The following is a 483,056-nucleotide window of genomic DNA, read 5'->3' on the forward strand; positions in this document are numbered from 1 at the left end:
ATGTAAAACTACTCTCTGTCACCGGGTTCAGACAAATTTTTAAAAATGCATGTGATGGAGTATTTTTACAATCGTTGATTGACTATTTATTATACCAAAAAGTGAAACGATAATATGGATAAAACATTTTCAAGTTTTGTTTTTTGGTTGAACTAGAAACATATATCTGTACCTACCTGTTACGATGATGAAACTTCGGATTTGAATATTTCATGTGTTTCCTATTTCAATGGCTACTTCAAGTTTCCTTTGAAATGTACAGTTTGTTGTACAGGGTCAGTCAAAAAATCCTGAATTTGGGAATTTGTTATCTAATAACTAGCGCACTGAATGAGATATTGGGCTGAAACTTGTTTTATAGGGGTTGGAAATATGCCCAAATCGAGTGGGCTATTCCCTTTCCAAAAAAAAAAATACCTACCAATTTGGAACTAGTCGAAAAAGTGTTTTTCCGGATTCCAAAATTTGTCACTCCTCATTTGGGTTGGGGTGGGTTTTGGGGTAGACGAGGGTGGGGTGACTTGAGTTGGGCCAATTTGTGGTGGACTTGGAGGTTGGGCTGATTTGTTGGGTTAGCTCATTTGGGATGGATGGACTTGGAGGTTGGGTTGGACAAGGTTAGTTGGGGTTAGGGTATTGGGTTGTTGTTGGGTTAGGTTCGATGACGAGAAATTTAAGAAAAAAATTGTCGTTTTTATTGGAAAAATATTGTTGGTTAGTCTTTAAAAATGAGATTATTTAGGATTTCGAAGAGAAATAATAAAAAAAATTCATCATCATACAGAAAGTGCGTTTCGGGTTGTTTTCAATAGCAAACATTCTAATAAAAATTAAATTTCCATTCAACAAAAGCACAAATGACAACAAAAAACGTCGTTTTTCATTATCAAAAAGTGGTTGATGTGTCCTTGACCTCAATACTTAACCTCTGACATAGAAGCCTTTCAATAATATATTGAAGAAATGAAAAAAATGAGGTCTTTAATTTGAAAAATCACACAATTTTTATTGAAATTTTCAAATCATAAAAATCCCCTACTCACCTCACCTATTTGATTTAATCCCAGCCAAGAGGAATCTTATATCGTTGAAAATGTATTTTTTGGAAAAAGGAATGATTCGAGCAGCGCGCATGAGACAGTCACTACTCGTTTTAATTCCTATTTTATACCGATTGAACATTGATAACTATTTGAAATCTCCGACAACTATCAGGAGGAGTTATAATGATGGATCGATTCAAACTTTTCTGAGTAATCTTTCCAAGGAAAACTGAGAAGATGTTTTTTCTGAAAATAATGTAGATGATACCTAGATTCTCAAATTTTCACATTGTTTTTTCTCACTACTTCAATGTTTTTTCCCTTACCCAGTTATTGCTCAAATAACTCAACAAAAAAACACTCCATTTTAGGCCCTACACTATTTTTTTATACATTAGTGAAATCGGTACAATATTTCCTAGGATACAATTTACATTATATGCTGATGATATATCATTGATTATTTCTAACAAATCTAACAACATTTTACAAAATGAATGCGAATCTATATTAGAGTCTTTGATTAAGTGGTTTTGGTCAAATAAATTATCATTTAATCCAGACAAAACAACTATCGTGAAATTTCAGACAGCGCAACAACACAGTGAAAACTTCCAAATTGAACTATCTAGTCAAGAAATTGTATGCAGTGATACTGTGAAATTCCTAGGTATTGAACTAGACAAAAATCTTAGGTTAAAAACACATTGCGAATCATTAATATCTAACCTTAATCCATTCTATTACTTGATCTATAATTTGAATACTATTCTAACTCATGAACAGTTAATGAACTTCTACCATGCACAGGTGGAATCTCGTTTGAGATTCCACCTGTGCATTTGAGATTTCTGGGGCAACTCTATACATTCTAGGAACACATTCATTGCACAAAAAAGAATCCTAAGATTCTTAGCAGGAAAATCAAGACAACACTATTGCAGAGATCTTTTAAAAAAATTGAACATTTCAACTCTGACTGGATTATTTATTTTTGAGATATGTTTATTTGTCTATAGAAATAGGAAAGGAATCTCGAAGAATTATAACACACATAAAATTAATACGAGACAAAAGAACCACTGGCGTATACCTTTTGTCAGATTGAATATTACCAGTTCTTCGCCAAACTGTATTTGGCCAAGGTTATTCAACAAATTACAGTAAGAAATTGTACTAGGGAAATAGAATTTTAAAAACTCAAAATATTTTTATTGGGCAAAGTTTTTTTTACTGTGACCAAATTTTTGTGTACGAATTTTACTTATTTGTAATATACACTCATTAGTTTGTAATTTTTATAGTTGTGTAGTATCTGTGACTATCCCTATACAATGTATGTTGTCAATTATGGAAAATAAATGATTGATTGATTCATCTATAAATATTGGTGGTAAGGTCCTGGAAGTTGGTAATTTGTTCTAGAAATTTTCTGTATGAGTATCTTTTTTATATTTCGGATATTTTCAGAACTTCACTTATTTTTTTATTTGCCATGCCTTTCTGAAAGTTTAGAAGTGATTATCACCGTCGCTTGGAGGTGGAAGTTGCGAAGTTTATTAATTGAAAAATGTCCTTGCGTTTTTCTGAAATGTTGATATAATTCCTCATAACGGCTCTGTTTCGTTTGGCCTCCCTTACGGAATTCTTCTTAAAAACTTGATTATGTTAATACCTTGTACTTTAATGTAATTATATTTTAGAATCAAATATAATTTATTCTCAATTTTCTGTTATAGGTACTTAATAATTAATTGAATATACAAAATTGAAGAGCATCGAAGTCAACTCAATCTACCTTAACCCACTAGATTTTAATAGAATTACGTCGGATTCAGTATCGTTATAATTTTAATGCCTAAGAAGTTTCCCAGGATTTTTTTGTAGATATTGGTTTTGATAAATATTTAATAATACATTATGGATCCATACTTGAATACCACTTGTTGATGAACAAAAAATATTTCACAAAACACTAAATCTTGGCAGATATCTCGTAATATTCCCAATACCTCTATAATTATAATTTGTGACATAATTCGAAATATAAAGCGTTCCCGAAATAACTGAGTCAAGTCACGATTAAAAATACATCGTTTGAATCTACCTCTTTCAAAGAGTGCGCGCGACGAGGACAGAATTATAAACGTACGTTTATGTAGGAGAGAACGTCTGGGATAACCGGAGGGGGAGCGGGACGTGGGCTTTGCTTAACTTTGCCGAGGAACCGAGTAGATTGAGCCAGTTTGCCAGTTTTCGTTTACGTACCAACAGCGACGGTTAGTGATTTGGATTTTTATAAAGAAAACTTCGACAAAAATGTTATACTGACTTGATCATATCTTGGTCACATTTTTACTTTTTAATAACATAACCTAGCCCTTTTTATTTCTCAGGTGAACCAGGGGCTTCAACACCAGACCGTCTCCGATTCGCAGTACGCGCTGCCCATCAAAGCAATTCAATCGCAAAGCGCTCCCCCAGCAAAGCAGAACTTGGATTCTATGCTAGGGAACCTACAGGCAGACATGAGCCGCCAAGGAGTCAACACAAGTCAGAAGGGGTGCTGCAACGCCTGCGACAAACCAATCGTCGGTCAGGTAATTACGGCACTTGGAAAAACCTGGCATCCCGAGCACTTCACCTGCGCCCACTGCACTCAGGAGCTCGGCACGAGGAACTTCTTCGAACGGGAAGGGAAGCCCTTCTGCGAACCGGACTACCACAACCTGTTCAGTCCCAGATGCGCTTACTGCAACGGTCCCATTTTGGATGTAGGTCCCATCATGCGCAACCACCTGTTGAATCATGGAAAACTTCCTGCTCTTGTAGTGATTTCGCCTGATGCCTTCGCCTCGGGCGGAGTTTGAACTTAGCAGAAGTTTTCCATAAATTTCACAGTTGGTCTAATGGTATGTAATTTTTTACAGAAATGTGTCACCGCTCTGGAGAAGACATGGCATACGGACCACTTTTTCTGTGCCCAATGTGGCAAACAATTTGGAGAGGATGGTTTCCATGAACGCGAAGGAAAGCCATACTGTCGCGATGACTACTTCGATATGTTTGCCCCTAAATGCGGTGCTTGCAATCGCGCTATCATGGAAAATTATATTTCCGCTCTGAATTCGCAGTGGCACCCTGATTGTTTCGTATGCAGAGTAAGTATGATATATGTATGATGAGACAAATCTAATAAAACAGACATCAAGAATTTATCTGTTAACTTGATTGGAATTTCATTTCCGAATTCTGAATGAATCTAGTTGATTTTGGAGTTTGAATGATTGATGGATAATCATTTTTCAAATTTCAAAATTGATAAACATCCAGCATTTCACCTTCTCTATATTTCATTAGGATTGCAAGTTGCCTGTCCAAGGAAAATCATTTTATGCCGTGGAAGGTAAACCGGTATGTCCAGGATGCATTGGAGCTGAAGAAGAGGAAGACGAATAAAATGCCAACTCTTATGCCCCTTCTCAAAATATGCCCTTCACCCTATAAAAAAATGCCCCCTTTCTGAAATGCCCTCTTTCTGAATTGCCCTTGAATTTTATTGTAGAAACTATATTTATATTTTAATAAAGGTTGATAAAAAAAGAAAATATAAAACAAAACAAAATATCAAAAAAAAGAGATCACAAGTAATCAAAAAAGGCGGGAAATTCCGAATACTCTGTGGTGTGGAGTGTATTTCTCTTCACTGTGAAGCTCGAGGCTCGGATATTTTCAAAGTAGAATTTATTTTTAGATGGCGTCTGTATGTAAATATTACATTACACCAGATTTATAGTTCTGCAGCTTGTGGTCTCTCTCACCCTGAAACATAAGAGAATAAAGAGGTATATGTACCCATTTGAAATGATTTCTCACTGCGGGACTTGGCAAGGAAGATAATTTATGGTGTGAGGAAGAAATCTCCTCTTACATAAAAAAGTTTCATAAGTCAGATTCGTAACTTGATGCCAATAGTTCATTATTTTTATTTTGCATGATGAGTCCTTAAAGAATTTTCATTTTGATCGACACTTTCTTTTAACTTATTGTAGTTAACTAACACTGACCTATCTCTCTAATAGATCAGTTGGTGGAAACTCTCAATTCCTTTCAACTCATTTGTTTTATTCAAAGGCATTTTTGAAGTTTTTTTTTAGAATTGCATATTCTTTTTTGAATTTTGTGTGTAATAAATTGCCCAATGTCTTGATTGTTTTCATCTATGATGACTCAAACCGGGTGGTTTTCATGTCTTGAATGATATTACGGTAATAATAATAATTGATAAAATTCGGTTGACTTTCAGGTGAGCACTGATGATGACGAAAGTCGAAAGCGCTTTGCAAGAATTTTAAAATATTATACACTTTAATACAAAACCTCTTCGATTCATTAATATCTCGTTTGAATTATTAAACATCAAATAATGTTCAAAATTTTATGCGATAGATAGAGAGAAAATTCTTAAAATATCTTTCAAAAAACTAACATATACATGTTTCACTTTCAAGGCAAATTGTTTATTATTTTTTTCGAAAATTGCTTAACTTGTTCGTTTGAGATTTTGTATTTTGAATGAAATGCTTTTTGAAAGAAATAAAGCAAATCTCCATATCTCCCATTGAATAATTAACATTCAATTTATCTACAATTATTGACCAACATATTTTTTATCATGATTATTTCGGCTTATTAATTTGATCACAATGGTATATTCAATCACAGAACGAGTCTAGGTACATAAGAAAACGGTAGGTGCGCTAATATTATAGCACAGTTTTTTGATGGTCAAAATCCTGATAAGCATGTTAACCGGAAATTCCTTACTGAACTCTTAGACAAAGCCCGGGAGACAAAATTGATGGCAAATAAAATAAATTCCAAATAAAAAAGTTGCTGAATATTGGAACATGTCTGAAATGTTTACGTGCCCGAAAGTACTATTACACTATGGAAGTGAAGAGCACAATTTTGAACATTTGTTGTTTTTGGAATAATTTTTTGTACCTTTTTGTGACGTTAAAACTTAGAAGCTACAAAAACGGCATCAGAAGAGTTTGCTCAAATGTTTATAAAAATCAACTTTCTTCTTGTTGACCTATCATTAGCTATCAAACTTTTAAAAATAGGAAATATTGATGAGGAAAATAATAGGATATTAGACGAGTTGGATCTCATTACGCAGAGGTTGAAAATATTCACAACAGATTTACCCTGAGAATAAAAATCAACGGAATCAAATGATTCTCCTTCTAATCGCCAACTATGAGAAATCGACCTTGTTTTGCTTTCATGGGCATGAATGGTCAAAAGTGATTTTCGCTTAATTCAATATGGAAGTCGTTTTTTCGGAAGGATCATTTCTTTCGTATTATTCAATTTTCATGTGAAAGTAGTAATTTCAAAAAGATTTTTTCTTCCAGTTTGTATCAGAAACAAACTTCAGTGTATGCACTACATATCTTTTCAGTTTATATTGTAGTTTTTTCTTTCTTTCTTCCGAAGTTTTACCACATTTTATGTTGAATAATAGAGAAATAGAAAACCGAAAAGCTTTTTATTCCAGATAAAATCATATATTTTGAAAAAGTAAATAACAAACTCAGAGAAATTAAAATATATGGAAATTTTTCGAGAATAACTATCAATGCACTTAATGAAAAATGTAGCTTCATTGTCAAACATATTTTCTGTACTTTGTGCATTAAATTCTAAAAAACTTCGAAGTCCACTAGTAAAGACTTATGGAAATAAAAATCTAATTAGCTCATATAAGCCCCTTTTATATTTTTCAATATGTATTGTATAAACTTGCAGATGATAATTTATATATTAGTCAGATTTTTTTTCCATAAACAATTTCCATATCCAAATTCCCCTTTATTCGAAATTTCTTCGCAGTTTAATAACAATGAACTTCAATTTTTTTCAGGATTGCAGACAGCCCTTCATTGGTGGATCTTTCTTTGATCATGAGGGTCAACCATATTGTGAAACTCATTATCACCTCAAAAGAGGTTCTTTGTGTGCTGGTTGCCATAAACCCATTTCTGGAAGATGTGTCACGGCCATGTTCAGAAAATTCCATCCTGAGCATTTTGTTTGTGCCTTCTGTTTGAAGCAACTCAACAAGGGCACTTTTAAGGAGCAGAACGATAAGCCATATTGCCACATGTGTTTTGAGAAATTATTCGCCTAATTATTTTTACATTTACAGCTCTCTGGAATAGGTAGCAGTCACAACAAGTAATCGAATTCAATGGTATCGATAAATTTATCGATAGGGAGAGTAAACAGAAAATAAGAGATTTGGAATTGTTTCCAACTCTTTTCTTAGGAAAAAAGTTTATTGTCATGTTGAAGAACATTACTTTTTCATAAAATAGTCTAGTGCCTGAAAATCTGTTTACATTTCAGCTTCATTTGCAGTTCTATTCTTTTATATTTACATATTAGATTTTCATTTCATGGAATGAAATAATTGATTTCTTTTACAGAACCTGGAGTGGAATTGTTGGCTTTTTTCATAAACTGATATCTAGAAGTATGAACATTTTTCCCTTATATTTCTATTCTATTCTACTATCACTTGCAATTGAAAAGATTTTCTAGGTTTCTTCAAAACCGAAATTATTGAAAGGTATAACATATAAACATGTTATGAAATTCTGGATTCAACCTCACCAATCAAGAAAATCCTAAGCTCGAAATTTAACAATATTTCGACATTTTATAATGATAATTTTGTTAAATTTGGGCTTCAATCTCGACTTCAAACTCGGACTTTCAATAAAATCCAACTTTGAACGGAATTTTATTGATTTCAGAGTTTGAACTCGGAATTATTTTTCTCAATTAATCTGTGGCTCTTTTATGCCTTCGCACAATTTACTTGTGTTTTCTTGTTTTGTTTCCAGTCGTGAGATTGGATGAATTTGATAAGGAAAAAAATTAGACTTATATTGTATATTACAAAATATTATTCAAATTTTCCTCTTTGTTATTTGTTTTATATTTCTTTTCAATATATCCAGGTATAAAAGTTTCTGGAACAAGATCTTTTGTTGTAGAATTTTGAGTAGGTAGTTTTAATCTTATTGCCATTGTTGTACTCTAGTTTTTTAGTGAAGGTGCATTTATACAGTGATTTTTCTTTTAATAATTAGTTGTATACAGGAAAAAAGTAAATGGGTTGTGTGTGTATATGATAAAACATTATTTATATAATGTTTGTCTTGAATAAACTTGTTTCTTCTATTTGGTCTTCCTAAATACTAAAAGATTATTTTAGTTTTTGTAGAGTGTATGTATTCAATGTTATATAAAAATCATATATGCATTTATTTTTGAAATTCTTCTTATAAATAATTCAAATGTAATTTCTGAATTATACATCATTCAATGATAGTCTGTAATACCCCAGATTTGAAAAATCTGGGAAATCGTTTTCACAAATTTTTACACATTTCCTGACAGAACTTTCATTGTTTTGAAATTTTACGTGATATCTAATTTTTTAAGATGATTTTATTTTAAAAATCCTACTGCTATTGCTTCATAAGAAAATTATTTTTTTGATTATTAACAATGCCTGATCCTTGATTAACCAATTTGTTGGTACAGGATTAACAAAAATATTTTATATTGATTAGAGAATAACACTACAACCAACGAAATGAGATAACAAGTTTGACTAAATTAACCGTCTCTTAAATCAAATGTGCGAATTGACATCATTTCTTCCCTATATGGAGAATAAATTCTGTGGTAATTCTAATAATTTAGACTCTATTTTGATTCAAAAACTCTATTAGATTTCACGATTTCAAATGGGGATGTAATATCTGATGACTTTTGGGCTTCACTATAAGCCTTTATTTACTAATCCATCTCATTGGGTGGAAAAACTTTTCAATGCCAGGTATGAGTTTCCTTTTTCGAAAAATCTAGATAATATTCCATTTTTTTTTATTCTGAAGATGTTTATCAAATATAGATTATCATTTCAGACATTTGATTACTGAAGTTGTCTAAAGAGATATGTCTCATATATCTAACAAAATCAACACTTCCTCTTTTTTATGTATATAAAATGTATATACAGAATCTTGAAATTGATTCTGAAACAAAATTCAGGAATTTTAGGCTTTTGTCGAAAGTTTGTCAAATGTTTGCAAAATTGTAGATGCTTCTTTTTTAATTTGTACATCAAAAATAATGGAAACTAAAATTATTATGTAGGAATCCTGTGAATGCTCTCTGATTCGATTCCATTACGGATGTTTGAAATACAAACGGAATAGAGGGGTGTTTTTCGTATAATTCAGCGTATGTTTGAAAGTATTTTTCTTTTGTGTAATTCAATGTTAATAAGAAAATATGTGTTTCGAAAGGGATTTTTTCCAGTTTGTGTCTGAAAGTTACTCCTTTGCATGACCTATACATCTTTGTTTTGAGGTAATTTCTGAAATTGATTCCTTCCTTTCTTTTCTTGGAAGATTCCCACATTTTTTGTATCGAAATGGAGAAGAAGAGAACCAAACCTTTCCCAAGAAAAAAAGAGACCACCATTTAATATATTTATAGAATACTGATATTTACCACTTACATCCCAAACTAGATAAAGAGTTTCAGCAAAAGATTTTTGATCTCTGCAGTATTTTTGAATATTTCTCCGTTCGAAAATATCTTGCACCTCTATTTTTGTACCTTTGAAATTTTTCAACCTTATATTGGAGAAGCGTAAGAGCTGAAAGGGTTTTTGTACAATTGTACAAAATCATGAGAATTTCCTTTGTTTGAAACTCGGTCCCAACAATATAAGATTAGATTTTATCAAAACCATCATATTCAACTTATTTTTCATCAAATAATTTTGAATACAAACTTGGCCTGAACAAAGTGAAGCATAATATATACCTACCTGTGATTAATAAAACTTTCAATATAATTCACGTTCGATATTTCCAAGATTTTTTTTAACATGCACTATACCGTAACCAATGTGTATGATTCAACCGGCTGAATGCCGGTTCGATGCTCATTGGCAGCCCAAAAGAAGAAACTTGTTTATTGCTTATTCATTAATATATTTTTGCCTGTTGTATTATATTTTAGCTATATTTTTTGAATTGAAATTTCTGTTGTGAGCTTCAAACTGTGATAAGTTAGGCACAAAACAGGCTATTATAGTGCTATAGTAGATACTTATCTTTGATTTACAATATTTGTGTCTGAAGATGATACAGGTGCAATTTTGCCACCCGAGTTTTGGCTTTACATGAGGTGATAACTATAACCAAACAAATTATGTGCGCTGAGCATGATTGCAAAAATATTGTTTTTTTTTTCAATTTGTATTAAATGTAAAATCTGCTGCAAGAAGCCCTAATTCAAGTTGTCATTAACACCAGCAGATTTTTTATTTCGATGATAAATTTACTTCAGGCCACATATTATGATGATAAGAAAGAGTAATTTTGTTTGGAGGTGGTTGACAATGTTTCGTGGTGTATTTCATCAGTTCAGACTTTCATTGTCTAATATAATATAAATTGATTTGAAATCCCTGAAAAAAATTAAGATTAACCGACAATAACAATTTTATCAAATAAAAAAAAACTGAAGTTATAAAGAAATAACATACAAGCAACAAACAAAAAAATAAAAAATGAAGAATATTATTTCAATTTTTTACTTATTTGGTTGTTGCTTGTATGTTATTTCTTTGAAATTTCAGTTTTTTTGTTTAATAAAATTGTTATTTTCGGTTAATCTCTTTATTTTTTTTTCAGGGATTTCTAATCAATTTATATTTTATTAGACAATGGAAGTCTGAACTGATGAAATGAAGAGTAATTTTATTGTATTATTTGTTAATCATGAAAAGAGCTGTAGGCTTATAGAAATATTCTTCATAACAGTAAATAATTATCATTGATAATAATTAGTGCAGTACTGTTGCGAGTTATGTTATGTTATGAAAGATCAAATCACCATTAGATGCCAAATTTTAAATTGTATTATTTTTTCATTAAATGGCGAAACAAAGAGCACCTTTTAGAAAAAATGTTCTTACCAAAATAAAAGTGACAAGAATAACTCGAATGTAAAAATCACCTCAATATTGAGCTGTTCATTTGTTAATCCGCACTTACTTAACATATATAATGAATTGCTGTCCATGTTATTTTCAAATAATTATGTTATTTAATTTTAGGTAAATCGGCCAAACTAATTATAGAATAGAGAGTTATATTGATCAACTTATTTTATTATAAGCTATGTGGGTGAAAATTGAATAAAGGCTATGAACTCTATCTTCATTGATATTTTTATTTGTACTTGCATTATCACTATTTCTAAATAAATCTTTCGTTATCGGAAGATTTGGTCGCCTTAAGATACCTTGCAATACCTGACGTATTGCAAAGCATCTGACCATATCAGCGCCGTTCTTAGTGCCCAAATAGGCTTTTCGAATTTTTTATAGGTCTCAGCGCAAGGGTTATTGTTAATCATCCTTTGTCTCGAAATATCAAATGAAAAATTATAAAAATCGATAATGAAATATCTTACACCTATTTGGTGCTAGGAGTGAATCGAAAACCAAAATATCTGTAGAACAAGTCAACCAATTTTTAAAAGGAAAGGAAAGGAATGTGAAACGATGCAGAGAAAGAGAAAAAAAGTAAAACAAAACTCTGAAAGATCAACATGTTGATACGGCTATATCTACAAGGAGAACAATTCAGTTGAAAAATTAGTGGTTGTAAAAAAAATAATGTTACTTTTTTCAAGAATGTAGCAAAATAGAAAAATTGAATGTCAGGACTAAAGTTCGCAAACGATTCTGACCCTGCAATACAAGTTTTGGCTGGTGGGCTAGTCAATAAATAGTGATACTTTCAAAAAATATGTTCAAAAAGAACATAAGAGAGAGTTTGCGAAGTGGTACAGACTCGAGTCCTAAGGAAAACCACTCCCAAGCTTTTGTGACACCAAAATAAGTGATGCACGGCTGAGTGAAGTGTCGCTGTTAACAACCATACCGCGTGATTACCACCCTGAATGCTGAATTATGTATATGCAAATAGGGTGACCATAAGTGAGGCTGGGTTCTAGTTGTAGTCACTGGGGAACCTTATGGGATAGTATGAATTCTTGAATACTAAACTAAAAAATCATTAGGATGATATTGGAGACCTCATCCTGCCAAGCAAGGTGCGGTAACTCTTGTAGTGAGTATCTTAAACCTGCCCTGCGGATAGAGCACAAGAAAAGGGCCTTCGTGATCGATATAACAGTCCATCATAAAGTTGTGGCATGACCCGAAACATCTGAGTGTCATAGCCTAACACTGAGCAGTAAAAGTGTGAAGCAGGGTGCAATCATAGAATTCAAAAAGTTTCACTCGGAACTATTAACCTTGGTTCTCTTCAGAACTACCCCAGTTTTCATCATGAATTTTCTTCAGAACTACCTGTGTTTAATCAATAGTTCTTTCTAGAACTACCTGTGTTTTCAAGAACACATTTTACTTTTTTGGTTTCTCTGTTTAGCTTGATTTGGGACATTTTGAAAAAATTGACCCAATAATGAGAAGCTGGAGGACCAAGTCCAACAGATTCTTAACTACAGCAAGGAAAACCGAATCAGCCTATTATTTTACATAGAGTCTTAAGATGTACCAGACGACCTAAAGGACCAAGGATTCGACGTCATCAGGTGTCGTCGAAAAGAATGAAGAAAATTAAAATGTGTAAACTTTAATGCAAAAGAATAAAAACACCCTTGTCTAATTACTAATAGTTGATTTTATTTAAATGACAGGTTTTGTGTTTGACCGCATTATCGAGTATAAAGTTTTATACTTGATAAAGTTTTATATCTACTTGATAATGGGGTCAAACCCGAAACCGGTCGTATAAATAAAATCAACTAGTGGTAATTTTTTATTAATTTCATTAAAGTGATCATGAATTACCATAAAATAAACAAGTCATCAATCAGACATATACCCAACATGTGTAAAACTTATCGTGAGGATAGAACTTCAGCAGTAGTACAAAAAAGAAGTCATGTCATACTGCCACCAGTGTGAACGGTTCGGCACTCACAAAAACGCCACCGTGTAATAGCTCGTTACTTAAAGTGTGGTAAAAACGATGAGTTATGCACTTGCGGCAAAGCAAAAGTGACAAGCAAGCAAGCACACCCTACCAGCTACAAGGGATGCAAATTCTTTTCCTAACCAAACTGGCGTTCCCTGCCAAAAACACTCAGTCAAGAGTGGAGGAAAAACTGCCATCAAAACCAAGGAACGCGGCTCCCAAGATACAAGCCTTTGGAGTACTGGACCTCAAGGAAATTCTAAAGAAGTCCACATACGAATAGAAGACAATGGCCCACGCATTGTTGTCCACCCAACTATAAGAACTTAGAAACCGTTTATGACAGCACAACGGTTTCCGAATAGTCTTGTGATAGGATCTTGAAATGTTAACGGTATTACAAAGACGAGCTAATGGAGCTGCTGTCATGTATTCCTATCAAAATTATGGCAATCTAAGAATTCAGGCTGAGAACCTTGTAGAATCTACACATACCAGGATTCAACAGTCAAGGTAAGGCGTAGAGAACAGCTCGGGATTGCCTCGCCGTACCTACTTCCGTAGGGAAACATACAGAAAGCCGACATAGCAGAAATTTTCATAAACCACTACCTAACAACGATCCTAGAAGACATTGAAGACACATCTTCCGTTTACTCAGAGGTCCCATCGCACTACTCCAGAGCAGATATCTACACATCGGACATACTTGATATCGTCATAGAGCAAAACATCGCTATTTCGCAGATGGATGAAAGAAGATAATCGGGATAGGAAATATAGAAAACAGGAACATATCTCACCAGAGGTAATGGAGCTCTTAAAACGCTTTAAGAGAATAGTCCAGAGGACACTTGCGCCAATGAAATAAAGGTGTAGGCATAGAGCCATTAGACTCATGCGCTAAGAATTGCAAACGCTCCGTAATTGACAAAAGACCGCTTGTCTCGCGGAACTGTACACCAAAAAGCCAATCTGCATGGAAAATGCAGAAGGTTATGAGAAGGGGACCTGAAAACCTTCCCCTCTAATAAACAGAAAATAGTCTGCATCGAGCAAGAGGGCGCTGAAGCATTTGCCGACTCCTTCGAAAGACAATTTTGAGAGAATGATGTTGCCTTTACCAATGAGGTGGAAAATATTGAGTAACAGGTCAAACAGACGGTAAACAGAATGAGATGACACCGGAGGGATACATCCTAAACCCCGCATCTGAAGAAGTCAGAAACATCAAAGAGGTCTCGCTACTAGGCAAGTCCTAGCTCCGGACCAAATCTCAAACCAGGCACTGAAAGCCCTAGGAAAAATCAGCGATGGCGAGCATTATCAACGACATACTTCTCTGACTGCTACACTTTCCGTATTCCTTGAAAGAGACCGCGGTCATCATGCTATTGAACACAGTAAGAACCCCATGTTTCCCAACAATCATAGGGCTATCGTCCTATGATTGTTGGGAAACGCCATCGTATTCATCAGCTGATGAGCAAGGTAGCGTGGCGGGTCATCCTGAAAATACTCGAAATCCAGACCGAAGAATTGAATATCCTACTTGTCGAACAGTTTGGATTCGGTCGGAACACTCGACGGAACTGCAAGTTCTAAGCGTGGACCACTAAGCGATAGAAGGTTTCAACCTGTGGAAAGAATACGCAACATAAATACGCGCAACACACAATAACATGTAAAATACAGGTGAAGATTAGGATATCAGATAAATAGCAAATGATCATTAGGTACTATCAATGGGATGTCATTGTCCCTCAATATGTAGGTAACGTTTCGTCAGATATGTTACCAGGTCTTAGTCATCTCCTGATGATGCTCACCTTGTAAGCGAAACGTGCATCAAGAGACATAAATTTTGTTCTGGTGTGAGAAAAGTGTTTTCAATAGATTCATTTTACTCCGGAGGTTCTAAATTCCTAATCAACTGTACTAGTTTCTTCCCGAGATATTGCATTAATCGTTAGAGCGAAAGATTCGCAAAATATGAAAAAAGTTGAAGTGGAAGTGAATTTCAGAAAAGATATGAAATTGGAAATTGCGGAACTATTTTTGTGTATTTTTCAAAACTTACAAGAATAACCTGATTTAAAAATAATATCGAATTTGACAGGTTTAGAATAAGCACATGACGAGAGAAAAGGGGCTGTTTTCACTCATTACTCAAGAAAAACAATACTGCAGAATCAAATTATGAATTAATCTATCAATATAAAACCTCCATGTGTTTCGGATTTTTGAGTGACATTGTATTTGAATTAAACATTATTTTTTCAGTGTTGAATTGAATTGTGTGGAAAATTTGAGATATTAATGTTTTCAAACTCATGTTGCAATTTGAATATCCTAATAATATTAATTTGATATATCAACATACCGTGAGTCATATGAGATAACGATAACATAATTTCATTGCTCTGTTGAAAGTATCATGATCATATTTGCATAGCGGCATAGCGATTCAGTTTTTATCTCCTCAATCGTTGCAAAACGCCGTCGTTTCATTAGTTTCTTCAATCTTGGGAACAGAAAAAATTCGCATGCGGCCAAATCTGGTGGCTGAGGCATGATTACAGTTATGTTTTTGGCTAGAAAAATACGAGCAAGCAATGATGATTGAACAAAAGCATTATCGTGATGCAAAACTCATGAATTTTTTTTCCACAATACCAGCCATTTTCTTCGTATTTTTTCCCGCAAGCGTCGCGTAACTTCAAGATAATACTCCGTACGTATGACCATACGACCATGTGGCAAGAACAATGAGAAAAACCTACATTTCATCGAACTTGGTGTGGATGCTTGGTTCTCCTGGACTCTTACATTGGCACGATTGAACTTAGGTTACGATGTCATAACCATATACCCATGATTCCTTACCAGTTACCAGTAATGACCCTATTGAGCAAATCTGGATCGCCGTCAACGTCATTCAATATTGCCTAAGCAATGCTCTTGCGACGGTTTTATGGTCAAAATTCAGCAATTTTGGAACGACTTTCGCTGCCACACGCTTCATGTCCAAAATTTCCGAAACAATTGCATGGCATGAGCCAACCGAAACAATTGCATGGCACGAGCCAACCGATATGCCGACATCCTCAAAAACTCCTTTAATAGTGATTCAACGATTCTTCATAACAATTTTCTTCACTTTCTCTACATATTAATCGGTTGTTGATGTGCTGGTGCGTCCAGGGCGAGCGTCGTTTAAAGTTCGTTCAATGCTCGTTAACTTCAAGTTTGGCAAATGTTTAGATTAACGGAAATGCATAAAATAACAGTTTTACAAATGATTTGTAACGGATATAAAACCCGAACACAACAAGACGTAGCTCGCCTATTTCATGAGAAATTTCCTAATTTACCGCCCATATCTCAAGGAACAATAAGCAAAATAGAGAAGCAATTTCGCGAGCTTTGTCATGTGGGACATAAAAAAAGGAGCTGCCAATGCAATGGGTGATGAACTCAAATTAGATGTGATGCTTGAGTTTGAGAAAAACCCACATATATCGAGTAGACAGGCATCCACTACAGTCAAAGTTAGCCATACATCGATAGTAAACATATTAAAAGAAAATAAAATGCATCCCTATAAAATGATACCTACTCACGAGCTCATGGAAGACGAGTTTGATAGAAGAACTTATTTTCGTGAGCAAATGATGGATATGTTGGATAACAATATCATCCAATTAGAAGACGTTATGTTTTCTGATGAGTGTATTTTGTCTCTTAACGGTCATGCTAATAGGCAAAATTGCCGCTACCTACTGGACAACGGAAAATCATCACTGGATAAGAGAACACACGCACTACCCTCAAAAGGTTAAGGTTTGGTCAGGGATTGTAGGAAACCATATCATTAATCCCTTTTTCATTGAGGGCAATTTGAATGGCGATAATTATTTGGTACTACTTCAAAATTATGTCATTCCAAGTTTAGCAAATTTATATCCCGATCCAGGAAACCCTCACGTTCTAGTGAATGCGATATGGTTTCAGCAGAATGGAGCACCACCACATTACCAAGTTAATGTCCGGCAATACCTCGATACAACATTTTCCAATCGATGGATAGTGAGGCGAGGATCGATTGAATGATCAGCGCGATCACCTGATCTTTCATCATTAGATTTTTTATGGGGATATGTAAAGAGCAATGTGTACAGAACTAAACCTTCAGATTTGAATGAAGAACGAATAACGCTTGCGATTATGTCGGTCACGCCTGATATGTTAAATAATGTTCAAAACAGTTCATTTGAGATTAGGAAATTGCACATCATTTTAGTTTTTGAGTGTATTTTGTTGCAATAAACTTGAAAGCGATAACATTTTTGAATAGAGAATGGAAAGACCTTTCGAACGATATATACTTATACTTCCCATTTAAAAAATTGAGGGTTGTACCTGTCATTCGAAGGGGGTTGAAGAATATCAAATTATAATTTACATTTGAAGTGTTTCGGTTTTTTTTAATATGTACATTAACCGAAATAATGATTTTTTTCCATTGGGCTTTTACACAGACGAATGTACCGACATGAAAACATTTTTTGAACAGTCCACGTATTGAAGAAAGGAATCCCTGATCTCACCAAAAAACGACAACAGGTTACCAGCAACAGAATGAAGATTTGACAAAAAGATGATGTATCAAGAAGTATATAAAAATTATATAATATTCAAGGCATTACTAGTCGAAGTGATATAGCCGAAGTCTACATACTGTCTCAAAAATAGGCATGAAACAGACTCGTTCTAAAATCAACAATTGTTTGTATAAACCGTTCAACAGTATCTCAGTGCAAAACACAGGAAATGCGAGTTATTTATTGTCAAGCCTAATCTGACATTCTTCTCTCGATGATCCACTAGGTACTGCCTTGATTTCAAAAGATAAACGATACAGGTATATTGATATTGCCTGGATTTTCAATTATCATAATCCATTTTCTTATGTAAGTAGGATTTTAATGGTTCAAATGACAGAAGTGTGAAATATTTCGAATATTTGTTATTATTGTTCAATTATTTTGAGTTTCAACTTTTTACCATTATGTGCGGTCGTGATTAGATTAGATTATATTTTTCAAGAGGTAACTTCGTATTGAGTTTTTGATAGCACTAACGAGTTGGAAGTGTATAAACTAATCTTCAATCGAGCTCAAATTGTTGTGGATAACCCTGAATATTAACTGTTACAAGGTATTTTGAAAAAATATCACTGTCATTGTAATTTTCATAAATATCCACGATATTGTTACTTATTTAGGCCGGATCAAGATTTCCATTCTCATTTTTCTTGAACCCCGAGCAGCTTTATTTTCGAATCTGTATAGGTACAAGTTTTATCGCAGACTCTTTTTACATGATCTGTGGATGAACTGGTATAATAGTGTAGGTTTTTCTGAATGAATTAGAAGCCCATCTTGTGCAGTTATCATTAATTGCTAGATGTCTGTAACTAATGTGTGATTTGAAATTCGTTCGCCGCAAAATCTTGATTTATTATTTTCGATCTTTGAACGACTCCTACTATGTGAAATAATTCGAGCGTACGTACAATTTCATTGACATCTGTAGCACACTGATGATAATGATACACAAAATATCCCATGAGGATATTTTGTCTCATTGAATAACATTTTCACTTACTGAATTGTCTTTGACGACTTTGCAATTACCAAAAACAGACTCAATCACAATCAGGAAGGAGTTCTGTCATTTTAATGAAATGAATGAAAACACTGTTGTCCAATTTCCACTAGTTATACCATGAGTACCATGACACAGTGGAATAAAAAATATTTATTGAGATAGGGAGCTACAAAAACCCATGACATTAAAAGAGACAAAACGTTTGAAACTAACACATTCATTTGATTTATTATTTCCCTTTGCTGGGCAATAAAATCTCTCCTAAGATCTTTTGCTCTACCCCAAATCATAACATTAAAATTGATATGGGAATATACCATCACATAATAGATGTTGATTTCAGGTGCTTTGTGGCACAGTATCATTGATCTTTGAGTATGTATGATCTATTTGTTTATCCCAGATTAGCATCGATGTAGATACCTAAAAATTTCACTTTCATAGAGTTTTTAATCTCGCTTGATCATTTGAATAAGTATTGGTCTCGATATGGAATTTCATCAATACAAAATATTCAAAATAAGTTGAAAGCATCATCTACAGTCATGAGATGAATTAGAGTTCAACCTTCATTTAGAAGTCTAGATACCTTTACTAATCAATAATTATTCATAATAAGTGTTATTTGTGAAGGAGTCATCAATACAGGTAAGTAACTTTTGTTAATTCTACTCGTGATTTCATTGTCATATAGATGTTTTTCATCTATGATATTTCAGGTTTTGTTTCTTGATCTTAGTCGGTGTCAGAACATTTCATGGATACATGAATTTTCTATGTGATGCCTCTGCTCAGTCCCTCTCATTTATATTTTTATGGTAGTTAATACAAATTAATAATTTTAAGACTTGCCACGGTCTGCATGCCACGGTCTGCACATTCAATCGGGTGTCCCTAGAGTCATTATCATTTGAAAAATGAGATATGATTTGATTAATTCCAAGAACTTCACTTCAGTTATCCGTCGTTTTTGCAAGATCCGCTCGGTACTTCTTGTAAACAAGTTATTAACAATCGTGTCGATTCGTACAGCCTCGTAAAATCGCCTTCAAAATGTTAAGGTAGTACCACTGCACGGGACAAAGAATAGATGAGCATAATAACATTTACAATTTTCAATTTCAGTTTCCTCTCTCGGGTTTCGGTGCGATGTATCATTTGACGTGCGTTTCTCTTTTTATTTTATTGATATAATAACAATGAAAAGATAAGAGTTTTATGATCCGATGTAGCTATATTGTCAAATTTAATATTCCAGTGAGCAGATGAAACGAAGTGATATTGAAACATTCCAGCATGAGTAACAAGTGAAAGTTTTAATCAAGTGACGTGAATTGCAAAAGTGTTTTCCGCGGAAGGTAAATAAGAAAAGCGAGAACGACCTTAGCGAAAAAAAGACAAATGTATTTAATATGTGGCGCGATTTGTTCAAACTACCCGGGAATCACCAGTCGTATCAACATATGAAAACTAAATGAAAATGAGCTTCGAACATTATCATTCCAGGAACAGTTCGGCCTCAGGAAGTTCTTTCTCTCAGAAATTTACAAGACTCTCCACAGTACCAAGGCGAAATGTAGGCGACAAAGTTTTGATAACATCGGTTTCCAAGGTGTATGTTAATCATAATAAATCTAATTGCGCAATCGACGCGCTTGTTAATACAAATGAAGAAACCTGTGATAAAATAGACTACGACATGATTAGTAATTCTATTAGGAACTCTAGTGACATTCCCAAGCTCAGGAATCGGATATTTGAGGATAGCCTTGAGAGTCAAGAAGTAGCTTTATACCTAGGTAAGAATTAGTGGGCCTCTCTCAGTTTTCTATTCTATTGTATGAAACATCATGCAGGTAAAGAGAATTTTGGATTTAACAAAGGGTAATTCTTACGAGTACCAAAACTTTTATGGGCGAAACTAGACAGTTCAGGACTATTCTTTTTAGATATATATAATTGCACCGGACTTGAAATTTTACGAGTCTCATTTTATCGCGGAGAACTAATCCTGAAAAGTCAGATAATATTTTTTCCATCATTATCACGAAAAATATTTTCAGATTGTAAAATAGAATAGTTTTTTCGTGTTATAAAAATTACATTATTATATTCATTAATTGAAAAACCTTTTCAAAAAAGGTTTCGCGCTTTTTTCGTCATCAGTTTTTGTAAAATTTTTATATTAAAACCAAAAGAGGTTGTGGTTTTCTCAAGATCAGTGTCAGTATTTTTCTCAAGAACAGTGTCGATTTTTGGAATTTCGTCCTGACGTTTCGCTAGCGCGAGGCTAGCTTCTTCAAAGGCTTATACATACTACTTGATTCCGGAAATTATTAGAGTTCTTTTTTTTCAAAAGTAGAGCTATGATAATAATTAAACAATATTCACGAACATTTTTATTTGTTAACACCGTAGCTTTCTCAGTAGAAGCTACGGTGTTAGCGTCTAGAAGTAAATAAAACGTTGTTTGTGAAAATGTTTAAATTATTATCATGGATAGTTCTATTAATTGTCATTGAGTAACGGGTCGGTCTATTCATGAGACATATAAAATGTTTGTTTTTCAATAATATCTACAAATGTGATGAACAGTTTATTTTTGACCCTATTCAGACCATTTTTTAGCCGATCCCACTATTTTGGGGAACCAGAGTAATCTCTTTTCAGATCAAGAATATCAGTGGTTGTTTTTGAAATATTCGCCAAAAACTGGAATGGTTGAACTTCGTTTTTTGGCTCTACCACCTCCATTTTGATTGATATAAAAAAAGGTATATGAACTTTCAATACTGAATCATAGTTGTTATAATCTGATATAAACGAATTCGCAATACGGCGTTTCGTTTAGACTACATCATCAACTTTATTTTTTTGAATACGGACCTCTTGTTTTTTATCGATTTTTGTAGCCACTGTAATAATAAATTAAGCTATGTATCACAATATATGTGTTTCCAAAAAAACATCATCAATATTTGTGTAGCCTCAAAAAGGTAAAAACCAATATCTTAAAACTCAAAGATATCTAAATCAAATCCGCACATCTTTTGATAATTTGCTAATAGAGGGAACGCCCATGCCTTCCAGGGGTTTTGTATAAATGTGGAAGAACTGTTCAACAGCCAATTTTTATGAAACATACATGTTTGATTTCGGATGTTTTCTGGCAAATAAAAATAGTGGAGAATAAATTTATGAGAGTGATGAAATAAATTGATTTGTTTATAGTGTATACGAAGTCAATTCGAATGGCATTAAAACTAAGTAGTTACCGAACGTCGGTAGTTTCCTTGTATGGCATGGGCGGCGTGATAAATTCATACAAGGTCTAATCATTATTTTTATGTGGATGGTTCTATATGGTAATAAATAGTAAATTTATCAGACCCTGTACATAAGTACAACAGTGTTAATTGGTAAGGGGAAAACCATGAATTTTTCTAATAACGAGAAAGTTGATATGCTTTTCGTACGAGCGAGATGTTTGAGAAAGGCTAGTGGATCTCTAGCTTTCTATTGGAAATATTTTCAACGCATTGAGAGGAGCTTACGTAATCATGGTTCATTTGAAAAACCCTCGAGTAAGAGATGTACAGTAACGTCAAGATGTGGCGATACTGAAATTGGGATGTATTGTAATACACGTAATGAACGAAACGTCGCATTGGTTAATATCAGATAACGAATATGAAACAGTTATGAAGTTTCCTTATCTTTTTTTTATAGCATTTTAAATGGACGCGGTATAGCCAAACAACGAAATTCGACAATTCTAGGTTTCGACGAATATTTCAAAAACAACCACTGATATTCTCGATTTGAAAAGAGATTATTCTAGTTCACTAAAATAGAAAACTTTTGTCCAATTCAACCGATCTTGTAGGTATAAAGTACCTTTAGGTATAAGGTACCTTTTTGAAAAGATAATTTGTGCCTAAAAGTATTAGGAGAATGTGGTTGAGAATATTACTTGGTGAATGTTACGGTTCGGACTTCCATAAGTAGGTGTTTGAAGAAGGGAAGGATTTTTAAATCATCTTTAGTTTATTCTACATATTCAAATTTTCCTGAAATTCCTGAAAATTTGCATTTCTTGCAAATTTCATTAAAACAAATACTTATTATGCACCCTTGATACAAAAATAACTATTTCGCTTAAGGATGTCATGAAGGAATGTACCCAACAGTAATGACCTCTTCAAACGAGTAAAACGTCAAATTCATTTCCAAAGCATTCTTGTGAGAAAAGCAAAATATTAGTAATAACTTCAATATGTATCGATTATCGAATAATCGACTTGAAGTTTTCAAGTCCAAATATTTAGAAAACGGTTGCTTACAGCGACTAGTAACAAGGGTAGCTTATTTACGTAGATATGATAGAGGAATCGATTTTTTTACTGAAAAATGTGCTAGAAGTACGCCCAAAAAAGTTATGAATCTTTAAAAAAGAAAAAGACGTGTAGGTGGCGCCCCCTACGAGTAAGAGCAATAAGAACATCAGGTTAGAATTCGACACCTCAAAAACCTCCTATTACCAATTAAGTTCAGTATTTCAAAAGTTATTTGAAAAAAACGAGAATAAAAATAAAACTTCAACATCCTGTATCTTGGAAACGGAGCGTTTCCGGACATTTATTCATTTGGACAATTCTTTTTAGAATATTGTGAGGAATCACCTCCTGAAGTTTCGAATCACCCTGTATATTTCAGTTTGTGTCTGAAAGTTACTTCTATGCATGATCTACATATCCATTTTCGAAAACAAAAATTATTTAGAGAGTTAAAAAAATATGGAATTGAATGACGTATTCGTATATTAGGTGTTCTATCCAAAAAATATAACTTTGGTTGACCACGCTTTGCTGAATCACCCAGTATGCGAGAAAATAATTTTTAGAGATAGTCAAATACTATCTCTAAAACATGACTTTAAAAAATTAATCAGTTCAAGGGAATATTGTTGATTCACCTGTAGAAAACGACACAGTGGAATAAATATTTATTGAGATATGGAGCTACAAAAAACACATTACATTAAACGGACAAAACTTTTGAAACAACCAAATACATGTCGTTGCCTTTGGAGACCGTACTATTGGCTCCCTTGTTATGAACATGTAACATGAATAGGGATGTTTCCTTCATTTCTTGCATGTATACTTAATTGACGCATTGCAAGTTTTACTTTCAATCAATGGATGTGAAAGTATGGGAGTGTTAAATATATGGAGATAATATACTTTAAAGTGAAATTCTATTCGTACTTTTTCAGAATAACTTGAAAGTTAGTCATGATTTTGATGGCTTGCACACTTGCTGCATTTCATTAAGAAAAGTAGTTGCTAGTTTTGTGCATTCTAATACTGAAATTAATGCTATTCAAGTTTTTAAATAGGAAATACTGATCGCGATTTTCGAGTATATTTCTAAGAAAGAGAGATTGAGAGATAGAGTTGCAATATTATGTGTTTCAGGTCAAACAATACAAATGAAAGTATTGGATCCTATTACGTAAAAAGAATCCAACAAAAATACTCCTTCTAAACACCAGAACTGTAACACGTCCCTCGTCGCGAGTTTCACTAATCAGATCTGAATTAGATAGATGGAAGTTCAACTTTGTTTCAAAAAGTAGGGGTAAATATTCTTACACCTCAATAAGAATACTTTTTCCGAATATTTCCGTGTGAATAAGATTTGTAGAACATCATATGAATAAATAACTTTTATGCTCAGGTGGCTCAGGTATGCTTCAGAAAAGGAGGAGAAGTTAATTTTGCATAAATTGAAATTGGAAAAATGCTGAAATTCTTATTAAATTTTCCAATTATTTTCTGCTTATTTTCATTCTAAACCATGTTTTAATCGAGAGATTTAGCCTGGTGGGTTGACGTAGGTGGTTTGCTTCACTCACTCAATCGACCGCTGTGTGAACCGGTGGTTCGAACCAGAAGGCCGGACGATCGGGGCGACAGCTGGTTAACGGAAAAACAGATCATACCAGATTTTTTTCAACAGAATAAAAAAGAGGCTGATAACGTACGACTGAAATAGATGACTTCAACACAGGAAAAAAACTCATTTCACATACTTCAAGGACTTTGTTTATGAAGCCTACTTCGCACAATCGACTACTGTAAAAAGAATTGAAAAATAATTGAAATACTTCTTCAGAAGATATCATGAAAAATCATATTTTATATGATCTTCAAAGTCGTTGAAAAATTTTTGGATAACACATTTGACTTTCTACTTCTTCATCTTTATACAATAAATGTGGAAAACTTTCAAATAAAAGAAGAAACCACTTAGTTTCCTCCTTTCGAATGTTTTACGAGTAGCTAGAGAAGGAAGATTCATTACCGGGGAGCTCCTAATTACCATGAGAAGGCTTTCTACGACGACAGGCTACCTGGTATTTCGAATGTTCCGTTCTGACTATATACCGTGTGGAATTGGTCGATTGAGTCTGAGCCTATGAGGAGAAGAGCCTATGACGAGAAGCACTTACTGAGCTACCTCTGCTGCAGGCTGCTAGTGATGCAATTGAACCCAGGTTTGTATTTAATAAACCCTACTAAATACAAATAAAACAGAACACAGAGTCAGATGCTACAAATGCAATACGCATATATACAGACGGCTCAAAAACCAATGAAGGCTCAGGATGAGGAGTGTACTCCATATCACTAAGCCTAAGGATTAAGTGGGGAATGGGAAAAATACCAGCGTGGTTCAAACAAAACTGGCTAGTACTTCAATCGCCACAAAAGATATAACCAGGAAAGGAATTTCTGGCAAAAACATAAAAATCTGCACTGATAGCAGACAAGCCCTATTAGCCTTGAACAGACACCGTGTAACTTCAGGGCTAGCACTAGAGTGCCACCAAGATTAAGCCAAAGCCTCGGTAGATAATAACATTATCCTGAGGTGGGTTAAAGGGCACGACAGGAGTAAAGGTAATCGCATTGCCGACTGTTTAGCCAAGGAAGCGGCTGGACTAAGAATTTTTGGAACCAGTGACACCCACGGCCTGATGACTTCGACAATTGCGGAACCAGGCAAACATCACACCTATGCTCAATCCCTGAAGAGACGGGATGGAATCAAAAGATGCAATCGTACCAGGATCACCCTGGGCGATCCTGTGAAGCCAGCGCCGAAGAAATATCTGGCGATGACCAGGAAAAATCTACGCTCAACAGCAGGATTTCTGACTGGCCACTGTCAACTAAGGAAACACCTCCATTATATGGGGCAAGTAGACACCCCTCTATGCAGGAAGTGTGAACAGGAAGATGAGACTGTCAGGCATGTCCTATGCGAGTGTTCGGAGTTATCGTAAATAAGAGAGAGTGTGTTTGGTGGGTCTTGGCCTACACATTCCGATATAAAGGAGATGTCTCCCAGTGACCTGTCAACCTTCCTGGAAAGGACAGGATGGACGATGACCTAGGAGGACAACTCCTCGGGAGGATGTACAATGGGTCACATGTGGCCTAAGTGCTGTGGGCCTACACTCACCCTCCCTACTCTACAGATACAGATATACAGTATGTCCCAGCTAAAACTTGTCACCCCCCTAATCTGCGAACTCGTGAAAAAATTGAAAATCGCTCAGACTCGTCGATTTTTATTTCAAAGGGGAACACTTTCACCAAATAAATACATCATCATCATTGTGTTGTTAACCCCCTCATCTTCAGCACCCCTACTTCAGAATTTTCAATAGGACTACTATATTTGTGATATATCATATTGAAGGGAATTCAATCCCAAATACATCGGTGTTGATGAAGTTTAAATGAAAACTAAGTTTTATTAAGATATTTTAATTTTTCATCACCTAAAATGTTATTATCGTAAGATGGTTCACTGTATTGAAAAATGATATGCTTTCAGAAATTATAGTTTAGAAGGTGAGACAGACGATCCCATGAAAAAAAATTGTCGTCATGTGTTTTTGTATACGCATATCTTTGTTTAAGCCTTGGTATATTGATGTATTCGATCCGATGTATATCACTCCATTCCACTTCACTCCATTTGAAAACTTCCGAAAATGGTTTATACGTACAAGAGAGAATATCCATTGTAGCTGCGTAGCAGCGTATTTTGAAAATGGACAATATGCTAGAGTTACGGTTAGAATTTTCAATAAAATTCATCCAGAAAAAAACACATCATATCAGTATGTGATTCAATTGATGAATACGTTCATGGAGTAAGGATCGGTGCTGGATAAAAAAAATGAACGAGAGAAGCTTATGAGAAATGGAGGTGTCGCTGTTGCAGTTGTAGGACATGTAGTGGTGAACAACATTCAATCTTTAGGACAACTTGAGACTATTTCTAAAAGCAGCGTACATCGAATACTGAAAGAAGCAAAATTCCATCCTTTTGAAATGCATAATGTACAAGAATCAAATGACAGACGTGAGTTTTGTCATGAGTCAATTATTGATTGGCGATAATAATTACCTCTACAATGTGTGCTTTTCTGACGAATTTCTTTTTTATTCAAATGGACATGTGAACAGGCACATTTGCAGATATTGAAGTCATGTAAATCCCCATTAGTATAGGGAAACTCATTCACAAACTACCCGGAATTGAATGTATGGGCTGGTATTCTGGGAGACCATACTGTAGTTCCATATTTCATTGATGGTAACCTCAACGGACAAAAGCATCTTAAACTTCTTGATACAACTGTGAACTCCAAAATCACTCAGTTACTTGAAGACGATGATAGTTTACTTGAAGGTCAGCTCACCTTTCAACAAGATAGAGCTCCTCCACATTTTTTGCACCTTCACGTCAATTTTCAGATAACAATTTCACAGGGAGATGAATTGGAAGGCGAGGACCAATAGAATGGCCGGCTAGATCTCCTGATTTATCAGCTTAAGACTTGAATTCCAAATTTATATTACAAAGCCAAATTCTCTTGATCTACGCAGGAGAATTGTTGTGGAGTGTCGTGCAGTGACTCCAGAAATGTTGAGAAATGTGCGAAGACATTTCGAAAATCACTTATTTTTCTGTATGGAACTGAATGGTTCACATTTTGAACCTTGATAAGATGATAACATTTGAGGTGATGAAAAAAAAAATATCTTGATAAAACTTAGTTCTCATTAAATCTTCAACAACACTTCATCGATCCTCAATTTCAGTACACCGATGTACTTGGGACTGAATTTTCTTCAAAATGATGTATCACAAGTATAATGACTTCCATTGAAAATTTTGACATAAGGGGTGCTAGGGATGAGAGGGTTGACAACACAATGATGACGTATTTGGTAAAAGAGTTCCCCTTGAAATAAAAATCGAAGGGTTTGAGCAATTTTTCACGAGTTCGCAGATTAGGGGGGGTGACAAGTTCAATCTGGGCCACACTGTAAACTGTACTGGATTCACAGGTTACACATCATCCTATCCTAGGATTTGACAACGCAAACTTTTTTACTGGCAATTTTTCTTCGTTTTTCTTTGGGAGGGGGGTCACTGGCAGTCTAAATTCAAGTTCCCGGGGTACCAGACCCGTTGCGTCACCCGCCATCTTGAAGGGTTGATTTTTGTTTATTGAATAACTCGTTCATTTTTAATTTTACGAGAAAAGTTGGGATGAAGTTCTTTAAAATCAATTCAGATCCTCATCAATTTTTTCGTAGGATCGATATTTTTTTATTTATACCCGAGAAAATGAGGGGATAACATCTTATCATTTTATTATCACATTTATTTTCGATTTTAAGAGAAAAATTGTGGAAAACAATATTGAAAATGAAATTTTCTACAATTTTGGCTTCCATGGATTTTTTCGTAGGATCGATATTTTTCGATTTATACCCGAGAAAAAGATGGGGTAAAATCATATTATTATATTATATATCGCGTTTATTTTCAATTTTACGAGAAAAAAGTAATGAACAAAGTTGTATGAAATTGAATTTTCTACAATTATAGTCTTCATAATTTTTTTCGTTGGATCGTTATTTTTGTACTTATACTCGAGAAAATAAGGAGATAACATGAGAGTAACTTGGACAACGAAGAATTCTTTGCCAAAACGATGCTGTATGTTCATTTCCCAGATATTTCGATGCAACTGAAAACTAAATGTTCCATCTGAAGAAAAGCGCATTGGAATATTTACGTAATTCGATTCCATTTCATTGTAATTTCGATCCAATTTATGTTTATATTTATTCTTAATATTGAAATACATTGTCGAAAGAATCAATATTCATTGCTTTTGTTTGAAGGTGATTGACAATGTTTCATGATGAATTTTACTAGTTCGGACTTCCATTGTCTAAAATGATTTGAAATCCCTGTAACAATTATTTCATATCAGGTTTATTTTGCTTAATATAATTGTTATTTTCAGCTAAGTATTCATTTTTAATTCTTCTTTTTTAGTTGTTTCAGGGATTTCAAATCATTTTATATAGTAGACAATGGAAGTCCGAACTAGTGAAATTCAACATTCATTGCTGTTTTTCCGCGCACTTCTCTCAATCTTTAGTTTAATTAATCGTGCTTTACTATCTCGAGTTCCTCCAGACGTTAATTCAAAACATCCTAAATAGCACCAATGTGGATTATAATCAAGGAATATACTGGTATACTGGGAGCTATGCAATTATCTATTTGGTACTCGTATCTACATGGAATGTTCAGTGAGGGGATTGTTTTCAAGTGTGATTAGCGGACATAGAATACATAATTGGAGAGGAAATTGATGAAAGTGAAAAGTGGTGTATTTTGAAATTAAATTGATGAAAGTGAAAAATGGTGTATTTTGAAAGTTGTTTTAATGAAATTGAATAAAGACAATATTCACATTCAAAATGACAATGGAGGTAACGAACCAGAAAATTATGAGTATTCTTCGATAAAAGCACTATTTACTGAAAAACACCATGTGAAATTTGAAAAGATTCTAGAAATCCACAACTTCCAGAAAAGAAAAAATGATGTTCTGAAAAATATACCATTCATTCTTTCTTTATATTTATAATAACTTATAAATAAACAATAGTTTTTTCACAAAACTTTTTCAATCTATAGAATTCCCAATAAAATACTGAGAATGAGGAAAAATAATTGTGTTACTGATGAAATTTCAAATAAGGTGAAAATTCATAATACAATTTACAAAAACCTGGAAAAACCCATTATAGTAAAAAAACTTGTAAAACATGGAAAAACAAAATTTGAATAAACATTTTGAAAAAGCAGGAGCTAACCCTGAAAAAACTTGGAATCTAATTGAATAGTGATATAAATGATGGCGAAAAATGTATCAAAGAGATAGAATCTTCAAATAATTCAATACTAACCAATGAAAAGGACATAACAAATAAACTTAATTCTTTTCTCTTCAATTCCAACCAATTTATAAAGGAAGAGAACGAAAAATGTTTCAAATTATCGTCCAGTTGCTCTTTTAAATTTGTTTGGGGTTCTACCCGAATAAACACATTAAATATATGGTATCGTTGAGTTTGGGTTGAACCACATCTGGAGTTTTGTATTCGGCGTTTCGGCTCCCATTTTGGAGCCAATTTCTCTCCAGGTCTCGTCATGAGTTATCTCTAAGATTTCAATCAGCCTACTCCTTAAACAGAGGCTGTCTGGAAGGTTCTAGTCTGACACCGACCTTATGGTTGATAGTCATGGAAGAGTGGTTCGAACGAGAAGCAAGACAAGGCATAGGTGCACGTGCAGGTCTACGCGGATGACCAGCTGGTCATCATCGAAGGTGGCTTCGTTGAGAGCATTGAGAATAGATGGAATCTGGTCTGGAACGAATGCAAAGCATTGTAGGAAGAGATGGTGCTGGGGTATAATGACAGGAAGACGAAATGCATGTATATGTATACAGGCCAGAAGGTATGAAAGACCCTGGTCATTAGAATGAATGGTAGGGAGATTCAGATCAAAATGAGTGTGAGATACTCAGGAATTGTGGTGGACTCTGGACTATTGTTCATATACCATCACAAGGAGGTTAGAAAAAAGTTGAGTACGCTAGCAGATAAATTGAGAAGATGAACCGGGCGGAATATTGGACTACGGAGAGAATGTATCACAGTGATATACGAAAGGGTAGCCAAGTCTGCAGTCATGTATGGAGTGCAAGTGTGGGGAAGCAGAGCGCATGACAGCAGAGTCAGGAGACAGCGCGGCCCAGTGGCCTTTTCTGATCGCCTCATGTAAGCACAGCCAACGATATAGATCCATATTGATCTATATTGAATTCACAATGTATTTGAGGCACTTAGGTATATGGATACGGTTAATGCTGCATTGCTTGAAATCGCTTCGAAAATAAGCCTTTATTTCTCGAGGATAAAAAATGGTTATTGTGGGTTATGCCTAAGAGACAGACCTAGACCATCGCCTACTTTTTTGTAGACCTTTTTAAAGTGTATAATACTGTAGTACATTTTTTGATTTATCTCGTAGAGTTCAACCAGCGTTTGTAATGTTAGCGCAAAAAATATGTTTATTTACGACATCACATTAGAAACCTAAATCATCACTGTTTTGTTACTATATACTTCATGTTATATACATATAAATCTTCCTCTTGAAATTCTGCGATCCTCAATCTGAGATTCCCAAAACTGTGAATTCCAACAGGCTGAATCGAACATTTTCTTTTTTTGTAATGTATGGGATGGCTGTGAAGATGAATATTGCCTATAAAAGATCAGGTTGTAATTACAGCAGGCAATTACAACAATATGTGTTTTGGAATCTGGTATTTTAATAAGCAATATGTCTTTCTTGTCGTTTATTGGATCAATTGACATTCTTCTTAGTCTACATTCAACTGCTAACCCAATAATTGCTGCTAACTGGAAATAAAGCAAATTAGGTTGATAGTTGTATATTCTACAATCGAAATATTTTTGTTAAAATTAACTTTAGCATTAGATATGTTTCACTATTTGCTTTTCCAATTAATTTGTTGATCTGCTTGCTGTTGAGGACTTCTGATTTCTTTACCTTCTAACCAACATTTTTCTTTTTGAGAAATGCGATAATCTTTAGGAATGTGTTTACATTCCTAAAGATTCCTAAACATTCCTAAGAATGTGTTTACATGTTTACATTTCTGTTCAATAAAATTATACTTTTCAACATAGATTACATGCTCCACGAGGTAGATGACTCAACAATTCAAGATTTTTTGCGTCAAATAGGCCAAAACTTCATCCATCCTCAGTAATAGTTTTGCATTTTTTCATATACATCCATTTCGATGAAAAATCTCAAACGTTTTCGTACCTGGACTTTGATTTTTTAGGCAATAATTGTGGTGTAGCAGCAAAGGCTGCATTGGCACATTTTCGAAATCACTATTGCTGCTGGTTTCCATAGTTTATTACGTACAAAAACCATGACAACTCTCAAAAATCAAAACGTCAACTGATTTTATGTCGAATAGCTGTCAGTCGTTATTTCTTTGCTATGGTAATGATCAACGATGTGATTCTTCCCGGCCTAGTACGGGAAGTACGTACTTTCCGGACTAGGTGGGTTCTACCCGAACGGTTTCCAAAAAATTTTTTCTGATTGTATTACATTGTTGTCTGACAGTGACATCATTTATTTAAAAAAATATGTTCTCATAAAAAAAGTTCTCTTTGAGTTCCCGAGTTGGTATCGGCCAATAATAGGGACGCATTTTCTCTTCTTTTAATGTGATGAATGGTTTATATTCAATTTGGTCGACCATCTCCATATCCACTCATCTGTGGAATTGTTTTTTTTGGTGTCTGTCAAATGAACGACTTTTTTCTGATCCGTAGTTAACGGAATTTCGTTAGACAATAATTTGTTGAGGCGCAGCGTTTAAACTAAAGTAAACAAAACTATTTATTTATTTTTTACTTACTTTCTTGTTAACCTAATATTTATACAACCATTGTTTATTTTGACGAATTTTCGTGCTCAAATGATTTTATTTTTCAATTTCCATTCAATGATGAAGAAGTAGAAACCCAAAACATTTTCTTTCAAAAACAGTAATTCCTAAAAATATCACCTCTTCCATTCAAATGAAACTCCTATGGCTGGGATTGAATCAACCGGACGTATTTGTCTCTCCCCGAAACTTTGAAGTACACCAATTGGTGATGAGTGACATTTTTCATATATTATATTATGTAGCAATCCTATGAATGGTATCTGTTCAATTTCATAAAGAATATTTGTAGTACGTACTGAATCTCTTCTGTGGTCGATCCTGATAGTCTGCTTGATGCCTCGACAAAAGAAAAGTAGATCTGTAACTTTATGCAGATGACCTTGCCATTTTGGCAAGGTTCACGACCGGAAGGGTAGCTTTTAATATCCTCCAAAGCACGATGGACGTTGTTCACAGTTGGTGCCTGATGGCTGTCAACCACAGCAAAACTGTGATAATCTCCTTCACCAGGAGGAGAAAATTGGACGATCTAACGCCACTTTCCCTCAATGGTGAGGTCATTCCATTTGGAACGGATGTGAAATATCTTGGCATTGTCCTTGATAAAAAACTCACCTGGCACGATCACTTGGAAAAAGTTTTACACAAATCCAGATTGTCCCTATCGACACGTCGAAGGATTTGTGGTAAAACCTGAGGTTTAGGTCCCGAACAAATTCACTGGATTAATGTGATGATTGTCAGACCAATGATCACTTATGGTGCAATTGCCTGGTGGCCGAAGGCTTTACAGAAAACGGCCCAGGCGAAGCTCTTTGGCTTACAGAAACAGGCTTGTCTAGTCATCAGTGGTGCCCTCAGTACCACACCGTCAGCGGCCATGGAGATCCTTCTAGATCTACCTCTCTCTCCACATTTTTTTGGGGAGAGATTCTGCATAAAGACTTATGAACATTGCCAATTGCACAAATCAATTTAATGCAGAGTGCAACAGACTGTTGGTTGACACTGGAAGTCACAGAATTCTGGAAATGACCTCTGACTTTATGCCTCCAACTGTCAACTACGAACTAACTTATAAAGTACTGTTCCCGAGGCCATACTGTCCTGGAAGGCAATGATGCTGCTGATTCCTTCGCAAGGGAGGGTGTTGCAAGTAGCTTCATTGGACCAGAACCTGTCATTGGCATCGCTTTAGGCTTTGCCAAACAAGGATTGATCACCTGGATGGCAAGAAGATTTATGGACTTCTGGCAGAATCTTATAGGATTGGCTCACTCCAAGGCGTTTATATACCTTGGACTGTCGGAAGACAGCTTATGTCGCCTCTGTTTGGAAAATGATGAAACATCAGAGAACATACTTTGTGCCTGCCCCGCTGAGGACCATACGAACTAATCAGCTTCGTTAAGAAGCTGGGTTTATTTGGTCGAGTGTGAATAGGTGTGAGCCACAATAAACCCTTGCGGGTTGCGGTGGATGGTCGAATAGACCCACTCACTTTGGACCTAACCTAACATACTGAATGGAAAGTGCTTTTCAATGTTCATATGGAAGTTATTGTTTCAAAAAGACTTTCGTCTTTTGTGTAATTCAATGTTCAGATGCAAGTAAATGTTTCGAAAGGAAATTTTCTTCCAGTTTGTATCTTGAAGAAACTTCGTATATGATTATATGATCTACATATCTTTATGAAGCGTTTCTTGTTTGATGAAGAAGTGGAACCCAAAAGGTCTTCTCAAAAAATGTCTACATTGTTTTGATGAAACTAAAAACTGATTGTTATACAAATTATTGCATTTGAAGAAAGTTGGTTCTGACCACTATTACATTAAAATTTATTCATTATCGCATTTATTCTTTTTTGGCTGACACACTCTATACTATAAATTTTGAAAGATTCATTTATTTAGAATATAATTTGTTGTAGGACGATGAAAAATATTAGTATCTACAGGCTCTACAGGATACTTTTTTCATTTTCTTGAAAATAGGTTGCTAACTAAATTCATTCATCTAAGTTAATTTCAGATTCTAGAAACTTCTAAATTCCTCGGGACAATTTACTTACGCTCTCTATCATAGTTATAAAGTAAACATTGACCGTATATGTATTGGAACTGACAGTATGACAAATATAAATATCATATGGTTTAAGAATCAGTTACAAGAATGATTTGAACTTAGTTGCAGAAACGTGTCAGAAAATATTTGTGGTTTGACTAAAGTTGAGTTTATTACATGTATGTGAATTGAATTTATATTCAAACTGGGATAAAGAATTGTGAGGAAGGGGACAATATTAAATTTGAGAGCGTACCAAAATTGGTTTTGAGTGGACACTATGAGTAGGTATATTTTATGTATAAGGAGTGAATTGGTCGTGAGAGGTTTTACCACACTCAAGTTTTATAATCAACAGATCATTGCTCTCTGCGTCTTCAATCTTCAGTCGCGTGAGAGTGGGAGTGTCAAGAAAATAAAGTTTCATCCTACGATGATGATTGCCTAATGCGAATGAATTGATGTTTGTGTTCATTTTCTATTACACTATTACTATTTATACGATTATATTGGGTAATTTGGTTAGCCTTGACTTTCAGTATAGTTATATGAGTTGGCTATTTTCTTTAAAAATTTATTTCGACATTTAAATTATTTTTTATCGGGGTTTTATAGTCATACTTGCTTCTCGGTAGTTTATCTAAAAAATAATATAGATAAAAACATGGTACTTGAACAATAAAGTTCAACCAAGAAAATTAATATATCGAATTGTAATTCAAAATACTCGTATTCCCTCTCTGAGCATTCGTATATAGTAGGACCTGGGGAACACCTGGTGTAAAACAACTACTTCCCTGGTTAATATCATGACTGGAAATTAATTATATTCGACAGACATTTGAACCAGTTGGCTCACAGAGACCTCAGCAGCAGGATCTCAATGAAATTGATCAAGTGGTCACCTACGTACCACAGTAACATTAAAAAAGTAATACTGTGCCAATTTCGGAGTGAAACTGGGCGTTTTCCATTCTTTTGTCAACTATTAGGGGTAGGAGTTATATTATTGGTAAACCAACACTCAAGATGGGATGTTCATTTCAATTACGTGGTGAAATGTCTGAGAAATCATAATGAGAAATTTTTATACTCTACGAGAAATATTGTACAAAAAATTTTAATAATGATTTACACAGATAATGTATCACTGCTTGGGGTGAACAGTATAAAAACACACCATGTCGATTACATACAGAAATAAAAAAAGAGAACTATCGATGTAAAGGATGTTTTTTTACACGCTTTTATTAGCTTTAACCTGTATGTATTGTATGCTTGTTTGTTTGTCAGTTTGTTTGTAACTCTCAAGCTCGGGATCTGTATTAGACATTATTGCTTGATCTATTCGCGGGCAGATGGCGCTGTACGTAACCTCCTTGATATAATTCGAACTCACTTTACATGTATTTCTTCATTTGAAAAAAGTATTTTTTATCAACATGCGCTCCTGCTGCCTTATTTGTAACCCTCCTTTGCGCGCCTGCTGCCTTGGGCTGGGTAGCTGATTTTCAGGCTCCCTCTCCAGAATCAGAAAATATCAATGGTCATTTTTATAAACAATATACGGCTGATTGATCCCAAAGTTTAGATAAAATAAATATAGTTTAAAGAGACTAAGAAACACGCTTTTATAGCATACGAAACTGAAAAATGAAAAGCAAATTTAGTTTAAAAAACCTAACAAACACGATTTTGAAGAACAACAAACTGAAAAGTTAAAAATATTTTTTTTCAGAGCTTAAAACAATAACGAACGAGAAAAATACTACAAACACGATTTTAAAGAACATCAAACTGAAAAGTTAAAAATATTTTTTTTCAAAGCTTAAAACAATAACGAACGAGAAAAATACTAGTATTATTGTGCGATAAAGGCGTGGTCGCTTTGTGCCATAATTTTTGTATATCAAGCGCCCGTCGCTTTTTTCACAATAATACTAGTATTTTTCGTTCGTAATTGTTTTAAGCTTATTTAAAAAATATTTTCCACTTTTTAGTTCGATGTTCTTTGAAAGCGTGTTTTTTAGTTTTTTTAAAATTTATTTATTAGGTATAGTTGTATGACTCACGGTCGATGGTAGGTTAGGCGTTTCTGGAAAACGCAAAGCATGATTTTTCTGAAAATTTCACCTCTCACATTTCCTTACGTGTTCTATCGATCTAAAATATTTTCAGCATTGCGGCGTTGCCATTTCCATCAAAAAGTCCTAGCAACTTTTTTTTTATGGAACACCCCGTATATTAATACATTTTTGGAATCGCTCTGGTAATTTAATATTTTTTTGTTGATAATGTCCTATACCTATCTCTATCTGTTTTTGAGATAAAAAATAAATTGTGCTAAATATGGTCCAAAACAGCCTTAATTGAAACGAAGTACATCAGTACTCTCAATTCATGAAAAGTTGATATTTTGATGGTAGTTTGGACAAACTCGAAATATTCAAATAACACCAAGAAATTGACTCCATATCATACAGGGTGTGCTAAAATTACTATTATTTCCATTGTGCATAAAAGTAGTCGAAAGTTCATTTTTTCAAATGGAACCCCCTGTATATTACTCGATAAATTGAAAGATGGTGAAAAATGCTTCAAGATGATGAGAATGTCTCTGTCAAGTTTTCTTAATAAAGCCGTTTTTGTGGAAAAATAGTTATTCACGTTTTACCTACAAGTGTTGAAAGTGGCATTTTATTTTGTGAGTGGGGATTATTACAAAACGAGCGTCAAAAAATCGCCAAAAATGAATGCAAATATTGATTATTCAAACGAAGTTCTTAGAAAATTCAACCAAATGTATCCTGAATTAACACCAATAAACGAGAGGAAGTTTGTAAGATTAGAAAATAATTTCCTTAACAATGGCTCCATGTTAAAAGTGCCTTTAACATTACCAAAACCTGTTAATTCAAATGAGGACAATACTGTTAACGTTTTGGCATATTTTTATGCATATCCAGAAGCTTCCATTCGCAGTGGTGCAGAAAAAGATTTAGGTGTATCACATGCTTCAGTACAACGAATTTTGAAAAATCACGGAATGCATCCGTATAAATTCACCAAAGTTCGAACTCTAAAAGCAGAAGACTTCGAACGTAGAATGCATTTTTGTGAATCCCTTTTGATTCATACAGAGGATGATCGGGAATTTTTGTCAAAAATAATTTGGAGCGACGAATCAAAATTTACGAGGGATGGTATTTTCAATAGAAGGAATAAACATTTTTGGGCTGATCATAATCCTCATGTTACAAAAGAAATGGGTTTTCAAGAAAAATTTGACCTGAATGTTTTCTGTATTCTGAAGAACAATAGAATTAGCTTTTTTATTTATGAAGACACACTGAATGCAGAGAGATATCTCCAAATATTTAGGACGACTGTAACCGATTTCCTTGAAAATTTGCCTTTAGAGGAATATAGGAATTCGTGGTTTCAACTGGACGGAGCGCCAGCTCATTCCACCCAGGAAGTTTCCAGGAAACTTGACGAACTCTTCGATGATCGTTGGTTTAGGCGTTTAGGGCCGTGGAATTGGCCACCGAGATCAACCGATCTCACGCCACTTGCCTTTTTTATGGGGTGTTTTAAAAGAAAGGGTATACAGTACTCCAGTGCTTACCAAAGAAGGATTGCGACGGCGAATAGTGCGGAGTATTGAAGATCTGGATCCCCAGGAAATTGAAAAAGCAACCACAAGTCGCGTACAAAAAAATATTTTGAAGTGTTTAGAATGTAATGGACACCATTTTCAGCACTTATTGTGAAAATGTGATATTTTGTTTACAATTTTGTTATTTCGAATCATCCTATTCTGCTATTGTTTGTATTTTCACATGTTTTAGTCCACAAAATCTTACTTTTTACCTAGAAATGACTGATTTTTGGTATAGTTGTTCCCCGGAAACTTTGAGCCATAGTTAAGGAAATATATTTTGTAACCTTACAAACTTCCTCTCGTTCATTGGTGTTAATTCAGGATACATTTGGATGAATTTTTTACACGTTCCGACAATGATTCGATCACTTTGTTCATGTGTATAATGAATAATTTCATAAGAACTTCGTTTGAATAATCGATATTTGCATTCATTTTGGAAGATGATTCGTAACACCGTCGATAACTCTTTGTAAATTACTTATAAAAGTAACCGAACTCCTATAAGCTTGATAATTCCACTGCTACCTAAATCCAAATTCTAAAAAAAAAATGATTCTAGAAGAAGCGACTTTATTGAGAAAACTTGACGATTTAGTTATAGGGACATGATATATCATCTTGAAGCATTTTTCACCATCTTTCAATTTACCGTGTAATATACAGGGGGTTTCATTTGAAAAAATGTTGACTACTTTTATGCACAATGGAAATAATAGTAATTTTAGCACGCCCTGTATGATATGGAGTCGATTTCTTGGTGTTATTTGAATATTTCGAGTATGTCCAAACTATCATCAAAATATCAACTTTTCATGAATTGAGAGTACTGATGTACTTCGTTTCAATTAAGGCTATGTTTTGGACCATATTTAGCACAATTCATTTTTTATCTCAAAAACAGATAGAGATAGGTATAGGACATTATCAACAAAAAAATATTAAATTACCAGAGCGATTCCAAAAATGTATTAATATACGGGGTGTTCCATAAAAAAAAGTTGCTAGGACTTTTTGATGGAAATGGCAACGCCGCAATGCTGAAAATATTTTAGATCGATAGAACAGGTAAGGAAATGTGAGAGGTGAAATTTATAGAAAAATCATGCTTTGCGTTTTCCAGAAACGTCTAACCTACCATCGACCGTGAGTCACGCTGTATAACTTTGAGTTGTCAACACTTTTTTAACTGGCGGCTATTCTGTCATCTGTCAAGTGGTTTATGATTAGTTTGGTTTGGCATTTCAAAATGAATAGACCAACTTCTGAACAACACTTCCAAATTGTGCGGAATCATTTTGAAAAACATGATTCTGTATCTGTATCTGTAGAGTAGGGAGGCTGAGTGATATAAATACGTATTGCGTATGTCCATTTTACCGTCAATATAATCACATCCATCCAACAATTGATTCGATTGACTACGGTACGTTTTCGCACCACGTTTAATCTAAATGATAATACGCATAGCGTAGAAAAAACCCGAATCAGTTTATCCGTCATCATGCACATGAATTGGATATGTGTCCGTCCACTTTATGGAAGATTTTGCGGAAAGATCTTGGTTTGCGTGCTAACAAAATACAATTCGTGCAAGAATTGAAGCCACACGATCACTTAGCAAGGCGTAGATTCGATGAATGGGTCCAAAACAAGATTGCCGTTGATCCCGATTTTCATAAGCGAATTTTGTTTAGCGACGAATCTCACTTTTATTTGAATGGATACGTCAATGTACAAAACTGCCGTATCTGATGATAAACCTGAAGTATACGTTGAGACACCGTTACATCCAGAAAAACTGACTTGTTTGGTGTGCTTCTTGAGCTGGTGGAATCATTGGTCCGTACTTCTTCAAAAACGATGCTGGTCAAAACGTCACAGTCAATGGTGACCGCTATAGAGCCGCGATTACTGACTTTTTTGTTCATCAATTGAAAAACCATGATGTGCAGGAGCTGTGGTTTCAACAAGACGGCGCAACATGTCACACAGCTCCTGCCACAATTGATTTATTGAAGGAAAGGTTTGGTAATCTCATAGTTTCACGTTTCGTACGATTTAACGCGCCTCTAGACTATTTTCTATGGGGATATGTGAAGTCGCTACTCTATGCCGATAATCCCGATGATAACTCATAAAAAATGAACAAATAAACAAATAACCAACTGCAACTGTAAGATAATTTATAGTTTATCAAAATTTCTCTGAAGTTCAATATCCGAATTCGCATTATTTACTGAGCTGTAAGCCTGAAAAGTTGAATAAACCCGAGGAAATCGTTCATTTTTATTAACAAATGCCCGAAACAACAAATTAACAATAACTAAAAATATGTGCAAGATAACATTTGAAAGATAATTTAATTATCTACAAAAATGACCTGAATGTTTATTGTCGTATCTCTAACAGTTGAAAGTTATATAAGCATTAAAGTCAACAAATGGATCAGCTACTGTAACTTTTGCAGCACGTGTATTTTCAAAATTGAATAAATAATGGAAACAAATTTTTTTCGGTATTTTTATGCTGATGGTTGTTTTTGTAATTTTTATAACTTTCAAGAAAAAAAATAGAGCTAAGTTGAGAATTTGTGTTTAACAAATCGTTAAGTTAATAAACAATGAAATTGTTAATAAAAAAAATATTTTATTTTGTCAATTTGTAGTTAACTGTTAATTATGATTTTAGAAAAGAAATAAATGTCTTAACTAATCATTTTAACAGTAGATATATAAAAAAACCGATTATAAACAATTAAATATTATTATTAAGAATTTTTTTTTCAAAAAATCATCACAGTTCATCATAAAGTTACAAAAATTTTTTTCAAAATATTGAAATGGTCCATTTGTTAATAAAAAATTTATAAACAAATGGAGATAAACATTATTTGTTTCAGTTCATAAATGTCTTTTATTAACATAAAAACGATAAAATAATGATAAACGAAGAAACGTTTACTTTAAAAAATTATTATAAACAAAGTATTGAAATTTTCAGAACTTCTATCATGCAATCTTCTTTTGTATGTATCTAAGAAGGGCTCCACGAAGTGAAAAAATTTTATGGTAATTATTTAAATATTTATTTTACTTTGAACGATAAAGGACGTTTTAGGAAATTTTGTTAATTAACAGTTGTCTAGATTATTGAAAAAATAACTTTGATAAAAAATTCCACTGGGAATCAGATCTCTATTGTATTTAGATTATATCATAAATTTTTAAAATTTTTCTATTCACTTAAAGTTCCTTAAAAAATTATTTTCAAGTTACGTACTCGCTTACAGGCCGTGCGCGTAACCTAAAAACGGCGCACGGAAGGCTATTTTCAGCGTTAAATTAAAATTATAAATAATGGAGATTCCTTTTCGGGAGTCGAAACTTTTTTTAGTAAATTTCCTCCTCTTCAAGGATCTTTTTTTCAAAATTCAAAAATATTTATAGTTGACGAACTATAAACAACAAAACCGACCACTGCTTTCTAAGGTTTTTAATTGTATATAACTTTTAGAATTTTTTATGAACTAATTTGCTTTTTTTTCACAATGATCTAGACAATATTCCAGATCGGATGAGCCTAACCACTTAATTTCACTAATAATATGTCCATTTAACATGAATCTAAACTTATAGCCCAGACTAATAATCGAAAGTTAGACATCCAGATTAGACTACGTTCGATCCAGTCGTGTCGATCATATATCAGAAGTCGTATTTAAATTATAATGGTAGAATAAAACAAATTTCATGTCAATTTAAAAATTCATCTATGGTTTATTCCATTTCGAAGTTTTATACCTCTATAAAAAAACTATATATTGCAGACATAAATAGTCCCCCTTACCCTGAAGTTTTGAACAGAACAAGATATCGGGTTTGGACAATATATATTACTTTGAGTACTTTTTGATAAGAAAGACAATAATGTTGCATTACCCATCGCCCAGATGGCGGCGCAACCAATTTTTTCTTCAAAAAGAAAGTAGTGGTCTGGTGATAACTCGTTTGATAATTATTTCAATTCTCTATCCAATATCTTTAATTTTAAGAAATCGAATTGGTCGTTTTTGAGTAACTAGCAATTGTATAATCAATTTTAAATCTGCAAATTAACTATTTTTTGTTTCAAAACTTTTGTCTGTTTCAATGTTATATGTATTTGTAGCCCAGTATATCAATAATCGTGGTATATATTAATCGATAGAAGATGTTATATTCTATACATTGATGATGTTCATTTTTGCCAAACTTAAATGTTTTGCTTCTTTTCAGCTTATTATTATATGATGGCGTTGAGCGAATCGGCTAATTTTTCTCTACGAATTCAAATTGAACCAAAGCACTGCTGAAACAGCTTAAAATATTAACCAGGCATTTAGCAATGATAGTGTTAATGAACGCACTGTGCGATGTTGGTTTGCGTGATTTCGTTCCGGAGATTTCAGCCTTGAAGATGAGCCCCGAAGTGGTCGACCTACAGTAATCCAGGATGAGGATTTGAGGACACCCTGGTGGAGCCTGACTCATCACAAACAATGTGTCGGATGTCGGAAGAACGGAGGGGTTAGCTCCCATGCGGTTTTTGATGGTTTAAAACATATTGGAAGGGTTAAAAAGATCGAAAAATAGGTTGAACGATACGCAAAAATTGTCACGTTTCGGGGACTGTTCTGCTTAGCTTTTGCGCAACCATAACAATCCTTTTTTGGATCGTCACGTGTGATGAAAAGTGGATCTTTCACAACAGGACAGTGCTTGGACATTTAGGCACTTCCCAAAGGCAAAACCCACCAAAAAAGAACATGTTTACTGTATGGCTGGAGTGATTCACTATAATTTTCTGCAATCCATCAAAACAAGAGTCCTATTATGAGGAAATCGACGAAATGTATAGAAAATTGTGTCAGTAGCAGCCGATACTGGCCAAAAGAAAAAGTCTGATTTTGCTTCACGACTACACCCGACTACCACATTTTCAAGCACTTCGATAATTTTCTCCACAGTAGCACTTCTGCCAATCAGGACCAGACAAAAACGGCCTTCGCCGACTTCATCGAATTCCGAGTACCCAATTTTTATGCTGACGGAATTATTTGACTTGTGTTACGATGGCAAAAGTGCACTGATTCAAATAGCACTTATTTCGATTAAATTGAATGAGCATTTACTGAGATATTAGAGCTTGAAGTAGACCCATGAAAATGGACAAAACTTTTGAAAGAATAAAAGATCATTCAAAACTTGATCCAGTTCATTTCAATAAATCAATATATTTATCATACACAATTTTTTCTCCAACTTTATGAAATGTTTCTGGACTAATATCGTTGCAAGCACCCTTTTTGGATGTCACGTATTTTCTCAAAAACATGCAAAGGCAATCTAGTGGGCTCTTCTAAGGCATCACGTCTGCCTGTTTGCAAAATTGTCAAACCCGATTGAGTTTTCAACTGATGTTAGGTTTCAGCAAAATGATGCACCCCTTCTTCATGACGAGCTGGTTTGAAAGTGGTTAGATGACAATTATCCAAACCAGTAGATATTTCAACGTGGCCTCTTAGAATGGCCTGATATGACACCTTTAGATTTTTGTGTGGATTGGTGAAATCTAAAGTTTACGTTGCAAAAAATCGCAGTCTACTGCAGAGCTCATGGTAAGAATAAAAGTTGCTCCTAACGAAATTACTTACCCCAGATGGTGACCAATTTGAACATTCACTGGAATGAAGTGAAGAGACTTTAGAAAACATTTTCTATTGAAAAAATAATACTTATCGTTTGTTTGTGAATCCTTCAACCTAATATAAAACAGCTAATCTCTCAAGAATGGCTGATCCTATTTTTAAAAATAAGAAACATGTTGAATAGAGAATTGAAATATATATCATTATGACTAGACCACCTTTTTGGTATGAAAAAAAGTGTTGGTAGGGCCCTATTGACGACGAGTTATGCAAAACTATTGTCTTTCTTTTGTTTGAAAAAATGTTTAAAATATGTTTTTCCGTTAACCAGCTATCGCACCCCTACGAACGAAAACCCTCAGAAGACGAAACTTATACGAGCTAAGGACTAACGAGATCTCACCTCTTAACGTGTGATTCCTAACACGGGTTGTACGATAGCAAGTGAAAATCGAGCGTTCAGCCTGCGGCTTGAACCATCGACTAACACATCGGCCGATTGACTGCCCGGCTACCGACCAGCGTTAATTCTGTCCGATCTTGATAACTTGATCCGTTCAAAAGTTGAGGAGTATATATATTTCGACTTTGATAATCATTAAGATGCTATAATTATTGAACATAGTTTGAATGAGAATCAATCAACCTGCTGAAGCTTTTACAAGGTGTCTTTTATGAAAAAGGTGAAAAAAATGCAAGTATTTTTATTGAAAAAACAATAGTTGATACCCATACGCTGCAATCTACTACTTTTTCTTGAAATTTTATCAAATCACTTTTCAAGCTCATTCCGTATAATGGAATGCTTTTTGATTACCTGAAGCCCCAAACATTACATGATTAAAAAACGTTGAAAATTGATAAAATCTCATCGAACTTTGTGGTTGACAATGAATTTATGCTTCAATGTTTTGAACTATACATTCATAATGGGAAAAAAAATTGGCTTTCTACTTCTCCATCTTTAAAAATCCTTTCTTTCCCAAAAATCAATCTCTCGTGAAAATACACCTCTTTCAATAGAAAAACATTCATTGCGATTCCTTCAAGATTTCATTTAATGACACAAGGCTGAATATATCGCACACCTAGATCTAAACAGGTATTAACTCAAAAAAGCTATTTTTCTAGAAAACACGAAAAACTTATTCCCGTATCCCTGTACGCAGAAAAATTTTTCTGAAAGATATAATTCTTTTTAAATGCAAAGTCAGGAAAGATGTCGTAAGATTCTCAAATTTTATTCATACATTAGGGCTAAATATTGATTTTTGTAGTTATTTCATTTTGCTAAATAAATGTGTGTGTATTTTTTTTATTATTTTGAGTTGAACCTGTTTTGTTGAATTTAGTTTTGAGTTAACTCTCTTTTGAAGTAGCAACATGAACTTAAAATATAATAGTATTTTGTATTGTTTATTATAGTCCAACTCTTAGAGCAACTCTTGTGACTAACAAAAGGGCAAGATTGGCAGATTAGTTAGCGAAAATAATACAAGTATTCAAATCAAACAAATTTTTATTCAATAATAATGTGAAAACTAACTAATGATAATCCTCAAATTATAAAAATACTCAAAATAAAATTAACTTATACCTTGGAACATAAAAAATATACTTTCTGCTCTATAATATTTTACGTTATCCGTAAAATTTTAGAAAACTCCCAAAAGGTAGGCAACCAGGAATACATTTCAATTATCTTTCATATCGCATACGAGAGCTGCTGCCATCATCGATGAAACGAGGAAACCTTTTGTTTGTAGCGATAGGAACTATCGGGTACAAAAAAGAAATTCTCCAATCCCTTTTTTGTACCCGATAGTTCCTATCGCTACAAACAAAAGGTTTCCTCGTTTCATCGATGATGGCAGCAGCTCTCGTATGCGATATGAAAGATAATTGAAATGTATTCCTGGTTGCCTACCTTTTGGGAGTTTTCTAAAATTTTACGGATAACGTAACAAATAATTTTTTAACTGTATATCTAAAATATAATATTGGCACTTTCAGATCACATTTTCTCAAATTGTGTGGGCAAAAAGATAATAAACAGTATAAGAAGAAGACAACAGTCAATTAGTTATTATCGCCCAGAACGCCTTTATAATAAACATCATAATAGGATTTCGGAATGACGTTTTCAACTATCAATTCTTATATGTCTTTTCTTTTTGCATCCGACAATGCAATTTTCCCTGTGTATGCCTGTGTTTAGCCAATTGAAAATAACGATAGATCTGTGGCTGTCCCGGTTTCCCTTGCGCGGAGAACCCGCTTTCGCACACAAGCTTTTCTATATGCTTCTTCTTGAAATGATGTTTTGTAGAAAAACGCTTCAGGGTGTGTTTTTTCAACTTTAAGAATCTTAATGTCCATGCCACTTGATCGGACTTCTCTCCTCGTCTATACTGAAATTGCTGCCCCACGATTCTTGCAAAGCTTTGACGTCATAAAACTTATCATGAGTCATTTCTACGATTGTGTAAGGTTTCCCTGTCTTTTTTGCAGTAACAATCAACGTTTTATACTGCTCTGGTATGTAGATGGGACCGGACTGCAAATATCTTTTTATCTGCTTTTCAATTACACTATGCACATTATCACCTTCATTTTGTGAGTGGCCGCGTATTAAAAATTTGTGAGTTATTGACTTAACTCCCAATTTGTTGACGGCGTAGGCATATGCAGATAATAAAAACTTATTTTTTTGTTGACCACCACAATTATCCGAATAGAAAATTCAATCAATTTCTCTATTCAGATTCTGGTCTGCCTGAGATATAATATAGTCAAGTTTACAACTCCCAATCTCAACAGCTCCTCTCCTTCCTTCGGTTTCATCCCAAAAGTAACACAAGACATTTTTTGCCCTTAAATCACTGATCGTAAAATTGAAGCAGTTAATCCTGGATTTATAGAAGAATAAGGATACTTTTCCTTTAGGAATTTGCAATACAGCTTGCAAGTCGTAAACTGCTACGATGGTACCATCAGTTCTATTTTTGTCATTTTCTTTTTCAGATCTTGCCAAAGTTTTTTCTTTCAGATGCTGTTCATATTCTTGACCTAACTTGTGCTTTTCTTCTTCATCTGAGTAAATATCTCTGTAGATATCATATCAGCTTCAATAACTCCTGATTACGCTTTCTTGAAAAGTGCTGTTTTTATCGCTTTATAGTTCAAGTCAAGAGTTGATTTGAAAAATGGCTTGCATACTCTAATTCTGGAACAATCAACTTCAAAATAAAAGGCGGTGTTGAGAGCTCGAAAGTCTCTTGTGCTTGAGTATCGATATTTAGGCTTTATTGAATGTGAGTGTCGTACTACAAACTCTCTCTGCCTTTCAAGATTGCCTAATTTCCAAAATGCACCAAAGAGCTGTTGTCTTGACACTTCGTTGATCTTATCTTTGCATTTCAGGCGACATTTTTCCCCACAGGGGGGTCCAACTTTTCTTTCCGGCACTTCGACTTCGACTTAGACAGTGATTGGTAGGCTTTTCCAGAATTTCTCAACACTTTGGCGACTTTTGATTTCCACATTGTTGGTTTACGTAGTCTTTTTCTACCTTTTTTTTCTATCAAGGGCTCTACGGTATCAATTTCAGCATTGTGAGTGTTTACTTGTACATGATTATATTCGGTGTCCGAGCTGCTACTGCTAGTGGTAGATGAAGACGATGAGGCAGATACAACCTTTACTGGTGCTTTTCTTTTTTGAACTAGTTGGTAAGTGGGATCCTCATCAGAGTCGTCAATATCACTTTCGTTACTTCGGATTGGTGAAATGTAATAGTTATGTGTATAAGTGTTGTATTGTTTAGACGTACTCGAAAGAGATTCATCTACCATGGATAAGCTATTAAGCTTAGACGAGTCTTTATCGCTGGTTGATATCTCGAAAACATCTCCTACAGTTTCACGTTGAGTAAGTATAATAGGGGTGATATTTTCTTTGTTCTCCTTTGCTCTTGATTCTTTTACCATATTTACTAAAATTCGTCCACGATTCATTATTTTTCTGAAATAGAAAATGACCATTTTACTAACTGTAAAGTCCTGTGTATTTAGATTGCATGCATACTATAATCTAAAAGGATCTAACTCAAAAATTTATCAGTAACTACACAATAATCTATGTAGTCGCTAGATGAAAATTACAATATATTTAGATGGAAAAACTCCAATAGTGACTGGTAAAAAACTTTAAATTCATTGGTTTTTTAAAGAAATATAGGAGTCAAAAATATGAGTCAACAAAACAGATCTAACAACGAATAAAAAAAAATTCAACAACACAGTAACAATTCTAAATAAAATAAAAAACTTTGCTTACCTTGCCAGCGATAGTGGTTCAACTCAAAATGTTGTATTTATTTATTTAGCACCAATTATGAAAACAGCAACAACTTAAAATAATATGACTTTAATATTCAACAATAGGGACACAACTCAAAATAATTCTACTTCGTTTAATATGCGTACATGCGTTCCGGTTGCAATACTGATAACAACTAGCGATGTCCCTATTTTGACGGGGAGGATGTACGCACGCTGGTTCAACAAAAAAGGACTTCAGTACCATCTGGCGTCGCGCAGTGGAAATATTTTTAATTCTGTTTTATTGGTCGGTAGGTAATGAGATAAGCAATTTGACAGTGAGCATAACTCAAAAAATGATATTTCTGAATTAGCTCCCTTTAGATCTAGGTGTGCGATATCACTGACTTTATGTTCACACTAGTATTGTTGAACTCCTCCCTCAAGGTTAACAGTACAAAGTAAATATGAATTATAAAGAAAGATAAGTGACGAATGTCAATAAAGAAAATATATTGGGTCAGAACTAGTTCCGATGACGTAACAAGAAATAGAAATGAAATTCTGTTGAATAGTTAAATTAAATAAATTGATTGTTTGTACCGAGGTGCCGGCCATGGTATCCTTTCACAATTTTCAATTAGTGAATCATACCTACTTTCGTTTGCAGGTGGTTCACAATGGTTCGTGGTGCATTTCATTAGTTCGGACTTCCATTGTCTGATATGATATAAATTGATTTGAAATTCCTGGAAAATTCTATGGAAAATAAAAAAAAAGCAGCTGAAAAATAACAATTATATTCAAGTAAATAAACTGAAATTACAATGAAATAAAATACAAGCAACAATCAAAAATTGAACTATTACACGAGCTGAAAATTGAAAATTATTAACAAGAAATGAAAATTAAAAATTGAAAGATTCCAAGTTACTTCACGACGTTTCGGTTGATCGTCATCACCGCCATCGTAAAGAAAAAAACATGACTGCCTTCAGGCTGCCATTGAGACATCTTGTACACATTGAAGAATCACACGTTAAAACCATAGAGCCCCGTTAAACTGCCATGATTTTTTAATGGCATATTCTGAGACAACCTGTACACATCGAAGAATCACACGTTAAAACGATAGAGCCCCATTAAACTGTCATATTTTTTCTCAAACGCTACACACACCCTGTCAATCCCTATGGCAGCCATATTTTTTTCTTTAACGCGCACTGAATGCCTTGCCGTCATGTTTTTTTCTTTAATCCGATTGTTCATTATTATTATTATACCATTATTTCTATAATTTAACCGCGTTGTTATATCTCAACTGAATCTCTCCGATATTCATTCTATCCTTCTATGCAACCATTACGTCGCACACGTCTCTTTCCCACTCACTAACGTAACGACGTCCTAGGGAATACGCCATGGAAGCCCTGTACTTATTCGACGTTATTTAACTACCAGTTTTTTCATGATCACCATTCCCAACCACTCTCTGAACTTATATCTGAACTAAACCTTCCTGTACCATTATATGCTCGTAAATTAATACTCATGATGAAGTTTCTACTATCTTATTTAAGATTTCTTTGACCTTAGTGATCCACGCGCAGGTTAGCCTTTGTGGATTTTCTCTGTGTTTGTTTACTCGCATTCTTCAATAATGAATTGAAAGTGTATATATTAATTCTTTGGTAAATAATTTTTATTATTATTATTTACATGGTTACAAGAAACACTGCCCCTTTTCCAGTTTACGTTTTCCTTATTTGGGTATGAAGTATGAATGCTCGAGTTGTTGATCTGTCATCAATTCTTGAACAATGGATTCTTTCTAATGGATGTTTCAGGAACATGCTGCTCTTTTTATCATTTGGTGAATTTCTTCTCTGTATAATATGAGACGTTGTTTTTTGTAGTAGTATCAAAGTCTTTTTAAGGTAGTTAGTGGTTATTAGTATCAGTTTCTGAGTTCGCTCTGGTATACTTATTCAGAGTACTGTGGACATATTCTTTTTCTGTCTCTTCATTTTCGATTCTTGTTGCCGTTTCATTTATCATTGCATACAGCATTCAACTTTCAACGATTTAGGAAGCACAAATGATTTTTGATTTTTTATATTAGACTTCAAGTTCGGTTCCTCATTCCGAAATAACAAATCAATTATTCACCCAGATATAACATTTCAGGTACAATCAACTTAAGTATGATGATATTTTTTGGAGTGAAACGTCAAGAAAAAGTTATCAATGGCATGTAGGTAAGTGCAGGATTGAGAGAAGCATCATGATTTGTTGGACAGATACTGGTCAGTAATAAAAAAATGATGAGGGTGACCAAGACATAATAATTTGATGCATATATACACATCCATCATTAAAAAAAATGATGAGGATGGCCCTGAGTAAACGAAACGTCGTAAGAAAAATAAAATGAGTGCATATTGTAGCCTTCATGGAGTTCACTTGAAAATCTTGATACCTGTGCAGAAAAATCAATATCAACGATTTGAATTATTTTCGATTATTTCGAGTACGGCTCTGGATAGGCTGGATTTCTCTCAACATGATTCCAGTGCATTTTACAAAGAATAGTTTTTGTCTCATCCAACCAACATTGTATGTTCTACCATTACCAAGATGGCAATAGTGTGTAATCGAATTTTTGCCATCCGGTATAGTATTGAATGAGTTTAATTTTTATTTCACACATCCGTCACACAAGAATCTAGTCTGACAAATAATTATAATTGATAATAAATATGCTTCAATAAGGTTGGCCAGTTGAACAACTATTAGGATGTTGAATGAATTAAACACAACCAACTAATAAGTCTTACGTAGGTAACTCAAGGTCTGATCATTGTTGTTAGTTTCTCATAAACTTTGGACGACAAAATTTTTCATTGAAAAGCACCATCATAATGTTTATTTAATGTTATATGTAGAACTGTTGCTTATAAAACGAATAATTATTATCTATAAATTTGGCTTTTATATCAACGTAAACTCGACTGTGTAAAAAAATGCGCTGTTAACTTATAGAACTAATTCAAAATAACTTTTTGTCTACGGTGGTTTAACAAATTGCCTAATATATGTCTGAGTTTGAAAATATAGAAAATTGAGACGCAATTCAATTGTTTTTGGGAAATAATTGTTTTGGCTTTCTACTTCTCCATCTTCATACAAAAAAAAATGTGGGAATATTCCAATCAAAATTTTTCAAGTAAAACCTATTCTCTCATAAAAAGGTATTCCATTCAATTTAAATAAGATTCCTACGGCTAGGAGTAAATCAAATAAGCGAATGAATGCCACTACGTACTGTCATCGTTGAAATGATTAGATTTAACACATTCGTGACATAAAATCGTAATTTTATGAATGCATTGAGTGCTTCATCTGGTAATGTCATCCAGATTGGTGCTGAAGAGGCAAGTGTCTTATTCCAAAACATCGATATCCATCATTGAGGATGACAGTGCTTCATCTAAGTGCAATTATACCTCTTTCATATACTATATTGTGTAGCAATCCTGTAAGTGATATCTGTTTCAATTCCATAACAAATATTAGGAGTACAAACTGAATAGAAAAAAGAGTTTTTTGTATAATTAATTCAATGTTAATAATTTTTTGAAAGTATTTTGGAAATTAATTTCTTTCTCTCCCTCTTTGGAAGAATCCCACATTTATTTTTCATGAAGATGGAGAAGAAGAAAGCTTGAAATTCCGAAAAATGAATATCTTTTAAAAATAAACCCCTTTCAATTCAAATTAAATTGTATTATGGTTATTTTAAATTGCTCGACTTCGGAAAAATGACATGCAGAGAGATCCCATTCATTACCTCACTTGGGCTCTTATTAACTGACTTAGATCTAATAATAATCATCTTTGAACGACAAATTCGATTTTCAAAACACTAGAAATAAACAACATTCAGGCATCATTATTATTATGCGGACGACCTTAAATTTTTCAAAACAGTGCAATCTACCAATGATATTGAATGTATACAGAATGATCTAGATAGCTTTTGTACCTACTGTAATACTAATTGTCTAAAAGTTAACATTAAGAAATGTAATGTGTTGAGATTTTATAGAATGAGACAGCCTGTCATTGGAAACTACTCCATTAATGATGCAACTCTTCAAACTGTCAAAAGCTTATGTGATTTGGGAATTACTTTCGATAAAGATCTAAGCTTTATTGATCATATCAATAATATCTGTAATAAAGCATTCAGAATGCTCGGATTCATCAAAAGGAATACCCGGCATATTACAGAATATGATGCTATAAAGACATTATACTTTTCACTGGTTCGGAGTATTTTGGAATATAATAGTGTAATTTGGTGTCCTCTTTATTCTTGTCATAAAGAGAGGCTTGAAAAAGTGTAAAATCGCTTTTCTAAATATATAATTTGGAAACTTGGCCTACCCTACTATGGATTTACCCCGCAAATGAGGCTGTCTGTATTAGATTTATTATCACTTGAGGACAGACGTAAACTTGCAATGGTTCTATTCCTTCATAAAATAATAAACTTCTACTACAATTGTTCAGCTATTTTAGATGACCTTTGCCTTTCTGTTAACTCAAGATCATTAAGAAGCAATCGCATTTTTTAATTTGGGTTGCGATTCCACAAGACTAACTATGGCTCGATGGCAATAAGTTGTAGGCTTCAAAAAAATTTCAGTACGTACTTTTCAGAACCTGATCTTTTTCATTTGTCATATTTAAAATTCAAAAAAATGGCAATTAGACGACTTCATGAAGAGATTGTTCATTAAACTACTGAATAGTCGTTTATTATTTCTTTTAATAATCATAACTTATTCTAGTATTCGTACATGTCTTTTTTTTTGAATTTGAACTTAATGCACTATTTGACAAATGAAAATGCATACCTTTATTTAATAGTAAGTAATAACTTGACTCTAGGGTTTGTTTGCACATTGATGTAACATTTGGGACTTTGTTACAATTCTGTAATGTACTTGACATAGTTACGTTTTAGTTTTATAATTTAATTAGGTATTCATTGGTGTTGAATGTCTTTGAACTTATTTTTGTCTTTTTAATATTTTTTTCTTATGTTCCATTTGGTATTTTATTAATAGTTTGTGGTGTATATGACTGATAAAAAATAAATAGGTTTATTTATTTTTAAGCAATTATAATAGTTATATTAAGGATTTTACTTGTTGGGTTCATAACTGAACTCTAATGCTTGACTGGTTTCAACAACTGAAACTTTCTTGGCGTACCATTTGGGATTTTATAATAATTCTGTAGTGTACTTGACCGATAAATAAATAAATAAATAAATAAATTATTGCCAAGATTTAATCTGATCTGAATTTCTCTTTTATTATGTATTTCTGTTTTTAATTGTTATCTTACCCATATTTTGTATTTAACCTCATAATCCTTTGTATAAGTGTATTCAATACTTCATTTAATCGGGTTTGTGTTCTATGTTTATTGTTTTTTCAACTAATTTGATATAACCTGCTACACATATGAAATTTCTGTTATCAAGTTACACGAAATAATTTTTTGAATAAAAAAACAAACTAATACAGAAACACTGTGAGTATTATTCCTGGTTTTCAAATATTTCGGCTGTTTTGGGAGTTTTTCCAATTTAACATGTTCCCCGCCATGTACCCAACGGTGGAGAGTCATCTTCGTTTCAAGCAGATTGGAGCCCAGCTCCCTTACCCTTAGAACTGATGCTCGTCAGAAGGACGAGTGGGTCAAGACTGATTATTTGGTGGCGGTATGAAAGTCCTCAGACATCGTTACCGCCCTTCACGGTGAACCCCTACCTGGCTGGGGTGTTTGGATGAAGATATTGTTCATCTTCTAACGGAGGACATGAGGACCTCATTCGACTGAGTGTCTGTGCCTTCTATATCGGGAGGGGTCTTCAACAGTATAATCCATAGCTACCCTGACTAAAGGTGCCCACCGATGGACAGTGTCAGGTCTATTTATTTGCATCACGTGACTAATCGTGGACATTTTGATTTGAATCATTCAGCGCCGTGTTCACACTCATAGACACTATCTACCTATACGGGTTTTGCGTATATGTGTCGATTTTACACTCTCAAAGAACATCAACGACAGATGAGTATCATGCAGTTTAAATTTTTTTAGTAATTCATTTTATACCACTGCGAGCTCTTTATCGGTGAGATCATGCCATTTCTAGGTTAACATCTGTTAACAAACAGAAAAATAACCTAAAAAGCATGTGTCAACAAAGAAAAACTAACCTAACATGAAACTATTTCCACGATGTTATTTCAGTTCCCAATAACAATATAACTGTTTGAGACCACATTACCATGGGCGGTCATTGGTCTCCATCAACAAATTTACCTTTCCTTGACCACATGTCCCCCGGTGCTTGCAAAAAATGTCGAAAAACACTATTTTCATTGGTGAACAATAAGAAGTCTTGCCAAAATGTCCTAAATCTAATGAAAGTATTAGCCAACCACACATGGGGAGGCGATAGTACTACCTTGTTACGGGTTTATCGAGCGTTAATCAGAACAAAACTGGATTACGGATCCATCGTTTACTCTACGGCGAGAACATCTCTTTTGAAGTCCCTAGATGTCATCCAGAATGCGGCCATAAGAATTGCTATGGGGGCTTTCTGTACCAGTCCTGTGGTAAGTTTACTTGTTGAGGCGGGAGAACCACTTCTCGAACTACGTCGACTCCACCTAATCCTAAGATATGCAGCAAAAATATCAGCAAATAAAAATAATCCTAGCTATCACAATACATTTTCTAATCGCTTCAGTGAAACATTTGAGTACTACCGTAATTCACAACTTCCTCTTTACGCCAGGATTTCCAAAATACCGAATAACCCAATACTAAATCATAACATTCTCCCTCTGAACATAAAGATACCTCCTCTATGGACAATAGCCCTTCCTGATTGCAATACCATCCTGACCTATTATACCAAGAATATTTCTGCAATGCACGTAAGAAGAGCTTTTTCTGAAGTGGCCTCCAAGTATGCGAAAGTGTAGGGGCTGCAGTGATTACAGATCATGCAAGCTACATTTATCGACTTCCAACAGAAACTAGTATATATATATATATATATATATATATATATATATATATATATATATATATATATACGGGATAACTATTCGCCATAGCCAAAGCTCTTGCACACTGCAGGAAACATGGGGAAGATGCCGTCGTCTTCACCGATTCACTGACTGCTATACAAGGTATACAACAACTATATCCCAGAAATTTCCTCCTTATGTGTAATAAACTAGAACTGGGAAAACTAACTAAAATGGGAAAACATATCAAAATTGTTTGGGTTCCTTCTCATGTAGGAATAGTTGTCAACGAAACTGCGGACACATTAGCTAGAGAGATTAGCTCAAACCTACACAGTCTATCAACTCGCTGTGTACCACATGAAGATTTGATCCATAAAATACGACAACTAACAATAAATACATGGAGGGAAAAATGGCAAGCTCTGTAGAATAACAAGCTCAAAACAACCAATCCTAGCTTAAACTTCCAAAATTACCTATCACTCTCTCGTAATCATCAGACAATTCTAACCCGTCTCAGGATTGGCCACACAAGGTATACCCATCAGCATCTACTGAAGAAAGAAAACCCCAAAAGATGTATTTCTTGTGATGAAGATTTAGATGTGAAACATATCATCAAGGTGTCTCCTGACTACAGAGAGGAGAGATTGTCAACACGACTACCTGAAGAACTCAGTGATTCCTTGAATCCAGATGAATTTGAGATTTTATTAAAGTATCTGATATCTATAAATATTGTACATCTAATATGATTGAGATGTGATTCAAATTGTGCTACACCGCTAATAACCTTTGTAGTTGATGCGGTTATATTAAATAAAAAAAATAAAATTATCAGTGTCAACATTTTCTAAGTGACATTGAAAGCCTCAGCCGCGAAAGCCTCAACCATTTTGTTGAAAATAATATTATGAAGAATAAGAAATAAACCTATCTATGTTTTTATATCACTCGTATTTTTCCTTCTTGGATACTCTTGGTTGAACCATAAGTTCTTCGATGCTTGATGGTACTTCATTTTCAGGCTTTTTTTCTAACTGTACGTGCTCCTTTCAATGAATTGATGCATTTAGCCGTTACTACGAGGTAGGAGATCATCAATTAAAAATTGTATTCCTCATGCAAGTGGTATAAAAACATGAAACCATTTTATTTCTCATTTTTCATGATGATCTTCTAATACGTAGTAACGGCTACATCTATCAAACTGTATGATCTATAAAAAAATCCAACAAAACAAAAATAACGAAAAATAAATCAACCGTTCCAAGGCGAAATTTTTTCAATGTCCATCGGTAGGCATTGGCCCTACGTGTTAATATCTCAAAATTACAAGTTTAAATTGCATCCCTGTATTACTGATACATTTGGGCTACACTGTAAAGCTTAGCGCTCATTGGGTTAGAACGGTACGGTACAGACACTACGTTTGCCTCGCATTTTTTCATGGTGCTGCGTACATTGGTTCTGACAGTACGGGACTGTAACAGACAGACAGTCGGTAAGTAAAACAACAGCGAATGTGTTGCGATAACCAATACGTTTGGCAAGTGAAGAAGACATTTGGGGTTTGTTTGGCTCTAACATCCAAAACTGTTTGGAAACTGCGCAAGAAATGGTGCGTACAAAAAAAAATCTCGAACAGTCCGAAATAGTCTCGGACACTTGTTTAAACCAGAACGCTTTTGTGGAGACCACTGTGCCACCTATCGTATATATGAAGAGATGAAGACGAGAAAATACTATTGATCAAATAAATAAAAAAACATTCTAGCAAATAGCAGAAACAAATTTCCACACGAATGCGCATGAGCAACGGGAACACTTCTCAACAGTTCAGCCTCGAGAGTAAGAACGATTCGGGACCGTTCAAAACAGTTTGGGATCATTTCGCAGTCGAAAACAGAACAGAGGATTTATCAGTCCGAAATTATCCTCAATAAACCAGAACGCTCTATATCAACTGCGCATGATCCTGACGTCCAAGAACCTGAATTTCGTAGAACCAGAACAAACCTTTGAGGAAGTTGAAAGGTAAAAAGGTTTTTTCCCAAAAACTGATCTCTCCTGAAAAAATGTACCCCCTTTCAATTCAACAAGAATTTATTATTACTGGGCAAAGAAGAAAGGGCATGAAGTCAAAGGAGAACCAGATTTTAAACTAATAAAGTAAACAGAAGGAGATTGGAATTTCGAATGTGGGGTCAGAAAATTCCGCTTTCTGCTTCGATGAGTTTGTTGAGGGTTAAAATAGACACCAATATGTTTTGGCACAGTCATGTCACTAGAATTGCAAAGGCTGCTTCTCAAAAGCTCGGAACAATGTTCCGAACCAGAAAACTGTACACACTCCAGCAACAATTGATGCTTTATAAAGCTCAGATCAGACCTTCTTTGGAATATTGTTCTCATGTATAGAGCTCCACTCCCAAACATACCCTGAAGCTGCTGGATTCAATCCTGAAAAGATCCATCCGCCTGATTGGAGACGTGAATATCACTTGCAACCTTGGTAGTCTGGAACATCGAAGAAAGGTTGGAGATTTGTCTTTCTTCTATAGATACTTGGTGACTTGACACCTTCGATTCTATCAAGAGCGGTACATATCAGAAATACGCGACAGACTGTGACTGCTCATCGTTTTGAGGTTCAAATCAGTTCACCTCGAACTTCACTGTTTAAGAACTCTTTCATCTGAAGAACGGCTTTTATGTGGAAATAAACTTCTTGAGAACGTTTTTCCGAATGGATTCAATCTCCAGCGATTTGAATCCAATATGAATCACCACTTTCGCACAGGCACCGCTCTAAGAGCGCCTTAAGGATTTCTCTGTAGTGCTTGTGTTTTGTCCTTGAAAAAATTCTCAGTTGAGCACGTATGATTCCAAGTTTTTTCATGAAGTTTTAAGAACTTTTAAAGTTATACAGTGTGACACACTCAAGATGAAGACACATCTGTATTTTAGTAATTTTTTATAGAGGATATTTATAGAGGATATTTGTCTTCTCATACCACCGATACAGAAAGTTGCATGGCCAATATAAACACAGATTTGCACAAAACATTCCTATGCTCGGAGAATCATGGACTGAAAATCAATCCAAATAAAACTTTGGCCATATGCATAGGGTCTCAAAGACAAATAGTAGAAACTCAGTGTAACTTTAGGCTCACTCTCGATAACGCAGATATTGACTGGGTAGACAGTGCTGAAAATCTTGGCGTAACCATAGTTAGCTCGTCATCTTCAAAGTATCATTCTTCAAACTCAAATCGCTATATAAATACAAGTATCAGTTATCAGCAGAAACGAAACTCAGGTTAGTTAAAACTCTTATTTACCCTCTGTTCGGTGTATTACAATTTTTTGCCACAATATAACAAACAGAAGTTATAACGTATATAAAATGTTTGCATGCGATTCGTATGCTGTATACCATATGGTGAACATGTCACCCCATTTTTGTTAAAAATGAAGGAGCTGAATGTGAGGTACAGAGTCCAATATTTGATAAAAATTTTTTTGGTAAGTTGCCTCAAATTAAAACACCCAATTATTTACATAGTTTATTAAGCAGGCATTCTGACATACATATGGTCCATTTGAGAATCAACTCATTCAACATATCTAGGCACCGTACTTCCAAATTTCAAGGATGTTTTTCTTGTATAGCCCCTCTTTCTCCTTTTTGAATCATAATATTCATCAATTAAAGAAAGAAATAAAATCACAGATGCAGTGATAATTTAAAAAATTGTAAATTCAATGTATGGTAGTGCGATGAAATTGTTAAATTGACCAAAATAATGTTAAGGATTTTAAGAGTTATTAGCAATTATATGATGCATAATTTTTTTCTCTTCTCTATCATTGTTATGATAGTAAATAAGTATGTTCATAATTATACTCACTGTATAATTTTTGGGAGGGGTGGAAGATAGCCTTTCGCTAACCCTTTTCCCTTCATGTATAAATGTATTTTTATGTATAATGAACGATATAATAATTATTATTAGTTTTGGTACAGGCATATACCTTCATGGGCCGCACTCTTCGAAATATTTAGCCCGAAAAAGTCACATTTTTGATATTTTGCTTCGCGTTGATGTTACCAAAATGAGTTATTTGAAAAATTTGATCCTACATATCAAATTTCTATGTAAAATTCGAATTTAAATTTTTGTTTGTAAGTTTCATCTTCAAGTCTGATTTTCTGCTAATGGTTGTGAATAAGGGGATATGAAAATAATAAATTGTTAATGTTATAATGCATTTTGCTAAAAAGTATATTTACGGAGGCTGCCGTTTCATGTTGAATACGATTTCGTAGTGGACGTCTTCTGTTGATATTTTGAGCAACCTGTCTGCTCCTTCGAGCAATATCACCAATCAAACTTATTATTAAAATTTTTCTCGTAAATTAGGACGTTCAATAGGCTATTCGTTACTCTTTTTGACGCATTTACTTTCAAACTGAAATTTGGGGTTTAACGATTTTCCATCCAAAATTAGGCAAATCCGCAACCAAACATAGTCACCAGGAAATTGAAATAGTAAAGGACACTAAATTCGATTGACTCACATTTGATAAAATAATAATTTCAGTTATTTAATTGATTTTGTCTATTTTATCATTTCTGTAGCTATTCGAAACCATCAATTAATTGAACATCGAACTTGAATATCAAAATAACAAAAAAAATAAAATGTCGAATTTTGAGTTGAAATTCGATACGTAGGGTCAAAATCGATTTCCAAGCAACTTTTTCAAATAACTTATTTCCGTAATTCTAATGCGAAACAAAAAATCGAGAATTTGCCCTTTTCACGGTATCGCAGTATATTGGCTGGGTTCAAGGCTGTCACTTGGGCTAAGTATTGCGAAAAGTGCAGCCTATGAAAGTCTACGCCTGCATAGTAAGCGCCAAACGTGACGGCGAGCACGCCCCTATACGCACAAACTCATTTTCAATGTAACCCCCACTAAAGCTCTTGCAAGACATACAAATACTATTTACGTAGGCGTATCATTACTTGTCCTCCAATGCTTTTGGCGTTTGGCATTGCCTGAATAATTTGTGTTGTTCCTGAAAAAATGTCATCGCCTAAAAAAAGTTTATTTTTTGGATAAGTGTATCATTATATGAAATTTTAATGAACTGTACTACTGCTTATAATACTAAATAAAATATGAAAAGAAATTAAAAAGAAGTCATGTTCCATTTGCTCTCCTAATTAAAACTAATTATAGGTACGACACTGGCCGGCAAGGGGCTTATCGTAATCCAATAGTAATTTAGTTGGGAGAGGCTATATATGCGTGATCGCTCGCCATCATGTTTGGCGCTTGCTGTACCAAAAATCAAATCTCTGCTTTCAAAAATGACTAAAATACAGGGGTGTCTTCATCTTAAATGACCGTGAGTATAAAACTTCAACAAAGAAAAATGCCAGAGAAGTATTCCGGATGACGCATTTCCATTGTCAATCACTATAATTATTACTCAACTGAAACTGTGAAATGCCTGACTGTACTGAATCACTCCGCATACTGGAGTAGCTAAGTCATCGGTACGTCAGATTGAAATCTTTCTTTCGGACTTTTCGAACACGGCGGAGGGTGCGGATCGTCCTGCCCTAACCCCTTAACCCTACGGTATAGTGTCACTGGGAAAATCAATGTAAGAATCAATCAACGTAAGATAAAAAGCAGAATATTTGAGGTAAATTAAAATGTATATCAATATGAACTAATATAATTCTTACAGGCAAGTAATACTACACACAATACAATCTCACAAGCAGAGATTATTAAATGGCTAGATGAAGAATATTGTTTTTAAAGTGGGAAACTGATATATCAAAGATTTGAAGGTTATTTAAAGAGTTACCCAATCGAAGAGTTCTGGAAATAAAGCTGTTATATGAACAATTGGATCTGTGAAAAGAAACGTAAAACGTTTGCATCTGTTTAGTTGAATGAAAGGGGACATGTAAAGATATTTTGGAGAGAAGCTCGGGGCTGATACTTAGCCCGTTGATAATTTTGAATAGAAGTACTGAATTTCTATGTTTTCTGCGAGCCTCAAGAGAAGGTATGTTCAAAATGCAATCCAATGCAGTATAGGCATAGTATACCCGCAATATATTGCAGGAAATTGTGCTGTACGGCCTCGAGTTTCACTTTTTGTTAACATAATGAGAGGACCAAACTGTGGAACAATAATCGAGATGAGATCTAACCAGGGAAAAATAAAGAGATTTGATAGCAGTGATGTTGGTGAAATCACGAGTGGTTCTCTTTATAAAGCCAAGCATTTTTATATATTTTTGAATTACAGCAAAACTGTGTGATTTATAGCTAAGTGTGGAGTCTAGGATCACATATAGATCTTTGGTTTCAATAGCAGAATGTAAGGTCCGATTATTTATAGTATATTCGAAAGTGATTGGGTGATGTGTTCGACGAAAGCGAAGAATTTGGCATTTGGATGCATTTAAATACATACCATTTCGCGAACACCAGTTAGATAGGCAATCTATATCGTTTTGTAGACACAATGTATCAGCTTTACTTTTAATTAGTTTGAAACATTTTAAATCGTCCGCAAATAGCAAAGCTTCGCTTTCATGAACAGTTGATTATATCGTTGATAAAGAGGTTAAACAACAATGGTCCTAAATGTGAACTTTGTGGATTACTCGATGTAACTGCGATGGTATGAGAATAGTAATGATTAACTCTAACAATTTGCGTTCTTTCCGTAAGATAGCTCTTGAGCTTGAAAACATTTGTGTGTATCGCCATCTCGACCCGGTGCGCCCTAAATTTGAATAGAAGATTTTGTGTGTTCTTTCAAACCAAATTTTTTAATCTAGCAGTTTGACTTGATATTGAAATATTTTCATTTCAGAGGATTATCTCGAAGGTGGTGCCTCCGAATACGAAACTGTCAGCGACTCCTCCGATTGTGACAGTGACCTCGAATTTGAAGATGTCGATGAGGTGACTATTCACTACATAATTTGTTGATCATTGATTTTTATGAAAAATTTCAGGATGAATTAAAACATGATATTGGTAACAATCCTTTACCACCAGAGCCACAGACTAATGGATTCGACAAATTCACTCAGAATCTAAGGAAACTCAAGAAGTCTTTCTCTAGGGATATTACTAAATCGTTGAGAAGGATTTCCAAACGTATGTCGCTAGTGGAAACAGAATCAAAAGGTAAAAAAACATTAAAGTTTTGAGTACAACTGTAATCCTTTCCACAATAGAATTTTTGTGTTTATTAAACAATGATTTAACTTTTTTATTTCATTTCACAGGAAAGTCAGATTTCTCAAAATATTGAATGAATGAATAGAGGAACAGATTATATTTTCTGAATGTTTCAACAACTGCTAACTACATATTATGCAGATATTGATTAACTATAGCCTCCATTAATATTTATGAAGTAGCATTTCAAATAAATGTTCATTTATTTATATGAATGGGCTGATATCCAGTGCCACTGAGAAGTCTATTTCATCTATTTGTTTTCGTTAAAATATTTATTTCTCTCGCTATTTGATATTTTATATCGATGTTGCAAGTTGAAGAACAATACCTAATGCTGTTTCGTGACCTTGTGAAAATAAACCGAAATATTATAAAATACTCTCCACACAAAATTATGAAGCATTCTAGGCTATACAGGGTGTTTCAAATTCGATCCTCACTATTGGAATCTTGGAAACTTTGAGATATACGGAGATGGTTGAATTGGGGCAAAGTTGCGCATTTACCTGACTAACAATATGCCGTTGAGAAAGTTCTGAAATTTCGAGTATATCCGTAGATATTCGTAAAAAACAGAAATTTCGGAAAATGGTTTTTATTTTTCTCCGGCTTTATTTTTCGGAGGATTCGAAAATAAATTGTACTTTCACATTGCCACTTTTTTCCTGCTACGTAATGATGTTTTCAGATTTGCTCTCCGACATTTCGTCTTCCGGCCACCGTCATCAACTTTATTTTTTCTCATGAAAGCTGCATTGGATTCTTTCTGTTTTGAATAGAATCCGATTTAACCTTTTCAATGTGTATCATAAGTTATCATTCTTTTCAGAAAAATTGGAGATATTGAAAAAAAAAATTCTTATCATGATAGGCTTTGACTTCGATGTTTCTGAATTTGACTTTCAATTTGTTACACTCAATGACATTTTGTTATTGTACAATTCATTGAAATTTTGGCAAAAATGGCTTTCATGAATGAAGAAAAAAGAGATATGATTCAAATTTATTACAAATACGATAGAAACAATGTTAGGACATCGGAAATATACTTAAAATTACAGTATCTTGAAACACGACAACCACATCGAATTATGTTCAATTTATTGGATTGAATTCTCACCGAGTTTGGTTCATTTGAAAAGCCAAGGAAAAAATACGGAGACAGAATAGATCAGGAAACTGAAGAAAATTTGATAAATGAGCTATGTATGGGGTAAGTTAGACATTATGTCCTTTTCAATGAAAATTAATAACTTGCAGCATTAAAAAATTTAGAAACAAAATTTAGAAACACTAAAGTCAAAGCTTGTTATGATAAGAAATAATTTTTTTCAATATCTCCAATTTTTCGAAAAAGAATAACTTATGATGCATCATTGAAAAGGTGAAATCTGGTTCTATTCAAAACAGAAAGAATCCAATGTAGCGCCCATAAGAAAAAATAAATTTGATGACGCTGGCCGGAAAACGAAACGTCGGATAGCAAATCTGAAAACACCATTATATATCAGGTAACAAGTGTCAATGTGGAAGTGTAATTTATTTTCGAATCCTTCGAAAAATAAAGCCAGAAAAAAATAAAAACCATTTTCAGAAATCTCTGTTTTTTCCGGATATTTCCGGATATACTCGGAATTTCAGAACTTTCTCAACGGCATATTGTTAGTCAGGTGAATGCGCAACTTCTCCTCGATTCAACCCTTCTCGTATCTCTCATAGTTTCCGAGATCCCAATGGTGAGGATCGAATTTGAAAAACCCTGTAGACTCTTAGATATGCTCGAGTTTCAAGTGTACCTACTAATTTTTTTGTGTGGAATTTCTAGAAACAATAATTATCATGAATACTGGTTATTCCATGATGTAGATTATTCACCGAAATGATAGGTAAATATCAAGTTGATAGTCTTACGAAAATGTGAGAAAATAATTTTCGTTCCATTCATAAAAATAAAAATAACCCAACTGATTTATAAAAATATGAATAAACCTGTAAACACATGAAATGTGCAATATAAATATATAACGTAGAAACAACATTTTTATATCAAAAATACTTTTTTTTCACAACTTGTTATATGTATTGATTTCAGTAGAAACACATAGAGGCATTAAAATTTACATTATTGAATGAAGAACTGAATAAATTGAGTAAATCACGAATGTTATAAGTGACTGACTAATTTTATACTTAATTTTTACATGACTTTGTATGTTTGGTATGATCTGATACTATATTTAAATACTTTCTTTATGATATACGTGGACTGTTCAAAAAATAAGGCGAACGTTCAAATTTCGCGGTCTACGTACATCCGATTAAAGTTTTTTTTTATGTTGGTACACTTATCTCGAACATGTTCAGTGTGTTTAGTTTGTTGGTGAGAGGCATGAAATTCAGAAGTGTTTTACGTCTTCGGCGATTCTCCACAATCGAAAAAAAAAATGGATCATATAATTTGCACCAGATTTTGTGTAAGAAATGGAATTAAGCGCTCAAAAACACACCATTCAGGAAATGTCGAATGACGACAACCGCCATCCAGATTTGCTCAAAAGGGTCATAACTGATGAAACCTCATCGATACCAAAGTCCAATTGTCCCAATGGAAGAGCGTAGGAGAGCCAAAACCAAAAAAGGCACACCAAGTTCGATCAAATCTCAAGTTTTTGCTCACTGTTTGCTTCGATTACCGTAGCGTAGTGCATCAGCAGTTTTTGCCACATGGTTGTTCGACCAGTAAGGAGTATTATCTTGAAATATATGATGGAATCGGCCGATACTTGATGAAAATCCATAACTAACGTATTCCAAAAACACTTTATTGTGAGATTTTCACTAAATTGTTTTACAAAAACGCAACACGTGTTTCGCCATACAATGGCTTCATCTGGCGTGTCTTTCAAACACGCCAGATGAAGCCATTGTATGGCGAAACACGTGTTGCGTTTTTGTAAAACAATTTAGTGAAAATCTCACAATAAAGTGTTTTTGGAATACGTTTATTATCTTGAAGTTATGCGCCCATGGCGAGAAGCAATACGAAAAAAACGTCAGGTGTTGTGTAAAAACAATTCATGGTTTCTGCATCATGATAATGCACCTGCTCATTCGTCATCCTAATTTTTTGGCCAAAAACAACACCGTAGTCATGCCTCAACCACCGTATTCACCTGATTTGGCCCCCTGAGAGTTTTTTTGTTCCCAAGATTGAAGTGACCATTAAATCACGGTGTTTGGTGACGACTGAGTAGATTAAAAATGAATCGCTGAGAGGGCTCAAAGACATGCAAGAAACGAGGATTGGAAAACTATTGGCACGAGAGTATTATATTTGAGGGGACTATTTTGAACTATAAATTGATGAATGAATAAATATTTTTTGAAAAAAATCCAAATTCACCTTATTTTTTGAACGGATAGCGTATGTGTATATTTGAAAAAATTAATCATTATTGAACATCAATTTATTTTTATATTTTTCAATATGTAGATCGAAGGATCATTATGATTTTCATTGCATGTAATTTTGAAGAAATATTTCTGAAGAACTTCCGAATTGTAGAAATAATTCACAACTAGGGAGGTTTCACACCTCCCCATGCGAGACACCATAATTCAATTAGGATTTTATTGAAGACAAATAGAACATTTTACGTTATTCAATAGAACTTTGTTTCAAATTTGAAATAAATTCAAATATAGTTGTGTCCGATTCCATTGAAAAAGTAACACGCCTTTACAAAATATTCAAAAAGTTCCTCATCACATGACGAGAAACAAATATTTGAAGAGACCTTTATGAACAAAAAAATCATTTTGAAATAGTAACATTTCATTTTCGAATATACAAAAAACTATGAATCAGCTCACTACCGCAAATTTTTGACATTCCTTACAGATCAAGTTCAAGAAACCCGTGTTCCCGTTATTCTTACTGATGAACCAAAACCGGAGTTGGACTCAGAAAGTGAAGTTCAGAAGTCTGATAGTATTTTCAACAGAATCAGACGAAGTGTTTCCATTTCTGCGGTATCTCTGGCAAACCAGCGAAAAAGTACTTTCTATTTGAGTGGTGACATCGACGTTGGTGAAAATGGGAAAGCAAAGGAATCTACCAAGAAAAAATCGGTTTCAAATAATTCACCTTCACCTATTCACGTCAAATCTAGAGTGGTGAGACCGAAAATACCACCTCCTCCAATTCCAGCAAAAAATGTAGGTACGTACGAAAGATGATTATTAAATCTAACTTTTTTTTTTGTATCAATTTTTTATAAGTATCGTATACATAGTGGATGTTTCAATCTGAAACATTCAAATATTTTGAACGAATAAGCCCCGTAAAAAATATTCAAAAAAGTATTAACTTGAAGGAGCTATTCACTATTAAATTTCTTCAAGGAGATGAGGATAATATTTTGGAAACAATGGGCTTGTTTCATGACTTTTGGTTTAAAGTTCACTTGATAGAAATTTTAAATTGAAAAACTGCATTTTGTTTCATCTCTCTAAGTACCGTTGTTTTCCCGCTTCTTCCCGCTTCTTGTTCGATTGACTAATAGGAACAATAGAAATAATCAACAGTACCAAATCGTAAAATTTACGAAACCTACTATTATTAATTTAATTATGGAAGTGTATATGAATCATTTGAAATATTCAATTTATTCTACAATCCTCAATCTGTACAACTACAATTTATTATAAAAAAACGATTCCTACATACATTCCTCTTTCTAATATAGCTACTAACTTCAAGCGTTATAGGCGTTTGGGTAATCTGTTGAATCTTCTACAACTTGAGAGGAAGGTTGAATGAGGTCAAGTATAGACTGAATTGATTGTACTCGAACTGATCCAACAAAAGCTTCTGAGGTATTTTGTTTCATACTTTCAGTGACAGGATTAACTCCAGATAATACTTTCTGTGGAGAATACTTCGAGTTGAAATAAAAAACTCTGTCATCAAATTCAATATTTTCGTTCTCCTTTCATTTATAGTCACTTTTTAAATGATTTCTATGAAGTTTTGGAAGAGTAGAAAGATTGTAGTTCTTTCTTTTCAATAGTTTCACCCATTTTTTTCTCATCATTTTATCCCTTGGGAACCTAAACTCATTATATGAAATAACTTACTTATAAGCCAATGCGCTTTCTGTTTTCTTGTATCTTTTCGCACAATTAAAATCAGCACAAGAATGCACCATAATAATATTCAAATATATCTCTAAACACTTTTAAAAAATACACAAACTAAACTTGATGCAAAAACGAATTGTTCCTACGTGAGGTTTCAGCTAAGAAAAAGTTGAAACTCAATGTTGCAAAAACAAGTAGAATGGATCCGATATGACATACATTTTCAATGCCGAATAAACCAATAAATTGTGATATGGGTACTCCATTTTCCTGAGAAAAAGAACGATCAATTAAAATTTTCTGTAATTATTCATTCATTTTTTAAAGAATAAAGCGAGCAAACAAATAAATGTACAATAATAAGTTCGCTCGAATCCACGAATTAAGCATACAAATGGACAATAATATTATTTGCCTGGATAAATGTTATATAGTACAAGTTATATCTAAATATAATTTTATATAGAATTAAACGAGCTGTATTTTCAAATTTTTCGAATGGTCATGAATCCTAATAAAATAAATCAATTATGCATTCATGCCAAGTACCAAAAAATAAGAAATTCAACGTTACTGGTATATTAGCCATATTGTCATCCAGTCAGCCAGCGCCCTCTGTAGTGTATGCGACAATGTGCTCTTTCTAATATCAATGGTTTCCACAAACTTCGTATTTTTGTTGAAATAATTTCAAAATGAATGTTGAGCCTAGTTTTGTTAAAGCTGACTCCCGACAAATTACCAAGAGTCGATTTTGAAATGATCGATGAATTTTACTTGAAAAATTTGCAATACTTTGGTACCGAAATGAAGAATTAAAAATTGAAACGGAAGGTGGTATATTTAGTAAGTCCATTTTATTTATATGACATTCATTTCAGACTTTGTCTTTTATCGAAGGATGGAATATTTTGATTTAATTTTTTATCTCGGCCAAGGAGCAGTATGGTGACTGAAAAGAGAAGCAAAAATATGTACAGTGAAATGTAGAATTACTACAGAATATATCAATCCAAAAATAACCTGAAAAACTATTTTTCGGAATGTAAACTACTGACACGGAATATGCAGCAAAATAGGTACCCGCCGAGACCTACCTTTTACAAAAAAACGTTATTTAATTATATAATGGTAACAGTTGTATTCACACCGAGTTGACAACAATAACAACAAAAATGGCGTCTGTTAAATTGGATCATCAGATCTGTGATTGGATATTAGAAACCAATACACTTGGCAACTCCGCTCCAGACATGATCAATTTTATTGGTCAACAGACACGCGGCCAATTTAAATTCTTGCTTTTCGAATTATTCTTTTTTCTGCAAATATAAAGAGATTTTGGGACCGATTAGGCTTGATAAGTATAATATACCCCTAATTCGATCAGTCTATAAGCAAACCAGTATCATTTTCTATAGCATGAAACAAGCCCATTATAGCAAGTGAAATCGAAAGTAAAGATGAAAGAATGAAAAGGAATACGACCAGTTCATCAAAACATCTTTCTGAGCAGAAAATATGCAGAATGCAATTAGGTTTTTGGGAAGTGTATGGGTGGCTCATCGGTGTCCAACCATTGTCCTGAACGTCTCCTGTTGACCTAGAGGATCCACTTTTCATCACACACATGACGATACAATCTTAAAAAGCATCGTTTTTATTGGGCAAAAGCAGTTGTTCATGTAACAAACGGATGAGAAGTGAACGAGCAGCTGAAGAAATTGAAAAGCCAATTCGAACTTGCTAACATGGCTAGCCAACCTGCTTCTCTTAGGCAGAGTAGACCTGTTTCAACAAAGAAAGTCTTATCGTCAGCAACTATACCGTCACAAGCTGAAACCCTAAAAGCCTCCAACTTCTGATAGATGGTCATTGTGGGATATGTATTGTCGACATCTTAGGAAGCGGCAAACTTCAATGCTTAGTTGAAAGAAAAAAAAACAACTGTACATGTTTGAACGCTGAACGGTCGAGCGTTAGAAATTTTGTAGTACATTTCATGAAGCAGTAAACACGAACACCAAAGAATTGTGAAAGCTCTAGAGATAGGGCACACATTAAAAGACTATAATCAATTTGACAAATGTCAAGAGACTTTGTGAAACAGATTTGAGTGAAGGCCTTAATTGATGGTTCAAAAAACTGGAATGCTGCGAATCTTGAGGCCAGGTATGGATCTAACGGTAAATATTTTACCCAGCAGTTTTACCTAGCAGTTTGTCGGACACCAGAAGAATGTAATGACGCCATTGTCGATGAGTTTTTTAGAGAATTATACACTTTTATTCTCTAACTCAATATGTTCGCAAACGACAATCTGACAGGGTATTGATCGTCTGCATAACAGTGTCTTCTCAAAATTTTGGAAACAGTATTTCGGCGTGTGTTTGAACAACATTGCGAAGGAAACATAATTTTGAGAATAACCCACCACATCTCCAACCCCACCTAGATGGCTCAGGTCGATGACATCAGAAAGAAGCAGTGTGTGTAGACTTTTGGTACTCGAAGTCTTGAAATGTCTGTCTCGGTTCAGAAAAATTGCAAGTGTTTGAATAATAATGATCATCTGAAATGTTATCCCCTATTGACTCAGGAACTTCCAGAATACTCGTTCGACACCAGTCAGAGGTTCGAAGAGAATATAAAACTTAACTACACAAAAAAGACCCCATTTGAAGTTTGCGAATATATTATTGTAAATCATGCCCGAAAGAAAATAACGCCGACCGCTACTGGTAACCATAAACCAAACGTGACGTAGTTTTCTGGAAGATTCAGAAAGGAAAGAGTCACAGAAACGCAGATAGCCTCTCAAGAAGACCATGCTTGATATTCGGTTGTAATTTTTGCCAACGCCTAGAGCACGAGGATACCCAGCTACCAAAAGAACTTTTCACCAGACGGGATGAGGTAGCAGGCAGAGACTCCTTTATGGATAGCTCTGTCGTTTCGGGATCCCTCTGACCCGGAAGATAGCAACCTGTAAGGGTCCCTTGACCAGGGACCCTTACAGGGTCCCTGGATTGAGGATTCACCTGACCACGGTGTGGTAAGGTCGTTAACAGACTATGAGGGTGACACTACCTTCCTGACAAGGCAAGATATCATCGTAGTGCAGAAGGAGGATCCCGTCTTGGAAACAGTACGAGAATGGATTGCCAAAGGAGCGAGATCGGAATGGCAAGATATTCCCAAGCACGGCCAGAAGAAAAAGGGTTACTGGCTCCAATAGGACTCCATGAGCATTCGAGATGACTCGAAAATGGGAAAGCCCGGATGGATGATTCTTCCTAAGACAGCTCCAACAGCTTCACTATGGTCGCACTGGAGGGCATTTCGGAGTGAATAGAGAAAGGGTCCGAAGACAAGGCAGAGATGAAAGTTGAAGCAGTACCTCAGTGGGTGCCCTTTCGAGAGAATCGCAGTCGATATTTTGGGACCACTTCCTGTGAACACATCCGGTAATAAGTACCTTATGGTTGTGATGAACTACTTCTCCAAATAGCCTGATGTAGTAGCCTTACTCAACCAAGAGGCTAAAACGGTAGCAGAAGCCCTGTTGTAGAACGTAATTGCTAGACACGGAGTACCTCAAGAACTACACTCGGATCAGGGATCAGGGCCGCAACTTCGAATCGGATTCATGGAAGGAAATGATGACTCTGTTGGGAATACAGAAGACAAGAACAACTGCTCTTCACCCACAATCCGATGGAATGGTCGAGAGGCATAATCGCATCATCAATAACTACCTCTCGATGTTTGTCTCCGAAAACCAAAGAGACTGGGATGAATTGATTCCTCTTTTCTGATGGCATACATGACGCGACAGGTTATACACCATCCATGTTGTTGACTGGTAGGGAACTGAAGCTTCCGATACATGTATTGTATGGCAGTTCTTTCAATGAATCTCAAGAGGTACCTCTTTCAGTGTATGTGAATGACGTGAAGGAGAGACTGGAAATTTAACACAAATTTGCCAAGACCCAATTAGAGCTTTTCAGCGACAGGATGAAAATAAGATTTGACAAAACGTCGCTGCCAGTGAGCTTCAAGGAGGGCGATGCAGTGTGGCTCTACCAACCCCAACGTGGGAAAGGTTTGTGTCCCAAGTTGCAGAGACCATGGCAAGGACCTTACTTGGTAACCAAAAAGATGAACGATCTGGTGTACAAAATCCAAATGTCACCCAGAAGCAAGCCTAAAGTTGTCCACATAGAAGGGCTGAGTCCTTACATTGGTCGTGATGTCCCCTCTTGGAATGTTGTTCGGGGCAAACAACCTCAGAAAAGGATGTAGTGTTGTAAATCATGCCCGAAAGAAAATAACGTCGGCCGCCACTGGTAACCATAACCAAACGTGACGTAGCTAACAGCGCGCGAATGTACGATGCTACCAATTTCGACGGAAATTTGGCGAAATTTCTAGGACATTGGATTACGATATTTGAAGGCTAGCCAGGAGGATATCGACACAGTCAAGTGGACGTTACAGTGCAGTACGCGAAGTGATGTAGTAAGGCGATATACATTCAAATAATACTTGAAGTTTAGTTGAAGTGTTTGTTGTATTTAAAGTGAAATACAGTTAACTATTGGTCAACCCACGGGGAAAAACGTAACAATATGTTTGTAGTAACTGAAAAAATTCACGAAAAAGTGAGAGCAAAAGTGATGTAATGGTAATGGTCTGAATAATGAGCTGAATAGAGTCTATGGAGTTTAACTCGATAGAGTTGATATATTTTGCCCTTTCTGTATGTAGAAGGGCTGTTGATCTAGTATTGTTCTTAGGACTGCTGTTCATAGTAGGGATTGCAAGACATTGCAAGACACGTAACACAACAATATATTCGTATCAATACATTGAAATGTGAATATGTGAACTAATATTTTCATTCTTGACACACACACACACACACCAAATCTAGAAATCTAGAGGTTTCGAATGAGTTTGATTGTTTTCTGTATTGTGATACTCCATTTTTTCAGGTGGTGCAAAAGCCAAAAATGTCCAACAACAGAGAAAATCTCTGTATTCAGAGGCGGGTGTCTTCAATAAAAATAGTCACCAAAATAAACCTGATGATAATAGAACCTCCTGGTATGCTGAAATCGGCCTTTACCCGAAACCACCGACTGATGCCCCATCTGCGGAAAACATTGAAACAATAGCCAGTTTTCATATACCAAGAAATAGTTCAGAAGTAAACGAATGTTCAAATATTAATCCACAACCAGTATTTTCTAGTTTGCTGGACGAACTGAATTCTAAAGTAATCAACAGTAACGTAGGAACTGAAACTGAAACACCGTATTACAATCAGAGCTTAGATAGCTTCAATAGTACCGACTCGGGAGCTGTGCATGATCTGGCATTTTTGGAGGATGAACCTTTGTATCAGTTTTACGACCCCACAGTAAGTAAATGAAAGTAATTACAATAGATTCTTGGGAAAGTAATAGTTATGGGTAATCAAATTATTGATTAATTAATTGAAATTCAAATCCAATTATGGGAAGTAATATTAGATTGTATTGAATGAGTTATTGTTGGATTACAAAAATATAAATCGTCCACGCTATCTATTGAAAACACTTTTCTCATTCATGTCTCTGCCAATCAAGTTTGCACAATCAGAAGATTTGTAGAGATATTATTTTGTTCTGGTGTATAGAAAATGTTTTCAATAGATTCATTTTACGCTAAAGAATTCAATTGAACTTATTGAATCAAGACTGTCTATTACTTATCACATTGTCGTTTTAAAATTTGGAACACCCTATATATTTCAACTTGAATAATTACCTTGAAAAGAGTTGTTTTTAAAAGTATGATACTATTACAGTTTATACCGAGTGGTTCAGAATTTATGGTGTGATTTATGACAGAAAACGGGTATATTCAATACCAAAATGGAATAAAAATCTTTCAGCCCGAAATTTTTGAAAATGACGTTTTTTCATCACAGGGATAACTGAAACATGAGGTCACTTTTTTCAATAAGACCATTCAAGACTAGACCACACGATGACCTTTCAAGAAATATACGGTTTGACCACTTTACATCTATTGAAAATGTATCTAATTCTTGAGGAAATAATCTGAAAGCCGTTTAATCAATGCAATAACTTTTTAATGCAATAAGTAATTTTAACAAGCCTAAAATCATAGCCGTTGGTAAATCTCACATGTCGAACTTCAATTATAGTGGGTTTTCGTAATAAAAAAACTTTTCTGATCTCGTTTTTCATATCGTCTGGTGTCGTTGGTTTCTTTCGGAAGATCTTTCCTTCAACATATATCCATAGATAGAAATCTAGGGCAAGTGAGATCTGGGGATTGTGCTGGCCACTTGATGAACCCATCAATTCGGATCCATTTATTCTTACGCCATCTGTTCAGAAGACTTTGAATTTTGACCGAAATCTGTAAATATCTCTATGTCCCAAACATTTATCGACCAATTATTTTAGTTTATCAATTTTTCTGGCTGAATGACCAGTTTGGCAGGTTAACCACGCCAACGTAAAGTGGGTTAGTTTCATTTTATTACAGTTGAGTGTGTTTCTTACTAGATTTTAAGTTCACCATAAAATAGGTAGTGATAGTCATTGTACCTGTTGAGATTTTTTACACTGTAGGTGTACACTGAAGGTGTAGAAAGTATAAAGCACACGAAATAAATGAAGCGTAGAAGGAGAAAAAACGAATCGTGGAAGGAAAAGACTGAATTGGCGAGGATGTGAACTGTTCAAAATATTGAGTACAATGGAAATTGCAATTCTTAGATTTTTGCTGTAGCTACAATATCTAGAGATATATTTTTTTTATTTATATTATCTGGAAATATGGAATGGATTTACTGCGAGAAAACAACGACATTAAAGAAAACAGAGAAGTAATTTGCTCTATCACAACAAAAACAATAATTGAAGATGAAGTTAATATGTGCACAGTTCATAATGGTTTTTTTGTCAAAAATCAATATGGATTTGGACTATTCTGTTTTGGCCTTATTCTTTTTCACTTTCTCAAATAGAACATTTTGCTATTTGAAAAAGGTAAAAAGAGTTCCCAAGTTTTGGCTACCCTTCTATGGAAGAAGTGCCTTTCGGCAAAATTACGGACAGGAAATGAAAATACGCTATTCTCAGAACACTTGAATGTTTTTCTATCTACTCTTTTTATCGATTAGGAGACATTTGCTGTTGAAATAACCTTCTTTCTGACCTGATTTTCACCATAACTTCTACCCGGTATATACCACAAAAACCCTATATTTTCAAGAACTTTTCAAGACAATCGTACGAGTTATGGAATATATAGGTTGATCTATTAAAAAAAAACTTTGAATTACAACTTAATCAAACACTTTGTATATTTGTACCAGATTTTGTAACATGACTTCCATAACTCTAACCATTAATATTCAATTCTATCTTCAATGGAGAAGCCCGTATCTGGCACCCTCACACACATCGTTGATCTCACCACTTGAAACTAACTTGATATATTTTATGGTCTCTATGAACTATACTATCAGATTGTTTCAAAAGTTTTGTATTATGAGTATATTTTTAACTGTAATATCTCGGTAAATATATATGTATTCAATTGATTGAACGTAACACAAGTCGATTAATTTCTATAGCATGAACATTGTGTGCTCAGGATTCGATTGAGTCGACGAAGGCCGTATTTACGTCATCCCTCACACCGTTTGTAATGGGTCAGTCTCCTCCAGAGTCCTCAAATTGTCGTTCTGAATTACTAATTACTGTAGGTCCACCAATTCGGTTTACCACTTCGGTGGTGGACCTACAGTAGTATTGACATTAGTGGTATTGACATTGGTGGTATTGACATTCGGGGTATTGACATTGACATTGATATTGACATTGAAACGGACAAACCTTTTGAAACAATCCAATACTTGAAGTGATGGATCAAAATTTCAATGAATCCATACTCACACTTCTCAATTCCTGATGATAAAAAAAATCATATGAAAAAAGAACCAATTGTATTAATAAGTACATGGTATGTATCATTAAAAATCTTCTTAATTTTTAAAATTTGAATAAAGTGTGGTTCGATAGTGAATAGAATTAAAAATATCCCCATCCTGAACAAAGGGCATACCAAATATCTTGTTAAAAAGATATTTGCAACAGTAAATTGGAATGCGGATATAATCAACAAACTCAATTTCTACACTCCATCCAGTTTCATCACAGTTAAAGCCACTTCTAAATAGTTATTAGAAACGATTGTGAAATGTGAATTTAATTTTCCATATTGAGCCTTCAAGTCACTCAATTTATTTCCATGATAGGTAATCTTTATTTTTCAGTTAAAAATATTTTTTACGTTTTAGTCCATATCCGATTATGATAATTCCGATTTCGAAAATGAAATTTATGAAGATGTTGATGAAAGAAATGAAATATATATTTCATCAACACCAACGCCTGAGCTGATGTCAGTGAGTCGAAGCGATTTCAATTTTACAAGGAGTCTGTGGTGTGAAACACCTGAAGTTACGAAGTCAGCGGTTTTGAGTAAGTAATTTTTTTGATAGTTTTATTTATTCAGACTACATTTTTTGGTATAATTATCAACTGATTCTGTTTTGCATTAAAATATTGTACTTGAGCAAGACTGTACTGGATTAATTCGAACTTGTTTTATACAGACTCGAGTCTGTATAAAACAATCAACTCAATAGCCCCATAAAAAAAGTCCAAAGGTGTCAAACGATTTCAATGATCAGAAGGTCAACAGTAGTTTCCAGCATATTCCAATACATTTCCCCATATATACACTACCGGTAGTTGTGAATTTGGATACAAGTTCCCTCAAATATTTTCTACAGATAGGACGATTCGGAAAACGTTCATTGAAAATCCTTTCGGTCTCGTGAAAGTTACGCGTCGCTCCTCCAATGGACCTTTCTGTTAGTAAAACCGAAAACTAAATGAGAATATTCTAACTGAACAATGATGTTTATTGTCGTACTGACATTTTTTGTCGTTTTTTATGAATAAAACATAACTTAACCAACCTTATCGGGTTGTTGGAATTGCCATGGCAGATCAAAAAGAATATTTCTAGAAATTTCGATATTAATGTGTTCGTCTTCAGGGTATTATTAAATGTTTCGCCATTTTGTAGTGGTTGAAGATATTGACATTATATTCTAGGGTTGTGAAGTTTTCTTCAGGAGATTCAAAATGATGTGTCACAAGACACCCCTTTCCATTTAGATTTTTTTCCCTAGATGGCGCCCAGTCGCCATCTTGAAAGTTTCATCTGTCAGTTTCACTTCAAAATAAAGTATTTATGCATTAATTCCATTATCCCAAATTTAATTTTTTTTGAGTTGACCCATTCAAAAAATGAAGGTGGGGACATTAAAGAAATACACTGTATAATTATTTCTGGAGTGCTATTCTCCTGTTTCAGATCGTGTCAGATGATGGAATGGAACATACCATTCAATTTTCCATAGGTTTGTTGAAATTTATACAGGGCGTTCCTCAATGACATGTGAATATTCAATGGCGTAAATCTGCATGAAAAAATAATGAGAGCTATTATATAAACTGTGGTCCAAAAGTGTTAGCTATATTTTAGTGATATTTGGTAAGCAGTGACAGTCGATGAAAGTATATATTTTTCAATGAAAAAATAATTTTCCACTTCAACAGTGGCGGGGTATGGGGATTGACTTCGATATATTTGAAGAAAACACTGATACGAGTTTCAATGTTTCTCAAAAAAATTCATTTTTGAACTTCTTATCAATTTGGGTTAAAAAGTCCTGTTAAGTTTTATCCTACTTTACGTTGTTTTTAAGTGAAAAAATAGAAACCCTTGTATTGTCCGAGAAATGAATGATTTTTTTTGTATTCAATTCGATTTTATACGGGAACACCCCTGTATTCTCAGAAAGTACTTTTCAAGAGAAGTTTGTTAGATAACAAATATAGGATATTCTATAAAAAATAAGGCTTGTTTTCGAGTTCAGTTCCACACTATTGGAAAAAATAAATGTTATTCGATAATGAAAAACCCATATTCTAAAAATGTTCTCAAAACAACAAAAATTATTGGTGAATAATTTAAAAATGACCAATACTTAAACTTTTATACGAAACATTTTTGATAACTTTACTCCTTCACTCCAGACTAATAGAAAGTGATATACACTTTATATGTTAAATAAATCAAGCCATACGCCCTGGTACAAGAGATCTTTCTCCTTGATCTCAAATTGTCGACTAATCACCAGAATAAAAGTTGATACTTGAATTTTTTGAGAAGGGGGCCTGTAAAACATATTTGTAATGTATGAATTGTAAAAAGTCGTCTTCGAAACGGTTAATCAAAAGTTCTATTATATACTGTCTTTCCACAGGGACTTTCGAACTTTGACAGTTGATTACGGCCATCTTGTTGAAGCTACATCTGTCAAATTAGTTTTCATTTATTCAGTCTGTTTTGCCAAATCACCATGGACAGATATAGCATTCAAAAATAATAAAATTGATTTATCAAAATGTGTGTACTGTTCGAGCAACGTACCGCGTTTCATCCATTTCACGCGGTCGCCATAACGTTCTACCGAGACGACTATTCGCAATGTGGTGGACGAATTTGAGTTCACTGCGACATTACCAATCCAGATGAGATTCAAAAGCATCCATTGCATTCCGAAAAAGTCGCTATTTATTGTGGAATTTGAGCTGACGACGTCATCGCTCCATATTCCTTTGAGAACGACTGTCAACGGCTAACACTATAGGTCGATGATTACGAACTTCTTTCGGCCTGAATTGGATAATCTGGACACCAATGACATGTGATTTCAACAGGACGGCGCTACGTGCCACACAGCTCATGTCACATTGGATATTCTGCACAAGCGATTTGAAGGCATGGTCATCTCACGTGGAGGTGTTGTGAACTGGCCACTGATATCATCCGATTTGATCCCATTAGACATTTTCTTGTGGTGTTTTCTCAAGTCGAAGGTGATTGCCAATAAGCCAGATACCACAGTGGTTCTCAAATCCAACATAACCCTTGCAATCGGTCAAATTCAGCCTGATTTATGCGCCAGATTAATAGAAAATTGAACGTTTCGGATGCGCTTCACCCAGAGAAGCCATGGCGGACATCCGTACGATGTCATATTCCACACTAAATGGCATCAATAGGCCTTTCAAACGAAAAAATAATTTCGATGATATCTCACACATACATTGTTTTATCGGAATTTAAAGATATGAAGCGCTTAATGAAAGAACCTATACACACTTTGAATAAGTGGGCATATTACAATTCAAGAAAATATCCCTTCACGACCGGAATCACGATTGAAGAGGATAAGTACCAAACGTTTAGACTGCTACTCTGGCAGATATTTCAGAGGCATGTGCATTGATTGCGAGGACAAAAGTTATATCGCGAAATCAGCGCACATACCACCGCTTATGTCTGCCGCAGTAGCAGACGAAATGTTTAGTACTATAGTGTCTTTTATCGAGCGCTTTCTATCTTCACCTTCGAGTAAAACAAATTGTGTGTGAGGTATCATCGACATTGTTTATTCGTTTGAAAGACCTATTGATGCCACTACGTGTCGAATATAACATCGTTCAAATGTTCGCCACGGCTTGTCTGGGTGGAGCGCATCGAAACGTCCAATTTTCCGTAACTTTGAGGACCTCTGTGGTTCCTGGCTTATTCGCATACACTTGCGACTGAAGAAAACCTCACAAGAAAAAGTCTAACGAGATCAAATCGCACGATCTCGGTGGCCAGTTCACCTCCACGTGAGATGACTATGCCCTCAAATTGCTCGTACGGAATATCCAAGAATGTGGCATGAGCTGTGTGGCATGTAGCGCCGTCCTGTTGAAACTATATGTTGTTGATGTCCAGGTCATCCAATTCAGACCAAAAAAAGTTGGTAATCATCGACCTATAGTGCTCGCCATTGACAGTTATGGCCTGGCTAACGTCCTTCACGAAGAAATATGGACCGATGACACTGCCAGCCCGAAATCCACATCAAACAGTGACTTTTTCTGCATGCATTGGATGCTCTTGGATCTCATATGGACTGGTATCGTTCCAAATTCAATAATTTTGTTTGCTTTCATACCTATTCATCCAGAAATGGGCGTCATAGCTGAAGGAGATTTTTCTATGAAAATTATGGTCAGTTGCCAACTGCGAACATTCCCATTCAGCGAACACACGTCGTAGTCTATTGTCGTTTAACTTCAGTTCCTACGTCAGTTGAATTTTTTACGGGTGCAGGCCCAAATCACGACGCAAAATTTGCCAAGTTGTGGTCTGCGAAAGACCGAGTTCTTGTGAGCGACGCGACATAGATTGCTTTGGATTTTCCTGCACACTCTCACAGACAGCGGCGATGTATTCGGCAGATCTTGCGTTTCGTCGACGTACGGTCATTGGTCGATCGTTTACTGAACTAGTGGACTCACATTTATCCACCACATTGCGAATAGTCCTCTTGCTAGAACGATTATGGCTTCCTTAAAATGGGTGAAGCGCGCGGTACGTTGCCCGAACAGAACATCCATTCTGATAAAACAATTTCATTATTTGCACGTGTTGTTTACATGTTACATCTGTCCATGGTGATTTGGCAAATCAGACTGAATAAATGACAACTTATTTGACAGATGTAGCTTCTAGAAGACGGCCGTTACTGATTGTTGAAGTTCAGAAGTCCCTGTTGGAAGACCCTATATAAGTTCCATTCGCCCACGGCCTATTAGCCAGGATATTGTTCTATTTATTGACTTCCCAGTTGTTTCCGAGGCTACAGTCAGATAATTCCATCTAAGAATAGATCCACCTACCTACTAAATTTCTACTTTCGTAATTTACATAAAATAATGCTACATGTTCCATGTTAAATTTCTTCTTGTTTTAGGCAAACTCAGCCCTCAGCAGAAGAAACTCCAAGAAGCCAAATTTGAGCTTATCACTTCAGAAGCTTCTTATCTGAATTCGTTAAACGTACTTTGCAATCATTTCGTTTCCAGGTTCGCAAATTCGAACATTGTTAATGAAAGAGATATGAATGAACTCTTTGGGAAAGTAAAAGAAGGTAAGAGTAAACTATTGTATAATTGTTAACAACAACAAGCTATTAAGAAAAAGAAAGGTGTAATTGTAATCATCAAACGCGATGTTCACTTTCTTTATTGGCAAGAGCCAACACAATATTAAGTCGTCAGTTCTCAAATAGAATTTAAAATTTTCACTCAGTTTATTTGATGTCATTATGGTGGTCGCCGTTATGTATATCACTCTTAGACGTGTGAATTAGGAAATTCAGACAAGAATGTCTTTGTTACATTAGGAATGACATACATAAGGTGTATTGGTTTTTATTTTAAACTGAAAGTATGAATATTTATCACTAAGTATCATTCTTTGTCTGTTAAAACTAATGTCTTCTTTGAAGGAATTTTGGAAAATATCTTTCAAAATTTGTGATAACCACGAAAATCCGTCCATGATTCTGGAATATATTGTTTTGTTAATTTCATGTCTGAAATTTCTTTTTCCTATGAAAAAAAAATCCTAATCACATTTTTACGTAGAATTCAATGCTGTAAAAAAATTATTTTTTTCAAATGAGATATCAATAGTTAATGATGGAAAACTATTTTATTAATGAGACACCCTGTATATTCCTGCATATTCCAATAGAGCTTAAAATTACCTTTCCCAAAATGTAGTATACTTGATGTTTTGCTAGAGTCATCTCTGAAATACAGAGCTTTTAGTTTATTTCATGTAGACTTCGAAACGCACACTTTGATCAAGTAGGCTTTGGACGAGGCGGTGATAAAACAGAAAGAAATTGTTTAGTAGTAGCTACGAAATATTGAGAAAGCTTTTCAAAGCAGTAAATGAAACAAATAGTTTAAATAAAACTAATTACACTATATTCACTACTAATAAATGAAATCGGCTAATAACCTAGAAGTTGGTGCCGCAAAAAAAATAAAAAAATGAAACTTTAGCAATAATAATAATGATAAAGCTCAAACAATGAAATAAATTTCTTCAGAGAAGGTTTTCGAAATATCCATCAGCTTTTCCTACACACAGGCGACACCTTTTCTGAAGGTTTTTTTGATAAATTTATTAGTTGAATAGGAGTGAGAAAAGCATAACTTTGCATCACTGCCGCTTGCAATTCGTATCTGGAATTGGTCAGCAATTTGAAAATAAGATCTTTCAACCCGCTCCAGAGGTAAAAGTCCATAGGCGTTAGGTCCGGTGGCTGACCGGCCAACGATTGGGTCCTTGGTCGGCAATCCAATTATAATTAAAATTAGCAGCGGAAAAATTGGTGACAATTGCAGTGTTGTGAGGCGAAGCCCTGTCTTGTTGAAAATATATTTTTTAGACATCCATTAGTGGCAATTCATCAACAAAAGGTTCAATATTTTTCCTTAACATTTCTAAATACCTCTGAGATGTGAGAGTGCCACAATGAAATAACGAGCCGATAATTCTACTTCTGAAAACACCTGCCCACAGACTAAATCCAAATCTTCCTTGGATTCTTTAATACCCAATAGGATGAGGATTTTGTTGTGCCCAAGTATAAGAATTATAGCGGTTGAAAATGCCGGCACTGCTTACATAAGCTTCGTCTGTCCCAATACAAGTTAACGAAAAATCACGCCTTCTAGGAACTACTCGCAAAAAGCTATGCGCCTTTCAAAATCTCCTGGTCCGAGTTGATAAATTCTTCTGGTCCTATATGGCTTGAATTTGTTTTTTTTTCAAAATCCTCCTAGATAAGGCCTGTTGATATTATCACTATTTGATTCATATAATTTTGACCTTTTCTTTTCAAATTGTCCACCATAAATTACGTTCTGTTGTAATCTTGCGAAAGGACACCTTGCGAAAGGATACTTACCTTTCGTAATACAACTTGTTTGCTGCTTCTGCATTTCCACGATTTGTATAAAACAGACTGTAATATCCCATTTTTCATAATTCTCATACTTTGTTGCGAATATGTTTGAAAATTGAACAGAAACCACTAAATAAAGAGAGTCTTTACTGCTTGAATCAAAATTTGACAGTACCAGTAAAGATCTGCATCTTTGAAAGTTTTCAATTTGGCCCACTCTGTACAAATATAACTTCAAAATTAAGTTTTCAATACCTTTAGGTAAATACCCTTTCTGTTGGAAGAAATTAACATGAAAATGCGCCCAATAAGAGTTAGTGATAAAAATCAGACCGAGTTATATAGGATATTCAATTTTATTGTCATCGATATTTTTTCTAAGAAATTTTTCAGATTAATTCAGAAGAACTTGAGAAAATATGATATTTTCACAAAAGTCTTTATCTTATTTTGAAACTTTCACAATTTCAATCATTTTGATATTATTTATATTTATGTCTCACTACAGAAAAGTTTTCTCATAAAGCTTTTTCGTCACTTGTCGACTACCAGAATAGTTGGTCATTGATCAAAACAGCATTCAAGGCGTGGTACGCGCGCTTGACTTTGGAAGTAAGAAGCTGGTGAATGAGTGACGTCGGCGTTACGAAAAGTGTGATCGAGCGAGGCCAACGGAAGTTGAGAGGGAGGTATAAGTTACCGAAGATAGAAAGTTACGTTTCGTATATTACTGGGCAAAAGAGAGAGAGAGAGAGAGAGGTGCAAGCACACATTTGCGGTCGGGTAGGCTTTGAAGAATTAGGCAAATACGTTGCCACTAATTTCAGCAGAAGATTTTAATGTTAATTTCGCGTTCGAAGATGGCAACTTTTGGTAAACTTTCTACACGATAAACAAGAACTACAACTAAATAATACAACCGAAACGAGCCTTTCACAAGACATGGAACAACAATCAAGGCAGTTTTCTCTATTTATATAGATGGAGTAATTTCGTTTTTCTTGCTTGTTCTATGAAATCCAGATTAACATGACACCGTCAAAACTAAATAAATGTTGATTAATTTTTAATGGAAAGTAAAACAAACAGAAGAACATAACGGCATACATAGGAGGTAAAAACGTGACTTTACCGTATCGAAAACAACAAATATAATTTGCTTGTTCGTGTGGAAACGGGCGAGGACTAAAATTCGTCAAATAATAATATTGGACCTGTGAAATGCAGATCACGTTCTTTCTCAACAAAACGAATGAATTAAAAGATTTGGAAGATTCACAATCTTTGCTGATGTTTGTGACCGTGAATGTTATTGTTTGATATTACACGGTAACAAAAGTGAGTCACGAGAAGAATCATGTTTACTTTCCGATAATCTCCAAAACCAAGTCAGCAACTATTTTGTTATTTGTTATGCTATCTACTTGTACTTGACACTGAATTCATCTTTTTGTCAAATATGAATCCAAATTAAAGTAAAACTTTCGTAATGACTTATATAATTGAAGGAGAGGTTACTTGTCTAATATCATTCAATCTGTGAAAGATTGTATTTGGAAAATTAATGGTAGAAGACGGTGTACAAGTTTGATCAAGATTATATTCAGACTTTTGTTATTAGTGATGAAAAGTAATTACGAAAATATTCTTCAGATGATTAATATGTCTCCCCATTATGTTGACGTCGACTTCAACTTATATTTTAACTTCCGAACCCCACTTCTCACTGTTAATTTAGAGGACACCGTATCAAAATAGGATTATATACCCGATATCTGAACTGCCAATATCACAGACAAATAATTCAGTCCAAATAAACATTTTAATTCACAAGAAGGGAACAAGCTGTCGTCACTCGATTTTGTTAGGAAATACCAAACACACCCACGAATCCTTGATATCTCTAGCAGATCAATCACAGTGCTACATTTGTGAAGTTATATATATATATATATATATATATATATATATATATATATATATATATATATATATATATAACGAATTGAATAAATGAATTTATACGACGAAAATACAATATTCATTCTTGACAAATATCATTAATAACAAACAAAATAACAAATCTACTATGACAAATGTTAAAATATGTCCAGTAGTAACCAAGACATTCTCCAACAAATAGGTATTTAGTTGAAGGGGATTGAAAAACCATTGTTTTTTTGAAGGCAGTATAAATATATATTCCTCTGAATTATACTGTTAACAGATACATCGCACCTATCAATAAGACCGACTTGGCATTTTATCGGGATTATTCGTGATATTCTTCAGTTTACTTCGAGAGCGCGTTGTTGTTCGGGAATCGTGAAGCTTCCAAAATTGTCACCATTGAATATAAATGGAAAAACAATTGATATGAATGTATATAATTCTTTAAGAATACAATATCCGTCCGAAATAAAAAGTAAGGAGGAAGTAGTTCAGAATTCTCAAGGAACTCAAGGAAAACAACAACTTTTTCGAGTCGAAAGTATCCACTGGTAGAAAGTGTTTGGTTATCGATGAAGAAGTGAAGAATTCTATTAGGAGAACAGTACACTCTTTTTACATAAAAAATGAAATACCTACATTTAATAAAGTTTTGTCAGTTATTCGTGAAGACAGTTTTTTTCCTGATATAAGAAGAACTCGATTATGGAAGATATTAATGGGCTGAATTTCACTTTTGGAAAGCAAGATAGAAAGAGCATGTTAATGAAAAATCAGAGATTGTAGAATGGAGAAGAAACTATATAAGAGAAATAAAGAAAGCCAGAGCACATGAAACATGGGTCAATGTGGGTCATACCGTCTCGAAGGTTTGGCAAGATCAGAACATCAAAAGTGGAAGACAAGCCTTTATGAAAGGTTGGTCCACTGGATTGAAAATTCCAGTTGGAAAAGGTTGTGGTCTTATCATCACTCACATAGGCAGCAGTGAAGGATTCGTGAAAGATGGATTTATGTTGTTTGTGAATCGAAGAAAAAAGGGGATTATCATAAAGAAATGGATGCCACAGTATTCGAAGAATGGTTTGAAACATACTTGTAAAACTTCCGCAGGGATCCGTAATAGTAATGAATAACGCAAGTTACCACAGTAGACGAGTCGACGAGCTGCCAACGTCGTGTTGGAAGACAGCAGATATTACTGAGTGGTTACAAATGAAAGCTATTCCTTTTGAATCGACCATGTTGAAAGCGGCGCTCCTCAACTTGGCTAAACGTCATAAGTCAAATTCGTCAGGTATGTCACCGATGAGAAGGCGAAGACTAAAGGAATGTCGGTTCTTCGGTTGCCGCCTTATCACTGTGAATTGAATCCAATAGAGTTGGTCTGGGCTTAAGTTGAAGGATTCCTCGCAAGAAATAATAAGACCTTCAAGCTGTGTGAATTAAAGAAATAAGTTCCTATACAGTACTCTGGAAACAGTCGATCAAAAAGCTTGGGAAAAATGTATCCACAAAACAATCAGAATCGAAGCAGAGATGTGGGATCTGGATGATTGAATAGACTCATTATCAGAAAAAATCATTCCGGTTGTCATCAATTCCAATGAAACTAATTCATCCAGTGAAGAATCACTCAGATTAAAATTATCGCAATGTCTTATTCGAAGTATTTCCATTAAATCTAAAAAATTGGTTCTGATTCAACTATAAAATTCAATAAGGAATATGAATCTTCATCTCAAAACCAACAAGAATATATAAAGTGTATCTCTCAGTGCAGCCACACTTTTCTACTTCCTGAAAATGTCAAAGTCGAAGCCGAAACGTCGAACAACGCAAAATTTTGAACGCGGTTTAACTCGAAATCAGATGTTCAAATTTATAACCACGGAAATCTATTCTATTTGTATACTTATCTGGTGATGTTTCGAATATTTTATCCATCTCCATTATCATACCGACGATCAATTTGATATTATCAGTGTCAATGATAATAATAATATCAAATTTATTTACATCAAAAGACGAATCATAACTACAAATTATAATGTTTTGATTCAAATAGGTTGGTAAGAGAAAATGTATAGAGTCTTTTAAACGTCACCAGATGATACACATTTCTTTTAATATGCAAAAAGTTTTAAATTCAAGTTAATGACAAATCTGATTTTTTTCCAAAAAGCTAATTCATCAAATGCAGCCGCATATTCCTATTTTAATGGCTCGTTAGCGGCGTCCTCAAGGGATATAGAGGATAGACGTATCTCAATGATTTTATGGTTGAATTGTAGTGCTATTTGTTTGAGACGACTATGTTGCTTTCTTTGATATAGCGACATGTTTGCATTCTTGAAATCCTTTTACTCTCAGACAATACTGAACGAACTGTAGCAAGAATAGGAATCACTCAAGTGCTCTAAACTTGTCCAATAAAATATAATATTGTAATTTAATATAGCTACTGCTTGTAAATATATTTTTCGCCGCTAATAATCATAAGGTTGATGCGGTTATTTTCAAATAAAAAAAACAATAATTCGCATAAAGCTGAAAATGCATAGACGTTACAAATGAACTATTTGAAATCTGTTTGAAAAATCTGTGCGATGAAAGTTATAAATGATGCAATCATCTTCAAAACTGTTCATATATTTTGCTACTAATCACAATTCATAAGATGTTGATATTTCAAAAATTGAAGAAATCGTATTTTGCATGATATCATTTTTTGCACGATCTATTGTAATTCAATTCCATTTAGAAATATAATGATTGAAAACATTATATCATGAGTACTGATGATTATAAGACAAATTATTCGTCAGTAAAATTTGAATATTTCTTCTTCCTCTCCTTGTTAGGTATATATCAACTGTTTCGTCAGTTATATCATCATCGATATCATGAGACTCCGTATCTATTTGTAGTGTAGTAGTATTTAAATATTTACTCAGGTTACTCAACGCCTAACGATTTTTTTATTTCTTTGACAATAACGGACCTTCCGAAATATTTTTTAGTTTTATTCAGAACATCACCTACATGATTATTATCTACTTTTTTCAATAAAATCCTTCAACATGAAAATTCATCTTTACTTTTTTTTATCACTATTGAATGATAAACATGAATTCTCAAGACTTGAAACTAGGGACGTACGACTTGAGACTGGTGCATGAATACATTAAAAAATCATTTAGAAATCAACGGAATGATTCGCTGGATTTAACGTAATTCATTTTTTTCAGTGAAAGCATGTTCCCAGAAAATTATGCGTGATTTGGAAAAATGCTGGCAGCGAAATATTCTACTGAATGGAATTTGTGATATCATTCAGAGCCACGCTGCAGAAGATTTTCGTGTGTACATTCCGTATTGTGAAAATCAAGTTACTCTGAATGACACACTGAATCGAATGAGGTAAATTACGAGGCATTTTTATTATTATTATTGAAGTTATTTTATTATTCATTTCATCAACTAGTTATGTAAATTTTTCGTTACAACACTACGTAAATAATATTATACTAAATGCGAATTTTGTAAATCAAAATGAAATCAATTTTTGAATAAATATTCAAGACTGACAGGCTTATAATTTTTATTTAGGGAGAATCCAGCATTTAAAGAATTGTTGAAGGAATTGGAATCTAGTACCACCTGCCAGTTTTTAACTCTTTATTCGTTTCTAATGTTACCAATGCAGAGGATAACGAGATGGCCACTTTTATTAGACGCCATTTTGAAAAGACTTTCAGAAACTGATCCTGAGTATCTGACGTGCCAATTCGCTTTAGCAAGTTTGAATGAAGTAAGTACTACATATTTTTAAGATATGAGAGGTTGTAAGTGAATAATAAACAACGTCAACCTTCTGATGAAGTACATGACTGCAATCGATTTGTCATTGATTGTCTGACACTTTTAAATTCACCTAGAGCATTCCTTATGGACTGTCTCTAATAACGTGGAGATTTTCGTCGGCCCAAAAATAGTCATTATGAAACTTCATAATAGCATCTCGTGAAGAATTTGCTTCGTCCGTAAATGAAATATTTGGTAAAAAAATGTATTGTGTGCCATCGTATGAATCAACCACCTGCAAAACATCCTGGGTGAAAATCCCGAAGCAGTAGAGCTTTGACTCGCTGTATGTGTGTATAAGGTTTTTTAAGATGATTTCCAGCTGCAGAGCAATCTTTCTGGTAGTATTTGAAGGATTTTCTTCTATTTCATGAAATAAAGCTTCTTCTAGTTCAGGCGTTATTACAGTTTCTTGTCTTCTATCACCTGCATTTTTATTAAAACTCTCAGTTTTAAATTACCTTGCATGTAGCGTTCTAAATGTTTTAGCACATGGAATTACTCTGTTGAGCATTTCCTTTTGCAAAGTGCATTCCAGCCATTTTAGCATTATTGAAATTATTCATGATGGAATCACTGCCAATCGACAACTCTGACTTTCACTGATATAACAGCACTATCACTGTCAGCTGGTCTCCAAAGCAGGTGTTCATGATATGCGAAGTGGTATCAATTTTTTTTCTCGAAAACCAAGCAAGATATGAAGAAAACACAAGCTACGAAAAATTAGTATTTTCAGTTGATTGATTTAAAAAAATAAAACACTACAACAACAAGTCAGTGTTGACTTTTTTCACCAATATTGGTTTTTGTCGTGCTCGCTGATACTCCACTGGAACTTATAATTTCAATTTAGTTCCGACTATATAACCGCCTCATAACTTCAAATAACTGTAGCAAATTTCAACTGAATCGGTGTTAGGATATTTCTTTTCTTGGAACAAGTAATACAGTTCATACAATATCTACTTGAAATGTTTTACTTCCGGTAATTATCATCAAGGCACATTTCTGAAGTATTCAAGTCATCGAGTGAGAAATCCATGCTTATCAATGTATCACTACAAATACTATCATCATATTGTATTTAAATTATCTGTCAGTGCCATCATTGAATCCAATGTATGCATACACGGTGTAGATATTTAACTATGGTTATCGAATTTCGTTTCCTGCAAATGGCCGGCAACGGATATCTCTCTATTACTTTCACCATCAACTCTGGCGTTCCCCAGGGATCCATATTGTCTCCAACCCTCTTGTTATCGTAAATCAACGATCCTGATATAATAATGTCAGGTCAGACAATTACGCTTTCTGCTTCGATAAGTGTGTTGGGGGTTAAAATGGACACCAAATATGTCTTGGCACAATCATGTTGCTTGAATTACAAAGGCTGCTTCTCAAAAACTTGGAACACTGTTCCGAACCAGAAAGCTGTAACACACCTCAGCAACTTTTGTACTTTATAAAACTCAGATCAGACTTTCTTTGGAATATTGCATACGCTGAAGCTGCTGGATGCCATCTAGAAAAGAGTCATCCGCATGATTTCATAAGCGAACATCACTTGCAACATTTATAGTCTGCAATATCGAAGAGAAAGGTTGGAGATTTGTCTTTCTTCTATAGATATTTTCACGGGAAGTGTTTAAGTGATTTGGCGCATTTGAGAGCAGTACATATCAGAAATACTTGACGAACTGTGGCTGCTCATCGTTTTGAGGTTCAACTCAGTACACCTCGAATGACACTATTTGAGAAGTCTTTCATTTGGAGAACTGCGTTTAGCTGGAATAAACTTCCTGAGAACGTTTTTCCAAATGGATTTGATTACCAGCGTGATTATCAAATTCAGTGTGAATCACTATTTTCACACAGGCACCGCTCTTAGAGCGTCTTAAGCATTTGTCTGTAGTGTTTTCGTTTTTTCAAAAAAAAAATGTTGAAAATTTTGAACCTCACAAAACTACTGTTATTTGAGCCACCCAGCTGAGGTACTCTCATTATTGGGTAATACATTTTCTCTCTAATGGTCTCCGGTACTCAATACTACAATTTCAGGGGCTCCTGGATACATTAAAATTTAGCCTAATGACTCCTATTACAATCGCTTCATTCATTTATATCAAACTTCAAGAATATGTATTCATTTATTTCTTCTAATAATGTTGGAATTCGAACCCAAATTCTGTCCATCCAAGCAACGGAGTACTCCAAAACATCATCATGCATAGTGCACGTGATCTTCCAGACAAGGCTGCTTGTACAGAGTCGGCAGGACGATCGGATAAACATTTTTTGATTTGAAAATGCGTATAGAATGAAAAATATCAATGAAATAATAAATCCTTTTGTCATTTTAGACCAATTACTGATTATGAAGACCTGCTACTAGAAGAATCATCATTAAAATCAATTATCAACGGATTTCTGTCAAGTAAATCATTTATTAGATGGTGTTAACTTTCATTTTCAGCTTCACTGAAAATATTTTTGAGATCACAAAATTTTAGAGTAGTATTTTTTGGCAACATAGTTTTATATGTGCGACCAAATAATTCTATTGGGTTGAGCTCGCAGTGGTAGGGGAAGACGTAATACTATTCTCTTAAGTGCTTTAGCAATTTCGTCAACAGAGTATTTATTATATTTGGTTTTATGTTCATTCACTATCCTTAAAAGTTCCGCTTTCACCATGTTTTCCTTGAAAGGTTTACTTTTCAAACGCATCCTGTGATGAATTACAGTTTTTTTTTGCGGCTGTAGTACGAATGTCTTCAGCTCTTCTGGAATGGTAATGAGCGTTGTCTAAAACAATTACACAATTCTCCTCTAGTTTCGGAACTATGTTCCGAAATTCTCATTTTCTCATAAAGTTGCCCGTTTTCTTCGACTCGAAGGCCCACAAGGCGTCGCTTCCTATGTGACATACTATCAACCTTTTTCCTTCTCCTGAAAAAGTGAAATAGGGGAAAATACGAATAACATCACATAACAATAACACATTTTTTGTTCACATACATGAGCGGTGATTCTTATAGTCTATCCATTCCCAATTGGAACGGTAATTAAAATAAGAGTACAGTCATAAACATATTTTGTCTGTGGTACCTAGTCGCCCAGATAGTTAGTAAACGTGCTATAAAATGTAGCTGAGGAGTAAAGGCTCGGCTAGCTGGATGCTAATCTTATTAGCGAGTTTCGCTAATAAGGTTAGCATCTTCAGGAGAAGCAAATTGATACTGAATCCGAAGACAAGGGTTAGCTGTTTATATACCTAAAGTTTTTGGTCCGATGCGGACTTTGTTAAATGATGATTATCCTGATTGATTTTTCGGTAATAAACTAGTGAAACCACTACCTGCAAATAAATTTGTCTGCTTTTTAATCTATTGTTGACAAATTAATTTGCAGGTAGTGCTTCCATTAGTTAATTACCGAAAAATCAATTAGGATAATCATCATTTAACAAACAAAGTCCACATCGGACCAAAAAACTTTAGGTATATAAACAGCTCTTTAGATTCAGTATCAATTTGCTTATCCTGAAGATGCTAACCTTGTTAGCGAAACGCGCGTCGAGTGCAAAAATATCAGTTTGGTGTTGGGGTAATTGATCTCTAGAAAAAGTTTTCAACTTTTACACCAAAGGTTCCAATCTCATCGTTTAAACCAATTTTTGTGAAAATCTTAGTGTTTTTGGGTACTTTCATCAATATGGTTTTCTGGAGACCTTTTGAAACAAATGATCAACCAACCGACCGACCGACCGACCGACCGACCGACCGACCGACCGACCGACCGACCGACCGACCGACCGACCGACCGACCGACCGACCGACCGACCGACCGACCGACCGACCGACCGACCGACCGACCGACCGACCGACCGACCGACCGACCGACCGACCGACCGACCGACCGACCGACCGACCGACCGACCGACCGACCGACCGACCGACCGACCGACCGACCGACCGACCGACCGACCGACCGACCGACCGACCGACCGACCGACCGACCGACCGACCGACCGACCGACCGACCGACCGACCGACCGACCGACCGACCGACCGACCGACCGACCGACCGACCGACCGACCGACCGACCGACCGACCGACCGACCGACCGACCGACCGACCGACCGACCGACCGACCGACCGACCGACCGACCGACCGACCGACCGACCGACCGTCCGTCCGTCCGTCCGTCCGTCCGTCCGTCCGTCCGTCCGTCCGTCCGTCCGTCCGTCCGTCCGTCCGTCCGTCCGTCCGTCCGTCCGTCCGTCCGTCCGTCCGTCCGTCCGTCCGTCCGTCCGTCCATCCATCCATCCATCCATCCATCCATCCATCCATTTCTATATATTAGATTGTCGTCTCCACAATACCATTTTTGGTTTCTCGAGCAACAAAATATTTCTCCTTTTTTTTAAATTGGAACTTAATTTTTTAATAATCTGTGGAATGTCGACCTTTTGAATTTAGTTAGAACAGGATCATCCCTTGCAACTGTTAGAATGGAATGTATTGTTGGAATTCCGTTTCGAAAAAAATATGTACTTTCCTTCTAATAGCGTTTGAATCGAAATCGTCTACCTTATCAATAATTTTTTTTCGTGAGGGATGTGGTTTTAGAGCCGAAAAATAATGTTTCTGTTTATATTTTGTCATAACTCCAAAGACACTTGAAGGAGACACTCAAGCAATGTTTCCTGAAATTTTCTTACGATTTTATCAACGAATAATAAAGGACTTGCTTCAATTTGATTGTTGTAAATGTCCATTATTTAATTTTTTCATTAATGTTAAGGTGCAGGTTTTTTGGTCCTTTTTCAAGTCGAGTGTAGCGACACAAATTAGCAGTTTCTTCAGTCGTATCCGTACTTGACGATTTGAAAATTTTAAACTTCAAAATACCGTATAGGTACACACCGCAGGCGTTTTAAAACGTAACACTGTAACATGTAACATGAATTTCGCCAACCGATGCCAATAGATGCAAATGCGCATGGTGATCATGCTTTGATCACGCATCTATTGTTGTTAGGGTTGCTTTGTTCGCAGTAGAGTACATTACATTAAAAAAACTTGTTCACCTTTGTTTCACCTCTGCCATACAGGTCAGGCAGCAGATGGATTCAATTGGGACAGAAAGAAAAAATAGAACTGCATTCGTTATAGCATTTCCACTCTCCTGGAAGCAAAAAACGACTTCATTTTATGTGGGCAAGATGGAAAACTCCTCTTCCAATGGTAATCAGTCAAACCAAGTTAGCGTATTCTGGATCTGAAGAAACGCACGTCGAGAAAAATATGCATTTCAGATGAATGGGTGTTCGTTTTGGATTTGAGAAATCTGATTATGAACCCAAAAGACAACTTTATCTATACTGCACAATACGTATACACTCGGAAATAGTAACCAAGTCTGATAAAGCATCCCAGCTACCTATTCAGTTCATTTTTGTTGAGTAGAATTATTTGTAACGCTTGTCCTCGCGACGAATTCTGGAGTTAGGAGGGACAGCCAAGGCCTGCATTCACGTCAGAATCGGAATGAGATAAAACCAGAATGGCTTCATAAAAGTTCAACCATCAATTATCCCAAAACAGTCCACGCATTAAAAACTTTTGAAAGGGGACCGCAAAAAGAGAATTGCCGCGAGCACCAATATCGTATAGAGAAAGGTCCTATCTTTCTTCTTTTTTGTCTCTATCTGTTTGACATATATCCTGCAAATATACATCATTCATTCGAGCATGAGAATTTTTTGGTCAAGTCTGAAATTATATTTCGTTCCGCAACACTGTAGAAAAGTTGGCGATTTCATCTCTTTCAGGGTATTTATCTGATCTATGCTCTCGGGGAATACTCAAAAGTAATGAGAACAAATAAAATATTTTGAAGTCACTATGTCATTTTGCAGAGTTCTACAATTTTCTGGAAGTTTTGTGACAGTATATTTATACTCTTTCACAACAAATATTCATCTCAGGCTATTCATCAATTGCCTGAAATCAACTGAGGAAAACTTGATATTTGCAGTAACAACCATGTTAGATCAATAGATGACGAATCTGAATAATGTATTATATTTTAGCTAAGTGGGAATAATGAAAAATACTGTATGAAATATCGAATTCGAAACCGAGATTAAAGGTGGTATTTAAAGTTATTTTGCTAGAGCAGAACATATGTATGCAACAATATACCAGTTTCAATAAGGCCGCATCAATTCAGAAATATCCGATTCGACTCGTAACAAATTACACTTTTGATTATTTTTAATATTATCCAGCTTCTCAACGAAGCTGACTACTTTATTTGGTGAGTGATCTTTCAGGTCATTTGGCAAAAGTAAAGCTCTACCAAACACTAAAATATGATTTGCTTCGTGGTGGGCCACGTATAGAGTATGAACTGTCCTTATTTCATCATCTTCCAAACAGAGATAGCACACAATGTCTTCCGACAGTCCAATTTGGTAAGTGATCTTTCAGGTCATTTGTCGAAAATGAAGTTCTACCAAACACTAAAATCTGATTTGCTTCGTGGTGGGCCACGTATAGAGTATGTGCTATCCTATTTCATCATCTACCAATCAGAGATAGCACATACTGTCTTCCGACAGTCCAATTTGGCGAGTGATCTTTCAGGTCGTTTGTCAAGAGTTAAGCTCTACCAAACACTTAAATCTGATTTGGTTCATAGTGGGCCACGTATAAAGTATGTGCTGCCCTATTTCATCATCTCCCAAACAGAGATGGCACGCACTGTCTTCGAACAGTTCAATTTGGTGAGTGATCTTTCAGGTCATTTGTCAAAAGTGAAGCTCTACCAAACACTAAAATCTGATTTGCTTCATGGTGAGCCACGTATAGAGTATGTGCTGTCCACCATCTTCCAACCAGAGATGGCACGCAGTGTCTTCCGACCGTTCAATTTGATGAGTGATCTTTCAAGTCAGTTGTCAAGAGGCAAGCTATACCAAATACTAAAATCTGTTCTGGTTCGTAGTGGGTCACATATAGAGTATGTGCTGTCCTATTTCATCATCTTCCAACCAGAGATGGCACGCACTGTCTTCCGACAGTCCAATTTGGTGAGTGATCTTTCAGGTCATTCGATTTCGTTTGTGGTGATCCACTATCCTCATTCATCATCCTCCAAACAGAGATGACATCACATGAAATGCCTGTGTGTACGCCTGTTGAATAATCTTGTTCCTCCTAGTGTTTTGACCATTTTATTTGAAACAAATAGTAGTTAGGTTAATCGATATTCCACCCTGTAACACAGAAGTGCTTATACTCCCAAAAGATGAAACTCCTGCTGCACTGATCCGAAAATCATTCCAGGCCATTTCTTCTAAGTTCTCTAACTTCAATCACATCTATACCGATGCTTCTAAATCAGAAAAAGGTGTGGGAGCAAACATAAGAGTAAAAGTTACAAACTACCTAGCGTCAGCAGTATTTACACTGGAGAGGTTTATGCCATCGCACAGGCAATTATACATGCGGGACAAGTAAATGAAAACTGTAATATTCACAGATTCATTGATTGCAATAGAGAGAATCCGCCAATTAAATCCTAAACATCCTCTTCTGCAACAAATTAAGATTGAGCTTTTCAAACTTCACCAAGAAGGAAAAAGAGTCGAGATAATCTGGATACCTTCACACATTGGAATACCAGGAAATGAGAAAGCCGACATGCTAGCACGTAACGCTCTCTCAAACACTAGTGCAGTGACATTCGAAAAAACACTACACACAGACATATATCGTCAGATAAAAACTTCCATAAACGATATCTGGAAGCAGAAATGGCAATTTTCAACTGCCAATAAACTGTACAAAATAAATCCCAACATGGAAATAAAAAATTATGCTCCCCTCAGTCGAAAAAATCAAATAACCATAAGTCGCCTAAGAATTGGACACACTCGTCTCACTTACCAACATTTACTAAAAAAGGAAGCTCGAAGTAAATGTGAAAATTGCAACATGGACCTAACTGTGGAACACCTATTCAAATGTCAACAGCACCAACAAGAGATAAACGAATTGAAGCTAACCGGAGACATATCCACCATTCTAAATAGAGAATGGAATAATGTAATAAAATATGTCAAACGAATCCATATATTTAATTCAATTTAATGTATACCGATATACTGTATCTCATATGTACCGCCGCTAATAACCCTATGTGGTTGATGCGGTTTGAAATCTAAATAAAAAAAAAAATAGTAGTTAATTCACTGTAACTGTAGGTCGAGTGCCTAGAGTAAGATTGTTTTCACCTTCATAGATGAAGGAAAGAGCTCATGCGTAGCTCTCTACAAGGTTGGAAATGCATCCGGTTCGCACACCGAACCACCATTTTCTCACCCCTTATTGCCTAGGTTAAAATTAATTAGAGATTTACCTGTTTCCATTAAAAATTGTTCAGTTCACTTTAATTAGCCACCACCTAACTCCAATCTGACATTGTATTGTACCTTACTTCCAAGGATGTATAAATATTTCAGAAAAGCCAATTTTAGTAGATTTTGCTAGAAGTATGAAATACTTTTGTATGTTGTCCACCTAAATATAGGGGAGGAGGTAGGTCTAGAAGAATTTCCAAGATCGCTGACAATGTGCTGCAGAAGGCACCGAAGAAAGCTCCTTCTGTCTCTGTACAACAGATAACTTCGTTTGAGCCGTAAAGCTTTCGGTCGGCAGGCAATTGTTCCGCAATTCCAGCGAGATGATTGTACCGAGACATATTTGTGTCCATTTTAATTCCCAACAAACTTATCGAAGACGAAAGCGGAATTGTTTCACCTGACATTATTATATCCGGTTCGGAGACATTTATCTTGTTGGAGAAAACCAATGCCTGGGTTTTTGTGACATTAAATTGAACCTGGTTATTTCCACCCCAACTCGAAATTACTTCTAGATCATCATTAAGATATGCAATCTCCTGCTGCCGGTGAATATGTGCTTCCGTAGCTGATGTCCTGGAATCCAAATGTAATGACGAGATAAGTGTGCTATCGCCAGCAAAGCAATATATTGGATTTTTTGTTTTCTCCAATAAGTCGTTGATATACAATAAAAGAGGGTTGGAGACGATATGGATCCCTGGGGAACGCCAGCGTTTATGGTGAAAGTTTTCGAGTGATATCCATTGACAGCCACTTGAAGATAACGTTCTTTCAGGAAGCTGAAGAGCCGTACACCAAAATGATCCATGCCATAGCATCCAAGTTTGGCCAGCAAACCCTTATGCCACACACAGTCAAAGCAAATCGATTGGTCTATAATTATTTGGAAGCGTTTTCTTGCCCTTTTTGGAAATAGGCTGAACGCGAGCAATCTTCCATCAAGAAGGAAAAAAAAATATTCTTGTAAGACAGGTTGAAAATTCTGTAAAATAGTAGTGCGAGTCCATTTGCGCACTTCTTAAGTACTTTGACGGGCACTACATCAGGACCGGACGTCATGTTGATATTGAGCTGTTTCAAAATTCGCCTGACTAGACACTGTCGAAAAGTAATTTCCGGCATTGTGGATTCTAGTGTGGGAATAGGAGGTGGTGCCTTTCCCAGAAAATCGACTGCTTTTTCTATGGCTGTTGTTACAATTGAACCATCCCCCTCTGTTAGTGGTGGAATTGTGGATTTTGTAAAGTTCTGATTAACAGCTTTAGCTACCGACCAGAAGGATCTAGACCCGCTGGGATTGGCAAGCAGTTTATCCTTAATTCTTTGATTGTGAAGTTCTTTGCTTTCATATATCCTAAGTTTGCAGCTGTTGCGAGCATTAATAAACCGGATTCGGTTTATTCGGTTTTATTCGGTATTTTTGCGTCACTGCTGGTAGGCGAGATTTTTGTATCTTTATTGTATTGTATTCTGTACCAATTTTCAGTGAATAACGGTACAATATTTGATATTCATAATCATTAATTAATATTATTATTAATAAGTATCATATTTCAATACTTATTATCCTATTCTAGATGAAGACGAATCCAAATACACAAAAATCATAAAAATTTAAGCAGTCATTTTTGAGTTCTTTGATTATTAGTATTATTATTTTCCTTTTTTTTCTTTTTTCACATTTACCACCCTTTAAACCTACTCAGGACTTCAACAAATAATTCAAAACCAAAATTAGCCAAATCGGTCCAGCCGTTCTCGAGTTTTAGCGAGACCCACGAACGGCAATTCATTTTTGTATATTAGATTTTCATCGAAAATGAGAAACACCACATATATTTATTGATTAAAATTTGTTTGAACATCCTATTGAGATTATGATATACAGATGAAACAGATCGAATATCTTCAAAACACATGTGTTTTGAAAAAAATGCAGAAACATGTCGATTTTTAATCCAAGGGGGACATCTTCCTATCATAATCTCAACTGTCATACCTCTTCCCCCACCCCTCGGTGACTATCACCCAAACAATTTGAATAGGGAAAGTAGTAAGTGTGACACATCGTTGAAAAGGTAATTTTATAAGGACTTCAGCCATGTCAATTTTAGCTACCTAATTTTCGATTTTGGCGCCTTCTTGCGGCCAAAAAACTGTGCCGTATTCCAAATTATGATACTTCATTCGCAAGCTAATTTGAAATAAATTCGGTGACAATGCATTATGGACTTTTTCTAGGGGAAAAAACAAGATGGCGACTTCACAATGGCGGACAAGATTTACAATTATGGTCCGATTTGTTTCATAATTGATAAGTAGTGGTTTTTCAGGGTCGGAAATTATGAATTGTTTTTCAATGCAAAAAATCAAGATGGTGGTTCCAAAATGGAAGAAGAGGATGCATTGAATGTCCCCCCCCCCCGATCTTCAGATTTATCCCCCGTAGATTAATTTTTGTAGGGCCATTTGAAAAGTAAAATATACGCCACTCAGCCAGGTTCGTTAGCAGAGTTATGTCAACGTATTATTACCGAATGTCGTCAAATAACCCCAGACATGCTCCACAACGTCAGACAACGTTTTGAGACGAACTTATACACATATATGGCACACTTTGAGCCTCTACTCTGAATCAATGTAGTGCGGAACAATCTTTGTTAAATTTATGCATAATTTTCCAATTTTCAAGTTATGTGTTTTTTTAAATTTTTGTCCTTTTTTCGTGAATTGTTCACATTACCTTTCAAATAAAATGTGAATTGAAAAACGAAACTGTTGTTTTTCCTGCAATAGAGCGCCAAAATGAAAAGTTAAGTAGCGAACACTCACATGTCTGAATTACTTATGGAATTACCTTTTCAATGATGTGTAACGAAAAGATTTGTCCTCCTTGGATTCAAAATTGACGTATTTTTGCATTATGTTCACAACACATGTGTTTTGAATAATTCGATTTCGGTGTCGGGTTAAATCGAACCATAATTACAAATTTCGTCCGCCATTTTGAAGCCACCATCTTGATTTTGTGCACTGAAAAACAATTTATGATTTCCGACCCTGAAAACCATCACTTATCAATTTTGAATCAAATCGGACCATAATTGCAAATTTTGTCCGCCATTGTGAAGCCGCCATCTTGTTTTTTCCCCTAGAAAAACTCCATAATGCATTGTCACCGAATTTACGTCAAATTAGCTTGCGAATGAAGTATCATATATTGGAATACGAAACAGTTTTTTTTCCGCAAGAAGGCGCCAAAATCGAAAGTTAGGTAGCTGAAATTGACATGACTGTATTCCTTATGAAATTATCTTTTCAACGATGTGTCACACTTACTACTTTCCCTATTTGAATTGTTTGGGTGATAGTCACCGAAGGGTGGGGGAAGAGGTATGACAGTTGAGGTTATGATAGGAAGATGTCACCATTGTATTGCAAACCTACGTGTTTTTGCATTTTTTTTTCAGAACACATGTCTTTTGAAGATATTCGATCTGTTTCGTTTTCGGTCCCCTACCCTGTAGGTAATATTATAGGTTAGGTTAGGTTTAAAGTGAGTGGGTCTATTCGACCATGTAATATTATGAGTTACCTTTCAAAATTAAATTTATTTTCTGCAGATAGTGGGACAATGTAACGATGCAGCTAGAAAAAAGGAGCAAGAAATTGAACTGAAACGGATATCTCATTCACTTGACTTCGCTAAAGCACTACCTGCTATAGACATTCAAAAGCCTGAAAGGTGGCTGATAAAATCAGGACAAGTTACTTCTTTCCAACCAAGAAATGGAGATACACAAATGACACTGGGAAAGAGGTTCAACAAGGTTCCTCTGCATTTGTTTTTGTTTAACGACCTATTTATCGTAACGAAAAAAAAAAGGTAAGTTATATTTTGAAATTGAAATTAAGTATTTTTTATGATTATTAGGTTGATCCAAAAATTTTGTCCATTTCAATGCTATGTCTTTTTGTAGCTCCATAGCTCAATAAATATTAATTCTTAGGTTTCATGGTATACAGGGTGTTTCAAATTCGATCCTCACTATTGGGATCTCGGAAACTATGAGAGATACGAAGATGGTTAAATTGGGGCAAAGTTGTGCATTTACCTGACTAACAATGTCGTTGAGAAAGTTCTGAAATCCCGAGTATATCCGGAGATATATGGAAAAAACAGAAATTTCGGAAAATGGTTTTTATTTTTTTCTGGCTTAATTTTACGAAGGATTCTAAAATTAATTGCACTTCGACATTGCCACTTTTTCCCTGCTACATAATGGACCATTTTTTCGAAAAAGAATGATAACTAATGATACATCATTGAAAAGGTTTAATGTGGTTCTGCTCTAAACAGAAAAACAAAAAATAAAGTTGATGATGGTGGCCGGAAAACGAAGCGTCGGATAGCAAATCTGAAAACACCATCATGTAGCAGGGAAAAAGTGGCAATGTGGTAGTGCAATTTATTTTCGAATCCTTCGAAAAATAAAGCTAGAAAAAAATAAAAACCATGTTCCGAAATTTTTGTTTTCTCCGGATATCTCCATATATCCTCGGAACTTCAGAACTTTCTGAACGGTATATTGTTAGTCAGGTAAATGCGCAACTTTGCGCCAATTTAACCATCTTCGTATTTCTCATAGTTTCCGAAATCCCAATGGTGAGGATCGAATTTGAAATACCCTGTATACGGATTGATGGAGAATTTTTTACACTATACATTTATGCCATTAGTAATTTTTTTCCAAATTAATTTTTTGCCCCTTTTCAGCTCATTACTATAGGATGTCGTTAAGCTATTTTCGGTCAATTTTTCTCTACAAATTCAAATTGAACCAAAGCGCTACCGAAATATCAACCAGGCATTTGGCAATGATAGTGTTAATGATAGCATTTTCCGAAATTGGTTTGCGAAATTTCGTGCAGTAGATTTTAGACTCTAAGATAAAGCCCCGAAATGGTCGACCAACAGTAATACAGGACGAGAATTTGAGGACGCTGGTAGAAACTGACAATGACAAATGTTGCGTGGGAGAGAGCAAGAACTAGGCGTCAGATCCCATGCGGTTTTTGATGATTCACAACACATTGAAACAGTTAAAAAGCTCGATAAGTTGGTGCCCTACGATTTGAACGATTTAATTGTCACGTTTCGAGATCTGTTATTCTTTGCTTTTTCATAACCCAAACAATCATTTTTGGATTGGACCGTCACATGTGGTGAAATGTGGATCCTTCAGGACAACAGGAGACGTTCAGGACGACAGTGGTTAGACACCGATGAGCCACCCAGGCACTCTCAAAAAACAGATCATAGTAGTCAGCGGCTGGACTGATTCACTCTCTGTAGCCGGACCTATTCATCACAGCAGAGTCCCATTGTGAGAAAATCGACGAAATGTACCAAAAATTGCATCAGCAGCAGCCATTACTGGTCAACTGAAGAGGTACGATCTCACTTCACGACAACGCCCATCCGCACGTTCCACAAATTACCTTCCAAAAATTGAATGAACTGGGCTTCGAAGTTCTGCCTCACCCATTATACTCCCCAGACCTTTTGCCTACCGACTACCATTCGTCAAGCACTTCGATAGCTTTCTCACCGGTAGAACCTTCGCCAATCAGAACCAGGCAAAAACGGCCTTTGTCAATTTCATCGAATCCCGAGCACCCATTAATAAACTTGTTACGATGGCAAATGTACACTGATTAAAATGGCGCTTATTTCGATTGAAATGAATGTTTCCTATGAGATATTTCATTTTTTACGTAGACTCATGAAAACGAACAAAACTTTCGAAACAACCTAGTATTTGACTTTTTGATAAATTTTGTGAGATCAATTCATTATTTGAATCTTCAGCAATCAGAATATGGAAAAGTTGTAAAGTACAAGTGGAGTTGGTATTATTTCAGCCACTTTAATTCGCGTTTTGTGAAATTGCACTATTTCATTGTTTAGTTCATTATTTCCTGATATTATAGTCATACTTTCAATGATTTCTAAGTATATTCCGAAAATATTAGATATTTAGAAACAGTTCTCAAATAGTTGAAATGTGGTTATTTATTATTTACATCCTGGTATTCAGTAATAATTAGCTTATTCACTCTAATTCGTCGAATATATTTCTTGTAGTCTACAAATATTCCATACTATAGTTGTTCTAGGAACTTGAAAAATCATTTGTGATGGAATTGGCCAGTACATGATGAAAATCTATGACGAACGTAGTTGATACTGATTCGTTAAATAGGCAAAGAAATGAGAAACTGAAAATAAACAATGGTACCATACCATAACTGTGACACTTTTCTCGAAGTGCTGTTTTCAACATCTATTTTTCGTCGAAAGTAGTAAACTCTAAACGTTGTTAAAATAACTGAACAAAAAAAAATGAAACGAAAATAAGTAATGAAGGAAAAAAAGCAAGTTTCTAAAAAACCTATTGCAACAATAAAAAGGGAGCAATCTATCAAGTGGAGACGAATAAAATATGTTCCCGGCAACTGACGGAAAACAGCTGAAGTCTGAATAGGTGAATGACAAAAAAACCAAAAATGCCAGGGGAAATTTTTGAGGCTTTAGATACAGTTGAAAAGGTAGGAGCCGAAATCAAGGAAACCAGCTTTGAAATGCAGACGTTTAGCGGTCGTGTTGACGAAGTTGAAAACGAGTTAGGCAACTTCAACGAACGGATTATGTAAGATATGAATTCGGTCAAAGATGAGGTAAACAAATAAATAACTGAACGAATTGGTGAACATATTGAAAGATGAGCTTAAGCACGATCGGCCAACCAGTTATCCGGTTTCAATGATGATAACCCTACCGATAGAAGCAAATACATCGTATAGTAATGAAACACTGAAAAGTCGAGGTAGCGACAATGTTTGAACAGGAGAGGATATTGAAGTTGAAAACGAGTTAGGCAAAATGAGGTAAGATGAGGTGAACAAATAACTGAACGAATTGGTGAACATCATTGAAAGATCAACTTGAGCACGATCAGCCAACCAGTTATCCGGTTTCAATGATGATAGCCCTACCGATAGAAGCAAAGACATCGTAAAGTAATGAAACACTGAAAAGTCGAGGTAGCGACAATGTTTGAACAGGAGGGGATATTGTAATTGCGCTAGTCATAAATCTTCTGAGATCACCTAAAATGATCATCAAAAATTGTGAAAGTTCTGAAAATGTACAGAAGACAATAATAATTGAAGCAGTTATACCAAAGGTAACTGGGTGAATCGAAAGACAAATCAATATGGTATATTCCTCAACAACAGCAGAATTTGTAGAGCAGAATGGAATGCATCGACGGCAAAAAGGACACCTAGATGCAGTAGATCCTGAAAACAGATCGATACCTAACGATACACTAACAGCTGCGTTAGAGCTCAAGACTGCGAAAACGGTTTTTGGAAGAACGAAAATGCAGTTGAAAAAAGTGACTTTGTAAGAAGGAGTAATGTTGAACAAGAAAGTTAACAACTCGTACAATAAAGTTGTAAAAAAAAAGGAGTTTGCAAGAATATGAGACGTTGTTGCAACTGCGAACAATTAGTACATAATCAAGTGCGATATAGAGAAATAATCTACCAAATGAGGACGTGTAGCAGGATGCTTCAAGATCAAAGTGGAGCAAGAAAAATTACACTGGGTTGAGAACAGGTGACAGATCCATGAAGTCTGAGAAAAACACAAATGGTTAAAATCAAAGTGGAGGCATAGCTCACCGACCCTAGAAAAAATCAGGAATGTCAAATAATAAACAAGAAGTATACGTACCACGAAATTCTAGAAGAAATACTATTAGAGATCTGATTTCGTGTGATCTGATTCTGAGTAAGACATGCCAATAGGATGGAAGCGGTAGTAACAAATGAAATAGCAAAATAATTGTAAAGTAAAATTAGAGTGAAAAGTGTTACATGTATTGAAGGTTATTGAATTACGTTCTTACATATTTATTATTAGGATCCTTTATAGACGTAACCATTTTTTCACATCAGTTGAATTCAAACGAACTTCCATCAAATTTGAAATATATATATATATATTCATGATTTTATCCTCCTATAATTCATTTCAGCTTTTTCGTATTTTGAATCATTTGAGAAGATTGAAAATCAAAGTAATTGATAAACATCTCTGGTAATTTCATTCATTCTTTAGTGAACAGAAGATAGCTCCGGAAAACTGTACTAAGAGCCATTTATTACTATTATTAGCAACATAGTTGCTTAACTGTTGAAAATCCATTTATGTTTCAGTGATGAATCTTACTCGGTGATACACTACTGCCCTAGAAATATGATAGAACTTCGCAGAGTTGACACGTTCCCAACAATATTGAAGAAGGAAGCACAAGATAAAAAGAACAACTTCATTTATTTGTCCATATTGGAAAATCAGGAAGGAAAAATCATCGAATTGGTGAGTTATACATCTCCATTGACTACGATTTAAAATCATTAAGGATATAAGTATTCTGAATATAATCCAAAACTCCAGAATCAAATTAATAAAACCACCTCGATAAATTGTAAGAAAATATCTACAATCAAACAAGAAAATACCTATCAACGAATCTTAACCATGAAAAAGAAAACTTATTAGAAATTTCTCAAACGAAGCTGAAAAAGAATACAAAGAATACAGAAATAAACTTGATACCTTGATCAAAACAACAAAAAATTAATTTTATCAAAATAAAATAGCAGAACCAGGAAACGAGTATAAACAAGTTTGGACGGTCATCAATGATATAACAGGGCAGAATAAAAAAATCAAATAAACAAATAGACAACACTCCAATAACCAGTGAAGTCGGTGAAATATTAACAAATAATAAAGATAAAGCAAATATATTTAATGAATTCTTTACGAACTTGGGTATAAATATGTCTAAGAAAATACCAAGTAGTGATTTGAAACCAACCATTTTTCTTGAACCGGTAACGAAAAACGAAATTATTATTCATCTATCAAAACTAAAAAATAAATGTTCCTCGGGCCCAGATAAACTCTCTGTGAAAACTACAAGAACTATACATGAGTACATAATACACCCATTAATCCATATAATTAATTTATGTCTTACTAGTGGAAACATTCCAAAACCATGGAAAGAATCACTCATCACTCCGATTTTTAAAATAAATAACTACAGGCCAATATCCGGCATCAACAATCTAGCAAAAATCTTTGAACATGTAGTTAAAAAAAGATTGACGGAATTTTTTCGTAGACATAACGTCATTACTGACAGGCAGTATGGTTTCATCTAAAATTCAAACGCCAAAAACGCAGTAGTTGATTTTCTAGACCAAACAGTCGAGGCCCTGGACAAATCATCGAAATGCATAGCAGTTTTCCTAGACCTCGCTAAGGCCTTTGACACAGTATCACACGAAATTCTACTAAGCAAATTGAGTCACTACGGCATTCGTGGTCTCCCACAAATTCTTATGTCAAATTATTCAACAAATACAGTCACGAGAGTAAAAATTGGAAATGAGGTGAGTTCGGAGTCAATAATGAAAATCGAGGTGCCTCAAGGAACAGTGTTGGACCCAATACTGTTTCTTGTGTACATGAACAATGTAGCAAAAATAGGTGGTCTAGGACATTTTATTTGTTATGCTGACGACACAGCCTTCATCTGCGCGGAAAAAAATTGGGAGGATGTTAAATACACCACCGAAAAAAATTTACAGAATATATGCATGGTTAAATTTAAATAAGCTCACCCTAAATATCGATAAGACTGAATTTGTTGTCTTTACACTCTATGAACATAAATGTATGTGGGTGTTCAACTATTAAAAAAGTATCATCAATTAATATTTAGGGGTAGTCCTAGACCAACGCATTCAATTGTCTGATAATATCATGCATGTAAACAAATGCCTTACAATACTTATACACAGTTTTAATAATTCTCTGAGAGACATCCTCTCCAGAAAACACCTCATGATGCTCTACAACTCCCTAGTCGAATCAATTCTGTCTTACTGCATCACAATATGGGGTGGAGCTTTCAACAAAACACTGAACATTATACAAACAACACAAATCACACTATTAAAAATCATTCTGAACAAAAATAAACGTTTTTCCACCGATAAGCTATATCAGTAAGCGAATATATTAAATGTTAAACTATTATACACTCATCAATGTTTGAAGAGAATGTTCATAAATCAAGAGAAATTCAACCAGAAAAATATTAGGATAAACAGGTCTACCACTAACATGAATGTTAATGTCCAATCCTTTAAAAACATTAACACAAAGAACTTTCTTTTTTTTGGTCCCAAATTTTCCAATGCCTTACCAATTGACCTAAAAAAGATTTCAAAAATGAAGAAATACAATATTGAAACAATAAAATATGTTATACATTATTCTTAGAAATTTTATGATATACTGAATACAAAATCAACCTAAAAAAAAGAAAATACCAAGTGTTCACACTCTCTCCCCTATGTTGATCACATCCTGAAGTAAAATATTCAATATCAGAAATATAGTTTATTTTGCTTACTCACCATGTCAAACAATGTACATTTAACTCTAAATTTCTCTGATCGAGCACGTGGCAGACAGGCAATTGCGATTAGCGGCAAGGCTTATGCGGTCGATCTCGAAATTTATTCTAAAGAGCTATACTTACGTTAAAATTCGATACTTTGAACTCTAATTTTAAGGAAATGAAAAAAAATAGGACAATTCTATACATCTCAAATTGGTCAAATGGTACTTGTTAACATCTGTAATTGGAGAACTGGTGATTGTTAGGTAGAGAAGTTTGATTTTCTTACCGTTTATGACCTTGAAAATATCTGCGCGTCGCTTATACGGTAAGAAGCAAAAATCACTCAAGTGAAAACTGAAAACATTGACTCAACTCAGCGTTTGAAATCGAATAAATTGGTTGACGCTTTCGCCGCCGAGATTTTCAGTGTTACAATCTTCATTCGGGTTTGACGGCTTTCAAATCCGAATGAAGATAGTAACACTGAGTCCTATAAAAGTTCACAATGGCTGAGTTTAATAGATATTATTAGTATATGAGTTGATGAGCTGAAATTATTTATAAATATACGTCGGATAAAAAGAGAAAGATAAAAGGAGTAATAAAGTCTTATATATTTCAGTTTATAAAATATTACCTCGTACAATTGAATGAGATGGTAATTAAATAAGAAACCTAATTCACTCTCCAACAAATCTCGGTTTCAATTGTGATCAATGATACTTTTTAATGAAATATTCAGAAAACGAAATTACAAATGCAGTGAAGTGTTCGTTAGAAAATTATAAATGAAAATGAGATGAAAATGGAAACTTAGATTCACATTCAATATGGAAAACTTATAATCCACACAAGCTGATATGACAGTTCTTCCTTCCTTATTGTATTTTGCGGTTTTTCTCCCAGTGGGCCATTCCCTGCTAAAGTCGATCCGTTCAGTAAAATGTGAGTTTCAGAGAAAGCAAAAACTTTTCTTGGAAAAATATATATCATTCTTGAGGTTATAAGACTTTTATCGAACATTTTCCTTCGAAACTTCACACAGAGAAAAAGTACGATATTATCTAGTTGGGTTATTCGCCATTTTTATCTCTTAAAGTCACCGTAAAAGAATCTGGTAGGAAATGTAATTTATTGAATGTATTTCCAGTTTGTTGTTAGTTCAACCAACTGAAATAAATTTACTTGAATTCAAGATGGAAAACAAGAAAACAATTAGAATGATGCTCATAAATATTATAATTGCTTTGTCGTAGTTATATTACAGTTATGTTTGCTGTTGGTGAAGAACGGTTAAATTATGTTCCTTCTCTGGCAAATCATGCGGAGATGGCAATCAGTTTGTTTTGAATAAAAATATTCAAAACCAAAATAGTATATTACGCACCTAGGGAAAAAAGAGTCTGCGCGTTAGTGTTATGTAACCGGGAGAAAATGAGACACTTTTGTCCCGCATACAGGAGACGAAAAGTGATGTATAGTCTACCATCTATGAGAGTCAGTCATACGCGTGCATGCATTATGGCCAGGACCGGATTTGGAAGTCTGCAGGCCCGGGGCAACGAAGGAGTGTTGGCCCCGGGCCACTTAACTTTCAAATGAAAGAAATTCCTTTTGTCAAGTCATTCAAAAATTCATTGTCAGCAAATAAAATTATTTCAACAAAGAATGTATAATTTTGTTGAAGTGAAATACACTTCATTAAAAACTAAATACCGCGTTAAAGAATGTAACTTTATAAGCTCTTTTCGACAAAAATTCGTTGATGATGTCACTGAAATCTAGCTCCCGGAGCTGCAGGTTGTCCTGCGGGGTCAACTGTTTTCGATTTCTCTTGAACCCATGAGTACAAATTACAAATCACACATAAAAAAAAGGTTTGCCATTGAAATACTTGATCAAATCAAAAATTGATAGTGAATGGAAACTTGCAATCAGGGCTTTCTGATATATCGATAACAATATTATTATATTTGTGCAAATGATCTAAGTAAAAATACAATCAGAGGAGAGCAAAGATATTGACATCGCTAAAGCGGCTTACACACGTGAGAACCTGGTTCAACTGGATCGGTTCGGCGAACCAAGTTCTTGTTTCGTCACTCCCTATACATTGTGTAGGGGATTGTGAACAACGATTTGCCATTTCACAAGTTCCATTCCAGCAGAGAGAGAGAGAGAGAGAGAACAATGTGAACCATTACACCAATTATTCAAGAATGACTTTTCTAGATTCAGTTTATTGTATGAGTTTGAAAATGTCCGTATAGAATGAAACTGCAGTAACTTTACTTACGAATGAAAGTGGTAAAAAACATAGAAAGTTTCATTTCTCTATCAACAATGAGGCTATCTTACTGCAAGTGTTCCAAGCATCTGCACTAAGTTGTGACAACGGTTCCCCTCCTCCACACAGGTGCGCCCTGCCGGCGAACCGAACAAAAGTTTTCCAATCCGATAGAAGACAAGTTCGTGAAAAATTGTGGCGATTTTGGTTCGTTTAAACATGACACACACAGATAAACAAATGACGAACCTGGTTCGTGCGAACCAAGTTCGTCGAACCAGGTTCTCATGTGTGAAACTCAAGCAAAAAACTTCTGTAAACCAAGGGAGAAAGAAAAAAAATAATTAAAATCAAGGTATTTCAGTAATCTACACTTTTCGAATTTTCATCTTTCCCACAAATTATTTATTTATGCTACTTTCTTTGACAAGAAATATTGAATAATCAAGAACTTTCGTCCCTTTTCTTTACAAGGTCCTGAAGAGTAGGATACACTTATCCATTATCTGAATTCACACTTTTGAGGAAGTGGATTATTCAATAGTCTGTGAAACACAATATTGAATTCTACTTTATGCTGATGCGAACGAGTTGAGGAATTATGTGTGACCACGTCCGTATAACATGCTTTGTGGGGAATATCGCAAAATCTTGTTCATTGTCTTGAATATTCATTGCGTTATTCAGTTTTATCTCAGTGGTGAATTCGAGGAAAGGGTGGATGGAGTTGACAAATTCGACAAACTCATACAACTGCCTGTATTATCATGTATTCAGAATCATGGCTTAATAGCAACATAACAGATGACATAATTTCATTGCCGGGATATTCAATTTACCGGCGTGATAGAAATAAACTCAACAAAAGAGGTGGTGGGTTATTAGTTTATGTCAGTTCGTCAATGAATTCCCATGCAATAAAAAACCTAGAGATAGTGAAAACCGAGCAATTATGGTTAAGTTTTTCTTATGAGGACAAAACAATTGGTTTGGGTACAGTTTACCGACCTCCGGACACCGATGAGCATTTATTTTTAATGGAATTTGAACAGATACTCGGTGATTTAGCTCCCAAATACGATTATTTAATTTGCGCTGGATATTTCAACCTTGATTTTTTGGATGTAAGTAGGAATGGTGTAAAACAACTTTGTTGCATTTTAGAGTCAGTTGAATTGAAACAAATCGTAGATCAACCTACAAGAAATACTCAAACAACGAGTAAAATACGTGATTTGATAATTTGTAATGAAAATTTGCATATTTCAAAACATAAGGTGAAGGCTCGTTAATCTCAGATCATTGCTTAGTATCTTGTGAAATTAAAAATATAAAAACTAAATTTATACCTTTCATGTATAAGTTTAGATATTTTCGGAACTTGGACGAGGTACAATTTCGAAACGATCTCTACTGACTTCTCTCCAATTTTATTGGCTCCAAACGTGGATCAAAAAGTAAATATTTTGAATGATTGCATTATAAATTTGTTTAATATTCATGCACCCATAAAATCTGTGAGAATTTCAAAAAAGAAAGCACCTTGGCTCACTTATAACTTAAAGGAAATGATGAAACTGCGTGATAGGGCACAAGTAAAGTTCAAAAGTTCGAGGGATTGGAACTATTATAAATTGTTGAGAAATGAGATTAACCGAGCTGTGAGAGTCGAAAAAAATAGTTATCTAGAGTATAAGATAAAAAACAATAATAACATGTGGAAAGAATTAAATAACATAAGCGTCTATGGCGAAAAATCAAATGTTATACCAAATCACTTATGCAACCCAGATGAAATAAATAATTTCTTTGTAAATCAAGAAACTAAACACTTTCCTGATGAACAAATTATGCAATTCTTAAAAACCAGTATTTTACCAAATGTTGAACAGTTCAACTTTTCCAACGTTGATGAATCACATATTTACAAACATTTGCTGTCAATTTAGTCCAATGCTGTGGGTGTTGATCACATTAGCATCAAAATGTTGCTTTACTGTTGTCCTGATATTCTGCCATATTTATGCCATATTTTCAATTACATTATTGAAAATAGCGTTTACCCATCGGTATGGAAACGTGCTGTCGTCAGGCCTTTAGCTTAAATCGCCCATCGTCAAGGTTTTAATGATTTGAGACCCATTAATATTCTGTGTGTTTTATCGAAGTGCTTGGAAAAAATCCTAAATGAACAATTACGTGTACATCTAACTGATTTTAACATTATCCCGGAACATCAGTCAGGGTTCCGGCGAAGACATAGCTGCACAACCGCGATGCTAAGAGTGACAGATGATATTTATCATTCAATTGATAACAATCAACTTTATGTTTTAGTCTTATTGGATTACTCTAAGGCGTTTGATAGAGTGAATCATCAATTATTAATATCTTTGCTTCATTATATTGGACTCGGTTATAACTCTGTAAGTCTTATAGCAAATTACTTGTCATACCGGTCTCAAGTTGTGACGATAGATAATGAGACATCACTACCAACTCCCGTAAATACAGGGGTCTATACGGTCTATACGTCACAATTTCATACGTATCTAGCATATTGTAAACGTCATTTTTACGCTGAGAACGATGCGCAATATGCATGTGGAAAGATAAATGAGGACCTCCAAAGAATACAAAGAATACGGTGCGAACTAGGATTTCAGGTAAAATTTCGCTGCAAATTGATGGAAACCCACTACTGTTCAGCGATTCGGAGAAAAGTCTTAGGGGTAACTTTAGACACGGATATGAGATTTAATAAACACAAAAACTTTCTTTCCCAACAACGTTTCTAAACTTATAAGAAATGCCTTTTGCTGTTTGAAATTAATTTATACCAATAGAAATATACTAATCAAAAAGAGTAAAATCACCTTATGCGAGTCCCTAGTCATTTCAAAATTAAATTTTGCTGATTGTATTTACGGTCCTGCTATTCTACGTTCTGACAGTCGACGTATTCAATTAATTCAAAACTCGTGTGTGCGTCTAATATGTGGGTTACGAAGACGGGAACATATATCAACTCATCTTTCTAAACTTGGATGGCTACCAATGGATAAACGCAGGATTTTACATTGCTGCAGCCTTTATCATAAAATCCTAGCACTGAAGAAACCTTCATATTTGTATAATAAGGTAAAAGTCAGACTTGACCAGCACAATATCAATGTACGTAATAAAAATAACATTACAATTCCGAAACATAAAACCTCGTTGTTCAAATCATCATTTTCGTATAATATAGCTACCCTTTATATTGCTATCCCCAATGAAATGAAACATATGTCAATCTATTCTTTTCGGAAAAAACTGAAACTGATTCTACTTGATGGTTTAGATCTCCAATTTCTTGAATAATTATTACTGTGCTGATATCATCTATGTAACTTTGAACAATATAATTATCATTACTTGTCTGTGTAATATTTCCAATAGATAGTTAGAAAAATTTATTTATTTTTCATATTTTAATTTTCCTTTTTTTTATTAGTTAATTATCCAGGGATCAATTTCCGTATAGTTTTTACCTAAAGTAGAAATCTGATAAAATGTGATCATTATAACCGTCTGTTGGAAGTAATTTGCAGGTTGAGTGGAAGAGCGCTGCTTCTCAACTCCTTTTGAGAAAGCACGAACTCTGCCTTTTGTCAGAAATGTAAATGTTATATATATGTGTATATATATGTATGTATATATATATATATCTACTTTTCTTTCACTTTATCATATGTATAGGTATCTATATGTATATGTTGTGATTTTCTGGCAATAAAATCGATTATTATTATTATTATTATTATTAGCATGAGATTTTTTTTTGGTAAGAATATGTTTTTTTGTTAACCACCTCGCCCCTTCACGAAAGTTACCTATTGGAAGACGAAACTGCGAATGGAGGATTAACGAGGTTTAACCTTTCAACGTGCGACTTCTAACACAGGTCGCAGTGAATATCCAAAATCTTTTAACCGACTAGCGATGATCGAATAAACTATTATTATGAATTTTGTTCTCTGGGTTATCTATGATAAATTTCAGCTAGCAATAAACTCAAAAAATTTCATTGGCTTTTCACTGTAACTGCAAGAATAAAAACTGTTATTGAATGAAAATAGTTTCAAGACAGGAGTAAAAGTAATCGCATTGCCGACTCTTTAGCCAAGGAAGCGGCTGGACTAAGAATTTTAGGACCAAGTGGCACCTACGGCCTAATGACTTTGACAATTGCGAAACAAGCTAAATGTTACACCCATGCTTAATACCCAAAGAGATGGGATTGAATCAACGGATGCAATCTTGTCAGGATCACCTTGGACGACCCTGGGAAGCTGGTACCGAAGAAACATCTGGCGATGACCAGGAAATATCTACGCTTAACAGTAGGATTTCTGACTGGCCACTGTCAACTTAGGAAACACCTCCATAATATGGAGCTAGTGGACACACATCTATGCAGGATGTGTGAACAGGAAGATGAGACTGTCCTATGCGAGTGCTCGGAGTTATCGTCAATAAGAAAGTGTGTGTTCAGCGAGCCTTGGTCTACACCTCCCAGTGACATGTCCACCTTCCTGGAAAGGACAGGATGGACGATGACCTAGGAGGACAACTCCTCGGGAGGATGTACAATGGGTCACATGTGGCCTAAGTGCTGTGGGCTTACACCCTCCCTACTCTACAGATACAGATACAGTTTCGAGATATAAACATGTCTTGAGTCATGTAGGGTAACCGTACGCAGCGGGTGAGTGTCCGAAGTGAACAGCGTGCGAATACACAGTTGACAACTTGTCGAGACCTGCCGCATATTCAAGCCACATTACTCTGCAAGCTACGTTGTATTGCAGACAGAATAACATCATTGTACTTACATTGCCAACTCACAGCAGTCACAAGCTACAGCCCTTGGATAGGGTCATTTACAGTCCTCTGAAAAATCAGTGAGCAATAGAAGCTGATGAATGGATGGCACAACATCCCGGTAGATCTATTAATCAATACCAAGTATCTTCGATTTTCGACAAAGCCTTCAGAAAAGTTGCAACTGTTGGTAACACAGCTTTCGCATTCAGGGTCACTGGAATATATCCATACAATGACACCTTGTTTACCGAAGCAGACTTCGCACCATCCTGAGTTACGGATATGTTTTGTCCATCTGAATCTGTCACTCAAAATCCATCTACTTCAAATTCTGTAACTACAGTAGAAATTCAAGATAGACAAAGTCATCGAGCTTTAGCTATTGCATCTATTGCACAAGAATCAAATGCTTCTACGTCTGCCGATATGACAGAAACGCAAGAGATTTTGACTATTGCTGAAACACATCGTCAACCAAGTACATCACTGGCTGAACAACACGTTATTGCAACTATTGCTGAAGTGCATAATCAACAAAGTTCAACACTACCTTGACAACGGTACGCACTTTCAGATCCATTGTACAAAATAGAAGAATTTCAGGAGCAACAAATTATTTTGCTCTCTATTCTTCGTAACATTTCGAATGATAACCAGTCCCATATTTCCTTAATCGATATAAGCCCATTACCAAAGGCGATACACAGTCAGACTCGACGCAAAAATTCTAGCAAATCGGAAATAATCACCAATAGTTCTCTTTAAAACAAGTTGGAGGAGAAACAAAAACAAGTTGATAAAAAATCTAAGAAGATTAGAACACCAAAGATGGGCATGAAAACCAAAATCAATCCAAAGAATATATAATATTAGGAAAGATAAGGCTACAGATGAATCTGCGAAACAAGAATACTATTGTCCGTTATTTCGAGAAAAGTACGGAGATACGACTGAAGTGTGGATTGAGTATACAATTTGTAAATTTTGGTGGCACGAAGCCTGTACCAGTTACGAGATTGGCATATTTACTTGTGATCTATGTGCAATAAGTTTCATTTCTTTTTTCTCAATTGAGAAATTGCGTACATTTACCCCACATGACTATAATTTACTACTGGATGGACATGGTTTCTGCTTAAGAGGTGCTAAACCATTTCTAGTATTTCAGAAAAAAATTGCGGAAAAATAGAAAATATATTTTCAAATCAAATGATAATTAATAGTCATTGTTCACTGTGGATCTGGCGCTGAATTTGGTCATTATTACGCCTTGGTCAAAGAAGAAACGGACTGGTTTAAGTTTGACGATAGTCGTGTCACGAAGTGTTCTGGTGATGTATTGAATTTATTGGAGCCTCTGGATACACCCTACATTTTGTTTTATAAGAGATTGTTAGATCAAGATCTTCAGATGATGTGGTGCTGCAGGTTTTTCCGGGTTTTCCTGCAGCTGAAAAAGCAAATGCGCCACTGGAATCAATGAAGTCGCCCCGGAGCGCCAATTAATTTTTATTGTTGTTTTTATTTTATTTTTATCATTGTTTTATAATACAGTTTTAATTAATAGATGCACTGTAATCCAATATCAGACAGCGCTGTTTCGACACACCAGGTCTCATCAGGATGAGCTTGAAAAAGTAAAGGCGATGACATCGTCTCCTACGCCTTCACTTTCAGGATTGTCCTTTTTAGGACAGGTTCAGCCTAGCTCCACTGATGAGACCTGATGGGTCGAAACAGCGTTATCTGTTGTTGAATCACAAGTCCATCTAGCTGACTTGCAGTGAAAGAGAGAGGACAAATCTCTTTCGGCGATCGATGTCGAAGCTTGGCTTTCCAACTGATCGCCTTGGGGAGGGTTGTTTATCTATGAAATTCGAGGATAGTCGTTCCCATAGATGGCATCCTCGTACGAGAAGATGTCACCGCCTTTACAAATGATATTAATTTTTCGTCAACAGAAACATATTGTTCTCTAATTGGTTCATTCATATTCAAACGCGGCTTGATATTCATTAGTGGAGATTCAAATTCCTTTTTTGAGTGTTTCTGAGACCTTTTCACAAATTAAGACGTTACAAAGGACAACATAGGTCTGAAAGACAAATATCTTAAACTTCACTCCCTTCAAAAATGGAATGAAGTTTGGGTTTTTGTGGATTCATAACTGTTTTGCGTTTAATACTTTCATTCATTACCAGCTCCATGGACTTTGAGGTTTCCTCTGTATTTGGTAAAAGAATCTTCCCTTGGATTATTGTATGATTTCAAAATCAAAAAATCTAGGGATTTTTCAACGTAATCTTCATTGGTTATATCAATCTTTATCATATTATTATCATCTGCTTTGTGTTTGATTTTCTTTATCATTGAACAATTTCATAAACAGGTTTCTGTCAAGATATTAGCAGCTACAAATTGATTTAATTCTCATCTCAAAGCCGGAACATTACAGACACAGAATTAACATCTGGTTCAATGTTATGATTAAGTTTTTCTTCAGTAAATCATTTATGTGAATTCAGTGCAAGTATCGAAAAACTTATGGTCAACTGATGATCTCAAGATGATCAAAGACGGGCTTAAATATTTTTCCGAGTGGAAAACATGGTAAGTATAAACTTTTCAACTGAAATCAGAAAATGAATCAGATGAAAAGGTTCTACGAAACAATTGCCAGCTTTCTGACTATAACTCTGTTATTGAAATATGAATGTATACCCCAAAAATCATTTATTCACCTTTTACGTTCCGCGTATGGGTTCATCTACATGTTTTTCTTGGCCGTATAGAGTTAAAAGGACATGAGCGGAACGCAGTATTTCTAAGCAGCAACTCGGAAGATAAACATAATCAAACTTCAAGGGTATTCGATTTCCAGGATAACATCTTTCGATTAAGTAGTGACTGCCATCTTTGCGGTTGTTGTTAGCAAGGGTAGCATAGAGGATTGAAAAGGGTTGCCCGTTATGTTCTCGGAAGATGCCCAACGGGCTTTCAAATTAATGGGTCATCACCGTGTTACTTGGATTGGTTACTTCGAGAAAGACAGTTTCTGTTGAGTACTCTTTAGTTTTACTTTCATTTCTTGAACGTATTCTATAAGGTAATTAAAAAATGTTCAGAACTTCTTTCAAGCTATGTACCAATTTAAGTTTTTATAGTTAACTTAGGTAGGCCACAGTCAATGAAAAATCATTCGAGTAAAGCTAAAGGTTCAAATACTTTAGTTTCCCGAATTCGGTATATCAGAATGTGTAAGTTGTTCAAAATTGTTATTTCTTGGATTACGGGCTCTGGATTCGCATTTAGAAAGGAATTCAGAATTTTCACAGATTAGACAAGTTTGCAACAAAAAGTGTGTGGATTTTTTCAACTGATCTCTATGTATATAGGTGTTGTGAAAACTAAAAGAATACAGAACGTCAGGTTATTTTGCAAAACACAAAAATTATATAAAAAGGGTTTTTAGGCTAACTTGAAGTCATGAATAAATAGAAATAATTTTCTTTTTGATTACTGTTTTTAAATGTATACAGGCCATAACTATCATTATTTTGTAAATAAAAAACGCCCTGTGTCCTACTTTGAACAGAAGGACGAGTTTGTTTATTGTGCTGCTATTGAAGATTTCACAGATACATATAATATTTCATATCACCCAGCACAGTGGTGTATTTTCATAGATGTTTCAAAAAGAAGCCTTTAAGCAGTTCTGCTCCACAATGGCGGCTTCTATGCCTCTATTCCTGTCGGTCATTTCGTACACCTCAAGGAAACATATAAGAACCTGGAATTGCTTCTTTATAAATTAAAATATAAGTGCCACGGTTGGCAAGTGTGAGATGATTTAAAAATATTGGGCATGCTGCTCGGGCAACAATTTGGGTTTACCAAATTCCTCTGCTTTTTGTGTCTTTGGGACAATAGAGACCCCGCAAACCACTGGATTGAAGTGTTGGCCTCCGAAGGAGTCGAACGTTGGCAAACATCCTGCATGAAACTTTGGTACCTCCTCATAAAGTTCTTCTACCACCGCTTCAAATGAAGTTGAGAATGATGAAGCAATTTGTAAAGTCGATTCCAAGAGATGGAAATTGCTTCAAATACTCAATATCCTCTCAAAGACAAAGTTGAAGGAAGGTGTTTTCGTTGGACCAGATATAAGACGGCTTATGACTGATCCACAATTCATCACAACCACGACGGATCCTCAGAGAGAAGGCTGGATTGCCTTCAAAGAGATCATAAAGAATTTTTTTGGCAATCAGAAAGACCATACCTTACTACAAACAAATTATTTCATCAGTTCGGATTACTTTTGTCTAATATAATATAAATTGATTCGAAATCTCCAAAAAAAATTAAAAAATTAACCGAAAATGAAATTATAAAAACTGAAATTATGAAAATAACATACAAGCTACAACCAAAAAATTGAAATATTAGTAGAAGCTGAAAATTGAAAATATTATTAACGAAAAATGAAAAATAAAAATTGAAAGATTCCAAAGTTACGTTACGTCACGACGTTTCGATTGTTAGTATCCACAATCGTCTTAGGGTGATAACTGGACTTGTATCTCCGAGATCTGACTATTTATAGGTCATTCGAGTGCTTTCACCTTTCCCCTCTTCCCTCTCTTCGCTTCACTGGTTTTAGCGGGAGATGACCGTTTGACGGAAGTTGGTCGTTTTTTGATTGATTAGAGGTTTCCATATGTTACGTATCTCTACGCTGGCTTGACTAAATGTGTTGTTGGACAACATATACGCGGCTTCTTTGAATTTTTTCCTAAACCAGTTCATTCCTCTTTGTGGATGATTTCAGCTTGAGCCCACTTGATATCATGTTGATGAGTCCAAACATGCTCTCCTATTCCGGATTTGCCGGTTTCTCCTCGCTGTGTGTATTTCTTGTGCTCAGCAATGCGAACTCTCAATGGCCTCTTAGTTTCACCGATGTATGATTCTCCGCACTCGTAGGGTATCCGGTAAATGCAATTCTTGGAATCGCAGTCCGCGTTTGGTGGCCTAGTTTTCGTGAGGCTGCTACGGATAGTGTTCCCAGATCTGAAGCAGGCCATGATGTAATACTTGGACCCAATCCTTATCCTTTCCGATAATGCTCTGATGTAGGGAAGTGCAAGTACTGGTTGTGGCGGCTTCTCTTCCTTGTGGAGCTCCTGCTGTCTTCTAGCTAAAGCCTGTTTTATCATCACTCTGGAGTAAACATTCCGTTGAAGGTCGTTTTTGATGATGCCTAGTTCCTTTTCGAGACCTTCCTTTGTATCACAGAGCCCGAAGGCACGGTCTAGTAGAGTATTGATAATTCCTATCTCAGTTGATTGATGGTGGTTGGATTTCTGGTTCAGATACTGTCCTGTGTGAGTGGATTTTCGATATACAGATGTTTCCCATTTAGTTCAGGGATTTCAAATCAATTTATATTATATTAGACGATGGAAGTACGAACTGATGAAATACTCCACGAAACATTATCAACCACCTTCAAACAAACATACGAACAAACGTACAAAAAAATTGTCGAAGGCATGTTAAAAGAATTTCAAGTTGTACGTTGCCTAATGAGTTTGAAAGTATCTTCATCCCCATCTCGACTACTCTCCAGAAAATTTAGAAGATGTGGGTGAAAAGCAGGATGAACGATTTCATCAATATATCCAGGAGAGAAAAGGAATATGTTCAGTGCTCACTACTGAATGCATTTAAGATAAAAGAATAAGTGTTGTTACGCAAATACAAATATAAAAAAAATATCTTTTAACTAATCTTCCAGGCTGATAACTTGTTTTTTCTACACCCGTACTCTAACAATACACTTATATGACCATAATCCGTTTCATAATGATATCCATTATGATACAGATTTTTCATAACGATACAGATTATCAACCAATAGAAACCCATAATTTTTCAATCAAGATTCCTGTTCCTTTGTTTGTCCTAGATTCTAACCTAAGTAACTAATTGCTTTATTTGTCAAAATCAGTTTTCATATTACCTACCTATATTATCAAAATGTCTGAAAACAGCGATATAGAAGGAATAACATCGACTCCAATATTTTTAAAAGATCAGATTAATTACAGTTGTTATATTCAATATAAATATAATTAGAATCTTTATAGTTTTCATATATCCATGATAATACCATTAAGTTTGTGTTTTTTTAAAAAAATATGAGTTAATTACTGTAAATGTGTTCAATACAAATATAATATTTATGGTTTTTCATTATTTATCGGGTTTAGAAAAAATAGCGTATGCAACTCTCATGTAATGGTTATTAATACACTCGCATATACCATACAAAACTCGCCTTCGGTTCGTTTCGTATTCCGGTTCACGCTCGTGTCTTAATAACCATCATAACATGATCGTTGCATAATATACTATAACATAGATACATTGTCAGAAAACGTAACATTCTATGACAGAATGAAAATAATTTTCGCAGAAAAAAAAATCAGCTCTTAATATTTTTTTGCAGACTTGTGTTATTTCCTTCAAACCGATAAAATAATGAAAAACACTTTACTTTAAATGTGAGATTCCCACATGAAATTTTAAAAACCCGCGACATGTGTTTCACTATAAAATAGCCTGTCGCAGATTCCTAAACTTTCAAGTGGAAACCTCACATAGCAATGTGTTTTTTGAATACAAGAGAATTGAAGGCTAGGCCACTAAAACAGAGTTTTACAGCTGTTCAAATATTTAGTTATGATTGTCACCAAATATTGAAAATGTGCATAAATGCTTATACAGAAATTAGCAGTTTTGATGTGATAGAATGATTGTGACAGTAAATAGACCCTAACTCTACTGAGACAACTGAAATGAAACCCACCAATATAATAAACAGCTACAAGAAACCAAATTGCCACACTTCTCTGATCCTCATAACGCCTCGAAATTAAGTACAAACAACAAAATCCATTTGGAATACCAGCAATTTAAAAATGATATTTAAAAATCTCAATATCTCAAAATAAAATCTTTTTGGAATAATGAGACATTTTTATTTGAACCAAAACATTAATCTTAATAGTACAAATTTCAGTAAAATCGAAAAGAATACGCGACGTCAATGCATCCAGGTGCGTCAAGTAGACACCAAAGATTTCAACAATTCAATCATATTGTTGAAGAATACCAGTTTCATCATTTACCGTCATTCACGTTTTTACTAACTGTTTGTCAGATAATTTTTTTTTTATAATTTTTCGTATCGAACTGACTTTCTAGTATTTGGTGCTTTTCCATTTAACTGAAACTGATGGAATCTATTACTTATTAAAGACTACGTGTGCATTTGAGATTCTTCTCAAAATTGTCGTTGTTTGTTCTATCGTTAATGTTGACATGAAGGAGTCTTTTAGTGGTTCAGCATCTTAAAATCACCCAATTGTGATGCATTGTTAGTTGAACGTACTGTATTTATACTAGAATTGTTCACAGGTTATCCTAGTATATAGGTACATCAAATATCAATATTTTGGCAAATATAATTGAAATGAAATTTACAATTGTACTTAATGATCAGGAAACGAACAAGAAATATTGTTCAATGTGTTGATAAAAGAGCCTAAATGACCCAAATCCATAGTAAATTGGAAATTTCAAGAAGGATTTCGATTCGGATTTTGTTATCTTTATACTAACATACGAAAAAGATAATTAAAAACTTTACTCTTTCTTCTCAAGTTCAAAAAAATTGGATTTTTCCATGCATACAACACTGACCAAATACTGGATATTCCATTGAAGATTTCTAGATAAATTTTGAAGTTTGTGTTACGTTTACCTCTATTAGTAGTTACGCTTTTCGTCGATAGATGGTACAGGACTCTTGAAATTCATAACATTCAGAGTTATACGTATTCCGGAAGTTAGATCAATAAGTTAAGTGTACAAGTAAGCTGCTTGCAATCGAAGAGAATGAACGTGACTTCAAATGATGGCCGATTTAATTTCGGGGAACAGAACTTTAAGTCTGGAAAATGATTCTTTTGACATTAAAAAAATTATTCATTCGGGTTCAAACTTCGAAAGCAATGGACTGATAATCCCAGTAAACTCCTAATCAAAATATGCAAGTCAAATGAAATGATTTATTGAATGAAAAAATGACACGTCCAATTGAATAGTATGACATTTGAGTGAGAAGATAATATACAGGATTATTAATGAATTAATATTGCCATTGAAAACAAAAAAGAAACAAATTCAATTTGTATTTTTGTTTTCAATTTGTATAGTATTTGAAAATTGATTTGAACATTCATTTCAAATATCTATGTATATTTATATTTTTGACCAAACTGTGTTCTGCTATACAGCATTAGACATGCCCTTCCACACCTTGAATGTCCAGTATATAATTAGCCCTACATATGTATTTGTGTATATTAATCATAAAGTGGTATAATTTACTGTACATACCAAAACAATGCTTATTTATCTCACAAGAGGTATTGTTCAAAACGAGTCCTCTGCTACTGATAGTGTTTCAATATGATCATCAACAGTATTGTAGTTTTCCAATTCCTGTAAAGTGCGAGATATTCATTTGTTACAAGTTTTTCCAACTAAATGATCTTGAAATATTCAAGTGTCACTAATACGAGTAGTTCCTAGTACCTGCAGCGCCCTGTTCTGTTGAAAATGCCGTGAAAATGGTTTTAGCGGAGAGGGGGTGTATTTGAGCCGAGCCAAGCCGAGCTTTTACTTGAACTCGGGCTCTACCCTTAAGGGGACGAAAACGGAGCTGGAAATTTTTATGACACATTCGTCATTTTTAACGTCACAATATAGCACTTGGTATTGGGCCTCTTTACTACGTATAAAACGACAGATACTCAACCGACTTACAATATTTCGTATCGATATGTAATATCATGATTTAGCAGAAACTCAACCCTTTCAAGGGATTGAAAAGCGAACCAGATCCTTTGATTGCATTGAGAAAAACTTGAGGACACCTACACCTGATGATGTCTTAACAAGCCATCTCATAGATCACTGTCGTCTGAATTATCATATGCAGAGACTTGGACTGTCGGAGGACAGTGTACATCGCCTCTGTTTGGAAAATGATGGAACAGCAGAGCACATACTTTGTGTCTGCCCCGCTGAGGACCAAATCAAGTTTTCAGAGTTTGGCAGAGCCGCTATCTTTCGGGACTATCTGTCCCGAAAGACTACTCATCATATAAGGTAATCGGCTTCGTTGAGAAGCTTGGTTTATTCGGTTTATTCGGAATAGGTGTGAGCCATAATAAACTATTGCGGGTTGCGATAGAGGGTCAAATAGACCCACTCACTTTTGACCTAACCTAACACATCTACTTCTGAGTGGTGAAAAGGGGTCGGGACCCTTTTATGGAAACTGGTATTGATTCCCACCAAAATTCTTGTGGTCATCTTTCTAATGGCATTTGCTTCTGTGCATTGCACCATATGCTGCTAATATAACGATTTATATACTGTAAAAGCTCTTATTTGCTTTTAGGAATTATCAAAAAGTAGATATTTTTCTCCAATTCTTCCTCGAAAAATAAGTTTTTTCATAACTCATTTTGAACATTAAAAAACGACCTTTGTTAACATTATCTCCGACTTTAAACCTAGGTGACCACAATACTACCAGCTGCTTTATCCGTGCACATTCTCTACTGGCCGCGTTTCAGTACCTACAAGTCTTTTTTTTTATACTTAGTGCGGAGCAAGATTATGGAACAAATTCATTTTTTCGAGAATAGGCCCGAAACCGGTCGATTTTCATTTTCAATTTATGATTTTTTTACGTATGATATCATACTAATAACGTTATCCATCTGAGCGTGATGACGTAACCGATGTTTTCTAAAATGAGAATAGGGGTCGTGTGATAGTTTATTTGAAAGATTATTCGATTCTTCATTCAGTTATCATCACATGATCATTCATATAGGGTGGCCAAAAAATTGTTTTTCAATTGAATCAATTCACACAACAAGAAGTAACATTGTGCATATTTCTTATTGTGTTCTGGTTCTTTCTTCATATCCCATCATAATTGATGCTTGGATTCTTTGTGTTTCGATCAATGGAGCTGTCATTCATTTATTAATTCATGTAATAAATTAATTCACACGATCAGTTCTTTTCAGTTCTACTTATTTATGTGCCTAATAAGTTTTCATTGAAATTTTTTATAATAGTAGAAAAAACAGCAGTACCTACCAAATGTTTATTTATGAACTTCTTCAAATGATTAAATAGTAGCTAAATTAGGGACTAATTCACTTCTCATTTAATTCAATATATTCAAAATAATTTACAAGATTTGAAATTTGAAATAAGATTCGAAATTCTTAATATAACGTCAGGAATTCTTCATGGTGTTGAAGAAGAATGTCGTCGTCGGTTCAACTACTATCAAGAGGTTGGTATGTCGAAATTTGAACATACAATTTCAGCAACAGGCAATTTTCATTTGTCAAATAAATATTTTTTTCCGTTCACTGAAAGTGGTGAAATTTATTTTGTATTGAGTAAATTTCATACATATTTCTAGTTGTGTGAATTAAATAAATTCAAAAATAAATATTATTTGACCACTCATTCATATAAATAAAGACTACGTCATCACACTCATATAAATAACGTCACTGATTTGATATATACGCCAAAAAGTCATAATTTGAAAACAAAAATGGACTTGTTTTAAAAATTTTCTCTGAAATCGACTATTTTCGAAAAAAATATTTCATTCAATCGTCATATTCATGTTGTTGTACTAAAGAAAGGAGACTAAAAATTTGTCGGACGAGTTATCAGCAATTTTTTTGACAAAAATGAGCAATTTCGATAAAAAATCAGGTGTTGTGTAATAAAAAAACGGTACCGCGCTAGAGTGACATCCGATATCATATTTTTCAAATTCAAAAACATTTCAGTACCATTGAATATCACATTTTGAGGCTATTCTCAGAGATGGTTTTTTCTCACTTACACTAAACTGGAATAGCCGAGTTACTTTGTCTTTTGGACCAAATAGACATAAATTAAATGATATATTAAGTTGATGGCTTAGCTATCCTAGTCTAGGACAAAATTTATAATAATACAGTGAGGGAACGCATGGTGTAAAACCTGAATATTAAAATAACGCTGAATATGCTAGGGTTCCTGATAAAGGTACTATTGAGCCTCTAAAACTTTGAAGTAAAGAGATACAATTGTCAAAGGAAGTTAGTACTTGCCACGTTCACATGACATTTCGACTGAAACACAAGTTAACACCTGTGTAAGTACCGTTTCCATCGAATCGATTCAATCATGCTGCACCTGTTACGACATAAAAGCGGTTTTGTCAATTCATGAGGGTTAGATTAGATCCAAAGTAAGTGGGTCTATTCAAACCGACACTGTGACTCTCTGCTATTCAAGTCGACCAAACGAATCTAGCTCTTTTTTTAAAGACAAAACACAAGTACTACAGGAAAATTATAGAGGCCCTCTCAGAGCGAAAGTAGCGACTCACATTGGATTTGAATCGCTGGAGATTAAATCCATTTGAAGAATAGTTCTCAGGAAGTTTATTCCACATAAACGCAGTTCTTCAGATGAAAGAATTCTTAAACAGTGAAGTTTGAGGTGTACTAAGTTGAACCTCAAAACGATTAGCAGCCACAGTCCATCACGTATTTCTGATATATACCGATCTTGGTGCAATCAAATATGCCAAGTGACTTGAACACCTCTCGTGAAAGCATCTATAGAAGAGAGACAATCTCCACCCTTTCTTCGATGTTCCAGGCCAGGCAAGGTTGTAGGTGATGTTCGCGTCTCCAATCAGGCGGATGGCTCTTTTCTGAACGGAATCCAGCAACTTCAGGATATGTTTGGAGGCAGAGCTCCATACTGTAATACTCCAAAAAAGGTCCGATCTAAGCTTTATAAAGTATCAAAAGTTGCTGAGGTGTGTATAGTTTTCTGCTTCGGAACAGTATTCCAAGCGTTTGAGAAGCAGCCTTTGCAATTTCAGCGACATGATTGTACCAAGACATATTGATGCCCATTTTAACCCCCAACAATTTTATCGAAGCAGAAAGCGGAATTGTCTGACATGACATTATTATATTCAGTTTGGAGACATTTTTTCACTAGCAGAAAACCGATGCCTGGGTTTTTGTGGCATTGAATTGAACCCGATTACTTCCACCCCAATTTGAAATAACTCCTAGATCCTCATTAAGATATGCAACCTCTTGCTGCCGAGGAAGATGTGCCTCCGTAGCCGATGTCCTGGAATCCAAATGGAATGGCGAGATAAGTATGCTGTCGTCAGCAAAGCAATACATCTATTGGACTCTTGGGTTTTTCCAATAAGTCATTGATATACAATAAAAAGAGGGGTTGGAGAGACCACCAGCGTTGATGGTGAAAGTATTCGAGAGATATCCATCGACGGCCACTTGTAGGGAACTTTCTTTCAGGAAGCTGAAGAGCCATACACAGAATTTCTGGCCATCAAAGTTTGGCCAGCGAACTCTCATGTCACACACGGTCAAAAGCCTTAGAAATATCAAGCGCAACAGCTTTTGATTCTCTACCTTTCTCGATTGCGATATTCCAAATATGTGTGACATATGATCTTTGTTTCCAAAAGCCATATTGATGATCGCTCAAGATGTGGAAGCCTTACAAATATTTGAAATATGGTGGTTTACGACTTTTCCCATGATTTTCAATATCACTGATGGCAAAGCGACCGGTCTATATTTATTTGGAATATTTTTCTTGCCCTTTTTGGAAATAGGTTGAACGCGAGCATCTTCCTACAAGAAGGAAAAACCCCTTTTTTGTAAGACAGGTTAGAAAGTCTGTAAATACCGATGCCAGTTCATTTGCGTACTTTTTGAGTACGATGACGGGCACTTTATCAGGGCCAGACGCCTTGTTGATATTGAACAGTTATAAAATTCGCCTGACGAAGCAGATTAGTATGTGGCATGTGATTTTGCAGATCGAATGCCAAAACTCTGAGAAACTGTCTTGGTCCTCAGCATGAAAGGCACAAACTATGAGCTCTGCACATTCTCCAAAAAAAGACAACACACGGTGTCTTTCGACAGTCTAAATCTTTGCATACGATGATGCGGAGTACAGTGACTCGTAAGTAAATAAGTCTGCTAGACAAAATAGTTCATCCTTGCTTGTTTGGTTACATACTTCGAAGGATGTATATACGCCTTGAAATGATCCAATCCTGGTGAATCAATTTCAAATCTCTTTCGGTAGTCCAGATGTTCAGTGTTTATTTGGTAGATTCTAAAGCGATACCAATGACCGTTTCCGGCCCGATGAGACCGCTTGCAGCATTCTCTTTTGCAAGGATGTCGACAGTTTCGTGACCTTCCAGGCCAGTGTGGTGAGGGATCCAGACGAGACATAATTTGATTTTTTATTGATTTTTCAGGAACGGGTTTCAAAAAGTTGGAGCTGTAGTTACGCTCGATCCGTGAAAGTACTTTCAAAATATTGCTCATGTCACGCTTGCTTGATGTCATCCCAGCCCTAGAAATTTTGTTCAAATTGAAAGAGGAATATTTTTTGGACACTTTAGTTTATGGGAAAAAGATTTTTGGCTTTCTCTTTTCACGTCTTCATGAAGAAATTGTGGAAAAATTTGTGAAGAGTTCATATGGATGATACTTGTTTCAATTCCTTAACGAACGTTGAAACTGCTATTTTCGTGTTTCGTGTGAAAGTAGAGTTCATAAGATATTTTTCCTTAGTTTGAAACTAAAAGAAATGTATGTGCCTGACTTTCATTATTTTTGAAAATTGTTTTTTGGTAAATCTCCCACATTTTTGCCCAATGATGAAGCGTAACTAGAGTAAATATGTTGATACTACGCTCAACAGTTTTATTATTTTTCATCTGATCAATACTGTAGATTGCTGAGAAAAGTGGTGTGTTAACTGCTGCCTAGCACCTTTCGAATTCGTTTTTAGCTTTTAGTACATTATTTACATTATTATTTTCTTTTTTGTTTCAATAAAACCGTTCAACATCATTTCATTACTTATTTTATTTTCAAGTTTTTAGTTTCTAATTTGGTTACTTAATTCTTCTCATTCTGTTTACAAGGTTTATTTCCCGACAATTTGTTACAATCTAACTCCATAGATGGCCTTGCGGCCATCTTAAATTTGCATCTGTTTCAAAGTGTACTACCAATCTACTAGTCAAGACCTGTCATTTGATACACAAATTTAGGTAGTTATGAAAAACTATAAAATCCGCCATTTTGTAGCTGCGACCTTCTTGGATTTACAGTGATACAGAATTTAATAAACTGTATTGTCATCAAAAGTAAATTTGTGTAACAAATATCAGATCAATCTGTCAACAGGATTGTGGTCAAACTTCAATTATTAAATTCACCCCAAAAAAACAGGTCAAATTAAATAAAGCCATTTGAAAATTTTCTGTGGGTGGGTACTTTTTCTTCAACGATTATTCAAAATAAAATAATGCGTTTGTGTTAATAGACAATGTCATCGATATTACTTGTAACATATGTAACATGTTACATATTACTTGTTGATATTAGCATTCTGCTCTTATATTTGTAGTGTAAGTAACACCTACATAATCATAATATGTTTGAAGGTGGTTGACAATGTTTCGTGGTGCATTTTATTAGTTCGGACTTCCATTGTCTAATATGATATAAATTGATTTGAAATCCCTGAACGAATCTGTAAAAAATTAAAAAGATTAGCTGAAAACAAAAAGATACTGAAATTACAATGAAATAAAATACAAGCAACAACCAAAAAAGATGAGTTATCACTCGAAGACGACTGAAGATACTAACAATCGAAACGTCGTGGAGTAACTTGGCTAGGAATCTTTCAATTTTTATTTCGTGTTAATTATCATAACCTTTTCTGGTTATTGCTTGTATATTATTTCATTGTAATTTCAGTTTTTTTGCTTGATATAATTATTTTTTCCAGTTATTCTTTTTAATTTTTTACAGATTCTTTTAGGGATTTCAAATCAATTTATATCAAATTAGACGATGGAAGTCCGAACTAATGAAACGCATATTGACGATATATTTCCTCGAATTTTCTCTCGATTCTTAACACCATTTCAATTCTATGCATAATTTTTTCCAAGTCAATTAATAATTCGAAAGAAAGTTTATTCGGATTAAAATAACATATATTTACGTCAACAGCGCATGTGTCACTATTTTTTAAAGAACGGTGTATAAATGACCAAATTTAACAAATAGATGGTAATTTGTATTAAATATTACTTTTTTCCAACACCAAACCGTTATTTTAACACCTCGACACGTGTTGCGATCACCAAGTGATCACCTCCAGAAGGAAGTTTAATCTTCCTCCAATCCAACAAACCGTTATTTCAAGACCTCGACACGTGTTTCGATCATCAAGTGATCATCTTCAAGAGGAAGTTTATCTTTTCTCTTGAAGATAATTACTTGGTGATCGAAACACGTATCGAGGTGTTGAAATGACGGTTTGGTGTTAGGAAAACACTCCAGTAATATTCATCACTACACCAAAAGTTCCAAACACTGCATCACAAGTACTATCTTAATTGTTAAATTTTCCTACAAATGTCAAGTGTGTCATTTTTAATATTCAGATATTTTTTGATTTCAAACTCAATCAGAAAATGAATTGTGTCAAAATTAAAACTTTTTCTGAATATTGTATCACTCATAAAACCTTTCTCATCAGAAATTGTATAAATAACATCTTACCAACAAACTAAACATGGTATGCAGCTGAAACTGTGAATATGTGTTTAAGACGAGTATACCAACATGAAAAAATAAAAAAAATCGAAAATCGAATGTACCCAGCTCGCGAAAATTGAACATTCACTTTATTTTTTGAACAGCCCACTGTCTGAAAATTCTTCTTAATGATGAACTCGTCGACAATCTACCATCATTTTCTAAGGCATCACTATCAAAATGTTTAGCCGCAGTGGGCGTTTTCAGGTGTCAAAACCATCAAAATTTAACTCAATCTCTTCCCACTCAATTCATAATTGAATATTATTGACGACGTTGATCGTAGCTTGGAGCACATTTTCAGGTCAATAATAATTCGAACATTTCGTTTTCCAGCTTCTCTCCAGCAGCACGGAAAGTGACAAAGAGCGATGGATCGAGGCTTTCAGTCCTCCGCAGTCGGAAAATCCTGACGAGACCGTATACGAATGCTGGGACTGCCCCCAAATGAAGGCGCTGCACAATTACAATGCCTGTCAGCCTGATGAATTATCCTTGTCTAAAGGAGACGTCATTAATGTTCTACGGAAAATGAACGATGGTAATTGATTTTTAATATTAGATTATGATTTTACACGCGGCGTTAATTGACCTGTTTCTATAGGGATTGCTTTTTCTATTTTTATATGGAGTGAAGATCGATGGATCGGCTTCCAAAATGGTGGGTACTTGCATTCAATTGGATGAAAGTGTAAATTGATGTACGGAGTGGGCCAAATTGGATACTTTTGAAAGGAATCTCCTGTTTTCAAAATAGATGAAAACTGATGGTTGTGTCTGGGGATCGAATTTTATGACAAACTCAATGGTGAAAACCGCATATCGGTATCCATCATCGTTTCTGAGTTACAGCATGTTCTTCGAGAATGTGCTGTAACTTTTTTCCTGTAAAAAATTTATTGCTTCTAGAAAAACATTTCCAAAGCACTTTTTACGTAGAATTCAATGGTGTGAAAAACTTATTTTTTCAAATGAGAATTTGAATTGTTATTGATGTTTTTAATGAGACACCTCGGTCGGTAGCCAAGCGGTTCGGCGTGGGTGCTTTGTTCACTCACTCGAATTGACTGCCGTGTTGGTCGGTGGTTCAAGCCCTAGTCTGAACGATCGATCTTCACTTGCTATCGTCCAACCCGTGTTAGGAATCACACGTTAAAAGGTAAGACATCGTTAATCTATAGCTCGCACAAGTTTCGACCTCTGAGGGTTGTCGTTCGTAGGGGTGCGACAACTGGTTAACGGATAAACAGATTTTAAACAGATTTTTTAAAACCTTGTATATTCCTGCATATTTCAATAGAGGTCAACATTATCAAAACTGTAAAACACTTTGCACATGTTTTGCAAGAGTAATCTTTGAAATAGAGAGCTTTTGGGTTTTTTCATGTAGACTTTGAAACAAACACAAACTTTCATCAAGTAGAAATTGTTCAGTAGTAGCTATCAAATGTTGAGGAAGTTTTTCACAGCAGCAATTAAAACGCATAGTTTCAACAAAACTGATAACAATTTATACTATATTCACTACTTCAATAATGATAATCATAATAATAATAATAAAGGACAAATAATGAAATATATTTCTTCAGAGAAGGTGTTCGAAATGTCTACCAGCTTCTCCTACCCACAGGCGACACCCTTTCTGAACGTTTTTTTAAAGCTAATCAGTTCAATAGGAGTGAGAGAAGCAATACTTTGTATCACTGCCGCTTCTAGTTTGTATCTGGAATTGGTCGACAATTCAAAAATGAAATCTTCCAACCTTTCCCAGAGGGACGGCCGGCCAACAGTTGGGTGCTATTACCATAATTTGCACCTGAAACATTTGAGACAGTTGCAGTGTTTTGAGGCGAAGCCCCGTCTCGTTAAAAATATACTTTTTGAGCTCTATTAGTGGCCACTTATCAACAAGGGGTTCAATACTTTACCTTAAAATTTCTTTGAGATGTGAGTGTGCCATTATAGATGATCGAGCCGATAATTCTACCCCTGAAAACACCTGCCCACACACTAAATACAAATCTTCCTTGATTTCTCTGCTCCATAATAGAATGAGGATTTTGTCGTGCCCAAGTATAAGAATTGTTGCGGTAGAAAATGCCGGCACTGCTTACATAAGCTTCGTCTGTCCCAATACAATATTACACGACACGAAACACGTGTCGAGGTGTTAAAAATAACGATTTGGTGTTGGGAAAAACTCCACTAACGTTCATTACTACACCAAAAGTTCCAAACAGTGCATCATATGTCGCAATACAAGTTAACGAAAAATCACGCTCTTGGTTACAACTTTCCAGGAAACACCGGCAAAAAACCATGCGACTTTCAGAATCTCCTGGTCTGAGTTGATGCACTGTAGTGGTCCTGTATGGCTTGAATTTGTGTTGTTTCAAAATCCTAACGTTAGTTCTTGGTAGGCCTGTTCAAATTTTCAAATTTTGTATTAACGTTTTGGGATTATTTTCAACAGCTCCTGAAACGACTACTTCTACCATATCCTCATCCCTATTTCATTCATATAATTTTGTCCTTTCCTTTACAAATTGATCACTATTGATTGATTAGGTTGATTGATTGATTAGATTGTGTCGCAATCTTGCGAAAATGTCTCTGAAAGGTTGTCTTCACTTCATTGCAAATGTGCTTGAAAACTGAACAAGAACCGCTAACTGAAGAACGCCTTTACTGCTTAAATCAAAATTTGACAGCTACCAGTAAAGATTTGCATGCTGTTTCATCGCTGCATCGGCCAAATCCTAGTTGATCAAAGTGTGCGCTTCATATATGAAAAAACCTAGAATCTCTGTATTTCAAAGATGACTAACAAAATATTAAGTGTTCTACAATTTTCGAAAAGTAATTTTAAGCTCTACTGAAATATGCATGAATGCAGGGTACAGAATTTTTCGACAGAAAAAAAGTCTTTGCATGTTTTTCTAAAATGTACATTTTCGAAAAACATGCTATAACTCAGAAATAATGATAGATATCGCGGGTTTCACCATTAAGTTTGTCATAAAATTTGACCCTCAGATTTAGTTATGAGTTCTCATCTGTCTAGTTTAGAAACAGGAGTTTCCCTTGTGAAGTGTCAAATTTGGCCCACTCTGTACAGAACCTGAAATTTTTCAATCATATGAAAAGAAATGGGAATCCAAAGAATCAATATTCTTATTATAATAATGTATTGTGGTCTCTTCTCTATGAACTGACTCTAAATGTTGTTTTCATTTTGTTAATGATCATGGTAAGTTTCTCCAATCAAAATGATGATAAATTTTAAAAGTGAGAATGTTTGAATTTGAATCAGATTAGTTTGAAGATTAGTTCAACGCATCAAAGAAAGTGATGAGTAAAGACGGAAAACAAATACAGGGTGTATAATTAAGTGTGAAACATTTAAGGAGGTGATTCCTCATCGAAAAAAAGATAGGATCTTTCATATAAAGAAATTTCATTGGATCATTCTATGTTACAGACCCTTAAAGGGGGTACATAAAATTTTTATAACAATTTTTTTCACAAGCACTAAAAAGTTACCACACTGAAATTAACCTGACGTTTTGTACTATCAAAAAGACACTTAGCCAGAAGTTTATTCGGTTTTACCTCATGGTTCTAAGGGTTGGAAAACGCAAGCCCTAATATTTATTTCCAATGTAACTTTTTGTCTTATTATTTGTTTACCATTTAAACATTTATTTCCGATATTTCATTCTAAACAAAAAATATCTCTTGGGTTTTTTGCCCAAAATAAATCAGTTCGCAGCAAAACATTATTTAAGGAAAAACTACAGAGATACATCGTCATAAATGCGAAAATGCGAAAATACGAAACCAATGTAGTAGGTCGCTATTAGCGATAGTGACTAGCGATTGTGAATTTTCGAAATTGAATTAATACTAATTGTGTGTTGTTGTTCTGTTCTTAATTTGTTACTTTAAATAATTCACTTGTTATTAAAATGGCATACACAAATGAGGAAATGGATGCATTACGTTTACGGTCTGTCGCAGGGGAATGGGTTAGAAGCTTCTAGAAGATATGCTGAAATGTTTCCTCAACGGCAGCATCCTTCACATAGAATATTTGCTCGACTTCATCAACGATTACGAGAATATGGTTCATTCGACAGAAGAACGCAGGATTGTGGTCGCCTTCGAAAAGTACGAACACCAGAGCTTGAGGGAGCAGTACTCAATTTGATTGAAGAACAACCTACTACCGGTACTAGAAAGATTGCTTTCCAGCTGAATGTTGATCATATGACGGTATTTCGAATTTTAAAGGAACAACTCTTATACCCTTACCATCTGCAACGAGTACAGGCACTGTTACCGCGAGACTTTCCGAACCGTCTTGAATTTTGCAATTGGATGCTGGAAATGATTAGAAGAAATTGTGACTTACTGAAGACGATAGAATTCACAGACGAATGTAGTTTTTCTCGGGACAAGATTATTAATTTTCATAATTACCACATATGGGCTGATGAAAACCCTCACGCTATTGTCGAAACTAACTATCAAGAACAGTTTTCTCTTAACGTGTGACTCGGAGTTATTGGGGATAATTTAATTGGGCCTCATTTTCTACCTTCTCGATTAAATGGTGAGGCATTCGTTCAATTTTTAAGAGAAGTGCATCCAGTACTGCTGGAGGAAGTTCCTTTGGGCGTCAGAACGGATATGATTTTATGCATGATGGAGCTCCCGCTCATTTAAGTCAAGTAGCACGTCAGCATTTAACTGAGACATATGCAAATCAGTGGATAGGTTGAGGAGGACCACACAACTGTTCCGCTCGATTCCCGGATCTCAATCCTTTCAATTTCTCTATTTGAGGCCATTTACAGCATTTGGTTTATCGTACTCCTGTTCGCGATGTAGAGAACTCAAGAAACCGCATCATCGATGCATGCAGGGTAATCAGAGATACTCTAGGAATATTTGAGCGGATACGTGGCTCAATGCGCTGACGTCTAGACGCATGCGTAATGTCTGAAGGTAGACATATTGAACATTTACTATGATTTCTACATATTGTGTGTTTTGTTATTAATAAATTAGTTTTTTTATTACCCTTTGATCGTTTAATGCAGGTACTAACTACAAAATAACAATAAATTCAGTTCGCATTTATGATGATGTATCTCTGTAGTTGTTAGTAAAATAATTTTTTGCTGCGAACTGGTTTATTTTGGGCAAAAAACCCAGGAGACATTTTTTGTTTAGAATGAAACAGGCTATCGGAAATGGTAAACAAATAATGAGACAAAAAGTTACATTGGAAATAAATTTTAGGGGTTGCGTTTTACACCCCTTACAACCATGGGGTAAACCAAATAAATTACTGGCTAAGTGCAGTACAAAACGTCAGGTCAATTTCAATATTGTTACTTTTTCAGTGCTTATGAAAAAATTGTTATACAAATTTTATGTACCCCTTTAATGGGCTGTATCTTAACAAGGGATGCTCCAATGAAGTTTCTTTATATGAAAGATCCTATCTTTTTTTCGATGAGGAATCACCTTCTTAAATGTTTTACACTTATTCAGTTACACCCTGTATGATAAACAAGTATAATTGAGAAACATTTATCAGATGTTATTATGAATTATTGTATAAAGTTATTGGATTTCAATAAGCGTATCTACTAATAATCTATATATCAAAGAAAATAAATGTAAGCAATAGATAGTCACGGCTGCAGGACAATTAGTGGTATTAAAGAAATTATAGGTTAGGTACTGAGGATTCAGCTGCGTATAGTCTATACATGAACAAATAGTATCGACGAGATGGAGGATATGGCAGATATCCTTCAGTTTTGAAAAAACAAAAAATACAGAGGAAAGCAAAAGAAGAGTAGCAAAGGAAGGGAAAGAAAAAGATAACAATTGATTTTGATGATGAAATTAAAACAGAAGGGAACGGAAAAATATGTTGAAAAGACGAAAACGGTAGAATAAGAACTCAAAAGAAAACAGATGAAAAATAATAGGAACTAGAGAAGGAAAAAAGAACAGGAACAGGCAAAAAATTGTTATGCTTACAACTGGAAACGCAAAAGCAAAGAAGAACAAACTTCTAAAGGTGACAATTTTTGTCGATCGTTAAAATCATGTGGCATCCACAGCATCCACATTCTGAGATTTTTGACCTTTCAAATACGTTTTAAATCATCAAAAACGGCATGGGAGTTGTAACCCAGTTCTTCCACCATACCACGCACCATTTATGATGCATGCCATGCAACAAATTCGAAAAAGTCATAATTGGTATGGATATGACAATTGTTCTAAATTGAAAAAGGCATATTTTTAGAAGAGATTAATTTTTGGGACAGAAAGGTTTTGTCTTTTCTGAAGTTATATAAAGTTCATAAAGTTATATATTTTTGTCGTAAATTATGTATAATAATATAATTTCAATATTTCGAAAGTATTTTTTCTTTCGTGTAATTCAATGTGTTGAAACGTCTCAGGAATTTGTTACCTGATATTAAGGATTCTATGATTTTATTATTCATGAACCCATGTATCCAGAAAGAATCTTAAATATTCATTTGTTTTTGTTGCTCTTTATATAAGTTTGAAATTGGAAACTTGTACAGTAATGGTATTCGGTCACCATAGATAAATTTTACAACTTAATCCTCAGCAAATTTCCCACTCCTATTGTTAACTCACTCAAGAGCCTCTGTTTTCTAATTTATTGTGGCGACCCTTATAATCCGGTCAATCTAGACATTGGAAGGTACATAAATTTATAACAAGCTGCAAACGCGTGTAATTGTTCAAAACATAGTTAAAAATAAGATTTTAAAATTCCGAATGATTGCGATACCTGGAAAAAAATTTATTCGAGGTCAAAGATTAAAAATCTCGAAAAAAATTGGTTTTTCGCGATTTTCAGGAAAATGGTAAGTTTTATAATAAAATAACCTTAGATAAAAATTGTAGATCATAAAATTCTCTACAAAAAATGTATTAATACTTTTTTTCTTAGAGCCACCGTTTCTGAGATACGACGAGTCAAAAAGTTGTAAAAGTTGTAATCGTCATTATATGCACACGTTTCCACGCCACCTATGAGGTAGTGTACTTAGCGCGTTTTTTATTAAAGTGGTTTCCCCAGTAGACCTATTCCACATGTCTGTTGTGATTCTGTCAAATTGAAAACTTGCATAATAAAATATATTAGGAAGGGTTGGAAATTATAAAAGCGATTGAAATTAAAACAATGTAAACATTTATTCATCTGAGTCATAACCTTCTCAAATACTTCTTCTTGTCGTTCTTCTTCTTGGTCTTCTTCTTCTTCTTGATCTTCTTCTTCTTCTTGATATTCATACTGGGTGTAGGTAAACTGCGTCAAGGGTGATGTATCGCATGTTTCCTCATTGGTATCAAATTAATCCTCCACTATTGGTGATTCAGTATTAGAACATGACTGGCCTTGACAATGTGTACATGCCAGAGAACACAACAGTCCAACTTTTTTACAACCACATTTAGCGCTGCATCCCTTTTTACAGTTGCAAAAAATTGTGTTCAGCAGTTTTTCCGGCGCAGGTGGAAGTAAAGTCTGAATAGGTTCTAATGCATTGTCGACTAACTTCCAACCCCAGTCTTTTGGGTCTAGCTGATAACCAAGCCACACTTGAACTTGGTAATATACCCGCAAAAGATGTTGATGAGCAGCAACTGAGGTTGGAGGAAGACAAGCTAATTGCACCTGTTTCTTATTTTAAGTGTTTTTTACGAAACATGCATATCGATACTTATCTAAGCAGGTGGTTTTTTTCGGAGCTTTGTACATAGAAAGAAGAAACTGAATCCCGTTGGTGATAATTTCTTGTTGAGTCGAATTACTTTTATTGAAAACTTCAGCACATTGAACTAAATCTTGTTTTTCAAACATTTTAAAGACTGTTGCTTTACTCCTTCTGTAAAATGCATACCTATGCATATAATGACGATAACTTTTACAACTTTTTGACTCGTCGTATCTCAGAAACGGTGGCTCTAAAAAAAGTATTAATACATTTTTTGTAGAGAATTTCATGATCCACAATTTTTATCTGAGGTTATTTTATGATAAAACCTTTCTTAAATTTATGAAATTCATATTGAATGTGTCTTGTGACAGATCTTTTTAAAGCTCCTGATAAATGCTTCACAACCCTAGAATATAATGCCAATATCTTCAATTACTACAAAATGGCGGAACTTTTAATGATTGTCTGAATACATTGACATTTAACTACATAATATGAAGTAATAAGTTTGATGTCAGTTCAGAAGATGCTCGAAATGGTTGGCTTGAACTTCTTGACTTATGAACAGCCTATCCGATATTTCACGCCGAACATTTTCGAACACAGTAACGTCAATATATCTACAAGAGAGTTGTCGTTCGTATGGGGGCGACAGCTGATTAACGGAAAAACATATTTTAAACAGATTTTAAATAGTTATTAACATCTGCCGTATATCAAATATTGAAGTTTCGTACACCTTTTGCTTCAAATAGCCCCATAAAAAAGTCCTAAGGTGTCAAATCTGTCGAGCGGGCTGGCCATTCTGTAGGACCTTGCCGGCCAATGGGGATGGTGCTCCCTCTTGTTGGAATACAATATCCATATCGAATTCAATAGGATTCGCTTCGACGATTTCAATGATGAGAGGGTCAACAGTAATTTCCAGCATATTCAAATACAAAATAAAGTATATATGCATAATTTCATTACACAAAATTTCAGTTTTTCGAGTTGACTCGTTCAAAAAGTAAAAGGAGGGGACATTAACGAAATGCACTGTATATAGAATTATGGAATTCTTTTCAGGATTCCATCATTATTATTTTTTTCAGTCCACTGCAATTCAACGTTTCTACGTTCTTTGGGGTCTGCTGACTTACTTCCGCATCAGTATCCATTTTTTCTTTTTGGTTAGGGATATAACTGAATTAAAATATAAAAACAAATCAACAATGCCATGATATCGCACTGTACAGTTTTAGAGATCATTTCTTCTCGGTGCTGTGAAACTACAATTTATTGCTCGAGAAGTTAAAGAGATTCAATATCAGAAATTCAGATTCAAATATAAAAATCATATCTATGACAGTCAGTAATGTCAATTTTGGCTCATTGAACAAAACAATAATAAATGAAGCAACAAATCAATTTGATTCATCAACACTTTAGTGGATAACTCTCTCAACTGATATTTTTATATATTTTTCTCTAATTATGGTAACATCATAAATAATGAAAGAAGCTCTACTCAAAAAAGCATTCTATAATTTCGAGGAAACTTTGCTATGATTTAATTTCAGATATGATTTTATTCTCAGTTTGTAATATTTATATTTTATTTGCTTTTTTAGTTAATTATTATGTGAATTTTCTATATATCCACTCATTTTATCTATTCTTTGATATATGTTTATTTTTCAACTGATTAATATATAAGGTTTTTCTACTTCTGTGAATAATTTATATATTTGAAAAATCTTTTTTTTTGACATGCTTTGTCAATAAGAACATATCTCTCCCTCTCTCTCTCTCTCTCTCTCATCGTTAATTGTTTTTTTATTTTCTGTATGTACGCGTTTATTATGGAGTGGTACTTGTTGGTTGAGTTTGAGTAGCTCTGAGCTAGTCTTCGCCAAATAGTATCAGAATCTTCCGTAACTTTATGTCTCTTTACATTTTTTGTATTTTCAATAAAGCCCATTTATTATTATTATCATTATTGTTATTATTATTATTACATACTCTTCTTTGTGAATAGTTTATTTGAAAATCAATAGTTTTCTTCCTTTTTTGGAAAATTCTCACATTTTTTGTTTGAAGATGCAGAAGTAAAAAGCCAAAACCTTTCTTTTTCAGAATACAATTGTTCCATTTGAATACGACAATAGTTCCATATTTTTATCTTCAACCTTCCACTTTATCAGTTCAATTAATATGAGTCTTCAATATAAACTCCAACATTTGGGTCATTTCACATAACTTATTTATATATTAAATCTGACCGATGTACGGAATTTAGAAAATGTGTCCCCAGAGTTCGTAATGAACAGTGAAGTCGGATATCAAATCAACCTTTTTGACCCTTTTGCATTCCAACGTCGAAATATTCTCAGAGTAGAAAAAATACATGAGTAGACATAAGACGAAATGGAATACTGAATTTCACGTAGAGGGCGATAAAAACATATCGGTTTCTGGTGAGTTTGGAATTTTGAAAGCCTGAAAAATATCACGAATCCAATTTACATGTAATGAAATCTTAGGTCGCAGTTTCTACTTTCAGTAATCGATACGAATTGATCGATATTAATTTCTCCATCAATTTTCTCATGCGGAGAGGTATAATCGAATTTTCAGAAAGTGAGAATTTCACAAAATTTATGTATTTTGTTTCGAAACTTTCATCGATTTCCAGATTTTACATATCATAAATATTTGAGTAATATGATTCCATGGATCAATTCATCAATGTCCCATTTGGTTATATTTCGTGAACGAATTTTCCTGGAAAGATGGCTATGAATAATATTTCATTGGAAATTATTCATTCTTTATTCATTATACATAACATGCTCGATCAATCATAACGTGTTTCTTTTCCGTAAAAGAGTTTTAATACCGCTAAACCGGAAGACATTTAACTGTTTCTCAATGGTTTTCATAATATTTATGACAATTCAATCTGCGGTTGTTCTAGGGAATATTTGAAAACTTGACAATTTCGTGTACTTTTAAGCTGTAAGATCACAAGGGACGAATTGTGACCTATAGTCCGGCCAATTTAGACATTCGAAGCTACCTAAATTCCTATCTTTCAAGGTCAAAGGTCAAAAAAATTAGTTTTTCTGGATTTTCAGCAAAATGGTAAGTTTTATCATAAAAATACTTCAGACAAAAATTGTAGACCATAGAATTATCTACAAAAATATATAAATATATTTTTTCCTATGAGTCACCGGTTTTGTGAATAGCAAAGTTGTAGGTAATGAAAATATCTACAACATTGGCCTTCAGACTTTTCTCACATAACTTCGAAATTAACGTGAATAATTCAAATAATCAAGTTTTTGGTTGTTTTTTCCACGAAATTTATTGAAAATTTACCTTTTTATGTACCAAACCCACTGTAATTTTTTTATTTGAAATATTTATTTTTTCACCTCATTTTGATTTGATGTAGAAAAAGCACCCTAACTTTCAATCGAAAATTCACGTGTCAAAATATCTGCTTTTTAAAAAAATTCGGTGGGCTTTTTCTTCGTTGAAATCTATACTTTCTGATACTTAGTGTAAAAATGGTCATATTCTTAGAAAATTCAAAAAACGAAAAAAAAAAAACTCAAATCCATTTTTTTAACAATGTGTCAAATTTTGAGCTATTTATTAAAATCAACACCTTATCTACTCGTATAACGTGAGATTTCATGTTACATTGATAAACAAAAAAATCAAATCCATAAAACATCAAGATTGCAAAAAAATGTGATTTTCTTTCGAAACTCCAAGGTACTTTGTGTATAGGGTGTTTTTTTATAGAGGTATAAAACTATGAAATGGAATAAAACAATTTTTTTTGAATTGACATGAAATTCACTTTATTCGAAATATATGGACTTATGGACTTATAATTTGAATATAATTTCTGGCATATGACCGCCAAGGCTGGCTCGGACGTAGTATAATCTGGAGGTCCAATTTCCTATGACTTTTTCTAACATTTGTGGCCATATATCGGCAACAACGCGATGAGTGTTGTCCTCCAAGTGGTTTATCGTTTCGGGCTCATCGGCGCAGACTAGTGACTTCACATATCCCACAGAATATAGTCTAGCGACGTTAAATGGCACGATCTTGAAGGTCAATTCACGGGTCTGAAACGTGAAACTATGCGTTCACCCAACGCTTCCTTCAATAAATCAATTGTGGCATGTTGCGACATGTTGCGCCATCTTGTTAAAACCACAGCTCCTGCACACATCATGGTTGTTCACTTGATGAACAAAAAAAGTCAGTAATCATGACTCTATAGCGGTCACCATTGGCTGTAACGTTCTGACCAGCATTGTTTTAGACTGATTCTGTACGCACTGTACGACGTCTCTGTGGATACGTATTATCATTTAAAGTAAACGTGGTGCGAAAACGTCCCATAGTTATTCGAATTAATTGTTCTGATGGATGATTATCTTGACGGTGAAATGGACGTAGTGTGCGATACGTATTTCGAACACAACCATGATTTTTTAAATAAATTTGCACAATTTGGAAGCGTTGTTCAGACGTCAGTTTATTCATGTTAAATTGCCAAATCAAACTAAACATAAATCACTTGACAGCTGACAAAATGGCCGCCAGTTGAAAAAGTGTTGCCAACATAAAGTTCTATACCTCTATAAAAACACCCTTAATAAATGCTAGAAATTATTTAACGTGTACACAGAGTGAATATGTACAAGCTACTTGTTGAATGTTATTATCGGCTTAGTTTGGTTGGGTTTGTTAGGTATTCAGTGAGTAAATTTCCATATCTTGTAGAGCAGGAGGAAAGTCGCTGTCAACTAGAATTAAGACCGCACGTAGTTTTCCCCATTAAATACTAGTGTAAATTGTTTGATATATAAGATCTCACTGAATACATTGCGTTGGAATGTATCTGGGAGTGAAATGATTTGAAAAATGTTTCCAGTGAAATCTTTGATTCCAATTTCTACAACTGCATTCGAATTATAATCAAATTGGTACAGTTGAATATTATTGCTTTGAATTTTTTTCCATTATTTTAATGTAAAAGAATAATGAATTGTTCAAGAATAAAAAAACTAAATGTTGAAATTCTTCAACATAACATATGGGACAGGAACTTCGAAAAAAAAAAGAAGATATACAACTTAAATACTTTACTATAAAATTCATTTGGGAAAAAAGTTACTGATACAAAAAATGTTTGAACGGAAGGTAAAAAGCAAATAATTTCAACTATAAATCTTTACAAAGATGTGTATATCGATGGAGAAGTAGGGACAACTTTTTTCCCAAAAGCCAATCTCAACTAAAAATGTCACACCTTTCAATTCGAATCATATCTATAACATGAATTGTAACAGACTTAATAACTAATTACTTTAAAGTTGAAATCTGTTTTTCCATTGTGAATGTAAACAATGTATTTCACTATATATCCCCAAATATTTGGAAGGCTTCATCATCTTGAGTGATCATCAATATGGCTTTCGGAAACAAATATCAACAGACGTATATATACAGACGAATGCCACCCATATTTGGAAGAACGCAATCGGGAAAAATGAAGAATTTAGAGCTGTTGCGCTTGATGTTTCTAAGGCCTTTGACCGTGTGTGGTTCAAACTCGACGCTATGGCTTTTTTGTGTATGGCTCTTCAGCTTCCTGAAAGAACGTTTCCTGCAAGTGGCCATCGATGGATATCTCTCGAATACTTTCACCATCAACGTTGGTATTTCCCAGGGATCCATATTGTCTCCAACCCTATTTTTATTGTATATCAATGACTTATTGGAAAAAACCAAGAATCCAATATATTGCTTTGCTAACGACAGCACACTTCTCTCGTCATTTCCTTGGGATTCCAGGGTATCGGCTACGAAGGCACATCTTCACCAGCAGCAGGAAGTTGCATATCTTAATGATTCCTCTTTTAGTCAATCGACTAAAAGAGGAATCATCAAGACTCTATTAGACCGTGCTTTTGGGCTCTGTAATACGAAGGAAGGTCTCGAGAAGGAACTAGACATGTTCAAAAATGATCTTCAACGGAATGGCTACTCCAAAGCGATGGTAGAAAAGACTTTGGCTAGAAGACAGCAGGAGCCTCGCAAGGAGGAGAAGCCGTCACAACCAGTGCTTACACTTCCCTACATTAGAGGATTATCGGAGAGGATACGAATAATTGGTTCCAAGTACAACATCAGAACCTGCTTCAGATCCGGTAACACTATCCGTAGCAGCCTCACGAAAACCAGGCCACTAAACGCGGACTGCGATTCCAAGAATTGCATTTACCGGATACCCTGTGAGTGCGGAAAATCTTATATTGGTGAAACTAAGAGGCCATTGAATGTTCGCATTGCCGAGCACAAGAAACACACCAGCAAATCAGGAATAGCAGACCATGTTTGGACCCATCAACATAACATCGAGTGATCCCAAGCTGAGATCTTGCACAATGAGGAACATTGGTTTAGGAGAAAATTCAAGTCCAATAACGTATTCAGCCAAGCCAGCGTAGAAATACGCAACATATAGAAATCCATCACCAACGAAAAATGGCCAACTCCCGCCAAAACGGCCATCTCCCACGGAACCAGTGAAGCGGAAAATGGAAAGCGGGGATAAGTAAAAGTACTCGAACGACCTATAAATAGTCATCTCTCGGAGAAATCAGTCCAGTCATCACCCAAAGACGATTGTAGATACTAACAATCGAAACGTCGTGAACTAACGTGACTTGGAATCTCTCCACTTTTTATTTTTATTTTCTTTTTTCATTTTTTTATCTTTATTTGTTCAATCGTTCTATTTTTACTTGTATTTTATGTCACTATTATTTCATTTCAGGTTTATTTTGGTTAATATAATTGTTATTTTCAGCTATTCATTTTCAATTCTTCTTTTTTAGATGTTTCAGGGATTTCAAATCATTTTATATAGTGGACAATGGAAGTCCAAACTAGTGAAATTCATGATAATGTCAGTTCTGACAATTCCGCTTTCTGCTTCGATCAGTTTGTTGGGGGTTAAAATGGACACCAATATATCTTGGCACAAACATGTCGCTAAAATTGCAAAGGTTGCTTCTCAGAAGTTTGGAACACTGTTCCGAACCAGAAAACTGTACACACTTCAGAAACTTTTGATGCTTTATGAAGCTCAGATCAGACCTTCTTTGGAGTATTGTTCTCATGTATAGAGCTCTGCCCCCAAACGTACCCAGAAGTTGCTGGATTCCATCCAGAAAAGAGCAATCCGCCTGATTAGAGACGCGAACATAACGTGCAACCTTGATAGTCTGGAACATCGAAGAAAGGTTGGAGATTTGTCTCTCTTCTATAGTACTTTCACTGGAAGTGTTAAAGTGACTTGACACATCTGATTCCACCAATAGCAGTACATATCAGAAATACGCGACGGACTGTGGCTACTCATCGTTTCGAGAATCAACTCAGTACACCTCAAAAAGTTCTCAAACTTCACTGTTTGAGAACTGTTTCATCTGGAGAACTGCGTACTTCATCTGGAGTACTTCGTACTCCAGTACTGACTGAAGATGGCGGCCGTAGTTGCAGTTCAAACGTTTGGAGATTATGACCGAAGAAGACCACGGCAAAACCCGGAAGCTAATCAAAATATTTCACTATAGATATATTTTTAGGCAGAGCATTAGGAACTGAAACGTTGACCTTTGAAAAAATTATATAAATTTATCATCGTACATTTTTCATATAACGGATATGTGTAGGACGTTTTTGGTTGACTGAAAATCGAAAGAAAAATTGTTCTATATCTCAAGTCAAATAACTAACATACATACATTAGAAACATTTTATTTTATTTCTCATCAACTTTCTATTCAGAACACTTTTCATAGTCAGAGTATACTTGAAGACTGTCTGTAAATCAAATCATCTAAATGAACAATTCGTTGAGGCCAGTCTGAACTTCCTCCACTGTAGGTTAATGGACTGACACCTATCAGAAAACAACTACTCCCCTGGCTGATATGTAGGAATAACTTCAGTGAAAAATCTTGCACTGATACCTGTCAGATATAATCCAACGTCCTTTGTGGTATTAGCCAGGGGCGTAGTTGTGTTCTGATAGGTGTCAGTCCATCAACCTACAGTGTAGGGAGTTGAGACTGGCCTAAAAGAATTGTTCCTTTATATGATTTGATTTATAGTCAGTCTTCAAGTATGCCCACAGACTATATGTGAAAAGTTATCTCTCCTTATATAAAAAAAGCGATTTATTTCCAACAGGAATACATTGTTACAGGAAATGCTATTATTACAGAGTATATATGGAATAAATATACTTGATGTTATGTTGATGAGTCCAAACATGCTCTGCTATTCCGGATTAGCTGGTTTCTCCTTGCTGTGTGTATTACTTGTGCTCGGCAATGCAAACTTTTAATGGCCTCTTAGTATCACCGATGTATGATTGTCCGCACTTGCAGGGTATCCGGTAAATGCAATTCTTGGAATCGCAGTCCGCGTTTGGTGGCCTGGTTTTTATGAGGCTGCTACGGATAGTGTTCCCAGATCTGAAGGAGGTCCTGATGTTATACTTGGACCCGATCCTTCTTATCCTTTTCGATAATCCTCTGATGTAGGGGAGTACAAGTACTGGTTGTGGCGGCTTCTCTTCCTTGTGGAGCTCTTGCTGTCTTCTAGCTAAAGCCTATTCCACCGTCACTCTGGAGTAACCATTCCGTTGAAGGTCATTTTTGATGATGCCTAGTTCCTTTTCGAGTCCTTCCTTTGTATTACAGAGCCAGAAAGCACGGTCTAGTAGAGTCTTGATGATTCCTCTCTTAGTCGATTGATGGTGGTTGGATTTCTGGTTCAGAGGCCAGTATCTGAACCAGAATATTTATTTCTATTTTTTATTTTATTGGTTGTTGCTTGTATGTGTTATTCGTTTGTAATTTCAGTTTTTTGTTTAATAAAATTGTTATATTCCATTAATCTTTTTAATTATTTTCAGGGATTTCAAATCAATTTATATTATATTATACAATGGAATTCCGAACTGATGAAATACATCACGAAACATTGTCAACCACCTTCAAACAAGGGTTGTGATAGTTCTGGTATATTGGAAAATTAATTTCATTATAATCGTAGCATGGCAATTGAGGTACTCCTTGCCTTGTGATTCGATACGATTCAAAAGTTATTTGACATTAATACGCATTTTTTTATAATTCAGTGTCATCATTCGAAACTGAAATGGAGATGGTTTTCTTTATATAAATCTGAAGATACCAAGCTTCTAGTTATTCAACATCTATCTTCACAGTCCACCACATCTTCGTCAATAATAATTTATTTCCTCAATGTAAATTCAAGCTATAATGAATATCCATCATTTCAAATCTATTTCCAACAAACTCACTTCCGATTTCTCGTGAAATACTTTTTAATTCTGAAATGTTCATTCTCATTAACACGGACGAAAAAAGCGACAAGCCTGAAAACCATCTGAGGAGATAATGAACATTGCTGTCGGATTCAAAGTTTATCCTTTTTGTCATTTCACACATTCTCATCCGTTCATCTGAAAGCAAGATAAAGAAAGAGTAACGATTATTAATGAACTTTCACGAAATTCTGATGGTTGTTTGATGAAACTTTATTCTGACGGGCTTTATCTCGTTTCCCAAAATGATTTGGTTTGGTAAAATTATTTGATAATGTTACATCAGTGTCTACGTTATCACATTAGAGAGTTCTTTACGTCCACGATTTTTATATCATGACCTTTCGGACTTTCATTTTACGGTCATCGGAATGGCTCTACTCAACTTTTTTATTTGACAATAGTAGGAAATCAGAAACGAACAATGAATATATGAAAGTTCTCTCATTTGTCTGACTGTCCGTCCCCCTGTATTATATTTTACAAATTAACACACTTTTTGACTTGAATTTTTCAATAGGGGCGTTTTAACTTTTGAATTATTTGAAAAATAGATACGGTTGATTTACGGTGATTTCCTGACATGCTACTCGACATTTGCGAATTTTGAAAAAAAAATATATGCGGCCTTTTATAGTTTCCCAAATTGATAGCCAATAAAGTTTTGTGAAACTCTTTTTTTTCGAAGATATATCCAGAAAACAAGTTGAAATGTCAATTTTTTAAGGACAATAATAATAATAACGTATCAACTCGACGTGAAGACCCGAAAAATAAGGCAGTTCCATTTCATAAGAGTTTGCATCCTAAATCGTCCGTTCCACGGTTGTACTTTCCCCGACAACAGGGAGGCCGTGGACTTTAAAGTTTGGAGTGTCTACATGACACTATGGTACTGGATGGAGCCTGTGAAGTCATCAGAAGTTCGTATCCATCTCTCTGCATGAACCCCCACCACGAGAGAGCAGGAATTGGACCATTTCTCATTAGGGAAGCTGCCTGAGCGGTTGACGAACTCGACATCTGTCCAACAAAAAGCTCATATTGAAGTCGCCGAGATCACTTCACTCCTGGAGCAACGAAAGGATAAACTAATGCATGAGGTATTTTCCAACAACATTGAAGACCTGAGTTCTGCTTTCCTCATGGGCTGAAGTCGAAAACTGAGGGGTACTGTTATCAGCACCATAGTCTACCGCAATCGCGTGATGGGTATAGAGATTCCCAACGCAAGTTGTAGGGCTCACCGCGAGGCGCCTAAGACCCTAATGCACTTGCTCTCAGCATGCCTAGCATATGCTATCTCAGCCTATATCCATTAACATGATGCGGCCCTAAGAGTGGTTAATTACCACCTACGAAAATTTTTCATTATTCACGAGACACCGGTATTGCCCTATGCTTCAGGAAATATTGAATCCGTTGTGGAGAATAGTGAGTGCCGTTCCGAACCCTCAGACGACGCATACAAGCTAGTGAGCCTGATGAAGTTCATCTCGATCATCAGAGCGAGACGAAATTTGTCATGTAGTTTGCAGCTCCTGGTGGGATGAAGAGGATAAAAACCGATAAAATATCGAGATTTTTCTTAGAACTTCACAGACTATCGAGACGACTCTATCAAGTTGTTTGTTTCGATTATTGAGGTTCTTGGTGGAATGGTGGAACTCTCGAATCCCAAGATGCTGATGTAAATAGGATGCTGATGCGAATATGATGCTTGGATTCATTTACAGAAATGGCAAAAACTTCAAAAGTATTGCCACTTTAAGATTTTTATATTTTGCGTATGTCAGATCTAAGTTAGAGTATGGCTCTGTGTTATGGAATCCAGTTTACGACTACCAAAAAACTTATGTCTAAAAGTTGATGGACAATACCCCTTGAGAGGCATCGATCATAATATTTAGTTGACACGATTTGATATGACACCTTTGGAAAATAGGAGAGTTATCCTTAATATAAAATTCCTTCATCAATTACTCAACAACAATATTGACAGTACGGTTTTTTTACCAGAGATCAATTTCTTAGTAGCAACAAGAAGTGAAGGTCGACACAATCTGACGTTCTATTGCAAAGCATCACGCACAAATGTTATGCTACGATCACCATTGAATTTGTACCTTTTTTGTTATATACTCAATTTTTCATAACTCTTTTGAAATTCTACGTACATGAATATTTTATATATACTTTGTTTTGTCATTTACTCTTAAACATTTCAATATTCCATTATTTTCAATATTAATTTCATATGTACTCTGTAATATTACCATTTCCTGTAACTGGGTACTCCTGTTGAAAATAAATCTTTTTTTTATCATACCGGCTTGCCGGTATGATCTTGGGATTCGAAAAATCTTGGCTGGATATATTATTCACTGAGTTAGCTTAGGGCTCATGATTCTCGAACTTAATGATCACTTAGCTGAATGTGTTAGGTACGGTCATCGTTTAATAATGCTAACGTGGCTTACAGAATGTGCCGGAGTTTCGCAGACAAAGCCCGATCAGCTCTCCCTTCAGTGAAAAATAATAAAAGTCAATGACGTTAAGACCCGAAAAATTAAGCATCTTCATAGGAGTTTGCATTCCAAATCATCCGTTTCACAGTTGTTATCCTCCTGACAAGAAAGAGACCGTCGAATTTTCCATTTGGATTGTCTACATGACAGATCCCTGTTCAGATCCTGTGTTTGGATCCCCTTCTCCGCATGGCCTGAACAATGAAAGAGCAGAAATTGAAACTTTTTCAGGGCAGGTAGCCAAGCGGCTGATGAACTCGATTTAGTTATCGACACTGAACGAGGTGATTACAACTATGTCACCCATTCAGCAAAAGGCACATAAAAACCACAAAGATCGCTTGACTCCTGCGGAAACATAAGGTTGGACCAATGCATGGGGTTTTTTTTCGACAACATTGAAGACGTCGGCTTATCAAGGCACCTGGCCTTCGCTTTTCTCAAATCGAGTGGGCTGAAGTTGGAAACTGAGGAGTCCATAATGGCCTGCAGTCGCGTTAAGTATGAAGAGTTTCCTGACAACTAACGTGACGTAGCTTGACGGTGTCAAGTTGTTATTTCCATTTCTAATCTGTTTACATTTTGAAATAAATTGATATTAGTCAAAAGATTTCTTATATTATGATCCATAAATCACCATCTATGAACACGTGCACAAAGTTTCTCGTGCCGGGAGTTTTTGACAAACATTAGAGTTTGTATACATCTTTTGGTCTGTATGGAACCCATCTGCCAAAGTGAGAATATTCTACATCGCAGTGTCCTGTTCAAGGACGTGACATTCTTGAAAAAAGTTATTTAACGGCGGTGGTCTGTCTATCATTCTGTGAGATACATCTTCTAAGATGGTAATTCCGTTCTATAGATTTAACTTTTCCAAAACTTTCACAAAAGTAAATCAAGTAGAAACATATCTGATGATGGTGGAAAATATTGTTTTGAATATTGGTCTCAAACAATATGATGTTTCAAAGGAAATGTTTCAATATATTCCATCATACTGAAACTACTTAAGTAGTGAAGAAACAACTTAATAAATAGCGATATTCACGAATACCAGAAAAATACTAGAAAAATATCAGAATGCGTTTTCAAAAAAATCCCTGCCTGATTACAAAATGTTATTGCACTTTCTGTTAACAGGTACTTCATTTCATTTTGGCTACCTGTTTACTCCTTATCCAAATATTTTTGAGGCAAAAACACAAGCACTACAGAAAAATCATCAAGACACTCTGAGAGCGGTGCCTGTGCAAAAGTAGTGATTCATATTGGATATGAATCGCTGGAGATTACATTCATTTGGAAAATTTTTTTCAGGAAGTGTATTTCACATAAACGCAGTTCTCCAAATGAATGAGTTCTGAAACAGTGAAGTTTGAGGTCTACTGAATTGAACCTCAAAATGATGAGCAGCCTCAGATCGTCGCGTATTTTTTATATGTACCGCTCTTAGTGGAATCAAATATGCCAAGTCACGTGAAGAGAGACAAATCTCCAACATTTCTTCGATGTTTCAGACTATCAAGATTGCAACTGATGTTCGCGTCTCCAATCAAGCGAATGGCTCTTTGCTGAATGAAATCCAGCAGCTTCAGGGTATGCTTAAGGGCGGAGCTCCATACATAAGAACAATACCCCAAAGAAGGTCTGATCTCAGCTTCATAAAGCATCAAAAGTTGCTGAGGTGTGTACAGTTTTCTGGTTCGGAACAGTGTTCCAAGCTTTGGAGAAGCAGTCTTTCTAATTCCAGCGACATTATTGTGCCAGAACATATTGGTGTTCAATTTAACACCCCCCAAATTTATTGAAGCAGAAAGCGGAATTGTTTATCCTGTCGTTATTATATCCGGTTCGGAGACACTTATCTGTTTATAGAAAACTGATGCCTGGGTTTTTTTATTGAATTGAACCTGGATACTTTCACCCTAATTCGAAATCAATTCTAGGTCATCATCAAGATATTCAATGAAATATAGTGACCTCACACATTTTTAGCTTTCGAAATAAGAAACTAATCAAACTAATTGTCGAAACACTTCCATTTTATTTCACCGGTACAACTAAATTTTAAGAAATATTTGGTATTGATCTTTTTTTAATAAAAATCATTGTTTTAGGTTGGTACCACGGCGAAAGACTGAGAGATGGACAAATGGGGTGGTTTCCAGCTAACTATACAACTGAAATAATCAATCCACATGTACGAGCTAGAAATCTGCGTCAGAGATATAGGCTTCTGACATTTTCAGAAAATTACTTGAATTCCTCATGAGATATTCCCAGTTCTCATTATATACCCACGAGAAATATTTTTATAAAGTTGTTTTGTATTTATCTTGTTATGTAATAAATTGCTAAAACTGTTGAAAATTCTATTAATTTTTCGATTTTAACTGTTCGTGTTCTGCTGGAATCTTAAAAGTGATTTTGTCACCTCAGGGGGACTTTTCCAAATTGAGTCAACCACATTATCAGTTTGAAGTTGTCATCCCCAAACACTATTATTATTAACCCTGAAGAATTTGAGGACTTTCAAAGACGATAGACAATAAAAAACATACTTTGTGGAGAGAAAAAGTTTGGATCTATCTTTCTTGGTTTTCTACTATTCCATTAGTGAATGTAACAATTTTAAATTTCTATTATGAATATTTGAGTAAGAACGTGATGAACAGAATATAATTTCTCATAATTGAATATTTGTAGGCAAAAAAGTTTTACCACAGGTAATTTTTATCATAAATCATGAATGGATAGAACTGATAAATGACTTATGTGTACGTAGTTCAATATATTTGTAGGGCGAAAATTCTATCAGAAGTAAAATACACGCCAAGTTTCAAGTTTCATTGAATTTTCACGGTACTCCTTTCGACGTATCAATATTTATTTACCATCTCCCATACCGTGGTGTGAGTCACAACTGGATTGGGTGAAATGTGGTGAATCGAGTATGAGAACTTTCCTCACTGGGGTCTTTCTATAAATAATCAGAACCACCATTTGAACGGAAATATCTCGATAAAATCTACGGAGTTGAAAGGAAAACTTTTGATACTTCAATCGATTTTCCATCTACTTTCGGATTCGGATATGAAATATCGTCGTACCTTGGTGGTCTAGGACTACAGTTCATATCAGATTGAGAGTGGAAATGAATGATCTCAATAAATTCGGTACTCTTCATCTCCCACAACTTGTAGCAGACTTTGTATCTTGTTCAAAACACGTGTCAGCGTAATCGAAATTAATTATTTTCTAGCGCCCCCAAATGTGTTCACTTTACTACATCTTAAGAATCACACCGTGTTAGGAATCACACGTTAAAAGGTAAGACCTCGTTAGTCCTTAGTTCGCACAAGTTTCTTAACTTCTGAGAGTTGTCGTTCGTATGGGGGCGACAGCTGATTAACGGAAAAACAGATTTTAAACAGATTTTTTAAACAATCGCAGTCATTATTTTAATAATTAAATTATGTGTGTCATGTGAAAATAAGACTTTCTGATGTGGGTAATGTAAAATACCATGTTGTAATATTAGGAAAACTGTTATTCATGTTATTGAAACAAACATTTCAATTTGAATTTTAAAACTCATCTAATGTGAAAGATGAATTTGATGATTTTCAACAAGTTTATTAAAATCAGGCCCGAATTTACTCAAAAACAGCCGTAAGTCACCGCGTTCGGTAATCTGCAACCGATTTTTCTTTTTAGTTAGCAACGTTGCCACAGCACTAAATCCACGTTCACACAAATACGATAATGGGAATGCTATCAAAAATCGTTGAACGATGGACCACAATCCAGGGTTCAATTGCGGGATTCGCTTTTGTAGCTAAAATTGTTGGTATCCATTTTTGAATTTGATTTTTATTTTCTCGTTCGTTATCGGTTCTATGAGTTCTTCTTCCAGCTGAGGTGATCCTGCTGTGTTGACGTTTGAAAAAGTATCCAACACCCAGTCCGGTGTTTTCAATTTTGAAATTTCCTGGAATCGTTATGCGAAATCACTGTGGAGGTTCTCCAAATGTTGGCAGTAAACAAGCAAGTCGTCTTTGTTGAAGGATACTTCTGACAAATCAGGGAAATAGCGAAACTCACGTCTGCCGATATTATTCTTGTATAAGAGGTATTTGGTTAAAAAAGCAGCAATGATATTTTTTGTTTTAATCAAATTAAAGTCGTCACCTTGAAGTTGAAGACTGACATCATTAAATAATTTATACAAGTACGCAATATCATTCTTTGAAGTGATGAGATCGTAGTGCAATTCTTTGTCTTTGTTCTACAAGAACTCTATTACAGAGTCAAATAGATTGTAAAATCGAGTCAGACAGTTACCTCTTGATAACCAAGGCACTTTTGTGTCAAATAGCAATCGGTTGAAATCTTCATCATCAGCAACACAAAGCTGATTAAATAATCTGTCATTCAAAGAGGTGTTTCTGATTGTATTGCCTGCTTTGATGATATATTGCAGTGATTGAGAGAGGCGCTCACTAAAATTTTTCGCAACGAAATGTTGCCTATGAATGACGCAATGTACAGCACATCTGAAAGTTTATTTTTTAAGTACGCTATGAAGCTTTTGTGACGTCCTGTCATAGCCGAAGCGCCATCCGTAGCAGCTGATATAATATTATTCAGTGGAATTTCTTTCTCATCGCAAAATTTTTCCAGTGTATTATATATGGTTTCTCCTTTTGTATCTGTCTCTAAATTTCTGGCAAATAGTAGTTCTTGATATATGTCATACGTGAGGTTTATAAACCTCACGTATGACAACAACAATGATTCATTGGTTGGGAAAGTGGACTCATCCAACTGAAATGAGAATTTAGTAGTCTTAAGATGATTGCACAATGACTCTTCAATGTTTTCAGCCATCTCATTAATTCGTCTTTGCACGAAACTATTGCTCGAAGGAATTTTTCGGATATATGCCGCTGGTTTATGGAGCACAGTAGTTGTTACTTATTTTATTGCCGGTAAAATTAAATCCTCTCCAATATTGTGAGGTTTACCTATTTGAGCAATTAGCAAGGAGATATTGTAGGAAGCTCGGAGTACGTCGTCGTCTCGTTTAGAAGCCGCTGAAAAAAGTTTTGACAGTTGGCTGAGCTGAGTGTTTCTTTTCCAGTTTTTGAAAATAGTCACAGTATTGTCTTTTTTATCTGAATTCATTTTATTCAAATCATCTTGTAGCCTTGAGGGTTTCATCGCTTCATTCGAAAATGTTTTTTGACAAAAAAGGCACAGAGGCGAAGATGGATTTGTGGGATTTTCGATAAATTCATATTTTATATATTCCGCGCTAAACTGCCGTTTCTTCTTTTTTTGCTTTCAACGTAATTTTGTCTTAAAAAATGCCGTAGTAAAGAATCGAGTATTAAAAACTCGGTAATGACACCACTCACAGTATTCACCACCGCACGTACATCACTTTACCTAGCTAGTCGCTAAGTAAATTCACTTCTTTTCGTAATATCGTCGAATGACATTACTGGCTGGATGGCGCACGCGTTTTTATTTGAGGCAGCGGGCGGGCCTAGTACTTTCGAGACTGGAGACTAGAAACTTCTTGCTTCGCATTGAAGCTTACCGCTATCTATTGTACAGTTTGACAACTATCGGACAGGAAATAGTTACTGTCTAGTCCCCTAGATGGCGTTACACGAGGAAACGCGCGTTAAGCGTAAAGGAGCGGTAAAGTTTGTGTTGAAAGCAAAAAACATTTTTAAATTTGCCATCGCCCCCCTAAACCGCTTCAACGCCCCCCCAATCTTCTCTGTGCCCTTTACTGCCCCTCTATAGGCCTCCAGTGCCCACAAGGGGGCGTTATCGCCCACTTTGAGAAAGACTAGCCTAAATGATCTTAAGATTCGAGAGAATAATTGCTCTTATAATTGAAATACTTTTAGAGATTTGTAGAGTTTGCAGAGTTCCACGACAATCGATAATTCATCATTTTTCTCATTTGTTTTGGAGTATATCAGATTCATTGGATTGTATCTACCCGGGGTAGGGAATGGGTTGTTCCAATGAATTCGAAAAATGGAAATACCGAGAACTCGTAATTCCGCGTTATGTAGGTTCGACATGCTGAAAGCAAGTGCATACAGGACTTTCTCGGTGCTTATCGATTCGTGCGATTCATTTTGCTTGGGCTTTTGAAACACTCTTGAGAACGCTTTCAACTTTGCTAAAGCTAGAGTGTGATGAGTAGATGATTCACAAAACGTGGTTGTTTTCAAAACAGGAGAGAAGGTTCACTGTGAATTTATTATTTTCCACTAATTATACTTTTCTCTCATTGCACTAGTGACTTTTCAGCAGGCGTTAGAATTCATATCCTGATGTTCATTAATATTCCATGGAGTGGAGCGCTACGGATACATCTTAGTTTAGTGGCTATTCGATGCATTGCAGTAATGAGGATGGTCAATACGTCTTGTAGTATATTCAATATTCAATATAGGACGTGTGTTGTCTCGTCTACTTGATTTAAGCCTCCATATTGTGATTGTCTCATGAGAGTTTCGAAAACACAATTTCGCTATACAGGGTGAGCCATCGAAAATTCGACATGTAGGTTTTGGGTACTAATCTTGCAAATCCTATAGAAGGCTTAGCCAGGTCGATTGTTATTGGGAGGGGGTCAGTCACCCTCGGAGCAGAGGGGTGAACAACCCTTGGAATTTTAATTTGGACGAACCATATTAAATTTAGAGTTGAAGTTACTTACTTTATTCTTATGTTAGCATATGCTCAAAATGGTCACCTCCAGCCTCCATGTAATAAAAGATATTCTGCTGGAAACGATCTCGAACATTGTGGAGCATTTATGTAGTGATTTGGCGACATTCATTTGTGATTTGTTGCCATAAATGCAGGAGGAGTACAGTAAATTCTGCTTTTCAAATGACCCCACAGAAAGAAATCTAACGGCGAAAGGTTTGGTGATCGTGGTGGCCCCTCCTCCCAATCCAGTGATCCAAAAAAATCTGATCTACATACTGCCGAACAGGCAGAGCATGGTGCGGAGGAGCTCCATATTGTTGAAATATTAACCGGTCCTCCCGATAATTGTCATTTTCAATATCAGTGAGAAGGGGATTAATAGTATCTTACAGAAGCTCCAGATACATTTGTTCGACTAAATTGCTTTCTAAAAACAATGGGCCAACAATACGGTCACCGAAAATTCCAGCCCATACATTTAATTTTTGTGGACGTTGAGTATGTACTTTATGAAAAATGTCAAGATTTGAATCAGACCAATATGGCGATTAACTGTGCCATGTAGAAAAAAAGAACATTGATCACTGAAGCAAATGTTGGAATCAAAATGTAGATTTTCCACCGCTCATTCACTAACCACCTCGCAAAATTGCAAGCGTCGAACGAAATCATCTTCATTTCGTTCTTGCGTTAATTTAATCTTGTAAGGATGCATTTTGTGGGTTTTGAAAATACGCTGAATGCTAGTTCGTGACACACCGGCAACAAATGCTGACTTTCTTGTGCTCAAGGTATGGTCAAGCTCAACATAGCCCAGAATTGCCACTTGTGTCGTCTCATTTGTTACTGGTGGTTCAATTTGCCGTTTTTAATTTGCTACAGATCTAGTTGCGCGAAATTCTGCAATTAAATCGAGAACATACTGTCGCGACACATTCTTTCCATGTTGTTGATTGAACAGTTCAGCGGCTCTCGCAGCACAATGTCTACTTCCATAGTACAGTTCAACTTAATCCTCTCTGCAGTTGTGTAAACTATTGTTTCTATAGCCACATTTTACGGCACTTACTACTAGTAATAATGTAGATATCACTTTAGACATGAAACTGATGAATAGAAACAGCAGTTTTGACCATTTCTCAATTGTAATAGTCCTCTCATCAGAGAAGAACTAAAAAATTAACAAAAAACTAGCTTAAGAAACAAACGAAGAAAGAGTTCCAAGTACATTCCAACTGAGCAGTGGCGTACAACAATTTGTTGCTATTAACAATATTGAAAAAGTTAATTATCGGAAAGAAATTTTTCGAATATGTTCAAATTCAAAAAAAGTACACCATTGTTCAGAGAATTCCAAGATCTTTCAAACGATGTGCGACTCGCCCCCTTTTCCTTATTAAAATTCCAAGGATTGTTCACCCCTCTGCTCCGGGGTTGAAGTGACGACGCTGTAAATGGGGAAAAAAACTGTTTCCATCTCAATAAAAATCGATCTGTCTGAGCGTTTTTCGGATTTGCAAGATTAGTACCAAAACCCTCCATGTCAAGTTTTCGATGACCCACCCTGTATATCCTCATCGCGCTGGCTCACTAGTCTACCAGGCTATCCCTCAGTTTATTTGTTAAAGCGACCAGTATTGATACAAACTCCCGGTATTGTTGATATAAACTTCAGGAGCTTGCCTTGGACCCCTCCGAGTGGGTTTATTGTGAGAGTCCTTCACCTCGTATTTCAGGAACTGAGTGTTGAGTGTACTGTACATTCAGCCCTGTAATCATATAGTGGGTTTTGACACGGCGATTCAACTGAACAAGGGTTGGAGATTTTTTTGAAAACTACGAATATGAAAAGAGTCTGTTTTTCAAATATTCCAATTGTAGCGACCCCGGGGAAGTAAAAGAGAAGCGTTTGCATATGAAAATTACCAAAATTACCTTTTTATCATTGTTTCTTCGTAGCGCTATTATTTTGGAGGCTGAAATTTTGTATGTAGGTTCGTTTTACGTTGTAGGTGTGCAAGAAGAAAGGATTTTTGATTGTTCCAACCGGTGGGCCTCTCTGAGAATAGAAGGGGAGCGTTCATTTATAAAAATTACCTTTCTATCATTGTTTCTTCGTAGCGCTATATTTTCGGAGGCTGAAATTTTGTATGTAGGTTCGGTTTATACATCCTCATTATTGGGATCTCGGAAATTATGAGAGTTACGAAGATGGTTAAATTGGGGCAAAAGTTGCGCATTTATCTGTCTAACAATGAGACGTTGAGAAAGTTCTGAAATTTTGAGTATATCCGGAAAAACAGAAATTTCGGAAAATGGTTTTTATTTTTTTCTGGCTTTATTTTTCAAAGGATTCGTAAATAAATTGCACTTCCACATTCCCATTTCCGCTACATAATGGTGTTTTCCGATTTGCTATTCGACGTTTCGTCTTCCGCCACCATAATCAACTTTATTTTTTCTTATTTTCTTATTGGTGTTACATTGGATTATTTCTGTTTTGAACAGAACCAGACTTTACCTTTTTAATAATGTATCATGAGTTATCATTCTTTTTCGAAAGATTGAAATCGTATCATAATAGGCTTTGACATTAATGTTTCCAGATTGGACTTTCAATTTATTACACTCAATGTCATTTTATTATTGTACAGGTCATTGAATTTTTGGCGAAAAATGGCTTTCACGAATGATACAAATGATATAAATTTATCACAAATACGATAGAAACAGTGTTAGGACATCGGAAATGTATTTAATCAAAATGTCACCGAGTTTGGTTCGTTTGAAAAGCTAATGAAGAAATACGGAGGAAGAATCTTCAATCAGAATTTGATAAATGAGATGTGTATGAGGTGAATTAGATATTGCGTCGTTTTAAAAGAAAATTTAACTTTGAACAAATAACAATAATTAACTAAAATGTAAAGACAAAAGTAAATCATAGCAAATGCTCAAAATGCTGGCCTTGTTCATGATAACAAAAATGTCCCCTTCTTCAAATATTATTCCCTCCTCCTCAATCTTCCAAACTCTCCAACAATGATGTGTTGAAGGTCCTCAATATTTTGATATTCCTTCTGATCATAAAGTATATTTTTCAGTGTACCTTATAGGAATGTATCCATAACGCTTAAGCCTGGTGACCTTGCTGGCCACCTCACCGGCCCATCATTCCCTCTCCATTTATCACTAAACCTTTCAGCCAGGTAATTAAATACTCGCCTGGTAGTGTGCGGCGCCAAATAGTCTTCGAAAATCGACTGGTGATAGGTTTCTCCATTCAGAATTCCGTCAAATGAATGAGGACCCAAAATTCTATCTTTGTAAATTCCTGCCCACACGTCAATACTGAATCGCACTTGAGGCCGAATTTCTCGAAACTGCCTGGGGATGTTTATGCTCCAAATGTGTTAGTTATTTCGGTTGATTATCCCATAATTCGTAAAAGTGCTTTCGTCTTTCCAAATTACATTTTCCAGGAAAATAGGAAAATCAGGTATTTTTATCAGCCAGTTACAAAATTCTAGTCGCCTTTTGGGATCACCTGGATGCAATTTTTGAGATATGTGTATTTTGAGATGTCTCCAAGCACTTGTATAACAAATATTCATTACGGAGGAAATTTGACGTGTAGATTTCCACGGGTTCATGTTTATCTGCAAATTATCAATTTTTATTGAAAAGGACACAATGTCAAAGCTACCTCATACACACCTCAGTTATCAAATTTTCTTCAGTTTCCTGGTTCATTCTGCCCCCGTATTTTTTCCTCAGCTTTACAAATGAACCAAATTCGGTGAGATTTTGATCCAATAACTTGAACATAGTTCATTGTAGTTGTCGTCTTTCGCGATACAAGTTTAAATACATTTCGGATGTTCTAACATTGTTGCTATCGTATGTTTTTTCATTCTTGAAAGCCATTTTTCGCCAAAAATTCAATGACTTGTACAATAACAGAATGTTATTGAGTGTAACAAATTGAAAGTCAAATTCAGAAACATCAAAGTGAAAGCCTATTATGATAAGTATTATTTTTTTCAATATCTCCAATTTTTCGAAAATGAATGATGAATAAAGCCAGAAAAAATAAAAACCATTTTCCGAAATTTCTGCTTTTTTCGGATATCTCCGGATTTACTCGGAATTTCAGAACTTTCCCAACGGCATATTGTTAGTCAAGTAAATGTGCAACTTTGCCCCTATTTAACCATCTTCGTATCTCTCATAGTTTCCGAGATCCCAAAGGTGGGGATCGAATTTGAAACACCCTGTATTGTAGATGTGCAGTAAGAAAGGATTTTCAAATATTCCAACTGGAGCGTCAGCAGCAGGAAAAAAGGCGTGTCCATAAAACAAAATTATCTTTTCATCACTGTTTCACCATGCCCTTAAATTTCCGATAGGAGAATTTATATTTAGTATCAGCATTGCATCCGTGCGAAGCCGGGACGGTTCACTAATCAAGTATTTGTCCATAAGGCTATTTCGTCAATACATTGTTTACAAAACTGACTATTCTCCAATTAGTGAAGGGATCTTGTTATAAGGCACCGACTGTTTTGTTTATGATGAACCATGGAAATAACAGTCAGTTAGTTTGGCGCACGTTTGGCAATACAGTCAATCATCACGTTTTTACTACCTCTTGAACATTTACTACAGAGTAAACAAGTGAGGATTTTTCCAGCAAAAGATTTACAAACACAAGACGAGATAGACTGTACGGAATCATTCAATTCAGAGCGGTCTTATGCAATTTTGATGTAGCTCACGTTATAGATTGATTTCTTGTTTCGATAAGGACTCCATCGTGCTGGTCCTCAAAATACTCCTTCGATCCAACATTCAGTAGACCTCGACAAAATCTTCAAAACATTTCGTTAATTTTTTGGAAAAGAAAGTTTTTGGCTTTCTACTACTCCATCTGATACAAAAAAAGGGATGAGAGAATCTTCCAAAGAAAGGAAGGAAGTAATCAATTTGAAACTCAATACATGAATGTGTAGATCATGCAATTATTAATGTTATTCGGAGAGCAACAACTAAAGAGCCCTTCAGATTATTCATATTTTTCCTCATCTGTTTTTTCGATAACAAAAATTCATTGATAAAAACGTAAAACCGCTTTCTTTCAATTCAAATCAAGTGACGTAAATAGTATTAAACGATGTTTCGTCAATACGGTCAAACCAGTGGCAACATCATTATTACGATGAATCATCCATTTACGGTTTCAATGAAAGTGAAAAATGTAAAAGGCCACTGAACCGATTGATGCGTGAAATATGAAATATACCCCAGAAAACCTTTCTTCAAAATGTGTGGAATGAAAAATGTATAGGATTCCTGTACTGAATGAAAATCAATATTTCCTCGTCATTACACATTGTTATCCTCCGAACAGATGCGTTTCCTTTATTTTCCTGGCTCCAAATATATTAAATAACACCACATGATGAATGCGATTCGCACATTCGGATGATATTGGGGACGTTTCGACAAAATGAAGTTTTATTAACAGTAATACATCTATCAGTTTCTGTCAAAATGAATTTACCATTTATTACCTTCACAGACCTGAATGAAAATAGAAATATAGGTATGATAATATCAAGCAAATAAACAACCGATGCTAATGAGAGATAAATAAAAACGTTAATTGAAGAAGTAATGTAATGTTATGAAGGAAAATTGATGACAAGTACGGATTTCAAGATATCCATTAGTCTATTGTATGAACTGTAAACAATGAACAGTCCAGAATACTTAATAGAGAATACAGGCTAAAGCTAATAGAAACGAAAAAACATCGCTTTGAACCCGACAGAAGTGATAATAGCAGGGGAGCCCACTAAGCAAAATGGGGATTTACTCGAGGGTCATTGAGACATATCACGTTGCAAAGCTTATATTATAAGAAGAAAAAAATGTTACATAATATATACCTTTTCATCGGTGGGAGAAGCGGCTATAGATTTTTAAATATGTAAAAAAATACTGTTGCATGAACATACTCGAGCGCGTCAGATATTGATAGCATCAATGTCCTACGTATTTTTAAAAATGTTGGTATGCTCTGATCGTTTGCATGAAGTGGGTGGTTGTACGTAAGGGTAAAAAGTGAAAAGAAAAAAGAAATTAATCGAGCGCGTCAGATTTTCTAAAGGGGGTGTTGAGTGCAACAAAAAAAAGTTCTCATTCAATAATCTGACGATTTCGATCTGACGCAAACTCGCGGCCTTTATTATAATGTGCAAAAAAATTCGCCATTTTGAAATACTCAAGCGCGTCAGATTAGGATATATACGGTTCATCTTTATGTTTCAGACGTGCTGTCTCATAATCTGACGATTATCTAGAGGGATTCGCTTAATCTGAAAAAAAAAAAATAATTTTTTTCAATTCATTGAACTTAATTAATTGAAAAGCTCAGGAAATAGCATGCAAATAAAAAAGTGTATGCTTTTTAATAATTAAAAAAATGCTCAAAAAAATTTAATTTTTTATAATCAATTGATTGATTAATGAAGAGACATGAAACTTTCTATGTTTTTTACCACTATCATTTGTAACTAATGTTACTGCAGTTTCGTCCTATAAGAACATTTTCAAACAGTAACGTTAGTTACAAATAAAAGTGGTAAAAAACATAGATAGTTTAATTTCTCTTTCCTTCATTATGATTTCCTACGTCGTAGTAACGGCTACATTCATCAATTAATTGATCATTTAATCATATTCTTCATCTTTATCAAGAACGAGTCTCTGTGATCAGCTGTGATGGCGTCGTGGCAACAGAATTCAGAGTAGGGACGGAGTGAGAGAGTAATAGATAGAGAAAAGGTGAATAGAGAATAGAGGAATAAAAACACGGAGAGAAAAATATAGGTATCACACAGCTGCACGCATTAAACTTTATCGACGAATTTTTGTTATTTCGTTTTGCGGAAATCGTCAGATTATATATTTTTCGTTACCCTTGAATTATTTCCTTCAAAATGAAAAAAATCAGCTATGCTCGAAAATGACGAAAAGACGTTATTTTTTTACAACTTTGCTGCCCTCCCCTTCCTTTACGTCACTCTCAAATTGTCAGATTACTGGAATATACACTTTTTAGCAGGTAATTAACTAACCCTACCTTAATCTGACGCGCTCGAGAGTTTCTGATGATCAATTTTCTTTTACTAATCTGATCCTTCATCCCTCACAGGCGGCCTTATATATGGAGCTGATATTTGGTGGAGGTACTTAACCGGGTACAAGGTATCCCCCTGTATATTAATTTGCCGCGCTTTAGTAAATCCCGAAATCCCCGCTTGGGCTCCTCTATTATAACTTGAACTAATCTAAGTTGAACTATTCAAAAATGACATTGTTTAACTTGAGAAAAGAGTAGGTTATTATTTGAATTTTTGTACATCAATAAGATGATTTAAGGAAAAGTTATTCAATAATGAAATATTTTATTGATTATTTTGTGTACGTAGCTACCTACTATAAGCCAATTGTTACTTTTGTAGGATTAAATAAAGATACTAATAATGTACATACACAAAATTAGTTTTTTTTATGGACAAAATACAAGCACTACAGAAAAATCCTTAAAACGCTCTTAGAGCGGTGCCTGTGTGAAAGTAGTGATTCACATTGGATTTGAATCGCTGGAAATTGAATACATTTGAAAAATCGTTCTCAGAAAGTTTATTCCACGTAAACGCGGTTCTCCAAATGAAAGAGTTCTCAAACAGTGAAGTTCGAGGTGTACTGAGTTGAACCTCAAAACGATGAGCAGTCACAGATCGTCGCGTGGTTCTGATATGTACCGCTCTTGGTGGAATCAAATGTGCCAAATTATTTGAACACTTTCCGGGAAAGTATCTGAAGAATAGAGACAAATCTCCAACCTTTCTTCGATAATCCAGACTATCAAGGTTGCAAATGATGTTCGCGTTTACAATCAGGCGGATGGATCTTTTCTGGATGGAATCCAGCAGCTTCAGGGTGAGTTAAGGGCACGAGATCCATACATGTGAACAATACTCCAAAGAAGGTCTGATCTGAGCTTTATAAAGCACCAAAAGTTTCTGAGGTGTGTACAGTTTTTTGGTTCGGAACAGTGTTCCGAACCAAAAAACTTCCGGAGGGGTAGGTATTTTTCTGAGAAATACTTTCAAATATGAAATTATTTTGAGTCATTGCAGTGAACAGGTGGAATGTATTTTAATAAAATTAAACGTGGGTAGGAATAACTTTATAGCTATCGGTATTGTTTATAGGTCACCTAATTTGAAGTTAACATTATTTTTAGACGAAATTGAAGAAACATTTAACCAATATATATTCAAATTACAGTGATATAATATGTTTAGGTGATTCTAATATCAATATGTTAGATACCACAGTTCAAATAACTCAGAGAGATTTCAGACGGTATTAGAAATATTTAATTTCAGGCAAGTTGTTTCGGAACCGACAAGAATTACGGCAACATCTTCTTCACTGCTAGACTTAATAATTACAAATATTGATAAATTTTATAAAATTAATGTTATACACAATGATCTTTCAGATCATGCATAGACAGAGGCTCAATTTTCCTTTGAAATTAAACCCAAGATGAAAAACCAAAAGAAAACTTATAGAAACATTAGCCACATTGACATTGATAGATTCAGCGATGATTTAATTAACCAATTTTGGCATTTACTAGATGAAACTGTAGATATAGATGTAGGTTATCATTCACCAAAAAAAATTATCATTTTGAAGAAACAAAATTACACTCCTTGGATCACTGAGAACATAAGACTGATGCAGAAATTGAGAGACAAAGCATTAATCGATTCAAGAAGTCAAAACTAGCACACCATTGGGATCACTATAAACAACTGAGGAATTATACTAATACAGCTATACATTACGAGAAAAGGGCATACTTAAATTACAAACTACGTAATACTGATAGCAAGGGTAGATGGCAGGAGCTTAAGAAATTATAAGTTGCGTAAAGTAAAAATAAAGAACTCCATGAAAACTTGAAAAATGTAGAAGCTATCAGCGATTTTATTTCAACTATGTCTCAAAGAGATATCCCACCGGATGAATACTTACTGCGCTTTTATGGCACAAACAGAAAATAAGGTATATGTGATCAATTAATTTTTTCAAAAACTACTGAAGATAAAATATTTAGCATCATAAACAGCATACAATCAGAAGCATATGGGGTAGATGAAATCAATATAAGTATTATAAAAATTTGTTGTCCTTTCATTATAACGGTACTAAATCACATAATAAACGAATGCATACGTCAAAGTTATTTTCCTGATGCATGGAAATGTGTAAAAATTATATTCCTACCAAAAAACAGACAAAAACAGACAGATTAATTGTTACAATATTTTGCCACATAAATAGTCATGTTTTAGAAAAGATTATAGTTGTGCAACAGCATTATTAGAGATCGTAGATGACATAATTAAAGCTATAGATAAAAATGAAGCCACCATTTTGATTCTGTTGGATTATTCAAAAGCATTTGATACCATCAATCATAAAATACTTTGTGCTATATTACATTACATCATCAATAAGATGGAGTCTTGTAAATATCACCTTTATGCAGATGACTCTCAATTTTATTTAGCTTTCAAATCTTCAGATATAGGTCAAGCAGTAACCGATATAAATTTTGATTTGAATACGATTCTAAAAGTGTCCACTGACCATATATTGAAAATCAATCCAAACAAATCAGTAGCTATTATTTTTGGAAGTGATAGCATCAGGAAAGAAGTAAAAAACTACAGCTTGAAAATTGGAAACTCTGAGATAGAATTCAGACCGTATTCAAAAAATTTGGGGTTGCTTTCAGATCATAAACTAAGATTTCATGAACATATAACCTACAAACTCAAAATTGCTAATTCATCTTTGAAACTCATACATCCCCATAGATAATATTTGGATGTAGATGTCAAGAAAATGCTATGTGATTCATTAGTTTTATCTCATTTCAACCACTGTGATGCTGTTTATCATTCATGTTTAGACAAGAACGACAGGTGTCGCATACAAAAAGTTCAAAACTCTTGTATCAGGTTAATATTTGGTATCAGAAGAAGGTTCAGAATTTCACACAAATTAGCAGATTTGGAGTGATTGAATATGTTTAATCGTAGACGTCTTCATGCAACATGCATATTCTTCAAAATATTCAAATATAGGAATCCTTCCTACTTATATGAACATTTGTCTTATAGAACAGATATCCATAACCTGATTTTGCGTAAAAAGACAGTGCTAAGCATTCCTGTACATAAAAAGGAAATATTCAAACGACCTCTTTCCTATAATTTCTCCTCCACAATAAATTATCTGCACAAATGGGAAAACAATTGTTTTAACACGTAAGGAACTGTTTTTAAAAGTAGGTTTAAACAGCATCTGTTCAGCATTCAGAATAACTAGGTCCGCGGCGAGAATCCTGAAACAAGTTTTAGCTATTCACATATCTATATCTTTATATTACCTTCTCTTTTCTTTCCTTTTTTCTTCTTTTCTTCTCTTCAAGCTCTCATTTATTTACTTTTATACATTTTCGGCATTGGTGGAAGAGCAGACGCGAATGAAAATTCGCGGTTTGAACCAAAAGACATTTGCAATCAAATACAAAGTGTTTTTATTTTTCTCTCTCCTGTATTTTGTTTTATGTTATTATCTTGTATTTTGATGGGCAGTAAACTTATTATTATTATTACTTGTGAGAAGCAACCTTTGCAATTTTAGCGAAATGTTCGTGCCAAGACATATTGGTGTCCATTTTAACCCCCAACAAACTTATCGAAGCAGAAAGTGGAATTGTCACACCTGAACCCAAAGCGAAATTGCTTCTTAGTAAGATATTCAACCTTCTGCTGTTGGTGAAGATATGCTTCCGCAGCCGATGTCCTGGAAGCCAGGTGCTGTCGTCAGCAAGGCAATATATTGGATTTTTGTTTTTTTTCAAATATGTCGTTGATATACAATAAAAAAAAGGTTGAAGACTCAAAGTATTGGGGAGATATTCATCGACGGCCACTTGCAGGGTACTCTACGATTTTTTATATCACTGATAGCAAAGCGACTGGTCTATAGTTACTCGGAAGACTTTTCTTGCCCTTTTTGGGAATAGGCTGAACGCGAGCAAGAAGGAGAATCCCCTTTCTTGTAAGACAGGTTGAAAAGTCTGTAAAATACTGGTGCGAGTTCATTTGCGCACTTTTTAAGTATGATGACGGGCACTTCATCAGGACCAGATGCCTTGTTGATCCGCTTGTGTTAGTGGTGGAATTGTGGATTTTGTAAAGTTATTTTTGATAGCTTTAGCTTTCGACCAGAAGGATCTAGACACGTTGGGATTGGCAAGCAGATCATCCCCAATTCTCAGACTATGAAGTTCTTTGCTTTCAGTCATCCTTTTTATTTTTAAGCCACGTTTCACATATTAAAAAAATATTATGTGCTTGCTGGTTATATTTTTGTAATATTTTTGGGAAAACACGTTTTTATTTTTTTGCTACTCCATCTCAATCCAGAAAAATGAGAGAATCTTCCAAAGAAAAGAAGGACGTAATCAATGTTAAAAGAAGTAACTGTATACATAGATGTGTAGATCATGCAAAGAAGTAACTTTCAGACACAAATCTGTAAGAAACCCCCCCCCCCCTGAAACAGCTTCTCTCATATAAACATTGAAGTACACGAAAGAAAAATTATTTTGAAACAGATACTTTTATATGAACTCTAAATTATACAGTATATATAAAAGTATTTGTTTCTACAAATACTTTATATTATAATACTATAAACAAATTCTTGGTACACCAATGGAAGACACTTCTTCTCCGTTGACGATGTCATTTGTGCAATACCTCATGACAAATGACATGAAATTCTTGATGTCGATGTATATGATCGAAAATTACAATGTACCATCAGTAGTTGTTTACAGCTGATTCTCGGCCTCCCCCCACCACTATGACGTATTAATTGCTTTTTTTATTGGTTGTTGTTTGGTGAAGTTTTTTTGTTGTGCAGTGAAGTCAAGGCGTTGTGACCTTGAAGTGTCTGGTGCATGGATCGTTCAGATTTTTTTTTCATATGAGATTTTGTGTGTTTATGTGTGTGTGTGTAGGAGAATGCACGGTACAGGGTTTCATCATGTGCTTGTTTGTCTATGTACAAACATACGTCTGCATACTTCGAAGATCCTCCAAGTAATAAATGCTCCATCGGTGTTAGGGCACCAAGTTAGTAGTGGAGTGACGTCACAGCAATAACCGTTCAACGGCTAGAGAGCGACATGTTCACTCCACGACGTGTGGCAGAGTAATGCGTATTCATCGGTCTGCCCTCACCTCTCCTGAAGCGATGAAGGTTCGCTCTAGCCCCGCTATCGATGGTGACACAACGGCAGCCGAGGACTGTTTGCCTAGCGTCTACCCTCTCCGAGACCGCAACGACCACTGCTTGCTCGTACCGGCAACTGTTATCGCATCAAGTTGGGAGATGGGCTTGGCTGTGACGTCAGGCATCTCTAGTGGATAGCAACTAGCAATGTGAATCTTTCACGGTTTCATGGTGGGGGTGACTCACACTGTTTAATATAAAAGAAATGCCTGGCACACTATGAAATCAGTAGACGAATATATCTGCAGCAGTTAGCAATTGGTAGAGTGTTATTCAGTTCGTAATAGAAGGAAGACGGTGAGTGTATTTGTCTGTTGGAAATTGTTTATATTTTCATATATATTTTCATCATGTCCGTTTCAAAAGTAGACTTGAATAAAATTAATAATTTGATTGTACAGGAGGTTGAAATACTAGAGCAAAAGGCCTTATCATCATTGCCAATTGATGAAGTGTACATAATTAAAAATATGTCAACTTATTCTACACGATTTGGTAAATCAATTTTATTAACTTTGCAAGATGTGAGCAATGATAAATTATTTAAAACATGGCTACCAAAACGTATTTCGTTGCAATTCAGTGATGACGATATATCTTGTATCAACTCATCAGGTGGTAAATATACGATGATGTATTTAGGACAGAGCCAACAAAGTTTTGCTGGCATGAAAACGCGATCTCTAGTCAAATTCAATATGATTGAATAATAGTAATAATTTATAGTGAATTTCTTTAGGTCATAGCTTACAAAGTTTTTTTTGGTGTGAAAACGATAACTCTAGTCAAATTCAATATGATTGAATAATAATAGTAATTATAATGAATTTCTTATTGTTTTATTAATATTCATATATTAGATGATAATTATATGGAAATATAAACATTACTAACTTAGTTGAATACACTCACTTTGTAACTACAAGTAAAATGGGAATGTGAGTATTATATCACTGAAAAATTGGAGGTTGCTTATTGTTTTTTTTTGTTCGATTTCAGTTCCACCATTTAAAGATGTGGATGCAGTACGCAAGTCAAGATTGGGTCGATATTGTAGATCTCAAATCATCGGTTCAACATTTGTCGTCTAAATTGAAGGTGTTGGGTGATGGAGCCGAACATGCAAGCGTTTATGATATGAGTGTATGCTATGATGAAAAACAAATCGAATTATGCCTTCGTGATGCTGAGAACTATTGGAGTGGTGCAGAAGTTTGCAACAAATTTTTGGATAATGAATTGGAATTGTGGCAACTTTGTGAGGTTATGATTGAACTGAACCTAAGAAGATTCCTGTATAGCCTCCAACCATACTTGCCAGAATGGATTATTCATCACTTTGAATTGAATGATGAAAATCGAGAGGAAATTGAAGATGGTCGCGAAAATGATGATTATGAGGAAGAAGTTATTTTAGATAGTCTGTATGTTCCTGTGAATCATAAATAATGTCAAATAAAAAACTTTGTATTATTTTCATGTTTTATTTATTTAAATCTGATGAAATACAATAGAAAATGATTACAAAACAATAAATATGATATAAAATACAATACATGATATAAGTCAGTTACAAATAAAAAAAAAGATCATAAAACAGTACATGATAGAGTGAAAAAAAAAAAGTGTCAATATCTGCTATGAACTGAACCATCCAATGCATTGTATGTTAAAACTGTATCATGCAAAATTAATGCATATACTTTAGTGTTGTCTGGAAACTTGGTCTTCCTCGTCTCAAACTCAATCTTTATATCAATAGTTGATGATTTTGTTGCATTCGGTTGATGGGAACAATCGATGACGAATAGTGGATTCTCTCTAAATTGTCCAATGTCCATCAGAGGTTCACTCATATCTTTATCATAATAACTTCGCTGGAAACTCTCAAAAGCATAATAAGCAGGAGCATCAAGTTTTTTATCGAAATTCAAATTCCAACGCTCATATGGATAAACTTCAGAATTCAAGTATACTCGAATACTATTGATATCAGCAGTTGTGAATTTTGTAATATCTTGTGTTCTATCTTCAGATGTGGTAGTACTTTGGAATGCGATGATGACAAAACGAGGAGTTTCCAATGCGTTAGTTGTTTTGATGGCCCATATGTCTGAAGAAGTCCCACGTAATGATGGTAGTTCATAGAGGTCCCACATACGATACGCCAACTTGATTTTGGCATTCAGACCGCTTTTGTTTATTCTACTCAAAAGTTTGAGCTTGTGTTTATCATCTGGTACAATATGCCTTATTTTCCATTCGATTTTATTTATTTCCAAATCAGCATCAACCTCACCTATATATGAGTTTTTGAATGATCGAGCGATAATCAAAATCAATTCCTGTTTGGCATTCAAGATACTTTTGTTGTAATCTTCAGCAAAACCCATCAAATATTTCAGTGGTAGTTTTCCACTAAAAACATGACTGTTTGTATCCAAGATATCTTGCTTCAATTGTGAAAGTCCCCAACCAGATGTCAATAATGTGTTAGCATGAGATTGTCCAAATGATATCATGGTTTTCATTGTAGATGTTATCCCAGGTTTTCTAACAACAGCCACTTGTTCACCTCCCATTTCATAACGAATTTCGTCAAAGAGAAATGCAATTGCATTATTCGAGAGATAGCATGTTTTCGCTACATCTTTGGGGGTGAATTTACCTTCTATGTAAATGAAGCTCTCGGCAATATCTAGTATAACATCTTGATTATTGATTGCAATTCTGATTTCATCCGAATTCCTGAATAGCGGTGATCCATAGGGCTTATATGTGTGCTCATGTAAACTTATGAGAGAATGATCGAGCACTGGTTCATTGAATATATTCAACTTTTCATTGTTTGTTTCGAGCACCATTGTTATTTTCTCACTTTCAATCCAATCGATTTCAAAAATTTAAGATCACTCACAGACAGAGCGTTATGTGCTAACTGTTTAGCATACACTTGTGGAATGAGCTTCTTTTTATGCACACCTTTCTTTTTGATAGTGCAACTCGTTTGGGATTGTTCAATGCGATTTTGTCTATTATAAATGAAACCCATAACAACAGTTATTCGATTTTCTTCAATTCCAAAATAATGAAAATCTCTTCTTCACTTCCAAAATCGATAAGGTTATTTTTTTCATCCAAAATACGCACTGTAATGTTGTGAATCAATTGACGACCTTCTGGACTGACAGGCATATATATAATACTGTGTGGTTCTTTAGTAAGATTGTAGCCAGGTTCAACATCAATATCGAATGAGAAAAGAATGTGGGATTCTTCACCATTTATATATGAACCAGATATTATATTGCAATCTAAGCGGATAAGTCTCACAGTTGTAATGTTTATTGGTAATGATGATTCATGTATCTGATTTGGTGGAAATATTTCATGAGCGAACCCCATCATTTCTGCTATTGAATTTGGATGTGTCAGATCAATTTCATATTTGGATCGCATTTCACATTTGAATGTATTATTATTGGCGTGTAGATAGAAAATATCATCTGCAACGACATCATTTGGTTTTTTATCATGAAACAATCTGAACATGATATGTTTCTGTATGACGGCATTGATCTCTTCTATTTCATAAGCACCACATGGAATTTCAATTGTCAACTTTTGGGGTATCGATGAGTTGTCATTACTGATTCTAAAACTAACTAAGTTATTAGCTTCAGTTATATTATTGATTGTATTGCATCCATAGAATCCCAAAAGTCCTAATCCATAACGACTGTTCCTATCCAATTCAATTGGTGGAAAAAAATCCGCACTCAAGACACTTGTCCCGACAGCTTGTAGCTCGAACTTTCGTGACATGACTGATGAATATTTTGAAACACATTTCAATTTATTATTGTACACAGCAACAGCACATTTGAGACAATTTACACTTTTTGGAAGGTGTTGTATTGTAATAAGTATCATTTTTATTGATACCAATATTCACATCCTCTATATTACAAATACAACACATAGATTTCCGAGGTATAGGACCGTCATTAACATCCGATTCTGAATTTTGATCGTGGTGGTGGTGCTCATAACAATATCTATGTTTCATTATATCGATGTCATCTTGCAGATGCTTAGGCAACTTTTCCCAAACATATGCAATCTCATGTGCAACACATGCAAGTATCACTTCCTTAGGCATATTTGCAAGCATCACTTTATCCATTTTTTTCAAGGTACCATATTTTGAAAACATTCTAAGTGAAAACCCCATTCCCTTGATAGCCTCCCGATCCAGTTTTGGTGTTGAATCCATTTTTATTTGGAAAATTATTTAGAGAGAAACTGCAAGCACAAGTGACCACAGAGAACTGTATTAAATTTCTGTTGTCGATCATAGTTATATTTGATTTTTACATTCGAACATTTTCGAAAGAATCGAGTCAATTCCAATGGTGGGGGTAGATCTCCAAAACTATCGAAATATGTGACTTCTTTCCCACATTTTTTATATGCCACCCAATGTGTTCCTGGTCCACTTATTCCATCTAAATTAACAATAGCTGTCTCGTTTTGTTTTGGACCTGAAGATGGTAATCTATCACGCATAAAAACACCACGAAAATGTGGAATTTTCATTTTTTGTGCATAATAACTGAGATCGAGATCAGTAAGAGGCCTCTGAGGTAGGGGTTCAATTAGTTTTTTGTTTTGTTTGTGGCTTTGTATGGTTTTAAATATAGTCCTAAACCTTTACGGTATGGTTTGAGATATATTCCACTTCCGCGTTTGCCTAATGCTACAGCCTCCATGGTTTTATTGTGACGATTGGCTTCCATTAAAGCCGCTCTGCTGGCTTTTGCCGAATTCACGGCCTTGGTAATACCAGCAGCAGCTCCCGCCAAACTTCCTAGTGCGGATAGTCCAGCAAAAATTGGTATCAATGGTAAAAGTCCACCGATCTTGGGAACAGGAATTATGCGTGGTGTGCGGATTTTCTTCTTTCCACCGGCAGCTTTAAGGTATTTACGTGCCGCCTGCAATGCCACAGTGATAGCTTTTTTGCTATTATTCGTCACAAATTGATTCCCACCAGCTTTCTTCAATACATTTCGCACTTTATGGACTATCCCAGCACCAAATGCAACTTTTTTAATTTTATTTTTCTTCGTTTGTTTCCTCTTACATTTTTTCTTATTGGTACTACAACCCATGCCCATATGTCTTTTCGCTTTCATAATGTTGGTGACAAGTAATGCAGCTGCTCTTTCCCCAATACTCGCGTCCTTCGATTTAACCCTATCCCAAGCGCTGTATTCAAGTTCTTTGTCGGCTAAATGTCTTGCTGCAAGATCGGATGGATGCTTAGAATATTGAATATCGTGTTTTTTGCATTCAATATCTAATTTATTGATTCCAGGGTCGTTACGAGCTAAACGTTGTTTCAATTTTGTACCCGGTCCACAGTATTGATAACCTCCGGTAGATGTAATTCGAAAGGAAGTTTGTTTATTAAATCATTAACAAAACCACAACCTCTTTTAATTTTACGATCACTTTCAATACGTCCGTATCGTTTGATGGTACACATTGAAATGAATAAGCTAATAACATTTATATAGTCTCCAACCACGGCACGATGCGCATTGTAAAACAGAAAGAAAAGTTTGCTGTAGATAATCTAGATGAGAAATTTGGTTGTGGATTGAATGGACAAAGGGTATTCAGACATGGTCCACTACTTCCATCATCAGTTCGAGGACTCATTATAGGACCTTCAAATTGTGGAAAGACGAATGCAATGATATCACTATTAACACATCCACAAGGACTGAGATTTAGAAATGTGTATCTCTATTCGAAATCACTCAATCAACCTAAATATCAGTACTTGCGAAGTGTTTTGGAACCTATAAAAGGATTAGGTTTTTATACATTCAGCAATAATGCAGAAATAGTGGAACCCTCCGACGCTAAGCCTAATTCTGTTTTCATTTTCGATGATGTAATATGTGAAAAGCAAGATATTATTAGATCATATTTCTGTATGGGACGTCATAAGGATGTTGATTGTTTTTATCTAGCACAGACATATTCACGGGTACCCAAACAGTTAGTGCGTGACAATACCAATTTCATTATAATGTTCAAACAAGATGAGACGAATTTACATCACATTTATTCAGATCATGTTTCACCCGATGTAACATTCAAACAATTCCAATTGATGTGTGTTAAATGCTGGGAGGACCAATATGGATTTCTAGTCATTGATAAGGATAGAAAAATAGATGAAGGTAGATATCGCAAAGGATTCGATAGTTTTATATACCCATGATCTTGTTTTTGGAACTTATTCGATCACTGAATATTGTAGTGGTCACTTCACCAACGAATTAAGCTTTAATTCAAAAAAAAGGGCATTATGAATACAAAAAAAGATCCTGAAAATAAAAACAATGAAATAAATTTGAAACGTCAACTAGTAGAGACAACAGAAGCTGTCAGGCAGAAATTCAACTCTATCAAGAATGATAATATTGAAAATCGTACGACACTTGAAAGATTGTATGAGCCCATAATGAAACCATTGAATGTTTTATCATCAAACGCTACTTCTAAATCACCAGTGTTATCACCAAATCATGGAACTGTTCAATCTACTTCAAATTATCCCATGAGTACTCCAATAGGAAGAAAACAATCTTTTGGTAGTGTATCATCTGTGAATAGTGACACGAGCACACTTCAAGACGATATGAGAACAACTCTATTCGAAACACCATCATCGTCCCACATCGATTCCTCGGATCCTGACATCTCACCTGTTATGAATGAAAGTGGTGAAGATGTTTTGATGAAACATTTGAATAATATAAAATCTAGAAATCCAGCATATGATGGAACATTTGGCGTACGTATGGATCCAATTACACAAAAGCTGAAAATGGGAAGTCTAGTGGTAAATTTCAAAGATGGAAACATTTCATTTTGGGATGCTAATAAAGTGAAAAAATATGAATGCGCAGGTAGTCCAGAATTGTATGATATGATTTTTTTGAAGAATCCACAAGATGTTGATAATGAAGAAACTCGTCAAGTATATTCCAAAATATTGAAAATAACGAATGCTCCATATAAACAATATCATCTGAAGAATGGTTTTAAAAATACAAATTCTAAAAAATTTCGTGAAGTTATCAAACCTCTATTAGACTCACGACAATATCCAATAAGAAGTAGAAGTAAAATTGGTGGAGCACTCAAACGAGTGAAAATGGAGAAAATATATAATTCTAAACCTGTGAATTATGTGTACTGGAATTCACCGAAAGAGTTAGTTGCTCGCCTACGACTATTGGTAGCTTCAAAGTCAGCCGGACATACCGGACATGATAATGAAATAATTTCAATAATTGAAGAATTACGTGAAGAAGGTATAATATATTAACATATTCACATGTAATGATCACTGTCACATCATCATTCAATGCAGTAACATTATCACCTTTTCTCTTTAATCATATTGAAATAGAATGACTAATGAAATAAGTGATGTCAAACGACAAGTTGTTAATGAATTACATAAACCTGCAAGACGTAATTTTCGTAGAAGAATAACCACCATCAAAGGTTTTGCAGATCTATGGCAAATAGATTTAGCTGAACTGCAACCTTATGCAAAAAGTAATGAAGGATACCGATATATACTTGTAGTGATAGATTGTTACTCCAAATATCTGTGGACTGTAGCAGTTAAAGATAAAACAGGTAGTACAGTAACTAATGCAATGAAACATGTACTGAAAGAAGCCAAATACTCCCCCAAACACATACAAAGCGATCAAGGGAAAGAATTTTTCAATAAAAGCTTCTCATCTCTCATGCGAGAATATAATATCAATCATTATTCAACATTTAGCACAAAGAAGGCAGCTATAGCAGAAAGAGTGATTCGTACAATAAAGGCATGGCTCTACAAGGAATTTTCGATGAGAGGTCACCACAAATGGCTTGATATTCTTCCAATTATAACTAGTAGATATAATAATAAAGTTCATCGTACAATAGGTATGGCACCCATCAATGTTGATTCAACAACAAAATTAAAATTCAAGGGTATCAATGGAATTGGAGGAAGACAAAGTAAACCCAAATTCCAATTAAATGATATTGTACGTATAAGTAAATACAAACATATTTTTGAAAAGTCTTACACTGCGAATTTTACCACGGAGCTATTCAAGATTGTTAAAATTAATAAAACCATCCCAACGACTTATAATCTTGAAGATATGAATGAACAGCCGATTAGAGGATGTTTTTACGAAGAAGAGTTATTACGAACCGAGAATCCTGACGTATATCTGATTGAGAAGGTGTTGAAGAGAAGAAAAAATAAAGTATATGTAAAGTGGTTAGGCCTTCCTAGCGAACAAAATTCTTGGATTGATGAATCAAATATGGTTTAAATGTATATAATAGTGACTTTTATGAATAAAGTAATATTAAAGTTCATTATTGTTTTCATTTCAATTATAAGTATGTGAACTGAAAAATATTGCAGCGGTAAACATTGCCCCAGCCATTCGCAATGTTCTGTGTATACCAAACCAAATTAATTGTATACTCCATTCCCGCTTATATTTTTCAACTCACGATATTGAAAACACATTATCATTCCCAAAACTAATCGCCGTCACTTTGAAATGCAGTATCCAACTCTTTTTGCCAATTATCTCTCACTGATAATGCTGTCTCATAAAGCTTAGTCGACTCCTCAAGCTCAGCCTGAGCTTGCATTCTCGAACGTTGATGGAATTGCTTATCTTTACCAATTTTTGAACGGAGTTCATCAGCATCTTTAGACATTCTAGCCAATTCAACCTTCGCTAATGCAATCTTGGCATCTAATGCTTCAAGAGTTTCATTATTAGCATTAATAGCTCGCTCACTCTTTTCAAGTTCAGCAATAGTCATCTGTGCCTTTACAAGACGGCATTTTGCTTTCCTTTTCATTTCCCCAAACCGATGGAGGGGGCTGAAAGAAGATAGCGGTTCAGCTTTCAAATCACTCTTCATTTCTTTAGGAGTACCTTTTGGCTTCCTCTTCGATCTGTCACTTTTCGTTGCGGGTTTTTTCTGTCGCACAACACTTTTGGATTCTTTCTTTTCTTTAAAGTCAGTGACAATCGATGAAGATGCCTTAGTAACCTTCCTCTTGATTGTTCTAGATTTCTTATCAACACCAAGAGGAAGGGTAGATGAAGAGTGTTTGAGTGATGATAATTGCGAAACGATCGGATTTTCAATAATAATTTGCTCATTTGGTTCTGGCACATCTGCAAAGTTAACGAAGTCGTTAATATCAAAATCATTTATCGAATCTTGACTCGATAAATGTAATACTGGAATATTTTCAAAATCAGTCTGATCGATATCAACAAGTGGTGAACCATCTTCAGCAATCAATAGCGGCATAGAGCTCATGATTATTAAGGTCTGAGGAATGATATGTGATAGCAATAGAATGTGGATAGGAAAGGTGATGATGTTACTGAGACCTCACCATTTATAGAAGAAAATAAACTAGCGCATGCGCTCTTTCATCAACTGGCACATGCGCTCTCTCACTAAACTATTCACGCATGTAACAATCTTTGTCATTTAAGAGGAAAACTTTGTGTTGCATGCATGTATTTTTAAATGTTAGAAAATAATACAAATAAATTCAAAATATATATATATTTATTAATAATAGAGGACAATAACGATAATAAAAAATGAAAAATGTTAATATGTCTCTGTGGATGTGGAACGTTCTTTGACTCTATTCCTCAATAGTTGTTGCTCGTGCGTCAAACACCAACATTGAAAAAAATGGATTCTCCTATTGGGGTAGAGTTGACCAACCTTCTCACACAGATCCCAAGTACTTCTACATGCATTGCATACATGATTCCAACAATTCATGGAATATGTATCACAACGCAAACAACGTTGCAGTGGAGTTGGAACGGCAGCACAGATACCACAAATATTTCTACAGATACCTATATTGTTAAATATTATAGGTTCGGAACACTTCAGACACTGTAACTGTTGTTGACGATAATCCGATTTTGTTCGCTTCGGTGGATGAGAAGGAGGCGATAGTTGAATCCGCAACACGCAATCACTACACATACCAGTACATGGATTGATTGAATCCTTAGGTCTACTTATTTGACAAAAGTAGCACACAATAGCCCCTGCAATCATCATTGGGTAGACACACACTTTTGGTTTTTCATTCCACTCTTTTGGAAACGGCATTTTACTAATTCGATTAGAAATATAAAGAGATGACTTACAGAAACTCTGAATGCTCTCTCCTATACCTACGATCTCTATTTATACAAATCAACATCATGTGGAAGTATAGTGGGATAACTTCTCCTACTATTCCACTCTAAACGAGTCAAGTGGGAGTCGCATCACCTCCTATATAAGTTGACTTGCAAACCTAGAGTTCATTCATTCACTCTCTACAACTGTGAGCAAACAACAACAAGATGAATTCTGCAAAAATAAATGCTGCATTAAATAGAATAGCTGCTGTTGATGAAAACAATTGGATAGACGAATCAGATGATGAGGATGTCAATGTTCCGCTAGAGGAAGTAATAGTTGAAGCAGAAGATGTTGGAGTCGATGAAGATGAGATAGACGAAGTTGAAAACGAGGCCAACCAAAGCGACGAAGATGATGACGTGATGGAGTTTGAGAGGGTCATGGATGAAGAAGGAGATGATGAAGGGATAGAAGCTGACACAACTGAAGGTGATGGTGCTATGAGGATCGGTATGCGAACACTCAATGTCAGTGAGACACTGGAAGATCCCTTGGATTTGTATTGTGCATTGGATGCATACGTATTGATCAGCACAATAGATGGAGAGAACAAAAAACTATGTTGGTGCTGCTTTCGGTTTTATTCGCATAGAAACAATAATGGAGGGTGGTATGCCCATGTCAACACCCACAACACTGTCTCAATTATGGAAATGGGACAGAATTGGTGTGAAGCTTGCGAGAGGCCACTAACAAACTTCACCCGAGTATCTACATGTATTATATGTAATAATGTCCAACCTGTGGCACAATAACCGTGGACCTACTGGTCAAAAAAAAAACAACAGCCCTTTTCAGGGCTACATTATTCACACAAACAGTAGTTAGTTGTATTAGTATTCATAGATTATGTGACAAATGAATACTTTGATTAATAAAAGTCTAAGTTGGAAATTTGTTAGTCTTTGAATATCTATACATTATATGACAAATAAATTACTACTTTGACTGAAAAGTCGAAATTTGGAATTTGATAGTCATTGAATATCTATGCATATGATGAGTACTACTTTAAATGAAAGTTGAAGTTGGCATTTGTCAATCATTCATATGCATATAATGATGAATACTTTCACATACATATATTTCGTTTGAGATTATAATGTTAACATAATGTTAACAATGGTATGAATCTGTTTCTGTTTGAAAGTATAATGGTAGCTCTGAAAAGAGCTATTTTTTTTATTGTTTCAGTCTTTAATTGTAGCCCTGAAAAGGGCTGTTATTTTTTTATTAATCCATGCAATGATATGGACTAACGCTCCTCATCATCAGAAACAATAATTATGGTATCGTCATCTGAATCAGATGATATACTAATGATATCATCCTCATAGTAGTCATCTGAATCAGATGATATACTCATGATGTCGTCGTCGTCATAATCAGCTGAATCAGATGATATACTAATCACATCATCCGCATTATTATCGTCAACAGCATCTATGTCGTCCTGAATACCTTGTTCCACTCGTTCTGCGAAATCATCAGGAAGATCATAGATTCGCTGCAGAAATTGAGCGAAGGTTGTACTCAAATGATCAGACGTTGAATCTATTTCATGTACTTGGATGGGTCCTGTACTCGACATTGTGGAAGAATGATATAGAACTGGGATTGTTGCTATATTTATATTGGAAGAAATGAAATGGAGGGGGTGAAATGTAGAACAGTGTTTGAGATTCGAAAACATCAAGAATGAAACTCTGAGCGATTATTAGGAGAAATTCTAGTGATTATTATGGAAAAAAAACTAATAAGAGGGAGAGGAAGGGAGGAAGACACTGCCCCAGCCTCGCAGTGCCTCGTGTACACCAACCAAAAAGTGTGTACTCCGTGGAAGGAAAGGAAAGGAAATGATGGACGAGTAGATGATTATATGTCATCATCGGAATTGAGGACATCATCATCGATTAGGATTGGGGATGGCGGAGGACTATCCTCGATGAGGATAGGGGATGGTGGAGGACGTCTAACGTCAAGCTCGTCATCAGCATCATCACCAGAGTCGTCGTCGTCATCATCGTCGTCGTCGCTACTCATTGGGACAATGTCATCATAAGCAGGGTCCCACCATCCGTCAGGATCTGGATATTCCGAGTCATCCAAGTGTCCTTCGTCACTGCCAGTGACATGCTGAACTTGCATCCTGATGTCGTGATCCCGGTATTCGTATGGCGGACTGTGGGGTTCCGTGGTGGAAGAGACAACCTGTACCTGGCTGTTATCCCAGTAATTGAAGTTGTACCCCTGATCCGGGCAGCTATAGGGTTCGGAGGTTGAATCGGGTTCCATCTCGATGCTAGCTGATCAACTGAATGTTTCATCAGATGATTTCTACTTTTATACTTTCGAGAGGGAGTGGGAGAGGAGTGGAACATTGAGTAGGGGTAAATTGTAGTGTGACATAAGACATATTCAATGAGTAGGGGTAAATTGCAAAGTGACATAAGACATATTCAATGAAAGAGATACTTGAATGGATAAAATACAAATGAAATATACTTGTCGATTTCACTATGAAACATGTCTATTTTTTTATTTTTTAAATTTTCTTCACATGAAATTATTTACAAGTGATTAGAGAACACAAAAATTGATGTGAGGTATTTGTCTAGAAGAACTTGGAATTGAAATAAAAAAATAATAATGATAATAAGAGGAAGTGAAGAAAAATGCTCCAACCATCGCATTGTTCAATGTGTACCAAACCAAAAAACAGTGTACACCCTTTATTTCACTTCCTTTTCCTTTATTCAATATAAACTTAACAAATATAAACTTAAAACTACCATAATTAAATACTCCTAACTAACCTAAAACTAATCTTACATTTACACTTCATCTACAAAAAGAGTGTCCATAACTGTCACTACTTTTTTGTACAGCTCTATCGAAGAGGTCTTTGCTTTACACCTTTCCTGCAGAGATGCATAATTCCGATCTATTTCGGCCATTTCCTTTTGGAGTTCCCTCCGTCGGTTATCCATTTCAGCCATTTGTCGCTTCATGGTAACCAACTCGGCCTCGCTAGATCGGGCAGCTCGTTCTGCTTTCTTGCATCTCTGCAGAAAAACACTCATCTTTTCACTAACCTCTCCGATAGGCTGTGGCACCAACACCTCAGGATCCGCCGGTGTCGCTGGCAGCGGTGGTAGTCGCGTCACCAACGGCGACAATATCACCAACTCCGGAGAAGGACTCCTCGGAATTTCCACTGCTGCTGGTGCTGCTGCTGGTGTGGAGGCCCTCTTACGAGAGGTCGAAAAACTACCTGCATAAGGATTAGTCCTATTGCAAGTAGCTCGGTACTTTGAAATAGGACCAACCTTTGCTGCAGGTCGTTGGCAAACCTTCTTCACAGCCCTGACTTCCTCCTCCTCCTCGAATAAGTCAGGGCTAGAAGATCTGCACCTAACTCGCGAACGCGAAGTGGTTGGCTGGTCAACCGTCACCGCTCTCGAAGATGCTGCCTCCTCCTGGTCAGCGGACACCGGCAGAATAGACGCCACAGCATTATTCACCTCCTGTGTATTGGTTGCCATTCTGAAAAAGAAGAAATAATACAAAGTTAGTTGATATAAAAAATAACATTCCTAATTTACTTACTCAAATATCAAGTTGGTCGTTGGAACGTACTGCCTTGTTGTGGAGTGGACTGCTCTCGATGAGATGACTTCTCGAACTGAATGTTGTGGAGTGCTCTCCGGAGGGTATCGACTTCGATGCGTGAGCGGTGGGAAAATGGTGGGAGCGCACATGCGCGATGAGGGTAGGGGTGTACATGCGCAAATGTTGGGAGTCGGGGGGCGGGGCTTCGGGGAGGGGAGGGGCGGGGCTTCGGAAAGGGGGCGGGGCTTCGGAAAGGGGCGGGGTATCCGAAAAGTTGGTGGCGACGGGGGGGGGGGGGGGGGGGGGCGTGGCCCTAACGGGCCCCGCCCACTGCCTGGGCTCCGCCCAGGTGGGTGGGGCCTCCGGCCCCAGGTAGGCGGGACATCTGGAGAGGCATCTACGCCCTCTTCGCGCGCGCGTTCGTAACATAATATGCAACCGAACACCTAACCTAACGTATTAACGTATTAACGTAACCTAACCTAGTACGCTAACCTACCGCTATGCAACCGAACACCTAACCTATCGTATGTATTAACGTAACCTAACCTAGTACGCTAACCTACCGCTATGCAACCGAACACCTAACCTATCGTATGTATTAACGTAACCTAACCTAGTACGCTAACCTACCGCTATGCAACCGAACACCTAACCTAACCTAACCTAACCTAACCTAACCTAACCTAACCTAACCTACAGTAACTATTAACCTAACCTAACGAGGGAATACTAACCTAACACCTAACCTAACGTAAGTATGCAGCTAACCTAACGTAGCTATTAACCTAACCTAACGAGGGAATACATTCACCATGTTGGTTCCATTAATACATCATCAGTTGGTTTTGGTTTTGGTTGTATTATTCTATGATTTGGATTAATGTTCAGTCCTGGATATCCCAGTCCACCTGATGATGATGGCCTGACTTTATAGTTTCTCTCCAAAACTTCTTTATGGTTTTTCTCCAATACTTCAACTCTCTGTTCCAGTACATCATACTTTTTCATTGTAGTCCCTGTTATGTTTGACATAGCATCAAATTTTTTATTTGTAGACGCTGTTATGTCAGACATTTTTATGTCTACATCACTTGTAAGTTTGTCAAATTTACGAGTGAAAGTTATCCGAGCCTCTGCAATTTTATCGTTAAATGCTTGCCGGGCGTCCCGAGCAATATTGCCTATTGTGGATTGTATTGCAGCTTGTAGGGCTAGAAGTATAACTTCCTTTGCTCCATTAATTTCCCCTCAAGATATGATACAGTTACACAATCACTCTTGTCAATTGGTTCACTTGTATTTTTCAATATTTTCCTTTGCATGTCATAATGACCATCTTTTGTTAATTTAAAACCATTCCCAGGAGGACCTCGAATGACATTACCACCCCATTTTCTTTTTCTACCAAACTTATCGATTGTTTTAGACATTGTGCACTCTACGATGATTCTCTTCAAACTGATATTTCTGTCATTTACATTATACTATATATTGCAGTAATTGATTAGGGAAATAGAAATAATACAAATAAAATTTTAATCATTTTATATTCATTACAGTAATACATATACATACATACATAATACATTAATATCACATTACTTCTATCATATATTATTAATTATAAATGGCTACATAAATATCAATATTGAATTTTCCGGTTTTGAAGATATTGAATGATATTTCAATCATTGATCTCGGCAGATAATAAATTAATCAATTGATCCAATGGAGTCTCCTGAGATTGTGATTGTTGAATAATATTACTTATCCAACGAATGTTCTCATTTGGATCGTTTTCATAAAATTCAATATCATTATGACCCCAAGGAAGAGTGTGGGTAGTATTCGGAATGATAAATCGTTTATCATCGTGATATGATAATGCAACTTTATTTTTTAATTCAGTATACATATCATGTAACACGCTTCTAAATGAATTCATCTTTCTGAATATCATACCACCTTGTTCGACGATTTTTTGATAATCTTCGCATGTCAATTCATTCTTTATTACAGATCGTTTAACCCCTTTGGCTTTCTTAAATTCACCATCAACAGATTTCACATAATATGCTTTAGCACCTGTACCATAAAAACTCATGATTGGATCATTTGGAAATTCATCTTTGAAGTTACCCAAGACTGAACTTGTTACTGGAATATTGAATTGGTTAACTATACTGTAATTGGATGTATCAAATCTACTTATGTTAGTTTTTATGAATTCATAAAAATTTTCTGTGTTTACTTTAAGAATGAGCGAGTCGGTATCTGTGTAAAGTAAAGAGACATTTTCATCAAAGTGTTGTTTGATGCATCCATAGAAAAAGTCATACATGACTGTTTTAGATAATTCTAATATGGAAAATCCCAAATATAATGGTTTATCGTAATGAACCTTCACTCTACCCAATTGAATGGCAACGAAATTATCAGTGAAAATTGAACAATTTTTGAAATTTGGTTTGGCTATGAGAGTGCTGGCACCTATATTTTTCTTTATATTTTCCCAATGTGTAACGAGTCTAACATCAATTCGATTATCTACATTCTCCATTGTCTTTCCATACACCGCATTATTCATTAGTTTATAGAAATCTTTAACAGATTTGTTGTTAGACCTATTACGCATTTCAGTATTAAGATCTATATAGGGTTTCATCCAGCATGATTGTTTGAATTTCAATACTCTATGTGTATTCATTACAATCAATCCATTTTTGACAGCTTGCTGTAGATTCCTATAATGAACAATATATTTTCTTTTATCATTCAAATTTGGAATTAATTTGGGAATTTTCGATTGTGTACGAGGTGGTATTATTTTTTCGACTAAAAATGGAAGGTCAGAATGTTTATCATGCAACTCTTGTGGATAATGAATGTCCACTTCAAATACATACCCATACGGACTATCAGTACTCACATCCATCACATCGAGATTAAGAATTTCATTTGGTGTCAACCATGTAAATTCACTTGTTGGTAGAGGTTGTGACATACTGTGACCGTATAGATTTGTTGCATCTAAATATGTAATGAATGTGGAAGGTTCGTTGGGATTATAATTGGGTAAAAATCTATTATTTGCTATATGTTTCCTCTCGCTACATTGACTAATTCCACCTCGTATACCTTTTTGAAAAAAGTGAATCATATCAATGTCAGTTAGTAATTCCAATTCAACATTAGTGAACTTCAACATGGCATCCCATGATAATCCAGGTGCAGTGTAATATTGTGCCGGATCTAAGTTATATATCTCTAAACTTGTGGTGCGGAAGTTTTCAAAAATATCACATAGTAGCAATACATCCGACTTCAAATACAAATCAGAGTATTCCCCCAAATTCTGACACTCGAATAAATTCCAAACTTTTCTAGCCCTATCATAATCAGTTTCCGATATATGTTCACAATTGAGTGTGTCATAAAACTGATTTTTTGTCGGAAGTAATGGATAATTCAATTTGTCAATGTCATCAACAAAACTATATGGAAATACACCTTTCTGTCTCATCAAATTGAATTTCTCAATTTGTGGGAAATGTTTGTGCATCTCCAAACATTGATCGGAGGTCAAGTTTGCACCCAACTTCTCCAACGAATTAGTCATAAATTTATAACTATCGATAAATCTCATTTTGAGATAATTCTTCCTAACCACACCATCTTTATCGGTATAGCTGTGTGTAAAGAGATGCTTCGTGAAAGATATATATTTCTCTTTAGTTTGCGGGATAACATCAACTTTCTCTTTATTCCTATACAATTCTTTTATGAATAAATGACAATCATAACCACTTAAATTATGAAAAATGATAGGTATGAAGTTTGGTATTTTGAAATTTAAATTACATTTCGAGTGAGCGGCATGTGATCTTTTCTTTCCTGTGACATGACAATGATCTCTTACTTTGACGTCACCATCAGTAAATGCTTTATTACATATACCACAAGTTCTGGCTGCAACAAACTGTTCTTCTTCTTCGACAGTTTGTGTATCCATTGGTTTAGGGTTTCTGAGATGATTTTCATGTATCTCTTTCAAATCATCTTCAATGCTACTCACAAATTTCTGAGCTGCATCTACACCCCTATATGTAACAAATTTTGTCAAATCATCATTATATGAACACTTTATCAAATAAGCAAATGAATATGGGGCATGTTTGAATGTTTTAATCGTGTATGAACTTCCAGGATTTGGCTCATTCACATGAATCGGTTTAAGCACTGATTCAAAATCAGCATACACTACAAATGGCACCCTCATTTGCCTCTCAAAGTTTTCAAACATTAGTTTATTTTCCGCAACCATTCTACCATATTTATTGATCTTTAAATTAGTAGTTGGTGTTGTGGTACTAATGTGATTACAATCATACATATTATGACGTAAAAGCAATCTCTCATCAGAAAAATATATCAAACATCCGTCACAAAAATATTTTTTCTGTCTATGAGCTGATAGTTGATTAGAAACTAATCTTGAAAGATCTTTGATCCAACAATAGTGACCATTACCGGAGTCATCAGTTATAAACAACAAATTGACATGTCTCCGGAGTCTTCTCTGTGAGTATCGCAATGGACCAATCACTTCATACTTCATTTTACCCTTCTCAAATGTACTCTCTAAACCGTAAACATTAATTGAAATATCATTCCTATCTTCGAATATTTCGATACTCTTATTATTAACTTTAACCGGAAAATCCATACCTGTGACATCTAAAACAGTGGAAAAATGTGGATATGACGTAAGTTCGGACACTCGACTATCTGCAGGATATAATGCTGATGTTATAGCCCAAGCAAAACAATATTGATCTTCATTACGAACATTCACAACAGCTTTCTTCCATTGAATACATTGAGGCAGCTTCACATATGAACGTCCTTCCAGTGGACTGTATTTATTAATGTTGACCTCGAGAAACAATATTTTTTCACAAGTCCAACCTGAATTATAAAAAAAAAAAAATATTACTATTCAATCTTATTGAAATTTTTAAAAAATAAATACCTGAGTCACGATCCTGGAACTCAGTCGTTTGTGCCACAATTACATCACGGAATCCATCAAAAACAGCATTCAAATCTGAAGATTGGTCCACTATTTTATTTTGGGAATTAAATGACTTCGTGTCCCTCGAATCATCAGTCTGAAGAATATAATTCCCAAAAACTTCCATATTCACCTTGATGCTTTTATGGATCCTGATGGCTGATTCCAGTAATTCAATGACCTTCTGCCTAATCTTATTGAAAAATGAAATGTAGTCACTGGTTACAATCGAACTCTCCACCCTGTATGTAGCAATGCGGCAATTGAATGCATTCGTTATAATTTGAACACCGTCAGACAATTGAACACATGCATTATTTTTATGACTCATGGTTCTTCGGTGAGAATTCACTTGGCTCATAGGAATTGTCACATTACAACAATTGCACGTATACATAGGTGTTGCATTATCCACTCTCACCCGTTTCACTGCAGGCCCTCCTTGGCAACTCTGGAGCTGATGCCGACGAAGATTATCACTACGAGTGAAAGATTTACCACAGTCACAGGAATACATTTTATATAATAGTTCTCACTAACTCACTTGATGTAAACTGACATAGCCAACACTCGTACGCTTCTTAAATACACTCTGATAGGACCCGTCAAGACGTCATAGCCAACCCCACTTCTCAACTACATGCGCCAAGATTACCTCCCAACTGAATGCGATAACAGATGTCGATATACGAGCAAGCAGTGGTCGTTGCGGTCTCGGAGAGGGTAGACGCTAGGCAAACAGTCCTCGGCTGCCGTTGTGTCACCATGGATAGCGGGGCTAGAGCGAACCTTCATCGCTTCAGGAGAGGTGAGGGCAGACCGATGAATACGCATTACTCTGCCACACGTCGTGGAGTGAACATGTCGCTCTCTAGCCGTTGAACGGTTATTGCTGTGACGTCACTCCACTACTAACTTGGTGCCCTAACACCGATGGAGCATTTATTACTTGGAGGATCTTCGAAGTATGCAGACGTATGTTTGTACATAGACAAACAAGCACATGATGAAACCCTGTACCGTGCATTCTCCTACACACACACATAAACACACAAAATCTCATATGAAAAAAAAATCTGAACGATCCATGCACCAGACACTTCAAGGTCACAACGCCTTGACTTCACTGCACAACAAAAAAAACTTCACCAAACAACAACCAATAAAAAAAGCAATTAATACGTCATAGTGGTGGGGGGAGGCCGAGAATCAGCTGTAAACAACTACTACCATCGAAATAGAGAATAATAACATACTTCCTTATATTGATACAAGAGTTATCCGTAGAACTGATAATTCTTCGATCACTGATTGGTATATCGAATCTATTTATTCAGTTACGATTGTTTTCATAAACAATCAATGAGAATCAATTTGAAACTTTGTTTTTCACCCATTCCTCAAGCAAAAAAAGTTTATACTTCTTAGAGATATAGGTACAACTTTTTCCCAATGGATAAATCATCAAAATATCCAAAAAAAATGTTAACACTACAAATAATTTGAATACTGAATTGAGAGATAAAACAATACTTCAAAAAAGTAAAATATAGTTTAAATAATTTCTTGTAAAAATTCTAACTTGGATTATATTGAAACATCAGCTAGAATTCTCAAAGAGAAATCATATGCATAAGCGCAACACTCTAAGAAACAGGACATGAACCAAATTACACACGAGAATAATACCATACGAAGGTTTGGCAAGATCTGACCATCAAAACCCTGAAGTATGTTTCTCAGTACAGCCACTTTTCTACTTCTTGAAAATGGCTTCAAATTTGAAACCGAAACGATAAATGCAAAACTTTGAGTGCGGTTTGACCCGGCATTCATATGTTCGAATTTCTGACCACGGAAACCTATTCTGTTTGTATACTTATCTCGTGACGTTTCGAAGACTTTATCCTTCTCATTATCAAACCTACGATCAATTTGATATTATCAGTTTCAATATTAATAATATCAAAATGATTAACATCAAATAACGAATTATAACTAAAAATTATAATGTTTTCATTTAAATAGGTTAGGTAAAGAGAATGGATAGGCTTTAAAACGTCACCAGATGATACATATTCATTTTTATATGCAAAATTTTATAAATTCAAGTCACTGATGAATTCATTTTTTTTTGAAAAGCTTATCAAATACACCATTTTTTGCCCTTTCACTTTTGTATTTATTTTTTAATTTAATATTCTGTAAATGTATTCCAATTTATTCATTCATTTAACATTCAATTAAATATTCAGTTGAATTCAATTAAATAATTAGATTACATGAATAACTATTTTATGTGCTATTTGAATTCATTAAAAAGTCGAGAATTACACCTAACAATAGAATATGCTTGTATTGTGCCTATTCTCCCAATTTAAATGAATTCTTATGACTATAGAAAACAAAACAAAAAGTTTTCATATTATAGGTAATATAATATATTGGAGAGAGAAGGTAAATGCAATATGGACCAAAGAAAGGAGTGAGAGCTGGTATTTCATGAATGAATACTCCTTGGAATTTCAAATATTTCAAATATTAACTGTCCTTCTCAAAATAACATATCTGAACAAATTCAGTTTTCAGGATACTTCATTTATCTTCCCATCATACAGAATATATCATTAGAAATTTGTAATAATACCTCCAGTCCGACGCCTATTAACAGCGTCGACTACTCAGCGGCGTCGTCAAGAGACATAGCGGGTAGAAATATCTTGTGACTTTATGGATGAATTGCGGTGCCACTTGCTTGAGACGACTATGTTGCTTTCTTTAATGTACCGGCATATTTGCGTTCTTGAAATTATTTCACTCTCAAACAATACCGAATGTACTATAAATATCAAAGTTTTACGTTCAGAAAAAAAATTTCTAAATGCCTCCTTCTTTAAATGGTCAAAATTAATATGTCTTCTAATTGTATCTATCAATAAAAAAACTGATATATATTACTATAAATGTAAGTTACAAAAAGGATTTGAAGCTCTATAACTTCTATTTGATTATCTGCGAGCGCTTTCGACAGCTGGTCGTGCTGTCATCCTCTAGACACTACTTAATCTGAACGTGTCATCCTGTTGTGTGTCCCTTTATACGGTCCGAACGCCTCAATACAGGTACTTTAGGTAAATTTGCCTGTATTTGGATTACATCAGGTACTATTCTTTGTGTTGAATCTTCTCTTGGTTTATTGTTTCTAGGAGTGTGTATTGATTTGTTTAATATATTGAATGTTAGGTCTTGTTGTGTTTTGATTTGTACTTGTTCCTCGATAAGTGATTTATGACTGGTAAATTTATGGATGTTTAAGGTTTCCCAAATGTCCATGCGGTTTCCCTTATTGACTTGTTTTATGAGTTTTATGTTTTCTGGTGGGGGGAAATTATGTTTGTTTTGTACGGCGTTTGTTGCGAGGTTTGATTTATATACTATTGGGTTTGTATGCCTTTTTGTGCTCATCGTACCTTTGGATCAGTTTTTTCTTGGTTTGGCCGATATAGAATTTGTTGCAGTCCGAGCATTGTATACTGTATATCCAGTTTTGGTTTTTGTCTTCTTCTTTTTCATAGCTGTTTATTTTTTGTGTTATTTTCGTATTTGGCTTGTATGTGATGTTCGATGTTCAATGGCTTTTTATTGCTCGTTCTTCGTTAGACGTAACTGATTCCTCATTACTCTTGACCAACTGACAAGTTGGTGGTTTTATTCAATTTTATTCAATCAAAGTAACAAATTCGAATAATTTTTGGAAGATTCCTTGATTTCAGTAGTGTAAAAACCCAGAAAAGCCAAGAATTACTTGTGTATCTCCTAAAAAAACTTTCAGACAATATTGATGAACGTAATGGCTTTTTCTACTAATTGTCGAATATGCTAAAATTTATTTTTCATTTTTTGATCTTCCTGATTTTTTTCAGGAATGTTTAGTATCGAAACTGATGTGATTATCACTTCAATTGCTGCTGTGTAAAGTATAGCATCAACCTCTAGTGAAGCTCCCGTCAAAGAAATTCGTGATGATGAATTATGTGCATTTTGTCAAAGTAAATATAAACGTGTTTCCAGCTCTGAGTTCTCAGAAAATAATATTTAGCGGACGCTCTGAAAGCTCTCACAGCTGAAAGTAGCGATTAGAATTTCTCGATGACATGAGTAGCAATTTTTTCTGACTACAAATCAGTAGCGAAATGATGAATGATTCATAAAATCTGAACAGCAATTTTTTACCGTGATTTCTGATTGTGGAAATAATCTCACAATATTTTTATATGAAATTCCATTTCCATTGATGATGTTGCTTCATTGAATGCCCAAAGGCAATTGCATTCTCTCACCGTCAGTGTTAGGTGTGAAATGGGGAGTGGACACCTATTTTGATTTTTACCTATACACTTGAATATTGTAAGCTGTGAAATAAAATCTGTTTTGATTCTACCACTTTTTCTGAATGTGGAGAATAACCACAACTACTTTGTACCTATTTATTTATTCACTTTCTGTTTGTTGATCTTCACTACATAGTATAAATGTGTTTTTTTAATAGATAGAGAGGGCTGGCCATTTTGTAGGACCTCGATGGCCAATCCAATGACCGGGAAAAGTAGTATTCAAATAGTTTCTTACTTGTCTGGAGTAATGTGGTGGTGCTCCATCTTGTTGGAATACAATATTCATTTCGAATTCATTAGGATTCGCTTCGACGATTTCAGTGATGAGAGGGTCAAAAGTAGTTTCCAGCATATTCAAATACAGTTCCCCTGTTAAATTTTGATCAATTAATAGAGGTCCTACAATATAGTTTCCCAATATTCCTGCCCAAACGTTAATTTTTTATGGATATTGGGTATGCGTTTCCCGGAAAACATGAGGGTTGGTGTCACTCCAATAACGGCAATTTTCTCTGTGAACATTGCCATTTGGAAGAAATGTACATTCGTCACCAAAACAAATATTGTGGAGATAGGTAGGATGCCTTGCAATGGTTTCCGTCATGATTTCGCAGAATTCTGTTTTTCGATCAGGGTCATCTTCAGTTGATTGGTGTACCATTTTACTTTTCTATGGATTATACCTATTTCTCTTCAAAAGTCTCCACACAGTAGAAGGAGACACCACACAAACATTCGTGACGGAATAAGTAGACTGTTCAGGATTTACTACCATATCACCAATTATTTGCACTTGCTGTTCTTCCGGAATGGACGGATGATCTGGGGCTTTTTGTTATGTACACTACCGATCGTTGTATATTTGGATACAAGTCGCCTCAAATATTTTCTACAGATAGGACGATTCGAAAAACGTTCATTGAAAATCCTTTCGGTTTCGTGAAAGTTACGCGTCGCACCGTAAATAAAAATCGCTTCAATTTTTTCTTCTAATAAACGAGAATTGACCATTTTAGAGATTGTTAACGTGGTACCTTTCTACTAGTAAAACCAATAATAATAATAATGATAATAGGGTGGCGCCCAGTCGCCATCTTGAAAGTATCATCTGTCAATTTCACTTCAAAATAAAGTATTCATACATTAATTTCATTATCCCAAATTTCAATTCTTTAAATTGACCCGTTCAAAAGATAAAAGGGGGTCATTAAAGAAAAGCACTGTATAATGTGAGTGAGTCAATGCGAATTTAATATAGTGGGGTGTTTTAGGAAGCCATCAGATATCCATGGATTTACCTGGTATGATCTATTCTTAGCTTGCTAACGATAATCTTTTCACGTCTTTTGACATTTGTGATTATAATGGATTCGCTGTCGGCTGAATCTCATATAGTTTGGTTGGATTTTGATTCCAGTAAATTTGTAAAGACTTTTGGATATAATTTTTGATGAAGGTTTTTGAGTCAGAAGATAACTGAATGTTCTCAAGTCTTTAATTTGATAACCGACCTCTCAGTTAATTTTCGGTAATTTCCACATGGGATGAAGTACTTATGATTGTCAGAGACACTCCTAAAGAAGCAAGATGATCAGACATATTATGTGAACGGCAAATACTTTCGATAGAAGATGGAAATATGACTTTCTCTGGTCATTGAGCACGTTATTAGGATTGACAGATAGGTGATAGGTGAGTCAAAAAAAGGATATATTAGACACTTCACTGTAACCAGCGTAACTTCATTTGGTGATGGATTTTTTAGGTCAGCTGGAGCTACTAAATACTGAAAAGCTAATCAGGTTCGTGATGAAGCAGGCATAGAGTACGTATGTTCTCATACCAGGACCTGAAGTTTCCTTGTGAAGAATATCCAATTCAAAGTTGACAGACCATGGTTTATTTTTTTCAGTCTAATGAAGACTTGATCGGTGCGGCACTCAGTCAGAGACGTTTTTCGTCAGTAAGTAATACTTTCATCTCCGTAGACTCAGGATCAGATTCTCGAGTTATTTTATGGTACATAATGGATCTCAGGAGTAGCTAGAGGAAGGGGGTCTATCACGGCATGGTGCTGCATTTACGAAATGGCAGAAAGTGCCTGATATTCCGAAGGTTCCCTTAGTGAGACGAATGTGCTGAAAGTCATTCATACTTTCGTCACGCACACCTCACAGTAAAGTCATCGTTGGGATGCTATATGGTGGGAGTAACAAGAGCACCACGAGTGACCCTGTTTTTCACATATCCAACAATACTATCGCAGAAGCAGGCACCTGCTCACCATTCCATGAAAGCAACTGGCAGAAGTTCAAGCAGAGAGACAATGAATAAAGTCAATCAACCTAGCCAAAAAAGTGGTTAATCGTTTATCTCAATGGAGTTTCTCTTGGAATTCATATTTGGAGAAGTTAACTCTTCGTAATGCACTGAACTAAATCATGTTAAGGTGAAAATAGAAGTGGAAACTCAATATTTACTGCATTATGGCGTGTGACAAATCGTTGAAAATCTAAATAGCTCTACAGCATCACAAAACTCTGAAACTAAGCGGCGGTTGAGTATCAAGAAGTGCCTGAAATTTTTCGCATTGTTGCTGAAAACAGAAATAATTCGGAGTCTAGCTATCGAACTAATTTGTACTATGGGAAAGGACAGGTGCTAACTTCTGTTCACAATAGGATTTCCGTATTTCCCAATTTTTCTCAGAATTCGTTTATTCACCGAAGCCAGGAGAAATTCCGGTTGACTTGCAAAGCGATAACGATTTTGAGATTTCTGGTACTAGCAAGTTTTTTCCTAATCGCCATATCTTCACAGTATCAACTTTAGATTATTAATTTTTTGACGTCGTATATTACGTTGTTACAAGTTAAAAAAAATATGAACATGTGTACATACACAAAATTGCCAATGGGCATTTGTTGAGAATATAAACACTGAATGAACTCTATTAACATTTTGTAACACACATTACGTGATGAATTTGAGGAGCCCGACCTTAAACCATTCAGATCTTACATGTACAAAATAAAAGAGCAAAGGATTTTTTTCATATTTTCATGTTCAAACATCATAAAGTTTGTTTTATCTCAATTTCTCTGTTCATAAATATACATGCTCCATATGTTTGAAACATACAAGAAAATCCGTCCATATATTTTGCATGTTTGAAGGCCCACAAACACCAGACTACCGCTGCTGATAAAACTGCAGCTGAATGAATTTTTCATTAAGATTTTACTTTAACACAGAAAACAACCCCTTTAAAGACAGGGAGAATATATTTTCTATTCGATATCGGGGTTTCGAAGAAATATGTTTATTGTCTTTGCTTGCTTGCCGGTTAGGTTTCTGGCTCTGCTCCTTGACCAATTTGCCAGTCTTCGGTGAATATACGATTCATTATTTGCCAGTAACCGGGCGGTTCGACGTGGGTGCTTTGTTCACTCAGTCAATCAGCCGATGTGTGAGTCGATGGTTCAATCCCCAGGCTGAACGCTCGATTTTCACTAGCTATCGTCCAACCCGTGTTAGGAATCACACGTTGAAAGGTAAGACCTCGTTAGTCTTCAACTCGCATAAGTTTCGACTTCCGAGGGTTATCGTTCGTAGGGGTGCGATAGCTGGTCAACAGAAAAAACGTATTTAAAACTTTTTTTTTGAAACATATTTTTCACAAAAAGTTCTTCTGCTTTTTCATTGACATTTCGTTTCCCAAATACTCAGTACTGGTTTTAAATACACAAAAATAAATTGAAAGTGTATCGAAGTGCTCAAGGATATAGAGGAGCCTTGCTCGGAAAAGGTTCCGACTCCGTTATTGCACCTAGATCCGTGCCCACATTGGGGATAATTAGTACAGTAGAATCTACAAGTTCCCTCACTGGTCAGACCAAGGAGAAAAAATTTAGATGGAATATCAGAGAACAGCTGAATCAAGAACCAATTCCAACATCTAACATCAGCCATGGAGAACTAGAGCACTGAACGGCTCACGAAGAGTTGACACCATTAAGGTACTACCTGCAGGCAAGGGGAGTACTAACGTTGTGGTGGATACCGATCTCTTTGAGCAGAAGATCGAACACGTTATTCTGAAAGGAGAGTACACGAATATTTCAAGAGATACCATTGCATTTATTGAAAGGAAAGTGTTCAAGATTCTGAAGAAATATCTATATTTCCATCCAGTATATCACTTCATAGTGAGATTTTCCTCAATCAGTTCACAAAACCGCAACACGTGTTTCGCTATACAATAGCTGTCTCAGGCACTAACTGAATTCTACCCAATTAGTGCTTTATTTCAAAGTATCAATTCGAATCATAGACCTTCTATCTGATCAGTGCCTGATAGGTTCATGAAAATTATTCTTATTCGGGTTTGAAATTCGTCGACTTTTGGAATTTCCTCCTGACGTTTCGCTGACGGAGTGGCTTGCTTCTTCAGAGATTCATACATCTTGATGATGGTAAAGCTTCTATTGCTTACATATAGTCTAATCGAACGTGACGTCACAAGCGACACCATGATACTTTGAAATGATTTGGTGCGAATTTTAAACTCAGCAAATAATGCGTATTCATTTCGTACTTTACTTTAATTTTCTCTGGAAATATGACATACGTTGTAGTTATGATATATTTTCCAACATTAAAGAACAGTATTTCAAAATCTGTCATCACAAGTTGATTCTATAGTGCACCTAGTGATATTAATTTGTTTTGTAGATGCCCTCTGTCATATAAGTTATACCTGTGAAAGAATAAAAATATTTTATGGGTCAATATAGGTGATGCAATGGCCCTCCATGCGATTTAACTGTCCATGTGTGTTGAATATTTTTAGGTTATAAGCAAAAATTCAGAATAAGATGCAATGTTAGCATACATGACAATAATTGCTCCACATTCTTAAATACCTGTTAGTCACGTAGGTAACCAATCCGGAGCAATTCCGGAAAGGATATTACCAAGCATTGGCTAATGAACTTGATAGAGATAGAAGAGGGGGATGGAGAGAGGGAGACAGATAATTATGATTCTATTCAATTTTTCCACACTCAAAATTCGGTAATTTCAAAACGTTTCCAAGTTATAAACAGAATAAACGTGGTCATGGTCTTAGCAACTAGCCCAAAAATAATGACAAGGTAATACGATTGCGTAAAGCGTATTTTTGTCGATTTAGGTAGTGTGGTGTGCTGATAACTTTACCTGCATTTGGTAAATTGTCAGTTACGTTCGTTGACCCTTTTCCACTTGCCGTCATGATGTTTGATATTCTTGAACTTTTCAGAACGGGATTCCATATTCGGTTGAGGTTCACAACTTCTTCTTCTTTGTAAAAATTATCCGTGTGTTTGTGGATCTCTATTGCCCCCCTTACCAATCGGCTATAGTATACCTGGTTGGGAGATACGAGTTTCATGTTTTCAGACATAATCCTGTGGAAGGGAAACACAGCCAACTCATCCGTTTGGCCTAGTCCGCAGTTTCTTTCATACTCCTTCAGCCTTGTTCCTATGGATCTTTTGGTGGTTCCGATGTGGTTTCCAGATGTGCACGGTATGCGATATATCCCTGATGCTGACAGTGGGTCTTTTTTGTCTTTAACCGATCTGAGGCTTTGTTATATCTTTATGATGGGTTTGAAAACCGTTTTATTGTTGTGTTTCCCCAAAAGTTTTCCAATTCTGTCTATGACCCTAGGGATACATGGTAGATACGCACATGTAACCATCTGAGCCTCCCGCCCGTTTTGAACCGTGGAACTCTTCAGTTTCATGGCCTTGTTGATCTCGGTTTTTCAAATCGTCGTACAATAGAAATTTGAATAAATCTCAAAATCAGTGCTTAATATATTATCACTAAATGCACCTTCAATCAAAAAGCAAAAGGGGCAAGTAAAAATATATCAAATCAATTGAATCAAAAGTTATATTGAATATCGAATTGATTTATCCCAAGCACACCATATATTATAGTAAAAGAAAATTATGCTTGAGAAATCTATTTCTTGGTAGATGAGTACGAAAGAAACAAGACTGCTGTGCAGTCGGCATAAAAAATAGCAAAAATTAAGAACAGGTGAAGTTTTGAAAAAAATTTTGACATGTGACAACAAGGAAGTTCAGACTTTTTTGTTATAAATATTTTTAAATGAATGTTCCAGTGAGGTATGCGTACAAATCATAAGGCTTTAAGTCTATGAGAAGTTTTTATAGTTCTTTTTTGAAAACCCCAATTTTCTTGGTCTGTTTTATTCAGTTAGGAACATGGTTGAAAAGCTCAATTGACATATAGTGGGCGCTTCTTTCAGTTGTTTTAGTTATGAGCAGGTATATTCTCAGTGAGGAGGTGTGAATTTTTATAAATGAACATTAGGCATTCATAGATATAAATCGCGTAGATTGTCATTGCATTGGGGGATTCGGATACTGTTCTGCAAGTTAATTATCACTTAATTAGTTGATTTCTCTTATTATTCTATTTTGGATCATGAAGATTTTTTCGATATCTCGATTGCTACCCCAAAAAATAGTTCCGTATTGAGCAACCGATTCGAAGTTAGCTGTATATATTGTTGTTGTAGCTTCGTTGTACAGATATTTTGATGTACCTCTAACTCCATATGATATTTCACTTACTTTGTGAGGTTATCAATATGAGAAGACCAATACATGTTCTTGCCGATGTGGACTCCTGAAAATTTGGTGTTGTGGGACAGTTCAAAGGAAGAGTTTTGAAAGTCCACTCTAACTGGATAATCAATGCTGTCATGGTTGTCCTAAACAAAATAATATTTGTTTTCGATTCATTTAGTACAAGTTTATTTATATTGAACCAGTCCTTAGTTTTGTTGAACAGATCTGTACTATTTACAACCATTTCTGGGAAGGTTTCACCACCTGATAACAGACTTGTGTCATCTGCGAAAATAGTTTTGAACTGATATTGGTTTGGGTTTAGATTCCATAAGTCATTCAAGTAAATGACAAACAAAAGGAGTGCCGGTAATGCTTCCCTGCGGAATTCCCACGCCTGTGGGAAGGGTTTTGGATATAGTTTATTTTTACAGATTGAAGGCGATCTGGTAGGTAGAATTTGACTCACTTCATCGCTGAACCTCTTATACCATATCTAATGATAATAATAATAATAATATTTATTTCACTTGTTGAACAGTATGAAATCATTACAATAAACATTTACATACAGTAACAAGGAAGACGTCCATGTATAACTGAAAACAAATATATATAGAAACATAAAACAACAAAACATGACAGATACTAAACTGTACATTTAAAAGTAATTAACAATTTTTTTTATCGAGAGTAACTAAACTCGTCAACGGTGTAGCAGTTTCTTTCAATGAGATATTTTTTCAATTGTCTTTTGAATATGCAAATGTTCATTGAATCCTTAATAGAAACATCTAGTTTGTTATATAATTTGGGCCCAAGGTATAGGTGACTCTTCTGATAGAGGGAAGTTCGGTGAGGATTCGCTATCAACAACCACCTAGCTCTAGTTGCGTATGGGTGGTTTTGCTGGTTTGTGCAAAATTTTTCTTTATTCTTATAAACGAAGAGACACATCTCGTATATATACAGACCACCAACTGTATTTATAGCTATCTGAATGAGCTTCTACATGAGTGTCGCCATCCCAAACTAGCAATTATTCTGATCGCGCGCTTTTGTGAAATAAATACTCGATCAGCAGAGGAGCTCAAACCCCAATTCAAGATCTCATAGCGCAAGTGACAGCTAATAGTTGCATAATACAGATTTAGGAGAACCTCTCTTCCACAATGATTCGACATAAATCTCAGTGCATAACAGTTCTTTCGTAGTTTATCACATAGTGAATCTATATAAGGACCCCAATTGAGCTTATGATCTATATTTAGCCCCCGCATTTTTGTTTCTGGTTTGGATGTCACCTCTAGTTTGGCTATCTTCATAAAATTTAAAGAATTTCTGTGGTGTTCTGCAATGAGAATTGGACTGATGCTGTTTTACTGATATTTAGTGCTAAATGTTTTTATCAGCCCATTCCATAATTTTCTCACATATGGATTATGTTGTTTCTGCAAGTGCTAATGTATTAGGTACAATCAGTGACTAGAACATTTGTATCGTCTTCATATGCAACTATATGTACCATTGAAAGACTATTTAGGTATTGTATCAAGTCGTTCGCATAAATAAGAAAAAACAGTGGTCCGAGTATAGACCCCTGTGGAACTCCTTGCTTGCAGGCCAAGGACTGACTGTGAACACCTTGAATTATCACTGTTTGTGATCTGTTCTCTAGATAGGACCTCATCCAATCTATCTTTAGATCCGAGAGTAAAAGAAAATAAGTGCGTAAGTGCGCCTGCCTGCTGAACAGAGGAACTGGGTTCCCGTTTTCAATTAAGTTTTTCTTTCATTGATGTCTGCATGCCGCGTATCCACGCTTTCAAAAAGCATTTAGGCATTGAGTTTCCAATGTTCTTGGCTCTATCCAAAGTAAGTGTTGTCTAGAATGATGCTTTGTTCTATCACAGATGCATAGAAACCCTAATGTTTGAATAGATTCGTCTCTGTTTTGTCGAAAACTCGCGACTCAAGAAATGACATTAAACCAACTTCGTACAAACGTTGATAGATGGGACAAGAATCAAAATCTGTCGCTCGTATTTTATTCAGATTTTAAATGTATAGAGCCTAGTGTAAGAAATTATTTATTTGACATCAATTTATTTCGAAATGTAAATAACATATAAAATTGACAATGTCAAACAGTGTCATTTTTGAGTGTACTCAGAATCTTTGTAAATGGAAGGCTCAATATGGAATATTAAAACACAAAATTACATGAAACATGCGTTGGTGTTGTCTCAAAAATTTGGTTGTATGTATGTATGTATCTAATATGTCTCATGGTTTTCAAGATAGTATAATTCACACGAAGAAACTACTTTCCGAGCCCTGAAAAAAATTAAATAAAATCGAAACGTCGGCAAGAAAACAATTGTTTTTTAGAGAAAAAATCGATCCTATTAAGTTAGGTTAGGTCTAATGTGAGTGGGTCTATTCGACACTCCACCGCAACCCACAAGGGTTTATTGTAGCTCACAACTATTCACATTCGACCAAATAAACCCAGCTTCTTAAGATGGCCGATTAGTTTGTATGGTAAGTGGTGTTTTAGGTCATATCGCTGGGGACCTGACTCGGTCCCCAGCGATCCTGTTACCCAACCAAGCTTTCTTCAGTTAGTTAACTTATGGAATATCTTTACTTTTTCATAAAAAGTCATCCATCGTCGAGGTGAATGTGATTTCCATTGGAACTCCATCTCACTGGTTTTATTGCATGTTTTCTCACTTCATTGTGAGACTTTCATATCAATAGTTCACAAAACCCCAACATTTGTTTTTCCTCCAAGTTCAGCTATGATGAATACTAAAATTTTACACAAACGAGTGGCAAATTCTCACTGCTCCAATCCTGTTTTTTTCCAATAGTCCACTTCTCTGGTGTACAAATGAATGTTTGCCCAAGGGAAATATTTTCTTTTATTACTGTCAGGTTTTTTATACTGAATCAATTGAAATTGAGAAACTTTATTTCCTTGGTAGGTTAGGTTAGGTGAGTGGGTCTATTCGACTCTCCACCGCAACCCGCAAGGGTTTATTGTGGCTCACACCTATTCACACTCGACCAAATAAACCCAGCTTCTCAACGAAGTCAATTACTTTATATGGTGAGTGGTCTTTCAAGTCAGATGGTAGAGGTTCGGCTCTGCCGAACTCTAAAAACCTGATTCAGTCCCCAGCGGGACAGACACAAAGTATGTGCTCTGCTGTTTCATCATCTTCCAGACAAAGGCGACACACACTGTCTTCCAACCCCCTATGCCCCCTTCCGGGTTGAGTGCCCTGAGGTAGAAGCTTCCCCCCCCCCAGCTATTTAGCGAGGAGAACCTACTACCTCACTCCATCCACCCCCGCTCTCCGAGCGGTCCTCAACTTACTGATGGGCACTTCAGCAAGATTGACATCTGACCTCTTTTGGTCGAAAGTCAGCCTTTAGGTGCTATTCTTTCGCGATCCGTAGAGTCTTACAACAGTCCGAGTCTTTGCATATGATGATTCAAATAACAGGACCTGCAAGAAGGCCTGTTAGACATCCGTTTATCCGTACTGTAGTCCAACAACTGTTTGGTATCAAGCTTCGAAGGGTAATTAAACACCTTGGAGTGAGCCAATCCTGAAAGATTCTGCCAGATGTCCATGAATCTTCTTGTCATCCAGGTGTTCTATGTTTGTTTGGCAAAGCCTAAACCGATGCCAATGACAGATTCTGGTCCGATGAAGCTGCTTGCAGCACCCTCCTTTACAAGGGAGTTAGCAGCCTCATTGCCTTCCAGGCCAGTATGGCCAGAAATCCAGACCAGATACAATCTGTTAAGTCTTCCTATCAAGAACAGTTGCAATTTGCTATCAATTAAAGACGTTGCTTGGTAGAACCAAGAGCTTTCAACGCCACTTGATTGTCCGAGAATATTTTTATTGAATTGTTTATGAGGTTCGGTTCTTCCAATCTCTCCACATACAATTCAATAGCATAAATTTCCGCTCGAAATACAGTCGCATAGGTTCCTAGGCAGGTTGATAACTCTGTTCTGGGTCTGCGACTGAAAACACCTGCACCAGAACCGGAAGGTGTTTTTCATCCATCTGTGAACCAACAACTACCTGCTCTTAATATTTCCTTCTTCCACAGGATCCATCCTCTCTACTCGGGAACGGTACTTTATAAGGCAGTTCGTTGTTGACACTTGGAGGCATAAAGTCAGAGGTCATTTCCAGAATGATGTGACTTCCAGTGTCAACCAACAGTTTGTTGCACTCAACGTGGTTTGATAAGTCAACTGAATACATTAGATTTCGTGAAAAATGACATGGATGGAGAAATTTGTTTGCAAAAGTCGATATAGAAGAAATATTACTTGCTATTACTATTACTATGTCACTTGCTATACATATCATGGTACATGATATAATTTTTCATTAGATTGCCTTTGGTTTTCCATGGATATATCAATTTGATTGATAAGCTGGTTCAATTTAAACGCAAGAGTATGCAGTTCGTCTTTTTTTGGCATTTATCAATTATGATAAAATATTAATTCGTGATTCAAACACATACTCATTGTATTAGCTGAACATATGTAATATGAAATTTGATTATTTTTGAAAAATATTTACCACTTGATTCACGATATTGTGATTGTTGCACAAAAAATCTTCGATACATTATTTTTTCATGAGTTATTTCAGTTTTATGTATTCGTTCAGTTATGTAGATACCTTTATGTGATGATCCGCATGTTTTGTGTATATCTGTTCTATATAAAGCATTTGCATAAAAATTCTGAATAAAATTTTTCCAAATATTTGGTGAATATCGGAAAAACTCATACATTGAACTAAATTTAATAGAAACGCTTCATTGTGAGAAGTCATGACTCGGCATTTGGGCATACATTTTCATTAAGAATTAGTCATACAAATAATACTTCCTTTTGAATATTTAAACAAACATTTGATAGCATTCAATTATGTGAATTGAAATTATTCCTAATCATCTAGTATTCCTATCGAACAAGCACTATTACATTATATCAACTGACCTCTTTCACGATTTTTGCCAAAACTACATTTTCTGCGAAATGAGAGAATAGTGTTAACATAGTCGAGTACATAAATACCTCTTGCGAATATCATTTTCCTCGTGTCACAGTTTTACAATATTCAAAGTAAAATTAGTATTCTTTAGTTTCAAGATAGAAATAATTCTGTTGTACGTAGACAAGAATAACTATTTAGAAATCTGACCCACTAATTCAAGGTCGGCAATATAAGGTGTATCCAGTAATCGATATGTAAAGATTTTTGATAAAACTGGTAAATTATTTGAAGTATTTGTTTACGACTTGCAATATTCTAATACACGCCTTTATATTGATAAGGAATAACAGGTACTTGAATCATACATGTTTCAATACATATAGGTATAGTTTTTCACGGAAATATTATTGCTATGATAAAGCAAAACAAATGTTGTTTCGGTAATATATGGGAATTTTTCTGTAACTAATAAAGTAATGGGTTTCATGTGAAATACATTATCGACGTGACTAGAGTTATGACTTGACGAGTTTACATAGTAAAAAAAATCATAGTGAATCAGCTTGTGATTTATACCTGTACCAGATATTTTATCGAATTGTTCACTAGGAAATTTGTGTTCGGATTTGAATATTAGCATTGGACAAGCCTGCATAGCAGAGCACGAGTTGAGGTTTCGTGAACTGTTTAGTTGTATATGTATAGAGAAGCACGTGTTGAGAAACGTTACAAGGATGTTCATGTGGATATCGCACAATACTTTTTTTTTTGATGATGTGAAGATTACATTGAGCAATTGTCTCAACTGATTGATGCACTCCGAACTATATTCATATATGATAGTAACGCGTGATATAAATACAAATTATAAAAGGTGTACGAAATATAAGAAATATCTCTTCAATTTCTCTCTTGTACTGATTCAACTGAAAAGACTTGAAACATTTCTCACATTTCTACAGTATTCTCGATTATTTAGCAACAAACTTGAATAATTCATCAAGTAGAATTCACCTCACCTGAAAAACCAACTTATAAGACAGATCCTCGCGAAATCAAACATTTGTTCAAATACAAAACACTAACATTACACAAAAATCCTTAAGGAGCTCTGAGATCCGTGCCTGTGCGAAAGTAGTGATTCACTTTGTATTTGAATTGCTGGAGGTTAAAGATGGGGAAGGTGGGGATCTGAAAGATAGAACAAACTTACCAAAATACCTTCAACGGAATGGCTACTCCAAAGTGATTGTGGAATAGAATTTGGTTGGAAGACAGCAAGAGCCTCACAACCAGTACTTGTACTTCTCTACATCAGAGGATTGTCGGAAAGGATAAGAAGAATTTGGTCCAAGTATAACATCAGAATCTGCTTCAGATCTGGGAACACTATCCGAAGCAGAATCAAAAAAACCAGGCCATCAAACGCGGACTGCAATTCCAAGAATTGCATTTACCGGATACCATGAGTATGCGGAGAATCATACATCGGTGGAACTAAGAGGTCATTGAAAGTTTGAATTGCTGAGCACAAGAAACACACAGCAAAGAGAAACCAGCAAATTATGAGTAGCAGAGCATGTTTGGACTCATCAACATATTTCAAGTGGTCTCAAGCTGAAATCATCCACAAGGAAGAACACTGGTTTAGGAGAAAATTCAAAGAAGCCGCATATATGTTGTCCAACAACGCATTTAGCCAAGCTAGCGTAAAGATATGCAACATATGGATACCTGTAAGCAAGCGGAACACGACCAAACGGTCAGCTCTCGCTAAAACCGATGAAACAGAAAGAAAGAGAAAGGGGATAGGTGAAAGCACTCGAATGACCTATAAATAGTCATATCTCGGAGGAATGAGTCCAGTTATCACCCGAAGATGATTGTGGATACCAACAATCGAAACCTCGTAAAGTAAATTGGCTTGGAATCTTTTTATTTTAAATTTTTATTTCTTGTTGATAATTTTTAATTTGCATATCTTGTTATTAGTTGAATTTTTTGATTGTTGCTTATATTTTATTCCATAGTAATTTCAGTTTGTTTTGCTTAATATAATTGTTATTTTTCAGCTGATCCTTTCGATTTCTTATATATTCTTTCAGGAATTTCGAATCAATTTATATCATATCAGAGAATGGAAGTTCAAACTATTAAAATGTACCACGAAACATTGTCAACCACCTTCAAACAAAGATTAAATCCATTTAGAAAAACGTTCCCAGGGAGTTTATTCTACATAAACGCCGTTCTCCAAATGAAAGAGTTCTTGAACAGTGAAGTTCGAGATGTACTGAGTTGAACCTCTAAACGATGAGCAGCCATTGTCCTTCGCGTATTTCTGATCATGATTCCAAATGATGGAATTAGCCGATACTTGATGAAAATCCACAACTTCTTCAAGTAACACCTTATTGTCAGATAGATTTTTACTGGACTTCCAGTAACTGTCCAGTGGAAATCTAACGATGAAGTTTTATCTGACTAAATCATAATTTTATAATTATTTTTGTAAATTCGAAACGCCATTCATTAGGTTGTTTCAAAAGTTTTGTCCGTTCAAATGTTATATGTTTTTGTAGCTCCAAATCTCAATAAATATGTATTCCACTGTGTGGTGGTATATACTGATCGATAGAAAATTTTGCATTCTATACATTGATATTCATTTTCTGCTTCTTTTCAGCTCATTACTACTCATACTGTTGTCGAGCGATATTTGGTCAGTTTTTCTCTATGAATCAAATCCGAAGATAAAGGCCTAGAAGATGAGCCCCGAAGTGGTCCAGGTCAAGGCTTTGAAGACCCTGGTAGAGACTGATCCATCACAAACGGTGCGTGGGATGTTGGAAGAACTGAACGTCAGCTCCCATTCGGTTTTTGATGGTTCGAAACGTATTGGAAAGGTCAGCAAGTTCGAAAACTTGGTGCTCCACGATTGAACGATCGACAGAAATTGTCACGTTTCGTAGTCTGTTCTTCGTCGTTTTTGCGCAACCAAAATGGTCTTTTTGTGGATTGGATCGTCATGAGTGATGGAAAATGGATAACAGAAAATGTTCAGGGCAGTGGTTGGACACCGATGAGCCACCCAGACACTTCCAAAAGGCGAAAACCGTTCAAAAAAGACTGTGGTTGCTGTATGGTGGTCAGGGGCTGATGTGATTCACTGGTGTGAATTTCTGTAACCGAGCCAAACCCTCACAGAAGAGTTAAATTGTGAATAAATCGATGAAATGTCTCGAAAATTGCGTCAGCAGTGACACCGGCACTGGTCAACAGAAGAGGCCCGACCCTGTTCCATGACAACGCTTGCCCGCATGTTTCACAAATCACAAATATTCTTAGAAAGACGTTCTAGAAAGAAACTAATATGTATGATGGAATCGGCCGATACTCGATGAAAATCCATAACTAACGTATTCTAAAAACACTTTATTATGTGATTTTCACCTAGACAGTTTTACAAAAACGCAACACGTGTTTCGCCATACAATGGCAATGGCAACTGCTGGCACGCCCGAGGAAGCCATTGTATGGCGAAACACGTGTTGCGTTTTTGTGAAACTGTCTAGTGGAAATTACATAATAATACGAAAGAAACTGAGAAAAGGCGAACAATATATTAAAAATTTCAGCAAATTTCTAATAAAACAAAACTTTCGAATATCTTTAGAAAATATTTCTCGAGTACCATTAGTGGGTTGCAGTGGAGAGTCGAATAGGCCCACTCAATTTTAAACTAATCTAACCCAACCATTGCATTAAAGATGACTTTTTTCAGTTACAAAACTAGTGTATATTTCATTCGCACTGATTGAGAAATAAAAAATATTTCTGTGGTTGATATGCTATTCCTGTGATTAGGATAATATTCCAGATATACTGGAAAAAATTTCTCATAAAATTACCCAAAATCCATTTTGAACATATCTGTTGAATAATGAGCATTTTCAAATCCATTGATGGTAGCTTAAGTGGTATTTGTTTTCAAAATGGGAAATAAACACCGAATAGATACTTATAGACTCATGACTGATCTCACTTGTTTTTGAAAAATATGTGATACCACTCTATATGACCAAATCATAGAATAACTGTAACAGTTTAAAATTTTCAACCGTGTCATCATGGGTTTCGGAAAGACTTCTCAATTGAAACTGCATCTGCTACTTCAAAATAGAATATTAATGGAAATAAATCTAGATGAAAAATGCTTGAGTGAAGAAATGGTTTTTTATTTGAGTGGTGAATTGATGGATATAACCGTTACTACGTAGTATGAGGTCATCATGATAAATGAGCAATGAACCTTTCTTTGTTTTCTTTCCACTTTTATTCGTAACTAATGTTTCTACTGCAGTTTCGCCCTATGAGGACATTTTCAAATAATGACAATAAACTGAAAATGAATCATATTGTCAGCACATTTATATCTATTGTAGGTAATATTGGAGGTCCTTAACTTCGTTCGAAAATGTTCTTATAGGACGAAACTGCAGTAACAACATTAGTTGTTGAAGTGCCCACCAGTCGCACCAGTATTTTGCAGACTTTTCAACCTGTCTTTCAAGAAAAGGGTTTTTTCTTCATGTTAGAAGATTGCTCGCGTTCAGTCTATTCCCAAAAAGGGCAAGAAAGCTATTCCAAATAACTATAGACCAGTCGATTTGCTATCAGTGATTTCAAAAATCATATCCTCAAGTATTTGTATTGTTTCAACATCTTGAGCGGTCATCAATATGGTTTTCGGAAACAAAGATCAACAGGCGACCTTCTATCGTATGTTACTCATATTTGGAATGAGGCAATCGAGAAACATGGAGAGTCAAGAGCTGTTGTGCCTAACATTTCTAACTCCTTTGACCCTGTGTGGCATGAGGGTTTGCTGGCGAAACTTTGATGCTATGGCTTATCGAATCATTTTTGTGTATGGCTCATCAGCTTCCTAAAATAACGTTTCCTTCAAGTGGTCGTCGATGGATATCTCTCGAATCCATTCACCATCAACGCTGGTGTTCTCCAGGGATCCATATTATTTTCAACCCTCTTTTTATTTAATATCAATGACTTATTGGAAAAAAACAAGAATCCAATATTATGCTTTGCTGATGACAACACACTTGCCTCATCATTCCAGGACATCGGCTGCGGATGCATATCTTCACCGACAGCAGGAGGTTTAATATCTTAATTAGGGACTAGAAATAATTTCGAATTGTGGTGAAAGTAACCAGGTTCAATTCAATGCCACAAAAACCCACGCATTGGTTTTCTCCAAAAAGATAAATGTTTCCGAACCGGATACATGATCGTCAGGTTAGACAATTCTGCGTTCTGCTTCGATAAGTTTGTTGGGAGTAAAAATGAACACCAATATGTCTTGGCACAACCATGTCGCTGGGATTGCAAAGGCCGCTTCTCAAAAGCTTGGAGCACTGTTCCGAATCAGAAAACTATACACACCTCAGCAACTTTTGATGCTTTTTAAAGCTCAGATTAGACCTTCTTTGGAATATTGTTCTCATGTATGGAACTCCGCCCCCAAACATACTCCGAAGCTGCTGGATTCCATCCAGAAGAGAGCCATCCGCCTAATTGGAGACGCGAACATCACTTGCAACCTTGATAATCTGGAACATCGAAGAAAGATTGGTGATTTGTCTCTTTTCCATAGATAATTTCACGGGAAGTGTTCAAGTGACATGGCACATTTGCTTCTACCTAGAGCGATACATATTAGAAATTCGCGACGGACTGTGGCTGCTCATCGTTTTGAGGTTCAACTCAGTACACTGCAAACTTCACTATTTGAGAAATCTTTCATTTGTAGAACTGTGTTCATGTGAAATGAATTTCCTGAGAACGTTTTTCTAAATGGATTTAATCTCCAGCGATTCAAATCCAATGTCAATCACTATTTTCGCAGTGGCATCGCCTTAAGAATTTTCCTGTAGTTCTTGTGTATCGCCCCAAAAAAAAGTCATGAATAAAAGTGTAAGAAAATAAAAAGTTTCATTTTTCGTTTTTCATATTGGAGTTATGTTTTAGACACAATCAACCCAAAACTCCCAGAAATGCGTGAAAATCATTAGGTGACAAATAAATTATTGGAAAGAGTATTGAAAGTTGAGATTGATGAGGAGCTGTGTGAGTCATACCGACTCACCTTGGGAACCCCACGAAGATGGGGTCTTCGTCTATTGCTTTTCCTCTAGTACATCATTGATTTTTCTCAAGTATATTCTTCAATGCTGATGACACTGACATTGGTTCTGGAATTAATATTCAAAAAAATCAAACAAAATTAAATTCAGCTGTAAAAATTACTCAAAATGGTATCGAAATAACCACCTAATCAATAACTTGAAAAAGCTATAGATCATACAACGAGCACGATAATGGATTCCAAATTGAGTTTCAATAAACAAATTGATTTTATCTGTGAAAAAGTGAAGAACTTCGAAATAGAATCACTATAGCTTCTGTTTACCCATTTCTAAGTTGCAATATTTCAATGTGGGGGAGAGCCGTTGATGTTTCTAAAAAAGTTCATTCGTTTGAGATTTGATTTGAAATATAATGAATCTTGTAGAAGAATTTTCTTGAAAAACATATTACATTCTATTTTTAACATTTCATAGACTGGTAATTCATACATAGATCAATAAGACGCCAACTCGGTTGGTGAAACGCAAGTCCAGAAGAATGTTGCAGTTCTGGTGTTGGGCGGTGCTTGTTTTGTACATCTGAAGAAATTAATTTGGCATTGCCTGGAACAATACATAAAAGAACACAACAGTTTCCAGAATGTGTTAGGTTAGGTAAAAAGTGAGTGGGTCTATTCGACCCCCCATAAGTTTAAGTTATTTTCCCCAGAATGTGACAATAACTTCAACTTATGTTACTCACCTACTTACAGAGGAACATGAGTTCAATCATGAATTCAAAACTCCTCATTTCCAGAAGAAATCAACTATGAAAATCACATTCATTCAATATCTCATTAAGGACCAACGTGATTCGAATAAATCACTGCTTGATATTTTCTGGCCAGAAAATTGCACGTATAATAAATAATATGTTTTAACTAGGACTCAGTGAATTATAGATAATGTATAGTTCTTAAGGTGGTTCAATTAATTAATTACCTGATTGAATGATAGGTACTACCTACTTTATAAAATTGAGGGGGATATATTTTTAGAAAAAATCAATTTTTCGAAAAGAATCGGATTGTTATTGAAGCTTATAGCTTCTAAAACTGTTTTTATTTCAATTATTCCAATAAACATTGGCGTAACAAAAAACACTAAAAAAAGGGAACAAAATAAATATTAATTTCTTCAAATTCTCAAACATGCCCCCGCCTTGGAAGACCTCACGTATTCTTCCAATATCTAACTGGAATCAGAATCTGGAAGTGACCATAACTTTGCATGAAATCTCTTGATATCACCAATTGATGTTTTGATCGCAGCGACTCTACTGACACCGTCCTTTCCTTGATATAGATGAATAATGCGTCCCAACTTCCATCTCAAAGGAGGTAAATTATCTTCCCTTATCAAGACCAAGGAACCAATTTTCAATTCTCCCTGTGACGATTTTCATTTAGTTCTCTGTTGAAGTTCGGATATATACTCTTTCTGCCAACGGCTCCAAACGGCTCCAGATATCTGGACGTTTGATTCATGGGAATGTCTCTGAAGTTCGGATTCGGTATGGTAGTTAAGGGTATTCCCACAAGAAAATGAGCCGGGGTAAGAGGATTGACATCTTCAGGATCGGAGGAAATGGGAAAAAGGGGTCCTGAGTTTAGTACTGCCTCTACCTGAACAAGAACTGTGTTTAACTCTTCGAAAGTCAAATGCGCATTTCCAACAACCCTTTTTAGATGAGCCTTACTTGATTTTATTCCAGCTTCCCAAGTCCTTCCGAAATGAGGTGAATAAAGAGGAATCAAATCCCATTTTATATTGAATTCAGACATTTCATTCTCTAACTCGTTTTTATGATCTGACAAAAACCTACCCAATTCTTTCAAATGAGATCTAGCAGAAACAAAGTTTGAACTATTGTCAAAAAATAAATGAGAAGGTTTTCCGCGACGAGCCATGAACCTTCTAAATGCCATCAGAAAAGAATATTTGGTTAAGTATGAAATCAATTCTAAATGAATCGTCTTTGTGGCAAAACAAATAAAGAGTCCTATATAACTCTTATTGAGTTTTGATCCTCGACCTTTACGATCTTTGACTAAAATAGGACCCGCGTAATCAATACCAGTAGTATTAAACGGCGGAGCTGGCTGCAGAAGAGATGCAGGCAATTGACCCATAAGTGACTGTATCCCTATTGGTTTAGTGTGAAAACATTACATACAATGTCGTTTTACTTTTTTAGCAAGTATTCTTCCACCAATGGGCTAATACTTTTTTCTCAACGATGCCAATAATTGCTGTGGACCACAATGCATAAGTATAGAATGCTAATGCTCGAATATTAATTTAGTCAGATGGTGATAAGATTTCATTTATGGATACTGTACCATGAATTTTGTAATCTACCTCCGACCCTCAGAATACTGTCATCATCAAGGAATGGGTTTAAATTCTGAATTTTAATATTTCTGATGCTGGTGATTATCTGAATTTCATTATTAAATGAATGTTGTTGAGCTAATTTTAAAAGTGTTTTGAAAGCCTTATCAATCTCAAGTACATATAATGTACTGAATTTCCTTTTTAAGTCTGGTAATTCATTTGTTTTCAATGAATTAACTTTATTTGGCCAATCCTCACAACAATTTGAAAGCAACAATGGACCATGCCACCACAGCTGAACATTCGCTATTTCGTCAGGCATCAATCCGCGAGATAAGATATCCGCCGGATTTTGACTGCTAGGAATATGACGCCAAATGTCACTACTAGTTAGTTCTTTTATTTTTGCTACTCTGTTGCTTACATAAGTTCTTATTTTGTTTGGTGGTGTTTTCAACCATGCCAGGGCTATAGTTGAATGAGACCAGAATAATCTTTTGTTGATATTTAGACGTAATGATTTCGATTCTTTGATTGCCAATCGTGCTAATATTAATGCACCCGATAATTCCAAAAACGAGGCAAACTAATTGTTTTCAGAGGTGCGACCTTAGTTTTTGAACAGAGTAAATTGACTATATTTCCGTGTTCATTAACTGACCTCAAGTAGATGTACCCTTCATATGCCTTTTCAGAAGCATCAGCAAAACCGTGCGTTTCAATACTTGGAGGATTGGTGCATGACACGTGACGGTTAATTCGGATGTCATTTAGTTTGGTGAGTTTATTTCGGAATTCAGACCAAAATACATTTATACTATGAGGTAATTTTTGATCCCAAGTAACCTTTTCTATCCACAATTTGTGATTGTGACAAATTCTGATATTTTTTTGGTTCATTTTTATGTCTATTATTCAATTCAGATATTACTTTCCAGGCAGTTTTACCAGGATTGTCAGAATTAGTAATATTGTTATGATAATATAGTTTTTTTCCGCTCTAAAAACAGAAAATGACGTTTTTTTGATTCTCTATAGGCATTTGTTAACTCAGGATACTTATTTTTCAATATGAAGAGGTTTTTAAGACTCGTACTGGATGATTTCACGTCATTATCAACCCATTTTTTATCATCCGGTTTACAACACACCCGTCGTAACGGAAAATTGACATCGAACTGATAAATAAAGGTTTAAATGAAATTACTGTAGGCTTTATCAAGATAGCTTTGTAAGTATGATTAGTTAGATCTTCCTCTTGAAAATGATCACTTGGTTATACGAAACACGTGTCGAAGTGTTAAATTAACCGTTTGGTGTTGGGAAAAAACACCAGTAATATTCATTTCTATACCAAAGGTTCCAAACAGTGCATCACAATTTTAGATATTCAATTCAATTTTATTGATTTTCAGGGATTTTGAATCATTTCATATTTTATCCGACAATGGAAGTCCGAACTATTATTGTTCTTTTAGGAATTGTCCCTTTAAATAAAGATTTGAGATTGGGACAATTTTAATTTTTTTTGTACATTTTTTAACACATTAACGCTATACTTGCTTCTCTTCTGTTTTCTAGACTAGGTATTCTGAATTCATATCTTAGTGCTATTGATCCAACCATATTATAGTCCAGGTATACTTTATATTTTTTGTAATATAAATATCTCAGAAATCTTTTTTAATTTTTTCTAATCAATTTTAATGAACAATATGGAAAGAATGCCATACTACAGCCCCATATTCAAGTTTAGGTCGACCAAACTATTATAAACATTGACGCTACATTCCCATATCATAAAGTGAGTAATCGCTATAAAGTCATTGAAAAGTGAACTTTTTCCCGATACAAATAACATAATTCGTATTGCCTGAGATGCTACTTAATGATACGTGTCGAGTTATAGTATATACCCAAATCTTTTGACAGTCTCTACCCTGGATAACTCCATTCATCGACTAATTGTGTAGTGTGTTGATTATTTTTCGGGTACAAGACAGTACAAAACATTTGGAAACATTGAACGGAATGATGAACACTATTGATGTCTTCTTGCAATTGGACACAATCTTGTAGAATCAGGTTTGATCCTTGAGGGACTCCAGAATTTGCGCGAAATTTCCCTTTATGAATATCCCCATATTTGACACTGAAGTGTCGGTTACTCAAATACGAGGCCAGCAATTTCAGTGCTTGGGAATCGGCGCCATTTCTATAAAACTTTATCGAATGCCTTCTGAAAATCTGTATGAATAATATCGACGTGTTAATTGTTATCAAGATGGTTGATGATACGAAAGAGAGAAATGCAGAATCCACATCTTTTATTTGTTCGAACTAACCGGTTAATGCAAGTACAATGCTAGCCTTAAATCTCGAGAAACAAACAGAATTCATCTCAATGTAGCGCGTTGAGATAACGTCAAAGCACTCATCTGATTCATAATAAACACCAGCAATCATTCTATAAGAGTGGGACTTTCAATTTACAACAAATAGTAAGTAGTAGTATCGAGCCATTCACGACGGAGTGAGCGTTCGCGACTCGGTTTACATTCCAAAAGAACGATGTGCGCGAATTTTTTAATCAAACGTAGTTTATAACTCTGTTTTATCGCTACTGGTATGATAATGCTGGAAGATATGCCAAGGAGAAGTCACACTGTGCAAACAGTTGCGTAAGGGAAGGCGGTAATCATCACATAATGGAACATTCAACGAATATGCCGCCCCACAGAAACGGCAAAACGGATGAAGCTGGTTTAGTAATGAAGGAAATCAAGCCGGGAAATTCTATGATCAAAAAAATGTTGAATAGTGAGGTTGGCGTAATTCCAGCAGTAGACGAAATGGATGAAAACGACTGTGATATAGAAACTAAAGATAATATCGTACTAGAGCATAGGATTTCACCTGTAGGTTCCTTGAGAAAGACTTCGAAAACGGGCCACTATTCGGCAATACCAACCCAAAGTTTTAACTCAATATCATCCCATCAGAGCAGTCCAAATTTCCGTAGGAACAACAGCGTGAGGTCTCTGAGAAATTATCATCATCTGATGGGAGATTTGGGACATAAACCACCTAGTAGTGAGTCCGGAAGTCACGTTTCGAAGCAGCCATCCGACACAGTTTCTCTAAGGTCATGGGCATCTGTGGGTATGGGGTCCACTGATGGGAAAAAAATGATTGTTAGGAGGGTACCTACTTCACCTACGGAACTCTTCAATATCGTTAATCCACCAACGTAAGTTGAGAAAATTATTATCTGAAATCTGTCATGGATAGGTATTATTACCTCTACTGATATTCTATAATTTTGAATGAGTACTTAATGAACTGAAAATGGTACCTTCCAGTACAACGAAAATACATTATGATTTCCGACGCGTTATTACTATATATATCTGCTATTTGAATAATTATCAATCAATAGATAATTATTAATGAAGTCATGCGGATCACCAGGTTTTCCAACAAAATATAACTCCAAATATTTCAAATTGAAATTTATTCAAATGTTTTCAGTCATTAAGTTCACCTATTAAGAGGGTTAAATACTGTTTATTCGATAGAGAAACTTGCAAATATCTTAAAAATTTTAAGCTACCGTTACTCATTAGGTTGTGACTGGTAGACCAGTTATAAACAAGTATAGTTCGTTTAATTTTCACAATCAAAGCATATCTTAATGAATTATACATTGAGTTGAAGCAATTTTTGCTCTACTCCACGAAATTTTGTCTTTTGAAAATAGTGGGAGCTAGAAAAAAGATGTAAATAAGATCAGATAAATCATAGTTTATCCTCGGAAAAAGTATACGAGATTTTCAACAATCGTGAAAGTAAGAGTTGAAAAATATTCAGTTAGATTTAAATTGTAATCAGTGTAATAATTTACCTATATGAATTTTAGTTCGATTACATAATTGTCTGCATTGAGGTTATTGATTTTCATGATATTGAATAAATGAAAATAATTAGTTTGCAAATTGATTTCTGCGAAATTGAAAGGGAAAATAACATGATTTATAGTTCGAATGGCACTTTATTTGCGTTTACCAAATAGTTTATTATCAAACTTTCATGCCTGAAATAACACTGCCACCCTTTTCCGAAAGCTTTAATGTAACTAATTTATCAACCGATTTAATGATTCAGTTTACACTCGTGTCGTTTACTAATATAACTTTATTCAGTGAATGAACTGTGAGGAAGTTCGTCAAGAATTTCTATGGTTTTGATCAATGAGAAATAGTTGAAATTGATGCAAGAGGCAATTTAGTTTTAATAGGTTAGTTCACAAGTGAAGCTTGTGAAAAATGAAGATATTGGTAGAAAAAATACGCGCGATGGCTCATTTGATCCGGAATGATATCTAACGAATTCAAAAACAACACTTTCTTGTGAGATTTTCACTGAACAGTTTTACAAAGAACGCAATACGTGTTTCGCAATACAATGGCTTTTTCGGGCGTGTATTTAGAAAAATGTGCTAAGACTGTTTTTAGCACATAAAAGTTGCAAAAGTTATAACAAATTGAGATTAAAAAAAAAGTATATAGGTTTTCACAAATATTTCACAAACTATGAATAATTGAGAAATTTGAGAAAAAGGTCCTTGAAGCGGAGGAAATTAAAAAAACTCCATCTCTCGAAACTCTATCTCTATTTGTGATGCACTGTTTGGAACCTTTGTTGTAGTTATGAATATTACTGGAAGGAATATTGAACTTTCATTTTAAGGAAGACTGAACTTTCAGTTCAATCTTCCTCTTGAAGATGATCACTTGGTGATCGAAACACGTGTCGAGGTGTTGAAAATAACGATTTGGTATTGGGTTAAAACTTCAGAAATATTCTATCTCTATTATTCATAATTTTAATTCAATACCAAAAATAGGCCTCCGCTGGAAAATTTGGAGACGTAAGCGGCTTGTAAGCGAACACGTCACAAAAATATTTTTTTCAACTATTAAATATTAATTTGAATACTATAAATACTCAATACTATAAAAATTGATTTCCGTTGGAAAACAAAATCAAAGTGAGTTATTGAAAAAGCTAGGTTATTAATAATTAGGTTACAATATTTTACCTGATCTGTGTCATTATTGAAGACACATAATATAAAATAATTTTACAAAAAATGGTTCGCTTCGTGGGGCTCTCTTTATCAGTGTGTTCAATAAGACCACGTTATGTAAGTTTGAAAAATTTGAAAAAAATTGGTTATTATAACTTTTTTATGGTAACGAAAAATTAATAATCGATGTATTGGTAATATAGATATTCGGTGAGTTGAACAAAAAATGTTTATCACCATCCGTTCATGAATTGTTAATAAATAAATAGATTACGTAATTATTTGAAAAACATTATAATTTTGTTGTCTTCATGATATAATGATTCACAGAACAACAACAATTTTTGATTGTTTGTAAACTTTTTATATTTCAAATGTTCAAATAATTCTTTGAGAAATGTTTTCTATTATAAAAATTGTTTATTAACCAAATAACTTGTTATAAACAAATCAACAATCGCGATATATATATATATATATATTTTTATTGCAAGGAAATGAACTAATAGATGAATACCAAAATTATTTTTCAATAAAAAGCTGCATCGGTTGCAGACTGAATCAATAAATGATATCTTCTTAAAAGTATGTTATCATATTTGCGTTATTTATAATACTAGAGGTGAAAAGAAAGTGAACAACGTTAAAGATGCCTGTTATTTTTATTAACAAATGCAAATGACAATTAAAAAAATCTGTTTAAAATCTGTTTTCCATTAACCAGCTGAAAGATAATAGTTACGAATTTTTTGAAAAGCTCATTTGAAAGATTCATCAATCCTCTATGAAAGAGCATTCAATGTATTCAATTTAATGAAAATCAATTCAATGAATTTGAATATCTTCAATGGTTACAAAGTTATATTAATTTTTCAGTTTACAAATCGAGTGGTTCATGCAACTTTTGTAGCACATAATTCTCAAAAGTTCAATAAGAAATAAAAAAAATTCTTCGAAAGTTTCAAATAAAGATTGTTTTTGAAATTTTTAACAATTCGAAAAAAGATATATCGCGGTTGGAAATCTTTTCATAAGAAATTGTTTACTTGATAGACAATAGAGTTGAGAAACAATAGAATAGATTGTTTTTGATACTTGCATAGTCTATTCGTTTATGGAAAAATTCATAAACAAATAGTTCTGAATATATTTTCTTCAACTTATCGAATGTATCCATTTGATACAAAAATGGAAATACGATGATATAATAAACAAAATATTACGATTTTTCAACTTCTATAACGTGGTCTTATTAAGCACACTGATGGTCATCAATGAAGACGCAAGTTAAGTAAAATATTGCAAATTGATAATCACCTAGTTTTTTTAATAATTCATTCCAAGACTTTTTTCTAACGAAAATCAATTTTTTATAATATTCAGAATACACCCTAATTTTTATAAATTTCTTGATCAATATTTAATAGGCCGTTAATAGGCCGCGAAGGCTTATTATCGGCATTAAATTAAAATTATAAATACTAGAGAATAGTAGAGAGAGTTTCGGGAGGTGGAGTTTTTTAGAAATTCACTCCTTTTTAAGTATTTAAAAAAATATGTATTCTTCATAGTTTCTTGAATATTTGCAAAAACCTCAATATTCTCTTTTCTTATCTCAATTCGTTTATAACTTTCACAATTTTTATGTCCTAAAAATGGTTTCAGCACATTTTTCTAAATATCATGACTGTATTCGACAGCTGTCAAACAAAATATTTTCGGAGAAATAGATTTACAGATGGGAAGCAATTACATTATTTTCGAAATCAGTATTAATTTCCTTAAGACTGCTTCCTGTGAAGATATCTCAAATACTTAAACAGTACCAGATGGTATAGATCATATCAAAGCTATTTGCCGGTGGAATTGATGAACTTGATTATTTGTTTGAAGGTGGTTGACAATGTTTCGTGGTGTATTTCACCAGTTCGGACTTCCATTGTCTAATGTAATATAAATTGATTTGAAATCCCTGAAAAAAAAGTAAAAAATTAAAAAAGATCAACCGAAAAATAACAATTTTATTAAACAAAAAACTGAAATTACAAAGAAATAACATACATGCAACAACAAAAAAATAAAATATTGATACAAGCTGAAAATTAAAAATATTATTACCAAAAAATGAAAATTAAAAAAGATTCCAAACCAAGTTACATCACGACGTTTCGATTGTTAGTATCTATAATCGTCTTCGTGTGATAACTGGACTCATTTCTCCAAGATCTGACTATTTATAGGTCATTCGAGTGCTTTCACCTATCCCATCTTCCCTTTCCCCGCTTCATTGGTTTTAGCAAGAGATGACCGTTTGGCGGGAGTTGGTCGTTTTTCGTTTGATTAAAGGTTTCCATATGTTACTTATCTCTACGCTAGCTTGGCTAAATGCAATGTTGGACAACATATACGCGGCTTCTTTGAATTTTCTCCTAAACCAGTGTTCTTCCTTGTGGATGATTTCAGCTTGAGCCCACTTGATGAGTCCAAATATGCTCTGCTATTCCGGATTTGCTGGTTTCTCCTCGCTGTGTGTTCTTGTGCTCAGCAATGCGAACTTTCAATGGCCTCTTAGTTTCACCGATGTATGATTCTCCGCACTCGCAGGGTATCCGGTAAATGTAATTCTTGGAATCGCAGGTCCGCGTTTGGTGCTCTGGTTTTCGTGAGGCTGCTACGAATAGTGTTCCCAGATTTGAAGCAGGTCCTGATGTTATACTTGGACCCAATCCTTCTTATCCTTTCCAAAAATCCTCTGATGTAGGGAAGTACAAGCTCTTGCTGTCTTCTAGCTAAAGCCTGTTCTACCATCACTCTGGAGTAACCATTCTGTTGGAGTTCATTTTTAATGATGGGATTTCAAATCAATTTATATTACATTAGACAATGGAAGTCCGAACTGATGGAACTAGATTATTATTTAGATCATAGTGTGTAAGTATATATAAAATGTTTCATTTTTGAAAAAAACTCACAAAGGAAAAATCACAGGACTTTTCAAAAATGTCGCCTAATCTTCTGAACGTTTTGTAATAAAGTGAGTTTCAGAATAGCTCAACCAAGTCACAATAACCTCTACAATGTTTTGAAGCGATTTTTTGGAAAATATTGACAAATAATAATGAATTGAAATACCGAAATCCCTTAAAATGTATGTACCATAAATTGATGGATAAACCCGTTAGTAGGAAATCATAATGAAGAAAAGAGAATGTTTTTTTACCACTTTTATTTGTAACTAACGTTACTGCAGTTTCGTCCTATAAAGACAACTTCAAACTTATACATTACATTATATTACATTAAGTTTGAAAATGTCCTCATAGGACGAAACTGCGGTAACGTTAGTCACAAATAAAAGTGTTAAAAAAATATAGAAAGTTTCAATTCTCTTTTCCTTATTATGTGCCACATGATTCCCCCTCCCATTCTTCATAAGGAAAATATGTGCCGGTTGAAATTCAAGGTTTGTTTATATCCCTTGAAAATGATTTTGACGTGTGTCATCGGTTTTTCATTATTTTGTAGAAGGAAGATATGGAGACACTGAAAATATCTAAAATTGACACCCTGTTTTATAATAATAATGACGCTTGACATATGGTGCCTTGCTCCCAATGAGATATGATGATTTTTTCATAGCGATATGCACTCGTCTTGGCAATACTTCAGATGAAAATATTTTTGCTGGTAAATAAGTTACTTGCAGTAGTTCGACGACCGTAAGACGAATATCAATTTATTGAATATTCAACTTGTCCTATACAAAAATTAATATTCTATTGTGAAGGGGGTATGCTTCGAAAATAAGTATTTTTTTATGTTCGCAACGAATTGTCCAGAAACAAAATTTTTAGACTAGATATTAAAAAGATCTGGAGTATAATAGGTCCATATTGGACACTTGAAATACTTTATAATTTCTCTATTCACATCCTATCCTGAGAATTTAGGCATTTTAGCATCGTCCAGGCCGGAACAAGAATGGTTGAAAAATACAGTGAACTCTTCTTGTCCCCCAGATTTCAAAATTTAGGCAAATATGCAATGGATCATCATCTATTCAAATGGAATAGTTTTGTTTCCACATTCAGCCAATTATTAATATCTTGTACTCTGAAGAACCGTAATGAACAATTATTTCCGGTATAACTCGAATTACACAAAATTAGGTTTAATTGGATAACCGACATAGTTAATGGAACAAATTAAAAAGTTATTCAATTTTATAGATGTTTCATAAATCCGTATAGAAATCGAAAATAGTTGATACAACTTCTTGTACATAACGGAAGTTCTGTTCTTACCTAGTTTGGCAATAAAGAAAACATATTCCTGAAAGACAATACGGTTTTTGAAAAATGAACATGACTCATGTAGCTGAGATGTTGAAGTTCGCGAGAGAAAAATGGATAAAGATTGGTTTTTATTCGAATCGGCATTTTCCGGACGAAAAGTCAAATATTGACGGTATCCCTATGGATGATGTATTATCTACCCTTTTCAACAAATATTCTTACTGAGGAAAATGCAATTTATTGTTAGGACTCACCTGCATTGATAGCAGTGAGAATGTTGAAATTCGAGCAAACAGCGGGACGACAAGAACTTACTATGTGGCAATTACAGTAAGTTTGATGCGAATGGTCGAGCATGAATTATATCTGATTGTCAGCCCTTGTATGAAGCTTCAAGACGTAACCTTCGTTTTCTCAGTCAATGCACATAACACTGGGATGATGTCTTCCGCAATAGCAGAAAAAACATTTGGTACTTAGAGAGATAGACAGATATTTATTTATTTCTACAGAGTAATGAAATCTTGTATAAAAGGTAAAAGAAATACTTTATCTGAGAAATACGTCAGTAAACAAAATTATAAAGGGAAATAAGATACTAAATTTGAATAAAACACATCACATGCACACATAAGTATAGCGTTGATAAGCTAAAATTTAAAATAGACTGTTGAAATATTCATTTATGGTATAAGGCACTAGATTGCATAAAAATTCTTTCACATACTTCAGAAAACTGCTGGCCATCCCGATAGTTGATTTATTAAAAATTTTAATGACTCATACTCATACTGGTACTGTTGATAATCTGTTCATTTTAAACATTTCCCTACATGACTCCCTGGCCTTCATACCAGAGAGTATTCTGATTATACTTGTTTGGCAAACGAATACTCTGTGTTTTTTTCTGATTAATTCGGCCGTTACTTGATGAAGATCCATAGTAATTTCAAAAACCACACCTCACGATTTGATCTCCAAAAATTTTATTTGAAAAATATATAACAACATGTTTCGCTAGGACAGTAGCTTCATCAAGTGATTGGAATACTTTAAGTGGTTTCTTACACTTATATTTATATACTACAGGTAACCATAATTGAGACTACCTCCAAAAAATTACCTAAACCTCTACCTAAGGTACCTGTTCAATTATGATGACCTGAAGCATATTACATCACATCTACATCAATAATAATTCTTTCTGGGTTTTTAAGAATTCAAGTTCAATAATGGTGATCTATTCAAATCCAGTTGGTTATTTTAGAATGTTTGAATTTTTAAGTTTATTAATTTCCATTGCTTCCAAATGATTCAGTTTCAAACCTTTATTTTTCTATGTGCAAAATTTCGAACTCTTCGTTAAATATATGATTTTCTTCTAGAAGCTGATTTGAATATGTTGAATTTGTTATCTTATTTACATAGCTCCTATGATGTTCCTGGATTCGATTCCTAAATGATCTGCCAGTTTGACCAATATATACCTTAGGACACGTTCCACACTTTAATTTATATACTTCTGATTTCTCGAATTTGGATGTTTCAGTTCATGACTGTAGCTCCAAATGATAATACCAAACCTTATTACATAGTAAAAATTAACATAGTAGACAGTCATCAGAACATCAGTGTGAATGTTTTTTTGAGAATTCTCACAGCTAATATAGTTGAAGAAAGTTTGCTGCAGATATTGTCTATTTGTAAAGCTGATGTAAACGGTTTTTTTGATTACCGCGGTGTTGGGCCCTCGGAATTCTTGAAGGTGAGACAGTAAATAAATTCTGTCTGAGCGTTTTGCTGCATTTGAGAGAGCAAACTCGTCAAAAATGCCCAGATATGTGGAAAGAAAATTCATGAATATTGCATCACGATAACGCACCATCTAATAAGGCCATCATTGTGAAAGAATTTCTAGCCGGAAACTCAACAAACCTTGTCGAACAGCCACCACATTCACCTGATAAGGCTCCGGCCGATTTTTTAATTTTTCCACAATTCAAATCACCAGTTCAAGACACCAGATGATATAAAAAAAATCTGCAGTAAGTACCGAAGTAGATCCAAAAAGAGCGGACACAAAATGTTTTGAGGATTGGGTTGTCCGTTGGCGTGAATATATTATTATTAGTATACCGTAGTGCAAGGTGTTCTCTGATATTTGTCTTTTGCAATTTCCCCACTATCAAATGTTTCATAACTCAATCAACAACATTGACATATTTCACATTTTGAAGATTTTTTTCAATTTTGAAGACAGGCAGATTTAATCTCCAAAACTTGAAATATTTGTATAATTTCTAAGGTCTTTTGTTGATAAGGCAAAATTATTGAATACGATAAGTAACTAATGATTTGAATATTTTGCACTGTTAAAGATACTTTGAATTTATGCAGTAACTTACGAGAGTTTTCTGAAATATTTGTCAATTCTACACGTGTATAAAGTTCTCCATGACAATTTTCAAATTTTTTTCGGTTATGAACGGTAAAAAATACCCAAAGAAAGTTGATGACAGTGCTCTTCTGTACTGCTACTGAAAGGGGTATGAGTTTAAGAGAGAATAATTTTTGAGATAGTAAGGTTTTGGCTTTCAAAGGAGGGAAGAAAGCAATATATTTCCGAATGAAATTTTCACAAAGATGTGTAGGTTATGCGAAGAAGTAGCTTATTGTAGTAGATTATTGTTTATTCTTATAAATATTGAAAATATCGCAATTCCAGTGTGGAATAAATAGAAAATTGAAGTTTGATGATGGGAATTAACTAGGGATGCAAGAACTGCTTTTGAATAGGAATGTCGGCTTTCACGGCTGGCGTCAATGTTTTGGTTGATTTCCGGGTTTTGCCGTGGTCTTCTTTGATTATAATCTCCAAACGTTTCGACTACAACTGCGGAAGTCATCTTTAGTTGCATGATCGGAGTACTCTTTATGACGTGTCAACTGAAACTGAAGCTTTCATTTCTGCCGTGTCAATTATAGTGCTGATTTTTTGCGCACTTTCTGTAATGGCGGGTTCGCGCGTACTTCCCGTGCGATTTGGTCAACTTAGCTTCTTTTTGGCGCTTTTCGATGCTGTATGCTAGATCTTTGATCATCGTTAGATATGTTCTCTCTTCCTTTATGTCTAAGTTCTCTTGGTGTTTGTATATTTCTATGGCTTCCAAATATATTCTTGTTGAATAATGATTTGAAGTTGTTATCCTCCTGGTATTTTCGAACAGGATCTTGTGTTTTCCGTCAGTGACTGCTGACATCTCGGTCTGTCCTAAGCGGCAACTCCGCTTGTGCTCGATTAGGCGGGTATAGTATTTCCAATACCAATTGGATTAGCACAGAGAAGGAATTCCCGCCTCGACATAGGCGTCGGCATATTATTTTTCATTGGTAGTTTTTCAGTTACTTATTCTTACATCCATAGCAATTGATCACCCGATGAAAAAGTTATCTCAACTGAATTTTTCCACCATGGGTAAATATGAAAAACTCCGAAATTTAAGGTATTTGATTTTCGAGTCGAAAATTGTAAATTACAATGAAAACACAAATAATCACCAAATTCTCGTCAAACATATATTTACAAAATAATAGAGGCCAACAAAATTGGTAGAAAAATCTAAATTCTTCTTCGCTATATTCGGATGAGGTGGAATCATCATCGGGTTGAATAACGATCGAATTTATGGAACTTTGCACAAAATATTTGTTCTCTTCTTTTATATCGTGGGCCACACAGTTCTTCCACACATCACTATTACCCACTTCATTCACCACTCGCCTTATATTGTCAAGCACTACAGCATTCAAAGTCGGTGACTGATTATATTTCCGTAAGCTTTCTTTCATTGTGGCCCAAACCATTTCAATTGGATTGAACACACAATAGTATGCAGGCAAACGTAAAATAATATGACCACGTGTTTTACACATCGAATCAATAATAAACTCTTTTTTTAAATTACGTTGTTTCATGGTCGCCAGTAATACCTTTTTCGTTGGAATCTTTTCGGGTATTTCCATGTCATGATTTCGCATGAAATCAACAAAATCTGCTTTTTTGTGTCATTGTTTGGTATTGTAGTCAATAACCGAGAATGATACGAAGCGTTATCCATAACAATAACCAGGTTTCGAATAAAGCCGCAGTCATATCTTCGTGATAATCAGCAGACGAATCTTTTATATTTTTGACCAACAGAAGCAAAGCGTTATGTACGAACCACTTTCATTTCCGGCATGCAAAATTATAACACGTTTTCCCCTTGAAGAAGGTGTGTTCGAACACAATACTTGGTTTCGTCTACCCAGCCATATTTGACAACATCATGGGTGTCAAACCAAGTTTCGTCGAGGTAGATTATATGTCTGCTGGATTCTCGGTAGCTTTTCATTCGCCTCAAATATTCTTGTCGGAGTTGAACAATGCGTGTCGATTCCATTATGACCATCCGATTGTTCAATTTTTCATATTTGAAACCACAAGACAATAAGACACCACAAGACAATAAGATTTGTAACTGTAATCGGGATAGTCGAGTAATTTATACCAAATCATTTCCAAGGTTGGTACTTAATTTTTTTGGTAAATACCATGAATTGTTCACCGAATCACATCTTTTGCAGCAAAATCAACGTTTGCAAATTATTTGTTACTTTATTTTCGTTTCATTACATGGTCAATGACATCCCGTATTTTAATGACTCGAAGAACTGTCGAACGAGATAGGTTCGTTAACTCGCATATTCTATTCACAATAGCATTCTGTGAAGTGTGACAGTTTTCCTTCTCCAAGCATTCATGAATATTTAAAATTACTCGCTGAACTTGAACATGTAAGTCCTTATTTTCAAATTCCGGATCCCTGTCGATTGACACAGATTCCTCACACATAATGTTATCATTTGTTTCAAAAGGTCTCCAGAGAGCCATATTGATGAAAGTATCCAAAAACACTAAGATTTTCACGAAAATCGGTTTAAACGATGAGATTGGAACAGTTGGTGTGAAAGTTGAAAACTTTTTCTAGAGATCAATTATCCTAACACCAAACAGATATTTTTGCACTCGACCCGCGTTTCGCTAGCAAGGTTAGGGTTATTGATCTCTAGAAAAAGTTTTCGAAAATCGGTTTGCAAAACAACTCACTACCTCACCAAACCCCACGAATACACGGCACTGATAAAAGAATATTGTGAAACGGACAAAAAAATTATTATTCAGCCAGTCCAGCTAGCCGAGCCTTCACTTCTCAACTACATTTGATAGCACGTTTACTAACTATCTGGGCGATTAGGGGCCACAGGTAAGAAATGTTCATGACTGTACGCTTATTTTTATTGCTGTTTCAATCGGGAATGGATGGACTATACCAATGCTTCTTTCCGTTTGACCGATATTGACTTTATCACAGTAACATGAGATCCTGTAAACTCCCGCTGATTTTTGTGGATCTCTGATCTCAGATACTCCGATATTTTCATCGTGTGTTTGAAGACGGTGTTAATTTTATTCTTCTTTAGAATTTTCCCGATTCAGTTGGTGACACCTTCTATGCATGGAGGATGAACAGTGCTTTAGAATTGATCTTTAGAGAAGCACCAGTGAAGATCAACCCCAAAGCACTGTGTATCTGCCATTCATAAAAGGTAGAAGATGGAAAACAGCAGTGAAGATCAATATCTGCTCGAGCAGATGTTCAATTCTGCCATTTGTTAGGTTAGGTTAGTATTGTCTTGTACTGAGTAACCTTTCAATAAAATCATTTATTATTAATATCATAGGAATACAGTCAGAACGTTGCATGGTAAAATTGAGATAAATGTTTTAGAAAATTCATTTAGGTGCAATTCTGAAATGAAAAATCAAATTATTCATCCCAAATTATTTCAATAACTGTTTCAGTTTAAAATTGCATATTTCTCGAAAGTGGAAAGGAAAGTGTGTTCGATAGTACCATTGATAATTGCGAAGTTAATGAATATTCGTTAGGTAATTACACATATTTTCATGTACCGTAATTCTGTTTGACATCGATTTTCATTACAAACAGAGTTTGCAGAAGATTTATGTTGATTATTATCATAACAATGATGTTGACTCGAAGTTGACTAGATTATTTCGAAATAATTTATGAGTTGTTCCTTTGTTGAAGTTCCAGCATGTAGTATCACCTGATGTTTTTTATTGATCCTCAAAAATATTCGGAATATATGTGTTTGGATTCGATATCTCAGTGTTTGCTTCAGTATCTTTCCTCAGTAACAAAAAGTTTTGTGAAAAAGTTATCCAATATTTCAAGGTATATTTCACACACTTGCCACACGTCAACAAAAATATAAAATTTCGGAGAAACGATGATATATCAAAAGATAAACTTCACAGGGTTATCAACTGCAAGATATAATAACCTTTGAAACTGATAGCAATCACGATTATTCTGAGAGAAAGCAACAGTAGCATTATTTCAACAAATATCCAAATTAACTAAAACACCCGGTATTCAAAACACAGATTGATTTCTCATAAGGAGAGGGTGATTCAAGAAAAAGCTTAATGGGTAAAGTGGTTGAAATATGGTGATGCTACTCGTGCAAAGTCGGGGCGGACGACTAGTGGAAAATAAATCGCATACTTTCGTATGAACAAAATTCTGAAAGAAATAATGTCACAAAGTTTTCAGTTTATCTGTTAGGACAAATTGTACCGTCTGGTTATATTGTTTGCGGAGTCATATTGGAATAATCACTTTGATTAGATACTCAAGTGATTGAAAACAGTGAATCGCTTTTACTAGGTCGCAATTTTGTCAATTATTCAGGCATTTCAAAGTTCTATCATGCGCACTTACAAGATAATTTACAACAATTCATTGGTAGTTTTTTTCCACTGGGATTAGGTAATTTCAAAGAAGATAATTTCAATAGTCTCATACAGTCACTCAGAAAATTTTCATATAACGTATCTTGCCTTCTGCTATTGAGAGAAGAGTGGAAAAGGAACTGCAACAATTCAATGATCTGTACTGTTGGTATCTGCGGTGATTTTCAAGAAATAATAGAAAACTTCTTTATCAAGTTCGGTTTGATGAACCATAAAGAAATAGCAATGCCAAATCATCAGTATTTCAAAATGATACGTCACCATTCAGTATTGCAAATATATTATCTGAAAAATTTCAATAGTTTTTAGCAACAGTTTTATAAGGTTTGGGTGGCTAGGCATTTTCAATGACATTTTAGTTACAGGTAAATATCTCATCGAACATTATATTATTAATTCCAGATTGGAAGAATATTGGCCAAATTGGAAAACGCAACAGTTGATGTCTGCTCAGGAAGTGATACATTATAATGAAAAATTACCATAACGTTTGATTTCGAATGCGTCACATTGAAACATTAGGGCGGTAATTATTAGGTTGTTTCGAAAGTTTTGTCCGTTTTTATGAGTCTACTCAAAACTGTAATATCTTAGCGAAAACTTATTCAATGCAACTGAAATGAGCGCCATTCGAATCAATGCATTTTTGCCAACGTAAAACAAGTCCAATAATTTCGTCAGAATAAAAAATTGGGTGCTCGGCATTGGATGAAGTGGACGAAGGCCGTTTCTGCCTGGTCTTGATTTGTTTAATTTACGGAAGGTGAAGGTTTTACGGGTGAGAAAGTCATCAAAGTGCTTGCAAAGATGTTAGTCTCTTGGCAAGAGGTCTGAGGAGTATGATGGGTTAGACAGAACCTCGACGCTCAATTCGTTTGATTTTTGGATGATGCAGCAGCACACCAGCCGCTGACCACCATGCAGTAACCAAAATTTTTTTGATGGATTTCGCTCATTGGTGTCCAACCACAAAAGCTTTTTGACCTTTTTAATATGTTTTAACCAACAAAAATCGCATGGGAGCTGGCATCCAATTTTTTCGCCATCCCACATACCTTTTGTGAAGGGCCAGTCTCCACCTGGATCCTCAAATCCTCGTTACGGATTATCGTAGCTACTACCATATCAAGACTCATCTTCGAGGCTAAAATCTCCGGAAGGAAATTTTATAAACCAACGTCGAACAGCCAAAAAGCTGGTTGATTTTATGGGCTGATTTGGCACCTTTTGGTTCATGAATTCGTAGAGAAAAAATGGCCGAAAATCGCTCAACCACATCACACAGGAACCTTACATGTTCAGAAATAATGTCATTTCAGCAGATCAATATAGAAAAATCATCACTTAAAATTGTCCCGTCATTCCTTGTCATTATTTTCCGCAAAATACATGTTTATTATTACCGACATTATTGTTTTATCATTATCATGTTTTGAGTGGCGTAGAAATCACATCAACTTTGTTTTTATCGATTATTGACTTTAAGAAAGAAGTATGTCTAGCTATAATTTTATTGCTTGAGTATGAACCGTTCTGTTAGACGTCGTTACTAGATGAAGGAATGGTTAAAAAACGCGAAAACTATTTACATTTGGTATTACTGAAGGAAATAAGTGATACGAAATGAGTGATGCTTCCGGTTTTAATTTTTTATAAATGACCAACAACTCATTTAGAGCTGCATTTCTTTTTGTTTTGTTCATATAAACATCACGTGACGATTTCCATAATTCAGGAAGACTTTCATAAGTTTTTATGAAATTATGAAGAATTTCTTCGCTTGTTAAATCATATATCTCCTCTATCTGCTGTTCAGCAGATACCTCGCTTAGCCATACGTCGACTACTTTTAGTTTTACTAGCCGCAGGTCCGTCCATCTTGCTTCCACATTATTCACTGGAGTACTGAACTGAGTACTGACGGAATACTGATGCCCCTGCTTTACACGATCATTATTACTGATAGAATTCCCCCTGCTAAGAATGATGCTCGAATATCAAAATATCCAAATACACTTCATTACCGTTTCAATACTTGCGATCATTCCAGTTTCTCAACTTCATGCATTCATTATTAATGTCATTATTTTCAGCTAATGACATTATTACAGGTCCTTGATCTGATAAGAAAATCAAAAAACCTGCAAAACAGTCCATATAAGGGAATATCTATTTCGTTTGACCGCACCCGTAGACAAATTGAATATTATAGAATGCTGAAGGAGGAAATTAATGCAAAAAATGCCGAGGGTCTACAGAAGTATATAATTAAGAATGTTAATGGTAACCCCAGAATAGTTAAAGCTTTAAACAAAATGCGTCCAGCAGTTATAGTGAACCAAACCAACGCAGCATCTTATGTTATTATCAGAAAATGAGGGGTCTCAACAGTGAAATTGACTCATTCAATGCAGCTGTCAGTGATTGTGAATTTGATTTGATAGTGTTAACTGAAACCTGGCTGCGTGAAGATGTTTCAAATTATGAACTCTTTACAAGCGCTTATTGTTTTCGTCGAAAAGATCGCAAACTGGAAATGGTGGATAAGGTAACAGGGGGAGGTGTATTAATTGCTTTAGGGAACTTCATAGATTCAGAAGTAATGGATATTAATACATTCAATATACAGTTTCCTTTGATTGATATCTTAGTAGTTGAATGTCATTTGGAGCATAAAACATTCTCCCTAATAACTTTGTATATACCTGATACGATTGGATTAGTTGAATTTGAATGTTTTTTGATGCCTTGGAACAGTTAGATTATTTATATGAGGGTCATTCAATTATTTTGTCGATTTCAATTTTTTGAAGTCCATCAAAAGGGATGTTAATGATCCCAAAACGCGTATAATCCTCAACTACTTTGACATGCTTGAGTATAAACAATCAAACTGTATAACTAATTACCAGAACAAAATGTTAGATCTAGTTTTTTCACCTTTTTCTGGTTATGTAACACATGAAAATTTGCATTTTGTACCTGAAGATAACCACCATCCTGCATTAAGTATCAAAATAGCTGATATGCACATCAAAGAACAGAAATTCAAGTTAAATCAATCAAACATCACATATAACTTTAGGAAAGCGAACTTTCCATCTTTGTATAGAGATATAGAGGAAACTGATCGGAGTAATTGCAGTACGTTCAAGGACGTTAATAAATTAGTCGATCCCTATATTCAATTTTATATGGCATTTTTGAGGATCATAAACCCCAAATTCAAAAATTTTAGTCATGTTTATCCTAAATGGTTTCATTTATAAAGAACATTAAACAGAAGGCTAAATTCAGAAAAAAATCAGGAAATTTAGACGTGATGAGGATATATTTGAATTCCAACGTTTGCGTGCTTTGATTAAAAGCCAAATGAAAACCGCACATGATAACTATCTTGCTAACATACAATGTTGTCTAGAGATCCTAGCAGATTCTGGTCATATGTTCACTCTAAGAATAACAGCACAAGAATACCAGGATCAGTAACCTACTTAGGAAACAAACTCGAGAACCCTCAAGATATTTTTGATGCCTTCAGTAATTTTTCAGTGGAATGTATTCAAAATCTGGCTCACTCTCGAACAAAGTTGGTACAGTGAATAATGATGTTCATATTCATTTTTACCCCATTCAAGAAAATGAGGTTATATCTGTAACTCAAAAACTAAAGGACAAACTGACATCAGGCCCAGATATGATCCTATCATTTTTGTTAAAGGATTGTGCCGGAACATTAGCATGTCTGATATCTGGAACATTCCCAGGAAATTAGCTAAAGTATGTCCTATATACAAAAGTGCTGAAAAATTATGTATAGAGAATTACAGACACATATCTATTTTATGTATGTTTTCTGAAATTTTTGAGATTATTTTATATAATCGCATTAATGCTTCTGTTCAACGGCAACTATCTCAATATCAACATGAAGTTGTTACTAAGCGTTCTACTAATACAAATCTAGTCATTATTACTGAATTTATTTCCGAAGCATTGTATAACAATGGCCCAGTTATGTTATATTCACGGATTTCTCTAAAGCATTTGATGAAATTGATCATGGTATCTTTCTCAATAAACTGATGACTTTTGGTTTTTCGAATACTAACTGTCAGCTGATGCAATCCTATCTGAGATGTAGAAAACAATTCGTGTCCTACTCGTGTTACTCGTGTTAAAAATCTAGAACATATATAGCTTCTTCTGGTGTGCCTCAAGGCTCCAACCGAGGCCCTCTTTTGTTTTCATTGTTTATCAATGACATATGTGAAAGTTTAGCTGGTGAGCGGTTATGCTTCGCGGATGACTTGAAATTATTTTCTATAATTAAGGAGGTAGGTGATTGTGTAAATCTTCAATCTCAATTAGAATTTCTTGTTGCTTGGTGTAGCAATAGTTTGGTAGACATATTTCACAAAAAGTTTCAGAATCTCTCAGAGCTTATGGTTTCATTGTTAGAAATTGCATAAACTTCCATAATATTAAAACCATGAAGCTGTTGTATTCAACCAACGTACGTTCAAAGATAGAATATGCAACTATCGTCTGGAGTCCATTCTATGAGATTCATAATATAGCCATTGAAAGAGTTCGAAGAAAGTTTTGTAAATTTCTAACTTTCAGAATAAATGGTTCTCACCCCGAGAGAGGTATCAGTAATTATGTCATATATGAACGTTTGGAACTTTTTAGTTTAGAGCATCGCAGAAAATGTGCGTCGCTCATATTTTCATTCAAGCTAGTGAATGGGAGAGTTGACTGTCCTAAAATTCTTGAACAAATTAACTTCAATGTACCACGGCCAAATTCACGATCTCAATCCATTTTTAGATCTCTCAGAGCAAGAACTAACATTAGGTATGCTCAATTCCCCAATATATGTTATGTGCAGAAATTTCAATAGCATTTGTGCCCATGGTGATTTATACTTCACTAACCTTCATAACATTATTAGAATTGCTAACGTGTACTTGAAGTAGGTTATTAGAATTAGTTTTTTTTTTGTTGATTTTATTTTTCGTTTATGGTTAAGTATTGTGAATAAAATTTTATATTGTCCTGTAAATGGGTAACTGTTGGACAATAAAGCTATTATTATTACTGAACGGGGTACTGCAACCAAAAACAACTATTATCAAATTAAAACTGCCAATGTAATAGATCCTAATAATGCTGATTTTTTGTCTAGAGGACCTTCACCTCTAGGAGGAAAAGCTTATGATATGAGGTAGGTATAAATTTTATCAGGTATTTTTAGATCATGAAAATTTTCCAATTAATTTTTTCAATTTGGGGAGGAATAACAAGAAAAAAAAAAACATTTTTTCTAAAGTTTTATAATACTTGAATCAGGTTGATCCAGTGATTCATACGAATGAAACATCAAATTTATTCATTTCAAACGACATGAAATTATAATTTCTTGTTTTTTGCAGAAACATTCGTATTGGAGGGTACATAACATGTCAGTCATATGGGGGTTTCGAAAATGAAACATATTTCAAGTTCATAGTTCGATTGGTCAGATATCGACAAAGGAACGGAACAGTGCTGTGAAATTTTCAAAGTTTTTTTGATACCAAAAAAATCACTAGATATTTTTATATTCTACTATTGGTCTTAACTGGAATAACCTAGGCTATATTTAGATTTTATGGGTCTATTAAAAAATAAACATTTTTTGATAGTCACTGATGTTCATAGTGGGTGTATAGAAGTTTTTTCAATGCAGTTTAGTACTTCTAGAGGTTTCTAAGAGGTCGGTTTGCTTGTTTTGCATTACTAAATCAAACTCTCACGGAAATTTGAGAAGCTTTTAGCATTATCACCCTTCCTCTAACGGTGCGTCTAAGAATTGCGTGGGCCGACTCTTTTGAATAATTAACGTGAAAACATTCGAATATTAAATTTATTAATGATTTTTTTATCGCAGTACTCCCCATTGTACTTCAAAAAGTACAAAGTATTGAATTGTTGTTTCGAAGAAAATTACGGATTCGTTCTGATGCATTAATAATAAATTCAAATGAAGTTGTGAAAAGTGCTGTATATCTCAACTGAGACAATACTATATGATATTATTGGATCAACTTATATTACGTTCAGTGTTTATAACGTATTTAAAACAACCAAATAAGTTGCAATATTGTTGACCTCTGACATATATCGCTTAGGCTATGTTCATAACGAAAAGGAGGTAATTTAAATGAGCAAATTAATCTAACGTTTGTGTGAAGGTGGTTGCCAATGAATTTCATTAGTTCAGACTTTCATTGTCTGATATGATATAGAATGATTTGAAATTCCTGAAAGAATCAATGAAATAAAACTGAATAGCTGAAAATAACTTATATATTGAGCAAAAAAACTTCGAAATGAAGTTACTATAAAATACAAGCAACAATTGAAAATTGAAAAATTGAAAAATAATTAAAAAATTAAAAGTCAAGTGCTTCACCATATTTTTTTTTCAAAGACAAAACACAAGCACATTCATAATGCGCTCTCAGAGAGGGGCCTGTGCGAAAGTAGCTATTCACATTGGATTTGAATCGCTAGAGATCGAATCCAATTGAGAAAACGTTCTCAAGAAGTTTTTTCCATATTAACGCAGTTCTCCAGATGAAAGAGTTCTTGAACATTGAAGTTTGAGTTGTACTAAATTGAACCTCAAAAAGATAAGCAGCCACAGTTCGTCGCGTTTTTCTGATATGTACCGCTCTTGGTGGAATCATATGTAGCAAGTCACTTGAACACCTCCCGTGAAAGTATCTATAGGGGAGAGACAAATCTCCAACCTTTCTTCGATGTTCCAGGCTATCAAGGTTGCACTTCATGTTCGCGTCTCCAATCAGTTGGATATCTCTTGTTTGGATGGAATTCAGCAGCTTCAGGGTATGCTTAGGGGTGGAGCTCCATACATGAGAACAATACTCCAAAAGAGGTCTGATCTGAGCTTTATAGAGTATCAAATGTTGCTGAGGTGTGTATCGTTTTCTGGTTCGGAACTGTGTTTCAAGTTTTCGAGAAGCAGCCTTTGTAATTCCGCTTTCTGCTTCGATAAGTTTGATGCGGGTTAAAATGGATGTGACTCCGTAGCCGATGTCCTGTAATCCGAATGGAATGACGAGACAAGTGTGCTGTCATGAACAGAGCAATATATTGAATTTTTGTTTTTTTTTTTCAATAATAATACAATTAAAAGGTGTTGGAGACAATATGGATCCCTGATGAACACCAGCGTTGATGGTGAAAGTATTCGAGAGATATCCATCGACGGCCACTCGCAGAAAATGTTCTTTTAGGAAGCTGGATAGCCATACACAGAAATGATCCGACAAGCCATAGTCATTTTGGCCAGCAAACCCTCATGGCACTGTCATTTCTGGTCTGGATGATTCGTATTATAAATTATTGCAGCAGCTTTAGCACATTCATTATTTCGATGAAAAATTGCAACAATCTCTATTCTTTTCCAGTAGAATGAACATCCTTGGAACACAGTGAACAAGGATGACTGAATAACAATTCGTGAATAAATGACAGTGGCTAACTATCTACTTTTTGTTTTACGATAACTTGATCCAACAAAAACTACCAGTGCAGAAAAAACTAATGGTATCGTCCATTTCAAAACGTTTATAGTATTTCCAATACCAATTGGTACAGCACAGAGAACGAATTCCCGCCTCGACATAGGCGTCGGCATATTATTTTTCAATGGTAGTTTTTCAGTTATTTATTCTTACAATCATAGCAATTGATCACCCCATGAAAAATTCATCTCAACTGAGTTTTTCCACCAAGAGTAATTATGAAAAACTTCGAAATTTAAGGTAGCTGATTTCCGAGTCAAAAACTCTAAAATACAATGAAAACACAAATAATCACACCGAATTCTCGTCAAACATATATTTACAAAATAATAGAGGCCAACAAAATTGCAAGAAAATCAAAATTCTTCTTCGCTATATTCGGATGAGGTGGAATCATCATCGGGTTGAATAACGATCGAATTTATGGAACTTTGCACATAATATTTGTTCTCTTCTTTTATAACGTGGGCCACACAGTTCCTCCACGCATCACTATTACCTACTTCATTCACCACTCGCCTTATATTGTCAAGCACTACAGCATTCAAAGTCGGTAACTGATTATATTTCCGTAAGCTTTCTTTCATTGTGGCCCAAACCATTTCAATTGGATTGAATACACAATATTATGTAGGCAAACGTAAGAGAATATGATGAAATTACGTTGTAATACCAGTAATACCTTTCGTTGGAATCTTTTCGGGTATTTCCATGTCATGATTTCGCATGAAATCAACAATATCTACTTTTTTTGTGTTATTGTTCGGTATTGTAGTCAATAACCGAGAATGATACGAAGCGTTATCCATAACAATAACCGAGTTTGGAGGAATATTTAGGATAAGCTGCTCAATGAACCAGGTTTCGAATAAAGCCGCAGTCATATCTTCGTGGTAATCAGCAGACGAATCTTAAATATTTTTGGCCGACAGAAGCAAAGCGTTAGGTACGAAATCACTTTCATTCCCGGCATTCAAAATTATAACACGTTTTCCCCTTGAAGAAGGTGTGTTCGATGCACAATACTTGGTTTCGTCTACCCAGCCAAATTTGACAACATCATGGGTGTCAAACCAAGTTTCGTCGAGGTAGATTATATGTCTGCTGGATTCTCGGTAGCTTTTCATTCGCCTCAAATATTCTTGTCGGAGTTGAACAATGCGTGTCGATTCCATTATGACCATCCGATTTTTTTATATTTGAAACCACAAGACAATAAGACACTTCGTAGAGTTTCTAAAGATTTGTATTGTAATCGGGATAGTCGAGGAATTTATACCAAATCATTTCCAAGATTGGTACTTCATTTTTTTGGTATATACCATAAATTGTTCGCCGAATCACATCTTTTGTAGCACCATCAACGTGTACAAATTTTTTATTTATTTATTTTCGTTTCATTGCATGGTGAATGCCATCCCCTATTTTAATGACTCGAAGAACTGTCGAACGAGATAGTTTCGTTAACTCGCATATTCTGTTCACAATAGCATTCTGTGAAGTGTGACAGTTTTCCTTCTTCAAGCATTCATGAATATTTAAAATTACTCGCTGAACTTGGACATGTAAGTCCCTATTTTAAAATCCAGATCCCTGTCGATTGACACAGATTGCTCACACGTAATATCATTTATTTCAAAAGGTCTCCAGAGAGCCATATTGATGAAAATATCCAAAAACACTAAGATTTTCACAGAAATCGGTCAAAACGATGAGATTGGAACCTTTGGTGTAAAAGTTGAAAACTTTTTCTAGAGATCAATTACCCTAACACCAAACTGATATTTTTGCCCTCGACGCGCGTTTCGCTAACAAGGTTAGCATCTTCAGGAGAAGCAAATTGATACTGAATCTAAAGACAAGGGTTAGCTGTTTATATACCTAAAGTTTTTTGGTCCGATGTGGACTTTGTTAAATGATGATTATTCTAATTGATTTTTCGGTAATTAACTAGTGGAACCACTACCTGCAAATAAAAAGCGCTTTCAAATCCATTGTTGACAAATTAATTTGTCTAACCTAACCTAACCTAACCTAACCTAACCTAACCTAACCTAACCTAACCTAACCTAACCTAACCTAACCTAACCTAACCTAACCTAACCTAACCTAACCTAACCTAACCTAACCTAACCTAACCTAACCTAACCTTGATAGCGAATTGCGCATTGAGTGCAAAAATATCACTTTGTTGTTAGGGCAATTGATCTCTAGAAAAAGTTTTCAAAAATCGGTTTGCAAAACCACTCGCTACCTCACCTAATCCCACGAACACACGGCACTGATAAAGAAATATTGTGAAACGGACAAAAAATTATTATTCAGTCCAGCTAGCCGAGCCTTTATTCCTCAACTTCATTCGATAGCACGTTTACTAACTATCTGTGCGACTAGGGACCACAGGCAAGAAATGTTTATGACTGTACTCTCATTTTTGATGCCGTTCCAATTGGGAATGGATAGACTATACTACTAATTAAATAAATTCTAAAAATCTAAATTGTTCGGAAATATCGATTTCTGATTCCGGACATCTTCAATAATGAAAGGAACGGTTTCGAAAGTAGACTGTATCATTGTATGGAACTAGATGAAGGTAATTTTGAACACTTCATCCGTTGATTGTGTTGCCATTGATATTACTTTTTTTGATTTTCTCAATAAAATGAGCTACAGCGAATTTTCTGTTTATTCTTAAATAAAACGTTCAACATTTAATTTTTCAATAACGAACAAACCAGTTTCGAAAAAAATACTGAAATAATAGAGGAATAGAAGACATTTCAAATGATGTATCATTCGACCCCCCTATGCCATTGAAAAAAATAGGGAAAGCAGTTATTGACGCAGGGGGGTGAAGTTTCGGGTATGATTTTCATATCAGAATTAGTGCCCCTAGAAATAAAAATTTATGTGCTCTTTGAAATTTTCGATTCCACGTCCGTTTCTGACATACAGGGTGGGTCTCAAGTGTTCGTTGGAACGCCCTGTATATTATAAACGTAGCACTTATGTGCTGAAAATATCAATTTCAGTACTTAATTCAATGAATATATTGAATAATAAAAATATTCTACTACGCTTCGCACTGCTAGATGAGAAATAACCAGGAAGATAAAACTATCGGGGAAATTGTGGTTTCTTAGAGTGATAACGCTTAATCTGGTTATATTTGCTGAATTCATTAATAAACATATTTACAAATGAAATGCGGTTAAATGATATTTGAGAAAATTGAAAGTTTGGAAGAAGGGTAAATAACCGCGAGTTATCATCAACCTGCAATTTTTGAAATTAGTAATTTTGTGAAAGTTTCACGTGAGAAGGTGTTTCTTCATTATGAAATAAATAAATATTTCAGCATCCTTGAGTATAAATATCTCTATATAGTTAATAACAGAAGATAGTTTTGTGGTCTATCGTATCCGGTCGTTCAAGAAGATAATATAACGATCAGACTCGCAAAAAATAAACGTAATCTGAATATGATTATTGAAAAATATACTTGTGATGAAAAACTATGCTATGAGGTTTGTGTTACCTATTGCTTTCAAAATCTTCAAACAATTTATGGTTCTGAGGTATCATTTTCCTGCGAAACAAAATTCTGGGTGTGCCCCTGAGTGATGAGTGTATTATATTATATGTTTTTAATGGATCGGTAGAAAGGTAATAATGAAATGACTACTGAGTTTCACCTCAAAACTGTTATAGTTTTGTACTGAGATCCGAAAATATCAAGTCGCTGCACAAAATATGATACGCCAGATTTCTACTGAAATGTCTTTTGTTTTTCTGATCTTTCTAGATCTCACAAGACAAACCCATCCTGGGTGGATGCAAGTAATAAAAAAATACAATGAAAATGAGTTGAATTCAATGAAATTTCAGCACCATATATTCCTTAGGAAAGAAGGTTTTGGCCTTCTACTTCTCCATCTCTAGTAGGGAGTAATCCAAACAAAGATGTATATATCAAGCTAAAAAATAACTTTCAAATACAAACTGAACAAAAAAGCCGTCTTCAAACAAAATTTCCCATATAAACATTGAATTACATGAAGTTGAAAATATTTTCGAAACAATTACTTTCATATGAATATTAAATTATAAAAAACAATTTTTTTCAGGTTGTACCTACCCTAAACATTAGTTATGGAATTGAATCAGATATCATTCACAGGATTGCTACACAATATAGCAGTCGACAAATAATCTCTCCTGAAAAATATATTACTTTCATTCATTTCTCCTCACGAGATTCCATTCTGAAATTTTTCAAGTTCACCTGTCCTTTCTCATCTTCAGATTAAGGAGTTAAGTTAATTACTTTTTTCTGTTTCTTAATCCATGTTGTGATCCTTTCCCATTGCGGTCGGATTAATTCGTTCTTTCTCTTGCCAGTTGTTATCCTCCATTTAGAGAAATTCATTAATGCTAGTATTAGCTTTTTCATAACAGTTGGTGGCCTTACGTACTCTTAATCCGAAAAACTCTTATGTGTATACAGAGTGTTTATTGAACATGCGGCAAAAATTAAGGAACTATTCCTTGGACTATTCTAAGGATTTTCTTACTAGTCAGTGGGCTATGCTTGAAGACTGGCAGTAAACAAATCTAAAGAAATGAACTTTAAACGTTCAAGCCACTCTCGAATGTACCTATACAGTAGGTTGAATGGACTGACGTCTATCAGGAAACAACTACTCTCCTGGCTATCGGACAGGCGCAGTGTAGGAATCTTCACAGTGGGCTATGCTTGAAGACTGGCACTGACTAATAAGAAAGTTTTTCGTCCTTATTCAGAGGAATCGGGCAAATTTCGGATATGCAGTTGGTTAGGACCTCGTCCACTAGATGGAGTGACATTTTGTTGTTCGCTCCAACTTAGGAAGAGGAATGAAATACTCTGAAAAAATTTCGATTTTCAATTATGAAATATCATTGACTTTAGGTCGATGATGGACACTATCTTGCACTGATGAGTAGCTAATGAGCACGAAACCGGTCTACAAGTGTGCCCGTTTCAAAATTGAGGGTTGACTCTTTCAGTTGTATTGCCAATTGCATATGCAGGAAATTTTCTGTGAAGATTCCTGCACTGACGCCTGTCGGATATAATCCAACGCCCTTCGTGGTATTAGCCAGGGAAGTAGTTGTTTTCTGATAGGCATCAGTCCATTCAACCTACTATGTAGGTATATTCGAGACTGGCTTGAAACTCTATCTTTATCATGTATAATTTCGATTTAACGCTGAAAATTGGCCTCCGCAAGTAAATTTGAGAATGCGTATGAGTATCTAAAGCAAGTAGGTACATCACAAAAATAATTTTTTTCAGCTTTTGAATGATAATTTATTTCCGTTGGAAAAATATTAAAGTGAATTATTGAAAAAGCTAGGTGATTATTAATTCACAATATTTTACTTGAATGTTGTCTTCATTGAAAACCACAAGAATGGATGAAGACACACGGTAAGTTTAAGGAAACAATTTTACCGCCATTCGTTTATGAATTGTTCACAAACAAAAACACAATGAGCGTTTAAAAAAAATGAATAATTTTGTTGTTTTCATAATATAATTATTTTTAAAACAAAAAACTTTCGTCAATAACCATTTTTAATCGTTCATAACTTTCTTATATCTCAAATGTTCAAATAATTAGTTAAGAAATAATCTTTATTTTAAAAATCATAATTTTCAACTGCTGAAAATTACAAAAACATTCATACATTTCAAACTTTCAAACTTGTTTTTTGAATTTTTTATTGTAGGAGGTACGTCTAAAAAAGTTGCATGAACCAAAAAATTATGATATATGAAAATATTAAAGAAATGAAAATGATCATTCATTACATTGATGAATCTTTCGAATAAGCTTTTTGACAAATTTGTAACTATTATTGATCAATTGTTATTTGCACTTGTTCATAAAATTTTTTTGACGATTTTCGCTACTTTTTCAAACGGTTTCATTTAGCTCGCCCTGTTTGTTTGCTCATCAATTTGTGTGTGTCAAATTTAGTAACTGAAGTTTGATCATTGTAAACACCAGATGGCCACAGCTACAAAATGGCGAATTACATATTTTTACCACAACTACCTCTATATGGGCTTGACTAGTAGAATAGTAGTATACTTTGGAAAAGATGATAATTCAAGATGGGCGCAGCCACAAAATGGCAGATTACATATTTTTTTCGCAACTATCTGAATATCGGTATCAAATGACAGGGCTTCACTAAAAGAATAGTAGTCTACTTTGAAAAGGATGCAAATTCAAGATGGCCGCAGCTACAAAACGGCGTATTGCATATTTGTTCACAACTACTTCACTATGTTGAACGGTTTCGATGTACCAAGAACTAAAAAATAATTCTGAAGGTCCTAGGAAGCAGTTATCAAACCACTCTCCTCAGCAATCTACTGTATTGATCAGAAGAAGAAATAATAATATCGTTGAGCATCGTAGTATTCATATATTTACTTATATATTTATTTTTATATCTGATCAATACCGTCGATTGCTGAGGAGAGTGGTGTGATGATTACTACCTAGGAGATTCCGAATAATTTTTCAGTTTTTAGTACATCGTTTTTGACATAAAAATGTTTTCACTTATTTTATTTATTTCTAGCATGATAAATTGAGCAAATATATATACTTTTGTGGAAATGTCGTTTACTGATTCAATAAGCAACCGAAGCAATTGTTCATTCAAAAATAATTTGGTTACTTATAAAAGTTTAGAAAACGTTAATATTTTGTTTATTATAATTTTTTATGGCAACAAAAAATGAATATTTGACATATTGTTGTAAACAATTGTTTCATATATATTATCAACTTTATAATCTATGTACAAGGTTCTTTCTTCAATGGGATTCTCTCCCTTCATTTGCCACCTAAGTTATCATATTATTATTTATTTCACTGTGAATTTTGTATACTGAGCAAATAAAGTTTTATTATTATTATCATATTCTCGTTTTCGTATTGAATTCATTCGGGATATTGACGATTTCTATTGGTTGAACCAGAAATTCAAGAATTTCTACACTACATGACGTTTCGATTGTTAATATCCAAAATCGTCTTCGGGTGACGACTGGACGGGAGTTGACCGTTATTCGCTTGATTACAGGTTTCCATATGTTGCGTATCTTTACGCTAGCTTGGCTGAATGCGTCGTTGTACTACATATAAGGAGCATCCACGCAAAAGTAAACAAATCCATTTGAAATATATCTGCATAAAACGATATTTTTTGCTGTAGCCACAGTTTTCGAAAAATTTGTATTTTCAATTTTGTTAATTTTTTTAAATATCAGAAAATATGCTACGATGTTTATTTTATTTTTGCTTAAATATTAGGGGAGTTTTTCGATATAGTGATATGGATGTGTTTACTTTTGCTTGTTGCCTGTTGGAATTGTTCTTTTTTGACTGACACATAATAAAAGTCGTTTTAAGCAGAAAAATATTTATTAAATCACCCAAGAAAAACATTACTAATAAACAAAAACTTGTATTCCTACTTGGGAAAATGTCATGAACATTAAAGGTGAAGCGCAGGATCTTCTTCACATAAACAGTCACAACCTCTTTCCTGTTCTACATCTTCAACGTTATCTTCTCATATCATCTGTGTAGCATTTCCAATTATATTGCCATCAATGATACTTTTATACCAAGCTAGTTCAGGATCTGCCCGCCAGAAGGCTTTCAACATTAGCGACTTTTTCAGGTGGTAAGTTGCGTACTGTTCCAATTCATAATTTTTTGAAGAACGTCCTCGCTTGCCGAGATTTTGGAATATCCCAGTAGAGGATTCAAATCTGTAATTTACTAGACCACGACACTTAACAACATTATTGTTCTTTTCAGTCACTAAACTTAGGTGATTTTTTTTCATTGCACTAATGCCTTGAAGTTTTTTATAAATCTCTTCCAGCCCTTTGATGTCCTGAGGCATCCAATTAACACCCAATACCCTCATTTTCCCCATTTCTTTATACAGTGCGTGGTACTGCCCTTTATTTTCAATACTGGCCTCTTTTCGCAACATTTTTTTTGCCATACCGAATACTCTATCCACTGGTAGGAAACTATGGCCCCTGACAGGAAATATGAGAGTAATAGATTTTATATTTTTTGTATTTTGTTGTAGCCAAAATAATAATGTATGAATTATATGGGCATTTTTATTTTGACTGCCGCAGCCGTCACAAAATAAACGTTTTCTAAAAAATGGAGTAGTGCTGAGCTAACTTCTGTGCAGCCCCTGCCGGCCTGGTCCTCTGTCCAAGTATAGAAAACGGGATTCCTCCCATTATTTTTGACAATACAGAATGTGTAGTATCCAATTTGTCTCAAATAGAAGGCTTCACCTATAGCAACTTTTTGGCAGAGAAATAGTTTGCACCACTAAAATATGTTCAGATAGCCTGCATTAACCGTTATTTACACTGTTAAACACAAGATGGCACACTATGTCAATTATTAGGCAGTTCTGAAATACTTCTGGATTTGTTCACTTTTGCATGGTTCATAACAGCTCCTTCGTATTTTCTGCAAGGATTTGTTGCTTTTTGAGAGAAATTCTTCTGAAATTGACGCAAATTAATGGTTTACGGATTTGTTACTCTTTGGTTGACATTCCAGATTTCACCTCGCCATTATACAAGGATATATGTACTATTGGTTGAATTTGGACATGGGATTTCATAGAGATGATCGAGATCTACATGATGCAATATTTATCTCATTTTGTGGTGAAAATGGATTTTTTTACGTTTGCGTGGATGCTCCTCATACATGCAGCTTCTTTGAACTTCCTCTTAAACTGGTGTCTCTTCTTGTTGATGATTTCAGCTTGGGATCACTTGATGTTATGTTGATGAGTCCAAACATGCTCTGATATTTCCGATTTGCTGGTTTCTCCCCATTGTGTATTTTTCTGGTGCTCGGCAATCCGATATAGGATTTGCGGCACTAGTAGGGTATTCGGTAAATGTAACTATTGAAATCGCAGTCCGCGTTTGGTGGCCCGGTTTTCGTGAGGCTGTTCATGATTACTTCTATAGGTGAGTTTGTTCTATCTTATTGATATAACATACCAAGTTTTTCACTAGCACCCAATACTTCAAGACATTCAGGACATACGCTGTCTGTTCAGAAAATAAGGTGAATTTCATTATTCTTGAAAAATATTCATTTATTCATCATTCATTTATTCATCATAAGAATACATTAGTTTCAAACAAATACTTTCGTTTGAAAATATCCGTTTTTGACGAAACTGCAGTTGTTAAAAATCCGAATAGTATAAAAACAAAGGCAGTTTTATTTCTCAGTTTTCATATTTATTCATCAATTCCTATCTCTATCTATCTGACTCAGATATAATACATGTACTACAATTCGCAGGGGGAAAATCTGGTGAATACGGTGGCTGAGGCATGATTACGATGTTCGTTCGTTCACTGGGACGAAAGGATATTGGTTTTGATGCCATAATGAGCAAATCCGTATCGACGTTGATGTCAATCAACAATAACTGAGCGATGCTCATGCGAGTGTTTTTCTGATCAAATTTCAGTAACTTCGGAACGAACCTCGCAGCCTCACGCTTCATCTTCAAATTTATGAAGAAATTGTATGGCACGGAAAGTGTTCAAGTGATTTGGCACTTTTGAATCCACCAAGAGCAATACATATCAGAAATATGCGTAGGATTGTGTCTGCTCATCGTTTTAAGCCAACCGATAAGTCAAAATCCTCAGCAACTCCTCTAATAGTGATTCGACGAATCAACATATTAATTTTCTCCACTTCCCCTACATTTTCATCGGTTATTGATGTGCCGGGGCGTCCAGGGCGAGCGTCTGCTGTGAAAAGCTTGCGCGACTCGTAAACATTTTTCTGACTCAGAGTATAATCACCGTATGTCACTCTCAACATTTCAAGTGTTTGATCCACTTTTTTCGATAGCAAAAAAGCGTCGAACACGAAAAACACTTTCAAATTTTATGCCTCTCACTAACAAACTGAACATGCTAAACAGCTGAACATAACATAAAAAAATTTAAAAAATCGTTAATCGAATGTACTTAGCCTGCGAAATTCTTTCTTTCCAAAGGTCACGTATGTTTATACGATCTTATTCATTAAAAATGGACCTCAAATATCACATGATTATTAGAAAACCCCCTGTATGATTCATAATGAGTATATCTATGCACCTCTTTCGTGCTTCTTTAGATTTACTCTCATTCCATCAACAAAGTTATTGTAATTCTAATTATGACAGACTTTCTAATATTCCTATTATTATTTTAGAAAAATATTGTTATTTATTCAGCAAACGGAAACAAACGCCGCTTCACTACTACTCGATTGGGCTTAATTGCTGATGCGGCATTGAACACACGACGTGAATGTAACTGATATATGGATGACTAATCATATTTTCATCATTAAATTTTGCCAAAGGAGAAAGCAGTTTTGGATATTATGATTCAGTTATAAAACTGATAACACTTTTCTAAAAAAAAGTTCTACATGATTGGTTTTTCTGGGTAAGAAAGCAAGTGCTATTTTGACTTTCGCGATATTTCCAGGGTGATTGAAAGATATGAAAATCGAAATATTTTTTATTTTGATAGCAAAAATACCGAAAAAAACCCAAATAAATGCCAAATTTTCCTTCTACATTTATCTCATTCATTCGCAGAAATATAGAAACTTTGAAGGTATAGTCGAAGTTACTGATATAGTGATTCTTAAAGTTATCGGCAAACTCAAAGGCAAAAAAACCAATACAAAGAAGTAATGCCGCTACGAACTAGTCCACGTGGACTGAAGAACTGGCGGTTCGTATTGGATAATTTTTACTAACCGAGTTTTATGATTGGCTGAAGAGTCATAAAATTAAATTTGAAGTCATGTTACGGTGACCAATAGAAGGTAGCGATGAGTACCGCCGTTGTGTCGTCAATGTTCAGTTCAGGAACTGATCGCCATTTGAGTGTTGAAATTCGATATTGGTGAAGTTATAATTACTTGAAATTTTTGTTATTTGTTTAAAATGTGACGTCCTTGGACAACTAGTAAGAGTAATATAACAACTAGCAAGAGTGTGATAACAACGCAGACTATTTGCCGTGTGATTCCAATAGCGCTGGTGAACAATGCGAAAAAGAGATACCAGTGAATAAGATTCGGATGCATATGAATATTGATACTCAGAGAGTATGTTTCAATGTACAGGGTGCAACATAAGTACGTTAAAATATTCAATTAAACGTATTCCTGAGACGATTTTTAGAAAAAAAGTCGATATGAACTTGTGTCCGAAATTTTTTTGTTTCGGAGATACGTTGTGTTGAAATTGAATTTTTTTGTTCGCTTTTAGAAAATAACTTGCAAAAATAAGTTGTTTGCACGAAATTTGGCAACCGGGGTTTTTTGACGTGGGAAATCATAATTTCGTATTAGTTTTCATGAAACATCTAGAGGGCGCTGCGTACGCTGTCATTATTTATTTCAAATTGCCCTAACTTGAAAATTGTAAATATCTCGAAAACTATCACCTCCAGCGTTGTTGAGGAGGTGTACCTTCTTCACTTGGAAATGATGTGGCAATTAGGTTTTTTCATGAAAAGTACCAAAAGTTCACTGTTGAAAAAGTTGGGAAATCATCACATTAGCACAAGAAAAGTAAGTATGCATTCTTTAGTGTGAGCAAAATTAATCTCAAAGCAAAACTATTTTGAGTTTTGAAAGGAAGATATGTTAACTTGAAACACTATTTAAATATCTCCGTAGAAAAAATTAATTGTTTTCCTCTGAAGAGAAGCATTTTTCATTCAAACACTTTCATTTGTATATATCAAATGAACTCATTTACTTCATCAAAGATGAAGTTATACTTCTGTTTATAAACTGTCCCTCCCATACGGCTGTCTTTAGTTGCTTGAATCCAAAGTATCTCATTTGTAATATGAACAGCTATTAGTGGTAAGAGAAGAAATTAAATAATACATTATATATTATGATTGGTTTATTTGAAGCAATTGCAAATCATAATTATTATCTTGAAAAAGCATATGATAAAACGTAACAGAACTAAATTTTTTCTGCTAATCTTTGCTTTGATGTCATATTCCAACCACACACAGATCATACAGTTATACAAATAACAGAAATAAATATTCAATCCGAAAACATATATAAAAAAAAAACATATATATATATATTCTTGACAAATTGCAAATCAACAAATAAAATAAAATCGAAGCGTTACAACTCAGACAAGAAAATTAAATTATTTATTAGTAATTTCACAGAAATAAAGTTTTTGAAACTAGGTGCCATTCTGGTAAATAACATTGGAAAATTCACTATTGTCTATCAAGTTCTGCATTCTGCTTTTGTTTATCCACAATTGCCGGAACATCACTTGGATTCTGAAACGAAAGAATAAATCAGCACATCATCGTTAGCCGTTAGAAAAGTAAAACTATGAAAACAGCTGCCACTTAACAACAACAATTTTTTTTTATAAAAAACTGTTTGAGTGGGTTTATTCCGTTAACCAACCCAATTGTTGTCCACATGCGAACGACAACCCCCAAAATTTTAAACTTACGATTCCTAGCAAGTTAAAAGGTGCTTAAACATTCCTTGATCAGAAATAAATAATTAATTCAAAAGACGTACCTCAAATCCTTTCGAAATGGGCAGAAGTCTTTATAGAAAAATTGCCTTTCAAAATAATCATTTTGGAACCGTTATAGGTATTCAAACTGTTGTGTGAGTATTATTAGAGAATCAATGGAAAATATAAAATGTTTCATTTAAAGAATGTAACTCATGATCATACAAACATACTTAAAGGTACGTGATTCTTTTTTTAAATAAAAACATCCACTGTTTTCACGTTTTTGGAACTTCTGATTTCTCCCCTAGTGAGTTTGGTAATATTTTTACCTATTTCTTACATTTCTAAAGGAAATATATTAAATATTTTAAAGCTGAGTAGGGTATATTCAATTTGTTCCCAATTAATAACATAAAATATTTCTGAAGTAATTTCAGGAAGCAAAGACATTTCGGAGTTCAACAAACATTTACATGTTGAAATCAGAAAGTGGCTGTCATATGTAAGTGCTTTTTACACCTACTGGTGCCTATTTTGGTATTTTTTGTTTTATAATTTATTGTCGAAACTATAAGTACCTTTTTCGTTCAATAAAAAATGAATTGGGTCTAAGATAAAATCAAATTTAATTTAGATAAAATATATGTTCAAAACAAGAGATAGGCGAATTTGAATCAACGTGGAGGATTTTTCATTTCAAATTAGTATAGTATAGTATATTAGTGTAGAGCTCGGCAAATGTAATAATGCATGTGTGAAAAATTACGAAGCATTAATATAATAATAGTAATAATAATAATGATAATAAAGGTATTTTATTAATTTTCAGTTATATTCATACATGTGAACTAAAAAAGAAGTTAATGGGCGAGATTCAGTATGGCAATCGGCACTGAAAGGTACAGACTGACATATAATTTTCGCAAAATGAGGGCAAAATTGAGAGTTGCTGACACAGTTTACCATTTTCTCTTTGGTACTAGTATACAACGCAGTAATTACTGATATTGTAACTGATATGTAACCCAAACACCTCAATTTTATCCAATTATAATACTTACCCATGAAAAAATCTTCCAACTGTGTAAGACCCCAGTCTTGTAAAATCTGTTCCATTATGGTAGATACAAAATAATCGGAAAAGAATTTCACTACCTTTCTGACACTTCCTCCTTAAAATCACAACACACCAACGTCACTTTCCAACACATACTGGCGCGTATCGAACACTGTTCTACATTGTTAGTTTCTCATAATACTAAATTTTAATTCTTTTCAATAATATCTATGTTCAAATAAAACAGTTTTTTTCAAACTGAAATGAATGAAATACTTTTTTAAAAGAAATCCTATTCATTTCATAGAAAATTCCTGTTATTTCCAGTCAATCATAATATAGTTTTGTATATAGATTCACAAAACTCTTGTTATAAACGAATTGAGTTATTTGAAGGGATACAGTTTTGAATTCAGACAAACAATGTTTTCAGATCAAGTTGATATTGCTCTATATTTAAAACAGTTTATTTTTAATCTTTAAAAAGGTGGTAGATTTTGAGGTTACATTACATTTTTTGATTCAAAATAATTAATCTTCGCAATAATATAATCAAACGAATGATGTCGTTGAAAGGCCAAGAAATTTGATTTCTTCGTTAAAAAAAGTGTGATTCTCTTATAGAATATGGCGCTGTTGGCATGAAGTAATAGTTTCTCCAATAGAGATAAAAATTTCAAAGCAACCTATGATCTTCTTCAAAAGAAATACATTTTACTGTGTAGTATTTTTCGTTCGTTATTGTTTTAAGCTAATTAAAAAAAATTCTAACTTTTTAGTTCGATGTTCTTTAAAAGCGTGTTTCTCAGTCCTGTAAACTATATTTATTTTTTGTGATAGTACCAGTTTCTTGAAATTTTGCTGCTATAGTTGGTGACGGTACACGTGATTTACATTTCTTCCCGGGTGCCTCTGGTTAAATGCTTAAGTTATTCTTAACACACAAATATCACAAATAAAAATCATTTCCATACATTCAGCTGTGTTGTACACCATTGTCGAAGTTGTAAACTATGTTTCTCGTGTACAACGTATCGAAATAAAAATCAAAAGTGTTAATAATGGAAGTATCGTTACCCGTCTTGAAGTAAAGAATGCAATAGAAAAATTACCTCTCAAAAACGAATATTTCAAATACCCTTTTTGTTACTTTCACTTATCAACTGAGCCAATTTTTTTCAGGTAAGAATAAACAAGGCGTAAAATATTGAAGAGTTTTAATAATAATGCTACGATGGGGATTATAATGTTTTTGAATATTTCTTGAATTAATAATAGAAAATAAAATTTTAATTTGAATGAATAGCGTGTTATTCAATAAATCCAAACCTACTATATCGAATGTAGCTCCGGAGAAGATCATTTCTTGAGAGTTTTCAGAAAAGGTATCACAAACAGGGGTTGTCATTTCAAGATATAAAGTTGGGGTGGCTAGGGGCGAGGGGATAAGTGAAAACAAGTTAGCTATTACACCATTTTGTTTCTCCCTCTCTATCAAGGAAGTTGTTTTCAGCGATTTTTTATATTATTTCATATGGTTGATCGGAAATACCAACTTTGAGTTTTCAAATTGTCACCCTGTATATCTGAGACAGATAGAAACAACTTCATATGCGACCTTTTGTGGAAGTTTCATTCAGATAAATCTATTAACAAAAAATGCACGTCTCTGACGTGTAACACATCGCTTCTGCTTTGTTCCCATCCACTCACCCAGTGTTACTTATTGCATATCCTAGTATTTTATTTGAATTTAAAACGAAATGAAACTCTGAAGAAAAGCTGTCCGTTTTATATTCGTTTTTACGATTCTCGAATCCATTTATTTATAACGATCACACAAATATAAAATCCAAATAGCCTTTAGCATGATTCTATTTGCAAACGAATTTCAAATATTCAACTATTTACTCTATACTTTACGTTCGGAATGAATTGTTTTCGTTCTCTTGTTGTTAACCAATTAATTAACTTTTCTTAATATATCTCATCCTTGATATATGGAATGTTCCTGGAAATATATTCAAGTTTGGATTCTGTGGAACGTGAATTGAAGTATATCAATATAATATTTGCTGAAATTATTATTCAGTGTACAAAAGTTATCCCTTCATTTAGAATGAAATGGAACAATGATGAGCGGGGATGATTCGAAAACAATTGCACAGATATCGCTTGGAAACAACATTTCCTCTCCATCTCCTCTCGTTTTTTGCAAACATATTATATTCACGTGAAAAAAAATCGAAATTGATTCACATCTAGAAGATGCGATTTTATGTTCAAAGCGTCCCTGGTACAGTCATAAACATTTCTTGCCTGTGGTCCCTAGTCGCCCAGATAGTTAGTGAACGTGCTATCAAATGTAGTTGAGGAATAAAGGCTCAGCTAGCTGGTCTAGCTGAATACTGATTTTTTGTCCGTTTCACAATATTTCTTTATCAGTGCCGTGTGTTCGTGGGGTTAGGTGAGGTAGTGAGAGGTTTTGCAAACCGATTTTTGAAAACTTTTTCTAGAGATCAATTACCCTAACACCAAACCGATATTTTTGCGTTCGACGCGCGTTTCGCTAACAAGGTTAGCATCTTCAGGGGAAGCAAATCGATACTGAATCTAAAAACAAGAGTTAGCTGTTCATATACCTAAAGTTTTTTGGTCCGACGTGGACTTTGTTTGTTAAATGATGATTTTCCTAATTGATTTATCGGTAATTAACTATTGGAACCACTACCTGCAAATTAATTTGTCAACAATAGATTGAAAAGCGGACAAATTAATTTATTATTCGTGTTATATTCTAGAGTTTTCGACTCGGAAATCAACTACCTTAAATTTCGAAGTTTTTCATAATTACCCTTGGTGCAAAAATTCAGTTGAGATAACTTTCTCATGAAGTGATCAATTGCTATGATTGTAAAAATAAGTAACTGAAAAACTACCTCTGAAAAATAATATGCCGACGCCTATGTCGAGGCGGGAATTCCCTCTCTGTGCTATTGCCTTGCCTTGACCCGTAGCTTCTGAAGACATCCAGATTAATGTCTCAGTATATATTCACGCATTTTCTGAGTCATCGATAAGAAGTGCTGGAGGAGATTAGGGTATAAAATATTCATGGTATCAAATAATCTTGCGAAAACATAAAATACATGATTATAAATTCATCAAAATTCAAGCAATGAAGCCTCAAGACCCTCAACATAGAGTTGAATTCTGTGAAATTTTGTTGATTCGCATTCTAAGAGATTCATTTTATTTTTCAAATAAAATTTTTTGGACCGATAAATCGAAATTTCCGAGAGAAAGAATTTTGAATAGAAAAAATTGCTATTATTGGTACACTGAAACGGCAAAAAAGAAGCCAGATTTCAAGATAAATTTAGTTTTAATGTATTCTACATGTTAATGGACAACAAATTGTGTTGCACGATATACTAGGAATCATTTACATTCAGAAGCTATCTGAATATTTTGCAGAATACTGCAGAGAGTTTCGTCGATAATCTTCTACTCGAAGAATATCCAAGATGAACTGGCCAGTGCGATTCTACTCGGAGAATATCCAAGATGAATTGGCCAGTGCGATCACCCGTTCTCAATCCACTGGATTTTTGTCTGTGAGGAATGTTTGAAGAAAAAGTTTACAAAACATCCGAGCACTTGGGAGATGAATTGTTAGAAAGAATTACCCACACATTTGAAGATTTGGATTACAATGAAATCAGATCTCACCCGATGAAAGAAGTCAACACCCGCGTTTTGATGTGCATGAAAGTAAACGGCCAGCGATTCGAACAAATTTTTACTTTTCTATAACTATCCAGATCAATATTTCCACTTTCATGTTGTTTCGAGTTTTTTATATTCACCCAGAAATATTGAAATTGTTCTGTTATCCTTAGCGGTAGATTCAGATTCCTTTCGTTGAACTTTCTACATGTTCTGCTGATAATTTCATCATACTGTCCAAAAATAATAAACAAATTCATGAAAACTTCTTTTAAATAGTTTTGTTCCATCGTTTCGAAGGTGTTCAAAACTTTTGAAGTGACGAAAATGTCAATATTATTAGAAGAATGTCACAACGTTACTGTGGCCTGCTTACAACATACCGAATGGGAATATCATTTTGAAGGGACATTTTCACAAATGAATGTTCATAAATCAGAAACTTGATTGTCTAGGTTGAAGCATTATAAATACAGATAAAAAGCAAATTTCAACAGCTCTCTGAATTTGTAATAACACACAGGGTGTTCCATATGCAATAATCAACTTTCAGTCACTTTTTCAAGCAAACGAAAAAAGCTGTATTTTCACCACCCTGTATTGAAATAATAGAGTAACCAAATTTTGGTATCATATTCGTTAACTCAGAGTTAACTCGTTTTCAGAGGTCGTGACTTCCGAAGAAAGAAATTGAAATTATTTCATATTTTGAGAACGCTAACAGATAGATATAGGGATATATCAAGAAAGGTTGTCGGATAATTTTTGTAAATTCCAAAAGTAATATTATATATATAGGGTGTTGTTCCATTTGAAATATCAATGTTGCTATATGTATATGACATGACATGATATATATATATATATATATATATATATATATATATATATATATATATATATATATATATATATATACATACTGACTATATATACAGGCCGTATTTTTCAGCTGATGCCACTATTGCTATCTCGGAAACGGTAGATTCTACATGGACGGTTAAATAGAACAAAAGTTGCCTAGTTAAGGATGCAACACACTGGTATTTCCAGATCTATAAAATCATCAACGGTTTCTGAGATATTTGCAAAAAACTGAAAATGACAGATTTTATTTCTTTGCTCTACCGCCTCCATTTTCAATAATATCAAAAAATGACAAAAAAACTTTTTGCTTTATTTCATGTGCTTTATAATATGGGTGACCTCATTTTTCAATGCAACGTTTCGTTCATTGAATTCCATCAACAATATATTTTTTTAAATATGGACCTGTTTATTTTTATATACATTTCCGTAGTCATTATAATTACAAATTCGTTGACATATCACAACATATGTATTTCTCGACGTTTCTTCCCGAACCCACATCAGTGTTGGTGGTCAAACCACCGACACTGACATAAAAACATAAAAAACTTGGCAAGTTGACTTGGGTGTCACACCAATAGGTGGTTCCACTTATGTTTCACTTGCGTTCACGCAGCTATTTTTATCAAGTACTTTTCTGGTTTTTCACATTTTGTCTTCAATCGAGGAGCGCCTGCCCGGTAATGACGAAGCCCAATAGGCTGAAACAGCTGTCTACCGGTGTCTCTTAAATTGAAATCAATATGGGAATGATCAGAAAGTATTTATATATATATATATATATATATATATATATATATATATATATATATATATATATATATATATATATATATATATATATATATATATATATATATATATATATATATATATATGCTCAAGGTTACCCCTTTTCTCCCATGTAGACTTACGACTTTTTATATATTTCCACTGCTTTTCAATATGACTGACATAGCTGACCACTGCAAAAAAAACCGAAGATAGGGAATACGGTGGATGTAGGATTCGAAGTTCAACTTCATGTAGTTTTGCCATTATTTAAATTGACTTGTGATACGGTGCGTTGTCTTGATGGAACAACATTTTTTTCACTGCCATTTGCGGTCGTTTCTTTGCAATTTTGACTATCAAATGCTCCAACAACGCTATATAATATTCAATGTTGATGGTATTTCTCTTCTCAAGACAGTCAAGATACACCACACACATTCCAAAATACCTAGGCAATATATAATTTTTTCAGTCGATTGTTATCCTTTCAGGCGCTTTGGACGAGGTTCACCAGTTGTTCATCCCTCAGATGACGATCGTTTTGATTCCGAAGTGAAGTGATGGATCCATGTTTCATCCATTGTCACCAATCGACGTGAAAATATCGGTTTGTTATATTTGAACATGGCCAAACACTGTTCAGAATCACCAAGACGTTCTTGTTTTCGGTTAACAGTGAGCTCGCGCGGCACCCACTTGAACATAGTCTGTTCAACAAGTTCAAAAACATGAAAAATAGAGATAAAGGTCCTAAAAATATGAGCGATAGCTTATTCGATTCGGAATCATCTCGAGAAAATGTTTTTGAAGGATTTTGGTGCAGGTGAAAAATTGCAATTGTTATTGACAAAATAACATAAAAAAATGGTATTTAGATTTTCGTTAATAACTCGAAAAATATTGATATGTAAGCAATTTTGAAAAAATATATTTAAAGAGGGGGAAACTTCTGTTAAAAAAGTTTCGACTCCGGAAACTCTATCTCCATTATTTATAATTTTAATTTGACGTTGAAAATAGATTTGCGCGCGGCTGTAACGGCATAAGCGCGCTGCCGCTGAAGAGAGTTTATCAAAAGACATAATTTTTTATAACATAAAATGTCATTTTAAAAATTTGAGAAAAGTCTAGTATCTTCTTAACACTTGAATAAATCGAGTCCCGTAAAAAAAAAGTTTCATCACCTCAAAAAGTTATTCAATTGTTAACTAACAAATTTTTTTTCAATTTCCGTTGGCATAAATAATGGGATAAAAGGTATAAATAATTGGCCTATAAATTTTGAACTTCGAAGAGCCCTTTTGATATATATATACTTCATACGATCCTGCGATGAAAGTTTATAAAAATTTATTAATTTGTTAATTATAATTTTTTATAATTATTGCAACATGAAATATCTAAAAATTGTCGATAAACATTTTTTTTCCAATTGATATTTAGCTATGTCTGTTTTCACATTGAACAATGGCAGTTATTACCATAGGATATGGATTTTTTACGTGATTTGTTTATTAAATTGTAATAAACAAATAGAGAAATTTAATATTTTCGAATATTTTTTTGCTATTCTGTTGTCTAGAGATAGGTGAATATGATTTTCAAAATTTTGATTTTCAATTGTTTAAAATCGATTTTTTTTATATTTCGATTGTTTAAATAATTAGTTGAGAAATAATTTTGCTTTTAAAAATCATAATGAACATTTTCAAATAGTTTGGCGGAAACAAACATTTTTTTATTCATCATTCAATTCTTTATTAGTTTAACAATTTGTTATAAACAAATATTGACCAACGTTATATTTATTTTCTGAAGAAGAAAGAAATTATAAAAATAGCTATATATATCATATATATTATATAGGTATATTATAATTATTATAATAAATAAAAATAAAATTTTATGTCACATTTTTATATATAACTGTTTTTAAAATTTTTTTCAGCTCCAGAAAAAAATTATAAACACAGCTATATATACATATTATATAGATATGCATTATAAGTATTATAATAAAAAGAAATGGTACTTTTTTATATATAGCTGTTTCTATATATTTTTTTCTGCTTTAGAATAACAATATAACGTTGGCCAATATTTGTTTATAACAAATTGTTAAACTGATAAACAATTGAATAATGAATGAAAACATTTTTTTCGCCAAACTATTTAAAAGTGTAAATTATGATTTTTAAAAGCAAAATTATTTCTTAACTGAATATTTGAACAATCGAAATATAAAAAAATCGATTTTAAACAATTAAAAATTAAAATAATTTTTTTTTTATAAATCATAATTACCTATCTCTAGACAACAAAATAGCAAAAAAAAAAATTTGCAAAAATATTGAATTACGTAAAAAAATCATATCCTATATTAATAACTGTCATTGTTCAATGTGAAAACAGACATAGCTAAATATCGATTGAAAAAAAAATTGTATCAACAATTTTTAGATATTTAATTTTGCAATAGTTATGAAAAATCATAATTAACAAATTAATACATTTTTATGAACTTCCATCGCAGGATCGTATGAAGTATATATATCAAAAGGGCTCTTCGAAGTTTAAAATCTATAGGCCAATTATTTATACCTTTTATCCCATTATTTATGCCAACGGAGATTGGGAAAAAATTTGTTAGTTAACAATTAAATAACTTTTTGAAAAATGGTGATAAACTTTTTTTTCTACGGGACTCATTCAAGTGTTAAGAAGATACTAGAATTTTTTCAAATATTTAAAATGACATTTTATGATATGAAAAAATTATTTCTTTTGATGAACTCTCTTTAACGGCAGCGCGCGCATGCCTTAAAAGCCGCGCGGAACGCTATTTTCAATGTCAACAAATTAAAATTATAAATAATGGAGATAGAGTTTCGAGAGTCAGAATTTTTTCATCGGAAATTTCCTTCTCTTCAACAAGCTTTTTGCGTAAATATTATTATTTTTTGAGTTATTAACGAAAAACTGAATACCATTTTTTTAAATCTTATTTTGTTAATAACAATTGCAATTTTTTACAAGCACCAAAATCCTTCAAAACCATTTTTCTAGAGGTGATTCCGAATCGAATGAGCTATCGCTCATAGTTTTAGGATCTTTATTTCTATTTTTCATGTTTTTGAACTTGTTGATTAGACTTACAGAGCTTTCTCATAGTCAAATGATCAATGCAATATAAAGATAACACGTTCTTTTGATATCCTCACAATGTGAGCCAACTCACGAAATTTCACTTTTCGATCATTTGAAACGATTTTGCGGATTTATTTTTATGTTTTCTGGTTTTACTGCCTCATTTGGACATTCACGCGTTCTGTATCATCGATGTCTCTACGACCACGTTTGAAGTCAGCAAACCAACGTTTGATTGTTGTTTTTGATGGAGCGGATTTCTTATAACACTTTTGAAGCCATTGGTTTGCTTGAACGGTATTTTTTCACATCAAGAAGCAGTGTAAAATTAAAACACGAAATTGTTTTCGATCCATTGTTTTGTAAAAAACAAAAGTAGTCACTCTTAGCAATTCATTGAAAATATATAAATAATATACTAATGAGTTGAAGAATGGAAGATATTCATAGTTGTGAATGAATATGACGCTTCATTTATATTGAAACTCGTTTAATCAAAAACTGTCATAATTAGTACGAACACAATAACATATTTATACTTTTGAAAGAAGTTCATTCATTCTGCTTTGACGTGCAATACTCAGACCAAACATCGTGATAAACACAGAAATATCGATTATTGATGATTCTGTTGTGACACAGAAGTAGACAAAGATTAGAAATTCCGTGATTATGCCTTCATCAAATTCAGCCTCAACATTATTCAATATTAAATTTTCTAAATGTAATCTCGATCGCGAACATGTCTATGACTGCAAGTAAATAACATGTTCGCATTGAAAAGTTGATATATACAGTGTGTGTCCCATCAAACCTTCATTAGAAGTCGAGATGGAGAAGTGAAGTTATTAAAAAATGTTTCATATAGAAGTTTTAGATACCGATACGCTGTCTGTTCAAAAGTAAGGTGAATTTTCATTTTTATCAAAAAATATTTATTCACAGATTACTATTTTATCATCTACAATGTTAACCCTTCTCCATTTTCTCCAATCTTAAAGCAGTTCTGATAAGTACTTTTTGATATCTAAAGAAATGAACTCTAAATGTTCAAGCCCGTCTCGGATGTACCCACACAGTAGGTTGAATAGACTGACGCCTATCAGAAAACAACTACTTCACTGGCTAATACCACGAACGGCGTTGGATTATATCCGACAGGCGTCAGTGCAGGAATCTTCACAGAAAATTTCCTGCATATGTGATTGGCAATACAACTGAAAGAGTCGCACTTGCGCACTTGCAGACCGGTTTCGAATTCCTGAGCCACTCGTCAGTGCAAGATAGTGGAAATCTTCGACCTAAAGTTAATGGAGTAGTTGTTATCCGATAGTCGTCAGTCCATTCAACCTACTGTGTAGGTATATCCGAAACGGGCTTGAACATTTAAAGTTCATTTCTTTAGATTTGTTTACTGCCAGTCTTCAAGCATAGCCCACTGACTAATAAGAAAGTTTTTCTTACTTATTCACAGGAATCGGGCAAATTTTGGATATGCAGTTGGTTAGTACCTCGTCCACTAGATGGAGTGGCATTTTTTTTGTTCGCTCCAACTTGAGACGAGAAATGAAATACTCTAAAAGTATTTCGATTTCCAATCATGGAATATCATTGACTTCAGGTCGATGATAACTACTATCTTGCACTGACGAGCGGCCAAGGAACTCGAAACCGGTCTGCAAGTATGCCTGTGCCAAAATTGAAGGTCGACTCTTTCAGTTGTATTGCCAACTGCATATTCACGAAATTTTCTGTGAAGATTCCTGCACTGTAGCCTGTCGGATATATTCCAACGCTGTACGTGGTATTAGCCAATGGAGTGGTTGTTTTCTGATAGGCGTCAGTCCATTCAACCGAGACGGGCTTGAACATTTGAAGTTCATTTCTTTCGATTTGTTTACTGCCTGTCTTCAAGCATAGCCCATCGCAATCATCGCAAAACGCCGTCCTTTCATGAGTTTCTTCAGTCTCGGGAACAGGGAGGAGCTGTAGGTAACCAAATCTGGTGAATACGGTGGCTGACACGTGATTACAATGTTGTTTTTTGCCAAAAAATTTAGAACAAGCAATGACGAGTCAGCAGGTGTATTATAGTGATGCAGAAAGAATGCATTTTTTTCCACAATAATAAACGTTTTCTTCGTATTGTTTCTCACAAGCGGTACATAACTTCAAAATAATACTCCTAACTCATCTTGTGACCATGTAGCAAAAATTCCTGATGCACCACGCCACAGTAGTCGAAGAAAACAGTGAGCAAAACCTTGACATTTGATCGAACTTGGCGTGCTATTTTTCATCTTGGCTCTCTTGAGCTCTTCCATTGGGACGATTGGACTTTGGTTTTGATGTCATATACCCATGACTCGTCACCATATATCAGCCTTCCGATCAAATCTGAATTGCTGTTGACGCCATTCCACAATTCCTGAGCAATACTCATATGACAGTTTTTTTGGTCAAAATTCAGCAATTTTGGAACGAACTTTGCTGCCACACGCTTCATGCCCATCATTTTCGAAAAAATTGCATGGCATGAGTCAACCCATATGACAATGTCGTCGACAAATCCTCTACTAGTGATTCGACGATTCACTATATTCACTATTTTCTTCTCTCTTTCCACATTTTCATCGGTTTTTGATGTGCTGGGGCTTCGTGGGCAAGCGTCGTCATTCACATCTTCTCGACATTCTGTGAAAAGTGTACCAATTCACTCAGTTTTTCACACAAAATATCATGCAAATTTCTTGATCTATTTTTTTGATAGCAGAAAGTCGCCGATCACGCAAAAAAAAAATATCACTGGAGTTTTTTCCCAACACCAAACCGTTATTTTAACACCTCGACACGTATTTCGATCACCAAGTGATCATCTTCAAGAGGAAGATTGATCACTTGATAATCGAAACACGTCTCGAGGTGTTAAAATAACGGTTTGGTGTTGGGAAAAAACTCCAGTTATAGTCATTACTACACCAAAGGTTCCAAACAGTGCATCAAATTTACGTAGCCCGCGAAATTTGAACATTCACTGTAGTGAATGTTCAAACCGTGTTAGGAATCACACGTTGAAAGGTAAGACCTCGTTAGTCCTTATATGCACAAGTTTCTCAACTTCTGAGAGTTGTCGTTCGTATGGGGGCGACATCTGATTAACGGATAAACAGATTTTAAACAGATTTTGAATAGATTTTTCAAACAGTTTTTGGACAGTTCAATAGTATTGGGCTTTCTTGAATTATTTTTCAATTGACAGGGTACAATATACCGGCTACTCAGAAGGAGGTATAACGTATCAAAGTAAGGTTTTTCTAAACGGGATAAGAGTTTGTTTCAATATGGAGATGATTCACAATTGTAGTTTTTTGATCACTATTTAACAATTTGACGTAAATCCTGTTTTCCAAATACACACATGGAAATATGAAAAAAAGATATTCTTGTAATGATAGTTTTTTCAAGAGACTTCATCTTAATAATATGACACTATATAATCAAACAAAGAAAAATCATGAAAACTGTTGAAAACTTCTCATGGTAAAACCGTCTGCAAAAACGTTCACATAGGGAATCAGTTTCATTCTGGTATAGGTTTTCTATTAAACTACAACGTGATATCTATAATATTGAGTTTCTCCAAGAAACTGTGGAAGCTGTCACAAATGACATGTCGGTCAAACTGGACGGTATCTTAAAACACGAGTTTCAGAACACATGAGCGACTCTAAAAAACTGAATATAAAAAAGCCCACAGCTCTCGTTGAACGTGAACAATAATATGGACACATTTTTGATTTTGATCATCCAACTATTCTAGATGTTCAACAGTATTTATCCAAAAGACTTTTGAGCGAAATGATAATTATCCTCAAATGCGATAGTGTTAACACTAGAATGGTCTCAATACTGCAAATTTAAATTTGATAAGTAAAATACCTTAATAATTTACCCTTTTTCATTATTTTTCCTTCTGCCATTGATTAAAAAACAGACACCACCTTATCAGAATCACAGGTAAAGTCATTCGTTTGTTTCATATCGTTTTGTGTTGGTGTTGTCTGGGAAATTTGGTTGTTGCAATGTTTTTTCTTAACTATGTATCTAATATGTCTAATGGTTTTAATATAGTTATATTATCAAAACGAAAAAACTACTTTTCGGTGAGTAATATTAAGAACTCATTATTTCTTGTGAAACTGAAACGATAATAATCGAATAACTTTTGTGGAAGGTATGTTAATGAAAATTCATTGTTATTGAGCCCTGAAGAAGAATTCAATTGAATTTGAAACGTCGGCAAGAAAACAATTGTTAAAAAAATTGATCCTGTTACCCTACCAACCTTTTTCAGGAAAGTTTTATTGAAAGTTCATTTTAAATAAAAAAAAACAGGGACTCATTGTATGAAGATTCAATGTGTACAAAATCTGAATGAGTGTTTTGCAACTTTCATGAATAATATCTGTTTTAAAAAAATCTGTTTAAAATCTGTTTTTCCGATAATCATAATATTTATAATAATTTGTTATAAAGTACCCTTTGACATATATTCTTATTTCATTTTCAGTTCATATCATCTATTTTTTTTCAAGAAAATTTCTATAAACTAGTTACAAGTAGATTTTTTTAAACCATTATTTAGAATTTCACCTTTTTATTTTTTCAGTGATAAGTAGAAGGTCATATTCAACAACCACAACCAATGTAGGTACCTAAAAATAATGAGAAGAGAATATATTGAGTAAATTTTTCTTGTATATATGCAATGAATTTAGTTAGATGCGACTCAATAAAAATCATTCCAATTATATAAATGACACTTGTTCTGCATTCCTCCACTCGTGTATTTACACTGGGGCCCAATCCCATTGATTCGTGAAAAAAAATTCACGAAAAATTTAAGGGAAGTTATAGTTGGCAATGAAGGTGATACGACTTTATACATTAACGAAAAGATAGATACATGTTTACGTATCGTGAATATTAGTTTAGTTCACAAACTGAAAATGGTGCAAAATGGTCGGAAAAATATATGAGATTGCTCATTAGATTCGGAATGATATCTAGAAAAATCTGCTGAAACCGTTTCTCAGCACATACACAATTGCAAAAATATGAAGAATAAAAACATTTGAAATAAAAATTATGAAAGAGATGAAAATTTCCAAAAAAATCCAACCTTCCGAAACTCTACCTCTATCTATATCTATAATAATCTATACTGATCTATACTAATATTATAAATGTGAAAGTTTGTGAGGATGTATGTTTGTGGCTCTTTCACGCCTAAACGACTAACCGGATTTAAATGAAACTTTACATAAATACAGCTTATACATCAGAAAATTGTATGTTACAAATTGAAAATGTAATTTTGGTCATAATGTAACGATGAGTATCAAGTAAGTCGGAAAAATTCTTGCTCCCTGAGAGCTATCTTAGCGTGTGCTGCCTATACCGTTGGAGTTACATGCAGATGATGATGTACCGTAAGATTGTTTATCTTAAATATTTCTAAATAAAGTCCGCGATAGCATATATCTTCCTGTTATATGGTAGCCACTATATGCAAAATACTGAGCCATAAATACAATCATATTGGATACTTTTTTATAATGCACATTTTAGAATATCTGTCAAATTCTTATAAGAAGTGTCACAATTGTCGTTTATATATATTGTATTCAATATAAATAAACTTTGTTTCTCACCATAAGTAATTTGGACAAATCGTTAAAAAGTTATCACAATAAGAATAACTTGACGCAACGCAGTAAGCCATTACGCTTCGCGTCTACTGTAAGACGACAGGGGACGATGCGCGGAGGTAGAAGGGCGGTCTAAGCAATAAAGCGTCATCGCCGAAAACATAATACGGGCAGACGCATGAGGGCAGACGTCGTTGATGGTTGTGTTAGTTTTGCGAATTTTTTTATAGGTAACATAATTCGATTCTCGAGCATTTCATTACTGAGTGCAGTTGGCATATTTTTTTAGTTACTATATTATCGAAGTAAAAATATAAATTACTAGTTGTTGCCCGCTCTTATATTAACGTTTGGCCGAAGCTACTGAACCTAAAATCTTGAAATATGCAGGTAGGTTCTTTGTAAAGCGTAAACAAATATCAAGAAAAGGAATCAGAAATGTCCACCCTCAAAGGGGAAAAATAGGGGTTCACAAATTGTACTGAATTCCGTCAGTTTTGAAGTTGGAAACCTGAAGTTTTGGGTTAATAAAAAATATTGTAACCATTTGTTCGAAATGGTCTGTCACGAATCTTAATGTGACAAACCAAATTCTTCGTGGGCGAAGCCGCGGGCAACAACTAGTTATGGCATCTATAGCGAGTACGTTACAAATTTTTTTTCAACCTATTAAATAATATTAAATATTGAATTAAATAATTTGAAAATTTATAGAAAATAGGATATACTCTGAACACTATGAAACATTGATTTTAGATGGAAAAAATAACATCCGTTTATTTTCATACTTTTCGGTCAGAGCCTTGTACAAAATGAAACAACGATAAAAATAAAATAAAAACAACAATAAAAATTAATTGGGGCTCCGAGGCGACTTCATTGATTCCAGTGGCGCATTTGCTTTTTCAGCTGCAGAAAAACCCGGAAAAACCTGCAGCACCACATCATCTGAAGATCTTGATCTAACAATGTCCTTTCTCTTATAAAACAAAATTAGGGTGTCTCCAGAGGCTCCAATAAATTCAATGCATCCCCAGAACACTTCGTGACACGACTATCGTCAAACTCAAACCAGTCCGTTTCGTCTTTGACCAAGGCGTAATAATGACCAAATTCAACGCCAGAACCACAGTGAACAATGACTGCATGAATATTATAATAGTGGTCTGCTAGGTTGAAATGTTCATCTATTTCGAACCTTCCAAAGAGTTTCTTTCTTCCGTTAGAGGTTGAGTCTTGTTTGAAAATCATCAGTGTTATTATTAGATTGACTGGTGCCTCAGCTATACTTGTTTCCTTAAACAGTCAGTTAGTTTGGCGCATGTTTGACAATACAGTCGATCATTACCTGTTGAAAATTCCATTTTCATATGATTTAACAATAAGCTTTGCACGGACTGGTTATTAGTTATATCAGGAAAATCTAGATGAAGTTCCAGAAATTCACATAAGTTTTCGGTACTTGGGTGAATGCTTTACCTGTTGCATCGCTTGGAACACTGTTAGACGATGAATCTCTCAGAATAGCAGTAGGACTTGGGATGGGTCCATCTATTTGTGTTTCTCATACTTGTGTTTGCGGTAATATAGTTGATGAGAAAGGTACACATGGTTTGAATTGCAGGAGAAGAGCAGGGCGTACATCTCGACATCACCAAGTGAACGACATATTGAAACGAGCTATGTTGTCAGCGGATGTTCCTGCAATTTTGGAACCCTTAGGTACCAGTCGAGATGGTGGTAAACGACCAGATGGTATGTATGTCTCTCATACCATGGAAATACGGTAAAACTGTGGTATGGGACTTTACTTGCGTTGACACGGTCGCGGCTTCCCATCTAGCCGAAAGTTCCAAGTCTGCTGGAACTGCAGCATTGTCTGGCGAGAAATTGGAAAGAAAAAAATACCAAAATCTTGGAAACAACTATCTGTTTCATCCAGTAGCGATTGAAACTTTTAGTGTTTATGGCCCGGAGTCTCTATTATTCGTTCATGAACTGGGAAGGAGAATAGGCCAAACAACGAAAGATCACCGTTCAACCAATTTTTTGATAGAAAGAATTAGTATTGCTATTTAACGTGGCAATGCTGCTTCAGTACTTGGAACTATTCCTCCTTCACACAATTTTGATGAGATCATGCATTGCCCTAATTTCAGTACGGAACTGAAACCTCTTCGAAACAAGCCGAGATATGTGGATATTCATCAGTCTCCTATCGATGTTAATTCACAAGTGACTGATCCACATTCTTCTTTTTCAGTGCGGTCAGTGGACTCAGGTCATTCTTGCTCCCCAAATATGAGTTGCAGTCCTCGTAGAACTGGTTCCCTTTCAGTGGAAGAGCTCCATGAAGCAAGACCCGAATCGATCCCTCTACGAAACCCTTCTTCACTTGGAAGGATCGATCGCAGCTTGAGAAATGGTTCTTACGGAGATTCTGTGAAACATGTTCTTCCTTACGAATCAGTAGATAGTTGTCCTGAAAATCTGGAGAAGAAAATTGGATTGGATAATTTTGGAAACACTTGCTATATGAATAGCATTTTACAAGTGTTGTTCATGACGAAGAATTTCAAGAACGAAGTTTTGATGATGAACGAGAAGGGGGATGTTTCCTACTTATTCATCAAACTCAAACACCTGTTCATGCAGCTGCAGTTTCGTAAGAAGGTATCATCTTTCCCTCCAACCGATGTCCTGGAGTCTTTGAAGTCCACTAGATACTCGTTAGGACAACAAGAGGATTGTTTCAAATTCTTGGGGTTCTTGTTGAATACTCTTCGTGAGCAAAACAATGGCAAAATCAAAACTCCTGACCGCTCTGGATTGAATGATTCCGTACTGCCCATCTCGTCTTGTGTTTGTAAATCTTTTGCTGGAAAAATCCTCACTTGGAAAAAATTATTATAATTTAACAATATTCAATTTGACTTTCGCCTTCATTGAAGATCACAAAAAATGTTTAAATAATTCTCCTGAAAATGTTTGGCCTCGTGGAGCTCTCAGTTATCAGTGTTTTTAATAAAATCAAGTCATGAAATTAAAAAAATATTATATTTTGTTATTATAATTTTTTATGATAAAAAATGAATAATCAACGTATTGTTATACATTTTTTTTATACTCATTAAATTCGTGTTCTTAGTATGTGATTGCTAGAGTGGAGCCCGGGACGCAATTCAATCCTCCAGCTTTTCTGTATAGAAGGAAAATAATGTGTATTAGCGTTGTGCAGCGAGTCACAAACAGATCGTAAAATGGTAGACTAATCATGCCCGTTCACCCTTTCTAACAAATTGTACGAAGTGGATTAAAGGCTAGACTATACTAAACGAATATTTTTGCATTTTCATTATCCAGAATTCTTGTCGATACGAGTGTACATGCATCCTCAACATGACTGAGCGTTATACCTATATTTCCTTGGTGATACTTTGAATTGTTAATTATGAGACGATCATATATGTAAATCTCCGTTTATGATGCCTATATATATATATATATATATATATATATATATATATATATATATATATATATATATATATATATATATATATATATATATATATATATATATATATATACCCACATAGCAATAGATATTCCAGGTATATTTCATGAATATACGTTTAAGGATATTGTATTATGCTATGAATATGCCATGGATAAATATATCTTCTGGAGAATATTCCCTGGAAGTGCTCCTGGCGAACTTTTGATATATTTTAAGAATATTCCCTGGGAATATTCTTGGAATATCTTATAATATTCTTAGAATATCTAAGGTATATTCTATTAAGAATATTCCAGGAATAGAACCCGAAGAATATTCATAAAATATTCAGGATATTCTTAGTTTATTGTAAGAATATACAATAGAGAAACACCATAGAATATTCTTTAAATATATTTTATGAATATTCTAGGAATATTTGGAATATTCCAAGAATGTGACGAGTAACCGCTATTAGGCATGTATATATTGCATTTTGATACAAGATTCACACAAGTAATAAAACACATAATATTCATAAACAAATATATTTTAAAAACAATATACACTGAAATATTTGACGTTTCAACCAATATTAAAAATAAAAAATCTAATTCAAAATATTTATTCACTGAATAAAATATTCCTGAATACTGTCATATTACAAATATTAGAAATGTATTCAAATTAGGATGTTCCTACTCTCAAACAAATGTATAATAAAAAATATGCTAAAATAACAACTCTGTGAATTCGTCAGCACTAATTAAAAAATAATAAATATATCATTCCATTGAAAAAGAAAAAGTGTATTACATCAAGAAATAGGTTAGGTTAGGTTTCTCACTTAGAAAAATAAACCCACAAATGAAGTATTTAAAATGAGTGGTATGATGGGTTCTTCAATGAATTTCACTTACTTAAAGTTATTCAAACTTTGCTCACCAGAATAGTTTTCCTTATATTTGTCCAACAATGCATCAGCCAGTGTTTCAATAGTAATACCTGGAACAAAATGTACATAGATATTTTTCGCATAGGTTACTCATGAACATTTACAACATTTTATGACTTGGAGAACAACATGCATTGTCTTGTAAAAAAGTAATCATTACGTTTTCAGTTCCTTGGCGCACCTGCCTGTACCAGGTACCACTATGTTTCCTTTTGGGCAAATTGATACTATCTTGAAAACGAGTGATAAAAATTATGAAAACAAATGATACAAAAGAATGTGTCATTCACTTACTTTTCTCTATTGAAGATACACAACTGAAATCACTCTAGTTCAAACATGTACTTAGTCAAACCAACAAATCCCACACACCAACTCTCCTCGAACCTAAAATGAGGTATAGTAGGTTAATCACCATGACTTTACTATCGATACTATTGCATTTTACTTACTTTTCTTGAAGACTGAATAGATGCAACTCTCCTGTTTGAAGATCCAAAATCAAACTATTCGCTGTACTGCAAATTGGACAACCCCAAATTATAAATGGTACACTGAACGTGACAAAATTATACTTTGATAATAACACCAACACACCATGCATTACACACGCGAACTTGCCACGTCAACCGCCATGTTGAATCAAATGTCGAATTTAACGCAAACGCAAATGTACCATGCATTAAGGGACAGCCGCTTTCACAGAGCTTATTCGACTGTCGCGCGCTACACTTCAATTGACCAATGAGAAACGTTTACTCCAATTATTCACTTCCCCATTTCTCTGTTTCCAGGATTTTTCGCTTTGTAATTAAATAATTTCAAATACAAAAAGACAAATAGGATGAGAATTAACCAATTTATTGATGCAATTGGTTCATTTATTGGCCCATTCAAATTTTTTTGTCGTTTCCAACAGTTGCTGTTGGAGCAATTCATCCAGAATCTTTGCGTTGAGTTCAAAAACTGGTTAACACTATCAGGGTTATATACATTAGGTTATGAATTCGATTAAGATCTTCAAATATTTTTGTTTTTGATAATATTGAATTATTTGAATACGTTATTATAAGATAATTCAAAATTCAATTGTATATAATATTCCAAAATATACCGTGGGGATATATTCTAAGAATATACCATATGGTATATTCGATCGGCAATATTCTTAGAATATTCAAGGGAGAATAATCCATTTATAGACATTCTATGCACATTCTTTCGGGAATAATCCTGCCATATTCATTCAAGCATATTCTATGAATATTCTAAAGGCATGTATATATTCCAAGAATATTCTATGAATATTTGGAATATATACGTTCGTTTTATGATATACAGGGAATATTCCATGAATATCTAGTGCTGTATGGGTATATATATATATATATATATATATATATATATATATATATATATATATATATATATATATATATATATATATATATATATATATATATATATATATATATATATATATATACCGGGTGTCCCAGAGCTTTTAGGCCAGCAGATATCTCAGTTACCTGCAGAACAGAAATTAAAACAAAAATATGTATCATAGGAAAACACAAGCACTTTCATGCAGCATAGCAAAATCCACCCCCTGGTAAACAACCCCCAAGAAACCACCCCTAACTTTTGTTTTTCAAATGGCACGCCCATGTTTGTTTTGGTTCAACTTACAGTCTTTTTCATTTCTCGGTCAATGATGTATCATGGTAGGTAGAATGACATGCAGAATCATAGAAAATAAAAACACAAATGAAATATCAATGTTTAAGGTCATCTGTATTTTGATACATGATACTACAGAAAATGTTCAAAATGTTGGCCAGCACTTGCCACACATGCTTCAAGTCGCCGAATCAGCGCCCGAGTACAGGAAGCCCTAATCATTTCCGGAGTAACGGTATGACAAGCCTTTAAAATTTTTTGGGTTAAATCGTCAATATTCATTGGTTGTGTTTCGAAGGCAACTCGTTTCAGATATCCCCACAGAAAAAAGTCCAGTGGCGTGAGATCTGGAGAACGTGCAGGCTATCGCACAGGTCCACTATTTCCAATCCAACGGTCTCGAAAAGTATCATTGAGGAATGTAGTAACTACATTATGGTTATGTGCAGGAGCACCATCTTGTTGCCACCACATTTGTTGTCGTTCTTCAAGTGGAATATCTTCCAGGAGGGCAGGTAAACAATTTTCCAAGAAATGTAAATATCGGTGGCCCGTCAAAGTGTCTTGGAAAAAATGGGGCCCGATGAGTCGTCCATTATGTAAACCACACCACACGTTCACACCCCACATTGTTTGGAAATTGGTTTCTCTAATCCAGTGAGGGTTGTCCTGTGACCAATAGTGCATGTTATGTCGATCAACAGTACCATTATTATGGAAGCGGGATTCGTCACTCCACAAGATTTGATTGAGGATGTTTGGATTGTCATGGACTAAAACTTGAATGTGAGCAATGAATGCCGTTCGTCTTTCGAAATCGGTAGGTCTGAGCCCTTGGTGTAAATGAATTTTGAAGGGATGATACTTGTACTGTTTGAAAATTCTTTGCACAGATGACTTACTGATCCCAATCTCTACCGCCAATGCACGAACCGAAATATGAGGATGTGCTTCGGCGTAGGCCAACACATTTATGCAATTTTCCTCAGTTCGCACGGGAGTAGGATGTACTTGATCTGTTTTTCCTGGAAATGATCCCGTTCGCATGGTATTTTCTACATACGAAAACGTATTACGACCTGGTTGTCGACGATCAGGAAAGCGCTGCCCATACAGCCTCTCCGCAGCACGTTTATTCTTTCGGCATTCACCAAAAATTAAAAGCATATCAACGTATTCGTTGGGAGTGAAGGTAAAAGGCATTTTGATATACAACAACAATATCACGACTGATGGCAATGTGTCATCCAGATATCAGAGGAATGAAAGGAAGCACAAAAAGTTCTAACATTTTATCGCCTCTTTTTCTGCGTAGCGTCCACTTTTTCTGGTGTCTACAATGCAGAACAATTCGATCAGTCCAGTTAATAGTACCCACTAACGTATTCAATTTTCTCGAACAATTATGATATATCGTTGGTTGAGAAATAACAAGAGCTGTCAGTTGAACGACAAACAACATGGGGTTGCCATTTGAAAAACAAAAGTTAGGGGTGGTTTTGCAGGGGTTGCTCGCGAGGGGGTGGATTTTGCTCTGCTACATGAAAGTGCTGGTGGTCTTCTATGATATACATATTTTTTTTCAATTTTTTTCTGCAGGTGACTGAGATATCTGCTGGCCTAAAAGCTCTGGGACACCCGGTATATGATGTCATAATGAAAATTTCATTTCAGAAGCAAGATCCTCGTGATATCCTATAAATATGAATTTCCCGAATTTTATGTATGTATGTACAATATATCTTTGAAGGCAACCTTTAGATACTTGTGACACTATTGTTTCCCGAATGATTATTATTTATACCAATCTTCCTGTGATATTTCAGTTTATCTATCTATAGCTTATATCCAACTAATGTCAGCCGTTGATAGAGTATATTTACTCAAAATGAAAACAACGAAAAAATCAACGGTCCTTTGCAAAGCTAAGCTTTGACATCGACAGCCCAACGAAAGTTGTTATTTCTCTGCAGCTCCCAAAGCAAGGCAACTGAAAAGGCTAGAACCCAAAAACAAGGCCTTCGTGACCCATCACAAAATGCACTGTTTCGACTCGCCATAGGTGTATTATCATTGGTGACAGGCTAAACCATAAATGCTTTACTATCCTTGAAAGTAATAGAAGACGAAATCATCTCCGTTCATTTTTTGGATCAGCAGAACTTAGTCCAAGAACACCAAAGACTAACCAGGCTCACAAAAGCAGCCGCTGCAAAGTTGCTTCGATATTCATCAGTGAAGTAGATTCGTTCTCTGTCTTACTCTGCAGTTTTCATTGCAAGACAACTAGTTGAGACATAAACAAAGCAAGCATTCGTGATCCACCACCATCTAGCGCTGTTTCAATCCGTCCCAGGTCACATCAGTGCACTGCTGGCCCCATTTTTCCTTCAAAGACAAACTTCGGGAAGAAAAAATCATGGCTCCTTTTATTAAAAAGTCGCCTTTTATGGGATCAACAGAAGACACAATCCATGAATAACGAAGATAAAAAGTCCCCCGAAGGCGGTCCGTTGACTTCAAACTAGATTCATTCTTTTTCTTTATCTGTAGTATTTACTGCAAGACAACTAGATGGAACCAGATCTCAGAAACCCAGCATGTGGTTTAGTCCAGTAATCGTAACACTGACGAAACCTAGAGCGATCCAAAACAGAGCTTTTTGGTGTATGAGCTTTATTTTCAACCAAAAATGTTGGGAAGGTTAAGTTCTTTCCAAAGTTCTTTGTGTATTGGTGGTATGGAACTGAAATATATTTATCTTGGTTTTTGTCTTTCCTAAAAGTCGTGATTTTGTTCATTTTTAACCTAAACTTCTTCTACCTTATTATGTCATCTACATACCCCTCGAGAAATCGTTACTGACTGTTATTTCCTGTATTATAAATTTTTCTTTCGTGAACCTTTCATGTGTTAGAGGAAACTAAACATGATAAACAGCTGAGCATGTGAAATTATTTTCGAGACGTGAAAACCAACATAAAAAAATCGCTAATCGAATGTAAACATGCCCGCCAAATTTAAACGTTCACTTTATTTTTTGAACAGTCCACAATTTCATTAATGTTTTGTCCAAATTGGTTGTAATGCGACAATGCTAGTAAAGTTTGATTTTCCGTAGTTGATGTTTTGAACTGAAAAAGTTTATCAATTTTCCTTCGATCAAGTGTTTTCAGTCGAAGTATAACAATTATATTTCAAATTCCCTTTCCCCAATCAAGCTAAACGATATCTAAATATTTCACCCTTCACTGCTCTTGACATCATGTCGTCCAATAAAATTTAATCCAACCATTTCAATTCTGCACTATGACACTAAATATAAACTCGTTATCTGAAACCACTGAAGCCACAATTATTCATTTGCAAACAATGATAAATTCGAAAATAGGTTATTACAATTGTTGCAATTTATTTATTTCGGGAAACTTAGGCACTTACTCCGGTGCCTATATAATCCAATCCATTTTCGTTACTTCGTTGTAGAAAAATCTCCAAATATTTTGAGGTGTTGACTCGAGTTTTCAATTTTTCAAATATTGAATCTGTCTGTCTTTAGTCAGGGAAATCATTTCACAAAATATATTTGGCAAACCAAGGTTTCAGCCAAATCAGTCGTACATAAGTTTAATAGTATGTTTTCCAGTCAATGTTTAATATGACATAATTCCTTAATGAACCTTTTTTCTGAGAATAGTTCAGCGAACGTATCACGAGAGGCAGCACTAGTAGTAGGGACAAACATAAACTATTCACATGTAAAACAGTGTTATTTACGTGATATCAATTTATTTTTTAAAAATATAAATCTGATATAAAAAATTATTTTGTGCTAGTATAATGCCAGCAAAGCATTGCTGTTTTGCGAATTTCACGTCGGATAATCGATATCCGGAAGAAAACGTGTTTTTTTATACCATTTATAAAACCTCATATCAATGAGGTCAGATGTAAGAAATGGATTCATGCTTTGAGGAGAGTGAGTGCAAAAAATAAATAAATATTCATATGTATGCTCTAAACATGAATTGAATAGTAAACTTTTCATAGTTGATTATCATTGATTAGAATGAGACGTAACCTCAATCTTTTATTACACTATATTCAATTATTATATTTATTCAAATTTATTTCATTACCATTTATATTTGATTCATATTTCACTCGAAAATAAATCTGAAATTCATAATTATTCCAAATTTCATTTATTACAGTTTGAATCTGTACTAACCTGTCTATTAATTCACTTTTTTCCAGTTACTTTCAAATTACGGCATGCAAGCCAACGTTTTAATGTTACAACATTGTTATCCTTTACAGTTGCAAATTTCAGTTTTGCTCCAGGAACATCTACTTGTGTTAAAAACATTGTTTTTTAATTGTACTTTATATGAGGATTAGGCAGTCACTCACTAGCGCTGCTAGTGAGTGATTTTCCGTACTTCAGGAAAAAGGTTCATTGCCATACTTTTTTATTCATGAATCAATTGACATGAATCAATAAATGTTAGGTGAAGTGCACCACATTAGTGAAAACTACACCCAAATTAGTAAACATTTTTTCACAACAAATTTTTGTGAGTCTCTACATTGTTATAACTTTTTAATTTATGAACGGATTCGAATAAATCATACATTGAATGCTAGATGGAGCTCACCAAAACACTACAGTGTAAACCACACCCACAGATTAGCGCGTACAAACGTACAAACAGATGGAGGTCTGTAACACCACAGTCTTCAGAATTCTACTGTGGTAACACCTTGAGTTCTGACCCGTTTTCATTGAGTCAAATTGAAATTCATCCAAGCCGCCTTCGTCTAATAGGTGAGAAACCCCTCCCTCAAGATGTGCAGTAGATGTGTAGAAATCTGATATCAATCTTTTAAATTATTCGAGCCGTGAACGTAAGATTGCAAACAAAAGTTTCTGTTCCTTTTTTTTTTCAAATACTTTATTTGTCATACTCCGACCCAAACTTTACGCAGATACGATATCTCCCACCGGCCATGACTCAGTCCGGTAGCTGTACATTAACTTTTCAATTCTAACTTTCACCATATCTTTGTAGAGTTTTTTTGATATTTTGAGAAACCATTCAGCAGGCTATATGTCGCTGAAGACTAAACATGTATTCCAACATGTATTTCTACAGTTGGTTATTAGAACTCTTTTAAAAGTCTAAAGCTTTTCATTAATTATATACTAGCGAGCCGCTCCGGCTCCGCACAAGTGCAGTGCTGATACAACCTATAAAATCACCCACCGGAAATTTGAGGGCATGGAGAAACAGTGATGAAAAGATAATTTGGCTTTATGGACGCGTGTTTTTCCCTTTCGGCTGGCGCCCTAGTTGGAATATTAAAAAATCTCTTCTACAACATAAAATGAACCTACATACAAAATTTCAGCCTCCTAAAATTTTAATATGTGAACGCGCCCTTTTTTACCCCCACGGTGGCGCCCCAGTTGGAATATTTGAAAATCCTATCTAAGACCTAAGAAGCACCTAGTTACCAAATTTCAGCTTCCTAGGACTTATCAGTACGAATAAAATATATACCAGTCGCTTTGCTATCAGTGATATCCAAAATCAGAGTGAAAGCTATAAACCATCATATTCTCAAATATTTGGAAGGCTTCAACAGCTTGGGCGATCGTCAATATGGCTTTCGGAAACAAATATCAACAGGCGAGCTTCTATCGTATGTCACCCATATTTGGAGTAACGCAATCGAGAAACATAGAGAGTCAAAAGCTGTTGCGCTTGCTATTTCTAAGGCCTTTGACTGTGTGTGGTATGAGGGTTTGCTGGCTTGTCGGATCATTTTTGTGTATGGTTTTTCAGCTTTCTGAAAGAACGCAATAGTCTAATCAACAAGTTCAAAAACATGAAAAATAGAAATGAAGGTCCTAAAAATATGAGCGACAGCTCATTCGGTTCGGAATCACCTCTAGAAAAATGTTTTTGAAGGATTTTGGTGCAGGTACAAAATTGCAATTGTTATTAACAACATAAGATTGAAAAAAAATGGTATTTAGTTTCCCGTTAATAACTCAAAAAATATTAATATTTATGCAATTTTGAAAAAAGCTCGTTAAAGAGAAGAAAATTTCCGATAGAAGAGTTTCGACTCCCGAAACTCTATCTCTATTATTTATAATTTTAATTTGACGTTGAAAATAGGGTTCCGCGTGGCTGTTGCGGCATGCGCGTGCTGAGTTTATCAACAGAAATAATTTGTTTATAACATAATATGTCATTTTAAAAATTTGAAAAAAAATTAGTATCTTCATAACACTTGAATGAATCGAGTCCCGTAAAAAAAAGTTTTATCACTATTTTTCAAAAAGTTATTCAATTGGTAATTAACAAATTTTTTCCCAATCTCCGTTGGCATGAATAATGGGATGAAAGGTATAAATAATTGGCCTATAAATTTTAAACTTCGTGGAGCCTTTTTGATATATATGCTTCATACGATCCTGCGATGAAAGTTCATTAAAACCTAATAATTTGTTAATTATGATTTTAACACTTATTGCAAAATGAAATATCTGAAAATTGTTGAAAATTTTTTTTTCAAATGATATTTAGCTATGTCTGTTTTGAAATCAAACAATGGCAGTCAATAACATTGAATAATAATTTTTTACGTAATTTGTTTATTGAATTGTTTTGAACAAATAGAGGAATTCAATATTTTTGATTTTTTTTTGTTATTTCGTTATCTAGAGATGATTATGATTGAAAAAAATTTCAATTTCAATTTTTAATTGTTTAAAATCGATTTTTTTATATTTTAATTGTTCAAATAATTAGTTAATAAATAATTTTGCTTTTGAAAATCATAATTTTCACTTTCAAATAGTTTGTCAAAAAATATCTCTATTCATTATTCAATTGTTTATTAGTTTAACAATTCGTTATGAACAAATATTGACAAGTCAAGTAGGCGCTACAATTTCCGTATCGAATGATATTAGAAAATATTTTATAATGAATGAAAAAAATTTTAATGACACTTTTTTATATATAGCTTTTTTTATAATTTTTTTCTGCTTCAGAGAAAAAATATAACGTTGATCAATATTTGTTTATAACAATTTGTTAAATTAATAAACAATTAAATCATAAATGAAAATTTTTTTCGTCAAACTATTTAAAAGTGTGAATTATGATTTTTGAAAGCAAACTCATTTCTTTAATACTCATTTGAACAATCGAAATATAAAAAAATGGATTTTAAACAATTAAATATTGAAATTAGGAAACATTTTTTTTCAATCATAATTATCTCTAGACAACAGAAATTATTCAAAAATATTGAATTTCTCTAATTGTTTAAAACAAAGTAACATTGTAGACTTGGAAAGAGGGTTCCGCTGAAGAAAGTTCAGACACCCATAGATTTTTCGAATACTAGAATCGCAGAGAAGTAGACTCAGAAATATAACCTTGCATAGTTTTGGCTGTACTATTTCAGTTATAATAGTTAGTCTAATTAATTTCATGAAAACGACAACTTTCTTGTTGCATATGTGGTGTTTGGGAGCAGTGCTTGTTGTGAAGGATACTTCAAACGGCTTATCCTGATTTGAATGTTTTGTTTTCAGATGAAATTGTTTTTTTTTTCAATTTAAAAATAGCATGATTTTTTCAGAAATTGTGGTAGATGTCGAAATGCCTTACTAGTCAATACCAATTATTATATCATCTACTTTTCGTAACTCATCATCGTCGTTCATTTCATAACTAAATATTGGGGAGAAATTTATATAATCAAATAATTTGTGTAATTGATGACTTATTTAATTTGTGAGAATTCAAAAACACGTGCCGTGGTTTTAAAAACCTTTATGTAGAAAAAAAAAGTATTTCTCATGTTTATCATGGACTTCCTCTGACATTGGCCAATTACATCAATATTTAATTTCCAGGAAATGGATAAGTTGACGATTTTAAATTTATTCAAATATAATTCATGTTGCAAATGAAAATCATTATTCTCGATATTTTTTCTTCCATACGAAACACCCATCTAGTATTCACCAAAATTTTTTTTATCGAAATAAACACTATAATAATTTTATTCCAAACTTAGAGTTTAAAGTTTTTGACAGTAGGTAGAATTATAAAGAAAATCAGTATCATTTTTTATCGACAACAGATTTTCAAAATTCTAGTCCTATGGAAATGGACATAAAAACACAATTCAGTGTGCAAGTTGCAACATTTCGGCGATTGATCATCACCTTCCTCAAGGCTACGAAATAGATTGAATTATAAGCATTCACATTAAAAAAATGTTGTTAGAGAATGGTTGATAACATGGTGAACGTTTTCTCAAATATGAAAAAATCCTCTCCGAATTGAAAAAGTCATACACGAAATTACTATTTCTGCAACTACAGTTGTTGTTAATCGATTTGAATGGATGCTGAGTAGGTGCGCCTTCGGGCATATTCTAAGGTAATCCGGTTTGACGCGAGAATGACTAATGAAGATTTCTAATATTATCTAAATCTGAAGTTAATACGATAGCTTTTGACGAAACAAAATATTTGATGCTATTGAAGGTTTGAATGTATGCTAAATGACTTGATAAAGACATTTTTCGAATACAAAACTGTGAATACAAAGTCAGTAGGTTAGGTAAGGTATACATATAGTAGCATTTTCAATACTTTGATCGAGTGAACAAGATGGTATTTTTGGAAAGTACTGTTTTTTTAACCACATCACCTGTTACTACGTTTTATATTGATATTTTAGAGTTAATTAGGAATGCTAAAATTATATTGTATATTTTTCTATTCACTGAGTGATATTCCTGTAAAACTATGCTTGATTTCAACATTTGATAGTTTGTTCTTTCACGATAGAAAGAAAATTATTGTATGTTTCAATTGCTGGGAACAGGGCCCATCTCAATTAATTCATTTCACGTCAGAGATTCCAAATTCTTTTCATAAAATTTTTCCTTCATCAATATCTTCCTTCTCTATAAAATTGTAATTACACTTTCCGTCAATTTACTAGAGGAAAGCAAACTTGACATTTGTTTACTATAATATATTCCGTTGAGATTAATTTTATGCTTCATTTCAAAATCGCGAAAAGACGAAAAATTTTGTTTTTCCATGAAACAGTTTATGTATTGTGTTATTATAACCGTCCACTGTGAGATATTCATTTTGGGATGTTGAATGTACATTATTTGCATACCTTAAATGTTCATATTGCACCAAATCGTTATTTTTAACACCTCGACACGTGTTTCGATCACCAAGTGATCATCATCAAAGAGAAAGATAAAAGCTATAAACTAATACGAGCTAAACCTATTTATGCTGTGAAGGTAACCCATAAAGGTAAACCATCCAGGTAAACCAAACATACAGGTACACCAACCTAAATTAATTTTACAATTTTGCCTTATCTATTATTTTACAATATATGTTTATATAAAACAATTTTCAGCTATATAAAAGTTATTTTCACAATATTGCCTATCCAAATTTATTTTTGCAATGTGTCCTTATGTAGTAATCAGTAAACGCAAAAACATTATTTTATTTTATTTCAACAAGCTATATAGTATGCTCTTTGGTATAGGTCCGTCATTGTTATTCATAATATTATTGTGTTCACTTATTTCTACACTCTCATAGGCATCTAGTTGCCTGTTGTTGTTAACTTGTCTAACTAATCTTAATGAACTTTAATGAACTGAAGTCTATGGAATGGTTTTGTTGCAAAATATGATGGGCGACTGCTGATTTTTCAGGTCTTCCATATTTTAAGTGTGCTATGTATTCCTTATATCTTATTTAAATAGATCTTTTTGTCTGTCCATAATTTCCCGCAGAATTATCGCCCGATTAGTCTGCTCTCGTCGGCGGCTAAGCTGGCTGAAAGAGTCGTACTTCAAAGGCTCAACGAAGAAGTTGAGGACCAAAATGTTCTGCCTGATGAGCAATTCGGCTTCAGGAGAGAACATTCCACTAAGTTGCAGGCTCTGAGACTGGTCGAAAATACCATCGCGGAGCTAAATAGGAACAAAAAAGTTCATCTAGTCCTACTAGACATTTCGAAGGCTTTCGACCGCGTTTGGCATGAAGGCCTTCTTTACAAATTAATCGCGTTCGACCTGCCTCGGGGCCTGATCCGATGGATTGGGTCTTTCCTGAAAGACAGAACATTTCAGGTTAGAGTAGAGGGCTCTCTGTCTGACAACAGAGAGATCCTCGCTGGAGTGCCACAGGGGGCCGTGCTCTCTCCCACGCTCTATTCCCTTTACACCAGCTACCTTCCGAGGTCTGAGCATGTGAAGGTATCTCTCTACGTCGATGACAAGGCTCTCCTCTCATCTTTCATGGGTCGGGAGCTCGAAATCGTCTATATGCAACGTGCATTGGGCGACCTCGAGCGCTGGTACCTCGAGTGGAAGATCCGAGTGAATCCGGAAAAAACTCAGGCAATAACCATGGGAAGAACGATAGCTCCTCCGGCCATGAAAGTAAGAATCTCTGGAAGGGAGATTGATTGGCAAACGCGGGTCAAGTACCTAGGTCTTCTTATAGACCGTAGGCTCACCTGGAACCCGCACCTGTTAAGCGTGAAGGCAAAGATCCAGGGTCGAGTGGCAAGCCTGTACCCTTTGATAAATAGAAAATCTAAGTTGAGCCTAAAGAATAAAATCACGATCTATAACATGATGTTCAAGTCTGTCATCATGTATGCTTCAGGAGTTTGGGGACAAGCGGCTCCGACTAACATCTCCATCTTGGAGACTTTACAAAATAAAATTCTACGGATGATTGTGAATGCTCCGTGGTTCGTGCGGAATGAAGCCATCCGCAGAGATTTGAAGCTGCCTTCCATTCAGCAGTCCATCCAGTCGAGAAACCGGCGAGTTTTTGATTACGCCGAAACTCACGAAAATCCGTTAGTCAGGGAAGCTATAGATTACGCTGTAGACGACCCCTCCCGATATAGAAGGCCCCGACACTCTGTCGAATGAGGCCCCTATGTCCTCCGTTAACAGATGAATAATATCTTCATCCATCTCACCCCAGCCAGGTAGGGGTATACAGCGAAGGGCGGTATGGATGTCTGAGGGCTTTCATGCCACCATCAAACACCAGTATGACCCGTTTCTCTTTCTGACAAACACCAGTTAAAAGGGGAAGGGAGCCAGGCTTCAACCTGAATAAACTCAAGATGGATTACGTCTGTCCATAATATTTTCAATTCAATTTCGTAAATTCCAGACTTTTCCGAATCCTCGACTTTTTTTGGACTTCCCAAAAGGCTCTGTAGTGTATGACTTGTTTTAAAAGCCACCTTCATACCTAGTTCCTTAAAAATCTTTCCAAAGTTCCTGGTATATTGGTGGTATGGAACTGAAATGTATTTATCTTGGTTTTTGTCCTTTCTGAAAGTCGAGATTTCGTTCATTCTTAACCTAAACTTCTTCCTCCTTTTTATGTCATCTACAATACACCTCGAGAAATCGTTAGTGGCTGCTATTTCCTGTATTGAACGTCTTTCTTTTGTGACCCTATCATGTGTTAGAGGGAAAGTCAAAAGACGATGCACTGAAAAATTCAACCCAGCACGTTTGTGCTGTCCACAGTGATGTGAACTGTCAGGAATATACCTGTACGTGCTTGTTTCTTTTCTAAATATATCGTATTCTAACCCTCCATATTGGCTCCTCATTACCAAAACGTCAAGAAAGTAGGACAGTATTTTCCTAGGATTTGGCTAAGGTATGCGGATGATATTTTCGCGATATTCGATACCAAAAAATCGAATATTGACGACTTTGTTTCCATTTTAAATAATAGATGTCCATCAATAAAAATCACGTATGAGTTAGAAAATAAGGGATAACTACCATTTCTTGACGTTTTGTTCATATTGCATGACAAACACATCTCATGTAAGATCGACTATCTTAAGTGACCTGATAAAAATAGTTAGTTTTCAATTAAAAAAATTTGAGCAATTAGAAAGACAGAGGAGGAATCCCGTCGGTAGTCAATGCCAAAGCTTGGCTTTACAACAGATCGCCTTAGGGAGCCTCGTTTATGTAGATATTCGAGAGTGTACTTCTCTATCATTCCTATACATGTCGTCTTCGTGACGCAAGATATCATCGCCTTGCTTACTCAGGCTTGTCCTTTCAGGACAGTTGAGTTCAGTAACGCATTTGTGGTTTAGCCTAGCACCACCGATAAAACCCCTAGGACGGGTCGAAATGGCGCTGTATGGTGTTGAATCATAAGTGCGTTGTGTTCAAGCTCCAGTTTGCAGTTAGTTAATTGTATTTCCACAATAATGATAGAAATTGAACAATTCGATGATAACAGTTATCATGGTAATGTTAAAATTCAGTATGATTTGAATCCGAAACGAAAATCATCTTTTGTAAAATATAGCTTGCCTGGTTTAGCATTGGCTTGGAAGTAGCTAGGTCTCAGGTTCAATAACATTTACAAATAATATTAACCCCTTAATGTTATAGTACAATATTTTTTGTTAGTCCATGTTTAGGTGATACAAACAAATTGTATCGTTTGCCCACTCAAGATGGTTTGCTTAAACTGAAGCCACAAACGGGCATTGCTTGGCCTTGGAACTTATAATAGTCACTAAAAATGCCAATCTAATAGGAAATTGTACACATTTGAAATGAATTGTCACATCTGTAGGTATAATAGGGATTCGTGGTATTATTATATCTTCACCTCGGAACTTGCCATTTGAAATGCTGGCTTCGACAACGTTCTTCATTAATTTTTTATTGGCCTATCGTGTGCCGTTGCGCAGCCGTAGTAGATTCAAATTACGTAGCGATTCAACCTTCAGTTGTAAATTATGCGGTGGCATGCCTGGCGAATTCAATGAGTTCAAAAACTTGGATAATTTACAGCTTCAATGGCATTGGAAACTGTATCTACGCTCGATGGATACACAATAATAGTCGCCGATAACTGGATATGCAGTGGGAGAAAGCATATTGTGTGAGAGAGATGAAAGATCGGCTTCGTTCACATCCCTACTCCGTGTTTACTGAGTGAGAAGTGAGACCAGTAGACGCCTGGCGGAAATAACTGATCTATGATCAGGATTGAAAATAATCAAATTAATAAACTGGGTTGGTGATGGAAGGATGAAAATTGAGGGAAATAAGTATTTTTATGCCACATAAAAAATGAAAACAAAACATTTTTCCAAAAAATGTAAAAAAAATTGTGGTGGAAAACTCTTATTACTTAGGGATATGAGAAATAGATTGAAACCTATTCTCAGATCCACCGAATATTTATATGAAATTTCATGATATAATATAATATTTATGATATTATTTTGAAGCTGCTCACCATACTCAAAATTGCCATGATATCGTTTCCAAAATATGACTTTCATCTAATTCTTTCAACGTGTACATAACACCAAAAAGAAAAAAGTTATCATCCAAATAAAAACTTATTATGAAAACATTCTTATGCTTCTGTTTTTCATTTTCTAATCGAAAATCAGACCCCAAAATTGTCCCTGAGAACTAATTCGAGGAACAACTCAAAGACCAATTCGAGGACTAAATTTTTGGCTTTTTTTTTTCTGACCACCTGTCACGTTTTTCATCGACAACCACATCCTTGTCATCCTACGTTCCACATCCTCCGTCACGTCCATTTTTCCCTCCTTCATCACAACTCCACCTCCCAAGTGGCCTATTACATTTTCCCATCAACCACAACTTCGTGACATAAGCGAGCTGTCGACGCTACTATTCAACACCGCAATTTTTTCCACACACGTCGTCTGTCACTTTTTTCCGTCACTCTACTCTTTCAGCGTCTTCTGTTTCATTTATTCCACCCACGTCGTCTGTCATTTTCTATGGGACATTTGCCAACCCTGATGGCTCGATGACATTTGACAAGCGCATGGGTGTAGCTGGGCATCAGGATTTTAAACTTTAATCCATGGCTCCACTTCTAAAAGGAGCCCTGAGCGGGTCCTTTTTTTGGGGCCCATGGGCCATGTTAAACAATGGGCCCCCATTTTGGCATCTTCGGGTCAGAGCCCCAAAGGGCCCTCGGCCCAATATTCTATATAAATAAATAACTAAACAACTGTTATTTATGTGGCTTGTGGAGGTGGTATTGAACTATAATTCATATTTTGCCTTGATTGTTGATTTATAAAGATAATTTTCCTTTTTTAAAGTAGAATATCTAGGTACGTATAAATTATTTCAACTTGATATTGGCACTGCTGCCAATATTTGAATTAGAAATGAATCCCATTACAAATCAAAACCCAATATTTGAAACATCAATTTGAATACTTTTCGAAGTGAATTTGAAAAACTCATGAATTGAACCCGACTTTATTTTGTTCAAACTTGCATTTGCTGTAATAACCCAAATTGAGGAACATTCTCCATTCTTCTATCAGGAGGCCTTCTATTGATGTGACCCTACTTGAAGCATTTTGGAACTGTACAAGCCTACTACGTTCAGCTGTACCATGGCTGAATTTAGCTGGAAATTGCACAGATTTCGGTTGAATAACGTGGATCCCATCTTTGTCAATGGAATGTTCGTGTCATACATTTGTGCTCTCCGGAAACAGGACCATATAATTTCTATTATATGACCGATGAAACCTTCACATCAACATTGTATCCCAACATCACCTTGGCCCCCACAAATATTTCCAACTCTTTAGGCAAACTCCCAGTCGTGTTTATATCAGATGGTATAATATTATTCAAATCTATATCATCATTTTTTGTAGTACAATCTATAAGACCATCTTGTGCAATTATTTTATCACAATGAAAGTTAATATGAATTCTTACAACCTACTACACCATTTATTGTCTTCTTTTTAGAATCAGGAAGTAGGTATTCAGAGGTAAAAGCTTGATTTAATTTTTTTTCTAGGAAAATATTTTTTTTATTGAAGCTAACCCTGGATGTGGCATCTATTTCATGGTGGGCCTACCAATTCCCTATCATGAACGAATGCGTATACAAAATTTCGTGTCCCTGCTATTTACCGCTGAGGAGATTTCTCCTACGGAGCCGATCCTGGCAGCAACATCAGATCACGTTTATGATTAACATGCATTGTCATCGGTTCTGGACCAGCATTCAAAATTTCAGGTCAATCGGATACCGGGAAGTAGGTAAAACTAAACTTACAAGATTTGTTAACATAGATACAAGTCAAGTTAAATAAAAGCTTTTAAAAATGTGTCCGTTTCACAAAATTGATATTTGAATTCATTGGCAACACCAGTTATATCATTTACTTTTCAATTCATTGCCGTTTTTTTTGGAAAGAAAGTTTTTGGTATTCTACTACTCCATCTTGAGACAAAAAATGTGGGAATCTTCCAAAGAAAGGAAACAAAGCTGAATTTACAAGTTTGCATATTAGGATAGAAATAAATATCACAAAGATAGATGTTGAGGTTCATTTCTCACGTGTCTAAGAATCATTATTGTTTTGTGTGAACCGATAAAAACATCACCGCAGTAGTTCTGCTTCTATAATAATAATAATAATAATAATAATAATCTTTATTTGAAATAGGTAATCCTAATCTACATTCACAAAGTATAATCTTATATATAGTAATTAGCAGCTCCTTCGATAGTATTAATATATTTGTTTTGTTTTAAATTCAAACGTACACACTAGGTATTTACATTTCGAGTTATATTTTCCATTGTTTTGCTAAAAGAAAACCATTCAAGTATAGCCAAATACCATAATAATCATATACAATCCTACCTATGAACCAATAAGAATGCTATCCCAATATACACTTATAGCCCAAAAGAAAATACATATATTGATACCATTCACGTACAGCCAAATACCACAATAATCATATACAAACATACATATGAAACCAATAAGTTATGCTATCCCACTACCCACTATACACTCATATCCCGTAAGAAGATACATATATTAATACTCGTATTGATACTAAAAATTATTAATCCTGATAGATATACAATATCTATCTGTACTGTACATTTACTTTTGCTGTGAATGGTTTATCATTTTTATTTTAAACTGTTGCAGAGTTTCTGATTTCTTTATATCATCTGGCAAACTGTTGTAAGCAATGAATCCCTTGAACACCAAAGTTTTAATATTGTAAGCTTTTGTTTGCCTAGTCACATGTAAGTTATGTTTACTTCTCGTATCATGCTGGTGAACTTGCGTATTTATAGTTATATATTTGTGAAAATATGATGGAAGAAGATTATGCAACATTTTGAAGATATAACTCATAGTTAAATAAATAAGTCTATTTTCTATTGACAGCCATTGTAATGTTCCCAACATAAATGATATTGGTGTATATCTGTTACATCTCAAAGTGATTCTCATTGCACGATTTTGAAGTTTTTGTAGTGATCTCATTTTATTGAGGTCAAAACCATACAATAAGGTCGGGCAATATTCGAAGTGAGGTTTGATAATTGTATTATATACGGTAATTCTTGAGCTCATACTCAAATGCTGAGATACCCTCGAAAAAAAATATAGTTTTTTGAGTATTTTTTTCTGAATATAATTGAAATGACCATTCAACGTTAAGTGGTTGTCAAGCATAAACCCTAAATATTTAAACTCTTGAACTAATTCAATTGTATTATTTTCTATTTTGATGTGAATTTCATTTATATCAAATTGTCTGTATTTAAATGGTGTGGCAATTATCATCCCCTTTGTTTTGTCTACATTCAGTTTCAATTTATTCATTTTGAGGTATTCTGTTATTCTATTTAAAGAATTATTCATCTTTTGTACGGCATTATTCAAATCTCTATCAGTTACTGATATTAACGTGTCATCTGCGAACAAGTGTATATAGTCACATTCATTGTAATGCTTTATGTCATTTATGTATGGAAGAAACAATAGCGGACCCAAAATGCTTCCTTGTGGAACTCCATGTTGCACTTCCAATGGAGCTGACAATGAATTACCAACTTTTGTTTGTTGTTGTCTACCTGTTAAATAGTTGTTAATCCATTCAAGTACTTTTCCCCTTATGCCGTAGAGTTTCAGTTTTTTTAGGAGTATATTATGGTTAATGGTTTCAAATGCTCGCCTCAAATCCAAAAACACAACCACAGTGAACATATTTTTACTCATACTACTTTTCCATTCATTAACAGTTAACTGAATGGCTGACTCACATGAATGATTGGATCTAAAACCAGATTGATTCATAAAAAGTATACTCTTTTCATTACAATATTGCAACAGTTGTTTATAAACTACTAGCTCTAACAGTTTTTCAGCACAAGGTAAAGTGTTGATAGGGCGGAATTCACTACATTTATTTGTATTAGTCACTTTTTCAGTTGGAGTAACAGTACTAATCTTCAATTCTGTAGGAACCATACCTTTTTCTAATGATGTATTTATAAAATAACACCATACATGACCAATTACCTGAAAACTGTTTTTTATAATTTTACTATACATTTCATCAATAGGTGAACCTTTATTAGCATCAATTTCCGATATTACTATTTTCAGCTGTTTTAGGTCTATTAGTTCGAAGGCACTAAAGCTATCTTCATAATTTTCAATATAGCAAACTAACTCACACTCTTCAATACTTTGGATAATATCGTTGATACTACTTAGAAAGTATTTATTAAAACAATCTGCTATGTCATTACTGTCTTTTATCAATATATTTCGTCCATTCCGTTCAAAGTATACACCATTAAAATAGTAATTGTGGTTTTTTTCGGATTTATTAAGTTTTTCAACGTTTTCCACATTAAACGTGGATTATGTACATTTCTATCAATTTGGTTGAAGTAAAAGTGATCTTTCTTTTTTTTAATGATATTTACAACAGCATTTCGTTCAAGCTTAAAATTTTCCCAATTCACATCACTTGAATTCAGTTTAAAACACTTATATGCCATGTCTCTATCTCTACTTAGTTTTCTGACTTCGTTGTCGTACCAGGGTAATTCATTTTCATAATGAGTAATTGTTTTTAAGGGAGATATCTCATTTACAACTTGGTTGAAGTGTTCTTTTATATTAATGAAAATATCATCTATATTGGTACTATTTAGCATAAAAGTGCATTGATATCATCGAGATTTTTATCAGTTAATCGTCTTACAGTTTTCATACATTTGTTGCTAAAATTAATTTTTTCAGAATAGAAACATTTGATTGATATTACAGAATGATCAGTAATTTTTGGTTCGTCTAGTACATTCACTTGACTATTTTCGAAATTCGTTAGTACATAATCAATTAGTGTTTTACTTGTATTCGTCACTCTGGTGAACGTTTTTACCTCTTGAGTTATGCCGTATGTATTAAATATATCCTTGATTTTGTTTGTATAAAAGTCACCTGAAAAGAAATTCAAATTAAAGTCTCCAACCAAGATTGTACGACAGTTGTTACAGAATATTTCTTCACATATATTTTCCAAATGCTCCAAAAAAGTTGCATGACTTTCGTTTGGAGAATGATACAAACAACCAATTACCCATTTTGTACCAGCATATGTGGTTGTGATAAATTTACACCAGTAATTACGGTTATGGACAAATGTTTTATATACTGTATATTGAATTTCTTTTCTTACAAAGATAGTAACACCCCCTGTATGTCTAGAATCTGAGTCGCATCTGATTAAGGAGTAATTTTTTATATCTAGTTCATGATTATTCATTTCCACTGTAGTTCTTGATTCACTGAGCAATATAAATGATGGATTGTAGTAGGATATCTCAGCTAAGAGTTGAGGTTTATGAGCTAATAAACTTTCAATATTTAAGTAAACTATATCTGAATTATATTCAAGTTTGTTATGATGACTAATATATGAGTAGTTTAGTTTTTTGAATCTTTTTTGTCATAATATTTATTTACAATTTTTGGCATTCCTCTACAGGTCTACAAAAATGTCCATGATGGCATATGTCTACCTTGTAACTATACCTATTTTTATGATTAACTTTTAAGAGAATGAATACCTCATTTGAACTTTCTTGGATTTAGCAGATGTTTTTTTTTCATGATGAAATAAGAATCTATTGAAAATTATTCAGGAGAAGAAGTTTATTAGAGTTTAATGATTCCTCAAAGTTCTACAAAACACCTATATTCAGGTGTATTTCAAACCATATACATTACACTTGCATATTGATTTTCTCATGAAATAACAATGAAATTTGATGAACTTTCTCAGTTCTGACAAGCTGAGAAATTACGAGGTGCTTCGTTCAATTTACGTTCCCTAACTAATTTATCAACTAATTTAGGAGATTAGCCGTTACTCTCAGCTCGGCTAATTTTGTAATTCATGTTCTCAAATCACATATTCTCCGAAAGGATAGCACACGTTATTTCGGCTCTCAATTACTGTAAAATCTATTCAAATACAGACGTGTAATAATCTTCGTTGACATTGGAAATATATAGCTTGTATGAATTTCATTCCATATTCATACGTTGACCTAGTAGAGGCGATCTTGTATTTAAGTACCTCCGTTCAAAAATGTTCCTCTTCAAACTACTTTGGAGTTTTTTCAGCACACCGTCAGTATGAGCTGCTGTTGATTTGGTTCGGATGAAACAACAAACAGGGAAAACCTTCGAAAAATCATTGAAATCAAGTATCTGGGATCGATACGAAAAGTCTCTAACTAAATAGAACAAAGCTTTATGGAAATCTAAAACACGATCATGGAAGAGGCAACGCGAGAAGGTCGAACAGACATAAGAATACACCAGAACCTATACGATACTCGAACGAAACTTAGGTGTCAATGATTAATCCCAAACAATATGTGCAAAAAAATAGTTTTCATATTTTTGCACTCACAGATACCAAAGTCAGTGTTTCAACAAACTCCGTCAATTTGCTATATCCCGGCTATTATTTCTACTCCCGATTCAGACGTAACTTTGGAATATGTCTTTTTATCCGAAGCGATCTCTCCTATCAACGAGAGGAAATGCTGGAACCCCAAAACTTTGATAATATGTGTTTCAAAATAATACCACTGAAGGTCACTAAATTCATATGCTGCCTTTATCGTCCAAGCTATACACAATATTCTCTTCACTTGCAAACACCACTCACTTTTTGCAAATCACTCATCCCAGTGGTGAAATTTCCATATTTGATGACTTCAATGTCCACAATATCAAATGCCTCAAATTTTCAAACATCAACGACGAGCAAGGTTGCGAAGCAGAGGCTTATTGCGTCAAATCAAACATTAAAATATTGAACAAAATTTTCGAAAGGTATCAAAAGTCATTTTTATTACTAACAAAATCTCAGTTTTCTCATGAAAAAAAGTTAGTATCAATCATTAAGTGATCCCGTTACTTCAGGGCTAGCACTAGAGTGCCACCAAGATTTAGCCAAAGCCTCGGTAGATAATAACATTATCCTGAGGTGGGTTAAAGGTAATCGCATTGCCGACTCTTTAGCCAAGGAAGCGGCTGGACTAAGAATTTTAGGACCAAGTGGCACCCACGGCCTGATGACTTCGACAATTGCGAAACTAGTCAAATGTTACACCCATGCTCAATCTTTAAAGAGATGGGATGAAATCAAAGGATGTAATCTTGCCAGGATCACCTTGGGCGACCCTGGGAAGCTGGCGCCTGGCGATGACCAGGAAAAATCTACGCCTTACAGTAGGATTTCTGACTGGCCACTGTCAGCTAAGGAAACACCTACATAATATGGGGCTAGTTGACACACCTCTATGCAGGATGTGTGAACAGGAAGATGAGACTGTCAGGCATGTCCTGTGCGAGTGCCCGGAGTTATCGTCAATAAGAGAGTGTGTGTTCGGCGAGTCTTGGCCTACACCTGCCGATATAAAGGAGATGTCTCCTAGCGACCTGTCCACCTTCCTGGAAAGGACAGGATGGACGACGACCTAGGAGGACAACTCCTCGGGAGGATGTACAATGGGTCACATGTGGCCTAAGTGCGTGGGCTTACACTCACCCTCCCTACTCTACAGATACAGATAAGTGATCCCGTTTAAGTTTGGTCATGTGTATGTCAATTAATATGTATATGAATTCTAGGAAGACAATATTTTCACACCTTGAAGTTGTTCCTTTATGATGTGTCAAGTATATGAAATTATCATTATGGAAACATCCTACTTTTTACGACCAACCACTTCCTAAATATTTGAGTTATTCATTAGTAGCGGTGTGCGTGTTACATAATCTTTGTGAATCGAAACACTGACAAGAATGCCAGAAAAACTGTTACTGATGAAACCAATCTCTAGTTGCAAAATCCAACCAAATTTCCGGTAAGTTCTCAAGTGCCATATTTCTCGTAAGCATTTCTACATTCAAGATCTATTCACCATTGTTGGCCTCTGTTCCGTAAATATATGTTACATCCCAAAACAAACATTGTTCAAATGCCTGTCATCAATACATAATTAAGTTGTTTCAAAAAGGACCTAAATTATTGGTCATTCTCACATTATTGAAATTATGTCTTCAAAATGAACTTGAAATAAAGTTATATTAATATCCAAATAACTTTCATCTCCAAATGTTTGTTGACTTTCAGTTAGTTGTAATACGAAAATAAAATAATATTTTTCTTATGTTTTTATTTCATTAGCAGAAATACAGATTTCCGTTAATTTCCATCAGAAAAAAAATACAAAAAAAAAATTTTTTGCAAGTGCGCCATTTTTGAAGTACAAAATTTCTGTCCCGTGATAGAAATAACTAGATAATTGAGTTTGCAATGAGTACAGAAATCATTACAGTTGTTGAGATTTCACTTGAGTATATACAGGGTCCTGCAACAGTGGCGCGGTGTTTCATATCTCAATTTAGGAATCAGATGAGAATCTAAATTTCTATAATATTACCTCATTGCACGAGCTCGATGAAATAAAAATATTGGCGGTCACACAGGGTGTCCAACTTTTTCTGGGCGGATCCCAACTGTGTTTTTTTAAATAGCAACCTATATTTTTTCATTGCTTTTTCGGTTTCTATAAAGAAAATGAAAGACACTTTATGTATATCTTCACTTCGGAATTATTGACGGTTTTCGAGATATTTAGCTTGACAGGTTTTTTTTTTCAATATTCGTCACTCAGAATATTTGAAATTATAAAGTTGTGCCAAGTCCAATTGAATTTTTTTTTTGTTCAAATATTCTACATTGGTAACTCTCTCAAACGATATATCTGAAATCTACCGATGATATACAGGGTATGAAAAACCGCTTGCCACATATTGTAAATAAAAATTTGCAGAATCTTTCTTATTTCAAATGAAACACCCTGTATATTATTGATTCATAAGGAGCGCCAACGAAACCCCTACAAATTTCATTCAGTATTTTCTATGGCTAGGTTCAATAGTTTTTCTTAAAAGAGTATTTTTTTCGAAAAATGGTCTTTCTTCCTATTTCTACGCCATAAACTCGATGAAAGACTTTTTTCAAAACCAAATCCATTTGACGACTGATAAAAATGTAGGAAAGATATCTTATTTCAATTTTGTACATTTTAGCGTGTCCTATAGTTTTTTTAATTTTTTTTTAAAATATGACATCTCTATTGTATCGCCATAATATCAATGATTTTTTTACTGTGAAATCCATATGTGACGAGTTTTTGTCCAAGCCTTTCCTTAAAATATCGCCCCATGCTTAAAATTACCTGTTGCTAGATAAACAAGTTTTGAATTACACCGCAAAATGTACCTACGTTCTTGAATAATTACAATAATTTCAATAATCTCAAAATTTGTGCCATATTTTTTCGGTCTAAAACAACCTTCAGCGAATAAAATAAAATCAAACGATTTGTTGAAACTGGATGTATGAATTATTCTAAACATGAGCGCATCAAGCCAGCTACTAATGAAGATAATGAATTGCAAGTTCTTCTTGCTGTTGAAGAAGATCCTAGTAGTAGTCAACGATAAATTGGCGAAATAGTGGATATAAGTGAGAGATCAGTGCAACAAGTTTTGAAAAAACATCGCTTTCATCCATCTCATACTACTGTATGTCGATTTTGAGAAAAAAATGAGATTTTTCAATTGGGCCATGGGAAAAATTCGTCGAAACGAATATTTTTTCAATAACATTTTATGATCGAATTATTCGACATTCCATAAAAATGGATTTGTGAATCGACATAATCACCATTATTATTCGACAGAAAATCCCCACTTATTGAGACAGGTGGACTATCAACATAGGTGGTCGATAAATGTCTGTGGAGGCATCATTGGAGAATATGTAATTGTTCCATACTTTTTTCAGGGACATATGAATGGAACAATGCACCTGCTCACTATTCGGCAGAAGTTAGAGATCATCTAAAGGAAGTATTTCCCAATATATGTATAGGACGGAATGGGCATGTACGGTGGCCCGCTAGATCACCAGATTTAACAAAACTGGATTTTTTCTCATGGGGATACATGAAAAATATGGTTTACGTCGAGCCACCGAGCCACCAGCTTCTTCCGAAAATATGCTTAGAACAACGAATGCTTTTGGCAGCATTACACCAGCTGTCTTGCGCAGGATAGAACAGTCTTTCAAACATAGACTTCAGCTCTTCATTCAAGAAAATGGAAGACATGTCGAACATATTTTATAAAAGTTTCATTATCAACCTTCATTAAACTCGTCCTTTTTTAGTTTTTTAGTTTGTCAGTTGACAAATTTGAATATCTAGAACTCAAGCCCTGAATTCATGAATATACACCATAACATGAAAAAAAATTATTAATATTCACAATGTTTTTTCATTCAATCTTGTTTGGTTTGATATTGCACGATTTATGGAAAAATTCTGCATCCAATGAAAAAAATAATTTTCCATATTTACCATATCTTTTGTATCAGTGGTCAAATGGACATCGAGTTTATGGCGTAGAAATGAGAACAACGACCATTTTTCGAAAAAAATGCATATTTAAGAAAAAGTATTGAACCTAGCCATAGGAAATACTCAATGAAATTTGTAGAGGTTTCATTGGCGCTACTTATGGATCAATAATATACAGGGTGTTCCATTTAAAATAAGGAAGATTCTGCAAATTTTATTTACAATATGTGGCAAGCGGTTTTTCATACCGTGTATATCACAGGTAGATTTCAGATATATCGTTTGAGAGAGTAACCAATGTAGAATGTTTGAACAAAAAAAAATATCAATTGGGCTTGGCACAACTTTATAACTTCAAATATTCTGAGTGACGAATATTGGAAAAATAAACCTGTCATGCTAGATATCTTGAAAACTGTCAATATTTTCGAAGTGAAGATATACATAAAGTGACTTTTATTTTCCATGTACAAATCGAAAAAGCAATAGAAAATATAGGTTGCTATTTAAAAAAACACAGTTGGGATCCGCCCAGAAAAAATTAGACACCCTGTGTGACCGCCAATATTTTTATTGTGTCGAGCTCGTGCAATGAGGTGATATTATAGAAATTTAGATTCCTATCTGTTTCCTAAATTGAGATATGGAACACCGCGCCACTGTTGCAGGACCCTGTATAATACACTTAAGAATAGTCATTATTGAATAGCAACAAATGTATTGAGAACATCCAGAAGTCTGAAATAATGAAGTAGGTAGAGCAAGAAGCCCCATTCCATTTCATTACATTCCATTGTCTACACTTAGTTACATACCTAAAATACTCGAGATACACTAGATACTCGTTAAGACAACAAGAGGAATGTTCCGATTTCTTGAGGTTCTGGTTGAATACTCTTCGTGAGCAAAAAAAATAGCAGAATCAATACTCCTGACCGCTCTGGATTGAATGATTCTGTACAGTCCATCTCGTCTTGTGTTTGTAAATCTTTCGCTGGAAAAATACTCACCGGTTTACTTTGTAGTAATTGTTCAAGAGGTAGCAAAAACGTATGGAACTTCAACTAGCGTTTCTTAATATGACTAATAACCACTTTTGCAAAGCTTATTGTTAAATCATCTGAAAATAGAAATTATAACAGGTGATGATCGGCTGCATTGCCAAACATACGCCAAACTAACTGACTGTTATAAGAAAACAAGTATAGCTATGTCCTCCGTTGAAAGATGAATAATCTTTTCATCCATCTCGCCCCAGCCAGGTAGGGGTTTACCCATTTGTCCTTCTGACAAAAACTCAGCTACAAGGGTAAGGGAGCTGGGTTCCAACCTGATGAAACCGAAGATGACACGAACAGGCACCAGTCAATCTAATAATAACAGTGATGATCTACAAACATGACTCAACCTCTGACGGAAGCACCAAACTCTCACGAAGGTTCGAAATAGATGAACACTTCAATCTAGCAGACCACTATTATAATATTCATGCAGTCATTGTTCACTGTAGTTCTGGCGTTGAATCTGGTCATTATTACGCCTTGGTCAAAGACGAAACGGACTGTTTTAGTTTGACGATAGTCGTGTCACGAAGTGTTCTGGCGATGTATTGAATTTATTGGAGCCTCCGGAGATACCCTACATTTTGTTTTATGAAAGAAAGGACATTGGCAGATCAAGATCTTCAGTTGATGTGGTGCTGCAGGTTTTTCCAGGTTTTCTTTCAGCTGCAAATGCGCCACTGGAATCAATGAAGTCGCCCCGGAGCGCCAATTGATTTTTGTTGTTGTTTGATAATTTCATGATTCGTATTGAAAATAAACTTAATTTGACATTATGGTCAAATTTTTCTATCAATTTGGAATCAACGATGTGTGACTGAAAGTGGAAGAAAAAAATCCATCCTGATGTGAATAGATAAATTCGGATATAAGAAATCAGTATAGTTCACCTCCTGACGACGCCAATGAGTCGAGAAGAGTGCTGCGGTTCTGGTGTATAAAAGTAGTATTTCTATCGAATTTATTCTACGCCAGAGGTTCTAGTATTCGCGAAATCAGTAATAATAATTTTTATATTCATTATATCGCACTTATGAAAAGTAGTTTCAACTCTCCAGGAAATAATTTTTACAAGGAACGGACCGTTTCGTCAGGTTCTTTGAAAATATTTTCATTGAAGAAGCCTTAGTCTCAAATCCTTCATTCATATTCATATTCAAATACTTATATTTATCAGCTAAAGATAAAAATAATAAATACCGGTAAGATCACACAGCTATATTTTTTCAGTTCGTTTATGTTTCACCTCCAAACATTCAACGAACGAGAACTTTATTTCTATGCTCACGTGGATAATTTGTTCTGGGTCATATTGCCATTCAAGGTCATGTCGTTTCAACGTATTCTCTACAGGAAATCAACGTTTTGCTCGTCGTGTCCGTTTGAGTAATTTGTTTGTTTCATTCATAATGTACCGTTAATCTGAACAGACAATCCGCAAACCGCAGTAAATGCGGTTTAATAAATCTATAATTTTTTCTGGGATATACCGATTCATATGTAGATGATATATTTAGTTATTTTTTTGTCTAAGAATACAATGGGCTATGAATTGATGCTCTAACATGTTATCTTTTCCATTGAAAATTGTTTCTAATTAACATGATTTTGCAGAACTCAAATATGTAACGCATGATTAGAGTTGTCAAGGATGTAAAATGGTCCATAAGTCTCACTTCGCTAACAGCTTCCCGCAAAACTTAATCTCAAACTTTTGATATGAGTTACGACTAAATTAGGGAAGACTCTAGTCTGTTGATAACAACTGACCGCCCATCTTAGAGGGCGCTAAACGTCCAAAAAAGAACGACTGGTACGTCGCAAAAAAAGTTATCACAGCGTCGGCAGTTGAATGGGCTATGAACTCTTTTCAGCCCTTCAAATCTCCCGGAGAGGATGGTATATTTCCAGCTCTTCTTCAAAACGGACTGGAAATAATTTTACCTATTCTCACAAAATTGTATAGAGCTAGTCTGGCGTGGAACTATATACCACCCAGTTGGTTGGCAGCAAGGGTGGTATATATACCTAAAGTGGGCCGGAGAGACCCACACCCCAAATCGGTACGACCAATCAGCCTTACATCTTTCCTGCTGAAAGGGTTTGAGAGGATACTGGACGGACATATCAGGAGGGTAGCATTATATGCATCCCCCCTGAATAACCACCAGTACGCTTATCAAACCGGCAAATCGACAGATTCAGCATTAAACAACCTCGTTGAGAAAATCTTCCAATCCCTTGATAACAAGGAGATTGCGGTGGCTGTATTTCTTGATATTGAAGGAGCATTTGACAATGCACTACCTGAATCTATAGGATTGTCTCTGGCTAGAAAAGAAATGAAATCGACCATAACTGGCTGGATCTATGCCATGCTAGTAAACAGAACTGCAACTACGACTCTTCAAGGCGAGGCTATCAGGTTCAGGGTCACCAAAAGCTGCCCTCAAGGTGGGGTACTATCTCCCCTTCTGTGGTCGCTCCTGGTGGATAGTCTGCTTGATGCCCTCGACAGTAGAAAAGTTGATCTGCAAGCTTATGCAGATGACCCTGTCATCCTGGCAAGGTCCACATCGGGAAGGGTAGGTTGTAATATAATAGATGGACTGCATACAGACTTGTGCACATTGCCAATTGCACAAACCAATTTAATGCAGAGTGCAATAGACTGTTGGTAAACATTGAAAGTCAAAGCATTCCGGAAATGACCTTTGACTTCATGCCTCCAACTGTCAACTACGAACTGCCTTATAAAGTACTATTCCTGAGCAGAGAGGACTGGATCCTCCGGGATAAGGAAATATCAGGAGCAGATAGTTAATGGTTCACAGATGAATCAAAAACACCTTCCGGTTCTGGTGCAGGTGTTTTCAGTCGCAGACCCAGGACAGAGCTGTCTACCTGCCTAGGAACTTATGTGACTGTATTCCAAGCGGAAATTTACGTTATTGAATTGTATGCTGAGAGATTGGATAAATCCAATCTCACTCACAAGTCAATAAAAATATTCTCGAACAGTCAAGTGGCCTTGGAAGCTCTCGGCTCCTAGGGAGCAACGTCTAAATTAGTAGCAAACTGACAAAAAAGACTCTCCTCGTCTGGATTCCGGGCCATACTGGCCCGGAAGGCAATGAAGCTGCTGACTCTCTTGCAAGGAGGGTGCTGCAAGCGGCTTCATTAGACCAGAACCTATCATTGGCATCGCTTGGGGCTTTGCCAAACAAGAAGAGATATGGACTTCTGGCAGAATCTTCCAGGATTGGCTCACTCCAAGGCGTTTATTCACCTTTCGAAGCTTGATTCCAAACAGTTGTTGGACTACAGTAGGGATGAACTACGATGTCCAACAGGCCTTCTTACAGGTCACTGTCATCTGAATCATCAGGTGCAGAGACTTGGACTGTCGGGAGACAGTGTGTGTCGCCTTTGTCTGGATATTGATGAAACAGCAGAACATATACTTTGTACCTGCCCCCCTGGGGACCGCATCACGTTCTTTGAGTTCGGCAGATCCGTACTCTCACCGTCTGATCTGAAAGACCACTCATCATACAAACTAATCGGTTTCGTTAGGAAGCTGGGTTCATTTGGCCGAGTGTGAATAGGTGCGAGCCACAATAAACCCTTTGCGGTGGAGGGTCGAATAGACCCACTCACTTCAGACCTACCTACCGTTAATCTGAACAGACAATCCGCAAACCGCAGTAAATGCGGTTTAATAAATCTATTTTTTATACATTCAGTTATTTTTCTGTCTAAGCATACAATGAGCTATAAATTGGTGCTCTAACATGTTAACTAATTAAAAATTGTTTCTAATCAACATGATTTTGCAGAACTCAAATATGTCACGCATGATTTGAGTTGCCAAGGATGTAAAGTGGTCCATAAGTCTTACTTCGATAACAGCTTCCCGCAAGACTTAATCTCGGACGTTAGATATGAGTTACGACTAAATTAGGGAAGACTCTAAAAATAATTCTCATTTAAATCGAAAAATCATTATACAATAATCCACCCCTCTCTTCCTGAGAGTATTTCCCACATAGACAACTTCAAATTTGAAATTCTACAACACTACAAATACACGAATGATTAGTAAGTTTTCTGCACATCAGTCAAAAATAGGTATTGATGTAAACCCATTATGCTTATGTCAAACTTTTGTCGTCAACAGACATAAATCACATCCTATTCACATGTCCCAACCTCGAACTGTACCGGTCCAATTCCTTAGATGATTTGTTTTACTCGAATATTTTGTTGCCAACCAATATAGTAGTCCTTTCAGATGCACTCAATGAAAAAATATACAATATATTTTGATTGGCTATCGAGTTTTGCCGTGGTCTTCTTTGGTTATATTGAAGTCATCTTCAATAGCGTGGTCGAAGAACTTTACGTGTCAACTGAAACTAGTTTTCATTTCTGCCGTATCATTTGTATTGCTGATTTTCCGCGCATTTTCACTAATGGCGGGTTCGCGCATAATTCCCGCGCGATTTGGATGACTTGGCTTCGTTCTGTCGCTTCTCAATGCTATGTGCCAGATCTTTGGTAGGTATGCTCTCTCTTCCTGTCTGTCGAAGTTCTCTTGGTGTTAGTGTATTTCTGTGGCTCCTAAATACATTCTTGTTGAATAATGATTTGACGTTGCTAGCCTATCGGTATTTTCGAAAAGGATCTTGTGTTTCTCGTCGAACAATGTATCTTCAGCGACTGCAGACATCTCGGTCTGTCCCAATCGGCAACTCCGCTTGTGCTCGACTAGGCTGATATTAATGCTTCATTTCGTTTGACCGATATAGGCTTCACCACGGTTACATGGAATCTTGTGAAGTTCCGCCGATTTTAGTGGATGTCTGCTTTTTTTTGATGATCTCAAATACTCCGAAGTTTTCTTCGTTGGTTTGAAGGCGATAAAATAATCTCCATCACCACCAGAGACAAAGAAAAAAATTTACAGATCAGAAGCATTACCAACGAGGCTCTATGAATAACCAAAAATTCACAAAGAGGATGTACTATTGAGACCGATCGACCTCAACCTCGACAAACATTTGTGGGATATGCTGGAAAAACATGTTGGAAAGACTAACACGTACGTTCGAGATTCCAATGACTTCGTCAAACATTTAAAAGGTATCATTTTGGAGCCAAACGACATTCTAGTTAGCTTCGATATTGTATCCTTATTCACAAATGTACCACTTGAGGAGTCCCTCAGCTACATAGAGGAGACCTTTCCACAAGATATCAACTTATTTCGACATTCAATAACGACACCTTATTTTCAATAGAATAAAACCTTTTATGAACAAGTTGATGGAGTCGCCATGTGCATTCCACTTAGCCAAGTAGTGGCAAATTTCTAAATGGAAAAAATTTGAAGAAAGAGGCATTCAAATCTCAGAAAAACGATAGACGCACTGGTTGAGGTATGTAGATGACATGTTCGGCATTTGGAACCATGGAGAAGGAGAACTTCAGAACTTCCTAAATCATCTGAATAGCTTTCATCCAAATATCTCGTTCATCATGGAATTAAAAGAAAACCTTCAAATCTCCTTCCTTGATGTTAAAGTCATCAAGAAATGTAATCAACTAGGCCATAAGGTATACAGGAAAAAAACTCACGATACCTACATAACAGATCCAAGTATCTCCCAAAGGTTTTCATTGATAAATCAACATATAGGAATGAATTTTTCATTTTTATTAATTGATTATAAGACCGAGACAACAGGCTCATGGTATGAGAAATAAAGTACATATGTTTTCGAATGAAAATTAGGAAGATATCTAGAGAAACCTCCATCGATTGTTGTTTCATGTCTTCTGGTAGGCTCAATTCGGTTAATATTCATTTGTAGTTCTAATTTATCTTGCAGAAAGTTTACCAAGAACTGAAATCTCCTGCTAGACAGAGCTTACTCGACCGTAAATGTGTGCTCGCACCTCTCTCTCTCTCTCTTGTCCCTACAGTAATATACGAAACGTAATTCTCTCTCTCTCTCTCTTTCTATATTCACTAACTTATACATCCTTCTAAACTTCCGTTCGCCTTGACCGATCACACTATTTGTAACTCGTCACGCATTCTTAGCTTACTCTCCATGTCAAGCGTGCGTAAAGAAGTTTTACTTCAAAAATGTGATATGCTTAAAGAATACATGTTATACGTATCAAAAAATGTGGACCATGCTCATGAACGATATATTGTTTTACAGTGAGCACTATATGTGAAGGATAAATTCATTTTCTTCGTTATTAGCCATTTTCAAGAAAAACCCTGAAACACGTCGAATTATGTATTCTAAAAGACACTCTGTTACATAAAAAAATCCCCTCTCCCCAAGTGATATCTCATTTTGAAGGGTATTCAATTTTCTGAACAGCCATATCTTCATTTTCTAATTTCGTGCATGCGTCATAATGAAACGAAAAATTCAAAGTGTTGATAGGTATCACGTAGGTATTCCATTGAATCCGTCCGCTGTACAATATGCCATGCACCTTTAATTTTTTTTTACCCACCGTTGTTTGTCAGCCGTGACAGTTGAGTAAAAAATGGTGTTTTCTGTGAACTTGCCGAAGAGAAACAGTTTTGCAGTTGTTAGTTGTGTTTCTTGTTCAGTATTACTTTCAAACAGTAGGCTAAAAGTTCTAGCAATGCCTCATTTGACTGAACGTCAAACAGTAGTATTTAATACTACTAGGATGTGGGGACAAAACTATAACCCAGAAGAATGTAAGTGAAATGTTCAATGATAAATATCCTGATATTAACATTTCTCAATCTACCGTTAGTAGAACAGAAACGTAATTTCGTGAATTTGGGACTGAAAAAGATATTTCAAAACCAGGCAGTAGTGTATTGATTGACGACGGGAATAAATTATATATTTTGGTAGACATTGAGGAGAATCCACATAAAACTACCCGACAACTTGCCGCCGATTACGACGTAAGTCAAAGTTCGATATTGCGTGTTTTTAAAAGTGAAAAGTATCACCCTTATAAAGTACAATTAGTACATGAGCTCAACGAAGACGATACAGATCGCAGAACTGAGTTTCCCGAAATAATGGAAGCCAGGTGTCTGCGGGATCCTTCGTTCAAGAAAAATATATTGTGTTCCGACGAGTCAACCTTTTTTTTTCAAATGAAACCGTCAACAGACAGATCTGTCGATATTGGAGCCGAGAAAATCCCCATTAAATGATGGAGGCCCACAATCAATATCCCAGAAGAGTAAATGTTTGGGTAGGGATTATAAATAATCTCATAAATGGCCCATATTCTTTCAACGAAACATTAACCGGTGATCGTTACTTGGAGTTTTTGACAAATTTTTCAGTTCCAACGCTGAAAAGATTTTTTCCAGATAATGATATTCTGAATCGAATAGATAGAAGTATCTGGTATCAGCAAGATGATGCTCCACCACATTTTGCAGCTGACGTTCGTGCATATCTGAATGAAGTTTTTCCCAACAGATGGATGGGTAGACGAAGTGTCATAGAGTGGCCAGCCCGTTCTCTCGACATGACACCGCTTGACTACTTTTAATGGGGTTACCTAAAATCCAAAGTATACGTCAATAGACCGAACAGTATTGAAAGTTTGCAAATCAGAATTAGAAATAGAACGTATCACTCCCGAAACCATTCAAGATGTTGTTGATAACTTTCAGCAACGCCTTTATTATTGTCAAGAAACAAATGGCTGTCAGTTTGAAAATTTGATCTGAAGACTTCGATTAGTTGCACATGATTGCTACCGCTTTGATAAATGATTTCGATAACACAATTTATTCAATTGTTTTTTTTTGACGCATGCACGAAATTAAAAAATGAAGAAATAAAGATATAGCTGGACATAAAATTGAATACTCTTCAAAATCACTTGACCCCCTTTAGCATTTAAAAAAATTGGGGGGTGGCTGTCACGTTGAAACACGTCGAATACATAATTCGACGTGTTTCAGGGTTTTTCTTGAAAATGGCTAATAACGTAGTAAATGAATTTATCCGTTACATATAGTTCTCACTGTATTTTCGAAAATAACGAATACAGATCGAAGATATTTTCTGATATTATAGAGAATATTAAGGTCTAATGAAAAAGTTTTTGTCGGGAGTGAATCAAGGGAAACATTTCCAGTGGGCGAAGAAACGGAAGTGTTTATGCTAGGTCATTTTGAAGCGAATCGTAAAAGTTTCATACAAGATTGAATGAGGGCCAGTGGGTTGTGTTCTGGAACTATCCAGAACATTTCGACAAAATATAATTTCGTGCGGTATGAATACAGACCTACTCAGTGCCCTTACCTAGAGACCGAGAAAGACGAATGACATTTTACCGAAAGTTTAGAAATGCTAAAAACGCCAATCCTGATTTCTTAAGACTAATTCTACTCGTATGGAGAGACGCATCTAATTCTAACAATTTGAGCATGTATAATAGGCAAAATCATCATTACTGTACTACTGAGAAGCTTATGCGGAATCTTCCTCGAGTCAAAAATAATTGGTGCAGTTTTTGACGACGGTACTTCAACAGGTGAGCGTTATGTGGGGATTTTTAGAACCAGTTTTTTGAACGAATACTTCGATAATTTCAAATGAACTGATCTCCAGAGAGCGTTTTTCAACAAGACGCTGAAGGAGACGTTTGAATTCGTTATTTTTCGTTTCAGATTATAATAACCTTCCGAATTCAGAAAAGAGTTTTGGCAATCGATTGAGGTAGAGATATACAGGGTGTTTCATTTGAAGGCAATACATTCTTTGAAATAAATCGGAAATGCGACGACGTTCAATTGTTTTTCTGTTAGCACCTCGTTAATCAGCAAAGAAACATTATTTGTTCTTCAATCCAACCGAACTTGTACCTTCCATATCAAACAAAGTGAAAGTGCCGACTTGTGTTCGACATGCCTGATGAAGCTATTCTATGGAGAAACACGTGTTGCGTTTTTGTAAAACGGTCTAGTGAAACAATGAAGTGTTTCTTGAATACGTAAGTTATAGATTTTCATCTAGTATCGGCCAATTCCATAATATAGTGCATTTTTTTATGCCCCCCCCTTTTATTTTTTGAACGAGTCAACTTCAAAAATTTAAATTTGTGATAATGAAACAAATGTATGAATACTTTATTTTGAAGTGAAACTGACAGATAAAACTTTCAAGATGTCGACTGGGCGCCATCTGGGAAAAAAATTAAATGGAAAGGGGGGTCATGTGCCACATTATTTTGAAGCTCTTGACGAATACTTCAAAACCCTTGAATATGAACTCAACATCTTCATCTACTACAAAATGGCGAAATATTAAATACTTTCCTGAAGACAAACACATGAATATCGATATTTCTAGAAATATCCCTTTTTATCTGCCGTATGGCAAGTCCAACAACCCGATAAGGTTTGTTAAGTTATTTTTTTGTTTATAAAAACGACAAAAAATGTCAGTACGACAATGAACATCATTGTACAGTTAGAATATTCTCATTTAGTTTTCGGTTTCACTAGTAGAAAGGTACCTACCACGTCTACAATCTCTAAAATGGTAAATTGTCGTCCATTGCAAGAAAAAATTTAAGCAATTTTTATTGACGATGCGACCGAAAGGATTTTCAATGAACGTTTTCCGAATCATCCTATCTGTATAAAATAATTGAGGAAACTTGTATTCAACTTCACAACTAACGGTAGTGTACATAACAAAAAGCCCCCAGGTCATGCGTCGATTCCGGAAGAACAGCCAGTTCAAATAATTGGTGTGATGATAGTAAATCCTGAACAGTCTACTTATTCCGTCGCGAATGTTTTGTGAGGTGTCTCCTTCTACTGTGTGGAAACTTTTGACGAGGATTAGGTATCATCCATACAAAATTAAAATGGTACACCACTCAATTGAAGATGACCCTGATCGAAGAACAGAATTCTGCGAGATCATGACGGAAACCATTGCAAAGCATCCTACCAATCTCCACAATATTTGTTCTAGTGACGAATGCACATTTTTTCAAACGGCAATGTTCACAGACAAAATTGCCGTTATTGAAGTGACACCAACCCTCACGTTTTCCGGGAAACATATACCCAATATCCAGAAAAAAATTAACGTTTGGGCAGGAATATTGGGAAACCATATTGTAGAACCTCTATTTATTAATCAAAATTCAACAAGCGAACTGTATTTGTATATGCTGGAAACTACTGAATTCGATATGGATATTGTATTCCAACAAGATGGAGTACCACCACATTACTCCAGACAAGTAAGAAACTCTTTGGATACTACTTTTTCCGGTCGTTGGATTGGCCATCGAGGTCCTACAGAATGGCCAGCCCACGTGCCAGATTTGACACCTTTGGACTTTTTTTTATAGAACTATCTGCAAAAGGTGGATGAAACTGAACCTGCTTCAATATTGGATATACGGCAGAGAACAATAAATACTTGTAGAGATATTGACGTTACTGTATTCGAAAATGTTCGGCGTGAAATATCGGATAGACCGTTCATATGCCAAGAAGTTCAAGGCAACCATATTGAGCATCTTCTGAACTGACCTCAAGCTTATAACCTCATATAATGTAGTTGAATGTCAATTTATTCAGGCAATTATTAAAAGTTCCGCCATTTTGTAGTAGTTGAAGATATTGACATTATATTTCAGAGTTGTGAAGTATTTGTCAGGAGCTTCGAAAATATGTATCACAAGACCCCTATTTTTGTTTAATTTTTTTTCCCAGATGGCGCCCAGTCGCCATCTTCATTTTTTGAGTTGACCGGTTCAAAAAAAAAAGGAAAGGCACTGTATATACATAGGGAAAAGATTGAAAAAAAATTCCAGATTGTGAAATTGGCCGCGGTGGTAGTGCGCCCGACTCACGATCGGAAGACCGTGGGTTCGATTCCTGCCTCGACCAGATATTTTTCTCGAGAGAATTTATCTGGCTCAAGCCGGGATGATTCTGCAACCGTGTTAGGAATCACACGTTAAAAGGTAAGCCCTCGTTAGTCCTTAGCTCGCACACGTTTCTCAACTTCTGGGAGTTGTCGTTCATATGGGGGCGACAACTGATTAACGGAAAAACAGATTTCAAACAGATAATTGCATAATTTACAATTTTGGCCCAACTCATTTAAATGATTATACTCGATGTTTGGCTGAAAAATGCAGAAAACCCATGTATGCTAACTTTGAACTTGAATATTTTTTTGCAGATGAGGGATCGACGAGAACTTTTTATATTTCATTTATAATGGTATGTCGAACATTCGTACCCATTTTCACACCTATGCGAATTATCGGTACATTCCACCTATTTGTGAGTTAACTTGACCAAGTTACGATAGGAATTCAAAATTCCAAGAGCTTTGGTTCGAAAACTGAACCATGCTGAAAAAATTTCAAATCAAAATCTGGCATTTGTTTGCTATTTCAACGTTCTATTACTACTTTTAGAATAGTCCCCCGTATATTACAGGATAACATTGAATGAAATCGTTGTCACCATGAAATATAAAAAAGAATCTCTTGTTCATCGTCAAAATATATGACAAACTGAATTAGTGTTTCGAACGGAAATCAGAAGTGAACAATTTCCTTTGATTAATTAGATTGTTTGTGAGAGTTTATTAAAAACCAAATTTATGTAGTACACAGCTCTCGCGTGATTTACTGCCAAAACTGATGATATCAACGCATTAGCTGCTGTTCAAACATTTGTTTTTGATTTCTGTCGAAAATACATTACTCGACTTGTATGTTGTAACACTAAAACAAATATAAATGCAAACTTGGATTATTTACACAAATTTGTCAGTGTGAATATCAAGTGGATAAATACATGAGACAGTTACCACCTAAGGAAAGAAAATGTTTGCATAATATGTTCACTATCCACTCGAAGTCCATCAGTAATCTTATTGGATAGATTGAGATAAATAAAAGGAAGACCTATAAATTATTGTGGACGGTAATCATACATTATTCCTTCAAGATTGTGAAGGTATCTGAAGTAGGTATATGAACCTTAGAGACTCTCTTAAATTTTTTACATACCTTGGAATTCGAAGGTTGACCTCGTTCATGAAATGATGAAAAACAAGAAGAGATGTATGTTTAGGTGGACTGTTGGAAAAATTCGGGGAATATTCAAATTTCGCGGGCTGCGTACATTCGATTAGTGATTTTTCATATTGGTACACTTGTATCAAGTATATGTTCACAGTTTCAGCTATTTAGCATGGTTGAATTTTAGGTGAGAGGCATACATGTCAGAAGTGTTTTGCGTGTTCAGCAATTTTCAACTATCGAAAATAATGATCAAAGAATTTGCATCAAATTTTGTGAAAATAATAGAATGAAATGCTCGAAAACACTTGAAATATTGCCAGTGGCATACGGTGACTATACTCTCGTCACACCAGCACATCAACAACCCATGAAAATGTTGAGAAAGTTACGAAAATTATATAGAGAATCCACTATCAGAGGAGTTACTGAGGATGTTGGCATATCGATTGGCTCATGCCATACAATTCATTCGGAAAATTTGGAGATGTAGCTCATGTCGGCGAAGTTCGTTCTGAAATTTTGACCAAAAAAACCGTCGCATGAGAATCGTTAAAAATTGTTGAATGACGTGAACAGAGCTCCAGAATTCTGGGTTATATGGTTATGACATCCAAACAAAAGCACGTCAAGTTCGATCAAATGTCAAGGTTTTGCTCACTGATTTCTTCGATTATCGTGGCATAGTGCATCAGGAGTTCTTACCACATGGTCATACCAAAGTAGAATACAACCAGTAGACTCTCTTACCACGTGATCCGCCCGAGATGCAGAGGACCTTCAATCAACCACTCTTAGTGCGTTCAGTGCTGTAGTATCGAAGGATTCGATACTACAGCATGGGCATCGGATTAGTTATGATAAACGGTCGAAAACTGATATTGTATTTAATTTATTCGCTGTTTTTATTATTGTTTTTAGTTTTTATAGTTGGTTATTCTTCGCAAAGCTTTATATTAAGGTAAAAGTACATAATTACGGAGTATTAAGGCGTCTATCATATTTAGGAAGATTTGCAGCTATACAAGAAAGTTGAGCGATTCAGAAATTTTTGAGAAGATGAAAAGGTCTTTACAGATTGAAAATATATATAACTAAACCATATTGAATTGAAGGGGTTATATTTTTATGAGTGATTAATTTTTGGGAAAGAAAGTTTTTGGCTTTCTACTACTCCATCTGATACAAAAAAAAGGGATGAGAGAATCTTCCAAAGAAAAGAAGGAAGTAATCAATTTGAAACTCTATACATGAATGTGTGGATCATGCAAAGAAGTAACTTTCAGACACAAACTGAAAGAAAGTCCTCCTGAAACAGCTACTTTCATATAAACATTGAATTACACGAAAGAAAATAATTCTTTCGAAACAAATACTTCTATATGAACACTGAATTATACAGAAGATACTTTTCTCTACTTAGTTTGTATTTCAAATATTTGTTGTGGAATAAGAATCACATATCATTCACATGAGTTCTACTTTGAATGAATGGTAATAAATTGTACTCACATAGAACACTGTCACCCTCACTGGTATACACCGATGTTTCGCCTTAAGACATGAATGAAGTGTGTGTATTTTCTATAATGTTATCCAATTTGGTACTGAAGAGCCTTAGGGCAAGTGTCTTAAGGCGAAACATCGGTGTATACCAGTGAGGATGACAGTGTTCTATGTGAGTACAATTTATTACCATTCATTCAAAGTAGAACTCATGTGAATGATATCTGATTCTTATTCCACAACAAATATTTGAAATACAAACTAAGTAGAGAAAAGTATCTTCTGTATAATTCATTGTTCATATATAAGTATTTGTTTCGAAAGAATTATTTTCTTTCGTGTAATTCAATGTTTATATGAAAGTAGCTGTTTCAGGAGGACTTTCTTTCAGTTTGTGTCTGAAAGTTACTTCTTTGCATGATCTACACATTCATGTATAAAGTTTCAAATTGATTAATTCCTTCCTTTCTTTGGAAGATTCTCTCTTCCTTTTTTTTTGTATCAGGTGGAGTAGTAGAAAGCCAAAAACTTTCTTTCCCAATAAACCATATTGTATTAATTTTTTAAATGATTCATGATATTTTTTGGAACATCCTGTTTGTCCATAATTGCGTAACAAAATTTTGCTTTGAATTTAATTTTGTAAATAGTTGCGCCTGATTACGGGATATTTATAAATTAAGTACTTCTGTATCTACAAACAAAAAAAGTGACTGATTTAAGGGTAGAAATAGACAAAGCGAAATGTACTTTCGAAAGGATACATTTATTCAATGTTTATTTCGAATAAAGGAGTGACTTCATTTATAATACTGAGGAATTTTCCCTAAAAAAATTTCATACAACTTAGTCAAAGTCAGGAAAAGGAAATACACCTCTTTTGTTGACAGGAACAGGACAATCAATTTTCTTCACTACTTCTTCAGCATGATATGCTGAAATATCATCCTTTTCAGGCTAACACCAACTAACAAGCTCATTGAAACAACCACTGATTCCACTAGTGTTCAAATTCAGGTAATTTGTGGTTTTCTAAACGTTTTTCACATACTTCAAATTCAAATTCAATGGAATTTTTGAAGGTTTGCTGTAACTGTGTCTGCGAAGAGACATTTACATTACTTTTGCCAGCTCATGAATCTAATTCATTAGTAGGAGACTTCGATAATTTTGTATAATCCACAGCATTTTCATTGAATGGATATAGTCCAGTCTTGCGAAAGCCACTTTTGATTATATTCGGTTTTAGATTCTCTATAATGAATTTTTCAAGAATTGACCCAAAGTCTTGTCTTTTCAGGCGATTGCCATTATTTTCCATTCGCCAAGAATAAACATTTTTGCTCCAAGCATTCTTCAAGTTGTGAAATAGTGCGAAATCCATAGGTTGCGTGCTATATATGGGTGGAACTAGGCAAAAGTGCAACAATTGTTTCATTTCCTTTACAAAATTCAGTCAGGTGAATAGATAAATGAGAGACATGGCCATCAAAAAATAATACCACTGGTTTCTTTATATTCGCTTTGATCAAAAATGGATTATGCCGTGCCTTGACACGGCCCGAAGAAGCCATTGTATGGCGAACCACGTGTTGCGTTTTTGTGAAATTGTTTTGTGAAAATCTCACGATAAAGTGTTTTTAGAATACGTTAGTTATGGATTTTCATCAAATATCGGCCGATTCCACCATAAAATTGCTTTATTATCAGAAAATTTAGGAATATGGGACAAATTCTGTACATTTTTCTGTAATGAGTGAATGATGGTCAATCTATCATTAAAATGTTAAATATTTATGTTTCTTTAGAAAAAACTGTTTTCAAATGATAATAAATCCCTTATATTGAGTAATTGGATCAACTCTTATGAACAATAAATACTATATAAATTTGATGTGTATATTTTTCATTACATTTATCTGAATTATTACAACTTCCGACGGAGATACACTCATTCAAAATACTCCAACATTATCACTCTTTACAAAACGAGGAAATTTTTTAATAGATTCAACTGTAGTTCCTAATAAACACAAGAAATTAATAATCTCGATTTTCCCTTATCGCGTGATGGCTCCCGAAATATGGGTCTCCAATATCGATATCTTACAAACTGCATCATGATAATTATTAATAACTATATATATTCAAAATAGAAAAATGTAATTATGATATAAAAATATATAACTTCAGTAATATTAAAGGAAGTTACAAAGGAACGTTGATATTAGTGCAATACCATATGAATATTTCCTTAGATTTTTATAAAAAGGAACAGCTTCATAGAGAATTTATGCGTATGAAAATCATATACAGTAATCTCAACGAACTACGGTTTTCCGTCATTTCAAAACAAATAAGCATTTCAATTATACTGAACGCAATTTGAAATGAATATAAAAAATAATTCTTTTTGATTTTTTCTTATTACGGCAATGTTAACGGAATATCATGTACGGAATATCATGAAATCAAGGTTATTTTAAAAAAAATGCATAATAATAATCGAAAATAGCTATAATATATTCCGTTCATGAAGAGTTTTTAATAATATAATTTATTTATATTGAAAATACTAACACACAACTCATTGAAGTCTTATGAAATTCACTTAGCTACCTTACTCGTCAACAGTACGTCTGCGCTATATTGATTACTATGTCGTTGCCGAAAGCAATATAAGGTTGATGTTTTTGCAATAGGGCTCTTTTGCTTCAAGGATAGATAAAGTTGATGTATGGTAATGAAAAGTCACATCATATTTTGTGTATTTGTTATTTTATGGTAAAAATAAAAAACTTCCGTAATTACGTACTACCCCGTAATAATTAACTTTTACCTTAGGTTTTAGCATTTCATCAATTCATTATGAAATCAGATCAATTTATTCGCAAAATTCCAAGATTTATGGATTTGCACAAGTTTTAACCGATGAAACTTGGTGCCCTCGGGCTATAAACCATAAAAGTTCTATAATGCAATACATCAAATCGTAAGCCACTGTGATATTGGATATGAAAATTTAGTCGAAATGATATGTTATCTTTTTCTGAAAGACAAATGAATTACATTCAGTTTGAAGACTGTTACTACAGACATTCAACGTGAAGATTTTTCAATTTGGTGACTTTTGTTTCACACAGACTTTATCAAAGAAATGAAAAGTGCTTGAAATAAATATACGACTTATCTCTATATACAATTTATTTTGCTTGAAAATCGGTTACATTGACTATAAAAGAAGAGCAGTGATTATGATGTGACAGACCATATTTTCGAGTAAAGTAGTAACCTCAACATTGATAATGGTTGAAATATCGTAAAAACAATAATAGTGAATAAAAACCTCGACATGAAATAACAATAATTATATTATGAATGTCATTCTACAAATGTTTACCTTGCCACCTTTTCCATTGTATGAAAAGTAGAACAATCTGGTGGTGACAAAGCATTCTACAGATTAAGATAAAAAATTCTTGGTTAGTAAATAGTCATTGTTTCATAGTAATGATAAATTACTTTCATGTCATCTGAGATTTTATGTTTTGAAATGATATGCTTATACTGCGCAACATTGCCCCCAACCTCAATATCTACCTTCCATTACATAATACGAAAAATCGAACAGACAGGTCCATCAATAGCTATTGATATCTCATTTGAAAATATAAGTTTCTCACACCATTAAATTTTACGTAAAACAGTGCTCGGAAATTCTCATAGAAAAAAAGATTTGACGGTAAAAAAGTTACAGCAACTTTTCGAAAATACACATTTTTGGAAAACATAATATAACTGAGAAACGATGATACTTATCGATATGCGGTATTCACCAATCAGTTTGTCATAAAATTTGTCCCTCAGGCAAAGCCAGTAGTTCTCATTTATCTAGTTCGAAAATAGGACTTTTCTTTCAGAAGTGTCCAACTTGACCCGCTCTGTACATATATTATAGTTAGTTACCATAAGCCAATTGTTACTTTTGTAGGGTTGAATAGAGATACTAATAATGTAATCCACAAAATTAGTATCATCATTTTCAAGCCACATTCCACATAATAAAAGAATATTACGTTCTTGCTTATCAAATTTTCATAATACTGTATATGTTTATCGCACACTCAATACTGTACGTCTTTCCGGCGAGAGAGGAGGAGCCTGCCTTAAGCTGACGTATGCGTGAGAGAATGAGAAGACGGACAGACTGGCGCTGTAACGCGTTTGGTAACGAAGCGGTTTATACCCTCGTTTTGAAAAAATAATCCCAGAGTACTAAATTAACAAGCTCGAATTGAAGTGTTGGGAACATATGCTGCAGAGCTTACTACCTTCTCACGATCAGTAGCATAATAGACGGGAATGTCACACGAAACTGTAAAAGCACCTAAAATACATACATTTATTCCATATAAAGTGCAGATTATTCACGTGCTGAATGGTATTGAAGGCACATCCGATACGATCTAGTTTCACCTCGCATAGTGGCTGCAAAATTTAAAAATCCACGAGAGACCGACTAGGAAGGCTATATGGGAGACGCTCAGGGAGTCTTCAGATAGGAAAATTGCAACCATTAGGGATACAGATAGTCTAGAGGAGGCAGTCGAACAGGTAAACGAGGCAATCATGAAGGCCTACCAGGAAAACTGTCCCAAAAACACCAAACTCTACAAAGGCAAAACCGTCTGGTGGAATTAGTACTTCGAAAAGCTGAGGCACGAAGTTCGAAGACTATTCAACAAAGACAAAGGAAAGCAAGACTGGGACATATATAGGAAAACACTTACGCAGTATAACAAAGAAATCTGAAAGGCAAAAAGAGACTCATAGAGGAGGTTTAGCATGGAGGTGTAAGAAACACCCACTAGTTTAAAAATACACCGAGTACTTGCCAAGGAAAATTCTACGAGCTAAGTGGGTTTCCTCAAAAAATAGGACGGAACCTACACAGAAACGAAAGGCTACTGTTGACAGCCCATTTTCCAGTGATATCGGAACCTGGGCTCTCTGGGTGGGGGCTTCCTTTCTCCCAACAAGGAACAGAAAGCCAACGGCATGGGGTTGGAGGCTGGCCACCGAAATCACGAGACCGGATAGGATCAGATGGGCGATCCAAAATTCAAACCAGGAATAGACGGTATCTATTTCATTCTGCTACAAAAGGGACTGCATGTCACATCTGAGCAGGATTTTCAGAGCCCGCGTGGCCTGAAAATATATTCCAAAATCATGGCAAGAAGTGAAAGTAATAGGCAGTAATAGGCAGAATATTAGACCAAACGCCGAAGTCACACAAACTTATCAGTCTAACGTGCTTTCTGATGAAAACCGGTGAAAGGTTACTGGACTGATACATAAGAGACGAAGGACGTTGAACGAAAGACCTCTTAGTGCTCGTATTCGTACCAGCCTGGGAAATCGACAGATTCAGCGATGGATGACTTGAACAGACTACTATCTAAGTCGGTGGACGATCTCCTCAGAAAGCTATCTGAAGAAGGCATATATTGCCTGGGATATGCTGACAATCTGGTGATAGTCACAAAAGGGGAATTTGCAGGTGTCATCTCGGAGCACAGATGGCACAAGTATGAGAACCTCTATACAAGGGTAGTGAGACCCATGATAACATACGGAGTAGTAACTTGGTAGTCAAGAACAAGGCAATCGGGTACGGCTAGGATACTAGGCGGCATACGAAGGCTGGCATGCCTAAATGTCGCAGGAGCCATGAGATCGACCATAATTGCAGCAGTTGAGGTTCTACTTAGACTTTCACTATAGCACATCTACATACAAAGAGAAGCAGGAGCGAACCCCAATCAGCCAGTCACACGGTGCAGAATACTTGAAACTGTACAATGAACTGAAGGCAGATCCAATACTAGGAATGCCCGTGGATAACACAGTTCCACAGTACAACTTTCGAAAATATTTCAAAATCATCATACCAAGTAGAGGGGACTGGCAAAACGGCCCACCTGTGAAAGCGGAAGAAACTTGGTATACAGATGGCTAGTAAGGAGTGGGAGCCGGTATACACGGAGGCAGAGCAAATACAAGAATCGCACTCAGCCTCGAACATGATACAACCATTTTCTCCGACAGTCAGACGGCAATTGAAGCACTCAGTTCATTTCAAGTTTCCCCAAGACTGGTGGGAAGCTGTCTGAGCGCACTCAAGGAGCTGAGTATCCAAAATAGGGCACTTTAGTTTGAGTACCAGGACATGAGGGTCACAAGGGCAACGAGGAGGCCGATGTTATAGCCCGTGAAGGCGCATCCAAGGCTATGAACCCTTCTGCGGGGTAGCGAAAGCATGGATGCAAGCCGAAATAATAGATTTCTGGAGAAAGCTCCTAGGAATGAGGCAGGCGAAAGACTTCGTAAAGAAATCATCGCCCAGATTCACGGAAGACCTGCTTAACCACAACCGTGAGGTTGCAAAGGCTGTGGTGGGTCTTCTAACGGGGTATAGCCGACTTAGGAAACATATGAGTAACATGGGTTTGACAGAAAAACCCCAATGCAGGTTCTGTCAAGAAGAGGGAGAAACCGCACTGCATATGCTCTGTGAATACAAAGCGATAGCAAGGCTGAGACGCGCAAGATGCAGGTAAGAGAAACCATAGACTGCCAGTTATATGAAGGGGTCATTGTCGAAGCTATGGAGTCTCGTCAGAGAGATCAAGCTAGACAATGAATCTCACAACCAAGGATCAACAATTGATCTGAAAAGGTCGCAGTGAATCAGACCATGGCCTAGCTCCTCGACAATCTAATCGAATTCTCGCGCTTCAAGAGGATGTTTATGATGAAAAACTAGAATTTTGAAAAACGATCCCGCATCAAGTCAATGCCAATTCTGATATTTTGTTAAATATCTGTGTTAGCGATAAATGCTCATTTTTACTGAATGGAAATGTAATGAGGCACAAATATCGCTATTGCACTGACGAACACCCTCATATTTTTCGAGAATGACTTACAAAATACCAACAAGTAGATGTTTTGGGATGGTATTCTTGGAAATGAAATTATTGGTCCTTTATTCATCGAAGGAAACTTGACTGGCAATCTGTAGGTTCTTAGATATACTTGAGAAGACCATTGAGCTATGAATGCAAATTAATGCAGACAGTAATGAAATATTGTGGGGGTATCTGTTATATTTCCAGCAGGACAGTGCCCCACCTCATTAATTTCGTTTCGTTCGAGAGTGATGCCCGGGTGATTTGTGTGGCGGAAGGGGAGCAATTGAGTAGCCTCTAGGATCACCGGATTTATCACCCTTAGATTTTTCCTCCAGGAACATCTTGAACCCGTCATTCATAAAACATATACTAATAATATTGGTGAATTCAAAGGACGAATCAAAGCATCATGCCGATCAATTCTTGGTGAAGTTTTACGAAATGTTCAAGAGGAGTTCGGAAACTAACTTTATTATTGTTCAGGTCGGGATTGACAATATTTTGAAAATGTTCTCAGATAATGCGTAAATAGAATAGAATGATTACACATGATTATAATGAAGTAATCACAGGTCTACCATTGTTAACATAAAGAATGTTGAGATTACAGTTTTCTTTCTTATGACTCGTCATATTTCCCAGGGCTACTCACTGGGTCTATTGAAAAGTCACCTGAACAAAATGGGGCAGGACAACAGAGATCTTCGCTGCAGCTTGATAATAAGAAGCCTTCAATTTATAAACAACCGAAATAATCTCAAGAAGGGAATGTAAAAACAGAAAAGGCTGTGAGCCCGCATTATTTGCCGGAGATTTGGAAGCAAGAGAAAAGTCAAACAAAAAAGGGAATGTGTGTACTTATGTACGCACGTAAAAAGTTATACTTCGTTTTTTTTCAGATCATTCATCGTTGTGATCATTCGTTCAAATTGATTTATGTATTATGTATTCCAAATATTTATTGAAATTTATTTTGATACTATATTGTATTGTGTATGGGACAACCTGACGACAAACTTATTATTCAAAACTTTGAGATTACTTTAAGGAATAAAAAGTTATTTCAATTCAATATTTGGAATAATATTTTAATAATCATTATTTGTATATATTATTGGTTTATTAATTTATTTGTACATTTATTACATATTGAATACAAATGTTGAAATTTATTTCAGTTGATGATGTAGATTAATAATACATACCGTCAACTGACCTCAAATTTTACATATGCACTCAAAGGAATATGTAAAAACCACTTTTATCACTTATAATCACAGTAAATTATTTTCAAATCAGTAAATTGTTCATAAATATCAGTCACCACGATATATTATTTGAAAATAGCAATTTGTAACAGATAAAATTGGCCGAATTCCCCAAAAAACTGCACATAAACGATATTCACTGCCAACAATCAAATTTCCACATTCCTCCGTTCTCCCAAGGACAAAATTATGAATCCCTGGGTATATATGAAATTCCATGCTCCGATTGCGATAGAACATATGCAGGCCAGACCAACAGACGTGTGACAAGTAGAGTATATGAACATCAACTTGCTGTCCGAAAATCAGACCCATCCTCAGCCCTGTCCAAACATCATCAAGAGACAGGACACAACATAGACTTTGCGAATACTAAGACCATCGCCACAGTGAAAACACTACAAGCTCGAATAATTCGCGAGAGAAACCCCTAATTTCCCGATGCTCACCCCCCACCAGGACGTCCGATGATGGTAATCACCCGAAGCCACGCCCCCACCTTTCCGCTTCAGTAACTTCCGTCGATATAAATACCACCGAGCACACATCGACACGCCAGTTCAATCCAAGGAGTAGGCAGATTGAGACTTCAGAGAGAACTCGTAACGTGACCTGTGGAGTAGGCAGCAGATTGAGGCCCCGGCGTCAAGCCACAAATTCTTGAAAATGGCTCCAATGTTGGAGCCGAAACGTCGAACACAAAATTCCAGGCACGGTTCAACCCGAATTCAAGAGCAACATAAATAATATATATATATATATATATATATATATATATATATATATATATATATATATATATATATATATATATATATATATATATATATATATATATATATATATATATACATATATATATATATATATATATATATATATATATATATATATATATATATATACATATATATATATATATATATAAATCAAAAATTAAACAATTTGTGGACACAACACTCAAAAAAGGGGGGCAAACCGCGGACACGTGTTTCTGGCTATTGGTCTCATCAGCGCGGTGCAGCCAAGTGTAAAGATGGGAAACACTTGTTTGCCGAAATCAGGAAACAACACAAACGCACGGAGTCAACAACAGGAGCCAACCGCACATTTGTGGTTCCAGTTAGAAGACCTAGAATTCCCAGGCTACATCTAACATGACCACGGAGGCAGCTATAGCTACCTGCGTGACATCCGGGTCCAGGATAAATACAAATAGAGATTTTATCGAGTGTGCATGATATAAATCAAAAATTAAACAATTTGTGGACACAACACTCAAAAAAGGGGGGCAAATCGCGGACACGTGTTTCTGGCTATTGGCCTCATCAGCGCGGTGCAGCCAAGTGTAAAGATGGGAAACACTTGTTTGCCGAAATCAGGAAACAACACAAACGCACGGAGTCAACAACAGGAGCCAACCGCACATTTGTGGTTCCAGTTAGAAGACCTAGAATTCCCAGGCTACATCTAACATTACCACGGAGGCAGCTATAGCTACCTGCGTGACATCCGGGTCCAGGATAAATACAAATAGAGATTTTATCGAGTGTGCATGATATAAATCAAAAATTAAACAATTTGTGGACACAACACTCAAAAAAGGGGGGCAAATCGCGGACACGTGTTTCTGGCTATTGGCCTCATCAGCGCGGTGCAGCCAAGTGTAAAGATGGGAAATACTTGTTTGCCGAAATCAGGAAACAACACAAACGCACGGAGTCAACAACAGGAGCCAACCGCACATTTGTGGTTCCAGTTAGAAGACCTAGAATTCCCAAGCTACATCTAACATGACCACGGAGGCAGCTATAGCTACCTGCGTGACATCCGGGTCCAGGATAAATACAAATAGAGATTTTATCGAGTGTGCATGATATAAATCAAAAATTAAACAATTTGTGGACACAACACTCAAAAAAGGGGGGCAAACCGCGGACACGTGTTTCTGGCTATTGGCCTCATCAGCGCGGTGCAGCCAAGTGTAAAGATGGGAAACACTTGTTTGCCGAAATCACTTGGCTGCACCGCGCTGATGAGGCCAATAGGCCAATAGCCTATTACGGTTGTTTCTCTTTTGCATATGCAATCTAGAAATGAATATCACTTGTCCTAAAAATAACATGGAATATGTCAACTCAATTAGTACACTTCTCCAGGCGCATAGGTTTTTGTTATAAATCAGTGACTGTTAATCATGAGATAAATTATTGTGATATTATGTTGACAAATCACTGATTAGCGCTTCATCGTCAATCCTCAACACTCTGAAGTAGCGATAGAAACAAATATTGACTGAATTAGCAACCACATAATAATTAATCGGAAAGGTAGGGAGATATACTTCGCAGATTCAGTTAATTCTACATCGTCAAAGGTGAAAGTTCTCAGTAGTTCGAAATGAATTCCCATAAGTTTAATTATTATATACTTCCTCAAAATAAGACCCCAAGCCCCTCTGGCAATAACTTTTTATGGTCCTTGAAGTGAGTATGAACTATAGTGGGGATTCTAAAACTCATTGAATTGCTCCCAACTCATTATATTAATCTCCATAACTGGGTTATTTATCTTAAAACCCACAGCTCAAACAAATTGAGATTTCTTCATAGTGATAGCTGAAAAGGTTCATGATATTCTTTTTTCAGTCCACCTGAGGAGTACACATATGGAGAAGAAACAGACGATGGAAGTGAGGAAGGTGAAGACAGTGAGTACAATAAACCAAGAAGACAACACTGGTCCAATAAACTTCAATTTGTACTCGCCTGTGTTGGATATAGTGTTGGTCTTGGATCAATTTGGAGATTTCCGTATCTTTGCTACAAAAGTGGAGGAGGTGAGTATTCTTATGTAGATATTTATCTCGAAAAAAAATACATATTATTATTAACTACATATTGCTTGGAAAGTTATCAGAATATTCATCAACATTCCTCTTTTATCAAATGAATATGCTTTGAGTATTGATGTTAATTATGAAGTCAGCATTATACAGCAATAGTTTCTCGTGGTATGAACGTATCATTACAGTTTACGAATTATACCAATATGAAGTTTATTCAATTATGGATTATAAAATACATTCAAAGTTTATGATCATTCGACGACAACTAACAACATTCAACAAGAGATAACAAACTAGGTATTTCAATGTGAATGCGAGATTTATCAAGAACAATTAGGATGATCTTGAGGTTATCATCAATGTATTGTAGATAGAAATTCCGCTCTTCCAAGAGCAATTTTTCAATTTGAACAAATTTAATTATACATTCTCAGGTAACATATGAACAGGAGGTGTCAGTATTCTTGTCCATCAAAATTATGAAATAATCATGGATAAATTGGAAAGCATGTGAATTACCTAAACCAGCTAAATGCATCGATTTAATTTTTCCCAATATACCTATCAGATGTGTATTTGTTTTGACCCACGATTACTTCATCGTGAGTATGAATGCTTAATGCACACAAGAATTACATCAACTCATGTAAAAAGATAGGATGAGAAAAATAACTGGCTAGATGTACTGTAGACAAAACAAGATTTATTATAACTGTACTCTTACAAGGTTTGAAACGTAATGAAATTTGAATTGAAGGGGTTATATTTTTAGGAGTGATTAATTTTTGGGAAAAAAGTTTTTGACTTTCTACTACTCCATCTTGATACAAAAAACAAGGATGAGGGAATCTTCCAAGGAAAGGAAGGAAGGAAGTAATCAATTTTGAAATAAGTAACTCTATACATGGATGTGTAGATCATGCAAAGAAGTAACTTTCAGACACGAACTGAAAGAAAGTCCTCTTGAAACAGCTACTTTCATATAAACATTGAATTACACGAAAGAAAAAATTCTTTCGAAACAAATCCTTCTATATGAAAACTGAATTATACAGAAGATACTTTTCTCTACTCAGTTTGTACTTCAAACATTCGTTATGGAATGAAAATCAGATATCATTCACATGCGTTCTACTTTAAATTAATGGTAATAAATTGCACTTACATGAAACACTGTCACCCTCACTGGTATACACCGGATGTTTCGCCTCAAGACACTTGCCACAAGGCTCTTCAGTACCAAATTGGATAACATTATAGAAAATACACACAGTTCATTCATGAATTACGATTTTTAATGTCACGGAATAAGCTTGATCTGCTTATGTCATCGATGACATCGTAATGTCATTCATTCACCTATTTGATTTAATCCCAGCCAAAAGGAATCTTATTTGAATTGAAGGGGTTATATTTTTAGGAATGATTAATTTTTGGGAAAGAAAGTTTTTGGCTTTCTTGATACAAAAAACAAGGATGAGGGAATCTTCCAAGGAAAGGAAGATTTCTTCTTTGGAAGATTTCCTCATCCTTGTTTTTTGTATCAAGATGGAGTAGTAGAAAACCAAAAACTTTCTTTCCCAAAAATTAGGGAAGATTCCCTCATCCTTGTTTTTTGTATCAAGATGGAGTAGTAGAAAGCCAAAAACTTTCTTTCCCAAAAATTAATCACTCCTAAAAATATAACCCCTTCAATTCAAATTAGATTCCTCTTGGCTGGGATTAAATCAAATAGGTGAATGAATGACATTACGATGTCATCGATGACATAAGCAGTTCAAGCTTATTTCGTGACATTAAAAATCGTAATTCATGAATGAACTGTGTCTATTTTCTATAATGTTATCCAATTTGATAATGAAGAGCCTTGTGGCAAGTGTCTTAAGGCGAAACATTCGGTGTATACCAGTGAGGGTGACAATGTTCCATGTAAGTGCAATTTATTACCATTCATTCAAAGTATAACTCATGTGAATGATATCTGATTTTTATCCCACAACGAATGTTTGAAATACAAAGTGAGTAGAGAGAAGTATCTTCTGTATAATTCAGTGTTCATATAAGAAGTATTTGTTTCGAAAGAATTCTTTCTTTCGTGTTATTCAATGTTTATATGAAAGTAGCTGTTTCAGGAGGACTTTCTTTCAGTTTGTGTCTGAAAGTTCTTTGCACGATCTACACATCCATGTATAGAGTTACTTATTTTAAAATTGATTACTTCCTTCCTTCCTTTCTTTGGAAGATTCCCTCATCCTTGTTTTTTGTATCAAGATGGAGTAGTAGAAAACCAAAAACGTAATGAAATTATTTTATAAAATGCAATGTTTCACATCGGTAGTTGGAGAAGGGGTTCAACTTGGTCATTGTGAGGAGGCTCGGATTAACATAGGTAGGAAAGGTCATAATAGCAGGTGAGTCCAAAGATAACGGACACAAGGAACAATTGAGGAATTGAAAATCTAGCCATTTGTAGCTTACAATATTTACGTGGAAAAAGGCCTAAAAATACGGGTTTCTTTGCTAAAGATATTTGGGAATATTGAATTTTATGAGGATAAGTGGATTAGAAAACACCCATACATTGGAAGACTAACTGGAATACACCGATTTGGAGACCCTTGAGAATAATGAAAATTAAATCATTTAAAAAAAAATTAGTTAAAAATACCTGAAATGAAAATAATGCCAGGCTGCTCTGTTGTACAAATTTTAGAGCTGGCAACCATAGGCTAAATACTAAAAATTTAAGATTCACAATTTACTTTATCATTACATCCATAAGTTCAAAGACAATTTGAGAAAATTGTCAAATATTATGAAAACGACAACGCTATCAATATAGTTATTGAATAGTTTTTATATGTATTATATGTATCTTACTGAAAATTCTCCAACAAAAATGACTTATGTTCAATTGTGTTTGAAGAATTATTTAATTATTTAAGACATTTGAAAAATGTACTCTTAAAAAAATCATAAAAAATACTCCACACTATGGTTTTTAGGAAAAACTGATGAAATTTCATGGGAAAGATTTTAGAAAGAAGAAAAAGAATATTCTAAATATCAAAAAAATCATAACAACTTTGAGAACATACATGAAATCCCTTATAATTGATGAGTGAAAAACTGAAAATAATGCAGTGGAGAATTCAACAAACACTCCATACAAGAACTTTTTCCAGAAATTCAAATCGAACTAAAACACTGCCAAAATAACCCGAAAAGTTAACTAGTCATTAGTAATCCAACCAGCAAAATTATTTTGTAAATTCATGATGCTGCGACATTTTCACTTTGTTGGTATTTTATAATTACTTTCAAAATGCTAATCGATTATATTAGACGAGCCATGGACATAACACAGTTGTAAGCAATGACATTTTTTTATAAATTTGTCATAAAAACGTTTATGAACTGAAAAATTCTGAATTCAAAAGGGCTATTAGAAATGTACTTTTAGATCACTGTTTTTATGGTATTAATAAATTTTTAAATATATATATATATATATATATATATATATATATATATATATATATATATATATATATATATATATATATTAATCAGATGGTATCTTGAGGTTGCAGTCAAGGTCAATGATGAAAACTCTTTGCTATTTTGTCAAGCTTTTGGAAATCTTTATTTCCTTTTTCAGGACAACTGAAAAGATGATTGTAAAAATATATGTATAAAACGTTACAGATATAACTTACTCAACATGAGATTCATATAAAAAATTAGCAGCAAATCGAAACGAAAAATATTTTGAAAATTAATTTTGACATGAATCAATAAATGACAAGTATTTGTTGATAACATAAAAATAATAATTTGTTTTACATCAGTTACATACTGGATGAGTCAGCATTATTTCTTCTTCGATTATCATTATCGAATTTAAACAAATAAGTATAAATTTGACTGAGACCATTCAAGTCAGTTCTTTTATTCATGGATTTTAATTCTTGATTTATGTGTATCATTTCTAGAAAAGAACGTTTGTAGAAATTTTGTTCAATTTCTAAAATACCAGCATTAGTATAGTCCATTTGGTGGTCTAATGAATTTACATGTTCTGATAATGCACATGATAAAACATTTCTTCTGCAATCACTTTCGTGATTGACCTTGACTGTAACCTCAAGATACCAACTGATTAATTCATAGATTCAGTCATTAAATATCCTACTTTTATAGTATATTATATAATTAATAGAAGATATATAAAGCTTCAAATCCTTTTTGTAGAATTTAATATTGAAATATATATATATATATATATATATATATATATATATATATATATATATATATATATATATATATATATATATATATATATATATATATATATATATATATATATATACTCAACACTCAAAAAATGAAGGAAAACTGCTGACACGTGTTTCTGGCTATTGGCCTCATCAGCGCGGTGCAGCCAATTGAAACCACAAATGTGCCTGTTAGCTCCTGTTGGTGACACCGTACATATGTGAAGTTTTTATTTTTGGTAACCAGTTGTTGCCCATCTTTGCAATTGGCTGCACCGCGCTGATGAGGCCAATAGCCAGAAACACGTGTCCGCGGTCTTGTCTCCATTTTTTGAGTGTTCGGTCCACAAATTTTTCATTTTGATTTATATATAATTATATATAAATGAATTCAACCTTTTGTCTGAAAGTCAATTTGGTTTTCGAGAGGGAAAATCAACGGAAGATGCTATTTACAAATTTACAACATCAATTTATGATTCTCTAGATAAATCAGTGCCGACAATAAGTATCTTTCTTGACCTCTCGAAAGCCTTCGATACAGTTAGTCACCAAAAGTTACTGAATGAATTGAAATAATATGGGATTAGAGGAAATGTCTATGATATGTTAAAAGATTAACTGTCAGAACGAACGCAACAGGTGCGAACATGATGAGGTATGTGACAGTCCTAGAAAAATAACTTATGGTGTTCCGCAAGGATCTGGTCTGGGACCAGTAGTCTTTATTCTATACATAAATAGCAAAGATAGTTTGGAGGAAATCATCAGTTTTGCAGATGATACTGTTGTTACTTACAAAGCAAACACTTGGAATGAACTTCAAAGAAAATATTGACAATAATTTTTCTAACATTGCTGAATGGATATTCATCAGAATTGCCACATTTGAGAGACATTGATATTGGTCTAGATTCAAAAATTTCTAAAACCCAATCCATAAAATATCTGGGAATAATGATAGATCGGCATTCAGATGGGACCTTCAAATGAAGCATCTGTCGAATAAAATACGAGGAATACTTCCGAAATTCAAATACTTGAAAGCATTTTTAGATCCTAAACAACTTAAATCAGTTTATTTCGCATTGGCACAATCACAATTGACATATGGAATTTAGGGATGGGGTGGTGTGAGAGACTGTTTCGTAGACAAGATCAACGTATTACAGAAATGGATTTTGAAAATAATTTTTGAAAAAATATCAGCTATTCTTCTGAAAGTATGTATAAAGAAATACAAATAATGGATGCTTGTCAACTTTTCTGTCAAAAAATTCTTGTATTTTGAAAAATAGGAAAAATAATCATATAAGTATCATAAGCATACTCACAATACGAGAAGAAATGATGAATTATTTTTTCCTCGAAGTGGAAAAACAATTGGCGAAAGGAACGCAAATTATGTCGCGCCAAGATTATGGTCGTTGATACCAGAAGACCTTAATAATATTTCAAGCTTCCATTATTATAAAAGTAAGCTCAAGTTATGGATAATGGAAAATGAGCGTACCTTGTTTTATAATTTATTGAAATGAAGCAAATCCCAAAGTGACAATATACTGAATAAGACCCAAACACATGATTGTGACAATATACCGAATATGACAGAATATTTATACTTACCAACTATGATGCCAAACACACTATTGTGACAAAGTTTTTTTTAGTAGTTTGAATATCACCGACAAGCAGTCTAATGACTGCTTCAGTGATTTTGCACTTGTTTATTCATAAATCAATTTTATTATATACCTATTTTCATATACCTACCTTTTTATATGCTATATCTATATGTTGTATTACTGTGTATTTGTGAAATTTATTTTGTAAAAATTCGTAAATAAACCTTTTCATTATTATTATTATTATATTATTATAGTGTTGATGAACGCACTATTCGACGTTTGTTTGCGAAATTTCGTTCCGGAGATTTCAGTCTCGGAGATGAACTTCGAATTGGTCGACTCACAGTAATACAGGACGAGAATTTGAGTCTGGCGAAGACTGACTGACCCCTCACAAACGGTGCGTGGGATTGCGGAAGAACTGAGCATCAGCTCTCATGCTGTTTTTGATGGTTCAAAATGTATTGGAAAGGCCAATAAGTTCGAAAAGTGGAGGCACTCACTTTCCTTTTTTTCTATGAGTTTCTATGAGTTTCATTTTTTGTATTGAGATGAAGAAGTAGAAAGCCAAAAACCTACCTTTCTCAAAAAATATCTAAAAATACACTCCTTTCAATTTAGACTATTTTTTATATCACTTTTCATACCTCCTATATCAGTTTGAGGAACAAGAAGAATGTGAGAACGTCATAAATATGCAACTGGAAACCGTGCCGCATTGGGGTATCGGTAACCTATTGAAATTCAATACTGATAAAACATCATGCTTTTTCTGAAACAAAGTCGATCTCACTGGTACCTACCTGCGTCATTATTTCGAGTGTCGTATTTCTCAGATGAAGTATTGTTTCATATATGTGTTTCAGCACAATCCAAAGATTTGCACAAAAAACAATTCATCTTCGATCACGTATCTCGTTCTCTCCTACAGAGTGTTTGTATTGAATCACTCAATGCCAAAGTTAGAATGTTTTTCGTCAGAACATGTACAAAAGAACTATTAGTGGTAGTTAAATAGAAAAAACATATTTTTTTATATTACAGAATGGAGGTAGTCCATTCGAAACGAGTGGTAAAAATCTTTTATAAAGCGTTGAAAATTCAATTACAGATGTACAGAAATATTGTTATGGCTGGAAATTTCTGGCACAACTGAGTGCAAAGCTTCGTCAAGTACTTAAAAAACGAGTTCGTGAAATATTTTTTTGGGTTCATCGGTATCTCAAAATGGTGGTCGTAATATTATATTGTTTCAAAAGTTTCATCCGTTTTAATGAGTTTATTTCGAACTATAATATCTAAGTGAATACTTATTTCATGTGTTTGATATAACCGCCATTCAAACGGTGCACCTTCGCCAACGTTATATAAGCCGAGTCATTCCGTCAGCGTCAGAAAGGTTTGATTGGGATTTGATAAGTCAACAAAGACCGTTTTGGTCTGGTCCTGAATGGCGTAGGTTCTACCGATGAAAAATGTATCGAAGTGCTTGAAAAGATGGATGTCGGTTGGTGTGAGGTCTGAAGAGTATGGTGAAAGAGTCAGAAGTTTGACACTCAATTCTTTCAATTTTGGGACGATGATTTGTGATATGTAGTCTAATCAACAAGTTCAAAAACATGAAAAATAGAGATAAAGGTCCTAAAAATATAAGCGATAGCTCATTCGATTGGGAATCACCTCTAGAAAAATGTTTTGGAGGATTTTGGTGCAGGTGAAAAATTGCAATTGTTATTAACAAAATAAGATAAAAAAAAAATTATCACCATTTCTCAAAAAGTTATTCAATTGTTAACTAACAACTTTTTTCCCAATCTTCGTCATCTTTTCGTCATCTTCTCATCTGGAGAAGGTGGTAAAATGGTCATGATAGGTTCTAGCAATCCGTTATGCATTGTCCAACCCCACTTCTGGGGTTCCAAATCAAGCCCTAATCAAGTTTGAATTTGGTAATAAACACGATTAAAATGTTGATGAGCTGCTCCACTTGTTGGTGGGATATTTGATAACTGTACAGGTTTATTGAGCTTTGTTAGCTTGACATTTTGTGCATAACGAAGATGATCGATAGTATCTACAGACTTTGGAGTAGTATAAACAACTAATAAAGTTTGCAATCCACTCTCAAATAATCTTTGAACCGGGCAGTTTTCTTCTTCAAATGCTGCGGCAAGTTCATCCAAATTAGATAGTTTCTCGAATGTTCTTAAAAACGTTTTTTTTTCCTTTTTTAAAAAGCGCAGAAGTCGTATAACAGCCGCTTAAAGCGTGAAGGAACAAAATGTGTTTCTTAAAACATGAATATTTGTCGAAACTCTTAGAGGAGTATATTTCCGTTTTCACATTTGCTTTTCCAATTTTCTCAAAGGAAATTTCTTGTTCAAGAGATAGTGTACGCCCAATTAAAATCACAAGTAAATCAATATCTTCACCGACTATAATTGCTGTTCTTTGACGTTTGGATTCTTCAATAGCAGTCTCAATAATGAGAACATCCGCATCATCTCTGGCCTGTTTAGTACTGATGTATTTGTTAATAGAAAATGAAAATTATTAATAATTATTTATCAAGTAATAATTTATAAACCTTAAATGAGCTGATTTCGATCGGGACAACCAGTAGATTTCAAATAATATTTAATCTGCGCTCGCGCTGCCCTCTATCTCAAAAACGATTCAACGTATGGAAAACTGTTCAATACAAATGTTATAGAAAATTTAATTCTCTACAATATTTATAGAAAATACAATTAGCATAAAACCCATTGGAAACGAGATATTGGCAAAAAACGTGCAAAAAGTCGGTTTTTTGACTTTTGACCCCCAATTTTTGAAGTTGCGGCAGTCGGAATCATATGTGAATTTTGAGAATACTTTTATGATGCCAAAATACAAAGTTTATACAAATTTACAGCTGAGTATGTCAACTTTTCGAAATACAGGCCTAAATCAACCTAAAATGACTGGACAAATAGGTCAGTATAAACCACGATAGAGTAGAATGAGTATTTTTTGGGTTATGGAGATACAAAAACACATAACATTGAGACGGACAAAACTTTTGAAACAAGTTAATAATAATCTGTGTATAGATTTTTCAAAGAAACAAAATAAGAAAAAAATATCTACATAAGAAAATATTTTGATATAGAATTTTAATGTCTCATCTGGTCTGTCGATAGCCGGTCAGTTTGACGTGGGTGCTTTGTTCACTCACTCGAATTGACTGCCGTGTTGGTCGGTGATTCAAGCCCCAGTCGGAACGGTCGATTTTCACTTGCTGTCGTCCAACTCGTGTTAGGAATCACACGTTAAAAGGTAAGTCCTCGTTAATCCTTAGCTCGCGCAAGTTTCGACTTCTGAGAGTTGTCGTTCGTAGGGGTGTGACAGCTGGTTAACGGAAAAACAGATTTGGAAACAGATTTTTTATTATAAAAAAAAACGAAATAGAGATATGGAAATGTGATAATTGGAATGTTTTTCATAAATTCACTTTTTACAATCAATAAAACACAAATCAATTATCACTGGATCTATAACATCATTAAAACGATAACATAACTCTACTAATTTTGTTACTGAATTGTTACAATTATCATTTGGGAAATTTGCATTTTTTTTATTAGCAGGAAATAGTTGAAGGTTTGATTGGCATAAGTGGTCTGTTCCACTCATTCAATCGTCCGCCAGTTGAACGGTGGTTTACGCCTCATGACCACACGATCAACTTCCAATCCTTATCGTCCAACCCGAACTAGGAATGGCACGTTAAAAAGTAAGTACTTGTCAATCCATAGCTCGCACAAGTTTCGATTCATCTGGGTTGTCTTTCGCAAGGGACGGACAGCTGGTCTATGGAAAAACCTGGAGCGACTGAAGGCCGGGACACACCTATAATACACCCTTCAGATCCGACTCCCATCATGCAGTCGGACGAGTGTCTGAGAGGGAAATGGTACTTTAGTCCGAATAGAGTAGTTAACATCGTTCCGATACGTGACCAACCCCGCTCCCACCCCACTCCGATCCTGCATTCGATCAAGATCTGATAGTGCAGCCTATTTGTTCTCCAACTGCGGGACGGGTATCGCTTGGAGTTTGTATGATATTTGAGTTTTTTTTGTTTTCTTCAAATTAAATTTAAAACATGTCATTAAAACGGAGGAGCTCATTGAACAAGTAAGAAAATATCCAATTCTATATGACCAGACTGAAGAGCTGTACCGCTGTTCTCTATGAGATCTCTCCGATTGCCTTAATGACTAAATCGCAGTTGCTAAAATTCTTGAACAATTTGCTTAGAGGTCCTTCCTAGGTATTGTTTGAATCGATACTGGCGAGAGGGGCAAGTGTATCAAGCCGGAGCGGTAAATCGGAAAGAAGTCGGAAGCCTGAATGACAAGTGTGATTACCCACTGGCGATCCTGCACCGATCCGCTTTTGGGGCAAAATCAAACCGGAGTCGGATCGGAGAGGTGTATGAAGAAGTATGTCCCGGCCTTAAATCAGTCGTTGCCGTCCTCGCAGTCAAAGGGCGTACATCTGATGATGTCTGCGGCAGTAGCACACGAAACATTCGGTACTTCAGGTTCCACCACAAGAAGGAGAGGGCACCCCATTATCGCTGTTCCATAAATCTTTGCATCATGCATCATCGGTGTTTCTCACCAAAAAGCAGTGTGAAGTTGAAACACGAAATTTTTTTGATCCATTGTTTTGAAATAATAAAAGTAGTATTTCATCAGTTCGGACTTCCATTGTCTGATATACTTTAAATTGATTTGAAATCCCTGAAGGAATCTGTGAAAAATTAAAAAGAATAACCAAAAAATAACAATTTTATTAAACAAAAAACTGAAATTACAAAGAAATAACATACAAGCAACAACTAAAAAAATTAATATTTTTTTTTAAATAGAGGGCAACTGAAAATAAAAAAATTAGAAAATATTAGCAAAAAATGAAAATTAAAAAATTGAAAGGTAACAAACCAAGTTATATCACGACGTTTCGATTGTTAGTATACACAATCGTCTCCGGTGATAACTGGACTTGATCTTCCGAAATCTGACTATTTATAGGTCATTCGAGTACTTTCACCTATCCCCTCTTATCTCTCTCTGCTTCATTGGTTTCAGCGGAAGATGACCTTTTAGCGGGAGTTGGTCGTTTTCCGCTTGATTAGAGGTTTCCATATGTTACGTATCTCTACGCTAGCTTGGCTAAATGCGTTTTAGAACAACATATATGCATCTTCTTTGAATTTTCTTCTGAACCAGTGTTCCTCCTTGATTTCAGCTTGAGCCCACTTGATGTTATGTTGATGAGTCCAAACATGCTCTGCTATTTCGGATTTGCTGGTTTTTCCTCGCTGTGTGTGTTTCTTGTGCTCAGCAATGCGAAGTTTCAATGGCCTCTTAGTTTCACCGATGTATGATTTTCCGCACTCGCAGGGTATCCGGTAGATGCAATTCTTGTAATCGCAGTCCGCGTTTGGTGGCCTGGTTTTCGAGAGGCTGCTACGGATAGTGTTCCCAGATCTGAAGCAGTTCCTGATGTTATACTTAGACCCAATCCTTCGTATCCTTTCCGATACTCCTCTGATGTAGGGAAGTACAAGTACTGGTTGTGGCGGCTTCTCTTCCTTGTGGATCTCTTGCTGTCTTCTAGCTAAAGCCTGTTTTTCAGGCATTTCAAATCAATTTATATTATATTAGACAATGGAAGTCCAAACTGATGAAATACACCACGAAACATTGTCAACCACCTTCAAAAAAACAAAAGTAGTGTTACTCTTAGCAAAATAAATCACAAAATTATGAGTAGAATATCATGAAATTCCAACAGCTCTCTTTTGAAGGTTAGTGCTAACTGAAAAAGCAGTAAATACAATAACACTAGCGCCATCTATGTGTCAGTCCCAAAACATTCCAGCCCAGGTAGTATATTAGCTTCTTTACCCAATTGAAAAATGAAGTAACAAAATCGGTAATCAAAAAATGCTTTTTATAATATTTTTCCTCAAATACATTCCGTATCAGTCAGTTGAAATAATTCCAAATCATGGTATAATGGAAAAGAGTATTTTAAAATGATACAGGCGGAATTATTATAGACAGGAATTCTGCCTGGGAGAGTTATATTGGATTATGCCTGTTGACTGATGTTTTTATACCTGAAGCTTCAGCACGTTTCAATCATTTGCATAACAACCGTAAACTTTGTTACGCTCCTTGAATATTTTTTGGCATTGTGTATCCATTGGCATCCACTTTCGCTTTTTCCTCCTGAACTTGAATTTGCTCTATAGAATATGATGAAACGGAAGTCGAGTTTAGTTTTTTTTAACTACTATTGAGGGAATCGAACATTCTCGAATATTATTTTACTGGTGGCATGTGGAACGATATTTTGATCTTCAAATCTTCAGAAATGAATATATTTCAACAAATAACTGAACATTATTAAGTACAATTAATTCAATACATATTCATTCAAGTAACAGATTTTCACTGGATAGTTTACAAAGCCGCAAGCGTTTGCATATTCAGGAAGCTGCTTTATTGCGTTTTTGTGAATGTCCAGTGAAAATATCAAGTATTAGTTGAATGAGTTTCAGATTTTTATGAAGTTTCGGCCAATTTCATCACATTATTATTCACCTTATCGTTTAGTCTTCTCCCAAATTATTGCTGACCCTTTCTTGTTACAAAAAATGCTGAGAGATTTTTTATGTATAGTAATAAGCCGGAAACTTTCACTTATACAGGGTATCACAGAATTGAGTTACTAAGCGATATTCCCATCATTTGTAAAGCTAAAGAAATGAAACCGTTGGTATTGAAAGCCTTCACAATGTCCTTCTGAGATCATTTTTAGTATTGTTGTTACCATTCCAGTTCATAAGGAATCACACACAACTTTTTTCTTTAAATAGCGCCCCTAACGATAGTATGCTTCATTTTAAACTTTTTTAATGACAAAACAGAAGCACTGCAGAAAAGTCTTTAAGGCGGTCTAAGAGCGGTGCTTGTACGAAAGTAGCGATTCTTATTGGATTTCAATAGCTGGAGATTAACTGCATTTTAAAAAACGTTCTCAGGAAGTTTATTTCACAAAACGGCCGTATTTTAAATGAGGAGGTTTTTGAACACTGAAGTTCGAGGTGTACTGAGTTGAATCTCAAAACGATGAACAACCACAGTGAGTCGCGTATTTCAGATATGTACCGCTCTTGGTGGAATCAAATGTGCATAGTCACTTGAACACTTTCCGTGAAAGTATCTATAGAAGAGAGACAAATCCCTAACCTTTTTTCGATGTTCCAGACTATCAAGGGAGCAAGTGATGTTCGTGTCTCCAATTAGGCGAATGAATCTTGTTTGGATGGTATCCAGCAGCTTCAGGGTATGCTTAGAGGCGGAGCTCCATATATAATAATAATAATAATTACTGTCGGGGAAGAACAAAGTTGCTGCAACAAATATGCTTGCCGTTCCAATCTTTCTATACTCTTTTGGAGTAGTAAAGTGGACTCGGGAGGAGCTGTATCAACTCGACGTAAAGACCAGAAATATGATGCATTTCTATAGGAGTTTGCATCCCAAATCGTCCGTTCCACGGTTGTACTTCCCCCGACAACAGGGAGGCCGTGGACTTTAGAGTTTGGAGTGTCTCCATGACATAATGGTACTGGATACAGCCTGTAAAGTCGTCAGGAGTTCGGATCCCCTTCTCTGCATGGTCCGTGACCATGGGAGAGCAGGAATTGGAGCATTTCTTTTTAGGGCAGCTGCCCGAGCAGCTGATGAAATGCTGCTGGTATAGTTTTCGACTCTGAACGAAGAGACTACAACTCTGTCAATGAGTTGGTATCCGTTCAGTAAGAAGCTCAGATAAAAGCCGCAGAGATCACCTCACCTCTGCGGAAACACAAAGATAAGCCAATGCCCATATGTGGTCTTCTTCAATAACATTGAAGACCTTGGCTTATCAAAGCGCCTGACTTTCGCTTTCCTCTGGTCGAGTGGGCTGAGGGGTTCATCATGGCTTGCCAGGATGGTGTCTTCAACATCTCAGTCTACCGCAGTCACCTGAGGGGTATAGAGGTTTCTGACACAAGGTACAGGGCCTGCCGCGAGGCGCCCTAGACCCTAATGCACTTGCTATCAGCATGTACAGCATATGCGGTCTCGGCCCATATACATCGACATAACTCGGCCCTAACTGTGCCATATTACCATCTACGGCACTCTTACAGTACTGACGAGACATCGGTGTTGCCCTACGCTTCGGAGGATATTGAATCCTATGTGGAGAATGAGAAGTGCCGAATTCATTGGAACTATTCGTTTCCCACCCTCAGGCTCATACAAACTAATAAGCCTGATGTAGTCCTTCCCGACCACCAGAGCAAAACGACATTTGTCGTGGAGTTTTCAGCTCCTGGCGAGACTAATGTCGTCAGAAAAGAGGAGGAAAAACGGATAAAATATCGAGATTTTCTCTTCGAACTCTGCAGACCCTATCCAGATCACTCTGTCAAGATGGTTATAATGATCATTGGAGTCCTTGGTGGAATGATGTCCTCTCTACTCTTGAATCTTAAAATCATACCGGCTTGCCACACTAAGGCAGAAATCTCAGCTGCACCGATGCAGAAATCTGTCATTCTTGGCTCACTGCGCTTGCTCAGGGCACATGATTCGCGGACCCAATGATCACTTACACCACGGTGTGGAGAGTGGTCATTGGTTGATAATGCTGGCACGCCCTCACGAATGTATCGGGGCTTCGGGGGATAGGGCACACTACGGTGAAAAAAAATTAATAATAATAATTCTGAAAAAGTGGGTTGGTTGGGTAACAGGATCAATTTTTTCCTCAAAAAACAATTGTATTCTTGCCGACGTTTCGAATTTAATTGAATTCTTCTTCAGGGCTCGAAAAGTAGTTTTTTCGGGTTGATGATAATACTATTTCAAAAATCATCAGACACATTAGATAAGTATTTGATAATGAAATAAAAAAATAGATAATATAGATGAAATAGATGATAATAAAAAAATAGATAATAAAAAAAAAAAACATTGTTAAGAACAAATTTTCGAGACAACACCAACACAAAACGACATGAAACATTCGTTTGTATTTTTATATAATAGTATTATCATCAACACGAAAAAACTACTTTTCGAGCCCTGAAGAAGAATTCAATTAAATTCGAAACGTCGACAAAAATACAATTGTTTTCTTAAGAAAAAATTGATCCTGTTACCCAACTAACCCCCTTTTCCAGAAAAATTATTGGATCACTAAACTAGTCAACTGAATAATAATAATGTCTTTATTCCCAATGAAAAATAAAATATTACCCTTGAGAATGGTGTGAAAACCGAAACCTTGGTTGTATTAATATCAATACATTAAGTAAGTGGAAATTAGACAAAGTATTTTATTCCTATATCTAATCTACAAATAACGGCCAAATCGCTCGTCAACAGGATTGTGAGACACCTTGTATACTGGGGCAACATTTTGGGAGTGGGCAGGAAGTCTGATAACGATATTTCTTTTTGGCAGGAAGCTTCTCATAAACTTGCAATTCTAGTTCAGACTAGAAATCTGCAAACAACTCAGTGAATTTTGATGGTTTTCGAAACTGAAATTATACATTCATCACAATATTGCCTAAATAGATACAGTTGCACTTCTTAGCTTACCTAGAATCTTATAGATTCTATTCAGAAAAGGGCCAAAGGATACTTAAACATTACAAGCAAATTCGAAAACCTCCGACAATAAAGGAAATAAAATTCATCATGAATTGTCACTTCCATACGGATCTGAAAATGTTTCTCTAGTGCTTATGAATCTCAATAAACACAACTCAGACAGAGGGTAAACAATTTCGATGTTCATAATGAGGCAAGCTGTACTTTGTCAACCCACTCTAGTAAAACGTTATTCAATTTCCAAACTCAATCATTCCAATTGAACAAAATAAACTATCAGACATACATGAAACTTCCAAACCAAGTATGTTCCACATATACTTAGCGAGTCGGGTGAACACATAAAAGTCGTTCGATTGATGACTTATTTATTTTGTAGAAGTTCATGTTGAATATAGAATGAAGAAAATACTTTTGTTTAGTTTCTACTGTGTTTATTTATTCGTGTAACGAACACATAAAAGTAGTGGTGAAAACATTTAGCACGTAATCGGAAGTGCCGAATTGAAGTGATTCATTCCTTATGTCTGTGATACATATATCGTATATGAATTTCAGATATCAATCAATGCATCATACTTTCACGAATATTGGCGTCAAAAGTTGCTTCACTCAAAATGTTTCTTCCCACAAACTGATAGTCCTACAACTGTGAAATTTATACCGTTAGGTTATACCGTGTTAGGAATCACACGTTAAAAGGTAAGACCTCGTTAGTCCTTAGCTCGCACAAGTTTCTCAACTTCTGAGAGTTGTCGTCCGTATGGGGTCGGCAGCTGATTAACGGAAAAACAGATTTTAAACAGGTTATGTATAGGTTAGGTTAGGTATAAGGTTAGGGTTAACTAATAATCATATGGATTCAATACTAGTAGCGCTATCTATAAGTTAGTCTACGAACTTTTCAGACCCACCTATGATTTTCAATTAGTTCATTCCTACAAAATTGTATTGGATGCTCTAAAGCTACTGAATTTACGTTCTGAATATTTTATTCCTACTCGATTTTGAGACTGAAGAAATGAAATTGATATTTATATTTGTTTCAGCTGTGTTTCTAATTCCTTATGCCATCATCATGGTGTTCATAGGAGGTCCAATGCTGTATATGGAGTTAGCTGTAGGACAATTCACAGGCAGGGGACCAATTGGCGCTCTGGGCCATCTCTGTCCTTTGTTGAAAGGTAAATATGTTTCATGATGAAGTGTGACCCACATTTAATGAATCTATTTTGATATTTTTTTGTTCAATATCGAACGCCAAAAATATTTGGAACGTTTTTGAACTTATATGTAAAATTCTTCTGTTTTACGGGGGATAATAGGGTCAATCATTCAGGAAAATTATGGAAGGGGTCAATATTAATGAAAATTGTTTTCAAAATCAAATTCACTATCCCCAAAAACCCATGCTCACGAAGGCTACAAAGTTTGATGCTGTGATATTCTCCAGTTGAAGAAAAAAAAACTCGTACTGGTATGCCGCGATCGAATGGAATTTGATGTACCAAAAGTACCAAAGTGGGTCGGTTGTTGCTGAGACTTCTACATAACCTCCATCTTCGCAGTTATCGTACATACCACTGATATGTATACCGCAGTGCTAGACGAAACGTTTGGAACCTACTCTAGGTTTCATTCGACCACGGCTCACTAACCCGGATTCTTTCCCCTTTCATGGTGACTCCGACCGTTTTATTCTTCATTTCTTCATCTTCTTCACTCCCAAGGAGTTTCAAACTTCTACCTCTAAGATTTGATTCAGTTTTGGAAGGTCTCAAAATTCTTATGACACTCTTCATTGAGGAAATGTTGGATGTTTCAAATTTTGTGACTGTTATTTCACCAAATTGAATTTCATACCATAACTTGCTTGCTTTCAAATTTGTTGTTGAATTCAAGTACATTTTTTTGTTTATCTCAAACTTTTTAGCTAGAGTCCCAGGGTGCACTTTCACTTTTACCTCATTAGATTCAAGGGTGAAATGCCAACTTGAGTGGTGAAACGCGCGTTGAAACAGTATTGTACTTCAGGCATTTGGAACAAAAGCTTGTTTTGAAATTATTCTTAGCCAGAGGTTTCAGTTTCACCTTTTATAATGATAGGGGAGCTCAAGCAGGGATTTCGGGATTTACTAAAGCGCTGCAGATTATACAGGGGTATACCTTGTACCCGGTTAAGTACCTCCACCAAATATGAGCCCTATATATAAGGCCGCTTGTGAGGAATAAAGGATCAGATTAGTAAAAAAAATTGATCATCAAAAATTCTCGAGCGTGTCATATTGAGGTAGGTTGAGTTAATTACCTGTTAGAAGGTGTATATTCCAGTAATCTGACAATTTGAGAGTGACGTAAAGAAAGGGGAGGGCAGCAGAGTTGTAAAGAAATAACGTCAATTCGACATTCTCGAGCGTACCTTTTTTTTATTTCGAAGCAAATAATTCAAGGATAACGAAAAATATATAATCTGACGATTTCCGCAAGCCGAAATAACAAAAATTCGTCGATAAAGTTCAATGCGTGCAGCTGTGTGATACCTATGTTTTCCTCTCCGAGTTTCTATTCCTCTATTCTTTATTCACCTTTTCTCTATCTATTACTCTCTCACTCCGTCCCACCGGTGGGGACGGAGTGAGAGAGTAATACATAAAACACGTAATATACGTTAAAAACATAAAGATGAACCATATATATCTTGATCTGAAGAGCTTGAGTATTTCAAAATGGCGAATTTTTTTGCACATTATAATAATGGCTGTGAGTTTGCGTCAGATCGAAATCGTCAGATTATTGAATGAGAACTTTTTTTTGTTGCACTCAACACCCTCTTAGAAAATCTGACGTGCTCGATTAATTTTTTTTCTTTTCACTTTTAACCCTTACGTACAACCACCCCTATCATGCAAACGATCAGATTAACATACCAACATTATTAAAAATACGTAGAACATTGTTGCTATCAATATCTGATGCGCTCGAGTATGTCCATGCAACAGTATTTTTCTACATATTTGAACATCTATAGCCGCTTACCCCACCGATGAAAAGGTATATATTATATAACATTTTTTCTTCTTATCATCTAAGCTTTGCAACCTGATATGTCTCAATGACGCTCGAGTAAATCACCATTTTGCATCGTGGGCTCCCCTGCTGTAAAGGAAGACGTCAATTTTGTAAGTTGCCTCAATAATGATTCCATTTGAGTCGAATAGAAATAGAGTCGATGTTACAAACGAACTTTGATATTCACCAGTTGTGAACGTTATGAATGGTGAATTTGTATATTATGATATTTTCATTGTGGTTAATATGTGTTCGACCTGAATTCGATCAAACGTCTCGTAGGGGAGACCGGGGCAAGCTGAAATAACTAAGATAAAATCGTTATATAAAGAAAATCGAACTCTATAATGAAATTTTTCAACAATTGAGGTAACACTTATTTGTGTCTTATTTAACGTTGTAGTATGCGAAATCACATAACTTTTCTGGCAAATAATGATTAATTTGAACTCGGCAAATTACCCGTTTTGCTCCACAGCCGGGGTAAAATGTGAAACACTATGGGGAAAAGAATAGACATTTTGATCGAGACATCATTTACAAATATACAGTGTATAAAAGCCAAATGAAATAAACTCATTATTTTGGTTACTGTACATATTTGAAAAATAATCCCGAAACACGTCAAATGAAAATCACAATTTGACATTCTTCAACGTGAAAATGCCATCCCTACCATCAACCCCCTCCGAATGACAGGTATAAACCCCAATTTTGCAAATGGAAAGGTTTTATTTTATACACATTGCTCTTACATATTCTCATGAAAAGAAACCTAATGATGAAAGATCAGGTGATCGCGCTGGCCATTCAATCGATTCTCGCCTCCCTATCCACAGATTAGGACATGTTGTATCGAGGTATTGCTGGACATTAACTTGGTAATGCGGTGGTGCTCTATCCTGTTGAAACCATATCGTGATCTCTTGAACTTGAGGGTTTTCTGGATCATGATATGAATTTGTTAAGCTTTGAATGACATCGCTTTGAAGTAGTGCCAAATAATTATCCCCATTCAAGTTGCCCTCAATGAAAATATGGCAATAGTATGGTTTTCTACAATTCCTGCCCAATCATTAACCATTTGAGGGTATTTCGTTTATTCTCCTCTCATAGTGAGGATTTTCGCTTGACCAGTAGCGGCAATTGTGCCGATTAGCATGAATGTTGAGAGACAAAGTATACTCATCAGAAAACATAACGTCTTCTAACTGGATGATATTGTTATCGATCATGTCCATCATTTTCTCACAAAAATAAGTTCTTCTATCAAAATCGTCTTCCATGAGCTCCTGAGTAGGTATCATTTTATAGGGATGCATTTTATTTCTTGTTATTTGATATGTTCACTATCGATGCATGGCTAACATTGAATGTAGTGAATGCCTGTCTACTCCATATATGTGGGTTTTCCTCAAACTCAAGCATCACATCTAATTTGAGTTCATCACTCATTGCATTGGTAGCTGCTTTTTTCATCTGCCCCACGTGACCAAGCTCGGGAAACTGCGTCTCTATTTTGCTTATTGTTCTTTGAGACACAGGCGTGAATTACAAAATTTCTCATGAAATAGACGAGCTACTTCCTGTTGTGTTCGGGTTTTATCTCTGTAACCAATCATTATTTATGCATTTCCGTTAATATATCCATTCGTCAGACTTGAAGTTAACGAACTTCTAACTTAAATTAAAATAAGAACAGCTACTGTAAAATACAAAACAAGTTGACAAGACGTTTTGAACTAACGTTGCCACGGAAATTATTCACGAATCTGAACGAATTGTTCCTTCAGATGATTTGATTTATAGCCAGTCTTCAAGTATGCACTGACTATATGTGAAAAGTTTTCGTTCTTTACACAAGGAATTGGGCAAATTTCGGATATGCGGTTGGTTACCTCGTTCACAGGCCGATGAAGCGATGACAAACCTGTTGTTTGTCGTCCGCTTCAGTCTAGTTCGAGGAATGATACTCTGAAGGAATTCGATTTCCAGTTATCGAAAATCATCGACTTTATTTTGATGATAGATACTACCTTGCACTGACAAGAGGCCAAACAGTCCAAAACCGGTCTTCATGTGTGTTCCAATTATTGAAAATCTATTGCAGCAGTTATATCGCCAACAGCATATGCAGTAATAATTTCAGTGAAGAATCCTGCACTGACACCTGTCGGATATAATCCAACCTCCTTCGTGGTATTACCCAGGGGAGTAGTTGTTTTCTGATAAGTGTCAGTCCATTAACCTACAGTGTAGGGAGTTGAGATTGGCCTGAACGAATTGTTCCTTCAGATGATTAAAATGCAAAGATATATTTTTGAATTTTGTTGAAATAGAAGTTACAATAAAATATATCATCAGTGCCTACACAGAAAATATTATTTTCACAACAAAGGCGTGTCAAAACGGGATAGTATCTCATCATGCTCCGATCATTATGTCTCGATCCACATGTACTGAAATACGTTTGAGCGATTCTAACGATTACCGGCAAAAAAATCTAGTCTGAATTCAAAGTTTTGTATGTCTGCACATTAGTTTTTGAACCTAAAACCGCCCTAAACACGCGCAAAATCAATTTTTTTCAGCAACGCGTTTGCTCTGCTCTGACGCACTGGCGGAGAGTGAAGTTCGTGCAAATATTGCCGCCGCGCGCCGTAGCGTCGATTACTTTTTCACACACATAAACTTACTTCCCCGAACTTCATCTCGCCCTGGTCTCCCCCAAATCCACTATTGGGATATCAAATCATTTGAAAAATTATTATTACATATACTGCAACTCCAGTCACTTGCTGGAAATCACGTTTTGAGATTTGGATGAGGGGCAGGACAATCTATTTATGAAACAAATAGTGACGCATAGTGAATGACGATTCAAATGTACGAGTACAACCAACCACGTAATTCGTCATCGAAAATAGCTGTCTACGCCATCAGTTTTCCTATCATAGAAAACAATTGAAATCATGACTATAAGTTGAATGACCCATCAATTCTGTATTTTGTTCATTCAAAAGTTATTTCCGTTTAACATAATCTGATTAGCGCTGTTTTGCTCTTGAGTATTACTTTTTTCTAGTCGATCCAAGCCTTCTCTTTAGCTTCTGTGAAATTATGCGAGATGAAACGCAAACACAGCTTTCTCACGACTGAAAACTCGCACAACATTGAATACTAATTCCTAAGGCTGATTGAATTTCATGATTTCGACACGTTGACTTTGCTTTATCAGTTCACGTGATGTTTGCTGGAATAACAATGGATTTTGCATGGGTTTTGCATGGGTTTCTGAGTGCAAACTGTTCAGTTGAGAATTTTTTTGATAGAAACTAGAGGCATCTTTGTAAAAAAAGGTGTGAATAAGATCACTCCTGTCTACAGTATAGAAACTACTGGAAACATTATAAAATATCTCATATTCTTCTGGAAGACCTGCTTTGAAAAATTTTCAATATTCACTGAATCTAGTGACTATTGACAACATCTTGAAATCAAAATGATTTCGCAAATAAATTTAACATGACAAATCAACAAAAAATATGCAATCAATTACAAAACAAAAATTCAGAAACCATTACAATTACTATCGACATACCAATTACTTGAAGTCAGCTCGTTTTGAAAATTAATATATTAATAGTAGGTCGGTTTATCTTTAGACAGACATTGCCTGAACGTTTTTTTTTTGCGGAACAAGCTACAGAAATTTGAAATAAAATAAGTAAAAAATATTTCATATTGAATGGTTTCATTGAAAAAAAAGGTAATAATGGTGTAGATAATGTACTAAAACTACTGAAAACTAAAAAATTATTCGAAAGGTCCTAGGTAGCAGTCATCACACCTCTCTCCTCAGCAATCTACGGTACTGATCAGGTAGAAAAATAACAAAATCGTTGGGCGTAGCGTTATCTGAGTAAATATGTAATACTACGGCCCAATGACTTCATTATTTTTTATCTGATCAATACCGTAGATTGCTGAAGGAAGTGGTGTGATAACTGCTACCTAGGGCCATTCGAATTATATTTCAGTTTCAAGTACATTATCTAGTAATAATAATAATAATAATAATAATATTTATTCACTTGGGAAAGAAGAATACAAAATAATGTGATGAGAAGATAAAGGTGAATAAAGTGTTTTTCACGATTGTTGCGAGAAAATACAATGCAGTAGGACGTACTGATTGACAAATGCGGAAATATGAAAACATCCAAAGAATATCAAACTTGTCTAAATCTAAAAATAAATATTTACAAACCATTCACACACACGAATATACATGTGTAACTATAAATTAATACAACAGTTGATGCGTGTGAGGGGTATAAGATCGTTTGATATTTTGATATTTGAATAACACAAATGTTATAAGCGGTATGTTTGAAATTATAATAATAAATAAATAAAGTAAAATGTACAATCCTGATATACTAATATATAATATGAGGTTCTATTATCAAGTAATAACAATTTTGTTCATTCATACATATTTTACATTGATAAAAACTTATTTTCAAATATTTCTTTGTCAACAAAATCAGAAATCATTTGTCTTGGCTGCCTCAATGACTTTATGAAGTGGTGAAATATATTAATGTTTTTTAATTGGGAAGTGTGTTGAATAATTTTGGAGCTAGGTATGCATATCCCAACCAGCAAAGTTGTTTTATAATTCCATGGTGTTGCAACAGTTTTATTTTATTAGTATTTTATAATTACTTCCAAAATGCTAATTGATTATATTAGATGATCGGTGAACACAATACACTTGTAGGCAATAAAAGTGTTTTATAAATTTGTCACAGAAACGTTTATGAAATAAAATTAAAAAACCATTATAAAATAGTCAGGAAAATATCACAGAAACGTTTTTGCAACCAACTTATAAAACTTATTTTCCTATAGAAGTAAATTGTTATGTAGCAGTTTTATAACACTTTTCTGCGATATTTTTATGATAGTTATAAAACTATTTCAAGCTTATTTTATAACTGTTTCCTGTAGCTTTATTGAAATTATTGCATTAGAATGCTTTCAGATACTATTTTATTTTCATTACCATATTGTCACTTCAATGATAATTTCCCAACTACACACATCGGAAAAGTCTAGGGATATTTTTATAACATACTAAATATCATAAAAATAAATGCATGAGGTCGTTTAATTTCGATTAAATTGGTACACTTGACCACTCTGTAGATTTCTATGGGTTGAACAAAGCCTGCAAAAACCTACAAACTGTAGGTTTTCGGCTAGAATGAATCTGAAAGTGTCGAGTTTGTACATTCTATGCAGTTCTTGCTCAGCAATTTAACTGGAAATATTGTGCTTCAACATGGAACGCCATCACTTACCATTGGTTGAGATGAATAGAGCTGTAGGGCTTCTTCAAGGTGGCATGCGACAAAATGATGTAGCTCTTCGTTTGGGGGTCTCCCAAAGTGTTATCAGTCGATTGTGGCGGCGTTTCCGTGAAACTGGCAGTCCAGCCGAACAACATCCAGGGCGAGGACGCGCTACAACTGCAGTTCAAGACCGATTTCTGGTCTTAACCGCAAGAAGACAATCATGGCACCTGAGTTGGTTAACGTGTTGCAGCAGACGCACCAGGTAACCATTGGTCGTGATACTGTCAGAAATCGACTGTATGGAGCAGATCTCCACAACAGAAGGCCACTTAGATGTCCACCTTTGTCGAGAGGCAATCGCGGTAGAAAATTAGAGTGGTGTCAAGAACATCAAAACTGGGATGCAAATGATTGGGCCACAGTTTTGTTTACAGACTCTCGTCGAGTAAGACTGTGGAGACGACCTAGAAATAATGAACGTTTGAGACACGTCCAGGAAGTCCACACATACAGAGGTGGTACAGTAATGCTATGAGGCGGAATCATGATTGGCGGCAGAACCGATCTCGTTTTTCCAAATCGCTCCCTCACAGCTCAACAGTACCTCGACACCATTCTTCTACCTATCGTCCGTCCGTTTGCTGGTGCTGTTGGTGAAAACTTCCACCTAATGCACGATAATGCTCGTCCACATGTCGTGCGTCTAGTGACTGACTGGCTCACCAACGAAGGAGTTGATGTATTGCCATGACCAGCACAATCACCGGACCGGAATCCCATCGGGCATGTGTGGGACATGCTTCAACGAAGAATTACTCCGCATATGAGGAACATCCACACAACTTTTCAATTGAGAGAGCTTTTAATCGCTGAATGGGCAAATGTACCCCAACAAGACATTGACAATCTCATTTTGTCGATGCACGATAGATGTAGGGCCGTAATAAACCAGCGTGGAGGCCATACTTTGTACTGATTCCAATTTTTTTTGTATTATGATTTTTTTTTCGGGGTGCCAAAGAAGAGCCATATTTTTTTTAGTTTTGCTTATATGCGCACTCAGCATTTTTGACCATTTAATAAATTTTGTTGTAAGTTACATTCGTTTAATAATCACCCGTCAACTTTTTTTCCCTAAAGCGATCTGAAAAAAAATTATTGCCATTTTTAAAAATATCCCTAGACTTTTCCGATGTGTGTATGTTATAGTATTGTATATTAACTATAATTTAAAAACACTAATATAACTGTATAAAATCAAATTGCTTTTGCTAATATATATTTGCTGCCACCAAGAATAAAATGGAGCATTTAAGAACAACCAGCTGACATCGATTCCTAATCACAGCTTTGAAAAATTCTTCAAAATTTCAGTTATGTTTAGCAAGAATATTTTTGTTTAGTTATTCAAGGGACACAATCGATATCGTGGTGGAAATTAGTTCTCCAGCAACTTCTAAATATTTGATTTTTATTGAGTATAGGTATACCATACGTAAATTCAATATTTTTAATTCATCCTTGATTTTAGACACTGTGATATAGGCATATATATATATATATATATATATATATATATATATATATATATATCTATGTATATATGTATATATATATATATATGATGTGTTGTTTTTCCGGGTGTTCATATATATATATATATATATATATATATATATATATATATATATATATATATATATATATATATATATATATATATATATATATATATATTTTGAATATACTTTGAATTTGTGGATACATCCATTGTGTGGATACTGTAGTGGATTTTTCTGTTTGTATCCCGAATATATAAATGAAAATAAATAATAACTCAATGGCGGTCAATTTGAACATTTATCGGGGGGTATATAATAGTTTTAAATTCACTTCGAGGTGCTTCAAATAGACGAAGAAATGACTTGGTGTTCCATAAAAAACTTTCTGGAAGCTTTGAGTCGCCCTGTATATTGTAAATACTAAAAAAAAAAACACCTAAAACTATCCCACCTAACCTAGTGCTTCAATTTTTTTTGAGAAAAACAGGAAAAGGTTATGATAATGGTTAAAACCTGTCGTTTAGCCTTTATAATCGATGAAAGAAACTTTTTAGCAAAAACATCCCGACAGATAATATTTATCCAAACTGTATGTGTATGTATCCAAGCATTTTTGTGGAAACCTACAGCTTTAAAAGTAGTCCGAATCTGTCGCAATACCATCACTCCCAGAACTTTTTTTCTCAACAGTTTTATAAGGGTAACATAGTAGCTGAAATACGTTGAAATGCTTGCTACTGATACCTATTTATTTTATAGAACGACGCTATTTTATATGATAGCGATCCGGGATACTGAAATTAGATGAGTTGAAAATATGAAATACCGCACATAAAGTGATATTTACAGCTGAAAAATACATAAATATTATAACACTATATTATTTGGAATGAAGTGAGTTAAGTTTGTGACTAGAAAATTAATACGTCGACAGAGTGAATTTTTGTATAATTAATAATTTTACCGAAAACATTTATAAATGAGTGGCGCGCTTAAATTTTGCTAATAATAGGCTATATATTTGTTAATAAAATTTCATTTGCAGTAAAAATATCAATCTTCGAAACACAAACAATGTCATCAACAGTTTTATGAGTGCGAAAGTGAAATTTTAAAATGGCTTCAACCTTTCTATTCCTTAGTTTTCAGTTGGTGACATATCAATTATATTTTCCTAGTGTCCAATACAAAATTACTTCTTGAGTCGTCAAGAAAAGTTTTTTAACACTTTTTTATTTCATTGTTATCGTTTTCGGCTGTATTATATTTTATAACGCCTACTTGAAACTATTGAAAAACTCTTATAAAACTGTCTTCTAATTATTTTATAAGTATCGCTTGAATATGTAGCAAAAGTGCAGTGAGGGAAGTTTTTACAAAACTACTTTTTAAGAGTGTTAGACAAATTTTATAGTAATTGCCAAAATGTTTATAAAACTGTTTTGCAGTGTTTGTAAAAGGCCTTACAAAATATCGATAATAACTATAATGTTTTATAAAACGGTACCAATTTTCTATTTATAGCAGTTTTATAAAGACAATGAAAACATTTCTGGGAGAAATGTAGTTTTATAATTTGTTTCTCCAAAACGTATCCGCAACTATTATAAAATACAAAATTGCTAGTTGGGATGTACTTATGTGTGAAAGTGATTTTTGTGTTAATGGAATTATATGATGATTTTTTTTCGAGTGTTATAATTGTGTGACGGTAAGAGATAACTTTTCTTCTTATGGTACGTTAAAATAATATTGAAATAAAAGAGCCCAATTGCGCCTGAATAGGAAGCAGCGGCCAATAAAGAAGAAAGGAAGGAAAGAAATAAAAGAGTTGACGAATGTCAAAAACACCGGCTTCACAAAGCAAATTGTCTGTAGGAAAGCGTGAACTTTTCGAATGTATCAATTTTAGAACCTTGTTTTGTAGTACTTCAAGAGGACGAAGGTGTATTCGAAATGCCTACCTCAACATGATATCCCATACCATAAGTGATTTTCTACTAATGCGAGGTAAATAATTTTCAGAATGGAGAATATTTCTCTTGAAATTTTGAATTTGTATAAAATACTTCGCAGCTTTCTGCAAATGAAGTTTATGTGCTTATTCCATGTGAATCAATAATTACCCCTGAATACTTCACCTTATTTTCAGGACGAATCAAGTGTTGATTGCCTAGGTCTATATATGAAAAGGGTAGTTTGTTATCTTTTTCTTATAAAAATGTAATTTTTTTCAACAAACAAATTTTAGTTTTCAGTTTTCAATTTTGTTTCTCAATTGTTCTTCCTAAATTCTTCTTATTCTGTTTATTTCATTCACTTCATCAGTACTAAAAGGTAATATGTAAACCGGAATTTTGTAGCTGAGACCATCTCAAAATTGCATCTTTTTCAAAGTATATTACTATTCTACTAGTCAAGCTCTGTAATTTGAAACCCATATTGAGAAAGTTGTAATCAGCCATTTTGTAGCTGCGGCCATATCAGATTCCCAATAATACATAATTCATCAAATTATACTGCCATCAAAACTGAATTTGACCCATACAAAAATAAACAAACAAATAAACAAGCAAACGGGGCAAGCTATGTAAAACCGTTCAAAAATAATAATTTATATTCATAAAATAGTAGAGCAGTAAATTCTAGTGTGTTACCTAGAAATTCTATCTATAAGTGTCTCATCAGCTTACCGGCAAGTGTGAAATTCTGAAAGAACGACAAATCCTCTATAAATTAGCACCAAAAACGTCCTGATATATTTCCAATTTTTTCCCAAACTGGAAAAAAATTTATAAAACCAGAATTCATTGCCACATATTTTTTGTAGAACAAGCATGGAATCTGAAAGAGCAATCTAGCAATTTTAGAGATGCATAGGTACTGCACAGAGTATTCTTCAGAAGTTTCCGGGGGTGCCACTGCAAAAATCGTGATCGGTAAATCCCTATAGCGGCCACAAAACGTTTATTGCATGAGGACGCTTCCTTCAGAGATATTTTTTTTAAATTCACTTCGAGGTGTATTGAGTTGAACCTCAAAATAATAGCGCTTTCTAGTTCGCCATGTAAACTATATACCCCGCTCTTGGAGAAATCAAGCGGGTTATATCAGGAAACACTTTTTGTTGGGGCTTATCTTTTGTAGGAAGTAGACTTTCAAAATTATTTGTATGATTTGGAAAATGCAGCTTTAACATATTTGCGAAGTATTCTAAAACGGGATAATCCAAACTTTATATAGTATTGGAAGCTGTTGAGTTTATTTATTGCAAACGGTTTCAACTATTTGGGAACTTGTTATGCAATCAATCCAGATTGCTTTAAATCATTTCCATTCACCAAAAAGTCAACAAAAGAAAACAGAAACCTAAAGAAATTATTGGCAGATTTTTTATCATTATTTTCACAGATTGTTAATGAATTACAAAATATGAAATAATTTGTAAATGAAAATATATCGATGTTATCTTTCATTTCAAGAAAGTGAAAAATATCATTAGATTTTCAGTCATTATCATAATTATTTGGCGAGTGATTTATTTTCTACAAATTATGAAAACAAATATATTCTACAAAATATAAGACAAACTGAACATCGAAAAAAAAAGGAACGAAAAAAAAAAGAGCGATCATCATAATTCCAAATATTCACCTTTCCCAAAGTTTTCATGTAGTAGGATATAGCAAATTCCTACCGGAAAACGACTACTTTCTTGGCTAATAACCACGTCGGATATTGAAATCCGGCAGATATTTGTACAAGTTTTTTTACAGACAAATGTTGGTCATAATTAGTATCAGCAAAATTTGAAATATTTTTTTTATTTTTTTCTTTATCATCATATCGGTGGGTCACAAGACTCCTGAATTTATTAGGTAAAATTCGAAATTTCAGTAAAATTGAAAAAACTGTGCAGTATTAACTCAAAATGGATCGGAAATATATTTCATATGAATTATCGACAATATCGGGTGAAGATTCAAAATGATTCAAGCATAAAATAATAATATGAGTTATGAATTTGCAAGAATCCATAAAATATCAAACACAAAGAATATGAAAACCGGATCGTTCGATAGCTTTTTTCGTGAAATGTTAACATCACAACGTTAAATTATTACAGCAGATAAAAAAGTAATGATACCTCAACCGAATGATATTCAAATACATCAAACAACGTAAAATCAGAAATGTATCCCGAATCCCGTAGTTTCAAAATAAACTACAGGTTTCCGGATACATAATTTCATTCCACTAGATGAATTGGCCGAAAACAAAATGATCAGAATGGAAAACTAGCACAATTTGAAGTAGGGATCACATAACGGAACGTTTACTAGGCTACTTTATCTATAGTATTCATGAGGGCGTTGAATATTAAAAATCCAATGATTACTGGATTATCATCTACTCATTTTTACAGTGTTGTCAAAGGAAACGTAACTTGTTTGATAGGTTCGTTTTACGCACAAATAGTATACCCTCAAATGATACACCTTAGTTAATTCGTACGTTTTCACTTTCATTCAGGTTTTTTATTTCTTTCATGATATTTGTTGGGTTTTTTCTTCCATTTTAATATATATTCTTCCATTACTTTTCTATTAACACCTTCATTGAGACAAAAATCATATTATGAAAATTGACTGACTGGGCTAACTCAGTATCGCCTTGAAATCAATAAATGTTGTGTTAAGTTATATCAACTTCCCCACATTTGTGTTTGCGAAGCACGAAGTCGGGCCATACTAACACGGCCAGTGTGGTCATAATATCATTTTCATGCTTAGTAATGGAATTTTTATCAGAAAAGCATACGAAAAAAAAAACATGTTATGGATACATAAAATATGCAAGTTAACTTTCAATGCCTACAGTAATTCAATAATCATTATAGGAAATAAATTGAGTCATCAATTGATTTTAACTCGCAAACAGTAGATCCACTGTGAAACAGGGGATGTCCTGCAAAAATAGTAAACTTGGTAACACTGAACACGCCGCTTCTTTCGTGCGATTTCTTCTTCGTCTGCGATGGATTCATTCGCAATATCCTACAGGCTAATCGTATTCATTCGATGTGCAAGACTTCTTGCACAGTCTCCTTGCTCGAGGTGTCATAAATAACTCGCAAACAGGAGATCAACTGTAAAACAGGAGATCTATTGCAAAAATAGTAAACTTAGCAACACTGAACACGCCGCTTCTTTCGTGCGATTTCTTCTTCGTCTGCGATGGATTAATTCGCAATATTCCACAGGCTAATCGTATTCATTCGATGTGCAAGACTTCTTGCACAGTCTTCTTACTCGAGGTGTCATAAATAACTCGCAAACAGTAGATCAACTGTAAAACAGGAGATCTACTGCAAAAAGAGTAAACTTAGCAACACTGAACACGCCGCTTCTTTCGTGCGATTTCTTCTTCGTCTGCGATGGATTAATTCGCAATATTCCACAGGCTAATCGTATTCATTCGATGTGCAAGACTTCTTGCACAGTCTTCTTACTCGAGGTGTCATAAATAACTCGCAAACAGTAGATCAACTGTAAAACAGGAGATCTACTGCAAAAAGAGTAAACTTAGCAACACTGAACACGCCGCTTCTTTCGTGCGATTTCTTCTTCGTCTGCGATGGATTAATTCGCAATATTCCACAGGCTAATGGTATTCTTTCGATGTGCAAAACTTCTTGCACAGTTTTCTTGCTCGAGGTATCATAAATAACACTGTGATGGATATTGCTGGCTCTGATCCAATCATGACATAATCATTCATGTGCCGCACCATCACAAATGTCACAACCTCAATTATCTTTCCACCATAACAAATGTCGTAACCTAAGAAACTTGGAGTCGTCAATTGGTTTAATTTTTAATTTTGTGCACAAAGTCGCAAACTGACGTTTGGTTTGTTAGGTTGTGACAGTTGTTATGGTACCCGCAAAAAAATTGAGGTCATGACGTTTCTGATTGAGCAGCTTGACTCACTGTTGTGTCATAGTAGAAGCAAAATTAGCAATATCCTACACAGTTTTATTTACACTGTCATGAGCTAGAAGATTTGATCTTTCACAACGAAGCCGTAATGCATTAAGATTAAGGAATATTGAGAATCAATTTACTGCAGATCAAGAAATCGTACGAGTGGAGAGTCATGTTCAGTATTGTCAGGTTTACTGTTTCTGCAGTAGATCTCCCGTTTTATCGTTCGAGTGTTAAACTCATGACTCACTTCAATTTCTAGAATAATTATCAAATAAATAGTAGAAATTACCACGTATAAAATATATTTTTTACATTCTTATATTATTCTATTGTTTTTTGACAAGACTGACAGTGTTAGTAAGTATGGTACGACTTCATACTTCACGAACACAATATAAAAAGGTATAATACCACAGTTGCACAACATTAATTAATTGTAGCAGAGCTAGCAAGTTTTACTTGTCAGTTGGTACCGAATAAATCAAAGTCATGAAATTTTGTTCTGAATAAACAAGTGAGAAGGTTGTTATAATGATAAATTGTGTGCGAAAATAAGGAGACATGCAAATAACCAATGAAAGCCTAGAAATATCAGCAGTTGATGAAGGCAGCACTAACCTTAAAAATGCAGGTTCCAGTTCGTTCGGAAATCACCTGAAAAATTAAAAAATAATTGTTTCATGTCCCTACATAATTTTTCATAATGGTATATGAAAAAATTTTTCATTTAAGTTTTTCTCGAATAATAGAAGAATATACTCTCATAATTCACTATTCGTGTCATAGGTGATTTATTGCCATATAATACATTCTATAACCCTTCGAGGTAATTAATAACTTTATGTGATTTAAATATCATTTATGATGTTTCATTTCAGCAACACGTCCCTCAAATCATCTTTCTCTTGGAATTATTTTGTTAAAGCATTTCTATTTCATTTTATACCAGTCAAAGTTATGAAACTATAATTTGAAAAAAAAAAAAACATTGAAACAATACATATTCTGATTTTTTTATTAGCTTAACTTGTATGTTTGTTTGCAACCGACTCCTATGGACTCGATTTTGAATAACTTTAATAGTCTAATCAACAAGTTTAAAAACATTGAAAAATAGAGATAAAGGTCCTAAAAATATGAGCGATAGCTCATTCGATTCAAAATCACCGCTAGAAAAATGTTTTTAAAGGATTTTGGTGCAGGTAAAAAATTGCAAGTGTTATTAACAAAATAAGATTAAAAAAATGGTATTTAGTTCTTCGTTAATAACTCAAAAAATATTATTATTTAAGCAATTTTAAGAAAAGGTCGTTAAAGAGGAGTAAATTTACGATAAAAATGTCCCAACTCTTCCAAAACTCTATCTCCATTACTAATAAGAGTAATTTGACTTTGACATAAAATGTCATTTTGAAAATTGAAATAAAATTTGAGATCTTCTTAACACTTGAATGAATCGAGTCCCGTAGAAAAAAAAGTTTTATCACCATTTTCCAAAAAGTTATTCAATTATTCAATTGTGAACTAACAAATTTTAACAAATTTTGTCCCAATCTCCGTTGGCATAAATAATGGGATATAATAAAAATATAAATATAATATGAAAATATAAAAAGGTATAAATAATTGGCCTATAAATTTTAAACTTCGTGGAGCCCTTTTTGATATATAGGAATGTGTTAGGAATCACACGTTAAAAGGTAAGACCTTGTTAGGTTTTGAACAAATATGGAAATTCAATATTTATAAAAAATTTTTTTTGCTATTCTGTTGTGTCGAGATAATTATGAAAAAAATTTCCTAATTTAAATTTTTAATTGTTTAAAATCAATTTTTTTATATTTCGATTGTTTGAATAATTAGTTAAGAAATAATTTTGCTTTTAAAAATCATAATTTACACTTTCAAATAGTTTGGCAAAACTAATTGTTTATCAGTTTAACGATTTGTTATAACCAAATATTGACCAACGTTATATTTTTCCGGAGCAGAAAAAATTATAAAAACAGCTATAAATAAGAAAGTGCCATGAATTTTTTTAATTATTATAATAGATATTGGAAAGCATTATAATAATAAAAAAAAATTTCATGACACTATTTTATATATAGCTGTTTTTATAATTATTTTCTGCTTCATAGAAAGTTTCATAATAAATGAAAAAAAATTTCTGCCAAACTATTCAAAAGTGTAAATAATGATTTTTAAAAGCAAAATTATTTCTTAACTAATTTTATTTAAACAATTGAAATATGAAAAAATCAATTTTAAACAATTAAAAATTGAAATTGAAAAAAAAAAATTTCAAATCTCTAGACAACAAAAAGCAAAAAAAAAATGTTTCAAAAATATTGAATTTTTCTATTTGTTTGAAACAATTTAATAAACAAATTACGAAAAATATCATATCCTATGTTAATAACTGCCATTGTTTGATGTGAAAAAAGACATAGCTAAATATCAATCGAAAAAAAAATTATCAACAATTTTCAGATATTTCATTTTGCAATAGTTATAAAAAATCATAATTAACAAATTGATAAATTTTTATGAACTTTCATCGCAGGATTGTATGAAGTATAGTGGAGAATAAATAATAGTTTAAGAAAACTTAAATAGCAACACAAACCAAACAATAATTCGAACCCAATTTAAGATTGTGTTTAACATCGATAATAAGTCCTATGGCTTGATGTAACTATTCACCAAAAAAATAATTCTGTTGTAAAAAAGCATGTGGTGCTGAATATCCATTCTGTCATTCTGTTTTCTGTTATATTCTGTATGAAATCTGATTTTCGGTTAATCAGCTCTCGCCCCCATTTGAACGGCAACTCTCAGAAGTTGAGAAACTTGTGCGAGCTGAGGACTAACGAGGTCTCACCTATTAACGTGTGATTACTAACACATTATTATAAATACTTGATCAGGAGCCGTTTGCCAGATTTCTGTAATTATTCATTGATTTTTTTAAGAATAAATCCAGCAAACAAATAAATATACAATAATAAGATCGCTCGAATCCACGAATTAAGCATAAAAATGGACAATAATATTTGCCTTGATAACTGATAAAGTACAAGTTATATCTAAATATGATTCTAAATAGTATTAAACGAGCTGTATTTTCAAATGGTTTTCGAATGGTTGTGAACCCTTATAAAATAAATCAATTATGCATTTATGCCACCCACCAAAAATAATAAATTCAACACTACTGGTATAGTAGCCATATTGTCATCCAGTCAGCCAGCGCCCTCTGTAGTGCATGCGACAATGTGCTCTTCAATGGTTTCTACAAAATTCGTATTTTTGTTAAAATAATTTCAATAGGAATGTTGAGCCTAGTTTTGTTAAAGCTGACTGCCGACAACTTGCCAAGAGTCGATTTTGAAATGATCGATGAATTTTACTTGAAAATTTGCAATATTTTTTATTTATATGACATTCATTTCAGACTTTGTCTTTTATCGAAGGATGGAAAGTTTTGATTTAATTTTTATTTTATCTCGGCCAAGGATCAGTATGGTGACTGAAAAGAGAAGCAAAAATATGTATAGTGAAATGTAGAATTACTCCAGAACATAACAATCCAAAAATAACCTGAAAAAATATTTTTCGGAATGTTAACTAATGACGCGGAATATGCAGCAAAATAGGCACCCGCCGAGACCTACCTTTTAAAAAAAACGTTTTATAATTAGATAATTGTAACAGTTCTTTTCACACCGAGTTGACAACAATAACAACAAAAATGGCGTATGCCAAATTGGATTATCAGATCTGTGATTGGATATTAAAAACCAATACACTTGGCAACTCCGCTCCAGACATGATCAATTTTATTGGTCAACAGACACGCGGCCAATTTAAATTCTTGCTTTTGGAATTATTCTTTTTTCTGCAAATATAAAGAGATGTTTGGATCAATTAGGCTTGATAAATATAATATACCCCTAACTCGATCAGTCTATAAGCAAACCAGTATCATTTTCCATTGCATGAAACAAACCCACTGATAGAGGAAACGAGAATTGAAAGTTTTTATATTTTTTACCACTTTTATTTGTACCTAACGTTACTGCAGTTTCGTTCTATAAGGACATTTTCAAACTTATACAAATTTGAGTTTAATGTATAAGAAAATGTCCTTATAGGACCAAACTGCAGTAACGTTAGTTACAAATAAAAGTGGTAAAAAACATAGAAAATTTCAATTCTCGTTTCTTCATTTCGATTTCCTACCACGAAGTAACGGCTACATCCATCAATTTATTGAATTGATAGACTGACCTATCATGACCCTTCTGATCTACCTCTTGACTCCGTCTTTGAAATATGTGATGTCGCGATCTAGATAAATTTTCAGAATTCAAAAAAAGCTCCAAATTAGTTCGAATGATTTTGTCATGCAAATGTCAGATGGCTGCAAATTGTGTTGCGAAACAGATGTCTTTGTTTCGAATATTCAAATTGTCGTTTGAAATTATGCATCTCATAAACATTGTTTCTTCTTTGTTTTTTCGAATCTTCAGAATTCAAAAGAAGCTCCAAATTAGTTCGAATGATTTTGTCATTCAAATGTCAGATGGCCACAAATTGTGTTGCGATACAGATATCTTTGTTTCGAATATTCAAATTGTCGTTTGAAATTATGCATCTCATAAACATTGTTTCTTCTTTGTTTTTTCGAATCTTCAGAATTCAAAAGAAGCTCCAAATTAGTTCGAATGATTTTGTCATTCAAATGTCAGATGGCCACAAATTGTGTTGCGACACAGATATCTTTGTCTCGAATATTCAAATTGTCGTTGGAAATTATGCATCTCACAAACATTGTTTCTTCTTAGTTTTTTCGAATTTTTTCCACCCTAAACTTTATATTATTTCGTTCGTTTCAAGGTATTCTCACAAATTTCCTGAAATGTTCTCTTCCTTTACCTGTTTTACCTATATAACCTAAGTTATGTTGTATAATTGTTGAATCAATCACGTTAAAATACTCTGATGAAATTGTTTTGCATTAAGAAAGAAAATAGAGAAAATTTGTTTTTGACGATATATAGTTTCATGTTTTGAGAATAGCACACCTTTCACATGCAAATTTACCGAAACATAAAAATTACAAAAAATGAGGTTAAGACATGCATTTACCTTTTGCATTCCTCTCAACATCTCACTTTGAATCATGCCACTTTTTGTCCACTAACACATCTTAATTCACAACACAATCAATCAAAACACTTATACACAAAGTCCAAATACCAAAAGTTTTTCGATATTTCAAAGAACCCGAACTATTTCACAAGTGTTCAATTGACGAATGCGTATCTACTGTTTATAGTTCCAGACGAGTCATAGTCATAGCCCGCTTTTTATGTTGTGCAACAAACAAAAACCGGGAATAGTAAAAAAGTGGCATTGATACAGTATTGTTATTTAGGAATTTTTAATTGTATCCAAATGAGGGAAAATAGTGGCAAGAGTGTTCAGAGTGCCTTTTTCATTTTGTCTTTCTAATATATAAAAAATTAAATTTGCGCATGCACAGTTTCCCATTTAGGTTTTTGTCTGGATTCTTTACTATCTACGGAGATGGAACATGAGTAACTATTTTTGTTAATAAAATTTAATAAAATTTATTTCAATAAATTTTATTAAACCTCAAAACGACAAATGATAATATTCATGATGCACTGTTTGGAACCTTTGGTGTAGTAATGAATATTACTGGAGTTTTTTCCCCAATACCAAATCGTTATTTTTAACACCTCGACACGTGTTTCGACCACCAAGTGATCATCTTCAAAGAGGAAGATTAAAACTAAGGACTCGTGCGAGCTAATCCTATTTATGCTATAAAGGTAACTCATACAGGTAAACCATCCAGGCATACCAACCTAAATTAAATTTACAATTTGACCTTATCTATTATTTTACAATATAATAGATAAGGGGTCATTATTTATCTTATAAATGGAAAAAATCATTCGAACAAGAGTTTGAAATGTTTTGTTATAAACCCCCTGACATTAAAACAATTCATTTTGTATTTTATTTCTGATATTTTGGAATGTAATTATAAAATTGTAAAATAAAATAAAAAAATAATAATATTTATTAATTACTTTAGGACATCCTAATATACATACATTATTTTAATTATATATATATATATATATATATATATATATATATGACATTATTAACAAAAATTATGATATGATAGAAGAAAAAAAAATAATAAAAACCATTCTTTAATGATTCCAGAATGGTTTCAACATGAGGATATACATAATAAATATATAACCAAACAGAAAAAAATCAAGGATGATATTTTATATAGTTCATGAGTTTTTTTTTGAATAGGCAAACATTTATTGAATTAGTTCGAGGAAGGTAGAATTTTTGGGAGCTACTCGCTCTTGTTAAGTGGTTATGGATTTAAGATTAATATATACAGAATATATATATATATATATATATATATATATATATATATATATATATATATATATATATATATATATATGAAATTCTTCAAAATAGAAAAATCAATATCATTGCTAACTCGTACAGTCTCTGGGAAATAGACAGCCACTGCAATGTGCTTAATATGTTTGATACCTATTCACTTGTGAAATAATCCTCATTCCACGATTCTGTAACTTTTGGTTAATATACCATAATACAATGTTATTTTTGAGTACATCAAAAGCTGAGATGAAATTCTTGAGAAAAAATATACTTTTTTAGTAATTTTTCTATATATATAATCAAAATTTACATGAAGAGATAAACGATTATCCACCATTTGTGTATTTGAATTCACTTACGAACTCTATTACATCACCTGCAATTTGTAATCTTATGTTAAGATTGTTGATGAGTGATTGCTTATAACCAGTTGATAAAGTCATATATTTTGTTTTGGAGGTGTTGAGTTTTAGTTTATTGCGATTCATGTACTTGAAAACATTTCTTAGTTCATTATTCATTTGATCAGCTACTGTTTCTATATCATTTCCTGAAATTGATAACAAAGTGTCGTTTGCAAAAAGGTTCATGAAATCACAATCATGGATGGTATCTATATCATTCAGGTAGATTGAAAATAATATAGGCCCCAAAACACTACCCTGAGGTACCCCGAAAATGACATCGCGAGATGATGCCACTGAATCTTTTATTATAACATAATATTTCATTATAACATAACAAAACAGTTTCCCTGATATCAACACTTTGCAGTTTATTTAGTAATATGTGGCGATCAATGGGGAATGTTCCTCAATTTGGGTTATTACATCAAATTCAAGTTTGAACAAAATGAAGTTGAGTTTAATTCATGAGTATTAGTATTCAAATTGATGTTTCAGATGTTGGGTTTCAATTTTAAAAGGGATTTGTTTCTAATTCACATATTGGCAACAGCGACTATATCAAGTTGCAAATACGTACCTAGATATTCTACTTTAAAAAAGGAAAATTATCTTTATAAATCAACACTTAGGGCAAAATATAAATTATAGTTTAATACCACCGCCACAAGCCACATAAACAACAGTTGTTTTGTTGCCGAAGTTGCCAAATGATGAAATAGAAACGAATCCCTTTAAATGTTGAATGCATTATTTCATTCCTCTTTTTCAAGTATTTAAATAATTTTTTAAAGAAAAAGGTTGAAATGACAAGTAAAATTTGTTGTTTTAGAGCTCTTTCATGAAAACTACTTGATTTTCGTCAGGAAAAACATTTCCCATTGTCTTAAAAGCTCTTTTAAGATCTAAAAATACGGCTATAATATAATGTCCCTTATCTATTTATTCTTTTCATTTTGATATTGTGACTTGTAATGCAGACTCACATCAATGGTGTTCTCCGAAACCTGACTGATATTTAAGTAAAATATCATTATTTTCTAGATATTCAATGAGTTAATATATATTATTATGTCTCTAAGTTTCCGTATTGTCCCGAGTTGCATAACATAAACTTCCAGTCTGATATAGTCCCAAAGAAAAAATCGAGTGGAGTCAAATCCGATGAACAAGTAGGCCATTCCAATGGACCGCGACTACCAATCCACATGCCTGAATATGTCTGACCTGACCACAGGTCGATGAAATGTAAAGGCGCACCATCTTAAGTAACAATTAGATCCCTTGATAGTTCGTCACAATTAATTGAATCCAAGGGTGAATGAAGTTTGAGTAATTTCCAGATATGAATCACCTGTTACAATTTCCCTTAAATATATGGACTTTTGAAACATTCGAAAAAGTGCAAGGTGTTCTCTGATATTGGTCTGTTGCAATTTAACCACTATCCATATCATTCCTCACTTTCCTTAAAACGGATAACCAAGTCAGAACAATTTGTGAGGAGCTGTTCGACATGCACTTATCTCCAGATATTGAAATATACGCTGATTTAATTGAGCTTTCGTCTCTTATGATGAGGTTCATTAGCATTCGTTCTCGTCTTGTTTCATTCAACTCGATGGTCATCGTTCTATGTTAAAAAGTGTTCTTTCAATTTTGGTATTTTTTATTGTCTGACTCCAATGTTATTTTGATGCTCATTTTCACGCACTTTCAATGGGTACGAAATTTCACCAATATAACGTCTACCTCAAGAATAATATAGTTATGTGAGTACAGCTTTCAGTGTATTGTTCTGTAGAAAATAATATATATGATAATTATAATTATCATATATTTTGTAATTCGTTTTTAATGGACTGTTCATTATGTTTACTCTTTGTATTGCATTTATTTTCGAATCTGATCACGACTCTAGATGAGCTTTCTCGTTGAAAATTCTGTTTGAAGAACTCAAGTTGCTTCAAATGTTCAGTGTCATGTTACATATGTTATTGGAATGATGAAAAAAAGAACAATGAATCAACAAGATTTGGGTTTTTTCTTACAAAAATAAAATATTAACAGTTCTTTTTCAGAACAAATTCCATCAATGATATTATTTTTGAATTTTCATCTATGTTGTGAATCAAATTATAAAGACAATTCATTATACCTTTCTTAACATTCGCATGATAGTTTAATGTGTGGTGTACTATTTCTATTTTGGTATCTTTCTCGTTGTAACTCGGTATTTCGAAAGGAATGAGTGAGGTCGTGAGTTGAGTTGCTTCATGGAGTATCATATTCCACAATTACATTTCATACACATACCAACAATGCCTGAGCATAAAGTTCATGGGCTATCTAGCCGAAAAGTATCTCATCCTCAAGCGAGGAGAGCAAGTTTCAAAGTTTTCACCGCCGTAGCAGTTGTTTAGTGAAATAGTCGATGAACATTTTCCTTCATATTCTCGAGAAAACGTATACGAGTGTACACTGTACATTCAGGTGCGTAAAAGCGGCCTCCTTGAAATGTTAAGTAATTTTGATATTGAAGATCTACCTACTAATCTACATGCCTGAATATGTCTGACCTCACCACAGGTCGATAAAATGTAAAGGCGCATCGTCTTGAGTAACAATTAGATCCCTTGATTGTTCGTCACAATTAATCGAATCCAACCCAATTTCGGTAATTTTTCAATTAGTTCAAAATTATTCATCCCAGATTGATTCACATCAAAGGCTCAATTCATACATAAAGGAATTTTTGAATAAAGCTTTCGTGTTTTGATATAAAGTAACAATTGAACGACATCACAAGTAGCAAACGGTTAAAAAAGAAAACAATCAACCATTTTTCATTCAAATATCGGGTATTGCGTCCTCTAGCTTGGACGAGAGCTTCCATTCTCCGAGACACTCCAATCTGAGATTTTCACTAGAAAGTTTACGAAATCGCAACACGTGTTTAGTTATACAATAGCTTTCTCAAGAGTTTTCATAGTGACTTTATTCTACTCAATGTGTACATTTGAATCTACCTATGTGATGACTAATGTTCATGTCAAACATGATTTTGCAATTTTCCACAATCCATGTCATACGGACATTGTTATACACGATTCCTCGATACATCCCAGTCAAAATAAAGTAGCAGCGTTCAATAATGTACAGACTATCGTTTTTTAGAAAAAACTGAATACAACAAATCAGTATAAAAAATGGTTACAAGGTAAATTTTATCGACTTTATTCTTTTCGAAAAATTGCGAGTAACAAAATTGGACATTGATATACTTTAGTAAACCCAACAATAACATTACTTGTTTTTTAAAAACAGATTTCAACGTGGGTTACCGGAAAAATAATAATTCAATTAAATTTGTTTCAAACACCAAAGACAAAATCACAAGGTCGAATAGATCAGGTGTATATAAGTTGACTTGTGGTTTTTGCTTAAAACTTGAATGTGAAGATCAATTCCACATTTGCAACCCTTCTATTGACAGAGAGGTATGAATTCAACGGCGACTACGATTTACTACATGTGGAAAAACAGATTTGGTACTTAATGACCTAAAATTTTTCCCACTTTCTATTGTACATTCCATTTGAAACGAATCACCCTGAATAATTTTTGGACAATGATTTTCAGGAAAAAAAACAGGTCAACAATAGTATACATGGGGACACATTTTGACATTTTGACATGATGTTACTTCCCCTATCGCACCCCCACAGCATGTCACCAATCTTTCTAAAATGTATCACCCTACATTTTTTCGCATTATCAGATGCTCCATGATGAGCAGATTTGCAGAAAAAATAAAAAAACAGTTCAAACAACTATACAGGATATATTTTAGAGGCACATATGGAAGCAATAAATCGAAATGAGAGATTTTTTATTAATTCTTGAATCAAAATCTGATGACTGGACAATGAGAAGAAAAATATTTTCTATAGTAAATGTTCAAAAACTTTGTCACCAACTTCCATACAATGGTACAAACGAGCTTCCATTGCTGCCATCACATGGTTGAGAATTTCGGGAATTATTTCTCTGCAATGTCTCATGATATTATTCTCTCTCGAATCTTATAATGTTGTTGATTCTATTTCATACACTTTAGACTTCAAATAACCCCATAGAAAGAAATCTACAGAAGTAAGATCCGGAAACCTTGGTGGCCATTCTGTAGGACCTCTTCTGCCAATCCAGTGACCAGGAAAATGATCATCTGAAAATTGTCGCAGTGGACCTGCATAATGAGGAGGTGCACCATCCTGCTGAAAATCTATTTCGTTTTCGAATAAATTTGTATCTTCCTCAATTGCCCTATTGATGCACGGTATTATTCGATTCTCCAACATATCCAAATCTTCATCACTAGTCAAATTATCATCGATAAAAAAAGGTCGTATGATGTGATCAACGAAATTCCTGCCTAAACATTCAGTTTTTGAAGTCGTTGGGTATGAACTTGATGGTATAAATGAGGATTCGTATCACTTCTATATCGAAAATTTAGCCGGTTTACCTCTCCATTCAAACTAAAGGTATATTTATACAAAAAACAAATTTTATACTCACAAGAAATTCTATTGCAAGTTGATCCGTACAGTAAGACTTTCACATAACTCGATACGTCAACCAAAATCAGTTTCGTTAAATTCATGAACTAATTTAACTTTTATAGATGAAATTTGTACTTTTGAAGGATCCTGAAAACATTTGTACGACTGATTCCTTAATAAGAGATTGCGAATTTTCTACTAGTCCAACGTGCCCTAAAACTGCAGTACAAATAGCTTCATCATTGACAACTCTTGAACGATTATGCTTTCTATCGTTAACAGATCCAGTTTCCATAAATTTGTTCAATAATTTCGGAACGTATTTGTGTCGTACATTTCTTCCTGGATGATTATGGTAGTACAAACTCACTATTTCAATTCGTTCTCGAAACGTATGAATCATTGCTTCTCAAGAATCCACAAAAATAGAAACATCAATTGTAACGTCACCTGGTAGGTAATCGTTATTGTACAATGAGACAAATACAATATGGAGAGAATATCGAATTCAAACTCAACTAGGAAAAATAAGGCTTTTTTGAAGTCTACTTCATAGAAACACCTATGAAACCTAGGTAACAGATTTTACAGAAGTTCATTCAGGGTGACTCGTTCTCAACTCGAATGATTTTTAGCTTCCAAACTATGAGGCTTCAGACCATAATGTATTCTACTTTGTTGAAATCAGCTCATCATGGAATATCTGATAAGGCAAAACAATTGATCCATTAAAAAAAAGGTGCTTTGGGAGTGCAATAGGCAAAGATAAATGTGAATATGTCGCAATGTGCCCCTGTATACTATTGATGTGTTGTTTTTTCTTTCCTGAAAATTTTTGTTCCAAAAGTTATTCAGGGTGGCTCTTTTTCAACTCAAATGATTTGTAGCTCCCGAACCATAAGCTTCAGACCATATATTTCATATTTTGTTGAAATCTGCTCATCATAGAGCATCTGATAATGCGAAACAATACAGGGTGATCCTTCAAAAAAAAATTTATGACATACTCTGGAGGTGCGATATGGGAAGTAACATTAAATGTGAACTTCCCACATGTAGTGAGTGGGCATATTTCAAGACTGGCTATAAATCAAATCATCTAAAAGAACAATTCGTTCAGGCCAGTCTCAACTCCCTACACTGAGTAAATCTCGGAAATGCAGTTGATTACTTCGTTCACCGGCAGATGGGGCGATGACAAAAACCTGTTATTGTTGTCTGCTTCTGCTTAGTTCGAAAAATGGTACTCGATTTTCAATTATCGGAAATCATCGACTTTATGTTGGTGATATACACTACCTTGCACTGACGAGTGGCCAAACAGCCCGAAGGCGGTCTGCAAGTGTGTGTCAATAATTGAAAATCTATTGCGGCAGTTGTATCGCCAACAGCATATGCAGGAATAACTTCAGTGGAGAATACTGCACTAACACCTGTCGGATATAATCCAACGTCCTTCGTGGTATTAGCCAGGGGAGCAGTTGTTTTCTGATAGGTGTCTGTCCATTAACCTACAGTGTAGGGAGTTGAGACTGACCTGAAAGAATCGTTATTTTAGATGATTTGATTAAATGTGAATATGTCGAAATGTGTCCCCTGTATACTATGGTTGGCGTGTTTTGTATTTTTCCTGCAAATCATTGTACGAAAATTATTCAAGTTGGCTGGTTTCGAATAGAATGCACTGTATATTTGGTCTGATCAACTGCACTATATATTTTCTGAAATTTTCAGGTACTGGACTTGGGAGCGTGGTGATATCATTCCTCATATCAACCTATTACAGTGTGATTATCGCTTATGGTGTATACTATTTTTTCACCTCATTTCGAGCGAAACAGCCTTGGGAAGACTGCCATAATAGATGGAATACGAAATTCTGTTGGGTTCCGAGTGTCAATCATACTAAACCCCATTATAGTCAATCACCAGCTGAGGAATTCTATGAGTGAGTCAATTCAATTATCAAAAGATGTATACTTTTGGATGCGTCAGTAGATATACTCAACAGATATAAACATATGGGTTTTGAAAAATCAACAGTATGACAAAATTCAGCTAGAATAAAAGACGGTGCATTTCTGGCTATTACGGAACTAGGTTCGAGCTTTGGTTTTTTGGAAATAATAGTACGTACAGAATAATCTCAGAGTAGGTACTTGCAGAAGATATCTATCATATATGAGTGATATGAGTGCTATCTATGTGAGATTCTTAACCAGTCTACTTTGGAAAGTCAATGAATGCAAACAAATATTGAAGAGAAAGCAAGAAATATCAGTATCCTAACTAAAAAATAACATTTGTGCCCCACATATGATTCATTCGTTGATCAATTTTCAAATTAAACATTTACTACTGCTGAAATCGCTCTATTGTAAATGTAACATGAGGCAATGTAAAAGGAACTCGCACTTCTATAAAAAACGGCGTTCCTTCCCGTGGGCTCAGCCCAATTGTCTAACTATTTTTTAAGATGTGAGGTGTCAAAGTTCAGCTGCTTTCAGTACCATGTTTTGAAAGTTAAGAAAATTCTGATGATTTAAAAAAATGGTTTAATTCATCTCTGAACATAATCATATGCATATAATTGCTTTCAGAATTGGATGCAATGGAAAAAAATCGGATATTTTGAAACAAGACAAAATAAACATTAGATACTGCTTTTTTTCGGTATGTAACAACTAGCAAAATATTCAATTCCTACAGCCCACAAAATATTTTCATTTATTTCTGAACATTACCATATTTATATAATTGATTTCAAAATTGGTTACAATTGAGTGGCATAATTACTTGGAACAAACTGAATTTTCAAAAACAAAGCAAAAATACAGGAAAACTGGTGAAAAATTTGTCCATATCGTTCAAGTCATAGTGCCTATGCATATTTAATTCCCTTTGTAATCTTTTTGCTATGACTAGGCGTACCATTGAACATCGCAGTAGCATTAGGTTTCATTCGATCACTGCCTGCTAGCCCCGATTTTGTTCTGTTCAGTCATGACTCCAGCCGTGAAAGCCTATGTTCTTGGAAAAGAAAGTTTTTGGCTTTCTACTACTCCATTTTGATAAAAAAAAATGTGGGAATCTTCCAAAGAAAGGGCACCCGGCGATTTTGAAAATATTTTTGAGTGTACTTACGTATTTTGATGCGTAGATTACGAATCCGAAAGAAAAAAGCGGCGCTCTCCCTTATTTACAAAGTTACGGCCCTTCAAAGTTCAGAAAAGGGCGACTTTACAGCCTTCTTTTTCACAAAATAAACTATTCAAAAACACAAAACACAAGCATTCATTCACTAGGTCACCTTCACACCTCATTCCTCTTTCTTTGAAACTTTTCACTTCAATAATCAACATTTTCTTATAAAAAACTTAATTCAAAAACGAATGCTTCTCCTGGTGACATTTTTCTATTTATAAGTTAGTTACTAGTGACATTTCAGAAAAAAGCGGTTGGTATTTGCCGCCGCCTAGTATTTCGAATTCGTAATACACCACCAAAAACCAATTTACGATCTGAAGAATGAAGGTAAAAAACATTTGAATTACTTCAGGAATATTGACTGCATCAGTCGTGCCAACCATGCCATTAACCTTGAAAACGTAAAATACAGAGATATGTAACCGAAAAGCAGCTCCGTACATTTTTCAATATTTTTATTGGAAAAATGTTGATTATTGAAGTGAGAAGTGTCAAAGAAGGAGGAATGAAATGTAAAGGTGACCCATTGAATAAATTCTTGTGTTTTTAAATAGTTTATTTTGTGAAAAGGAAGGCTGAAAAGTTGCCCTTTTCTGAATTTTGAAGGGCCGTAACTTTGTAAATAAGGAAGAGCGCCGCTTTTTTTTCCGGATTCATGATCTAAGTACGCGTCAAAATACGTAGGTATACTCGAAAATTTTTTCAAAATCGCCGGGTGCCCTCAAAACGAAAATGTATCGATACTTTCTCTACTCAGTTTGTATTCCAAACATTCGTTATGGATTACAATTCAGATATCATTCATAGGAGTTCTATTTTAAATGAATGGCAACAAATTGCACTTACATGGAACACTGTCATCCTCACTGGTATACATCGATGTTTCGCCGTAAGACACTTGCCCTACGGCTCTTCAGTACAGAATTGGATAACACTATAGAAAATACACACAATTCATTCATGAATTACGATTTTTAATGTCACGGAATAAGTTTGATCTGCTTATGTCATCGATGACATCGTAATGACATTCATTCACCTATTTAATTAAATCCCAGCCAAGAGAAATCTTATTTGAATTGAAGGGGTTATATTTTTTAGGAGTGATTCATTTTTGGAAAAGTAAGTTTTTGGCTTTCTGCTACTCCATCTTGATACAAAAAAATGTGGGAATCTTCCAAAGAAAGAAAGGAAGGAATCAATTTGAAAATAAGTAACTCTATACATGAATGTGTAGATATGCAAAGAAGCAACTTTGAGTAGTAGAAAGCCAAAAACTTTCTTTTTCAAAAATTAAACACTCCTAAAAAATATAACCCCTTCAATTCAAATAAGATTCCGCTCGGCTGGGATTTAATCAAATAGGTGAATGAATGTCATTACGATGTCATCGATGACATAAGTCGACATTATCGTAATTCATGAATGAATTGTGTGTATTTTCTATAATGTTATCGAGATTGGTACTGAAGAGCCGTACGGCAAGTGTCTTACGGCGAAACATCGTTGTCTACCAGTGAGGATGACAGTGTTCCATCTAAGTGCAATTTGTTACCATTCATTTAAAGTAGAAGTCCTGTGAATGATATCTGAATTTCATTCCATAAAGAATGTTTCGAATACAAACTGAGTAAAGAAAAGTATATTCTGTATAATTCAGTGTATAATTCAGCTGTTTCAGGAAGGCTTTCTTCCAGTTTGTGTTTGAAAATTGCTTCTTAGCCTAATCTACACATCCATGTATAGAGTTACTCATTTTCAAATTGATACTTCCTTCCTTTCTTGGGAAGATTCCCACATTTTTTTGTATCAAGATGGAATAGTAGAAATCCAAAAACTTTTTTTTCCAAAAATTAATTACTCCTAAAAAATATAACCCGTTCCATCCTATGTTCTTATACAATAACAACTCCTCACACCATGAGGTTTGTTGCCACTGGGACCAACAATCATGTGCTTTGAGTAGACAAAGTGAGCCATGAATGACAGCCTTCATAATTTATCAAACCAATATATACAGGGTGTCCCTGGACTTCCTCTCGGGAATGTATAGATGTGGTCAAAATATCACCAGTACTTCATATAACTTTTTTTCCTAAAATCCTTCGTTACCAAGTAACGGGCCCTCGAAGTTACAAAATGAAAAATGTTTTTCTTTGATAACTTCTCAAGTGAATATTCAAAATCATCCAAATTTTGGTAATTGACTAAACAAATGAATTCCTCCGATGAGCTTTCATGCAGGAGTCAGTTGTTTTGCTACAAAGTCAGGAACGGACTACTCCCGATGGTCCACACCCCAAAACTTTGAAATGACAGATATTTTTCAATATTTTTCAACAAATTAAGGTTACTTGGACAATTTTATGAATAAAAGTACTCGTGTGGAAAGTCGATTGGAGCAACGAGTCTTGATAAAAATGTAGTTTCACTCGACGATATCAAACCCGCTCGTCCACCATTATTTGAAATGAATAATTATCAAATCAGAAATAATAATGATAACGTTAATTCAACAACATTTATCCTGAGATGTCTACCATTATTCGAAAATATTAGTTTTTAAGGAAAATGGAAATGATAGGTAAAATGTTCATAACGAATTTTTATAACGCAAACACGTTTAACTAACGAAACTCAAGAGCCTCAAGAGCAAACAGAAATGAAAAATCCGCTACAGAAACTGCTCGATATGACCACCTTCTCTCTCTATATATTTTCTTAGTCTGCGAAGACACCCTCTCTGTACTTGAAATAGCATTCCAGGGTCGTTTCGTATGGCTTCACAATGTAATGTTATTCTATTCAACAATGCATCTCTTGTGTGAATAGGTGTAGCGTAAACAAGGCTTTTTAGATGCCCCCACAGGAAGAAATCCAATGGATTTAAATCCGGAGACCGCGATGGCCATGAATATGGCCCACCTCTACCAATCCATCTATTGTGGAAAATATGGTTCAGATGGTCACGCACAATCAAACTAAAATGAGGAGGAGCGCCATCATGCATAAACCACATATCTCTTCGGGTTTGCAATGGAACATGTTCCAAAAGTCCATTCAAATATTTCTGAATGAACTCCAAATAACGTTCTCCATTCAATCGGTCCTGTAGAACGAATGGTTCTATAAGATGGTTTCCTATGATACCAGCCCAAACATTCACGTTGAATTTCCGTTGGTGTTTGGTTTGCAATATCCCATGGGGATTTTCTTCGGCCCATATATGGAGATTATGAGAGTTGATAACTCCATCTCTACTGAAACCTGCTTCATCAGTGAATAAAACTCGATTAATAAAAGTCATATCCTCTCTTTGCCTATCCATGAACCAATTGGCATATTCCAGTCGTGCTGGAAAATCTTGAGGTGTCATGGCATGTACCTTCTGGATGTGAAATGGGTGGAGCAGTTGTTCCCTAATTATTCTATGAATAGTGGACTTGGATGTATGGAACTGTTCTGATAGATTTCTGATGCTCATTGAAGGATCATCAGCGACGGCTTCCAAAATATTTTCCTCCAATACAACGGTACGTACAGTCCTAGGAGCGCCCTCACCACCTCGTTTTGAAAAATGCTCAGTATCAAATATTGTATTTCAACTAACAATAAAAAAAATTAACCCTTAACATAATTGAAGAGTCGAGTGGATGAAGGAGGTAAGTAACAAAATATTGAAATGGAGAAAAATCAATTTGGATTTTTAAAAACCGTTTTTGTTTGTACTCGTTTAATGATTTTATGTTTTTTTTGAAACTCTGCCCGTTATAAGGCTATGATGAAACATTTTCTCCAACATTAGTTAAAATTTTATAACATTTACAAAAAAAAATTTTTAAAAAAAGTGCAGTTACCTCTTTCATCTATTAAGTATTTTTAGACGAAACAGATCAGCTTCAATTGGAAAAGGGGGTTTTCATACTGAAAGTTTCCCAGATGAACTTTATTATAAGATTAGAAAAAAACATGGGTAATATGATCCATATTTGCAGACACGTTTCCATTTTATTCCGTCTCAAAATGGAACGGTTTCATTTAGTGTGTTTTTTCTACCATTAAATAAATTCAGCTTAGTGGCTGAATCATAAAATTGTTGACGCATATCTGTGATGTCTTGATTGGTTTATTATAGTTCGATAATCATCAGGTAAGTATATGTTTCCATGGCGACGCAGAACTTTTTCAATGCGCCCAAAATCACGGTCTGAATCTAAATAATTCATTGAGTAAAAATCTGTTCAGGTACATCTCAAATACGTACATAAAAACAGTTATGCTTAATGAATACAATGAGTGAAATTGGAGGTCTATTCAATTCTTGTGGTTTGAGTTAGTTGTTGGCAGGAGAGCTGGGAAAAGCTGTATTTTAATTTAAAATATATTGATAGGCAAATGATAGCAAAGTTGAAACGGTACTCATTTTTGAAACGGACTGGATTTCTTTATATGTAATTTTTCAAAGCAGTTTTGAATTTTTCTACTACTATTGATTCTATACTATTGATAGTTTTCAGGTTTTCAGAAAGAAGGTTGAAAAATTTTTGGCCATAATAAAAAAGATTTTTTTGGAAATGAGTTTTCCTGAAAAGTGGAATTTGTAATGTTGTGACCACGAGTATACTTGACCTTGTTACATCCTTTTCTAGTTTTTTGAATTTTCCGATATTTAAATAGATCCAGATGATGCTTCTGTGAATATATAAGGAATTTATATTCATTATCGGCGTATTGTTGTAACGTAACGTGGTTGAAAATTGTTTTTCTTTGTAAATCATTTTTAGTAACGAATTTTGAGAAATTTTTAGATTTAGAGAGTCAAAAATATTATTAAATGCGCTACCCCATGCTCGATCACAGAATTCATGAACCAACACGTATCTGCTCTACAACTCAAACAATACTTGATCAAATCTACAGCAACGACACCGACTGTGACAATTATGTAGTTCAGGACAATAATATCTCGGACCATCGTACGATTCTTTATTCTCTCAACAAGCTCGTACTCAGGAACGCCAATGATAAAATCTATATATCTAAACGAATTATGAACGATATAAACATCAACAATCTTATAAACGCACTCCAAAATGAAACATGGGCAGAGGTTTATTCAGAAACCAGTTCAGAAACGAAATTTAACTCTTTTCATGACACTTTATTATATCATCATAATGTTATATGCCCACTTATGAAAGTTAGAATATCTAAGCAAAAAACAGATTTCGGTAGAAAATGGGTAAACGAAACAGTAAAAAAATCGAGTAAAAATTTAAAAACTTTATTTCAGGCTCAAAAAACGGATCCAAAACTAAACGCAATATACAAAACAGCTAGAACAAATCACTCAAATTTGATCAAATATACAAAGAACCATTACTATATCAACAAAATTCAACATAAACAAGACCACATGGAGTTTTATTTCTACTCTGAACGGAAAATATACTACTCACAAAGACATCCCCCTCAAAACAGGTGATGAAGTAATTAATAATCCACAATCTGTATCCGAAGCCTTCAATGATTTCTTTATTCAGGCGCCGTATGACACCATTAATAAAATAATAAATAAAAGTCACTCACCTTCTAAGAATATGAATAAAAATATGCCTAATGGTTTCTTTATCAGATACGTGACTGAACAGGAAATTATGGATACTATAAAGTACAAACTCCAAAATAAACACACCTGTGGTACAGACGATATTTCTGGATTCCTAATCAAAAAAATCGCCGCCTCTATCGTCGAATCTCTCACTCATGTAATAAATGCCTCCCTTCAAGAGGGCTTATTCCCATCGAGATTGAAGAATGCTCTTGTATCTCCAATTCTAAAAAAAACATGATCCGCAAAATATGGAAAATTATCGTCCCATTACTGTTCCCCCCATATTCTCCAAGCTTTTTGAATACTCAATGCTTGCACAACTTGTGAACTTTCTAAATATAAACAGTTCACTTCACCCAAACCAGCATGGTTTCCGCACTGGACATTCCACCGATAGTGCAATTCATTGCCTTTATGTAAAAATTGTTAATGCCATCGAGCTAGGACACAATCCAACTGGAATATTCTGTGACCGCAGTCGAGCTTTTGACTGCGTAATACATAAACAACTACTTGATAAACTTTATCAAATTGGAATTCGAGGGAAATCCCACGATTGGTTCAGTTCTTTTCTCGAAGGAAGAACCCAGAGAGTAGAAATCAGCCACACTAGTGCAAACAAAAAACTCATATATTTCTCATCTCCACAAGAAAATAATATTGGTGTACTTCAAGGCTCTGTCTTGGCTCCTATACTTTTTATCATCTATATAAATGAACTCCCAATAGTTTTACCGGAAGCGTTCACTTGCTTATATGCTGACGACGCTACTCCATTCCTCTCAGATAAATCAAAATTAGAACTCCAAAATAAAATATCTAACACCACTGATATCCTACACGGTTGGTTGAGTAAAAACTCGCTATATCTCAATCCTTCCAAAACAAACTACATGACATTCCATACCAGCCAAAACCTCAATTTACCTGCCTTAAACCTGAACCTATGCGGTATCTCTATCGAACTCTGTACCACTATTAAATTCTTGGGCATTTCTCTTGACATCGATCTTACTTTTAAAACACATTGCAAAAGTCTCACCGGCTCACTGAACTCTAAATGCTATCAAATCAGAATGTTAAAAAATGTATTGAACACTGAAGGTCTACAATTATTTTATTATGCTCAAGTTCAATCCAGAATTAGTTATGCAATCAGTATCTGGGGTACATCTCTAGCCGCTAAAGATATATTCATTGCACAAAAACGAATAATTCGTTGCATAACAAATGCACCGAAGCTGCAGTCATGTCGAAATCTCTTCAAGAAACTCGGTATTCTTTCTTTTTACGGTCTCTATATTTTGGAAGTCGCAACATATATTCATGAAAAGAAAAACACGTTTCTCACAAGTACTTACTTACAGTAAAAATGAGTGAAAAACAATAAATTGAAGATAGAATTGACATAAAAGTTAATATGTATACGATTTTTTTTGTGGGTTCGACAAATGTCATACCTTCACATAAATGTCATTTTTCAATGGGTATGATGATTTGATAATTTTTTACTGTAATGAAAGAGTTATTGATTGATAATATTGATAATAAATTATAGGCCCTGAAGAAGCTTCCCATTAGAAGCGAAAGCTTGGCAAAGTAAAGCAGAGTTTGATTTTTGATTTTTTGACTGAGAGACCCTGTTAATCCATTTTACCATACATTTCTCCAGTCGCTAACATTATCCAATTATATATATATATATATATATATATATATATATATATATATATATATATATATATATATATAGCTTCCTGTATGCTGATATTAAGGACCAATAAACGTATTATTATTATTAATGCTGAGAATTATTGAACTGAAATTAATAAACTGCAGATATGATGAGATTGCTTGTAAATGACTTCACAATGCGAATCAGTGTTATTGGTTCAGATAATGACTAATCAAGTTGTGCAGTACTATTTTATCGCTGGAGACATAATTTGCTATCTCAAATTTCAATGTAAATGCCACTTGAGAGTCAAGGTTATTTGCGGAATATTCATTACAACGACTTCAGCTGATTACAGATTTTAAAAGATTACATGAATCAAGAACATATCATTTCACACATTTTGACTCAGATTTCTATTCATTATTGTTGATATGGTGTAAATAATAACATCAACTGTTAACAACTACATCTTGGCTGAATTGTTATACAATCGAATTATTATACATGTTATATCGTGAGTAGGACGATCTCACCGGTATCAGATTACCAAGATAACGACTTCCAAAACTTTGAGTCAGCAGAGTCAGCAGAACGTGATACTTTTGTTATTCCCATCGTCTCCTGCTGACACCGCTGTCTACACATTATAAATGGACCCTGCGAGGTCAAATCATTGTCAGTATCTATTAAGAGTTGGTCAGAACTAATTTAGAATTCGTGTAGTATCAACTTAGATTCTGTTCCATTTTTCATTGTAGTTTTTGTAACGATATTTTTTGTTGTTATTCAAAGAAAGTCTGTAATTGAAAATAAAGTGTTTTTTAAAAAGTCGTATTCAAAAGAGTGAATATAACAATTGGCGCAGTCGTTGTAGGATCTGACAACGTTGCTAGAACAAGGAAACCCTAACAAGTAGCGGCGGATTCTAATCCCTCAACAGAGAAAGAACCAACAACCCCTGAGGAGTCATCACTCGAGGAAGCAGCGGAAGGAACACCTGGTGAAGCCCCTGGCTGGACGACTTCGAGAACACGACGAATCGGAATGAAGATTGTAATACTGTAAGTCGATATTGAATTGTCTCGATTTATTTTGCAATCTATTTACCATCACTTCAATTCTTTTCAAAATCAATAATCATACTGATTGATTATTGCAAATAGTAAATAAGTACTGTTCGATCATTCAAATTTTGACACCAAAAATTTGTTAAGATAAATCAAAATGCCTCAAAACCAACCAGAACCAGAAGCAATCGAACCATACAAGTTATCAGAAATATTTTCAATAGTGCCTGAATTCGAAGGTGATCAAATATTTTTGAACACTTTCTTAAATGCTTGTGATTGTGCATATCGCATATCAACAGCAGACCAACGCGATCTATTAGTGATTCACATCAAAAACAAACTCAAAGGTAGAGCAGCACCATTGATAAGTTCAAGGAACCCTGGAACTTATCCCGAAATCAAACATTTATTAAATTTATATTTTGGAGACTCTAGAGATCTAACATCATTGATTCACGATCTCCAGCGTATCAAACAACTTCCAAATGAAACACCTTTAATATTTTTCAATCGCCTTCAAGTCCACAATGCCAAAATGCACGCATGTGTACAAAAATCCGTCCTTTCTGCGAAACAGAAACACGCGCAATCCGCACTAATCGAAACAATGGCATTGAACACGCTTTTAACCGGACTAGAACCGCGAATAGGTCAAGTAATTCGTGCCTCCAATCCGGCAGATCTACTTGAAGCCCATGTTAGAATTAGGAGAGAAATGCAACTATCCTATTTCGAACATCAAAAAAATGAAAGACCAAACCAAACACGTCCTCAACAAACAATCAGACGAAACCCCCAACCAACATCCCAAAGAACCTGTCACACTTGTGGTCAGATTGGTCACATTTCCACAGAATGTCGAATGAGACAACAAAGACCCCAAAATAATTATCAATATTCCAACCAAAGGTTTGCGAGACCGAACCCTCAACCCAACCAAAATTTTTCGAGTCAAACAAACCCTCAACCAAATCAGAATTTTCCAAGACCAAACTTTCAAACAAATTCTCAGCCAAACAGGTCCCAGACTAATCAAAACCAATCTCGACCTCAATCTCAAAACCAATTCAGACCACCCGTAATTCAAAGAAATCCGAATTACCCTGTCAATTTTAACCAAAACCAAAGAGCTCATTTCATGACATACGAATCTCAAGATTATCATACAGGTGATAATCAAGACTATCATACAGCTGATAGCTATAACTATCAATACAACGATTATTACCCCACCGATAATGACTACGATTACTATACCCCTAGTGATCAAGATTACCAATACAACCAAATTCAAACACCTGAAGATCCTTCAATATACCAGGAATTTCTTTCACTTCCGAATACGAACCACCCACCTATTCAACCCCAAACAACCAACAACCAATCGATCGACCCCATATCAGAAGTCCAATCCCAAATTCAGTCCCTGAATATACAAGACTTCAACCCGAACGCGAACTTCCCGGAACAAATTTTCATGTAAGCCCTATGCTTTCTATGAATTCGAAGAATCTGTACTACATCAAAGACTCTTCCAATACTTTTAAAATCCTCATCGATACAGGTGCAGGAATATCCATTTTCAAACCCAAAACATGCGAAAAATACCCCCTTAGATTCCCTGAAAACGTCACTATACAAGGTATCACTGACCAGAAAATTGTCGTGAATGAATCCACTCTAATAAATTTCACACAAAACGATCCACACAAAGTCTTTATCTACGACTTAGACATCGACTTTGACGGTTTACTCGGATCTGACTTTCTCGAACATTACAATTGTATAATCGACCTGAAAAATAAACAACTTATAACAAACTTTAAAACGGTCCCTTTGTTCAAAGTTTCAGACATAAATGACCATATACTCACTGAAAAACCGAACCAAATTCAAATAGAACCCCGAATGGAGAAAATATTCAAATTACATTGCAACCTCAAGAACACTGAAGCTATACTGCTAGCTGAAGAAAGAGAAAAAGTAAGAATTCCCAACGCCATAGTCAAAATTGATGAAAACGGTATGTTCTACACTACTATCGTGAATACAAACGCGATCCCAAAACAAATCGATTTTTCTGAAATAAAACTCGAACCCCTTCCAACACATGAAACAATTTTGAATATTAATGAATCGTTTTCCCAAAACCAACCCCATATTGACCGTATCCAAGAAATCAAAGCGCAACTAAGAACCGAACATTTGAACGAAGAGGAACATCAATCAATAACTGATTTATGCCTCCAATTCGAAGATATCTTCTATTTAGAAGGAGATAATCTCACTTTTACCAACGAAATTAAACATACCATCGATACTAAGGATGCTAGACCCGTCTTTACGAAATCCTACAGGTACCCACAGGTACACAAGGAGGAAGTAAAAACACAAATATCAAAAATGCTAAATCAAGGCATTATTCAGCCATCAATATCCCCATGGTCATCTCCAGTTTGGGTTGTACCCAAAAAGATGGATGCCTCCGGTAAACAGAAATGGAGAGTTGTCATCGATTACCGAAAACTCAACGAGCTAACGGTTGACGACAAATACACATTACCCAACATCTCTGACCTCCTAGACCAGCTTGGTAAATGCGAATATTTCACCACGCTTGATCTCGCCTCCGGATTTCATCAAATTGAAATTGAACCCAAAGATATTCCCAAAACGGCTTTCTCCGTAGACAATGGTCACTACGAATTTGTTCGTATGCCATTTGGCTTAAAGAATGCTCCAAGCACGTTCCCGAGAGTTATGGATAATGTTCTTCTAGGTATACAAAACGAAAGATGTCTCGTATACATGGATGACATCATCGTATATTCTCCTACCATCCATGAGCACATAGCAAGGTTGACCGAAGTATTTAAAAGACTTCGAAAAGCGAACCTGAAAATCCAACCGGATAAGTGCGAATTCTTGAGGAAAGAAGTCGCCTATTTTGGACATGTCATTACCCAAAACGGAGTCAAACCCAATCCAACGAAAATTGAATGTATCCAAAATTTCCCCGAACCAAAAACCCAAAAAGAAATAAAATCATTTCTAGGTTTCTGGATACTATTGACGATTCATTTGTAATTTCGCCAAAATTTCGAAACCATTGACCAAATTACTTCAAAAAGATACCCCCTTCAACTTTGACGCAGAATGCAGACAAGCATTCGAACAACTCAAAAATTCACTCATAACGAGCCCCATTCTCATTTACCCTAATTTTGAGGAACCATTTTTGCTCACCACTGACGCCAGTGCGTTTGCAATTGGTGCCATTTTATCACAAGGTCCCATTGGCAAAGATCTCCCAATAGCATATGCGTCTAGAACACTTTGTAACGCAGAATCGAAGTACTCTACAATAGAAAGAGAACTTCTTGCCATTGTTTGGGCAGTAAAGCATTTTCGCCCATATCTTTTCGGACGAAAATTCCGACTAATTACTGATCATAGACCCCTCACCTGGCTTTTTTCAATAAAAGACCCTGGTAGTAGGCTGGCACGCTGGCGACTCAAACTCGAAGAGTATGATTACCAGATAGAATACAAACCCGGTAAAATCAACAAAAATGCAAATGCACTATCCCGGATCAAAGTCAACTACTTCAAAGAATGCGCGAATTTCCAACACAAAATTTCCATACACGCATCTAACGAGAACGAAACCGAAGTAAAAGCGGACCCCGAAATAAGTGATAACCCCAACGAAAACATCCCTGAAGAGAGAAATAACCCCGAAGGAAACGACACCCCTGAAAACGAAATACCCTTAGAAACCATTCAAGAAGAATTTAATACATTTGTCAATTTATATAAATCAAAATCTCTAATCGATTATTCCAAAATAGAGTTCGATAAGTCTCAACTTCTTGACAAACATCATAAAAACATTGTTAGTTTCTTTTGGCAAAACAAACTAGAACCGTTACATTATGAAATCATCGAAGACCTCTTCGAAGAACATCCAGAGTTTTACAATGATAGAATCAACATACTTTCTAGTAAATCAGTAAAAGATCGTGAATACTACATCATACCCCTTCTTTTTGATCCTGAATCTGTCATAGAACACATGTTCTATATTATTTATAAATCCCAAAATGAATTCGATTTTAGAAAAACTTTTTCAATCGAAAACAACCTAGAACTACCCATACTAGAAATATTTTCATTTATTTTTGCCGACAAGGAAATCAAATTGAAAGTCTGTCAAAACTTAACGACAACTCCTGACCCCGATCAAATTCCCATAATCATTGATCAGTGCCATTCAGGAAAAACAAATTTACACCGTGGCATTAATGAAACCATCAGAAGAGTAAAACAGAAATACAATTGGCAAGGTCTCATTAAAGACGTCGAAAATTTCGTGAAAAAATGCGAAATTTGTCAAAAAGTCAAAATTTGCCGAAAAAATCTTAGCACACCCCTCGTCATAACTGAAACACCAAAAACCCCTTTTGAACGTATCAATGTAGACATTTTCGAAATCCCCACAAAATACTACGCTTTGACAATAAGAGACGAACTGACTAAATTCACACAAGCATACGCCATAGAAGACAAATCCTCGAAATCAGTCGTGAATACCCTTCTTCTTTACTTCCAACACTACGGTACACCACTTAGGATACATTGCGACTACGGTCGAGAATTTACAAGTCAACTTATGAAAGACTTATGCTTTTTGTATGACATTAAACTAACATATTCGAGTGTAAATCACCCACAATCGAACGGATCAATCGAAAGATTCCATGCCACATTTGCTGAAATGATTCGTGCCCATAAAGCCGAAAATCCCAACGAACACCCCATGAACGTTTTACCATATGTAGTTATTTGCTATAATAACACGAGAAACAAAACAACAGGTTTCACACCGTACGAATTAATATTCGGACATACAGCTAGTCGATCCCCAGAAACGCTCTATAACCAAAAAGACCTAATTTCAAAATATGTGAGAGATCTCAATAACCGCATGACGTATTTCTATAAATTGGCCAGAGCAAAAACCGAAAGACAAAAAGAAAAGTCCAAAATCAGATTTGATAGGACAGTTTCCGAAAACGTCCCTAAATATAAAGTAGGAGACAAGGTTTATGTGAAAGAGTCACAAATTTCAAATAAACTCGAAAATAAATTTAATGGACCATTCGAAATATTAGAAATTTATCCCAACTCCGCGATGTTAGTGAATTGGAAAACGCGAAATAAAACTGAAGTAAATTTCGACCGCTTGAAACCTTTTCATGAATAATAATCTTTTTCAGGACACTCCTGCTGTCATCAACAGCCAGTGCCCAATACAACTTAGAGTCAATCAATAACTCGATCGGCGTTTTCTTCCATCAAGAAGGAACCCTCAAAATAACGAACGAAAAATGGACCGTTTTGGTCTACAAAGATTTATCATCCATCAAAGACGCTCTATACAATAATGATAAAATCCTAGAAAACCTCATTTATTTTCTTGACAGAGACGAGCCTAGAATACTAGCTTTCAAAGCTCAAATAAAAACACATACCAGTCTTTTAACCCAAATATCAGACTCACTACAAGTAAAGTTTAGAGATATCTTCACGGACACAGAAAAATTCGAAAAAAGAACAAAACGTGGTTTAATAAATGGCGCAGGAACTTTTTGGAAAGCAATAACCGGAAACCTTGACGCATCCGATGGAGAATATTTCACGGATTGTATCAATAAAATAAGCCAAGACGAACATCAAATTGAAAATCTATTAAAAAATCAAATATCTGTAACCACCTCGGTGATCAAAAACTTCAATTCAACAATTCAAAAGCTACAAGTTGATGAAGAGACTTTCAATCAAGATATAAAAGAAATCGAAAAATCATTAATGGAAATATCAGACGATATGGCATTTTACGAAGCTCAAATAAAAACTCTAGAGATATGCGAATCACTCATGGAAAGCTACCTATTCCTTGAAACTTTTATTGGCGATATTATCAATTCAATCACTTTCGCTCGATTGAAAATAATTCATGGTTCAATCATAACATCAAGAGATTTACTTTATTCACTTCAAGAAATATCACAAACATTGAACAAAAATAATTTACCATTATACGTCAGTATTGGAAATATCCCCCAATACCTAGACCTTATTGAATTGCAAGCATATCAAACAGACAATAAAGTAGTATTTGTTTTAAATATTCCCCTAGTAGAGCCTGAAACGTACACACTTTTTCATTTATATCCAATACCAATCTTGGATGCTCGAACAGGACTTCATCATATATTATTAACATTTCAAAAATTTATTGCGCGAGACGACGATTCAATGTTGTACACTTCTTTTCAAAATTTAGATAATTGTAAAGTGATCAAAACCGACTTGAAAATTTGTGCAGAAGTGCTTCCATACCCGATAGACAGCAACGCTATTTGTGAAGCCCAGCTCCTCAAACAAACTCTGCAATTGCCTGAAAATTGTAAATCAACAGTGATCTACGCAAAGGATTACAACGTTCAAGTGATTTCTCAGAATCTGTGGCTGATATCAATATCCGATCCTCTACCAGTCACCATAAACTGTATTGGCAGAGAAGTAATCACAAAAATCATCGAAACCAATACCCTCCTGAAACTTCAGCCTGAATGCAACGCCTTCATTGGAAACACGAGAGTTCATTCCAAATATTTTGTTGAAAGATACCAGAACGTAACTTACAACAAACATGCAGTCCAGATACCATATCGATGCTGTGACCACCTCCCGGAAAAATTAAAACTCCCGGAGCTGAAACCCCTGAAATTAAATAAAATAAATGTCGACGATCTCAACATCGCTGAACACAAGTTGAACCAATACTCAGATGAATTGGACAAACTCATCAACGAACCGTTCGTGAACAAACATATTTCTTGGTTCACGTATTTTACAATTGCTCTCATCATCGCACTAGTGATTTTGTATATTTTCTGCAAGTGCCGTCGCAAGAAGTCAATTGCGATCGGAATCACCTCTTCAAGCAATGACAACCCACCGAGACCACCAAGAACGAGAATAGTACCCAGAACCCTGGCAAGATTCGTTCCTAGAAGAAGACCCAGCGTCCGTCTAGAAGACCCTGTTGAAGAAGATGTCGAGCTAACCACGAGTTTGAATGAAAAAACTTTTTCTTAATAAAAGTTGCTGCAAAGCACCAACTTTTCTTTGATAAGGGGAGTTGTTATATCGTGAGTAGGACGATCTCACCGGTATCAGATTACCAAGATAACGACTTCCAAGACTTTGAGTCAGCAGAGTCAGCAGAACGTGATACTTTTGTTATTCCCATCGTCTCCTGCTGACACCGCTGTCTACACATTATAAATGGACCCTGCGAGGTCAAATCATTGTCAGTATCTATTAAGAGTTGGTCAGAACTAATTTAGAATTCGTGTAGTATCAACTTAGATTCTGTTCCATTTTTCATTGTAGTTTTTGTAACGATATTTTTTGTTGTTATTCAAAGAAAGTCTGTAATTGAAAATAAAGTGTTTTTTAAAAAGTCGTATTCAAAAGAGTGAATATAACATACATACTATCTCATAATTTCATCTAATATAACAATATTTTATCTTTGAAATTAACCTACACAATGGAAACAATACAATCTACACTCTTTTATCGAGCTACTGAATCATCGATCTATGTGGATTTCCATTCACTAACGATACAGTTTGATGAAAAGTGGTTGAAAGAGTTTCTCTTTGAATTTATTGTGGATATCTATCGTCTTTAAATCGCGAAAGATCTGATATTGGCAAAAAAATCCTATGAAAGAATCTGATGTTTCAGAAAACAGCTTTATAGAAGCAGTTTAGTGAATGGTGGTATGACGTCAACAGATATACGAAATGCGAAATGCAAGGCAACTTACAGTGAAACTGATGAGATTAATTTTTTGGAGCGAAATGTTTTCAATTTCTACTTCTCCATCTTTATACAGAATAACGTGAGAATCTTCCAAAGGAAGGAAGAAAACAATTACTTCTGAATAAACTCTTCACAAAGGTGTGTAGATCATGCAAAGAAGTAATCTTCTGATACCAATTGGAAAAAAAATATTTCCACATTTTTTTGTATTGAAATACAGAAGTAGAAAGACAAAAACGTTATTTCCCAACCACTTTTTCGAGTGCCTAGTAATAGTATTGTATAGGATCATTTCGCTAATTGAATTGAATTGACGATATCAGTTATTGACGATATCTGTTTTAAAATCTGTTTTTCCGTCAATCACAAATATTGTATTGTATAAAATACAACAAAAAATGTACGAAAAATATATTGATTTTCAGTTGAATGAATTTCAGGAATTTTTTCGATATCTAATGAGTTGAGAAAATTATCCAACAAAAGTTTTAATGACTGAAGATATTTACAGGGGTTGCTGTGTTAAGTTGATCTCAAGTTAGCAAACTACCTTTTGAATCACCGACAAATGAAAATAGTTTTCAATTATTTTTCGGTTGTTTGTATTCATCTGCCCATGTTGTGGAAAATAACTTGTAACTCTCACCAAAAGTAAAAAGTTAACGAAGCCTTGTAAATAGCTATGCAATGAAAAAATTTGTTGAATGCACCTGTTTTTGTTTCGAAAATGATTTTGATACATATAAACAATACGTATCTCAATGTAGGAATAAAATAAATGCATTCATATCTTTTGATGATCAGGGTGAGCCAAACTTTATTTATCATCTGAACATACCAATACACTCAAACGCTCCACTCTCATTTTTTCATTGCTACATGAAAGTTGAGTTTGACTAATTATACTTCAGGAACGCTTTCAGTCACTGACTTTATGAGGAACTTGGCCCTTATTCTTTTTAAAATATTTCAAAACCGTATCCACCTTTGGTAAATTATTCGTGTCTCAATAAAACTTTCCTGATTTCAACACATCTTCATTCTAACCTGTGAAACATTTATTTCTGAAACTGGTGTACACTAACTTTTTGTAAAACAAGGATAAAAATAAAAACAATAAAAATGTATTTGCGCTCCGGGGCGACTTCATTGATTCCAGTGGCGCATTTGCTTTTTCAGCTGCAGGAAAACCCGGAAAAACCTGCAGCACCACATCGTCTGAAGATCTTGAACTGCCAATGTCCTCTCTCTCATAAAACAAAATTTAGGGTGTCTCCTGAGATTCAATACATCGCCAGAACACTTCGTGACACGACTACAGTCAAACTTAAACCAGTTCGTTTCGTCTCTGACCAAGGCGTGATAATGACCAAATTCAACGCCAGAACCAAAGTGAACAATGACTGCATGAATATTATAATAGTGGTCTGTTAGATTGAAATGTTCATCTATTTCGAACCTTCGAAAGAGTTCTTGCTTCCGTCAGAGGTTGAGTCTTGTTTGAAGATCATCAGTGTTATTATTAGATTGACTAGTGCCTCAGATTTCCTTGTAACAGTCAGTTAGTTTGGCGCATGTTTGGCAGTACAGTCGATCATCACCTGTTGAAAATTCCATTTTCAGATGATTCAACAATGAACTTTGCACGGACTGGTTATTTTTCATATTAGGAAACGCTAGAGGAAGTTCCAGAAATTCACATAAGTTTTCACTACCTTTTGAACATCTACTGCAAAGTAAACAAGTGAGGATTTTTCCAGCAAAAGATTTACAAACACAAGACGAGATGGACTGTACGGAATCATTCAATCCAGAGCGGTCAGGAGTATTGACTTGGCTATTGTTTTGCTCATGAAGAGTATTCAACAAGAACCTCAAGAATTCGAAACAATCCTCTTGTTGTCCCAAAGAGTGTCTGGTGGACTTCAAAGACTCCAGGAAATCGGTTGGAGGGAAAGATGATACATTCTCACGAAACTGCAGCTGCATGAACAGGTGTTCGTGTTTGATGAATAAGTAGGGAACATTCCCGTTCTCGTTCATAATTAAAACCTCGTTCTTGTGATTCTCAGTCATGAACAACACTTGTAAGATGTCATTCATGTAGCAAGTGTATTCTAAATTATCCAATCCAATTTTCTTCTCTAGATTTTTAGGACAACTCTCTACTGATTCATGAGAAAGAACATGTTTCACATAATCTCCATAAGAACCATTTCTCAAGCTGTGATCGATCCTTCCAAGTGAAGAAGGGTTTCGTAGACGGATCGATTCGGCTCTTGCTTCATGAAGCTCTTCCACTGGAAGAGAACCAGAACTACGAGGGCTGCAATTCATACTTGGGGGGCAAGAATGACCTAAGTCCATTGACCGCACTGAAAAAGAAGAAGGTGGATCAATTACTTGTGAATTAACCTTGATAGGGGACTGAATATTTCAGTTCCATACGGAAATTAGGGCAATGCATGATCTCATCAAAATTATGTCAAGGAGGAATAGTTCCAAGGACCGAAGCAGCATTGCCACGTTGAATAGCAATACAAATTCTGTCTATCAAAAAAGAGGTAGAACGGCGACCTTTCGTTGCTTGACCAAAAGTTTCAACCGCTACTGGATGGAACAGATAGTTGTTACCAAGGTTTTGGTATTTTTTTCTTTTCAATTTTTCGCCAGAAAATGCTGTAGCTTCAATAGACTTCGAACTTCCGGCTAGATGGGAAGCCGCGACCGTGTCAACGCAAGTAAAGTCCCATACCACAGGTTTACCGTATTTCCATGGTATGAGAGACATACCATCTGGTCGTTCACCATCATCTCGACTGGTACCTAAAGGTTTCAGAATTGCAGGAACATCAGCTGACAACATAGCTCTTTTCAATATGTCGTTCACTTGGTGATGTCGAGATGTACGCCCTGCACTTCTACAACTCAAACCATGTGTACCTTTCTCATCAACTATACTACCGCAAACACAAGTATGAGGAACACAAATAGATGAACCCATCCTAAGTCCTACTGCTATTTTGAAAGATTCATCATCTAATAGTGTTCCAAGAGATGCAACAGGTGAAGCATTCAGCCAAGCACCCGATTCCTTGATCATTGCTGTTTTCAGACGAGCCTTATCGTATACACTTGTAGATTTCAGAAGTTTATCAGTTATAATGTTCAGAAGAGGTCGGTTCCATGAACTTTGTATTTTATTTTTATCTGTAGGAGGAGCAATATTAGTTGCGGCATGCCAAAATGATTCACCTTTAGCATAAAAAACGCCTTGGATATTGAAGAATATGGCAGGAAGGATGGAATCGATAGGATCAGAAACACTATTAACTGATGACAGAAAAGCTGGTAAAGTTACGGAAGCCGAACGTAGCCCTAGTTCGCCAAGGTTTACAGGCAGCGTTGCTTGGGGCCATGAATCATTATTGAAATGATTGTTTGTAATATATTCCATCGTGTTGCGGAGTAAATTATCAAATTCGTCAAGCTCTTACTGACTTGACCAAGTGGGGGAACATCTGAGGGCGTACATGAGTTTTGGAATCGCCAAACAATTTTTTAAAAGAAAAAATGCAACGTGTTCTGGAAGTTCATTCAATCTGGTGGTCAGCAATTCGAGTGATTCCCATTTTTCTCGAAGATGTTCTGAAAGTGAATCTTTAGAAACAGGAGCACCCAGAAGACTCCATTTAGACTTTTCCAAAATTATTATGGAGGAGCCACTTTCAAAATGATGGATTCGAAAATATTATTTGCAGTAGAAAGAGTGATCAACTCCCATTTTTCAAAATTTAGTTCAAGTCCAAGATGTTTTGAACAATCAATGATTTTTTCTTAATCCTTTGAAACACTGTTTTCATCGCCAGCGATTGGGCCATCGTTCAAATACCATCAATTAAATGCGGATGATAAGCTTCTAGTGAGTTCGTTGCTGGTCAGACAAAAAAGAGCGGGTCCTAAGGCATCACCTTGTTGAACACCAGACAGAATCAGATATTCACCAAAACTCAAATAAGAAGCTGATTTATAACACTGACTTAAGAAGGGATATAATCCTGGAAACGAATCTTCAACCTTACGAAGCATGATGTTTCTATCAATCATGTTGAAGGCATTTTTGAAGTCTATTTTCAGGAAAATTTTTGAATCGGGATTTGGATGAAGTTTGATACATCTACGAGCAGCATAAGCAACAGCCTCATATCCACCTGCAGTACCGAAACCAAACTGTAGTGGACGTAACATCGATCCTAGTTCGTCTTTAATCCTCATACAAACAAGTTCAGCTACCAATCGACGATAAAAGGTATCGACGACAATCGGTCTTATTCCTCTATCATTTTTCCAAAGAGCACAAAGTGAAGCGCCAAAAAGTATAGGACAAATTTCTGGAGAAACCCTTCCAGTGAAAATTAAGTTACATAATTTTGTAACAGAAAAAAGAATTTTCTGTCCTGAATTTCCATAGCTGTGACTAATCCGGTCTTGCATATGGCAAGGGCGGAAAGAATCTAAACCACCAGCAGAACCAGAACGAAAAGATTTAATTGCCTCCGATACTTCATGTTCTGAACATTGGAACACCGGAAACTCTGAAAAATCGTGTGGTGGTTGCGAATCCAAAGAATGTGTGAAGGAATCTGATCGAGGGTGTTTTGATCGGAGAACTGAAAGTGTGGATTCATCGTATTCGGCCAAAGTATCACTTGAGCTCAAGATTCTGATAGCTGACCTAATATCACCATGAGCTATTTTACCCAAAACAAGCTTAGAAAAGTTTTGGTTATATTTCTTTTTTTGCGATCTGACATGAAATAACATTGGATGGAGATTGAAACAAAACTTCAAGTACAGTCTCGTTCGATTGATGACTTATTTATTTTGTAGAAATTCATGTTGAATATAGAATGAAGGAAATACTTTTGTTTAGTTTCTACTGTGTTTATTTATTCGTTACGACCGGTTTCGGCTTATAAGGCCATTTCCAAGTAATTCTTGAAATTGAAAATTTCATTACTTGAAAATGGCCTTATAAGCCGAAACCGGTCGTAACGAAAAAATAAACACAGTAGAAACTAGACAAAAGTATTTTCTTTATTCTATATTCTACGAGTACAGTCCCTTTTAACTTCTAGTAGCTGCAGCTCATGGAATTTTTTCCTTCCTTTAACAAGAATTTGTACGAATATCAAAGGCTATTATGAAATGTCATCTAATTCTGCGACTCTGCGAGGGTGGTCTCAAAAGTACCCGACCCAACAAAAAAATAACACAAAAATTTTGTGAAAAAATTCATTTATTTTCCAACATAATCTCCTTGCAGTTCTCTACACTTTTCCCAGCGACGTTCAATAGGTTCGATATCTTTTTTATACCAAGAACTGCTCCTCAAAATAGCCATTAACTGTTGACATCACTTCTTCATCGTTGGAAAATCTTAATGGATTTGTGAACTGGTGCGTTGTCTTGATGAAACAACTCTTTTTTCTTAGCCAATTGCGGCCGCTTTTGCTTGATTTCTTCACTCTAACGTTGCAATGAGTTCGCATAATACTCGCCGTTGATAGTTTCATCGTTTTTGAGATAGTCAATGAAAATTATCCCACGCGCGTCCCAAAAAACCAATGTCATGAACTTGCCTGTGGATGAAACGGTCTTCACTTTCTTTGGAGCTGGTTCTCCCTTTTGAGTCAACTGTTTTGATTGTTCTTTTGTCTCGGGTGTAAAGTGATGGACCCATGTTTGATTCATTGTTATGAAACAAGAATTCTGCTTCGTTGATGTGGAACTTCGCTAAACACTCAATTGAAACATCTTCAAGAAACTTTTTTTACTCGAGTGTGAACAAACGCGGCACCCATCTTGCAAACAGCTTTCTCATGTCCAAATTTTCAGATGGTATACGATGTACCGCACTTTTTGAAATGCCTATTCAGTCTGCTAGCTCGCACAATTTCAGACGACGATCATTCAGAACCGCTTTGTGTATTTTCTTCACCGTTTCTGAAGTCGTCACCTCATTTGGTTGATCACTGCGATGCTCGTCTTAGCAGCTCATACACTCATACGGACTCCTTCAAACTCTGCTTCCCAATATTTTACTATTTTAAGCGAAGGAGCAGACTCACCCAGAGAAGAATCCAGTTCAGCTTTTATATCGGTAGGGCTGAGGCCTTTCAAATGAAAGTATTGTACCACGAGTAGTTTCATACTATTGAGGTATCGGCAGCGTACATCAGACGTCGGATTTCCTGTGGGATTATTTGATGACCACAATTCCAAACCTTTCTATACATAATTTGGATATGACTTTTGATAGCGGCAATTCTATTGGAAATCCATTCTGTGATGAGATTATCTTTCAGCTATTTTGTTGTTTCAAAAATTTTATCCGTTATAATGTCATGTGTTTTTGTAGCTATACAGGGTGGTCTGCAACAAATGTGAAACTTTTTTATTATCGATTTTTCAAAAAAATTTATTCTTGACAAAAGTTGGTGCATGTTCCAAAACACCAAGTGTACCTAAAATGGCTTTATGACAAACACCATACAGGATAGGCCAAAACATATAAAGTTCGTTCATGAGTAAAGTACCTCTATTTCAAAAAATATAGAAATATGTTGAAGAGAAAAGTTGCTTAGAATTAAAAGTTATGTTCAGATACGAAGTCATGGCCTGCTATTCAAATTTTTTTTGCTTCTGGAAAATTTTGAATTACCCCCGTATGATACATATTTTTACTATTTTGATTTAATATGTATTTGAAGTAACCACAATCAAATTAGTTTGGAGTATTTTTTATCAAATTAAAGTGTATCTGTGAAATTTACTTGGATTTGTATTTTTTTAGGTGACCGTCAACTTCATGTTTGTTGCAACGATATTCAACAGAACTCTAGAATGAAACAAATACTTTTTTCAACGAGGCAAATACTTTAATAACCAAATGTTCATATGAATGAACTGTCAATAAAAGTATGAATTTTTTTTTATTCTGACACAACAATGCCTAAACTAGAACAGATATTAGAAAACAATCCAAAATCTATCGTGGATAGTCATGAACAAAAAACACATACGCCCTAAAACAATTCTGTAGTGTGCTTCTTAAAACTTGCCAGTAAAACATTTTCATATTTGTCCTTAATTAAAAATGCCTCGCCCAGTATTATTAACGTTAACTGAAAAGGCAGAATCAGTGTTAATCTGTGGTGATGGTTATAAAACAATGCGCAAAGCTGCAAATATTTTCAACGAGCGGCGTCCAAACAAACAAATTTGCTATTCAAGTGTAAGTAGAATTTTAAAAAATTTTAAACAGACCGGCTCACTAGAATATAAACATAATACGGAGCGTACGAAACCTGTATGCACAGAAGAAAACCAGCTTGACGTATATACTTCAAGCAGTAGCAGAAAATCCTAGAAGGTCCACCCAAGAAATTAGTGATTATACCGGCATAAAAAACCTCTGTGAAGCTTATTCTCAAGAAACATAAGTACCATGCTTACAAACCTACAGTCATTTGTACATTTCAAGGAAGAGACTATGATTTGAGATTAAGATGATGTGGATTCAGAGTGAAATGGAAGAACAACAAGATTTTCATCGATGTATTCTGTTTGGAGATGAATCTACTTTTACAACAAATGGGGTTCTATCATCATAAAATTGCAGATGATGGTCAGATGTCAACCCAAATTTTATTATTGACAACAAAAAGCAATACTATCAGAAAACAAACGTTTGGTGTGGTATATTAAATAATAAATTACTAGGTCCGTTTTTCTCGCGAGAATTTGAATGGTGACAGATACTTGAACTTTTTGGAAATTGAAATAGGAGAGTTTTTGGATGATATGGTATAAAAAGAACGGCAAAAGTTATGGTTCCAACATGACGGATGTCCTGTCCATTCTACTAGAAATGTTTCTCAGTGGCTGAATAGGACATTTCTTAATAAATGTTTAGGACGAAATACCGATCCTCAATGGCCTCCTCCTTCTCCAGACCTCACACCTCTAGATTATTTCTTATGGGGATACTTGAAACAAAAAGTCTACAGAGTTCGCTCCTTTAATAATTTTGATGAGCTTGAAACTTCAATACGAGTTCATTGCAGAAATATTCCCACTAATTTGTTGCGATCTGCATCAAACGAATTTTATGAGAGAACAATTAGATGCATGCAAAGAGGAGGTGGACATACAGCGACGCTTCGATAATTTTTATTGGTAGCACCTGTTAAGTTACCTACTGTATTTTTCTGTACTATGGTTTATTGGTTCTTTTTTTGTTCATGGCCATCCGCGATAGATTTTGACAGTTTATTCATATGAACATTATACTTAGTAAAGTATTGGCCTCGTTGAAAAGAGTATTTGTTTTTTTCTAAAGTTCTGTTGAATATCGTTGCAACAAACATGAAGTTGACGGTCACCTAAAAAATACAAATCCAAGTAAATTTTACAAATACACTTTAATTTGATAAAAAATACTCCTAACTGATTTGATTGTAGCTACTTCAAATACATATTGAATCAAAATAGCAAAAGTATCTATCATACGGGAGTAATTCAAAATTTTCCAAAAGCAAAGAAAATTCGAATAGCAGGCCATGACTTCGTATCTCAACATAACTTTCAATCCCAAGCAACTTTTATCTTAAACATATTTCTATATTTTTTAAAAAGCCATTTCAGGTACACTTGGTATAGTTTTGGAACATGCACCAACTTTTGTCAAGAATAAAATTTTTTGACAAATCGATAATAAAAAAGATTCCCATTTGTTGTACACTTAGTGGACCACACTGTATATCTCAAAGAGAATGTATTTTTTTTTCGCCAAATTTTCACTACAAATTAAAATTGAAATGAAGCGTTGCCAAAACAGACCCTAAAATATAAGCAGCCATTTGACCTGGTGCGTCTAACGCACTTTTCGATGTGGCTTTGCGAAATTTCGTTCCGGAGATTTCAGCCTCGAAGATGAGACCTGAAGTGGTCGACCTACAGTTATCCGGGACGAGGTTTTGAAGACTTCTGGGAACTGACCCATCACAAACGGTGCGTGGGATGACTGAAGAATAGGGCGTCAGCTTCCATGCTGTTTTCGATGATTTATAAAGTATTGGACAGGTCGAAAAGCTCGAAAGGTGGTTGCCCTGCGATTGGAACGATCGATAGAAATTGTCACGGATCGTCACGAGTGATGAAAAGTGGAACCTCTACGACAGTCTTTCTCAAAGTGGGTGATAACGCCCCTTTGTGGGCACCGGAGGCCTAGAGAGGGGCGATAGAGGGCCCAGAATAACAAAATAAGTGTTTCTCAAAGTGGGCGTTAGACGAAACAAACCACTGCTCTTCGACAATAGGAGACGTTTAGGATGGTGGATTGGTACCGATGAGTCACCCCGGCTCGAATAGAAATGAAGAAAAATGATGAAGAAAAAAGATGCAATACCACGCTATTTCACGGCATTTCGATTGTTAGCATCTACAATCTTCCTTATCACAATTTCGAAAGTGACTGTAGAAATGTCAATACTTTGAAAATTTCACAATCTGATCGTAAATATGACTGTTCTATATCATGTGTATATTATCCTTAATTAGAGTGGAAGTGACGAAAAAGAGTATCGTTCTTGAAATTTTTCTAAAATATCGGCACAATTGATGAAAACATCTGTTTCTTTAAGCCACCTTGTATAATTTTCGAATTATCATTTCTTTTCTCTTTTCATCAATGCTGAGAGTTGTAAGTATCCTAGAGATATAAATTATTTTCATCGTATACATTTTTTTGACTGATAGTCCAATATAAATATTGAGGTTACTTCGATATAAAACACAATAGTTTCTACTGACATGCTCTGTGATAGTTCAGCATAGATGAAATAAACATACAATTTCCTTGTATTGATTTCATTTCTATTCATGTATGTGAATAATGTTATGGCAAAATTGTAATCAAATCAAATGCGTTTACGTCCGATCTCCCAATTTCATCAGCACTACTAAATGTATTAATTCGGTGTGCCATGGTCTCACATATTAATTAATTCTCAAATACATTATAAACCAAATTAATCAACGAATATTCAATTGATCTATATAGATAATGTCCAGTTATATCAATGAATCAAATAAAAATCAACAATTCTCTATTCGGATTCAAATAGCTTCAGGATCTCTATCTGACATAAGGTGAACATGTTTCTGATACACAAGGGAAGCGGGTAGATCATACTTTGCCTGTGTCATATAGACAGGTGTAATCCACACAGGGTAGTTCCGTTTTTTATTTAATTGCTTTTCCATTTTTTCACCTAAATTTAACGGATTCTTAGATGAACTCTGTTTCATTCACTTTGGTAGAATTCAGGATGGAAATCAAATAAAAAACTGTTGAACAAAAGTCATATATTACAAGAGAAATCAGACTTTTTCACTCAACTTCCTGGGAATTTAATATCATTTTTTTGAAGTATATCCGGATAGAAGTGTATTTCGATCAGCTTCTTATGACGGATTGCCTCCAAGCAAGCAAATCCACAACGAAACAGAAAATGTGTCGATTTCGACGAAACAGAAACTTGTTGTCCAAATAAGAACACATTTTAAAAAGACTTTGTATCGCGGAGACTGTTTTTGTCAATAATAAAATGTCCCGTCGCGTCGGCATGCGGAAATATTAAAACGTTTTGTTGTTTGGTTAATGTTTTTCTGAACTGAGTTCACTATATGACTGTCAATGACATGTAACACTGCATGGCGTTGTTCCCACTTTAGCATCTTCTAGTATGGGATCCCCAATCCAGTTAAGCGTTACCGCCTTCTCCTATCTAGTTTTCTGTATGTTTATGGATTTATATGGCTTACCGTACAAGCCGACTATGGTATCCATGATCAGCTATGGGAGTGTATCGTATACCATGCACCTGCAGAAAAGTTTATATCGATACCACCAAAAGATCCATGGGTATGGGTAGAAGGCTGAATTAACATCAGAGAAACTGTAGATTAGATCAAATAGACAAATCGGCAGTAGTGAAACACGCGCTTAGTGAATGATATCACACGATACTGTTTAAAGATGTGAAATTACTTGCCCCCGATCATGGATACCACAGTAGGCTTGAACAGGAATCCATAGAAATCCATAAATATACAGAAAACTACAGCAGAAAAGAGGAGGCGGCAACGCTTAACCGGATTTGGTTAAGCGTTGCTATGTAATGTTACGTCATCAACAAGTTATAATACTTCGGCCAATAGCAACGCATCAACAAGGGAGGCTTACTACCTGAGTAAACATAAATAAAACCTATGGACTGAAAATCACCAGTAACCGGTGAATCATCAAGATTAATGAATTTTCACATATAGGTAGTTCAGGCCTGAACGAATTGTTCCTTTAGATGATTTGATTTATAGCCAGTCTTCAAGTATGCCCACTGACTATTTGTGAAAAGTTTTATTTCCTTATACGACGAATTTGGAAAATTTCGGATTTGCAGTTGGTTACCCCCTTCACAGGCAGATGTGGCGGTGACAAACCTGTTGTTCCTCGTCCGCTTCAGCCTAGTTCGAGAATTGATACTCTGAAGAAAATCGATTTTCAATTACCATAAATCATCGACTTTATGTTGATGATAGACACTACCTTGCACTGACGAGTGGCCAAACAGCCTGAAACCGGTCTGCAAGTGTGTTCCAATAATAACAAATATTTTGCAGCAGTTGTATCCCCAAGAGTAAGCATATGCAGGAAATACTTCAGTGAAGAATCCTGCATTGATATCAGTCGGATATAATCCAACGCCATTCGTGGTATTAGCCAGAGGCGTAGTTGTTTTTTGATACGTGGCAGTTCATTAACCTACAGTGTTAGGATACAGTTCCAAACTACGACGACCTTCAATTCCGAATGAAGATAGTGACACTGAAAATCTTGGCCGCGAAATCCTCAACACATTTATCATAAAGTCTACTTGTTTTCAGTATGGCTTCTTTTTTCTCAAGAAATATAATTTAATTTCAGAATAAATTATGTTGATAGTTTGTCAGTACTTTTCCTTCTGCTCTGTTGATTTCTACAACATCCAATTCTTCTGTTTTTCTGGTCGTTGTCTTACAGTTTTCTATGAACCTCAAGATCCATGTTGTTGATCTGAGTATTCTAAGCCAATATGGGAATCTGTTTGGATCTATAGTTATATTCGAATGAGATTCTTCTGCTTCAATTTGGGTCAAAACTCTTTTCGTTTTTATCTCCATATCACTTAAATCTTCCTCAATAGGTGTAAAGTCTCCAGCCAAGTCCTGAAACAAACACAGCCGCTAAAAGTTCCATTTTTGGTATTGATTGTGGCTCCAATGTTTTTGCGGTAACAAAACGAACCGTATTTTCGGAGGCATCGCAAAAGACGTATAGTTGTATATCACAATTGAATTGTGCAGTATTACCTGGGTAATTCAATTTCTACCTGATGTTTAAATCATCTGGTATTTAACATCCCATCTTATTTGGCTTCTCCACGTGAGGTTCGCAAGAATTCCAAGAAGGCAAAATTGACATCTCTACTTCCAGTAGTTTCCGTTCTGAAGGTCTCCTCTTGTTTTACTGGTCAACTTTTGAAATTTTGTCTTGAAACAAAAACATATTTTTCTTTGGATCCCTCCAGATGCCCAGAATTCTTTCTTCTGATGACTTGAGTTCTTTCTCAAAGTTTTGGCTGCAATCTGCTCAATCCGCTGAGAGTGATCCATCCAAATGGTGTCGAATATTGGAGTCATTCGAAATCTAGTTACGAATAGTAATTTCTGCCTTTTCATGCACATATATACCGTCATCTACCAGTTTCTTCGATTCTTTTGAGTAGTTAGCATCTCTCTGATGGTTGACACTGGAAGTCACAGCATTCTGGAAATGACCACTGACTTAATGCCACCAACTATCAACAATGAACTGCCTTATAAATCACTGTTCCCGAGTAGAGAGGACTGGATCCTCCGGGAGAAGGAAATATCAAGAACAGATAGTTGTTGGTTCACAGATGGATCAAAAACACCGATTCTGGTGCAGGTGTTTTCAGTCGCAGACCCAAGACAGAGATATCAACCTGCCTAGAAACCTATACGACTGTATTTCAAATGAAAATGTACGCTATTGAACTGTGTGCGGAGATATTGGAAGAATCCAACCTCATACACAAGTCAATAAAAATATTCTCGGACAGTCAAGCGGCATTTGAAGCTCTTGGCTCCTACCTAATAACGTCTCAATTGGTAGCACATCGCTAAAGATGGTTTTTCAATGAAAATTAGGGTCACTTGCTAACTGCTCCAGATCCAATTCAGCGATCACACGTCTATGGTCGTTTACCTTCAGTTCCTAGGCCAGCTTGGTTTTGTACAGGTGCAGATCCAAGTCATGACGCAGAATTTACCAAGTTGTGATCTTCGAAAGACCGACTGCTTCGGATTCTCCTGCACATTCTCACAGATCTTGCGGTTTGATGACGTACGGGTATTAGTTGATCGTTTACTGAACCAGTGGACTCATCCACAACTTTGGGCCAAGCGTGCGATACGTTGTCCGAACAGAACACCCATTTTGATAAAATATTTTTATTATTTGCACGTGTTGTTGAATGCTATATCCATCCGTAATTATTTGGCAACTTATGAACTAATTTGAAAAATGTTGCTCCAACAAGATGACCGTTATCAATTGTCTAACTTCGGAAGTCTCTGTTGAAAGATTCTATACAGCGGGTTTCTTTTATCATGTGGTAACATTGATATATTCTAAACCGTAATAGATACGAAAACAATTAAATGGGAAAAATGGTAACTGTCATCGGGAACAATACAATGGTGGGATATAATTTAGGGGGACTCTCGCCCTTCTCGAGTTATAGGGGGAAACCAAAAATGCTCTTTTTCGTTTTTGTCGAATGAAATTGTTATTTCGGAGAATATAACAAAATGGAAAGAGGAAATGTTATTGTATTCGGAGTGTACTATGAGTATGTAATAATGAATAGTCGACAAAACGTTTCGTATCAACATGGCCACCATCAAATCTTTTTTGTATTACGGACCTGTCTTTTATATTACAGATATTGATAAAGCAATGAATTCACAATCCAAAGGTATATCACAATTGATATTTTTATAGCGTTTCATTTGAAATAACCACCATCATCAGTGACAACAATTTTAAATTACGGTTCTGTCGTTATTTGTTTTTGCAAATTCTTTCGATTTCTTCAAAATATAATTCAGACAACCCAATGAATTCGACGGGTAGGTACACTAACACAATGAAAATTCATACTTTTTTGGTTTGGAAATGTTTGTATTGCCGTAATCCTTCTTTCAAGACTCATTTCTCCCTAATCAATTATAATTCGTAATATTTTTATAATTCTCAATCCTGGAAGTAACGAAAATATAAATTTTTTGTCAAAATTCGATTGTTGTATAGATTTGAGAAGTGGTTAAGACGTAGAAATAGGAAAGTTAGAAATATTTGTAAAAAAATAATATGGACGGACGGATCAAAATATTCATTATCCGTGGAATAATACAAATGAACATTCACATAGGGAAACCAATTTCCAAGAAAGGTTCGGAATAAATGTTTGGTTGGGGACTGTTGGAACAATCCTTGGCCCATTACCATTTGAATAGTGAAATGTATCTTCATTTTCTATTCGATGAATTCGATGACTACTTAGATGAATTGCCACTGAATATCCGCCTTGAAATACAATATTTTCAACAGGACGGCGCTTCTCCCTATAATGCAGCAATAGTAAGGAAACATTTAGATATAATATTCTCAAGAAAATGGATTGGAAGCAATGGACCAATTAACTGGCCAGCCCGATCCCCAGATCTTACTCTTTTAGAATTTTTTGTCTGGGGATACATGAAGGATAAACCGACAACTTATGTGTATTCAACAAAGAGGTCAATTCGAGCGTTTACTGTAGAATGCCATATAGCTTTGATTTTCCGTATTGGTTTAATTTATCCCAAAAGTTCATGATAAAATAAATTGTTTTTCTGTTTGAGTGTTGTCACTGATGATATAGTGGTTATTTTAAATGAAACGCTATTAAAATATCAAATGTGATATACCCTTGGACTGTGTATTAATCGCTTTATCAATATTTGTAATAAAAAAGACAGGTCCGTATTTAATAAAAAGTTGATGGTGGCCATGTTAACACGAAACGTTTTATCGAATATTCATAATCACATCGTTGTAGTACACTTCGAATACAATAATATTTTCCTTTTCCATTTTTTGATATTCTCCGATATAACAATTACATTCGAAAAAAAACGAAAATCAGCATTTTTGTTTTCCCCGTTTAAATCGAGAAGAGAGGGAGTCCTCGTAAATTTTCAACTATCATTGTATTGTTCCCATGACAGTTACGTTTTTTCCCATTTAATCGTATTCGTATCTGTTACGGTTTAGAATATAACAATGTTTCCACACGATGGATATTGGGTTAAGCGAAAGAATATTTTTTGATGGTGTCTAACACTTGACAAAAATAAACTTCTCTCTTTGTTTTCGAAAATATCTAGGATAGTTATCAGTATTTTTGTTCCTTTTTATATAAATATATTCATTTGAAAATAATGAAGACGATTCGTATTATGATTATTATTATTATTTATAACTTCTATGGAAAATGAACAGAATAAAACGATGCTTTCTCATCTTCATCTTCTTCTGAAAAAAATCAACTATAATCTGAGTCAAACTCATCAGTTTACTACATTATACAATTTATTTGATGTATTCTTGAAAAAGTGTACCTATGTTTTTCATGAAATAGGCAAACTTTGCGACAAGTTTTCATGTAACAGATGATGGTGTGATTTTTTTCACAGAGCATGTTGATTCAATCTTGTTTTTGAAAAATAGTTTTCACCAAGAATTCATTTAAAAATACAAATCACATTCAAGTCTTGAATTCAACTTTAGGAGGAAAACTGTAAATTATTCAGCATTATTCGTTGGATTTAATACACTGAAAGACTAGAACGTTGACGTTATTTTGGTGTGTTTCTAATGCAGAGATTGGCTATTAGAATGAAGAGCAATTTCAGGCCCATGAGAAAATTTGGGTAGAAAATGTGTTACAATAACGCTGGAAGCTAATGAAACTCAGCTCAAGGGGATGAAAACGATGAAAGTAAACCTAACAAAATTGGCACCCGAAGCAAAAATCCTTTTATGAACCGTGAATGAATTTTGTTCTCGAAACCCATTGTTGGATAGACAAAAGTGTCTGGCGATATTATTGGATTATATTGTTTTGTAAATGAAACAGATAGAAACTAAAAATATGGAATATATTCATTATCAAATCATTTGCAACCGATTAAAATAGATTCATCAACAGAATTGTATGGAATAAGGACCCTGATTTGAAAAACGGTGACTTTCTAGAGAAAATGCGATATCAAATTATCTGACGTATATTCCTTCATGAGTGCGACGTTAAAAATCATCTACCGTTAACAAAATTTGACACTGTTTTCTACCATTATCACCAAATGCAGAGGCCCCAGATTCAAAGTGTTCACAATGCAGCAGATTTTATTGCTATTTTCATATTTCTATACAGTTGAATTCAGTGGCTTATTATTTGTAAGGAACAGGTTGTCTATTTTTTAATCAAGCTATTTGAAATATAATCAGAACTTTTCAGTTGCACAAATGACTAAAAATCAACGTAATCAAAAAACACCCGATTATGAGATTTGTACTAAACAGTTTTACAAAAACAATGGCTTCTTTGGGCGTGTCTTTACTGTAAAGATATATGACTAAAAGTCAGACGATGATAAGGAATTTGAGTTGCTATTCCGTTTCTAAATTTTTGTAAAATTGCTCACGTCCTCTTTATTCTCGTCGTCCTCTTTCTCTCTTGAAACATATGAATGTATTATAGTGATGAAGACATAAATGAAAGCCATATGTGTAAGTCGTGTCTTCTTCTCACCTTGGCGAAATCAGCATCTTTCGCGAGCAGCGGTTCATTTGGAACTATTGTTCCAAATAAGCGTACTGTTTCAAAGTAGCGTTTCTTTCTTCATTAGTGTTCCCTCTTTCATCAGTTTCAGTAGTGTTTTCGTCATTAATATTATCAGTTTTTTTCAACACAGTTTTATTAGCTTTACCTGTAGGTAGGTTAGGTTAGGTTAGGTCTAAAGTGAGTGTGTGTATTCGACACACACGCAAAGGTTTATTGTGGCTTACACCTATTCACACAAACATACCCAACCTGTAAGAAGGCCTGTTAGACATCGTAGTTCATCCCTACTGTAGTCCAACATCTGTTTGGTATCAAGCTTCCAAGGGTGAAGAAACGCCTTGGAGTGAGCCAGGAAGATTTTGCCAGAAGTCCATAAATCTTCTTGACATCTAGGTGTTCAAAATTTGTTTGGCACTGTAAGCCAGAAAGCTTTGCTTGGGCCGTTGTCTGTGAAGCCTTCGGCCACCAGGCAATTGCACCATAAGTGATCATTAGTCTAGCAATCATCACATGAATCCAGTTTGTTTGTTTGGACTACATATCCTTCGACATGTCCATAGCGACAGTCTGGCTTTGTGTAAAACTTTTTCCAAGTGAGCGTTCCAGGTGAGTCTTTTATCAAGGATAATGCCAAGATATACCTCCGTTCCGAATGGAATTACCTCATCATTGAGGGAAAGTTCCATTAGATCGTCCTATTTCCTCCTCTTGGTGAAGGGGATTAACACAGTTTTGCTGGGGTTGACAGACATCTGCTCCCTCAGGCACCAACTGTGAACAACGTTCAACGCGCTTTGGAGGATATTACAAACTATCCTTCCCGAAATGGATCTTGCCAGAATGACAAGGTCATCTGCATGAACTTGCAGATTCAGGTTACAAAAATGAAATAGAAAACAAACATAAAATCAAATTTGTAATAATTCTTAAATCTGCCGTGGTATGTATGTTTGTTTGTTTGCTTGTAATTCTCAAGCTCGGGATCTGTGCTTGATAGAATTATCGACATTATTGCTTGATCTATTCGCTGGCAGATGGCGTTGTACATAACCTCCTTGATATATCGACATCATTGCTTGATCTATTCGCAGGCAGATAGCGCTGTACGTATCCCCTTGATATAGTTCGAACTCACTGTACATGAATTTCTTCATTTGAAAAAGGTATTTTCTCATCACGCCCGCCTGCCGCCTTATTTGTAACCCTCCTTTGCGCGCCTGCTGCCTTCCTTGGGCTTGGTAGCTGATTTTCAGGCTCCCTCTCCAGAATCGGGAAATATCAATGGTCATTTTTCTAAACAATCAATATACGGCTGATTAAACCCAAAGTTTAGATGAAATAAATATAGTTTGAAAAGACTAAAAAACACGCTTTCATAGCATACGGAACTAAAAAATGAAAATTAAATATAGTTTAAAAAAATAAAAAACACGCTTTTAAAGAATATCGAACTAAATAGTTGAATTTTTTTTTTAAATAAGCTCGAAACAATAATGAACGAAAAATATTACTATTGAGTAAAAAGCGTGGGCGCTTTGTGCCATTTTTTTTTGTATATCAAACGCCCGTCGCTTTTTTCACAATAATACCAGTTTTAACTGATATATTACATTTTGAAGTAGACGAATAACCACGAACAAAACTGACTGACTTATTGTCAACGTACTATTTCGTTAACACGGCAGAATCTCAAAATATACTGATATGTAGGATGAAATTGAAAATGTTACGCATATTTTCGGTATATTCAGAAGTTTAATCGAAATAGGAATCCCTATATAAACATCCGCAATAGGTCACATGCATATTTTTTTCTAATTGTTCTAATCGATTATATAATGCATACAAATACTGGAAACATGAGAGAGATGCCAAAAACATGAATAATTAGTCAGAAAAAAATTTATAAAATTGTATACCTACCAAATATTGACAATTCAAACGGTCGACCATTTGGCGGGAATATGTGACGTCAAAGTACATGTCAACAAAGCGATCCAAAGCACAGAGAAGTAAACATAGTGGATTCTATATTGTATTACTTGATAATTTCAATAAATTGAAGATGGAAAGTAGTAGAAAATCAGTTTATAAGTACTGCATAGTTCCAAAGTGCAACAATACAACGAAAACTGCTCCTCAAAAAGTATTTTTTCTCGTGCCGAGGAATGCAAGCATTTGATTAAAGTGGTGTAAAGCTATAAAAAGGGACGAATTTGAGAAACCGAAACTGTCTGCAACGAACTGCTTATACTGTTGTGAAGATCACTTTGATGTAAGTATTTTTATATTTACATAGGTATACTTATATTTAGTGTCATAGTCTAAAACACTAATAAACATATTTACTTCTCGAATATAAAACCTTTCTGACTGCTGTTATTCTTCATTTTCAGGTAGAAAAGGATACAGAGAACTTCATTCAGTTCCAAATAATGAATAAACAACAAGGGGTACCTGTTACATTACGTCTACGTAAAGGTATTGTGCCCCACAAATCACAGTGTCAGAAAGTAAATAGGCCAAAACCTGTGAGAGAGGCTGGTCTCAAAAGACAAAGACTGAGGTTACTCCAAGAGACTGTCAGAGGCTGCTCCCAGAGAAGTTATGGATACAGCAGATAAAACAATCACCAGAGAAATAAATTATTGTGAAGCTGGTCCTAGTTCATCTTCACACGACGTTTTCTCAACAGAAAATAAAAGCCTTGCTTGTGACAAAGCCGTTCAACTTAACACCATGAAGCCAACGACAATAAAATATAGAAGTAAAGGTGTCACTGTTAGTCCTCAGACAAAAAGTGTAGTATTATCACCGTTTCTAGTACCAGTTAAAATCACATCAACTTCACCTATTGAAACCGCCCAGATTGCCGGTATGAAAAGGAAGTTATTCCCAGATACAAAACCAACAGACGATTTATCTATTACATCGCACTCTTCATCAATCTCTAGTGAGTATGAACAAGAAACTACTTCTTCCGAAGCGAGTTGGTCTCAAGATAACAAAGACACACAATTTCAAAATGTAATGCGTAGTGCAACATTGACCGCTGTGGAAAAAGAGCCTAAAATGATGTTAGGACTGCCTAATGACAGTTACCATTTGATAAAACTATTAAGTGATAATATCCCAGTTCCCACTCTTGACATTTCAATAACCTTGAAGAAAATAAAGTTAAATAAATCATTTGACGACATCTTAGCTATACAATTTGGCTATACACAGAGCATAAGTAGAATATTTTCGAAAACAGTAATTGTTCTAGCAGAAAAAATGAGGGAGTTAATTGTGTGGCCTAAACCATTTGACAGTTGAAAATTCACCTATCGCTTTTAGAGCACGGTATTGGGTTAGTCAATTTTATTTCAGAAGGATATGGTGGAAGGGCTTCTGACATCATTATAGTAGAAAATTGTGGCTATCTAGAATGTTTACCTCCAAACACAGCTGTTATGGCAGACAGAGGCTTCAAAGACTTGTCATATTTGATAGAAAATAAAAAATGTACCCTTATTCAGCCTCCTTTAGTGTTAAGTCTACAGCAAGTACAAAACATGAGGTGAAGCAGTCCAAAAGAATAGCAGCATTGAGAATTTATGTAGAGCGTGTAATAAACAGGTTGAGAGAATTTCATATGTTGTTGCCTCATGCATGTTTACATCACAGCTTAGTTCCGATAGTAGATGAAGTAATAGTAATAGCATGTGGCATAATCAATATGCAAAACGTTTTAATAAAAAAATTAATAAAATTTTCAAGTGGCTTATTTTTATTCATATTGGTGCGCACACTCAGAAGATACCTTATTTTCAATGTACAAATTCCAAATAGAATGAATATAGGTTACAAGTAACTTGGCTAACTGACAACTACAATTTCAACTTGTTCCTCATACTATGATTTAGTTGATATTTTTACATATAAAAGAAAAACTACCATTACTCCAGAAGAGCATGCTTTTTTCCAAAATATTTGCACAATAGTTCTCATCATAATTTACAATATAAATGTCTACTTTCTTTCATATTTCAAAATCATGATGTGCAACACAGAAAAGCCCTTTTTTTATTTGGAAAATACATCGGCATTTGGACCTGAGCCATATATTTTAAGGATATAAAACATCTTTTGAAACATATCTACTCATGGCTTTCTCAGATGATGGACATTTGATTTCAATACTGTAATCAATACTCTCACCATCAGGAGATGCACCAAATACGGGATAATTAGGGTTCAAGATCAAACCACACCCATTAGTTTTTAGTTTCTTTTCTTTTCGACTTCTTTCAATACTTTTTTTCTAGCAAACGCCCTCTTTCCATCGCTTGTGTGTCCTTTAATTTAATTGCTCCCATTATACTTTCACATAAAGTGCCTTCGAAAATTTTGCAGTGTGCTGCTTCATGAATCTTCGAAGCAGTAATCCTAGCATACCGTAGCTCATGCCACAGCGGACAGTCATTCTGATCAATTGTAGCTAGATTAGCTTCATTGCAAGATGATGTGTCCATCATACTCCTGCAGTAGTTGATGAAATCTGTGACGTTAGCCGATTTATTTGTTAGTGTATTTACTAAATGATGAATGGATAATTTTTCTACTCTGCTTTTTTCCTTGTAGTATTTCATGATTTGACTTTCCATGTGACCGATACTTTTGCTATGGTTTATTAGAGTTGGCAGAAGGCTTCGAGTATTGGCAGCAGGTTTGGCTTTTGAACTACTACCTAACTCTTTAGCTCTTATATACTTTAGGGTTGTGCCTATCGTGGATAATTTGGACTTCTTCCAGTAACAGTCGATACTAGTAGAGGGAGGGTCTTCGCTACGCCTGTGCAGCCAAGCTATAAAAGTTGTTGGCATGCTTACATCCACCTGAAAATTAAAGATATATAAGATAATTATATTTTCTGGATAAAACATGATCACATTTTCGAATCAGACTCTTATTTTTATAAAACAAAATGTGTAAGTTGCATCTTGTGTTAATACTAATTCGTGCCCTCTAAATAATACTTTACCAATCAATTATATGTACCTGAATGTGCTGCGCAATCCTCACATTCTGCAGAGACAATTCTCTGTTCTGCTATTACAGAGTAACACTTCTGTTTCACATTATGTTCGGGAGTAATACGAGCTTTCACTACACATATGTTTGCTTCTCTATTTACTTGAACATATCCAATAGCTGAATCGCCATAAGAATATCTTTCGGACCTGAAAACACAAATATTATCAGGTTAGAATGAGAAGTGATTGTAAACATTTTCTTAAACAAATTTTTCACTACAGTATTTGAGGTTATGTACACTTTCCCAATGTTAGTAAGCAAATAACTAGAAAACTGAACGGAAAGCTGAAATTAAAGACACTTATACACAATAATTTTTCGAGTACCATGCAGCTTTGACGTCTCTAATCTCAGCTGAAGTGAAATCGGGATGATTTGCGAAAAAACATGAAGACATCTATTCTCGACAAATTGTCAGATTGTGCATGACAAATCCGGCTTCAGTCATTGTATTTATTTTCTGGGACGTTCACAGTAATGATAAAATGATAATAGCCAAATAACTGCTTGCAAAACTCTAATTAGACGGACAAAAAATAATAGAAGAAGAAGAAGAAGTTGTGGAAGTGATATTGTTTCAAATGAACTTTTTAATCATCTATTGAGTGCGAGAGAAGTGAATAAAATTTAAATTTTTCAGTAGAAATATACCACTCGCTAGGTTTTCAATTATTTCCACACCTTTATATAGGCTTTTACATATATGTGGACTTTTCAAAAAATAAGGTAAATGTTCAAATTCAAATGTTCAAATCAGATTCGATTAGCGATTTTTCTATTTTTTTTATGTTCACAGTTTCAACTGTTTAGCATTTTGTATTTGTTGGCGAGAGGCATGAAAGTAAGAAGTGTTTTGAGTGTTCAGCGATTTCCGCTACTGAAAAAATGGATCAGAGATTTCGAGTAAAAAATGGAATTAGGTGTTGACAGAGGCATACGGTGATTATGTCGGAGAAGTTGCTGAGGATATCGGCATATCGCTTGTCTCATGTCATGCTACTTTTTCGAAATTTTTGGCATGAAGCGTGTGGTAGTTCGCTTCAAAATTGCTGAATTTTGACTTGAAAAACCGTCGCATTAGCATCGCTCAGAAATTGTTGTGTGACGTCAACGGCGATCTAGATTTGAATTAATTTGAACATGTCGTCAAGTGAATATACCGCTCTTGTTGCGGAACTCAATAAGATTAAAAAAAGTGTCTTGAAAGCTCTCCACGAGAGGGCTTCTGAAAATCCAATACTACAACAGCTTGTGAAAAACAATGTGAAATCTGTGAGTTGTGAAAATGTTACTTCAGTTGATGCATCAGATCCTGATAAACACCAGTTACAGTTCAACGTTATAAAAAGTAAGCACATTGAAAGAGAGCTCCTATTGGCCGAAAACCTAAATGATCAAATGGCAAGAAAGCTTCATGATCAGGAAGAGATTATATTTTTATTGAAAAATCTAAACATAAACCAGTGATATCCACCAACAGAGATAAAAACTGCTTGATAGTTGATAAGGCACCGCTATCGGCAAATCAATATAAACGAACAGAATGCAGACACCAGTGATCGTCGACAACCCACCGCAAATGCACAAAGAGGAAAATCAAGAATACTGAAAATGGGTTCAAATAGAAATAAAAATTCAAAAATCCAGGGTGGCGCCAATGACTTGGAGTGGTTGTACATTGGCAGAGTATCAGGTCATCTTGAAAATTAAGTGATTCAGGCATTCCTGCTGAAATCCTTCCCCAATCAAAGTATGAAATGTTACAGGTTGAACTCCAAAGGTAATAATAGTTCATTTGAAGTGGGTGTCACGAAGGAGTTCAAAGAGCTCATGCTCAAGAGTTATCTTTGGCCGAACAATGCACCCATTAAAGAATTTGAATTTTTTCGTAACTAATGTCAATACTTTTTGTGAAGATTATATCCAGGTGATCCCTCAACGTAAGAAAATCACCCTTTAAATTGCCCACTTAAACAAACGCAGTCTGCGAAACAAAGTGGATAAACTTGAGTGTTTGTTAGAAACTCTTAAATTTCCTGATATTATTTGCGTAGCTGAAACGTTGTGTAAAACATTTGAAATGTTACAAGTTTCTCTCAATTCTTACACCCTTGCTGACTATTTTTGTAGGGAGAGCATTATGGGGGGTGGAGTAGTTATATTCGTGAAGGACACTTATAATGTTTCAGTAATACCTTGTAAAATAAAAAAATCTGAGGAAATATTTCGAGTTTTCCCTCATTGAAATAAATGCTCACAATATTAAATTTGATGTGGGTTGCTTTTATAGATCTCCATCTAGTGATCCAAAGGGATTTCTCAGAAACATGGAACACTTTTTTGACTCAGCACTGAAGCATACTAATGTGATTACATTTATGTATGGCAATTTCAACTTCAATTTTGACGTCAATATGAATGACAACCATGCCAAAACTCTCTGCAACCTTTTTTCATGTTACGGGCTGTACAAGTGTATATCCGAATACACTAGAATTAGTAAAAATAGCAGTACTCTTATCGATAATATCTTAACGAATATCCATACAGACATCAGTAGTGAAGTAATTCATGTCGATTCTTCAGATCACTCTCTACAGAATGTTTCTGCACAAATATAAACTTCTGATAGACAAGGTACTGAATACTCTTAAGACAGGGTTTTCAGTCCCAGCAATAAAGATTACTTCAAATATCTTTTATCTTGTGAATCTTGGGAATTCATTCACAGAGCTGATCTCTAAACTGCGATGAGACATTTTCTATAATATTTTTTGGAACTGTTCAATATTGCCTTTTCCCTAAAACAAAACAGAAAGCGAAATGATAATAAAAAAATGCACAGACCGTGGATCACTGAAAGTTTTATTAATGAAGGCAAGTTCTTGAGAGAGGTTTATTCTATTTGCAAAAAGAATCGAGACATTGAAGAAATTCTTCAACGATATAAACTGTTACTCAATTGCCACCATAAAAAAATTAGCTGAGCAAAGAAAGAGTATTACGTAAAAAGGCTCGCATCAGCTCGAAATGAATCAAAAGCTGCGTGGTCAATAATTAATGAGAACACTGGCAAAACACACGAAGCTGCAAAAAATATTGAAAGTATCAATGGTGAAAATCAACTCATAATAGAATCTGAGGAAATAGCTCAAACCTTTAATATTTTTTTTCAACTCTGTAAAATACCTGATGGAACATGACCGTCCAATTGGAGAACCTCACAATGATATCAAAATGAATTATCTTTTCTTAAGTCCTATTGATGAAACAGAGCTGCCTGATATTCTAAAATCAATTGCCCAAAAACAGTCTTGGGGTCTCGATGAAGTCCCATGCTCCCTCTAATATGCAGTTGCAGACGGCATTTTAACAGCTCTCACAAATCTGATCAACTCGTCTTTCGTTGAGAGTATTTTCCTTTCGTACTAAGAGATGCTGCTCTGGCCCTAATTCATGAAAAAGGTAACAAAAAACCGTCAATAGTTACAGAGGCATAGTCCTATTATCACCTTTCTCTAAAACGTACGAAAAACAACAGACGTCTTACTGACTTCATGCACAGGTATGGAGTTCTCAATAAATATCAATTTGGTTTTCAACAAGTATTAGCTACTGATCTCACTAGGGCCTTCGACACGCTTGATTATGATTTACTTCTCAGTAAGCTATACAACTTTGGTGAGCGAGGCTCCGCACATAGTTGGATGAAAACATATCTCCAAAACAGAACAAAAAGTGTTGAATTGTATGTAAATGCAAATGTGCACTATTCCGATCCTCTTGTTGTCACCACCGGTGTCCCCCAGGAAAGACTTCTGGGACCAACATTATTTATTTTATTCGTCAATGATCTCTGTACTGTAAACAAAAATAATTTCACTGCCCCATTCGCTGACGACACTTCTTTTGGTGTGCACGCTGATGATTCTACTCTCAGGAAAAGCCAAAAAAAAACATGGCCTTGTTTCAAATAGCTCTAAAACGAATAGCATTGCATTCACTTACAAAATATCAATTTTAGGGTGCTAGTAAGATACGACCATACTTCAATAGAATAAAAAAAAGTCATTAAATTTCTTGGGGTACAAATCGACTCACACCTCACTAGCTGACATCACGTAGACTATATGTATAACTAACAAGCTAGCTATAGTCTATTTCAAAAGAGTGTAGAGTAATAAAATCTCATTAAGTATTCAAAAGCGCTACAGGGTGATCCGTCAATAAATTCTGTCACTTCCCTAGTCCGCATTGCAAAATTATGTCGTTTCATAAAGAGCAGGTAGGTATCACCCTGTTTTAAGGGATTTGTCCATTGTTATCGACGGATAAATACTGAGCCAGAGGCGCGCTAGTGGGATAATTGCCAAAAGAATATGCATTCATAAAAATTATATTAAAGGAAATAAAAATTTAATACAGCAGAACAGTGTTATTAAAAAAATATAAAATGTAACAATAAAATATATACGAACCGAAATCGGGAAATACTCACAAACACACACGAACGAACTTTACGTATTGAAACACTTGTGGGGACTTTAAATCAATTTATTCACAAAAACGACAAGAACTTTACTGGATACGTAATTACAATTTGACACTTGAACAATACTAAAACTGTGAACTTCCCTTAACGTTTAACAACACTCTATTTATACCCTAATTGAATGTTCTAGAGATTACTAGGTACAATTTTCGAGAACCTTCCGAAAAAATAATTATTCAGACTACCCTTAATTCTAAACCCTAACCTAAGCAAAAGTGTCACTGTCACTGATACACTGGTCTCTGTCCAGATTGCTTATCCCGCTACAGTATATTTACAATTCAATTAAATTATTCTACATCAGTATAGTCTTCATCCGAAGAACTGTCATCATCCCCTGATGTTATAATTATAGGGTCAACCACCTGATCGACCAAGTTGTCCAGTTCCCACATTTTATCTTCCTCTTTTAAAACATGCTGGATTGCTTTTTGCCAGTTTTCTGATGTGATTTCCATAATGGCTTGATCAAACAATACCTTGACATCTTTCATTTTAAATGTGGTATTGTGCCTTGCAACATATCCTTTAACTTGTGCCCATATAAGTTCTATAGGATTTAATTCGCAATGATATAGCGGTAGGCGCAGCACAGTTACTTTATACTTTTCTGCTACATCTTCTACGGCATATTTCATGAAGCGAGATTTATGTTGTTTTACTATGGCTAGTAGTTCCTTCTTTACTGAATTTGTCTCAAACTGAATACCTTTATTTGACAGCCAGTTAATAATTTCTTGCTTTCTCCAAGCTGAAGTTGGTACCTTCTCTAAGCGCCTTGAATGGTAGTTTGCATTATCCATAACCACGACCGAATCAGCTGAAAGAAATTTTAACATTTCCCCGAAGTAGTCTTCGAAGACATCCGAATTCATGTCCTCATGATAATCTCCCGTCCGGCACGACTCAAAGCTTAACAAACCTTCTTTTAAAAATCCGTCTTCGCTTCCAATGTGAGCAATTATAAGCCTCTTCCCTTTTCCCGAAGGCACTTTAATACCCGTCGAAAGGCCTTCTATGAAAGCTTGGCGAGAACTTGTTATATTTTTATCTTGCCACATTTTTTTGACTATATAACCTTCGTTTATCCACGTCTCATCAAGATAAAAAATTTTCTTTTGCTCTCTGCGGTACTGCTTTATAGTTGTCAAATATTTTCGTCTCCAGCAAACAATTTCATCACTTTCCAGTAATAGTGCCTTTCGATTGTGCTTTTCCCAGGCAAAATTCATACTTTTTAAAGTTTTCCATAAAAGTTTTCTGGATATCAAAGGAATATCGTTATCTTGGCTTATCTCGATAAATATTTTTTCAAGAGTGGGTATTTCCTTTTTAAAATAAAACGAATGAACTTTTCTTCGAATGTCACATTTGGTGTCTTCATCTAAGATTTTTATTGGTCTTCCTGATTTTCTCTTGCATGGACTCACCTGGCCTGATATCTTTCTTTCTCGCAATAATTTAAAAATCGTGAACTGTCCAATTCCAGTCATTCGGGCACATCGCTCAACACTTTCTTGCACAGACAAACTAGGGTGATCGTGTTTTATGCAATCATATACATTTAAAATTATAACTTTTTCGCAAACAGATAGCGGAGAATTTTTTACACTTCTTTTCTTTGGAGTAAATGTCCCCATTTTATAACTTTTTCACTATTTCTATATCACAATATCACTGTACGTTTAATTGGTGTAGTAACAATTACTATTATAACTCGAATGTTTAAGACACCATTACAATATATTTAAACCCTTTTTCTTAATTACCTGGGTTTAATAGGTATTGCATGATTGGTGGGCAGGGTCAAAAAGGGATTATTATAATGACATGGCACCTCGGAACTAAGTGTTAACCCTTTTTTGAGAAATCATGCTCAAGTATATGAACCCAAATTGCATATTAAATAAGTTTACAAGAACCACTAAAATTAATCTTAAACTTTTTTTAAGAAATTTTACTTACCTAAATACATGTAGGTACTTAGTTTTAGACCAAATTACTTCCCAAAAATGGCCTTTTATTATTATCTATGTCTGTAATTTTTAATTTACTTTAATTATTAAGTTTAATAATCCTAAGATTTGCCTACGCCCATGGACGACAACGAAATTCAGGCAAATTTTATGACACTTCATGATTTATTACTCTACACTCTTTTGAAATAGACTATAGACACTGTTATGTTCTATGGAATCTTAGAAAAACTGTTCCTCTGAATGTCCTACTCAATTATTACTATGCATATGTTCACTCCACCCTAAATTATTGCATCATTTGTTATGTAAATTAAACCAGAATCAATGGAGTATTAGTTCCCCAAAAGAAAATCCTAAGAGTTACGACTTTCAAGGGTCTCAGAGACTCATGTAGGGATTTATTCTCAAATCTGAAAATTCTAACAGTCATCTCATTATATATACTTATCTGTGTATCAACTGCGAAGTCGCAGGATGAAAACTTCATAGGCACAAAAGACTAGAGTCGAGCTACAGGATATAATCTTCGCGAAAATTGTTCTCTATTCCACTTCATCACTCATCTATTGTTTCAAGAGGTCCTCACATTATGTCGATAAAATAATATAATACTCTTCCTATGGACATTAGAAACCTAACAAGTCTGAATTCATTCAAAGATGAGGCAAAATTGTTTTTATTTTATTCTATTAAGGTTTACTTTCACCTACACTAATAGATCTATATTCACAGCATACTTTTATTATATCCAATGTAGTTTTTAATATGCATTTCAATCTGTATGTGTGAACAATTCTCATTTTCTTCTTTTTTATTATTATTTATTTCAATGTTATTTTATCATAAGAACCTTTGTAATGCGTATTTTTATGACGCATCTGACGCATTTCTATGTTTATTTCTATGAATCTGGAAATAATAAAGAGATTCTACCAAATACTAACTACTTCCTAAGCTTTAATGGGCCATAAATGGTGACAAATTATGGATATGTGGTTATGTTATCAAAACCAAAGACCAATCGTCCCAATGGAAGAGCCCAGGGAAGCCAAGACCAAAAAAAGCACGCCAAGTTCGATCAAATGTCAACGATTCACTCAGTGTTTTTTCGATTACCGTGGCGGAGTGCTTCAGGAGTTCCTGTCACATGGTCGTACGGTCAATAAGTAGCATTATCTTGAATTGTTTCGCCGCTTATCTGTCTGTTTAAAATATGTTTTTTTTCGTTAATCAGCTGTCGCCCCCATAGGAACAACAACTCTCAGAAGTTGAGAAACTTTTGCGAGCTAAGTATTAAAGAGGTCTCACCTTTTAACGTGTGATCCCTAACACATTATGGAAAGCAATATTAAGAAAACTCTGGTATTTTGGAAAAACAATGCATGGTTTTTGCTATGAATTGCATCAGCTACCTCGTGGTTTTTTGACCAAAAACAACACCTTAATCATGCCCCAGCCACCGTATTCACCATATTTGCCCCCCTGTGACTTTTTTTTTTCCAAAATAGAATGGACCCACGAAAATACTGTGTTTTGCGACGAATCGCTGAGAGAGTTCAAAGACGTACCAAAAATGCATATCAAAACTGCTTCAAGGATTGGAAAAAATGGTTGCACAAGTGTATTATATCTGAGGGAAACTACTTCGAAAGAGACAAAATGAAAATTGATCAATGAATGAATACTTTTTGAGAATAATGACAATTTATCTTATTTTTTCAACGATAAAATATAAATTTGTAAAAGTTGGTAAAACTTTGAAATGTATAAAGTACTACTGACACAAGTGGAGAATTGAGTGACATAAAATAAGAATGTACAGCCGCTATGGCTTTCTACAATTCATTGAGTATGAAAATGTTACGTACATGAATTACTTCAATTTTTTTGTTATTGTGGGTAAATAAATAACAAGTTATATTTTCGCCATATACCAATAAATCTTCAACTCTGTCTTATCTCTGTGAAATATTGTATGAAAATCACGAGGAGCTTGTGGGTTATTCATTATTATTTATCATGACTATTGTTGGGTTCTGGGAAACGCAAAACAACATTGAATATTCTGGAAATTCTGAGATAATACTGTTGAACGAATGATTTATTCTACAGCTTGGTATAGGGAGTATTGAATAACATTCACTTAGCTTTGTGCCCAAATATGTAAATTCTAATCTGATTTCCCACTTTTATGACGAACGACTTTTCTGAGCTGTGGTCAATAATTTGGGTCGTGAAGAATTACAGAAAAAATATTTTAACTCTTCAATATGCACTTATTGTTATCACAGTTATAGCTTATTCCTTTACTTACGGTTATTTCCTTCGATAATCGTATAATAACTTCGCATATACTTCGAAAGGAATCATAATGACTAGAACCGTAACTTCAATATCATAATCATTAGATTCAAAATAATAGAGTTCACAATATATTTGAGGGTTGGTTCATACAAGAATATACAGTGAAAATATCCAACATTCTCAGAAGAATAATAGTTTTTTCAGTAGAATTAGTGAAAGGATGAGTTTCGCAAAATCATGTTCAAATGCCAAAGAGCATTTCAGAAATCAAGAAGAAGGATAAGACACGACTTTCCCACGGTTCATACGAAAGAATACACGTATAAAAGTTTTAGAGGTATGAAGACCAAACAAAATTGATCGCCTTAATTTGTGTTTTCAACGGAAGAACAGTTGGAAATATATTGAAAAATTACTTTTTTGTAGACAAAATCAGAATTTACTCACATCAGATAACTATAGAATTTGAGGTCTGAGAGCTCCAGGAAGATGGGTATGATTTGGTAGATATGTTAATTCATAGCTGAGACCTTGTGTTGGGCTGTCGAGAAGTAAATTCGAGGATGATTATATATTTATAAATATAGTAATCCGAGGATGATTATATATTTATACATATTGTATAACGCCCTTGTTCATACGCAGAAGGAATACCTATCTTGAAATATGAGAAGTTGCCATTCTGGATCGAAAGGAGTGCTCACCAAATATAAAGAAAATCAACGACAATTCATAGAAAGATTAGAATTCGTCGCATAGGTCAAAAAATGCTGGATATCTGATCCAAGCAATATTTGCTGACTGTTGTTTGGATCAACATTGGCAAGTAATGAGAATTTGATTGTATACTTGCAATATGAATTGAAGTTCGTTTATTTCTAATATGCTTGTCTAATAATATAAATGAAATGAAATCCCTGAGAGAATCTGAGAGAGAGAGAGAGAACAGAGGAAAGCAATCGAATGACTTATAAATAGTCAGATTTCGAAGTAATAAGTCCAGGTATCACCCGAAGACGATCGAAACGTCGTGATGTAACTTAGTTTGGAATCTTTTGTTTTTTTTCTTGTTCTTGCTTGTATGTTATTTCATTGCAATTTCAGTTTTTTGTCTAATAATTTCTTTAATTTTTTTTACAGATTCTTTCAGGGATTTCAAATCATTTTATATTATGTTAGAAGTCCAAACTGATGAAATACACCACAAAATGCACCAAAAAGAGAAACAATATTTCCAATAGTCCCAATAGTCTCAATAATATTCTTTCAAGGACTGGAAAATTCAGTTGATTTGAAAACAGATTTTCAATCAGATTTTCATCAGAAATTAAAAGAAACATTTCCTGAATATATAAAAAGAAATCTTAATATATCATTTGATTAGGAACATCCAACCTATCGATAACATCCAACCTATCGATTTTTCTGGGAACTTTCACCTACCATAACCTGAAAAATATTAAAATATCTCCAAAACATTTTTCATATCCACCAGATCATGAAATGTGAAAATCCATGAAAATTGATTAGTAGTTTACCTGTTGTGTCAAATTTTTTATGAATTTAACGACTTCGAACTAACAAATTTCAATATAAAACCCCAGTTATTGTCCTTTCTATGAAATTCGTTGAGATCAGTTATGATTACAAAGCGGTTATTATTGAAGTCTACTAGTGAAAAAGATCCATTTGTTTTCATATCTGATTGAGTAGAAAAACACGCATTAGTTTTCAAACTAACCCCCAGTTGGCTGATGCATAATCTTTGTTTTGTTTTTAGTCGGAAAGTTCTCCAAATAGGTAAAGGAATAGAAGATGTGAATTTTCTGCGATGGGAATTGGTTGCTTGCCTCATCTGCGCCTGGATTTTGATTTACTTTGCTATATGGAAAAGTATTAAATCATCAGCTAAAGTTCGATATTTCACTTCAACATTTCCATTCGTAATCATTGTCATTTTACTGATAAAATCTTTAACGCTGGAAGGAGCTGATTTGGGAATGCGTTATTTCTTCAAACCGAAATTTGACTTACTTCTAGACGCCAAGGTGAGTATTCAAATCCAAATCTTCTTTAGAGAAAAAAAAATGATTTCTCCGTTTTCAATAATAGAATGGAAAAATAACTTGTCTCAGAATTGTATCAATTATAAACGCAGGTACCAAAGAAACTTTTGAATAATATTTACTCATTATACTTTCCTGGGGTTTTGGCATTTCGCAATTTGAAAATTGTTAAAAAAATAGTCAGTGAATATTTTCCCAATTAGCTGAGATACAATGAAAAGTTTAGATACTTTCGATTCTGGTATGAAAAGTTTTGAAGTTTAGAATAACTTGTTCTTTATGGGGAAGATCGCTTTTGGCTTTTTCTCCATATTCATACAAAAAAAGAAGGAAAATTACTCATTTTGGTTTAGTTTGAATCCCAAAAATTCTTATTGGAATTGATTCAAATATCACTCTGCAATGTTTTCATTTCGATTCACTGTAAAATACGACTTATCAGAGTAACTAAACTAAATCAGAAGATATTCCATTATCTAGAAATTATTACTGATTAAAAAAGTAAAATATAAACCAAGTGGGTATATTTTCGTTTTGGGGGATCTATGTTCCATCTATGACCAACCAACAACCAAAGAAAAATACAAGCGCATATCGAAGTCCCTTTCTTTTAATGTATTGATAAATTTCGGTTTATAAGGCGTAAATTTATTTTTGTGTAAAATACGTCGTACACTCTCTCGGTTAACATCTGTTCTATCTGCAATATCTAAAATACTTGTTTTTTTGTGTTCTACGACATCCAAACATATTTCAAATTCCACTTCTCCAGTATGTCTAGAAGGCTGATGTGCTTTTCTAAAATTACTCTCCACCGAGCCAGTAGATTTAAACTTAGCTATTATCCTACTAACTGTTGACTGATGAATATTTCTTGCAGGATGTCTGGCATTGAAAATATCAGCTACTTGTCGGTGACCGGTATTCTCTTCGCATATTAAAACGATTTCAATTTTCTCTTGAAGATTCAGCATTTTTAACAACACACTAGACAACGAATCAACTATTTTAAATCTAAAACTGATAAACACTATTTTGAGTTATTCAAGAAATCTCATATAACAATAAAATATTTTGCTTATTCAGTTCAGTTCAATTGTTTCCACAGTACCCTTAGTTTAATTTCGTTGTAATTTTTCGTAATTAGTAAATCAAAGTTCAACTGTTTGATAAGTGCAGTAAAGAATAAATTATTGACTTTTCATTGATATTGTTTTTTAATTATTCTTATGTATCAAGCTATTTCGCAAAAAATAGAAATAAAGTGAAATATTCATCTGTTTCTAAAAACTGTATCAACTTTGCATCATTTTTGGCATAATTTTTTCTGGTGTTTTAAATTTTTGTGAAATAAGTTGTATTTAGAATTGCAATTGGTAATAAAAATGCGTTGGAAAGATAAGTTAGGCATAAAGTACTAACTTTGTTGAGGTTTGGCTAAATTTGAGAAATCGGCAAATGTCAAATTTTCGAAAAACTGTAAAAATTTGTACTAGAGAACTAAAAATTGGTATATGAGTAAACAATGGAAAAACCATCATCTTTTCTCTTTACCGATTTTCGAAATTTCGAGCAATAACTGCTTTTCTGAACATTTTTTGAAAAAAATGTCAAATTTGACAGGGAAGAAAAATCACTTGATTGGTCATATGCATGTCAGGCATCATTTTTGAAGTACAACCTAATGGATATATCAAAAGTTGCTTGAAGAGATGAACAAAAAAAATCCCATTTGATGCGGACTTTATGTGTGACACTGTATATATATATATATATATATATATATATATATATATATATATATATATATATATATATATATATATATATATATATAAAAATAGATGTTTGTTGGTTGGTCGGTAAGTTACAAACTTCTACATCGCTCAACCGATCGTGATGAAACTTTACTGTAACTCGCGATTAGATGGCGGTGTAGAACAATTTTTTGAAAGCACTGATTCTGTCAAAACATTGGAACAGCAGCGATACAGCAACATAGTACTAGTATCATACATATAAAATGATCTGAAATTCCTGAAAGAACCAATAAAAATGACAAATTAAAAATAATAGCTGAAAATAACAATTCTACTCAGCAAAAAAACTCTGAAATGAAATACAAGTAAAAAATAAAACAAATAAACAAAAAATGAACATAAAAAATTAAGAGATTCCAGGCCAAGTTACTTCACGACGTTTCGATTGTTAGTACCTACAATCGTCTTCGGGTGATGACTGGAATAATTCCTTCGAGAGATTACTATTTATGGGTCATTCGAGTGCTTTCACTTATCTTCTCTTTCTTCTTTCCGCTTCACCGGTTAACGGGAGATGACCGTTGGACATGTATGCGACCTCTTTGAATTTCCTCCTAAACCAGTAATCCTCCCTATGTATGGTCTCAGCTTGGGACCACTCGATGTTGATGTTAATGGGTCCAAACATGCTCTGCCATTCCTGATTTGTTGGTTTCTTGTGCTCGGCGATGAGAACTTTCAATAGCTTCTTAGGTTCACCGATATAGAATTTTCCGCACTCACAGGGTATCCGGTAAATGCAATTCTTGGAATCGCAGACCACATTTGGTGGCCTGGTTTTCGTGAGACTGCTACGGATAGTGTTTCCAGATCTGAAGCAGGTTCTGATGTTGTGATTGGACCCAATTCTTTTTATCCTTTTCGATAATCCTCTGATGTAGCGAAGTTGTGGCGGCTTTCTGTCCTTGCGAGGCTCTTTAAGCCAAGATTTGGCATTCTTAGACGTATTGGTAAAGAGGACCGACATTAAGTGGAAAACATCTGCATACCGAAAATTCACTCATACGGGACAATACCTGAACCAAGAATCCAACCACCATCAACCGACTAGAAGAGGAATTATCAAGACTCTATTAGACCGTGTTTTCGGGCTGTGTAATACGAAGATAGGCCTCTAGAAGGAATCAGACGACATCAAAAATGATCTTTTTCAAATATTGCATGTATACAGGGTGTTAATTGAGTATGTACCATAAATCCAACAGACGATTCTTTAGGTAATTTCAAGACAAAATGTTCATATAAACATGGGTCCGCAAATCCTTCGTTCCCAAGATACAGGGTGTTAAAACAAAATTTAAAAAAAAAGTTATTCGTAAATATCTTGGATATCCTTCAACTAATTTTGTTGTAATCTGACAATGGTATTTATGACATTGAGGAGCTAATTTAGCCGAAACGTGATTCAATTTATTAAGTCCAGCGCCGATTTGAGCGGGATTTGAAGGAATATTTTTGACTTAAAAATGTACGTCACTGACTATTGTGCAATTTTTATTATTTCTTTGGATTGAGCGGCGGCTAGACGGTTATATTGAAGCCGAAGGACGCCATTTCCAACAGTTAATTCACTGCAATTCGTTAGTCTAGATGTTAATGTTATTTATTATTTGTTGTTATTGTTACATAATTAGTAATGAAAAATTGTAAAAATGATAATTTCCAAAAGAAGCACTTAATTCCACATATCATTCCTTGTGAGGTCCAGGGATATGCAATTAGGTCGACTTTTTTTCTTAAAAACTAAGCAAGCTACGAAAAAAATTCAAGATACAAAAAAGTTGTATTTCTAATTTCTCAATCCAAAAAAGTAATGAAACCTGCAAGAAACAAAGTGGCGTACATTTTGAAGTCAAAAATATTCGTTCAAATCCCGCTCGAGACGCCACTGGACTTAATAAATTGAATCACCTCCAGCTCAATTAACTCCTTAATGTTATAAATACCATTGCCAAATTACAACCAAATTAGGTAGAGGATATTTGAGATATTTAAGAATAACTTTTTTTTATTTTTATTTCAACAGCCTGTGTCTTGAGAACGAACGATTTGCGGACCCATGTTTATATGAACGTTTCGTCTTAAAATTACCCAATGAATCGTCTGTTAAATTTATGGTACATACTTAATCAACACCCTGTATGTATTCAATAATGATAAGCCATTTCTTCAAGATTATTATCATTGAACTGAAATGGAATAATTTTTTCACAAGACAGGTTTTGGCGTTCTACTTGTACAAGCCATATTTTTTTGAAAAAATAAATCTTTTCTATTCTTTCTTTTCTATTTGAATAGGATTCATATGGCTGGGATCAAATCAAATGAGCGAATTAATGTTATTACGTACTGTCATCGATGACATGAATATTCAATTATTCGGGATTTCATGAATGAATTGAGTGCTTTCTCTTGTGATGTTATCCAGTTTGGTACTGAAGTGGAATAGGACAAGTGTCTCAATTCGAAACATCGATGTCCGCCATTAAGAATGGCAGTGTCCCATGTGGGAGAAATATCACCTCTTTCATATACGATATTGTGGAGCAATCTTGTGAATGATCTGATCCGATTCCATAACGAGTGTTTGGAGTACAGGATGAATTTCAATACTTTTTTTTTCGGTGCAAATCAATCGGAACCGCTGAAAAACAAGTTTCAATTTCTTATTTCTTGAATAATTCAGATATGTAAGGTTGAAATTTTCACTTTGAACTCAAATTTTAAGATTTAAGTCGACAAGTCGTGTCAAAATAAAAATGATAATATGTGGTCATTCAGCAAATTTGTATTTTTGAGTTTATCTTAAATAGATTTCCAAAAAAAAAAATCTCTTTGTGGACTTCATTAGGAAACACCTGAAATGAGAAAAAAAATCAAAATAACAAAAACTTTTGGTATCATTATGGACTCCTAAAATGAAATTTTGAAATATCTCAACACCATGTTTCAATCATGCAGCATCTTATACCTTATTTCTGTTCAGCCTATTTTCAACGGCTATCATTGGATATCGATAACGTTTCCGCCATAAGTTTGTATACTATACAAGTTATCAGATATTCCACCAAACTACGAAAGTCGCTTACTTGAGACTCAAAACAACTTCGAAGTGACCACGTGTGACATGACTACAACCTTCAACTTTTCGTAGAATCAATAATCGTTTCCGTAGCCATAACTAGGAACTAGTATCTACACGAAAACTTTCCAAAGCCATGTCGGCAATAATGTCTGTCAAACCGAGGAGATCGTTATTAGAATCCCATTCCAAAATCCGTTGATTCCAGGCTTTCCATCACCATTTGCACTCATCGAACTAATAATTCTCGTTTAGTTGCAATTAGGTTCAAAATATGATATTTATAATGTTGGTTTATTGGTAGAGAGACTGATTTATGTCATGTCGTGAATACTGAAAAGGGAACTACCTATATATTTTAATATATTTTATTGTGATATATATCTGGATCATACGTTATTGCAATTTTCAGGACTACACAAAATATGTATTCGACGTTAATTGAATTGTTTCAAACTGAGCTAATGAAACTCATAAAACTTTACAAGCTTTTATTGATTTTCTTTCCGCCACTACTTATTTCAACGCATAAAGTAGACAAATACTATTTCTTCATAATGATAAATTTGTATTGGAAATGACAAGTAAACAAAGAGATCTAGAAAACTTCACAGATGTAATATTTGTGTCTTTACACTATGATCACCAGACATTTTGTGAGTGACAAATTTTTGGCAAAATATTCATTCGAATGTGGCTTGTGTTTTATTTTGAATATTCAACTAAGGATAATTTTTTTCTGAAAAATATTTGAAATTTTCCAGAAACAATTAAAATTGTTTGAGTGAGAAAAAAAGAGAGCTGGATATGATATTGACAGGAAGATATGAAAAAAGTTTACGATAGAAAACATAGTGCTCATCGTTGGCTCATCTACGAACAATTCACTGTAATATTCAAGATATCTCTTTCAATTACTAGTTTATTTTCAATAATATACCCAACACATCTCAAACTGAACAGTAATGAAACTAATTGGAAACCAAATGCAGCAAATGAAAATACTAGCGAACCGCCCCGACTCCGCACGGGTGCAATGCTGATACTGAATATACTACACAATGTAATACACATTTACAACTTTCTTGTCGAAAGACAATACAAAAAAGTCTTCTTCAGATGTTACCCTTGAAAAAGCGACATATAATAGGCCGCCACCGCAATGATCTTGCATTTTAAATCTGTAATATTCAATATTTGCTGTAAACCCTATCCCCCGAAGCCCCGATACATTCGGGAGGCGCGCCAGCATTATCAACCAATGACCACTCCCCACATCGTGATGTGAGGGATCATTGGGTCCAAGAATCTATGCTCTGAGCAAGCGCAGTGAGCCAAGAATGACAGCTTTCTGCATGTGTGCGGCTAAGATTTCTGCCTTTGTGCGGCAAACCGGTATGATTTTAGGATTCGAGAGTAGAGAGGGCATCATTCCACCAAGGATTCCAATAATCAGAACAACCATCTTGACAGAGTGGTCTGGATAGAGTCTGCGGAGTTCAAAGAGAAAATTTCGATATGCGGACGATATGCGTCTCGCCATCAGCTGAAAACTCCACGAAAAATATCGTTTTGCTCTGCTGGTCTAGAAGAACTACATCAAGCTTATTAGCTTGTATGAGCCTGAGGTTAGGGAACGAATAGTTCCAATGAATTCGTCACTTCTCGTTCCCCACAACGGATTCAATATCCCCCGGAGCATAGGGCAACACCGGTGTCTTGTCAATACCGTAAGAATACCGTAGATGGTAATATAGCACTCTTAGGGCCGCGTTATGTCGATGGATATAGGCCGAAACCGCATATGCTGGACATGTTGATAGCAAGTGCATTAAGGCCTTGCACCTTGTGTCAGGAATCTTGATACCCATCACGTGACTGCGGTAGACTAAGGTATTGAAGACACCATCCTGTCAAGCCATGATGAAATCCTCAGTTTCCGATTCCAGCCCAGTCCACCTGAGAAAAGCGAATGTCAGGCGTTAGCCAAAGTTTCTAATGTTATTGAAGAAGACCCCATGCTTTAGCTTATCCTTGTGTTTCCGCAGAAGTGAGGTGATCTCTGCGGCTTTTATCTGAGCTTTTTGCTGAAAGGGTTCCAACTCGGTGCAGAGTTGTGGTCACCTCGTTCAGTGTCGAAAACTATACCGAGTTCATCAGCTGCTCGGGCAGCTGCCCTAAAGAGAAATGCTCCAATTTCTGCTCTTCCATGGTTACGGACCATGCAGAGAAGGAGATCCGAACTCCTGACGACGATACGGGCTGTATCCAGTACCATTCTGTCATGTAGACACTCCAAACTCAAAAGTCCACGGCCTCCCTATTGTCGGGGGAAGTACAACCGTGGAACGGACGATTTGAGATGCAAACTCCTATAGTGATGCATCAGTTTTCGGGTTTTTACGTCGAGTTGATACAGCTCCTCCCGAGTCCACTTCACTACTCCAAACGAGTAGAGTAAGATTGGAACGGCCGGCATATTTGTTGCAGTAACTTTGTTCTTCCCCGATAGTTCCGATGACCAGATCTGTCGAAGTTTGTGCTGATACTTGCCACGGAGAGAGTTTTTCACTGCTGTTACCTCTTGTGAGTGGCGTTGTTCCACCGAGGGGTAAGTATACTTCTCTCCGGCATACAGATGGTGTAGGATGCTTCCATCTACGAGCTGGACATCCTCTCCGTAGTTCCCGCATCGTCCTCTCTTGAGATGGATCATTGCACATTTGTCTATCCCGAATTTCATTCCCATATCATGCGTGTACTCTTCCACCACTCTCAAGGACTGATGGAGATCCTTCTCTCCAGAGGCATAAAATTTAAGATCATCCATATAAAACAAATAGGTGACCTTGTGCTTCTGGTTTCCAGGGATGCCACAGTTATACCCTCGAGTATTTCAGAGCGCAACGGATAATGGCAATAGTGAGATGCAGAAGAGAAGGGGACTGAGGGAATCACCCTGAAATACACCCCTTCTGAAAGTGACCCACCCTGTTTGGACTCTTGCTTGACCAGATATTATGGTGAAGTGAGTTCGCCAAACTGGCATCAGTTGTTCAATGCATCTCACTATTTTGTCGGGTACCGCAAGGCATCTGAGGCGGTGGGTGCTTGGTAGTTTTCCCCACAAATAAGTATTCTGCACATCTGGGCCTGGAGCAGCAAAGTTCTTGGAACCCACAAGGGCTCTTCGAACGTCATCCGGTGTTATCGGGTTGCGCAGTTCATTGAGCTCAGGCTGTCGAAGCTCTCTGTTGAAAGCTTCGAAATGCGCTAGGGCTGGAATGTCTAAGTTGAGTGGCTGCGGGTGTTCATAGATATCCCTCCAGAAGGATTCCACCTGATCTACGGCGGGCGGATTATCCACAACACGTGTAGGCTCTTGGAATAAACGAGAAGGTTTTTCGCGGAACCTAAGGTTTTCCGCGAAACTTCTCGCTCGCCTCACTAGTGACTTCTTAGCAGTCACTATTATTCGTATACTATCAGTATAGTGCTGTTTGGTGGTCAGCAGCACGCCTTGACACAAAATGTGATAGAAACGTCTTAGATTGGCGGCTATTCGCCGCATTACGGGCGTGAAGGGTCTGTTGGCCGCCCTGTAATCCATCACACATTGGATACGAGACGCGTGTTGTCCCGCAAGGCCGGGATTTCGTCTTTCCGATTCGGAAAGCGATTGGACGACGCTTATCATTATTATTATTGTTATCATCATCATTATTACATTAAATTATGAAAAATAAATATATTGATATCTACTGAATAAACACTGAATAAATATAAGGGACAATGTCTCAAAAACTAATTGATATGTGTCATTTGTAGGTGTGGGTGAATGCTGCTAGCCAGACATTCAACTCTATGGGTTGTGCATTCGGATCGATGATATGTTTTGCAAGTTACAACAAGTACAACAACACCATTTTGCACGACACCATAGCAGTGTGGCTAGTCAATGGGATAACAAGTTTGATCGTTGGCATATTCGCCTTTGCTACTATAGGAAACATAGCAACGGAACAGGGTACCTCAATTGAAGATGTGATTGATGATGGTATGTTAAGAATAACGTTTCTGGTCATTTTCTGTTTTCGGTAACTGATGGTGTTATTCATTTTCTAGGTCCTGGATTGATTTTCGTGGTCTACCCACAAGCAATGGCCAAAATGCCGGCCTCTCAACTTTGGGCTGTTATATTTTTCTTTATGTTGATATGCCTCTCTTTGAACAGCCAAGTAACTAACGATTATCCATAATTCAACGGAGTTATAAAATTTCATTAAGCTCTTTTTCAGTTCGCAATAATCGAAGTTGTGGTAACAGCAATTCAAGATGGGTTTTCTGGATGGATAAAGAAGAATTTAATGTGCCATGAAATTCTCGTTCTGATCATATGCGTTGTTTCTCTTATTTGCGGACTTCCTAATGTAACAGAGGTGAGAAAAAAGATATAAAATAGAGTATTTCGACTTTCGTTTTTGAATCAACACGTTCACTGCTGCAATGTAAAAAAAATTGTCCCTTTGGCCAGACATTTTATTAATTTTTTTATTTCATTTTATTGTTTTGTAACACATGCCAATTTTAGTTTCATAAAAATAATTGTTAACAACAATTTGTTGTGACACGCACCTTAGTTTTAAGTGGCCCCAATGCATAAGTTTTCTTCTCTTAACCGCCTGGCATCAACGTGGTGTCTCGAGATAACTTGCTCAGACATGTCTGTCTGACTATGTGACAAGTGTGGTTTACTTATTAGTTGCCGCTGTGCTTGGTTACGGTTGTACTCAAAATGAACTACGAACGGAAACAAACGCATTTGCAACAGTTGTGGCAGATAAAGAAACAAATATTGAATGAGTAATGGGCTGCTATAAATATCATCATTTTAGGAAAATTTTTCAGGCGAAAGTGACAATATTTGGAGAATCATCAGATGAATAGATTTCCAGCCGCGGTGAAGAATCTGATGAGCCTACAGAGAAACTACCCCCACAAAAGGGTGTCAAAATTTCTTATGCAAATGTAACCGAATCGAGTGCGCCAACATCAATCTCATATGTATCAGATAATAATGATTCGGTAATGTAAATAATTGAACAGGTTATTGGGGACTATGGAGATGTGAGAAGTGACGACAATGAGATCTCAACAGATGATAACAATCTTACCTGGGATATCGTAACAGGATTGAACTTGAAGAACTTTTCGTTTACGGAACCTGACCCTGATTTGAACGCTCTATTGCATGACGACCATCATATGAAATCTCCGCTGGAATTATGATGATAGTTACCGAAACAAACACGTATGTAGCTGAGTGTACGGCAGAAGAAAATACACCAAAGAACAGAATTCATAATTGGCAAGATACGAATATTGATGGAATAAAGAGATTCATCGGTGTTCTATTGTGGATGGGTCTTGTTCAATACCCAAGTATTGAATTATATTGGTCCAATATAATTCAATCGCTTTCAGTTTTTAATGAAAATATGGTGTTTTAACAATAATGAAAACGTTTCGGTAGACAGATTGTAGAAAACATCTCCTCTTACAAATATACTTATCGAAATTTACAACGTCATAGTACGCCAAAAGAAGTCGCGCGCTTTGATGAGACACTCGTTCCATCAAGAGAGCGCCTTTCTTTCCGACGAGTCATAAAAAATAAAAGGCCGCAAATTTGGCATTTAATTTTATGAACTGTGCGTCGAGAGGGGATACACTCACAACGTAATGGTTTATTGTGGACAAGACAAGATAAAAGGATAATCTTCATCCAAAAAAGTGGTGCTCACTCTCGCGAATAAGTTGCTCAAGAAAGGACGCACAATTTACACCAAAATTTATTATACAAGCATGGATTTGGCTCATGCTTCACTTGAGAAGGACACTAACTTGGTAGGCACTTGGAAGGATAAAAGGGACGTTCTCACTTTATCTACCAAACACACAGATGAGATAGTGACGGTTATCTGTAGCCGCGAAGCCGTGATTATAATAAGCATAAAGCATACATTGATTTGTCAGATTCAAATTCAAATTCAAATTCAAATTCGAATTCAAATTCAAATTCAAATTCAAATTCAAATTCAAATTCAAATTCAAATTCAAATTCAAATTCGAATTCGAATTCAAATTCAAATTCAAATTCAAATTCAAATTCAAATTCAAATTCAAATTCAAATTCAAATTCAAATTCAAATTCGAATTCGAATTCAAATTCAAATTCAAATTCAAATTCGAATTCAAATTCAAATTTATTAACAAATGTACAATATCAAGTGAATGTCTATAAATATTACAAAAATTGTAATTACATGTATAATATTTTAACACAGTTTGCTAAGTGTGAACACTTGTGTTCGACTGGGTTAGTTGAAAAATAAAGATAATGTTAACTGTTAATAGATATTGTTCATGAAACAATATATAGAAAAGGAAAAATGGATCAATAATAGCATTTTATTATGAATGAGGATGAAATAAAATATCTGTTGAACTGAACTATTTCAATGTGAGCACATTTTCAATTTTTTCACTATCATCTAATATCCAATTGTGTAATGTTTTTTTAAATGCTATTGTTCTCAACTTTTCAATTTATCGTGGAATTATATTGTAAATTTTACAACCAATATATATGCAGTGTTGTTGGATCAAATTAGACTACACTTAGCAATTTGAAAGCATTTATTGGTCTTTGATCTTGTATCATACTGATGTTCTATTATGTCAGTATTTGCAAAATGTTTTTTTATTTAGATGGTACTGATTTTTGTAAAATATTTGTCTGATATTTAAAATTTAATATTTTCTGAATAAAACTTTCCATGGAAATCTGAAAGGTTTTTTAAAAATTATTTTTGTGCATATTTCTCAATAGACTTGATATATTTGAACGAATTTTCATATGAATCAACCCAGGCTATGATTCCGTAGGTAAAAAAATTGGAAAATAATGCATGATAAAACATCAATAGTGTTTTCACTTCGAACATATTTCTCAGACCTGAACTTATTGAGACATTTTCTTAATTTTTTTGTTATTTCAAGTGAATGTATTTTTCACTTCAGGCAACAATCTATATGAATTCATAAGTATTTTATTTGTGGGGTTCTGTTTAATTTAAGAGTGTAATTGCATTTTTGAAAATGTTTCTGTACACATTTCGAACTATGAATTTTTATTTCATCAAATTTTGGTTGATATTTTTCACTACATGAAAATGTCATGGATTTAGTTTTCATGACATTGAGTGTGAGCAAGTCATCCCTCAAGTTATGTTTCAAAATAGACATGCCAACTTCAGCCTTCGATATGGTCTCGTCCCAGTTATCTCCATCCACTACATATACAGTGCCATCTAAATACGAATATAGATCATCATAAAGATTTGTATTTAGTGAATCATCAATGTAAATCAAAAAAAGAGCAGGTCCTAAAACCGTGCCTTGAGAAATATCACAATTTGTTATTTGTTGGTTACTCTTATATTCATTTATTTTTATGAACTATTTTCTGTTTCTTAAATAAGTTCGGAAGAGTTCAAGGCAAACGCCTCTTATTCCGTATTGTGTTAGTTTCTCCAGGAGTTTAGAGTGAGATATGGTATCAAAAGCTTTCCTCGTATCTAAAAATATTCCAATCACTTTTTTGTTAGTATTCAGACTGTTATATATATTTCGAGTTACACTGACAATTGCATCTTCTGTTGACATTTCTTCCCTGAAAGTAAATTGTTTAATTGACAAATTTTTTTCATTTGCAATAAAGGTAATTACTCTTTTTTTATTACATTTTCAGAACACTTTACTAATATTACTTGTCGATGATATTGGTCTATAATCATCAATATATTTTTTATCTCCATTATTGTACAATGGTATGACATTACAAATTTTGAGAATTGATGGAAAAATACCAGATGCTAAACAATTATTGAAGATATAAGTCAAGGATTTCGCTATGAAATACTCAAGAGATTTAAGTAAAGTGCTATTTAATTCATCAGGACCTGGAGCAGATTCATTTTTTGAATTATTTATCATTTCAATCACTTCAGTTTCTGTAATAGGCGACCAATATAAACTTTTGTTATTTGATTTGAAATCTAAATTCAAATATCCATCAACTTTTTCAATGTTATTAGACCAAATGAAGGCTTATGCCACATCTTTACGTAGAAGAGTAAAATGGTACTGCAAACTGGCCATTGAGCTCCTTGTTGGAAGTGCATAGGTGGATGCATTTTTTTCTTATTAGTCAGTGGGCTATGCTTGAAGACTGGCAGTAAACAAATCTAAAGAAATGAACTTTAAACGTTCAAGCCAGTCTAGAATATACCTACACAGTAGGTATATACTGATAGGTGTCAGTCCATTCAACTGACACCTATCAGAAAACAACTACTCCGCTGGCTAATACCACGAAGGGTGTTGGATTATATCCGACAGGCGTCAGTGCAGGAATATTCACAGAAAAATTCCTGCACATGCAATTGGCAATACAACTGAAGAAGTCAACCTTCAATTTTGGAACGGGCACACTTACAGACCGGTTTCTGGCTCATTAGCCACTCATCAGTGCAAGATAGTGGCCATCATCAACCTGAAGTTAATAATATTCCATAATTGAAAATCTGAATTCTCTCAGAGTATTTCATTTCTCTTCCTGAGTTGGAGCGAACAAGAAAATGTCGCTTCATCTACTGGACGAGGTATTAACCAACTGCATATCTGAAATGTGCCCGATTCCTCTGAATAAGGAAGAAAAAGTTTCTTATTATTCAGTGGTATATGCTTGAAGACTGGCAGTGAACAAATCTAAAGAAATGAACGTCTGTCGGGTATAATCCAACGCCCTTCGTGATGTCAGCCAGGGCAGTAGTTGTTTTCTGATAGGCGTCAGTCCATTCAACCTACTGTGTAGGTATATTCGAGACTTGGCTTGAACGTTTAAAGTTCATTTCTTCAGATTTGATTACTGCCAGTCTTCAAGCATAGCCCATGAAAATAATTTTTGTCTCATTTCTACTTAGAGTTTTAGTTGTTACGACCGGTTCCGGTTTATAAAATGATTCTCAAGTAAAGCCATATTTATGATGAATATATAACTGATAATCAAAAAGTAACGTAATACCTACTGGTTAGAGTTACGTAAATTATAAATAGGACATAACAAATCTGACAAAATTCTGTTGATCACCAAATTTTTTAAAAACACATACACACTTCACATATTTGCTTACATGCCTACCTAGACAACACCTACATATTCAGACATACATAATTGTATACAGGGTGTTCCTTAAACACATGCTTATATTTAAAGAGGTAATTCTTAGACCCATTTTAAGGAAAAAACGTCCTATGGACGTATGTCCTAAACGCCTTAACTTTTGAGATACAGGGTGGCAACATTTTCAAAAATAATCAGTTTTTTAATAATAACTGAGATAATTTTGTAGACATCTTCGGCATATTTGGTACATATGTTCCATGCCTCAAGGCGCATTTTCTGATGTACAATTTTTTTCATTTTCTCTGCCAGTGGCGTACGTACGAGTTATGAAATGTATATTTTTGTCGACAAAAATACTACGCCACTGCTTTATCTTGAATTAAAAATTATTTTTAAAATCTCCATACATTTTTGAGCACATTTGACTTACTGGGTTTTCTTGGTCCGACGCATGGTTTTTGCTCAAAAAATTAAAAATCGCTTTACTTAAGGATAAATTCCTTAAAAATCTGATGCGGTATCGTGCATCGATACCGCAGAGATCAGATTTGTTGCAAAATAATTGAGGATCTGAAAGGTATTTGTTTGTTGTCAGATGCACTGTTCTCAATTAAAATTACGTCAAAACGCAGCACCGCTTAATAATTTTTGAAAACATAAATTTAGTTATCCTGAAATAAATGACGTGTAGCAGAATTTATTTACTGCACCTCTTGGAAATATGGAGTTTGTCGATATGTGATTTCTTTCAAAGATTAAAAGCAGAAAAAACAGCGTACCCACCATAGCAATAAAAAACGAATTCTCTGTATGTACAAACGTCAGTAGCTAATATTGATGTTGGTTTAAAGTAAGGTGTTGGTGTTAAAAACTGTCACAGCGCGTTTTGATTGATTTTGAAGTGTTATTGAAGTTATTTTGGTAGTCCGCTGTTTTTCTGAATATCAGTAAATGTGGTAAATTATACGAATGCGGAAATGGCGCAAATGCATTACGTATATGGCCTTGCCGATGGTAATACAACAGAAGCCAGGCGCATTTATCAGGAAAGATATCGTAATCGTGCCTTACCAGATAGCCGAACCTTTTCAAATATTCATCGTCGACTTGGGAAAACTGGTAGTTTCAAGAAAGGGGCTCCGGAAGGTAGACCTCGTGTAGTAAGAACTCCTAAAATTGAGGAAGCGGTGCTGCAAGAAATTGAGGAACATCCTGAGACGAGTACGAGGAAGATCGCTAGAACTTTGGATATTTGTCATCAAATTGTTTGGCGTATTTTGGTTGATTTTTTGTTATACCCATACCATATTTCAAGAGTGCAGGCATTACTCCCCAGAGATTTTCCACAGCGTGTGAACTTCAGTCAGTGGTATCTACAAAGTGTTGTACTAAATCCGCAGTTTGAGACACAAATTTTGTTCACAGACGAAGCAAATTTTTCTCGGAATGCCATTCAAAATTTCCATAACAATCATGTGTGGGCTGAAGAAAATCCCCATGCAATAACCGAAACCCATTTCCAATACCAATTTTCGGTTAATGTATGGGCAGGAATTATAGGTGATCATCTAATAGGCCCATTTTTTCTACCAGGACGCCTTGATGGTCGTTCTCATTTACACTTTCTCGAAGAAGACTTACCTGGGTTATTGGAAGATGTGCCACTTGCGTTAAGGAATCGAATATGGTACATGCAAGATGGCGCCCCTGCTCATTTCAGTGTAATTGTCTGAAACCATTTAAATACAGTTTATCCTAATCGTTGGATAGGTCGCGGAGGACCTCAGCAATGGCCAGCAAGATCCCCCGATCTCAACAGTTTAGATTTTTTTTTATGGGGTCACCTTAAAACTCTTGTGTATAAAACTCCCGTTAATACTTCAGAAGATTTAAGAGAGCGAATAGTTGCCTCGTGTGAAACTATACGAAATACGCCGGGAATATTTGAACGGGTGCGTAATTCCATGCGTAGAAGGGCGGAAGCATGCATACTAAGTGCAGGTGGCCACTTCCATCAATTTTTATAATCAGTTTTGGTATTATTTATAATTAACAAATTGTGCTATTCGTTTAGACTTACACTGTCACAAAATAAAATAAAACTCGTTTTTGTGAAAAATTTATTTTTTTGCAGATTATGTTTTCAAATAATATAAGGGAATTGGTAATGCGTTATGAAGCAATTTTCAGATTCTCATTCATTTTAGAATTGATCTAATTTCTTAATTTGCTTTCTGTCGATTTTTATTTTTTTGAGTGAAATACCAGGAGATCAAATTTTCTCAAAAATAAATGAGGATTTTAAAAATAATTTTATTTTGAAAAGAAAGCATTGGCGTAGTACTTTTTCCCCAAAAATATTCAATGCGAAACCCGTAGGGATGCCACTGTTTGAAAAAATACAAATTTGTGCACCTTGAGGCATGGAACATATGTATCAAATATGCCAAAAATGTCTACAAAATTATCTCAGTTATTATTGAAAAACTGCTTATTTTTGAAAACTTTGCCACCCTGTATCTCAAAAGTTAAGGCGTTTAGGATATACGTCCATAGGAAGTTTTTTTCTTGAAATGGGTCTAAGAATTACCTCCTTTAATATTTGCATGTGTTTAAGGAACACCCTGTAAAATCATAGTACAATGACTTGTACAAAATAGATCACGTTTTGAAAAATGATTGATTTTTTTTCTTCGATATTATCTCTAATTCCACTTCTAGTTGCTTCTTGGGGAAAATCTAAGTTTTTTCTGGAACTGAGGCTCAATTTGAAAAATTGTATTCGAATTCTATGAACTGACCTGCCTTACACTGACGAGAAGAAACTTGTTATTTCGAATGAATTTAATCATGCGTTCACGAGACGTTCAGTGCAATCATATTGTAGGTACACAGTGTTCCAAATTGAACACTTCAAACGGAAAACTCCTGTTTTCAAACTGGGTAGATGAAAACTGTTGGCTGTGTCTGAGGGTAAAAATTTATGAGAAAATGAATGGTGAAAAACGCACATCAATTTCATCATCGTTTTTGAGTTACGGCATTTTTTACGAAAAGTTGCTGTGCTGTGCTCAACTTTTCTGTCAAAATTTCTTATTTCTATGAAAAAACTCCCAAAGTACTTTTTCACGTAGCATTTAAAGGTGTAGAAAACTTATTTTTTCAAATGTTATTGATGGAAAACTATCTTTTTCACAGATACACACTGTATATTCCTGCATATTCCAACAGAGTTTGAAATTACCTTTTGAAAAATTCAGCATACCTGATATTTTTGTATAGTCCTCTTGGAAATGCAGAGCTTTTACGTTTTCTCATGCAGACTTTGAAATGCACACTTTGATCAAGTAGGCTTTGGACGATGCCGATGCATGCGACGATAAAACAGAATGTAAGTCTATACTAGAGGCTGTCAAATTTTGATTTGAACAGTGAAGATGCTTTTCAGTTGGTGGTTTTTGTACAATTTTCAAACACATTCGCGAAGATGTATGAGAATTACGCAAAATGGGATATGATAATATGTTCAATAGAAACCGCGGAAAATGCAAAAGCAGCATATCATTTTGGGAAGGTAATTTTAACCCTTTCTGTCCCAATGCCACATATATATGTTTTTTTAAAAAATGGGTCTGTAGTTCCAGCCGCCGTATATATATATGTTCAAGGTGCTATGGTCCCAATTTACCAAGGCCGAAAATATGCCTTACTTATAAAATTTTAGACCCGTTGGTGTCCCAATGCCGTAGAAATATGTCCGAAAATGTTAGATCATTGGTCCCAAAGCCGCAAAATATTGGCACCTAAGACAGGTCATGCGGACCCATTGGCGTATATATTTGTTCACATATTGAAGATAAATTCTATATTGTAGCACACGTGGCCACGCTGTTACATGCATAGGTCGAAGGTGAAGTTCGGTAGAACGATTTGGCGTGTTGGACCACTTCAAAATTCAGTTTTAAAAAGCATTTCGGGCACAACAGTCGCAATCGTGCGGGCGATATGAGTAAAGCACGTGATTCTAAGCGTAAAAGGTATGATAATGTAGAAAACTTTTGTGGGCTATCAAAACAGGAATATGACGATATTTTGGAAGCTCTAGACTCTGATGAAGAGCCATATGTCTCTAGTGGCAGTGAGTATAACCCCGATTCAGATGAAGATGACGAGATAAATGAAGTTATATTTGAAGAGTTCGAAAATAGCAAGAATGGCTCATCTGACGAAGAAAATCCTGTTGATGGTCAAGACAGAAATACAAATAATAAGTCACCTGAAGTGATTCAAGATAATTTGGCCCCAAAACAAAATTTCGTTCTGAAATGGAACAACACTCCATTTATTCCCGTAGTGCATGATTTTGATGATAGAGAGCCGGATCACACTTGGACTCCATAGAAAATAAGTCGGATGCTTTAAGTTATTTCCTTTTATTTATGGACACAGAGATAGTTGAGATTGTCTCTGAAACTGACAAATATGCTTCCGAGGTTCCGAGAAATTAGCTAAAGGAGAGTCTATCTCGATATGTGTCGAAAATATACTTTGCGTGAAATGGAAGGATATGCGTGATGTTATGATGCTAACTACGTTTCATGAAGATCGCATAGTAGCGTTAGACAAAGTAGATTTCAAGACCAAAGAACCCATACAAAAACCAGCTGTTGTTGTGGATTACAACGAAAATATGGGTGCAATAGATCGATCAGATATGATGTTGAGCTCCACGGAATGTGTAAGAAAGTTCACAAAATGGTATAAAAAGCTATTTTTCCACATAGTTGATTTTTCTCTTCTCAAAGCACATGCTCTCTATTTGACCCAATCTTCAACAAGGCTACCGCTTGCAGATTATCAACTTACCATTATTGGAGCACTTTTTGATGGGTACGTTTGTAATAATAATTTTTTCATTCTGCACTTATTTCTTCATCTTATTTCAGATATAAACATGAAAAAAACAGAAGTATAAACCCTTCAACCAAGAATCCTCAAAGGCTCAAAGGGCGACATTTTCCTAGTTCAGTTCTTGATAAGAAAGTGAAGCGATGTGTCATTTGTAGCCACAGAAATGGCCAGAAAAAAATTAGCGAATCGAGATACATGTGTGCAAGATGCGGAGTTGGTCTTTGCGTAGTAACGTGTTTTGAGGAGTATCACACAAAAGGAAACTTATAATGTTAATTTTTTACATTATTTTTTCAAAGTTAGTTAGATTTTTTCAAGTTGGTTTTGCCCTCTGATGAGTATTTCTAAACAGAAAGGAAAAAGTCCAGTAGGTTTGTTAAAAAATATATTTTTCTCATTAAAAAAATATTCTTTGGTCATTTATTCGTTTATTTATATGCGACGTATATATATGGCAATGGGACTCTAAGCTTGAAAAAACCTCTGGAACTGAGGGACCAACATGTATATCAAGGCCCGGGACAGAAAGGGTTAAGGTTTATTGAAATATGTAGGAATACACAGAATGTCTCATTGAACAAATTATTTTCCATCAATAAATATCGATATCTCATTTGAGAAAATAAGTTATTTACAACATTCAATTCTACGAAGAAAAGTGCTTTGGAAATATTTTGTGCTTCAGAAATTTTTGACTCGTAAAAATTCACAGCAACTTTAAGAAAATGCACATTTTCGAAAAACATACTGTAACTCAGAAATAATGACAAATATCGACATGCGGTTTTCACATTAAGCTTGTTATAAAATTTGACCCTCAGACCCAGCCGTCAGTTTTCATCTATCCAGTTTGAAAACAGGAGTTTCCCTTCAAAATTTCCAATTTGGCCTCTTAACCAGCAAAATTGCAAAATTTCAAAGTGATAGCAATACTTAATCCTTACATAAGATGAGTTGAAAATATGAGATACCGCACATATAGTAATATTTGCAGGTGAAAAGTACATATCGCACCCTTAGAATGAAAGTGACTTAACTCAAAATTCCTGTAATACTCGATTTTACCATAAACTGACCTTATAAAGCAAACTCTATAACCCTGTAAAGAAAAAGTCACCTATCTCTAAGTATAACAGGGACAGCGCATGTTTCGGTCTCTTTTACTGTTCCCGCTATTCATTTATGCATGTTGTGTGAAAGAGGCAGAACTAGTATTAAGTCAGAAGTGTTTTCTAGTGGAGGTGTAAAACATCGGCGGATCTCAAATTGTGTCTGTTTATTGCAAATACTGTGAAGGTAGGTAACAACAATTTTTTTGTAATAAAGTGACCATTTATAAAATAGGTCTGTATAGAACAAAATATGTTATAGTGTTCAGTGACCATTAACAGATTAGGTCCATTTAGTAAAAAATAATAATTAAAGACAAACGGCTCTTATACGAATAGGTCTATTTTGGACTAAAATCATACTTATTATTTTTGTTATTCTGAATATTGAGCCTGTTTAGTAGTAAAAATAAGAAGGATTAGTTGGCTATTTTTTTGAATACGTCACCTTAATATAAGAGTTTTGTACGTTATGTACCGATTTAAGTACTAAGTATTTTAACAAACCGATTGTTTGGGCATAAGAATGATGATCACGATCTTTAGTAATGAAGGATCGACTATAATAGAGAGAGAGAGTTTAAATCCAAACGATGAATTACAGTTTAATAAATTTGTTTTGTTTCAGGCTTTACTTCACAAATTTACTAGTTGAAATGACAACATCAAGACGAGTTCAAGAGATGTTTAGTTTGATGGGACTAACACCTCCAAAATTGCAGACTGATGAAAAAGAAAAACAAGACAGGGAGCCTTCAGTTGAGTGTCTCAATAGCGATGTTGCTCAATGGGTAGAAAATCAGTATCGTGTAACAATCACCAATCCACCTATTCCGAATGACTGGAGTTGCGATAAAGAAAACCAACCTAATTCTGATGCTGTATATCATAATGAATGCTCATTACTACACACAACACTTCCGTCTCAAATTGAGGACTTACATACACACGTCCACCTAGATCGTGATGTAGGTGAAGTAATTAATGACAGCTACGAGGGTAACGTGGAAAAAACTCTGTCACAGAAAGCCATCATTGATCCTGAAATAAATAACATGTCATCATCATTATCGAAGATTTCATCTGGATCTCACCTCAAAAGAAAATCGACTCCAATTGATACATACAAGATGTCACCATTACACTCCGGTGAAAACGATGTGGACCTAAGCGATAGCGATCCGACATTAATTGTGCCAGAGAAGAAGGGTTCCAAAAGTCGTGAGAGTTTAACTAATTTTGACTCCCGCTCATCTCACAGTCAGACGTCTCCTCCTAACAATTCACCTGCCCGTAGTTTGTTGTCAAAAAAAAATCTTCCCGTCGTAGTTCATCTTCTATAAGTTCATCCAGTAGCAGTTCTTCATCTAGCAGCAGTTCTTCATCTAGCAGCAGTTCGTCATCAAGTAGCAGTAGTGCACAATGCGACAAAAACACCAATCAAGATAACAATTATTTTTCCAACAGTAGAAAAAGGAGACGGGATACCACGAAATGGAAACAGACGTCCGCTAAAATTGCAAGGAATAGTGGGCAAGCATACACTTCTATCTCTAAATCAAAACGTCAAATCAAAGCACGCTCCGTAAAACCACCGTGTTCTCAAAGGTGTAGGTTGAAATATCGAGACAATATCAGCGAAGAGCAGAGATCAAGTCTTTTCAAAAATTCTGGGATTTGAATGAAATTGATCTACAACGCTCCTTTATCACTTCAAGTATGGCCGAAATATCTCCAAAATATCGTTACTCTAATGCTGAAAATCCAAGAAAATTTAACCACGCATTCTATTTCACTCTAAATAATGAGAAACGGCGAGTGTGCAAAACATTTTTTTTGAAAACTTTAGACATTTCTGATCGCATGATTCGCACCGTTAAAAGCAAGAGAGACACTGAAGGTTTCGTGCAGAAAGACTTAAGAGGTAAGCATTACAGACATATTAAAGTTGACGCAAATATTATTCAAGATATGAGAGACTACATTAATTCTATTCCCTGGATAGAGTCTCATTATTTAAGAGCACAGACAACACGAGAGTACATCGATGGTTCAAGAACGATCACAGAAATATACAGAGATTATGTTGATAATCAAAAGCAAAATGATAAGACCTACGGAAAGTTCAACAAGTTCTACGAGATATTTACTACTGAGTTCAATATTGGCTTTTTCAAGCCAAAAAAAATCAATGCGACTTATGTAATCAATACTTACTATGTCCAGAAGCTAACAGACTAAATATTCAAGGAAAATATGACACCCATATAAATCGAGGCTCAACAGTTTCAATTTTACCATAGTAGAGTTGGATAAACCGAAGGAAGTAAAATCTGATTCTAAGTATTGCTGTTATAAAGGCGTAAATTGCTATTTTTGGGACGAAACTCAAGGTAAGAGAGGCTCAAACGAATTAGGATCTTGCTTATTAAACTACCTTCAATCTATTGATGCACGATCCGGAGGAAAAAAAATAGATGTCATTTTATATTCTGACAACTGTGGTGGCCAGAATAAAAATAAATTTATAGCGAGTTTCTTTTCATTTGCGGTTGTGTATTTTGAAAACATCCATTCCATAACTCATACAAGGCCATACAGAAAATGAAGGGGACAGCGTGCATAGCTTAATAGAGAAAGAAGTGAAAAAGAGTCATAAGTCTGGTCCCATATACATTCCTCAACAATACGTCACCTTGATGAGAAGTGGTAAGAAGAATGGATCCCCAATTCTTGTTCACGAACTTGATTTTCATTATTTTTTTGATTTAAAAGATCTACAAGTTCAATGGGGCTACAACTTCTCAGAAAATGAAGATAGAGAAACGTGAAACTGGAATAATATTAAATTGATGAAGTTTACGAAACAAGATCCATTTCTGATCTATTATAAGACTTCCTACATAGATGATTTTAAAATACTCAACGTCAGAAACAAAAGGAAGAAAATGCCGACACTAGAACAATTGCAACTTAGAAAACTGTATTCGGAAAGGATTGAGTTAAGTACTAACAAAAAAAAGGATCTCCGTGAGTTACTTAAAAAAAACTTGATACCAAATGTTTACGCTGCTTTTTATCAATCTTTATTTAACAATGAGTAAAAAAACCCTATTAAAACAAAGTTTTTACTACAAATCTTACTCGTCGTTATTAATGACTAATTGAAAAGATATTTTTTATTCTGCTATATAAGGATGTGATTTTTATTTTCTGTTTGAAATAGTAACTCTTTCATGTGATTCTCAGTTATTAAGAGTTTTGACTTTGAATGTTATTTTTCATTAATAAGTTTAAAGATATATTTTGTTTTGTTATCAAAGTATGTGAATTTTAATTTATAATTTGCAAAAGTAACTCTTTTATGTGATTTTCAGTTAGGTATTGTTTGCTAAACTGATTAAACATAAGATTTTTTAGTTTGTAAGCGTAATGTAAATTACGGGTAATATAAGACTATGTTTCTAAAATAATGTGTTATTTGCTAGTCAAAAGAGGCAATTAGTTACTACAACCTCATTAATGATAAGACTTAAATGAAAAGTTATTAAGACTGTTGTAAAGACTTGAAATAAATAGATACATTTGATTTTTAAAAATTTGCATTTCAATTTACTACGTTGTATTCACAGAACTCTCAGTACAACAATGACTTATTATTTATTATGTCAACAGAACGCTCTCCAATATGCGTCATAAACAGACCTAACTCATAAAAAATCTCAAAAAGTTCAAAAATAATTTTGCAATAGTGACTCAATTTGTAACTACTTTATATTTAATGTCAAAATATATATTAAAAATATTATAAATACAAAATTACTTGGCCACGGTGTACTCAAAAGGCTAATCCATAAATCTGCTAAAAATCGATCTAATGCGTCGGAACACAAAAGAGTTATATTGAGATGTATTCAATACTATACTTTTTTGAAAACTTTCTTGCTCATTTACCAAAAACTGCATTTTTTGAATTCAGTCACTTTCATTCTAAGGGTGCGATATATATTATAAGATTATGTTATTTAGAACAAACCGAGGTGATTTGGAACTAGAAAATTAATACGTCGACAGAGTGAATTTTTCTATAATTGATAATTTTTTCCAAAAGTTTTATCAAAAGAGTGGCGCGCTTAGATTTTACTGATAATAGGCTATATATTTGTCAATAAAATTTAATTCGCAGTTAAAATATCAATCTTTGAAGCACAAATAATGTCTTTACCGGTTTCATACGTACAATCGTGAAATTATTAAAATGACCCCAACCTTTCTATTAGTTAGTTTTCAGTTGGCGACATATCTAATCAAATATATTATATTTTCCTAGTGTCCAAAACAAAATTACTACTTGCGCCTGCATTATATTTTATAACGCTTACTTGAGATAACTAAAATATCTTTTATAAAATTGTATTTCAATTATTTTATAAAATTCTTTACGAAACTACTTTTTAAGAGTGTTTTATAGTAACTGCCAAAATCTCCATAATACTGTTTTGTAGTGTTTGCAAAAGGCGTTACAAAATATCATTGAAGACTATAATCTAATATATAAAAATGGATGTTTGTTGGTTGGTTGGTTGGTTGGTTGGTTGGTAAGTGATAAATTTCTACATCGCTCAACCGATCGTGATGAAACTTGACATGTATGAGTAATTTTTCATAGAGAAGGTTTTTAGGCTATCAATTCTTCTGTAACTGGCCACTAGATGGCACTGTAGAACAATTTTTTGAAAGCATTGTTCTATAACGCTGCGCACGCCTAAGTTCGTTGATTCTGATTCTGTCAAAACATTGGAACAACAGCGATACAGCAACATTGTACTAGTCTAATATATAAAAATTAATGTTTCTTGGTTGCTCAGTTGGTTGGGTGGTTGGTTGGTGAGTGATAAACTTCTGAAAAGATAAATGGAAATTTCTATGGTTTTACCACTTTCAATTGTAACTAACGTTACTGCAGTTTCGTCCTATATGGACAATCTCAAACTAATTTCATTATCTAATTTATCAGTTTGAGAATCCATATACGACGAAACTGCAGTAACGTTAGTTACAATTTAAAGTGGTGAAGAACATATAAATTTCCATTTCTCTTTTCATTATGATCTCCTACCACGTAGTAACGGCTACATACATAAATTTATTGATAAACTTCAATATCGCTCAACCGATCGTGATGAAACTTGACATGTATAAGTAATTTTTCATAGAGAAGGTTTTTAGGTTATCAATTTTTTTGTAACTCGCCACTAGATGGCGCTGTAGAACAATTTTTTTAAAGTATCGTTCTATAACTCTGCGCACGCCTAAGTTCGTTGATTCTGATTCTGTCAAAACATTGGAACAGAAGCGACACAGCAACATAGTACTAGTGTTGTATAAAAACGGTGCCGATTTCCTATTTACAGCTGTTTTATAAATACATTGAAAATATTTCTGGGAGGAATACACTTTTATAATTTGTTTCTCCGAAACGTTTTCACAGCCATTATAAAATAGAAAATTGCTAGTTGGGCTACTCTGTATCTGAAACGAAGTTTATATTTCTGAAATATCTAAACCTCATTCAACTGAAGCACGGGACAATAGAAGCCATTCAGGAACTTACTTGAGTGGGTGTTTCTTTATTTGACAAAATAGTCCTCACAAATCTCTCTTTTCATCAAAGAAATTAACTTTCATGATTTTCATACTGGGTTGGTGGTCTATCAGTGGTTGGCATAGAATTGTTGTTGAGATGCATTTTTTGCACCTCCACACAATGATTTTTTTCTTGACTTTCGTTTTACCTGTTCAGTTTACAGTTTTCACCACTGAGGCGATGGTTGGAGAGATTATTCTAAATTTTCATTTTCTTTCATTTGTTTTGGGATGGTTGGAATTTGAAATACCTATGCGTTCACATGATGGCCAGATAAATTGTGTTTGTATTTTGTCTATTTTGTAATTTGAATAGCTTCCATGATTTTCATGAATAATTTGTTCTTACTGGTTTCGTACCTGAAACTTCAGTATGTTTAATATTATACGTTCATGTAAGGCGGTGACGAACATTTTCAAGTACTGAATAAGAGAGAAACGACACTTTCTGTTTTTTATTACTTTTATTTGTAACTAACGTTACTGCAGTTTCGTCCTATACGGACATTTTCAAACCTATACAATAAAGTAACAATGATTCATTACATTTACCCCTGTAAAATGGTTTCAACGCAGATACTATCTAGAAATTAGTCAGGAAACAAAGCCGGAAATTTACTTACAGTTTAATATACCCTCAGGTCAAACAACCAGAAATCAAGAAATGGGTCTTAACATATTTTGGAAAAAGAACAGAGATAATTTCGGGTTTCTTCAGAAAAAACAATGTGTAAGAGGCATTCAGATCACATGCCAGGTTATCTCATTTCCTTTCCAATGCCAAAGATAAGGTCGACAAGTTGGAAAAATCTGGAGTGTATAAGCTTAAGTGTTCGGAGTGTAATAGTGTTTATGTGGGACAATGTGGCCGAAATTTCCAAAAACGGTATGCTGAACATGAAAGGTTCTTCAGACTAGGAAAAAAGGATTCGACGTTTTCAAACCTTTCCTTGGCATACAACCACAAGTTTCCGAATCAAACTCAAGTATTTAGAATCCTTGGAAATCCTCAAGCATAAAAATTGCGAGTGCAACCTATTAACTGATCAAATCGATTTAGTTTACTCGCCGGTTTTTAAATTGGCACATCCGCATTGTGAACTGTAAATTCAGGTAATCAATCAAGTCAAGTATCTCTATTTCTATTAGTACCTACAGGGGTGGTATATAATGGCGAATAATAATAATAATAATAATAATAATGTTTATTCAAGGAAATAGTTCATAAAGAAAACAGTGTTACATGAATAATAATGAGTAAACATTGAAAACATCACGGAAGTATTCAAGATACTTGTATGTGATGATGCTAGAACAAACAAACAAATATATACATACATATATAGTACACATAACCGTAAACACTAACTGTTTCACACATCTAATATATCTACTACTTATATATCAGTATACACATATAACCAGCAGAGCCACTTAACAACTGAATAGATTTGTTCCCTCCGTCAACCGGTCACACCCCTACGAGCAACCCTCAGAAATCTTCGACAGACTTGTACGAGCAAGGGAAGACGGGGGTCCTATCCTGTAACGTGCTATCCTGATTAAGGATTTCTTCAACCAAAAACTTTAGCTATAATTGTAAAAATATTAAAATAAAGAAGATAAAGAATATAAAAGAGTATAAAATTAAATGAAAACGAGCTCTCAATTTGTTTTTTGCTTCATCGTAAGTCTTTTAGATTTAAAAGATTGTTAAAAATGTCTCTTCCACTTTGCATAATCCAATCTTTGACCTCATCTTTATATTTTCTGAATTTGTCTATGCTTTTTATTTTAGCTGGTAGTAGATTGTATAACCTTGGAGCGATGTATTTACATGAACGTTGACCAATTGTTTTTGCACTTGTGCAGGTATATATTGATTTCCCTCTTGTTTCATAATTATGATCTAGAGTATTTACTAGTATTTTTTTCTTGTGAATGTTATTTAATACATTTTGACAAAAAGGCTGCCTTATATCAAGAAATTGGCTCTCTTGAAACAGGGAATCAGTTGGGAAGTCAATATTCTTTTGGTAATAATCCATTTTTGGATCACATTCACGTTATGTAAGTGGTGTTCAGCCACTCTACCCCATCCCAAAATACCATAACTAATAAGCGACTGGACCAAAGAGAGATACAACGTTCTAAGATTTTTTGAATCGAGGAAGTCTCTCAGGTACGGGAATCTAGACAGTAGGCCCCTAATTTTATTGACATTTTTTATGTGGTTGTCCCATCGAAGGTGTCGATCAAGTATAATACCTAGGTATTTAACTGTTGTTGCTTCAGGTATTTGTGTGTTATTGTCTATATTCAGGGAGCCAAGGTTTGGTAAGTTGTTCGAGTAAGATATGAATGGTAAATATTGTGTTTTGTCACAGTTCAAAGTGAGTTTGTTGAACTGAAACCAAGACTTGAATATTTTGAAGTCATTTTCAATATCACTTCTTAGGTCATACCACGTTTTTGCCTGGTAGAATATTGCAATGTCATCAGCAAAACTAAGGACTCTCCCCTTCGTGTGCAATGTCATCATGTCATTGATATAAATTGTAAAAAGTAAGGGTCCCAGAACATGTAATGAATCATTGTTATTTTATCGTATAAGTTTGAAAATGTCCGTATAGGACGAAACTGCAGTAACTTTAGTTACAAATAAAAGTGGTAAAAAACATAGAAAGTGTCATTTCTATTTCATTCATTATAATTTCCTACCAAGTAGTAACGGCTACATCCATCAATTTATTTTCAAGTACTTTTAGCCAAGTATTGAAGTTTATAACATTTGTGTCGTCATTTCACTTTCGTCATTACTTTCGAAAATTGAAACCATTCCAGTGTCATGGTTGAGCTTTCCTTGGTGAAACCGAGTGTTCGATGTATTTCATGACAAATGACAGATTTGGATATCGCATGTTGTCAATGTTTTCTTAATTTTTTTCTTGAGCCTCGTTTTGGGGTGTTTCGAAAGTTTCTTCCCTTTCTATGGGTCTACTTTGAAGTGTAATATATCAGTGAATCCTATTCAATTCAATTGAAATAGGCGCCATTTGAATCAGTGCACTTTTGCCAAAGTAATACAAGTCGAAGGTAGTACCGGTGAAAAAGTTATCGAAGTACTTGAAAAGATAGTAGTCAGTTGGCAAGAGGTCAGGTAAGTATGGTGGGAGAAACAGTACTCCAACGCTGGATTTTTTTATTTTCGGACGATAATTTGTGAAACGTGCGGATGGGCGTTATCCTGGAGCAGAATCAGACCTCTTCTGTCGACTATTGCCGGCTGATGGCTGCTGATGACGCAATTTTCGGTGAATTACCACGATTTGACTCTACTGTGAGAAATTGTACCAGTTGTAGAAAGTTATAGGGGATTTGTTTGGTGGGTATTCGCCTGGGTGGCCCATTGGTGTTCAACCACTGTCCTGAATATCCCCTGTTGTTGTAGAGGATCCACTTTTCATCACACATGACGATCCTGTGCAAAAATGGATCGCTTTAGTTGCGCAAAAGCAAAAAAGAACAGACTTCGAAACATGATAATTTCTGTCGATTGTTCGAATCGTGGGTTATCCACTTTTTTAGCTGGTTAGTCTTCCAAATACGTTTTATATCATCAAAAACCGCATGGGAGCTGACGCCCATTTCTTCCGCCACACCACGTACCGTTTGAGATGAGGTCAGTCTCCACCAGGGTCCTCAAATCCTCGTCCTAGATAACTGCAGGTCAAGGCTCATCTTCGAGGCTAAAATATTCGGAAACATATTTCGCAAATCAATTTAGAACAGTGCGTTCATCAACACTATCATTGCTAATTGTACGGTTGATTTTCCGGGCTGTTTCGGCCACGCTTTGGTTCAATTTGAATTCGTAGTGAAAAATTGGCCAAACATTTTTCGAACATATCATATGGTAATGATCTGAAGAAGGCATAAAATTCAAATTTGGAAAGAAATAAACATCATCAGGTCTATACTTGAAAAAATGAAGTTGATGATGGAATGTAATTAACGAAATGTCGCATTTTTAATTTGCTTTTATCGGATTATAACATATCAATCGAAATGGAGATGGTAGGGTCAAGAAACAAAATTGGACAATACTAGTTTTTATGATGCACTGTTTGGAACCTTCGGTGTAGTAATGAATATTACTGAAGATTTTTCCCAACACCAAATCGTTATTTCAACACCTCGATACGTGTTTCGATCACCAAGTGATTATCATCAAGAGGAAGATTAAACTGTTTAATCTTCCTATTGAAAATGATCATTTGATGATCACGTGTCGAGGTGTTGAAATAACGATTTGGTGTTGGGAAAAAAACTCCAATAATTTTCAATACTAGTTTTTGGCGAATATTTCAAAACCAACCACGGATAATCTCGATCTGAAAAGAGATTATCATAGTCTTCCCAAATAGGAAACTAGCTCAAGAAAAGGTTTCTTTATATATTTATATTGCAGCCATTACAATTTATCAAATTATGTGATTTTAACTAGGAAGGAATAACAACTTGGATGGTACAATTGTATCGCTTCATAATCAGAATATACAAACTAGCTTATGTAATTGAAATTTTGTTTATCTGTTCGATTTTTCTGTTCGTGTAGATTCTGCAATAAAAGTTACTATCGAATAGTTCCGTTCTGCTACATCATTTCAGTGTCCTATAGTATGATAACAACTATCAGTTGCAGCGATTCGAAACGAAATTTCCTCAGGTTTGTCTATCTCAAATATAACGAACTAGGTTTTTTCACTTCTCCAGCTGCAAGAAGACCTAATTTCTTTTCAAAACTGAATTATCTCTAATAAATTTTTCGGGACGAAACATTTATAATACCCAATGAAACATTTCAGGGAGGAATCTACGTATTTCAATTGATTGACCACTATGCTGCCACAATCTCCATAATGTATCTTGCCTTTTTCGAAGTGATTGCCATTTCCTGGATTTATGGCGCTCGAAGACTAAGTCAGAATGTAAAAACAATGACTGGGAGGCATCCTGGAAAATTCGTAATGTTCTGTTGGACGATCGCAACTCCATTGATGATATTAGCTTTATGGATTTTTCTGATAGTAGATTATGAACCTCCTACTTACAACAACGGGGTATACCACTATCCTGGATGGGCAATTGCTATTGGCTGGATTGTCGCCTCAATTTCTATATTCTGTATACCAATTTATATGGTTGCCGTATTCTTGAGAGCTCCTGGATCAAATCTTCTTGAGGTGAGTGGAAAACGTAATTGAAAAACTGAAAAACAAGTTCAATGTAGAGGCAGCTGAATAACTTACAAAAATTGTATATGCTTCTAGTAGTGAATATTTATACTCGCCGCCTACTAGGGGGCTGATCTACCTACAGTGGATCTAATTGTTTATGAATAATATGATTTCAAAGTTGATTTCGATTCCTGTAAGATTTCAAATAGACCCAAGTCTTTAAAGAGCTACCAACTAACAGGCTAACCAAAATTCAATGCACACCTTTCGTTATTCAAGATATATTGGAGATGTGAAAACATTAAAATCTTCAAAATATTGGCATTTGTACACTAATCAAGATGTAAGATACCTACAGTAAAACACAATTGATTAATATATTTTGAGCTTCAAATGAAATCTATATAATCATGATATGTAGAGATGAATAAAAAAACTGCGGTTCGATCCAGGTTGCTGTACCGCAAATCCAACCTTTCATGTTTATAACAGTATACAGCGTCTATTCAAAAAGATGGTGAAATCTCATTTTTCTCAATGTCTCACTTTTTATTTCGTCCCCTTCAAAGTATACTTCCTCAGACATAATACAGCTGTGCCAACTTTTTTTCAATCTTTGAAACAGTTTCAATATGGACTTTTTGGTATGCCCTGGAACTCAGAGCATACCTCTCAGAACAAAAATTATTGTTGATTTAATCAGAATAATATTAACTTTCATTCTTCGATTACTCATATTGCGCGTGAATTAAAGAATAATATCATTGTTCTTTCACCAGTCAATTAGTCTCAAAAATCATCAATTTCCATAATACAATAATGAATTTCCCTGCACATAATTAGGTATTGTGCATTTCTAACAATCAATGAATTCTGAAAAGTATCATAAATTTGTCATTTACTTCTCTCTCTGTTGTTTATATTTCAGAATATGTACCACATTTGCACCAGAACTGTTGTTTTTTATTGTTCCATGATTTGAAAATGGCCATACGAAATTTAAACTGAATTTCATGACAGATGTCAGTTTCATGTTTCTTGTCTATCGCTTTTTGATTCAAACCACATGGTCACATACCGGCATTTTGAAATTCTCAATATTATGAAATATTTAAATAAACAATTGTTAAGTTATCACTACGCCTCAGCAGATAACTAAGCTATTTTAACTTCTGATTTCACAAACATGCTTCATTTTTATAAATTTCACATAACTTTTGACACGGAAAACCAACAGTGAGTCTTAACTCCATGGTTATTTCGAATAAATATAATTATAACCTTCTCGTTGCGTTTTCCATTATAATGAAAGGTATCGAAATATTGGAATAGTACTACTTTTCGTGTTTTGTTTACCCAAAAATTATTTTTCGTAAGCGGGGCTACTGAACTAACCTCTCTTTCCTAAGGAGACCAATTAAGCGAAAGTTCATATTCACCAATTTCAGATTGAACTTGACGTTCAAATATACAATTTTAGATATATTCATTGTTGATTGAAAAACTGCATGCATTACCTCATTGATGATAATGGTGTAAATATCGTTTTTTCTTGCAGAGATGCTACATTTCAACCTGTATTTTATCAACTCCTCATTATCTAGTATTTAGAATAGTTACATGTGCCACGATCCATTTGAATTATTGACTAATTTTCCAATTTTCTGTATTTTCCTAATCAGGAAAAATTTATTTGAATCTGTGCTCTTATACTGACCAAATGAGAAAAACATTAGGCAAGGAAAAGTATATGGGTCGTTGAGATGAAACTATTGGATTCTGCTTATGGGGAGATGCTCTGCTTTTACCATTCGAATATTCCAGTCAGTTATTGTCTACTGTAGAGAAAAATGAGGTATTTTTGAAATATTATTTGCGAAAGAAAAGAGATATTATTCTCTTGGTAAACATATTCAATTTTTCATTAGGGAAACTTCCTTCAAAGAAAGGAAGGAGGGAAAACTCACCATCCTTAATATCTTCCTTCCAGTAAACAATATGAAGAATCGAAAAAACAGGTCAATGTTATTATCAAGGGGGACACTTTCAAGGACTATTTGTAGCCCTCGTGGTTCAACCCCCTAGGAGGGTTAGATGTTACCCTCAGAATTTGAATTGGTAAGGGGGTCAAGTGGCACATCATTTTGATTGGTTTTCAATTATGCTTCCAAGGGAGATGCATGGTTTGACCAGAACAGGTAAAAATATTAGGTGGTACCGTTACAATCTTCTATTAGGGGTAAAATTAGACATTAGCTCCAGATAATTTTCATCAAAGAGTAGTCTAATAGTAAAACGTAGATGGTAGTAAAGTTGTGTTAATTAATGCTGAATTTTCAATTCTCATCGCAGAAAGTGTACAGATAACCATCTTTTTTTGCTACTTCTGCTGTAAGAAGTTTGATGTTTTCAGGCAAAAAATGAATTCGTAAATTTAAACGATGTATCAATATTGTGCATACAGTTGTACCTATTGGGCTGTTTAGTGATTACTTCAATAAGTGTACATAAGTGTATGAATGGTTTACATTCTTCAATTCTGTCTTCAAGACAGAATTGAAATGATTGTAATTCATGGAGAAGTTAGAAAGTGCGCACGAAGGGCGGGCTGTCTTTTTAACGAAAGACATGCAAATTTGAATTGAAGGGGTTATATTTTTAGGAGTGATTCATTTTTTGGGAAAGAAAAAAAAAAAGGGATAAGAGAATCTTCCAAAGAAAGGAAGGAAGTAATCAATTTGAAACTCATATACATGAATGTGTAGATCATGCAAAGAAGTAACTTTCAGATACAAACTGAAAGAAAGTCCTCCTGAAACAGCTACTTTCATATAAACATTGAATTACACGAAAGAAAATAATTCTTTCGAAACAAATACTTCTATATGAACACTGAATTATACAGAAGATACTTTTCTCTACTCAGTTTGTATTTCAAACATTTGTTGTGGAATAAGAATCAGATATCATTCACATGAGTTCTACTTAGAATGAATGGTAATAAATTGTACTCACATAGAACACTGTCACCCTCACTGGTATACACCGATGTTTCGCCTTAAGACACTTGCCCTAAGGCTCTTCAGTACCAAATTGGATAACATTATAGAAAATACACACACTTCATTCATGAATTACGATTTTGAATGTCACGGAATAAGCTTGATCTGCTTGTGTCATCGATGACATCGTAATGACATTCATTCACCTATTTGATTGAATCATATGACATTCATTCACCTATTTGATTTGTAGCCCTCGTGGTTGAACCACGAGGGCTACAAATATTCCTTGAAAGTGTCTCCCTTGACTATAAAATTGACTTTTTTTTATTTCTCATATTATTTACTGAAAGAAAGATATTGAGATTGAGAAGTTTTCAAATTGACACCCTGTATTTTTCATATGTCCCGTACTAAAAAACATACTCGAACAATGTTTAGACACATACAGTATACAGTGCCGATCAGACTGGATACAAAAACATGTATCCGATTTAAGTCAATGCCGCCGGCTTCCATTGGGGCAGAAAAAGCAATCATCTGAAACTTCATCGAAAACGATTTATAGGACGTGCGATGTTTTCGGTGAATGAGTTAAACCATCTGCGTACGAACATTGATGTGTTGTTCTACATCAACGAGTTTATCAAACTGACTGCGTATTCCGAAAAAATCAGACCTCTCTGGGTTCAATAATGTTATCTGATTTTTCAACATGTCAGAAATTTTCGAAGTGTGAATATAGTTGTCGTTGTGAAAGTTCAAATGTATCAAGATGGAGAAGTGGAAAACCTAAAGCTTTATTTCCCAAAAATTAGTCTCTCCTGAATTATACCTCTTTTATTTTCAACAAGATTTCTATAGCCGGGATTGAATCGAAATCATGTCATTACGTGTTATCATCGATGACGTTAGTAAATTTAACTCTTTCGTTACATATAGTCGTAATTATATGAATGGATTAAGAAGTCGGTCTTGTAATGGTATCAAGATTTGTGCTAAAGAGGCAACAAGGCAAGTGTCTTATTCCGAAACATCGATGTCCCCCATTGGGGATGAAACTGTTCCATGTAAGTGAAATTTCACCTTTCCAATAAACTATTGTGTAGCAATCCTGTCAATGATATCTGATTCAATTCCATAATGAATATTTGGAGTACAAACTGAATAGAAAAGAGTAATTTTTGTATAATTCACTATTCATATGGAAGTAGATGTTTCGAAAGTATTTTTTTTGTGCAATTCAATGTTCATATGAAATTAGTTATTTGGAGGCGGCTTTATCTTTCAGTTTGCATTTGAAAGTTATTTCTTTGCATGATCCACACGTTTTTGGAAAGACATGGTTTCTTTTTTGTCCGGAAGATTCCCAAAGTTTTTCGTTGAATATGGAGAAGAAGAAAGCCAAAATATTTTTTCCCAGAAATCGTTCTCTCCTAAAAATATCCCCCATTCAATTTACTTTAAAAAGAATTGTTTGTGCAGAATAATCAAATTAGTAAAAGTCGAGATGAAGTCATCAGTTATTTATCCATGAGAATTTAGTCGCAAAATCATATATTGCATTTCATTGACTGATGAAGGTTGAAGCTTAGTTTGTACTAGACAACTATTTCTGTCAACGGGGTGGTTCATCAACTGATGGAGCTATAATAATAATAATAATAATAGTTTTATTTCCCACCACATATTACAGTTGAAAACATGTCCTTTAATGAAGATATGATTAACAAAAACAAAGTTGAAAATAATTTTCTTATTCAACGAATCAATGTCTATAAGACGAAATGTTATACAGAAAATGTGTTGGAAACAATCAAAACTTGAGATTATAAAACTGAATGCATAGAAAGGCCGGATGCATGGCAGTCCACGGAGAATACGCTACAGAGAGCCTATACTGGACAGCACGAGTAGATCACCAGCACCCTAAAAAAGAAGTCAATCATGAGATCCGAGAGAAGACGAAATCCGTCAACAACAAGTGGAAAGCAAGAAGTATGCATGTATACTGTGTGTCTTCACATTCCGTGGTGTGTCTTGCTGAACATCTTGCTGAACGAAACTCAACACAGACTATAGAGAAATTTGTGACAACAACTGAAAAAAAACCAGGGATCAAGTTTCTCTAAAGAAGTGAATGTGGTAAAAACTCACTTGATTTTTTTGATATTGTGAATATGGATGATTGAATATTTTGGGATTTCATTTCGGAATATTTATTTTTCAGATTCGCGAAGCATAAAAACTCAAAGTCGTCTCCACAATTTATCATCATCCTCAGAAGTATATGTTCATCATCAGCAAATTATTTGAAAATTATAGAGAAGAAAATATTTTATAATGGAGAAAAGAAAATTGTCACATGTTACCAATGAATGAATAGTCACAATGACATGTTACCTAATAGTAAGGTTTTACATTTCGAACATCGGAGAATGATAATGAATTGTGGAGACGACTGCGTTTTTATGCTCGCAAATCTACTGCGCTCCACTTCGAGATATAATGTACTTCTACCCCAATTTATTTATCTTTCATACGCATGTGTCTCTCCTCGATACAGTCTTCAGACTTGTTTTGATGTATGTCAAGAGTATTGGTATAGTCGAAGTAAACGATATTGTGCACTCTTAAAGTTAGCGGCACCCTCAAAGGCCTAAAAAAACTAATACATAGAAATGAACCGGCAGCGAACTAGCCCACGCGGACTGTGGACTTGGCGGTTCGTATTGGATAATCATGTAACGGTGACGAATAGAAATCTGGGGAATGTGGAGATGATTATCGCCGTCGTGTTCAGTTCAGGATTTGATAGCGATTTGAGTGTTGAAATGCGATATTGGTGCAGTTATAATTACTTACAAATTTTATCTATTTGAAATGTGGCGTCCTTGGACAAGTACTAATAGTAATAACGAGTGTGATAACAATGCAGACTTTTTCCAGTGTAGTGATTACAATAGCGATGGTGAACAATACAGAACAGAGGTATTAGTAAATAAGATTCGGATGCATTTGAATATTGAAACACAGAAAATCTGTTTCAATGCACATAAGAATCTACATCCCAAGTTTGGTCCCGAAGGAAACAAACTATTACAAGCAACATCAGATTTGACCGAAATTCCTTTCTCAACTGTACGTGAAATATCAAAACAAACGTAATGAACGCAAGACGCGATGTGATACAGGATTATCATAAGGAAAAAATTGGATACTTTCAGCCATAATGTGAGTCCCGTACACACTATTGTTTGGGTCAGATCTTTCAGATACTATACCTCGGAACCGTTCTGTAGGTGATTAACTCTATTGAATTCACCATGGTCTTGCTGCTGGATGAACAAAAAACATCTGCAAGACTAAACTCTGTGAGGTATTTTGCATAAATTTCTGTCGAATATGATTCAATGTTAAGCGTGGTACTAGCTGGAGAAGTAGTTATATCTCGGTGGACATTTACCAGAATTTATACAAACAAAATGTCTATCAAAAAATCATATGATTATGTTTGATATTCATTTTGTTAATGTCTGTGTGAACATAATTTTTTTCACACCTACCAAGGATGCTAAACATTTGATTCATGTAAACAACACATACTTTAACCAGTATAATACTTTATATACATAAAAATTCCCCAATGTTGAGAAAGTGATTTTTTTAAATAATGCTCAATTAAATGGAATAAGATCTCGCTGCCTGCTCAATTTGATGAGAAGAAGGTAATTGTTGAATAAAATTAGAAGTTGAAAGATATAGGTTCATCAAATATTTTTCCTTTAGGTAGAACCTATATGCTAAAACAACTATTAGCTCATATGTCAGATTTACTACAGTTAGTCAAATGTGTTTTGCTGGCAAATATGAAAATCAACGATGAGTTTTATGAAGGTAAAAATGTAGATACGTCTGATACGTGTAAATACTTTTCAAATTGTGGATGTTAAAATAACAACGAATTTTTTATACTCCTGTAAATGTCGTCTAAGTAATGGACCTCTGCATTTTCTATATTGTTTACTTCATATTGTTCACTTCATCAACATGTGTAACATATATCGAACGAATTGAAAACAGTTATTGGTGATATGAATACTTTGTTTCAGAAACTGAAGAATTCGATCAAATCGGACATTGTAGAAAGATGTCCTAAATGTGACGAAACAGATTGTGATTGCTTCCTGAAAGATGAAGAAATGGAACAAATGCTTGTTATGCGTCCAACTGGTGATGTACTCACAGGCGATAACTCCGTACCTCTAACAGCACTTTTTCCTGTGGCCAGTTCTCCAAATCTACAGGCGAAAGATGCAGCTCAAATCAATAACCACGAAGAAACGTTCAGTCAATACGATAATGTGAATGGAATTAGGAGTAACGAGATGTAAAATAACTAGAAATATAATCTTTCTTTTCTCTCCAAATCAATAAAAATGCCTGTTTCACATTCTTATTCTAGATAATATCATTTTCATGAATGTCGAGGTATTCATCTGTTGATTGTGTTTCTGGTATATATCAGTCAAATAATATATCACTTCACTATAGGGTACTATATATATTGCGGGAATAGCAAATAATAACAAACATTTTTCAATGAAAATAGCTTTGATGTTTTTCGAAGTATTCTCCCTGATTATCAATACACTGTTGCATTCGTTCAAACCATTTGTCGAAGCAGTTTTTTCATACCTCTTGAGATACCTCCAAAACATGGTTTCTGAACGCTTCCACTGCTTCTTCGGCGCAGTTTACCTTTGATATTCGGGAACAGGAATGAGTTATTGGGTGCCAAATCAGAACTATAAGGAGGATGAGTCATCAATTCGATGTTTTGGCTGCTCAAAAATTCAGGTGTTTGACGAGATGTGTGTGAGAGCTCGCATTGTCATGATGAAAATGATTCGTCTCCGGCGGTTAGTTTCACGAATTTTTCCGAAGACTTTCGGCAAACAAATGGTTGTGTATCACTCAAAAATGACCCTTCTACGTTGCTCAAGCAGAACAGTGGTTACATGACTCATTCGGCTGAAGAAACAGGCGACCATTTGCTTTGCTGTGCTTCTTCTACGAACTACATTCGTTGAATTTAGCTAGTCTTGCTCGGTCGATTGCTGTTTTGTTTCCAGCTCATGGGTATACATCCATAATTCGTCACCTGTCACGATTTCATACGCGTCTTTTGAAGCAACACAGTCAAACTTTTCAATCAATTTCTTAGACCACTTCACTCGAGCCTTGTTTTCAAGCCATTGATAAATTATAGGGTCTCCTACGAAGACAAATTATTTTTACAATTGAGAGTTCATGCAAAATCGAATGTATTGAGGTAGAACTAATGTGTAAGGGTGCCTCAATCTCACATTATGTCACATGATGATCTTGCATTATCAGTGCACGTACAACATCGACTTTTTTTGGCACAACAATCGATTTTGAACAATCTTCACGGAATTCGTCGACAACTGAACTACGACTACGATTGAATTCAGTACACCAACGATATACTGTGTTTTAGATGGTGCTTTATCGCAATATAAATGAACCTTCTCTTCAAATTTACATTTTTAGGTCGAATTGATTTATTTAACAAAAAAAATTGCACACATCAAAACGTTGCGAGTACGTTTGTGCTGAAAATAAACTTCATCATTGTGTTACCAAATTTTATTTATTGACATTAGTTTTGCCAGTTCCCGAAATATAAATAGTCTCCAATTGTACCTCGTTCAGCTCAAACATAAGTTTCTTTGAATACAAATACTCGAGTCCTCAAAACTCAAGACCGATTTCAGAGTAGCTGATAATTTTTATGTAAAATGTTTATATCACAACTCTATTTCAATACAGTCTTCCACCTCACCACTGTCAATGACAACATCATTTATTGTCAGAAAATAGATGAAATGAACAATCGGCTCCTTGAGCTTATTGTTTCACATCATGGTGATAAAAAAATTAGATTTTTTGGTCTAGGTGAGGTCATTGAGTCACATAGAATATGAATTATTTGAAATATTTTTTCAACCAGCAAAAAAATCACTTGTCAGATCTATCAATGACATGAATAGGTTTTTAAAATAATTCAAATTATTTCAGTCAACTCGTCAGTTCATTCCATTCCTGTGAACAAAAACTTTGTTTGGTATCAGAAGAAGGTGATTTTTTTTTATTTTGGTTCATTTTCATCTACTATCCAGTTGATGGTTGATTTCATCGAAAAAACTGAAATCATTCCAAATATTGTGATTGATTTTATCTGTGCATGTGTTTCATGATATTCAAAATTTTCTTTCCAAATCTTGTATTCCTTCCATTCGTGTGAATTGAGAAACGTTGTTTCATATCCTGAATATATTCCTGAATAATAATTTGAGTTTCATTTCAATCAATCAAAAAGATCATATTCATTTTTAATATATCATGTCGAGACAAATATCTAATTTACCAACATACGTCGCATTCCATTTACTGAAGAATTCATTGGCCATTCCAGAATATCGATGACGAATCAAGAAGGATGCTGGAAATCACCAATAAATAATCGTATAGAAGACGAAATTTGGTTACAGACATCACTTTCAGTTTCTAGAGGAAACTGACTGAAGTTACTTTCGAAATTATACTATTCATGATAATAATTGAGAAATTTTAACAAAAATGTTTCATTTTAGACGCATTTGGCTGACACCGTAGATTCATCGGTAGTAATGGTACACACTGAATTAGAATTCTTATTTATAAAAGTCGTAGTTACTTCACTTGATTTGTAACAGGCAGAATTTGAAAAACAATTACAATTCAATTTCTTGGACAACAGACAGATTTTGAATATGCCAGTATTGCTATTATGAAAAAAGGGTGTTAACCTCTAGATAGTCGTTCAATAGGAAATTTGAATGTTTGCTCTGATCGATTTCTAGAGACTCCAGCAGGTTCAATTCATGTCCGTTATTTTCTGTATAAAGTAGGTAGTGATAGTGTTGAAATTGTGAAAAAGTGGCATGCATAAGTAGGTGGCCTTCTTCAATTCAAAACTTTTTTCATATTTGGAGATTCCCGTTTCAAAATTCCTTGAAGTACACCTGATCTGGCTACAAACTAACATGCGGATCATGTCCAAAAGTTCATATAAAAAGGACTTTAAGAAATTTCAGAACTAGGATCTCCGAATATAGAAGAAGTTTCGAAGTGAAGAAGACCAATTTTTCCTATGTGTGCCACCTCTTCGAAAATAATCACGATTGCAGCACTATCTACGACATATTCGTACTACATACAGAAAGTGAAGGTAAAAATCCAAGTCCCCTTTGAACGACCAACAAGAGGTTAGCCACTCACCATTGTTGAACCAATTTTTATACTGCCAGTAATCATTCATATTCAAAATATACGTGCTGTCCAAGAAGTGAGATTGTAATTAATCTAAAATGTAGACATTTAGACCAAGGCAGATAATTTTTGAAACCAAAAATAATAACAGTGGGTTGAAACCCAGTAGAAAATGAGGGAAATATGATGAAAATGAAAGGAAAAGTAAAATACGGGCGACCTGAGTTCGGGAAGTGGAAAAAGGTGAGTTTTTAAGGGTAAAAAATGGTTTATCTCGATTTTCGGCAAAACTACAAGTCATATGGAAAAAAAAAAATCTATAACTTTTGTATCTACAATTTTTTCACATATCCTCAAAATTTTTGTGAAAAATTCAAATAACCAAGTTTTTTATTTTTATCCTTTTCAACAATTTTTTTTACGAAATTTGGTAAAAACTTACCTCTTTTTTGTTCCAAATATATTGTAATTTATTTGATTTAAAAATTTATTTTTTCACTCTATTTTCACTTAATATCAAAAAAGCACCCTAATTTTCATTCGAAAATTCTCGCGTCAAAGTATATAGTTTTTTTCAAAAAGTTGGTGTGCTTTCTGTTCATTGAAATCTCTACTTTTTGATGGTGTCAAAAAAATACATTGCTATAGTAAATGTTTTCAGAAAATACAAAAAATCGAAAAAAACTCGAATTCGAAAAATATTTTCAATCATAATGTAGAATTTCATCAAAAACTGTGATTGTTGCAATTTTATCGAGTTGAAAAGTTCATTTATTGAATTATAATTACATTCATGGCATAGAATATCTCATAAAATATGAATATACATGTATCAATTTAGATACTTCATTCTAATTATGTTGTTATTTATAATGTTTTCAAAAATGTTAATCTTGTTATTTAAAAATACCTTATTTCGAATTATAATAAGTTATCCATTAGTTAGGTTTTATGTTGGACAACAGTATGTCTTTTGGTGCACACTATAACTATATGACTAAAAAGATTTCAAAAAAGCCATATTTCGTCACTAGAATTTCGAAATATATTTCTACAAATGCGAAAATAACCGTATATAATACAATAATACAGCCCCATTTTTATTATTGCAGTATACGCTGTTATACAGTTTTGACCAAAATGAAATTATGTCGCTGCAAAAGTTAAAGAAAGAGGAATGAGGGTGGTTCTTGGATGTAATCGTTATGCAAGTATATGCTTTATGCTCAGTGCATTACAGTGGATGTCTATTCGTGAAAGGTATTACAGATCACCAATGATATTTATTTTTAACATAACCAATCATATGCTACCTTCTTATTTCAAAGAATTCATCATTTATAGAAATTCCACTCACAATTATTACACTTCTGGACAAAATGACAATTTTCACCTGCCACGATGTAGTTTATCAAACTCCATGAAAATTTCATTATAAAAGAGCCTCATTGAATATAACAAACTTCCACAAAATGTGAAGAATAATAAAAACCTGTTTCAACTAAAAAAAAAATTGACTGATTATATGAAAGGTATCACAATAGAAGAGATAGTAAGTGACTCTGTATATATTATGTATTTATGTGTACCTGTATGTATATATGTGCTTATAACCTTGCTATGTTTGTCTATATAACATGAAATATTATGTTTATTATGTTCGTGTATTAGAATCTTCCTACCAAATAAATCATTCGTTCATTCAGTTTTTGCCTCTTTGATGGCATTTCTTCGTCATTAGATTCGACAAACATTTCCAATTTTAGTTGATCTTCGAAATTTTCAAGATCATTTCCTTCTTCGTCTCCAATATTATTTCCATTAACTTCCTCGTAGGTTTTTCCTTCCATATTGGAGCAATTTTCAGAACCATGACAATTTGAGCATAAATTTGTGCATTTTAAATCATGTTTTTGACAGCCACATTTTAAACAGTTATATCCAGTGTCAGAGCTGCAGCAATAGTTTTGAGGAATACTTCCGGAATTAATCCCTTTTCTGTAAATTTGGGCATACTGCCACGTTGATGTTGCTTCCAACCTCAATCCGTTGGTATCAGTTCATTACCCAACCAAGTTGTGAGCTGTAAATATGCCTTGCAACAATGTTGTTCTGCTGCTTCTTCTGTGGGTGGGAGGTTTGCCAAAATGAAAGAAGCTTCATTTCCACTTCTCTATGAAATGGACTAAAATTTTCCATTAGGTCACTCAGTTAAATACATCATTTCAAAGTAGCAATAAATAGGCATCTAAAAATATTATTTAAAGAAAATTCTACAATCTTCTCAAAATATTGTATATGTCTTATTAAATATCAACTTCATTGACTTATTTGTTTGTTAATTGTATAGTAGTATATTTTAATTCGCAATTTTTTCTTGGAAACTCACGTTTCTTTGAGTGAGTTGAGTGTATATTCTGATAAATAACTCGAAATTTTACATAATGATTAAAAAAAATCGAATTCGAGTTATTTTCGCTTTTTAGCATTTAATGAAAACATTTTTTATAAAAATGTAAATTTTTTACACCATCAGAGATTTCAACGAACAAAAAGCACACCGATTTTTTAAAAAAAGCTGATATTTTGACGCCAGAATTTTATATTGAAAATTAGGGTTCTTTTTTGATATTGAGTCAATAAAAGATGGAAAAATAAATTTTTCAAGTCAAATAAATTACATTGTATTTGGGGCATGAAAAGATGAGTTTTTACCAAATTTCATAGAAAAAGTTTTTGAAAGTATTTGAATTTTTCACATAAATTTTGAGGTTATGTGAAAAAATTATAGATGAAAAAATTGAAGATCTTTTTATCACCTACATCTTTTCCGTTTAACTTTTTACCATAGGGCTTGTAGTTTTTCCGAAAATCGAGAAAAACTATTTTTTCCCTCAAAAATTTAAATGAAATGAATGAAAACACTTTTGTATAAATACAACTGGAAAATTTTATTTATATGACGGGTTTCGCGTTTGATCCCAGTAGTTGTTTACAGCTGATTCTCGGCCTCCCCCCACCACTATGACGTATTAATTGCTTTTTTTATTGGTTGTTGTTTGGTGAAGTTTTTTTGTTGTGCAGTGAAGTCAAGGCGTTGTGACCTTGAAGTGTCTGGTGCATGGATCGTTCAGATTTTTTTTTCATATGAGATTTTGTGTGTTTATGTGTGTGTGTGTGTGTGTAGGAGAATGCACGGTACAGGGTTTCATCATGTGCTTGTTTGTCTATGTACAAACATACGTCTGCATACTTCGAAGATCCTCCAAGTAATAAATGCTCCATCGGTGTTAGGGCACCAAGTTAGTAGTGGAGTGACGTCACAGCAATAACCGTTCAACGGCTAGAGAGCGACATGTTCACTCCACGACGTGTGGCAGAGTAATGCGTATTCATCGGTCTGCCCTCACCTCTCCCGAAGCGATGAAGGTTCGCTCTAGCCCCGCTATCGATGGTGACACAACGGCAGCCGAGGACCGTTTGCCTAGCGTCTACCCTCTCCGAGACCGCAACGACCACTGCTTGCTCGTATATCGACATCTGTTATCGCATTCAGTTGGGAGGTAATCTTGGCGCATGTAGTTGAGAAGTGGGGTTGGCTATGACGTCTTGACGGGTCCTATCAGAGTGTATTTAAGAAGCGTACGAGTGTTGGCTATGTCAGTTTACATCAAGTGAGTTAGTGAGAACTATTATATAAAATGTATTCCTGTGACTGTGGTAAATCTTTCACTCGTAGTGATAATCTTCGTCGGCATCAGCTCCAGAGTTGCCAAGGAGGGCCTGCAGTGAAACGGGTGAGAGTGGATAATGCAACACCTATGTATACGTGCAATTGTTGTAATGTGACAATTCCTATGAGCCAAGTGAATTCTCACCGAAGAACCATGAGTCATAAAAATAATGCATGTGTTCAATTGTCTGACGGTGTTCAAATTATAACGAATGCATTCAATTGCCGCATTGCTACATACAGGGTGGAGAGTTCGATTGTAACCAGTGACTACATGTCATTTTTCAATAAGATTAGGCAGAAGGTCATTGAATTACTGGAATCAGCCATCAGGATCCATAAAAGCATCAAGGTGAATATGGAAGTTTTTGGGAATTATATTCTTCAGACTGATGATTCGAGGGACACGAAGTCATTTAATTCCCAAAATAAAATAGTGGACCAATCTTCAGATTTGAATGCTGTTTTTGATGGATTCCGTGATGTAATTGTGGCTCAAACGACTGAGTTCCAGGATCGTGACTCAGGTATTTATTTTTTAAAAATTTCAATAAGATTGAATAGTAATATTTTTTTTTTATAATTCAGGTTGGACTTGTGAAAAAATATTGTTTCTCGAGGTCAACATTAATAAATACAGTCCACTGGAAGGACGTTCATATGTGAAGCTGCCTCAATGTATTCAATGGAAGAAAGCTGTTGTGAATGTTCGTAATGAAGATCAATATTGTTTTGCTTGGGCTATAACATCAGCATTATATCCTGCAGATAGTCGAGTGTCCGAACTTACGTCATATCCACATTTTTCCACTGTTTTAGATGTCACAGGTATGGATTTTCCGGTTAAAGTTAATAATAAGAGTATCGAAATATTCGAAGATAGGAATGATATTTCAATTAATGTTTACGGTTTAGAGAGTACATTTGAGAAGGGTTAAATGAAGTATGAAGTGATTGGTCCATTGCGATACTCACAGAGAAGACTCCGGAGACATGTCAATTTGTTGTTTATAACTGATGACTCCGGTAATGGTCACTATTGTTGGATCAAAGATCTTTCAAGATTAGTTTCTAATCAACTATCAGCTCATAGACAGAAAAAATATTTTTGTGACGGATGTTTGATATATTTTTCTGATGAGAGATTGCTTTTACGTCATAATATGTATGATTGTAATCACATTAGTACCACAACACCAACTACTAATTTAAAGATCAATAAATATGGTAGAATGGTTGCGGAAAATAAACTAATGTTTGAAAACTTTGAGAGGCAAATGAGGGTGCCATTTGTAGTGTATGCTGATTTTGAATCAGTGCTTAAACCGATTCATGTGAATGAGCCAAATCCTGGAAGTTCATACACGATTAAAACATTCAAACATGCCCCATATTCATTTGCTTATTTGATAAAGTGTTCATATAATGATGATTTGACAAAATTTGTTACATATAGGGGTGTAGATGCAGATCAGAAATTTGTGAGTAGCATTGAAGATGATTTGAAAGAGATACATGAAAATCGTCTCAGAAACCCTAAACCAATGGATACACAAACTGTCGAAGAAGAAGAACAGTTTGTTGCAGCCAGAACTTGTGGTATATGTAATAAAGCATTTACTGATGGTGAAGTCAAAGTAAGAGATCATTGTCATGTCACAGGAAAGAAAAGATCACATGCCGCTCACTCGAAATGTAATTTAAATTTCAAAATACCAAACTTCATACCTATCATTTTTCATAATTTAAGTGGTTATGATTGTCATTTATTCATAAAAGAATTGTATAGGAATAAAGAGAAAGTTGATGTTATCCCACAAACTAAAGAGAAATATATATCTTTCACGAAGCATCTCTTTACACACAGCTATACCGATAAAGATGGTGTGGTTAGGAAGAATTATCTCAAAATGAGATTTATCGATAGTTATAAATTTATGACTAATTCGTTGGAGAAGTTGGGTGCAAACTTGACCTCCGATCAATGTTTGGAGATGCACAAACATTTCCCACAAATTGAGAAATTCAATTTGATGAGACAGAAAGGTGTATTTCCATATAGTTTTGTTGATGACATTGACAAATTGAATTATCCATTACTTCCGACAAAAAATCAGTTTTATGACACACTCAATTGTGAACATATATCGGAAACTGATTATGATAGGGCTAGAAAAGTTTGGAATTTATTCGAGTGTCAGAATTTGGGGGAATACTCTGATTTGTATTTGAAGTCGGATGTATTGCTACTATGTGATATTTTTGAAAACTTCCGCACCACAAGTTTAGAGATATATAACTTAGATCCGGCACAATATTACACTGCACCTGGATTATCATGGGATGCCATGTTGAAGTTCACTAATGTTGAATTGGAATTACTAACTGACATTGATATGATTCACTTTTTTCAAAAAGGTATACGAGGTGGAATTAGTCAATGTAGCGAGAGGAAACATATAGCAAATAATAGATTTTTACCCAATTATAATCCCAACGAACCTTCCACATTCATTACATATTTAGATGCAACAAATCTATACGGTCACAGTATGTCACAACCTCTACCAACAAGTGAATTTACATGGTTGACACCAAATGAAATTCTTAATCTCGATGTGATGGATGTGAGTACTGATAGTCCGTATGGGTATGTATTTGAAGTGGACATTCATTATCCACAAGAGTTGCATGATAAACATTCTGACCTTCCATTTTTAGTCGAAAAAATAATACCACCTCGTACACAATCGAAAATTCCCAAATTAATTCCAAATTTGAATGATAAAAGAAAATATATTGTTCATTATAGGAATCTACAGCAAGCTGTCAAAAATGGATTGATTGTAATGAATACACATAGAGTATTGAAATTCAAACAATCATGCTGGATGAAACCCTATATAGATCTTAATACTGAAATGCGTAATAGGTCTAACAACAAATCTGTTAAAGATTTCTATAAACTAATGAATAATGCGGTGTATGGAAAGACAATGGAGAATGTAGATAATCGAATTGATGTTAGACTCGTTACACATTGGGAAAATATAAAGAAAAATATAGGTGCCAGCACTCTCATAGCCAAACCAAATTTCAAAAATTGTTCAATTTTCACTGATAATTTCGTTGCCATTCAATTGGGTAGAGTGAAGGTTCATTACGATAAACCATTATATTTGGGATTTTCCATATTAGAATTATCTAAAACAGTCATGTATGACTTTTTCTATGGATGCATCAAACAACACTTTGATGAAAATGTCTCTTTACTTTACACAGATACCGACTCGCTCATTCTTAAAGTAAACACAGAAAATTTTTATGAATTCATAAAAACTAACATAAGTAGATTTGATACATCCAATTACAGTATAGTTAACCAATTCAATATTCCAGTAACAAGTTCAGTCTTGGGTAACTTCAAAGATGAATTTCCAAATGATCCAATCATGAGTTTTTATGGTACAGGTGCTAAAGCATATTATGTGAAATCTGTTGATGGTGAATTTAAGAAAGCCAAAGGGGTTAAACGATCTGTAATAAAGAATGAATTGACATGCGAAGATTATCAAAAAATCGTCGAACAAGGTGGTATGATATTCAGAAAGATGAATTCATTTAGAAGCGTGTTACATGATATGTATACTGAATTAAAAAATAAAGTTGCATTATCATATCACGACGATAAACGATTTATCATTCCGAATACTACCCACACTCTTCCTTGGGGTCATAATGATATTGAATTTTATGAAAACGATCCAAATGAGAACATTCGTTGGATAAGTAATATTATTCAACAATCACAATCTCAGGAGACTCCATTGGATCAATTGATTAATTTATTATCTGCCGAGATCAATGATTGAAATATCATTCAATATCTTCAAAACCGGAAAATTCAATATTGATATTTATGTAGCCATTTATAATTAATAATATATGATAGAAGTAATGTGATATTAATGTATTATGTATGTATGTATATGTATTACTGTAATGAATATAAAATGATTAAAATTTTATTTGTATTATTTCTATTTCCCTAATCAATTACTGCAATATATAGTATAATGTAAATGACAGAAATATCAGTTTGAAGAGAATCATCGTAGAGTGCACAATGTCTAAAACAATCGATAAGTTTGGTAGAAAAAGAAAATGGGGTGGTAATGTCATTCGAGGTCCTCCTGGGAATGGTTTTAAATTAACAAAAGATGGTCATTATGACATGCAAAGGAAAATATTGAAAAATACAAGTGAACCAATTGACAAGAGTGATTGTGTAACTGTATCATATCTTGAGGGGGAAATTAATGGAGCAAAGGAAGTTATACTTCTAGCCCTACAAGCTGCAATACAATCCACAATAGGCAATATTGCTCGGGACGCCCGGCAAGCATTTGACGATAAAATTGCAGAGGCTCGGATAACTTTCACTCGTAAATTTGACAAACTTACAAGTGATGTAGACATAAAAATGTCTGACATAACAGCGTCTACAAATAAAAAATTTGATGCTATGTCAAACATAACAGGGACTACAATGAAAAAGTATGATGTACTGGAACAGAGAGTTGAAGTATTGGAGAAAAACCATAAAGAAGTTTTGGAGAGAAACTATAAAGTCAGGCCATCATCATCAGGTGGACTGGGATATCCAGGACTGAACATTAATCCAAATCATAGAATAATACAACCAAAACCAAAACCAACTGATGATGTATTAATGGAACCAACATGGTGAATGTATTCCCTCGTTAGGTTAGGTTAATAGTTACGTTAGGTTAGCTGCATAGTTACGTTAGGTTAGGTGTTAGGTTAGTATTCCCTCGTTAGGTTAGGTTAGGTTAATAGTTACTGTAGGTTAGGTTAGGTTAGGTTAGGTTAGGTTAGGTTAGGTTAGGTGTTCGGTTGCATAGCGGTAGGTTAGCGTACTAGGTTAGGTTACGTTAATACATACGATAGGTTAGGTGTTCGGTTGCATATAATGTTACGAACGCGCGCGCGAAGAGGGCGTAGATGTCTCTCCAGATGTCCCGCCTACCTGGGGCCGGAGGCCCCACCCACCTGGGCGGAGCCCAGGGCCACGCCCCCTCCCCCCCCCCCCCCCCCGTCGCCACCAACTTTTCGGATACCCCGCCCCTTTCCGAAGCCCCGCCCCCTTTCCGAAGCCCCGCCCCTCCCCTCCCCGAAGCCCCGCCCCCCGACTCCCAACATTTGCGCATGTACACCCCTACCCTCATCGCGCATGTGCGCTCCCACCATTTTCCCACCGCTCACGCATCGAAGTCGATACCCTCCGGAGAGCACTCCACAACATTCAGTTCGAGAAGTCATCTCATCGAGAGCAGTCCACTCCACAACAAGGCAGTACGTTCCAACGACCAACTTGATATTTGAGTAAGTACATTAGGAATGTTATTTTTTTATATCAACTAACTTTGTATTATTTCTTCTTTTTCAGAATGGCAACCAATACACAGGAGGTGAATAATGCTGTGGCGTCTATTCTGCCGGTGTCCGCTGACCAGGAGGAGACAGCATCTTCGAGAGCGGTGACGGTTGACCAGCCAACCACTTCGCGTTCGCGAGTTAGGTGCAGATCTTCTAGCCCTGACTTATTCGAGGAGGAGGAGGAAGTCAGGGCTGTGAAGAAGGTTTGCCAACGACCTGCAGCAAAGGTTGGTCCTATTTCAAAGTACCGAGCTACTTGCAATAGGACTAATCCTTATGCAGGTAGTTTTTCGACCTCTCGTAAGAGGGCCTCCACACCAGCAGCAGCACCAGCAGCAGTGGAAATTCCGAGGAGTCCTTCTCCGGAGTTGGTGATATTGTCGCCGTTGGTGACGCGACTACCACCGCTGCCAGCGACACCGGCGGATCCTGAGGTGTTGGTGCCACAGCCTATCGGAGAGGTTAGTGAAAAGATGAGTGTTTTTCTGCAGAGATGCAAGAAAGCAGAACGAGCTGCCCGATCTAGCGAGGCCGCGTTGGTTACCATGAAGCGACAAATGGCTGAAATGGATAACCGACGGAGGGAAATCCAAAAGGAAATGGCCGAAATAGATCGGAATTATGCATCTCTGCAGGAAAGGTGTAAAGCAGAGACCTCTTCGATAAAGCTGTACAAAAAAATAGTGACAGTTATGGACACTCTTTTTGTAGATGAAGTGTAAATATAAGATTAGTTTTAGGTTAATTAGGAGTATTTAATTATGGTAGTTTTAAGTTTATATTTGTTAAGTTTATATTGAATAAAGGAAAAGGAAGTGAAATAAAGGGTGTACACTGTTTTTTGGTTTGGTACACATTGAACAATGCGATGGTTGGAGCATTTTTCTTCACTTCCTCTTATTATTATTATTATTTTTTTTATTTCAATTCCAAGTTCTTCTAGACAAATACCTCACATCAATTTTTGTGTTCTCTAATCACTTGTAAATAATTTCATGTGAAGAAAATTTAAAAAATAAAAAATAGACATGTTTCATAGTGAAATCGACAAGTATATTTCATTTGTATTTTATCCATTCAAGTATCTCTTTCATTGAATATGTCTTATGTCACTTTGCAATTTACCCCTACTCATTGAATATGTCTTATGTCACACTACAATTTACCCCTACTCAATGTTCCACTCCTCTCCCACTCCCTCTCAAAAGTATAAAAGTAGAAATCATCTGATGAAACATTCAGTTGATCAGCTAGCATCGAGATGGAACCCGATTCAACCTCCGAACCCTATAGCTGCCCGGATCAGGGGTACAACTTCAATTACTGGGATAACAGCCAGGTACAGGTAGTCTCTTCCACCACGGAACCCCACAGTCCGCCATACGAATACCGGGATCACGACATCAGGATGCAAGTTCAACATGTCACTGGCAGTGACGAAGGACACTTGGATGACTCGGAATATCCAGATCCTGACGGATGGTGGGACCCTGCTTATGATGACATTGTCCCAATGAGTAGCGACGACGACGATGATGACGACGACGACTCTGGTGATGATGCTGATGACGAGCTTGACGTTAGACGTCCTCCACCATCCCCTATCCTCATCGAGGATAGTCCTCCGCCATCCCCAATCCTAATCGATGATGATGTCCTCAATTCCGATGATGACATATAATCATCTACTCGTCCATCATTTCCTTTCCTTTCCTTCCACGGAGTACACACTTTTTGGTTGGTGTACACGAGGCACTGCGAGGCTGGGGCAGTGTCTTCCTCCCTTCCTCTCCCTCTTATTAGTTTTTTTTTTCCATAATAATCACTAGAATTTCTCCTAATAATCGCTCAGAGTTTCATTCTTGATGTTTTCGAATCTCAAACACTGTTCTACATTTCACCCCCTCCATTTCATTTCTTCCAATATAAATATAGCAACAATCCCAGTTCTATATCATTCTTCCACAATGTCGAGTACAGGACCCATCCAAGTACATGAAATAGATTCAACGTCTGATCATTTGAGTACAACCTTCGCTCAATTTCTGCAGCGAATCTATGATCTTCCTGATGATTTCGCAGAACGAGTGGAACAAGGTATTCAGGACGACATAGATGCTGTTGACGATAATAATGCGGATGATGTGATTAGTATATCATCTGATTCAGCTGATTATGACGACGACGACATCATGAGTATATCATCTGATTCAGATGACTACTATGAGGATGATATCATTAGTATATCATCTGATTCAGATGACGATACCATAATTATTGTTTCTGATGATGAGGAGCGTTAGTCCATATCATTGCATGGATTAATAAAAAAATAACAGCCCTTTTCAGGGCTACAATTAAAGACTGAAACAATAAAAAAAATAGCTCTTTTCAGAGCTACCATTATACTTTCAAACAGAAACAGATTCATACCATTGTTAACATTATGTTAACATTATAATCTCAAACGAAATATATGTATGTGAAAGTATTCATCATTATATGCATATGAATGATTGACAAATGCCAACTTCAACTTTCATTTAAAGTAGTACTCATCATATGCATAGATATTCAATGACTATCAAATTCCAAATTTCGACTTTTCAGTCAAAGTAGTAATTTATTTGTCATATAATGTATAGATATTCAAAGACTAACAAATAGTAATTCATTTGTCATATAATGTATAGATATTCAAAGACTAACAAATTTCCAACTTAGACTTTTATTAGTCAAAGTATTCATTTGTCACATAATCTATGAATACTAATACAACTAACTACTGTTTGTGTGAATAATGTAGCCCTGAAAAGCGCTGTTGTTTTTTTTTTGACCAGTAGGTCCACGGTTATTGTGCCACAGGTTGGACATTATTACATATAATACATGTAGATACTCGGGTGAAGTTTGTTAGTGGCCTCTCGCAAGCTTCACACCAATTCTGTCCCATTTCCATAATTGAGACAGTGTTGTGGGTGTTGACATGGGCATACCACCCTCCATTATTGTTTCTATGCGAATAAAACCGAAAGCAGCACCAACATAGTTTTTTGTTCTCTCCATCTATTGTGCTGATCAATACGTATGCATCCAATGCACAATACAAATCCAAGGGATCTTCCAGTGTCTCACTGACATTGAGTGTTCGCATACCGATCCTCATAGCACCATCACCTTCAGTTGTGTCAGCTTCTATCCCTTCATCATCACCTTCTTCATCCATGACCCTCTCAAACTCCATCACGTCATCATCTTCGTCGCTTTGGTTGGCCTCGTTTTCAACTTCGTCTATCTCATCTTCATCGACTCCAACATCTTCTGCTTCAACTATTACTTCCTCTAGCGGAACATTGACATCCTCATCATCTGATTCGTCTATCCAATTGTTTTCATCAACAGCAGCTATTCTATTTAATGCAGCATTTATTTTTGCAGAATTCATCTTGTTGTTGTTTGCTCACAGTTGTAGAGAGTGAATGAATGAACTCTAGGTTTGCAAGTCAACTTATATAGGAGGTGATGCGACTCCCACTTGACTCGTTTAGAGTGGAATAGTAGGAGAAGTTATCCCACTATACTTCCACATGATGTTGATTTGTATAAATAGAGATCGTAGGTATAGGAGAGAGCATTCAGAGTTTCTGTAAGTCATCTCTTAATATTTCTAATCGAATTAGTAAAATGCCGTTTCCAAAAGAGTGGAATGAAAAACCAAAAGTGTGTGTCTACCCAATGATGATTGCAGGGGCTATTGTGTGCTACTTTTGTCAAATAAGTAGACCTAAGGATTCAATCAATCCATGTACTGGTATGTGTAGTGATTGCGTGTTGCGGATTCAACTATCGCCTCCTTCTCATCCACCGAAGCGAACAAAATCGGATTATCGTCAACAACAGTTACAGTGTCTGAAGTGTTCCGAACCTATAATATTTAACAATATAGGTATCTGTAGAAATATTTGTGGTACCTGTGCTGCCGTTCCAACTCCACTGCAACGTTGTTTGCGTTGTGATACATATTCCATGAATTGTTGGAATCATGTATGCAATGCATGTAGAAGTACTTGGGATCTGTGTGAGAAGGTTGGTCAACTCTACCCCAATAGGAGAATCCATTTTTTTCAATGTTGGTGTTTGACGCACGAGCAACAACTATTGAGGAATAGAGTCAAAGAACGTTCCACATCCACAGAGACATATTAACATTTTTCATTTTTTATTATCGTTATTGTCCTCTATTATTAATAAATATATATATTTTGAATTTATTTGTATTATTTTCTAACATTTAAAAATACATGCATGCAACACAAAGTTTTCCTCTTAAATGACAAAGATTGTTACATGCGTGAATAGTTTAGTGAGAGAGCGCATGTGCCAGTTGATGAAAGAGCGCATGCGCTAGTTTATTTTCTTCTATAAATGGTGAGGTCTCAGTAACATCATCACCTTTCCTATCCACATTCTATTGCTATCACATATCATTCCTCAGACCTTAATAATCATGAGCTCTATGCCGCTATTGATTGCTGAAGATGGTTCACCACTTGTTGATATCGATCAGACTGATTTTGAAAATATTCCAGTATTACATTTATCGAGTCAAGATTCGATAAATGATTTTGATATTAACGACTTCGTTAACTTTGCAGATGTGCCAGAATCAAATGAGCAAATTATTATTGAAAATCCGATCGTTTCGCAATTATCATCACTCAAACACTCTTCATCTACCCTTCCTCTTGGTGTTGATAAGAAATCTAGAACAATCAAGAGGAAGGTTACTAAGGCATCTTCATCGATTGTCACTGACTTTAAAGAAAAGAAAGAATCCAAAAGTGTTGTGCGACAGAAAAAACCCGCAACAAAAAGTGACAGATCGAAGAGGAAGCCAAAAGGTACTCCTAAAGAAATGAAGAGTGATTTGAAAGCTGAACCGCAATCTTCTTTCAGTCCCCTCTATCGGTTTGGGGAAATGAAAAGGAAAGCAAAATGCCGTCTTGTAAAGGCACAGATGACTATTGCTGAACTTGAAAAGAGTGAGCGAGCTATTAATGCTAATAATGAAACTCTTGAAGCATTAGATGCCAAGATTGCATTAGCGAAGGTTGAACTGGCTAGAATGTCTAAAGATGCTGATGAACTCCGTTCAAAAATTGGTAAAGATAAGCAATTCCATCAACGTTCGAGAATGCAAGCTCAGACTGAGCTTGAGGAGTCGACTAAGCTTTATGAGACAGCATTATCAGTGAGAGATAATTGGCAAAAAGAGTTGGATACTGCATTTCAAAGTGACGGCGATTAGTTTTGGGAATGATAATGTGTTTTCAATATCGTGAGTTGAAAAATATAAGCGGGAATGGAGTATACAATTAATTTGGTTTGGTATACACAGAACATTGCGAATGGCTGGGGCAATGTTTACCGCTGCAATATTTTTCAGTTCACATACTTATAATTGAAATGAAAACAATAATGAACTTTAATATTACTTTATTCATAAAAGTCACTATTATATACATTTAAACCATATTTGATTCATCAATCCAAGAATTTTGTTCGCTAGGAAGGCCTAACCACTTTACATATACTTTATTTTTTCTTCTCTTCAACACCTTCTCAATCAGATATACGTCAGGATTCTCGGTTCGTAATAACTCTTCTTCGTAAAAACATCCTCTAATCGGCTGTTCATTCATATCTTCAAGATTATAAGTCGTTGGGATGGTTTTATTAATTTTAACAATCTTGAATAGCTCCGTGGTAAAATTCGCAGTGTAAGACTTTTCAAAAATATGTTTGTATTTACTTATACGTACAATATCATTTAATTGGAATTTGGGTTTACTTTGTCTTCCTCCAATTCCATTGATACCCTTGAATTTTAATTTTGTTGTTGAATCAACATTGATGGGTGCCATACCTATTGTACGATGAACTTTATTATTATATCTACTAGTTATAATTGGAAGAATATCAAGCCATTTGTGGTGACCTCTCATCGAAAATTCCTTGTAGAGCCATGCCTTTATTGTACGAATCACTCTTTCTGCTATAGCTGCCTTCTTTGTGCTAAATGTTGAATAATGATTGATATTATATTCTCGCATGAGAGATGAGAAGCTTTTATTGAAAAATTCTTTCCCTCGATCGCTTTGTATGTGTTTGGGGGAGTATTTGGCTTCTTTCAGTACATGTTTCATTGCATTAGTTACTGTACTACCTGTTTTATCTTTAACTGCTACAGTCCACAGATATTTGGAGTAACAATCTATCACTACAAGTATATATCGGTATCCTTCATTACTTTTTGCATAAGGTTGCAGTTCAGCTAAATCTATTTGCCATAGATCTGCAAAAGCTTTGATGGTGGTTATTCTTCTACGAAAATTACGTCTTGCAGGTTTATGTAATTCATTAACAACTTGTCGTTTGACATCACTTATTTCATTAGTCATTCTATTTCAATATGATTAAAGAGAAAAGGTGATAATGTTACTGCATTGAATGATGATGTGACAGTGATCATTACATGTGAATATGTTAATATATTCTACCTTCTTCACGTAATTCTTCAATTATTGAAATTATTTCATTATCATGTCCGGTATGTCCGGCTGACTTTGAAGCTACCAATAGTCGTAGGCGAGCAACTAACTCTTTCGGTGAATTCCAGTACACATAATTCACAGGTTTAGAATTATATATTTTCTCCATTTTCACTCGTTTGAGTGCTCCACCAATTTTACTTCTACTTCTTATTGGATATTGTCGTGAGTCTAATAGAGGTTTGATAACTTCACGAAATTTTTTAGAATTTGTATTTTTAAAACCATTCTTCAGATGATATTGTTTATATGGAGCATTCGTTATTTTCAATATTTTGGAATATACTTGACGAGTTTCTTCATTATCAACATCTTGTGGATTCTTCAAAAAAATCATATCATACAATTCTGGACTACCTGCGCATTCATATTTTTTCACTTTATTAGCATCCCAAAATGAAATGTTTCCATCTTTGAAATTTACCACTAGACTTCCCATTTTCAGCTTTTGTGTAATTGGATCCATACGTACGCCAAATGTTCCATCATATGCTGGATTTCTAGATTTTATATTATTCAAATGTTTCATCAAAACATCTTCACCACTTTCATTCATAACAGGTGAGATGTCAGGATCCGAGGAATCGATGTGGGACGATGATGGTGTTTCGAATAGAGTTGTTCTCATATCGTCTTGAAGTGTGCTCGTGTCACTATTCACAGATGATACACTACCAAAAGATTGTTTTCTTCCTATTGGAGTACTCATGGGATAATTTGAAGTAGATTGAACAGTTCCATGATTTGGTGATAACACTGGTGATTTAGAAGTAGCGTTTGATGATAAAACATTCAATGGTTTCATTATGGGCTCATATAATCTTTCAAGTGTCGTACGATTTTCAATATTATCATTCTTGATAGAGTTGAATTTCTGCCTGACAGCTTCTGTTGTCTCTACTAGTTGACGTTTCAAATTTATTTCATTGTTTTTATTTTCAGGATCTTTTTTTGTATTCATAATGCCCTTTTTTTTGAATTAAAGCTTAATTCGTTGGTGAAGTGACCACTACAATAATCAGTGATCGAATAAGTTCCAAAAACAAGATCATGGGTATATAAAACTATCGAATCCTTTGCGATATCTACCTTCATCTATTTTTCTATCCTTATCAATGACTAGAAATCCATATTGGTCCTCCCAGCATTTAACACACATCAATTGGAATTGTTTGAATGTTACATCGGGTGAAACATGATCTGAATAAATGTGATGTAAATTCGTCTCATCTTGTTTGAACATTATAATGAAATTGGTATTGTCACGCACTAACTGTTTGGGTACCCGTGAATATGTCTGTGCTAGATAAAAACAATCAACATCCTTATGACGTCCCATACAGAAATATGATCTAATAATATCTTGCTTTTCACATATCACATCATCGAAAATGAAAACAGAATTAGGCTTAGCGTCGGAGGGTTCCACTATTTCTGCATTATTGCTGAATGTATAAAAACCTAATCCTTTTATAGGTTCCAAAACACTTCGCAAGTACTGATATTTAGGTTGATTGAGTGATTTCGAATAGAGATACACATTTCTAAATCTCAGTCCTTGTGGATGTGTTAATAGTGATATCATTGCATTCGTCTTTCCACAATTTGAAGGTCCTATAATGAGTCCTCGAACTGATGATGGAAGTAGTGGACCATGTCTGAATACCCTTTGTCCATTCAATCCACAACCAAATTTCTCATCTAGATTATCTACAGCAAACTTTTCTTTCTGTTTTACAATGCGCATCGTGCCGTGGTTGGAGACTATATAAATGTTATTAGCTTATTCATTTCAATGTGTACCATCAAACGATACGGACGTATTGAAAGTGATCGTAAAATTAAAAGAGGTTGTGGTTTTGTTAATGATTTAATAAACAAACTTCCTTTCGAATTACATCTACCCGGAGGTTATCAATACTGTGGACCGGGTACAAAATTGAAACAACGTTTAGCTCGTAACGACCCTGGAATCAATAAATTAGATATTGAATGCAAAAAACACGATATTCAATATTCTAAGCATCCATCCGATCTTGCAGCAAGACATTTAGCCGACAAAGAACTTGAATACAGCGCTTGGGATAGGGTTAAATCGAAGGACGCGAGTATTGGGGAAAGAGCAGCTGCATTACTTGTCACCAACATTATGAAAGCGAAAAGACATATGGGCATGGGTTGTAGTACCAATAAGAAAAAATGTAAGAGGAAACAAACGAAGAAAAATAAAATTAAAAAAGTTGCATTTGGTGCTGGGATAGTCCATAAAGTGCGAAATGTATTGAAGAAAGCTGGTGGGAATCAATTTGTGACGAATAATAGCAAAAAAGCTATCACTGTGGCATTGCAGGCGGCACGTAAATACCTTAAAGCTGCCGGTGGAAAGAAGAAAATCCGCACACCACGCATAATTCCTGTTCCCAAGATCGGTGGACTTTTACCATTGATACCAATTTTTGCTGGACTATCCGCACTAGGAAGTTTGGCGGGAGCCGCTGCTGGTATTACCAAGGCCGTGAATTCGGCAAAAGCCAGCAGAGCGGCTTTAATGGAAGCCAATCGTCACAATAAAACCATGGAGGCTGTAGCATTAGGCAAACGCGGAAGTGGAATATATCTCAAACCATACCGTAAAGGTTTAGGACTATATTTAAAACCATACAAAGCCACAAACAAAACAAAAAACTAATTGAACCCCTACCTCAGAGGCCTCTTACTGATCTCGATCTCAGTTATTATGCACAAAAAATGAAAATTCCACATTTTCGTGGTGTTTTTATGCGTGATAGATTACCATCTTCAGGTCCAAAACAAAACGAGACAGCTATTGTTAATTTAGATGGAATAAGTGGACCAGGAACACATTGGGTGGCATATAAAAAATGTGGGAAAGAAGTCACATATTTCGATAGTTTTGGAGATCTACCCCCACCATTGGAATTGACTCGATTCTTTCGAAAATGTTCGAATGTAAAAATCAAATATAACTATGATCGACAACAGAAATTTAATACAGTTCTCTGTGGTCACTTGTGCTTGCAGTTTCTCTCTAAATAATTTTCCAAATAAAAATGGATTCAACACCAAAACTGGATCGGGAGGCTATCAAGGGAATGGGGTTTTCACTTAGAATGTTTTCAAAATATGGTACCTTGAAAAAAATGGATAAAGTGATGCTTGCAAATATGCCTAAGGAAGTGATACTTGCATGTGTTGCACATGAGATTGCATATGTTTGGGAAAAGTTGCCTAAGCATCTGCAAGATGACATCGATATAATGAAACATAGATATTGTTATGAGCACCACCACCACGATCAAAATTCAGAATCGGATGTTAATGACGGTCCTATACCTCGGAAATCTATGTGTTGTATTTGTAATATAGAGGATGTGAATATTGGTATCAATAAAAATGATACTTATAACAATACAACACCTTCCAAAAAGTGTAAGTTGTCTCAAATGTGCTGTTGCTGTGTACAATAATAAATTGAAATGTGTTTCAAAATATTCATCAGTCATGTCACGAAAGTTCGAGCTACAAGCTGTCGGGACAAGTGTCTTGAGTGCGGATTTTTTTCCACCAATTGAATTGGATAGGAACAGTCGTTATGGATTAGGACTTTTGGGATTCTATGGGTGCAATACAATCAATAATATAACTGAAGCTAATAACTTAGTTAGTTTTAGAATCAGTAATGACAACTCATCGATACCCCAAAAGTTGACAATTGAAATTCCATGTGGTGCTTATGAAATAGAAGAGATCAATGCCGTCATACAGAAACATATCATGTTCAGATTGTTTCATGATAAAAAACCAAATGATGTCGTTGCAGATGATATTTTCTATCTACACGCCAATAATAATACATTCAAATGTGAAATGCGATCCAAATATGAAATTGATCTGACACATCCAAATTCAATAGCAGAAATGATGGGGTTCGCTCATGAAATATTTCCACCAAATCAGATACATGAATCATCATTACCAATAAACATTACAACTGTGAGACTTATCCGCTTAGATTGCAATATAATATCTGGTTCATATATAAATGGTGAAGAATCCCACATTCTTTTCTCATTCGATATTGATGTTGAACCTGGCTACAATCTCACTAAAGAACCACACAGTATTATATATATGCCTGTCAGTCCAGAAGGTCGTCAATTGATTCACAACATTACAGTGCGTATTTTGGATGAAAAAAATAACCTTATCGATTTTGGAAGTGAAGAAGAGATTTTCATTATTTTGGAATTGAAGAAAATCGAATAACTGTTGTTATGGGTTTCATTTATAATAGACAAAATCGCATTGAACAATCCCAAACGAGTTGCACTATCAAAAAGAAAGGTGTGCATAAAAAGAAGCTCATTCCACAAGTGTATGCTAAACAGTTAGCACATAACGCTCTGTCTGTGAGTGATCTTAAATTTTTGAAATCGATTGGATTGAAAGTGAGAAAATAACAATGGTGCTCGAAACAAACAATGAAAAGTTGAATATATTCAATGAACCAGTGCTCGATCATTCTCTCATAAGTTTACATGAGCACACATATAAGCCCTATGGATCACCGCTATTCAGGAATTCGGATGAAATCAGAATTGCAATCAATAATCAAGATGTTATACTAGATATTGCCGAGAGCTTCATTTACATAGAAGGTAAATTCACCCCCAAAGATGTAGCGAAAACATGCTATCTCTCGAATAATGCAATTGCATTTCTCTTTGACGAAATTCGTTATGAAATGGGTGGTGAACAAGTGGCTGTTGTTAGAAAACCTGGGATAACATCTACAATGAAAACCATGATATCATTTGGACAATCTCATGCTAACACATTATTGACATCTGGTTGGGGACTTTCACAATTGAAGCAAGATATCTTGGATACAAACAGTCATGTTTTTAGTGGAAAACTACCACTGAAATATTTGATGGGTTTTGCTGAAGATTACAACAAAAGTATCTTGAATGCCAAACAGGAATTGATTTTGATTATCGCTCGATCATTCAAAAACTCATATATAGGTGAGGTTGATGCTGATTTGGAAATAAATAAAATCGAATGGAAAATAAGGCATATTGTACCAGATGATAAACACAAGCTCAAACTTTTGAGTAGAATAAACAAAAGCGGTCTGAATGCCAAAATCAAGTTGGCGTATCGTATGTGGGACCTCTATGAACTACCATCATTACGTGGGACTTCTTCAGACATATGGGCCATCAAAACAACTAACGCATTGGAAACTCCTCGTTTTGTCATCATCGCATTCCAAAGTACTACCACATCTGAAGATAGAACACAAGATATTACAAAATTCACAACTGCTGATATCAATAGTATTCGAGTATACTTGAATTCTGAAGTTTATCCATATGAGCGTTGGAATTTGAATTTCGATAAAAAACTTGATGCTCCTGCTTATTATGCTTTTGAGAGTTTCCAGCGAAGTTATTATGATAAAGATATGAGTGAACCTCTGATGGACATTGGACAATTTAGAGAGAATCCACTATTCGTCATCGATTGTTCCCATCAACCGAATGCAACAAAATCATCAACTATTGATATAAAGATTGAGTTTGAGACGAGGAAGACCAAGTTTCCAGACAACACTAAAGTATATGCATTAATTTTGCATGATACAGTTTTAACATACAATGCATTGGATGGTTCAGTTCATAGCAGATATTGACACTTTTTTTTTTCACTCTATCATGTACTGTTTTATGATCTTTTTTTTTTTTTATTTGTAACTGACTTATATCATGTATTGTATTTTATATCATATTTATTGTTTTGTAATCATTTTCTATTGTATTTCATCAGATTTAAATAAATAAAACATGAAAATAATACAAAGTTTTTTATTTGACATTATTTATGATTTACAGGAACATACAGACTATCTAAAATAACTTCTTCCTCATAATCATCATTTTCGCGACCATCTTCAATTTCCTCTCGATTTTCATCATTCAATTCAAAGTGATGAATAATCCATTCTGGCAAGTATGGTTGGAGGCTATACAGGAATCTTCTTAGGTTCAGTTCAATCATAACCTCACAAAGTTGCCACAATTCCAATTCATTATCCAAAAATTTGTTGCAAACTTCTGCACCACTCCAATAGTTCTCAGCATCACGAAGGCATAATTCGATTTGTTTTTCATCATAGCATACACTCATATCATAAACGCTTGCATGTTCGGCTCCATCACCCAACACCTTCAATTTAGACGACAAATGTTGAACCGATGATTTGAGATCTACAATATCGACCCAATCTTGACTTGCGTACTGCATCCACATCTTTAAATGGTGGAACTGAAATCGAATAAAAAAAAACAATAAGCAACCTCCAATTTTTCAGTGATATAATACTCACATTCCCATTTTACTTGTAGTTACAAAGTGAGTGTATTCAACTAAGTTAGTAATGTTTATATTTCCATATAATTATCATCTAATATATGAATATTAATAAAACAATAAGAAATTCATTATAATTACTATTATTATTCAATCATATTGAATTTGACTAGAGTTATCGTTTTCACACCAAAAAAACTTTGTAAGCTATGACCTAAAGAAATTCACTATAAATTATTACTATTATTCAATCATATTGAATTTGACTAGAGATCGCGTTTTCATGCCAGCAAAACTTTGTTGGCTCTGTCCTAAATACATCATCGTATATTTACCACCTGATGAGTTGATACAAGATATATCGTCATCACTGAATTGCAACGAAATACGTTTTGGTAGCCATGTTTTAAATAATTTATCATTGCTCACATCTTGCAAAGTTAATAAAATTGATTTACCAAATCGTGTAGAATAAGTTGACATATTTTTAATTATGTACACTTCATCAATTGGCAATGATGATAAGGCCTTTTGCTCTAGTATTTCAACCTCCTGTACAATCAAATTATTAATTTTATTCAAGTCTACTTTTGAAACGGACATGATGAAAATATATATGAAAATATAAACAATTTCCAACAGACAAATACACTCACCGTCTTCCTTCTATTACGAACTGAATAACACTCTACCAATTGCTAACTGCTGCAGATATATTCGTCTACTGATTTCATAGTGTGCCAGGCATTTCTTTTATATTAAACAGTGTGAGTCACCCCCACCATGAAACCGTGAAAGATTCACATTGCTAGTTGCTATCCACTAGAGATGCCTGACGTCACAGCCAAGCCCATCTCCCAACTTGATGCGATAACAGTTGCCGGTACGAGCAAGCAATGGTCGTTGCGGTCTCGGAGAGGGTAGACGCTAGGCAAACGGTCCTCGGCTGCCGTTGTGTCACCATCGATAGCGGGGCTAGAGCGAACCTTCATCGCTTCGGGAGAGGTGAGGGCAGACCGATGAATACGCATTACTCTGCCACACGTCGTGGAGTGAACATGTCGCTCTCTAGCCGTTGAACGGTTATTGCTCTGACGTCACTCCACTACTAACTTGGTGCCCTAACACCGATGGAGCATTTATTACTTGGAGGATCTTCGAAGTATGCAGACGTATGTTTGTACATAGACAAACAAGCACATGATGAAACCCTGTACCGTGCATTCTCCTACACACACACACACACATAAACACACAAAATCTCATATGAAAAAAAAATCTGAACGATCCATGCACCAGACACTTCAAGGTCACAACGCCTTGACTTCACTGCACAACAAAAAAACTTCACCAAACAACAACCAATAAAAAAAGCAATTAATACGTCATAGTGGTGGGGGGAGGCCGAGAATCAGCTGTAAACAACTACTGATCCCATTATCAAGTATAAAACAGTTTTATACTTGATAATGGGATCAAACCCGAAACCGGCCGTATAAATAAAATTTTCCAGTTGTACTTGGACAAAAGTATTTTTATTCATTTCATTTAAGTGATCATGAATTACCATAAAGTAAACAAGTCATTAATCACACATAATATCCTTAAAAACTCTTCCCCTCCCACTTCTTGAACTCAGATCGCCCTTAATTAATTTTTTCTTCCATTTTCATCATATTCCCCTCCTTTTCTAATGGGTTTCAAACTACTATTTTTTTTCACTTTTTACCGTTTTTGAAGACTTCAGCCTTAGTCTAATTGTAATGAATGAATCCATCATGAACTCTGCTGTCGCATATCTGAAGTGTATTACTATGAGAAAGTAAAGCCTAGTCAATTTGAATGACTGAAGTTAAAAAACAAAGGATTAGTCAAGTATATTGAAGAAGTCTTGATTGAAAGTTCAACAGAGGGATGCAGCAGGTCAACTAGAATGGAATTCAATCGAAAGGGGTGAATTTTTGCATAGAGTAAATACTAGGAACGAAAACAATGAACAAGTTGAGCCCAATAATCGAAAAGAGAATACTACAGTTTATGTTGTTACAACTTTGGAAAAATGAAGTATTCACGAATTAATTGTGAGGAACGAAAAATATTTTGAAAAAGTGGAAGTGGATCAGATAAAGAAGAAGGCAGAGGAGTCTTTAGATGAAGACAACGTAGCCAATTGGTAAGGGATGGCCGAATGCCAAGAAGAATAGGCCGATAACCTACATAAAAAAATTTGGTTTGTAAATCACCTTTCCGAAGTCCCAAACCATCAGACTCTGAAGTAGAATGGTAAGTACCTATAATTCCGACGTCATCTGTCTTTGTGATATCTAGTCTACCTAGTCTATCTAGTCTAGTTCAGTCTATCTCTATAACGTAGCGGTAATAGTGAAGACACTTGATGGCCATCTCAAGGATAACAAAATATCGGGATGAAGCAGCTTTCGGAAGGGTGTTTGATATCCAAGAAGCTGGTGAATTTCCTTGGCCAAGTAATTTTGAAAGAAACCGATTATTCGGTTTCAGTGAGAAACCGAATGAAAAACTGGCCGGAAGGTCTTCAATAGTAGCTCAGATTACCATTTTACTTCAGGTTTACTTCACTAGAGATAACGTGGAT

At 34.8% G+C, this 483,056-nt stretch overlaps 6 protein-coding genes across 12 annotated transcripts in view; 4 read left to right on the forward strand and 2 right to left on the reverse strand.

The window, feature by feature from the left end:
* Positions 1-11,362, forward strand: part of Pax (Paxillin) — an 89,380-nt gene extending 78,018 nt beyond the window's left edge. For 2 of the 3 annotated variants that reach the window (XM_074175169.1, XM_074175168.1), the window contains exons 6-8: positions 3,440-3,817; positions 3,974-4,204; positions 6,976-11,362. In XM_074175169.1, coding sequence (XP_074031270.1) covers positions 3,440-3,817; positions 3,974-4,204; positions 6,976-7,242 — 876 coding nt within the window. In that variant the 3' untranslated portion in view covers positions 7,243-11,362. Of the gene's footprint in view, positions 1-3,439; positions 3,818-3,973; positions 4,205-4,403; positions 4,691-6,975 lie in introns of those variants that run through there. The other variant, XM_074175170.1, reaches the window with a different exon arrangement.
* Positions 11,363-18,269: 6,907 nt separating this feature from the next.
* Exn (Ephexin) lies at positions 18,270-153,056 on the forward strand. 2 transcript variants are annotated; one of them, XM_074175172.1, is made up of 13 exons: positions 18,270-18,376; positions 62,579-62,670; positions 62,724-62,898; positions 66,857-67,177; positions 73,098-73,525; positions 76,487-76,670; positions 81,083-81,259; positions 88,294-88,465; positions 88,655-88,856; positions 100,978-101,240; positions 105,644-105,806; positions 131,263-131,467; positions 152,804-153,056. In XM_074175172.1, the coding sequence occupies exons 3-13, from the start codon at positions 62,871-62,873 to the stop codon at positions 152,956-152,958; spliced, it is 2,298 nt and encodes a 765-aa protein (XP_074031273.1). In that variant the 5' UTR covers positions 18,270-18,376; positions 62,579-62,670; positions 62,724-62,870; the 3' UTR covers positions 152,959-153,056. The 2 variants fall into 2 exon arrangements, with proteins under 2 accessions (XP_074031273.1, XP_074031272.1); XM_074175171.1 differs by lacking the exon at positions 18,270-18,376 and adding an exon at positions 19,898-20,628.
* A 28,948-nt stretch (positions 153,057-182,004) lies between these two features.
* Positions 182,005-184,006, reverse strand: LOC141482198 (uncharacterized). The gene is made up of 2 exons (XM_074175173.1): positions 183,855-184,006; positions 182,005-183,791 (listed from the first exon to the last, which is right to left on the reverse strand). The coding sequence occupies exons 1-2, from the start codon at positions 184,004-184,006 to the stop codon at positions 183,080-183,082; spliced, it is 864 nt and encodes a 287-aa protein (XP_074031274.1). The 3' UTR covers positions 182,005-183,079.
* A 28,605-nt stretch (positions 184,007-212,611) lies between these two features.
* On the reverse strand, positions 212,612-213,364 carry LOC141482244 (uncharacterized). The gene has a single exon (XM_074175250.1). It carries the CDS (start codon positions 213,362-213,364, stop codon positions 212,612-212,614), a length of 753 nt encoding a protein of 250 aa, XP_074031351.1.
* A 2,686-nt stretch (positions 213,365-216,050) lies between these two features.
* On the forward strand, positions 216,051-457,281 carry LOC111508246 (sodium- and chloride-dependent GABA transporter ine-like). Of its 4 annotated transcripts, none has more exons than XM_074175174.1 (10): positions 216,055-216,819; positions 321,041-321,231; positions 337,932-338,066; positions 366,047-366,260; positions 416,559-416,826; positions 425,575-425,803; positions 425,872-425,984; positions 426,045-426,185; positions 447,531-447,908; positions 455,017-457,281. In XM_074175174.1, exons 1-10 carry the CDS (start codon positions 216,278-216,280, stop codon positions 455,296-455,298), a joined length of 2,493 nt encoding a protein of 830 aa, XP_074031275.1. In that variant the 5' UTR covers positions 216,055-216,277; the 3' UTR covers positions 455,299-457,281. The 4 variants fall into 4 exon arrangements, with proteins under 4 accessions (XP_074031277.1, XP_074031275.1, XP_074031279.1 ...); XM_074175178.1 differs by lacking the exon at positions 216,055-216,819 and adding an exon at positions 292,840-292,916; XM_074175177.1 differs by lacking the exon at positions 216,055-216,819 and adding an exon at positions 320,730-320,878.
* Positions 375,325-383,446, forward strand: LOC141482199 (uncharacterized). The gene is made up of 2 exons (XM_074175179.1): positions 375,325-375,872; positions 381,161-383,446. Exons 1-2 carry the CDS (start codon positions 375,856-375,858, stop codon positions 383,046-383,048), a joined length of 1,905 nt encoding a protein of 634 aa, XP_074031280.1. The 5' UTR covers positions 375,325-375,855; the 3' UTR covers positions 383,049-383,446.
* Positions 457,282-483,056: the final 25,775 nt, after the last annotated feature.

The sequence above is a fragment of the Leptinotarsa decemlineata genome, unplaced genomic scaffold, assembly GCF_025532065.1.
Source record: "Leptinotarsa decemlineata unplaced genomic scaffold, Ldec_3_MD MMD2_tig00000882_RagTag_RagTag, whole genome shotgun sequence".
Lineage (NCBI taxonomy): Eukaryota > Metazoa > Arthropoda > Insecta > Coleoptera > Chrysomelidae > Leptinotarsa > Leptinotarsa decemlineata.

Coding starts and splice junctions, on each gene's coding strand:
- Exn (XM_074175171.1), top strand. CDS start 20,304: ATGAAAATGAGCTTCGAACATTATCATTCCAGGAACAGTTCGGCCTCA. Junction 20,629..62,578: donor AGAAGTAGCTTTATACCTAG/GTAAGAATTAGT, acceptor TTTTCATTTCAG/AGGATTATCTCGAAGGTGGT. Junction 88,466..88,654: donor GACACACTGAATCGAATGAG/GTAAATTACGAG, acceptor ATTTTTATTTAG/GGAGAATCCAGCATTTAAAG.
- LOC111508246 (XM_074175174.1), top strand. CDS start 216,278: ATGGAACATTCAACGAATATGCCGCCCCACAGAAACGGCAAAACGGAT. Junction 338,067..366,046: donor TCTCTGTCCTTTGTTGAAAG/GTAAATATGTTT, acceptor TGAAATTTTCAG/GTACTGGACTTGGGAGCGTG. Junction 447,909..455,016: donor CTGGATCAAATCTTCTTGAG/GTGAGTGGAAAA, acceptor ACTTTGTTTCAG/AAACTGAAGAATTCGATCAA.
- LOC141482244 (XM_074175250.1), bottom strand. CDS start 213,364: ATGGGTCAATTGCCTGCATCTCTTCTGCAGCCAGCTCCGCCGTTTAAT.
- LOC141482198 (XM_074175173.1), bottom strand. CDS start 184,006: ATGTGCGCTCCCACCATTTTCCCACCGCTCACGCATCGAAGTCGATAC. Junction 183,792..183,854: donor ACGACCAACTTGATATTTGA/GTAAGTAAATTA, acceptor CTTCTTTTTCAG/AATGGCAACCAATACACAGG.